General features: G+C 40.9%; 12 protein-coding genes across 30 annotated transcripts; 7 read left to right on the top strand and 5 right to left on the bottom strand.

The window, feature by feature from the left end:
• The first annotated feature begins 37,654 nt into the window (after positions 1-37,654).
• Positions 37,655-242,484, top strand: iqsec1b (IQ motif and Sec7 domain ArfGEF 1b). 14 transcript variants are annotated; one of them, XM_051414933.1, is made up of 17 exons: positions 37,661-38,428; positions 88,002-88,031; positions 107,322-107,429; positions 148,343-148,396; positions 219,507-219,786; positions 223,318-224,579; positions 225,159-225,320; positions 226,828-226,950; positions 229,193-229,359; positions 229,852-229,991; positions 230,707-230,736; positions 230,920-231,045; positions 231,143-231,242; positions 231,747-231,908; positions 232,514-232,690; positions 234,644-234,693; positions 237,657-242,484. In XM_051414933.1, exons 1-17 carry the CDS (start codon positions 38,148-38,150, stop codon positions 238,188-238,190), a joined length of 3,786 nt encoding a protein of 1,261 aa, XP_051270893.1. In that variant the 5' UTR covers positions 37,661-38,147; the 3' UTR covers positions 238,191-242,484. The 14 variants fall into 14 exon arrangements, with proteins under 14 accessions (XP_051270906.1, XP_051270893.1, XP_051270895.1 ...); XM_051414946.1 differs by lacking the exon at positions 234,644-234,693 and having other exon boundaries at positions 37,655-38,428; positions 237,657-237,810; XM_051414935.1 differs by lacking the exon at positions 148,343-148,396.
• A 3,098-nt stretch (positions 242,485-245,582) lies between these two features.
• Positions 245,583-258,444, top strand: acad9 (acyl-CoA dehydrogenase family, member 9). Its single transcript, XM_051415486.1, has 18 exons — positions 245,583-245,858; positions 247,145-247,238; positions 247,350-247,451; positions 248,298-248,404; positions 248,564-248,664; positions 249,298-249,376; positions 249,475-249,646; positions 249,746-249,819; positions 249,905-249,980; positions 250,599-250,669; positions 250,772-250,891; positions 250,980-251,108; positions 251,901-251,980; positions 252,351-252,477; positions 252,568-252,645; positions 254,890-255,018; positions 257,385-257,457; positions 257,761-258,444. Exons 1-18 carry the CDS (start codon positions 245,658-245,660, stop codon positions 257,859-257,861), a joined length of 1,914 nt encoding a protein of 637 aa, XP_051271446.1. The 5' UTR covers positions 245,583-245,657; the 3' UTR covers positions 257,862-258,444.
• cfap92 (cilia and flagella associated protein 92 (putative)) lies at positions 258,244-272,281 on the bottom strand. The gene is made up of 16 exons (XM_051414888.1): positions 272,055-272,281; positions 271,042-271,299; positions 270,675-270,874; positions 270,231-270,450; positions 270,012-270,131; positions 269,506-269,601; positions 268,250-268,434; positions 267,210-268,066; positions 266,888-267,082; positions 265,726-266,002; positions 265,485-265,649; positions 264,446-264,634; positions 264,085-264,235; positions 260,296-260,510; positions 258,446-258,603; positions 258,244-258,343 (listed from the first exon to the last, which is right to left on the bottom strand). The coding sequence occupies exons 2-16, from the start codon at positions 271,259-271,261 to the stop codon at positions 258,244-258,246; spliced, it is 3,348 nt and encodes a 1,115-aa protein (XP_051270848.1). The 5' UTR covers positions 271,262-271,299; positions 272,055-272,281.
• Positions 272,282-273,885: 1,604 nt separating this feature from the next.
• efcc1 (EF-hand and coiled-coil domain containing 1) lies at positions 273,886-294,047 on the top strand. The gene is made up of 8 exons (XM_051415791.1): positions 273,886-275,142; positions 276,568-277,007; positions 287,167-287,315; positions 288,032-288,167; positions 288,314-288,470; positions 291,209-291,367; positions 291,871-291,940; positions 292,106-294,047. The coding sequence occupies exons 1-8, from the start codon at positions 274,480-274,482 to the stop codon at positions 292,237-292,239; spliced, it is 1,908 nt and encodes a 635-aa protein (XP_051271751.1). The 5' UTR covers positions 273,886-274,479; the 3' UTR covers positions 292,240-294,047.
• Positions 294,048-295,322: 1,275 nt separating this feature from the next.
• cfap57 (cilia and flagella associated protein 57) lies at positions 295,323-307,127 on the top strand. The gene is made up of 21 exons (XM_051414421.1): positions 295,323-295,479; positions 295,790-296,103; positions 296,202-296,461; positions 297,287-297,461; positions 297,544-297,696; positions 298,978-299,117; positions 299,522-299,687; positions 299,810-299,923; positions 300,039-300,251; positions 300,517-300,690; positions 300,765-300,926; positions 301,585-301,740; positions 301,839-301,932; positions 302,028-302,218; positions 302,733-302,906; positions 303,003-303,161; positions 303,611-303,754; positions 304,080-304,196; positions 304,850-304,984; positions 305,145-305,288; positions 305,420-307,127. The coding sequence occupies exons 1-21, from the start codon at positions 295,323-295,325 to the stop codon at positions 305,591-305,593; spliced, it is 3,516 nt and encodes a 1,171-aa protein (XP_051270381.1). The 3' UTR covers positions 305,594-307,127.
• A 4-nt stretch (positions 307,128-307,131) lies between these two features.
• On the bottom strand, positions 307,132-312,841 carry nuf2 (UF2 component of NDC80 kinetochore complex). The gene is made up of 13 exons (XM_051414423.1): positions 312,610-312,841; positions 311,097-311,171; positions 310,794-310,870; positions 310,520-310,581; positions 310,308-310,405; positions 310,020-310,093; positions 309,211-309,304; positions 309,070-309,132; positions 308,806-308,943; positions 308,564-308,704; positions 307,660-307,835; positions 307,435-307,570; positions 307,132-307,356 (listed from the first exon to the last, which is right to left on the bottom strand). Exons 1-13 carry the CDS (start codon positions 312,730-312,732, stop codon positions 307,249-307,251), a joined length of 1,365 nt encoding a protein of 454 aa, XP_051270383.1. The 5' UTR covers positions 312,733-312,841; the 3' UTR covers positions 307,132-307,248.
• Positions 312,842-312,946: 105 nt separating this feature from the next.
• On the top strand, positions 312,947-318,383 carry ap5b1 (adaptor related protein complex 5 subunit beta 1). The gene is made up of 3 exons (XM_051414422.1): positions 312,947-313,781; positions 314,665-315,453; positions 316,268-318,383. Exons 1-3 carry the CDS (start codon positions 313,644-313,646, stop codon positions 318,206-318,208), a joined length of 2,868 nt encoding a protein of 955 aa, XP_051270382.1. The 5' UTR covers positions 312,947-313,643; the 3' UTR covers positions 318,209-318,383.
• A 33-nt stretch (positions 318,384-318,416) lies between these two features.
• On the bottom strand, positions 318,417-322,046 carry cunh1orf50 (chromosome unknown C1orf50 homolog). The gene is made up of 5 exons (XM_051414424.1): positions 321,874-322,046; positions 321,324-321,439; positions 321,130-321,216; positions 320,717-320,848; positions 318,417-319,225 (listed from the first exon to the last, which is right to left on the bottom strand). The coding sequence occupies exons 1-5, from the start codon at positions 321,920-321,922 to the stop codon at positions 319,040-319,042; spliced, it is 570 nt and encodes a 189-aa protein (XP_051270384.1). The 5' UTR covers positions 321,923-322,046; the 3' UTR covers positions 318,417-319,039.
• Positions 322,047-325,781: 3,735 nt separating this feature from the next.
• On the top strand, positions 325,782-337,858 carry p3h1 (prolyl 3-hydroxylase 1). Of its 2 annotated transcripts, XM_051415725.1 has the most exons (16): positions 325,782-326,408; positions 328,625-328,777; positions 329,772-329,961; positions 330,055-330,186; positions 331,606-331,745; positions 333,231-333,320; positions 333,411-333,463; positions 333,571-333,698; positions 333,866-333,993; positions 334,388-334,483; positions 335,118-335,268; positions 335,391-335,508; positions 335,627-335,702; positions 335,824-335,964; positions 336,811-337,011; positions 337,060-337,858. In XM_051415725.1, the coding sequence occupies exons 1-16, from the start codon at positions 325,947-325,949 to the stop codon at positions 337,411-337,413; spliced, it is 2,613 nt and encodes an 870-aa protein (XP_051271685.1). In that variant the 5' UTR covers positions 325,782-325,946; the 3' UTR covers positions 337,414-337,858. The 2 variants fall into 2 exon arrangements, with proteins under 2 accessions (XP_051271685.1, XP_051271684.1); XM_051415724.1 differs by having other exon boundaries at positions 325,787-326,408; positions 336,811-337,858.
• A 19,232-nt stretch (positions 337,859-357,090) lies between these two features.
• Positions 357,091-370,567, top strand: cldn19 (claudin 19). 2 transcript variants are annotated; one of them, XM_051415507.1, is made up of 5 exons: positions 357,091-357,870; positions 363,459-363,623; positions 363,952-364,036; positions 365,723-365,869; positions 369,052-370,567. In XM_051415507.1, exons 1-5 carry the CDS (start codon positions 357,648-357,650, stop codon positions 369,086-369,088), a joined length of 657 nt encoding a protein of 218 aa, XP_051271467.1. In that variant the 5' UTR covers positions 357,091-357,647; the 3' UTR covers positions 369,089-370,567. The 2 variants fall into 2 exon arrangements, with proteins under 2 accessions (XP_051271467.1, XP_051271465.1); XM_051415505.1 differs by having other exon boundaries at positions 357,095-357,870; positions 369,592-370,567.
• A 2,015-nt stretch (positions 370,568-372,582) lies between these two features.
• Positions 372,583-377,319, bottom strand: LOC127371804 (claudin-16-like). The gene is made up of 5 exons (XM_051414889.1): positions 377,227-377,319; positions 376,802-376,937; positions 375,612-375,773; positions 375,330-375,394; positions 372,583-374,018 (listed from the first exon to the last, which is right to left on the bottom strand). The coding sequence occupies exons 1-5, from the start codon at positions 377,317-377,319 to the stop codon at positions 373,800-373,802; spliced, it is 675 nt and encodes a 224-aa protein (XP_051270849.1). The 3' UTR covers positions 372,583-373,799.
• Positions 377,320-431,637: 54,318 nt separating this feature from the next.
• epha8 (eph receptor A8) lies at positions 431,638-552,175 on the bottom strand. Of its 4 annotated transcripts, none has more exons than XM_051415504.1 (20): positions 551,631-552,175; positions 522,003-522,067; positions 499,868-499,921; positions 497,324-497,467; positions 495,998-496,147; positions 491,338-491,653; positions 461,146-461,301; positions 460,542-460,961; positions 458,299-458,423; positions 453,611-453,773; positions 451,505-451,601; positions 447,934-448,001; positions 447,507-447,632; positions 446,266-446,451; positions 444,144-444,205; positions 442,269-442,478; positions 437,810-437,959; positions 437,529-437,719; positions 436,474-436,632; positions 431,638-434,750 (listed from the first exon to the last, which is right to left on the bottom strand). In XM_051415504.1, exons 1-20 carry the CDS (start codon positions 551,716-551,718, stop codon positions 434,636-434,638), a joined length of 3,045 nt encoding a protein of 1,014 aa, XP_051271464.1. In that variant the 5' UTR covers positions 551,719-552,175; the 3' UTR covers positions 431,638-434,635. The 4 variants fall into 4 exon arrangements, with proteins under 4 accessions (XP_051271464.1, XP_051271463.1, XP_051271462.1 ...); XM_051415503.1 differs by having other exon boundaries at positions 442,251-442,478; XM_051415502.1 differs by having other exon boundaries at positions 451,469-451,601.
• Between the last annotated feature and the right edge of the window lie 24,541 nt (positions 552,176-576,716).

Consider the following 576,716-nt stretch of genomic DNA (forward strand, 5'->3'; position numbering starts at 1 on the left):
CACACACACACACACACACACACACACACACACACACACACACACACACACACATATTTCAACTGCACACTCTAGACTTATTTATCCTAATCTACAGTACATGGGATTTCAAGTCCTCAGTTCATGACCTTGTAGTTCAGTTCAGAAGTTATGGTAAAACTGATGAGATGAAGCCATTTGTTATTGGGATAAGGCAATATATCTGGCATCATACAGAGGGATAACATAAAGTCTGGGATTGTCACTGGCTTTAATGTTGTAATGATGGGATGATGATGATAGTTTTGACTTTTAACCTCCATATCAGGTTCTGATTTTCCATCTCCAACTATAATGAGATTTGCACTTTATCTTTGTATAAAATAGCACATTGACACTTTGAGTCCAGAAAATTACAACTAATTAAGTGCAAAATTGTAGAATACTTTTTTCCTTGACTTCTTTTGAGCTTACACAAGGATGATGTCTTTTTAAGTGTATCCTGTTGAGCATCCAAAAATCTTGAAATATCAGCTTTGCACTGGAAGGTGACTTTGTCTTGCTGATTGCATATATATATATATATAGCAAAAAAACTGAATTAAGGCAAGCATTAGAAGCAGAAACGTTGGAGGGTTTAAATTCCACTTTGGGTGTTTTAGAAAGCGATTCACGATGGATTGTCCTCTGTACTTACTCTGTACTTAACCGAGCTGCACAGAACACACAGTGCCACAAGTATTACATAACCCGCCATGAAAAATAGTGCAAGGTCTCAGTGAGGTTTGTGGCCTCATAAATGCATGCAAGGTGACAGAGCAGTACAATGGAATACTAATGAGGAGCCAGAAACCAGAGCTTAATTAATTCATTCTGCTCTCTAAGTGAGAATACTGAATGTTTCCCCTCTTCTGCCTGCATTTAATTGCTGCATGTCGAGATACACTAAAGCCTGCCGTGTACATTTAAGACAGTGTTCGAGTGTCCACTCGGTCTCCTTGGAGAAGACCTTAGTATCATTAAGTCGGGAAGTCAGGTAATAGACCTTTTGTGAGGGGTGGACTTTCCACTGGGAATAGAAGAACATGTCCCCACCACTCTGGTAATATAGAACTAAAAGGCAACAATACATCATTTCTACCTTGTTTTGTGAGACTGCCCTAAAATGTTTTTTAAACACTTTCTTTTTAGTGTCTTATAGTGTCTAGCACACACTGTAATGCAGTAAGGTATTTTTAACTCAAAATATTGTTGAAACAGATTATATTGGACATTTTAAGTAACACACACTTGATTAGTGGCTTTTACTAGTACTTTTAAGTGACACCAACTTAGTTGTGCAAGTTACGGAAACCTTTCAGATTAAGTAATTTTTACTAGGTATTTTTTTATACAGTACAAATAAAACTTCTGTGTTATTAAAGCTACTTGATCAAGAATGGGTTTTTTTTACTTATAAAATTAAGTTAATTTTACTTAAAATGTTCAATGGAAGCAGTTTTAACTATTTCTTTTATTTAAATGAACTTGCATGGTTTTACAGTGATAACCCTTTGTATGTGTAAAGGGGTGCAGTAATTCAAACATTAATTCAGTAGTTAAATTCATCTCCCTCCCTCTGAGGAATATCTTAAAATAAGGTTGTTTCCCTCTTCCATTAACCTTCAGTTTGCCTCCACTTTTGACAATTGGACAAACCTCAAAGCTCATATCTTTTTTAGCTCTTCATTTTATGATCGTGTGTGTGTAGATGTGTTGGGTGTAGGTGTGTCGTATTACCATTCTCAAATTATAAGCCTTTCTAGAAAAAAAGTACTGCACTTTAGTCAACATGTTGTGTTTTTCAATGACTTTTACAGGCCTAATATAGTCTTCACTTGCTGCTACCAGCTCCCACAACGATGATGCCTTATCGACCTTTCACACTGTTTAGCATACAAATGCATACAGCATATATTTTTATTGTCTCTTGTCTGATTTGTTTATTTCAAAGCAAATGTTATATCTGGGGCCATTTACTGGGAATGAAAAGCCTCTTGTCCCAGTTTAATGACAACTGAATGACCCTTCTTAATGTCATTAAATGCCGGAGGCGTACAGTGTGACTCACAGTGCTCGCGCATTATCCACAAGAGGCCTCGTCTCTACTGAGTATTCTCACACTCGCTGTATTTACAGAACACTTTGGTGCCAGCCTTTATACCAGAGAGCAATGTGTATGGGTAATAAATCCCTGGGGTGGGTCCTATGGATGTTTATTCATGGTGCATGACAAAAACAAGTGCTGCAGAAGCAGTATGTACCATCATGGGTTAGACTGTGTTGCCTGACACACACTGCAGTTCAGCATTCAGATCTTTGGGTTTGGTGAGTTTGGATGTTATGTTGCCATATTCACTTGATCCTTTTCATGATGTCACCTTGATGGAGGGTTGTTTCTATACTTTAGTGTCACATTATGTTCTGAATAGAGAAGCATTGATCTAAGAGTTTCTGAATTACAAACTCCCCATGAGAAAGACAGAGCTAAATGTGTGGGTTCAACTTCATGGGGAAACTAATTTCCTAGCATACTTTATAAATCTCCATAAGAGTCTGAAATTTCCAAAGCAAGGACAGAATTGAGGTAAGGCAAGTATTTCTTGAATTAAATTTCACAAGGCAATACAAAGCTGCAGGGATGACATATTTCTGCAGGCCAACCTGGAGGTTAGCCTCGCCCTGGTTCCTTTCGACAAAAGCCAATGGGATTTTTCTTCTTCTTTTTAATTATAACAGAAAATAAGCTCTGTGGCGAACAAAAGTTTCTGATACACATTTTGTTCAGCAATTTAACCTTACCAAATGAACTTTTATTTTTGCACCAGAAGTAAAAAAAACTTTAGGCTATAAGCAAACTACACCACAGTCGCATGACTTCAGTGTCACCACCACTAAACTTCCAACTTGTAATTAAATCTACAATTTGTAAAGTTTGACTTAGATTAGTTTGCAAGAGTGTGAGTATGAACACAATGAGGCTGGAAAGTCGGACTAGTGAGTAGATAAGTCGGCGTGCTGATGTTTAATGTCACCAACAACCTCTATAGTGTCATTCAGTGTGTTCTCTGCAGTCAGCTGAGACATGAATTGATACATATCAGTACAACACATATCAGTACAATAGTATTCCCATACATAGCTCATTTTTTTGGACACTATTTATGCTGTAGCGCTCTCTCCGCATCTTGTGCATGTGCAATGAAAATCTTAGTGTCAGAAATAAAATCAAAAGTGTGTATTCTGCCCTACCAAGCAAAACTGCAGTAACTACAATTTTGGTCAAAATTGAGTTATGAACTTGAGTTTTTTAACTTTTATATGTCTGTTTTATCTTGTGACAAATTTTCTAAGTTCAGTCTTGCTCCATCTTAGAGAAAACGTGATGTAAAAATTGTAGTAACTACAAAATCCAACCTAAAACCAAAACTTTACAGCCATTTTTCTCAGTTTCACTGTTAGCGTAGTTACTGCAGTTATGCTTTGTAGGGCAGTATTGTAGACCTAGTTCAGTGATTCAAACACTGATGCGTTGACCCTTCCTGCACTCTAACAAATGATGTGCTGGCTCAACGTAAAAAATTGATGAAACAATTTGCATGGATATTTTTAAGTTATTTCAACTTAGCTAGTATTGAGTAAGTGCCACAAAACTTCTCTGCTTAGGCCAACTCAATTACTAATTCTACTCAGAAATGTCCTTGCAAATTGTTACCTTAATTTGTTTTAGTACAAGAACTTAATTAGAATAAATAAAAAATACATTTCAGTTTTATGATCTAACTGTTTCTTCAAACACCAGTCAGCATGTCACTTACAGTAATAGGACTCAGTGTATATTGACATTTTAATAGTACACAAAAATGTAGCCTTCATAAAATAAATCAGGAAACTTACAACATAAAATAGCCCTGTAAAACTGTCTCAGAAAGATTGAACATTTTTACAGTCATGCTCTTGAGACTGATTTGAGTTATTTTGTATAAAAGTAGTACATTACTTTGAACTAGGTGTAGTTAATAAACTCTCAACAGTACACCTACTATACAGTATGTAAACAACACATTGCAAATAACAGATCAACATTTCCTCTTTAATTTGAGGACAGCTTAAATGTCTCTTTAACTCCTCACATTTTTTTTTTTAGCACAGTAGTTTATTTTTTAGCAACATTACCTTAGGACTTGCTTTCAGATCATCCAACTCGAGGAATATCTTTTGAAACACTTCAAAAGTATTTTTCAGTTCTTTTGGGTAGCTGAGGTTGAGTGTGTATATCAGCCCCATTATCAAGGCACAGGCTCTGGGAATATCCACATCCGTTAGGACCTCTGTTCCCTCCAGGACGATCTTTGCACGGGCTGCAGGTATGCCACATCGTGTTTTGACAATCTTCATCAGTTCGCCCGTAATATCCCCGTCACCATCCTGGTAGGTCAGAATCAATATAAATGTTTTAAAGGTTTGTAGTCAGACAATTCCACATAGACACACAGTTCTTTTATGTAAACACACCCCCGCTATTTTTTGTTTAATTGTAGAACACATTACACAGCACCACAGTTATCTACTTAAAACCTTCACATTTATGTCGTCAGGGTTTTTAGACTGCACTTGCTGCTCCAATGGCTGACTAATAAACTGAATGTGGGCTCAGTCACCTACAACGGCCTAGCCATGAAGCTGTTACTGCTCAAACCTTCAAAACTACTACAAATTTTAAATAAATTTGAAAGAAACAAAGTTAAACTACTGAAAACCAGTGCCAATTAAAACCTGCTACCATTAAACAAAACTTAACACTAATGTCAGACCGAATTATTACCATTACCGCTAGCTTACACATTACCACTGCTGACCGAGAAAAAGCATCTCGTGTTGTGTAAAACGATTTCTCGTACTGTCTGCTGATGCAGGTATTAGCTGTTGTGAATAAAACGAGTCAAAATTGTATTCACCAGGCCGTAAAGTTTGCAAACTGCGTTTCTCCAACTCTGTGCTCTGCTCAGTCGTGTCTTCCAACCTTATGCTTCCAACAGGCATGCCGCATGGTCTGTTCACGCCAAACATGTCCGAGCAGGTCAGCCTTGTACTCAGCTTTTAACAAACATGGACACAGATTTTTAAGTTGTGCTAACTGAATACACCTCTATGTTAAGGCAGAAATATGTGTTGAAAATTCATGTGTTATTCAGTTAAGACTATTTTATTTATTTTCATTTAGACCAACTTATTAAATTAAGTTATAAACTCATTATAATGTATACACATAACAAACTTATTTTTTTATGCAGAAAAAGCTCTTGATTTTGAGCTATACTTACTAACCCCATGAATCATTTCTGAGTGTGGTTTCATTTTCTCTCACACCGTGACTAACCTGTAGTGAGACCCAATAAGGTGTCTGATACATTAAGTTAATTTAATTCACTTCGACAACAGTTTACAATCATTTAATTTACACTTTAAAACCTGGCAACACATCTTAAATAAACAAGTTAACATAAATGAATCCTCAAAGAAATTGGAGTAACTCATTCACATGAATTAAACCCAACTAAATTAAGTATAGTGCTGCAATTTTTCTAAAATTTCAGTTCATTAATCATCATGTGCCCAATTATGCATCCAAATATTCTTAATGATTGCCCAAAGTGTAAAGACTTGATGTTAGTCTCATAAAAAAAAAAATAATAATAATATATACAATAATAAATTGTTTTTATTGTACATCAGCTGTTTTGACAGGTAATTTAGAAATTTGCCTAAATTTAAAACTTCAACTTGTATTACAAACATGAAGTATTAGTTACCTTAACAATAAATACTTGAGTTACTTATACTCAAATCAAATATCTTTAAAGCTTAAATTGTTTGAGTTCATAAGCTTAAACGGTTTAAGGCATCCACTTTCATTGAGTACAGTTTTAGTTGAACTAACTCATCAGATTTTACAGTGTAGTATATTGTATGTGTATTTAATCTATCTTATTGGTTTGTTTTTTACTGCAGTCAGTCATGTATAATCACCTTTGCTCACCCCAGCCACCTCCTCCATCCTGACTGACAGACTGTTAACCTCAGGCTGACTGGCCATCTGGAATAAGGGCCAACAGATAAACAAGAGGGTAAATATGGCAGTGAAAGTCAGGATTTTGTGTCTAGTCACGGTAAGCTAAGATGAAACAAAGCAAGTATACTGACTCTGAACATGCAGCAAGATGCTGACAGTCTCTTGATACAAAGGAAATCTTCTATAAACTTAAAATACTCTATGCTAATGAGATTATGGAGCGACTGATACAGCAATCCCTCTCACCTCCCAGAAACTTGGCAGATTCAAATTATAGAAGCATTATAAATGCAATGTAGGGTTACAATCAGTAATATATGTGGTGCAGGCAGGAGCTCATCGTTCATCGAGCAGAGACTGTGTTGGCAGTGTCCAAAAAAATATATCATTCATAAACTGCTGACGACCAACTTCCCATTGCTCTTAAGGTGGGTGATGGGAGAGCAGAAGTTGTTAGAAGTAGCTGTTTGGCTGCAGAGTGAATGTGGAGGACACTGATCAGGTGCCAGGTGGCAAAGTTGGCAGAGGGGATGATGGTTGGCAGAGAACCAGGACACTGACAAGGCTTTACGCTTGTCTGCTACGAACTGTGGCTCATCATCTACTGCATTTGGACGCCACAGCAGATATTGTCTTGTATAAGAGAAAGGACACAAGGAAATATTAATTTTTTGGCCACTTGGGGGCAGTGGAAACATGTAGTGACACTAGTGCACTGGCATATCATCGACTTGATATGATGGACTGCGAAACTGTTTGCTCATTTACACATCTAGCAGTATTTGGAGTCATGTTTCTGGCCACCTGATGAATATTAGTCCAATAGTCTCCGTCTTTCAGCTGTTTTTAGCCCTCCTGGGGGAAAATATTAATCTCTTTAGCCTCTAAATGCTCTTCCGTTTTCATCAGCCAGTCGCCAACTGCTGTTTGGTTCAGTGGGTTTTTAGAGCTATTATTAGAGCTGATATGCTGCAGCTCCAATATTTATTGGACTGTAATGGTTTATTTTTACATGAGTTGTGTTTTTAAAGACGGAAGTACACCTTTTTGTGATTCCCATGTTAAACTTTATTTACTTGGATAACATTTCCAACTGATATTAAGGTTTTTGTGGTGGCACATGCACTACAGGAACAACATAATTGCTACCCTATACACCTGATCTACACATTTCTTACTCAACATCAGTGGTTTTATGCACATTGGTAAACCTGAAAATTATTCTTAGACCATCATATACTCATGCCTCCTAATAAGCAGGGAAGGAATGTGCTGTGTAAAATCAATAGGCCAGAGAGTGAAATGGGAGCTCAAAGCTGAAACTGTTCAGCCTGCCATGCATCTGAATTCTTAATTGATTATGTTGCTTTGTTTTGCGGTGGCTCACAGCTCATCAGAGGCCTAATGTGCTGTATGTATGTGTGCAGGGAGAGGCAGCCGGCAGGAGGTCAGGCTGGAGTGAGGGGCCGCTGCAGGACAGCAGGTCAGCACGGTACACTGGGCCCACAAGCTGGGAGATGAGTGCATGTTCCCACTGCTCCCCAACTGTCCTGACTGAAGGGGGGGCCTCTGCATGGAGCCAACTGTACCACTAATTAGTGGTTGAGCGACTAGGTGTTTGGTTTAGTGGTCATGTAAAATTCCATAATTCCACACACATTACAATAAAATACACGTTTTAAATTGATTTTTTCAAATTAATTGATGAAATAAGAAAAATAAATTTGGTTAAGCTGCATATGTCAGAATGTGACTTGTATTTAATTTGAGTGGCAGTGGCTGTGGCTCAGAGGGAGAGCAGATTGCACACTTATTGGAAGGTTGTTGGTTTGATCCCTGGCTCCTCCAGCCGCATGTCGAAGTATCCTTGAGCAAGACACAAATTGTGAATGTGAACGAATGAGTAAGTTTCTGTTTGTGCCGTGTGAAAGGGTGAATGTGGTATATAGTGTAAAAGGGCTTTGAGTGTTTGGAAGACCAGAAAGGTGCTGTACAAGTACAGTCTATTTACCATTTCTTTAAGGGGTACAGTATATCTGCCTCAAAATATGACGCTGTAGGACATGTACTTAGGTTATATACCAGGTTGGTATATAACCTAACTTACCAATTTGCCTAAACCTAACCAAGCTGTGACAGTTTAATGTTTTGTTAATTACACAAACTTGCATATTTATTCAAGCTAACTTGAACATGGAGCGCTGCATGTCCAGAAATGATGCTAGAACGATACCTACAGCATCATATCTTGAAGCAGAGGGCCAAAGAACAGGTAGCAGTATTGGATGAGCACTGCCTAGTTTGACAGTTTGATCTGAGTTTGGTGCGTTGAGCTGGACGGACTCACTGAGAATGACCTATCAATCACAAGGTAGCCCCGCCCAAAATCATACCCTTCTTTATGGTCTATTTTACTGTAAATGGGACCATCGTTTACTAAATGAACATCATGCTGTATGGAGGAAGACTCAAACTAGAGATTGAGACCATAAACTCATTAGGCCCATTTCTCTATAAGACTGCACAATATATATATATATATATATGTTTTTTTTTATATTGCAGCCAATGGAGCTCCCCTGCTGGCTATTAGAAATAATGCAGGATTAAGACCCTTTTGTGTTGGCTTCACTTCACAGATCCGGAAGTTCTGTCCATTATATATATAGTCAATGCGCAAGTCACAGTTTATATGCTTTAAAATGCTTTTCTCTTTGGATGAACATAGTTAAGTAAAACAACACCTATTTGTTTGCTCGTATCTGAACAGTATAACAGTGTCTACCACATTGCCAACATAGGTCTGCCAGCAAATGAGCATACTGCAGTGTGAATGCAACAGAGGTAGAAATTCAATCTCTTATGTGATCAAACTTTGGAGGACTACATGCTGCTTTAGCTATTAGCTGTTTGCACATTGTGCCATGGCTCAGTTCAACACCATTAAACAACACCACGCTATTTGCAAATGTAGAGTGAGGCTCTGTTCTATGTTGAGGCTTTATTAATGAATTAAATGAGCCTGTGTGTGCGCTTGTGTGTTTCTATCAGCTGGGGACATAATGGCAAATCAGAACAACTCTCATTTCTGTTCTCCCCTGGAAGCCCACTGTTGACTTGCAACCTTTATTGGATTACACCGACTCTAATAGTGTCCCCTAATGTGTCTCTTTGAATACTAATAGCTCCTCACCAACATATTTTCTTTACACGTTATCTTTGTGGACACCAAGAGTAAAACTGCCTTCCCCTTCTTCAGCAGCCATTATCAAGGCACCATTGGGTGGCATCTCCAGTTGGTCCTAAGAGCTGTTCAGTGGTTTTTGAATATACTGGGCAGCCCACAGGAATGACTGTGTTTAACCGTCTGAGTCACAGTGTGCATGAGTGGGTTAAGCTGTCCCTCCACTGAATAAATAAAAGCAACTGTTATTAGTAGCATCATAGATTTGCATAGAGTCTCTCCCTTCTAAGAGAATCTGATACGTATTTAGATACATGGGCCACGATACAATTCAGGGGCGATGCATTTCAATATGCAACAGTTCGGCACGATACGCAATCGAACACAGTTCTTAACATTTATTTATTGTTGACATTTATTTTCCCTTTTTGATTAAGATAAACCAATTCAATGAGTGACTTTTTTTTTAGTATTTTTTTCTTTATAGGGCAAAAAGATCCAACAGACACAGACAAAAAGACTTTCTGCCTGTCACGTTTGATAATCACTAGAACTACAACTCTCCAAGAAAAGGCTATGGAGCATACTCCCACTGTTGTAGACTGACGATCTAGCTGGAGAACCGGAGTAGATATACCGTTGGGTTGTTGAGTTGATTGAAGTCAGGTGAGGAGCAAAGCTGGAAGCCAGGAAGGAAAACCACATCCACAACACACAGACAGATGCACAGGAGACACAGAAGAGGGGCAAACACAAGAAGACAAGGAATAGGAATGTTCACATAGGCCGCCTGAGCAGCGTGTGGCATCTCCGGTGCTCGTGGTATTCACACAGAGAGCGTGTCAGCTGTGTTGCTGCTGCTGCCAGCCCTGTGTTTGCATTGAGCTTCTGGCTGATGATGAGAGTGGAGACGTTGGCAGCACAGCTTCAGTCAACTGATTCATAACTTTAGGATCAGACCATCGACCAGTTCATGGTGCATTGAAATGGATCCAGGGGCAGCGATGTAACTTCTTTAACTTTAAAATAAATTTCTGACTCGTATTGTATTTTATTTAAATTATTATTATTATTGTTATTAATATTATAAAGGAACCATGAGGTATAAACATGAAGTAATATGGCCTGACCTGTAATGCATTGGATATGGGGAAATCGATCTTGTGCAGTTATGCATCAAAGTTATGCAGCACTTCAGTGAACCTGATGATTTATCTTCTCAGATTGTCACAAAGAAGACAAAACGTATCAGCATTATTAGTCACAACAGCAACTCGCTTTTTGTCAAAGAAACCAAGGGTGGTGGTAACTTCCTACAAAAAGACGTCAACCCTGCAGCACTCTACCTGGGGTGTACAGTAGTGTAGTGTGGGATCCAGTTTGGAACTTGACCTTAACTATGGGACTTAAAAGTCAGAAATCGCAAGTTTTGCTGCTTTAACTTTGATGATTTTTTTTTTTTTAAGGACCAGTGGGATTTAGTGGCATCTAGTGGTGAAGTTGCAAATAACTGAAAACTGCTTGCATCTGTAGGCCTATTTAACAACCTGGGGATGAGAACGGGCTGTGAAGCATGTAGGAGAAACTACAGTGGACACAAAACTCATGAAAAACACTTATGGCCCGATCTAGAGCCAGTGTTTGGTTTGTCCGTTCTGGGCAACTGTAGAAACATGGTGGTACCTATAATCAGGTGATTCTTGAATTTCTCCTTGGTGGGGATCAATAAAGGAACATCTAACCAACAACATCCAAAGTAAGTACTAATGAAAACGTACCTATGAATATTATATTCCATTTCTGCCAATAAACCCTATTAAATGTTACACACTGGACCTTTAACCCGTTGGTCACAAGTCCCCTAACTTTATGGAAGCATTACTGGACTACTACTAAACTTAATTTATTGTATAGCACATATACAGACATCTTAGTATTAAGAATGAAGCAAGTGGTGTCACTATGTGATTTGTCTAATTTTTTTTCCCAACAACAAAACTTTATTGAGATTTATGCTGGGGGATGACAGTCAGTCTTTTTCCATTCACCATTTCCTTTATTGTTCTTGTCATTTCAGAGCTTAACTAAGTTATGGCACAGTCTGTATGAGCACATATATTATATGCAACAAGGAAGCACTTTGTAAGGAAAAGTGATTTGGTTTCCACAGAATGTATTCAACAAGCTGTTCCTGCTGACAGCTCCATATGGTAATGTTTCCATGCTGTTTCTGCCCCGGGGCTGTGATTCCAACATATTAAGGTAGTCTGTTATTTCAGATCACAAATGAGAAGTCTCATGAATATTTTATCACACAGAAGCCTCATAGAATTGGTTGACTTGGGTAAAATGGAACCTTTCAATGAACAAAGCAAGGTTCAGCAGTTTAACTGGCATTCCAAAGAGTTGACAGCAAAAAATGAAGATGCATATAGAAGGCATACCATCTCTATCTGCTCCTCCCTCCTCCAACCTTATTCAACTCTGTTTTATCTCTTTCTTTGGCTGGCTGGCTCACTGTGTGCATCAGTGTCACTCCACACAATATTGTGTGATTTCCTCTTATCAGCTTCTTATCTAATCCTGTGCCCCTCCAGTGTAGCCTGACAGCGTGTTAAAAAATTCTTGACAATGGGATTAATTAGCCATGATTTCAGCGCTTACCGCTTTCTTAGACGGCTTATTAAATAGCACTGTATGAGACTATGCACTTCCTTTTTATTGAATGGGAAGCATTCAGTCTAAATCTGAACTGATATCAGGGACTGCACGCATGCTTCATGGGTCTCTGTAAGGAGTAGCGGAGTGTGAGATTGGCATCACAGTTAATCACCGAAGCATTTTGTTACCAGAAACTACACACTTTAAACATGATTGTCCAAATGTGTTGAGATGATACATTTTTTGATTATATGAATCAAATCTATGATTATCAGTTGCAGAATTAAAGGTTACCCTGTGGTCACTGCTAACTAACCTTTGCGGAGGGGGACAGGGTGTAGACAGCTGATACACATGGAGTCATCAACTGCTGCTTTTCATCCAGCAGCAGGGGCCTTCATCAGTAGGCTGAAACACATGCAAAGGTTCAAACTGTTATGTTCCAACAGCCTGGTGCACAGGAGCTTCATTCAGTGAGAGGGAATCACCAGAGCGCCTAAAAGGACATGATCCCACACTGGCTTCCCATCGACAAACACTGCTAGCTGTATTAAATGGGATGCCAAAGCTGAAGCACCGCTGTTGGGGACTGAACAGGTCTTTGCTGTGTTGGGCGAGTGTTTTTTACCAATGGAGACCACAAGGTACAGCTGTGGTCTGCTCCTGAGTAGAGCGACTGAAACGGCTGTTTCTCTCATCTACTTCAGTGAACTGAGGATTTCATTTCCACCAGAGCAGAGTTGGAACAGTTGAAAGACTAACAAAGATGGTTTCAATCGTTTTATTTTGTTTCTGTCCCATTGTTTTTGTCTCTGGTGCAACATCTAGTGACAAGTGAATTTCATATATCAGCCGTAGCGTGCTTTGTGTTTACTGCTAATTAGCAAGTATTACCATGCTAACATGCTAAACTAAGATGCTAAACATTGTGAACATTATACTTGCTAAACATCAGCATGTTAACATTGTCATTCTGAGCCTGTTAGCATGCTGATGTAAGCATTTAGCTCAAATCACCACTGCTCCTAATTTCAGTCTCAGCATGGCTGCAGTCTCTGTCTCCTCAAAAGAGCACACAGGGCATATTATTAACAAAGCAGATTTAAATGGTGTTGCAAAAAAATATGCATTTTATTGTTGTTTTAATTGGACTTAAAGAAGGGGTATTTTGCATTTAATACCCTCCTTTGGGAGGGATACAGCTGAGCTGAGAATATTATCTGAAAGCTTGTGGTTTTTCACCTTATGGGACACAAAGGAAGACAGAATCATCTCATCTGTTATCATTATTTGTCTTCATAAGTTACTTATAATGTAGTTGGCGGGAGTCGACTGCACTGCAAGTTGAACATTATTCATCTTACTCATCTCTGTTGGATGATTGAGGAGAGTTCTTGAAAACTCACAATAAACATGCATTCAAAGCATCAGGGACTAAAGCCCTGAATGGGCTTTTACTGCTGATGTTTTCCTCTAGCTTAGTTGTTGTTTTTTATTCATGGCGACCTTGTTTTGTATGGCCATTATGATAATAGTAGCTGCTAATGTATCATCACACTAACCTTTCTCTCAGATAAGAGGCTTCCATGGTGCTCTCCCTCATACTCAGCAGCGACCAGTGGGGTCACTGCATCAGCATTTCAGTTGGAGCTCTTCAGCGATGTTTGCTATCACAACCGGTCCAATACACCTATACAGTACAGCAAATGATCATGTAATCTCTCTCTTGACCTCACTGTGGGCTGTTGTGCTGACAGATACTGAGTGAAAAATATGACATTTCAGTTTCCCTCTCCATGTAACATTTCACCATGTGATACGGAAACATTTGTACTGAGAGTAATTTATGGACCAGCTGCATGCTTTGGTTCTCAGGTGATTGCCACACTGAGAAAACCAAACAATATTGTCAATATGTTTGCACGCTTGGAAGGCAAGCAGTGTTCAGTTGGGATTCAGTCTAGATGCCACTTCTTTTTTGTTGTTTTTGTTTTGTTTAGTTACCTTCTGCAGCTTTAAAATATCCTCAAATTAAAGTTGTAGTTTTTGCTGTACTCAACTGGGTGGTTGGTGCTCTCACTCTCAGGTCTATGAACAGAACTAGACATCTCAACTTGACATTATTTAAACCCAAGGGTCAGCATACAATGCAGGAGGATGGGGAAAAGGAATCTGCCAGGATGCCTTGTTTAGCCTGATTTTTCAAGTGTCCCTATAATTGTGGGGTCCTTATGAGTGACGATGGCTCCCAGAAGGCAACATGGGTCAGTTGGGGTCGGAGGATAGAAACCTGCAATTACCATAATAAAAAGGATTGGACAAGAAGATTTTTAGACTAAGCTAGTGATGCCATGCATTTTGGTCACCGGTATGTTCTGCTAAGGCATGTGAAGTACTATATAATTATATATATATATCTAATTTATAACCATTATTCATGTGGCTGGAAACAGTTACGCTCAATCTATAGTCTCTTTCAGGTCAAGCAACCACCTAGATCTAACACAAACCACGCATTAATTATTCTGTAGTGTAGAGTTAATTTAGCTGTAATACAATATAAGAAAATAGTCTCCATTATTCTTTCATTTGATAAACGTGATACTGTATGTGCGATGTGCCTCTGCTGAAACTGCCAAAGGTCAAACTCTGGCGTGACAATGAGGTTGCAGATTCAATGGAATGCCGGGCAGCTTCCTTTCACTAATGAGCGGTCCAATGACTGCGCAAAAAAAGGATTCACAGTCATGTTTTAAATCACAAATATATGTAGATTTTCACTACATGTGTTGTAGTATTTTCATTAAAGGTGTTAATTTCTCTCATTAAATGTTGTATTTATATTTTAAATGACACTGCTGGATGAAATTCAGGCATCAATAGATTATTTATATTCATGAGGCTGCAACTAATGCATCATAATCCTTGTGCAAAATTCCCAACACTTTTTCAATATGCGTTGCTTTCAAAATCAATATATATATATATATATATATATATAAATACAAATATATATTAACATAGCAAAGTTTGCTAATATGACTGTTAAGTAGGAATGGTCCTGGCAAACAGTTAAATAAAACAGAATTCAGTAAAAAAACAATAATTAAAAACTAAAGTAAAAATGAAGCATATGATGAGATATTGAAGGCAGTAGAATAGATTTGTTAGACATACACAGCAAGGAATTAATGAACTAAATGCATGTTTAAAAAGGTATGTGTTTAAAAGATGACAAAGGTGAGGCTTTCCTGCTCTCCTTCGGCAGGTCGTTCGAAATAGCCCTGATAGTGTAGTCACCCCGGTTTTTCATGAATCCCTACAGACGGGACCCACCAGAGGAGCCAGTCATTGATACACTCAGAATATGAATAACTCACAGCTGCCAACCATCTGACTGAAATGTGGTATACCGTTACAGTTTCTGACATTTATTGATCAGCATTAGGAGACTGCCAAAGAGGATTATTCTCACCATTCTCTGTGCAAAAGCATTGTCCGTATTACATACACACATACACATTAAAGTCCAAGGCTTATATTTATTTGGCAGATGACTGAGCAGGAAAACCCGTACTGAGTGGCCAGTATGTAAAAACTCCCTGGAGTTAAATAAGTAGTGTTCAGTAATTTCAGTTATGGTTTACAGATCACCATCCCATGTATTCTGCTTTGGTTTGAGGTCTGTGGGCACCAGTTGGCAAGCTCAACTTCAGAAGAGTTTGAGCAACTGTGTACCAGAATCAGTTCCAAACTCTTTGAAACCTTTAAAGGGGATTCCTTTTCATGGCACCCAAGGCCACCCAAACCCCAATATAACATATGTAAAGAGATGCTTATTATTTTAGAATTAATATATAATCTCAGTATAAAAGTCCAGTTTGTAGGATTTAGTCAAATCTAGCAGTGTAGTTGCAGATCTTCCTCGTTTCACCCTCCGTTTCCTCGAGCGAAGGAGAAGCGTCCATGGTAACGAGATGCAATAAAAACACAAACACTCCTATCTACAGCAAGTGTTTGGTTTGTCCCTACTGGGCTACTGTAGAAACAAGTGGAGGACTGCAGCCTGCGGTGTCTGTACATGCAAAAAGCTTATTCTAAATACAATTCCTATATTCCGGTAATTACACATTTAACATAGTTATGACTATTACATTCCATTTCTAGGTCCACCTAAATGTTACACACTGCACCTTTAAGTTAAATAATATAGGCCTTTTCTCCTCCCCTTATAATTAAAGAAACAGCTGCTCTTCAGATTAACTCCGGTTCAGTCCTGTTAAGGGTTGAGCAGCTCTGGGTGCTGTGTGATATCTTTCCATCGCTGCTCTGACGATCACTATTTTTCTGACTGCTGAGCTCCTGAAAAACTCCCGCCCCGGAGACCCAGTTGTGTTACTATGGCAACCAGCAACCGTGTGTTGCCATGCCATTAACTGTAACATGTTAAGTTTTTTGTATATGATATTCATGACTTTTTCTTCTGTTTTGATCAATTTGAAAATGTAGCATAAAACATGTTAAATGTTGCTGCTTTTTAAAAATGTGGTGAAACCTCTCTGTCCCTCAATAAATGAATAATGATATGATCAATCTTGTAGCACCCTTTGGCCCATCCACTGGGAACCACTGCTCTAGACAACGCGTATAGGACCTTCTTTTCCTCATTTCTATGAATCTTATATATGTTCTGAGAGGGAACTATACAGGCAGAAATGTAAATGTATGTGTTTTACTGGGATTCAGTTCTATCACCATCTAACCTAACAAACTAGGGATCCAGATCGTGGCTGAGATCATCCCAGAGAATGGTAATTGCCTTCCTGAAGCTCCAGCTCTGTCACACACACACACACACACACACACACACACACACACACACACACACACACACACACACACACACACACACACACACACTAACCATGACCACTGTAGCAGCATTCTGTGACACACAAGTTACACTCTGGGCCAGCCTCTGCATGTTTTTGGTTTTCCTGGTGATAATATGACTCTGCATTCAGCTTTTGTTCAGCTGAGCGTGTAACAGAAGCTGGCAGTCCAGCTCTCAGGAAAAGTGTCGCCGTCGCTTCTGGCAGTTCACCTGCTGCTTTAGTACAGGTCTCTGTGTGGGGACTCAATATCACTGACCTCTGCCTTGCTGTCGTTGGAGAAAGCAATGACTACAGTGCCGTTGCATGAGCAGCCATCACTTGTCTTAAGCCAGGGACCAAATTGAAAACGCACCACATTGACCATACAATGGAGGATGCCCCTTTTTCTTCAATCTGCTAATGGTGATAAGGCTCTCTGGACTATTCAGTGATGTCAGGGCCACTGCTCACATAGAGCACACATACAGCTGTAGAGATGCAGTTAGTGTGAGTCAAACATTGGGCCGATAAAGTAGGAGATGTGGAGGCTTTATCGGGGAAAGAAATGCTAATTAGAATTGTAATTTGCATTAATTGTACAGGAAACTTTAATTACATACCACCACCTACAGAGAGGTACACATCATAAAGCAGCTTTTTTTCAGTACACTTCTTGTATGCCTCACCTTATTATAAACTGGATCCTCAGTGTCAGTTATCACTATACTACAGAGGCATACACATGTATTTGATATCTTGCTGTGGGGGTTAAAAGATAATTTGAGTTTATTGCAACTCGGGTCTTTATAGATTCAGCCATCATTCCTCTTTTTAATTAAATTGTACTCACCAAATTATAGCTGCATTAATTGATTGTTCGGGCCACTAACAAGCTGAAATGGACATATTACCTTTGAGGACAATAAATGACAAATAATATTTTGGAACACATTCTCTGCAAGTAGTGGAGGAATTGGAGGGGAAAAAAGACGGAAAAACTAGGTATGAGCAAGTACACCATATTCTGTATAAACCAACTAAATTATCCATATTCGTATCCATACTCTGAATGGGTGGGGCTTAAACCGAATGTGGGTAGGGCTTAAATCAGAAATGGGCAGTACTAACCATAACCTGTTCATTTAAGCCTGAAATTGATATGGGTTGATCAGAAGTTGCTGTATTTATTAGAAAACTATTTACAGAAGAACTTAGGAACAAAGCTTGAGAGCAATGTTTCTGACCACAACAATCATACAACCTATAGTAACAGTCTTTTTCATTTGGAGGTGTGATGTTATAAAGAGCTCGGTCTAGACCTGCTCTATTTGAAAAGTGTCCTGAGATAACTTCTGTTATGAATTGGCGCTATACAAATAAAATTGAATTTAATTAAATTAAATTGGTCACCTGGCAAATGGGAGCTCCTGAGAAAAATATCCGGCTCTTCAACTTCTACGCTGTAAAAAATGTAAGTTGAGAAAATTCAAAATTTCAAGGCAAGTGTCTTCACTAAATGTGTAGCTTAAGTCAAATTAGACCTAAAAAGTTTTGCCAACCAATTATCTTTTGTTGATATAATTTACTTTTCTTCTTTAGAAAACTTAAATCTTCTTTGGAAGTTTTATCTCTCCATAGATTGCACTGTGAACATGACTTTCATTATTTGGGTGCTTGAAAATTAAATAATGCAATTAAAAATATTATAATTTAATATATAGAAATTAGGTTTTTCACTTTAATTTCTGAAATACAGTTTTTTATTCCAAAACATGAATTCAATATTTTCTAAAGAAGAAAACTTCTTTATTATGAATTATTAATAGTTGATTTAAAAACGTAATAGTTTGAGTTCAACTTAAAACTCAAACATTTCATGGAGACAGTTTGTTCTGCTGGAGAAGTAGTGAACAGTATGATCATCATAGCAGTTCACTAAAAATGGCTGCCTTCTGCTGCTGGAACCCAGGTTGATGAGAGCAGAATTTCGAGGCTGTAAAAGCAAAACTAAAAAACTGAGGGGAACTGCAGAGCTGAGTGATAATTCTCTGTGGGTTATGGATACCAACCATGTTAATATATTATATTTAATATATATATTTAGAAATGTTTATCAATCAATCAAATTTCAGCTAGCAGACAGGTTTCTAAGCCTTCAATATGTTGTGTCAACAGAGAAACATCAGGTGATGGTGTGTTGTGATGAAATTACTCCAAAACTATCAAAAATAACACCCACTTGAGTTCTCCTTTAAAGTTGAATTCATATCTCACACTACATACTGTAATCTGTGTCATAACCGTCATTCCTGTCTGACTTTTGTTTGCCTTATCCCCCTGCCTTTTTTTTTTTTTATTGTGGCGGTACTAGGGCACAAGAAGACAGAATATCAGCGACACATGAGTAGAATTTGTTTGGAAGATTACCAGGCGTGTAGTGTGCAGTGAACAACACCGGACATTTTACCTTGATTGCAGTGAATTACAGGCTTCAGTCTATTCACCTGAATGAGTCCCATTACAGAGGAGACATTTATCGAATGATGTTTATTGGGGAGTAAACAAAGCAGAGCATTGTAGAAGAGAAAAAAAATACCATTAGGATCCAAAGAAGTGATTTAGCTGTTTTCCCACTGTTCCCTAAACTGCATTTGAAACTGTTTAATAGGGCAGTTTCTCAGATTAAAACTTAAGTTGGTAATAGAAAATATAGTATATACTATGAACTGTGTGGACACCACATGCTTTACATTAATAAGGAAGTCAATCATTAGTACCACAAACTGTTCTATTCAAGGAGAGGCGCCGGGGACAAAAGCAGGATGGTTGCAACACAGACCTTTTCTCTTCTCTTATGTAAAGTACACACAGTGTACACCCCATCACACATTTAAAGTTATAAATTGACTTAAGAGTGGTCATTTGCTTGGAGGACTAACTGAAGTATACTTCAACCATAACCTTCATCCGTACCTATGTTTCTTTCATCAATGTCCAGGACATTTCCAGGAGTTTTTCTTGACGATAATGGACAGCATGCTTACAAACCATCATATAAGCTGCATTTTCTGGCAAACTGACTACATTAATTTGGCCACAGCCCATCAGTAACAGTTCAAATCAAGTAATCAAGTTATTTTATTTGACATAAAATTCATCTTCTAGAAAGTTAGTGTTCATTGCACGTACAATGAACGTCACTGTGCATGTATTTATCAACCACAACAACAAGAAATATATCATTATTAAGCTGTTTGCATGTAGAACTTTGCTCGCAGCTCTAGAAAAAATAGACTTGATGCCAAAAAGATCACTGCAAGTCAGTTCCACTTTGCTTCTGGTGAACCTGCTTTGATGTGTCATACAGCTCATCCTACCAACAGTTTCAAACTAAATACGCACCCAGGTTTACATATTTCCAGAATATTTGGTCATTTTAATCAATTTCCATGACTGGAAATCAAATGTAAGCAGTGTAGAGTTAATGTTACCTTGGCATCATTGTGTGACGTGGATGAAATGATTCCAGCTCTGAAAAGACACTGGACATTCATGGATTACAAGGACATACTGTATAACACATGTATAATTCACACTGAACCTGGAAAGGATTGATGGCTGTAGCACATTTTTACTGTATCTTTAAATTTACATTTTAAAGCCCCCATTCAGACCACAATATAATATTTAATGCAAAACATTACTGACTAAAGCACATTTATGCAAACTTTCAGTAGATGGAGAAATACATTCATAATTGATGCATTTCATTTTCTTGAAGTAAATACTTTGGTTTTGGTTTGTGGTTTTGCGTCTGTTTTATTAGAAGTTTTATCTGTAGTGCATAAATATAGACTGGAGCTTAATGCTTACATTAAAGACATTTTCAAACCTGTATTTTCAAGTCTGTTCTCCCCCGTGGTCTCAGTCCGGTCAGCGAATTCTGGAGCGGTTTATTTGTGGTGGGAATGTGATCCAACCTCGATCTGACCCAACTACTAAACATATACTACAAGTCTGAGCTATATGGCTCCCATAAGTGGGTACGCTTATTGTGATGCAGATGAGAGAAATCAACAGTTGCTAGGAGCTAACCAGAGAATTAAAGGTCCAGTGTTTAACATTTAGGAGAATCTATCTGGCAGAAATGAAACAGATTTTATAGCTATGTTTTCATTAGTGTATCATTTTCTACAAGTTTCTACAGTAGCCCAGAACCGTCAAACCAAACACTGACTGTTGGGCCTTTCGCATTTTTTGTGAGCTTCATGGCCACTGTTGTTTCTCCTACACACTTAACAGCCCATTCTCATTCCCAGGTTGTAAAATACAGACGTGAGTGGTGTTCAGTTGGTTGCAATCTGACACTTTACTGCTAGATACCACTAAATCCTACACACTGGTCCTTTAATCAAGGTCGGACCTGGACAAGTAGCGATGTATATTACCTTTGTTGCAGAAGCATAAGGTGCCCTTTAGTGTATGTATGAGATGTGGTTAATGTTCGCAGTTTGGTTATGTTTATGGCAATAAAAGTAATTTGTTAGGTTTAGGGAAAGACCACGAGTTTGAGTAAAAAATAAGTATGTTGCCCAGGACCAGAGTAGACAGATACATAGTACATAGTGAAGCATTCAGCAGCTAAATGCAGATATTTCAGTCAAGAGTTGGTAAAATCCAAAATAGAGCTACATGGAGAGTGAATATTAGACTTACTCAAAGGTCCCCTGAAATGCAGTTACAAATAAATGCTCATGTTTCACAGTGTGTAAATGGACTGGATGAGTAAGTGGGAGACTGTACAGTTTGCTAACACATTTTCCAACTTTATAATAGTGATAGTATGACAGTTCAAAAAATTATAGGTAAAAATAGAAAAGAAGATTAGTGTGTTTGCCCCCATTTGTACAACATAAATAACAGTTATGCAGCTGGTGCATTGCTTGGCCAATATTTGAACACATTTGAAATCAAATTTTTAGCTTCTCCATAATTTCAAACCTCTTTCCTTTCAGCGGTGCATCTGAATGTGTACTTAAAGACTGGAAACCACAGAAAAGACTGTGTCTGATATTGGCCGAGAATGTCAGAAACTGAATGACCTTTGGACATTACAACTACAGTATTTTTCTGCTTCTGGTCCTAACAGTAGCCTTTCCTTAACAGTAGACAGTAGCCCAATACAAAACCTGATATAAACCTAAAGCAGTTCACAGGGCTGCAATATGATTGAGGGGGATATTGTCCCCTGGGGCCATCGGAAATGGTCTATGGTGTGATGCGGGGAGTGTTTCCACCCAGGCTTGGTTATTGACTGCAGACTGGGCTCACCCCTGCCCCCCCACACACTTCGAACCGCCACTGTTGGTCTGATCAGTCCTCCGCTGGCTGTCAGCTCAGGGACAGAGCAGATTTATAGCACACATGAGCAGAGTGCACATTTCCTCCACTGTGAGAGATAGCTAACATACCTGTGCTGACAGTAAGGATGGAGCAAGGCAGCAGCAGTTTCAGGAAGGTGGTGCATTATAAAGCTTTTATAGTCCTAATAAGAGAATGCATGGGTGCTGGATGAGCGGTACTCAATCATTGTCTTTGCTTAAGTCAGATACCTGAAGCTCGTGGCTCAGCACCATCACACTATCAATCCCCTCTGAGACTGAAACGACTCAACACCCAGATACTGCTGATGAATCCACTTTCAGCCAACTATCTTCTGCATTATAAGACAGTCGGATGTATCATCCTCATAGTGGTGTTTTTCTCTGGTAATATTTATTTGTTATGATTCAGTATGCAATATGCTGGCATCAACTCTAACCCTCTATCCACAATTTTAGTGTCATTTTTGATGAAAGAGCCACTTGTTTTGATTCATTTTTAATATTCTGCCACAGAGAGATGTTTACAAAACAGCAAATGGCCATTTTGCTGAAATGTGTTTGACTCACTTTTAAGTGTTACATTTATTTCTCCTCTCTTTCATTATTTGGGTCTCAGAATGTGGGTTTTTGAAAGCACCAAAATATAACTTTAACCCTGCTGATTGTGGAGCCTTTTCAAAAACTTGTCAATTTCATCACTGGGCAAAAACATTTCAGCCCAAGTAACATTATCATCTATGTGGTCTGCGTCTTTCTTTCTTTTTTCCTACCTATGTTAATATTATACACAATCATCTCCTTACACAAGATGAAAGAAGCAAGAAAATGAAAATGCACTACCATTAGGCCTAACTGCAGACACCAGAAGAATAGAATATACCAACACATGCACACTGAAGGTCTTTGGCAATCTAATGTATGCTGCTCATCTACAACCCAGTCTCACTCCCACATCCTCAAATACTGCTAGTGGTTAGTGGCCCTCTTCAAAATATGACGCTGTAGGGACCCCTCTAGCATCATTTCTGCAATGTGTCCAGTGTCAAGTAAAGCGTATAGGTTAACTTACATAACATACTTAAGTTAGGTCAGGAAGGTTATATAAATTCCATGTATTCATGTACTTCTGTACTACTCAGGCACACATTTATGATTTCTTCCTAATCCTAACCAAGTACTTTTTGTGCCTAAATCTAACCAAACTGCGACCATTTCACACACAAGCTCTTTTAACTCTTTGTTTCCAGTGCATAAATTCCTCATCAGCCTTGTTTCCCGACAGCAGCAAGCAGCTCGTTCCAGTGAAAAAGCTGTGATAAACCCACTGTACTAGCACCAGCAACAGCAGATAATGACTAGCTGCTGAACATAGTGAGGCGTTTTGCAGCTATGAGACAGGAGTGGAGACTAAAACTGAGCTAAAAGAGGTTGTTAAAAAATAATATGCAGCTTGAACTTTTGTCCATGCGAGCTCACGTCTTATTAGACTTAATTTGTAAGACATGCAGTCAGCAAATACATGAATAAAAGCAACAGATCCTCAGATCAGACAATACATGAATAACAAGGTAAGGAACACTACAGGGAAATTATAACTGGCAGTACAGCATTAATAGTTTTTGATTAACATTCCACTTCACCTAGTGATTTCCATGATTTCTCAGATTGCCTTGTAGTAACCCTAGAGAATGTACTAACTGAGCCTTAATTTGTTTCAGTAGTCCAGGAGCTGTTATTTATACAATGCAAACTCATTCAAAGTTTTCCATTGGATGAAAAGCAAAAACTGATGTCTCAGGGTTGCTGCTTTCAGAAACTATTCATAAAACACGTATCATATCATATACATTCTTATACATTTTGAGCATTTTCACATTTTCACATAGACTAAAATGTGCTTTAAGTTCCATCTGAACACACCTTTAACGTACAGTATGTAGTTTCTGTCTCTCACATAAAAAAAAACAACAAAAGATTAAGTTTGATGATGTGGTAAAGTAGCGTGGGATCAAGGGAGTTGTTGTCTTAACCACCATTTCCGTCATTGCATTCAGCTTCTCCGGGTTAGGATTCCTTCAGTGTTCATGGTTCAGGAGGTTTCTACCAGGAGCCCAATGATCCACAGAGGTCTCCTCCTCTCCAAAACAAACAGACCCGCTGATTAAAACGGCTAAAAACACTGAATAAAGCAGTTCCACCTTAACAATCACTGCTTCTCCCACACTGTTGGACAGACAAAGGACATCCCAGAGGGGCTGCGAGCCGAGCTGCTGCTAACGTTAGCTCAGCTTGTTTCTCTGATAACTTAAGATCCAGACGTCCAATGACTAAAATCCTTCATCCTTCTGGTTCAAATCTAGAGTTAAAAAGCTCCAAGATCTAAACAGTGGATGGTAAAAATGTGGCTTCAGACTGGATCAAAAGTCAATGTATGACAGCTTCTGGCAGACAACCACAACGCTGACGCAGGCACAAAGGGGATATAATGCCATTCACAGGTGACTGGTGAAATGCGGCGTTACCTGAATAAAATGACAAATAAGATACAATAAAACAATCATTTACACCAAATTAAGAAACAATCTAAAACATAAATCAAAACCAAATTTGAAAAACCTTTAATATGGAAATGTTACATTCTAGCATTAAAGATATAGTGTCTGTCCATCTGTTTTAGCATACAGTATTTTACTTTGGAAAATAATGACAATGTGCACTGTTTGTTGCACACAGCAGTGAAAGCAGCTTTGTCCTCTTTGTTTGACTGAGGAACAAAGCGCTCCACAGCACCTGTCTTTATCGTGTTGACAAACCCACCACAGATATCTGATGCTAGCTATCATGTCAGCGTTAACACTGCTGGCTTCAGTGCGCTGCCCATCTATCAGAGGCAGACAATGACGAGCTCTGATATCATACTGGACACAGAAAAATAAAACACACTGTTTGGTGCACACTGATGGATCTCAGTATTGAGCACCCAGGCAGGCTGTCGAAACCCAGTGCATTCGACCGAGGACACAGAGCTTTGTCAGGCAGACAAAGATGCATTTTCAATATTGTATTCTCCAAGCCTCTTATCCATTGTGTATCTAAAGATGGCCAATAGTTATTGAAAAATCAATATTCCAACCTCACATACAGTGCTGTTATGGATTCTTCTTCACAATTACAGCAGTCATATGGCTATATTGCAATGTATGTGTGTTACAAAATCTTAACAATTAAATCCCATTTCCTGCTTTTAAGAAATTGCGTAAATATCACTGAGCACAGAACATGAAAAAAAAAAATCGGATTAAATTCCTCTTTCAGTACAGCTGTTTACAGCTGTGGCAAACAGCTCTTCAACTTCCTGTTCTGAGCTAAAAATAGAACATTTAAATGCCCCGTCTCTCATGTAATCAGAAGAGGAATGTTACCTCTAGAAATTGCCCAAGGACATAAGCTGGGATGCTGCTTGGCCCAATCATTCACAGTAGAACGTATAGCAGTGCTCTACAGTCAGCCACACTCCAGCTTCAATCAATCAAATCTTCAACCTGAGATACTAGACAGAATAACAAAGGGGGTGAGATGGGACAGAGGTGATGGACTGAATGGGCTGTATGTTAACAGCTGTCCTCTATATGTTTCTATACTGGTGAACATCTCCAACAATAGCAGGGATGAGATACTGTAGCTTTTAGCTTTAGGGGGACATAAAGGATAAAGTTGATAGTTATAGTAGGAAATCAGTGTTTCTTGTTCCTACAGTGTGCTGTTTGAAAGCTGTATGTGCAGAGTTTGACTCTAGAAGGATGTTTTTACATTCATCTGTTGAAAGTGGAAAGTTTCTCTGTGTTTTGACATGTAGATATCTCACTGGCCGCTGCTGTTTGCTGCTGCTGTGCATCTCTGTGGTGCAGTGAACAATGCTGAGAGATGCAGCCCTCACTACAAAAACTGTAAGTTACTTAATTCTAATAAAATTCTATCTTTGATTTGTTATAAACTTGAGAAATTGAACCTGATACTTCTTACATGTTGGAAATAATTTACTGAGGATCTAATCAGCTCTTAACCCTCTGCATGGCTACGACTTCCACTAGGACTACTCTGATGAACAGGCAACATCAAGAATAAAAAATGTAAGATAACAAAAAGTTAAAAAATTAAAATACAAGTTACACAGCTTTAATAAAATAAACAGGACTATTTTTTTTACTTCAGTAACGTCATTTTGGTTCACCTGGCCTGTTTGTTGATAAATTATCTAGCACCATTGATGGTACAGTGTTCAAGCATACTTTTAATAAACAGACATATTTATGGAGGAGAGAGAGAGAGGGGATGACACAGACAAGCGTGACTAGTCTTGAATTTCCCTAACTAGGCTAGCTATGGCTTCAAATTAAAAAAAAAGTCTAGAAGGAAAATAGAAAAATTAAATAGTGTGGACACATTTGTTTGCTTTCACCACCAATGGTGCTGACTACTGGTTTTATTAGGTTTATATTAGCATTTTATTTAAGGTTCAAATATGTTTTACAGCTTATGGCAGATTTTCTTTCTTGTTTTCTGGGCAAGATGGCTCTTTTGAAAGTAAAGAATGCTGACCCCTGCTCTAACCTGACTTCTATAAGCCCCTCTCATATTAAAAGACTTGATGTGTAATAGAAGGCTGTTCCACAACATGGCACAGGGGAGAAAAAAAAACAGGAGCTTCTGGCTACATTATTCACTCGAGACATTTTACATAGACTATATACAATATATAGCCTGGATTTGGAATAGTGAAGATGGAGGAGAACTTGGAGCTCCATCAGCTGGTGTCTACTGTTAACTGAGCAGGATCCAGGTCCTTGATTTTCACAGTAAATGCTGTAGTAACTAACAAACAAACATACAAACTTAGAAACAAGTAGCCTGGAGTCATGAGGGTTCTTTAAGATATCAAAGATATCATGCAAATAGAACAAAATTAACATTAAATTCATCCTATTACCAAGCCTTCTCTGAGAGTCTTATACCTCAGTCTCATTGAACTCCATTGTCATCCAAAAACTATTAAAAACACATAAGGGCCCTCTGCATAAAGCTGACATCAAAGAACTGAGCGCTGACAAAGGCCAACTGATCAGACACTTCTGTCCTCTGTTAAAAGTTGCATTTGAAGGCAGCACAAAGAGTACAGCCAACAGCCAGCTGACTGCTGTATGCACGTATGTTCCAGCCAGCATGAGAAGTAACCAGTCTTACTGTGTTTCTACTCCTATCATGGAAATACAAACAAAACAAATTAATCTACAATTTCCATGCCACTGTGAATCTGTTTAAGCGATCTCATTACATGCTTGCAATATATATTGAGAATATGGCTGATCTGAATTTCTTTTTTTAAGGTGACTTTTAGTCATATTTGCTGAAACTTTCACTATATCCTGACAGTAGAACATGAGACAGATAATCTGTGACTAAATCAGGTTCCTCTGGCTCCTCCTAGTGCTCCTAATGGCATTTGCAGGAATCCACCGGGCCTGTACGAAAACAGCCAGTCAGAACTGAGACAGATAGTTGATTGTCTCATTGCCAAGTTGTCAAATACTGACGATTTAGGAGACCTAAAAATCAATCTTTAAAACAAGAACCCAAAGTGTCAGTATTTGTTCAGGCCTGTTGGATTCTAGCAAATACCATTTGGAGCACTAGGAGAACTTGATTTTTTCACGCATTATCTGTCTCATGTACTACTGTCAGGATATAGTGAAAGTTTCACAACAAAAATAACTGCTTGTTACTTCTTTATGTTTAGCTGCATTAGTTATACAAAGTACTTTTACTGAAAAACTATATGTGGTAGGATCCTGCTTTGTGGAACTGTGAAGCAGTGCTCTCCACTGAAGACACATTAAAAACGTCATTATATCCTGTAATAAATATAAGTTTCATCATAATAACACTAATAAATGCAGAACTAACAAGTAACCAGTATCATGTTCAATTTCTCACTTCTGACACAAAGTTTCATTAAAATCTGATCAGAATTAAGCGAGTTACGGTTGATTTTGTAGTGAAGTCTGCCTATCTCGATATGTATTGTCCACTAGCTGATCTTGAACTGTCCAACACAGCGACCACGCAGATGCATACTAGCCACATACAGCAGCGACCAATGAGGTCTCTTTTGGTCTGGCTCCTAGAGTCAAGATGTCAGCGGGATGTATTCATGTCGTATTGTATCTAACTTTATTGGGTCATAATTCATTAGATGTGTAATTAATCCAGTTAATGCTCCAGTTCAAGATGAGACCAAACTCTTTTGTGGATGTCTTTTGAGCCAAATTATGGCAACTTATGCCTGGCGGAGATAAGTACTACCTTATTAGGAAACTAGAACAACAAAGCAGTTCTCTGGGTCCTGAAGTCGACTACAATTGTGTTTGGACAAAGATGGTTTTACCTTGTTACAGTCAACCGTGATGCCGTTGTACTAGTATGAGTGTGTTTTGCTAAGTGTGGAAAGTGATCTAACACAGCTTTGAGCTAATTCAATAATGTTTTAGGGCCATTCCGCCAAATTGGTGCCTTTTCCGTCTCTAGGACATTACATGGATAAATATGCATTATTATTCTATCCGTATAATGCATTATATTATTAAGCAAAGTGTCCTGCACTTTGCTCTAATTGTAATTTGAAAAATTGCTGAACACTGAAGAAATAGGATTTCAGCCTGCTCTCCAATTCTACACTTCACCATGAAATATGATTAGAATCCATTACTGTGTGACTCTTATTTTCAATTTAGACATAATATAATTTTTTTCAGCGAAAATTGTGTGTTACTTAAACTTAAAATTTTAGTTGTGTACCCAGGTTTTCTCTCAGTCCTGTTATCCTGACAAATCCCCTCCCTCTAAAAATCTGGAAACATTTCACAAGTCACATGATCAACAAGGAGTAGCATCTCAATGGGAAGACCAACAGTAACTTCTCTCATTGTATTTCCATTTTCCATATTTTTCATGATATTTGAAGTATAACTAAGGTCAATATCAATGTTTAGACCTGTAACCTAAGTTATTTATTAGTTGATGTTATTACTAGATGTTATATTATTTTTTTTAAAAGCTAGTTTTGGTGAACCACCTGAAGTTGTGTTGCTATAAGCATTGATGCTAAAAACCTGTTACCAAAAATGCTAAATCTTCGACCATTAGACAGTTTGTGTAGTTAAATGTGTGTTATTAGTTACAGTGCTGAAAAGATAAAGAATTAAGTTTACTGACATATAAACCACCTTTAAAACACTGACCAGAGTTTTCAAGGTTAGTAAAACCTTACATCCATGTTTGCATTATTGGAAAACAAAATGCTGCTCTGCACAGGCTCGTCACACTGCAGGATTGAAGCCCTGGGGTCAGATAAGTGCAAACACACATATCTCTGACACTAAATGAATTTTGTGGTTACTTTATTAGAAATGTAAATGAAAAGAAGGCTGAAAAAGAGAACATGATTTTAAAAAGCAAGTATAGTATCATGAAATGGAAATTAAAAATAATTTCCTTTTTTGTTCTCTGAGTGCGCATGATATTTCTTTTGCAGTACAAACACATTAAATAATATGACAATTAAATATATTTTCTAAATGAATTAATTTCTTTTGTGCACTCAATTTATTTTGGTGTTTTCTGTTGTTCCATCATTTACCTTCTCTGTTACTTTTCAATTTCACTTTGTGAACTGTTTATACGTGCATAAACTCAACCATTATTGATGATGATTGAAATATCGCTCTTGATGGTGAATGTTTGATGAATTAATAACACAAAGCTTGCTGTAAATATCCACAGCATGTGAAAGGATGACCGTTGGAGACATTCAGTGAAATTATGCTTCGTCTTTGCTGTTGGTAGCAAGGACTGGTAGCCTTGATCAACTGTCTGAATTCATATTCACACTGTCTGTTTGATTTCTATAATAATGAACCTTTTCCCAGCCTGGGAATTGGGAGAAGTGATTGGATAATAATAGCCAAGTTTTACATATCCTCCTTCATATTCCCTTGCTGCTATATAGTTTATTAGACAGACAGCAACACATTAAAAGTTCAGCTTGAAGAAAGCTTTATCTGAAATGAAACATTTTCTGCCTCCACCAGAATCTTGTTTATGCTGTTGTGTTTTCCAGAGTGACTGGGAGGAAATTGAGAGTGAAGACCTGCTGTTAACTCCATGGTAAGCTATCTGTTATTAGCAGTGTTCTATATCAATGTTTTGATTAAATGTGTTGGTCAGCTGTAAGTAAACTACATGAGTGTAACTACTGTAAAACTTCAATGAATAGCCCAGGCTTTTATTTTCTTCAGTCACTGAACTCAACCTGCCTTTATTTGGAACAGGCCTCTAAAGGTGACAGGCCTTAAATTCCTTTTGCACAAAACTCTAGCTCAGCAAAGATGGGAAATACTATCAGATTGTTTATTTAAACCAATATGATTATAACCTGTATCAAATTTTGTCAAAATTTAGTCAATCAATTAAGAATCACTGATTTGATCATCTGATCCTTTGGTGCTTGTGGTTTCTGAAAAATGAACTGAAGGATTGCATTGTGGAGAATCTAAACGATTTAATGATGTGTACCATGTCCATATTGACAAACGTTTAAACACTTATATTTGTGTAGGTAATCTAAGCAGCTTTAAGAGGTTTTATACATCCATAGAATATCTATTAAATCCAGACCAGGTCTCTAATTGAGACTTGCCTTTATTCGTCAAAATATGCAGCAACACCAGGCTAGTAAAGGAGACCTGCTTCTAATGGGGTCGCTGCTTTTAACTGAAGTTTTACTGTATATGTACATGTACATGAATACATGAGACAGATAATCTGTGAAAAAATTTATTTGGCTCCTCCTAGTGCTCCAAATGGCATTTGCAATAATCTCTTTTAAAAGTTACAGCTTTAACTCTTACTACAGTATAAACATTTTAGTGAGATAAATGTTCTGATGTAATTTTAGCAGTTAATATAGCCTACTTTCTCAAAATGATTACCTAAATATTTATGAATGAGTGCTCGAGCTCTGTGTTTTTCTCATCTCATCTCATCTCATCTTCATCCACTTATCCGGGATCGGGTCGCGGGGGTAGCAAGTCTAGCAGAGGACCCCAAACTTCCCTTTCCCTGGCCACATCAGCCAACTCTGACTGGGGGATCCCGAGGCGTTCCCAGGCCAGTGTGGAGATATAATCTCTCCACCTGGTCCTCGGTCTGCCCCGTGGCCTCCTTCCAGCTGGACGTGCCAGGAACACCTCCCTCGGGAGAAGCATCCTCAACAGATGCCCGAACCACCTCAACTGGCTCCTTTCTATGCAAAGGAGCAGTGGCTCTGCGAGTCCCTCACGGATGACTGAGCTTCTCCCTCTATCCCTAAGAGAGACACAGGCCACCCTCCTGAAGAAACCCATTTCAGCTGCTTGTACCCGCAATCTCGTTCTTTCGGTCATGACCCATCGCTCATGACCATAGGTGAGGGTAGGAACAAAGATAGACCGGTAGATCGAAAGCTTCGCCTTTCGGCTCAACTCTCTTTTTGTGATAACAGTGCGATAAAGAGACTGCAATACCGCCCCTGCTGCCCCGATTCTCTGGCCAATCTCCTGCTCCATTCTACCCTCACCCAAGACCTTAAGACCACAGCTCACAGCCGCAGTTTCAGCAATAGAAACTTTGAACACCAACCACTCTGGTCCGATGTCCCCAGCCTCCACAGGGATGCTGGAAAAGCTCAGCCGGAGGTGGGAGTTGAAGGTCTCTCGGACAGGGGCCTCCTCCAGACGTTCCCAGTTACCCGTACTACACGTTTGGGTTTACCATGTCTGTCCTGTGGCTTCCCCCGCCACCTAACCCAACTCACCACCAGATGGTAAATGGTAAATGGTAAATGGACCTGTACTTGTATAGCGACCCTCTCGTCCACCGGTGTGAACTCCAACGTAGCGGTGCTCATCCGGGGGCTTGTGAGTATCCCCACACCTGCCCTGGCGCCTCACACCTTGAGCAACTCCAGAGAAGAATAAAAAGTCCAACCCCTATCCAGGAGTAAGGATCCAGAGCCTCAACAGTGCGTAGACATAAGCCCCACCAGGTCTAATTGATAGATCTCCCGCACATGTTCCGGCTTCTTACCCCCCAGCGAAGTGACATTCCACATCCCCAAAGCCAGCTTTTGTTGCCCGGGTCTGGTCTCTCGAGGCCCCCTTCTTTCACTGCCACCAATTTGGCATTGCACCCAACCCCAGTGGTTTCTCCTGTGAGTGGGGGCCCACGGGATGAAGATCTTTGTTTTTAAATATTTCAAATTCACTAGTTATTTATCCTCCAATTTATTTGAAGAATTTTATCATTGTGATTGGATTCAATTTGATTGACAGAACAATTTAGTTCATGACTTAAAATGCATCTGCATACAAATTAAAGAGACTGACAGTCACCACACCCGCCGATCCACAGTGTTGGGAGGGTTATATTATAAATGTTATCCGATACAGTTACTAATTACCAATTAAACAATGTAGTCAGTTACCTAATCCAAGTATCAAAGCATTAAAGTTACAGTGCCCAGTTAGCTCAGTTGGTAGAGCTGGCAACCTATGTATGGGGTTGCTGCAGTGGCCCAGGGTTTGAATCTGACCTGCGGCCTTTTGCTAAGTGTCATCCCCCCTCTCTCTGCCCCCTTTCCTGTCTGTCTTCGGCTGTCACTATCTAATAAAGGCCAAAAAAGTAACTTTTTGGCCTCTGCTCTGTTTATTTTAAAGAAAAACTTTCTTTTCATGAAGTAAATTCAGGCAGTAGTTTACAGAGCATTTCACAGCTGAAAGGCAGACCTCGCTGTGTACTGTGATCTTGTTCCTTTTCTGCTTTAAAGACAAAATAATGGTGAGATTTTCGCCCAGTGAAAGCATTTTTTCACCAGAGGCCATGCAAATGAATTAACAGCTGTAAGATTAGCTATGATTTCACTCCAGACCAGAGTGAAGTTTGTCCATGTGCGTAGTATTCTGTTTATAAATGTATGTTAAAATTGTAATCCTGCTAATAATCTAACTGTAATCTAATTATGTCTTATACAATTACAGTTACCTTTTTTGTACACTGATTACGTAACTCCGTTACATGCTATCCGTTACTCCCGCAGGTCTGCCGATCCACTAGAGGATACCGTGTCAGTGTCACATTTAGCTTCACCCAGATGTGAATAGTACACATGTGTATGAAGGTGCAGTATAAAGAGCAACCATGTCCTTATAGGACCGGGGGGATGGATCGGTCAAACAAACACAGGACTGTTTGAATCCTGTGTGAAACCAAACCAAAGTGAAACCAAAGTCAACGTTGACTTTATGTTTCATAACTTGCGTCAGGTGTGTAATCTTAGTTTAAGATCTTTTCTTAAACCTATCCAAACTGTGACCGCAGCAAGCTTTATTTTGAAAGTGTAGCTCGATGTTACATATTTATAATTGCTAACTGTACTCTGTATAACTGTACATTGATGCTAGTTGTGCTTGCACGTGGTATTTTATAACAGTATGGTGCAATATCATGGTATAGTTTGTAGAAAGTCAGCGGCATGGTAAATCATGATGGTACAGTAACATAGTACACAATGGTATTACTATAGAATTGTACTGTCATGGCAGTGACCAAACTATAATTGAGAATTATGTTATGGTTTTATCGTGGTACATTTTGTAGAGGTTTTCACTCAGTACAGCCAGACAAATGGTGGTAATGGTGATAATACTCGCATATAGCACGTTTTTTCCCTTCCCTCCAAGACAAGACTTGACCCAAATCTGTCTGCAGCATCACTGACGAAAATTATAAATAACCTTGAAACCTTCTAAATCCCCCAAATCTTTCGTGAGGAGTTTTAAGGAACAGAGGATAAAACAACAGCTGATGGGGTGGATATTAAATCCTAACTAGCCACTTGAGGTCAAAAAATTAATCTGTGGCCATAAAATTTCAGAACGCTGCAGTTGGGGACATAAAAGAGCCTCCTCTCCGACAGCAACTTTGTTGTTTCGGTGAGAGAAGCAAACGGTCCGCTGGGGTTTTGCAAAAAGGCCATCCCTGCATCTTAAACCATGAAGAAAGATAACATCTCACAGCAGTCAAATTGAATCTCAAGCTGCGAGCTGGCAGGAATAACAGACACTCCCATGCGTGTTTTCCAATTCGCCACTCTGCCCGGGTTTTCGCTTTATCGACGGCCGCAGTAGAGTGTGAGGTTGAGCACCTTGGCCAACTTCAGCCTGTCTTTCTTTCATCTCTGGGGACATATGGGACTTAGCATTACAGCTGCAGCCGCCACTGTTACTGTAGCAACCTTTGATACGCTGGCCTTTTGTGAGATGAAACTCTCACATAAAGCTGAAGTATCAACGTCTAGAAAATACTCGCTAGATCAGAACACTACATGTGCGTTTTGCTTTGCAAGATGAGAAGCTGTAGCATCAAAAGACAAAAAAATACCCTTTGTGTCTAAATATAACTCCTGAAAAAAAGTGGAAAATTTTACCATTTCTACAATTCACTTCTCCTCTGCTCTCTTAGCTGCTTTGAAGATTTCTACAAGCGAAGGATCATAGCATCTTTTCGGTGAATTATGCACATTATCACTCCCTGTTCTCTCATCAGAGATATGGTGCAATGCATCCAAGTGGTTGGCAGCTGATGGCAGTGAGGGTTTAGCCTGCTGTGCTGTGCCTGTCAGTGGACAATGTGAGCGAGCCTCCTCCATCCCTTTAACCTGCATTTACCAGATGGGACTAGATTAACTCTGTGTCTCAATGCACTGCACGTCACCTCCTATCATTGGTTAAAACCCTTTACAGGTCTGGATTTTGAGCTAGAAAATTGATTCAAAGTCAGCATCACTGTTCACTGCATGTCCTGAACACAGCAAACCACTAGAGGGCAATCACTGTGTGAAAGAAGCATCCGGCAGCTACAGCATGTGATCTTGAAGGATAATGACAGGCTTCATTTGTGGTCTGCCTGCGAATACATTCCAGTGTGCAAAAAGAGAGCACACAGACAAGTTTGAAGTCATTAACAGCAAATCAAACACAGGGAAGGGAAGGACAGAATTTCTTTCTCTGCCGTTGGATAAAATGGCAAACTCCTGTATCATCTTAATCACAAGCAAGTTTCTTTATTACACAGCAAATTCAGGTTGAGACAAAACAATCCAATGACTAAATAATGCCCACGGGATGATAGATTGCTGCAGTTGCAGTGGGCCTATCCAATGTGTCCAAGGATTCACAGGTTACTGAATAGATGAATAGTTATCTGAACAGGCTGCGCTGCAGATAACATGTGATGCACTGTGCTGGGAGGTACATTTAATCTAAGAGATATGTAGATCACAGTGTGAGCGGCAGAATAACCCCAGGTCATCAGCACATTGAGAGAGAATCACATTTTCGCTCACAGTACGTAGACAGACAGAGCAGTGTTTCATCTTCCAGGATATCTGATGAAATGAGTTCACATGCTGAGGACAGACGAAGGAGCTGCTACATTACACTCATGATGGGATGTATGCAAGTACAGTAAGAAGGGTTTGGGGCATCCAGTTGATATATGGGGTTTAAAATGCTGACCATGTAGCTCCCAGTATGAGACCAAATGGGGACTTTTGTTGCATGTAATCACACCATCTCCACTCAAAAGCAACTTTAACAGCAGATACAGTTAACACCATGCTGCAGTGATGTAGAAGTGCACTCAGGGTGTGGTCAGTACACTGTGACATCACTAGTGGGCATGGCTTAGTAGAAGAGGACCTGCTCCCTCTGTAGTTAAAAAGGTTCATTCTAAGGTAACGAAAACACGATCATTCTTATATTCAGGTGATTATACAGTAAAGAAAACATACCTATGAATATTATATTCCATTTCTGACAATATATCCTCCCTTTAACACATGCAGGTTTACCACTATATGACCGTTCTTTAATGTTCTTAATCTGTAATTATCTCATGGGGGACGCACTGAGCGGTGCAACAGCATTGAGAGTAGCAGTTTACCAACCAAAGGTCAGGGGTGAAGGGTATTAGTGCAGAGGGACAGTTAAAAAAGACGCTGCTGTGCACACAACCAGCTGTAGGCTGTGGAACCAGTGAGCCTCTGGGCTTCATTTGTAACAAAGGTCATGGCTTTGGTTCTGTGGCACATCAGCTACACCAGTATACAGTAGCTTTTTCAAGAAACTCTCCTTCGAGAATTGAAGGTGGGGATAATGGTTCAGTTATGTAAAAACATCTTAATCATTTTATAAAGTCCAGTTTTCTTCTAATGACTTCCCTCGCTCCAATATCCATACTCCCTCTGGAAGATTTATTTTTAAAAGGCTGATGCCAACTTAATGTGTGAGTTGTAGCCTAACTTTAACAAAGTCTATGCATTAAACAGTGAAATTAGCTATGAAATCAGAAAAAGAACTTACTGGTATGAAGACTCCTGATGGAAACACCTGAAAATTCTCTGGCAATTGTTTCTGGTGATTTCATTAACTGTGGTTTTTGTCTGTAAAATGGGATGATGCTGACATGATAAGGTGGATCCTTGTACAAAAATCTGGTTCCAGCTCTTAACCTTCATTATATCAGCCAGTATTAAAGCTGCACTAATCAATATTTTTATATTAACAATGGGTCGAATGTCTATGTGTAACGTGGATGGGGTCACTCATAGCTCTGAAACTTTCTGCTTTTTGTTTTTGTTTTTATGGCCCGTAAATGTCCTGCTCAGTACCATCAGCAGACAGCTGTACTACTGACAGAATTAGTGACTAGCTGGTGAACAAAGTGGAGCATTTATCAGATAAAGAGCCAGATATTTTTCTCAGGAGTTGGTAGAGACCAAAACAGAGCTAAAAAGAGAGTGAATATTGGATGGATGTGTATATAGGCTACTGTTCTGCTGCCCCCAAGTGGCCTACAAATCCAAGATACTGTGCTGAAATAGTGCATATTCCTACATTAAAGGACCAGAACTGGAAAACGTGAACTGCTACTGCAGAAACATGTTGGTTCAACATGGCGTGTCTGTAGATAAAAACAGTTCATTCTAAGGTAACGAAAACACAACAATTCTTATTTTCAGGTTATTATACACAAATGAAAACATACCTATAAATAGTATATTCCATTTCTGACAATAGATCCTCCTAAGTGTTACACACTGGACCTTTAATCTGTTGAGTTCTTCTGATATTTAAGTTTGAAAAGTGGATTATTTAGAACTCCTTTTTTGCATGATCATTAAAATTATCTTTTTTATCTCCGTAGAACAGGCTTTTTCCAGGCTACCAAGCATATCGACCTGCTGTTGACAGGCTGGTGGAGAGAGGGGAAGTGCCTCTTGCATGAACAAACACAGCTGACACCATGCAAGAATAAGCGCCGGCGTCGAGGTGAGTGCGCACCTGTGATTTGGCGCAACACAAACTCTGCCTACCTGTTGAGCGGACACACACGCATTGAACAAACTCTCATCTTTTTTTTGTCCCCACAACACGTGAGGCGGCGGAGAGCGCGCAGCCGGAGCGCTGAACCTCCAGCCCCGAAAGAGTTAAACGGTTTTCCCATGTACGGAGCGGCTGGCTGGAGGTTAGTTAGGCTGTTGCGGTGCAGAGCTTGTGGACGCGGCGGCGGCGGCGGCGGCGGCGCACAGCAGAGCACCAAACCCGGCCAACTTCACAGTAAAGCTGCCACCACTGCACCTCAAACCAGCCATGTCGGAGCGAAGGAGGAGGATCTGTGGATTTGACAGCGCTCAGTCTTACTACTACTGAGCGTGTGTGTGTGTGTGTGTGTGTGTGTGTGTGTGTGTTTGTGTGTGTGAGGGATAAGGCTGCTTCTCTGGTTGTGTGGATATCGCCTTCATGGACGGGCAACGGGGCTTTTACGAGATGGAGAACCCGACAGAGAACCCCAGCAAGGCGGCGGAGTATCTAAAGGAGCTGAATAAGATCATCGAGACCCAGCAGGGGCTGCTGGAGAAGCAGAGGGTCCGGATTGATGAGCTGGAGCTCCAGGTGACGGATCTTTGCAAGGAAAACGCCTGCCTGAAGGATCAGCACCAGCGGCACCTGGCCACCTGCAGGCTCCAGCAGGGCACCCTCTCCACCCTGGGAGCCATCAAGGAGAATGTCATGCAGGAAAAGTAAGTTCGCTGTTAATGTGTGCCACATGGTTCGGCCGAACAGGGCGCTGTCAAAGTTTCTATCCCCGCTTCTGTGTGTTTGCGGAGGCTGGAGAGAGGGAGTGTGTGATGGGCGGCTGGTGTTTATCCGTGCCATCTCCGTCAGGTGGAACCACGCAGCCAAATCAAACGCACACGTCTATGCCACTTTGTCACGGATCGGCTTTTTAATGACCCGTGTAATTTCGACATTGTCAGGGATTATTCCGGGCTCACACACAGACTACGCACGCTTTACACGCGTATTGCGTAATGTGGATCCCGTTAGGCGCACACTGAGTGTATGCGCACCGTGAATATTTTAGTTCTGAGGAGAGCAAACTGTATCAGCCCGTCGTGGTAAAAGTCCGGATCAGTGGGTGTGACTTTGTTTTTATGATGGCAGGAGAGGAAATCGGCTGTCTGTCAGAAAACAAGTTTTTGCTCCTGCGGGTTGGTTGAAGTCCACCTTGCTTAGACATGATCAGGGCATAATGATGTTAATGTGTACAGCGGCGTTCACTGACTTATTTTCCTCACCACCATAGGAGGCTTTTAATTTGAAGCGACGTAGTTGCTTTGGAGAGCTGCCCGCTGCTACTATCAGGATTGATGTTCCATCAAGGCTGCCAAAACCTTTCAGGTTAATTGTTTAATAAATGGAAGTATCCATGCAGGCTATCCTCATTTTAGCAGGAAAATGCAGCTAATTTCTGACTGCATCTAACAGAAGATGAAATCATGGAGTGTGATATTGTGTAATATTTCATCCACAGGAGCAGGCAGACTGCTTTAAAGCAGCTTTACACGTTCTTAGGTCACCACTGGCCACTGTACATACAGCACACTGCATGTTCTGAGCATTTTCAATTCATGTGTTTTTCTGTTTGTTTAACTTTACAGTAGTATCCAAGGTGGCGATACTTTACATTTATTACATGGATCTTTGACAGATTTTTATGTGACATGATATAATATGACATGACATGATATGATATGATATGATATACAGATCTGGATACATTTTCCTAAACTTGGATACCATTGGATCTTTTTCCGGATGCAGGTGCTTTTTGTCCAGTGTTTGGCCACATCTTTAGTCATCACGCCATGTATGGATGTGTACTAGCAGGAATGTGCCCATATGATAGCTATCAGGATAGAGATGCAACGATTAGTTGATTAGTTAACTATTAAATTTCAGTTCATTAACTGTTTTAAGTCATTTTTAAGAAAAAATTCTCTGATTTCAGTTTCTGTGAATATTTTCTGGTTTCTTCAGTCCTCTGACAGTTAACTGAATATCTTTAGGTTTCTGACATTTTAAGAACCAACAGCTAATCAATTAATCAAAATGATCAAAAGATGAATCAATAATGAAAATATTTGCAGCCCTATATCACAATACACCGGTTAGGATTCAATATATTGCGATACTGTAAGCATGGGGATATACTGTGATTGTTAAAAACACCTTATGTTTAAAATCTGAGTAAAAAAACCTTTTTATGCAATCAGAACAGTGGGATGTGCATTTGTTTTTAATCACTGTCCCTGTAACATCCAACATCATATAGCATTAGTCAGATTGCTGAAAACAGATTACAACATTGCTGTCAGGTTGTCGGGGGTTTAAACACAAAATGAACAGCTGGCATCAATCTTTACATGTAAACTATTAATAAAAAATCCAGTATACAGTATCACAAGTGATAATATTGTGAGAGTCAGCTGTATCGTGGATGCCATGTAGTGCTGGGAAATGTATATAAAATCACATTATGTGTATCATGATATTTACAATTTTCTATCACATTATCAGTTAGCCCTGATCCAGGACCAGCGTTCTCTGGTTCCAGCTTCTTCAATGAGAGGATTTGGTTTGTTTTATGTTTAATGTTGATGTCAATTGAACTTTTGGGGTTTTAGGCTGTTGGTCAGATGACATTAACAACTTCAAGAAGTCGTCCTGGGCTTCAGCATTTTCTGACATTTTGTAGACTTAACACACACAGCCCTAATCCCAGTGAATATCAGCCCTGATCATGGACTGTATTGCTTATCTGCGTCCGCCACGGTTGTCACCCAGAACTCAGACACATTCAGTCACAAATCCACTCAGTAAAATTTGTTACTGGAAGAATGTTGACGAGCTGTGAAAAACCAACGTCAGTCGGCTGCAAAGTAATGCCAGACATGACATATAATGTCAGAAAAGGGTTTTTCATTCAACATTCTCCCCATAACAAATTCTATTAATGGATGTTTGATTGAAATGTCTGAGTTCCAGGAGAAATCCATGCAGAATCAGGATTCGCAGTATGGCCCTGGATTAGGGCTAGAAATTGTTATGTATTGGGATTAGAGATCTTCATTTTTCATTAATCTGTTGTTGTTTGTAAATGTTTTTTCTATAAAATGCCCTTTAAAATGTTCTGATTCTTCAGATTACTTTTTTAACCAACTTTATCCAACTGACACTTTATCTTAATTAATATATTAACAAAATTGTTGGCAGTACATTTTTTGTTAATCAACTGTTACAGCACTGAATTGCATATGGTTGAGGACACAGTTTAAACAGTGGTTTATTATTGCACTTTCACATACTGACAGATTTAAAAAAGAATGGTAAAAACAAAAGCAAGAGATGCAGAGATATCCGGACTTTAATAATCTCTAGAACGGATCAGACTCCAAAATGTTGAATCCTGCATTTCCCATAATGCACTCACATTAGGCATGAGACAGTTACAATATTATCACAAAAATATACGTCATACTTTTAAAATGGCACTGAAACATACTGGAAGCACTTGGAATATTTATTGCATCACAGATAGGAACCTCATCTCGCTGTTCTTTATTTTGGATACGTCTATCTATCCATCTACTATTTCCACACATCTGGTTGAACTTTTTTTGTGGGAATACAATGGGCAGGCTGAGCATTCAGCCATGGTGACAACCTTTAGATTGACTGGAAAGATGTGAGCTTCCCCCTTGTTCCCTTAAGTGAGGAAATAAATATATGACTGTTTGCTGGAGAACTGGACAGCTTTTTCATGTCAAGCCATGTGAGGATATTCACCATTATCACGATTATCACCATGATGTTTTTTAATGTGATAAGCGGTAATATCGTATATTGCCCATCTTGATTAGACCCTCCTGGCTAAACCGGCACCTTCACTCTGATACAGACTTTAAGAAAAAAGTCATAAACCAAAGTCAGGATAAGCCTGATGACACTATGACATCATCGCGGTTATGGTTTTTTGTCAGGCTTTGGAAAACTCCCTCCGGACATTAAACAGCTGTTTTCACGGACTGAGTTAACTGAACCTCATGTGTAAAATCAGTGGAGTGCACCTTTAGGAATGAAAGCACTTTATCACATTGATATAAAAACCCTGTAAATCCACTGTTGCCATAAAACCGCCCTGCCTACTGATTTGCAACTCTGCCTGCAGTGGTCCAACACAACCTGCCATATTAGAGGGAGAAACAGTACGTCAAAATCTCTGACATCTGACAAATTTCTACGGTCTAACTGTACACCAGCTGGTGCCGCGATGGTTCCCTCCGTCCTCCCCCTGCCTCCCTGCCTCTGTGAGTATAAAACGGCAGCAACTCGTAGCTCTACAGTCTAACAGATAGTTTGATGATCCCAGCACAAGTTCAGATGCCGCTGGTTACGCTGCTGCTGAAAATACTGCCTTCACAAAATGTGTTTCTGCTCTGTGCAGCTGCATGTACAGAACAATAACCTGCTTCTGTTTATTTGCCACGAGTGCAATACTGTAAGGCCTTTTTAACCTATGACATCATTATCATATTTGCTCGCTCATCGTTTGCGTGGGCTATAAATAGCTATCAGTGCGGAGGGAGAGGAGGACGGGAGCTGGTCTCTCTGGATTTTCCATCCTGGCGTGGCCTTTTAACACCTGAGTGGCAAAGCACGCAGATTTGTGTTTGAATTCTCCTGACCTGGTTCAAAATCAAGCAAATATTTTTAGTTAAAAGCACTTCCTGTGCACACGCACGCACACACAGCTGAGAGGGAGTCCTGTCCCTTGTGCTCTGTCAACAGTTGGGCCACGTCAGCTGTTCCTTTTGTGTTGACCGCAGTCAGCATACAGTCCTGGCCTTGACTGCAGGGCCGGTGGGGGAGCTCTGTTCCTCCCAGGCCCTCTGACACACACACACACACACACACACACACACACACACACACACACACACACACACACACACACACACAGTATAATGTTAGGGTGACCTGTCTTGCTGCGTGGGGACAGACTGTTACTCCAGGTAATCAGTGAAGTGAGTGAGAGAGATTTAAGCAGATTTCAGGGCAGTTTTGACAGAGTGGGAGCATGTTGTTCCCACCACACTCTGCTTTATGAGCTAATCCACTGTGGTAGGGCTGCTGTTCTATGTTTACTCTGTGCTTTATTTGGCTGTTAAAGTTCACAATTCGCACAAACTCACACAGCTCTTATCAAGGTCAGACTGCGTGTGTGTTGGGAGATATATGGCCTGGAACAGTGGAGGGAAAAAAGGATTCCTTTGGCCGTTTGCTTTGAAAAAACACTTGCGTCATTAGTGTTCAGGATTACTCAGTCGCATGCTGTAGCATATTATTAAGAGGACTCGGGGTCAGTGAAAGTGGAATCTGGCTCGCCTTGGTGCATGGGGCGTGTCAAGACATTTTAGACTAGGGTGGCACAAGTGGGGCGCTGACTTATGCTGGGGTAGCATTAAGTATGTGTCTCAGCTTTCCTGTCATTACCAAATTATGCATTTCCAACACTGTTTATGGACCCCAGTATGCAGGCTTTTGCCCCAAACTGCATGGGATTAGCATAAAGTGGGCATGTCTGCAAAGGGGAGACTTGTAGGTACCCATAGAACCCATTTCCATTTCATTCCAGAGATTTTGAGGTCAGAGGTCAAGGGAACCCTTTGAAAGAGGCTATGCCAGTTTTTCTATTGCCAAAATTGAGCCTAACTTTGGACTGCATTTAGCCCCCTTCTGGGTCTGGGTGTTCCAGCTTTGTATATAGGCAGGAGCCTTGTAGATTGGGAGGAATAGTAGTGACATAAAAGTTGTTGGTTGACGTCCCTTTAGCTGGCAGGCTTTGAAACATTTGACTCAGATGAATGAGACAGACTGTCAGTCATTATTTGCCAGCCAGATGCCTCTGAGCAAAGCACTTAAATATGATATTCTATATTCTTGTTATTGTCAATAAAACAAAACTGACAGCTGATAGCTACTAACAGGCACTGTAGTAGTACTGCCACAGAGCGCCATTGTTGTCCAAAAGCTATTAAAAACACATCAATGGGGCACACTGTTGCACTGGGTGACTGGGTGTTCCTTCATTTTGACTCATTATAACAACAAATGTTGATTAATCCGCAGCAGAAAGTAGTCCCCAACAAATGCCATTTATACCAATACCATTTCCTCCTGTTAAAGTGACATTTGCTAAAACAGTGACAAGCAATTTTATTATTGAGCAGTTTTTGTTAAATTATATTATATGACAAATTTCCCCCGAGGGATCTATAAAGTATTTCTGATTCTGATTCTGTATTGACTGGTTTTGGTTTTGGAAAAATATAGAAAACCACCAGATGTATCCTTTTTAAAGGGTAACTTTTATTCCAATTTATTCAAACTCTGGCAACGTGGCGACAGCAACAAAAACGTTGAGGCCAGAAACACGATCAGTCAAAGTGATTTGGGAAAGTAAACAAAGGCTAATCTTCCGATTATCAACCAAACTGTCTGAGAACATCCATCACAGTTTGCAGACTAACTGCTTCAACTTCGATCCACTGTAACAACTGGCTGTTTATGCATTCCTCAATGAGGGATTATTCCAGACATTTTGGGTGTGTTCACTTTCACTTTACAAATACAGTGGTTTGAGATTAATTTACAACCTGTCTCATCAGTCAATGAATTGATTAGTCCGTCAAAGGAAAAATTATTTAAATAATCAATTAATTGTTTGTGATTTTTCAAGCAAAACCACCAAAAATTCAGGTTCCAGCTTTTCTCTGTTTTAATATTACAAACTGAGTAAGTTTGGCGTTTGCACTGCTGTCTGACAAAACAAGATATCATCTTGGGCTCAGAGAAACTGTGATTAAAATTTTTCAGTACTTTTTCCCATTTTACGAACTCGAAAAAAAGAAATCAGCAGATTAATCAGTAATGAAAATCATTCATTGCAGCTCTTGCCTTTTGCCCCTTCAGAATTGCCCCTTCAGAATGTCGCCATGACCCCACCTTGCTGCTGTTACTTTAGAGAGTTTTATCATTAGTGGCAAAAGCTTACAAATCTGTCCCCTCAGCACCCCTACTTCCACCGCCCATGAGCCTAGCTAGGGAGACTAGTAGCCACCTCTATTGAGCTGCAGCAAAATTTTGAGGAAAAGGCGTCATTGGAGAATGTGAGAATGACTTTAAGTCTACAACAATTAATAATAAATGAAAATATTAAAATATTATTATTTCCATTTCTGTCAAAGCCACATTGAGCCACTTTGGAGGGGCTACTGTGATACCCTACAGATACCCCATAAAATAGCTCTCTCTCTCTCATATACAGTAGCTGTTGCCGAGCATTATAGCCATATTCCTGCTCTCCATCACATTACATTCAATGAACAAACCCTCTCTCATACCAAGAGCTGTTCTTCTGAGAATATTTATTTCAAGGCTTCATCAGTTCAGTGTGTTTACGTTGTGTGTGTGTGTGTGTGTGTGTGTGTGTGTGTGTGTGTGTGTGTGTGTGTGTGTGTGCTCAGTGCTGCGGGAAACAGCCGTTCGCTGGTCAGCAGCACAGAACGCACAGCAAATCAGGAGTCAAGGAAGGGAACACTGCCAGAGGACATATGAAAATTGGTCGGGAATGTAACAAAGTTTTGACTTTATGAGTAAGCACATATGCCACAGTTGCTGTGGGCAAGCTGTGAAATATATACGCTGTTTGTGATGCATTTAAAACCGGAGCAGAAATACATTTCACACAGAGAACAGTGTAGATTCTGGAGCCTGAGGGTGGTCTTGACAGGCTGCATTTGAATGCAGAAGATGAGAAGAATAAATAAACTTTTAAAAGGAGAATACATTTTGGAATGAAATATTCATGAATGGGTGTCAGAGGTAAAAGAGATCTACATTATTATATGAGTCTGTCAATATTTATTCTCAATATGTAACAGCCTGTATGCTGTGTGTGGCTGCTTGTTCCTGTGTTTTAAATATCTTGTGTGGTTAAACTTGCGAGAGAGTTTCTAAAAACTACACATCTGAAGGTGAACAATCTGGTGATTTATCACGCAGGCGTTGGGATGCTGATGCTAATGAGAAAGTGATGTATTGCCAAATGCAAAGTGAAGAAATAAATTCTCATGAGGTGAACACAAACAACAACACAAACTCTGTGGCTGCGTCCAGTGAAAGCTGAATAACCTGTACAGCATCTCCTTCTATTTTATAACAGTTTTTCCCTGAACATAACCTTTCTTGTTAGGATATTGCTTTGAATTTCCCCCCGATGTGAAATCATGATGCGAGTTTGAAAAGTTAATTAATCTCCAAATTAAGAGGAAAGTTTTCCACTCATAATGACTTCACTGTTGCTTTTAATGTCAGTCTGATAGGATTTCCAATTATAAAAGTAATTTCTTCTATAAGCAACTGCTTCATGTCTTGTTTTCTTTGATGGTCTACAGCACAGACCTGATGTTGCACTGCTTATCGTTTGAATACAGTCATATATGTCGTGAGGAAGTCGAATATTTATAGCATGTGGAAACACTGATGTGAAACTGTCCTGTGCAAAATGAATGAAAGTTTATGAACTTTCTCTTGAGAGTAAGAAAAAAGTGTTAATTTCAAATACTTGTATGTATTCCTCTTTTATTAGGGCAGAAACATCGATTAGACAATCACGTTCCACCATTAGGGAGTAAAAAAACAATCAGAAGTGGTAGCGTTATAGTTTGCATTAGGGCTGCAACTAATTGTTATTTTAATTAGCATCGATCACTTTCCTGATTCATTGACTGTTTGGTCCGTAAAATATCAGAAAATGGTGACAAAGGTTGATCATTGTTGCCGAAAGCCCAATGTTATGTTCTCAAATGTCTTGTTTTTACTCCACAACCCGAAGATATTCAGTTTATTGTCGTAGAGGACTAAAGAAAGCAGAACATTTTCACATCTGAGAAACTGAAAAAAAAGACAGTTATAAAAATATTTGGTGGCTAATCTATTAACTGACTAATTGGTGTAGCTCTAGTTTTCATTCGCTGTTGGTTGTCTTCTTTAATGGTGTTTTTCTGCCTTTAGCACCACAAACTGTTACTGTGGACTCCAGGCAGCACATTTCCCACATGGCTGTTATCAAAGATCTGTTAATGTTACAGCATTATTTGAGCAGTTTGACATTCTGCAGCAAAACAGCCATATTGTCCACACCTTCCCAGCCATCTGCAGGCCCACGGCCTTCTTTTTTTCTGGTTAAAGCAGCTACAAGGATTTTTCATTATGTGTTGATTCTGGCGGCCCCTGTGGACGAAACCAGTAGTGTTTCTACAGCCTCATTTCATTGACTTTGAAGGGGAATCTGACCTGGTTAATGACCATTAAGAATAACTATATAGAAAGTCTTCTCGTTGATGGTCATGTTGATCTGCTGGTTTTGTCTTGTTGATCCCACTGTACTTCGCCACAATACCAAACCTCGTCTTTTGTTATTGTTTTGATGTGAGAGACCCGTAGTGTTAAAATTACACATACAATTTTTCAAAAGTGTTAAAAATGCATACATTTTGAATAGATTTCTAACTGAGAAAGTTAAACTCTAGATGAACATCATAAAAATGTTATCTAAATATCTTAGGAGTAGTGGTATATTACAGAAAATGGTCACAATCGAGTCATAATCTACATTCAATGCATGAGGTGACAGGGCTCTCAGACGGTGAGTAAATCCGTGAGTCCGGAAAGTAAAATGTCCAAGCTACCTCCTCTTGGGCGAAGTGACACCTTCTCAATCCCAATATATTCAACAAAATGTATGAACTTTCTCTCTCACATTCTCCCATAGAATAGAATCCATATTAATATTTAAATAAGTTTTGACTTTTTCCTTGAAATATTATATCAGATCCTTCTGAGAGCGGGCCACTGGCTCTGTGCTGAGTCGCGCTTATTGATAATCTTGTGGCAGCGTGGAAGCATGGAACATTGTTTACTGGAGCAGAACAGTACAAATTAGAATTTTTTTCTTTCTTGAACTCTTGCCAATGGTTTGATCTACGAGGCACAAGTTTAAAGGTACCCTGAGTTTTCAGTGTGAACAGACACACTTTTATTTATAGTCAACCTTTGTCACCATCTGTATCTTGTGGACCTTTTTTAGGCCCAACAAACAATGCAATAAAAGCGGTATAGTTTACATTAGGGCTGCAGCTGACAAGTATCTCATTATCAATTATGTTTGTATTAATCATTTTCTCAATTAATCAATTAATTGTTTGATCCAAAAGTGTCGGAAATGTGTAAAAGTGTTGATCAGAGCCCAAGGTGACATCCTCAAATGTCTTCTTTTGTCCACCACCCAAAGATATTCAGTTTACTGTCATAGAGGATTAAAGAAGTGAGAATTAAAAAAAAAGCAGTTCAATCAATCAATTGTTAAAATGTTAATTGTGTGTTGATTCTGCTGGTCTATTTTATTTTTGGATTTTTTATTGATTCTTAAAAACTTTCGGTGGTTAGACGTCCAGTTGCTAGATAGCAGTGCTGTAAATGTAAACTGAGGGCTGTGATGTTGGATGTTACAGCGACTGTAAATACAACTTATATACAGATGCAGATCCCACTGTTCTGGTTGCATAAAAAATCAAACTTTTTTAACATGGTGCACATGGTGGTGTGTTCTTTATACTATAACAGTTTAGTTAGATTTTTAAAAGGTTAATGATGATAATGACTAATGATGATGTGGCAGTGTAGAATTCAGTGTGAGCACCCTTGTTGTGACCAGCCAGTCGAACCGTACAGTATGAGCTTTGGCTGTGCCGAGGGGGGGGGGCATTAACACACAGAGTCTGAGGTAATACAGCATAAATGATTAATAACTTGCACAATTAATAAAACTTGGCTGTTTTCAGTCTGAAGTGCTCCCTGTAGTCAGTGTCTGCACTCTGCCAAAAATTGTTTATAAGGTAACAGAAGCGACACTTCGTTTCACCACTGAACAACCACAAGTAGTTTTAAAGTCCCAACAACTCCAACGGAGTGAAACACCTTCTCTCCAACTGTCACATTCTCCAGTCAAACTTTGATTCACATCAGATCAATAATTTAAGATGATTTTTGAATCACTGATCTTTTGTATTTGGATTAGGTACCTTATGTAAAATAAGGCGTGCCAGACTATGTATGTAGTATTTTAATGTGTCAGATATATATTTGATCAACATTTAGATAGAGTATCGGATTGGACTCAGTGTAGCCGGGTGTAGATCGGGGCCAAAAACGCTTGATCAGGACATCCCTAAAGAGAGGATTAGGATAAGAATACAAAAATGTTCCTGCTTGAGGCACAATGTCTGTAAAAGTCTGTCTGAAAATAAGGCAAGGCTGGGAAATGACTGGAAGTGGGTCATTGTACAGCCAGATCAGTAAATTTAACTCAAAAAGTGATTTTAACTAAAGCTAACTCAGTTTTGTAAGTTAAAACATTCTTGATTGAAGTAGCTTTAGTAATTTGAAGTGTAACTGACTTAATTTTGTAATTTTTCTTTGTACTAAGAAAACAAAATACCTAGTAAAAAGTACTTAATCAGGAATGTTTCTGCAATTTACAAAACTAAATTAGTGTCACTTAAAATTACTAGTAAAAGCTGCCTAATCAAGAATCTTGCTTGTGTTACTTAAAATTTTTGATGTAATCAGTTTCAACAGTTTTTTTTAGTTAAAATAACTTATTGCATTACACTGTACAATGGTTCTCTACAAGATAAATAATCAAAGTAATCATACAAAACACTGGTGAACATAGACACATGAATCTCACTGCCAGCTGCAACCACAGTCTGTGAGCAACACTGTAGTAGTGTCTTTATAGGGAACAAGGCAAGAAAATGTCTGATGTGTGTGTGTATCCCATAACCGTCCAAAAAGCTGCACTTTAAACACTTTTTCAGCCTCTGTAATTAAACACCACTGTTTACTTATTTACTGATTCACTGCTGGCCCTGAGCGCACCCTGTGTAGAACACTATTGGAATTCACCCCGATGGATGACATCAAACTATGCCCCCCCCCCAGGCGCCGTCCATTTGAGTGCATATGATAACATTTTTTTCTAGGATTTTATCAGGTGTGTAAATGGAGGCCATCTATCATTCAGCTGAAGCCATTTCTCTGCCAGCTGCAGGACCTATCCTTTAGTTTGGCCTTAATGCTGCTCATCCATTATATCATAGTGAACCTAAAGGCTCATTGTGGAATGACGTGGATTTGCAATTTCATCCAGCGCCTTGTCAGTTCTCAGGCGTTGGCCAGTGTACATGTGAGTTATGTTCAAGTTTACAGTTATGCCAGTGGGAGAAATGAAAGTTGAACATGCCAGCAGGGATTCACTTTCCTCTGGATCATGCGTTGTCATTAACATGACAGCTGCTACACAGGTTATTTTGCACGTATGGAAGCACAACAAATGTGTCTGTTCTGCAGGGTGATGAATGCATGTTTAGGCTTTAACACGGACATACACGCATACCTTCCTCCCTCTCCTCATTTCTGCTGTGAGAACACTGAGCTCTTTTTTTCCCCAGTGTTTTGAACTTTGACAAAATGCAGTCAGGGCAGCTGTTATCTTTCAACAGCAGCACCTTTTCTTATGAACAAGCTGTTTTATGATCATCACTTGGCACCTTTCTCTCCCGTCTGTTGACTCTCCATTTCACAGCACCGCCACACCTCAGCTGTCACTCTGCCCGAGGCCTGCGGTGTTTGCAGGGTTCAGAGATGAATCGCATTGCGCACAGACTTTAACAACAATTCTGACACTCTTGCATAGGCAGGAGGAGCTGCTGCATCAAATCAAGTGCACCTAAATTCTCCCAAAGTTGCATCAACAAACGACGAGCCCGGATGGTCTGGTTCTGTCTGTGGCACTCAGCCTCATGGCCATCACATTTCCCAATGAAGATGTAAATCTGAAGACAAAACAATGTTAACAGCTCGTCACTTTAGTTGTAAGCAGACATTACTCAAACAGGAGCAAATAGTGCTAGTCATTGATCTGTCTTTAAAGGTCCAGTGTGTATGATTTAGTAGCATCTAGTGATGTAATTGCAGACTGCAGGCCTCGATTTTTTTTGGATTCATTTATAGCTTTCCCCCAATAAATGTGCTGTTACTACCCTCTTCCCGAGGTCCTCTGATATGTATTTTTCTCTCTCTACATGATTGGCCTGAATGGATTTACTTTGGTAAGACAATGCTGATGGATGTTACAGCGACTGTAAATACAACTTATATACAGATGCAGATCCCACTGTTCTGGTTGCATAAAAAATGAAACTTTTTTAACATGGTGCACATGGTGGTGTGTTCTTTATACTATAACAGTTTAGTTAGATTTTTAAAAGGTTAATGATGATAATGACTAATGATGATGTGGCAGTGTAGAATTCAGTGTGAGCACCCTTGTTGTGACCAGCCAGTCGAACCGTACAGTATGAGCTTTGGCTGTGCCGAGGGGGGGGGCATTAACACACAGAGTCTGAGGTAATACAGCATAAATGATTAATAACTTGCACAATTAATAAAACTTGGCTGTTTTCAGTCTGAAGTGCTCCCTGTAGTCAGTGTCTGCACTCTGCCAAAAATTGTTTATAAGGTAACAGAAGTGACACTTCGTTTCACCCATGAACAACCACAAGTAGTTTTAAAGTCCCAACAACTCCAACGTAGTGAAACACCTTCTCTCCAACTGTCACATTCTCCAGTCAAACTTTGATTCACATCAGATCAATAATTTAAGATGATTTTTGAATCACTGATCTTTTGTATTTGGATTAGGTACCTTATGTAAAATAAGGCGTGCCAGACTATGTATGTAGTATTTCAATGTGTCAGATATATATTTGATCAACATTTAGATAGAGTATCGGATTGGACTCAGTGTAGCCGGGTGTAGATCGGGGCCAAAAACGCTTGATCAGGACATCCCTAAAGAGAGGATTAGGATAAGAATACAAAAATGCTCCTGCTTGAGGCACAATGTCTGTAAAAGTCTGTCTGAAAATAAGGCAAGGCTGGGAAATGACTGGAAGTGGGTCATTGTACAGCCAGATCAGTAAATTTAACTCAAAAAGTGATTTTAACTAAAGCTAACTCAGTTTTGTAAGTTAAAACATTCTTGATTGAAGTAGCTTTAGTAATTTGAAGTGTAACTGACTTAATTTTGTAATTTTTCTTTGTACTAAGAAAACAAAATACCTAGTAAAAAGTACTTAATCGGTGTTTGCATGTATTTTTCTCTCTCTACATGATTGGCCTGAATGGATTTACTTTGGTAAGACAATGCTAACCTGGTTTGAGCCATCTGAATTTCATTGGTTAATTTAACCAAACCCTTAACCAAAAAGCAATGCAGCTCAGGGCTCACTGACATTTGCCCCTACAAACATTTATAAGAAATTATTTTTAATTTAGTCTTTTCACTACACAATTGATTTCCTCAAAAAGGTATATGGAATCTATAAACATACACCTGTTATTTCATACAAATACTGGTTCTGATTACATAAAGAAAAAATGATCAAACAACAGAAAATTGTGGAGGAGGTTCACATGCTTTCAAGCAGCACATTAGACATTAATGAATGACTGTTACACACTAGACCTTTAATAAGTTTTGGACAACAATGAAGCTCTATGGCACGGAGGAAGGACATATATCAGGCTTTAGATACACACACAATACTTGATTGTATTGGTATCCATTCACTATTGGTTTAAGTTTCGAGGGTTTTGTTGTAATAAGAAAAATACAGTAAAACCAACTAATAGAGATGTCCCAAACTGCACAGTAGGGTCAGTATCACCTAAAATAACCTTGTTAAAATGCTGATCCTGTCTTCACTGTACTCTGCTGTGTTTTGTCCCCCTCAGCCTGTCAATGTTACAGCGCTGCTCCCCTTCACCACGGCCAGCCGGGGTCTACAGTGCAGCCTTCTGCTGAATATGAAAGTGAAAATTGAGTGTGTGAACGGGAATTTGTGTGCTCCACTGACTCCGAGTTCAACACCCGGACTGCAAAATACATGGATTTCTCATTAGCAAAGAGTAGCAGTGTCCAAACCTCCAGCTAGTAGCTTCCGGCTGCAGCTCAGACCAGCTGTCACTAATTAATGTTCATTCCGTGAGTTACTTGATAACTTTTGTGAGAGAATAAGCTCCACTCTGTAACGCCACTGTACAGTCAGAGTGGACTTTCTGTAGGTCCAATAACACTAAGAGTGAGATGTCTTCTCTCTGACCGATCTCTTCACATCAATTTCAGGAGGCAAATTCTCCAGTTAAATTTTCATTATTCCGATATAAATAATTTAACCATATAAACATTATAATTTTGAACCAGGACCTTCAGTGTTTGGATGAAGTAACAAGTGAAAAATGATTTAGAAAGCTACAGCTGTTATTTCAGTGGGTCAGATACATAGTTAAACAACATTTAGTGTGGCGAAACTCTGGAGGACCATGAAATGCAGTCTTTAATTTAATTTGTGCCATTGATCCATAATCCAAACCATAGTGGAGAAACCTAATCCTCATATAGCTTTCCTCTCCTGTTTTGGAGTTGGTGATCAGATATTTGTTATCCATCCCATAGCTCAGAATATATAAAGGTCAGGTGTGAGTGCAAATGAGCTCTGTGAAGACTGAAGAATACCTGCAGGTGCACTCACAGAGACACTTTAAATTCCCCTCTGAGATGTCACGAGCCTTTCATCTTGACATTTTCAATCAGTGTGGTTTGGTTGTTCGGTCTAATTTCAGTTTGAAAATAATTTGTCTTTTGTCAAATGCTGCTTGAAGAAAGTCACCAAACATCAAGGTCTCTGAATCCTACCAATGGCGTGTCTTTTATTTGATATTAAACATCTGTCTGTGTATGGATATTGGCACAGAAAGGGGTGGCCGTTACTGACATTTGAAATGGTTTTGTTACTCTATCCATTTCAGTTTGTTCTGATTATGACTCATTTGTATCCCAGCCGTACATAGATGGGAGTTTTTTAAGTTTGTTGTTTTGCTGTTGTGATCAAGCATAACTTCAGTAATCTTCATGTAACCCGTCAACCCAGGAGAGCTGTTATCTTGTGAAGCCACATGGTGGGATATAAAGAGGAATGAAACCCCCTCCCCCCCGAATATTCTCATTCCTTTTTCTTTTGAAAGTGAAATTTTGACTCTGTGGCCCCAAAATATATTCGTTTTTAAGTAACCTATTACCTGCTTATGAAAAAGTAAAAGCTCTGCAAATGTTGTTCGTAGCTTGAATGTTTCAAGTATTTATGATATCTACACAGTTTGTGCTTAAGGCCAAAACCATCCCGCAGGCCATGGAGCCAATATGGATGTATTGACGGCACAGAGAGATGAGTTCCATTTCATTTCACATCATCCAGCAGACTGAAAACTAGAGCTGCTCTAGAGGCAAACATTTTCCACTCAGCTTATTGTCGGCTCCCGTGGGTTCTCTCAGGCTCTATTTGGTAAAAGGTGGCTGAAATGACACCGTCTCTGGGTATCACAAATAAAAACGTTTTTAGATATAGGACTGGATATGTATCATCTGTGTACTACCAAACAGTCAATACTTAAAAGTGTAATGCTTGCTCACATTCTCATGGGTTATTTTCACTCAGATGGCTTATTTCAGTCAAAAGTTCACATTTCAGACAGGCCTATGTTTCTGATGTCTCCTGTTTTTTGTGTCTATTTAGTAAGAGGCTCTTGTTTTAATTTGGTGTTGAGGCGGTGAATGCAAACACTTCCTTTATGTTTGCATGTTGGCTGGATACATACAATATTATACTGTTCTCTGTTACTCAATCTCATGCACATTAAAGCTGCAGCAGGTAACTTTTATAAACATCTTTTTTTGTCATATTTGCTTTAACAAAAACAACCAATCAGAGCCAAGAAAGATAGTCGACGGTTGACACCAATGACTTGTGACTTCACTTGGACTTGAGCCTTTTGGCTTGAAAAGACTTGATACCTTCCCCCAAACCCATAGATTAAAATGGTGGTCAGATTATGACTTTTTTAGGACTCGAAACTCAAAGTTTAGGACTTGAGATATGACTTGGGACTTGAGTGCTTTAACATTTGAGACTTACTTGTAACTTGCAATACAATGACTGTGTCCCACCTCTACCAAATAGTGTTTATTGTATGAATTCTCAGAACTAACAAAGTGATCATTGCAAGCATGCACACAACAGCATCAGAACAAAAATGCAGTATTGGTTTTACTGACTTCAGGTTTAAATCAATCTGCCAATCCCTACTATTTCACTATTTAAAATCTTTTTTGTGTTATTGTTCATTCCCACCATACCCCCAGCTATAATTTTAGACTTGGCCATTATTTGGATTCAATCAGCCAACTCAGCCATGGAATTGATTATTATGTGAGTGTTGACTGTGATTTGTTTGTTTTGATTGATATTTGGTGTCCAGGCTCTGAACTTGTCATTCCCCCCAAGAAAGCACCAAACTCAGCACAAAGAAGAGGAAGACAATGTACTTTATTAATGGCCAGTAGGGAAAAAAATGTTTCACTCAGCGTTTACACACACATATAGGCCCGAACTGCAATCATACACACACAGGGCTGACAGACATGCAAATGTGGAGAGATGGCGGAGTGATGGGCTGCCACGTAGCGGCAGTTAGGGGTTAGGTCCCTTGCTCAAGGACACCTCAGCAGTACACAGGAGGTGGAACTGGCACCCCTCCAGCTATCAGTCCACATTCCATATTATTGTCCGTGCTGGACTTGAACTGGTGACCGTCCGGTTTCCCTACAGACTGAGCTACTGCTGCCCCAAGGGGGATGTAGACTTGGAGCCTACAGGTGGATGTAGCAGTAGTGGTAAGTGACAGCATAGCCTTCAGGCTCAGGTGTGGCAGTAGACATGCAGTAAAAGAATGAGCAGACCATTGATTTCAGCGCAATGATGAGAAGGACATGTTGGATATGTGTTTCAGAAAGAGGAGTATGCCATGCAACCGTCACAGCAGAATCAAGTTAAAGTAGCTAGCAGGCTTTGCTTTATTAGTCGCCTTTTATTTGAGAGGTTACGTTTAAGGTATGCTTTTGAATCGTTTAGGACATTAAAGACTGGATTTGGTAGTTTGGCTTATTTTTGTTAAATGAAAAAAGTTTTTGAGTTTTTGTTCAATATCCTGTTAATAGTTAACAAAGTCTGATACTGTAAAAAGGATGGTTTTGGTAATCCCCCACTTTGTTTTAGCGCTGTACTAGCACTGGAGAAAGGTCTGGTTGAACCCATTATCATTCTGGTAATGGGAAATAACATCTATTTTGGGCGGGTCTAAGCCCAGGGCGCAGCGATGGTGCTCTTGCAAAATAGTGTGGGAGGGGAACTTGTTTTGGTGGAACATTTTGCACATGGGGAGGTCAGCCCTATCATTAAAATGGCAAAATCTCGCCAAAGAAAAGTTAAGAGCTGCTAGCTTCTTTATGTTTGGACCATTAGCAATCAGGTTAGGGTAACTACTTCAGTATGTAGTTTAATTGTGGAAGGTAAGGAGAATACTGACTGAAATAGGCAGCCAGTTGTAGTCTTATACCCACAGTCTACTTCCTGTGAGTCAGACTAAATAATTAAGGGCCTATAGCCTGGAGCTGCTCTACTTGGGCAAAGCACCACTTTGAGCTAAATGCTAACATCAGCATGGTAACAGGCTCACAATGATGATTTATGACAGTGCTGGTGTTTAGCAGGGAATGTTTACCATGCTAACATGTTAGCATGCTAACATATGCTTATTGGATACTGATGCTGATATGTTTGGCAGGTCTTTGGTCATAAAGCAAAGTACAACTTAAAAGTTTGTACTGTACAAATTCATGAATGTCTGTACCAATACCAATAAGTGAAAACTTTGATGGTGGACAACATGACTGTACTGACTTTGTAGTCCATTGAATACTTGTTGAGATATTTCACTCTGGCCCAAAGTGGTGGACCAACCAACAGAGTGGCTAAAAACAAGCTGTATTCACTAACATGATCATGATTAACATACTTAGATTCACAAGATCTTCCCCCATCTACCAGTTGAGAAACAGACCCAGGGGAGGTGCCCAGGGGACTCGTTAATATAAAGAAACACCAGCTCAACACTGAGGTCCTCCCAGATTGCTCACCCAGTCACCCAGACCTTCTACCCAGAGTAACCTCTTCTCCACTGCTCGTGTATGATTTTCTTTCTTTCTCTTGATACCTACCCAAAGGTCATGTCCATGGAGCCAAGATTGACTGCTAAATCAAGAGCTCTGTTTGGTGGCTGAGCCCTCTCTTCACAGCCACACTTCAATACTGTGGTTGCATAATTGCATACCAGTGACCTCGGCTGCACTGCTGTTAAGACCTACTTGTGTGGTCATGCACCGTCTGTGTGGTTTTGAAAATGCGAGTGGTGAACAGTCGAGACTTGCATCATATTCCAGTAAATTACGACTTGTCAAATACCAGAATGCAGGAACAAGATGGTTCATTACCTCAAGTTACGTAAAAATGCAGTAGTGTTTTGGATATTCTGTGTGACATGCAAATATGGAGCCTTTTAGCTAGTCAGTGAGTAATTCTGGAAACGCATAATTCCCCAAAGTCTGTTCAAATTCTGATTATTGTGCTGAAACAATAAGTAGTTGTAATCAGTCAGTAGATTGATTTATGACTTATCATTAATGTCATTTGTGGAGCAGAAATGATTTGGACTTTTATCTTCTTTTTTTTAAACTTTGTTTCTACTTTTCACTTTTAATTCTGAATTATGAGGACTTTATGTTGTGTATATGCTAGATCACACCACTGTCACTTTACCTGGTAATTTTTGTCGTTAATTGCTCATGTGTAGTTTCTACTTCTGTTTTTATTTTAGTTTTATATACCTCTTATTTATTTTTTACTTCCTCTATTGTCTGTACATATTTCTCTTTCTGCCACAACAACTAAATGTCTCCTCTGGGGATCAATAAAGGCTTATCTTATCTTGTGTCAAATTTGAGGCTTTGAAAAATTCAAAGACACCCTTTTGTCACTATTTTTTGACGTTTTGTATACCACTGTCAAAACAATAGTCAACAGATTAATCAATAATGGAAGTTAATCCTTAGTTGCAGTTTGAGATTATTGGCATCTGTGTCATTTTTCATCCTTGGAAAGAAAAACAGATAATAAACAATTCACAGCTGAAATACAGAACACGTTTGATGGCTTTACTGTTTGACATCCAAAACTAGTTCCTAAAAAAGCATTTATTACAAAAAAAAAGAGATCAAAATGGAGCGTGGGAACACTGGAGGACATTTTGGGCGTATGTGTTTTTAATGAAATTGATCCAATTGTAATGAGCTTTAGGATAGGTGTTGATGTAGCTTGTAATGCTCTAATAAAAGCAGTACAGTTGCAGTGCGTACCCACAAAAAAATGTCTGATTTGAGGACAGCAATGATGGAGGTTTCAATACAAACCTATTCCTACAAATACCTGCAGTACCTGTAGTGCCACAGTTGTGAAATCTATAGGAAAGTACAAAATATAAAATATTATAAACTGTAGATTTTTGAGCAGTCTAATATGTACCACTAATAAATCCACCTTAATGCCTTGTTGCAGAGTATATGTTTTACCTGTTACACAACGTTTTTGCCAGTTGGGTACCCGACCCAGTGCAGAACTCTGCCTTGTTGTACTGCAGGAAAAAGTTTAGCGTCAGTCATCCGCTTATAAGATCGTTATTGCAATTGTGTTACAGTGAAGAAATGTATACGGCTCACTTTAACTTGCTGTGTGTGTGTGTGTGTGTGTGTGTGTGTGTGTGTGTGTGTGTGTGTGTGTGTGTGTGTGTGTGTGTGTGTGTGTGTGTGTGTGTGTGTGTGCGTGTGTGTGCGTGCGTGCGTGGTGCGTGCGTGGTGCGTGCGTGCGTGTGTGTGCGTGCGTGCGTGCGTGTGTGTGTGTGTGTGCGCACTATTGTTCATAACTTTGCCACAGGGCAGTTTTGATTGTAACCTTGTTGCAAATGTGTCGGAGATGTCCTCGGGTGGAGCTGGTCTCGGCTCTGTGATGCTGCAGAATGTCTCTGCAAGCATCCATCCCCTGCCTGCCAGGCCCTGTAGTGGGTCAGTAAACAAAACCCCTCTGGGTATCTGACTGCTGGTCCGGCAGAAGAGACGCAGACGTATCTGCAGGGCGAAGAGGGCTGAGATCCAAGCTCCACTGCCTTCCACTCTGACAAGCCTCTCAGAGGTGTTTGCATGACCTGCCCTCCTGTCAGTATGTTCCATTTTCTGCTACAAAGACACTGTCTGATGCGACTGAAAGGGTTTTGAGGGGATTTTAAGTAATGTATGACCTTTGAAAGACCATTAGGAATGACAACAAACTTTAAAGGAGCAAATAATACTATCCCATCCAGAACCTTTTTCTTGGTTTGAGAACCAGGCTTTTTAGCTGTGGTAGCTGAAATGAAACCTCTGCTGCCTGACTGTCAGTGACAAGTTAGTGGTGTGTGAGTGGGGGTTGATCGTTGAGTCAGTGGTATTGATCAGCAACCCTATTAGCTCCCCACAGATGTATTATGGTCATTCGGTGCTGCGGTTGCAGCAGAAATTGAGCTTCTTGGTACAGTAGAGCAATAAAATTTTGCTACATGGCCGTGGGTTGGGTTATATGACTTGTGGAATTTGTATTAGATTTTTTCAGCACTTTTCTTGTACACTATATTTCAGAAGTAAAACAAGGCAGTATTCTGGGTTTTCCATTTATATTTATGTGTCCAGTTATCAGATTTGGTGGGGATGAAGGATGCTCAGAGTAAAAAGGCCTCTGTCAATGAAAGAAAGTTTGACTTTACGGGGAGTGGGTGAACGCTGTTTAACTACATCATCATCAAACATTAAAAACATAATTACAGTGAGAACATTTCATCACTCCGAATTAGATTTTTCCACATTATGACACGGTAGTAAATTAGGAAAAAGGCTTTGTGCTTTAATGCCCCACTCATGTTAAATCAGATTGTTAGCAATTGCAGATCACAATAGTGGCTGATATAACGTTTAATTGAAAAATCAAGGTTCACAGGGACTCAAAAACAGTAAGAAATGCATAGATATAATGAAGATATCCTAAAAACTGATTTTAAAGGATAAGTGTGTAGTTTAGTGGCATCTAGCGGTGAAGATGCAGATTGCAACCATTTGAATACAGCCCCTATGTAGAGTTGAATATAACTTGAATTTATGAGCAATAAAACACACAATTGCCCTGTTTAATACAATGAGAGGTTTTGCTACTATGGCCTTACCTGGTCTGATATTACCAGTAGCTTACGGTTGCTAGTGTTAGTAAAGTTTAGATACTGTGTAACTGACTCTGTTTGGTGACTTTATGACTTTTCTCTATTTGTCCTACATTTTACATTGTAACAGATTAACATTGCAATGGCTTTATCATAAAAGTTAACCTAACCCTAACTACCGTATAAGTAAACACATTGTGCCTCACCAGGAGACACTTTTGTTTTTGTTTTTGTGGTCCCATCCACCTGCTTTAAAAGTCACTAACTCACGATGTTCATGGTAAATGAAGAGAAATTGTAATGTACCATCGTTCTGTAATTGCTACTTGTGGCCACCGTTGCCATTGGAAGTTTGAAGTCATTTTCAGTAGCTTATCATAGATTACTTTGGTTAGTAGTGATGTAGTTTGGTAGAAGTATCTATGCTTTTCCCTCCCCTATTTTAACAGCTAATCAGAAATGTAAACTGGTTAGGCAACGATCTGCAGGTGCTTAGGGTGAGCCTCAAACCTCAAACCCACATGGTCAAGGTTAAGTAATGCATTTTCCTGTTTCATTACTGCCTTGCTATTGTCCGAAACCCAATTTACATGTCTTTGTATGACCGTGTATGCCAAATGTGTGTGTATGCATGCATTGTATTTGTCTTCCTGGATGTGTGGTGGCACCACATCCATTATGAGTCATTAGGCCTCAAGATGCAGGATGTGGTAGTTGGGCTAATACGAAAAGCTTCTCTGCAGACTAATTAGGTATAAAACTGACCTGCTCTTGCCCTGCATGAAGGTAATAGCCATCCATACCACTGAAACATGCAGGCAGCCAGCCGACCATTTCAAACACCCTCCGCAAGTCCAAGGACTCTCCTATTGATTAAAGATGCCTGGATTGTCTTTTTCTCTCTCAAGACTGTCCAAGCTGCCTCTTAACGAGTTTCACCTTAGAATTATCTGAAATAGATCAAGCAGTATCTATTTTTTTTTAACAAAGTCGAGCCACGTGGGAAGGCATTTATAGCTCTTTCCAAAAATTCTTCAGTTGAATGCTAAATAGCAACTGTCGGCAGAATGCTTGTTTTCATCCTCTGAAGAGTTATAATCGGCTTCTTTTAAAGCAGTTGGTGACGACTTTATTATAGAAAACATCTGCCATTTAAACTTCACCTATCTGCTTGCTTCCGCCGCCTTCCTCTTTTCCAGCTGCACCCTTACCTCCCCGGGTGTCAAGAGCCCAGATTTCTTTTCCAGCTTCTTTGTAGGTGAAGAGGTCTTGAATGTGTTCTCAGGATAATGAATGCCACGTATTGGCGACAAGCTCCTCGCAGTTTTCTGTGACAGATGAACCCTATTGGTTTTTTCACCGGCTGCCAGGTCGCTGTGACTCATCTCCTCCTTGCTGTTTGGCCACTTTGCTCCCAATTAAATCCCAGTGATGAAAAGCTGTGGTTAATACCTGTACCTATAATGGGTGCACTTTACTTTCTAATGATCCATACTCACATGAAAATTATGTATTTCCCAAGCAGGAGCTTTGCATCCTTTTAGCAAGGGCTTCAACAGCAGGCTGTGTTGTACAGATATAAGGGGATGATACAATAGATTTATTATTTCCATGTCCTTTAACCTATTACCATAGCATAGGAACAGGCTACTGTAGATTCCATTCATCCCATTATTCAAGTCATTTGAAGGCTCTCTCTTGTATTGGATGTGAATATTCTTCACCTGTCTACTAGGCTTAGGTGGTACCTATTTCTTCATACCTTCCTGACATTTTACCAGGGTATATGGTATATGACACTGTAGATTCTTGCTGGAGAACCCGCTGACGCTATCTACATCGCCTTGCAGAGCCAGAGTGTTTCTATTTTGACTGGCACAGCTTTTCTAGCCTTTTTCTGCACTGGTTTAGTGGCCCATAATGCTCACCGACCAGTTGTAGGCGCTGTAGATCCTTTCACGTGATGCTACTCAGCCAGTCCAGTCTGTGCATTCGGATAAGCATTGCAACTCAACTTACCGAGAGAAACGTAGACAGCAAGAAGAGAGCTTTAATCCAGAATGGACAGACTCTTACATGTTAATTTTTTCCGTGGTGATGAGGAGGAGTAACAGTATTGAAAATCATACCTTTGGGAATTTCTAAATACCCAATTTCTAAATACCCACCTATACAGTGATACCTTGGAAAAGCCTAAAGACTGAAGAGAGTGGAGCCTGAGGTAGTCCCTCTGGGAAGGTTTTGGTGGTCTCCATTAAGTTAGCAGTGTCTGTCCTGGTCTTAAGTTGGCGAGAGGTTCTCATTACCCACTGCTTGTAACTGGTAGCCATCAACTCACTCTTGAGATATGAAAGAAGAAAATGCATTTTGAAGTTCTAAAACGCTTGTAAATAGACCTTTTTAGATTAGTTTGTTAGACATACTGTTCCCAAGGTCAAGAAGGATCTTTATTAAGAAGATTGATTATTGTCTGTGATGTGACCAATCCACATTGAACAAATTCTTTGTCAATTTCGCCAAAAAAAATAATTGTTTCTACTATCAGCTACATTAGTTACACAACGTGGTGTGTACCTATCCTTAATTTGGGATTAAGAGAGCGCTGGTATCAGTCTCTGAGTTGAAGTGTCAGTATTGATAGAGAAAAAGTGTGATCAGTGCATCCCTAGGCCATTTGATCTCGACATGATTCCAATTAAAGTTGATATATGATGATACTGAATTATCACCTAGCCCTAAGTGTTTTAAAACATTATAAATCAATAAAGGAGTATTTTCTTCTTTATTTTGTTTTGTCTAACAAAGTAATCACTACGCCATTTCAACTTGGGTGGCACCAAACAGCCACACTAAGACCCAACCTTAATATAATGCAACTACAAAAAAGGACAAAGGGCAAAGAGCTAAGATCCTAATAGCAAACCTCAGTCTGGAATAATAATTCTGTTTATCATTTTTGTGTCTATGTTTTCCAAACTGGTATACATTCCAGGTCATAAACAAAGAGTAAATACTTACCTACAGGTACAAGAATGAATTCCCATTTGTTTCGACTCATCTCAGTTTCCCACCTGAGCTGGTTAATTTCAGCTTGCAGGGATGAGCTGCACCAGTGACAGTCTCTTCAAGCCAAAGGTCAAGGAGCCATGAGATCAAAGCTTGTCCCTGGAGGCTGTCCAACAATGGATCTGAACCCAGGACTAGTGGAAACCAGTTAAAATCTAGCCTACCAACATTTTGGTCATTTCCCTTACTTCTATTTGTGTTATTGTGTAATTAGTCTTTGATTAATTAGTGTAATTTAGATTTAACAAGTCAGACTCATGTAGCTCTCCTTTGGAGTATGTTCACTGGGCTATCATGGGATGGCCTGAGATAGCAGGATTGTTAACCCCATATTGCTCGTTCACTATCCATTTTTGTACACAAAAAAAGTGCACAGACTGTATTGAATCTTGTAGTGATGACATGAAGACCTCAATTCAATTTATTTAATCAATGATTTGAAGGTTAGTCAGGTCAGTTCTGTGCGCATTTGTTAATCAGCTGCCTCCATCTCTTCTGTGGTAATACTTTAACCATATTACACTGATGCACTGATTATATAACAGTATATTTGTTTATAAAATGGCCATTTTGTTAATGCTACACCACACAAAAACAGAAGCAGCTGTGATTTACACTTTCAGATAGTATGACAGTAGTGAAAAGCTCATTTTCAGAAGGTTGGACTGGAAGATGGTTGCAGAAAGTAGGTTCTGATAGTCACACCCACTTTTTGCACCTGAAAAAGCAGAGCTGAGGGGAGCTGCGAAGTCTGGTGACAATTTTCTATGGGTTCATCACTACGATCTAGGTAATGTATTTATCATTATACAACACAAGGTTGTACAATGCACTGAAAGTTTGCAGTTCCTTTATGCTATACACAAAAAGATAATACATATATTAATAATTTATATTACATAAAAAACACATACAATAAAGCTGCTCCAGCTGATCTGAACAACCCCTTTTACATAGCATTTGGCCCATTGTAAGTATTTAACTTACCAAGATATGTACCTACATTTGTGCGTCATGTCATCCGTCATTAATTCTGTCATCTGGTCAAATTTATAATCCCTGCAGTTTTTAGAATGGTAAATGACCTTGTAAAACCTGTGGCAGGGAGGTTTATGTAAGAAAATAAATGAAACTGTGAAGACATCAGTATTTACATTTATTTCATAACCGCTAAATCACTGCTATTATGTCACTTTGCAGAGCCTGCATATCTTTTATATTACAGCCCAACCAGACTGCGGAAGGATATCCATGTGCCTGACACTGCAGAGGAAATGAAAGAACACTAAGGCACTTCCTATGATCTCTTGTTATGTGTTGACGTCAGGATGGAGAGGCTTATTATTCAATCCCTGGCCTTTCTGTTGACATTTGGTCACAGATGTGCAGCCCATGCAGCCATTGTGGCTAGTGTGATCTCTGTGGTTTTAATCCCACAGGTTCCCACGCCACATAACAGACGGGCTGCTTTGGCCAGTCTGAACTGCAATGAACTTATAAGTCCAGGCCGCTGCTCTAGATTTAGGCACTTGCTGTCAGAGGGAAGGGATTATGGCAGCACCTACGGCTACAGTTACATAATACTGTATCGTTGTTGTTATAATGCAAAGAGCAGCTCAGAAATGACAGTTTGCTTTCTGTTACTCTTACAGTTTAATACTTACAGTACGCCTTTTCTTTGAACTGATTGGACATTGCTTTTTCAAACCGCTCCCCAGTATTTATTCAGGTCCATTCCAGCACTGAGGCAAAACAAAGACCTACAGTCAGATGATGTAAGTCAGCATGACAGTTCTCTGGCATTCTGGCTATGATTGATGGGCGTGTGGCAGGAAAATATAGATAACTGATGAAGAAAAACTTCAGCCAGCTGTTCAAATATTGAAACAATATGGAGTCAGCCTGTCTTTTGTAGGCAGAAAAATAAGAGCAAGACCATGACTTCTGTCTTGAGGCTGGTTTGGACCTGTATACGCTATATCGAAGCTGCTGTATAGAGGAAGGAGATCAAATCTTTAAAAATTCAGTCCATCACACAGAACAACCCCTGCTCCACCTATGTCTGCTCCAATCTCACTAACTGGCTAGGACAGACATCTCAGAGTCTGTGGTCTGTTGGATTTGACACATTATCCTGCTCTTCTTTGGCTATGGGAATTAACTTCTACATCACTTTTTGTTAACCTCATTACACTTTGTCCCTGCTTTGTTTCTAAATTGTGATGGTGGGACTGCTGTATTTCTTCCTGTGACATTTTCCTACTTTTATCTAATCCTGACTGAACACAGTATGGTTGCAATACTTCAATCTGCCAGGGTAGCCATGAGCTGAATAAAAGTACTGCTTGGGTAATGATCTCTGGGCTCCGCTCTGAGGCTACTGTGCCTTTCCTCTGCTCCACTCTCTTCCCCGCAGGCTCTGTGTGTGTGCGTGTGTAGGTGTGCGGGTGTAGGTGTGTGTGTGTGTGTGTTTGTGTGTGTGTGTGTGTGTGTGTCAGAGATAGAAAGGGAGAGAGTGTGTGTAGCACATATACTCTGAACCAGCTGCCCCCTGCCTGTGATTGATAATGTGCCTCATTATTTGTGCCATTTCATCTGTGGCTTCCAGGGAAAGCTTCAAGCTGGGACTGTCTGTCTGCTTGGAATACCTGCTAATGACGGTGCACCCCCACCCCACCAACGCTGGCCAGCCACAGAGCAGCCAACCTTGGCATGGGAGGCGGCACATAAACGCACACGTGTCACTCCTAACATAAAAGCAAGCACATTGACTGGGGTCCCATCACAAGCACTGCAATTATTCCAATCGGAGAAATGTAAGCATTAATATTTTCATTAGAAGTTTCACTTCTGCTGCTACTGTGCAGTAACAATTTAAATATCAATGTTTTGTATTGCTCAAATGACTGCAGCAGTGTCTGGAATCACAGTAAAACAACTGTAAAACCCTAAATAGGTTAAGTTTCTGTGAAAGTGAAACACATCCCATGGCAAAACTTTTATTTATACAGTATTTTAAAGGAATTTATCTGGAAGTAGTTTTTCTTATATTACAGACTGTAAATTGCACAGAAAACCACTGTCATATGTCATGGCAAAACCTTTTTTCATGCAGCATTCATATGGTATTTTCATGTGGCAAAAACGTTTCTCTTCATGGTAGAAACTTGTATTTATACAGTCAAATATGGAATGATACAGAATCAACAGTACTAATATCAGTTTACCGTAGTAGTAACATTTACGTTTCATACCATGAAAATAACATGCTCCATTACACTGTCAATGACTTACACTGACTTTCAGCAGTGTAAGCCACCAACATCTATTCAAAATGCTGGCTTATTCCCACATAATGTGTAAAGTTATAGTTTTCCGTTGCCATTCACCAGCAGAAGTCCTCCCACACAAAACACACTGAGACAAAATCCTATTAAATGGAGGTCTCTGACCCTTTTTCGTGTCTGTCTGCAAGTCTGTGACACAAAAGCATTTGAGAACCTCAATATAACATCAAGCTCATAAGATGTTACACAGATAGACACAGCCAGTGAACATATTTGTCTCAGGCTAAAAGAAGACCAATTGTCATTATCTCTGGGGCGTTCTGGTCTTGCTGACATTTTAACTCGGCCACACACGGACACGACTTCAAAAAAGAAATAAGAATTATTGACCGAGTGGAGTTTTTGCACAATGATGCAGGACGAGTGCATCACCTGTGCCGGTGCAGAGTCAGCAGGGTTCAAGGAGAAGGCAGGAAATGGCTGAGGAAGTGAGGTCAGAGCTGCGGCGCTGCTCTGGAAGGGGGTCTGAATGACAGGAAAAGAGAGGAGATGGAGATAAGGCAACAGGAAGAGACTGCTTTGAAAATCTCGCCTCAATTTGACTCGTATCGTCTGCAAGGGGAGGCAGCAGGGGTGGAGGGAGAGGGACGAGGGTCTCTGAATGACATTCTCCAAAGGAATCAGACCCTTCATACATTATTAAAGAGACCTCTGGTTTCTAATAACAAGACTATATTTACTGGAGTTCTCTCGCAGCGCCAGGCTGGAGGACACATAACCAAACACACTCCCAGTATACTGAGGAGATGTAGCTGCAAAATACAAATCTGGTTTGGAGAAAGTGAGTCTACTTGTTATGCAATTTTCTGTCATACTGTCAAAATTGACTTTATTCAGTTTTAAGCCCCTTTTTTACAATACGCTTTTTAGATATCGGTGGTTTTTAACTAGATATTTTGGAATCTATACTATTTACTCACATCCTGTTTAATTTTTTTTGTGGGGGATACAACGGATGATCCGAGCCTTCAGCCATGGTGACAGGTTTAGGATTTTGGAATGACTGGAAGGATGCAGGCTCCCCCTCGTCCTCTTGTTCAAAGTAAATCAGGAAATCATTAAAGGACTGTGCGTCAGCAAACTAGACAACTCTTTCAAAACAAGTCGTGAGGATATACACAGTTATCCTGATTCCCGACTATCACAATAATGGATTGGTGTTCTTTATCGCGATACTCAATAATATCGTATATTGTCCCATCCCTAGTTGGAGAAACAGTGATTTTTAAGGTGGAACTGCTTTATTCAGTATTTTAAACACTTTTATTCAGCGGGTCAGTTTGTTTTGGAGAGGAGGAGACCTCTGTGGATAATTGGGCTCCTCAGTGATGAACATTGAAGGAATGCTAATAGGGAGAAATTGACTGCAATGATGGCAACAGTGGTGGAGACAACAACTCCCATGATTTCCCACTACTTTGCGACGTCATCATACTTAGTCTTTAGTTATTGTTTTGTTGGGAGAGACCCCCTAGTGGCAGAAAATACATATTGTACATTTAAATTGTCTACTCTTCTGTTTCAGTGGTTATTATAGTTAAGAAACAGAAAATGTATCACAAGCTCCCTCAGGTTCATGTGTTACATGGCTCAGCTAGAAATCATAACTTCCTAAGTATAGGATAAATACCAAAGCTCTCTTCTTCATAAGTTATTACATTTCTGGAATCTAATTCAGTACATCAATCCTCTGATTCAATAAATAGTTTTATTTGGACTATAACTACAGAGCTGGATTGAGATAGCAATAAAGACAGATCTGACAAGTGAACTTGAAGGGTTGGAGGCATCACTTCTCTTTGGATTAGTTATGGTTTACTTTCCCCATCCCTCGTGCCCACAATTACATCCCTCTGAACACCAATAAACAGGACACTGCTGATCACTTCTGTTTCATCCATTGCTGTCGGATATCAAAGTTTCTGTGTTTTTATATTAACTCCCAAATGCCCAAGGAAACAAGCTCAGAGCCCTGGATCAGTTGAGCACTGCGTTTGATGGCCAGTGGCAAAGGAAATGGAAGTGAGACCTCCATGATGGCGGTGACTGCCAAAAACATCTCACGGGGGTTTTCAGTGCACTGTTATTGCCAAGTTTCTGTGTTTGTAGGCCAGTGATTGACAATGAAAGTAATCAAGAAGTGTTAACTTTACACACACTCGTTTTTTTTAATGAAAGGTCAGCAGCTATAAAATGACTTACAATGATCAGATAAAACATTAGTTCCAACAATATTTAATATGTTGTAGTTCTGTCAGCACAAATATAGAATTACTGTAAGACATGTTTGAGTTTCAACATTTTTAATTAAGACTCTCTTGTCTGTGCCTTTTTGAAGGTCCAGTGTGTAACACACGATGATATATTAGCAGAAATGGAATATGATATTCCTAGGTATGTTTTCATCACTTACCTGAATGTAAGAATCTTGTTTTGTTACCTTACAATGAGCCTTTATATCTATAGACACCGCGGGTCGGCTTCCATGGAGTCCGCCATGTTTCTACAGTAGCACAGAAGGGATAAACCAAACACTGGCTCTAGAGAGGGTGTTTTACGTGTGTTTCGCAGCCATCATAGTTTCTCCTTCGCACTTGGAATGGGAGGATGACGTGAGCGAGTCGCAAAATCTGCAACACTGGATGCCACTAAATCCTACACACTGGTCCTTTAAATAGTGAGGATATAATAGTACCTGACTTTCATTCTGTATGTTAGGTGCCACTTCAGTTTGCGTCACAATTTCTTCTTGTGTTTTACTTCCATGGTTTCACCTTAAGTAAGAATCTGCTCTCTGTACTGATGGAGGCCCTGCTACAGGTCAAGTTGTGAGGAAAGGTCTTCACTCCAAGTAGCTTTCATCCCTGCCATTTTACAGGGCATCAGCAGGGCACCATGGAGCTTATCTGGTTGAGCCTGCGTTCCATGTACTAAGTCTGAGTCCTTAGCACAGCGGCCCTTGTTTGATTCCAACCTGCAACTCTTTGCCGCATGTCATCCCCCCTCTATCTACCCATCCCAAGTAAATTCTCAGTACATTTTAGAGATACTTTAAAGAGAAACAAAACAGATAATAGGCTACATTGTTCTTCATGCAAAATGTTAAAGCCAAAGTGATTCAGTAAAGTTGGGATCGTTTGTTGCTACAGTCTCATCTCAAGTGTGAGACGACCATTAGCTTTCAGTGGCTAACATTAGCAACTTTCCAACTGTGTCACTAATGAATGACTTTACTAACTTTTCTATAATTGCTCGACTGTTGTGCTAATGTTGATCTAATGTACACCTGGGGTGTCAAGGGTTTTTGTTTACGCTGTACTTTTTTGTTAACTATGTTGTTAACTTAACTGAGTCAGTTAGCTAATGTTAGACTCTTATATCCCAACATTCATTCATTCACAATAAAACAAACAACAAATTCAAACCCAGTACACTGTGAACTTTATTTTGCCTATTAGTGTAGATTGGGAATATTAGTATATTGTCTTTGTCTCAAACATGTGGACTAGTTTCACTGAGGTCAGAAGTGAATGTAACACCAAGACAGGGCCCTTTATGCCTTATTTGACGCCTTTTGTTTGTCAGACCACACAATTGCCATGAACTTGGTTTTGCTCTCATTTACAACCATTATATTACAAACGTTTTTCAGGGTTTTTTTTCTTTTGATGTTGCCAGAATGAATGTCATGGCATCCATCCATTCATTAACATTCAAATATGAATAAAGTACTGCAGCACATGTGTTTTAAAATTTAAAATCTTTTTCCTCTTGGTACACTATCATGTTTAAGAAAGTCCAAGTATACAAAACACAGTTTAATTTTCTTTCTCACATAATAATCTATAAGCAGCCCACATTAGCTACTGCACGTAGCAATTTAACTTGACAGGAACTTCTATCACCCTAGATGTCTCGTTAGCATGTCTCTGAACAAAAACCCTGTTGCTCTCAGTCTCACATGGGATGTCACCTCTTCAAGTCAAAGGTTTTTCTCTCTGGCTCCACTGAAGAGGATAAACATGTTGGAAGTCATTTTTTCATTTGCCTCTCACTCCTTCCGCCATCTGCCACTGGCAGAAACTCTGACAGCTTTAGCTCCATCTGCACTGGCACAACAGCAGACCCTTGTCCTGCTTTTGTGCTGTAAAGCAATCCAACAGATTTCTAGCCAAATTTGACGTGGTGGAGCACAAAAGTAAAAACGCAGAGTACGGCTGAGAGTCTGCCAGGCCCTCGCTCAGTGGTGGTCTCATTTGTCTCTGCTAATCACACTAATTTCTCCAAATGATTTATTGATGTGAAAATGATCCACATATCCCCCTTTAAATAGTTTGTCTGGACTATTGTTCGTTTTAGAAAGATTGAATTGATTGCCCGCTGTCATTGAACATTTCACTGATGTATTGAAGTGGATTTTACGTATGCAATATTCAGGCATTAGGCAAATGTGATATCCCACTATTGGGTAGTCCAATTAGTTAATGGAATATTCCCAGATGTATTGGAATTGTGTATTGATTTCATATTCTATTTCTGCTGGAAAGAATGCACAAATATAAGAAACTCATCTGATTTGAAGTACCTAGACTGGTGTGTTGGGGCTGTCTTCAGTGAAGTGATCCAGGAATGTAGTCTGGCTAGTGTATAATGGCCACTAAGTATTCTCTCAGATGCATCTCCTTTCAGATGAACATTTCTGTTGTGAATAATTGCTGCTGACATATGCAGTGGGAGAGCGAGAGAGAGGAAACATGCACAATGTGACGCACGGCAAAAAAATGTCAACAACAAAATCCAGTGGGTGCAAACATCACTGCTCTCTGGCAACGTCACCGGTCTCTTTGTACGAAACGCCTTAAAATAGACCCAGAAGATAATTGATGTCTCGTGTGCATTCCTCTCTGTGAAGCTGCTGCCATTACACGGGCAGACTGATGTTGATATGTTTGATGCTGTCATCTGTGGGCTACAGCGATGATAGATTTAGATCAGCCGTCCTCTTTTCTAATCCGTGTTCTTTAATGTAGCAGCCGTTAGCGCCGCACAGCTTTTTTTTTTCTTTCATGTGGTTATGACTTCCCCATGGTCACAGATGTAATGAGGAATAATATCTGTGCAGTATGCTGGCACATATTAAATACTCTCCTAAGGGCTTGAAGGCATTAGTGTTCACACCTCAAATCATGGTCACAATATGCTGTAGAAATTCTGCCACAGGCTTTTATTGTACCACAGAAAATTAAAATGCTATTGCCATTTATATCAAGCTATTAAATTACTTATCATCTGTCATTGTGCTCACGGTACAATATTATAGCTTGTCCTTGACATGACTGAAACGTGGCAGTGCACCTACAGTATATTCAGGATATATAGTCATGTGACTCACCTGGACATTCAAGAATATTTCATCATATATTTCGTCATTAAAAAATTCTCTGATGTCCTTTTACTGTATGTTTACAATTATTGCATTGCCCTGTTGCACTGTAAAAATAGCGGTTAACAAGTCCTGTTGAGCTGTTATAAATGCAAAAACCATTAAAGGAGTACGCCACCATTGCCCTCCTATAACACTCTCAAATTCATGGACAGTTAATCGATGCAAAGGAATCAGAGATATCGTCTTTTTAATTTCACAAATTCTTCTTCCCTGTCAAAACCTGGGGCATTACCCACAATGTAACTGGACCGTCGGCAGTTCAGTCAGAGATTCAAGTGTATTATGCTAGAAGTAGTTTATAGCTTCAAGCAGATGAGGAGTGTGTTACAGAGCTCTCAAAACTCCAGATTTTTGTCATTTTCAAACTTGTAGTCTTCTGCTCCAAACGACGCTGACTCAAGTGACATCACTTGAGGACATTTTTCAAACTTCACGTACCACCCTCTCTGGCCACAAAAGGTGTTATACAACTATATAAAACCTGTGAACAGATTTCATGTGTGAAATTGGTGGAACTCCCCTGTAACACTGAAAGCCAAACAACTTGAGATGTAGCCAATGTGCTCTTCTGCTAGTAGCTGTAGTGCCAAAACACAAAACGTATAAATGCTTTTTAATATTTAAAAAGTCAAAGTGCTACCTTACCTATTCAGTTAAAGGTGCATTAATGTGAATTATTTCTGTATGTATTTGGCCACCAGGGGCAGCAGAACAAGTTGAAAACACACCGTCCAGTATTCTTTCTCTGTTTAGCTCTGTTTTGGTCAGTTTGAGTTTGATGCTCAGCATGTAGCATGGTTTCTTTACTGAGTCTGGGATAGTTGCAGCTTATCTGAGATTTTGTTGAAAACAACTGTCTGGTACTACTTGCAGGCCATAAAACTGAAACAACAAGCTAAACAATAAGTTAGCCATTATGTATTCTACTCCTAAGTGTAAGGAAATAAGTATTCTATATTTCTAATAAAAAAAATATAAACTGTACAAAATAAAGTATCCAGTTGCAGCACTGTAAAGTCTTTGTCAGCATGCTGTCTTTTGATCATGAAGAAGATAAGAAAATATGGAGGTGAATATAGAAAAACTCCAGAAAGAGGTTGAGGCTCTGATTAGGCATGGTGAGCAGTCGGACAGCTCTGTCTCACAGACTGCTGAATTGGTTGAAGGACTGCTGATAAGAGTCGGCTGCCACAAAAGTCACAATCACAGTTAGACCCCCGAAGCTATCCTAACAGTGGCCAACAGTCGGCTTGGTTTGGGACACAAGATTACTAATATTACCAAGTCTGACATTACAAGGCTTTCTTTCAGGTTGTCAGTGGTAAACAATGAGGGCAAAAGAGAACCCACATATTAATGCCTATAAAGTATAAAACCAAAGTGATTTTTTTAACTCCTAACAGCTTTTTAATTGATAAGATACCTAGCAGACAATGCTTTCATCCCCACACATAAAGTGTCCAGATCTGTGAAAGTAAAGGAGTAATGGCAGGTTTAATTTGATCTACCTCAATAAACAAACCAATTGAGTGCTCATTCACTTCTGCTCTACTATTAACATGAATGAATGTTGACAATTTAATGATTGTGCCATTTATTTCAAGAAGCTGACTGGCAGTGTGTGACATTTTCTCTTTGTTACATTGTTTCTCTTTCTCTTGAAGTCGGTGGGTGCTGCAGGCACTTGTATTGTGACTACATGTTTTGCATGTTATTTTTCCTGACACACCTGCTCTGTTTCTGAACATAGTCATATTAGTTTTGCAGCATTAAGATCTCATCACACTAGAAAGTGGCATATTGAAATTAGTCGGCTGTCTTTGTGAAATATTTAGTTCCTGAAGCTTGGTTACTTTAGACACAGGGCTTGTTGGTGAACTGCTATTGCTTTCGAGTTAACCAGTAACTTTCTAGCCGACTGGGCTAGCACTACTCATTCACAATGAATGAGTTCATTTTCTTCTTATTGTTCTCTATAGTCCCGCCTGTCAATTTGTTCACAATGGTACACCTTTTCGTTTTAAAGTTATTATAGAGGGAAAATTAAGCAAGCTAACAGGTCAGGTAGAAAACTTTTTCACCTATCTTGGCACTGAGCTTGGTCACTAAATGGACTAAGTTCACACAGTTTATTAAAAATACTTATTTGTACCATGCACTCCTGTACTATAACCGTCTACAAACCATTTTTGGAACATAGTTAGAACAGTTTATACTCCAATAAAATGCTCAGTAAGACTGGTTGGTGCAACACAGCAAATAAGCTACAACAGCTTTCTCATTTTGCACTCTCTGGCTTCCCGTCCCCTTAAACTGTCAAAATGCCTTGCTGCTGGTACACAGCACGAATTCAGGCAAAATATTTCTGCAGCTTTACTTCGCCTCTGCAACAAAATTCACAAATGGCGATGATTAAATTGAAATTACTTGAATGTGATATGAAATTTAATTAAAATGTCTAGGCCTTTAAAGGTCCAGTGTGTTACATTAAGGGGATCTATTGCCAGAAATCAAATATAATATTCATAGGTATGTTTTCATTAATGTTTAATTACCTCATTATAGGAATTGTTGTGTTTTCCTTACCTTAGAATGAGCCTTTTAGATCTACAAATGCCGCAGGTTGCCTTCAATGGACTCTGCCATGTTGGCCATGTAGCCCAGAAAGGACAAACCAAACACTGGCTGTACACAGCGCCTTTCGTGTTTTTCACAAGTTCCACGGCCACCGTATTCTCTCCTACACACTTCACAGCTCTTTTTATTCCCAAGTTGTCAAATACTGTTGCAGGCAGTTTTCAGTTAGTTGCAATCTGTAATGCTAGGTGCAGAGCTGCCAACTCTCACGCTTTCGCCGTGTTTCCCCTGCAGTTTTTACTGTCCAAAAACAATGTGACGCTATAGTAAACAGAGACTTGTCAAGCACTAGGACCAAGAGGAAAACGGCCGCTCAAGCTGAAGCCTGTTACCAGAGCCCGTCTACGGAGAGCCTGGCCACTCTCTATTAAGTCCCATTGTACCGAATTTTGGTTGCAGTTCCACCGGAGTTCCACTGGGGGCAATCGCCCATGAGTGCAAAATGAATGGGAGTCTATTGAGCTAGACGGCTAAATTTGTCTCTTTCACCTGATTGTCGTTGAGAAATCTCAGATTTGATTGTAGTTTTTGCAAGTTCAACATGGGTTATGGGTCGAAAGTTGAATGAACGAGTACTTATGTCCTTTCGATTTCTTACAGGTTGAGTTGTTGTTGCCCATAACACGCTAGCATTCTGCTAATGAACGCTGATTGGTCAGTGAAGGACTGATTACCACCAGAGATCCCGCTTGATGGCATCGTGGCATCCGAAGCGGGAATATGAATATTTGGTGTTTAAAACAGTAAAACAAAAACTCTTTCTAGCACGTGTATTGACAGGGAGAGCCTAACCTGTGTCAGCTGTGTTGTCGATGCCTCAAGAGAAAAGGAAGTGCATAGCGCGGAAGCACAAAGTGACTCAAGGCTTGCCGTCAAGCAGTATCTCTGGCTATAAGATGTGTATGACGTCATTGACATTTTAAAAGAAAAGAAAAAAAGCAAATAAGTGACTCTAAAAAATCTAAAACCCGGCAATGTTTAATGTCTTTGCATCCCCTTTCGAATGCAACATTCAAATTACTAGACAAAAAATGATATCCTGAGAAAAGTGGATTTTGAGGGTATAGCTCCATAGACCGCCATTCATTCTGCACTCATCCTGTGAGCACCCTTATATGGAACCAGAGTGGAACTGCAACAGTTCAGAAGCCGGAAGTGTACCGAGAGTGGAACTTCTCCCCTTATTAGACATTCTCTGCTGTTACCCTTAGTTTAGACCGCCCACAAGCTCCTCGATTGGCTCTGCCGTTTCTTGTGTGATTGGCCGTCCCCGCTGTCACTCCATCTTGCTTGCACACCGGTCTGCTGGAGTGGCCCAGGTAATATCAGAGGTTTCATTTACATTCACATTTTAATCGGTGTCCATGTGCGTATGTGCGTGCGTGCGTGTCCAGAATGTTTTTTCTATATTTACATTTACATGCTTTACAACCAGTCAAACCAAAAAAAGGAACAGTAAACGTAAAAGTAACAATAGAAAACTAGAAGAACTACTATTGTGAATTGGGGGCGCCTGCCGGTTAGCTCAGTTGGTAGAGCTGGCGACCCACATACAGAGCTGCTGCAGTGGTGTGGGTTCAAATCCGACCTGCTGCCCTTTGCTGCGTGTCATCCCCTCTCTCTCCACCCACCATCACTGTCTCCCTACAGCTGTCTCGATAAATAAAGCCATCAAAAGGCCAAAAAATAACTTAAAAAGAAAAGAATGCTTGTGTCCCCCCCATCTCTGAAATCAAAATGTTGTCCTTGATCTGAGCTGAGACTAGGTATGTAACAATGAAATGTCATCCAATTGAGTACTCACTCTCTTAAACTTTAAATCTTGAAATAAAGTATTTGTTTGTGCGTGTGAACATGATTTAGTGTGGTGAAAGCTGTCATAACAAGCAGCAAGAGAGCACCTTGTTAACCTTGTGGTATACTGCATGCTCAAAATATCAGCTCATTGCATTGTTTATTTACTCACAGTTTAATACCATTCTAATCAAAATATCAATCAACCTACAGGTACCTAGGTCCAATCTTAAACACTGGTCTATGAATAAGGTTTTATTGTGATACAGGCAGTCATTTAGGCACAACAACAGTTTTTCTGAGCCCTACGAGTCATGATGCCGAACATGAATCAGAATAAGTTCAGGTATTGCACATCTTTAGCAGACCACCCAAAAATCCACTAGAATGCAGGACATCACATCTACTTAATCCAAAATTTCCTGGGGGTGGACCTTCAGCTATGTCTGCCTCTCAGAATGTCACCAATATTGTCCATCTCCAGTAGGCTGCCCCTTTCAGCGGCTTTGGGCCTCCCCACAAACCACCAGAATGCAGGGTACAACATGGTACAACATCAAATGAATTCCAATTCTCTGATATCTGAGCCACCAACTTGTGCATGCGCGGCACAATTTTGGTCACCCCCGACAAAATCTCACTCCATGGTTTTTTGAAAAGTTGGCAGGTATGTAGGTGCCACTAAATTCTGAACACTTTTCCCACAACAGCATGATCCTGCACTTTAAATATACAAATACATAACTGGCTGTGTTAGTGTATGGCTCTTGTCATGCAGTGGCCTCTCCTAGTAGTCTAGGTCAATACATGCCTGGTCACACACAACCACATTTTTATGATTTCATGCCACAGACAGCTATCTGCCCAGTATTTCACTGTTGGGTTGAAGAAGCATCTTAAGCACCAGGGAGAGCAGTTATCCTCCCAGCACTTAGCCACGAGGGAGAATAACTGATGACAGCCACTGTATTGTTTTATCCCAATGAACTGCTGTGCAGCTGGGGACTGCTGCTAGTCCAGGCGTCCCACAATGCAAAGCTTAGATGATAAACTAATAGCCCTCCAGAGAAAACAGTACTCACAGTGTGTAGCGATAATGCAGTTATTATCCAAATATTAGCATGACTGTGAGGACAATACATTTGCCATTGGACTACAGACTAGATCGGGCTCCTTACATTCACTGTAACTAATTCTTACTGAGTGTTCAAAAACAATAAGAGAATGCAAGAAAAGCTTAAAGGGCTCCTGGCAAAACCATTTCAAATAGGAATGTCCTATATCTTGATCATTATGTAAAGGCTGAGGAAGAGTTTTAATATGGCAACATACTGGCTCAATGGCTATGGCTGTCACCTCACAGCAAGGTGTTGTTTCTCACAGACTTTCTCACTGTGTTATGCAGATATGTAAGTATTGAATATGAGAATTTATATTTGACCTTGGAAATGGTAATTTGACAAAAAACAAAACTAAAGATCTACTTGCTTGCTTTTTTTAAGCTTTCATTCTCACTTCACAGTCCTTCCTCAGTGAATTGAGTTCACTCAAGCAAGTTATGAGAAGTGGTTGAAAGCTCTGGGCCAAAAAATACGTTTTCTGTGTGGTTAGCACTGTCTGCCCCACAGCAAGAAAGTTCTAGGTTTGAACCTGCCAGCTGGGTGGGATCTTTCTTTGTGTTTTCCACCAAACTAGCTGTGGTTCTTGAAACAGTTATGTTCAAGATTCTTGGAACCGTGTTGCTATCTAGCGATCCTGCCCACGTTTCCACCAAAACAAGCTGTAGAATATGACCCGCCTACTTTGGTTCCCAAGGAAAACCTGCCTTTTTTTTGGTTCCAGCCTGGAACCCATTTTGCGGGTTCTGAACCAATATAGTTTCGAAATGCTCAGAATGGTTCAAAACTAGTTGCTTGAACAACAACGGAGCCAGTTCCATGTTGGTAAAAAAAAAGGCTTGTCTGTGGCTGGGGTCTTCCTGTGTGGAGTTTGCATTGTTTTCCTCCAGGAGTCCCGGCTTCCTCCCACAGTCCTAAGACATGCAGGTTAATTATTGACTAAACTGCCTGTACGTGTTAATGTGAGCGTGAATGGTTGCTTGTCTCTAAGTATGTGTCAGCCCTGTAATGAACTGGCGATCTGTCTGTGGCTCGCCCAATATCAGCTGGGATCAGCTCCAGCCCCCCCGCAACCCTGAGAGGATAAGCGATTATAGATGATGGATGAGTGTGGTCAAAGCTTTACAGATGGTATATTTGGTTTCATTAAGTCTCCTTTGTATTTGTATGGTGATAGAAATGTATACAGTATCTCAAAACCTGAACAAGTTTAACAAAAACCTTCTGTATGTATAGATACTTCTAGGTAAGACAGAATAAATATTTTGTAAATGTGAACGGTAAATGCAAAACCAAGGAAAAGAAAAATAGGAAACACTACAAAAAGTATGCAAAAATAATTAAAATGATTTGCAGAAATGAAACCTTTGTGACTTTAACTGTGTGCAGCATTTAATTGCAGATTGAATTTCCTCTCTCAGCTGTTTGTCACATGCTAAGGTCATATGCCAGGGAATCAATAGAAATCCACTTGACATTAGATGAAGGCTGCTGTGTGCCGGTGTCTCCCTTTGTGGCAGCTTTCATCAAATCATGAACACACTGAGGTAGGGATCCATTATTGCACTCATTGTCTCATTGGATTTCAACCACGCCAGAATGGAATAATGCCATTCTGCTAATTTGATGCTAATATTTCCTGATTGGTCTTTAAACACTGCTAGTCTGCCTCTGCCTGCACTTTCGTTAGCAACTTAGTTACTCTCAGAAGCATTTACGTTCCAACCATACATTCAGAGAGAGATAGGCCTAAGAGTGCCAATCAGGCACGTAGGAGTGCACCTGAAGTGGTCTCTACCAGAGTGCATAAGTCATGCACTCTGTGAACATATTTGTCTGGCCCAGGCCTACAGAGTTCAGCTTGAGTGCAACCTCTACACAAAACTTCCTCCACATCTCTGGCTTGCACTACCCCTCCTCCTCTCACGTTGAACACACATACACACACCTACACTACCTGCTGGCAGACTGCCCATATTGCTGTTTGGTACTCTAGTCACAGGGGAAATGATAGTATCTTCCAATAAGACTGAGGGTTCATTTTTATTCCATCATGCAGATAGCAAATTGAGGCCGGTGTGGGGCTAATATTGTACATTACCTGCCATCAAATGCGTTATTTACTTCTGCTCTGTATCAATCTTCCTCCACCAGCAGCCATTGTCTTTCACAAGTAATTTAATTTTAGGTTAATTTCATGAGTCATTTTGGAAATACACAAAAGAACTAATCAGTTTTTTGTGGTTAAGAATCTGGCGTGTCTTCTCTCTCTAGAATAGATATTGCTGAATGTTAGACAGTGAAGGATTCAAATTATTGTTTATAGAAGGCCTGTGGTTTGTATTTATAACATCTGAAAGAAAAAGCACTGAAATTCAATTATGTTGCCTGTAGTGAGGCTGTGTCTATATGTATCCAGGGTATTTTCCTGTTTGTGTATGTACAGTACTGTATGTGTAATCATCATTTGAGATCTTCTCTGTGCAGTTTTTATTGCTGAAAAATAGAAAGAACAGATGTTAATTGTTTTGCTTTTTATTCACACAATACACACAACACACAACAAACAATACACATTGCCTGAATCTTACATTAATGAACCATAAAAATGACATGTTATGTTTGAGGACAAGTGTGAGCTTTGTATGAGCATGCACTCAAAAATCTTTCAAGACAGTTATTCAGCGAAAGCTCTCGTGGTGCATTTAGATAGTTAGACATATATTCTAAAGTATCATACAGAGAATGTAAGTAGTATAAAGTAGTACTATAAATTCCCTATAGTGTATGGGCACATTGTCGGTACTGATGGCACCACTTAAACCGTATTTGCAGGCTTCTCCAAGTGTCATCAAGAACAATTAGCATTAACTTGTGTCACCTAACCGTTGATTGTAAGGTGGTACAACAATCTACTTTTCCCCTTACTTGAGTTGAAAAGCAGTGACTTGGGAAAATTACGGTGGCCAAGATGTGTCATAGGCACTGCAAAAGCTGCAACATGAATGCAAAGGCATCAAAGTGGTAATGTGATTCTTAACATTTTTTGGGCCAGTGCCCACCTTTCTGTCATCAAGGCTCCTTACTTTTTTAGAGCAGCCATTCTGACATGAAATAGAAAGGTAAACACACAGGATCCGTCATTTCCATACTTTCCATTCATTGTCTATGTGATTATCGTCACGACAATGTATAGACTATGTGATAATGGTCATTTGCATGAAGTAGAGATCCAGGCTACTTATATGCCAATAAGGGGCGTCCGACACTGTGTGTCTGTTGTCGATATGAACTGAAGACAGATTCAGCAACTATATATTTCTCACTTAAAATGTTTTCACATTTTGGTGAACTATTTTCATAATATGAGAGAAACTTTATAAATGAGTCTCCATGTTGGTCCATTTTAAAATCCCAGAGTGGCAAGCGTTTGTCCAACCAGGTGCAGCCAAAAGTGTTTGTGCGGTTGTAGAAGGGTGTAACCTTTTGTGGCTACAAATGTCCAATGCTGGAAAGTGCTTCCAAAACTGCTGTTGCGGACACATAACATTACTGATGATACTAATTAATAAGCTAATTAGGTTCTGTTCCATTTAGTGTAGCAGAGCTTTTCCGTTGAGCCAACATGCACAATAGCAGCACCCTGACTCTGTTTCATTAATATCAATGGTAACACCTGTGTTTACCCTACTATTTCATGTCAAAATGGCTGCTGTGAATAAGGTTTATAGAAACAAGGATTGTGAGGAAATAACAAGCTCTTCCTCCACATTAATGGGATAATAACCTGCTTTATCATCACCGCGTTTGGCCTCAGAACAAGAATTCTCAGTCTCGGTAGCCAAAACATCTTGTAAAGCTGTCTGTGGTTGGCACCCTTAGTGACTTAGTTTTAAAACTCCAACAGGAAGGAAGGGTTTGTTCCAAAACAGAGTACACGTTGGAAAGTTTAAAATGTTAAAACTCCCAGTACCCTTCCAAGTCATTGAATATTTGGCATTGACCAGCAGTCCTTTCAACTCCAACAGCAGGTGTTATTGTCATTTTGTTAAACCTTAATCGATGGATGGATGGATGGATGGATGGATGGATGGATGGATGAATGGACACACATTATGATCTGTTGATGTGTTGACTGTATCCCTGAATTGTCTGCCTTTGTTGCATTTATGTGTTTGTGCTGCAGAGTACTGCATACTGTACTGAAAACAGATTCCAACAGATTGATTTGATTGACAGTATTTATTTATAGAGAACATGGGATTCCATATTCAAAGACATAGATTATTTCATAGTTGTAGAGAAGCAGCCTGTGTTTGTAGCTTCAGTGTTGTCCTCATACCCACCCCTACTACCCTCCCAATAGTGCTTGTCTTGTTTGGATGTGATGTATTGCGCAGTGTGTGAAAAGGTTAATTTCATTACCCCGTTTGGTTAAACAACTACAGATATAATTGACAGAGGAACAGTGAAGAAAATAAAAACTCAAGACACGGCCAGTGGAAGCTTATTCTCTTTACCCAAAGGGGACTTACACAGAAGAGAGCAACAGCACTTTAAGAGAAATGAAATATGAGAGAAATCGCATTTATTGGCTTTTCACACTTCTTGAAGCTCAACTACATTTTCCTAGGCCCAGCTTTAAGCACACAAGAAACTAAGATGGCTATTGAAACTTAGAAAGGCACTTTAGCTATTGCACCTGAGCCCTTATAAAAATCTTTGAAATTGCAAGTTGAGACTTGTAATGGGAATTGTAATCTGTTTTTAAAAAGTATCAAGGCATGAAGGTTTCTTACAACCAGTGTGTTGTGAGATGATTAAATTTGGTTGCAGTGGGTTTCTTGAGGTCATGTAATGAAAACCACTTATTGTCAGGCTCATATCATTTAATTGGCTTGGCTGCAGCCCCCTGCCAGTTCATTACAGCATTCCTGGATTGCGTTTTGCCCGCATTGCCATCCAAGATTCCTGCCATTCTCTGTGCAGCTACTGGGAATTCTCCACATTTGCTCTGAGTGTGACTCTGCCTGCTTGGCCCACAATCAAGTCAAGGCAATACTGAATTTTGTTTTTTGGTATGAGCTCTGTTTTATTGTAGCCTGAAATTGACAGAAAATAGACTGTAGGTAATTTCCACCCAGATGAAGTGTGTTTCCAGATGGAAGGTTAAGGCGCTCCGTGGAGAAGTGCTTGAACAAGTGCGACGCATAATTCCCTGCGGCCCCATTCATCTGTGATTATTAAAACTTTATACTTGATTGAAAAACTCTGCGGGTCTAGAAAATGTTAATTATACTAATCCTTGCTATGATTGGACTGACAGCTGCTGGAGCCCAGTTGATTGTCAGTGAGGCACATTTGCCATAAGATACTGGTACTGCAGCTTTTCTACAAGCAGACATTTCATTCCTCATCAGGTTTTTTTTTTTGGTTCATTAGGACCCAATGTATTGATTTGTTAGTTGAAATAGAAGGTGGAAATGAATCCAAGAAAGAGCAGAGTGATATTTCACTATGATCTATTTCTTTAAGCAATTGGTAACTTGTTAACTTAACTTATTACTTGTAGTAGTCACAATATTTCAGCCTTGTGTTTATAGCTACTGCCACAGGACACAAGTGGCCATAAAAGAAATCAGCTAATGTATATTTAAGGGTTATATATATACAACACTTGCCACTGGATGTTTCACTACAGCACCAGCATCTCAGACGAAAACAATGGGATAGTGACAGAAAAAGTCACCAAAACTGCCTTCGTTCGTCTTTCCAGTACGTGTCTGAGATTATGGAAAGGATCCCTACAGCGACAGACTTTTTGTTTAACCAGAAACAGCCATAATATCACTATAGTTATTGTTCACAACCAAATATTTATATATAGTATATATAATTTCCCCTTGCATATCATTGTACTCACCAAACCATAACAAACATCTTTGTTAGTCTTTCTACTGTTCCAAAAACCACCAACTCTGGTTTGAAATCTTCAATGCACCAACATAGATGACGCTTTACTCAACTGCACACGCAGCAGACCGGTTATGTAAACAACCCACAGAGTGGCTGCGATAGCAACACAGGCAGAGGGAGTGGGACTTCATTCTCAATCAGGACACCATGACTCTACTGTATCTTTTCATAACAGATAGATGTGTGCTGCTATATTCATGTTTAAAATCTTATATATATATATGTGTGTGTGTATTTAAAGTCTTATATCTGTGTTGAACTGTACCTTGTATGCTAATCTCTAGCATTAGTATTCTGTTGCTGTTCAGCCACATAATATAATTAAAAACACCCAGACCCAAATTGACATCTTGTTTATTAGCACATAACATATACTCCCTTTGTTAATATATCAAACAACTCTGCAACTCTGTTTAATTTGCTCCCATTAAAAAGCGTCTGCTCTGGCAACATGGCTTGATCCCTCATTTTCCCTTCAATTAGTCAGGCGTTGTGGGCGTTGTCTGTCACATCCTGTGCTTTCATGCTCTCTTACAGTTGCCCTTTTTCATGCTCCCTCTCTCAGCGTGAACAAAAAGGGTCACGCGATGAGGATCCATCCATTAGGAAGGAGGATACAGCAGGAATGTTCCACTTGGTGACACAGTGTTTTTGCTCAGGAGAAGTGGGCTCACTGTGTGTGTTTCCTGTTTAGTCACATAACCTGAAGAGCAGTTATGGTCCGTGGAGGTTTGGGGAAGACTATTGTCTCAGGAATAATTTTCTCTGAGGCCGTTAACCTTTGCAGTTTAAAGGGTTGGTTCACCCAAATAATAACACATTTACTTACTCACTTTTAGTATCAGCGCTAGTTTGTGTTTTGTTCTCTACGTTTTAAGATACTTGTCTCTGATATTGTTGCCTACACTTTATTACAGTGGAGATTTCATTGGATTTCTGTTGATTAAAACATTGAAAAAGTACATAAAAATTAAAACAACATCCCCAGTCTCTAGACAATATTCCGACCATGTTACTCTGAATAATCCACAGACTGTCAAAAGTTTACTGTGGTTCTACTTTCTATCAAACAAATAGTGAAAGCTGATCATACAGTTTTCAATCCTCCTCTTTTTGGTGCATTTTCAATTAGTTGAAATGGCGGAGTGCAGTATAAACAGACTTGTGACTCAAGCTTCTACTCCACAAAATGGACGAAAAAGAGCAGATGAAAACAGACGTGTGGAGTGATAAAGAGACCATCATGTTCCACAAATGAAAACAAACAATATATTTCCATCACATATTCATTTTGTTACCCGCTCTCCCTCTGCAATGGTTGACTGGAGAAATCATCTGTTTATCTTGATGAGTCCAACTTCTTACATTCACATAATAGTAGTGGATGTAAAAGCGCATGAATTCACTTTTTCTCTTGCAAAGTAACTGGAAATTCTATCAAATTATGCCCTCCATTTGGATGGAAACGTACATTTTCAGAGCAAAACGAGTTGTACGTTCACTTTTATGTAACCATCCTCTGGCTAAGGTATAACCTGCTTAACAAAAGAGGCTTGGTCCAGAGCCTGTTGTGGGACAACTGTTGAAGGCACTGATACAGCTCTTGAATAAACTGTGTTAACTCTTTGTCCGGTTAGCTAATGAGCTAGCTCTTTCTTAGTGAGCTATCACCTTTGGTTACCCTCCACTAACTTTAATGGAGATAAAATTATTTAATAGTGCTGCAATTCTATATTTTACATTTTCTAAGTAAAAAGAATAATTTCTCGGTGGTTGTGAATCTCACAAAAATGTATCCACCATTTTACAATAGCTTCTTTTACAGTGTAAGCTTATAGGAAACAGTGGGCCAGTGTGCATCCTGTTGTAATTACAAGGTTTGACCACTATGTCAAATTGGCTCTCAAGCACGGTGCTCTTTGTGGGAGCTTGGTAAGTCCTAGCTGGCCCCAATTTGCTATCATGTTCCAGGCTAGTAAGCAAACTGTTGATACGGGTTAGCTCACTACCTCCAGTTGTGCGTCAATCATTCCTTTGAGCAGACACTATGTTAATAAGCTTCCATTGCCAACTTTTACACTAAATATATAATAATAAATAAAATGGCTAGGCTATAAGTGGTACTCTTTGTGGAAAGATACATTGCTGTATCAAACCAAATCTGTATGATTGGATATCTCCAGGGGTAGGTGTGTTTTTATCATTTAAGTGATTAAACCCTTAAATATTTTATTTGCAGGCTTTGAAAATGTCAATAAGTTCTAACAAGTAAACGCGGTCCCCTTTTGCAGGATGCATAATCCCTTCAGGTCACAATGTGCCCACTATTAAAAATGTAAAAATTGGTCTTATATATTATTATTATTATTTTTATCATTATTATTATTGTTATTATTATAGCAGGACATTGTAATAGTACCCCAAACACAGCCACCACTGCAGAGGGAAATGGGAGACAGTCCTGGCTTATATGGATAAATTAATAATTATACAGCAACCCACTAGAGACGACGGCATTCAGTATGTACAGTAACTAAGTTACTGTGGTCTCCGCCCACTCACAGCATAATGCATCTGCTATCATTACCCAGCATTGATAACCTTGGCTCAGCACTTCATCAACATGTGGCCTGTTGGGTAACTGGAGGCAAATTCTGGGGAAAGCTCGGCTATCTCACATTCCTCAGATGATATCATTAACTGTTTTATCTGGCCAGTGATCTTAATCATTGCAACTGCGTCTGTGATTATCTCATCTTTGCCAGTTGTCAGTTAGTTTAAAGGGGAGTCTCATGTTCCTCTTCCCTCTCGTTGCTGGTGACTGGGGCCAAAGACTTCCCGTCAGAGCTCCTCCAGCTGCATTCTTGTTGTTTATGGTCTGCCATTGATTTTGTTTTTGACAAAGGACAGGTTAATCTTTTTGTTGGTCTCACACTGACAGCTTATGATTTCCTTTGGGCATGCCGTCTTGTTTTCAATCAGTTCTTGCTTACCTTGCTCCTCCCCCCAGCCCCCCTTCCTCATTGCCCCCCGAGCAATTCCCTCGCCGTGCCTGCTCTGTGTGTCATCTTAAAACAGTAGTGACCAAATAGAACATCTGAAGTTCAGAAGTGTTTCATCAAAGCAGCTTTGTACAAGCGGGGAACCATCACGCCATTAGTAAAGGATTTGTTCCACTTCGGTAGCTTTGTCTGGAAAAACACCGCATGGATGAAGGTGTCAACGCGCTACCACTGCCAGCGTTTGTTTCACCCACCCCTGTGTAGCGGAATTCAATACAGCTGATAGATCACTCTCATTAGTTGAGTATTGAGTACCGGGAGCCAAAAAGCTGACACTTTTCCGCTGAAGAGAGAGTGAGGAAATACAAGAGCCCTATTAGCTGGATGTGGTGGGTTATGAAAGACAACCACAGGCTTAATGAAGGAGTCTGTCAAATCTATTAAGGCTGGCTGGTTCCACTCTCTCAGCTGGTCCAACACCAGCTAATTTGAAGAGAGTCCCTTTCGTTTGCTTGAGTGAAGTTGACAGACGTCACAGACAGTTTGCCCTCCATCCGTTTCAGCGCTACACTTTCATGAGTGGACTTTTTCACCTCCCTATTTCCAGCGAATTAAAGGGATCTGTCCGGTTATGTGACCGCTTGGCTCTGACGTGACATTCTTCAGAAACTGCGGTGACCCACAGTCATGCTGGCATCTGTCATTACAGACACGCCTGGCCGCACATCTGCCCAAGGTTAAAGAACCAAATAGGTCATTTTGCTTGGCTCAGCTTGTAATTTCCTGTGTTTTAAAGCAGAGGTTTATGCGCCAGTTCCCCCACAAAATCAGCTGCACTGAGACAAAAATGCAGAAAAAGGCATCTGCCAACTCTTTTTGAGTTTCATATCAATCCTCTCGGCTAGATAAGAGGAAATGTGGAGCTGAGGGAAACGGGTTTGATGTAGGTTAAAACTGCTCTAAGGTATCACAAGCTTATTTTGACAGTGCCAAGGAACATATAAAGTAAAGCTTGTGCATAATGTAGACTGCTTGTAAATGGGCGTTAGGCGAAGTTATGAAATAAGTGTGTTTGTAGGAACTTGTGTGTGTGAATTTCTGATGGTCTGCCCCTGATGGTCGGCTTTTCGGTCTGCCGACCGCCGGGATTTGACTGTCCTAGACCTACTGGTCTGGAAAAGCAAAGAAGGCAGTTTCACTAGTATAATTGGCAGCTTAGCTTTGCACTGAACTGCCTCCAGTTATGTATGAGACAGTTATTTTGCCAAATGTAATTTCGTGCAGTCGATGCAGTTTCATGTCTCATTATGACCTGCTCGGAAGTGCAGCATCATGATTTTCACTCTCCGATGTAACTGGACTTAGGCTCCTATCACCAGACCAAATATGCATGGTACAAAACAGATGCCAAACCTATTTTTTAAGTAGGTCAGTGTTCCATTTTTAGTTCCCTACCTCTCCTGATTGATGGTCTTTGTCATTTACAGATCTGAAAGCGAAAGTTCGAGAGGTGTCAGGTATGTACCGCCCAAATTTCTCCGCATACATTATCATTATTCTACCTCTAAACATAATGTAGACTTGTTTTCCACGCTACTCTGTCACATGCCATCTGACAAAAGCTCATTGGCTTTCTCTGAACCCTCCTGGACTTTCGCTACGTCGCAGCCTCACCTGTCAGTTCCACCCTATCCAGATAAGATTGTTCTTTCAGGAAGCGACGAGATCTTAGCGTACTTCCTGCGGTGTCTCCTCTCTGATTCTTATCTTTGCTTGATACATTTTACTACCAGGGCTGTCAACTGGGGGCCGGGTCTTGTCTGTAGTCACACTACTCTGACTTTGCACAGTCAGGGTTACTTACCTCCTCTTCTTACACTATATGACTTAAAAAATAAGAGGCAGTAATTAAAGCTAAAAAATGTCTGTTTCACACCATTTTCTGCATTTTATTATTTTTTAAGTTCTTGTCTTGAAATTATTTGAGATCATTTCAAGATAAGAGCAGCTGATTTGGGTATGAATACATGGATGGTTAGACTGTATAATTAAAAATGTATGTAGTCTTTGTGATGTCTGTGTCATGGTCCGGTCCGACCGTCGCCATCTTGCCAATCCTGCCTCCGCCGGCTCTCAGCTGACCTAAAAAGACGAGATAAAGAGGTGGAGTGTGGGTGGAGCTGAGGCGTGCCTGTGACCGGCTTAATCCTGCATAACTTTAAGCCTTAATATAATTTAAACGGGTGCTGTACATACAGTGGTCATGAATGGGGACATTAGCTTTAGAGACCAAAAGCCTTTGTACAAGGCTTTTACAACACATGTTTATTTCTACTGTTATTGACATTATTATACAGGGGCTTATGGAGATTGACTACTTTTTCAGCCAGTCTGCAGTTCTTGTTACTTCCGTGTAGTGCAGCAGAGCCTTTCCAGTGAGCCAACATGCACAATAGCAGCACCCTGACTGAACGGAACGTAACCTTAATTAGTATCATTCGTAACACATGTGTTTAGCCTACTCTTTCATGTGAAAATGGCTGCTGTGAAAAAGGCCTATTCAGATTAAGAATCAGGGTTTTTGCCAAGTAGGTTTTCACATATAAGGACTTTGCTGTGGTATTTTGGTGAATAACAAGACACATAGTATGAGAAAAATATTACAGAAGATGAAAGCAAGTACTGCAAGTCAAGAAGCATGAATTGACAATAAAAAAATATATTAAAAAACAATATGTACAGTAAGACCGTCATTTTAAATGGAAGCTGTACGGTACACTGTGTGGGAATGTTCAAAACAGTGTCCAGGAAATTACATACATCTGTAGTAAATGCTAAGAATTTCTGCTTGGCTTTAGCTTGCTAAAGTGCAGATTGTATAGCAGTAACTTACCAGTCAGTTATAGAATAATGTTTTTGTCAGGCTACAGGTGAATTTATGGTGCCTTATGGTTAGATTTGCAAGCAGAGTTATATTTCAGGTTATTTAGCTTTCATATCTAGATGAAAAATGTACTGCATTAGACTGTGTTGTGAATGAAGGTAACTGCTTCTATGACCATTTCCGGAGGTAGTTTGCATAATCGACTCCTTAATGCATCTTGGATACATTTTACACTTGAAATTGATGTGTTTTAGCTTTGTATGACAAGCCTCCAGGTGTTAATGCCAGGTGGGAAGGAAGTCCTCACAATGTATATGAACACAGGGATCTGTATTTCAGTCTCTCCATTATTAGGGGTGTCGGACAAACCCTGAAATCTTGAGTGCTTCTGACCACCTCATGTTGCAGGAACACTGCATGGTGCCCTGGGACAAAGTGAGATGTTAGAGAAGCGATGAATTGAAGGTTCGTCCCTAGGAGACATTGGAGTTAGACACTGTGAACATCTTGTTCTTTAAAAGTCAATCACCGGGTCAGCACAACACTTTTATCACTGTGATAGATGCTTCAGCTGGACAGGGCCGTGGCAGTGTGTGGCTGCAGGTCTGACAGCAGATAGAAGTGGACTTTGTGTGATAAATGAAAAGCTGGGGATACACCACTTTGCTAACATATATGCCATATAGTAGTGTACTACAATACCACTAATATGACTGCGTTTGATTGCATACTGTAGTATTGTTTTGTATTTTTATCCTGGGCTCAGTGTGATTTTATTTATTTTTGGGGCTATAATTGTCCTCATTATTGATTAAACTGTCGATTATTAAATTATTAAGTAAAACATCAGGAAACAGTGAAAAATGCTAATCACAAGTTCCGAGTCGATCCCTGTCTTTGAATAGCTTCTTTTTTCTGACCGAAGGTCCAAAACCCAAAACACCTTCAACTTCTAAAAAAAATTAGTCTTGGCCTTAAAAAGAATGTCCATATTAAATATTTATGTACATGTGCTGTATATATACTTATGAAGTGCTGAGGCTCAGTACCTTCAACTTTGCAAGTGGTTTACAAACTTGATAGCTTGATGGTTCCTCCGAAGCATTTTAAATCGTAAATGATACATAACTAACACTGTGGACTTTTTTACTAAGGTAAAAAAAAACGCCCAAAGAACCCTTATATCAACGATCATACACTATGACATGCTCCACTTAGCTGCACACCTCAGAAGATGACAGCACGTCTCCTAGCAACACCACTCCTCATATGTCAGTCAGCTGCCGCCATGGGAAACGCCCACCCAGATGCCTGAAGCTTAGACACTGTTTTCACAAAAACAATAAAAAAAAGTTTTATCCTCTTTTGAAAAATGTATTTATGCAAAACTGATCTATAGGACTGTGCACAGCGATGACAGCGACGGTCACAACGTGGCGCATCATCACAGTGCAGTCACTGACACAGCACTGTCTGCAGAGCATTTAGGAATCTACTACAGCATGGAAGCAACCTCTAGAGATTACATAATGCTAAAAATAGTACTCCCCATTGATGCATACAGTAGGAATATGTATGGACACATGTAAAACAACTGTAAATAGAATAGAAAGATTTCATGGAATACAATAAACATCTGTAATAGAAGGAGAATGAAGTATTGAAAAATAATATTTTTAATTCAATAATTTATTTTTATTTTATATATTTGGTCTGATATAATTGATATTTCTACAGACATGTGTCCTCACTGCAGCATACATACATATTCAAATAGTAAATATAAATAATATTTATAATATATTTAGTAATGTCATCTTGGGAACTAATTCTTTTGCCCCCAAGGGATTTTTCAAGGACCATATTGATCGATATATGATATTGGCTTTTTGAGGAATATTTGTGATATTACACCAACCCAGAAGAAACTTAAGGCCTTGTGCAGAGAAGATAATTCAGTGAAGATGCAGGCACTGTGAAACCCCAGTGAAAGAAGATTTAATCAGCCTATGAAATGGGAAAGAATTACAGGATTGAATTGTTGACAGAGTAAAGCCTCTCCCCCTTTATCGGGTCAAGGATAAACTCTCATGAGCTTATACTTTGGAAGGATATTGAAGCTGTGTAACAGCATTCAGTGCAATAACAGACAGATCTTCATAGTGCTGAAGAAATGGAATTACCTCAGCTCTAAACAGTAGCCCCACTTTAGCAGCGGACTATTGAGGAGGGTGGGGGCATGGTGAGTAGTAGCTTATGGTAATAAAACCCCCCAGCTCCACAGAGATGACTGTAGCTGCACTGTTCCACTTCATGTCTCCACTTCTGACCCCTGTGTGAGCCACCCAGACTCAATTGTGTCAGCATTGTCTTATTGGAGCTCCTGGATAAGAGCATTTTTATTGTAGTGATGTTTTGATGAAAGTGTAGGACAGCATACTGATAACTCCAGAGCGGAGGTTCCAACTCACCCTGCTGACAGAAAAATGACTTCTTTCTCCATTAGCAGCAAATTACAAAATGTACCTGCCACTCTGACAGTTTTACTAGCTAACAAGGTTTTTCATATGCAGTAAACTTACACTGAATGGTGGCACGGCAGGTGTCGTGCCAAGGGGTGTACAAATACAAGCTGCATTCAAATATTTACCAGCAGGTAGGTGGTGGTCATTTTCCACCACACAATGTCCACACTAGATATTTGTGTTTGCAAATTAGCTGTACAGTGAAAAGCAATAAATATACACCATGAAATTTTTTTTTCTGATCTAGCAGCTGGGAAGTTGACATTTTAGTCAGAGTGCTTCACATCCAGGAATGGATGGATTTAAGGCAAATATGTATACAGCTAGAACTGACAGAAAAGGCTCTGATCTTTAATGGATAATCTCAGTAGCAACAAGGCTTCTGCTTGAATTAATAATAACCCTTTATAAAATTTCATCCATCTTGTATATGTCAATGCTTTAACCTGACTCAATTTTTAATTAGTTAATTGTTGAATAGTAGCAGAAGAGTTTTTTTAAAGGTCGGCCTTCAGGCAAGGTTCTGCATTTACCAATCAAATATGAGCAGGAAACAGTGATCACTAATCCCCCTTAGATTATTGTGTGTAATGAATGGAACAATTCCGCAATTTACTTAGAAATTGTCAAGTTAGAGCATCAGATGATCGTCACTGTGGTTTTCATAGGATTATAAGCCACTATGCAGTGCTTTAACATCTGTTCAGACCCAAAATGATGCCTAATCTGAGACATAATCTATGGGAGACAAAAAAGTAACCTTGACCTGGTAAACTAATAATTTCTCAAGCTGGAATTCCTGGAATATTGGATGTTGGTACCTGTAGCAGTAGGACTTCACCAACAGAGCCCCTTAAATGCTTTGCTTTTTGGTTTAATGAACTACACTACCTGTGTTTCAGTTCTCTTTCCAACACAGTATTTTCACTATACTGCTAATGTAATGTCCCTTTCTCTGCAAAGTCTCTGGTCTGTATAGCAGTTTTTTTTTTGTTGTGACATTACTCAACAAGACAAATAGTTTTACATCATTTCTGTAATGCACTGTATGGAAATGAGGCTGGGCCTTATTCATTTTGCTCTTGACATTTTGCTGTTGCTCTCTTTTTCATTGCTGCCACGTAAGGCTCTCCAAAACTCCTGCTGCCTTTTCATGGCAATTTAATGAGAGCCCCAAGTAACAAACTCTAATTTTGTTTGTTGCCTTTGTTGGGAAGGTAAAATGGCAACGCTCACTAATAATGCATGTGAATATGGCCTGCAGTCAAATGGTTTAGTATTTTAAAGCCTTCAATGTTTTTACATGCTGAGGTTTGGGAATGGATTTTGAGTTATCTTGGAGTTTTTTGAAACAACAATAATATTCTGTACAGCAGCGTTTTAGCCCCAACTTGCTGCTCTTTAATTGTTTTACCACACTGTCATTTTTGTCTTTTATTTGCGACATCCATGAAACGAAAGCTACCCAGATAATGTAATGGAGCTAATTTTTTGCTGTTGTGCCTCTTAGTCCTACAGAGCCTCACAGCCTGTTTTAGTTCATTGTTTTGGTTTACAGTCCACAAATTCTGCTGCTCTTCTGTTTTTTGCTATAGCAAGGGCAGAGGTATGAAGTACAAATACTTAATTGTAGTCTTTTCATGTATCTGTACTTGAGTATTTATTTTTCTGACAACCCTTTCCCTTTAACCCCTACATTTTGCCACAAATATCTGTACTTTCTTCTCCTACATATCCAAAACAAGCTTATTACTTTAGTTTTAATGCGTTTGAGGGGAATGAGTGAAGTATTATTAATTTTTGCATCATTGCACGTCTTCCCAGCATCAAGAGTCTAAAGTGCCAAATTATTCCCTTGGGAGAGGGTGACCAAAACAGAGCTAAAACGAGAGTGAATGTTGGACTTGAATTCATCGGTTCTCCATAAGCACAACTCTTAATATATGCTAATGTTGCTCTGTGTCTGCTGAATGGGAGCATTGGCAATTATTTGCTATAAGTAAGCAACTTGTGATAGTATGTCAGATGCTGTGTTGTAAGCTTGGTGGGATGCCAAAAATTTTAAAGCTAGCACAGCATATTTTAAAGGTCTTTAGAGGCTGATATTTTGTGCCATCTGTCAATATAATCAATAGTGGGTGTGAGTGTAGGAGTTTGAGTAGTGATTAGGTTGACCCAAATTAGGAGCAGTTGTCCCAAATCCAGTCCAGTCCTGTTTGTCCTGAAAATGAAGGTTAGATAATAGATAGATAATATGAACATGCTGAAGTGATTAAAACAACAAAAATCCTAAGAAGATTTAACATAGTGATAAAGTTATATTGAAAAATGCTGCATTTAATGTATTATGTGCTTTGGAGTGCTGTCACATGCTCCTTCAGTTTAATGACAGTCTTAGCAGCTAGATGTTTAACATGACGGTAACATAACTATCACCTGTGCGTAATGGTCAATGCATAAACATTGTGCTTAATATCGTCCTCACTCAGAAAATGTGGCCACATGACCACAACCACCCCAGACTCCCCTGTCCTGAATTTCAACCATTCTTATCCTCACACTAGAAGTGATAAGTAATAATAATATGTACTATAGAAATAATAAAATGTCAGTATACAAATTGAATCAACATGATAGCTATGTTAAGGCAATCCATTTTTAAGAGTTTAACAGATTTTACATAAGAGAACACTGATTGGCCAATATATCTGATGAATTATTGAAACCAATGTTGGCCTAACATACCAGCAAGCCAGTATATTGGTTTAACCTTAGACAAGGGCACACATCCTGTGTGTGTGTGTGTGTGTGTGTGTGTGTGTGTGTGTGTGTGTGTGTGTGTGTGTGTGTGTGTGTGTGTGTGTGTGTGTGTGTGTGTGTGTGTGTGTGTGTGTGTGGAAGTTGTGTATACATAGGCCTGCAATACAGTATCAGTGGTGTACGTCAGTGTCTCCACCCTTGGCTCCAGTGTTGTGTTCTGCAGTCCCACAGGACCCTCTGGTGTTCCAGGTGTGTCATTTAGCAGGTGAGCAGGGCTGTCAACCGCTTTACCCTTAACCTCCCCTTCCTCTTCTGGCCTCCTGCTGTCTCCATCGTCCCATGGGTGAGAGCTGAACCAGGCATGTTGGCTGCTTTAACACCACACTGGGTTGATGTGTCAAAGCAGCCAACATCCAGTTTTAAACCATGCCAGCTGTAATGTTGCACCGCTGGGAGAAATGCAGTGTTTTGTATGCTGACATGGCATTCTGTGAGAGGAGCATGCCAAGGTTAACTGGGCCGTAGCGGCCAGTGGCTATGTGCCTTCACATGGTATGCACCAACACACCAGTGTAAAAAAAACAAAAACATCCTGGGGCTAAGAGAGAATAAGGTGCATTTAACTCTGCTCTGTTTCCGTACTAATCATGGTGATATTGTCAAGAACAATAAATGATTGAAACTTCTTCCTTCTGTACCAAAAGTTCTCACTATAAAGGCAGAGACCTTATTAGAATCCTGAGCTGAATACATTTGCATAGAAATAAGGAGAAATATATTTTTGTGAAGCGATACGATAACTCCTCAAATCTTTAAGATAGGGTACATTTTAACATTCATGTCATGTGTGAAGACAAATACAGAATGTAAACTGAAATGATGAAGCCGTCTGTACTGATGCCGTCAGTGTTGCTGTCTATGTGGATGATGGTAATTATGGAAGAATGTTTGGTAGCGTTATTTAACCCAGTTTCATCAAAATTAACATTAAAGGATATAAATTAATTCACTGCTACATCCGACCAAAACAAATGGACCAGTCATTTTACCTCACAGATAGAGAGAACACACTTCAAACTGGACAGAAACAAACAAAATCTTGCCAAAACTGTCTTTGTTGTCTTTCTACCAAATTATTTCCAACAATCACCAACGCTGGTGAAATAAACCCTTGATCCACAGAGTTAGATGGGAAATGGCCGCAGCATAAGTTAATATTAATCCTTGCAGACAAATACGTTGGTCAAAGTACATTCACTAAAAGTGCTTGTTTCTATGTCTGACAGTATTATGGAAACGATCTCTATACAGATAGACCTTTTGTTAGAGTAAGATCCTTTTGTTTAACCAGAAACAGCCGTTATATCGGTATTGCCCATCACCACACTTAACTGACAAAAACTGCTTACCTCGCAGATCATTGTAATGTCATTAGGGTTTAACATAACTGCAGACTGTTTACTGCCAGTGCAAAATATTCATACTGAACATACTGCAGCAAAATATTCACTGACAACGCATTACATAACATGTCCTGCATTGTCCACTCCTGGCATGATTAACAATTTTATGTTCATGTTATGTTGTGATTATGTAGGCAGGGGAAATGATGTTCGGGAGATTGTGTCCTTGATTAGTTACTGAAACAGGACATGTTGACTTTTCCAGTATGTGATTAAAGCCACAATCTTTCCCTAACCTTAATCAAGTGTTTTAGTAGCCTAAACCTGACACCACATGGGACACAAGCCCAGTGTTTGTACACACACTCATCCACTACCCTCCTCTGTACCTTCACACCAGAAACTGACACAGCACAATTCATTTGTGACCTGAATGTGCACAGTACTTTCAACTGCAAGTTAAAGTTGCCCTGTGGAGTTTTCTTGTAAACAGTTATATTATATATATTTACATTCAGTGTATCTTTGAGGTCATGTTGAAGGCATTTCCTTCCAAATATTTGCAGCATATGATTTTAATCATTTTAAATTGTTCATTGTTTACATCCTTGAATGTCTTCTTCCCTGCCTTTGTTAACACATTGTTAGATTTGTTTGTTTATTGCCATCACACTGTAAAAACTGATGAGTTAGTTGAACTCAAACTGTTTGAGGAAACCGATTGCTTTAAACCATTTAAGTTTATAAACTCCAACAATTTAAACATGAAGAAAATATTTTATTTCAGTACAAATAACTCATTTATTGTTAAGGTAAAGTAAATTAAGGTAATTGTATTTAAAAGTAGTAAGTATATTACACTCATATGCAGCATTTCTCCAAACATATTTAAAATACGTTAACAGAATTATTCTGAATAAAGTAAGAGTAACTTAATCTTCTTTATACAATGTTACCACTTAAATGGAATTTACTCAGTTTTCTTCCACTAAAGCAAATTATTATATTACCTGTCAAAACAGCGGATGTATGATAAATAAATGCAATTAATCAATTATCAAAATGGTAGCCAATTAATTATTTACTATATATGTATAAAGAAAACAAACAAACTAAGTTATCCCAATTCAAATACTGCACAAATATAAGTGAACTAAAAACAACTGAGGTATTACCAGATGTTTTTAGTTCATTTAAATTTGTAATTTGTAATAACTGATTAATTGTACATTGTCTTTATCATAGGTCAGCTATTTTGACAGGTAATATAATAAGCAATTCATTTTTTAATTGGGTTTAATTCATACGAATGACGTTTGGTCTAGTTATGTTAACTTCCTTTTTTTATTAAGATGCTGTTAGGATTTACAGTGCACAGACTTGATCAGTGAAATAGACACCGGCATCAGGATTGTGTATTATGTCAACCATGTCCTTGTGCATGTTTATAATACAAACCAAATGGGGAGTGACTCATTGCTCTATAACACATGTTTGGTTTTTGGGTCTCTTCCAACCCTTTCAATAATTTTTAATTGGTCAGCCACACAAAGTTCGCCAAAATGCATGGCTCTAGTTTAACTTATCCACCACTGTCCCAAACTACAATTTAAACCGTCTCAAAGTAAATGTTGGCCCAGTTATAAAAATGTTTTCTGCATTGAAATTATTTTTCTGATTAAAAGTGATGCGTGGCATAAATAAAATACCATGGAGATGATGATTTATTAAAACGTTTCTTACATAATGCATATTCATTTCTTTATTTATTATTATCTACTTATCATTTATTCAGTTCCCAAACAGTTTTTTTTTTTCCTTTGGTAACATCTCTAAACTTTGTGTTAACATTTCTTTTACATGTCTAAACAGTGTGTGGGTGTGTGCGGCACACATGCGTGAAAAGGCCGCCAGTCTGGCGTGTTCCAATGTGAGGAGGTTACCTATCCATTAAACTAACTCACACTTTTGGAGCGCCCGGATAGCTCATTGGTAGAGCTGGTAACCCATGTACCAAGGCTGAGTCCTTGCTGCAGCGGCTCAGGGTATGACTCTGACCTGTGGCCTATTGTTGTGTTGCTGTTGCATCCCTTCTCTCTTGGGCACACTTCAGCTGTCACTATCGATTAAAGGCAATAAAAGCCCCACATAAGAAAGAAGAAAAACCAAAAACAAATTGACACTTTCAATTCCCTCACTACAGGGGAGACTAGAGGCTACCGTATGTTCTTTGGTACATTACATTGATGACACCAGAAAGCACAAAATCCCACCACCGCTTCGGGGTAGCATTGTAACAGATTTCCCAATCACGGTCTGTTCCCTCGCGTTATTGTGTGTGTGTGTGACAACACTGTATTTTTTTATTCCCAGGTGGTCTATCTTCCATTCCACAACTGTCCCAGAATTTGTTTTTTAATGTCCCTGGTCTTTTTTTCCCCAATCGCCCTCGATTTTATTGATTTTGACCATCACAATTACTTTGGAAAAAAAAAACGGATTTTGGTTGGAAATTTCACTGTTATGAATAATATAAAACTTCCTAGATTGTAAAAAACCCTGTATATGTAATCCATGAGAGAATGACTTCACATGGAACCTTGTAGGTCTTCATTTGTTACGTTAGAGAGCGTATTGCGTGCACTTGCAACAGGCCATGAAACAAAAAGGTGCAGCTCTGTAAAAACAAAGAAGAATGAGCGTTTGAGGCTTTGCCACGTACTGTTTTGTTCAGCGTTCCCCTCCAGTATGTTAGCCTATCCTTCAGGAATTGTAGAGCCAGACGGGCCCACGTTCTTGATTATGCTTATGTGTTACAAGGCCTGTTTGTTTTTCCATTCCTTGATCTGCTCCTGGGGGATAAGGAGATATAGGCCATGAACGCGCTGTGAAGTGGTTGGTTCAGCCTATCAGCACAAAGCTTGCGGTGGTGGTGGTGGTGGCGATGCGCAGCAAAGTGGCCCAGTTGAACACAAAGCCTTCCCTGTAATGCAGATCCCAGCAATCGGCACTCAAAGGCACGATAAACTACAATAATTAATCGTGAGGTTGCCTCTTTTTTATAAGGCAGGCCTCATAACATGGTATGAGCTGGGCAGTGGGCACCATCAGTAATTAAATCTTTCTATTTACTACAGAGCCTCATAAATATCTCACTCTCTAGGCTTCATTGATGTGATGCTGATGAGAGAAATGAGATGGAGAAGATGATAAAGGGAGGGGCGCCACAGCAAAGCTGATTTCCAAAGGCCTCACACTGAAGCAGCAAAGGTTAATTGGATTCTGTCAACATGATATTGTCGGGCGATGTTTAATTCTCTCAGATCTCCTCTTGTGCACCATTGCTTAATTTTCTTCTTCAGAGAAAATAATGGTTTGATCTTGTCATAATCAGTGCACGACAACTTTATGAACCTATCAGGACTTGACAGTGCTCTCTGAGAGCGCAGGAGCAGGGGCTTGTTGTTCCTTCAGATTTCCAGGAATAGTAGAATAAAATAAATTCATACACTCATGCGGAAAAAACAGCTTAGGAATTCAAACATTAGACAATCATGTCCCTCTCTTTGTTGACTAATACCATGAGCAAGTATGCTTACAGAGTTGGGGACACGACGCAGCCTATCTGGCAAAAAGAGAAAGATTTGGATTTCCACATTATATAAAGCAAAACCGCTTAAACCTGCTTTTGGAGAAGCACAGTGCACGGCCGACTGTGTTACATAACTGACGGAAGTACACACTACTCATCCATCAGGGGGAAGTAAAGAGGGGGGTTTGTCCCTGGGATTTGTGTCAACAGAAAAAAGTTTGCACTCTCAGTAGCTTCGTGCTGTGTGTTATAGCGAGGCTCAGACCCTCCCCGTGTTTGTGTTTATCTCTTCCTCGTATGGAGGCTGCTCCTGCTTTGCGCTGACTGATGGATGGTACTGGAGCGGCCGCGGTGGAGCAGCGCAGGCAGGACTGTGTTTCCGGATGAAATGACCTTGGTGTACTGTGCTGATTAAGAGAGGCAGCGTAGGGTATTGACTCCTCACCAACACCATCACCCCTGAAACCTGACCCCCCTCCCTCAGGAAACCAAATGCAGATGATTGTTTTTTGTGCGCAGTCAGTGTGGCTGCACTGACACATGACCCTGAAAAGGAATAACTCACTGACACAACCTGTGCTCACCACTCCTGAGCCTGCACTGTGAGACAGGGCATGTCCTTTTCAACATGTGTCTACTGTAGCTGCAAGGTACAGATGGGTGACAGTTTAAAGGAAAAAAACAACACAAACCTCCCCGTCTCTGGAACCTTCCCCATTCTCCCATTGGTGTTTAATTCAATTCACATCATTTTCATTCTCATCAAACCATTCAATGACCCCCTTATGTCCTATATGAAAGCATCTGTTTTGGTAATGTTTTACTTTGTATAAGGCTAAGCATGTATAGACACAGCACCATTGTTCACAGAGGCATCACGTTGTATTGTAATGCAAAGTATTGATCTGTGACATTTAAGTAAATGTCCATTGTGCTATTCCATGCCGATAACTGATGTGAGAAAACAGCAACTCAGCAGCCACAAAGAAAAGCAAATGATTTATACACACTTAAACTGACAGAAAATCCAAAGATGTCACTGTCTGATTGATGGGTGGGCTCTGGGAAAAGCAGCACAGGGCAATGTGTGCTAAGCACAGAATGCCTGAAAAAGCTGTTTAATGTTTCAGAAAATAAAGCAAAATGAAGCTTGCTGAGGTTGCAGTTTGGTTAGGTTTAGGAAACAGAACTCCAGTTAGTTTATGCAGTTTTCAATAAGTTCTAGTTGAATACTTTTGAAGTACTTGTAACAGTACTTCTGCTTTACTTAACACTAAATGTAAGCTCATTGTTATTTTGAGAACATGTATTAACTGAAGCAGTTGGCATTTCCTAAAACCACAGCAGACACAGTTTGTCCTTCTCTGTGTGTGTTTTCCAGCATAAGCACCCATTATTAAGCTCAATTAGTCCTTGAAACCACTTTTCCAGCCCTCTGACGATTTCAAAGTTTTGGGAGCCAGAGTGTTTAGAGATTGGCATTATGTAAGCAGAGAACCTGCACTCCAGTGATAACAGGAAGCTTATATGGCAGGCAGTGGGAAATCTCCATCCAGCACTTAACCTCCATGGATGAGAGATTATTACTGGCAGCTCTGGGTCGCAAAGGCGCACAACCCATTTGTCCTTGGGGCACGTTTATCCATATGGCACGCTCCTGTTAGATTACATTTTACACAGGGTATTCCCATCACAAGCTGCATCAAAATGCAGTGAGTTCAAGGGTTTACTATTTACGTTTTAGAGGGCAGCCATTTGTTAGAAGTATCTGTCGAGATGATATACAAACATACTGATTATTCACTAGCATAAACTTTGATGTTGAACACTGCTTAGTTTGAATATTGACACCATGATGCTACAATAAAATATAACATATTAATGATTAAATGTGAAGACTTCTCATTGCTCACTGTTAAAAATGATGATGCCAAAAGCACATGCAGTGTGCTCTTTCTGTCTTGGTGTGTTCCAGCGTCTGTCACTTAGTGTGTCTCTTGATGGCCCCTGATTACTGCACTGATGTAAAAGTGGCTGTAATTTGAATGTGCTGCAATTTGGATGAGCAGTTAATTAAAGTTTAGCTGTTATGGTTAACACCACCGCAAGTTCATTTCAGCAGATTCATGATGTTTCATTTCATGCCACTCTGAAACCGCCAAAAAACTATACACATGAATGATTGTCAAAAGGAAAACTCAAGAAATGAATTCATGTCTATCTCATTCTTAGAATCCATAATAAACCGGAATGCAGGAAGGAAATGCTGTTAGTTTTATTTGGTGGAAAACAGCTTTTTCCCGGCTATAACCCACAGACATGTAAGAAGGCTAAACACAAGTTTATCTGTCAAATGTATTGTTCCTGGAAGCGCCATGCCTCTTATCATTTACCTAAACACACAGCAGCAACAGCCCTATTCATGGCCCTCGCAGTCTATGTGAGTTGGGGCGTGCTGCATATTATGCGTAGATCTGAAAATTTCCCGTAAATCAGATGCTGATTGCCATACAAGGCTTACTTCCTCTTTCCACTAGGTGGTAATATGACTAGTAATATAGGCATGTGTATGTATTCAGGGCAGGAGTCTTATCAGACATGGAGTTTGGTGGAGATTGGACAATGTACACTGAAGTTATGACAACTTCCTGTTTAATGGAGAAAATCCGAAACGTGACGCCAAGCCACAGTTCGACGAACAGTCCCAAAGAGGACACATTCTAATGGTGATGGTCTTTAAATTGGCACATATAGAATAGAATTTTTATATTATCAATAATAATAACCCAAGCAGGTTCAATGTAATGTGATAATAATAAGGTAAAGGTAATTCTGATAAAAAGGATAAGTCTGGTGATCCTCAATATTTTTACTAAAGTCAGCAATCCAATGCTAAGACCTAAACCAACAGTGACAGTATCTCCTAACAAGTATTGAGTATGTATCAAAGTCTGACATATCTTCCTCTGTGCCAAAAACTATTAAAAACACATCAATAGGGCACCCGGTTAGCTCAGTCGGTAGAGCTGGCGACCCATATACTGCAGCGGCCCTGGTTCAAGTCCGACCTGCGGCCCTTTGCTGCGTGTCATCCCCTCTCTCTCTACCCACCTTTCCTGTCTGTCTTCAGCTGTCTCTATCAAAAATAAAGGCATAAAGGCCAAAAAAATAATAACTTTAAAAAAAACACATCAATAAGCCACACTGTTGCACTGGGTGACATGTTCCTTCATTACCATGACGAACACACACACTATAGTTTATATACACACAACCTCACACACACCGTCCTGCTGCCCCGAATACTCACTAGAGCACCAAATGAATATTGATCCATGTCAGAAATTAGTCTCCAACAAATGCACTATTTCCTTCTGTTTGAGTAACGTTTGCTAAAAATTACAGTGCACAGGTATTTTAGGAAACTGCTGAGCCTTTTCAATTAAACTATTTGTCAGGTATTTACTGTATATCTTTATGAGGAATGGACTTGAATAACCCAGACACAGTAGGAAAGTCAGAAAATACTGAGAGACAGACTGACAAATTGTTAGTTTTGGTCTTTTCATGGGATTTGTTGATAATAAGAAAAAAAAGATAGAATTATGTCTTATCCTTTTAATATCTGAACGTACAGGTGATGTCAGTTAATGTACAAGAAAGTTGCTATTGACCATTTTACATAATATATATTTCCAAAAATAAAAGTCTCAGTCATCAAGAGGCAGGCTGAATGAAGCCTGGTTACTAAAAACACCCAACTGTCACTCAAAGTGGGAACGCCCTAAATTATGAATAACTAAGAGCAATAACTTTAAGCCTTAATTATTTAAACGGGTGAGTTATATAAATACCCCGTACAGTTGTCATAAACAGGGAAATTAGCTATAGAAACCAAAACCGTTTTTTCTACCAGGCTTAAACATGTTTATTTCTGCTGTAAAGTTGGGCATTTTAATATGGGGCCTCAAGGAGACTGACTCACTTCTGGAGCCAGACTCTAGTGGCCATTTGAGGAACTGCAGTTGTTGTTACTTGCGCGTTGGCTTCATTTTCCACCTACAGAGGTTGCCCCTTGATTAATCTACAAGAGCTACATTTTCTTGATATTTTGGCTACATTCACATTGCAGTTAAATATAGGTGTAAGCACTTCTTACAGTGTGATTGATTATGAAAAAGTGTGACAACGACATTTGAAAACCAGACATTATTAAAACCAGGCAGTCTAATCAGCAATGTATACTCCAACCATCCAACCATCCGATCGCTCATCAGTGGAAAGTAGTCAAAAAATAAAATGTAATGGTCATTTAAAAATGGTGCAGATAATTACTTTAAGTTAGAACACTAGGCAGAAGTTCTTTAATGGAAGAAAATTTCCACAATATATTCTGTTTTTAATCCAAAAAATATGGTGTGGTAGTCAAAAAAAACATCATCCTGCTTCTGGGCTGTACTGTCCTCATAAATCAAAAAAAGTTAAAATAGCTGGAGCCTCTTGTAGGGGTTGGCCGAAATGCCAGTGCTTGTTGGAAAGAGTGTCTGATCACACTAAACCCACAGTGTTCCTCTCCAAAGTCATCATCCCTTCTAGGCTGAACCATCGTTGTTATTCCCCCCGTCTTGTTCTTTTCTCAGGCTAATCACAGTGATCTCTTTAGTGCTCATTTTTATATCAGCCTTAACCAACTCTCTTGAAGTTAATGCTTCCCCGACTGTCCACCTTGAAGGTTTATGAGTTCATCAAGACCGACTTAAATGCTCCTTAATTCCCAGCGCCAAGCAGTAAAGTGCCAAACAGTTGGGAGCATCTGGGTTTCAGTTTTGCATTATAGCGCTGCCACTTGCAAAGCTCTTTAGAGCAGAAAATGTTTGGTTTCCCTCTGTGATTGTTTTGATGCTTGTGTGTCTTTGAGACACAGGCGCTGTTGTCGCTGCTATTAGAAAAGAACACGTTTGGGAAAAAAAAAAAAAATCTATTTGAGCAGAATGACTTTGCAAGAACTTACTTTTTCCCAGGAAAGAACACAGAACATTTCACCGTGAAAACACCAGGCAAGGTAACTCTCCCTGGCAGTGTTTGCTGTGATGTGTTGTGAAGGTACAGTAGGACTGGCCTGCAGCAAAGAGCAGGCTAAAGTCGTCCAGAGGCAAAAGTCTGCATCAGTCCTCCCTGGGGGATGCTTCAATGACAAGTGGCTGCTTCTTCCATTACTCAGCCAGCCACAGCAATTAAACAGCAAGAGATGTATAGGTGTTCTCCCTCCCTTGTGCTTTATTTGTCCAGTAAAGGTTTACCTGGACTCTGCTCCCTGCATCTGTCCCAAACAAAATTGACAGAAAGTTGACTCTCCTCGCCGGAAAATGGCAGCAGGTGCATTTTGGGTGCATTTTCTTCTTTCTTGTACACTTGCAGTCTTGCAAGTAGTGACTGTATATTCTTAGAAGCAAAGTAGTGTAAAGTTTTTATATCGCCACAAAGCTCTTAGGGAGGAGGCTGGGGTGGATGGCTGGATGTTCAAAGTGCCTGACTGGAAGACAGCACAGACCGCAGTTCATGACCTGTCTGGCACCGACGATAAATGTTTGTTTCCTTTAACCATTACCACAGTCTTTCTCTAAACTTACCAAGTAATTTTAGTTGACTAAACTTAAGAAAACCTTAAGCATAGATGTGGCAAGTCAGAAAACCCTAATATAAACCAGTACTGACAAACATTGCCGTCCTGCAAAAGATGCCAGATCGTTGAGAATTAAAACTTGAAAAATCTTTACATCACTTGTACAATTACAAAGTCTTCTCTGTCATAGACATTTTTTTTTGTGGAGATGACCCAGTTTTACTCCGACGTCGTCAAATATTCCCACCGGGTCAGTGGCCCTGTAGGTATCCTTCTCGAGCCCTTTTTGGTTGTGCCAACAAAGTCTGGTGACGTAGTATTAAGAGTGAGAAAGTCTGCTTATGGAGGTGGTGGGGTGAATGGATGGCTCAAATACAGGACTTTAACCCACGAGACTGCTGTTGGTGTCACGAGTGAAAACCAAATGCAAAGAATTTCTTTTAGGTTACATAATGTACGTAACATAACTGACGATCTTTTCCTTAACCTACCAATAGTTTTTGTGCCTAAACCTAACCGAACTGCAACTCTGCCACAACGTTAATCGTGCTAGCTTTATTTTAAAAGTCTAACTGGATAATTATTGTTAACTTGACTAATGTTTGCATACATCGAATATTTTTTCTTGCTAATTTGACCAGTGGATGTCCTGAATGTCCAGAAATGATGCTTAAAGCAAACCTACAACGTCCGATTTGGAAGCCACTGACCAATTTGGCAGTATTTGAGGAGTTGGGAGTGAGAATGTGTTGGCTGAGAGGATTCTCAGTGGTCAGAGGCAGCATGAATTACAGCTTGTCAAAAGACATTAAAAAATCAGTAAACATTTTATATTAAACATTAAAACCATCAGAAATTACAGTCAGAATTTGTGGTATTGGGAAGTTGGCATGCTAGCTGGCTAGTTTGACCCTCTGGAGTGTGCGGTCATGTTTTTGACATTTTGGAACATCTGTTTTTACATTGGCCTTTGCTTACTGCACCTGGCTGTTTTATTGATTTAACACATTTCTCTTTGTATATTAGTGTAAATATTATTAGGTATTTCATTACCTTTGGCATGGCAGGCTAGCTGCTTCCCCCTGCTTCCAGGTTTTATGCTAAGCTAGGCTAACCATGTCCTGATTCCAGCTCTGTACTTGTCACAGAAATGAAATGATCAATCTCCTCATCTCACTAATGGAGAGAACACATGCATATAAAAAAAAAATGATTCACAATGAACCGGTCATTGTGTGACAGGTGTGTAGAGTAAAGCAAAATTAGATCGTCACTTTTTTTCCACTTTACAGACCTCAATGATACTTTGATTAAAATGTCCACTGAAATATATATATACTTTAGACAGCTTTTATCTGTTTGTGTGTGTGTTATTTGCCATACTGTAATTTATCTGCTAAAATATGACAACATGTATTGTTGGCAGTTCCTGTACTGGCACTTCAGAGATTATAACGTGGAAGGTCATTATGCTAACAAGCTAGATAACAAAGTAATTTTAATCTGCTTCCTCCTGTCTCGTGCTTTCTTCCTGTTCATATCTGTTCTCCACAGCCTCTGTTGTCGTCTCACATTACACTCAGCCTGGTACATTCTGATCATGTCTAATCTCCTGCCCCTCTCTCTCCTCCTCCTCCTCCTCCTCTTCCTCGCCGTCCTCCTCCTCCTCCTCTCTGCTCCCTACCTGGCACTGAGCTCTGTGTGCTGATTTAGCCCGTTGTGATAATGCATATATGAGAGTTCCCGGCCCTGATTTGAAGGCATTAAAATGCTGCGGGCAGTGGACAGAAGTAATCTCTCTCTTTCTGCCAAATGCAACCTTCAGCGAGGTGGGAGTTAGCATGCATACGGACCCCCTCTCTGGCATACAGTGCGCCACCATTCATGCCGAAACAGAAACTTTATCCATGCATCACCTGCTGTCTGATTTTGAATGAAAATATGCTACTTTATTTTCTTGAACTTCATGAAATGTGCATTATGAACCGCCTCAATGTGCCTCTCTCTTTTTATGTTTCAGGCGACACGCCTCATTTCCCGTAGAAGTCTCAGAGATCCCTCTAAAGCTTATTGCCCCTCCATGTAGAAGAAGTTACCCCTGTCGCAAATGGAAGTCTGCATCTTTTGGGTAAATTGAAGGGTTTTTATTGAAGTCACCTTTTCTTCATCAGACCACAACTCTCTAAGCCCATTTCCTGACAGTCTATCTCATTACAACAGCCTCTGTCCTGGTGCCAGTTTACAGTATCACTCTGTTTATCAGCCTGATAAAACATCTAATTTCTGACCTTGCCATTCCCCATGCTGCTGTTGAGTGTTTTCTTTGTCTGTCAGTCTTTTCCTTTTCCTTGTGAGGACTTCCACCACCCACTGTGCACAAGCTGGTGGGTGGCCTCCTCAGCCTCCAAATCCACTCAGATAGAAAATGAACAACACCCACCGCAACCACAGATGTGAAGTAGAAGCGCAGTAGGGGAACGGACTACTTTCTGGGATAGAGCTGGCGGAACACACCCCTGTGATGTGCATCTCTTCCCTCTATCTTTCAGGATTACAAGTAGTGAAAGAGTTGATATCTTAGAAAATGAGTGACATGCCTTGCTGCACTTTATAAATACTCCCCCATGCTGCTACAACTTTTTAGATTACTGCGAGCAGCGCGTTGGCATAAAGCATCTTGCGGCACATACAGTACAGCAGAGCCCTGCCCAGCTGTCCATGCAGTCCTCCTCTCTGTGGATGCTTTTTCCTTGGCGTTCATAACAGCTGCTCAGCGAGGCCCTGAGAGCTCCTCAGCAAATGAGGAGAGATAGGGAGAGATGAAAACCCTGAGAGCATTGAGCAGTGGGACATAGGCTTCAAAAGCTTCATGGCAATTTCAAAGGGTTTTTATTCTTGACGCCACGCTCGCTATATATATGGAGTATCCAGCACTGAGCTTGAGAGCAATTCTTAAACGCAGGTTTGGGGGTTGGAAAAGACATACAAAAATGTCACCCTATAGGCTTTTGCCTGGGGAGGAAGGAGATAGTGGAAGCCCTAATGAGTCTTGTTTGTTCACCATGTTTATTGATTCTAATTAGCTGTGGAGATGAAGAGAGTACGAAGAATGAGTGCTAAACACTTGTGATTACATTGAGGTCTTGAGCTGTCCCACTCTATTAAGAAGTATTTACCTAAGAACATAAAGAACAAGTGCACATCAATTACAGTTGCCCAGGGAGTTGTGTTCCGAATGACGTCCGGGTCAAGCTGGAACTTACAATAGGAGGTAGGTGTGTAGTTTGGATAACGAATGCAATTATGTTAAACCCCTGAGAGGCACGGAGGAAGTGACACATTGCTTCAGGTAAAATCACACTGCGAAGCAATATGCGGCTGTACAGTGAAGCAGCTTTAGAGACAGATCATTGGGCTTTTATATTTGGCAGATACAAGATTAAAGGTGTCAGCAGCAGGAAAAGGTAACAGCGAGAGATAAGAATACTCTTCTTTTGGATTTTTGTGCTCATATACGTGCAGATCCATGGTGATGGTGCTCTTTCCTCAACATTATTACATTGCTTCCATTTTGATGATTGAAACTAGGAGATCAAGCAGAGAATTTATTTTTTTTCTCAGCACTTGAGTAGAAAGTACAAAATTAACATTAAAGCTGCATTAATTGATCTCGATAGCCTTTGGCCAGTCCGAAAAGCCGTAAACTCAACATTAACATATTATCTCACAAACTAGCTAGTTACATTAGCTTTCATTTAGAGCTGGTGTTTCTGGCTACCTACAGTAATTAACCCTTTTTGCTTAGTTTTGGTCTTTAACCTCTCGCTTCTAGCTCCACCAGCTAGATGCTAACTTTATCTGTCTGCTTGACAGTTGCCGTACTGTGGGGATTTTACCCTGAAAACTGCAGCTAGAAACAAAGTTGATAAGAGTTGTAATACTAAACCAAAACAGTAAAGCTGTGGGGCCGTAAAACCAAAACAATAAGCTAAAAGACACCAATATGCTTCATAGAACACAAGGGAACTGCAGAGTTTGGTTATACAGTATTCTCATCTTTCACATCACAGCTAGTCATTATTTCAGTTGGTAATATAAAAATATTCATTTGTGTGGCTTTTAAAAAGGCTAGCTTGTGCATTTATGTATTTATGCATGCCTTATAAGGCAAGAAGTTGAACAAACATTTTAGAAACTTGCCAAGCTTTTTCTTTTTTAGGCAAGTTAACAAGTTCTCCAAATGACATACTAAGTCATCCAAATTGGTTTGCAAGTGAAAAGTTGGAGATAAATGTAAAACATGAGAGCACTATTTACTTACATTGCCTGTCAAAGCTCCTGCCTGTAAGCAATTACAATGATGTAGCTTTATTTGAGCAGTGTCTTCCATTTACCCTGTAAGATGTGCACAAAACAGGACAAATTAGTTTCGTACACTGAGGGAAACTTAATTCTGTGGAGAATCGTTCCAGCTTCTATCCAGTCATTGGACATCCATAAAATCTGTCCAACCAAGTGTAAAACAATTTACTGGACTGAAACTGAACTGAAGTCTGCCTTTCCTGACTGAGCAGGGCCAATAGCAGAGTTGATCACTACTAGAACTGCTCAGATACGTTGCAAGAAACAAAACGGTTAAGTCAATGATGAAAAGGAAAAAAATAACCTAGAAAGGTCCTATGAATCTAATATGATATGATACACCAACACCAATCAGCCATAACATTGTGAGCACTGACAGGTGAAGTGAATAACACTGATTATCTGGTTATCGTAGCACCTGTCAATGGATGGAATATATTAGGCAGCTAGTGAACATTTTGTCTTCAAAGTTGATGTAGGAAAAATTGTGATGGTTAGACGACTGGGTCAGAGCATCTCCAAAACTGCAGCTCTTGTGAGGTGTTCCTGGTCTGCAGTGGTCAAAGTGGTCCAAGGAAGGAAAAGCGGTGAACCGGGGACAGGGTCATAGTCGGCCAAGGCTCACTGATGCACGTGGGGAGTGAAGGCTGCCCCGTGTGACCAACAGATGAGCTACTGTAGCTCAAACTGCTGAAACAGTTAATACTGGTTCTGATAGAAAGGGGTCAGAACACACAGTACATCACAGTTTGTTGGTATGGAGCTGCATAACATTAGATAGTCAAGCACTAACTTTAAACCTCAGCTTTTAAGAAAAATTTAAACATCTGTAATTATATGTCAAGCGGCTCTACACTAGTTTAACTCCCAATAGTGGCTGTGTAGCTTAGCTATTTTCAAAATTAAAACTTCTTCTGATTCAAGAAATAATTAAGCCGTGGGCTGGTTTGACAGCACGGAGCAGAGAAAAGGATGTGACAGCAGCCAACCTGTACCGTAAGAGGCCAGCAGCACTGGAGAGCTGCTCAGTCGGCCAGAAGCTGGTCTGGTGCCGGTCCCGTTCACATCCTGCTCCATTTTGTTAATCCCTTACTGCATGAGGGGCAGTTAAACAGAGCCAGAAAACAACCTTCCACATCACTGGTAATATGTTTCCAAGCTTCTGAACAGCTACCTGGTGTGGTGTTGTCAGTTGTTTCCAAGGTCAACAATGAACAGCTATATATATAGTTTGGTCATATTGCTGTAGTTTACAATAACTTTGTCTGAGCATCCATCTTTATAGGAAATATATTTATTCATCTCTGAAGTTGTACAAGCTCTATTTTCTGTAAGCGAGTGTAAAGCATTGGAACCATTATATTCTGCATGGGTATGTTAACGTGCTGTTTCGACTCAGGTGTGCAGTAATGTTTGCCAACGCAGCCCCTCAGAGAAACCATCTTCTGTCTCAGCATATTGCCAGGCTTAAAAAAGTCATTTTGAGTTTGGAAAAAACCCTTGGAGCTCCACAGAATTTCCAGCCACATATGGGAAGACAATATGTTCATTTTTCATTGTGGTCTGCTTTTTCCTTTGATCTGGTGTTCTTTTTGCTTTTTTAATGAAAGCTCAGCGAGGGTAACTGCAGGCTTTCAAAGCCTTCCAATGTCTGATGTTAGTGTGTTGTATTTGTTGATATGGTCTCTGCCCAGTGGTGTCCAGATTATACTTCCAGTTTGCATGGTGTGGATGGTGTGAAGAAGAATGCTGCTAGTGATCTGTGTAAATGGCTTTTCTGTAAACCCTGTCTCCACAGTCCAGAAAAGACAGTTTGTTGTTGAAACTGATGTAACTCCCTCTCTAGGGTTTCATCCATGTGCACCTTGTCTACAATGGTGGACACCAGTGAACCTGTGGTGCTGTCATGTTTCTCTTTTTACTTGAAATATCTTGGCTTCAAGCACAGATTCAACAAAGAGCACACCTGGTCTGGGTTAAATTTCAGTCTGTTCTTTCCTGATGAGCTCTCTTACTGTCTGCACTGCTGATGTCTCTGCCAAATATTCTGTCATCAGCTTCCATTTATTTTTTTTAAACTTGCAGACACAGTCCCCAAACCTTTGTATTTGATGTATAGTGTTACTACACATAGTTAGGGTAGTGGGGTGAGCTGCGATGAATGGCACAAACAAGGATAACGACACACCCTTTTAGACAGTCTCTCCATGAATGCATTTGTGGGCTTCCACTGGTTCTGAAGACAAAAAGAAAGCGTAAGAGACACCTGGCCAATCAACGCCTTAAGTGAAGGTGTTTGTTGGATTGTTGCTTTCGGAAAAGTACAAATAATATTGGATGCACACAATTCTAATGTCGGATAGGGATGGTAGAGGTTGCACACACTGTTTGACGATCAGACAAGCACTCTGAAGCTAAGATCGTGTGGATAAAGTGATGGTCCTTGATAATCGTCATCCATCTTTTCCTGTGGTTTACAAAGGTTATGGTGTTGGACAGAGCTTCCTCAGATGATATTGCTCTGCTGGATGACTAATTATGTGGCAGCTGATTAACTAGGTCTTCACTGGTCCAAAACGTTGAATCAGACATGCATTCATTAAATTAAAAAAGGGTATCCAAGTACAGTCAGACCAGATCCAAATAAACCTGAGGATAATTAGATCCAATCTAAAATGTAGTCGACCTGAACATACCCTAAATAGAGAGCGAATCCGGTCTGATTCAGATCCTGGGACCGTTCTTGGTTCCCGAGAACTGTTTGGCGCTGTGAAGCCTCAAATACACTTGAATAGTAAAGCTGAATCCCTAAGCTTAAACTCTCTTCCTCAGCTTGCAAAGGTATTTGTCTGACAAGTTCTTTAACCATGTGTTCTTGTCAACCTCTTGTATCCGACTGTGCCCCTCCCACCAACATCTGTGTCTCTGGGTCTCAGTGTTGTTGGCTCAGGAAAGAAAGCAAAGATGCAAATGTGTTCCTTTGTCCCTCTTTGCTGACTTGTGGAGTAAGCTGTGCATGTTTAATGAAGTCTGACCAGCACTGTGGTGTTGCCCCAGGTAGTCTCAATACAACACCAACCTCTAATGCAGTTGTCGGTCTTTTACAATTAGGACCTTGGTGGTGAAAGTAAATGGTCTCATCTGTTCATTCTGCTGTTGTTCTGCAGCTCTTTACAAAATGTTTTGAGAAGTGAAGGAGTGTAGAAAGGGGGATTAGCTTCTTATTGTTTTCCCCATGGTTATTGAAGCCATAGTGCATATTGACAGTGCATATTGCTATGCTTCCATTATATCTGCATTTGGACCAAGGTCTTATTCATCTTTTTATAAGACTGTAAAATATGCACAGTGACGTACGAGGGACACTTGATTATAATTCAATATATTTAGCTTTTTGGCTCTTTTTGCATCTGTTTCAGGATATGTTCAATAGGGAGTAAGTCATTCAAATTACTTATGAGCTGAACTCTTAATAGTCAAGGTGAAGAAAAAACACGTGCGCTGTCAGTTTCTGACTTTATCAGGATCAACTAAGAAATAATCAGCAGTTTTTCATCTCCCTTTCAGGGCTTTTCTATATGTCTATTTCAAAACAAAAAATCGTCCTGTCAGTCCAAAGTTGCTTAATTCAGTCCACGGACTGCCTGATGCAACAAAATATTAATTTGCCCCTGGCTTACGTTGGTATTATTTTGTGCTGAGATGCATAGTGAGTTGCTAGTTTACTGAACCCACGATACCCTTGACAAATGGCTGCGCTGCTTTGCCTCTGAAGTGGGATGGGAGTGGCTGTGTGTGCGTGTGTGTGATCAGCATGCAGGCTGTGTAGGGGGAAAGTTAGCCTCACACCACTCAGTCGACTGTGCCTTCATTTCATCTAGGCACGCTTTGATGTCGACTGGCTCACTGATGTATCCGTCCCCTCCCAAATCATCGCCCTACATCATTATACTTGTCAGTGGCTTATGTTTCCATTCTGTACATTCTCTATCTCTGCTGCACCAACTGTTGTCATCCTTGCATTTAAAAAAATTGTCATTACCGGCCTGCTCTCAGATTGCATGGAAGCCATTCAGAATAATAGAGTGTTACTTGGGTTTTAGTTGTCTCTGCACCCACAGCTCCTGATTATGAAGCCACTGTCTGCTCTCCATCCTGGAAGCAGCTATTGTTTTGTTTGTAATTAAAATCATGTCCAATTTTCTACGTGGCGCCGGGGCTTGGGAAAAGTTGCGGGTTGCTCCTTGCATCTGTGCGATTGTTTGGGATTGTGACGCAGCATTCGGCACATTCAGCTGGATGGTATTTATAAATAACCACAATGTCTGTCATTGGAGCTGGGGGAGTATTTATAGATTTCTGTGAATACTCTGCCCCAGTTGCATTCATTTGAACACAAGCAGGCGTCGGCAGGAATACATCCTCCCTCACCTGAGTGGGTGGCCTTTACTGAACACATCTTTAACACTGTTAAATTACATTACGTGTGCTTTGTTTCCCATTGTCACTTTATGCCTTCTAATAGGAAAGTGACAACTTTAGAGAGGCAGTCCAGATATTTTACCCATAAATGTCAGTTTACTCAACCCCACAGATTTGTAATGTTTTACATTACACTGTGATGCCTTCAGCTCTATTCAGTTAAAAGGCGTATTGGGCGAAGGTAAATTCTAACGTTGTCAAATTTAACGTTATAAATGTCGTTTTTGGCAAGACACTTAAAAACATGCGTTTGAAAGAGAAATGTGTTTCACATTAACAACTAAATACATATTAGAGAGGGAATTATGACCTTTTTAACTTTCTAACACTAGTTCTAAACAGCTTACAATAATACTTAAAACTACCAATGGCAAGTGGATTTTTAATAAAGACAGTGACAAGACCAAAAAGTTTAGTGAGTGAGTTTGTTGTTACTTTGTTATTTAGTAAAGTATACAAAAACAATAAGGAACAGCTTGAATGCAGCTGATTTTTTTTTTCTTAATGCATTGCAGAGCTATTCATCTGCGTTATCCAGGAAAATGCAAGCATTGGATCGATAATAAATGGGGATCTGGTCAGGACCTTATTATATATTATATTATTATATACGAATAGGGGATCCAGAATCATGGAATTTCTCTGGTATTGGTCGACTACTACATTTTTGGTATCATGACATTCCTAAAGGCAAGTATTACAATAAAGACGACAATAAAGAAAAAGGATAACATTTAGATGGTTTACACTGACTTTGGGACGTTCAAAATAATTTTTCAGGACGCTGGTGAGAAAGCCATATTCAATAAAGTCTGACCAGCACTGTGGTGTTGCCTCAGGTAGTCTCAATACTACACCAACCTCTAATGCAGTTGTCTTTTACAATTAGGACCTTGGTGGTAAAATTAAATTGTCTGGGGCTCTTTACAAAATGTTTTGAGAAGTGAAGGAGTGTAGAAAGGGGGATTAGCTGCTTATTTTTCTCCACAGTTATTGAAGCCTTTGTGGATATTCCTCTGCTTCCATTATATCTGTATTTGTACCCAGGTCTCAGATATCTTTTATAAGATTGTAAAATATGCACAGTGATGCACGAGGGACACACTTGATTATTAATCCATGATTCTCAATATCCTATCTGGTATCATGGTCATAATGTCCCTGATTTAGGGACGTTCAAAATGATTTTTCAGAACGGTGGTGAAAAAGTCTTCTTCAGCATACAGAGGATGTGACGCATTGGTGTGGACGATTTTGTCAGAGCTGGTCTGAGTGAGTAATGTGAGTAATTAATTAGCTTGTGCTTGCATCATCCAGGTTTTCTAAGCTTGAGCTATTTCAGGGACTCAAAGGCAGGATATTTTGACATCTTGCAGTGCACTAGAATGCCGCGTTGTTTGGATAGTTGTGTACCACATGGTCAGTCTCAAATACGGCAGAAGGAACACCTCATTCTCTCTACTTCTTCCACATGTGTGGAAATACGATTTTGTGTGGCCACAAGCAAGTTTCATGTTTTTCAATTTAAATGATTTTTCCCACTAATGAAAGGATTCTTCCATCCCAGCCAATGGAGATAAGGATTGTGTGATGGATCCCAGCATTCAGGTCTGTTCCTGCCAAAGACACTACAGTGAGGCGAGCTAGCTGTCAAGGCCTTGCTGCACGCTCAGCTGAGTCCTGATCAAGACCACCCACTGGACTGAAGCACTCTCTTACTGTAGGTTTCACATCAGGGAGGGTGACTGCACAAACACAACCAAAGCCTCCTCTGCTTATATTGCCCTGCATTTATCTGATTGCATTTAACTTTTTTTAAAGTTGTTTCATCAGAATATAACACAAAGGATGTATGTGGGTGATACATAATTACTATGTTGCAGCTACATCAGCATAATCTCCCATCATCCTCACTAGAATAGAATAGAAAAGGCTGCTTTGTTTGTGCTTTTAAAGTAAGAAAAACTAATGAGCATCTTTGATTTACACTAATGGGTTTGTTTGTATTATCTCAATTATTGTCTCGTGTTAATTTCCTCTCAGACTCCCACAACTGTAGTCTCCTGCCTGTATAGGAGCTAGCTGATGCCCAACGTACAGGGACCAAGCAGACTAGCAGTGCTCCTTCCCCTAGGCTAAAGCTGCCAATGATGGAAGGCAGGCAGCGGGAAAGGAGCGCTAATTCATCACTGTTAAAGGCTGGGTAATAGGTCCGCACCAGTGGCTGGGCTATCACAGGCCTGACGCCTCCAAAAGGCAGTTAATTAACTTTCCATCGGCTGTGAGAGGACACATGAGTATGTGCGAGCTCGGCCGACAGCCCCATGATGCAGCCCGTGGAGCGACGATGTGTGAGGTCCAAACCACAGCCCAGCCGGGAGGCTGAGCTCACCAGCAGGAACCACACCGGGAGTTTCTGGAGGACATATTGCCGCTCTGTCAGTTTCGAGCCGGATCCACACAGATAAATGCCCAGATTATTTACATAATGGTTCCTTCAGCTTCCCCCTGTGCCTACTTTTGGGGCTCTAAAATATTTAGTTTAGCAGAGAATGAAAGAGATGGGTTTTTCTTTTGTTTTACATCCAAACTCCACAGGAATTTGCACTCAAAACCAGGCTGTTTTTTCTAAAGCATTTCAGTATATTCAGAGATGAATACCAACAGGTGGGCTTTGTAGTGTTTTTCCTTCCTAAAATGTGAAGCTTGAGGCCATGTGACCATCATTGTCCATAGCTGATTATTTAGTTAAGTTAGTGTTCTAGTCTTGTGGGGGGTTTTTTATACATAAATTCTCGGCCAGGGCACTTTATATTTGCTCAACTGGAGAGAGAACTGGGCCTTTTTTCAAACAAGCCTACATTATAAAGAGTAGGCTTGTTTTTTTCCTGTTTTAGCTTAGATTCTCGTTTTTCCTGATCTGTGCTTGTTTGAATTTGCTGTTGATGCTGTGGGCTGTAAACCCAGCCTCAACACCAGCTGTCTTATAAATCCAGCATAATGTACAGTACATTTGCACAACACAGATTCTATCACCACCACTCTACTGGTCTGGGCTCTGAGCTGCTCTTTAACCAGAAATACTGTTTTTCACTTAATAATTCATTCCAGTCTGAACTACTTTTCTGTTACTATCATAGAAAAATTTCCTTCAACATTGTTTCACATTGCAAGACCAAAGGGCATAATCTCTATTTTTCCTGGTAGCCTTTTATTGTGAAACATCCGCAGAAATGGGACAATAAGATCTGAATCTGAAATGCAGAGTTTAATCGAAGGTAGCTTAACACAGACTGACAAAGTAGGAACGATTCAAATTTTTAAAAAACGGAATCTGCTGTTGTCCTGATGGAATTAGTGCTTTGGAAATGTACATTTTGCTGAATTTGCAACTTGAATCTGTATACTACAAATCATTTTACCCTGACAATGGCCTTTATTAGCAACAAGTCTTTATTTGTTTGTGCTGGATAATATTTATTATAATAATTAATTAATTAATATAATTACTTGAATATAACAATAATAATAAGATGATAAAGAAGAAGAATGTATTTATTGAGCACTTTTCAAGTAACACTGTGCTTTCCAAAGTTAGGAAATGTACAGGACATAAGCAGATTTCTGGAGCAAACAATAATTATTTTCTAACATATAAAAAATCTCAAATAAATATATAAATTATTTTCTTACAGAAAAAACACATGAATTTCCCATATTTCACATGTTTTTTCTGTAAGGGTTGTATTTTACAATAATTAACTGCTCCAAAAGTGTCCATGAGTAACACTCTTGGACGTTTCTATGATAATAGAGAGCTGAAGGGAAATTGGAACTTCCAACGAAAAGAAACTTTGGAACACGGCAGAAAACAAAAAATACAGTCTTAGAACTTGGCCTTACTCAACATGTAATGTGTGTCGTGTAGTTCACTTGATTTATATACGGTGTGTACATATATATATATATATGTGTGTGTATGTATTTTATATCAGCTGCCTTTAAAAAACATAATTTTCCCAAGCCCTAACCTTTAGGGGTTAAACATCACGGCTCTACAAGGCCAGATGAGGGGTCGTGGCTAGCTCAGATAATGCTAGCAGCAGAGATTACTACTAAAAATTGTATGCTCACTCAGTAACTGTTATATAACTTTATTTAAATCACACACTATTTCTTCAGAAAGAGTTTCAGAAAATAGCAGAACAGACCCTAACCTGAACATGATATTATGAATTCGACTCTCTCTAAACATATATGTAATGCTGAAGTAATTTTCAAAAATCCTTGGTAGCCATGGTTACCAGGTGGCCAATCAGTGGCACTTGCAATAATATGCCTGGCTGCCAAAACTCATCTCACTGGTAAAAAGCATTCTTTATTTTTTTCCTTTGGTCTCTTTCATTTTGACTCAGACTTGGCTCAGTCTCAACTACTTCTGGTCTTGGACTTGTCATGGACACGACAAAGGTGGTCTTGACTACAGCACTGCTTTATTGTCCCCTTGAAGAAGCTGTTCTTTGGTTGATCATTGCACTACAGATCTTTTATCTCTAAAAAACATTGAAATCCATTTACAAAGGAGTGTGCATTCACATAGATAGTAAGTTGTGGTTACTATAGGGTGGACACAGATTTGTGGACCAATGGACTGTCTTTCTACAAAGTTTAGTCATGTTGTGTGTCTTCCTATGCGTCTTTTTGTCATAGGCCGCTCCCACTGACAGACCCACCTTTTACCATTAGCATGAACACAAACACATCCCTTCACACACTTTAACTTCCATACCAAATTTCAGCCTGCAGGGCAAAAACTGTGGCTGCCAGTGGGTGGGGAGATGCTTGTCATCCAACTGACCCATAAAACCAATCTAATGGATACAAGTGATAAAACCAGTAAAACCAGAAATGCACATGCCATTGTAGACCTTGCTGCAAACTTCTCTGTGATCATGTTAAATGCCACCACTAAAGCATGGTGGATCTGCCACTATTTAAAGTCTTTAAACATCCGCAGCTCAGCTTTAAGTGGCATTTACATGGGACATCTGTTACCTATCGGTTTGGCGTACGAGGTTGAGTCGTAACCATTCGTAATGCATTGTTGTGGGTTGGTCTTGCAACCTTTTTAAAGCACAGTCTGGACTAAAAACAGAGCTGCAAGGCCAGTTGAGTCCTCATTGCTTGCTGTGCAGATGCTGTTGTAATAACCTTTCCTGCATTTCTTTCCCTCCCAGCAGAATTGTGAACAGAGGCTGTGTACGCCTCATTGGTGGATGAAGTTTGTGAAGTCAGTCACCTTGTTTGAACCTTTATGTCCGACTCAGCTGCAGTATTTTCATGCTGGCTCAACATATTGTCTGTTTAATGAATGCTCCTCTGGACACCACCTGTTCTTTAGTCATTTTTTACATTATTCCCAGCAGAGTCCAGTGTCCTGTACAGTATAGTATCACTACAAAACTCAACTGATCTTCCACAGTTCAAAGACTTACGCTTTAATGAAACAGCTCATTTGTTGATAGCCATTGCTTTAACTTCACAAGCACACTCACAGGAGATGGAAGTGAGTGGAGAAATTAGGGTTGAGTGTGTGTTTTTTCCTCAGAAAAGTCCCTCCTGTCTGTACAGATATGTGTTGTGTGGAATCAGTGTTTTCCACTTCATAATTGTGATCATATTTTTTTTAGTTAGGCCCACCAAGCAGCTCCCTGCTCTGGCCACCTTCTCCCCCAACCCCTCCCTCCCTCTGTCTTTGTGATGTGCAGAAGCCAATCGATTGTGAATTTGGCTCTGCCGGATAGTTTTTCTGCACTCCTCTTGGGAGTTCTCTGCATTGAGATAGACTCTTTGGGGCTGGGGCTTGGCAGTGCTGAGAAATGTGAGGGTGTTTGCGGAGAGAGGCTGGCCAGCAACGGCAGAACCGACATTGATCCCCCTGCTTTCTCTTCATTAGCTCCAAACAGATGACATAGAAACGGCTCCACATCAAAAGAGCACTATGAAATCAAACACTGCAATGTGTTACTTACCAGACTTTAACAAATGCCCAGCTGGTGTCACTGACACAATATGTTCACCACCCACGTTGAATTAGTTGCTGCTCACAAAAGTCACTTTTGATCATGATTGAAATGAGAAAACCACTAAAGAATGGTTAGTTTTTCCTTTTCAATACTGCAGTTTGCACAACTTTGGAAAGTAATGACCTCCAAAGCTGACAATGACAGCAATAACTAACTGAAGAGGTTATCTGAAGGAGTACTTTTTTGTGAACTTTTGTTCTGTTTTCTGCTTTCTGTTTTTACATGGGTCCAATAGAAAAAGCAATTTTCTCTCTTTGCTATCTGAAACATCCTTTCATTCTTACTCCATTTTTGTAACTCTTTCACCACTGTTATGAGTGCAGTCTTTGAACACTCACTCTGATAGGGTCTATTTAACAAGCCTACCTGGACTCATAGTCTAATACCTGTAAAAGAAAGTTTTTACAATTCTATTTTGTTCCCCATCCAAATTGGCTTGCATCGTGTTGTAATTGATCCCATTTTATTTTCTGCCTTAATGAGTTTTTTCTTGGCAATGGTTATTCTTAAAGTTGTGTACAGAGAACTACCCCCATTACTCCACAGTCCGGGACTTTTCATTTCTCGGCTGTCTGGAAAGTAGTTTGTAATTTGAGATTAGGGGCCATCTGGGAGGGTAGAGGGTGAAATGTAATCCCAGAGTATTCACTTACTCAGTTTCAGCACAGCTTTTGGAACACTGCAACATATTGGATTTTTCTGCAGGCATGGTGTGTTATTTTCTTTGATGCTGGGGGAGGGCCAAAGATTGTCAAAATGCATGGTGGCATTTGCTGTTGTTGATGTGGTTAGCAGCAACAACAGAGCCCCTGTGCTTCTCTAAACGTATTGCGTATAACTTACAGCATCCAAACAGCAGTCAATGAGCCGATGGTCAGCAAGATATACAGAGGCAAGCCTCCTCTAATGTCTTCTTCCCTCACTACCTAGATTGAACCTCAGAGCAATATTGTTGCACTGATTAGAAGCTTTGTTTTCCTTTATACCGGTCATTAGCTACATCCCTGCCAGCTCTTCCCATGAGAGGTGTCGGCTGGAGAGAAAGCGATCCTAAACTCTGTAAGGCAGCAAGTTTTGAAATTATTGAATGTGAATGAGAGTGAGTGATACAGCCAGTTGCTTTTTTTTAAAGAAAAAAAACATGCCATGTGCAAAACTATATCTTAAAACACAATAAACTAAGGAAGTCATTAACTTCAACTGTGGCACCTGCCTGTAACAGACAACATCAGCTGCGGCTGCTTCAATTGGAAACATTCATTAAGGTACGACATGTCGCATTTCAGCATCAACAAATCATTACCATGTTAATTTGTACTCATTAGCTTAATTATTGTAAACAAACAAGACTATTGCCAAGAAAACAGCTTTTGTGCCACTGAGGTTGACTTCTGTTTGCTGGATTGCTTTTTTTTTTTACTTTGCAGGCAATCAACAACTTGTTAAACTATCTTTTTTTCTAACGCCATCGTTTCAGCTTCATATTACTTAATCTGATCAAGCTGTGATTAGATTAGATTAAATTAATTTTATTAATGGCCAGAGGGGAAACTAATATGGTCGCAGTGGCAAATGACAAGATCACAGCAGACAACAAAGATATACAGCAACAACAGTAGTAACACTGAAACAAAAATAAACAAATGCTCCTACATCAGTGTAGCTCAGGAACCCATCCAGCCACTAAATCAAAAAGCTATGTTTAGATGAATTAATAAAATAAAAATGATGATCAGGATTCATCATCTGGGACCATGAATGTCTGCACAAAATGTCGTAGCAATCCATATAACAGTTGTAGAGATATTTTCAGTCCAGCGACCGGTTGACCAACCTAGCGCTACAATGGCTATTAATAGAAAACAAGCAAGTATTGTTCATTTTAGCATCCATAACCAGTCACTCAACACTTTTTAGACAAAAATTATCATTTTAAGCTTTTTACATTTTAAATCTTTGTACTGTCCTTGAAGGACTTCCAGAGGATAGACAACCGGGATTTTGCCCAAAGTACAATACTTTCCTGATCAGTTAGAGTTTTTATGCAAATTGGTGAGGTCACCTCTTTCCTCTTTGAAGGTCAATTACTAGCTTCTTTGTCTGACTATAATATATTATGGTTCAGGTAAATAACAATGCACCAGCTTACAAATATTATTATTTTATGAAAAATAATATGATGCCTGGTTATGCCTACAATTAGTTGCATAAAGTGGGAATAAAAGGGTGTAAAAACCATTGCCTGGGGAGCTCCTGTTTTAGAGAAATGGCTGTCCATTATCCAAGCAATTGTGGAGCTGTGAAGGTTAAAATGCATCACCAGAAAGTGGGCCTGTCGTGTTTTATTTGCACCTGAAAAATCAAAAAACATGATGATAGAACCTGAGCATGCTCAGTGGAAAGGTCATGGCCATTGAAACTGGCAAAAAAATAGTTATCCTTATCTAGGAGTGTAATTTCTCTTATTATTCTTTGTGACGGGAACCATCAGGATGGTTAAGAGATGTGCTTTTAATCTGAAGAAACATAGAGTTCTACCCTTTTAGTAGATGAAATTGTTGCCTGATTAAGGTTGTTTGTGTGATTCTCAGTAATGAATACAGGATGGGATCTGATATTTAATGGTATCTGAAAGTATCAGATAGTGCTCCTTGGAAAAATATACTCTTCCACTTGTTCTTTGCTAGGCTTTGAGGACTCAGCTGTTTGTCACAGAAGATAGCCCAAAAGCACAGCAACTAGCTATTGATTGCCCTTAATGGTGTTTTCAAGTGATTTCTGAGTGTGTGTGTGTGTGTGTGTGTGTGTGTGTGTGTGTGTGTGGCTCCGGACAAGACAATAATATTTGTTTCAAGGTTCTCAATCTGATCACAAGGACCACAGAGCATTTCAGTCTGTACCAAGCATACACATTATTTGATTGAGAAAGTTGCAGAGCATTTGTGTTCTGTGTAATCATGGGCCCAGGCATCATAAAAACACTGAGCTGTGAAGGAACTACAGCTCGCCCTTATGGCTTTCTATTTTCACTTGATTCTCGCAGGAGAAAGCACTCATTATTATATTTAGCCAATAAATTCCTTTATGTTGGCATTAACATGTCCTTTACTTTGTCATTAAGATAGCTACAATATCATTTGGAAATGCTTCAGGACATTGTTAAATATGTGTAAATTGGCTTTTCCAGGTTTGAAATAGGCTACTGTCTGAGTAAGAGATTGAGATTTCCCCAAACATTAATCCTTGCTTTCAGCCCGAGGCAGAGTAGAGCTGTGTTTATTAGACACTGTACTGTAAGTTAAACTGCAGTATTTCTCCTCAGCAGCAGTGGGTATCTATGTCATATGTAAAGTAATTTAGTATTGTTTAAGACAAAAATGTTGTGGCCAAAAGACAAACTAGACCCTAAAGATGCTGACCTCTACAACCAACTCGGCCGCACAAATTGTCAAATACTGCTACTTGGTCAGGTATCCCTCCATTGGAGTCAGGTGAAGAGCAGAAAGTCTGCATATGCAGATGGTGGGGTGGATGGATGGCTCAAACAAACACAGGACTTTAACCCTAGAGGCCGCTGTTTGTGTCCTCTGTGAAACCAAAATTCAAAACTTTCTTTTAGGTATTGTATGGCAGTTACAAGATAGGGTGAGTCATTCTGGATAAAGATAGTTAATTGTTGAGTCTCATTCCTAGGTCATCAAAGACCGAAGCTTTGAGTTTTGGTAAATGGGAAATAAAGTGGCTCAGAGCGAGCCACCAACACAACAGGTGGCGTTCGATCTCCCAGTGAGGCTCCCTTGAATAAATTACTGACTCCACCTTTAACTTGCATAACATAGCATAGTGAAGTTATGTCATGTACTGTATGTTACGTAAGTTATGTTTTATTTGTGTATTTTATTTATGTCAGACTGGTACGTAACTTAACTTATACTCACAGTTTTGGTGCCTAATCCAAAAAAAACTGTGAAACTGTTTTGAAAGTCTATCTGGATGTTGAATTTATTCTTGCTAACTTTGCGTCCAGAAAACACAACAGGGATACAGTTTCATATTATTAAGCAGAGGACCACTGACCAAGCGGCAGTCTTTCGGCAGTCAGACAAGTTGGGAGTGAGAGAGTGTTGCCACAGTCCATACACAATGGGATTCTGGCTTTAGTTATGACAACGACATTTTTTACTGCAAAAAAGAATGGAGAAAAAGTTTATTTCTGCATCTTTTCACTCGCAGGGTTATGTAACTCTATTTGCGAATCCCTCCAGGACTTGAGTGAAATATCTCAAACATGGCAGAAAATATCAGAAAGGATGGGCATACCAAGTTTGTTTGAGTGCAAACTGTTATTTACATTCTGATGTAGTCTATAGCATCCTATTGAGGTGCTCTGTACAATCATGTGCTACGCTTCATTCCATACAGACTAACACCTCGAGCAAAGTGCACTTCTTACATGTCTGAAACTTGGGTTAAAGCATGTGTTGAAGATCATCACTCAGACCAGATCCTTCAATGTCCATAACTATAGTCAATATTCAATTTACGAAAATATAAAACAGATAAAAGCAGCAAATCATCACATGTGAAGAGCAGAAACTGGAAAATGTTGAGATTTTCTCCTTGATTTCCTCCGTTGATCGACTATTAAAAATGTTTGCAACCGATTAATTGACTAAGTGTTTCAGCAGCAATAATTTTAAATGATAACCAGACCTTTTAGGTCTTTTAATATCATTGTTGTTCAAAAACTGTGTTAAATATAGTTACGATGGTTATCAGCTCAGTGGTAACCATCGTTACAAAAAAAGTGTGATGACCCTCTGAGCAGGCCTCTCCCTCCAGGAGCGGGAGGGGAGTCGGGTCATCAGGGAGATTCAGCTCACCTGGTCTGGTGGCAAGATCATATAAGCTGGAGGCAATCAGCCAGTCTTTCTCTCTCCCCTGGCTCCCACCCTGTTTGGTTTTGTTGTATTTAGCTTCTTTTCTCTTTTAGTTATGTAAAATAAAGCTGGCTCAAGTCCCCTTGAGCCAGGTTGTGACTAATTAGGGGCTTGTCCAGGATAAAATGAAGTCTTTTTGGTAATTTGGAGTTAAGATTTAGATTCCTTTAATTTATTTAAATTCTTCAAATTATGTAAAAACTGTTTTATACTATATTTCTAAAGTTACATAATAATATGACTATGGTGGATGAAATACATTCTACTGGAAATGTTTGATGCTGGCAAAGAAAAAACAGAACATTCTGCTTCATTCTTACAGTCCAGACTGTCTGCTCCTCTGATAGATGCCTGAGGTGGCAGCAGCTGTTGTGCAGGACCAGTATTATGTGCAAATAAAAGCTTGATTGGTGCCCTTAGAGCAGCCAAAGGAAACAGCGGGCATGAAGGTAAATCAATGTGGATAAGTTCATCAGTTAATCCAGGGTTAATGGTATTACTGATGCTGTTCTGCTGTCTGCCCTTTGTGACAAAAGGTCAGCTTCCACCTATTAAAACACTTACAGGTAATGCTTGGCTGGCTGCAGCAGCGTGCAGGCGCTCTACTGAAGCCACATGAACAGAAACCTCCCCCTGCTACAGTTGTATTTTGCCGTCATACAGCTTGATCATATCCGTGTTGTTGCTACTGTCGTCTGCTTTGTGTCGAAAGTAATTAGTGATGGATTGTTTATCAGGGGGAGGGAAGGGTGCGATAGCCCCTTAAAGAGCTTGACTCCCAGCCCCACCCCCTCACACACTCACACACATGTCCCTCCTGCTGATGGAAAGCGCCTGGGTTCAGCACGAGCCTCCCCTAATGACAAGGGTGTGTGTTGCAGTGTGAAGGGCTGTTATTTTCTGACATGGGAGCAATTTAACACATCGCGGCACACTGTGAATTAAAGTAAAGCAACCAATTCTTTTTCTACCTCCAAGAACGAGATTCTGAATATGAAATCTGACACTAGACCCAACCGCTGGCAGAATGACCTTTTCAACAAGGCCGAGCGACTTTATCCACCTCTGTCTTTGGGCATAATTTTTGTCTTCTGGATGTTAGAACAGTTAGATTTTTTTTACAATGCCTCAGACCTTCTGTACTCTGTCCTTTTTACCCGTCTTTGGGGCTGTCACTGATGTAAGGCCATTTCTGTTTTCAGTCTCCTGAATCCTATACAGTCCCTCATGTTAAACCATGCATTTGGAAATATTTGGCATTTGCTCAGCAGTTCTAATTACCGCTTTATGGCAACCTTTGTGGCTCTCTTGTACGAGGTACAGCCTCCAGATGATGAAATAAATAATTTCCTTTGCAAATATAAACCCTGAGTCCTTTCAGCTTCATTAAAATGAAAGCGATTACCATGAGCGGGGATTTACCCTGATGTTGTACAATAGCAAATCTATTTCTCTGCTTGTTACGTAACTTTCTGGACCTGGAAGAATGCCACTCGTCCTCTCTCTCTTTGCTTACTCACCGTGTGCGCTTGCAGCCACTCAGCTCGACGGCTGGATTTTACCCACACTCCCTCACAAGGGCAAGACTCCTAAAGAGGACAGTACTCTGCCATTTTACCCTCAAGAGAGCCAGCGGCTGAAGGGACAGTGTGTCTTCCTTTAGCCATGTGTGTTAGTTGATGAGGGGGGATGAGGGACAGCTGGCGAGTGACTGGGACACAGCCAACGCATCCCTCAGTATCAGTCACATGGAGCCCCATGCATTACTGGCCCTGAGGAGAAAGGATGCCACCGTCTGGCACCCAGGAGTAATGTTCTTACAACCTCAAAAAACATGAGAACCATAAGCTAAGAATTACCATTCATATGCTTGCTTACGATGGCTTCCACACTGTTTTGGGTTTTGGTGAGGCTCTATATGAATTCTTTATGGAGCCACTGAACCCTGAATTAAACAGCCTATTAAAACAACACCCCAACAAAAGACATGTGGGTATTTTAGAGGGAGGAGAGAATGAACAAGTGTGCTTTATGTTTTGGCTACAGGGCTAATATTTTTGTAATTGGTGTTAAGCAGCTGCTTGGGCTTTACATATTGATGTGCTGTAGCTGCAGCATTAGGCGCTCCACTCGCCTCTCCTCACAGGCGTTTTAAGGCAGCAGCCCTGCGTGGCGTCTTCGCCTCAGATCTATGGGAGAGGGGTGTTGATCTCACTAAAGTGTGCCTCGCTGTGCCCTCGGGGAGGAGAGAAGGGGATGCGCCAAGCTGTAATTGATAGATTGATGGCTCACCCCTCTGGTGCCTAAGGGAACAACACACACTCCTCCTACACACACAGTAAGCATACACAGCCATGTACACAAACATAGCTGAGGTGCTGAAACTGGATTGACTCCAGTTATGTGTCTTGAAACAGATTCACAGTGTTGCACTCTACATCTTTTTTTTGTGTTTCCTTGTAATCAGTGTGATTGTATGTACGAGAGATATTGATCCATGCCTCTGCCACCACTCTGGAGGTTAGTTCCTGCCAAAGGGGGTAGTGGCCTAGCATGGCATCAGTCACATTATCTGGTGCAGTTGTAATCAGCTAATCACTGACCGCCACCGTGCAGCATCACATGTTTGCTGCACTCACTGTCCAGAGGCCTCTTGCTAGTCGTGCTTTCCTTCCAGAAATGTGTATGTCATTGTTCATGCCGCGGTCTTACAGTTGGTTTGACGGATTCTTAAATAAATTAGCAAAATATTCAACAATCTGCTGGGAAAAAATACAGACACAAAACTGTGCAATATTTTATAAATGACTTTCTCATAGATATTAGTACTATGTAGACCTGATTATTTAACCCTACCAATAAAAAAATTGACGCCGTTAAAATGGGTTTGCGTTAACGCCGTTAATAACACGTTTAACTGACAGCACTAATCAATAGTCCTGTTCATCAAGAAAAATACGTTAAAGGACGAGTGTCGGATTCTGTGACATCTAGTGGTGAAGTTGCAGATTGTGACCAACTGAATACTGCTCACCTTCCTAATGTGTGGGAGAAACAGTGGCCACAACACTCACAAAAAACATGAAAAGCCAAATCTAGAGTCAATTTTTTGTTTGTCCATTCTGGGCTACTGTAGAAACATGGCTGTTCAACATGGCGGACTCTGTGGGAACTACTTTAGCTGGCAAGCTAATCGCTAACACTAGCCAGCTGTGAACATGCTAGGACAGGTCAATCACAATAGCTCCCCGAGCGAGCTTGCTAACTGTTAGCAAGCTAGCCAGCTCATTTGCTAACTGGACAATGAGTTTATTCAATAGACATATTTATACCTACTGTCTCATAACTGTGTCCAAACTATATTCCTCTTTTGTGAAGCAGTTCATACTCCAGCAGAGGATGCTTTAAAAAAAGAAGTGATTATTGCAACACAGCTAATAAGTTAGGTAGATTCTTCCCTCTTGGAAGCTCCAGCTCTCTGTTCCTCCAGATGTCCGCACTGTAAAGCCTTACTTTACCTTGTTTGCATTTGGTCATGGCTCATAAATTTGTGTCACGGGTGCCCGGTTAGCTCAGTGGGTAGAGCTGGCGTCCCATGTCCCCGAGGCTGAGTCCTTGCTGCAGCGGCCCAGGGAATCCGACCTGCGGCCCTTTGCTGCGCGTCATCCCCTCTCTCTCTGCCCCCCTTTCCTGTCTGTCTTCAGCTAGCACTATCATAAAGGCAATAAAAAGCCCCCCCCCAAAAAAAAAAAAACCTCACTAATGTTGAACTAAGCATGAAAGATTGACGTAAATTTTCAACATTTTAAACTTATGGCGTGACCGGGCCTTTAAAAAGGCTAGTTGAAACCCTTTTTAAAATAAGAAATAACTCATTAAAACCATCACAAACTTGTCCATCTTCATATACAACATATTGTTCTGTGCAACAAAATGCGTCAGTTAGGGTTATAAAGAATTGGCACGAAAATTAGTGTTGTTGTAAATAATGATATTCAACGTGTTGACCCTTGACCCCTTTGAAGTTAAATAGGTTAGTGAGAGGCTTTAAAAAAAAAAGTAAAAGCTGAGTAGAAGTTAACCTGAGTAAAGCTTTGTAGTTGCTCTGTTATATAAAGCCCATATTTGCTGTTAGTTCTCAGACAGTTGGAGGTCTGTGAATATATTTGGAATCTGTTGGATTTGAAGTCCATTTTGTAGCTGGATTCTTGCATTCACTTTATTTTAAAATGTACTGTAACGCATCAAGATTCTTGCCTGTAATTCACATCAAATCAAATGTTTCTGTATATTCAAATGGCCCTGGTAATCTCAAAAAGAAAAAAGGTGCAATAAATCAATATTTGAAGTGCCTACCTGATGTTCAGAGGCAGATAAATGAAGGTAGTGAGCAGTGAAGCAGTGAACTGAAAGGGGTAAAAACTTGGTTTAACATTCTCACCTTCTCCTGCATTTTATCTAATTGGAGGGTGCACACCGCCATCTAGCAAGCTCCATAATTGTAGGCACCAAGCAGCCCCTGCAAACTGCGATAACTTTTAAAAATGCATGTGCATCAGTGGGGAAAATTTGGCAATTTTTCTGTGTTTGCCATAAGCACATAATTTGAAGATCTGGGGCATCAGATAGTAGTAATACTCATCCATCCTGTGAACATGCTGCTGAACAGCCAGGTCTAGGGTCAAGATAATATATTCTCCCTAATCAAACTCTCTCTCTCTCTGGAAGTTGGCTTATAAACATTTTCTCTTTCCTTCCAGCCAGAGGCAGACTTTGGCAATTGTTCTGCTGGAGCAGGACAAATATAACAGCTGTATACAATATGCAATAGAAAGCTCTTATTCTCCTCTTTGTCAATACATTGGGTTTGCTTATTTGAGAAGGCCAGCATGGTAATGAGGCTGCGGGCCATAACAAGGCCACAGTGAATAGTGTTGGTAATGGATGTTTCTTGTGCTTTCTGGCCTCCAGTGGTTTGCATTCTGTCTCTCAAACTTTTCACCCTTTTCCTCTGCTTGTCTAAGCATATTCGTTTATCTCCAGCCTCTATTTAACTGATATTCTTTCTGTTTGCTGATATAAAAAATGTGTCCTTTTGATTCAAATGAAAAATTGTGCCAATTCATATCTAACCGATATGGCCCAGCAAAGCACAGAATTAGATTTTGAAGATGCATGGTTTTAAAATTAGTGTTATTATTTGAGAATTGCCTCCATTTAGGGATGACCCAAAACTCTAAGTATTTTTGCATAAGCTGGTATAAGGCCGACTCTATCCACAGAAGCCTGACTTCAGTTTATTCTGAGTATAAGCTCATCTCCTCTTATCACTCCTCCTCAACTGGGATATTACATGTTCTATGACAGCTAACTGGAAAAATACATTGTTCCTCACGGCGAGTCTTTATATGTTCTTTCAAATAAGTTTTGAGACTACAATTGCTGTACCGATTTTATACTTCAAAGTCTGTTTACACGTCTTGGAGAGTTGTATGAAGGCTTTTGCGTCTCCAGATGGAGCTACGAAATATCAATTATATTTCCTCAAGTGATGTCACTTGAGTCAGAATTGTTTGAGGCTAAAGACTGCAAGTTTAAAAAAGGAAACCTACCTGGCAGTGTTGAAAAATTAGCTTACCTGACCTCTGGAGCCTGCTCTTCCAGGGGCTACATTAGCTGCTACTAGCCTAACACACCTGCATCCATGGATGTATTAAGGGAGAACTTAGGCAGAGCTGCTTTCTTTCTTATGGAAGCAGCTCAGTGGCACATGAAGCCAAAAAAAACTATGATTTTTAGGTATAAAATTTCATGGATTCTTCGCACATGCTTCTTCTTTGTGGGGCCCATAGAGCAAGCGCACTAGAGAGTTCTGTGGGCCACGAGCGACGCTACCGATTTAGCCCTCCACTGATTTGAATAGGAATAACATGCTTCAATCGTCCGGCTCTTCTACACTTTGCAAATGTTAGCAGACCGAGTGAATGAAATTCTGATAGTTAAATGTGTAATTTCATGGGGGTTGTGATGCTCAAATGTACCCACCATTTTACAAGTGCTTCTTTCACAATATAAGCTTATTTGGAAAAGTCTTTTTGGGTCAGTGTGAATCACGTGACAGATGCCATTGCTGTCTTTAAACGGGTTGGCTGCTGTGACAAATTGGCTTCAAAGCCTGGCGCGCTTCCTGGAGGGCTTGCCTGAATCTATGACTCGATGTTGTTGAGATGCATTGTGGGTAATAGACACAAGGTTCTGCTGCATCGATTTGAATACTTTTTGACCCTGTCCATCATAATATCCTAGGAATGCTAAATCGGTGTAGTACTCTTTCAAGAGCTGTACAATACTATAACAATGTCACCCTGTCCATGTTTGTTTTATGAGAGATAAAAGCCCTAATTTACACAGTAGCTACAGATCCTTGTAGAGGTCACTTTCAGTAGTTAAAGAAACAGCTGTTGTTGTTCTGATGAGGACCATCTTGTAGTGAAGTGACTTTTGCACACTCTTGCCCTGGTTGCCAGTGTGAGAAAGCCTTGCCTCCATCCTCTTCATCCTGATGGTGTGTCTGTATTTTTCTGAATAGTTCCTATACTGTTGTGTTCTTATATTCATCTGTGTTTAAATCATTAATGTATTGACCCTATGGGCTCTGTTGACTGATCTCCACATTGAACTGCAATGTAGGCTATAAGCTGAAAAAGAACAATGCCACCTTTTCTCGTTTATACTTTTTTGCTGTGAACATACTGTTTGTTTCATTGGTGTGAAAATAAACCACACTGGTCTGACTGTGAACAACTGTCATTCAAGTCAAGATTCAAGTCCCACCTTTGCAAAACAGGATATTTAACGCCATTAACATTCTTTGACTGGGCTTTATGTTGGCGTGTGTGTTGTAATGTCATCCTTTGTTACTCTGTGGGCAGTAGCTATATGTGCGTCACATAATCTGCATGGGTGTGTAAACACACACCACATCCAAGCTGCGTAATGCAAACACAACCTGATCTGACTTTTGCAAAAGAGAAAATCTGTTTAAAAAAAATTTAATGTAAAGAGTTTGGGCTTTAACATGAAATGGGAACATCTTCTGTGTCTTCCAAATTCATTCAGACTGCATGAACGCTTCAAGCACTAGTGCTGAGGGTGATTTAAAACCCCCATCACTGCCCTTTTGGGATATTTGATCAGTTGTAGCCATGGTTACAGAAGAGAAGTGTTTAAGGCAGTTAGAGAGCTCAAGGATGGAGACGGAAAATAAAGTGGAGTAAGAATAGTGAGATAATGATGAAAGTCCTTCAATAAGGCAACAGATAATGAAAAGAAAAAAGCTATATGCTTGAGTGAAAATGAAAAGTATGAGTGAGACTGTACTTTTCAAGTAAATTAGTTATTTAAATAGTAAAGAATATAGTTGTATTGCTGTGGATCGTTCACGCCTTCAGCCAGAGGTCAGCTCAGACAAGGCAGGCTGGCAGAGCCCGAGGAGCTCTTTAATTCTCTGTCTGCCATCCACACTGAAGAAACCGAAGAATGTTCTTCTCTATTTCACATTTTTCTCTAGACCCAGTTAATTGTCACATTAAGTCTTGTGTCACGCCTGCAGCTGTAATTCTTCCTGGCTTGTTCCTCTTTCTATACACATATGTTCTTTCCCTTTTGCTTTGATCTTTGCTATCATCCAGTAAAATAAATGTTCCCTTATTTATGAAACCCCATTATAGGTGTAGATGTAGGTACGTATGGTAAGGTCATGTCACTACCGTTGGGTGCTTATATTTTTAACAATCATAATAATAATTTAAATTACACAAAAGGTTAACCAGTAATGTCTATGCAGAGTTTCCAGCTTTGTTTCTCCTGTGAAGTGTGCTATTTTAATGGAAAATTAATTATCAGGAATAACTAAGGCAGTGATGTCTGTTAGATGAAGGAATGGAATTAAGTTGGATTTATCGTGTAACCAGTTAAACATCACTGAATCAAACCTACCTTTACAATGAAGCTGGGTGCATCTCATACAGACACTAAAAGGGTGGTGGTTTGACTACCTGGGATGACAGATGCTTATTTACGCATCCATAAGTTACAGAGCCACTTTATTATTTAGTTGTGTTTGCGGACAACTGAAGAATGCAAGTCCAAGATTCATTTTAGCTCTGTTTTTGGTCTCTACCAACTCCTGAGGGAAATATCTGTGTGTTTAGCCGCTAAATGCTCCACTGTGTTCACTAGCTAGTCTCCAACTCTGCTAAAAACTGGCACTACGAGAGCAGTGAGAGTGAACCAAACAGTCAGGAACAACTGAACAATGAGCTAATTTAAAAAAAAATTAAAAGTGAGGGGAAAAAAAGTCAAAAAAAAATTGAATAAAAAAAAAAAAAAAAAAAAAATTAAAAAAAAAAAATAATATTATTAAAAAAAAAAAAAATTTTAAAAAAAAAAAAAAAAAAAAAAAAAAAAAATTTTTTTTATAAAAAAAAAAAAAAAAAAAAAAAAAAAAAAACAACTGCTCATATTAAAAATGAAATCCTCACTGGGCGCCCGGATAGCTCAGTGGGTAGAGCTGGTGACCCATGTACCGAGGCTGAGTCCTTGCTGCAGCAGCCCAGGGTTCGAATCCGACCTGCAGCCCTTTGCTGCGTGTCATCCCCTCTCTCTGACCCCCTTTCCTGTCTGTCTTCAGCCGTCACTATAATAAAGGCAAGAAAAAGCCCCCAAAAAATGACATCCACACTGTAAAACTTGAGTTGAGTTAGTTAAACTCAAACTGTTTGAGGAAACCAAGCCTTAAACTGCTTAAGTTTATTTTATTTAAGCTTGAAAAAAATCCAAGTCCAAGTAACTCAAATTTTTTATAAGTAAATTAAATGAAGTATATTACATTCATATGCAGCATTTCTCCAAATGTTTTTAAAATATGTGCACATTTTTTATCTTAAATCCATCTTCTTTATACAATTGTACAATACAATTACTTACTTTCAATTTACAACACTTTCTTCCACTAAAGCAAATTATTATATTACCTGTCAAAATAACTGATATATGCTAAAAACTACTTAACCATTAATGTATTATTCAAATTATTCAAAGAATGTAAACAGTGTTACAGCACTGCGGGGCTTATATTTTTGTAATGATATAAAGTCAACTGAAAGAAAATGAGTCAGTGCAACCAACTAGGGTTATATGACCAATATTTGAAATAATAAGTAACTATTAAGTTATTTTACAATTCATTTTTGAGTTGTGTTTAAGTTACGGAATGAGTGACTCAAAAATTGTATTATGTTATATATATATATATTATATATATTATGTTATTTATGTTAACTTACTTTAAGATATGCTGTTTTACAGTGCATCCCACACTCCACTTCTATTGTTTAACTATCTCTTTGGTAAATAAGATGTTCTATTCAAGGATTCAAGGATATTTTATTGTCATTCACAACAAGGTTGTAGAATAAAATTTAAATATAGTTTCCTTTATTCTACCTCCAAAAAAAAACCCAAATCAAAACATAATAAAAATGGATCATTGAGTCATAAAAAAATAAAATAAAAATAAAACGTATCATTAATTTGAATAATAAATTGTTCTGGAAGAATTCAACAACCTCATTGCCAGAGGGAAGAAGCTGCTCTATAGTACCTCTTCCCAGAGTGCAGCAGGGGGAACAGGCTGGGTTGAGCAGTAGGTTGTTTTCTGTGCACCACTCTGCAAGTTGATTTCCTCCCTATATTAAGTCTCATCATTGTTTGAAATCCGGCTGATGATGGTGGTGTCATCTGCAAATTTCACAACAGAGTTGTCTCCATGTCGGAGGATTCAGTCATGGGTGTACAGTGTGAACAGGAGGGGGCTGAGCACACAACCCTGAGGGGCTCTGGTGTTGAACACTACAGTGGAGTTGGTGTGGCCACCAATCTGAACTCAGGCCCAGAGTGTGTAGCAGTCACAGTGGGGATTGTGTTGAAATGAACAAACAGCATTCTATTGTATATCATTATCTTTTAAGTACACAGTATATATATTTGTCTTGAACAGGTTACGTGCTAAACTCTCATACGACCTGAGGTGTAAAGTAGAGGTGTCACTGCTTAGTGTCGAGTTCAGACATAAAAGTCTTGCTGGCAGTTTGACAGCTGGTTCCCATGTTCACCACAAATTAAAACTGAGGAGGAAAGCGATCAGTTCTGCTCCGCTGCTGCACTGCTGCTGCCGCATGCTCTCTTTATCTGCCGTCTTCTCTTCCCAACACAAGAGCTTTCATTTGCTCCACTTTTGCGTACTGAAAGCAGGGGATGTAGTGATAGATTTCTATAGTGCACTGAGTCATTTGCACAGCAAGGGCATGAAGCAGATCCATTCATCGCTCCAACCAAAAATTGGATTTCCATGTCACTCTAATTCTATAACAACATGTGTAATCCTGTCTTGGATTTCCAAATGAAAGAGGGAAAAATGTCAGCATTAAGATGTTGTCAGGCACCGCAACAGTAAATAGAAAGGCAGGCTTTAAACACGCTAGGCTCGGATCATGTTCTTCTTAAAAAGGAAAAATGCACTTTTAAGTTCATTTAACCGTCTACTGACAAGGCTGTGAGCTTATAAGTGCAGCAGACTCAGTTCAGCAGCATTAAGTGTGAAGCGTCAAGCAGGCGATGAGGCTCAGGAGGTGTGTGTGTGTGTGTGTGTGTGTGTGTGTGTGTGTGTATATATATATATATATATATATATATATGTGTGTGTGTGTGTGTGTGTGTGTGTGTGTGTGTGTGGGCAATATTAACATCATATTAGCACCCTGTCAGATGAGGGTTGTACATCTCTGGCTTCTGGTAACCACACACAGTCAGCAGGCCTCTCGGACACAAGCTGCTCTTGAGTGTTCCAAGTGTGAGCGTGTTCTAGTACAATAGCCAAACAGAAAGGAAAATGTTCAGAATCCATTGTCATTAGTCAGATCATCTCTTTGTCAGTATTGAAGAGACTGGTTTCCAGGATTCTGACTCACTGCACGCCTCTGATTTTTTCAGTGATGTGGGAGAAAAAATCGGAACTTTTAAAGCTGAATTAAAAAAGTACTCCATCAGTTTAATATTGTCAGATTCATTATGGAAAGTTTAAAACAAAAATTATCAAAATTGATGCAGCAGAATCAAAGATATCATCTTTTTTATTCTACACATTATTCTTCTTTGTCAAAACCCGGCGCCTGCATTACCCACAGTGCAACTTGCCCATCAACAGTTCGGTTGGAGATTATGCTTGTAGCGGCTAATGTAGCCTTGAGCCGCTAGCCTCAAGCAGAGATGAGGAGCGGGCTACAGAGGTCAGGTGAGATCACTTCTTTTTAACTTCATGCCCCAAGATTTTTTTTTTCATTTTACACTGTAAAACCAAATAAGTTAAAAAAACATTCTTCATCAAGTACCTTTAATCATTTTAAGTAACACTGACTTAATTTTATAATTTTTATTTGTACTGTGAAAACAAAATATCTAGTAAAAAATACCTAATCAAGAATGTTTTTAACTTACAAAATTGAGTTTGTATTACTTAAAGTTTTTTATGTAATCCGTTTTAACAATTTTTGGAGTTAAGATAACTTATCACATTACAGTGTAAAACTTGTAGTCTTCAGCCCCAACCAATGCTGACTCATGTGACATCACAGGAGGCAATTCATTACACATAAAAAACGAACGACGCAATGAACGCGATTTTTTAACATTTCGATGATCGGGATCTGCTTGCTGTTACTGGTTAGTCAGACTAGAGAAGGCACCTGGTTTTGTTTTATTTGCAAAGCTTTTCATTAAAATGTTATAGTTAGAAGGCTGTCTTCTGCAGTCATTTATGATTGCATTATCTGTTCACCATGAGGTTTACAGGAGCTACTTTGCATGATTACTTAGAGCTGCGGACGTGTTCAGGAAAAGAATGCAGAAGTTAGTTAAGATTTATAACGCTGTTTATTGTCTTGTTTAGCAGTGCATAAAATTAATAATGACTCAGAGCAGATAAATCAATGGGTGTGTTTCTGTTTGAGCAGAGAGGAAGAAACCAAAATGATTTTGTATTTGGTTCACTCCGAACAGTTCTGACATCTATAGTAATGCTCTGAGAGTAAAGTTTCTAATGTTCTGCATTCATTAGCCTACTTCTAAATCACTTGTTTTGATCCACAGCAGCTGAAATGTTATGCATAGTGTGACCTCTTTTTGTTTGAGTAAAGATTCAGCCCACGTGGAAGGAAGCTCACGTTGTCTATAGAATCTCCTATTTTTACTCTTACTTTATTTATTTCTATATTAGATGATGGTTCCAAAGACACAGAAATGCTGTGTGTGTGTGTGTGTGTGTGTGTGTGTGTGTGTGTGTGTGTGTGTGTGTGTGTGTGTGTGTGTGTGTGTGTGTGTGTGTGTGTGTGTGTGTGTGTGTGTGTGCATGCATATCACGTGCATGAGAATGACTGTCTTGCAGCTGGAGCGGATCACAAATGACCATTTTCTGGGCCTGCCTCTCCTTAGTTACTGTTGCTACGCCTGTAAAGCTTTTCATTACAGCACAGGACTACGCAGGTCACAGCGATAACGGTGGCAGATTTACCTTTAAAAGTCACTGGAATCTTCAAAACAATGAATCCCTAATTCTACATAGACGTTAACGAAAGTAGGCTTCTCATTTCTAGCACTCATGAATATGAATATAGTCAGTGTGGTAAATGATTAAATGATGCTGGTGACGGTTATTACTGATGGATAGCTAGCTTGAGCGCTCAGGCAAGGTAGCAAAATAATTATTATATATATTAAATAATAACATATTTGACAATAATTACATCTAAAACAAGGTATCTTCTATAAAAGCTTGTTGAAACTCCACCAAACTTTCGGAAATTCGGAACCAAACATTTGCGATTTTGCGTTTGTTCTGGTCTGGTCTGTCATAGAATGGCTGTGCCAATCCATAACAGGCATTTCACTGTACTACCGGTATCTAACTTAGCTTGTAAACTCACATAATTATGGAGTTGGCTGATGCCCCTTGCCTTTGGAAGTAATGTTAGGTCACTACTGTATGTAGTATGGAAGTTAGCCAGGCATGCTAGCATTTGCAGCTTACGTAGAGAACACAGTTCATTCCATTCCAGTCCATTCCTTAGTCCTCACAATTTTGCCCTTGTGTTTTGGTTTTAAAAGAATAAAAAAACCTTCCAAACTATTTGTACAGTATGTATTGTTCTTACTATATCCCCATGCACACCACCTCAGTATTTGGAGAGTAGTGTCTCATCTTGTTTACCCACATCAGGGTTGGCTGTAGAGGGCTGAAGTCAGATTCATCAGTGGTTGGCAGCAATGAAGGAAAAGACCACTCTTTGTTCTCCGAGCTCCACCCTCAGCCATTAACAGAAGCACATGAAGGGGCAGGAGGCTGTCCCAGATCCAAGGCCAGATTGACAGTTTGACTTGGTTATCGGCCGAGCAACGATGCTTCCCATCTCTCACCAGGCACCGTGACTGCCAGAGGGCGGGAGTCAAGGCCAAATTGGATTAGATCCTCTCAAGATGAAGTTGTTCTTGTGGATGACCTTGGGAATTGTTCAATTGTGATTCAATTTGAAGCCCATACAATCTGTTGACTGATCACCGTAAACATGGCTACAAACACATTCCTTGTCTTCTCTTGTCACATCAGTATCTCTTCCCTGCAACACCGGCTTCCATTGTAAACATTACCTCCCTCATCAAGTCTGATAAAGTTGCTTTTATATTGCTAAATCTTAAATAACAAATCTCATTTGGGCAATAAGCATCTCCGCTTCAACATTCCAAAACACAGAAGGAACACTGAGCTGATAATGCTGCCACTGAGTCAGATCAATGGTGTATCACTGTACAACCCCTGCTGTGAGAATCAGAAGGAAATATTCAGACATGCCTCCTGCAGAGTCCCAGCCTCCATTCTTTTGACCCAGGTTATTGCTCTGCTCTTTTGTTCACTTGGCAGCGACAGCTCCCTGTCACACTTCTCGTGCAGGGGAATGGGAGATAATTAACTGTAATGATAATGGCCGCCATTTGGTATTTCCATTAGTATCATTTTAATCATCATTACATTGTTGTCTGGCTGTGACATGACATTAATAGGATGTGGTGATAGTGTGTACATAGTGAGGGCGATGGCAGTGCTCGACGGGGCAGAGAGGAGCTGCTTCCTGCTCTGCCTGCTGGAGATGGGGAGAGGGATGTTGGAGAACATCGACAGAGCTACTCATTACTATCAAAGATCATTTTCTGATCAAAATTAACTGAAGAGACCTTCTACTTTTCTAGAAGAGCAGGACCTTCAGTACAAAATCATTCCATCACAAAACAGAGCAGAGTCAAGCACATGCCACTAAGCTGATGTATTCAGCGAATTAAGGATCACTTTGAAAACAGGCTCCTTCCAGTATTCATTTTTCATTACAAAAAGAAAGTGTATTTTCTGGCTGTATAAATGTGTATCCCTTTGGATTTAGTAATCTCATGTTCAAATATTTAGAGATTATATTTAGATAAATTGGATCCAGCAGAGAGAATAATGTATAAACTACATGATGACCTACTGTACATACAGTGCCTGTAATGAGGAATGTCAATCCAGTTGTGACTTCATTTGATATATTGGTCTCTCAGTCAGTGAATGCGACTCATTCTCCCCCCTACTGGAAAAACTCTGCATCCTCTGTTTGTGAGGGCCAAATACATCTGTTTGGTAGGGCTTGTGCTTCTGTGCATTCCATTTGTTATGTGCCAAACAAACCATAATTCATTCATGTCATACTCTCTTTACTCTCTCACTTATATATATTTTATTCTCACGTTTAAACATATACTGCACACAATAGGAGTGAAATTGTACATGTGTTCATTTTGAACCTCAAGTTTACATGACTTTCTTTGGTTAGGTATGCCTTGTAAATCAAATAATTACTGTAATAATGATGAGCATTTTACCTTGTTCAGTGTGTGTGAAATTATTTTTACGTAGTGTACACACACACACACACACACACACACACACACACACACACACACACAAATTCTCCTCACTTCCTCACATGGTTCTAAATTGTGTAGTGCTGTGGACACAAAACACGTGCTAGTGCTTCATTATGTTTTACAGATGATACTGACATGTTAGTCCTGTGGGTTTTGATTTCAGGTATCCTAGTTTTTGTTTTTTTTTTTTTGATGTTATTGGCAAGTGCACGCTTTGTGCTGCCTTACCCTGGCATACATTACTGTTCATCTTCATTTGATCTTTTCACGCATCACTGAAGGTTTACGTCTTTACTGGCAGTGATAATTTAATAAACTGAGGCGTTTCTCACCACAGATTTTAAAGTGCATCTGAAGCAGTAATTTACGTTAAGGCATGTAATTAGCAGCCTGGTAATTAACAACCCAACAATTTTGACTTCAAAATCTTTATGTGACGAGCCAAACACAACACCTTTTCAAACAGAAACTCATTTTATGTGGAAACAAGCTACTTCCCTGCTGTTTTGTTCCTCAATTAAAATGTTAAACCACTTTTCCCAGACTGACTCATCTCACTCAGATACGATGTTGTATTATATAATTGTAAAATATAGCATACATGCTGTTATTTGCCAGTTAAAACAAATAAGATTGCACCTTAACTTAACAGTGGCCCGTAAATTAAATTGCATATATATCACAGCCTGTCAATCAAGCTGCCTCTGAATGGGGTGATGAGGTATTTCTGAGCTTGAGAATGGTCTTGCTGTTGACCAAAAACACCAGTCCAACGCTCAGTCTCACACCTCACGCACAGTCAGTGGCTTCCAATCAAACAACTGGTCTGTAGGTCAGGCAGTAGTCTGTGAGAACACAAGCTGTGGATGAAACACAGAAATTCAATAAAATATCAACCAATTTTTGGATCTGTAGGGTGTGATTTGGAGGCGAGTTCAGCAGTTTGGTCTCACTGTACTGTAGACAGGGCCGTCTCCATGCACAGAGACTGAAAATGAATAATTCAGGTGTGCCTTTGGCCTAATGTGCTCCATGATGAAAGTAGATTTTAGATTAACAATGTGTCGACACTGTCCTTTTGCTCTGAGGCAGAGGTCCAGGGGGACATGTGGGACAGGCCTCACTGGGTGAAAACACACTGCCCTCTGTTGGTCCAAAAACATTTATTGGCTCCAAAATATGACCACACACCCCAGGACACACAAGTCTTACAATCTAGTCATGCCATTATTAAAATCATGTAGCCATTCACTCAAATGATACCCGTGACAACACAGGGTCACCCTGGTGAAATTAATCATCTTAAAGCCAGAAGAAAGACATTTTCATGCCCTGTCACTTGTTTTTGTGGACAGCACGCACACTGGACTGATGTCTTGAAATCTTGTTCTTTCTGGTGAAGTTAATGAAACGTGCAACTGTGCGATCTTGCACATCCCAAAATGGCAGCAAGAGGAAACAGTAAATACATTTTGGAGACTTCATTAGCCAGAAGTCCTGCAGGTTGAAGACGGGACTAAATGTCTATTGGCTGAACTTTTAATGACAAACAGCAGCATGGAAGTAAAGGTTTCCAGGAAGTTCAATTGCCTATTTAATGGGAACAACAAAAATAGATTTTTAGGCAACTCAGGGACACAGACAACATGTTATAAACACAAAATTGACATATTTTCACCTTTTTTTATTAAACTGCCTATTCACACATAAAGCAGACACTAAGCAGCTTTGTCTGTCTGCTGTTTGGTACTGGTCAGGGAGTGTATAGTGAGTTTATTCAAGCTTTAAGCTAAAAACAGCTGCCTACTGCTGATGGAGATCAATGAATGTGGTGAGACTGAATCAAAACAAGCTAAACGATGCTAAAATGTACCATTGAGATCAGGGCATTTGAAGAGTTAGGTGATCATTGTGATCAAGATTCATTTTTTTTTTACCTTTAGAATGAGCCGGGTTTATCTACAGAGGGAGCGGGTCCTCTTATATGGATTCCACAGCGTTGAATCATGCATGACTATGTTTTCATTTATGTATGAAAATAAGAAAGTAAGAATAATTATGTTTTTGTTACCTTAGAATGAGCTTTTTCTATCAACATACACATATACCATAGAGGCCGCCATGTTGAACCACCATGTTTCTACAGTAGCCCAGAACCAACAAACTCCAGACAGGCTCCAGATAGGGCCTTTTGGGGGTTTTCATTAGTTTTACTGCAATCGTAGTTTTTCCTATATGCTTGGACGGGAGCGTGAGGTGAGTTGGCCGCAATCACCAACTACACCACTAGATGCTGCTAAATCATACACAGTGTTTCAGTCATTCTTGAGTTCAGCTTTCTTTGCACAAAGTTGCTGTTATTCACGGAAGGCGGATGAAATGAACCTGTTCTGTCCCATTCCTGACTCTTTCGGACACAATCTAGCTTGCTGGAATGCTACTGCCACATTCCAGGCCTGACCCCATTCCCAAAAAAGACCTGGGGCTATATTTTTGCTATATTATTGACAATTAGCTTTCAGGCTAGTGAAAAACATTTGCTTTGTGTTGTCTTTCCCTCTACTCATTGGGTGTTCTGCAACACATGACACACTGGATTGGTGAGAGTAAGTGAGCTCCCACAAGAAACTTTCATTTTGTTGTTGATTGTGGCAGCCCCTGTGGTTGAAAGCAGTAGTGTTTAGTAATGGTAGCAGTGATTTTAAGAGGAATTCAACCCAGTGGCGGGCATTATGAATAACTATGTAGAAATAGGCAATTGTCTCACTGATGGTTTGTGTGCTTATATAGTTCAAATAGATGCATCAGTATTATACTATATATAGACTGTTTCATAACCAGTTAAAATCTCCTTGTAGTACGTTTAATATTCATAAATTAATTACAATTGTTGATTAAATTACATGTGAAATCAAATCCCAAACCAAACCCTATCCTTGCATTGTGTTTGGGGATGGTAGCAGAACTCCAATGAGGTGGACTTATCACAAAGGTGTCAGTTGAACCTGGCTAGAGGAGTTTTGTTGAGGCTCTGTTGCAGATGTGAGGCAGGACAGCCGGAGGAGGGAGACAGTGACCACAGAGATGGGAGTGGCTCTTAAACAACTTTCCTTCCAATCACTCACACAAGCACTCACACACAGTCCATTACAGCTGCTCACTCACTCCTGTCCTTACTGCTGCTGCTGCATAGAAGTGATTAGCAAACCAGTGAGACAATCTGCAAAATGACTTTCGTCACACAGAACCCACGCTCAATAAGCTGCCATATCATGTACAATCTTGTGATTGAATTGCCACTTCATAGCCTCTTTCCCATCCTGCTTCTCGTGTTTTTCCAACTGCAAGCAGGGGAGTGCAGTTACCGGAGTGATGTGTTTGTGTGTTGTTGTTGTTGTGAGCCCTGGGCTCTTTTCTCTGATCGGGAAGAGCCTCCACTTCTGGGCCCTAATGCCTGCCTTTCAGTTGATGCAGCAGCAATTTGACTCCACAGAACCTCCAGCTATACACCTCCTTCCTCCCTGCACCCATCGACAGCTTCTTCTCTGAGTGGAAGATTGAAGACATTGAAGAAGCGCTGTATGCTGTGAGGGAAACTCGGTCTAAAGTTCCTTCTGCAAAGAAAAGTGCAGGAAAATAAGATATCATACACTTATTTCAGATGTTTCTGTGCAGTTCTATTTTATCGTAGATAATCGGGAATTGACAGCACATCGTTCTGTTGCATACAATAAATGTATCCATTGTTGTTTACTCTACCAAGTGACCGGAAGCGGACCTGATTGACATTATCCCAGTACTCATCGTAAACTCATCTCCTCCCTATAAGCCTGTTACATAATGGACCATTAGGCTCACTCTGCCCAAAGGATTAGAGGCAGTGAGGAAATTGCTCAGCAGTAGACAGAGGGGCAGAGACATCTCTCGCCTCCAGATGTGCGCTCTGATGATTTAGTTTTTCCTTTGAATCAAAGTTCGGGATCTTCACAGCCAAAATATTTGCTCAAGACCATAGCAGTATCCATGGGTTTGCTGGAGCAAGCTTGTTTAGAACATTTCTTCCTGTCCGATCTTTGTCGCTGAAGTCTTGTCTTTAATTTAAGCTTGCAAGGCTGCTGGATTCGCAAGATCATGTGAAAATCCACTTTGCCAAGCTTCAATTTATGAGTTTGTGGCCAAACTACAGTGGCACTGGACCAATCAGGGTCCTTTGAGTAAGTACTAGCAGCTGCAGGGGTCGGCGCTTGGTGTGACGCAACGAAAAGACACTAGCAGTGGTGGCTTCCATAGATGTTAGCATAGATGCTGCTAGCATCAGTTATATCAGAACTAGAGAGTATTTATTCAATTAAAGAGTTTTCGCTCTTCTCCCGACTGGATTCGGTAAGAGTTTGACTACGTTATATGGTTTGTTGATGTGATTAGTTGAAGTTTGCGGACGATAAGCGATGATAGACAGATGGTTTATGTCCTGTTTTTCAAAAGTGTCTGCCCTTTTCCAACAGTTTCCAAGGACGACATCACAGATGGGTCTGTGTAACAAATGATCTGGTGCAGACGACTGGTAGGTTGTCATTTGTCCAGACCAGGCCAAACTGATGATGTCATCCACAGCACTGTGGTCCAAGTCTCCTCTCTGACAGTGGCAGACAACCATAGACCCTTAATGCACACATCAGGACAAAGTCGCTAAATCTAGTACAATTCACCAGAGACCAACTCTTAATGATCAATCAGACCAAAGATACAGCAATCAGTGTCGCTCCGGTCTGAATGTCTCTAAAGATGCATGGTGTAGAAGCAAGACGATTGCCCCTGGGGGTTTTATACATCCCCTGCTGTCAAGGGAGGGGTTCGGCAAATTAGATGTACGTCGTGCAGTGACTACATGCAGCCACCGATCCAGCACTATTCATCAAACTGACAACTCACCCCCTGTATTCTCCATGGCTGTGAGCAGACTGGAAACCTCTCCCGTCAGGATAAGCATTCACTAAGACCAGACAGGGCACCAAGAGGGAGGGACTCGTGGACCTGCAGCCATGACGGTGATCTCTCCGGTTTGTGTCTAAGTAGAGTGGGACTGAATGTCACTAAGTCTCCGGAGAGGGGAAGAAGAGGATCTTTCACCCGTCACTATTGTCATGACAACTGCTATAAAGGCCTCGCCTGTGATTGATGTTTCAGCGCTTCCTGCCGCCTCGCTTCTTGTCATCTCAAAGAGGTTCAGCCATTTCTTCACAATGTGTATTCCTGTGAGGAATGTGTGATACATGCAGAGTATGTGTTTGTGTTTCAGGCAGTCATGTTATCTGCTGAGTGATGGTGCAGCTTTTTATTTTGTTGTTAAGCAATTTGCCCGCCCCCTGCCTATTCCCAGTCTTCTTTTGTATCACACAATAGCATGATTGGCTCTACCCTCCTTTCCCTTTCCTTGATTAGGGCATACATCTTCCAGGCGACAAAACTTCCCTCTTTTGCTGCAGTTAGATAGAAGATGTGGCTGAAATGCTATCATCAATGCACCCTTGCTAAAACCAGCATTTGCTCATCTGCTGGCTGGACACGTTTTAACTTAAGACAGAAAAGGTCACTCTTACTGCCAACTAAGAAAATGCTAGACCCTCTTTTCCTGACATGTTCTGTACTGTCATTCAGTTAAATTACTGCTCCCTGATAGTCGTTTTTCACAGTTTTTTTTTTTTTTTGGGGGGGGGTCCTTATCCGAATCAAGGGTCTATGGACAGAGGGTCTTGAATGTTGTCCAGATTGTCCTGAGGGAGTGATTTTGGGCAATATAGATAAAATTTGACTTGACTTAACTTGACAGGTGACAATGTGCCACCAGTTTTTTTTCTCCTCAGACAGGTCCATTAAGGCACTTTCACTACTTAATATGGGGCTGTTGTTGAGTTGCTGTTTAAGCTGACTTTACCATACCTTACAGGCAGCTGATTGACTTTTGTACTACAACTCTTGTTAAATAAAACGTATCTGTCACTGAAGAGCTACTGAGCTGAATCTCTGCAGAAAAACATCCATGTAATTGTACATTTCATTCAGTGGCTTTTTCCCTAAATATTTTTCTTGTGTGTAACTGCACTGTTTTACTACAGGACATTGTGCTCAGCTCAAAAGCATTGCGCTCAAAGTTTAAATTATTGCCACTCTGTTGCCGCTGACCTTTAAAAGCACAACCAGTGAGATAACAGCTGTATTTGACAGAGCTAGAAGCAACAGATGCAAGCATGGGAGAGTAAATAAATGCAAAAATGTCATCTTGCACAAAACGGTCTGTGACTGCAGCTGTTGTTGTTGCTCAAAAATATGGTGAATAGCTCCTTTATGACGTATATCTATGATGCGCTTTGCCTATGCATATCTCTGCACTATGCAAGCAAATTTCTTATCATATGCAGGCGCTTTATGGTTGGCTGGGGCACCTGCAAGCAGTAAACTACCTACATCAGTGGTTCCCACCCTGAGGTTCACAGCCACCAAAGGGGCCCCAGGACAGTAAAGGACTGAGGAAGAAACCAGACTAAGAGTCTGCAGCCATAATAGCAGCTCTGTGAGGCTGTACATAGGCACAGTGGATCTAATGGCTGCTAATGTTAGTATGCTAATGTCTATCGTTTACACCATCTTAGCTTAGCATATTAGCATTAGCACTAAACGCAAAATACAGTTGAGGCCGATGGGAGGTTTTGCAGGTGTTTGGTCATAAACAAAGGTATTGGACAAACTGAAATTTTCACCTGAAAAGGGGAATATGTCCATGCCAACTTTCCTGGTAACCCCTCCACTTGTTAAGACATTTCACTACAAGCCAAAAATGGTCACCCCAGGGTGGGCGCTACAGGAAAAGTCAGGGGATCGGTGAAGTCAGCAGGACGCGTCCATGAATGACCGTACAAATGTCACAGCAATCCATCAAATAGTTGTTCAGATACTTCAGTCCGGACCAAAGTGGTGGTTGACTGATTGATCGACATTGCCACCCATAGAGCCACGCTACTAGCACAACTAAAAATATTTCTGTTACACATTTTAAGGGCTCACAGGCCAAAAAGGTTGGAAACGTGTCCTACGTGTTATGCCATTCTGATGAAGCTTTATGGCTGTCACCCTCTCCAGGCCAACAGTGGAGTTAGCAGTCTCCACACCCTAGCAGCTTTTGCAGCCTTTGGTTAATGGTCACTGAAACTCTATTACTGTGTTTGCCAGAATGGCTCATATGCAGCAGTATTAAATGTGATTAAGGCCTGTACCTGCCCAGTCATTTGTACAGTGGTCCATTAGCTGCAGAGGACTCATCAGCTCTGGATGAGAAGCGCAGAAAGGATTTGATTCCCTCGTGCCTTTCCCTCTGTGGACCTGCCCTCAACGCAGCCAGTGGTTTCCATAGAGACCATCGGACCAATCCCCTCTCCCCTTCTCAGTACAGTAGTACAGTGAGCTATTGCATAGTGTGTTACATAGGTTCCTTTACAGCGAGATAATCCCTGCTTGGTCAACACCCTCGCTGTGACATTCAGTTGATGGTGCAGGCGTGATGCACATAAGACACATTAGAGATTCTTTTTAAAATTGTTTTGTATAGTTGCGGTTATAGAGTATAATTTAAAAAGTACTTACTGTGTTATATAACCAGAGCCAACACATGTTAAAGCTCCACATAGCCATTTTACATTATATTCACATTTGTATTCAGATCACCTCATATTCGCCAAGCAATCCTTTCATTCTCTCTCATTGTGCCACTCAGTCGTGACTCCAAACACTAATACATATTGACAATATAGATAGGATTAAGTAGCCTTAATGGATAAACAGTACTTCTCTATGTGCATAGATTAAGTAGGTTAAATGCAGGAGAGGGTGTGCGCCTTGGCTGCTGCTAATGAGATGTGTGTTACATCATGAGACTACTGTACGTGAGCCTTCATCCCCATTGTGACCAAGCTTGAATGAGCAGCAAGCCAAGTCGGTGTGTGTGAGTGAGAGAGTGTGTGTGAGTGTGGGTAGGTGGGTGACCAAGGGAGCTTTAACTGCATGCTAGTCAGTGTGTGCCTCTGCTTTCTGCTCTCCTGCTCCCCTAGACCAGACACAGAGGTTCGCGGCTCTGCCATGACTCACAGACGCCACCATCACTTGTGAGTACAACTATAAATGTTGCATGCTGGGAGATTTTGAGGGACGAGGTGGTAGTCGAGGAAATCTGAGAGTAAGCATTTGCCAGCAAAAACTTAATGTCAGAGTGGGAAATGCTCACTTGATATAGGAGGAGCCTAATATTTATTTATTTAAGTTTTATTTCGTTTTTCGTGTCTATTTGTGGAGTGAAGTGATTTTAAAAACAAGTGCAAAATGTGAAGTTCTTTCGTGTGTGCTGCTCTGTGCATGTGCATGTATTTTTGTGTGTGTGTGTGTGCATGCTGTTGGCCCAAACAACCAGAGATGCTCCCGTAGGCTAAAACACAATCTACCTAGATTTTTCTGCTGCACCGACAGAAGTAAAGGTGGACTGGTATTTGCGTAGCACTGATGATGTCACACCAGTGGAGCTATTTTTAGAAAGGGGTCTGAAGAAGGCAGGCTTTTTGTTAATGTTATTATTATTCAAAGCCTTTCACCAGTACGTCCTCTTCTCTCAGCCTGTTTAATCTCACTGTTCTGGTCAATTTGGAGCCTCCGATTGTAGTCTCTAATGATAGTAGTTAGTATTTTATGGCTTTTTTCTGCTAAACGCACACAAACACAATACAATTTTTGAAAGCTATGAGTACAGCGTCCAGAGAGAAAGTACAAAGAGACAATGAAATAAGCCAAATGTGCATTTATAGAATATTTCCAGTCTGTTTAACACAAAACATACACAATTTCCGGCAGTATAACAACTCATAAACATTTTGCTGAAACAGACATAAGAGATTAATGACTACTGCTTCACAAGGTATGCTAATATTTATGAAGGTGATCAATATTAATGACAAATCTGCGAGCAACCCGGAATTATTCATGCATTCAAGACAGACTCTTACTATACTAGAGAATGCTTAATGTGGTTTCATGCATCAGGCTCATGTGATACATGTTGCACATCTTCTCAAATGAAATGTTGAGAAGCTGACTGCAGTGTGCCGTATCAGTCTCGGCACTACCAGGCAGCAGGCTTTTTGGGGGGGCCCATGTTGACCTCTTGCTTAATCCGCTGTCCGTCTGTCTAGAAAACTCATCCATTAGTCCCAGGACGTTCATTAGGCTCTTTATTTTATCTGACGTCCATGGAGTCACATAAAAGTCATATTTTCTGCTTCACTAGAGCTGCATTGCATAAGAAAGAAGGATCCTCCATCTGTTCTACCCAAGGCTTGCCTGCGCTAAGCAGGGTTTTCATCATATTACCAAGTGGCCCCACCCCTCGCCGGGTCAGGGTACAGGCGCAAAGCTAGAGCTTTTTCAAAGCTGGGGGATCGACTGCAAAGGCTGATCATGTGATCCACCCAAGGTCGCTGGTGGGTCTGTTTCGCAGTGCGGAGTTTCCCTAAAGTGCCCTGACTAATCACATGTTCAGCCAAGAAACACAGACAGCATAAAAGCGTGCACTAATAAGTGCTGCTTTGACTTATTTACTTTTGTTTCCTTATTTTTCTGTCTGGTTTGAAGCGGTCTTGGAGCATATGGAGGGCCTTGATGACCTTTCATTCACTCAGCGGTTGCAGGTCCTACAAAGCTAATGGCTCTTTCCTAACTAATGGTGGGCAGGGCCAAGTGCATCTGTGTAATATGCTGCTGCTCCAAATTAGCTCCAAGGTAGATCATGACCTGTATCTCTCACGAAGACACATGATATATGTTGTTCCAAAGAACACAAGCAGCTAGCAACTGCTGATAAGATCCTATTGACTGCAACAGTTCCAGCCTTGTTATTGAGACATCTTCCCCCGGTCCTTCAAATAAAATAAGTTTTTTGGAGAATTAGGGAAGCTTTGAATGGCTGTAATCAGCTTCTCATCCATTTTACACTTGCTGGGCTGAGCAATCTAGAACTAATCCAATCTGTAGTGACACAAGGAAGTGTGGAAATCAGATTGGGGGATTCTCTTCTCTCCATACACTGGCTGAGTTCCTGTGGTTGTCCACTTCTGTAGCAAATAATTGGACCTGAAATAACTTGATGTGTTTGAGATGCTTCATAGAAGTACCACAGTGTTATTTTCAATTACAGATCTAAGTCTTGTGCTTACATTTATCATTTAAAGTCACCATGAGTTGAATATTTGTGATTAAAGGACCAGTATGTAGGATTTAGTGGCATTTAGTGTTGAAGTTGCAGATTACAACTAACTGAATACAGCTCATAGATAGAACTCACCTTTGCTCACACTCTCAGGGGCTTTGTTGCTATAAGCCTTACTTAGTCTGGTATTTACAGTTGCTAATATTAGCAAATGTTAGCAAACTATAAATAGATATTGCTGTGTTTCTGGCCACCAAATAAATCCAAGTCCAATATTCACTCTGCTTTTGGCTCCGTTTCAGCCTCCACCAACTCCTGGGAGAAATACCTGATTCGTTAACATCTAGATTTCGTTTTCCTCAACTAGTTGCTAACTTCTGTCTGGTTGTCTGGTGCTGGGCAGGTAGTGTACAGGAGGTTTATTTTTGCCATAAAACCAGCTGCGTGCTATAGTGGGCAAAAAGGCTGTACAGAGGAAGTGGGTCTTCTACAGAGTCCGCCATTTTCAACCGCCTTGTTTCTACAGTAACCTTGCTGTTTTGCGGCCACTGTAGTTCCTTTCTGCTTGGTACATAAGGGTAAGGCAAGGGCGTTGTAATCTGCAACTACAATGCTATTTGCTTCTATATCCTACACACCTATCCTTTAATTTTGTGTTAAAAAAGTATCTACTGGGTATATTATTGTGCAGTCACAGGTTTTTTTCAGTCCACATTTATCTTTGGACGCCATCAGAGCCAAGCAGTATTAATATGGCAACACGTTTCCAAACAAAGTGATGAAGTAATTAATGCGTAAGGACTCTTTGGAGAAGTGCTTAACAATTAGATTCAAATGGCTGTTAATTATTGAGAAACTATGCTGTCAGACAGTGAATGGTGGGGATGTGGCTGATATAGGCCCGTTCATCTATCTTACTGTCTGTCTTAACTGTGTGTGTATACACAGTTGCTTAATAAGGCCACATATATCACTCTTCATGACAGCCATATCAAATAAAGCAGCTAGAGCTGCGCCGCTATGTTCTAGATTGATTGATTTGACTTTATTGGAAAATTCTTTGTCAGCATGTTTCCACAGAGCACATTACAGGACCTTTAGATATCAACACTGTTCCCAATCTACTGTTATCACAAAGGTAAATCTACCCAGAGAGTCTGCCCACTTGTCTATAATAAATGGGCCGATGAAATATTTAGGGAGCCCTCCTGGTTAAAGTTTAATGCCTTACTCGCTGTGCACCTTTACATCTTAAAAGATGACTGTGGCAGTGTCAAACAGCCTTTGTGCATTGCTTTAAACTGTCGAGGAAAATGACTAAATCATGAACTAAGTGTAATTTTAAATGCTGTTGTTCTCCAGGTCCCATCCTCACTGTTGTTTTAATGCTGCATAAACAAAAGCAAAGAGCCTACAACCAGCTCAAATTACCCCTGGTGTTTTCAGCCTCAGTGTGTTGTAGAGGGAGATCTGTGTGTATTCAGCATGCAGCAGCGTTGCTGTTGTTGTCCACAGTGATATAAGAGCTCTGCAGCACATGGGGGCACGGCTGTTTTTAGTAGGCAGTAGTAATTACAGCTGGAAATTGTCAGATGGTACATAAAAGTAGAGACATTCCAGCTAATTAAGAGTAACCTCATATAAGCGTTGTCATTGGCTGTGAAGAAACCATAAATAGATCAGGCTTTTTATTCACTCTCCTGCCACCGCTGTTTGTGTTGAATTGATCTAATTGTAAAGTCTCTTTCATGGCAGCGCTGCAGAGCGCAGCTGAGAGTATCAGAGATCAAAGTGGTCTCGCTTTCCCATAAATCTGCATGGAGGCAAATTTAGGCAGCTGGCAGTGCTGCGCTAAACACACTAGCCGTACCTGTACAGCACACACCTCCCGATTAGAGCGAACCAGTCTCTGCCGGATCTGCGGTCAGGCTGGAGCTGTCGTTTATTGGCTGTACTCGCATGCAGGGGATAATGTGATGGGCTTTGCTGTTTGTTTCAGTTCACTGTCACAGAGCAGGATGTCAAATGAGGTATCATCACTCTTTGATAGAAAAAACATAGATCCCTAATTGCTTTACCCCGTGCTTATTTATAGTAGCACTGAAACAAGAAGTTCATTAATCAGCTAGTCTATCAACAGAAATGTAATCAACAACAATTCTAGTGATCGATTAATGTTAATTAAGATCCCCTGCAGACATTAAGACATATATAGGCTAGGATCACACTGCAGGAACAAGTGATCCAAACCTGATTTCTTTGCTCATATGTGACAGATCTGTTGTGTGTTTGTTTGTTTTTTCATGACAGCGAGAACAGCTCAAATCACTTGGAATCTTTTCAATTCTGATTTGGGCCACTTGCAATGCAACCTCAGTGTGAACAGTCATATCAGAATTGACTTGATGACTTTTACGTCAATGTAGATCAGGTCACGTCAGGACTTGTTCACACTGGAATCTGATATGGGCCACATTCAGACATAATGTGAATAGATCTGAGCAATAAATCATAATTGAACATTAAGACTTGCAGTGTGGACATGTCTCCTCCTTCACTGTAAAGTCCATTCTCAGTGGATGTGCACTGGTGGCTTCAAGTTTCTACATCACACTGTACAAGTTACATACTGATGTCACAAATAATTCTTGTAGGCTATTAAAATCAGATGTTCAATGAGCTCAGAGAAACTTTCCACTTTCAGCAGATGAATGTGAAAACATCCTTCTAGACTCAAACTCTGCACAGACAGCATTCAAACAGCACACTGTAGGGACAAGGAGAGAATTAGTTTTTCAAACAGAAATTCCAAACTTTCACCAGTTCCTGTTTTTCACATTTGAAATTGTCTGTTTTTTATCATTGTATATTGAATTGTTCATTGTTGGTCTGGCAGAACAAGCACTCTGAAGACATCACTTCAGCAGCAGTGATGGCACATATAACTGTGGCTATGTGAAGTTTAATCAGCATATATCAGGCACTAAAACAAAACCTAACGCTTAAATGGGCATGGACTTATAAATATTTTTGAAAAATGCATGAATTGCTATTTTCTAATATATCTAGGCTGACATACACAATTTCATGATTTCTTTTTTTTTTTAAATTGACCTTTATCTCCACTCTGTATCACTGCAGATACTTGCCCATTCCCTCCTTTTGTAATATGTCATGTGTCACATTTTTATAAACAATGAATTAGTTCATTTATTTAATGCTTTGCACAGTTTAGAAAAGTAAAAAAACAAACAAACTGAACAATAGTTATTGTTGCAGCTTGCTGTAGCAGTAGACTGGTGCTTTTTCTCCAAATATTGACAAGGAACATATACTGTACACCCCCTGCCCCCAAGTCCCAATACAAACTACCTAACTTTATGGGCAACTAATCATTTAGGATACAGACATTTAACGGCTGATTATCAAAGTTGTGAGAATATAATACAATATTTTTCAAAAAGAACATATAAAATCATCCTTAAAAAACAATATTTTCTTAAACAAAGTCTATCCAAACTATAATAAACATGAATAAATAAGAACTCTTACCTTATGGCCAGCGTCTTTGTCCATGTACGCTACCATTTTTGGATTTTGACACAAATGATGAGTATGTATCTGAACATTGGCATGAAGTCATATGACCCATTCAGTGTTTTTCATGATATAAAGTGCACCCACTTAATGCCCCACAGCCTGTCAAATGACTGTATCCCCCAGGATACAGAAACCTGTTAAGGGTATGGTATCCTAATGATAGGTGCATTTAGTCTACAGTGCATACTGCCATAAAGGGAGGATCAAATCCTCAAAGCACCGTTATACTTCAGTGAGCTGAAGTCTGACTGTGTGTTTGTACTGTTCATAAAGCCGTACAGCACTGAGTGCAGTTACACACAATGCAGCCATGCACAGATACAGATGGAAATCCACTCATTTATGCTGTACAGGAAGAAGCTTCACAGATCGACATTTTGAATGCATTATAAACATGCAGTACATGGTGCTAGCGCCACACAAATATACATGACATGGACAGCGAGATGGAACACATAAACAATGACACAATATCACATTCGGACCAAACAATAACTGTGTTCACTCCTTCAGTTCTCCACCTCACTCTTTAATAGAACAAAAAATTCATATAATGTAACTACACACTACCTCATGTATCTGCATCTATCACAATCGCAAGCCTTTGAATAAAACAGATGAACATGTCTGGTGGTGTCCAGGGGTGGACATCAGTTGTATTTAGATTTTCCACTATTTTCTGACATTTTACAGACTAAATTATCAAATCTGTAATGAAAATACCTCAGTTGCAGATATGTGTATAACTTTGTGGCCATAGCTCCAAGTTTCCATATCTTTGTTGTGGTTGTTGGAAAGAGTTCTCAGTGCCGCTTGAGTGTTTTTCTTTTATCTCCATCAGATTTGGGTGAAATCTGGCAGTAAGACGGACCTCTGCTTGAGTAGATTTTTTGAAGCTAATCTAGATGTGGGTTTTCTCCTATTCGATGATTCTCACTGGCCGCTCTCAGGTGCTGGTTGGGAAAGCCTGACATTTGGGACTTCCAAGTTGGCTGCTCACTGAGGCTTTGCAAGTCTGCAATCTCCAAAAGGCCAAATTTGAAAAAGGTTGCCATCTGCATTTTGCTTTGCATTGTCGTCCGACACCACTGTAATCCCAAACTTGGGGAATATTAACTGTACCGTATCTCCTTCTTCCCTCACGAGTGATATAGGAGATGGGTGTAAACAAGATTGTGACTTCTAAATTAGTGCATGCATCGGGGAATGGCAGGAATAACGAGAAAGACATGTGATGAGTGTTTACAGCGCATGATATATGGCTATGCCCGCCGAGCAACCAGGACGTCTTGAAGATTAAAACTGATTCAACTCCTTATCACACTCGGAAATCGTGCAGAAATAAATTGATTTTGTCAGCATAAAATCACTTGTGTACTCACATATTTTGGCACAGGAACTTAACTTGGGTCCTATCAAATCCCAGCGTGTGGAGGAATCTAGAAAAGTGCTGCTGAGTAGCTGCAGGGCAGTTTTCTGTGGGCCTCATCCAAACTTGTTCTCTGCATATAAAACTCAATGTACATAAAAGAAATACCAGCAATTTGTGTGGAGAGTGGGAGCTTGGGTAGTTGACCTGCCCACACTGATACAAGCTGTTTCTCCTGAAGAACAGCAGCCTTACAGGGACAGCTAACCCCAAAAAACAGGCTACACTGAGAAAACACAATGAAGTGAGAAAACAAAAGGAACTGTCAGTGCTGTTTGCTACATTTTTAAGGCAAATAACACATTGTGGTTCAAGTGGTTTTCATGTTTTCCACAATAATGGTAGTCCAACGAAAACACCCTTAGATAAAATAAAAAAATTTTGCACTGGTAGAAAATGTTGTACTTTAACCTTTTTATTAGTTGCCTTCGGTTAGATTGATGTTCACCTTTGGAGAATATTGACTCCACCTCAAAATCGATTGAGGTGAAGAAAGCAGTAATCTTTTCATAGCTGCAGCCAAAAAAAAAAAAAGATAACCAGAAAAAAGGTCGCTCAAAGCTCAGTTTATAGTTTCGGCATCTGCATGTGCGTGACATAAATCCATATACACCAACAGACGTGTGTACATGTCCATCTGGGTTGGATACACAATGAGCATAAACACACTTTTGTTTTTGTATCTGTGCCTTAAGGCTACTTAAGGCAACCTAGATGAGAGAAAGTGGAAAGGGACAAAAATAGGATTTTGACTCCAGTGGAAATGAACGCGCTCAGCTATGGGAATGTTGAATGAAACTTCAGAATATGAAATGAAAATCATATTCACTCCTATCATGTTGATATATCTGGACTAAGGTTAGCCTTTACTTTATTGATTGACAGTAAATACAGGGTGTTGTTATCCAGTTTGAAAGCAAATATAATGACCGGACTCCATTAACTTAAAGAGGAATTTCACTGCTCCTGGAAATATGTTCTTTTCATAAAACTGGGCTGTCTATGCAAATAGTTTTGAAATAGACCAGAGAAAAAGCTATAAATCCTACAACAACCAGAATGACTTACTGCGAGACTTACTGCGAGTTGATACGAGTTGTATCATGTTTGATCAGCACTGCCTATTTTGACAGTCTGATCTGAGTTTTGTGAGCCTGAAATCGTCAAATATGTCATCATTGGACTGTTTTTTTATCGACTCACTAATTTTAAATACTTTTGAGCAGAGATAAACCGAAACTGATGCTAGTATTGGGTCTAATGCTATGCTCATGTATCCTACTTGTAATTGTAATCAGAAAACTACTCCAATACCAAACCCGATACCAATTTACAGCAACGTGACATTGCGTAACTTCACGTTGGTTGAGCAGGTAGGCCGAGGAGAAGCAATGTCAGCAGTTTGCAAGCAACTTTTGCAACCACATTATCTTCATCTGATCAATGCATCTTCAAATCCCACTGAGAGCATTTCAGAAGCAAAGCTATTCAGAGCAAACACTGTTTACTTGTCTATTTCGTCCTTAAAAAGAATACTGTGTCTTTCTGTGCTTAAGATTTCCTCTAACCTGTCTCTGACTGATTGACTTCTCGTTTTGATACAGAGTCCACACATGGCATTTATTTTGAAAATTGATTGGATTCTCTTTGCCGTTTCTGTGTCTGACTTCCTGCCAGTGTGATCTGCTCTGTGATGACTGACACGAGTGGGTCGTGGCTCCCGTAAAAAATAGGCCTGCGGTGCTACTGGTTGCAGCCATGCCTATTCAAATTTGGGGGTTACAGTCAGAACATGAGGAACAGCTCATAAAAATAAAAAATGTTTTTTTTGTCATTGTTAGAACTGTTCTCATATCGCACCGGTGCATCACTACTATACCTCTGACCTGACGGGTTGTTTTTGTGTGTGTTTATTCTGAAATGGGATTAGTGTGAGTCGTCTTTGTATTCACTGTGATTTTGTCTGTTCTGTATGGTCTGAAAGGGAGTGCTGTTGCAGAGCATTTTGTGGCTGCAAAGAGAAGGCTGGGCTGAGTCAGGGCACAGGACACAACCTTGCAGCTCTGCAGGTTTCTCTGGCCTCAGCTGCGCTCTGAGACATGGTTGATGAAACAGCAGTGTAGGTAAACTGTAAAACCTGATGAGTTAGTTTAACTCAAACTGAGGAAACCAATTTTTTAAATGTATTAACTCAAGTTAATTATACTTAAAACTAGTAAGTATATTACACTCATATGCAGCATTTCTCCAAACTTATTTAAAATATGTTAACAGAAAATATCTGAGTTCAGTTATCATGTGAATGTGACTTATTTTATTAAGATGTCCTGTTTATAGTGTAGATAGATAACACCCTCGCTGCCCTTTGTGTCGTCTGAATTACACAATTTCAAAGGAATGCAAAAATGCCGGTACTCCCCTTTTCAGCAACCAGGCCTAATTACAGTTCATCTTCATTTCTACATCCTCAGCCACAATATGATATTCTCTATTTGTTCTGAAACACACTCTTGATACACAGTACAAGGCAGTAGTGGGTACAGTACGACAGTCAACAGATGAGAGGAACAGTGTGGCTCCACTGACATTTTGCTTCACCTTTCATCTTGTTTGTGGCGTCGCCTAACACTCGCTTGCCACTCAAAAGTACTTCAAAGGTCGGATCACACTGGTGAGGCTTCTGTACTGCCTACCAGAGGCAATGAAACAGCTAAAGGCTACTGTATCTCTGCTAAAGACAAACCTTTGTGCTTTTCATACCATTTTCAGCCACTTGTCATTCTGAAAATGACACTTACGCCTACAGTAACTTGCACTGTGATAGGCTGGTGTGCAGCCTGTATTCTGTATATCTAGTGTACAGTGGTGGAAAGCAACAAAGTACATTTAATGCCATATACTGTACTTTTTACTGATATATGTCACTGATAATACTTTTGTAGCTTAACAAAAGTAAATGATCTGAGCACAGGCTAAAGTTCAATGAAAAAAATATGTATTTTGAAAAATGTCTGAAGATTTGAAAATAAAACTTGATTTCTAATGCCATCTTTAGATATTTATATTACGTTCTTATTTGCCACAATAATGTTTTTAAGTATATGTTAATATCTTCATTTGGGTTTTTTCCAAGCAAATACTGATTGTTAAAGCAGCATATAATTCTGCCACCCCTTAAAGTCTCCTTCTTGCCACCTCATGAGTATTTCTCTAGATCCACCCCTGGTTGCGGTTTTGTGTTACTCCATGTTGTTCTAAAAAGCCAAAGGACAAGACAGACAAAGGAGCACTACCCAAAGTCGACCCTAACCTGTCCAGTTCGGGCAGAGAATCAAAGCTCTAATACGGCTCCAATCTAAGATGACTATGCACTTTAGCGCCCCTCTACTGTGATCACTCAGGAAAGTGCCTCTGATTATTATATTCTTTAACAGCTGCAATTATATTATATAATAATATTATATGAAATAAACAAGTACTCACCAGTCAGGCAGGCAGGCAGGCAGGCAGGATTAAACTGATGGTTTTCAATGTCAATTTCAGGATTGACAGCCATATTTTCAATAGAGCACTTCCCTACTTGTGACTGTCAATAGTCGGAGATTTTTAGAAGCCAATAAGCTGAAATCATATGAGAAAGCATTGAATTGTGAAAGATATGATTGTCGGTGTGTCGCTGTGTCTGTAAACATCCTGCCCGATGGGTACTGTGCTTCTGCAGCACTCAACAGAGATGAGAAGGAAGGGAGATGGCTCTCACGTTAGCCACTTCTATACGCTATTTATGTAGTTTACATATTTTATCAAATTTATGTATGCCGGGCCACTCAGGTTGATTCCAAGCCATATGTGGCCCGCGAACCACCAATTATGTAGCCCAGCTGCACTCTATAGGTGATAAAAATATATTGCAATTATCCTTGAGTAACTGTCATGGGGGTTAGAGTAAAATTTATCTTCTATTTCTTAAGGGTATTTATGTTGTTATATTGTTTTTTAGTTCCTGGGCCATGTGGGAAACCTATCCATTCATCCATTTTAAACAACATAACAACAGTCCCAACCTATTATTATTATTATTATCATCCCTCTCCCTTTACTGACTTTACATCTGCTATGGTTTTAAAAAACACATCCTTGTCATCATTCTGCACAGAATGGTATCCCCTATAGTGCCAGCTATCATAACATACCTTCCTTCCTGCACTGAACTATGGCTGATATTGTAAAAACATCATATTGCGATTATTGTCAGATATACTGCGATTGCAATATGATTATGGATTATTGTGTGAATTGCCCTAACCCATAACCAAACGAACACTCGAGATTTGTAGGCCAGGGCATCTCTGCAGAATTACAGTACTTCACTTGATTTTGATAATATTTTGATTGATTGTGCAGTCAGACTTGAAACAAATGTCAAAAACGTATGTAAATACAAAAAGATGTAGCTAATAAAACTGCTGCATTGTGTAGTGTTCACTGCACTGCAACTTTTTGAATATCTGCCTCAATCTATTTTTATGTTTTAACAGACAGACAATATCCAGGTTTGAATATCTGCCAAAATCTTACAGTATATCTGTTATAGCACTCAATTACAGTATTAATGACAAGTGTGACCGCACCTCTGCTCAAGTCTCAAGGCTTCCTCAGCTGAGTTTAGTCTTTGGGGCAGGAGTCCACTAGAGGGAGCACAGCTGTAAGGCTTCAGTAATGTGTTCCTCAGAGCAGATTAATGCTCAACCCAGATGACTGGGAGGCTGCAGTGGTTGATGGAGATAAGCAGCGTCTGGGAGAGAGCTGCTCTCCCCCCCTAACACTGACTGAACCCCGTTGCAGACATTAGCAGTGTTATCGTGGTTCCAAAATAATCTGTTGACTCTGGTCCAGTCGCTGATTAAAACAGTCTCAGTCTCTTTCCATCATAACAAAAGAATCATCATACCCATAGTTAATGGCAAAAACTGACACAAAGACAAGTTAGAAGTTGAAGATTGCAAACATAGGGGCAGTATCATCTCATCAGTACATTATTTGAGCAATCCAAACTGTAGTTATCAACTATTTTGATAACTGATGGATCGTTTAAGGAAAATGGCAAACAATTTTTGGTTCTGGCTTCTCAACTCAGATTATTTGCTGCCTTTATCTGTTTTATATCTTTGTAAACTGAATTCCTTTGGGGTTTTGGAGTGTTGGTTGGATAAAATTGTCGATGGTACTTTGGACTCTGGGTAGTTGTGATGCTAATGTGTGAAATTTTCACTACTTTGTGCCATCTGATAGACTAAATGGTTGATTAACTATAAAGGAACCTACAAGTTAATTGATCATGAAAATAATTGATAGTTTCAGCCCTTGTAGACAAACCCCATCATTGAAATATTTCACTTGATGAAGATCTGATTAGCACTGGAGCTGAAACGACTACTCAGTTAATTGGTTCAACAGACAATTAATCTGCAACTGTTTTGGTAATTATTTCATGTTTTTAAAGGATTTTCTAAGCAAAAATTCACTGGTTCCAGCTTCTGAAATGGGAATATTTTCTGGTTTAATTAGTCTTCTATGACTGAATATCTTGTTTTTTGGACTGTTTGTCAGACAAAGACATTTTAAATCCTACAATTGATCTATTAATTAAGAAAATAATAGTAATGAAAATAATCATTGGTTGTAGCCCAAATTATGTATGAAAAGTTGTCATTGCAGGGTGCTGATGCTAAATTTTGCCTTTTAAACTACATGAAATGTGTGATTGATACTCCTGTGTGACTGTTTGCTACCTTGACTGAGAGTGTCAAGACAGGCTAAAAAGAGATTTTGGAGTATCACCTAACGCTTTGTAGTAAGCTTTAGTCTTTAGTCAGAGGTCTTCAGGAAAAGATCAATCCTCTGCATGGGCAGAGATGGAGCCGGGGGCCAATGCCGAGGCCGAGGGAGATATCCATCAATCAGTGTCTAATGTGAGCCCTGTGAGGACGTGATATACAGGACCTCCTCCTCTTCCCACTCATCACCCCCGCTCTGGCCTCAGCTGGCTCCTCGGGGCCTCACAATAGCTCCAATTACACGGGCTGCGGTCTCCGGGGTGGCAACGGGCTCGTGGGGGCTGTTAGGGCTGAGCAGGGATGCCGTGGGCCATCTTTATTGCTTTCCTGAGCTCGAAGTGTAGAGGTGATGATAAGAGCGGGGCTGGCCGTTTATCACTCGCTGCCATCTCTGCAGGGAGAGGGTCTTATTCTTAGTGGGGAATTAACACAGCATCCAGGCGCAGCAGGTGAGGAGGGAACACACCCCGGTATCTGACAGGAAACACTATATGATGCAGGAGAGCAAGGCCTTTAATGAACTCTGAGGAGAGCAGGTCAGGGTGAGGTGCCGCCCTCACATAATGGCACCAATGCGTCTCCTGCTCTCGTACTGTCTCGTCATGCCTGTAAAGCTTTGCCTCTGATCCACGGGAACCATGGCATCAAACTCTTATCTTGATGGTGTCATGCAAATTCTCTCAACTCACCAGCAAGCTGTTTCCTCAGCGCCCGCCTAAGACCTGGATCTGTTGAGAAAATGTAGGTCACATGGTAAACTGCTAAATTTCCATGAGGATAAACAAGATAATGGGATCTGTTCTGCCGACTGAATCAGCAGAACAGTGTGGCTGCTGGCGGAGGTTTGTTGCCTCAGCTGGTTTTCTCGAGGAAATACAAACCACTGTATTTTTCCAATAATCACTTCCCGCTGGAGTGGAAAGGAAACATGTTCCACAAACGGGACTAGCATGTATGGGAAGAATAATATCATGTGTTACATTAATAATGTGCCATAGTCTTCTGATGAGAATGATCAAAGTAAATGTAAGAAATAATTCCAACTTTCAGACTCTTTCTTGGACACTCACATCTCTTCAATGAACTTTCTGGATCTCTCTCAAACTGCTCATCAGCAACATCCTAACCACCATTTTACTGGCCCGGCAGGGGTTTGAAAATGCTAGTCTCTGGGCCTCATGCGGTTGTGTGTGGCTTTCAGTTACATCTAATGCTGGATATTTTCTCCGTGCATACAGCATACAGTACATACAGCAGGAGCTTTGTCTCAAGTGTGCAGCTGGTATTAAAATCCTACAGCTCAGGCTAAATCACCAACTAAATCACCAACTAAATCACCAACTAAATCACCAACTAAACGCTGCAAACATCAGTGATTTGATGCAAAATAGCCTCTCAAACCTTGCATTGCCTACATTTGTTGAAAGATGGCAGTTATTGTCTTGGCAGCGCTGACATTGCAGTGTTTGTCAGACTGTTATTGGTCATGATAAAATTCAACCCTTTGTAAAGATCTACGGTATGCAGACTCCAGCAAGACGGACGCCGATTGGGTCAAGGAGCATTCCCAAAAACCTTTTTTTAACTACTTCATCCTCTCTTAGCATCACTTCCCCGCTGTGTGAATGGTATCCTTGAGTTTTGCCTCTTCTTTGAGCATGAAGTCTGTCCTCTTTCCATCTGTCCATGCTACAGAAGGTTTAAGGGAAGAAGCCGGTCTGGTGCCAGTCAGGCCGTGACAATATAACCTGCTCGGTACCGTAGAGACCTGGAAAGAGGACAGACTACACATACAGCTTTCCAAAAACCTTGACTTTAACAGTATTCTTGGACTCCAAATGACATAGTTCTTCTATAGTCTGTAATTTCTAAATGTTTACAACAGTGTCGGTGAGTAAGATGTTATCATAAGCAATAGTCATAATAAGTACATTTTGAGAACAAGACTCAAGACAAGGTTGACAAATACAGGAATTTCCCTTCAGCTAAACAGAGATTTGACACACTGCACTACCTGCTGAACTTCACATTAACTCTGTGTGGTTTCCCTTAATTTATAGCGTATCTTTGGAGTCTTTATCTCTATTGCAAAATGAATAGTACAGTCATAGTGCTAGTTGTTAGTTTGTTACAAGTTGTACCGTAGGGTGTGTTGATTCCCAGACCTAAGCCAGTTAAAGCTTGTGAATTGAAGCAAAGCTCAGCTGGAGTGGAGGGTTTGTCCCTCCCGCAGGTTCCAAATGGATTCTGCATTTATTACCATAACGCTCATCCAGCTCCAGCCCACAGCTGGGTACAGGAAGACCTGCACCTGGTACAGCCAACACAACAGCTCCTACTCTGAATCCTTGACTACTGTAGATTAATATGAGATGTTGTTAGAAGACGTGAGGTAAAAAAAAAAAATCAGGGATCATCTCTTTTAATGGGAGTTCCAATAATGGGGCTCTAACGATAGGATTGAAGCATTAGTAATTAATGATCATTACTGACACAGGATTTTCTTTGTCTACCCTGGGTAAAGAGGTGATCAGGCATGGACAACGTCTCACTCTGGCTGCGTGCGGGCCTTCGGGCTCTAGAGAACCACATGATAGATGGTCTACCATTTGGCTCCACCGTCTGCTCAATAATGTGCTGCCAGCCCCCCTGAGTACGACAAGACAAAGGAAAGTGTTTGCACTGGTCCTTAATAAGGCGAGAGGAACATGTGTGGCCCAGTCCATAACCGTCCTCTTGAGACACTAAATTACTAAAAAGGAAATGACTTTTATTGCACTGTCCTTAACTGCTGCGTAAATTCAAACAATACATTTGCAACATTGCATTACAGCAATCTGTGCTGAGAACATTTTTAAAGATATACTTATTTTACTCTTAGAGTTTAGTCGTCAATTCAGCCTGTAAAAGATGTGGCTCTAGATTCACTTTTCAGTTTTACAAAAAAAAAAAAAACCCTGATGATGTCATCTGAGTTATTTTGCCTTGGGCTGGCAGACTATACGTTTTTATCAGAAAGCCTGTTACAAAATTGGGGGCATGACGTTTGAAAGACCTAGGTATTTTCCAGGCAGAATGGCTCTAACGAAAGGCACATCAAACCAGAAAATACTTCACACCCCCTGGAAAAGATTCAATACATGTAAAAACTATTTGACGTGACAAGTTACTATACATTCCTTTCATATCAAACAAGTTTTATAGACACATGACGTCTAATAATAACCAAGGCAAGACCTTGCCTAAACCTGAGCATTCGCGATACCTTAATAAATAAAGTTGATCAGGTCCTCCAGTCTTCCCCTTGTCCAACCAGACCAAACACAGTGGCCAGATATTGCTTATCCAGACATCTGTACATATTTAAATCACCAGGGTAGTGTCAGGCTAAGTGTGGTCTGTAAATGATCTGGGGTCTGTAAATGATCTGGGGTCTGTAAATGATCTGGGCTGAGGTTTAGTAGGAGAAGGCAGTCATGTTTAGCTAACTGCTGCGGCTATGTTACTGTTAGCTGTTAGCAACTGTCATGCTAGCTTTAGCTATCCAAGGGAGTGCGGCCTTGGTGCTAGGGGCATGGTGTCGTGTTGCCGTCTGATGTATGCTATAGAGTTGCAATTGGGAAATGTAGGACTCCGTGTTTTTGGGGCTTGGCCTATAGACAAAACCGGGGCTGATTTATGTGTGGCACTATTAAGCGCCACCGCCATCACTACAGACTGAATACAAAGATGTTTAAGTTAATCAGAGTTGGCAGTTGCCCCCTCCGACAGATGAAGGTGGTCTGTGTGAATGTGGAAGTCTCAAACCAGTCGTCTGAAATCAGTTATGACACAGGCTTTGGGAAAATAATAGCTCCACAGTCTGCATGTGGAAGTGCAGTGAGGAGTAGCACATTAAACTCAACAGGAATCCTCAGACTCTGTGATTTCTGTCATTCAGTCAGAAGAAATGCAGCATTTACTAAAAAACAAACAGTGCCGTAAAAGTACAATTTTAGCCAGGAAACAGTACCAAGCTCACAAGAGATATGTGTTGTGGTGGTTTACCGCCTGCCCAGTACAGATGCCCAGTGGAGGTTGCCCAGTCCAGGGGCGTAAATATAGAAAGTGATGTAGAAAGTGTAGGTAGTGTGGTTGCACTGGGGCCCGTCGGATGGCTGGGGGCCCATAGAGAGAGCAAACACTATATGTGGCTTTTGAAAAGGTATACCCACCTTTGTTATGGTAGCAATCTATAACATAAATGTATGTTTATTCTACATTACAAATAAATAAACTATAGAAAGCTAAAATTAAATGAATCATTTCTTCTTTCCTTTGCTATTTTTGTCAAAATATTGTATTGTATTGTCTATTTTGATGTTACTGTTTGATCATGTGCTAAGATAGAAGAAGAGGATATATGATGTACCGTAGCTAGTTTATGTGCAAAAATTGTCAAGACCGCTGTAGCTACCTTACACCATTGGCCCGGGCCTTTGCAGTCCCTGGTTGGTCTTTCATTGGCATGCCGCTCAGAATGAGATCGAAACATGAGAATTTAATGGAGATTCATAAAACTAAAATTGATTCCATGGGGCAGAGGCTTGTGGCTTTTACTTTCTGTTTAATTTATTAATTGTAGGAGCAGCCGATAACAGCACAGAAATATGTCTGAACCAGACTACATTTTGTAGATTAAAATCTTTCTTTAATTGCATTCGATGACAATATTTTTAACATTTTAACATATAACAGGGACTCTTTGACAGATTTCTTGGCAGAAGTGCTTAAAAAGGAAAATCCTTTACATATATTACAGTGTTATATGCAGGTTTACAGGTGGGACGCCACTGCAGTAATAAGGGTAGTTTGTCTTCCGCTTTCCTGGTTTTGTACTTGGACTCAAAGTCAGGGTATCTCTGCCTCTGCTGCTGAGTTTCATGGTTCTTTTTTAATCTATCTCTTGTAAATTCCTCAACTTTATGGAAGTGAAGTACTAAATCGCTGGAGAGCCCCTTTAACGTTCCCATCCAGCTATGGAGTCCGTAATCATTAATTGAAGAATCCCATTCTAATGTTCTGTTGACTTTTAATTACTGGAGCACGATATTGCTTTAGACTCATTAGTCTAAGCCTTCAATCAACTGGTCCAGCCATATAATAAATAGAATAAGATAGGATTTTCTGTGTGTTGGTCTGCAGCATCACTGCACAGTGTTCTGTTCAATACTGTAAACTTTCCTCTGCTGTTTTCATGACTCACAGCCTTTTACAAAATGCTGTCTGTTCTCACTTCAAAGCTGCGTGCCAGGCTGAATAATTGCCATATCGCTTCACACAGCTCCCCACCCGTGAGCTGACGGACCCAGAGCTGAAAGCTGTAGCAGCGCTTGTATCGCAGTCCAGCCTCTGTTTCAGCATCTCTGCCAGGATGCTACCGACAGCTGAATCATCGTGGCAGAGAGCAATGACACCCATCCGATTTCAACAGAGAGTGACCATGGCACTCCCGTTGTGGTGGGGTTTGTTTAGCACTGTGGCATTGGTAAAGTTAAAACTGATTCACATGTTTCAGCTGAATTTACTTTTTTCTTTGGTGCTACTCACTTTCCATATTCTTAGCATTCTCTCCTTTTGCTGTACGATCTGGCCCTGAAGTACAGTTTCTTTTCTGCTTTTCATGTAAAACCTGCAAAAGCTGCATGATATTTGTAAACTATGATTTGTTGCACTGATTTGTACGTTAGGGAACATATGTAGTCATAAAATATTGATGACCTGTGTTTCTATATTCATCATTAATTCATTCATGGATCTGTACTCGTCTGCTCCACTTAATGCAGGATTATTTTGTACCATGAGTTTCTGTTGATGTTTTTTTTCACTGAACCCAGGCACCTATAACTAAATTGTGCATTTATTAAATGGCATAAATATAAAGAGGACTTCTGAACTGACATTTTTTTTAAGTGATTGCTCTGCAGCGACATTAAGATCACAGTGCTGGTTGGTTCTCCTCACCCTGACCCTGAGCTCTCTCCTTCAGCCAATCAGCAAGAGTCACATCAAGGGTCCATCAGTGTCTTTTATTGCTGTGTTTAAGGTTTCCCTGGCAACTAGCCCAGGCTTTATGTGCACATGTTTGTGTGTGTGTGTGTGTGTGTGTGTGTGTGTGTGTGTGTGTGTGTGTGTGTGTGTGTGTGTGTGTGTGTGTGTGTGTGTGTGTGTGTGTGTGTGTGTGTGTGTGTGAGAGAGGCTGGCCTTCATGGGTGCAGGCTTTGCCCCTCTGTGCACCATGTGCTGCTGCTGATTAGCTCGTCTCTGAGCAGCCCGGGCTGGCAGGGGCTGTGCAGCATCTGATAAAGCCTAATTGATACGGCCACCGAGGGAGGCCTTTGTGTGCTTTGTTGGCCCAGCGAGGCGCAGCAGAGTCAGACCTTGTCAGTGTGGCTGCTTAGACAATAGGAGCAGCTGTAACTCAACTCTGAGGAGCAGCGATGATGGAGACAGGAACCTCCTCTGCTATTGACTGACCGGGGAAGAGTGAGCGTGGAGAGAAGGAGTAGGACAAGGAGGAGGTTTTGTGCCAGGGTTGTGTTGGGACAAAGCTTTTGCCTACCAAGTCCAGGAGAAACCACAGTATCCAGTGGCTGACATCTCTATCAAGGAGCTGATACCTTGGCTTACAGGATAGGAGTACAGGACAGGACAGGACTGCTCAGCACTAACAAAGGGGAGCAGAGGGATGCAGGTTCATCCCCCTCCATGTGGCCCAGATACACACAGAGATGCTGAGATGGGACTGTAGCATGTGGGGTGTCAGTGTTGTCACAGCCTAAACTGTGCAGGATGTGCTTTGTTCTTTTGAATGTTAGCCATTCTTTTTAAACAAGATTTTTTCCTATGGACCCCGCGCACAGTAACAGTTTTTATCTAAGCCTTTTTAACTGGCTGATGAAATGTTGAAGTTCAAGGCTTTCTGTTTGGATTACTGGCAGTTCCTCTGTCTGCAGCCTCTGCATGGTTTTTATAAAAGGTAAGGTGCTATATATATATATATATATATATATATATATATATACAAACACAGTATATATACATATATATATATATATATATATATATATATATATATATATATATATAATGTCTGTTGATTCTAAAGCTTAACATTTTTTTATATTTCCAAGCCTAGATAAAAGACACATAGCCTTGTTAAAATTCATGCCTTACTAACATGTCAGCGTTTTGTGACGGCTATCAGCCCCAGCTTTGGGTCCTCAGTGTGAACAGACTTGTTTTGCTCTCTAGTGTTGTAAAGTGTCATGTTTGTATCAGATGTGAATGATAGACAGTCGCCACGTTCCAGCCCCTGTACTTTTTATACTCCTACGCTGAAAGGGGTGGAAATGAGGCATGAGGCCCACATGTCAGCGGGGTCAACTGGTCTGAATGGAAGCGCTATTGTTGTGGTTCGTCCCCTGACAAGCTCCAGCGCAGCATTCAGTCTATTGTGTGTGTGGTCCCACTCATAGTTATTGGCTGTGCGGTGTGAGGCGACACATGCTCTGTAGTCCACTCTCCCTGTTGTTCTGTCCAGCGATGGATATCTAATCATGTGACACGTTTACATGTGTATGTTCATGTGCTAGCAAATGTGAAAAGTGATGTGTTTGTGACAGTACAATAACTACAGATTAAAGTGGCACTGCACAGATTTTACACATCATGGTCAGTTCAGTCAGTGTGGGAGTACCACTCAGCCTGTACAGACAGCTGCATAATGTTCGACAAATCTTGACAAATTCTTAACATAAAGCCGGGGGGTTAGGGTTAGGGTTAGGGTTAGGGTTAGGGCATTCCTGTTTTCCAGGCATGGTCAAACAAAAGATGCAATTTAGTTGGATAAGGAGCAGAGTAGGATTCAGCATTTTTGGATCTTGACCCCTCAAGGAATATCACAGTCTCTGCAGCTCTAATTTCAACCATTGTTTTTTTTTTACTGTCCCATGAGTCCTGGAACTTTATGGAACTGCCATTCTATATTAATGGAGGACCTTTAAGCCTGGGCTGACACATCAAATGAATTCTCTGTGTTTGCACAATGTGTAAAATGTGTCCACATTAGCCGCCTTGAACACTCTTTAAACTGTGATGTGCACAGTAACATTCTAAGGGCTGCAGTTAATGACTGTTGACTCCAGGTAGCTAGCTAGATATCTTGTTATTAACCCTACTGACAAACTGCAGTGGAGAGAAAAGTGGGCTGATTTTTCTTTGTTGTGTTAGCCAACGCTGAAGCCAGCTCGTTAGCTGCCTGGATCATGAGGCAGAAGGATGAGGGAGAAACAAATAAATTAGCAAAGCCCATTCTTTCACCATTTTTTTATACATATAAACATATCACAAGAGATAATGGGCCATATGACTAAAACGTGAAAATTATTTTTTTCATTTCACTGTATCTTTAAGCTAACAAAATACAAAACTAGGTTATTAGTTGGGATATCATACATTTCCTAGAAACACAAGTTCAGTGTGTAACATTTAGGAGGATCTATTTGCAGAAATAGAAGATTATATTTATAGGTATGTTTTCATTAGCATAAAATCACTTGAATATAAATATCATTGTGTTTTTGTTACCTTAGAATGAACCATTTTTACTTCTACAGACGCCACGGTTGCCTTCCATGAAGTGCCATATTTCTACAGCAGCCCAGAACAACAAACTAAATAATGGCTGTAGATAGGGCCGTGCAAGTTTCGCAGCCAACACAGTTTCTCACTTCACAGCCCATTCTCATTCCCAGGTCATCAAATACAGGTGCCAAGGATGTACAGTTAGTTGTGATCTGAAATTGTGAGCTGAAGCTTAAGACGTTGCTGCTCAAGAGATGTGAACCTTCAATACAGCTGCAAAATGGTCCATTACGTCAACTTAAAGCCATTTATTCAGGCTATAACAGTTTTCTAAAAAAAAAAAAAAAAAATTCAAATGAGTTTTGCAGTGTAGGACTATACAGCCAAAATAAGTGACACACTCAGCTTGAGAGCTAATTTCAGAAGGTTTTCCTGGCCTTTGTTTTGTCTCGTTTTCTGTGTGTAATGAGAAAGACACCCGTGGGGTCAGTTGAAGTGAGCAAACTCTTGCTCTGCTTCAGAGAATGGTAATCAAAATGTGATGTGGAGAGGAGCATGTCTGAGCGTAAATTGTCACACACACACCTCCAGGCCATATTTATTCATGAGTCCAACCATCCCCCCACCCTCTCTTCCATGCAGCCATGTCTCTGGGGGGTGAAAACAAAAAAAAAGCCCCCCCATGACACGGCTTAATGCTCGTGTGTTTTTCCATTTAAATACCAGTCAGTGATTGGATGGTGGAGACCCATTTCATTAGGCTTGAGGATGAGCCAAACTCTTGTGTTGTTTTGGACTGTGGAGGAACTGGAAAGTGTACATTTGCTGTGGGGCTCTGAGTTGTTTTGGGAGCCAGATGGTAATCAGCTTCAGTTCTGTGCCTGGGTCAGTATGAGGTTGTACACAAACGACAGACTTGCTCATAACAGTGTTTGGTCTCTTCAACTGGAAAATCAGCAGCAGTCCACATGCTGTATCTTGGACTTTTTTATACTTGTTTAAAGGGTACAGCTCCCTTTCCTATGTTGCTATCTGGGGATATACATGGATATGAGTATTACTCAAATATAAAGAGATAATGTAACATGACTGCACCAGATGGTTTGTTACACAGAACCATCTGGAAGGTGGAACAGGGCAGGCAGGTGATTGCGTGAACCAGCTGTCTATTAGCATATTTAACAAGCAAACTTCAACCAGTCAGATCAACGAACCATGTAACAGTCAAACTCTTCCTGAAGCCAGTCGGGAGAAGAGCCAAATCATCTTTTCCATGGAGAAAAGCCTTGAGTGCCGTTCTTTGCTCTTCTACTAGTTCTGATATAACTGATGTTAGCAGCATCTACGCTAACCTTTTTAGCAGCCGGCATTGTTGTTGTCTCACACACATTGTCACACACATACCTAGGTTTAAACCACGCCTGTAGCTCATGCTGTAGTGGCCAGTAGATTCTCATAGGACGCTGATTAGTCTAAACCGCTATGGTTGGACACAAGCGTATAGCTTGAGGCCTGGCAAGATGGATTCTTGCATAATCTTGTGATTTTGTGATCTTAGCAGTCCAGCTGTTTACCTCTGCACTGAACAGCATCCAATTTTTATGAAAGTGAAAGACACGAACTGCACTGCTGCTCTTATCTGATACACAACCTCCTTTATTTTGTTTTGATTATGTAATTCGACATAATGAGCTATTTTGGTCTGTTTTTCTTTCTAATTTTTGCTAGCCATGCTACTGTAGTGACATGTCTCGGGAGATGGTATCGACATGCACTCCAACATCTGATATATTTCCATAGTATGTAGCCATGCAGCTACTTTTGTTCATTGGAACTGCTTTCTACTAAAAAAAGAGTTCCTATGAAAATTGTGGACAGTGAGGTCTGTGTGGAGCATCCACAGTAATGAGGACTCAGTTTATGGGCAAAGATGCTGTTGAGTCGTTCAATGCAATGATATCACCACAAACAACATTGTATTGGAGACTTACTTATACTGATACCTCCAAATTCAAGCAAATGAAGCCAAATCTACAGTATCTTAATGGCTAGACACCATGCTTTGTGGGTTTTTGTAGTAACACATCTCTGTTTTCCTCTTGACTCTAGCAGATCAATGACCCCATTGGTAATTTGTCAACCCCTACCATTTGTCTGCTAATGGATTTACCTGTGTGTTCATAGCTCGGGTTGACAATAGTGGCTATTGTGTTGACGAGGCGTGAGGAGAACCCGTGATTGTGCCGTTCGCGAAGCTTGAGATGAGGCAGCCAGGTGAAAAACTCTTCGATAGAGCTCTACCCTCGCTGCTGTTGTGGGTCACTGGCCCACATCAAACTGTCCAAACACGGTAGTTCATCAGTGTTGAACACACACACCCACAAGTCCACCTCCTCAACCCTTCATCATTCACACCCACTGACTCCATTCTGCCTCACATTTCCTCCTCAGCCACTTTTCCCTAGGCAGACGCGACCTGAGCCCCTCCGTGTGTACCGCCACTAACTCTTGACAGAATAATTGCACATAAAAGTGGTTCCTTTATGCATTTCAATTCTCCCGGACAAAGATCGGGGCTTTGCCCTTTTTCCTCAAGGATTCATCTGATTATAGTGTTTTTATCTGAAGTTAACAGACTAGAGCCGTGGCCTTTTAATATTCCACACTCATTGTGGACTGGAGGGAGCTGTCTCCGCTGAGGACCAAATTCAGGACATCAAAGGATTTTCTAAAGGCATGAAGCAGGTCCCTGGTCTTTCTCAGGCTGATCCCAGTGGTTTTTACAAATGCAGATGAATATCGGATAAATCTCCAGAGGCTTTCGGGTTTCACACCAGTTTGCCCAAATAATGAGAACAACCTCATTTTGGTTTTTCATGCTCTGAGAGGGCCACTGTAGAACACATCGGATGATAAGGTCCAGTAGCAGCTTGGTGTAGTGAATTGTTCAGTGTGAAATGTTGTGTTCAAAAGACTGCAACGCCTTTAATGGAGCGCTAATTGCATTCATTTGCGGGGCAGAACGAGCGCAGGCCTGTGAATGTGTTGGCCGAGCTCTGTCATATAGTGCCAGCAGCTCGTTCACACTGAATGCTGCTGCAGGATGCTCAGCCTGCCAGCCTAGTCTGCACTACCCCAGTGGCAGATATGGTCAGTTTGATATCAGCCACTCTCTCTGTGATTTTTCTTCATGCCGTGAAATGGAAACATCAAAGTCTGAAGCCCCCTGTCAAATCGATCTGCTGTGTGAATGTGTACAAGAGTGGCGGTGCAACTCAGAGCTTGTGTCAGTCCAGAGTGATACTGACGCTCCCTTGCTGATTACTTCCTGTTAAGCATTAATTAAACCTGCCGTGTTTTATCTGCCTTCCTTACTGTATTTGGGATGTTCAGAGAAGGGACAAACTTAAGGCAAAGGAGAATTCAGTTTACCTGATTTTTCACCACATTACTGACTGCAGTCTTCCTTACTGCTAATAGCTGACCCTGCCGTGAGAGTGGGGGTCAAAGAGAGACAGACAGGCAGACGAATAGAGACTGACAGAGAGAGAAATGTTTAGCAGCTGCTCAGAGGAAGGCCACGGAGGCCGACAGGGAGTGAAAATATTTGGCTATTCTTAAACGTCTAAAATAACAAAGGCAGACTTCTCACATGGTCACCGTTGGGATTTGCGTTACTATGTGTCAGCATATCCTTTACGTGCAGCTGAAGTTTGTTTGGAACATTTGCTATGGTCCAATATTACCAATTACTTAGGACTGATTAACTGAAGCACAGTTCATGCTGGAGGCAACAGGGACATGCACACTGACCACAAAGCCAAATGCAAATATATTTCAGACATTACGTGGTAAACTAAACTAATTAACTCACTAATGAGAACCAATTGAGAACAATTGTGCACAATAACCTTAGTTTGTCCCGGGTTGAAACACTGTAAAACCTGATGAATTAGTTTAACAAAACTGAATGTAGGACTGCCTTAAACAGTTTAAATTTCTCAATGCCAACAATTATTAAATTGACAATTAAAGCATGAAAAAACATTTGATTTGGGTTCAAGTAACTAATTGATTGTTTTTTGTACTTAAAACTAGTATTTATATTACAGATTATATTACAGTATGTGAACAGAATTTATCTGAATAAAGTAACTTAAAAGCATCTTCTTTATACAAATCATCACAAAGTTGAATTTAAGTTATTACATTACCTGTCAAAACAGGTGACGTCTAATAAAAACAATTTATAATTAACTGATTATCAAAATGGTAGCCAATACATCTGGGTTTTCTCTCTAACATCAAATCTTAACACTTTGGGAGATCATTAAGAATTATTTGGATGCATTAATGATAAATAAACTGATATAAAAATTTGAAAAGTTTGAAGTTATACAGCATTATAATGCTTACACTGTCATAATGACATAAAGCCAACTTCACTGCTATGTTAACTTCTTTTATTAAGATCTGTCATAATGATTTGATTCAACACAATGCGATTCAACGCGCTTCAAAATGGTACAGATAACATTTCTCAGGCAGAGGGCGTATTTATATGTAAATAAAAGAGATTTTACTAATGCAAAGACAATGCATCCCAAGTTCATCCTGTTTAACTGTATCCCATGCAATTGCATCTTGATCTTTTATGCTAGTGCACCGATGCAAATTGGTGAGTCTAACCATCCCTAATGAAGACTACTCTACAGAATCTCACATTGACCGTCCACATCATCAAACCCTCTTTGCTTCATCACTACGCTCCTCTGCTCCTTTCACTTAGCTTGTAGCAGAGGATCCACTGCACAGCTGTAACTCTTACCCCCGCCTGTTTCACTCGCCTTTCTTTTTCCAGACACATCACATATTTCACGTCTCCCGAGTCAACTGAACTTTTACTTTGCATTCCGCTCTGCTGACTCAGTGAAATGACTTGAATCCTCTGCCTGTGATGTTTTATTCTCCTCCACTCTGTTTTGAAATGGTTGATAAGTGACGCATCAAAGACAGTCTAGTGTATCCAAAAACCTACTGTGCCCATACAGCGGCAGTGTGTTTCACACCCCCTTGGTCAGATTACCATGTATTGAAAGTTTGCGGAAAACAAAAAGACCGGAGACCTGACACTACAAAGGAGTGGTACAATGAGAACAAACAATAGTAAATCTCCTGTACACAGCCACAGACATGATTTAGGGGGCATTGCCTGGCAGCAGTGATAGGCTTCTGAGGAAGGGGCAGCAGCCGGCTGGTGGAATGCGAACATGCGCTGGCGTTACACACTGAAGCAAGGAGGGATTTTACTCCCTGTCTGGTCCACTTAGCAGCTGGCCTTACTTGGTAATGCTGGATAAGTCTCAGCTCCGCTCTCCTCAGTCAACAGCAGCTTGCTGTGTCTACGTTTACAAAGGCTGGTTAAAAGAAAGCAAAAAGGGGAAGAGAAAAGGAGCAGTGACAGAAGTAACTCAACCTCCAGGAGGGAGTGTTACTCATCTTTCCCTGGGAGCAAGAAAAGACTAGCACATGAGTTGTGGTCAAGTGAAGAGAGAGGGAAGGAGTGGCATGGGTGGATGCTGGTAGGAGGCTCCTTCTCATGCAGACAGTTTCTCGTGCACCCAGAGTGCTAGCTTTAAAACATTTGGGTCTTTTTAACCTCACTGCCTTTCTTCAGAGAACATAACCAATCCAAATTTCAAGTTCTCAGCCTGACGATGTCAGGGACATGTGGAATCTAATGTGGAAATACTGCATTTCAGTGCGGACGATAAGGTAGGGGGATCCTGTTACAGAGCTCCAAAGCATGATGGTGAACTGCTGGGAAAGCCATCAGACTTACGCTGCTCCGTGCGCTGAGGGAATACTCGCTCTGTTTTTAATATATTTGGACACCTGTACTAGATCTGGGGCTGGAACGCAGCATTACTTACATGAAGGGTTTGTGGTTTGCTGTCTGGGGTTTCTTTTAACTGACTGTTAAAAAACGTTGACTTTATAAAAGTTGTGAAAAGTTTTTGCTTGACTTTGACTTTAATGCAGATCATCATATCATGGGTCAAGATCCAACCTGGTTTCAGTCCGTTCTGATTGCAGCTGCCACTTCTGCCAATTATTTTTTGATTATTCGTTTAGTCTACAGAATGTCAGAGAATGTGAAACTTGTCAGAGCCCAAGTTGATGTCTTCAGACTGCTTTTGTTGCTTTTGTCCAACTAGCTCTTCAAAAGCCCAAATGTGTACAGTAATGTAAAATAAAAAAAGTTTCACATCATCACATTTTGGAAGCTGTATGTATGAAGCAAAGATTTGGCATTGTTGCTTGATAAACAACTTAAATGAGGGGTTTCCAATCATTAAAGACTCATTGTAATCAGTTGCATGTGTCTACTAGTTATGACCAGATTTTTCTCTTGTTTTGTTAGAATAAGTCTTAGTGTCCCGAAGAAGTAGAATAATTCCGTAATTTTAAAGAAAAAAAGCAAAGATTAGAGGGGAGTCTTAAAAAAATAGGCATAACTTTGTGAAGTATTCATACGTTTTTATCTTCTGTTAATCATCTTGCAAATTCTGAATTAAACGGTTGATTATTAAAATACTTCTATATTCCAATTCATTTTCTGCTGACCAACTATTATTAATGGACTGATTATTTAAGCAACGATTTAGATGAAAAGGTGGATTACATGGATAACCATGTAGGGAATTCTTGCAATTGTAAATGACAGGAAGATGATTTATTGTATGTTACTCACAACACTTCTCGTTTCCATGTGGTGTTCAATAACAAACTGTTCTGTGCTACAGGCCATGAGAGATGCTGTAGGGGATGGGTTAAAGCATTAATGGTTCCACACAGTGATTTCACCACAGCAAAGGCTAAAATTAGTGGCCATTGTGGCGAGAGCAGCCTGAGTCAGCAGTAGCCAATCACCATTCATAAACTCCTCTGGTCTGTAATTCCAGTCTCCGCGGGTCGGCCCGCCACAGCTCGGAGTCCATGCTTTAATACAGAAATGTTCCTCCCTCTCAGAGAGGCCCGTCATTTTATTGAATTACTGATCCCCGTCTGGTACAGTGCACACGCACTGTCTTGTGTAACTTGGCCATCAGACTTTTTCCGTCTCTGCTGATTTCTCATGAATGCCACAGTTACATGGTTTTTCCTCTTGGCTTAGGGTCCCTACTGTCTGCTCTGCTAAAAATTACCACACAGTCACTCACACATGTACACTGTACAGAGAGGGCTGAAGTTTAATGTGTGGTATTTTTTAAATAGCTAGCTTAAATTATCCATGTCCTTATTTACAGTTCATTTTCGTGTCACGATAAGCTAAAAGAGGCTAAAACGCTTCCCTGAGCTGAGGGGAACTGCAGAGTCGGCTGATAATTCTCTGTGGCCTCGTCATACAAGCAAGAGCTTTCATATTACACGCAGTCACTCAATCCACTGTTAATAAAATGATTGATTATTGCAGATGTAAAGTGTACTTTCTCATTTTAAGTCCCTAAAAACATGGCACCAATCACACTGAATTTATTTTACATTCAACCTGACATGTTAGTTGATTTCTGTTTGGGAGCAGGTATTACATTTTAAAATTCATTTATTTTGCTCTAACTTATCAGAAGTGAGTGATGTATTTGTCCCACCTGTGTAGTTTTTAGTTGACACAGTAGTTGTTCATGCGACTGAACAACTTACAACAATCTGTAAGCTACGTTGATCTTATCCACGCTTGTCGCAGTTTCTCTGTGGCTTTTTCATGGATGAAGCTCAGCAGCCAGCTAGCTATGTAGGAAGATAACATACTCATCCCTCATCCCATATACAGAGCTCTGATTGGTCAACTTTCTCCAGCAATGGGCATAATTGCAGATCTATCTGAATAGCTGAGCAGATTTGAGATGTGGGCAGTGGCTCAGAGGTCTGTGTGGGTGTGGTTTGATCAGATGTCACGTACGGTGGCGTCTCTCTGGCAACATAAGCAAACAGTCCTGCCACCAGATTCAGGTTCCAGTGAGAACAGCCAAAACGCCAATACAGAAATCTCTCAAAACAGTTTGAACTTTGGTTGAGAATGTCTCGCTCTCGTTGGACCCCGTCGCACAGGCAGCGCCAGGAAGCATGGCTACTGTTCTCTGTCTGCTTTACACACCTAAGGCCTTTCGCAGTGTTATTGTTGAGACTGACAGATTGACCCTTTGATAGCACTCCTCTCTGAGCGAGAGGAGGCGGCAGTGTCGTCTTCCTGCAGTACATTCCTGAAGACAGGAGTCATACCTCAATAACTCTGCTCTGCTCACATGCAGGTCTTGCTCTCCTCTGACCCTGCTGCTCTGTTTTTTCTCCCAACTAATGCTTGACTACATACCAATCCCATCTGTGTGTGTGTGAGAGCAGTTTTCCCCCCTGTTTACTATCTGTAGGGAATTTTTCAACCTGCTTTGCTGGAGCTGTTTTGTAATAAATTCTCTTTAAAGAGCCAGGCTTTACAGCAGACGCTGCCCTATTTGAACTGCAGACTGTACTCTTTCAAGGGCTCAGTGCACGCAGGCCCTTTTAAAAAGGTTTGCCAGTGAAACAGTAGAGGCTGGGGGAATCTGATCTGGCTATTTCTCCTCCAAGCCAAAGGAGCACAGGGTATTATTTATTCAAGTTGGGGACTCAGACTGGAGTTGAAGCTGCCAGTTCGAGGTGACCTACGTGACTGTTTGTGTGCATCCTGTCCTCCCGGCCTCCCCGAGGAGAGGAAGGACAGTATCTCTGCTGAACTCGACAACAAATTGTCTGGTGTCTGGACGACTATTCCAGCCGTGCTAGCTTCCCGGCACAAGGGATCAGAGCTGGCGGTTTGTCTGCGCACAGATGAAGCAGGACTGACCTGGCCTTCCAACAAGACTGCACTTTAAAGGTAAAGTCAGATGGGGTGGAATTAGAGGGCCTTGTGTAAACAGAACAGAGCAGTCAGTCAGCTGTTTGGCCGGGCGCTCTCTGACAGCACCTCCCTCTGTACTGTAGCCAGTAAAAAGCGGCAGCAGTCTCTCAGGACGAGCCTCCTGCTCTGCTGTAGGCAGAGAGTTTTTTTTTATAACAGAACGTGGAGGCAAGCAGCACGAGGGGAGAGTTGAAAACATATGGTGAGTGCAGGTCTGATTCTTTAGTAATCAGCTGAGCAAGTTATGCAAGGAAACGACGGATATTATTAGACTTTTACTGGCTCTGAAATCATGTGACTTTTCATACTTGCTGAGAAAACTGCATGCTGTGCTCTCTCATGCTCTCATGTGTTGGGACATCTATCAGTGAGGCTGGCATCTGCATTCAATCGATTACAAGGTCATTTTATTTCAGCTGCCATTCCTTTGCAATTTCACACTTTTAGTCCTCCATATGTAAGGAATTATTTTCATGCTGCTTGTCAGATCTGGTCTGGTTATGTAAAAGCTAATGACTGTGTGTCCCTGCGGTGACGGACACAGCAGGTCAGGCACGGGAAAAGTTCTATCTGCTCGCAAAAATTTAATCTGTGTTTTTTTTTGGAGAGTGTGAACACCAGGAGGGTACCGTAAGCTCTGCAGAAGGTAGTGCTTTCATGTTGCTTGTTGTCTCACTGAGCCAGCATTGTAATTAGCTGTTATAAATATTTCAGCGTTGCAGTGTCTTATTTCCACCTGTAACTCGATTCGAGCTCTCTTTCCCGGACTCCCAGTAGTTTTGTAGTGTGCTTATTTGTCTTTAGTTTGCAGTTTGAGTAAATACGAATCTTTATGAATGAGGAGCTGGAACTTGGAACCTTTTTTTGCACATATATACAGCACTCAACACCAATAAGAAATTTTGACTTTTATTTCTGCAGTATCGGGAGATTAAGCCATAATGTTTCAGTTAGACAGAAATATCATCTCCCTTTATTGCTCTCCATACATGCTTGGATGGAATTTTAATGGATTTAAATTGCCATAACAATGAATAAATGTCACCGTAATAACTTAGATGTCATCGTAGCTCTGGCAACTGCTGCACTCTGAGTCCTTTTTAATCACTGTCAGGTCCTATAATTGGCCCAGTCCTAGCATCAGTGGTGACCCGTGGCTCGGTCAATAATGACCGGACAGTGGCCGGGGAGGTCAGGGACGCATTTGCCACCTGGGGTCCTCCGGCATCTTTTATGCATTTCTGAGAGGCTGAGCTCATCCAACATTAATGGCCACAGCGGCCCTCACCGCGGATCACTCCATCTCAGCCAGCTAGGCTCTGACTCTGGGCTGTCAGTGGTCCAGGGGGGCACCTTCGGCCCGGCCCTGGCTGCTGTGTGTGGCACACTGAAGCCTAACTTCACCCTGACTTCACCCTGACTTCACCCTGACTTCACCCTGACTTCTCCCTGACTCCGATAACAGCAATGTGCCACCTGCTAATGGCACTCTGACGGATTAGAGACACAGCAGTGCTCTCGCAGGATCCTGCAACCACTTAAAATCTAAGCTATTGGCCATATTCACCATGACCTTTCTCCTCCAAAGTGCTTCTCCCAGTATGGCATCTGAAAGTCCATTATTTTCTCCTCAGGAAGAGTTCCGCCTCCACCTTTGTAAATTCAGAAAGGATTGCTAAATTCCACCTAACAGCTGGAAGCAGCACTCGCCAGATTGTGGCCGTGTGTGTGCATAACTAATCCCAAACACAACATGTGTCGATATTTCACCCAAATGCGGTGTGAATGAGGGTTTCATCATTATGTCAGCACAGAACAGAGCGTTCACCGCTGCCAACATCTGGCCGGTCAGATGTGTAATTCCTAAAAACATCACTGTTTCACTCATTAAGCCACAAACTTCAAGTGGATTGTTTGGGGAACGAAACACAAGATGGTCTTTTTCTCATTTAAAATGATTTAGAAGGGCTCTGCCTTTGATTTATAATCAAAACAGTGTAAATGTTATTTCTCTGTATGGCATTTTATACCAGTCTTAGAAAGTGCTGCTGTGCACACTGCAGCTTTTGGCAATCTGAGCCCAAGAAAACACATAAAGGTCATTAAAAGTTTACTAAACACAACTAAATCAAATCAACTTTGAGGAAATATTGTTTTTCATTATTGTAATTTTGTTCACATAATGAAAATACAATGAGATTGCTTTAAAAATGACAAACAGAAGGAAGGTTTGTTACTCCAAGACCAGCCCACACACTATGTTGTTAATAATGTGCAGCCCCATAGCTAATCAATGGGGGGCTAATGGCTCCTGGAACACCTCCTGCTACTCACCCACGCCCTTTGGCCAAGCACTGTGGGGAAAATATCCATCATTGGTAGTATTTACTCCGGGGTTTTGTTTTTGCCCTTTAATTGTATCAGCCAGGAGCTGCACTTTATAGCCAGGAGATGAAGATTGCTGTTGAGGAAAGGTATGTTGTTGGCGGTGATTTGGATTTTAAACAAACGGTGAGGAGGCTGCTGGGATGGGAAGTCATTATGCCTCTGGACCCGTCACCAAGATAAACACCTGTATGTTTAGAGTTCTAACAGCTTCCAGTTTCACCTAGCCAATTAATCCAAATTATTATTTGTGCAAAAAGCACTTTAATAAGTAATTATCGCTCTTTATTTGCCAACAAGTTATTACCCCCTTTGACCTCTTATTATCCTGTTCTCCACCTTCCTCAGACAGACCAGCCTTTAACCCCTCTCCCCAATTCTCTTCCTCTCTCCCTTGCCTCCTCCTCTTCCTCCTCCTTTATTATTCGTTGCTGAAGTCTGCAATCAATTAGTATGAGAGAAGGCCCAATCAATTCCTGCTCATTTGCAATTCCTCCCCGTTAAACACTTTCCTTTATTACCAATGTCATAATTAATGCAGAGGAGATTGAGAAGGTGGGAGGGAGGAGGGAGAGGACTCAGTAGAAGGAGGTTGGAGTTGGCAGGGGAGGCATTTCTGTGTGTGTGTGTGTGTGTGTGTGTGTGTGTGTGTGTGTGTGTGTGTGTGTGTGTGTGTGTGTGTGTGTGTGTGTGTGTGTGTGTGTGTGTGTGTGTGTGTGTGTGTGTTTGCTCCCTGCCTTTATCATCTTCTGCTGATCCAGACTGCAGTCATCCACAACAACAGCACCACTAATTGTATATTTGGTGGGCCATGCTCACACATGCACTGTACATTAACCTCTGCGGTGAATAAATGGTCATAGAGGCTTTGCAGCCATGTCAAAATTTAGCAGTCACCATGTCCATACATGTTTGCTAGTTAGTAGATTGTTGTTAGAGGACAACGTACACTATTCTGCATAATAATAGCTGTCCTGTGTTCCTCACATTTTGTGTCCACTAATCAGAAGGTTGGGGGTTCGATCCCCGGCTCCTCCCACTGCATGTCGAAGTGTCCTTGAGCAAGATACTGAACCCCAAATTGCTACTGATGCTGTATGTAGGTGTAGGAATTAGTTTCTGTTTGTGATGCCTTTGCCATCACTGTGTGAATGTGAGTGAATGGGTTAATGTGGCATGTAGTGTAAAGAGTTTTGAGTGGTTGGAAGACTAGAATGTTGCTATGTAAGCACAGTCCATTCACCATTTGGAGTAAGGGACAATAAGCAAGAAGCAAAAATTGGCTGGGCTAAAAGCAATATCAGCATGTTAGTTAGAATATTTCTATATAAAACAATTTTAAACGAATGAAATTGATGTTCAAAGCAGTGAACCGTGTTCTGCTGTATGACATCAGACAAAAAAACTTCAACGTCATTTCATATTGTCATATATATCATATATATTTATATATGACTTTTCTTGACAAAGTGCTTTACAAAAGAAAACTAAAACCGAACAAGGCAGAATGTGATGCCTGCAAACTGGCTGATGAGAGCCTTGAGACTGAACCACGACAGTAAGTTGCAGGCAGTAAAACCAAAACATTGAACTGAAAGATGTTTAGCTCTCGAGGCTCAGGGGATAATTCCCTGGGGGTAATCAGTATGAGCAACTCCATTCACTACTGTTACTTTGTATCCCATCTATTTTAGCACACTGTCGACCTAAAACAGGGGTTAACAGGAGATTGCCCCACCCCAAAAGACTTCCATTCCTCTTAAAAGGATTCAAATAACGGCTGTATAGATAGTGGGAAAGAAGGGTTCATGACAGTGAATGGAGCCTGTAGATGTGAGTGCACAGCTGCGTGGAAGCACATTTTATGAGCAGTAGGATGAGATGGCAGTGTGATTGGGGGGCAGCTGGTAGACCACTGGTAATTACTGGGCAGCGCTGCTGCACAGTCAGTGGTCCCCACACACCAATCTGTCTTCTTCTGGCCCTAATGAAAAGCCTTTTAACATCTGATTAGCTTTTAATGTCACTCTGTGGGCGTGGGTGTGGTTTGGATAACAGAGACTGGGAGAGTCTGTATGCAGCTATACGTTTGTGTTTGATTGAAGAGCAGTGTGATCCAGGTGGGTAATCGCACTGGAGGTCTGTAATGTTTTCGTAAGTGTGTGTTTGCATGTTTATAAAGGCCATTTTGTGGGCGGTCTCCTCTTCACCCCACAGAGGTGTCTGTCTGATGGATCGCGCAGATAAAGTGTTTGATGACACAGGAGAGACGAGGCCTATTAGAAATTCATAGCAGATTACCCTCTAAACTGGAATGATAATGGACATCAGGGACATAATGGCTGTCACTGGCCTTTTCCAGCAGTTACTGCAATATCTTTGTCTCAACCAGACTTTACCCTCACTCATTCTCTCGTTCTCTTCTGGCTCAGAACAACAATTCCTCAAAGAGCTGCTAACAATCTTTGCTGTGTTTCTCTTTCATGCCAGCAGCTTTCATCTGATCCCCTCCATCAAGTCACTGCAACAGGAATTGCTCGCTAGAAATGAGTTCTCATACCGTATCAATATGAGTTCCCTTTGAAGAAATACTTTCTCCATCAAAACAATTCTTTGCCTTTTTTCAAGTGATTTCATAGCTTTGCAGCGTCTCACAGCTTTTTCACTGTTTGACAAGAAAGTTATCATAAATGTCAGTGAGCCTTTCATGGTATTTTTCACCCAAGACAGCACGTTTGAAGGATGTTTTGCAATGACTAATGCCTTGAAAGTCTAGAAATACTCTTGGGGAAGTGGTCGAAAGCTATCATGTATTGTATTGTGTGGCATGGCGTGCCGTAAGATTGTCTAATATCTGACTGTGAGCTTATAATTTTGTCAAGGTCTAAAGGAAGCCATGTTGAATGTTTTCTGGCAAACTGTTCAGTGATGCTCAGCTTTATCTGTGCTCAAGTCTGACATGTGAAATGTGTTGTAAATAAACACCAGCTGTTACCGTTGGTTCTGTATGTTTGTTAAGCGGAAGCGGCAGCCATTTCAGACAGGGCGGATAGGATGAATAGAAAACTTTTATTTTTTGCAACTTGAGTCTTGTTATTATAGTTTGGTTGAAATGCAGTTTTGGCTAAAACTGAACTGAACTAGTAGGGTAAACAGAGGTGTTAATTAAAGGTCCAGTGTGGATCATTTGGGCTGATCTATTGACAGAAATTTAATATAATAATCATAGGTATGTTTTCATTAGTATATAATTACCTGACAATACGAATCGTGTTTTCGTTACCTCAGAATGAGCTGTTTGAGGTTTGAGGAATGAGGTCCTCTTCTATGGAGTCCGCTATGTTGAATCGCCATGTTTCTAAAGAAGCCCAGAATGGACAAACCAAACACTGGCTGTAGATAGGGCGTTTCTTGTTTTCATGGTTTTCAAGTTTCATGGCCACCACAGTTTCTTACACAGCGAGCAGTATTCACTTCGTTGCAATCTGCAACTTCACTAGATGCCACTGAATCCTACACAGTTTACACTAAAGGGAACATAACCTTTATTAGTGTCATTTGTACCTGTGTTTACCCTACTATGTCAAAATGGCTGCTGTGAAAAAGGTATTTTTCTGAAATCTGGAAGCCCCAGTTTTGTGCTTCTTATGTGTTACCATTAGATACCAGCAACAGAGATAAGCATCAGGAAAAAAATTACTCAACAAACTTTCAAAAGGCCAAAAAGTATTTTTCTATTCTGAAAATGTTTCTTGAATCCTCAAACATTCTGCTATATGTCTAACTGTATAGGAAATAGTCACAACTTGTGAAATGAAGATTATTTTCCAGCTTGGAGACTGGATATTTTTGCCACCAGAGGAGGTTCTTTGAAGATTCTGGAAATACCTGCAGATCTGCAGATTAGTTTCCCAAATCCCCAAGGTGACATCTTCAAATTTTCACAGATATTCACCAAGAAAACCAACAAATCCTCACGTATCATGCTGAAACTAGGTCATGTTTGGTCATTTGGCTTGAAAAATGACTAAAAGGTCCAGTGTGTAACATTTAGGAGGGTCTACTGGCAGAAATGGAATATAATATTCATAGGTATATTTCACCTGAATATAGAAATCATTGTGTTTTTGTTACCTTAGAATGAGCTTTATCTACAGAGGGAGCGGGTCCATTGACTTGAGCCGCCATCTTTCTACAGTAGCCCAGAACAGACAAACCAAACACTACGTAGGGCCTTCTGTGTTTGTTGCAAGTTTCATGGCCACCGTAGTTTCTCCTACATACTTCACAGCTTGTTCTTATTACCAACTTGACCACTAGACACCACTAAATCCTACACGCCAGCCCTTTAAGCTGTTGACTTGATGTCTGTCGATTCACTAATCAATTAAAGGACTGTTGGTTGCAGCCCTTGCTTAACTGCACTAACTGAAGCTAGAAACACTGCAACATCACTAGCATAAAGTCAGATGTGGTGAAAAATATAAGCAGGGTTAGGGTTAGGATCAGACATGTTTTCAACAAAGCAACACTGTAGCCATATTATTAAACCGTTTTATTTGGAACAGAAAGTGAGCACAGTGGAAATATTGGTAAGACTCCTACTTTGCACAGCAGTTAATATTCACAACCGACAGATACCATTTTACCATATTCCTTTGCTTTCTCCACCAGGTACCATCAGTTAACTTAGACCTTTGTTTGAAAGAGTCAGACAGTCTCCATCTGACTTCTTTTTAACATTGCTGCCGTGCTGCCAGATCTCATCATTTAACACGCACAGAGTTATTACTAATAGAAAAGATGGTAGAACCCTGCAAGACCCAGGTTGTAATAAAGCTGATTTATCCTTCAAGTCAGGCTTCATGTCTGGCCCATGAGGTGGCACTCAGCAGCCCGACAGCAGGACGTGGCCAACATCTCTCCGCATCAAGACAGTAAACACTCATTAAATCCAGCTCTGCCTGTGCACACAAACATCTGCCGTCTGTTGCCTCGGTGAGTCAGTGGACCCTATCCAGCACCTACTGTAGTCATCCACCGCTGCATCTCGCAAAGTAGGCACCGTGGCACGCCAGCTCTTTGTACACCATGCTTCAATGCTCGCCATGTGAGCTGTCCCTGGCGCAAACCTCTTCCTGAAGTGAAAGAGGGGCTGCCATGTGATGAGGGGCTGAGCTCTGGATCCAGCAGCACAGAGCCTGCTGTTAGGACACATATGAGAGAGCATATGCCTAAATGTTTTGACAAAAGCCCTGGCGTAGCAGAGACTACGTCTTCTCCCGGCGGAGGCTGACATCACAGGCGTCAGGAAGGCAGGATTTCACTGTCAAGGATCGGCCTCAGATTCGGGCTGCTGTAGAGCGGCTGTTTGAATCTGTACAGGGTGCGCAGGGGTGTTCTTCTGAGGAGGCAACATTTTATTTCTGTCGGTGCCAGAGTGATTACATCAACCTGCTGCGTGTGAAGCATCTATGAGATTTAGGTAGCCACTATCAGCCTGAGCCGCTTTATTCTCTGAAACAAAAAACCTTGATTCAATTAGAGGATCCAGGAAGGCTCGCATCAACATTGCTTTTAGACCAGTAGTTACACATTACATCTGGACACATCAGTGTTGTGACAGGCTGTCAGGAGACGCAGTTGAAAGCTGCTCTCGCTCTCCCGCTCGGGCCCTTTCTCGTAGTGGCGTTGAAGGCGATGGTACTGACGCGGTGTCAGAAGTAGTGCCAACACAACACCGAGCCTCTGGGCTGCGGGCTGCTCTAATGAGCTCCCCTGAGTGGTTAGCAGGCTGATGGAGATGGCCCGTCCTCTCTCCTCCCCCTCACTCAGTGTGCCCGGCTATAATTGGTGGGAGAAGAAAGAGAAACTTCAGAATTACGGGAGACAATGCTTTGGTCAAAAGAGAGAAAAAAAAAATCTATCTATTCCGCCTCATCTGAATGCAAGCCTCTTCACCCCAATTATAATTTCTAGCACAGGCCTGAGGATTACATCAGCCAATATGTCCTAAGCCTGAGGAGAAGGACATGTGTGAAGTGAGAGGTGTCAGGTGTTCTTTCTGGAAGATGTGAGAGTCAGATGTGCCAGATATCCGCTGGTTTTTCACCTAATTTTGATCATATTGTTGGCTCTGATTATCAGAGTGCTCTTCATGCGCCTGAGCTTCAAAGCCTGAAGACTGGAATAATGCTGCCCTCTACTGGCCAGATATCGTCACAGCCAGAAAAATACACTGAAAACTGAACAACCACAGAGAGAGGACAGAGTATCTCATGACTGGTCCTTCGCTGCTTATTAGATTTTTTACATTTTTATATACTTTATATACTCCTTCAATATTATCACTATATACTGTATATATTGCATTAGAAGAAAAGAAAGCGTGAATATTAAGGAAAAAATGATTACATCACTCAGCAAAGTTCTAAACAAACTACTAAGTACATAAGACTGAAATGACGTAAAGGAATACTTGAATTAACAAAAAGACCAATCTGCCAGTTCTATTTATTATCTGTTAGTCATTTAGTCCAACAGTTACACAGCCAATTAAATCACTTGGGGGCAGGAATGAGCTGCTGGTGCCCTGTCCTCCCACTCTGTGGATTGTATTCTTATACAAATGGTTTTTTTGAAACATAGATGACACACGGATGACTGAGTTGGCTATTCACATAGAAAACATTTGACAGACATGTGAAAATACTCAAAATAATATGAATGACAATTTGTGTCCAATATCGTTAGATAGAAAGTTAGTTGTTTCCTTTGTTCTGGAAAACCTATATGGATATGCACATGTTTTCAAAAGAAAGAAAATGTCTCCTCCATTCTCAGTGTATGTGACTTGGAGATTCACACTACAAGCTGTTTGTCATGTTAAGTTAGCTGTATAAAGTTGTAGAGAGATTAGGATGGAAGTCCTCCTCTATCTGGATAAAGTTTAGCTTAGCAGGACTCTCTCTTATTTGTTGCACATCCTGTGCAAAGTTATATTTATTGGAAAGTACACCGAAGCACATAAATTGTTCCAACAGATTTTCCTCGTGCAGTGACTGACGGTAAAAAGCCGCTGCCTCCTGTGCGTAACACTTCCAAGTGCTCCGAGCTCCCAGTCCTGGCAGAGTCTGCTAGCTAATACGGCCGCTAGCTGTGTGGCTAACTGTGGCAAGCAGCTGACGGCGGCTACAGTTAGCAGCAATCAATAAAATCACCACAAACTAAATACCAGACTGTTAACCTGGGGCTTCTGGAGCCCCGTGGGAGTTGCCCACTTTGTCTGGTTGTTAATCCGGCATTGATCAGTTCAAACATTCAGTCTATTACATCTACTGCTTCTCAAGGGCCGAGGCTGTCCCTCTGTTATGTAATATGTCTAACAAGTCTCATTGTAAATCCTTCTGTTCCTTGTACTTATGCACCTCACATGCAAACCGATTGTTATACCATCCCTTTTTAAGATTCTGTATTGTTATTTTCTCCATTTCTTCTCATGTTGTCCATGTCAGTCTTGCACTCAGGGGTGTAGGTCTCTTCAGCCAGACGAAAAACTATAAAACTATGTGACTTATTATCATATCATATTTCAGGAACTATAAGAGCTCAGTCAAAAGTCCCTGGCCGAAACAAGATTCCAACATGAAGCAGTTGTTGATCACTCGCGCCCCCTACCTGTGAGGAGTCAGCAGTCAATGGCGGTATAAAACAGAGCAGTCAATAAAATAGTTTTTTTCAAAAATTGTCAATCACGCAACCACAAGAGGTCCTTAAGCATACAGTCATAAATGTGCACAAGAAATGTTAGGCTGATGTATCCAGTAGTGTGTGAGATTAGCAGCTATAAACACAGACACACACACACGCGACCAAATGCATTATGAGGCCAAAATCAATGATATCCATTAAATAACAACAACATGCAGATGGACAGCCTGAAAAAACACAAATCAAAGTGGAACTCTGAGTGAGGTGGACATACGGCCCACATCCCCAGTGGAAATGATTGCCTTGCAGTAACAGTAGTAGTAGTTTTGACACACTGAGCTTTATTAAATTCCTTCTTTACTCTTTTGAATTGTCACTGTCTTTCTCTACGTCTCACTCTTTAAGCTCCAGCATTCATTCGCTCACTATTTCTCTCAGACCAACACCAATAAGCACTGAAAGCAGAATCTTTCCTCGGCCGAGCAGCTCTAATCTCTTTCCCTCTAAAATCAAAGTCGCTTTACAACTTTTACAACACAAAAGAAGGTGACCGGGAGCTTCTTCTTTTCACACAGTGACTCATTAACCGCAGTCTGATATATTGATTTAGATGTTGTGAAGTGTCATGGGAGTGTGTAGTTTATCTGAGGCTGACATGAATCCACTCCGGGCAGGAATTTTCAGCTGTAATGGGGTGCCAAACTCTAGTGATATTGATGACCATTCAAGGAGGAATGCAGAATCTCAGAAAATACCCTTTAATGAGCATGTTCAGCGTTCACTGAAAGAATTTTTTTGTGCAAATATTTTGGAAATGCCTCTCTGGTGTAAAGCATACACCACCACCTTAAAACCAGAAGGAACTTTCTTCATTTCTGTTCTTATTCCTTTCTGCCCTTTTAAAGGTTTCATTCCTTTTATTATTTTTCATTTAATGGCCAAAAGTTTCCCATAACTGTAACATCCTCACAAACTGCCTCATGTTGCAGTGTGTGAACCAGTGCTGCTGATCCCTGTCATGTCACAGGCTGTCCTGCTTTCAGAGGCTTATGGAGAAAAGGTAACAAGCTGCTTTATCCTCATTAGCATCATTACATTATGACGCGCCTCCAGCTATTGTTGTCTTTCTGTTTCACGCCTTGCCTCCCTCACTCTCCCTTGTATTCCTGCCCTTCCTGGCTCTGACTTACCAGTGGAAGCATACACAGTGTGTATTTTATTGAATTTGCACGAGAGAGGTGCAGGTGAGGAGAGACGAGGCGATGCAGAAATGTCAGAGCCACTCTTGAGGGGTTTCCCCCATGGCATCCGTGTCCTGCTGGAAGTGGTGCGACCACAGAAACCACTGTTCAGATGCTCTCGAGCGAGGTGCTTTAACCCCAGATCAATCCAGTGAGGCCAGCAGTGGCTGCAGGGTTCAAACCCACTGTTGCTGGATGCTCATAATTAGTGTCTAGAACAGATAGCGACGAGCTGTTATCATCATCGGGCAGCTGTTCTGCTCAGTCACACTGTCCTGTTTTTTTAAAGGTTTTTTTTTTTTTTGGCCTTTTATTGCCTTTATTTGATAGGACAGCTGAAGATAGACAGGAAAGGGGGGCAGAGAGAGGGGATGACACGCAGCAAAGGGCCGCAGGTCGGATCCGAACCCTGGGCCGCTGCAGCCTCGGTACATGGGTCACCAGCTCTACCGACTGAGCTAACCGGGCACCCACACTGTCCTGTTTTTGAAAGGTGCGGCCATTATATCAGTTAACATCAGAGAATTGTCAATTTGCATCTGTATGTTAGTAAGTGACTAGTTATTAAAACATAGGCAGTTGTTTTAGATAGTGAACTAAGATTATCATTTTTAGGAAGGTTACAGCACTCTGTTTACTGCAATCAATAATTCTTGTTTAGTGTCAGAAGCACAGTTATGATCAAATGCAGACAAAATTTAAAGGCACAGTCCACTGATTTTACTGTGGGTTCACTCGCAGGATTATTTGCATTTACGTACGTCAGTAACGCGGGTACAGCTGTGATTTAATTGCAATAAACAGATCAAAATGATGCAGAAATAAGTACATCACAATACCAATTTATAAAAAGTCTCAATTCATACTTTGTCCACAAGATGACAAGCATACAACTTTTAAAATGCTTTCTTTATTGAGTCTGGAAAGGTCAGGGCTATATGCTCATTTGGTTCATAGTGAAGTAAAACTGATAACAGACACATATTCTCAGCACTTCGCAGGCAGTCCAACTTGCTGGCTTACACTTGTCCAAGTAATGTCCTTTTTGCCCGGTCTCTGTATGAATATGGAGCAGAAGCACAGAGCTCTGGGTGCACACAGATGGCGAATAAAAGTCAATTTTTGTCTGTTCGTGTCTTTGCATTGACTTTGTTTGTGATCTCATCACACAAAAAATTTGCTTTACTTTCTATGGGAATCATCACATGTCAAAGTCAAATTAATTATAATGAATTAGTAAATTAATTACTCACGGGAAGCCCTTCTACTACTACTTCATTATACAATTATATAATGCCTCGTGTTTGACTGATGACTTTGAGTCTTGGTCTAATTTGTCTCTTGCAAGTGCCCCCAAATAGTTGGAAGAGCAGCATTAAACAACTGAAACAACCCTTTAAAACACAATATTGGAAGCTTTCACCACTATCAAATTGATTGACAGGTCTTTCAAGACAGGGACTAACACCAGAAAACAAGTAAACTTAACCTTTTTATGTTAATGCTGGTAAAATTTGTTTGCTCAGAGCACATGTCATTCACTGATGAAGGCCATGCGATGTGCCTGAAAGCTCTGCAGAATTGTTCAGAAAGTGGACCTCTCCAATCAACAATGAATGTTTTAGCTCAGGCCACTGATTGGGTCTTTTAGAGTCTAACTTTTTTTTTTTTTAAACAAGCCTTTTGTCTAGAATGTGTTTTTAACAGCTCATTTTATCTTCACACAATTTTACTTGTTTACAACAATGCTACTGGATACAGTAATCTTGAGAAGACTTAATTAATCTGCCTTACTTTAAGGTTTTATCACATTTGCAAAAAGTGAAAGCACCTGAAGCTTCTGGGGCTATTTTTGTGCTCCTTGTTGAGAAAAAGACTTTCAACACTGATATGAACAGCTTGCTAAGATGGGTATTATTCACAGCACTGAGACCAGTTAGGAAAGTTTTAAACCTCAGCAATGTTTTTATAGCCAAAGCTGAACTTGAGCTAAACGGGGACGCCACCTGTCAGAAGCAGCCATTAGTGGGAAATCCCATTACCAGTAATCCTATAGGCCCAGCGGTAAGAGCACAGCAACTAGTCTCCACTCTCTCCCTCTGTCTCTGTTTGTTCCTCCTGGCACCGCCGACCATCGTGCTACCACATCAGTCACCGTGGCGACAGGCCTGTGAGTGCCAGGGTTAGAAAGTGGCACGACCCCTGGCAAACTTCCTCCCAGGTGGATAGAGAGGCTCGCTCAGGATATTAATGCCGCTCCATGCCAGCTGCAGGTTACAGGCGCAACAGTAAGTCTTATCCTCTGAGACAAAGAATGCTATTCTCTGTGTGCTCGGTTCAGCTTCCCTCCATTGTCAGATTCAGGTCTGTGTGCTTGATCGTCGGCTTGTTTTTCAGCCCGGTTTGACAGTTTCAACAATGTGTAAGATCACGACATGACAATTTTTAGCAAAGAAGAATTCCTTGGACCTTCATATCAATGCTGTGCTGCTGTGTTGTTGTAGCAGTGTCTCTCAGTCGGCTATAGGAGCCACATAGACCTCAATATCAGTATAACCTTAGTACTTGTTTGGTGCCGACCAATGTGGGCCTCCCCGAGTACCAAAGCTGTCAAAAGTTGTCGTTGAATGTCTGGATTTGTAATCTTATTTACTTGTACCTTTATAAGTTCTTGATTGGCTGCTTCAGTATAGATAACCTTTAATATTTGTAAACTTTAGCTTTAGCATGTTAATGGAAACATGAATAAGAGATAAAAGGCATGCTAGAAGCTGTGTGGCTGTACTTAGGCACAGCTGTGAGCTTTAAGCTAAATAAAACATCAGCATACCAACAGCGATAAGTGGCAATGCTAATTCAATTCAGTTCAATTCAGTTCAATTTTATTTGTATAGCGCCAATTCATAACAGAAGTTATCTCAGGACACTTTTCAAATAGAGCAGGTCTAGACCGAACTCTTTATAACATTAATTACAGAGACCCAACAGTACCACCATGAGCAAGCACTAGGCGACAAGGGCAAGGAAAAACTGTCTGTTAAAAGGCAGAAACCTAGGACAGATCCTTCGTCTGTCTCGACCAGTTGGGGTGAGAGAGAGAGAGAGAGACAGACAGACAGACAGACAGACAGACAGACAGACAGGTGCACAGCAACAACAGTATTGGCAATGGCAGTCAAGCAGGACCATGGCAGGAGGCTCCACCAGGATCCATGAGAACCTGCGAGACGAGAAAGCACAAGAACTCCGGGGAAGAAGTGAAGTTAGTAACATGCATTAATGGGACATGAATGAGTGCAGAAAGAGAGAGGAAGAGAGGAGCTCAGTGCACCATGGGAAATCCCCCGATAGTCTAGGCCTATAGCAGCATAACTAAGGGATGGTTCAGGACTCACCTGATCCAGCCCTAACTATAAGCTTTATCAAAGAGGAATGTCTTAAGCCTACTCTTGAATGTGGAGAGGGTGTCTGCCTCCCGAACCAGAAACTGGAATAATATGCTCATGTTTAGCAGGTACAGTATTATGTTTACCAGTTGAGTCTGTTAGCATGCTAACATTTGCATATTACAGCTGAGGCTGATGGGAATTTAGTTTTTCATGTTTTTGCTAAAAAAAATGAAAGAATAATACAAACTAAAATGATTCTAAATGATTCTTCTATAAATTTTATATCTCGATGAAGGGGCTTTGGAGTAAAGAAAAGCAGAAAAAATCTTTTAACAAAAACACAATTATTGTTTAGCCCCACAGCTACAATATCTTCCTCCATCATGGACTGTCTTTGGTCAGTACTTTCACAGTGGTTTGCAGTCCAACAGCACAGAGGTCGGAATTTACTACATTTAAACAAATCTACTGATAAAAGAAATTCAGTTGAATTAGTTGGTGCAGAATTTCCCAATGTGCTTGTGTGACTGAGCTCTCCACAGAAGGTCTCATTGGGGCTGAGGTCAAGGCGGATGGTTGGGCCTACAAACAATCTGACTTCAACAATGGAGGCTGCAGTTCTTGTCCCTCTTAACAGTCAACATCTTTGAAACCATGATGGTGGTATTTCCCTAACCTTGTCCCAAAGAGTTTTAACACATCAGAAAACGCTCATCATAGCAGGTCATTTTGGGTGAAACAACAGAACACATATTTAGTGTTTTTTATGGAGGAGAACAAACTGCAGTTGTCCGACAAGAGGCCTCCTGGTTTGAATCAGAGCAGTATTTCATTTAGACAAAGTTAGACAGTATACTATACAGTATACTACTGCCTGTATTTAGAAGACATTTAACTTTTTATTTTGGCAATCATATCAAAAACTTACAATCACCACCGTTTGCGCTTAAATCCTTAATCCCTGAACCAAGGTAGAATCAATCTCCTGTTATCTGAAGGGCCTTTTAATGAAGAACCAAAGCAGAAAGTGAACCTTTTCTCAGAAAGCCTGATTGATTTTAGTGCGTGCTGGTGCTTGTTTGTCACAGTCATAATTCACCCTCTTTTTTTTAATTTTCCACTTTACTGCCAAATAAGTCATTTTCCCTGCAATCAAACTCAAAGCAGCCCATCTCATTATTTACCACACCTTCACCCAAATGACCGAGTCGGAAACCAGCACACTCTCAGGGTTTCAGTGACTGCAGAGGACTCGGCACAGAAACAAAACCTTGACCTTGCAGCACTGCCGGTGGAGGGAAGGACTCGCCGGGGCTGCATCAGGCTGGACACTCAGCTCCACCGAGAGGGGGGGGAGGTGGAGAGAGAGAGAGAAAGCGAGAGAGAGAGTGAGTGAAGAGGGGAGGGGCTGAGAGTCGTGTGGAGAGAGTGACAGAGGGTGGGGTGGGGGTAATGAGAGAGAGACTCAGAGCATAGGAGGCAGACGGGAGAGGGGTGGAGAGGGCCCGAGCCATCTCTCTCTCTCTCTGAAGCTGGAGGTGAATGTGTAAGGATGGTCCCTCGCTTTCATCCCACCACTGTCGACCGAGTCCCGGGCTGCTCGCTGTCTCTGTCTGCCGGTAGGGCTGCTTCTCCAACTTCTCATGCTTCTGCTCTTTTATGTTTATTTTTCTAATGTCATCTGCCTGCATTACACTGCTTTTGGCGTGTGTGTGTGTGTGTGTGTGTGTGTGTGTGTGTGTGTGTGTGTGTGTGTGTGCGTGTGCGTGTGCGTGTGTGCGTGCATGCTTGTGTGCGTGTGTTTGTGTGTGTGTGAGGTGAGAATAGGAGAGGAGAGAGAGGGCTGTGGGCTGCTCTGTTTACACCCGCCGCCCAGGCAGGTGTCTGGCAGAGATGACTGCAGCAGCTGCACTGGCATGTCTCCCCCCTCCACCCACCACCCACCCATCCCCTCTTCCCATCTCTCTCCTGTAGTCTGATGTCATGGCAGCTGATGTTTGTGCTGGAGGACACCCACAGCTCGCTGCAAACTAGGGCTGAAGGGACATATCAACTTCTCAGACAGTGCCCGGACTGTTGTTGTTGTCCTTTCTGTCTCTCCCTTCCCATCCCTCCTTCCCTCCCTCCCTCCCTCTCTCTCTGTGTCCTCCAAGCTTTGCAGACTGCGAGCGGGAGGCATTGATTGTGGTTTGTTAGTTGTCTTTTTTTGCTGCATCCCTGGTTCTTTGTGCTCTTTTGCTGAGCACAGGACGGGCCATGTGATGAATCTGTATTGATCCTTTAAAACAGAACCAGGAATAGTTCATTACATCAGGCCACTCTCTGCTGACCTAGACAACACTCCACTTACAAAGTGGATGGGCCATCCTGTGCCATACTCCCCATTACTGCAAATGAGATGGAGGGTCACCAGCAGTCGGTCCCCCGCCTTACAACATTTCTCTTCATCGTGCATATCTTAATACAGTTTAATCGGTTTTTAGCAAAGCACACATTAATTCATCAATAATGAGTTTGGGGCTCTGGCCCGCAGTGCAGGATTATGTGTGACTTGTGTGATCTTGGTGGATATAATTCCACCTCTGAGGGCAGATCTGTTTTTTTTTTTTCAGTTCTTGGTTTGTGTCCTCAGGGGCAGGATTTTCAGGTTGGGTAGATTATGCAGCATTAAGCTGCTTGGTATCAGATAATTCTACAATGATGAAATCCTCTGTGGTTATGAATTAAAATGGGCTCTGCTGTTGTTGTTTGACGCTCATGAGAATTCTCGTGTTGTCTCCTGAGTGTACCTTTTTAATGATTTCAGACTCCGTATATCACAGCTGTCAGGAAAGGGGAAATTTGTTTTCTTGTCCAACACTTACTAAAAACGCTTCCTGCCCACTTTGAATCCACAATCCCACCGTCCTCAGCGAAACAAAACTGATGATGCAAAAAGAGAATAACACATCCAAATCTCTGCTGCAGGAGCTTTTTCCCACCAGTGAAGTGCATTGAAGCATTTAGGCTGTTTTAATGCAAAATACATCAGCATGTGTTAAATAAATCATGGGCCCATGAGAGGAGTTTTCAGGAGCAGCATTCAGAGCGGGCGAGAGGGAGCCGGGAAGCTGTGACAAGCGTCTGATGAGTCATCTCAGCGTTCCGTTTCAAAGGCGTTATGAAGGTATAAAGCCCAGCCTGGCGGGACAGAGGCTCATTCTGCCGGCCCGTCATTCATTATCTCACCGAAGAGACTCCACTGCAGGATCGTGGTTCTGATTGGAGTTTGCAGAGGTTGAACGCAATCCAAGTCTAAGACTGACTCATCGATGCTAGCGCGTGACATTTTCTATTCATCTTTGAATGTGACTCGTCGTCATTGTGTTTGGAGAAGTGACTTTTATGTGACTCAGTCAATCAGGCTGCGAGAATGGTGTCTTATTTCACATACTGTATGCTCAGCGTAGGCGGATAATCCAGCCCTCAGATTTGTCTGAATAACATCGGTACAGGCTTCATTTTTTCATGCTAAACTTTGTAAGCATGAGGAATGGCTGCTGTCTACAGATAAGGCCTGGCATTTTGTGTTTGTTTTCTCTTCCTAGACTCATTCCTGACAATGTGACACAGTCCTCACCTAAAAAGCTTTGTAAGTTGAAATGCTTAAAGCAGCCTAAATTTCCCAGTAACCTTGTGTGGCTGTGTGAATAATGCCTGCTTAATAATAAAGTAACATGAGGTTTGCCACACCAAACAGACATCCTCGGTAACGTAGCATTTTTTGCATCTGACCAAAGAAACCACACTAAACAATAAAAAAATACAGCTGCAATGATTAGTCGGTTAAGGGAGTAGTTGTCAACTATTCATTTAAATGCTAACTATTTTGATAATCAGTTAATCATTTTTAAGTCATGAAGGCATTTTTCGAGAAAAAATTTCCAAATTCTCAGATTTTAGCTTCTTCAGTCCTCTATGACAGTAAACTGAATATCTTTGGGTTGTGGACAAAACAAGACATTTGAGGACATCACGTTGGGCTTTGGGAAACACTGATAATTTTTTTTTACTATTTTCTGACATTTTATGGAGCAAACAACGAATGGAATGGAAAATGCTCGACCCCTGCCCTGGATGTGAACGTGATTATCTAGCCCGTATAGGACCACCCTCTGCCTCTCCCTGCCCAGTGACATGATGCGTGGTTCAGCCAGTGTGCGAGGCGGATTACAGGCTGTTTATGCGTGCCCAGCACTGGCCCACTGGGTCTCTGGGATTGGTGTCAACAGGTTGCCATAAGGCCCGGTAACATGTGGCAGGGAAAAGCTGTGGGGGATTATTCTGCTGGTGCTCGCTCTGTCTCTTTCGATTATTACCACAATTACTGTCAGCAGACATAACAGGCGTTCCGGAGACGCTGTACATTGTGAACGTCGGTGTGTCATATTTGGTTAGTTTCACTGTTACAACAAGGCTGCAGAACTGTAGCTCCTACAAGTCTGCAACAAGAGAATATCCCACAATTACAACAAGCTCCGGCTGTAGTGAACATTAGGCTAGAAGATTGAGTTTCCCTTGGGATGGAATCAGGCTTATGCTGTAATTGTGGGCCAGCTTAACAGAGAAATCATTTGAAACTCACCTATTACAAGTTACACAATGTGTAATTTGGGTCTGTAGAGACTGACAGACATATTTCCTTGTGAAGAAGATTATTTTAACCTCGGATTGAAGCGACTCTCAGGGCTCATAGCTCCTGCTCTTAGCTAATAGCACTGTGGCATGACCAATTGAGACTAATTTGTTCTGGCGGAGAGCTGAATGATAGGTCTTTACTTGATTTACGCATGCGGATGTGTGTTTCATATCAAACACAGTGCATAGAAACATACATTAACCCTAACCCCCAAATCCTATCCCTAACTTTAACCCTAACCCCAGCTTTGCAGGGGGTCGGGTTCAGTTCCCCTATCCTAACCCTAACCCTAACTGTAAATGGCTTCAGAGAGATTGCATTTAATTAAAAGCACAGTTTGCCTAACCTCATTGCTTTACCCCGGTTCATTTGTGCACATAAATTACAAGAACAAGTGTTATACAATAAAAGCGACCAGTCGATAAACAGGTACTTGAGTTGCAGTGGCCTAGGGGATTAAGTCACTAACTGAATTGCCTTTGTTGCATATCACTCCCCGTTTCACTCCTCTCCTTTGCTGTCATCTCTCCACCGTTGACCAAGGAAAAGCAATCAATAGTTGCCTGAGTTGGGTTATGTTTTCTCACAGTGAAATATCACCTGTGCTTTCAAAGGGCTCTAACAGCACAGCCTAAAGTATGTAGCAAATCAGAGCGCACAGTCTTAGAAACAAGTGGGAGATGTGTGCTTTTCCAGTCGTGGTAAAGGCCTGCGTTTATAGCCAGATTGCCCACAGCGATTGTGGCTTGGCTGCTGGCTTTTCCATGTGTTCCCACTGAAGGAAAACACTTCCAGTGGATGTTGAGATGATCAGTTTCCAAGCTATGGAATGTGAAGAAAGGGGATGCACCGCATGATATACCTCTGGATACCAGAGTGGCTGGTTGAAGCTGTTTGGGTTTTATGATAAGCAAAGAACTGATTCTTTCTGGACTCATTCCTGTCATTTCTCAAACGGATGAGAGTTTGATTTGACTCCTGCAGCAGACTGGGGTCAGATTGGCAAATAATTCCTGGAGTATGTTTTATATTACGCTCCAGATTGGTGGGTTTACTACAGTGGGCCGGACCAGGTTGGTACAGAAGAACACAAAATAAGCTTGAAATGAGAAATATTTTTACTGTGTAATCTCCACCCAGCTGGCACCTATGCCACTTGAACAACAATATCTGCAAAAACAGAGGTCTTATTTAAATGGATTTTTGGAAAATAACTGAAGTTACAACAAATTGCAGGTTAAAATTGAAATGTTTAAAAGTAATTTACTGTACTGACAGCAGCAGACCACAGAAATGCAAAGGTTTTCAAACTGTGAGGTGAAAGGTAGAGGTGGATGCCAGTGTGTTCTAAAAGGAAGTTTGTGTTGTAGTTAGCCCTGGGGCTGCACAATTAATTGAAATCACAATATGGTGTAATATCCAAATCAAGCTGCAATTGTTTGATAAAGGTAATATGTGTGAGAAAAAAGCATTATAATGCAGTACTGTAGTGCTACAAATCTTGTTCTACAGATGTAAGAAAACATGTTGACCCCAGAAAATGAAAATTGCAATGAAAAAATGATCATTCCCACTAATCATGAATCATATCGTAATATCTTTCAAAATAAGCACCATATTTTTTTTCCCCCCCACCATATTGTGAAGCCCTACTCTGGCCCTTTGAGTTGTCCTGCTAACGAATGTGGTCAGCCATTGGAGCTGCGACACTCACAGAGGCAGTTAAGGTACTTTAGAACCCTTAACGCCTGATTGCTGCAATTTTCATCAACAATTGCACTCCTTCTTGAAGTCATGACAAATTTGTCTGGATTTTGTCTGAGAGAGCCCCACAGTCAGACTATCAACACCAAAGCTTGTCACAACCAGGACGTGCCCCAGGATGAACACCAACATTGACTTCAATTTGAAATTTTGCTACAATTTAAAATAATACTTTTTTGAATTCCACTAAAGTGTGCATGACAAATTTAAAGGCGAGTTCAGTTTCAGCACTGTGGTGTTCTCAGGTGTAACCTCAGGGAAGGGAGGAGTGGCCCTACCTGGCAATTACGTGAACACAGCATGCCCGGTCAAGCTGCTGGGTTCGCATGTATTCAGAGATCACATTCACAATTATCCCCTCAGGACATAGAAACTCCTGTAACTCTTCTGAAGGAAAACATTATTGACTTGGGAGAATTCCTGCTGCTGGAGTCTGGCTGAGAAACCAACTGGCTTCTTGGAAAAAAACAGCCAGAGGGACGGTAGTCACCAGTGCTTTCCAGTCCACTGTTTCCACCTCAAACTGCCGAAATCAGGTTGACAGATAGTTGTTGGGGATATAGGGGGCTCACCTCGCTAAAAAACTCTTGACAAATGCTTAAAATGGAAGTCGTTCCTTGAAAATAATGACTGGGATGGAGCACAGTAATGTCCTTCCTGTTCTTTTTGATATATTGTACTGTTCATGTTCTAAACCTTAAAAACAATTACCAGCCTCGAATTTTTTAGCCAGGGGGAATAACTTCTGCTGAGTGTCCAAATCATAGTTCACTGGAATGGAGAGATGCTGAGATTTTAGTCTTATTTTTTAAATGAAACTGATCCACCCAACTGTGCTGTAGAGGTCCTTCTGGGTTACTTACCACTGACACACGGATGAACCAGGTTAACACCTGAATTTAAAGATGAGGCACATACTGTGCATACTCTGTCATCCATTTAATAAAATTAAGCAGAAGTATTTAGTTTCCATTTACTGGAAAAGCAGCAAGCACACCTTCCACATCCTGTGACATGAGAACATTTTCTATTCTGCCATGGTAACGTTTAGTTTGTTTTACACCAGTGTGACTTGCATGTTTGAACACCACCCCGCTTGGTATGATTTGTCATGTTTTGGAGGTTTAACGGAGGCATCTCTATACACAGCGAGAAAATCCATTGACAGGAGTGCAACAAGCTGACTCAAGTTGTCTACACAGAGTGGACTGTGGAGCAGGAAGGCTCCTATGTCTGGAGTTATACGGGAAGTACTGGTTCAAAGGGTTAGCAGAGGTCACATCTGAAGAGGAAGTGTTTAAGGGGAAGCAAATGGATCTCTAGGGGCAGGAAGAGTCAACTAGAGGTCTCTTCATCACAAAACCCAAGTGCTAAGGATATATTAAGACAAAGTAAGCATTTTTAGTGGCCTCTGTTTGGCCCCCGTTTGGCCCCTGCTTGGCAAAGCCTAGATTCCTCTTAAATCTTCCTATTCAGCATGTGCTGCCTTGAATGTCTTTAGAAGAACTAAGGCTGCATCTGTCTCAGTTACCCTAGCTGGCAGTGTAAGTTGGTATGCAGGAGGTATACTTTTGACCTGGTTGTGTTGCTCATAAAGACAAATATCGACAGCTCTGCCAGATGGGACTCACAATTAGTCTAATTACAAATGCTGCATGGACCTACAAGACAGAATACGTTTGACAACATGGATTGGAAATGCAAATGCGGCGTTTGCTGGCTTAGCAACTATTTGATGTCAACAAGCACAATTAATGGCTACCATTTCTGAGCCTGCATCAGCAAATTTAAGTGAAATAAATTATGCAGATTGACTTTAACATATGGTATAGAACTCTTTTCAAAGCATTAGGGATTATACTCAATAGAGGGAGTCATATGATCAGGCTACAGCATTAGTTTTGTCTGTAGGCTGTGTAATGGCTTCTAAACTGTTTGCTGATAATCCCTCAGGGCAGAAGGTGGAAAGATGCTGTACAGTCCGAGTGAGGGTTTTTCCTCTCCAAGGTTCATTCTTGACCACTTGGAGGGCAGGTGAACGAGCCACATTTGAAATACAGATACCTTACAACATTCCTATGGCTATCGTGTTAGCAAACATTTGCCTATTTACATTTGCTCTTTAGCTGCTAGACGTGCAACTTTCTCGCTTTCTTTCTAGCTAGCTGATGTGGGACCAAGTTCCAAGGCCTAAACTTTGAGTCGAAACTCAAAAGAAACTATATTTAGTGTCATTTTTTTAAATTAGTTTTTTACATTTAACCTTTGGGTCGGGGGAAGGTATGAAGTATTTTCACGTCAAAAGGCTCAAGTACAAGTGAAGTCACGAGTGACTGGTCCAAGTGCAAGTTGAGTTGCAAGTCTTTTGTAATTTTGTCAAGTTGAGTCTAAAGTCATCAAATTTGGTCATTGATTAGATAATATGAAAACATGTAAATAATAGAAAAAAGAATCAAAATATTTTGATGAGATTTGAGGGATGTAAGCAATCATGCTAGTACAGCAGAGTTAAAACGTGTTGTCTTTCTTGGCCTCAGTACTTTTAGGGCATTCAAGATGGAAGAACCATGAAGTACTTTTGTGGCTCACTCTAATGGTTATAGATGCTTTAAAGTATTTGTAATTAGATTTAAAAATGGAAAATCCCATTCAGCCTCTCAGACAGTTTATGTCTCTCATTTGCCCATTGCTCATTGTCTCATGAACACAGCTATATTTACTCCTTCACTATTTAACTACAACTCAGTGGGAGTGTCCCATACTGAACTACTTCCCTATTTCTCTAAGCTCACCCATAGGGTGTCCGTTGACAGGAAGAAAAGGGAACTCTCTACGTGTTTTGTGTTTTGTTTTTAGACTGGTTATTTGATAGCATTTTCTGAGGAAATAGATAGTATATGTGTCAGATGAATGACAGTCAAACTGACTGGAAGAGATAATTACAGCAGAAAACACAGCAGAGAGTTTCAGTTTTAGGAGGGTGCTATTGGAAGCCAAAAATAATCCCCAATCAGCCAGTGTAATCAAGTGTGTCACACCAGGCTGCCACTCCCTTCCCCTGACAGGCAGGCACACACAGCCGGCACAACGCCGTCACACAACCTTTCTTCCATTCCAGCCTCACAGCTCTCCTTGGCAGAGGTGAAAACTCCAGCAGGAGGGCAGGGGACATGCAGGAAAGAGAAAGGCAGCCTTTATTGCAGATGCCAACATCAACAGCACCCAGAGCCAGCAAGTAGACAGAGGTGCTGCCTGTCCTTCAATAGCCTCAGTGTGTTTTCTGCACCACAGAAAAAGGGACTGGGGGCAGGAGCTGGCAGAGGAGAGCCAGGCAGGGTGGTGCCTATACTAGCCACACTAACCAGAACTAGATACGTGTTCCTCTGGAAGTCCATCAGTGTGAAGGAGCGGAGTACTGCTGTCACGTCTTTTCTGGAATTAAAACTTTACAGCTGCAGTCAGGTTGTGCTAGGTTGAGACAGGCCTGGAGTCAGCTGTACAATGAAGGTACGTTCATGTCTGTCATCTTCGCTCTAGGTTGATTTGTTTTTTAAACCTCCAGCATCTCTGGTGTCCTTCATTTCAGTGACTTACTGCCACTGTGCTCCATAGAAAAACTGTTTTCTTTAAGTTCTAACACAGAATGACATTTAATTTTCTTTTGGTCTTATTTCCATTTCTTTTCTTACCCTATCCCTGACATTTCGGGGACTATATCCTGTTAGGCCTGAGCCAGATGGGTTCGACTCTTCCCCTTGTGGTAGATAATAGATGACCACCCCCCCACCGCCTTTAGTTTTTAGTCCTGTGCCTCGCAGCAGATGATGTACAGCTGCTCCTCCTGAGCTCCCCATTCCTTTCCCTCGCTTGGATAAAATGCCCTTGAAAGCAGCAGGGGCAGCAGGCGGATCCATAGCCTGTCATGACCACTCAGCTAGGATCTCAGACTGCATAATTTTGCCCTGATGGTCCCGCTCAGAGACAGGACAGTGGAGGGTACTGCCCATCAGTCACTTTGGCAGCAGCACTGCCCACTTGGTGCCAGTGATGAGCAATGGATGGCAGGGAAGGGATGTAAAGGGGAGAGGGAGGAAGAAAGAGAAGGTAGGGAGGGCTTGCAGGGTTACGCAGCAAATTTAGTCTTTCTTCATTTTGTCCCTTTGTTCCCTGGTCAGTCCATCATACACTTAAGTTGTTTGTGTAGGCATTTTGTCGTCATAAAAAGTGGAGTACCTTTGTGAAATGTTTAATTCAATACCGACTTGTATGAAGATTCCATGGTTTCACTAAATGAGTTTTGCAAACTGAAATCTAATTTCCCCTCTAGAGGGTGTGAATGTGCAGACGGTAACAGCTACAAGTAGAAGAAAAAAGTTGGAACAGAGGGACACAGTTTCTGCAGAAGTGTGTGGAATATTAAGGGGAATGAAAACTTGGCAGCATGAAAAGTTCTCCACCCCACCTGGAATTAAATCCCATTTCGCCCAAATAGTTAGACGCACCTGGTGCCAGGAAACAAACAATTTCACAAAAGACAGACACTCAACCAATGTACTGAGTCAGGTCGGGGAATTTGTGTAGCTGTCAACCACTGCTTCAGACGCCACCCAACCTTGGACCCATTAATAAGAAACAAAATACCACAAAAAACTAAAACATTTATAAACTTGTAAGCTGAAAATTTGGTTTGTGTTACTCAGACTTAAACTGGAAAAAAACTTGAATTTGAGCTTGACAGTTAATTCTTGACCTTGGAGTTGATAAAACAACCTCAACTCAAGGTCCACTGACTTTGTTCTGGACCTTTCAACTGTATAACACGTCTTCAGTAGCAGGTTGAATTTGGTCTTTTTGCAAATGGTAATGCTCAACCTTCCATAATTCTCAGCATTAACATCCACGTTGGCTTAAAAGTTGAGCTAGAAGTGATGCATTATATCATATAAATGTAGTGCAATTAAAAAGTACAATATACCTCTGAAATGTAGTGGAGTGGGAGTATAACGTAACATAAGATGGAAATACTTGAGTAAAGAACAAGTATGTCACAACTGGACTTAAACACAGTACTGTACTGAAATTTGACATGCAGTACAGCAGCTTCTTATGCTTGGAAAGTTCAGTGCAGTTAAAGGACAGGAAAGGACTAAGAGTGTGGCCTCTATACAGTTTGCTATTTCCTCATTTTCTCAATAGCTAGGTTTAACACATGACATTACATTTGACTGATGTACAAAACAAGGCAAATAATGATGATAAGCACACAGTGGATTGTGTTAAGCTAAAGATGCAGGGCCTAGAATCGATAGGTTTGTTTTAGACTGGCCAATGCACCCAAACTCTGTAACCTGTTGAGATGACAGTAAACTCTGTACGTAAATGAGCTCAATTTGTCCACTTTGGTTTCCTTCAAAGATAAATAATAAGTGTGATTGCATCTTTAGTGTTAATAAAATCCTGACTTTGTTAAAAAGCAAGCTTCATGCATGAGTGAACTGTGCAAAGAACCAGAGAGGAAGCCAAAATTCTACCACAGTGATGATGAAGTGGTATTTTTAGTCTTCATGTCATGAACTGTGTTCCGCACCAGTGCAGAAACCTGTCCTCTAAATTTAACTTGCCTAATCTTTTCCATCCTCCTCTGTGTTTTTGTGTTTTGTCTTCTCCTTCACACATAGCCGGTGTCCAGCCATTCTCAGACACAGTCTGAGCACGCTCAGACGGGCTGCTCTTCCCGGAATAGCAAAATGTTTATGAATACTAATGAAGCAGCAGCTCGTACACCAGCGCCTCAGGTCTACGTCACTGCGAGGCTCTCATCTGTTTTCAGTGTAAACTGAACATGTCAGGATCTGTTGTGTGTCCTTTGTGAGCCAAAGGCACGTCTCCACTGCACATGATGGGTTTGTGAATATTAGCGTCACTGAATGTGGTAGGCGAAAATCTTATCATTAGGGAGTATTTTATGGACAAAATCTCTGCTAGTTGGACTTCCTGAGCTGGCCGATGATGCAGTGTCACGCACTGTATCTATGGAGGACATCTGAAAAATGCTTCCTGTCTTGAATCATCAGATAGCATCAGGGCAGCTGTGCAGCGTTCAGACCTGACAATAACAAACACTGAAGATAGGAACTGATGATAAAAGCTCAGCCCTGGCTGCCGTTTGGCACAAAAAGAGAAAGTTAAACCAAGCACCATTTAAGGATTTATGCCTGGGGATGACATTGATTGATTTCTGAGTCAGAGGCAGAGCTATACCTTATTTTCTTTAGCTGAGATTAAATCTGACTGGATTACTTAAAGGATAAATCTGGTTTATTTATTACAGTTTAGGCCTTTTTTTAAAGTGGTTTTGGCCCCCATTCATATCTGTAATAATAACATTGTACACACGAAGTTAATTGCTAAGACCATTAAAAACAGATGGGTTAAGTGGCTTTTGCTTTGTTACTTTGCCAGAACCGCTACTGTGAATCTTGGTTGGAGACCTCTGTTTGTAAGATAATTTAGCCTGGCTAGCTAACGTAGCTTTCACAGATGTGGCAGAGTTGATTTCTCTTGTATGGCAGCAAACACAGCCCATGCTATAAACAGTACAGCTTCACTTAATATTCAGGGCTAACAAAGAGGAATATTAATCACTGTAACAGAACTTTGACAGCAGAGGGCCATGAATGTGCTTCTAGTGACTATCAAAGCTCCAGCAGAGAAATAGAGAGTCTGACAGTAGCTTCTCAATGCTGGTTACCTCTGACTACCAGCACTGCAAACACATGTGTCATTGTCCATGCTACACTGTCCCTCACGTCCCGCCTGGCCACACAGTACGTAGCCACAAGGCCACATCTCACACAGATGTATACCCCACACATCTCTCTTCTCTGAATTTGAATTTGTTGAAAAGGTCTTAAAAGTCTTAAATGTAACTGTGATGAACTCTTCAGAAACCCTTTATCCAAGGGTGATCACTGTTGTTTACACCCCAACTTCTGGTTGAACTTTGACTGACTGTACTTACCATAATTGTGAGCACAGTTTTCCTGTTAAAAGGGATTAGTGCTGACAGCACAGGTGTGCTCACTTTCAGTTTTGCCTTGTGATTCAGATAATCTGGCTAAGCTGCTGCGTGTTTACTGTCTGGTCCTCTGACTGCTTGTGTTTCTTGCCCCGCCAGACTTTGTTGTAGTGCAGTCACCAAGTCTCACAGAGTTCGGCTCTTGCTTGTAAGTGACTACGATGGTGTCACACTTGATAGAAATGATGGACAAAACTTTGAAAATAAAGACCTAAGAGTGTAATAACTATCCTTTAAACCCACCTCAGCCTCTACTTGAGGTTGCTCAGTATTTAGGTCTCACTACAAGGCTGTGGCTTAATGGTGTTGGTTTGGCACTAGAGCCTATAGGCAGCTCAGGAACAGGATGGAGGAAGAGTTACAGCAGGAGGATTAACAGAGATAAGTGGAATAACTGCACTCTGGTCAGAGGGGCTACCACAGCAGTGCACTGAACAGATTCAATGCCATATGGCCATCAACATAACATCAACAGTGTTTTTGTGTGCCAGCTCCTGACTCTGCAGCTTGCTGGCTTCATATTTTTGTGTGTGTGTGTGTGTGTGTGTGTGTGTGTGTGTGTGTGTGTGTGTGTGTGTGTGTATGATTTGCACTTAATGGGTGCACAAATCTATAGAAGCTTGCATGCGGGTGAATTTATTTGTGTCATCTATATATTCTACACTGGCCAGGAGCAACATGCATGTGCATGATGGGAGCCAGTGGTGAGTTAATCCTCCCCCCCCCCCCTCTCTCTGGTGGAGAAGCTTGAGGCTGAGAGGGCAGGGCCACCACTTCCCTCTGAAGGCCACACGTGGGTGGGTTCTGAGCTCAGGGATTACAGGGCTGAAGTGGAGCCAAACAGCTTTACAACGGACAGCCTGCTGGGCCGGGCCTGGGCCAGTTTGGGGTGTGGGTGATGCAGCTGGAGGCCGGCCAGAGTGTTAGGGCAGTCGCTGCATAGATCTTTGTTTTCATGTCAAAATGAACTTGTTCCCCAGTGTCTGTAAACAGGACATGATGCTTACCCAGTAGATAATTATAAATGTGCTGACATGTTGTTGGTATTCCCTACACGCACTTGTGAAAACATGCGACAGTCTTTGCTCCAAGTTGATGTAGGGTAATGGAAAACAGCAGTTATGACTGCTGTTGTTGTTTAAATAGCGTGCCTGTTTGTGTACAGTTAGTTCTAGCTCATAATTAAGGTGAAGTGGATTGTAAAAAGAATCAGGTCAAATATAATCTCATTTTTCAAGCTACAACAAACACTCACAAACCAACCCTGGAAACCTAATTGCTGCCTGAATCATGTTCTCTGACAATGTTTTTTTTTCCAGTCCAGGAGGGGTTTGCATCCTGCATCCCATGTATGGTTAGAATCTGGCTACTAAAACACAGAGAGGGGGGTTCACATGTAGCAAAGGGCCACAGGTCGGATTCGAACTCATGGCCACTGCAACAAAGGTTTTTTGCAAAGGTTTAATGAGGGATGAAGGCATGTATCATGTTTGTTAGACCTCAAGGATGCACACAATGAGTTTTGGTGAGTTACAGAATTTTCGTTTGTTTACAGGACATGTATGTACCCACACTTTGTCAAAATGTGACAGAAGAAAGGTAACCGGTGTGTGGCGCAGCACTGTAGCTGTTCAAAACTGCCCCCAGTGGTCGTTACACCTGTCATTTTGTACGGAACTCAATAGTCAGTCAACCAGGATCTCTTTCAGTCAGCTGGCTCAGGTGGAATAGATCATTATGTGGATGTAGAATATGTGGGGTATATGATGTTTGGCGTCAAGGCTCTGACTCTCCACAGCAAAGCACAAAGCTCAGCACAGCAGGGAGTGGGGAGTGATGATACTAACCTTCCTCCTATAGGGGGACATAGACTGACAGCCTGCAGGTGGTTGTGTGGCTTTTGAAATGCTGTTTGAATAGCAGCAGCAGGCTTAGCTTCATAAATAGTCACAAAACAGGGAAAAGAAGTACGACCAGCAGTCTTAAACCCAGTCACAGTTATATAAAACAGAGAAAAGCAGCAGGTCATCATTTGTGAAGTTAAACCTGGTGGATGTTTTGCATTTTTGCTCGATGAATGACACTTTCAGCACTGCAGCGCAGCTGTGTGATTTGGTGACATGTAACCATTATATATATTTGTCAGAGCTCCCTGTGTGGTGACTCTCAGTGAGCTCCTCGTGTTTCTAATCAGCGCTGCTGTTGTTTTCAGCTCCAGCCGCAGCATCTGGTGGAGGTGGACGTGCAGACACATTTGTCTCCAGCTCACACAGACTGGTCAATTTACTTACCAAGCGGAGCAGAAAATGCAGTGTCTGTCAGTGAGTCTATTTTCGTCCCTGCGAGATGAGAACCAGTCTCATGCAGTATGTGAAATGTATCACCGCTGTGGGAGTGGCAGGTTGTCGCCCCAAATGTAAGAGGAGGTGGAGAGATTTGGACATCGTAGAGGGAGGGGGAGAGGTGGTGTCTTGGCTGGTTATAGTTGGACCGGAGCTGTGACACCAGTTCAGTCCGGCCTGCCGAGGAGCTGCAACTGATGTAGGGATTAATACAAGAGCGACAGTTCCTGCTGTTTCCACTTTGGAGTCTAGACAGAGTGTGACAGGTGTGTCTGTAACACAAGCCCTTAAAAGAGCCGTCCGGTGTGGAGTTGTCTCTCTGCAAACTCACTCGGTCAGAATTATTCATACTTTAGAAGGACCAGCTGTTTTATGAATTCCTCAGTGGCTTTTTAAGTGCATAGAGAGATAATAAACACAGAAGGACTCACATAACAATCAGTGCAGTGACATGGACACAAGCACTCTGACTGTAATAAAATAAATGTAATATTTAGAAAAAATTGTCAGGTCAGCATCTTAATTTCACTTGAATTGAGGTTGTATTGAGAGTATACATATTCAAGTTATATTTTTAGTTATTCTCATCATGTTCAGCTCAGTCTGGTTTCTTCGGGTGTTATCATTCCACACACGCACCTCAAAGGTCATGTTGGGAACCTGATGCAAAGTGCAATGTTTGAAAACCAAACTTACTTTACCTTACCTTACCTTACCTTACCAAACAAAGACCCCCATTTTCTTAAAATAATCTACACTAGTGATTCCCAACCAGGGGGTACCTGTACCCAGGATTCACTTGCAGTTGCTTGAGGGGAACATGGAAAGATTGAGTTTACTTTAGTTTAGTTGGGTTCATTAGGATCCCCATTAGATACAGCATTGCAGCAGCTATTCTTGTAATAGTTCAACAGATTTAGACATTTAGATTTCATCCCATGTTGAGAGTGAGCGATATCTGGTTAGCAAGCAAGAAGAGAAGTTCAAACAGTTTGCTAACAGAGACGGATAAACACAAATAGTTGAAGGATCAGTGTGTAGGATTTAGTGGCATATCAGATTGCAACTAACTGAACACCTTTTCTGTATTTGATGACCTGGGAATGAGAACAGGCTTTGAAGTGTGTAGGAGAAACTCATGTGGCTACAAAACTCACGAAAAAAGCTAAAGTCTCTATCTAGAGCCAGTGTTTAGTTTGTCCATTCTGGGCTACTGTAGAAACATGGAGGGTCAACATGGTGGACTCCATGGAAGGGAACAGATAAAAATTACTCATTCTACGGTAAGGAAAAAACAACGATTCTTATATTCAGCTGAATATACACTGATGAAAACATACCAATAAATATAATATTCCATTTCTAACAATAGATCCTCACAGTCACACACTGAGCCTTTATGTGTATAATGGATAAATGGTTAAATTAAATGCTGGTGTCAGTGACGGGACTTGAGTTGTCTGACAGGGCTTGGGGGTACCCTGTCGTAAAGGTTGGAAACTGCTGCTCTCTCTAAGGTTGACATCTTTATCTCTTGGAGAACAACCAGCCATGCACAGAGTGACTTCCTGGAGCCATGTTGTCACCGTTGGTGGCAGGCAACCAGCAGAGACCACTGCTCAGAAGACCTGGGCGGATGAATAAACTGTTGCTTGTCAAGAAATAGCATAGAATTCCCCCTAAAAGCACATTTTTACATTTCTATTCATGTGCAGATTAAACTATGTAAAATGTGTGAATTAGTGAGCTTCAGAGGTGTTGGTAGTAGGTTTATTTTTAGACATTTAACTAGCTGTTCCAGGCTCCAGCTCCGTACTTTATGCACAGCCATAAGTGTGCTGTCAGTTTACTCGCCTGACTGTGCCAGCAAGCAGATATTTTCAATTTAAATTTTTTTTATTTTTTCAGTGTAAAGTGACAACACAGAGTCCATGAATCATTTCAAATGTGTCACACAGCCGCTGTACGTTGATGAGTGCCTCCCCTTTAGCATATGGCACAGAATCCGACTCACATGTGAGGTAAAAATACACCATCTTCTCTCCTCACTACTGTACAGTCTGGATGCTCACTGTCAAGATAGAGATGAGAGGGACAAAAATAACCCAAGGTCTGATCAAAAGCAGCTGTCTGAAACTCTCCCTGTCTGTATTCAAACAGATGTAGTGGGTGTTAACTGGTGCAGCTTTACCATAAGCTTGATTAATGCTAAAGGGAACCAACTGGCTTAGATAGTGCTGGGCTAGGCTCAATGTTTAAATTAGTGTCTACTTTAGCCTGAATTTACATTTGATTGGGCAATTTCAGGTTTGGGCATCCCTCAGGGCTCAGTTCAGGCTTTTTACTTAATTTTTTTCATCTTTGGGCCGCACAGAAATCAGTTATTTTTGGCGCTTTAGTGGAGATCTCCCTGAGCTCCATGGGTAGCATTGTCCAGAGTTGCACTTCCGAAAAGGAGGGTCAGGGAGTTTTTGTCCACATTTGTCCTCTGAGAGATCATCTTAACTCCCTTTATAATTAGCTATAAAGAACTCTACATTTTCAGTGTGTCTCTTTGCTGCACTTTACATGAACCTTCACCATATGGGAAACATTTTGCTCCTTTTTATGAAGTTCTATAATGGCCCATAAGAGAGGAATACCGCACCAACTCCCTCTTCACTCTTACTTATTATAGACTGTAATCAGGATTATTTTCCACATTATATACAGCCATTAAGAATTTGTTTTCTTGAGGCATGTAAGCTGTATACGCTTCTCTGTTGGTTACAATGCAGAATCACAAGACATTTTGAAGGGCTTCCAGTCATGGCGGTTCTCAAACCAAAGCTATTAGCTGTGTTATCTCAGCGCTTTACACTGCATGGTTGCCTTGCTTCGATAACATCTTTGGTCCCCTCGATACACGCCCGTTGTTTGGGTAATGATGTCATTATACAGAAATGGAGAGGTCCCGCACTGCTCACTTGTTGGGCCTGGGCAGGGGAATAGGAGTGGGGGAAATCACCCTAAACATCAGCACAGAGATGGGAGGGGCTGTGAGTCAAACATTCCCTATTAACTGGGCTGTTTGTTTAGAGGATAGCCGAGCAGCTGTTACTTGTTTGGCGTTGTCTCTTAGAAGACTGTGATAGTATCATTTTAAGCAATCTTTTTAGGCCTTTGATCAGCAGTTGTAAAGTAGACACTGTATATGTCTTCCATATGAGGCTGAAGGTTGATGTCTGGGGGACAGACCACATTAATGCAGCCGTACCTCCACAATCACAGCAGATAAAATGGCACATCCAGGGGTTTCCCCAGGCTTCATCCTTGCCACCCAGATTCTCTTGCTATTGGCTCTCACCACTAGAGCTTGGTCAGTCGCTCTTCCATTTTTACTTCTTACTCGTTGCCCCTTCCTGTTTTTAAGACCCTCCTCATCTGCAGGGGACCAGTTCTCCCACTGCCACACGACCCAGTTTCCTATGGAGGAATTCCCTCCCTCTTCCTGCGAAATGCCCCTCCTCGTAAGGCTCTGAAGGAAGGCCAGAGCTGTCTGAGAGTGAAGCTGTGAGCTACATTTAGCCCAGGGATGGAGTAAGAGAGAGCAGGGTGGTGATGGGTCTGGTGTAGGGATTCAGGAAGCAACATGTGGTGTCTGCAGTGTGCCTCTGACAGGACTCAGTCCTTACTGGAGCTGGAATCAGACAGCTGGTAAGCCTAACGTTGAGCATGTGCGTGCTGGTGCAGTGTGTAGATACTTTTAATAGTTGCTTGACATGTACTTACTCTCTGATTTGGCTCAGAAATTGTCTCGTGATGCAAGTTGTACATTTCCCTAATGGTTGCTCCATTGTTCCTGGACTGCTGCCAGACTCAACTGAGATCAATTGAGAAAGCATTTATTAAAGTCCAACAAAATTGCTGCTACTCTTTATTGGATGAATTGCCTTTAATGCGGTGGGTTTTGTGCCAGAGTCAAGCTGCTGATGCCATTCACTTTGTGTAAATAAGGTTGATTTGTGATGCTGGAAAGGTTTGTGCTTTATTGATGAGCCAGTTGTTGATTTTCCTGCCTCGTGCCAAGCAAGCGAACGCAGCCGAGTCCTATTTTACTCTTCTTCACCCAGTGCCCCTCTAACTCAGATTTAATGGACTTAAACTAATTCTGATAGTTGCTCGCTTGTGATAAACAGTCAGTGTGAATACACGGCAAAACAAAGAGAAGCAGAACAGGCAGGTTGTGTGTGTGTGTGTGTGTGTGTGTGTGTGTGTGTGTGTGTGTGTGTGTGTGTGTGTGTGTGTGTGTGTGTGTGTGTGTGTGTGTGTGTGTGTGTGTGTGTGTGTGTGTGTGTGTGTGTGTGTGTGTGAGAGAGTGGCAGGTCGCAGTAATTAATTCATCACCGCAAAGTGACACAGTGAGAAGAGGCTCCACTTGAAGAAGCCACGCGGCGGCACACTGAGGGTGTCTCCAGGGGGGGTGTTGACACTAGAGCTGTCCTCACATCACCTGGCCCCTCGGCTGGAACCATCACCTTCCAGTACAAACTCTGTCACCCAGCAGTTTCTGCACCGTCGTGGGGTGCTGCTGTACTTTGTGGGTTTTATAACTTAATACTGTAATTTACCTCAAGAGGGAAGGCGAGGTGCGCACCGTTTTATGTGGCTGTAATCCATATCAAAATTTGATGATACCAGGATAAGACCTTTATAAACCACATGTGGCACCTTAGTCTGATGGCAGCCTCAAGGAGAGGTGACTGAAATTTAAAGGGGCACTCAACCAATTTTACTTGTCGAAGATAATTTACCTGTCACAGCGACAACTCTGCAGCTTCTCAAGTAATCCCGGCTTGGGCTGGGAGACTGCAGTTGTTACAGCAAAAGTAGAAGTATTAGATATATGAGTATAAAGTGTATAAAATATTCAGTTTTTTTGAGTTTTAAAAAGCCTTTCAGATGACGACAAAAGATCCCATCCCGGATGATACTGGCACAAGATTGTTTTGTAGGGCTGGCTGGCTGCTGTTATACAGTTTGAATTTTGCTTATTGATGTGGATTTGTCACTTTCCTTTGGAGGGTTCATTCCAGTGACTGTAACCGTAATTCATAAGAACAGACTCGCTGTACAAGACCTTAAAGATGCTATAAGTAAAATCTGTATTTTGGCTAACTTCCTGTCTGTTCTCGCAGTTAGCAGTCCCTTCCCTCCTCCCCAACGTCACCACACTGCAACATTGCCCTTGAGGACCACCTCTTTGTGGAGTTCTCTCTTCTGAGTAGATAAAGTGTGAACAGGATACCACGGAATGTTTTCTCTGTTAACCGCAGAAACAACCGACTGGGAGAGCATGTTATTAACGGAACACTCTATATCAGTGATGGCTGACACAATGTAGAGCTAATTAACACTTATTCTACAAAAAATATCACTCACAGCGACTTTAATTAACAGTGATGGGATGTACTTCACCACTGGCCAATTGGAATTGATAAAATGATAGTTTATACATAAACATCTTGCCCTAATGGTAGTCCTTTTTCAGTGACTAGGAAATTGGTTATTGACATTTTTTTTGTAAATCACATATTATTGTAATTATATGTTATTACAAGTGAAGTTGCATGGGAAACAAGTGGAAGAGGTTTCAAGGATTTTGAGATATTGTGGGGGGTTTTTTTTTGCCTTTTTTTTTATTGATAGTGACAGCTGAAGATAGACAGGAAAGGGGGGCAGAGAGAGGGGATGACACGCAGCAAAGGGCCGCAGGTCGGATTCGAACCCTGGGCCACTGCAGCAAGGACTCATGGTCGCCAGCTCTACCCACTGAGCTGGGTGCCCCGGATTTTGAGATATTGAACTTGGATGTGTAACTGAGATTAAAGGATGGGCATTAATGGAAGATAGATCCAAACAGCTGATTTTAATCTTGTTTGATAGAGGTCAGATCACGTAGTATACAGTATGAGAGCAGTCTGTGTCCGCTCATAGGAAGCTTCAGTGGAAGCCTTTGCAGTATACTGTTGTACTACTGTGACAAGCCAAGATAAAACAGAAACCCATTTTCTTCTGATACTATGACATTTCATTTTGTTAAAAGAGGGCAAACGATTTTTTATCCGTGTGAAGGTGACTCCCAGTTTGTTCAGAAGGAGGTTCGTTCCGTCTTGACGTAGTCTGAGAACTTTGGCCTCTCATTCTTCCTCCTCTGCCCTTTTTATCCAGTGTGTCTGCTTCAAAATGGGACTTTTTTGGGGGGAAGGATATTAATTTTAATGAGGCTGGATGAATGCTTGGCACAGACTGTGGAAGTCTCTCAGTTAGTGGACTGGTCTGACTAAAGTCATCCCTCTCTCTCTTGCCCCCCACTCTAAGGGAATTGGATCAGTAACACTTTGACTGCTGGGTTGACTAAAACTCTGTGTCTTCATACACTCACTAAGACATTAAAGTGTCTTTTACATTTCACAAGGAATGCTTGTTCAACCTTCCCTGTTTTGGTGAAGCTGTGTCTTTGTTGTTTGCGTTAAACACATTACAGAGTTCTTTACTGTTTCACTAAGAGAAGAACATCTTGTTCAGTAACTCTAATGCAACAAAACCAGCTAACCGGAGACATAAACATGCCTCGAGTGCTATCATGCTTTCAGTCTGAGTTCCTAGAGGCGTCTGTCTACTCTTGCTCTGAGCTGAGTGCCACATTTCAATCGTGCTAAGCCTCTCCTCCATCTAAACAAATGGATATTTGCAATTAGACATCCTCTGCTGGAGCAGACATATTACAGCCCACCCTTCAGTCTAATTAAAGGGCTTTCTCTGTCTGATTAGATTTGTTCCTTTTAGAATTAAAAATGCGTTGAGGATGCATGGGGAGGAGAATGAAGATGCAGGGAGGGTTTTTATAATGAGCATCGAGTGTCCAGCTCGGAGAGAGAAGACATTTTCTCTAATGAGAGATGTTATCCCATGACAGAGGACCCTCAGCCTACCTATTCCTCCAGAATAAATGACAAAATGGGTTCTCATGGTCTTGCAAAATAACTCATGTGGCTGTATAGTTTCATAGTTTCAGTGCCAGTGAACTGACTGTTTATTTGACCATTTTATGATCTGCCTTGGCTATTTTTACATAGTTATTCTTAATGACTGCCACCATGTCGGATTCGGTTAGATTCCCCTTGAAATCAATGAAACGGGGTGATTAAAATGAATCTTCCTTTATTTCCTGTTCCCTTGGAGTATACTGTTCCCCAGGTTAGCCACCACCAGCAATGTCATCTTCATTCACCAAAAACGTAATATGTGGCGTCTTTATTTTCTATTGTTCACTAAAAATCAACTGCACATGATTGAATACAAGCATGTTTAAAATGGTCTGATATTTGCACAGGCTATGTAGGCATGTACTACATATTTACCTGTCTGAGCCCCGTCTGGACATCCAATCTTATATTGTTATTCTGGTCTTTATTATCTAACCTTGACACATTCTCCCACAGAGATCGACCTATTTGACAAGGTTACGCAGTGATAGATGCCTCTAGATGGGCGTCCTTGGTCCGAGACTTTCCGCTTCATCCATCACCTGATGGCAAACAAAATGAAATTATATTGATCGTATTGATTGCTTTAAGGTAGAAAAACTCATATTTCCACCATAGATTATAACCGGCAGGGTGAATTTCAGGAAATGAGCCATTGTCTTTAAAGTCCGGGCCCATAACTGCATAATAGTGTCACCTCTCTCCTGGCTTGTTTGATGAATTGGAGGCATTTTTGATTGACTCTGCTGTTGATACAAGGTCAGTTGGTGCACAGGCAATAGGCTTGTGTCCTGTAACAGGAATTTATTACTATTTTCTGAATGTGTGGTAAGCTAAGGCTGTGTGAAACAAATCAATGAAGAAAGTACAGCCTGCTTTATTCACACTCACTAAACAAACAGCCTGCCAGTTTGGTTTCCTGCTCCAGGTAAAGGTTGATTAAAAAAAGCAGTTATTTCCTCATGCTAGAAGACTCTACCGGGTTGGTCTGCTAGCATGACTGCAGTGGTTCTGCAATAATCTCTTGTCTCATCTGCGGAGTTGCATCCCATAGGCAGTGTTGGGAAGCTTTCTTTTGAAATGTAATAGTGCTGCTTTACCATAAGATGAAGTTCATGTATTGTGTCCAACCACAGAGAAAGCAAAAAATTAAAAGACACATATTACTATTTACACTGTTCAATTTTTTTTACCAAAAGAGTAATTTAACTATTTTAATTACATCATCAAGCATGTTTCCTGCCTGATGTTTCTGACTTAAGTATTTTTTCCTTAAAAAGGATACAAACAGTGTTTCTCCGCTTCCAAGTTGAACTTTTCGTTGTCCGTGGTGTAAGATCTCTTCTGACCTGGTGCCACATTGTTGATGTAGCGTGAAATTCAATCCAGAGTATTTTATTTTGAAAATTTAGATTCTGTATGCCGTTTCTGTGCCTGACTGCCTGCCAATGCGATATGCTCTGTGCTGCTTAACCTGGTCGGGTTGTGCCTTCTATCAAAAATAGACCAGCAGAGCAGAGACACTTCTGGGACGCTTCCAGGTCAAAGCCGGAACGCATCACAGCTGTGCCCAGTTGAATTTGGGGCTAAACTGTCGCAACAGTACTCAACAGTGACTGACTGGAGCAATGTGCATTGATTTGATCACTACAATTTGAGCGCATACTGGCCAATGAATGGAGCCTGTCTAGCTGACCTTACCCTTGGTGGCCCATGTTGTTTGGGAAATTGCCAGAAGGAGGCATTCCTGCAAGGCAAAGAGATGCAAAGCAACAAAATGGACGATATATTGTACACAGCTTTTTAATAGATTTGGATGTAAGCCCTTTGTAATCACCAACATTTTCATTTGTAACTGTAATTTAATTACATATTTTTCTCAGAGACTATCAGATTATAATTACATTTAACTTGTAATTTATTTATGTAAGGCTGTTACATGTTACTAGTTACTCCCTACCACTGCCCTCAGATCTTTTGGGTGTGACGTGTTATTGGTAGAAGTAATCTGAGCAGTTTATTATATGATTCACAGCAATCACTACATTGTTATCGCTGTGGCTGTGTGCTCAAAATGTGCGTCTTGAGTGGACATGGTGTGTGAGTGGGTATGTATTCCCTTTGGTTTAGGACTTATTTAGATGCCTTCCTTGTTCTCGCATCAGCAGTCCCTGTTTGCTGAGCTGGCTCTTAAGGCATTGAATTGAAATGTATAAAATGCATTATAGTTTTCATATATGGGCCTCTGTACAAAGAAAAGGGCTTATTCAGAATCAAGGTTTTTTGTTCATAAAGCACTCAGATTAGCTTGCTGTTTTGGTCTCCCAGTAAAAACAGCTTTGATCCATTTGAAGGTAGTAGTCATTGAGTTGTGTCCATGCTCCACAGCGCAGTGCATTTAGTCCTCTCAGGTAATCGCAACAGTGTAAGAGGTGTGGAGGAAGTGAACAGATCTGCAGTTGACATTTAGTGGCCGTTGCTCAGCACCGCTGGGGTTTATCCAATCAGCTGTCCAGGTTGGTGCTGCTGTGAGCAGACAAAGATCCCTATTGATCTTAATAATAAAGGCGCCAATTCACACGCTTTAATCACTCTTGACATTGTGTCACTCTGTTTTCACTCAAAGACTGAGCTGCTGATAATGTCGTAAGGACATAAGTGTTTGTGCTTCATGTTGGTGCTTTGGTGTTTATAATGTATTTATAGGTATTTTATTTCCTCTAATAAAGGTATTGTGGTGCAGTGTTTAGTTGCTTTGGCTGACTTGAGGTATTTTCTGCATTGTGAATGGAATGAGTAAAGAGAAGGAAGCACTCAGACTGCTGCTATAAATTCTCTCACTCGTATTTATACCCTGCCAGCAGTATCAAAGTTCACTTTTCCCAACTGTCACGTGCTTCTTACTGAAACACAAAGCAGTGCATGCCTTCAGGAATATGACTCAGCAGACTAACCCAGTGTGCTCTGTGTGTGTTGCAGTGTGGAAGGTGATGCTCCAGGCAGCGAGGTGGGCGCCTCTGTGGACCCCAGCAGCGGCTACGGTTGCATCCCAGTGACCCGCAGTGGTGGGCTAGGGCCCGACCACTTGGACAGCCAGCTATACGGACACATCTTCCTGCCTGGCCACCCGCGACCCCGCCGACCCAAGCTCCAGCACTCCCAGTCTATCCTCCGCAAGCAGGCAGAGGAGGAGGCCATCAAGCGCTCCCGTTCGCTGTCAGAGAGCTATGAGCTCTCATCAGACCTACAGGACAAGCAGGTGAGGGGGGGCACACAAAGATTGGGACACTTCCATCTGTAGGGAATACGGCTGGGTGATAAAAACAATATTAATAAAAACAATAGATACTGTATATATCATGATATAGAAAGTGTATGCAAAATAATATGAATGGCCCTATGCATTATATCAGACAGAATGCAAAAACTATACATTTATATAGTTATATATTTTTAGTTTGGAATTCATTTTTATTTGCTTCAAATTATTAAAGCTGCACTAATCAATATTTTCATATTAACAATGGGACAGATATTTCTGTGTACAACGTGAAATGTGTGGCTTTTAGTGACAAACCCTCGGAGAATGATCACCCAACTCTGCCGTTACTCTCAACATTACAGAGCATTTTAGTATATTTTAGCTTACTGTTTTCCAGCCTTTACTGTTTTGGTTCAGTCTCAGCACTCTCAACAACCTCCAGCAGCTGCTTTTTATTTGTTACTATGGTTTCTTAACTAGTTCTGTCCAGTGACATGTTCAAAACAGCACACAATGAATGAAATTAATTTGTTCCTACTATAATAATTGATCTGCATAGACCGATCCAGTCAGTCCATTGTTATATAAATTCAAGAGGAGCTACCCACACCAAGATATCACAGTACAAATAGACGATGTTTGATCTACATCTTACCAACAGTGCTCCTGTGAAATGGTGCAAAACATCTATTTCACTGCTGTAAATCCACTCAAGAGATTTAAACTTAATGTAAAGAACAAACACATCATGAGTAGCAGCGGATAGAAAGTAGGAACCACAGTCAGTAAGCAAGTGCTAACAAGCAGGGTTAGGGTTAGGGTGCTTTAGTGTTTTGATGTCTTGGTTTGAGGATTTTTTTCTCACAGCCCTCTTTGAATGTAGTGGATAAATAAATGTTGTTATGATTAAATTAGGTGCTTTGTTAAATTTGTCTGCAGAAAAGAAAAATATTTTGCAAGGTTAACTGAACTCAAACAAATTTCCAGTTAAGTTTCGTCAGTGTTATGGTGTTATTGGTGTTATTATAGTTTTGAATTTTACATCAGTTTTTATTTATATATTTTTTTTAATTCAGGTTAGTTTCAGTTAGTTTCCAGACTGGTGTGGCTGGTTTCACTTTAGTTTTCATTGTTTCAAATAGTTTTAGTTTAACTTTGACTAGTTTCAGTATGAGTTTTAATTTTTGTATTACAATAAGGGGAATATTTAATATAATATTTATTGTTCAGGTAGGTATTACAACACAAACACACTCACAGTCATGTCACAGTCATGCTGATATCCCTGTCTCAATAATTATATACACCAATGCTTGTTGTGATGACAATTTGACAAAAATGGCAAAGACATTTCCTTTATATTTATATATATATATATATATATATATATATATATATATATATATATATATATATATATATATAAATATATATATATATAATTTATTTTTCTAGTTATGCAAGTACATAATATTGTTTCAATTAGTTTTCTAGTAAGTCTAGTTTTTATTTTTATTTCAGTAAACTACAACTGTGTTTTTTCACACCCAGTTTTAGTTTTTAGATTTGTTTTTAGTTTACTATAATACGTTTGCTGACGTACAGTTAGACCACAACAACCTTTTCTTTGAACATATCTTGCTTTTTCATGCCCAGTTGTACATTTGATAGGAGCTGCAAAGTAGAGGTCCTCACAGGTCCAATATGTAGGACCGGATCCAAAAAGGACCCATGGACATTTGGACTGGATCCAAATAGACCTGGGGATAATGAACTCGATCCAAAACTCAAACAGACCCAAATAATTAGAGATGCTCCACCAATTAATGAGAGGCTGATTGTGAGTGTGGTATTACACATACTGACACACAGACCCGCACGATAAAAATTGGGGTGTGTAAGAAAATATGGAAAAATATTGTATAGTGATATTTTGTTTTGTGATATTGTATCCATTCTCAAGAAAGTTATTATATTACCTGTTGCTATTGTTTTTTCATGCAGGTCAAATAAAAGTCATATAATAGTAGCCTGGTTTGGCTTTGTGGCCATATCAGCTGTGTCTGTGTGGGAAAGACACTGGACCTGTTGTTAAGCAGAGAAGGCTGTAGCCCCAGAGTGAGACTCACTGTCATGGTCTATGTTCCTTGTGGCAAGTCGTCTGGGCTCCATGGCCCTGACGTGGTTCAGGGAAACATGATTAGTGTCATTCAGTAGCAGGAAACTGTGTCAGTGTGTAAAAGGCACAGGGCAGAGAGTGGGAGGTAATATAAAACAGCCCTGGACACCATCCTAATTATAGGTATATCACCTTAGTGTAATGATCTATTCTCACTCATTTAACTTTAGTGTACACTATGAAATATACACCTGACTGATTCCTTTTAACGTATAGTACTGTCCATCTCTCTTTTAATAAAAAATAATTAAATATTGCAGCACCCAGTTTTATCAATTTATATGTATTTATTTTATAGTAATTCTTTACTACATCTTAATTTGTGGTTTCTTTATGGTCATTTTTAAGCTATCCAGTAGCACTGCAGTCCCCAAACATAATCATATTTTCTCTCTAAATCTTGTTTGTGGTAGCTCTTCCAACAGCAATTCCTCATCATTATTTGGGTCATTACCATTTATCGGTCAAACAGGGTTTCCATCATTATTCAACATTATCCATCTTCCCTGGGGGTCTATTTGAGTCTAATAAACCCCCAATTCCAGTCATTTTTAAATGTCACTACCACTCGTCTTTTTTTTCCATTGCAAAAGCAGATAAGAAAGCAGCATCATTCTTCATTCTGTCTAATCCATGTATCCAAGGTAATAGTCTTACTTTTGTAGCCAGATGAAAACAGTGTTTGTCCACAGTAATTTTCTAGAGAGATATATTAAGTGATACACCAAACAAAATATATCAACTATGATTTCTTGGAATAGAATGAGAATACCGTTGAGAAGACTTTCTGCCATTAAAAACCTGTTGCCTTTTGAATCCATTGTAACAGACATAAAACTATCCACAGCTGCTTTGGAAGTAAACTATAAACAGTCAGTTTGACAAAATAATCTTAAACCAACATCAATTAACTCGCTTTTTTTTCCCTTTATTTGGAAACTAACTGAGCCATCTCTGTGACAACTTAACAAACTCCATTTGCTGATGAGGACTGTGAGATGTGGTTGAAAAATTTGTTGAAAATCTAGTAAGTGGACCTTACCTAAGTTTTGAAACTATTTCCGAGGTTTCCGGAAGTTTCTCACTCAAATATTTTGTGTGTGTGTGTGAGCGTTTGATACAAAAATATTCTTCTCCTGGGTGAAGTATCACTTTTGCCCTATAATCCAAAGTACAGAATACTGTATGCATTCATTATCCCTTTTTTCACCTAGGATCACTATCACCCGTTGCCCCATTACAGAGCACATTTCCATTGCCAGAAGACCGCAGCTAAGGGACTATTTAGACAGTTCCTAGTTGTTTCTCAGATCCATTTATGACACCAACTTTCTTTCTCTTCCTTGCAGGTGGAGATGCTAGAGCGTAAATATGGTGGGCGTTTCATAACCCGGCATGCAGCCCGCACCATCCAGACAGCCTTCCGCCAGTACCAGATGAACAAGAACTTTGAGCGTCTTAGAAGTTCTATGTCTGAGAACCGTATGTCCAGACGGATCGTCCTATCCAATATGAGAATGCAGTTTTCCTTCGAAGGACCTGAAAAAGTCCACAGCTCCTACTTCGAGGGAAAGCAGGTCTCTCTAACAGATGACGGCACCAAAATCGGAGCACTGGTGCAGTCAGAGCATGGTGGGGAAATGGGCATGCAGGCCAAGACCCCCACTACACAGAGCGATTTCACAGACGCTATCACAGAACTAGAAGATGCTTTCTCTAGGCAGGTCAAATCTCTAGCTGAGTCCATAGATGATGCTCTAAACTGTCGTAGTCTGCATGGTGACGAAAACCAGTCGGAGCCAGGGAGAGGCCACCAGGATATGGACAGGGAAGTCAGTTGCCAGGTGAAACCCTCCCATGGTCCTTCAGAACACCGCAAACTGGACGAGATGACAGCGTCTTACAGCGATGTAACCCTTTACATCGACGAAGAAGAACTGTCACCACCACTGCCCTTGTCTCAATCTGTAGACCGGCCCTCCAGCACGGAATCAGACCTGCGTCAGCGTTCCCTCAACTCTTCCCAGGACTACTGGTCACTGGCTCATAAGGATGAGAAAGGGGACACAGACACCAGCTGCCGCAGTACACCATCTCTGGAGTGCCAAGAGCAGCGCTTGCGGGTAGACCACCTACCCTTACTGACCATTGAGCCTCCGAGCGACAGCTCGGTGGAGCTGAGTGATCGTTCTGACCGCAGCTCTTTGAAGAGACAGAACGCCTACGATCGGAGCCTCAGCAACCAGCAGAGTAGCCCCAAACACATCAGCCACAGCCTGCCACCCCGAGGGCCTTCTAGAGAGGAGGATGCCACCCGCCATCGGCCACGACAACTGGAGGCCCATCTGGCCATCAACGGCACTGCAAACCGGCAGAGCAAGTCGGAGTCTGATTTCTCTGACGGCGACAATGACAGCATCAACAGCACATCCAACTCCAATGACACCATCAACTGCAGCTCAGAATCCTCGTCCAGGGACAGCCTGAGGGAGCAAACGCTCAGCAAGCAGACGTACCACAAAGAGACTCGCAACAGCTGGGACTCACCTGCATTCAGCAATGACATAATCCGCAAGAGGCACTACCGCATTGGCCTAAACCTCTTTAACAAGTATGTACACTCCACTACATGAGATCCACACAGAACCAGACACAATCTGATACAAATTGCATGCCCAATGAGGGACAGAAGAGGTCATGTCAATTATATCAATTATTTATGATGTAGAGAATGTTTTTGTTGAAGAACCCATCATGAAACTCCTGATAAATATGCAGTGATGTTGCTTGAAACAAGAATATCTGTTCTACTTAAGGTGCAAACGAGTACAGGACGCATTCTGCTCCACTTCAGGCAGAGCAAGTCATCTGAGTCTGTGTGATTCCATTTAATCATAGATGATTGTGGATTTGGTTTCTTTCAGACCCGGCCATTAAGTTCCTTTTAATCATTTCATTTGATCAACACCGCAGAGAAACATAGCTCCCTCCTCCCCACTCTCGGGCCCTCATCCCATTCCACCACCTCCCTCCCTGCCACCCTAAATCCTGTCCCTCATCTGACACACATTTGGCCAGGGGCAGAAGTGCAGTGGGATAATCGCAGATTTGGACTGCGTCCTTACTCCTTCCCTTTTTGTCTCTCTCTCTCTCTCTCTCTCTCTCTCTCTACCCTCTCCTGTGTCTCCAGGAAACCAGAAAAAGGCATCCAGTATCTGATAGAGCGAAACTTTGTTCCAGACACTCCAGTGGGTGTGGCTCACTTCCTGCTCCAGAGGAAAGGCTTGAGTAGGCAGATGATTGGCGAGTTCCTGGGTAACAGACAGAAACAGTTCAACCGAGATGTCCTCGAGTGAGTTTGCAGCAAGTAATGTCTGTGTAATCTCTGTCACATTTGTATGAGCACATGGATCATCTTACCTCAACCCTGAAAGGAGGATTCTCTAAAACAGGTTTTTTATTTGACTTCCCAGCTATGCCAGTGCACAGAATTTTATTTTATCTGCTTTCCAGGAACATAAATCATCATTTAGTTGCAAATAAGGTTGCCAGTTTGCAATCTACACTCATTAAATAGTCTTTGGAGTTACTGAGTACTACATAATGACTCAAGTTACATCCAGGAAATAAACAGAAATAGAATCCACTCAGGAAATTGCTGTGATGCTCAGATAAACATAAGGACCCCATTTATATTCTTCAGTCCTTTTAATAGGGAAGAAAGTCGTAAGGGTCTTGATTTTTTCAGTAGTGATTCTTTGCATCATTCAAATAGCGCCTCTACTTTATGCTTTAGACAGGACAGACTTATCTGAAACACATTCGAAGCACATCAGCTCTAGCAGAGCCCATTGAGATTCAGTGGAGGATAAGGCCAGGAAAGGTCCGTCAGTGTCAGTTTGACAGGCATATCTAAAGGGCTCCTTGAGAAAACGTCTATAAATCCTGACATGTAAGGTAGCACGGTATCAGGGCTAGTCACAATCCTCTCTTCAGCCGAGAAAAAAGTTTTATTTAAGTAGAAGTGTCAATTTCACAGTGGAAAAATACTCTCATTATACGTAAAAGTCCTGCTTTAAATCTGCACTAATCAATACTTTTAAATGAACAGCAGGCAAATGTAGCACCCGACTCTGAAGTTCCCTTCATCTCTACAGAGCTTTTTAGTGTCTTTCAGAACATTGTCTTTGGTTTTACAGCCCGCAACTGTTGCTGTTTTGGTTCATTCTCACCGCTCTAACCCTCGGTTCACACTGCCTACCTGCTGTGTGGCTACTGCTGCCAGCCCTATCTGTCTATACTGAGTTTGCATTTGATAAATACCATACAATAAAAGCCTTGTTAAGATATGAATGGATTCTGTCCACAGAAAAGCCTGAGAGATTTTAATCTGAGACAGATACAGGAGTATGTATATTTTTTCTATTTTCTGTGACATATTCAGAGCAAAAAAAAAAAAGAGTAAAAGCATGTGTTAGCACTAAATTGTTGGTTTCTCAAGTATCAAGTAGGCTACTGATAGTCACTGGCTGGGGTGAAAAACTATTTTTTAATTTTTTTAAAGAAGGAAGTTTTTAAAGAAAGAGCCTAGTACAGATTTGGAAATTTTACTGAAATTCTTTAGATAACGTCTAAAAGGAATTGTCTCATCAAGCTAAAAAAAAGGCTGTATTCCAGAAAATTAGCAAGTAACTGTAGCTGTAGCTGATGAATGTACCACACATTACACTGAATCCCATGCACCTTTCTTGAACCCTCAAGTAATTCCTGTTTGAAAGGATTATGTGTATTTTCCTATCTGATATTGTATTGTAGTGTATTTCCCAACTTAACACTGCTAATTGTGTGTTTTTCACCAGCTGTGTGGTGGATGAAATGGACTTCTCAAGTATGGAGCTGGATGAAGCACTCAGGAAATTCCAGGCACACATCAGAGTGCAGGGAGAAGCTCAGAAGGTTGAGCGGCTGATAGAGGCCTACAGGTAAGAAACTCTAAAAGCTGTGGCCACAACACACAACAGGGTTTCATCTCCCACAACCAGCTTGGGCTCAATGATGGCTGGAACATGAAAATGATCACCTCAAGTCATGTAGTTTCTCCACAGCTGGAAGGAATAAAGTGATGATTTTGCAAGCAGGGTGTTACATTAACTTAGACCAACTGAGGATTATGTGACAGGATGATCATTACTGGGTTCATTGCCATGTCTAGCATTTACCACCAACACAGCATGTATGAATAATGGATAGCACAGGCTAGCTTTGCACCATTTCAAAAACACCATTACCCTCTGAAACAGAAGTGACACCAAAAAGTCACTGTCTTCCTTTAACACTCACAGTGCAGCTGTACAAAGCCATTTTAAACACAGACTCACAGACACACAGACACTCAGATATAATTTGGAGAGAATTAGTTAAAAACATTGAGAAAAACCTCCTGCAGGGCTACTGATGGATGTTGTTTGTCTCTCATTTATTTACTCCATACCTCATGTAGAAAGGTGCTCCCATACCCACAGAGAATTGGCTTCCATCAGCACTGAGCAAGGACATTTCGGCCTCAGTAAACACTGCGGTCGCTGTTACATTGGGGAGATGACGGTAACTGATCATCTGGCACACGCCTGCAGCCCAGTCCAGATATGATCATGAACTCACCTTATGGTGACTCAGAAAGCTGTTAAACGGCCCGTCTGATGGCTGCAGGCTGTATCTACAGTCTTCACCGGTACTGGCTCATTGTGCTTTTGACTTGGGGCTATGAAGTATTATTTAACTTTATATGACCACGGCTCAGATAGTGGAGAGCTCAATATTAATATCAATATTGATATTGCCCATAAATGGAGGTTACAGGGAACATTAACAGGGCAGATTAATGACTTATTGTGCCTGGAAAGAAAATGTCTTTGTACAGGTACTTTGTCCGTGATGTCCTTAATAACTTTCTGTCTCTCATGTTCAGTCGGATCTAATGTAACATATTTTTGCAAACAGCATCTAAGCATTGAACCTCTTGGTGGTGGTTTTCACAGTCATGGTGTGCTACTGACTGAAAGAAAACTCAACAAGCCATTTGAGATGAGCCTACAACATTCAGGAAGACCCATGTTTGTTTTCCATGAAGCTAGTCAGCCTAGCTTGATACCCTTAGCACTGACTTCCAATGGGTGTTTTTTTTTGGGGGGGGGGGTTGTTAAAGGTCCAGTGTGTAACATTGAGGAGGATCTATTGTCAGAAATGGAATATAATATTCATAGGTATGTTTTCATTAGTGTATAATCACCTGAATATGAGAATCGTGTTTACTTTACTTTATAATTAGGTGTTTTTACACTAGCTCTAGATAGGGCCTTTCTTTTTTCTTTTTTGCAAGAAAATCTTACCTATTTTAGTGGAAATTTATGACCACATGGTCCAAACTCACAGCCACTGGTTGTCCTGTGACCTCAGCAATCTGTATATCTGTGCCGCAAATTATGACAGAGTATAATGAGTAAGGCATAAAGTAGGGAGTGCTGAAATCACAGACTACAGGCTAAGTAACATACAAGACTGGCCCTCTAGCTGGTTAACTGTGTGTTTGTTTGATGTGGAGTATATTCATGAATAGATTTCACCAGTCAAATAATAGTACCAACATTGTTGGCAGAAAAATACATGAAATTTCTTCTTTTTGGTAGTTACAATTTTGTAACTTTAAACAGATATCTGCATATAATATCTGCATTCTGGTTTCCATTTGTAGTCTCAGTAGTATTGACCAATCATGTTTGAGAGAACAGTCTGTGGGGAGAGCAAAAGAGGGGAACACATTGGCCAAAATGCTATCTCAGAGACCTCCGACTATTGGCCGACAATTTAGCTTTATATTAGCTTTTTTAAATTAAATTAATTAAATTCATATACAGATATGGGTTTATAGAGATTATCAAGAATGTATCTTTATCTTTATTCTAATATCAAGTTGCCAATTGGACTGCAGAGGAAGTCTTGACCCAGATATCCATTATACATTTTCTGGATATCTGCTTGCTACACCAGAAGCACCAAAAAACACCTTTCCCCCAAATGCAAAATTGCTGTCAGACAATAGCCGATGGGTCCTGAGATTGAGTCAAAATAAACACAAAGGAAATACAGTATATATTGATTTCTCAACAAACATAAGTTCAGTTCAGTTTGACTTTAAAGTTTCTACGTTCAATCTCCTTCCTGCAGCCAACGCTACTGCATCTGCAACCCTGGTGTGGTGCGACAGTTCAGGAACCCTGACACCATCTTCATCCTGGCCTTTGCCATCATCCTCCTCAACACGGACATGTACAGCCCTAACGTCAAGCCTGAGAGGAAGATGAAGCTGGAGGACTTTGTTAAGAACCTCCGAGGTACTTTGTTCCCCCTTCCTGCACTAGGTCGAGCTTACTGTCACAAAACCATTATTATATTCATACACTACTGTACAGCTCTAAGGATAAATATTCAGCTCAAATTGAGTTTTGTGCATGCATTTTGCCTCGATTAATGACTGTGTCAATAAGGTTTTTTTTTGTAAGTCATGGCCAAGAAAGCTCTGCTATTGAGGCAAAGCACTTTTTAGTTGCCCTCAACAGATTTTGAGGGTATTAGCAGGGGCTTTGTGGCATGGCTAACTCATTTCTCTGCCTATTGGAGTGTCAGTAATTAAAGTACAGTATTGAGTGGAGGAGAAATACTTGTCCTCGGAGAGTTCTGAAGGACGTTTCTGTCTGTACTGTGAGAAATATGTGCAGTGCAGCAGTATGTAAGTAAATTCAGGGGTTCATCAGCTCTCGTAAATCTGTGAATTAAACATTAATCCTTCTCTTCTTTCTCTCTTTTTTTCTCTCATCCTCTGGCAGGAGTGGATGATGGGGAGGACATCCCCCGAGAGATGCTGGTAGGGATATATGAGCGGATTCGCAAGCGAGAGCTCAAGACTAATGAAGACCATGTGTCCCAGGTTCAGAAAGTGGAAAAACTCATTGTTGGAAAAAAGCCGGTATGTCTGAGTTTGCCCTTGGGCTGCTGCACGTAGAGTGTGACCACTTTTATCTTTCCCCTCTATTCAATAGCTGAATCTAGCAGGAGCATGCAGAACCAAATTAGGCAATGTACTTCTAAGCTGTCGCAGAGAGCACCAGCTTATTAATGGCCTACGTCCTCTAAAAATTTACAGAAATGAAAGCGCATTCTTTACTTGAACCTACTTTCTTCGCTGTGTGACACAGACACATCAATTCTTCAGGGCTGGAGACCTTAATGCTGAATGGCTGTAATATGTCTTTTGCCCAAAGTGCTGGCCAAGAAAAGTGCCGTCTGGCAAGCTCTGTAATAATAAATGAGATAAATAGCCTCAAACCCAATGATCTTGAAGGTGTTTACTTGAAACCCAACCCATCCCTCCGATCCATTGATGCCCTTTTCGTCAAACTAACTCCACTTTAGTGACACAAATCAGCAGAAGTTCAAGGGACCTGACAATGTCATGATCATAAAGATTGACACACACTGGTAACACAATATATTAACAGAAGGATAGTGAGGGACACATAGATGTTTGTTCTGTGATGCATAAAACTACTTTCCCTGATTTAAAATTTGGCCTGTATTTCTTTTTGAATGCTGTATAGAATGTCTTAACTTTGATGTATTGTGAATTTAAAAGTTCACTGATCCCTGTAAAATAACCCTTGTATGTATCTCTCACTTCATAGATTGGCTCATTACACCACGGTCTGGGCTGTGTAAGTATTACTCTTTCTGTCATCTACATCTTAAGTTTGAATGGAAATATTTGTAAAATCCCAATGGCTTCATGCAACAGATTTTGACAGACATTATGGAATGTATAAACGTATATATTTGCTTGTCAACCTCGAAAGCCTCCTGTGAGGCATCTCAGAAATGATGCTGTATTGTGTGCACAGGTGCTATCCCTACCCCACAGGAGATTGGTCTGTTACTGCAGACTTTTTGAAGTGCCCGACCCCAACAAACCACAAAAGTTGGGCCTGCACCAAAGGGAGATCTTCCTTTTTAATGACCTGCTTGTGGTACGGCAGACATTATTCTTCCAGCACATTGAGAACACACATTGGGCATTCCCTCATAAGAGTCTAAACCACAGTGTATGCTCTGTTTTTTTCATAGGTTACAAAGATTTTCCAAAAGAAGAAGAATTCTGTGACGTACAGCTTTCGGCAGTCCTTTTCACTTTATGGCATGCAAGTGCTGCTATTTGAGAATCAGTGTAAGGGCCACAGATACTTTTGTGTACGCTCTTTCTAGAGGTGTCAGTATGCTTCAAACAAACTAGTTTGTACGACAACACGTCTAAAGTCAAAGGTGTTTAATGCTGTTCAGAATGCCCACACTCCAAGGTCACTGGATTGCTTTAAGACAGTCTTTCTATCAAGGTTTTTCTATCAATCGTACAAACAAAAAGTGTCTAAAGCAGCTGTGTGAGGAATGGCAAAATAGTTTGAGAGAGTAGTCAAAACCCTGCCTTGGTTAACAACTCCGAACACCTGGCCAGCCCATGCATGAAGTGGGCATGGTTGTCGCATTATTGTTTCCACTGTTTGCAATTCTGATGTAGAAAAGGTATGGAGGGAAGGGATTTCCGACAGTGTTCGACAATCCAACAAGCATTTAGTTTGAAGCACACTGGCACCTTAATGGTAGCAGTGTTGTCTGTTATTGAAGCAACCCTAATTTCTGTGGAAGCAGGTTAAAGTGTTGATATCGCCTTTAGATTATCCCAATGGAGTACGTCTGACCTCTGCCATTCCTGGAGCCGACATCAAAGTCCTCATCAACTTCAATGCACCCAATCCTCAGGACCGCAAAAAGTTTACCGACGATTTGCGAGAATCTATTGCTGAAGTCCAAGAGATGGAGAAGTACCGGATAGAATGTGAGTAAATGTTTTTTTTAAGTGTGGACTGGAGTTGACAGAATCAGAAAATACTTACAACTCGACTTGGATTTTAACATCAATGAGTCGTGACTTCACTTGGACTTGAGCCTTTCGAATGGAAAATACTTGATACCTTCCCCCAAGACCAAAGATTTAGAAATATGTTATTTAAAGTATGCCACAAATCGATTCATTTCCTGAATCAACTGACGTTAACGCCATTCATTCCCAGCAGGTTGTCTGACTTAATTTCCCAGATCCACTTTCTTTGAACCAATCTGACAGCATCCAATCAAGTTGTAGAGAACTAAAGTTACGTTACTGAGTGGCAGTTAAATTATACCAAAATAATTAATTTTTTTTTCATTCTGTTGTTAAATTACTTGTTTAGGACTCGGAACTCCAGGTTTAGGACTTGAGACTTGTCAGTCTTGACTTGGGAAGTGCAAGACTTGAGATTTACTTGCAAAACAATGACATGACCCACCTCTGTGTTTTCCTCTAGATATCTGTGCTCAACAAATATCCATCCTCAGTCAGTTCAAATAAACAAATTACAAGAGAGAATTACTGTTAACATTGCATATGTGTCTCCTGCACAGCTGAGCTAGAAAAACAGAAGGGGGTGGTGAGGCCCAGCATGTCCCAGAGTTCAGGGTTAAAGAAGGAGACTGGCAACGGCAACCTGAGCCGAGCAAGCCTTGACGACAGCTACGCCATTGGTGAAGGTTTGAAGAGGAGCGCCCTCAGCAGCTCCCTACGTGACCTCTCAGATGCAGGTAATATCAGGGGTTGCCATGGTAACTTGCTTTCTCATGTCCTATCCCTCTGCTAGACAAAGTAGAGTATATACCCGAGCTGGATGCTGGCATGATACAATTCTCTCCTTTTGGGTGTTAATTGATTTGGAAACTTGGAAGAAGCTGAGTTCCTGCTCCTGTACAGTTTTGATTTGGCTGGTAGCTACAACTGACCTGCCAATGCAGAGTCTCTCGGTGAACACACACCCCCGTCCCTGAGCCATGGAGCCAAGGAAGCAAGGAGATGGTGATGGAGATGGGTGTGTTTGCTAATGGGCCCAGGTGTAATTTACTAGAGGCTATCAACTAGTAATCCTGCGTCACCGGCGGGGGAGGAGGCAGCGCTATGTAGGTCACTCTGATCAATTTGAGCGTCTTAGTGGTAAGAGGAATTAATGTTGTGCGGTTGATTCAGGCAGGGTGTAGAGAGTCGCCTTCACGCTACAGAGCTGCTCTGCAAAAGCACACTCAATGACCTCAGCACAGGGTTCAGACTAGGGAAGCAACATCAAAGAGTGGATGCAGCTGTTTGTTTTCACTGATCACATTTTACTGGCAGTCCTTATAAAGCGCAGCCAACACTGGATTTTGGAGGCTTGTATTTCTTTTAGGAACTGTTAAGTTAAGATCCCCTCCAGACATGCTTTACAGCATTAATATAGTGTTCTTAAAACAATAATGTATTTTCCACAAAAAAATATATTTTACACATTCAAATCCTTAAAAATAAATCTACCTCTTCTACCTCATAAAAAATTCCAGAATCTATGAATATGCAAATTTTGCTAATCTCTAAAGTTTACATACAAGATGTCTCCTACTTCACTGTAAAGTCCATTCTCATTGTATGTGCACTGGTGGCTTAAGGTTTCTACATTACACTGTACAAATTGCACCAGGTTTGATTGCTAACTATTTGTGATGTCACAAATCATGCTCATAAGCCCTGCCCCTTAAAATCCGATTTTCAGTGAGTAGAGATACATTTTCTACTTTTAGCAGATGAATGTGAAAACATCCTTCTAGTGTCAAACTCTGCATGGACAGCATTCTGCACAGTGAAGCAAAAACATTCAACTGTAAGAACAAGAAGAAAAGCTGATTTTTGACCAAAGGGGAACTTTAAATTTACAAAAGGTTAAATACAGCTTCCTCTATCCTTAATTGGAACTCTATACCAATTTTATTGATAGGTTTACACAAGGTCAGTTAACCACTCATGGGGAGTACTACTCAGCCTGTGAAAACAGTTGTACAGTGTCTTCTGTGGCTCTGAGATTACCCTGATGATGTCAGGGTAATCTCACTTTTGACTTGGAGACTACAAAATGTTACAAAGACAGTATCCGTTAGAAACTGGAGGCGTGGAGTTTGAAAGATGTGGACATTTACCAAACAGTGAAGGGCTAATAAAAAATAAATATAAAAAAATATATTATTTTTTGCATTATGGGAAATGTAGGCTCCAGTGCCTTTGGATCGTGGCTCATACTCTGGACTCAGGATAGCCTCTGCTGCTTCGATTTCAACCACTCTGTTTTTAATCCGTCTCTTGTGAGTCTTGCAACTAAATGGATGTGAAATGCTAAATTGCTGGAGTAACCCTTTAATGAAACCAGATTGCAAGTTACTGAGGGGAAGGTCTCCTGCCAGCTGGGCCTCAAGTTGCTGCGTAGAAAAGTTACCCCAGAGGATATAACCTTGTTGTGGAGTCGTAGCACTGATTTGCTTCTTCCCTCTCCTTTAAGTCCTTATTCACCTCCCTCTGCCGTACTGACAGTCTGCTGCTAGCTAGCCATACACCATCTTTGTCACCTAAGGGTGCTAGCGCCCCCCAACCCCGCCGCCCCACCGCACTAGACAGAAGGAATATGTGCACCTTCACGTGTTTACCAGGCGTGTCTAATCTGTCATGTTACATGTTCTGGGCAGGCAAGCGTGGGAGGCGCAGCAGTGCAGGATCACTAGACAGCAATATGGAAGTAAGTAGGAAGCAACTGATGCTGAGCTGTCCTCTGACTTTCTGTTGTTCACTCTGAGCACACAAGTCTCTGTTTTTTTGTTTCTTTGTAGTTTGAGTTGTTTTTGTTCTGTTTTGGTGGTGTTTTTGTTGTGAGCACCTTGGTCACTGTGCATGCATTGGGCTGAACGGGAATGACCCGCCATGGCTGACACATGTTAACCCTCGATGTACACAGCATGACACGACTAATAATACCCCTGACTCACATTAGGGCTGCTAGTCTCTCACCTTTGAGTCATCCTCTCTTGTGTAGCGGGTTAGACTTTTAGCCATCTCCTGAATGTTGTCCTGTTTTTGTTGACTCGACGAGAACCTGGCTGTGCTTCGTCAGTTCCAGCTCCTGCATGTTCACACAGTTTGAAGCGACTGACCCGCACTGATTCCTTTCACCGACCCCTGCCCTTGATAAAAAAGTTCCTCCCCTTTTCCTCTGTTATTGTCGCACAGCCAGCAGTGTACTGCGGTGAAAGAATCCATGGAGGCACAGAACTGTTCATATACTCTCTCAAGCCGGACAGTGCGTGTGACCCGAGCCATTTGTATGTGGCTAGCTGAGTTAGCTTGATTTAATTGTTGATGATTTGATACATGCCTAAATTTGGAAAGGCTGTCATTATTCTATATTTTTTACAGTCAACAAATCCCATAAAAGACAGTGGAGCTCGGCCCGAAGCCCATTAGTTAAACGAACCACCATTGACTTCGAGGAGCGGGCACCGGAAGTATAAATACAAACTCATTTCTGGGTTTTAGGCCTCATTCCTGCAGCACTTAAGTTTGCTTTTAGCTGGCTAACATGTTAGCATGGATTAGTTTAGCCACTTATGAAGAATGGGGCACAGGTTTCTGTGTCCTCTGGCTTTTGAGAGAGCTTTGTTTGTCAGTATTCAATATGTAAAGTTAGACAAAATGTTTCTGTCAACAGCACCCACGCAGAGTGCAAAGATGAATAACCCGCACTCCATGTTGACTCATTTAACCTTTTAGCACCCACTCTTCCACCCCTGAGATGCTAGCACTACTAAAACTGCAGATGCTATGAAAACTTACATGAATTTGAAAATGTAATATAAAGTATGTCTCAATAGATTTACTCTCATCTTTTCAGTTATTGTGGTGAGCCTCATAAAAATACTGCAGGTACAATGTACAGCAGAGAATATAATTAAACAATAATAAACAATTGAATGTGGTGTCTCCTTATTGTCAAAGCAGTCTGATAGTCCAACAACATGTCCATGAACAAATAATTGCAAGGATCAGGCTGCTCTGAGCAGTGTAGCCAACCAATGAAAGGTTATATACCAAATTCACTGCTACTAGATGTCGCACAAGAGCTCCGGAATCTCAGTAAAATGGGAGTTACAGCCAACCAGACTCCATTGATAAAACTAGTCATTTCATCTCACAGATAACAACACTTCAAACTGGCAAGAAAAGAAACAGAAAGCAAATAAAACTCACCAAAAACGTCTTTGTTAGTCTCTCCACAGTCTTTCCAACAATCACCAACACTGGTTTCGCTGAAAGAAACTCTTAATTCACCCAGTTTGATGGGAAAATATTTGCAAAATGGGCTGTAATGGCAGCAATGTTGCCCCTCAAAGTACATCTTGTTTTTGCTTGTTTTTCCATGGACATGCTCCAAATGTTATTCTCTGTGTCTCTAATTAAGGAGAGGCTTTACAGAGATAGTTTAACCAGAAACAGCTGTTCGCCACCAGAATCCTTAAACAAAAGCTGTCATTTTACCTCGCATATCATCGTAAAATAAAACTCACCATTAGTCTTTCCGCTGTTCCATACAGTCACCACCTCTGGTTTGGTCGAAATAAATCCTTAATTCACAGACTTAGATGAACACACAGCCAGACCGGAGAAGTAAGCAAAGCACAGAGAGGCTGAGATAACAACACAGGCAAAGGGATCAATCATTCTCTGCACAGGACACCGTGACTCTGTTTGCTGCTCTCGTATTGTTTTAAATCTTGTATATATAACCATGTAGTAACAATTTATGAAAACACATGTGTACATCATACTGGATCTACTAAGTCATTGCTGATTAGTTTAGTTTGCATGTTATGCATGGCTCTGAAAGATCTGCTTCATTTCTTTAATGTAAACCTTTGTTTTGACTGCTCTGTATTCATCTTGTTATTATGTTACTGTGGGCCCTTTATGAAAGAAATCCTATAATTCATACGAATTTTTCTTTTGTTTGTTAGTCCTGCTGAGTGGGAATTTAGAAACATCAAAAAACATCAGTTAACTCAGTAGTGCACTTACAGTGAACCTGAACTTGACAGTTGAAAGCGATACTGCATTCTAATGTGTGTACTGTATACAGGCTGCGGCTTCAGATTACTCTAGAAAGGCTCTGAAATGGGGGGGGCACATGAAAATTAGAGAGGGTATTAAAGAGGGTACTGTAACCTTGGAAACCAGATATAATAGTGACAGGAGCTCTGAACAGCATCAGCAGTCAGAGAGAGAGAGTCTGAAGACTTAGAAGTTTGTCTGCTCATGACAGCGCAGATACCACCGGCTCTGACACGCTCAGCAAACTGAGCCTCCGAACCATTTAGAGAGAGTTGACCGTAAGATGCTAGCATGGGTAAACAAACAAAAAGCAGTGAACCGAAAAAGGAAATGGTGTAGCTTTTCCACAAGGCAACACAGGCAATCATGTGAGATTTGAGATCAGCTGTAGCTGCTCATGCAGTCGCTGCTGCCAAAGAATTCCACCAGCCTGTGCACCTTGCACAAGCCCAGTTTGTCTTTCCACAAAGAAGTGTTTTCAACCTTAAAAAATGAAGATGAAATTTGAATCCGCAGCAAGTATACCTTCACTTTTTCGCCGTTTCCCACAAGGGACGTTCTGCTGTGTGTGCTGTGATCTGACCGTCCTCTCTCTTGCAGGGGTCCATCATTAGCAGTCCTCACATGCGGCGGAGAACCCCCCCCAGCCGAGACTGCCCATCCCGCCATAGCGGCCAGTCCCTGCCCAACTCCTCTTCACTGCTCGGATCTTTGTTTGGCACCAGGCGGGTGAAGTCCCCCAGCCCCACCCCGCAGGCCCTGCACCCCACCCTCATCTCCCACACCCCTCACCCGGCCAACCTGCACCACACGGCCCGGGTGGAGACAGACACGCCAGGCTCCATGCACCACGCCCAGTTCTGCCACGTGACCCAGAACCCCCCGCCTTACCACCACCACCACCACTACCACCCACCAGCCCACCTGCAGCACCCTCCGCACCAGTACCACCCGCCCCCTTCTCACGGCCAGCAGCCGCCCTACCCGCCTCACGCACAGCACGGCCACGGAGGCCACCCGCCTCACTCATCCCACCCAGCTCACGGCTCCCACCACCACGGCCCGCCTCCGGCGCCCTCCCAGGCGGCCAGCAGCACCAAGCCCAAGCACAGCGGCATCAGTACGGTGGTCTGAGGCACACAGGGGCTCCCCGGGCTCTCTGACTGAACTTTGATTTCACTCCGAGGCTCTTGGCTGACGAGGCGGTCGCACTGTGCATCGGTGGTCTGGGGATTTGAAGCCAGACGAGATCCTGTGCCTCCTTCAGCATTTTTTGTTACGCTTGTTGCTGGGCCAGTTTATTCAACATAAACACATTTCTTTTCCTGGTTGCTCCTTTCGTTTCTTTTCAGGTCATAAGTCTGCCTGCCTCAAGAGCAACAGTCAACAACACAAGAGCATGCACAAAGACCACCACTACTGTTTCTCCTTAGTCAATTAAAGGAACATGATCAAATACCTTGCTTACTAGTATTTTACAGACAAAATAAATAGTAATCTTGACTTTAATGTCTACAAAGTGATTTTATCTAGTTTGAGGTGGTTTGACGGACAGACAGACAGCCAGTCATCCTCAACAGTAGCTGTACGAGTATTTAATGTAGCGGTAGCTCACAGTGCACTGTGATATCTCTGTTAGCAGTGATAAATGTGCCAATTATTGAAGCATTTACCAATTTAGTCACAACAAATGCTTTATGTATATTGTGCATAGTGTTTTGTAAAATAACAATATCAACTGTTATTATTATAATTATTACAGAACAAATGGCATCAATTAAAACTCTCAGTATTATACTCGCACATAGGTGGCGTTGTTTCACTGTTAAGAACACAATCAAAGCTTAATAGTTAATAGGCAGTTCAGTAAGCTGGAACACTACTGTGTGTGGTTGCCTTTGAGTTAGGACTGTGTGAGGATTGTCGAGGGTCGGCGTGGACTTGCACACCGGCCTGTGTACGGTCTCATCCTCTGCACTTGTGTTTGGTTTCGGAGTTGTTGCTCCCGCTCTGGAAAAAGCCACAGCGAGCTGCTGAGCAAACAGATTCATCTGAATGTCCGCCCTTCAGTACTGGCTGCTTGTCCGCCATCATTTTATTTTTTTAACTATTTTTTTAGAGTCCAATAAACAATATATAACGCTCTGTGTTGCAACCTGGTAGTCCACTCTGCAGGAGGGAGCAGGAGGAGGAGGAGGAGGAGGTGTTTTTTCATGGAAACTGAAGGAGTCTGTGCAAAACTGTGTAGCAGGGAAAACAGCAACGTGACTGTTTTAAGTGTCTCTCCTGACGTGGAAGCTCTCAGCTGGCTGAGTGTGCCCTGTCCCTCTTTTGGTTTGTGTGTCGTTCGGCGCCGTGCACTCCCTCCGTCGGACCTTTCCTCGGAGCCACACGGACGCCACAGTGCAAAAATCAATAATTATCATTCTGTGATGGTGGCAGCACTCTTGTGCTCAGCTCACCACAAATGGCAGTTTTTATATCAATCATCTTTCTGACATATTATGGGATGGCTGGTTGTACCTGCCAGCCATCCTGTGCACAGTATCTGCAGTGTGTGCAGAGCAGAGGCAGGGGTCTGGTGTGCTGGAGCATATTTTCTGTTGGAAGTGATAGACACTGCACTTGTTCTACTTAGTTAATATCAATGGCAGAGGTTAGTCTGTATCTGCTTCAAGACTATGAGATGGATTTTCTTTTTTACTTGTATGTGCAATATGTATTCACTTTTTTTTGTCTAAGAGCAATTGCAATCTGGTGGTTGTTACATTTTCTTAGTTCTGTTAGTTTTGCCCCCCAACGCCCTTCGTCATTTTTTCCTCAATGTCTCAGTGAAGTGCAAGTATCCACATGGATTTGGAGGGACTGGACCTTCCACACTGATAAAGAATGTCAAAGAAAATAATTGCATGTAACAATGTATTTCGAGACTATATTTTCTAACTATTGTGTATTCCCAAACTATATCAGTGTTACAGTCGACAGTTGTTAGAAATGAATGGTAGAATAGTTGTGACTTCTTCAATTACAACTAACTGAAGTCAACTATGTGTTTATGTCACTCCAGAGGAAATCTGTATCTTTTCCTGATCCACATACAGTAGTCTCCTGGATCTTTAGTGTATACAGCAGTAGTTAAAGCTGGGTGTTATCGCAGCTGTGAGAGGAAAGGTAGAATGACACTGGACAGACAGCTATGAGTGGATCTCCTTTATCTTCATATTTATCATCTGTCTCTGTCAATGGCTCACACCTTACTGTTGTCAAGTTATGTCCAGTAGATTGGTATTCTTAAATACTTCTTTCCTCAAGGTTCAAGTTTTCAAGGCAGCACTTTCTACTACAGTACCCTTTATAAAGGCTTTATACTGTATGTTGTCACTAATGTAATTGATTAATAATGTTATTTAACTTTATTAACGGTTAATAATAGGGGTGTAATCTGGCCAAAAAATAATATCACATTCTATCTTCTGAATTTTGAAACTCCCTGTAGACTACAGCAAGACTTGATATATAGCCGGTCAATTTCTCTGTTTGCACCATTAAAACACAATACTGGATTAAAGATACTACACTGGTTTCAAAATGGTGATTAAAACCTGAGTTTAATTTGAAGTTGTAAACAGAAGCCAAAAGAGAAAATAACACATTTCAAGCACTAACAACTCAATTGCATTGATTACAAATTGTCACGCAAGGAAGGGCCACGTGAAGTTATTCGTCCAATCAGCATAGCCATCTAGTTGGCTACATCACTCTATTGGTTAGCGCGGATCCGCTAGGCAATGAGGTTTTTTTAAGTTTGGAAACAGAAGTAATAGAGAAAACTAAATACAGCGATCTCAAGGATTTACCTGAAACTGATCACAATCTAAAATCCTCTGATTACCCACCCCTAGTTAATAAGTAATTTACTAATGCTTTATACACCAGTAATAAGCCATTAATAGAAACCGCGTTTGGATTGCCACGTTTGGAAAAAATCCCCTTGGCTGGTGTTTATCCCCAGGAAAGATTAGTAAGTATTTGCTGTCGATCAACACACCAGCTGATTGGAGGCCGTAACGGCCAAAGAAGTATATCAATGGACTGACAAAGGCAGTGAAGAAGACTGTGAACTGGCAAGCATAGATGTAAACTGGCAACCCAAATGTCCTTATCAATAGCATATCACTGATTTATAAAGTATTAGTAAAGTAGCCTATTTATTAACCATTAATGAAGTCATTAGGTACAACTTATAAACCCTGTATAAAAGCTGCCATATTAGACAATGGTTCAAACTATCACTCAGTGTATTTTGCAGGCTTTATGTACTGTAGGCTACTCTCAAATCTGTCAGATATAACATAACATTGACAGCATTTAATCCAGTGTAGTTCAGCTTCTACGGAGTCCGAAAGGTGCCAATAATTCATGGTCTTTGCATTTTCAATCGGTTTTATACCAAATAAATTGGGAACCAAATTTAGTCGACCGATCGCTTCCCCAAAGTTGACCAATCACAAGGTCTGATAGCTAACTATGGTGCGGACACCAGCCAAGAAGAAACCTAGCTTTATTAAATGTCGATGGTTCTCCAAATTGTGTTGAATCAGAGTGTTTTTTGGTCACAGCCCTCCAGTTCCTTCAGACGTCTGATCTATTGTAAAAACCTGTCCAGATTCCGTGTGAGGTGCTTTGTTGCATGCCATTGATGCCTACCGTTTCTTTTTCTCGTCTTTTCTTTGTTTTGTTTTTTTAAGTGTTGCTCCATTGAGTGGCAGGCTTGAGTAGACCCTAAACTTTCAACGTAGCTTTGATTTGTCTGACTGATGCTTGTTTACATTTAGATGATTTCTGGCCTACTAGTGCGTCTTTTAATTTTGAAGTTGTGTCATTCTCCTCCGGCATGCATTTCACCTCTATTTCCACTGTACAGTATAAAGACGTGTGTAAATAGCAAATCCATCGGGGGAAATCTAATGTAACTTGATGACGAGGGCTTAAAAGCTAGGAAACATTTTAATTGTTGGTAGTAAGGACAGAGAACACATCTGTAAATAGTCTGTAAATTGTTATTATTATTATTATTACTACTACTACAACTCAATGTCTGCAGTTACATTGATGCTGCATTCCTGCTCCCCTCTGATATTTACATAATCATCAGCTGCTTCTCTCTGCCTCCGACAGGACTGAATTATCATAGGATCTAGAGATGAACAGCCAACTGTTACACAGTTAACACCGCTTTTGACTTATTTCCTCCGACGCTCCTGTTCTCTCACACTCACAGCCCACTTTTGAAGTCGAAGAGAAGGGAGGAGTGCTCTTATTTTATTATGCATTCTGTTTCTAAGTAGATGAAAACCCCTGTTGATGTAAATCTAGTACTGTGACGATGTTGAGAACGCAAAATAAAGCGATATACTGTAAAACCCGAGCTGCTTCTGAGTGTCTGTACTTTGTCAGAGAATGGATTTTCTTGGGTCTCAGCTGGATGACTGGATGGGTCTAGGAAGCCCACTTTCTATAGGCTTTTCTACCTAAACTGGGACCATACACATTGAGGGTTTAAATCTGAAAAGGGTCCTAGAATCCAGACTCCACTTATGGTGCTTTCCATTTACCTGGGAAGTCTGAAGTGGAAGCTGGGAATGACATCACACCTGAGTTAACTGTTTATCAGTACAACAAGTTGGAAAACCAGGCTCTTGCCCGGTTAGCCATTAGCTATTGTTAGCGATAGCAGCTGATAATAACACATTATGCTATATTTTGCTCATACAAACATTGTCCACAGACAGAAGTTGGACAGTACTCTGATGAGACACAAACGACAGAAGTATTAATAAACATATTACCACAACTTTGGGGTTGGTGAGATTCTTCCATCTTTCCTAGTTGGAAATCCGACATGGGGTCGTTCCAGTTTAAATTTCTTACTGGGAACCCTGAAATTCCAACTTCCCACTTCAAATGAAATGCACCATTATTTCTAAACTGTAATTGTATTCAGCACAATCTAAAGTAGTTTCTGTCTTCCTATTGGTTATCTTTAGGGTTCCAGTATACGCCTATGGCAGGGGTTTTCAAAGTCTGACACTGTGGGTCCCCCCTTTAGACCCCCCTTGCTTAGTTTCGCTCAATTCCTGGATACCTATAGGATCATGATGGTGTTATCTGATCCCATAAACACTCAACAATTACCTTTATAATGTATCAACAAGTACATAAAAGATATGTCCGAAGGAATTTAAAAGTTTCTGACTCAAAAAACAACAACAAACAGTTAAATTCCCCAGAACAACTGTATCTCTAAACTATCTCTTTAACAAATCATACACATTTAGGTAATTCTATGTGATCTCCTTTTAATAACTAATGTGATATTTTTCACCTCCCATGAAACTGTTGAAAACCTCTGGCCTATGGTATTTAGGATAATCATCCAATGAATCAATGTAAGTCCACAAAAGCAAGACATTGGCCAGACCTTTATAAAGGTCATACAAAGGTCCCTATAGCAGTTCTATTTCCTGTACATTTTAACTCCCAACATGGTGGTCAAAGTGCTGTTTCAAAGCATTTACCACAGTGCCAGCAATAATTCTGGTGGATAAACACAGAATGAATGTATTTATGTATTTCTTAATGAATTAATTTATTGCCTAAATAGTCCAAGTAAAATATATTGTGGCCCTCAAAACGTATTATGTGTAGAATGGAAACTCCCCCTTGGGTCAAGTTCCCATAATAGAATAGAATAGATCTTTATTGTCATTGTCACAGGTACAACAAAATTTAAAGTGCTCTCCGATCAGTGCTTAATTTAGCATAAATTTGAAAAATAATAAATAATCATTTAAAGTGCTAAATAATTTAAGTGCCAGTGTTAATAAAATAAAAACATATAACATAATTAGCAGCATACATAGACACACAGTCCTACACACCCAGTCATTGAATATTGCATAATGCAATCAGTAAGATCTTTTGTTAGACCCTCCCTGCTTGATAAATTCAAATGTAATCATAACTCCACTCCCACAGTTTGTAACAGACTTTGTGTGTATTCTCTGGCTCAAGCTGAGGTAACCTTTTTCTCAGACTTGACAGAGCTCCCTCCAGAGCCATAAAAGCGTCTATTTTATGGCCATGACGAGTAAATTGACCTTTATGTGTATAATTGGTGGAGTTCGCCTTTAAAATCCCACATTCCCAGAAACAATCCTGCATACATGACATCTGTGTTCTTAGTTTTATGGCCATACCCAAAAGTGATAGGAATTTGTTTGCGTTCTACAGAGGCCTTCGTCAGGGGCAGCGGGGTATCTGTGTAAACCTAAACAAGGTTCTCTGAAAGTCGTCACTGCTGACGAGTTAAAACAGCTACACTGATTCTTTCCTCAGTCTTGCACAGCCACCGTGCCTGGCTGGCTGCCTGACTGTGGCAGGTGGTCTGAGTGACAGTTTGCCCTGTTTGTCTGTCCGGCCCTTGAGGTTGGAGCTAAAAATAGATCCCAGCTTTGAGGGCCACATCCTCAGTGTCAGCAGGACGACGTCATCGTGCTGCCGGGAGGGGCTGAGCTCAGGGCTTCATTTCCTCTGCCAGCAGAGAATGGTTTGTATTATAGACCTGTACATTCACTGATACTTACAGACCAGCTGTTTGTATTTTGATCTTATTTCTGTTTGTAGACAGCCTGATATTTCGTATTCTTCCAGCTTGTTGATTTTATGGTGGATAAATTAGTCCACATTTATCAATAAATTAGTTTATTAAAAAACAAGTTCTCCCTCATTTTGACAGGGTACAGTTTTATTTATTTTGCCTCCACTGCTTAGTTTCTTTGTACATTGCGCCACCAAGTGGTCTTCTCGCATCACTAATATGCTGTTGTGCTATATTCAGGTGCTGTCGGAAATATCACAATATCATCCACTACTGAGAAAACTGTCCACTTCTGTGGAGTTTACATTGTACAATTAAAAGCTAAAACTTAGTGGAGTAGTGAACATTTTTTATCTATTTAAATTTGAGAACTTATTTCCCCATTAGAATATTTTTTCAGTTTACTCTAAACCCTTTAAAAAATAAATAATTTGCAGACAATATAATAATTTGACCAGATTATTATTTTGTAAACAAAATACGAACTATTCAAAAACGTTATTCAATGTTTTGTGAAGGATTTAGACCTACGGCCACAATCTGAAGGTAGAAGATGGACAATCTTTTTAAAAAGTGATTATTGATATTTCCCGGAAATATTCTCAAAATAAATGTATTTTAAAAATACATTTGCAAGGAAAATACCTTCCAAACCTTACATTCATAAGACAATAAACTGACGTATGTAGGTTCAGATAATGAATCATTCACAAACGTTTCCTTCGTTTTTCTGCTTTTTCAAATACATTTGGTTCCAAAGTAATATGCTCTAAAAAGTTAAATGCGCCTTTTCAAACGTGTTACTGTGAAGTTTGCCGTTTACGAGGGTCAGTGAAGGTGTTATCTAACTAACTGCGTACGTCATCAGCGTGCGACAGAAACGGGTGAAAGGTCTCCTGCCTGAGGTTGTACATCCTTCCTGAAGCAGAAGAAGAAGGAGGATGATGATGATGATGATGATGATGAATGGAAACAGACTGCTCGTCTTCAATAAATCTGTTCAAATAGGAAAGCGGCTGCTCGTCTGGAACGCGAGGCATGCCGGGAGAGAAGTGCTCCGTGCTCAGCAGCGGAGGACCGTTAGGACTCACTCCAGAAACTTCGCGTACGCCAAAGATCTGTTCCTGGGTCAGGTCAACAAGGTACTGAGGGGAGACGATGAGTGTGTGTGTGTGTGTGTGTGTGTGTGTGTGTGTGTGTGTGTGTGTGTGTGTGTGTGTGTGTGTGTGTGTGTGTGTAATCTCATTTGGAAATGTGTAAAATTATCTGTAAATATATGTGTGTGTGTGTGTGAGGGGCAGAGATTTGTGTGTGTGTGTGTGTGTGTGTGTACAACAGTAGCCACACCCACTTCTGTCTGACGAAAGCCCCTGAGGTCATAGTCATAGTTTGGGAAATGAACGTGTACCGGGGGTGAGGTGAGGGGTCGGCGCCCACCTCCGAAGGCCTGAGTGGGGCTTACGGTGGGGTCAGCGCCGGGGGGTCAGCGCCGGGGCGTCAGGAGCCAAACCCCGCAAGGAAACCAGTAAAACCGCCTCCCTGTCGTCAGACTGGGTCGGCTGCTTTTACACTGAGCTCAGCTCCTGTTAACTAACTATCTGCACAGTTTCATAATGTGACAGAGAGCAGCCAGAGGACAACAGAGGGGAAACCAGACAGTAGTTCCTCCATGATAATACCATCCACACATCCACCAAATCAGTGAATAAAGTTTACAGTTGTGTGTTTGTACCACTGACAGTAACTTATATATATTATATATAAGGTTGGTACAGTAATCAGTGTGTTTGTACCACTGACAGTAACTTATATATATTATATATAAGGTTGGTACAGTAATCAGTGTGTTTGTACCACTGACAGTAACTTATATATATTATATATAAGGTTGGTACAGTAATCAGTGTGTTTGTACCACTGACAGTAACTTATATATATTATATATAAGGTTGGTACAGTAATCAGTGTGTTTGTACCACTGACAGTAACTTATATATATTATATATAAGGTTGGTACAGTAATCAGTGTGTTTTCATCCAGCAGGTTCCAACCTAACTCTTGTCTGTTTGTGGTTTGATAAACTTTAAGTCACTTAAATGTCCCATATCGCTCTTCTCCTGGTTTCCTCTAAAAGTAGGTTAAACATCGAAGACAGCGCAGCAGCGTCTCTCTGCAGACTGCTGATCTGTAGTCTGTACAGCTGCTGATGCACACACACACACACACACAGATTGAGATACAGTTACACAACTCTCCACACACATTGGTGAATAGCTCCATAAGCAGCACCCTGAACCTCCATCAGTGTCGGTGCTAACTCCTACGTTTACCCTGCTGTCTCCTGTCTATGCTTACCATCTGAACTCTCTTTGGCTGTAAAGAGCGGGGTTATTCATTTTCTGAAACACTTCGATGTTTCTCGTCCAGGCGGAGGTCTTCCCTTACCCAGAAATTGAAAGTGAAGAAGTGGAGGAGCTCAACCAGCTGGTTGCACCGGTGGAACGATTCTTCAGTGAACAAGGTGCTATCAGCAAGCTACAGCTTACATACTGTAACTCTGCTTGAATTAAGTAAAGAATTCGGTGAACTGACACTGAAAGACTTTGGTTTTGCCTTTGGTTTGTGATTTCAGTTGACTCAGCAAAGATTGACAGAGAAGCTAAAATCCCTCCAGAGACTTTGAATGGGTTGAAGGAGCTCGGGCTGTTTGGCGTCATGATTCCTGAGGAGTACGGTAAGAAGACAGCGGCTGCTGGAGCGAGCCGCTTGTAGGTTCTGTGTTAGTCTAATGACAGTGTTCACTAAGTGGACATTTACACAGCACCGCGTTAAAGCAGGTTGAACCCATATACTGTCAATGGTTGAACCACACAGTAACTGTCAGCTGTAGTTGACCCTTCTTAAGTCCCGCCCCTTTTTGGTCTGAGCTCTTAACAGTGGGGCTAGCCTCGGTCAATATAACAAATAAATAGACACACATTTAGGTAGCTAATGTAAGCAAAACACGGGCTAACTAACAATTGATGTAAATTAGCCAGCTAGTTAGTAAACGTTTTGCTAACATTAGCTAGATAGCAGAGGGCAAAAAGGGGCGGGGCTTAGGAAGGGTCAACTGACAGAGCTAAGGTTAGCTCGTTATGACCCACGTTTAGACTGAAGAGTAAATAAATGAGGTAACATAAAATACGGTTCTTGATCAAAATGCTAACAATGTAAAACTGGGAAGATTTAAATCCATTTCACAAAAGATACAATGTGTCAAACAGTGAGCTGAATGAGAGAATACTGCGTTGACTATTTCAGCCCTATTCAGTAAATAACTTTAGTTGATAGAGTAGCCTATAGCTTAAACTCTGCCCTGTGTTTGAAAGTGACTCTGAACTCCTTGATGGTCGGCTGTTAGTGGTGTCTGCTGATGATCTGCAGGATTCCTACACATCAGTCTATACACAACCCTGACTTTAAAATGCCACCACAACTGTTTCTCTCACACGCCCCTGCAAGTCAGAAATACAGTAACAGTCCTATCATGTCTTACTAGCACACGTTGAAGGCAGTGTCTTTTTTTTTTGTCTACCAGGGGGTCTTGGATTGTCCAACACCATGTATGCACGACTGGCAGAGATCACCTCATTAGATGGCTCTATTGCTGTAACACTGGCTGCACATCAAGCCATTGGACTCAAGGTAAAAGATAAAATAGTGTAACAAAGTTGAGCACGAAACTTGCTGTTCTGGTAGAAAGGCCTTGTCTCGTCATCTGCATGTCTGCTATATGGAGGAACTGGAGGGAAAGTGCTAGTCTATGATAACAGGTGATATGCTAACAGCTGCTTGGTGTTTCAGGGGATTCTGATAGCAGGAAATGAAGCCCAGAAGCAGAAATATCTGCCCAAACTGGCCTCAGGAGAACACATCGCAGCTTTCTGTCTCACAGAGCCTGGAAGGTAAAGGCAACCTTATTTACATCTTGTTTACAGTGTCCCTCTGCAGCTGCAGCTATGTTCTTCCATGAGTAATTTGGACAGTCCTGTATGCTTTGTATAACACAACGAGGTGCTCTGATATACAGAAATAACAGAGGACGTAGAGGTGAGGTAAAAAAGGCGACATATCCCCAGTTTACTGATGTTAAACCTGGAGCACGGTGATTTAGAGCAGCGGTTAAAGCTGCAGTAGGTAATTTTAATAAAAAAAATGTTTTGTCATATTTGCTGAAACTTTCACTTTATCCTGACAGTAGAACACGAGACAGATAATCTGTGATAAAATCTGGTTCTTCTGGCTCCTCGTAGAGCTCCTAATGGCATTTGCAAGAATGCACCGGTCCTGAGTGAAAACGACCAATCAGAGCCAAGAAAGATAGGCTCATTCCCAGAGCGACAGACGCTTTGGGACCCCGGGAATGAGACTCAACAATCAACTATCTTCAAGCCCCCAACCCAGAGCGTCTTTATATCTTTCTCGGCTCTGATTGGTTGTTTTAATTCAGTGTATTGATATGAAATGATATCACCTGTACTTTGTGTCTCCGTTTATGGTTGGATTGGTTTCACTTACACTCCATTTGATGATTTCAGTGGAAGTGATGCAGCCTCCATTCAGACCCGCGCAACCCTGTCAGAAGATGGAAAACATTACCTGATCAACGGCTCCAAGGTGAGCGGAATCATTTTCAAATGTACATCGTAAAATCCTCTCGCAGTCTTCGTTTTGCCTTTAACTCTAAAGACTCGTCTTCCTATTTGTGTTATCAGATCTGGATTTCAAACGGAGACATGGCGGATATTATGACAGTGTTTGCCAGGACCGAGGTGGTTGTAGATGGCGTGAAGAAAGATAAGATTTCTGCGTTTATCGTGGAGAGGGCTTTTGGGGGCATTACCAGCGGCAAGCCTGAGGACAAACTGGGCATTCGTGGCTCCAACAGTAAGCCCCCCCATGAGTTTGGATAAAATGAACAATGTGCCTCAGTGGTCTCTGTAAAGTTTGAACCTTTTCACGTCATTTGTAATTCAACTTTTTCAGCTTGTGAAGTTTCCTTTGACAACGTCCCGGTGCCAGTGGAGAATGTAATTGGAGAAGTAGGTGGTGGATTCAAGGTAAGCTTTATCCTGTGGTACAGATGAGTGTCTGTAATGTTATGTTGATTTGTACACCAAACTTTCTTTGCTTTGTATTGTACAGGTTGCCATGAACATCCTGAACTCAGGGAGGTTCAGTATGGGCAGTTCCTCAGCTGGAATGATTAAGAAGCTGATCGGTAAAAACCCTAACTGATTAAATGATAATCCTGGTATTTGTAAACCTGCGCCTTATTTCTCCATATGTTTGGATCTGAATGACTGACAGTATTATGGAAAGTACCCCTACAGAGGTAGACCTTTTATATTACATTTTTGGGCTGTGTGTCCCATTCTTGTGAACACGATATCTTAGGAACATTTGAGGGAATTTCTCCAAATTTTGCACCAACGTCCACTTGCACTGGATGAACTGATTACAATTTGGTGGTCAGTGGCGCCCAGATGACTCAACTGGTAGAGCTGGCCCCCCATGTGCTGGCGCTGAGTCCTTGCTGTGTCGACCCAGGGTTTGAGTCTGGTCTGTGGCCCTTAGTCATCCCCTCTCCCTCCCCCCTTCCCTGTTTCTCTTCAGCTGTCCCTGTCGATTGAGGGCAATAAAAGCCCCCAAAAATATGAAAGAATTTGGTGGTCAAAGGTCAGTGTCACTGTGACCTCACAAGTGATTTAGACCCCAAAATATGTAAAAACAAAATAAGGCCCAGGTTTAAAAATACTGGCATTGCCCTTGAAGAGCTAACGTGTGGGTTTTGTAAAATATCTTCAGTTTGACTTTGTCTCTCTCTGGCTTTCTGTAGAATTGACCTCTGAATACGCTGCAAGCAGAAAGCAGTTTAACAAAAGCCTTGCTGAATTCGGTATGATTCAGGTACGGTCGACCGTTCCGTCGCTGGAGTCTTGTGAATAATCACGCCTTCTCAGTCTCAGTCTGGCCAGAGGTGAATAAGGTGTGTTTTCCTTGTTACTGTAGGAGAAGTTTGCTTTGATGGCTATTAATGCCTTTGTGATGGAGAGCATGGCGTACCTGACAGCAGGGATGATGGACAGACCGGGTCTTCCAGACTGTTCTCTAGAGGCCGCCATGGTCAAGGTTAGAAAGCTTTGTCATTTAAACTGTTCATGCAAAATCAGAGTAAAACAAAATGTCTCATAATGTGTAATCTATGTCTTGTGTTCAGGTGTTCAGCTCAGAGGGGGGCTGGATTTGTGTCAGTGAAGCTCTTCAGGTCCTCGGGGGTCTGGGTTATACGAAGAACTACCCCTACGAGCGCTACGTCAGGGACTGTCGGATCCTGCCTATCTTCGAGGTACTCTAATAATCGCTGTACTTAACACTGAAGTCACCAAAGGTCATGTCCCTCCATTCTGTGATTACACTCATTCTGATACTTTTAGACTAAATGTCTTAAAAGTAGGTAAAAAAAAAATAATTATTCTAAAAAAAAGGGGTTTACAGAATGCTCTGAATGAACATTTAGGCCATCACTTTGGAACAGACAAATAAATAAATAACCAATAGAAAATAGTTTCTAGTATTCAGAAATGTTTACAGTTTGTTTGGTAGCAAGTCGAACGTTTTTGGAAGAACTTGGACTCCTTGGTTAAAACATATTGAACAGTATTTGGTCTGTGCTGAGGCTCTACTCTGTAAGTGGCCACCAGGTGGCGCACTTTACTTTGGGATCATTTGAGGATTAAGGATTCTTTCTGGAGTGGGATGAACGGGGACTGAGCTGACTTTATCAGCCATTTTCAGGTGATCCCTACCTTGTGTTTGTGTCACAGGGATCAATCATAATGAATCAAAATCATGTTTTTTTTTTTATAATTTAGATTTCACATTTTTTTAAATATGATTTTCCATCTTTTAAGACCCTTTTATGCTTTTATCTATAATACAATTTGGAACTTGCAAATATCAGAAAGCAGTGTGCTTCCTTGTCCCACAGTCACACACACACACACACACACACACACACACACACACACACACCACCTTTTACGTTGTGCTCTTCATTGGCTGAATCGCCACTTACATACAGTATAATCAATGTGAAATTGATAGCGAGCTATGTTTAGGTACTGTTGTCTGTTTTCAGGGGACCAATGAAATCCTGAGGATGTACATCGCTCTCACTGGAATGCAGTATGCTGGCAAAGTCCTCACAGGGAAAGTAAAGTAAGAATATGAAGCACACATGAAGCTGGGAAATGATAACTGCATACTGTTGTTTTGTTTTGTTTTGGCCTCTTTGGACTTCCAAAACAACCTGATTATCATATACAGGTTCGACATGTTATCATTGTATAAAGTTGTTAATGCTAACACGATAGCAGAGAGTTGCCTGTTTCTCATAGAAAAACATTAGCATTTAACTGGAGTTTGTAGCCACGTGATGAAAGTCCTTCTAAATGCTCCGCTATGTTCACCAGCTAGGGTTGGTATTTTCCCTAAAGTACCATCACAAGGTTGTGTAATTCATCAAAACTTCCAGAAGGGCCTTTAGCCAGTCCTTAGTCGCTCAGTCTTTCCTCTGCGCGGCCTACAGGGAGATGAAGAGAGGAAATATAGGCCTGGCTTTGAGCATGGTCGGCAAGAACCTGAGGAATTCATTGGGAGGTTCTGTGGACCTCGGCCTGACGGGACCAGATGGAGTGGTGCATCCCAGCTTGGCAGTAAGAATGAATTTAACAATAAGTTTTCTGCGAGCCTTAGGTGTACGGTATTTGTTGTTTTCTAGAGGCTCAGTACTTTTCTGTTTACAGGAAAGTGCAAAGAAGATGGAACAGAATGTCAGCCTTTTCGGGTCGACTGTGCAGAGCCTGCTGTACAGATATGGAAAGGTAACATTGAAAAAAACTGCTGTGGAATTTTCCTGTTCAAATATTTCCTTTGAACAACATTCTAATTTTGGCTGTTTCTTAATGACCGCAGAGATCTCTTTGTGTGTTCCGATCAGTGTTTGTCCATTAGACAGCTGCTCCAAAGCATTCTATTTTTCTTCTGTGACTGTGCTTTTGTAATCACAGCTTCCCCAAAGAAGCTATAAACCTCTTGGAAACGGCTCAGCTTTCCAAATCCCCACTTCCTGTATATTTGCCTTCGTTCTGATCCACTTTATGAGAAGTGTCCTAAGAGGGTATTCATCACACTATCTTCCGCTGCTGAAGAACAAGACCTTGAACACTGCAGTGCTTAAATCAAAGTAAATACACCCTTTAAGTTTAATGGTCAAAAACGCATGTACGTTTTTTTTTTCTAGACCATTAAAGATCAGACCCGGGACACTGAGAGATTTTGAGGAAATTGGGACACAAGTATGGGCTGGTGGTTCCCAGATACTCCTGTCCTCATGTTGAAGTGTCTTTGAGCTCTGAATACAATGAGACCCAAATTTCAGTATTTAAAAAGGTCCGCGTCTGTGTTCACATGATGGTTTTGTGCATTGGAGAGGAAGAATAAAATGACAGTAAACGTGTGACAGTCGGTCACTGTGGGGCTCATTACCGGTTGATCACAGCAGTGCCTATATGTCCCTATGATGGCATTTTAAACTTGGTTAAAAGAAAACCCTTTGGTTTTTCCTTTTTATTTGATAGTTTGGCACTGATGACACAGACAGAGAACATACGAGGGGGGGGGGTGTATCCATTGTATGGTACACACACTAACCACTGTGCCAACAGTGTGCCAACAGGGCAGCACAAAGGGAACTGAAATTACAGATTTCATCACGTTATTGATTGACTGAACTAACCAATTTCAACCAATTATGTCATGACATTTACCCGTCAATCAATCTTCAACTTTTAGCGATACAAAGCTAATTCATTAGCAAGCTAGCAACAGCATGGCTAGGGGGGCCGGGTCTCACTGATTACTGTACAAAAACCCAACTCAATCAGTGGTTTGGGTGAAAACCGATCATATTTTATGAAGGAAATCATTTTCTGGTTTTCCCTCTGACGTCCTCCGGCTGCTCCACGTCAACGCCGCTGACTGCCCCCGGTAGCGTGCAATCGAACGGGGCTCAGCTTCCACGCCATTGGCTAACGCAACAAGCCCCTCCCCAGCTGCCTGTTTTTACAGGAAATACGTCAGTATGCGGAAGCAAACAGCACTCTGATTTTCCTTTCATGCGGGCTTTAAAGGATAATTCTGGTACCGTTACTATTTTATTTTCGTACTCTCGGCCATCATCTCAACTGGTTTTGATAGATTGTACTCACCAAAATGACTGCTGAGATCTGACAGCACAGCAGGGGCAACACACATGACAGTAAGCACAGTGGGTCAACATTCAACAGAGAAGCCAGACTGAACTGTGATGGATAATTACAATTGACAGTTTGAACGGAGAGTTTGTGTTCTGATCACAGCATTGAACTTGATACAGTATTATTACTGATTGGAATGAAGACTGAAACTATGAAAAGAAGACCCACATTATAATAATCTGTAATTACTACTAATTAGTAGCTTGAAGTGGTTAGAGAAGGCTTGACTGTGTGCTGTAATAACTGTGGGTTGTGCTCTGTGTGAGTTATGGGATTCAGGCCCACTCTACTTCACAGTTGTGTATTTTGACACAAACTCCAAAACCCCTCCCACTGAGAGCTCAGTTTTCCTCTTAAGCCTCAGAAAGATTTAAACCTGCCGAGAGAAAAACCATCCAGTTCCCACTAAGTTCAGACACCACAGGTATCGCATATTAACCCAGAGGTATCTGTATGGTCTCTGTCAGGAAATCTCCAAACACAGGAAGTAATTAATCACAATTTAAGAGCAAAATCCTGTTTCCTAAGCAGCAGTCAGTGAGTGAGTGTTCCATCCAGGAAAAAGCTGGACTCTTGCAGTCTTTTTGGTACCAACCACCAAGAACAGATTTTACTCGTACTTGCCTGCCAAAAATCTTCCTTGATGGGAAAATGATTTGATTACCTGATAAATTACAAAATGATACACAATTAGCTTTTCCCCCACTGCATTACAGAGACGCACGTAAGTAAAAGCAACTTGAATCATGTCTGAGGTTGGAAATGGTCGATGATTGAAGTGTCCTTGTTTTTATCCATTGATGTTGTCAGACCATCGTGGATGAACAGCTCGTGCTGAAGAGAGTAGCAGATGTGCTGATCAACGTCTACGCCATGACAGCTGTCCTGTCCAGAGCCAGCCGCTCCATCTGCATCGGCCTCAGGAATCACGACCACGAGGTGAGAAGAGAGCACAATCTGCCTGGAAGCTTTACCATTATAGGCCCGGCTACAAGACAGCATGTCGGGTTAACATTGCTGCAAAGAGTAGAGGCACTGCGTCCATGGTTACACCGACAAAGGCTGTAGGTCTCCCTCCTATTACACCTGGAATTAATGTTCATCTTGAATCCATTTCTCTAGTTTTCATAGTGAGAGCAGTTTCCCATTGTCCTCACCAGATTGGTACTCACATTAGTTCCTCCACATCCACGCCATGTCAAACTGACCCTTACTCATCCCTCACGAAATGTTATTTGAATTGACCCTTCCTATGTCCCGCCCCTTTTTACTCTGTGCTCCAATAATAGCTGAGCAAGCCTCGGTGGGAACCTCAGTCAGCTTTCTGTTTTCCTGTACTGAGATATGCTCTGTGCTGGACTCGTCCATGTTGGAAAGACAACCACATGTTGAAGATGGTTAAAAGATAAACGCCACATATGTATAGTCACGTCTTAAAGGCCCTACAAGGATTTTTAATTTGTGTTCATTCTGGTGGCCCCTGTGGACAAGCTGTTTTGTTTCCACCTAGTTTAACTGATTTTAGGGGAATCCAACTGAATCCGACTGAATCCGACCATCCTATGGCAGGCAGTAATAACAAGCACATATAAATAGACAGTCTTCTCAGTCTGGTCTCTATTAAACTGATTGCTATATAAGCAGTTCAAAACTCCTTGTCGTAGGTAGCCAATGTTAGCGAAACACCAGCTAACTAACGATTTATGTAAATTAGCTAGCTAGCTTGCTAGCATTTTGCTAACATTAGCTATCAGATGTAACTAGCTGGCTAATCTACGTCAATCAGTGTGCTAGCTAGTTACATCTGATAGCTAATGTTAGCAAAATGCTAGCTAGGTAGCTACCTGGTGTTTTGCTAACTTTAGGTGTGTGTGTGTCACTTTGATCTTTTAACCATCTTCAAAATATGGTGCTTGTCCTGTTTCCTGGTTGGGTTGTTGACATTTTCGTTAAAGAAGCACATACTCTAAATGTAGTTTGAACATGCATTGTAGTCATTCTTTGCTGTGGCAACACATAACTTGTTTTATTTTATTAAGCTGTAATTATCCAGAAAGCAGGTCACGTCTAAATTAAGATCAGTAAATGTATCAAGCCTAATAAAAGACACATTGTTATTTAATTAGAAGAGACTGTTTTCACTTACTGCAGCAAGTTGTAGTCTACTGAAAGCAATTAAAGCAACAGCATGTCACAACATATTGTCACCCTAATTTTGTATGCCTTTTTTTCCCCTTGCAAACATGTTATCTGCATGTGCTCTGACTTATTGTTAACTCAGATCAGTGGTTACTGAGATGTAGTATGGATATTATTTTCACTTCAGTATGTTGGAGGTGTAGAGGCTGCTCCAGCTTGATGGGGCAAACCTGAAGAGCGCAGCTTAAGGTGGAGGACACAGGATGGCAGAGAGTAAACACTGACTGTAGGACGGTCCTGTGTGTAATCAGACACAGTGATGTAGAGCAACAAATCGTCAACAGAGAGACATTAAAGAAGGCAGGGAATGCTTTGTATTATCCGGTTTCGCAACACTCTTCTGTGTTACAGATGGGCGGCTCTGAGCTCCTCCCACACTGTTCCTCTCTGTAGCTACAGGCAGAAATGTTTGTTTTATATAAAACAAACAGACTGTACAGATCAGGGCCTACCAGCAGGATTCAACTATGTCAAATGTAGGGAGGAGGAGTCCTGGTCCAGTATGCAACTTGTACAGTGTGATGCAGAAACTTGAAGCCACCAGTGCACATCCACTGAGAATGGACTTTACAGTGAAGGAGGAGACATCTTGTGTCCAACAGGGAAACTTTAGAAAAGAACAACATTTGCATATTCAGAGATTCTGGAATTTTAATGAGGTAGAAGGAGGAGATTGATTTTTAAGGATTCAAAATGATACTTTTTAACATATCAGACTAACATTGTTCCAGGCAGACTATTTGTATGTGTGTCTTAACACATGTCTGGAGGCGATCTTTAAGCTTTCATTCAGCTTGGTTCCATTATGGTTGTAAAGGTCTGTTTGTGTTCATGCTTGGTTCCTTACCTGTTCATTTTTACTTATATTTTACATAAATATGTCAGATTAGAACTTTTTACACATCACGTAAATAGCATGGGCATGTGTTTCCACAAGAAGATGAAAATTGGACCAACAAATGTTTGCAATTACCTCCCTTCACATCTGATTACATTCTGACATGTTGTGCGTTTAACCGCCTCCTCAGTCACATCTAGTTTTTATTTTTGTGTTGTCCAGTTGGATTCACATTTGCAGGTTTTGATGAATGTGTGTTGTTTTGTAGGTGCTGCTCGCTAACACATTCTGCAGCGAAGCCTTCTTCAAGAACAACTACTTGATGACTCAGTTGCAAAAACGTAAGTACAACACAAAAACGGTAATTGAGAACAGCCCCTTGCCTTTTTTTTTTTTTTTTCCTCACCGCATCTCAAGTACAAAAGACTTGCATGTGTTGCGGAATTTCCCCACCAAACCCCACATACCAACACTCAAACCCCCCCCTGCTGTTTTTCATTTTCACACTGTGCGCGTTTTTTTAATGGCCTGTATGTAATCCGGAGTTATCCAGTGACATGATCCAGACAGACGAGAATGTTGTGTTTTGTGTTTTAACGAATGAAAGCGGCTTGTTTTGTGATTCCCATCTCAATCCGTTCCAGACTCTCCTGAGAACAACGATGCCAACATCAAGAAGATCGCCCAGGCGGTCCTGGAGAACAGAGCCTACGTCTGCTCACACCCTCTTGAAAGAACATTCTGACCTCTCCCATAATACTGTCTACAGTATTCTGATTGGACAATACGGACAACTCTGTCTCAATGATTTGTTCTTACTCTTTCGTTGGTACTTACATTGCTTGACATTATTTGTACACTTGATCAATAAATTAAGAGATTTATGATTTTAGCTACTGTATTTTATTAACCATGGCTTTAAAGATAACGCCTGAGATCTTTGGATAATGATCGCTCTCCTATTATGACGATATGAAGTTATATTTAGTGCTATAATTAATTATTGCCCAAGATACATCCTTTAATGCTCATGAGCTTGTTTGGTATATAAGGACAGGTTTGTGTGGGTTCTGGCCTATTAATATTAATAATATTCCTGAAAGGCTGGACAGCTGAGGTATGTGCCTTCATGTCTTGTACTTCTGAAAGGTGAAGATACTCCTCTCCTCGTCCGTCAGAGGCAGGGCAGTCCGCTTGTACAGGAATGAATGCTGCTTACTGAATCCCCTGTAAGGAGCAGCAGAACAGAACCCATGAACACAAAAACCTTTTCTCTAGTATCTGTGGAGTTTTTCTTGTTTGTAAATAAAATTTGGAACTTCTACTGACATGTAGTGGTACTTGTTGTACAGCGAGATGTGTCTGGCGATGGCGTTGTTTTTGCTGCTGAGGCTGCAGTCCATACAGGGACCTGGAGCCAGAGCCACACTCTTCTTTTCCCCTGCTTTGTCATCACCCGAGTTCAACACAGACAGTTTAGGCAAAGGCTGCGACACAAAAATACAGCTGTTAGCTCACAAACTGAAGTTTATTACAGTCAACTGCAACCAGGACCCAGACAAACTGAAAAAAAGACTGTTAAACTGTGAACTGAAGCAAGCATTGTGAAAAACAGACATTAAAAAGGACCAGAGGGATTGTGGCATCTAGTGTAATTGCAGATCACAGCTGCCTCCCTTCCCTTCCGAGCATGGTGGAGAAACTACGGGGGCCACGAAACAGGCAAAAATGCAAACTCCCCTATCTATAGTCAGTGTTTGTCTGTTCTGGGCTACTGTAGAAACATGGTGGACCCCAAGGAAGGCCACTGAAGATAAAAACGTTTTTTAAAAATAGGTAAAGAAAACAACTATTCTTATTTTCAGGTAGTTACACACTTATAAAAACATACTTATATTATTCTATGCCATTTCTGACAATAGATCTTCCTATACGTTACACACCGGACCTTTAAAGCACCTATAATTGATAGTTTTATAACACCAATGTATCAAATGGCAATGTGAAAGGGGGCGCCTGTAGTGATGAAGCTCCATAATGCATTTCAGCTCATTGTTTAGCTGTCTGGCCACAACTTAAATGTTTTGTTTCACCCTCACCACACTTGTGTCTTTTTAGGCTGCAGCAGGCAGCTGTTTTCAGGGAGTAACAAACCCCACTGTACTCTACCTGCTCAGCACCAACAGTACAGACACAGCAGGAGACTCACTGGTGAACACTGTAGCATTTAAAAACAGCTAAAAGAGACTCAAAATGAACGTGTAAATAAACAGTTGTTGCAATATCACTAGTTTCCCCTGCCTCCAAGTGGCCAAAAAACAGATTTCCTGATTTAAGAACTCTTTGAAATAGTTTTTTAAACAAATCAACATTTTTATAAATGGATTAGCCTGCTAGGGGCAAGTGTTTGCTGCTTTGGGCGCCTATCAAACCCTACCTTACACATACTGTGCAATGTCTTTTTTTTTTTTTTTTTTTTAACACCAGAATATAACTAGACCCCACATTTATGGTGTGTGAAAAATAAAACATTTAAGGTCTTAAGACTGGATTTTGGACCTTCTTCAAGATATCTCATGATTAAAGTTTGAATGTATATTTGCTTTTTATCCTAAACCTTTTTTTTTTCTTTTGAGGCAGAGCACCTATCTGAAATTCCCTGCAAGAGTGACGCCTTTGTTTCCTCTCATGGACTCATTAGCTCCTTCCAGGTTGCAGCTCCTCAAACTGCAGCGGGTTTTGAGAAAATATAAATTTGTGAAAATGTCTGCAATCCCTCTACAAACAAATTGAATAGAAGCAGGAAGCAAGAAACAGAGTTATGAGGTATGCCATAAAACTATCAAAAAACTGAATTCCACATGGCCACAAAGTGTATTACATTGGCTTTGAATTCATGAAAAAGACTGCAATGTGACAGCAGTGTAATGAGCCCACTGCTTTTGTATATGCTTCACACCAACGTTTCACTGAAATCGTGTTTTTTACTTTTGGAGTCCAACCAATTCCTGAATATGTCTTTGACGATGTTGGATAACCCACTGATTTCTAGATCAAGAGCATTTCAAAATAATCGTCACAGCATCACAAAGTGTGCAGCTGTCCAAATACTCCCGGACTTAGAGTTTGTGTGTTCATTATGTCATCCGCTCTGTCCAAAGCCGAGTCAAACGACGTACCTTCAGCATCATTCCCGGTTTCCTCAGTGAAAACTTCCTAGGTTTGTCTTTCAGTATATCCTCAATTATCTGTGAGTTTCCTCCCATGTGACACTTGAACTCTGGGAAGGGGCCGTTGACCGGTGGGTCGGCGCTGTCGCCAGGGAGCAGCTTCTTCAGCCAGCGACTGTACTGATCTCTGGCTGCCTCGAGCTGCTCCTGCTGCAGAAGGTCTCCTGAGGATCAACAGCACACTCAGTGGTTAGAAACTCAGTAGACTTGATGCTTTAGTGTTCTTATAACTGATCAACTAAACAGGCGAGAAGTTGTTACTGAACTGGATGGTTGGACAAACAACAGGACAGACATAAACGGATCATCTTTGCTCACTGCTGATTTAATTGAGGTTCCTCCCTGGCCAAATCTATTCTCCAGTGTGGCGTGGGAGCGTGTGTTACTCAGCAGCAAAAACTGATACTGGCTCAAATATCCGCCATCTGGAGCTTCAATCAAAACATATCAATATTGGCCTACACTACTGAGAAAAAGCGTACAGCCCAGACAGACAAAGACAACAATTTTGGATGCTCCTAGGCTTGTTAAATTTAGTGCATTGTTCAGTGTTAGTTACAGTTATCACACAGTCTTTCTTCCCACGATGAGTAGTGTTTTATCATTAGACAAAGCAAAATTGTAACAAGGTGCCATTGAAGCCCAACCAGTAGGATGAACAGTGCCAGTTTGTGCCAGATGGTCTTACTCACTACAGCATCTACATACTGAAAATGAACATGCACAGCTTGTACCGCGTGTTCCAACAGCATCAAAAGAATGGAGATTGCCAAATGCCTAACATGGCTTCGAGTGGCTAAATCCAAACTGTTGCATGCTGTTCATAGACAAATTTAAAGTTAAATGCTAATACTTAGCCTAGAAGACGGTGGTTTAATGCATTGCCTTTTTTACTTCAGTCAGTCAGCTAACTGGAAACAGATTATTATGGTAATGCAGAATATGTGCAGAGTTGATATTAGTCCTCAAATCCCTGTTACTCCCAATAAGGATAGCAGTACAGATTGAGGAGTGGCTAGGGATGCACTGATTGGGAAATTCTGGGCCAATACCAATGATTAAATTAACAATTTGGCCAATAGCTGATACAGATATTTTTGTTGTTGTTGTTTGTTGTTGTTTATTCGCTCTTTTGTGCCAGGGACACAAAGAAATCTACCAAGATAAGCACCCCTGCCTTGTTACAGCTCAGTCTATTTCTCTGGTGATTATTTCTCCGATATTCGGGTTGGAAATAACCAACACTAGAACAGCCTATTTCATTAGTGGCCTCCATCGCGTCACTTTTCCCTTCTAACAGCTAAAGAGAAACTACGGTGGCTGCGAAATGTGTGAAAAATGCAAACTCCCCTATCTAAAGCCACTGTTTGGTTTGTTCATCCTGGGCTACTGTAGACACATGGCAGCTCAACATGGCATCCGTCGATGTAAATGGCTCATTCCAAGGTAATGAACACAACAATTCCTATATTCAGGTGATTATACACTTGTGAAAACATACCTATGAATATTATATTCCATTTCTGACAATAGATCCTCATACAATGTAACAAGTTACATGTAACCAGATATACTTAAAACAACAAGGAACTTTCATTTTGTGTTGATTCTGGCGGCCTCTGTGTTCAAAAGCAGCAGTGTTTCTACCGGCTCGTTTCGTCTGATTTAGAGGGGAGTCTAACCAAACCCGACCTGGTGGCATACATCAGAATGACTATATAGAAATAGCCAATAGTTTGTTTATGTAGCTCATATACAGGCTGTCATGGGGATGCCCCGTGACCTGTTACTTAAATGAGACAATATGCTTGTCCACCACAGCCACTTATGTACCATCTAGCCAGCAGGTGTCTGGGGTTTGGTAATTAGTACAGATGTTGGGTTGAAACATGGTGATGGAAATTGTATTATGTTTGAGTTACATTAGATCTGGAAGGAAGCCTAAGGAAATATTTGGGTTTTAACTTCGTCCATTTGATTAATTTATGTTTCTCACCTCTCCTCTAGATTGCACTTGGCCATCTTCTGATTTGGACCCAGGAACTGGCAAACCAGTCCCTGCCCAGGTGGACTCCTTTTATGGTCAGGTTCCTGGGGGAATGTGCCAAGTGTAGTATAGATGAGGGGGAGATTTAGGAGGCGTTTGGGAGATTTGTTATTTTGAACAGTTGGGATCTATTTTACTCTTCTGATATGTGTAGTGAGTTCTTTCTACTGTTGACCTATAAAACTTAACTATTGGGTATTAGACAAATGAATGCTAAAGGTTAATTGTTTTTTATTAATTGTTGCTTCCTGTGGTAGGAGGAGCTACCGCACATATAAGCAGGAGTTGAGGGTTCTCCAGGGGAGACTACTTTTGAGGATGTTGGTGAGCAGGCCACACGGTTTGTTAGCTGCCAGGGGCCCAAGCTTAAAAGGTATATAGCCCTGAGCAGAGTTGAGGTTTTCTTTTTTGGCTTTATTAGATAGTGACAGCGAAGGTGGGTAGAGAAGGGGGATGGCACGCAGCAAAGGGCTGCAGGTCGGACTCAAACCCGGGCCGCTGCTGTAACTCTTTACATGGGTCGCCAGCTCTACCGACTGAGCTCACCGGGCACCTGAAGTTTTCTTTTTGATACCTCTAGTTACCTTTGTCCTAAATTGTTTTCATTTTTATTTAGTTTGTTGTTTTCTTCGGTTTGGGCCAAGCTGATCCTCACTGTAAATAAGCGGCACTGATCCACTGCTTGGAAAAAAGGGAAATAAAGAAATTTGGACTGACTGAACAGTTTCAAAGTAAATTAAATTGTAAACTGGTAAATTGTTTCGTAACCAGGTAAAAACTCTTGTATTACATTTAAAGCTCTAGTCAAAGCCATGGCTCACTTCCCACTCCATCCCCCCCATCACCTGCATCAGCTCCCCTGTTTCAAACACGTACTAATTCATCAATTTACTTTTGTACTCTGTACAAGCTCCCATACTGTTTATCAATACTTTGCTGATTTAAAGAAATTCACTGAATTAGGATTTTGTTAGCTGGAAGGATTACAGAACTCTTTTTACAATAGAAAAATAGTTCCATGACACAGTGACGTCTGAAAGGAAAATCAAGTACTGAAAATACATTAAAGATGTTGCGCTCTGTTGTGAATGTTTAAAACCATTTTGTGAGTGCTGTGTTGTGGGTTTTGTTAACTGGCTCCATTTGTTGCTGTTTAGTTCTTTCTGACAACCTGCTGGCTTGCTGGGATACATCATCCACTTGATGGTTAAGTATCTCAAGATTAAGACTTGAGCATAAAAAAGAATGTGAGTGAATGGGTCACTCACCTCTTCAGATTCTGTAATGTAATAACTTTATTTAAGTGTAATACTTTTGACTTTTCAGCAATGTTGGGTGCAGTGATGGAAAAAACAACACCCTGTGGCTATATGACATTATGGTGCATTAAGGCAGATGTTGGTGGACACATTTCTATCTGCCCTATGATGAATTTCTCCTGAACTTCAGTATAAAATGGTGAGTCTACAAAGAACCCCTCTCTTTGATTCTGACACCGAATGCTGACATTTACAGCTAGTGTCTTAGATGGCTACGAGGAAAATATCTCAGCCTGACACCTGGTTGTTAACATTTGGCTCGCTACTCACAGGAAAAGAGAAACACACCATCATACAACGAAATGGGACTGTATGAAAGGTGTTTTTAGCAGTTAAAAGTGTTTTATGGTACATTGATGGAGCACAGCCTACCAGCCAGGTGAATGGTGACAGTAGGTGGGCTGAAGAAAGGCCGAGGCTTGTTATAGAGCTGAAAGTCCTCCTGGCACTGGCTCGAGGCCCATATGTCCCGTGAAAGTGTGGGCTTCAATATGTTGGCATGTAGGATGTTCTCTCTCCATGGCTGGAAGCACAGTGAACAGTATCAACTAGCTAGCTTGGAAGCAGGCAGCAAGGTTAATATTATTAGTCATACTCTATTGGGTCATAGAGAGAAAGGAAAACGTAAGCAAACAGCCATAAAAAAAGATATCCCTGTGCTGAGATTCATGGGAATGCCAATAAACTGAGCGTTCTGAGTGAACTGTGAAACCCCACACTGCTGGAAGATCACCTTCCTCAGCTCCTCCACCCGAGCCTCATCTGGGTGTTTGGGGTGCACTTTGGGCTTGTCACCGCTCATGCTTGTGAACCAAGCGGTAGAGGCAGCAGCGGAGCGGGGGTCATTTTTAGGAGTCACGTCCCCTGGCTCCACTGTAGCACTGTGATACTGCTGACTGTAGGTGAACCTCCGGCCCCGCACCTGAAGTTATTACCAGAGAAAGCGAAATACATTTAAGTTCATCTGCACACTTCAAAAAATGCCACATAACTTATTAATCAGGGAAGTAGCCATGGATAAACCCGTCGTTTGGTCTTGGTTCAGCCTTCTTTTTGGAGCTGACATAAATTGTGATACATATAAATATATACCTCAAATTCATAGTTGGTCTTAAAGGTCCAGTGTGTAACATTTAGGAGGATCTATTGTCAGAAATGGAATATAATATTCATAGGTATGTTTTTATTAGTGTATAATCCTGAAAAAAATCACCTGCATAACGAAAGGACTACTACATCCACTAATCAACACCTGTGTTCAAAAACTGACAGAAAATGTAAAGTCAAAATAATGAAGTGATTGTCTACTTAAAGGACCAGAGTGTAAGATTTAATGGCATCTAGCAGTGAGATTGCATATTGCAACTAGCTCACCTGAACCCTCCCCTTTAAGTGAGTAGCAGAAGCTACACAGGCTGAGAAATTCACAAACACAAAAGGCCCTATTTACAGCAGTGGAAAACAACAATGCCCCTATCTAGAGTCAGTGTTAGGTTTGTCCCTGGGCTACTGTAGAAACATGGTGGTTGAACATGGTGGACTCTGTGGAAGGTGACCCCCGACATCTGTAGATAAAAACAGTTCATTCTAAGGTAACAAAAACGCAACGATTCTTATATTCAGGTGATTATACACTAATGAAGACATACCTATGAATGTTATATTCCATTTCTGCCAATAGATCCTCCTCAATGTTACACATTAAGGTGACAGTGCTGTTCTCCGAGCCAACAAGCTATACTGATATATTATTTTCTATAAATTCATCAAACCTGGGCCATCTTTTTGCGGAGCAGCTCCTTGGCTTGCTCATTTGAGTTGAAGGTCTGGATGCTGTAGTTGTGTGCTGGCCTGGTTGTAGACTGTTCCACCCTTAACACAGCAGCCTCTGGCTTCTGTAACCGCTCACTTTCCTCTTGCACCTTTTTGATATTATCCTGGAAAATATTCCTAACATATGAGTGGCTCCGTGTATTAGTCAGATTCTACTCAGAACAATTTAAGCCGACTGACCTGAATGTAGTCCTTGCACTGTCTGAGCGCCAGCTGCTGGCTGCTGCCTTTCCATTTTGTGTACTCTCTGTTGAGTGTGTTGAGTGCTTCGTGTCTTTTCATCCGGACGGGCAGAGTGGGCATCATGTGCACCTGAGTGTCTGCACTGGCTTTTTGCTCCCACTGCTCAGCATATGTGCCATATTCCTTGCTCATGCTGAGGATCATGTCAGCTGAGGGGAAGAGGTTGTACTGCACCGCATCTTTGAGTTGCCTTACTTGACAAAGCTGGCTTAACCTAGGCAAAACACAAGTACTTTCCATTTATTACACATTTAATCCAAAAATATACGTTCTTCAGTCAACTACCAGTAGATTCATGCAAGAGCTTAAAGGATCATACCAGTGTTTTTAAAGTTTTAGCTGCTCCACTACAAATCATGCAAACTGTAGATACATGATCTGTACTTAAGTTTGGTTTATTTTACACTAAATAATCTTGATCCAAGTTGTACTGACTGGCTGCATTATAATAACTGAGAAAAACGAAGAACATTAGTTGCCGTTCAAAGCTCTGGCAAGAAAACTAGTAAGTAGACCTTGAATCAATAGTTTGCAAAACTATTATTGCCAAGGTCAGGAGTAAAGAGGGTATACTTCTGTGTATGTTTAACATTCATGTCGACCATTTGGCATTGACATTCATTCTTGCATTGGGCACAGTATGTGTGACTGAATAATCTCACCTAAAAGGTTTGACCTGAGATGATTCGGTTGCGCGCCTCCAAATAGGAGAGTAAATATTGCACTTAACTTCCTCGTCTAATGTCGCTCTCTCTCTTTTGTGTAAAGAGCTAATGCTTTGCTAACACATGTAACAATTTCTACAGGGATAATATTTACAGCTTGTTCCACTTCCCCCTAGTGGCCAAACACTATCAATAAATGCTTCTAAACATTACAGCATGGTTTGCTGTGATGTAACAGTGGTTCCCAACCTTTTTCCTGAAGGGACCCCTTTTCTATCACTGAGTAAACGGACTAAATGTTGTACAGAACAACTAATAAACTGTACAATGGAACCACTGGTGTAAAGCATGTGGGGTTTGTTGTAAATTGAGTCAAATCACAGGTATGGTCCTTGACATTGTATATGGCCACTGTAATCTCACTATTTGGGTACCTTGACAAAGCCTGAAAGCAGGGTTGGGGGACCATGCCTCTAATGTAGACCAGAGGCTGTCTCATGATGGTCTCTAGTGACTCATATATACGGATAGGAGTCAGGCCCACATCTAATGAGTCATAGATGCGCTTGAAGAAACCCAGGTTTGAGTTGTAGAGGACTATCACCTGCTCCTCCTCACTCCCACTTAGCCTGCAAGACATCACACAGACTGCAGGATTCTCACTGGAATTTAAACACTCTTTATCCAAGTGGACAGCACAGCTGAAAACTGTTAGCATCATGGGCTGTTAGGGCAAGATAGTGTTTGTGGGCTTACTTCATAGGAACAGCCTCCCAAAGCCTCCTCACTGCTTTATGTTTCAGCCCTTCAAGAACAAAGATGTGCATCCTCTTATCTAGCACGTGGAATCCCGTAACAAAATCCAGATCCTCGCTCTCGTCGTGCTTGAAATTCATTATGTAATTTGATAGGGCTTTCTCTACATTTTCCAGGGAACGTGACCCCAGATGGAAAGCGGATGCATTTATTCTGAGGATCTCTGACCTCAGCTCAGTCATCGCAGAGAAGTTGTTGTAATCAAAGAGGTAGACGATACGCCCAAATGGACCATCACAGGACTCACTGCTGCCGTTCTTAACGCTGAGTGGACAAGCTATCTCAACCTTGACTTTGAGTTGAGAATTGGCGTCAAAATAATGACCTTGTGGCATGGGCTCTCTGCTAGCTGCTGTGTCTGTCATCCTGTTGCCCCTTGCACTTCGCTCCCTGTCCAGCAGCGGAGGTAGAGGGCAGCATCTGATTGGTAAGTGCACCTTTAGGTTTTTCTTCCCAAGTAGCAGCTCAGATAGGTTCAGGCTTGCAATACCGTAGGAGTTAATGATTGCTGTCTTCTGTTTTAATAGTACTGCACCACACAGAATGTCATCATCTGAGTTTGTGCAAGACACTGCTGGAGTTTTTGGCGTTTCTTCCAACTTTCTGTCACGATCATGCACCTCTATCTCCAGAGGAGGGCCGGAGAAGAACTCTCTGAGCTCTTCAGGACTCATAAGGCCAGTCAGGATCACATTCACATCTCGGAAGTAGATGTTGGTGCCATGCTTGTGATAGTTTGTTCTGTGCATGCTCAAGTTGTGGAACTTGTACTGGCAATAGACGGGCGCACATTTGTCCTGGGAAAACAAAAAATTTAAACTATGTCACATCATAGCTCACTGCTAAATGTCAATGCTTGCAAACGGAATTTTTCATACTCATAAAACCTAAATAGTGAATGAGGAGGGAGTGTATTCAACACATGTACAGCACAAGCCATATCTTAATTATGACATTGTTAATGAACATGTAAGTCATACCTGCAGGATGATGAAAGGGACCGGGGATGAAGGCATTGAGGTGGCTGACAAGATTGTGATGACCATTGGATTGAGTTCGGCCCTAAGTTGTTCAGATATTAGTGGTCTGTCTAGAGAGATGTTGCATATGACCTCAAATACACCAGATGAACAGACTGGGAAACGTTCAGTCAATGAGGTCTCACCTGGCAGTCAGAAAATAACAGACTTGAAAATGTTCAATCTTTAATGATTAACATTACATTTTAAATCTTTTTATCCTTGCTATGAGGGTCTAGGGCTGGCAGTATGGCCCCTTTGGTCCAGAAAACTGGCTAGAATTTGGCAGAGATATTCAAAGCCCCCTAAATTTCCTCTAATGCCATTTACATTGGGATTATTATAAAATTTAGCACAATCATTTTCCTCACAGTATGAATTGTAATAACTTTGGGTATCCTCTGACTTTTCATCTAGCACCATCATCAGGTCAAATTTTCAGTTTGTCCAATACTTTGTTTCAGGACCCAATACCAGCAAAACTAATGACATTCCCATCGGTCTCTGCTGCATCTCTAAACTAAGATGATGAACATGAACATTTAGTGCAAAGAACCACTGTGTCTAAATACAGCCTAACTGTAGACTCTTTGTCTTGTTCCCATATACAGTGGTTCCCAACCTTTTTCCTTAAGGGACAATCATTTAGTAAACTGAATAAGTGACATATTTTATGCATATTTCATATTATATTCAAAACTCCACAATGAGCCCAAACAGTGAACTAAGTAACGGCAAGAAGTTTGTGTGAAAAGAGTGATTTGAAAGACTTTTCAGCAGATTATTTCCTGTTTAGGGAACTTTTTATCCAATTCTATGTCTGTAACATGTATTTTTATAATCTTTAGCAATCATACAGATCTTTTTAGACAAATTCAGTGTGTTCTTGTCCCTGGTGCTTGTCCATTAGACAATTCACATTACGTTTACTTTTCTTTACATAACTGAACCAAATACTGAGATATAGACCTACTGTGTATATTTTATCTGTGACCCCCAACGTAGCTTTTGCAACCCCTAATGTGGGTCCTGACCCCCAGTAATGCCTAAAAAAAAGTTTGTGTAATTTTGTGTGTACAGTAATTGGTTCACATTTATATATTTTTTATAAATAATTCCATTACATTTTCTAGTGTATTGCTTTAAAGGGTGCCAAGCCAAAGAGGTTGGGAAACACTGTCTTAGAGGCTATTTGTGTGAATTAAAGGTTGACTCACCTGCTAACAAATAAATGGGACTGATTTCAGCTGAGGCAGTGCCATTCTTTTTGATCTCTTCAAGTTCGAAAGCATCGATTGTGGGTTTTTGAAATCCTGTTTTGATGAGAGGCAAGTTATTGTCCATTAAAAGTGTTATGAAAATATGTATCTATCAGAGGTATATTCACATGGGCAAAGATATGGAGAAAGATAGAAAGAAGCTTTGGGTTGGAAGCTTGAAGGTAGTTGATTGTTGAGTCTCATTCCCAGAGGTCCCAGAGCGTCTATATTTGACGCCCTGGGAATGAGCCTCAACAATCAGCTATCTTTCTCAGCTCTGATTGGTTGTTTTCGTCCAGGCCCGGTGGATGGAGCACTAGGAGGAGCCAGAGGAGCCTGATTATCTGTCTCATGTACTACTGTCAGGATATAGTGAAAGTTTCAGCAAATATGACAAAAAAAAAATAAATAATTATAAACATTATCTACTGCAGCTTAGTGTAAGGCAAAACATTTTGATTTACCTGTTTTGGGGTGCACCTCTGAGTTAGAATCAAACAAGATATCACTTTTGTGCTTTTTGGATGTGTTTGACTTCCTCTCACACAAGGTTCTCAGTTTGTTTACCATAGTCTTGATGCCACCTTAGAGTGAAGATTTGTATTAAATAATTTTAAATAAAAACACAGCATACAATAATACAATACAATAAGTATAATGTTTGGACATTTTGTGATGCTCACCACACATGTGGGTTGCATCTTCAAGCTCAGCCTGAGGCAGTCTTAAGGCTTTCAGTCTTTCGTAGCGGGCCTGGCTGGACAGTTTCTCCTTACTGTTCCATATCTGGAGCTTGATCTTATGAGGGAGTAGACCGATCAACATGTCCCTGTTGACTCTGACGTTGAAATCCTGGGTCCAACCAACCCATGTCTGATCTCCTTCATGCCATGTTCTTAGAATCTGTCATAAAATTCACATTTTACTTAACAGAAGGAAGTGTTTGTTAGCAGAAATCATCATTCCTATCAGGACAATAACAACCCCCATGTGCAGTGATGGGTCATTTACTGTAACTGGAGACAATGTAGCTGCTTTATTGTTGTTCATTCAGGATGTTCATGAATTGTTCATTAAGGGGACACACACACATAGACATGCACACACATGCACCAGGTCATGGTTACCTTGAACTCATCTTCTTTGTACATTTTTGCTACTGGCCCAAACACTACTAGGTCCAATTTGACTGTCTCTGTATCACCTGGCAACTTGTATTCAATATGATAGCTGCTCTGAGCTTTATGGGCTTTCACCAAAACAGTAGATGAATCCTTATTTGTGTTCTTAGCCTTTCCAGGAGCTTCAGGGACATCAATTTCTTCTCCTAAAAACGAACAAATGTTTATGAATGACATCAAGGATGAAATGAACCTGTATTTGTATTTGTAGTACATTTCAGTACACTAATATTCCCTCACTTACTCATCCTCCTGACTGTCAGTTTGAGTGCTTTTCAGTGTCCCTGTGGATCTCACTGTATGACAAACTTACCTCCTGGGACAGCTAGAGCAATGTAAACTGTCCATGTGACGTAATAGGAGCTGTCATCTGTGTGTGTAACATCCTCGCTTGAACCTGACCTATTTTCCACACCAAGCTCCAAGGACGACAAATGGGTCTCATGGACATCTTCCTGTCTTTTGTCTGCAACTTCCACATCAACGTCTGACTGCTGCAAATTGCAAAGACCCGTCTCAGACATTTTCTCCATGGGGTCTGAGTCCACTGGATTATTTTCACTGAAGAACACTGTAGGAAAAGGGTAAATGAAAAAGACAGCAGGGGGATATATGTGCTAACATTTCATATGTAGTCGGTAAAAGTAAGAGCTAATAGTCAGGAGATAGTTGATCACAATTCTCACTTTCCGGAAATCCGATCATTTATCTCACTTTGAGACATGTGACAATGATCTTATATTATCCTTATGAGGTGTTATTAATGTTGGGTTTGGTCTACAGTGGGTGGGCTGGAATATTTTCTGACATTTCAAGAGATTCTTATTTAGCACTGAGGCAGGAATGCGTTTACCCTACAATGCGGTAAATTAACTAATAAATTAAAAGATTATACAGTATATTAAATGGTTTTAAAAGCGGGGCTAAAAAACTTACATTTTACAAATAAAACACCTGAATTGTACCCCAGTATATTAATATTGCATGAATTTATTCATTAATTAGTCACCAAAATAAATCTATTAAAATACCCTCATTACACCACACATAATCAATAAGTTAAATAAGTTAATAATAAATAAGTTTAAAAGAGTTCAAAATTATACTTTGACAGCAGTTTTTATATTATATAAATACAACATAATTTAATAACGTTATATAATTTATATCTGGCTAGCTCTGACGTTAGCTTTGTGGTGTTTTCCATCAACAAAATAAGTTAGCTCATTCTGGTAATGTAACGTTAGTAAAAACAAAAAAGAGAAAACGGTACAATATCTCTGACAACTTTGTGATTTAGTATTAATATTAATAGTTTTTTCTCACCTCAGCTCCTGTTGTTCGGGATGTGAAGAGTCTGAAGTGTCCCGTTTAAGATAACAGTGTTTAAAGTCCTCTTTTAAGAGTGCAGCATATAGCGTTATAGTGTCAGTCTACAGTTTATTAACACTTTACCTGGACTACAAGTTCCAAAGCTGCCAACTCATTTAACTTAGTAAAATAATGTCTTGTGCCGTAGTAAAGTGCTGAGGCGGGTCCGGCTGTCACACAAACTTCAACCTGGCTCTATGATTTCTATGAGTGCAACGCGTCGCCATGACAACCGCTGTAGTCAAGGAAGTGAAGCGCAGCTGCCCTCACGTGCGGTTGGGACTATCGGAATTCATATCAAGAAAATGATTTGTTTTATTTTTGTTCAATTCAAGAAGATTTATTTGCCCGAACAAATACATGTATGGACTGAAAAGGGTATATTTTTATTTCTTAACTTGCAGTACAGTACTTTAATCTATATTTACATTTTATGACTGTTTTATGAGTGCACCAAGGCAAATTCCTTGTAGGCTATGTGATAACCTGGCAACAGTGTTGGACAGTAGCCTAACTCATTACTTTTAATAGTACTGCAGTAATAATATTGCTTTCCTCAGTAACTAGTAGTGTCATTACTTTTATCCAACAATCCAATCACATCCTTGGATTTATTTTTGTAATCGTGGAAGAAACTAGTTTGGAAGATGGAAACATTCAGCAGCTGGAAATATTCCATTACTTTGACTTTAACAAGCAACACAGGATTTTATTCTACATAAATCTGAATTTTGGGAGAGAGGACACAATTTACAATTGTGCGGGGAGTAGCAGACAAGTAGCTAATATAACTAATTAGGCTACTGTAGGCAAAAAGTAAAGTAATAATATTACTTTTAAAAACATATGTGTGTAATGAGTAATCAATTAAATGTTTTGAGTAACTAGCCCAACACTTCTTGGCAATAATCAGGTTTATTCATTCTAAAAGCAGACACACCTAGTTAGTAACAAAATGTTATAAGGAGTTCAGTCTAGACCTGCTCTATTTGAAAAGTGTCCTGAGATAACTTTTGTTATGAATTGGCACTATACAAATAAAACTGAATTGAAAAATTGAATTAAAGGTATTAAGCCTTGACAAGAAAGCACACGTTTACACAATTTGCAGTTAAGGTATAGACTACTCTAAAATAATAGAAGCTTTGAATTTAATTTATTTAGATATATAGGCATAGGCAATGTAATGAGGAGGAAACCCAGCATTTGGGATATATTCATGGATGGATCTAGGGGTGGCTTGCCAGTGGCCACCCCAGTTGGCTGTCACATTTAACACATTCATTTAGATTAATTAAAACAACTGTTTAAAAATAGAATTTAATGATCTTTTATGGCCACATTTTAGACTTAGTGATTCACTCAGTCATTTAAAAAAAGGGCATGTATTTGGAAAAATGTCTGAAGATTTGGAAATAAAACAATGGATTACTAATGCCACCTTTAGATATTTCTCCTTTTTTTTTACTAACGTGCAGCTGCACTCTAAAAAAGTAATTCAGTGGACCAATTGTCACCGCTTAAAAAAAATGATGGTTGCAAAATAAAAAGTCTAATTAATTGATTGAAATAAACCTTTGAAGTTACAAGCATTGTTTTAATAAGTTGCAATGACATAAACAATGTGGAAAGACTATTTTTTTTTTTTTTTCATTTTGTAGCTTGATCAACTTAAAAACTTGTGTTTATGCTACCAGTTATTAAGTAAGTAGTAATTATATAGGCTATACCTTTGATTGTGGAGGAAAAGTTCTTTCCCCTAACTCAACTTTGTTCAAGATAATTTCATTACAAGTTGTCATAACTCAATATTAATGCAAACTGTTGTGTTAATTGTTTTTGTTGAGCTAAAACGTTTGTTTTTAGAGTGTACAGATGAGAAACCCTTGATGGCATACAAACCAGCTCCTGCAGGCTACATCAGGGGCAAAGCAAGGTGCAAATTGTGCAAAACGCATTAATATATAAGCTTGTGTTTTACCCCTGCATAAAAAAAAACCTGCAGTAAAAATTCTTCTGTTGAAAAAAGACAGTATACCTCTGCTCCACAGCTTATGAGTCCCTTGGGCATCTTACATCTTAACAAGGTCTTACCCAAGTGAATGACAAAAGTTTACACACCTGGTGGCAATTATAGTCAGGCAGTGAGACCGTTACAGTGTGTGTATGTTACTGACTCCACTGCTGGTTGGGACCCCTGCTTTTGGATTTGGGGGGCAGTGCTAAAATTCAAATCTGTCTTTAACACACGCCTCGTTTCAGCTCCTCCAGTGTGCTCTGCTGAGAGGATGAACACGAACACACACACACAGGGCGATGTTAGAGGAGTTATTGTAAAGGATCTGCTCAGTGTGAGGGAATATGATGTTGCTGAGTACAAATGATGGATGATCCATACAGCCGACCAGCGCGCAGGACGCAATGGATAGTCAGCACTCTGGCTTACCATTACGGACTGGACCGGGGGGTGGAAAACGAAATTATAGTTTTGGCAACCGGGTTGGATCAATACCTACAGGAGATTTTCCATCATATGGACTATCAAGGCGGAGGCAAAATCCCCGTGGAGGACTTTAACATCTTGTGTGAAGTTTTGGGACTGAACAAAGACTCGGAGGACGCAGAATGCGCCGGCGTTTTAGACCATTTACCCAGCGAGCTCACTTTCAGGCACTTCCACGCCAAACTGTGCGGGTACTTCAGCACCAAGGCGGGGTGTCAGTACGAGAACGGCCGGCTGCTGGTCGGGAAGGACAGCGAGCACATAGAGACTCAGATCCGCCTGAGGAGCCCTCTGAGGCGGCGAGAGAAGCTGCTGTCTGTGGGTGGGAGCAACGGCTCCTGTGCCTCCTCGGAGGGGCGACACGCCTCCGGCTGCAGGCTCGGGTCCTGCACCAAGGAGTGCTACGAGGAGATAGTGGCGCTGGAGGAAGCCGAGGACCGAATATCAAAACTGGAGGACGAGAATGCAAGTTTGAGGGAGCTGATCGAGGACATGCGAGCCGCTCTGCAGAGCAGTGATGCCCGCTGCCTGGCTCTGCAGGTGAGAGCGCCTGCAATGCTGGTGTCGCATACGAGTACTATATTCTGATAGAAGAGGGCTAAATATGATGCTTAGTATAGAATGTTATAGTAATATCTGTCAGTCGGCCAACAATAGGCGCAAACAGCCCGGCTCATAACCCCCCCCCTTCTCATCAGCCTTGTCTGAAGGGACTCCTCTTGCAAATGGACCCCAAGACAACTTCTGCACTCACAAGTTAACAATGGTTTATAACTGATCTATAAAGCACAGTGAATCATTTATTACCATTAATAAAGCCATTGGTTAGTACAATAAACTCTATACTCTCTCTCAATAAAGTCTTCTGCAATCCTGAATGTTCATGAATCATTAATAAAAGGTTCTTATGATAGTCCAGCAAGTCTGCTGTTGTAAATAAGTTGTTACTACATGTATTTAGGACTGCACGATTTGGGAAAAACATCATATTGCATCATATAGTTTTTTGGGGTGCCAAACAAACATGTTTTTTTAAATCTTGAGAACAAGATTTGTAGACCAGGGCATCTCTGCAGCACTACAGTATTTCATTATAATGCTGTTCGGTCACATCTTCTGTGATTTGCATATTGCACTTGGCCGTATTGCAGTTTGGATAATATTTTGATTAACTGTGCAGCCCTACATGTATTTCGGTTCCCTGTCCCCCTTTAAAGAAGGCAAGTGGTCAAACAGTGCACTGGATGGGTGTTGAACTAAAGAGCTGAGTGAAAAGATAAAGCTGCTGTCATCCTAGAGGAAGGGAAACACCAGCTGCAGGGGTTTTCCACAACCTGGCAACCAATGTCTTATAACTGTTCTATTCAGCATAGGTAAATTAATTACTAATCATTAATACAAGCATCAGACAATGTGTAAACCCTTTATGAAAGGTAATATATTTTGATGGTTTGTTAGCCACTGAAAAACTCATTATCCTTTATTAATGTCTAGCTAACATTCATAATCGCAGACTCCATGGTTTATTAAAAAGTGAGACGCTACATTTTTTTCATTAAATTATTTTGTTAATGACTCTATTATTAATGACTAACAAGGAAGAGAGATTTTCCACAACCCAAATGTAATTCTTATTAATGGCTTATAACTGATCAGTAATGCATCAATTAATGATTTATAAAGGCCTAGTAAAGCATGCCTTATCAGAAAGTGGTACAGAAACCTTTATTGATGATTGATGAACTGCAGTAATAAAGGTATTAAAAAATGAGAAACCCAATCCTTGAATAATGACACTGACTTGATAGCTAATTAAAAGACTATAAGCCATAAGATACAGCTTAGATACCAGAATTGTCCCTGCTTAGTCACATTTACTAGAATGTGACTAAGCAGGGAGCAATACTGGTTTTAATGAATATCTTGATCTGGTCCCCTCCATTCACCCGTTGTACTTCTGTTCAGGTAGGACTATGGAAAAGCCACTCCAAACATAAACCAGAGGAAGGCTGCTTTGTTGCTCACCAGAAACGGGCTGCCCAGAAAAGTACGAGCAACACCAACCTGAAAAGCAGCACCTACAGCAGCCTGAAGAGCCTGCAGAACATCATGCATGAGATAGAGCTGCTGCGGAGCTCCAGCGACCGCCAGGTAGAGGAGGCCATGCTGTGTAATCAGAGACTGGAGCAGGAACTGTGGAGCTCTAAAGAGACAGTGGCCGCTCTGGAGGACTGCAACCAAGCCCTGAAGAGGGAGCAGGTGGGCATGAGGAGGAAGGTGGAGGAGGCGAGGCAGGCGCTGCTCAGCGGCCTGGGTAAGGTGAAGGAACTGGAAGCCAAGGCCAGTCATGTGCCGGCGCTGCAGAGACACATCCTCCAGCTGGAGTCAGAACTCCTCTACTACAGGTAAAAACATTTGGAACACTGGGTCTCATGTAGCATTTTAGCATCAACTTAACATTACTTTGTGTTATAGTCATAGGAACTTTTCCTAGGGACTAGGAACCTTTGGGGGAACTCATTGTATTTCATTATTTTACCACCTAAAATGGGGTCTGGGACTTGCAGCACTGAATGTTTCTGATTGGTCAAGTACTTGCAGCATTTTATTTCAGCCACCATCTTTAAAAATCTGCAGCTGCAAACAAGTTTAGTTTTTGTTCATTGTGCTGCGACACTTCAACACAGAGTTCAGAAGAAAGCACACAACAGATGGACCGACGACAAAGTCCAGGCTTTACTGAGCATTTATTGCACACAAACAAAGTTTTTCATACGCCAGCAGACTAATTTGCCTAATGTTTGTGAGTCTTGTGACAGCGGTGGAAACAGACAACAACAGGCTGAAGGAACTTTTTAATTCCTTTAAAGGTTGTTCTGGGTGCTTTTATGGAAACCAGCATTTGTTATTGTCTAAGCAGTAGTATAACAAGACACACTGTCACAGCTTAGGATTTAGCCACCAAGTGCCTCTGGGTAAGAGCACATCCTCAACAAACACTGGACTATCTTGACACAACAGCCATCATATTGTTGCTAGTTTTATGCTTTACTATCCGATAATTCAAGGGGGGGGCCTTTTTTCATTTTGTTTTTTTTTGGCGGTTTTTTTTTGGGGGGGGAAAGGGGGGGGGGGGGGGTTTTTGGGGGGATTAAATATAAAGGCCCTTTTGTTTTTTTTTTAAAAAAAAAAAAATTTTTCAGTGTCTTCACCACTTAATTTAAACTTTTTTTAAAATGCGTTTGTTGACACATTGCTGTATTTCTTGGTGTGTTATCGCCACCAGTTGTTGATCAAAAGAATAGCGTGAAACCAGAAGCAGTAAATGTGTATCCTGTTTGCCTGCACATTAATGCCTGATACAAAAAAACAGGGACCCACTCATAAAAATGTTGCTCCATCGTGCTGCAAGTGGTCAAAAACTCTGCTGGGTGCCTTTAATGTATTTACACTGATTAAAGAAGTATGTCATTTTAGGAGATCTTATTCCTGAATGGAGACTTACAACATCGTGTATGTCTAAGTCAATCTCATCCATGCCCCTTCTATCCCCTTTATAATGCTGAACTGAAAGCTGATTGACACTGTCAGGCGGCGAATTGGTTAAATTGATAGTTAACACTCCCATTTAAAATAGTTTTCCCGCCCTCTCAAAGTGTCCGGTCTGCAGAGACACACACTTCATGTGTCATGGGAACTTAAAGAGGCATGGGATATGTGATTAGCTAAGAGGTGAGCAGAGACAACATTACAATAAAAAGTGACATTGTGCAATACGAAAGTGGCAGGAAATACAGGAAGAAATGCCATTATGAAATAAAAGCAGACTTTTAAAAAAGGGCATTTTGACATAAAAATGTCTATTATGAAATTTTAATTATAACAGCGGCACATTGATGTATCAAAATAAATGCTGCCCCAAGGTCACAGAGCGAGTGCATAGGCTAGACAAAGACCTTTTTACCTCTTCATTAGGTCCAATCAGCTGTCAGACCCTGAGCAAAACAAGTGTCTGGCTGTTCATCATGTCATGAGGAAGAAGGGCTTTTTTTTGGCACGGTTGTGCATTAAGGAGGCTTTTGTGGCCAGAATGAACCATAAGGAATTATAATTCCTCCTAGACTAAAATGACTTTGTTTACCTCTGGCTTAATGCCTGGAAAACTCTGCCATGCTACTTATGGAGGCTTGATGTGGTTTACTATTCCAATTTTCAGCCTTGTTGTGTCTTAGTTTATTTAACAGGCATCGTGTGTGGCAGGTTGGTCTTGCCTGAGCTCCGCTACTGTTGGGAACTATTCATTTTGCTGGAAGTAAGGGTGTAATTGGAGTTTTAAAGTACAAAGCTATTGGTTTAATGTTTATCTCTGTGTCTGTTGTCTCTGCTCCAGCCATATAATCAGTGTCTGCAGGTCTGGCTTTCTTGCGTAACAGATATCTCTAAATGGTTGTAACATCTACCTAATGTTGTTATTATAAACTCTAAGACACAATCACACACCATCAGACCGATAGGATGGAAGTCCTCACTATTACCTGCCTTTAGGTGATTCTAAATAACAAATTTCACAACCACAATACCCTTCCTTTAACCCTAAACTCCACTAATCTATGCAGACTGCGTTCCAAAGTCTTTTCAGTGCCCTTCCATTGATACCCTAATGGCAAATAATTCAACACCACAAAGGCTCTGACTTGTCAAGAGAAAGCTCCATTGAGTTAGAACCTCAACAGACTGACGGTTCTCATCAATCTCTGCTCACAACTGAACAATACCACACAGGCAACCCCGTCCTATGGATCTTAGCAACCAAGCTCCATGAATATTCCCACTGAACGCCTCAGTGCTAGCTCAGTCACGTCTCATCCGAGGACATGGGTTAGAGAGAAAGGTGCCCAGTTGAGGTGTTGTGTTTTCAGCTTTAAGTGAGATGCAGTGCTTTTTTCGTCCTCCTTTACAACTTGCTTGTAAACTGTGGGACTCTGAGTCACTTCCAAATTAAGTCATTACTCTTTCAACACACCATCTCATTGTCAGATGTCTGGGATCATATGTGGTGGGTTTAGAGAGGCAGAAGTCCGTCAAAGGGTTCTGCTGAAATGATCGACCGTAACTTTATCCCTGCGGCTTATTTCTAAACTGCTGTGACAAGTAATGAGATTAACTTGATGCTGCTGGATCCCAGAGATACAGAGTTACAGGGCTGGGGGTGGGGTGGGGTGGGGTGGGGAGGTGGGTAAGAGCTGGCACTGCCCCAGTGGTGGGATTCAACTTACAATAAGGATGGATATAGACAATATAGTGATTACACCAGATGGTTTGTTACACATGACCATATGGAAAGTCATTGTACAAAACTGCTTGAAAAAGGGCACCATCACCGTCTTTCACAAGCAAACTTCAACCATTCTTACTGAAGCCAGTCAGGACAAGAACCAAAACATATTTTCTGTGGAGAAAAGCCTTCAGGGTCGTTCTTTGCTCTTCTTTCAATGAAGAAATACTCTAGTTCTGATTTAACTGATGCTAGCAGCAGGACCCGAACCCATGACCACTGCAGCAAGAACCCAGCCCCTGGTACATGGGGCACCAGCTCCACCAGGTGAGCCATAGGGCGCACTGCCGGCATTGTTGTTTAACGAGCGCCCACCCCCGTAGTTGCCAGTACTTCCACAAAACGCTGACTGCTTCGGTTCCACTGTACTGGCCACAAATGCATATATTGTGACACCATGTGAATATTTTTGCATCTGTAACGTTTGAAGGAATAGCTGCGGCCTAGTTGGAACATAGATAAGATGATTAATACCACTCTAATAGCTAGAGATTTTCTGATACCAATACGATTCTGATGCCTGAGTACCGATCCGATACATGTAAGTTAAAAAATAGATTATATATAATAATATTGTGTATACTACAGGTGGTGCATTACATTTGCACTGAGAAGTCTTCAACTGGCATGCCCCCTGAAGTTGGATTTTCAACTGGGAAAGTTGGAACAACCCCACCAACCCTGACCTAAAAATCCAAGATGGCTGCTTTGCACATCAACTAAGTGAAAACTCTAGTACTATACTGTTTATAAGCACTTCTGTCTTTTGTGTCTCATTAAATCAGTTGTGCGCACAGTACTGTCCAACCTCTGTCTGTCGACATGTCCGTATGAGAAAAATACAGTTTAATGTGTTGTTATCAACTGGTAATGCTAAAAGTGGCTAATGGCTAACCTGCCTAGAGCTTGGTTTTCCAACTTGTTGTAGTGGAACGTAGTGAACTCGGGTGCGAAGTCATTCCCAGCTCCGACTTCGGACTTCCGAGGTAAATGGAACGCACCATAAGCCTGTATACTTTCTGCCATTGTTGTATGGCCTAGGTCAGGTTAAACCCTTTGTCAGAGTCAGAGTATGGTGGCTCATGACTTTGCTATATTCGGGGGAAAATGGCAGTTTGGAATAAATTATGTGGTACAGGATCGGTGCATAGACACGTGTTCTTGGACAGTATCGAAGGAATTTCCGATACTACAGACTGCAAACAGATGGAAGGAACTAGCCAGACAAACTCTGTCTACCAGTATCTCTAAAACTCACAGAATAGCAGTTCATATCTTGTCTGTTTATCAATGCAAAAAACTATATACGTATTAAAACAATAAGTTGTGGTTGTATGTGTTAATTTGATTTACTGTTTTTCGCATCTGCTGATGTACAATATCATCATCTTGAAAATCCTCTTTCAACTTTCCATCAACATCCCAGCAGAGCTCATTGTAAAAAATGCAGTCATCTGTATGAAACCTAAGATGTGTGGGTGTTGTTGCATAACATGTCTGTGATTTCTTTGGATCGTATGCTACAGAACGGAGCCGAGGCTGAGACTCAGATGGGAACCGCGCCTTCAGCAGGAGTTGATTAGCACAGGAAAGTCTTTGTATAATGGGGTTGTCTAAAAGTGTCACTTTTAGTTCTGTTTTTTTTACTCTCTAGAAGGTAAAGAGAGTCTAAATCAGTCACTGTAGCCTATAGAGCCCTGTGGGCCAGAGGGGTTAGACAATAGGAAGCACCGTGAGAGAAACAAAAAGAAATGAGGGGGAGGAAAGTCTACCATCTGGAGGAAGAAGCAAACACTTGACTGTTTGTTCATGAAATGACAGACATGTTTTGCAAGGCACGCAAAAGAGGAATGGCTTCATTCAGCTTTCCATCTTCTTTTTGTTCTCCAAAGAAAAGACGTAGAGTGGAGATACAAAATCACTCATTAAAATGAACTGTGGTCGTCTTTCAACCAGAGCTTCTTTGGTTTTACTGTCCTCTTGACTCCAGGTGTCTCTGTTTACACAGTCCAGGGATTTCTAGAGAGCACACCAAAGTGCATGTGTCCTAAGTGTGCAAGTTTAAAACTCACTTTTCATTTTATCGACACGCCTGCAGACATCTTCTCTGTTATGCCTCTAACCCCCGGCCCTCTGAAGGCAGGCCCCAGGGGAGGCATAATCTCCCAGCCTTTTCATGCTCTCTGCGTGGCGCCTGAGAGCGGAGGGGAGAGGAGGGTCTAGCAGACCATTTATCTGCCTCCGTGCAAGAGCTGCAGCATTGTGCGGAGCAGGTGCTGCCGCGGCATTCCTACCCTTTAAATAATGTGGAAAGGACACACTCGAGGGATGTGTGGGACCCGTGGCACTCTGCTGCTGCTGCCTCGCTGTTGTTCTTGAATAGCCTTCAAAAACTCACACTGCCAAGTGGGCTCGTTTTCACATTGAACCGCTGCCCCACTCTCCCTCTCTCTGGTTTAGAGGTATGCTGACATCAGCAGGAATACAACACGCACAAAATATCTTATAAACTTATACCACCCACCCTTGTTGGACTTCTCTCCTTGTATATTTCCCTCTACTTTTAATACCCTCGTTTGTTTGACTTTGGGGGTTTCTTTGCACTGTGCTTGCTAAGGAAAGCTCCTCTGTAAATGTTACAGCCATTGGTTTCTGGATTAAGTCCTCAGCTAGTGTTAAACAATAATCACATCTCCGAAGCTGCTTTATTTGTATCCCAGAAACCACCTTATTGTGCGGGTGTGACCCAAGAGGACTTGATTAATAACCCTCAGCTATGTAAACATGACCTCTGACCCGTCCCCGTCATGCTGCAGGGCACCGACAAGCGCTGAACTTCAAGTTCAAGCTCAGGTTTACAGGGTGCCCCTCATTTTTAACCTCTGCAGAGAAAGGAGACTGTCGTTGACCGATGACACCTGAAAGAGGAAACTGCTCTTCTGGGAGTGGGGGGGGGGTTTGTTGATGGAAAGTTCACTTCAGCGTCGCACTGTGATAAACACAGGGAAGACTCTGGGTGTCCAGGCTCTAACAACAAACAGCTGGACTACCCCCCACAGGCCAGAAGAACGGCTTTAGACTTCTGCTAATAGGGCAGAATACAGGATCCTATTAATTAGAAATGCCCTGACATAGCACAATAGAGCTCTTCATGTATAATTTTACTCCTGTGTGTGTGTGTGTGTGTGTGTGTGTGTGTGCTTTGAGGAATGTAGTAATAATTAGGCGTACATAGGCTACAAAATGCTTCCACATACATTTAACTACACCACTAGTGCATTCTCTCTGCTTAGGAGCATAGATGTCAAGCCAATGATAGACTAATCTGAAATTATAAGGTAGCTCTTGAATTTGTTGCGAAGAACACTGTAACATACGTTGTTGAAGTTCAGAGTTTTGTGTTATTCTGAGAGTCTAAGATCATTCCAAGTCTCAATTTAATTTTGGTTACAGACAAGCCAAGAGGTGCATTTGATACAGGAACCTGATAAAAGTGAGGGAGAGACCATACAGACAGTCCAGGAAATGTTAAAATGATTATCTGCTCCACTTGCAGAGTACTTCCTCCAAAACTATGAGCTATATGCTGGTAATTTCTGCCTTGATTCTCCAGCTGATTTGTGACCATGGAACATTTAGTTTAGTTTTTTTCCGTGCTCTTTTAAATGGGACAAAAGGCAAGCAGCAAAAAATGCTAAATGTTCTTAAAGACACACTATGCAAGATTTTTACCTTAATATAACGGCTTCGAAGTCATTTCGATGGTAAACGAACTCGTAGTACAGTGAATCATCCCGATAGCAAAGCAGGAGAGGGACGCCGTTGGCAGAACCAGCAATGCAAGTCTGAAAGGTGGCGGCCCGCCAAATCTTGCGAGAATCACAAATTGCTTTACAGCGCGACGTCACATACATCAGCGTCATAAGAAGCAGCCTCAATGGAAGACACTAGCAGGCATTCACTCAGACGTTACCTGGTCAGTAGACATCTTCGGAGTCTATCTTTGCCTGTTCGAAGTCCGACGCGTACCGGTATACAGGGGGGAGGGGATCAGGCTGTGAGTGCAGAGACGCAGAACCTTATATAGAGACGGTTCTGGTGAGTGGTATTTACGACAGTTAACGTTAAGTACAAGTACTCCGCAGCGACTCTAGGGGTAGCTGTTTGACAAAACCGGAAAACTGCATAGTATGCCTTTAAAGTTCTCACATATATATATATATCAGCACTAATTGCACATTTTTTTTGCTGCTTGAGGATAGAGGAACTCCAAAATAAGTTCACTGAGACACAGCCATGATATATTCACCTTTATGGCCGTAAATCTTCCTGTGGGTGCACAGTACTATAGGACAAGCCTACTACTTACATGATCTAGCTTCGAAATGTCTCAGTTTGGTTAGGTTTAGGCACAAAACCTACTTTGTTATATTTAGGGGGAAAAAATCATGGTTTAAGTTCAAATAAGTACATTAATCCAGGAGGTTATCGCAGGCAGTGTGTCATGTTGGCCAGACTGCAGACAGACCCAGTCCTGCAGACATGAAGCAACATTAACATTCATTTAAATTGTGTATCTTTCCATCTTTTGCACATGTAAATGCAGTATTCTTTGTCCCTTGGCTTTGTATTTGGTCTCCACCAACTACTTAACATTCGACTGTCTTTATGTGCTAGTCACTAACTTTATTGTGTGGTGCCGAGCAGGTGGCATACAGTTGGTTTATCATGGCTTCTTTGCAGAAAACAACTGCTGCTGGAAACAGGGTTCATGAGAGTGCTTTAAAGGTGCTAAAAAAACAAGCATTCAACATTTGAAATTGTGTTTCTGTCCACCTGGTGAATACAAGTGCAGCATTCACTCTCCTTTTGTCTTTATTTAGAGCTTATTTTAAACTCTTTAGGGCAGGGGCCTCAAACTGCAGGCCATTTCCGGCCCTCCACCCCCCTACATCCAGCCCGCAACATATAATAATATAATAATATATATATAATATAATCCTGAATAATGGAAATATTTTCAGAATATTGTGCTTTCTTGTAGTACTTAAAGGTTGAAGTGGTCCGATGAGATAACAATACCAACAGTTCCCCTGAGTCAATTTGAGTTTGAGACGCCTGCCTTAGGGGAAATATCTTGCAGCTAAATGCTACACTGGCTAGTGACTAACTGTCATTTGTTACACGGCAGGTAGTGAGAATAAGATGGTTAATGAAAACACTGAGGCTGAACCAAGCAATTAAGTTGGATGCCAAAAATAATTAGCTGAAAGATGCTGGAGTCGAACTGCATGAGCTATGAGCGACTCCTATCACATCATATTGGGGATTATATCACCAATATAACTGTTGATTAGTGCAGCTTTAAGTTGTTTTTGTGAACGTGTGAGAAACTTCTTCACTAGTTTTAAAACTCTTAAACTTTTAATTAGTGTTTATTAGGAACATTTCCCATAAAAATATATTCATTTAGGATATCTGACAAGTTAAATTTTAGTAAGTAATTTATATCATCACTCATTCATATGTCAGACATGTACACTCGTATTAGAGTCTGCAGTGTCTTTACTCGCTCTCTCAGCAAAATAAGTATTTGAATAGATATTTTCATTTTGGCAGGTCAAACCCACCCATGCTGCTTTTGCATTTGGTCCATTGGCGAGAGCGGTGATGCCTGTCTAGTGAACCACTGATCGAATTTTAAAAATGTCTGCTGCATCCCACAGTCTGACCGCTATCCAGGATGTCTGTCTGGACTACTTTCAGGTGTCTGTACTCATCCAGTTGGAATTCCCATGCTCAGCACCATCACCAACACCACAGGGTACCTCGTCACTATAAAACCATGTGATGGGAAAGTCTCCTTAAACACTATAAATCTCAAAACAGTCAAAAACAAATGTGACTTGGGAGGTTCTTTTTTACCAGCCTCAAAAGTGAGAGTGTTTGTTGGAGTCCCTTTTTTGTCCCCCAAGACACAAAGCCATTTTTGAACCTCTATGCATGTCAAAGGCCCTTGCTACAGTATTCACTGGACACAGGCTGCGGCCTTCCGCCAACCACTGTCAATTAAAGTGCAATTAGTCACACCAAAGCCTGCGTTTGAAAAAGCCCTCCACCAGTTCATTCCAGAGTCGCAGTGTCTCCACAGCAACCGGCAAAGTTTTGTGTGTGCTCACGTCCGCGCACCAATCCCATGTTGGTCGGACTGCAGCTGCTGGCCCCCGTGAACCAGCTCCTTCTTTCCTCCGCCGTGGCCCCCGCTAACTTAAACACAACTCTCTGATTGATTGCCTGAAATCATGCTGCAATTATTGACCTTCAGTGAAGTCAGTCGTTTCTGCACAAAAAAACCTAAAGTAGTACACAGATGCAGAGTATAATGTTGTCTTACGGCATAGTCCGCCTCGTGCCAACAGGATATAAGCTTGAGTGCTCTGTTTTTCTTTTTGTCAGAGAGTCAGGCTGCTGAAAACCTTTTTCGAGATTTTCTCGTTTTTTTTTTTTTTTTTCAGCAAGGCATCATCATCTGGAAACACTTATTCTGTGATTTACGAAGGCCCCCTATCGGATTTCCCCCAACACAAAAGAGCAGACAGCAGGAGAAACCTAGAAAATTCAAACCATTACAGGACGATTGATCCGTGCAAACTGCAGTCTTCTTTTCAGGAACAAATGTTTGAGTGTGTCTTTGACGTGAGGGAAAAGGCAGCATATAGATTAAAAGTGTTACATATATGTTTCCCATGCAGATGGAAAGATATGTAATGGAGCTTAGAAAACTGTTCATGTGCTTAAACATTTCTGTGCTCCGATTTCGTCCATCCAGTGTCAGCCAGTGCGCTTTTACCTCACATCTTGCGAGCTAACTCCTGCACAGTAACAGTGCCATCCCACCACTGACCCACTTTACTGTAAAAATGCCTTTAAGATACAATGTCTGGCTTCAATTACCCCACCCAGATTTGGCATACAACATCACAGGCCTCTATAAAATTATCATGGCGGTTGTAGATGTGGCTTAATACACGCTGCCTTGTGTTACTTGATATGTTCTCTTTGATGTTGGCAATTGGTTTGGACTGAACTTTTCTCATCTGTGCAAATTCGAAGAGCAGTTTTTTTGGCCCGCTGGTCAGTGTCGGTTAATGTGCGGAGACATTCACGGCAGTGAAGATGGCTCAGAGAACATGCAGTCAAACAGTTGAACTCACAGTGCTCTCTTTTAGGTCGGAGGTGTCGAAACTACAACTCCCGAGCAGCACCAGGGCAGAGCAGCAGCTGAGTGTCACCAGCAGGCCAGCCCAGAGATGTTGCTCAGACTCCCAACATGACCGCTGTTCTCCGACAGGGCGTGCTGTGACCACCCCAGATAAGAGTAAGACATGAAAGTTCAGAATGCTGTGCTGACACCTCTGTACTGCACGATGAGACGAATTAGTAGATAATGAATGATTTTTACTTCAATTTATGTGACGAAATTCAAAAGAGCACTTGCATCTTTCTAGCAAAACCCAGTACACTTAGTATCTGCTTAATACAGCCATTATAAAGTGGGCTAATGAGAGTAAATGTACTGTTATAGATGGGGATTCAATAGACCACCTCTGCAGTGACTGTTGATTAAGGACCGTTTTATAGAATCTTCCTAACTTGCAGATCCTATCTTAACCGTTTGGTAATTAGTTAGGACCTAATTTAGGAAAAAAGCCATTACAGATTAGGCACGGATGATTTTCATATGGATTTATTTTCAGCTGATACGATAATGGATAATTACCTGCTTCTCATGGCTGATACCGATAAGATAACAGATAGTTTAAAGTTAATTCTGGTAAAGTTCATTTCTACATTACATTCACTACAATTATATTTCTAGTAAATAATTTCCCATTATTGACCAATAATTTATCTGCCCTGATAATTGCATTCCTAAAATTGTCAAGATTATCTAGGCCAAAATAATCTCAATTCACGATATTATCACAATAATCATTAAAAACACACTAGATCACACAAGCGTCCTAACTTTGTGTGTTTTTTGCCTGAAAAATCTAATGACTGTTAATGATGATGGTGTGTTGTGGCGTCTAGTGGAGGAGCAGCTGTTTCGTTCGGTAGAGGGTCAGGCAGCCTCCGACGAGGAGGAGGACAAGTGGACAGGAGACCAACAGAGGCAGGTGGACGAGGTGAAGAGGATTCTGACCAGGCTGTCCTGCTGTGGGGAAAGGTACTGCGTCCCTCATATCATGCTAAAATACATCGTAAACAGCTGTATTGTTCAGACGTGACTTGCCCCCCAAAAATTCTGAGCCTATTCAACAGCTATCGTAGATATGACCCACACAGACTCTCTTTCCTCCTGTTGCTGATCAGATGCGACGACAAGGCATTCAAGAAGCTGATGTCTAATTTCGGGAGCTCGAGGAGCGAGGAGAGCTGCAGCGCTGTGGTGGAGCTCCTGGAGAGGGTGACCAGGTTGCATAAGCAGCTGGAGCTGAAGGAGAGCAAGGCGGAGATAGACATGGACCAGGTACAAACCACCACTGACCTCCATCACACCAGGGTGGGCTCGTACAGTTTCCTCTGTCCCGGTCCTGGATCCATTTATACGAAACCATTCTCTCTGGACAATGTTCTGCCTCGATTTACATCATAAGTCATTTTGTGGCTGTGCGTATGGTGTTAAACTAGATTAGAGAGGACTGGTGAAGGTTGTTATGAAAGTGGAGGGCTTCAAAGGCAAAACCGCAGCTAGAGGCCTGATCCTGCAGCTTCCACCTAACCAAACCACCAGCAGAGGCACCAGAGCCTCCCTCTGCATGTGCGTGGGTGTGTTTGCAGCTGTTTCTCACTGGGGCCGACCACAGAAACACTCCCCCCTTGTCCCGCGTGACACTCAGGAATATCATAAATTAAAGCTCTCTTGTTACAGTCGAGTAGTATTTTCACAACACAGGAAGACAGGCAGAGCGGGAACCTTGACGTAATGTGTTCCCAGAACGTCTCAGCACTCAGAGAGGAAAAGTTAAAACCAAACAAAGTCCTGACTGTGAGGCTTTGTTTATGTGCAGGATGTGTGGGGTGAGACCTTTGTCCTTCAATGTGCTATGACGTAAAGGTACACTGCAGGGATTTCCAACATTTTTGGCAGGGAAACATAAGAGACTTGGGCTGAAAACTCACTCTAACCTCAACATTTGACATACATTTACATTGGGGATATTTATATTGTAGAAAGATGTTCAACAGGCCTACCAAGTAAAAATGGGACATTTCAAAGAGTGACATATCCAGCTTCTCTGGTAATAACAAGTTGTTTAATCTGTGTTTGGTCTTCAAGGATAAGGTTGGCAGTATTCTACATTTTTCTTATTTTCAACAAATCCCATAAAAATACCAAAACCCAACAATGAATGTATCTACTAACAAGTATTGTGTGTATCAAAGACTCTTCTGATATGTCCCTTAATTCAATCCCACATACACCCTTCTGCTACCCTAGATACTCACCAGAGCACCAAATGTGGATTAATCTGCTGCTGAAAATAATAAAATTATCTACTGTTAGGGTAACTTTGATTTACTACAGTGCTCAGCTGTTGCAGGAAATTATATTTTAGTCCATACTATATGTTTGAGACCCCTTTTTAAAGATATACATCTTCTTTAACACCAAAGATGTGTAGGGATATCAGGGATTATTGAGAGACTGACTAACACGTTGTCGGTTTTGGTCTTTTCATGAATTTTGTTGAATTTTAATACAATGATATTTAATTGTTTCCTTATATTTTTGCAATGCAGGGTTGCATGGGTCAGGTTGTAGTTCCCTCTATGCTATTCATAAAACAAAAACTATATTTTTAGTTATTAGTAAGAGTGCTGAGCATGTAGTGTGTTCACACTGGAAAAGTGCTGTAATTATAGTATACTCAAAGATGTACATATGCATATTTATATGAATGTGCATACATACAGTGTATAGTATACATATAGTGACGGACAGTGTTCAGGATTATTTGGTTTTCTCTTCAAGCCAAGAGTTTTTGATCCTACACACCTGTCTTTAGACTTAAATTACGACTGTGCTGTTGAACTATTGTCCTACAATGCAATGCTCAAAGGAAATGGAGGAGCTGCCCACAGTTGGAAAAGCTTTTAACAATGCTGAGACAGTTCCAGGAAGAAAAACAAAAACATATAAAAAGAAAAAAAACTATAAAATAATTGAAAACATTTGTCTTCTTTTTGTGAAGCACATTTTAGATTATTTCCTGTTGGCCAAAAACAGTAATGTACATAGATTTAATATATACTAGGTCCAAAAACAGCAAGCTGCTATGAAAATGAGTGTCTAGTACACTGTGAGTAGTATGTAGTTGGGACACAGATGTATTAAGTTAGCATTAGCAGCTGCAGCCAACATGGCTTACACAGAAGTAAATAGTGCAAAAAACGTCATGAACAAAAATCAAACAAGCAAAATGTAAGTGAAAAAACTATCCGCTGTAGAGTTAAAGAGTATCACCATCCTGGACTGCCTCATCAGTTCCAGTGGCTAATGGGTATTCCCAGGCCATTTCCAGCCGTTGTTCTTTAATCAGATTGACTTGAAATCGGGTCAGATAAATCAGGAAGCTTTTGAGTTATCGTTGAACTGTGTTGCGATGGCCAACGTTGTAACTCGAAGGTACATTGTCCAATCTGCCCCAATATTCTCATGCTTGATAAGAGACCTGTTGTGAACATATCTAAATGTCAAAATTCAGTGACTGTCATAGCACCACCTGCTGGCAAAAGGACATAACATGTTTTATACTTTGATGTGCTCCTCCTAGCAGCTTGACCAAATGCATCTCAAATCAGGTCAGAAAAGCCTCAACACATTGATGATGCTATATCTTGAAGCCAGTGAGTTTTCGTTGAACAGCGTGCTTGTTGCGTGGCGTCATGAAACAGGAAGGTGCTGTAACTTGAGTGTACATGATCAAATCTTCCCCAAACTTCACTTGTTTGATAAGAGTCCCAGCCTGAACACGTGTATATGCCAATATTCAGTCAAGCTCTCTGGGTTGTTCACACCATGATGTCATATGAGTTATTTAAAGGGAGGACTTTTCTCGGCCCATGGCATTCCACATAATCTAATTGAAAACGGGTGTTTGATACAGGAGGAAATGTTGTACAGTAAATTAAATTAATTTAAAAGAAGATAGTAGTGTTCTTTGTGTATATTGTGATTGTACGGGTTTGTGTTGTGTCTTCCAGATGAAGGACTCGCTGGTGCAGGAGCTGCAGCAGAAGGCAGAGGAGACAGAGCTGCTTCAGATGGAGCTGCAGATGCTGGAGACGGAGAGGGTGCGCCTGTCGCTGGTGGAGGAGAAACTCGTGGACATCCTGCAGCTCCTGCAGCAGCTCCGAGACCTGGTTAGTCACAGTTACAGTAGCCTGAAGAGGTCACGGCTGCTAATAACCGCTGCTTTGTGCTAACATTCAACATGCTTTTATAATGTCAAGGCCCAAACATGTTGTTTTGATTTTTAGCACAGAGAAGAAATCTTGTAAACAGCAGTCAGACAAAAACTCTTTACTGAAAAAAATCATTTTTGCTGTGTTGGCAGTTGAGAGGGATCCACCCACACTGCACTGGAATGATTTTCAGACATCAGAGAGAAAACTGAAAGTATTCACTAGCATTGTTCAAGGACAAACCTCCATATGGACATTCACTCACTGACACTTTGACCTGTTGAAACAGCAAACAGATGTCTTACCTGTCCACTCTTTTAACTAATTATAGATCTGAGAGCAAATTAATTTCACTGGTTGAACACGTGTGAGAGCCTCTGTGGCTACAAGACTCAGATTGCCCATTAAAGCTCCCGTTAATTGCCCGATAGCTATCTGAGAATCACTCTCTCTTGTTTCAGAATGTCTCGCGGAGGTCTCTGGGGAAAATCCTGCTCAGCACTTTGGAGTCCTGCAGCGACCCACAACACGGTTAGTGGGGCTCACACGCCCAATAAAGTCAGTACAGGTCCTGTGAAATGTGATAATGAAAATTCACAACCACTCAGGGCGGGGAATTGAATTAAACTCTCGCCGGGTCGTCCGTAACACAATTCCCCTCAGCGGTCACATCTGTTCTGGGTTTTTTTTGCACAGGGAAAGCCCACATTCTGGAGGTGCTCAACGCTCTCTACCATGAACTGGCTGCCTGTGAGATTCTGTCAACTGGTGGACCCCTGGAGCGAACGCAGAGTCAGCAGTCCCTCAACGCCCTCATCATCTCCTGCTAATCAGGACTGCCTCCTGCTGGGCCACAGATGCTCCAACAGCCTTTCTAGAGGAAAGCTTAAAAGAACAAGCTGATTTATGTGTATAGTGTATTATATTGTAGCTTATATACTCCTCAGACCCTGTTATATAAAGGGATATTAGTCTGGAATGCTAATTAGTGTAGCAAAGGGCTTTATTAGGTATAAAGGATGTTTGTGTTTATACATGTTTTTTCCAGATCTTTTATTGCACATTACTCTTTCATCATCCTATATGGATTTTATTTTTCCACAACAGAGTTCTGAATGTGAAAATGTTGAAATAAGCTAAACCTTAAAGGGGCATAAAGTAGTCCGTGAAATGTATCGACCTCCAGTGGTCAACAGGTCAAAAACTTCCCCGATAGAATTGATTGACTTTAAAGGAATCTGCTTCATCTAAGTTTGCATTTCAAGATCAGATGTATCATACACAGACAAGTCCAGCCTACGAGAACAGACAGTCGGTGTGTATTGTGGGACTCTCGGGATGCCCCAGCGTTGTTTAAAGGAACAGTGTGAAGATTTTACTGACATCTAGTGGTGTACATTGCAATGCCATCGCCTCCACCCTCCCCTTCCAAGATTATTGGAGAAACCGTGGTAGCCGTGAAATGCACGAAAGGGCCTGTCTAGAGCCAGTGTTTGGTTTGTCCCTACTGTAGAAACATGACGGTTCAACATGGCAGCTTCAGTAGAAGAGGACCCGCTCCCTCTGTAGATAAAAACAGCTAATTTTAAGGTAACGCAAACACGATTCTTAAATGAGGTGATTATACACTAATGATAACATACCTATGAATATTATATTACAATTCTGACAATTGATCCTCCTAAATGTTACACACTGGACCTTTAACGGTGCATTCAGGTGTCATTAACATCAATACTGTTGGTAATATTTGCATTCAGGTACTCATGTGCATCATTATGTACTGGACCAGGAAAAAGCCCTGCAAAATGTCTGACAAAACAATCTCAACTAAAGGTCCACAAATTCACTTATTCCAAAGTTTTTGACCCTATTGCACAGTCTTCAGCAAACATAAGGAGTTTTTTGTAGATGTTCAACCTTCCCCTTTATACTGTTATATGCATTTAAAGGTCCAGTGTGTAACATTTAGGATGATATATTGTCAGAAACAGAATGTAATATTCATAGCTATGTTTTCATTAGTGTATAATCAGCTGAACAAAGGAATTGTTGTGTTTTTTGTGTTACCTAGAATGAGCCTTTTTGGTCTACAGAGGGAGGAAGAATAAAACAATGTAGCTCTTGTTGGCAACCTGAACTTGTTGTTAACAGGTTGTTGATAAATGCCTGTTCCATAGATACAGTGTATTTACCATTAACCTGCTACACTCATTGTCCAGGGACTTGTCTCAGGTTACCGCTGTCATTCACTAGTGAACTTCGTTGTTGGAATACTGTATTAGTTTGGGTCTCTGTAAGCCTCAACCATGCAGGCTCAGCCAAGTATTCAGAACCTCTAAATGGGCTGTATTCATTTGTTAAAATGGGTCAAATAATATGTCATTTTGTCTGTCCCAAGAGGGAGGCACACATTGACTTTGGCTGATCACAGAACAAATGTACAAGTTAGCCTCCTCATGCTTGTTTCTCAATACAATACAACAGATTTACTTTCAATGAAATGCGCATTCTGAAACACACAACATGCTCTTATCAGCTGGTTGTCTTGTCATTACTGTCTTGAAATAAGGGTCTTGGATGCAAAGCCACTCACTGGTGTTGTTGAATCATTTCATTAAAGCCTTTGACATACGCAGTCTGGATCGCTGTGATTTATTCATTTATGTTTGTGAAAAAGTAAATGTCAAACTACCACTGCTGCCAGCTCAATCAGCCTGACCCACATCCATTTGGCAGGCATCAGAAAACAACTCAGCACTGAAATCCTCAGACAGCAAGATGACACTTAAATGTTGAATCACTCTCCTAGAAGTTATTTAAAACTATAATATTTTAACCCACAACCTGAACTATAATTTCTCTAACAAATATATTTATTTTATCCTCCATATTATAATATTTTATTCCTTAAGGTCATACATTCACATTTCTCCACCTTTGATCTTGTAGTATTACCTGTTTATCCTTTTCTGACCACAAGAGGGATGTAAGTTCCTATGTGCTATCCTATCACTCCTCCCACTGGCCTAAACACAGAGCAGCTGGTTCTAGGCTATAAGTACTGCATTCAAAATCCTTCTTAAGGAAAAAACATGATAAGAAAAACGTACTTAATATCAATCAAAAGTTCAAAAGTTTAAGTAGCCAATTTATTATGCAGCAGAATGGCCCTAGTAGTTACATTATTATTATTATTATTATTATTATTATTATTATTATTATTATTATTAGTAGTAGTAGTAGTAGTAGTAGTAGAAGTAGTAGCCTAGTAGTAGTATTACTGAGGCTACTAACTATTTATCTATACCAATAGCCTACATCTATTTTAGTATATGATTTTATATGTAAAATCTTAATATGCAAAGTAACTAGTAGGCTTAACTGTCAAATAAATAGTGAAAAAAGCGAAAATCCTATTTAATAATACTGAATTGAAGTTAGTAACTCAAAACTGTAATTGAGCAGACTACAATGCAGAAGTTTAAGTGTTGTTTTTACTTAGTGATTAGGAGTTGCGTCGCTAGGCAACCACCGAAATCCCGCGAGATGACGCGTTTCATTGAAAAAGAAATGGACATCAGCAGTAAATTTGTCATTTATGCTACAACATGAAAATATAAAAAGACGGAAAGGGAAATGCAAAGTCTGGATGATATGGTGGTGGTTGGAGAAACCACAACGCCAGTGGAGAGGGAACTTTAATCGCTCTCAGGTTCTCGCGGGATTTCCTAGGTTGCCTAGCGACGGGACTCTACTACCATAGCTACCTGTCCCAGTGTGTTTTACTCAGTCGCGTGTGCTCTTTCTAGGCTTTAAACGCTGAATTAATGGTTGTTGTTGGAAGTAGTCTTTATGTGTGGACCATTCAACCATTTTAATAGCTACTGAAAAACGATAAGTTCCACTGAAAATGGCTACCGTCGTCGCACAGTCCCATTTCATCTTCGGTCTGCGGACAGGTGTGAGTAACAATTTGTGTTTCTTCGACGAGCAAACTGTCGTCTTCCCCTCCGGAAACAACTGTGTGTGCTACAACAGCCTCCAAAGATGTCAGAGGTTCATTCCAGGTAGGCTGAGTGACAGACATCTCCTCTTAAACTGTCAAAGTCATTTCTTTTAAGGAGTAAAAGTAACATACCTTGCTAATATTGTTTCCAACAGTGAGTTCTAGGGACATTATATTAATGATTGACTAATCTGCAGATTAAAGCTGCATTAGGCAACTTTATAAAACTTTCACTAGATCCTGACAGTAGTACCTGAGACAGATAATCTGTGAATAAATCCAGCTCCTCTGGCTCCTCTTAGTGCTCCTAATGGTATTTGCAAGAATTCCTTTTATGTTTCTCATGTCAGTTGTTTCCATTGTCTCTACAGGCTCAGAGAAAAGCCAGGGCATGCGTGCTCTGGCCATCAGTGCCAACCGGCGTTACCTGGCGGTGTCTGAGTGTGGTGAGAAGGCCACCATCACAGTGTTCGACCTGCAGCATGAGCAGGGCAGAAAGAGAAAGGTTCTGACTGCAGGAGACATGCTCGTTCAAGAGTTTGTATGCATGGCTTTCTCCCCTGATTCCAAGTACCTAATAGGCCAAACTGGTGGTCCAGAGTGGACGCTCATCTTCTGGCTTTGGGAAAAACAGAAAGTCCTGGCAACAGTGAAGACCAGTAACTCAAATAATCCTGTTGCCCAGGTGAGTCATCCATGCTGTATCACTGCAACCACAGCGCTTGTACTCGCAAGCGTAGCCGGCTCTGAGCATGTTATTCTCTTTTATTGACATCCCATCAGGTCAGCTTCAACCCTTACAACAACATGCAGCTCTGTGTGAGTGGAACTGGTGTGTTCAAGCTCTTCCGCTACTCAGAGGGAGCTCTGAAACAGTGCAGCTTCCCAAAGGTGGAGTCCATCAACTTCCTGTGTCATACCTGGATGACGGCGGAGCGTGTGATCGCTGGGACAGACACGGGCAGGCTGCTGGTGTTTGAGTCTGGAGACCTGCGAAGAGAGATTAACATGGCTTCCAAGGCTGGGCAGGAGCAGTCTGACAGGTCAGAAGTTGGACCACAATACTGTGTCAACCAAGGACATACACAAGGTTGCCTGAGCAACTGTTTGTTGCTGTTGTGGCTGCATAAATATAAGTAGCCTATATTGCTAAAGTTAGAGCAAATCAAATAGCCATACTATCCATACTTTTAGCATTTTCTTACATGTTTGCATCACGTTGTGCAGTATTACATGAACCAATTTTAGGTTAGGTTAGCTATGGTGACATAAGTCCAGAACTGTCATGGGAATAATAACTTAAGGAACACCTGATGACTTTACTTGATACAAAAGTAATAAATACAGATTTACATTATATTTTAGAAAGTATACATCATTTGTGTAAATTTACTCTGTTAAAAAATTCCAGGGCATTTGGTAAAGGGTGCATAATTACTTGTTTAGACCATCAACATATATAAAGATGGATGCCACTTTTCCATTTTCTGTCAGTGTACAAAACTCAATCTAAAATATCTTGGATATGGCCGTTACCATCTAGCCCGGCCGGCCGACACAAGCAGAGATCAGCTCTCAATCAGGACATGAAACCCAGTTTTTAAAGCATCAGATAGCTAATTAAAACCAAGCTTGAACATACATCCATCTTCTAATATGAGCTATATGACCTGTACTGCAGTCAGCCACCAGAGGGCGATCAGGGTGTTTTGACTTCACTTTTGGGGAGCTGTCATGTTGCCCATCTTTTATATGTCGATGGTTTAGACTTCAAAACTAAAGGTTTAGGACGTAGACTTGACTTGAGACTTCATAGCCAAGAGATGTTTTTGCTGAATCTCCATGAATTTCATTCATTTACTTCACAGACAAGTGGAGATGATGAAGATCAGAGACGCTGACATGAATGAAGGTCCCAATGCGCCCCGCATCACAGCCATTCTGTCCTACTCCAAGGGCTTTGCATGCTCTTTAGGGTCTGGCACGGTCTGTCTTTTTGAGAAGAACGAGGAGGACAGTTACAGAAGAGGCAGGGAGATACGGGTAAATGTTAATGCATGTAACAGTGCATACTGCTCTCTGTGTATGTTTTCAAAGTGATCATATGTTTATTCTGTTCTGTCAGATCCCTCCAGACCCATACAGCACTGACCCGACCCCGGCTGAGTGTCAGGAGATTGACACCATGTGCATCAGTCCAGCCGAGGAGACTCTGGCCATCAGCACAGACAGAGGGCAGCTGTACAGCCTCAGCCTGTCGTCTGTGGAGATGAACAAGGTACAAAGTCACCTCTACCAGCACCACCACTGACAGTGTTTAAATATGTTAATGCTAGGATAGGTAACGGTGGAGAAACTAGCAAGAGACAGCTAGATTTTGAAAGCATCCACTGAAAAAATCCCACCCCCTCCCTCCAGGACTCCCTCCAAAGCCACTCCCCCAAAACACAAAGATTCATTTTAAAACACATTTTCAAAGCATTCCATTTATTGATTGTTGTTGGCATGTAAGGAGAATTTCAACAAATATAATGAAAAGTGCTTCTGAAATACAGCACCTACACTGGTGACACAGCCTGCTCATTCATTTCAATGAGACCTACAGCAGAGTGCCTCCCTTTCCCATCAACATTAGGCCTTTCTACAGAGGAGAGAGGAGTCGAGGGAACAGGCATTATTTTATTTATTTTTTTTTAACTCAATCGTCAACGTGGCATAATGTGGCAAGAATGTAGTCTAAGATTTTATTTTAATCATGACCAATGTGCTGCTCTTTCACTATTGTATGTATTGTATTTTCATTGTATTTTATACTTTAAGTGAATATATTGCGCCAAACTCCCTTTAAGAAATATGACATTTTAACAATGCCTTAACATGCCGTGACACATAACTCTAGAAGCACAAGATAAAGTGTGTCATACGTCCACCGTCTGACTGTAATATAATATAATCCATAAAGATAAACCTTTGGATGATTTTGTCGCCTCAACTCAAGACGACAGTGAGAATGGAAGGCGGACCATTTTAATGTGTGTGTTTTGTTGAGTGACGGAGGAGAGAGGCACAAATTAGAGAAGTGATCAAGGCGGTTTTAGTCTTTCCACACATTTTCTTTTTGTTTGACTTTTTACCACTTTCTCTACTGTTTCTTTTTGTAATTACTGTATTGCTTATTCTCTCTTTGCTTCCTCCCTTCATTAATTTCTCTCTTTCTTTTTAACCATGCTAGCCATATGGCTCTGTGGATGGCAATGTCGGGCAGTCGGTCGGTAGGTCGAGCCTGAGTATTGGATGGGATTCCATAAACACTAAACATTGTACCTTGTTAGCATTGTCATGGCATGTACATTGTAGAGGTTAGCATTTAGTTGAAGTGCAGCCTCATAGAACCAGTACTGTGGCTTTGTTTGTCCCTTCTCCTTCCATTGCTTCTTTGGCCCATTCTTTGTCTTCCTCCACTCTCCTCCCTTCTTTCATGTTTTAGACATCAGAGCAACTTACCCTTCAGATTCTCATGTTGACCCTGAGATTTACAGTTTGTGACTCTATCCATCAGGAGGAACACGGACATTTTGAGTTCCTGTCACAGTCCTTCCACTCCAAGTCCATCACTGGTTTGTCTGTCTGCATTCGAAAGCCCCTCGTGGCCACCAGCTCTCTGGACCACTCTGTCCGCATCTGGAACTACGAAACAAAGTAAGAGACAAAATCATACCTGAGCTTTTCGCTGTTTTATATATGTTGAGTGATGCTATTACTATATTTCTCCATGCAGTCTTAAGCATCGCTTTTTGAGTCATATAAATAAAGAAGGCTACTGTATTTTATACTGCATGTTGAAGTTTGGTGAGACATAGTCTTCCCTGAGGGAGGAAAGGAAGGCATGATATTACAGTCCTGACCTGGAATCAGTTAGAGGTTCTGCTTTAAGCGGTGCCCATCAAACACTGCTGCTATTAAAACATGATTTAGGAAAGTGACTTAATGTTCAGTGTTATTTGTGAAAAGAACCCAAATAGCATTAAATCATTAAATGCAGAGTATGGCATGCTAAGGACTACAGTATCTCTTCATTACCTCTTGCTGTGAATTGTTGCCAGAGTGTTGGAGCTGTACAAGGAGTTCCAGGAGGAGGCGTACAGCGTGGCTCTGCACCCCACTGGCCTCTTCATCCTGGTGGGCTTCTCAGACAAACTCAGGCTGATGAACCTGCTTATCGATGATATCCGCACCTTCAAGGAGTTCACTGTGCGTGGCTGCAGAGAGGTGGGTCATATGTGTTGATTGTGTGTTCCCTCAGTGCGTCTCAAGTGCTGATATCACAGCAGCATGATGCACCTCAGCTCTTTTCTAACCATTTTCTCCCCCGTTCTGACTCCACACCTTAGTGTGCCTTTAGCCACGGTGGCCACATGTTTGCAGCTGTCAATGGAAACGTCATCCACATCTACTCCATCACCTCTTTTGAGAACATTCTCAATCTAAAGGGTCATAATGGAAAGGTAAGTCAGACAGGAGAGTGTATCATACTGCATGTATCCCTTTGGTTGGGCAGTGAACAACTGCACAGTGGGAACCAACCAAAAAGCTATAGTACAGTACAAACTTTTTTTGCAGGTGCGCGGCATTGAATGGAGCCTGGATGACAGCCGCTTGGTATCGTGTGGGATGGACGGTGCGGTGTATGAGTGGAACACACAGACCGGAAAGCGGGAATCTGAGAGTGTCCTCAAGTCCTGCAGCTACACAGGTGTCGCTTTCTCTTCAGACTGCAAGACCATCCTGGCTGTGGGAACAGACCTCACTCTGAAGGAGATCCAAGATTGTCAGGTCGGTGACAACACACTACTGTATTGCTTATGAGTTTCTCTTCTGAGTATCTAGAAATTATAATGAGTGGAAGTGCTATTGTTCATGTAGGAGGGGAGCATTTTTCTTCCTCATTATATATAAATTATGTATTCTACGTGTCACTCACTTTGTCACTGAAACATTTTAACAAGTGAATTCATCATTGTTGTCCCAGTGAAGTATTGTGATCATGAATGTGAAGGATTATATTCTTTCCTGGATATCTTGGTCATTGGTTCCTCAGGTCCTGAAGGAAGTTCCTGCTGATGAGGTAGCTCACGTCGCTGTGGCAGTGTCTCACTCTGGTAGGGTTGTCTTCACCGGGACTTCCAGCGGAACCATCCGAGCCATTAAATACCCGTTACCCATGCAGAAGGAATGGATCATGTACCAGGCTCACTGTGGCCCCATCACCAAGGTTGGTCTAAATGTTGATGCACGCACTAAACTGACTATCAGAAATCGTCATGTCTAACTTTCTGTCGTCTTCAGATGGTGGTCACGTTTGACGATCAGTTCCTGCTGACAGTGTCTGAAGACGGCTGCCTTTTGATGTGGAAGATCATCGATAAGGAGGGCCGAGGACTGAAGAGCAACAGGCAGATCATCCACACTGAAGAGATCCTTGTCACCAAGTCAGACCTGGAAGAGAAGGTCTGTCTGTGTGTGTGTGTGTGTGTGTGTGTGTGTGTGTGTGTGTGTGTGTGTCTGCATGTCTGCATAAGGTCTTTTTACTTGCATATGTGTCAACATTCTCCCCAATGTGTCCAAAATATGGACTACACAATCTCCTTTTTCTTTGTATGCAGTTTTTTTTGTCCTCCACTTTGACCCAATCCACCTTCTTTTCTACATATAGACAGACAACCATTGTAGAGGCACTTTGGAGCCACTGGATTAATGTTCAGCTGTTAAGCACAGGGTAGATCTATCATGCTTTGAGGTTGTGTTGCAGCCAGTGGCACAGGAAACATTGCACGGGTAGGGGGAAGAATGGATTCCACTAAATACCAGCAAATTCTGGCAGCAAATGTCTCAGCATCTGTAAAAAAAAATCTGAAAAGAGGATGGCCTCTACAACAGGATAATTATCCTAATCGTACCTCGAAATCCACCACAGACTACCTCAAGAGACGCAAGCTGAAGGCTTTGGAATGGCCCCCACAGTCCCCTGAGTTAAACATCATTGAAAATCTGAAAAATATTGTGTTTCATCTTCCATATCCTTGACATGCTGTGTTTACGTCTTTTCAATAAAAAAAAAACCCAAAATATGTTATCCAACCTGTGAACCTGTCTGTCTGTGTTGCAGAACCAGAACATGCTGGAGCTGAAGATGCGTCTGGAGGAGCTGCAGATGGAGAACGAGTACCAGCTCCGCCTGAAGGACATGAACTACAACGAGAAGATGAAGGACCTTTCTTACAAGTTTACCCAGCAAATAGAATCTCTGACTACAATGCAACAGGTCTGCTGGTTACCTCACAGACTCCAAATATACTCTGTGCCTTTCGAATAGATTGTATTATTATTATTTTCTATTTATAGTATGTACTGTTCCTATAGACCATGAAGACAGAGATGGAAAAGCAGGAACGTGAGCACCAGGAGAGTTTTGCAGAGGTCGCTGCCAAACACGCAAAAGAACTGAAGGATTTAGGTAAGAAGAGGACAGGATCAGTGTCAGCACAATCCGGGGACAGCATATCTTTGTTTCTACAAGGATCAATCAGTCTGTCTATCAATCATACACAGAGTTGTCCTACAGCCAGAAACTGATTGTGGAGCATGAGAGGTACCAGGACCTTCAGCATAAACATCAGAAAATGCAGGAGGACTATGAGAAACAGCTTGAGGCAGCAGAGGAGAGCAGAACCCAGGCCCTGGAGGAGCAGACGCAGCTCTACGAGGCCAAGCTGCAGGAGAAAACTCAACTCCTGGCTCAGGTCAGTCCAGAGGAGCAGATAGTGGAGTGTGAACAGAGTTTCCACGGGGTCTTAAAAAGTCTTAAATCCAATAATCAGAATTTTAGTCCTTTAAATGTCTTAAAGCTGCAGTAGGTAACTTTTATAAAAAATAACTTTTTTTCTGAAACTTTCACTACATCCTGACAGCAGTACACGAGACAGATAATCTGTGAAACAATCAGGTTCCTCTGGCTCCTCTTAGTGCTCCTAATGGCATTTACAAGAATCCACCGGGGCTGGATGAAAACAACCAATCAGAGCAGAGAAATATAGAAAAATGCTTTGGGTTGGAAGCTTGAAGATAGTTGATTCTTGAGTCTCATTCTCCAGGTCCATAAGCGTCTGTATTTGACAACCTGGAAATGAGATTAGCCTTAAATTGCATTCATAGTGGTCTTAAAAAGCCTTAAAAATCCTGCAGAAACCCTGGTTAAGGAGAAGGGACAGCACATGAAACCAGTGAAGTTCTTTTGTCCACTTTGATTTTGTCCAGTGTCAGGAGGACACACAGCAGCAGATAGTGGAGTTTAAAGAGATCATAAAGCAAGTAGAGGAAGATGAGGAGAGGAAGATGCATGACCTCCAAATCAAGTACGAGAAGAAACTGCACACTGAGAAAGAGACCAACACCAATCTGAAAGGAGAAACTGGTATCATGACACAAAAGGTGAGCCTCCTCTTCTGATTGCATTTGTTGAATTTTTCCCTGTCTGCTTCTCACACGTCTCTTCTTCCTCTCTGGTGGCTGACTGTGTGGTCACAGTTCTACAGTCTGCAGAGACAGATCGACGAGAGGTGTGTGGAAATAAACAAGCTGAAGCAGGAGCGGCAGAGGCTGCTGGGGTTGGTCCGCTCCCTGGAGAGCGACATCGAGGACCTGAAGAGGCAGATCTCCGGACACGAAAAGACCAACCAGGACAAGGTGGCTGAGATTCACATTTATCCAATATCTTCTGCTCTAAAAAAGCTTTTGTAAAGTCATGATTTATCGTGAAGCTGGTAAGTTTGAAACATGAGGGATATTTACTTTTTTAACCTCTATATTAATTTAAGTTTGAGAACATGTTTAATAAAAATACATGAATGTACAAATCAGTGTACTGTATATACGGCAAGAAATGATAGATATATGCATTATTGAAGACATGAAAATATGATCATAAGATCCCGATGGTGGGTTGTGGTCCTGGAGATGCTCTCCGAAACAGATATTAAATGATTTCATTTACTTACATGACTGCTGTTGGTTCATTGTGAGAAATATTAGGTCTTCCTTAACCACTTTGAAGAGTGACTAGTTCTCAGTGTGGATATTATGACAATATTAGTCAACTAAAAAAATAATTCTGTTCTTCTACTTCACAAACACAGGATAAGACCATCTCCAGCTTGAAGAAGAAGAACCAGGAACTGGAGAAGTTGAAGTTTGTTCTGGATTTCCAGTTGAACGAGTTGAAGAAACAGACTGAGCCTCAACAAGATGACATCAATGAGAAGAAGGAGCGCATCCATCAGGTCTGTGTGTGTGTGTGTGTGTGTGTGTGTGTGTTTGTGATGATATACTCCATATTCCATTTCAAGAAGTTGTTTTTATCTTGTTTTATGAAGTCAAGTTAAAGATACTGATGTGAAGATGCTGTTTTAAAATGCAGTTCATTCTGTTTTGATCATTTCACTGAAACATGATGAAACATGGTGAAATAGTGAAAGTCCAGTGGTATAAACATGTAAAACCTGCATTAGCAGATTTTGGAGTCATTTTAAGAAAAGTCAGTATGCTGAGATGACAGTTGACTTGTGAAGATAAACAGGGATGTTGACAGCTGTGTCTGTTTGGCAGCTGCAGGAAGAGCTGGTGCAGATTGACAAGAGCAACACTCAGCTGAAGTTCACCGTCTCTGACCTGAGGCTCAAACTGAGGACCAGAGATAAGGAGATGCACAAGGAGATGCAGAAAGTGAGCACACACCTAACACTTGCTCTCCATACTGCAGCTCCATCTTATTATTACAGTACACGTGCTGCACATTCGGCTTTTACAGCTTTAATAACTAAACTCTGTTAGTTAGGTGTTGTAATTTATATGTTTACACTATCACAGGTAAAATAAGTGTTTGCAATTCTTTTACATCACATCTATTATACAAACAACCCATGGTGTTTGAAGGATGGGACATTTTGACACGTCAAAGCAGGAGAAGCACGGGTATAAGTAAGAAGTGTGGGTCTGCACAATAGCCCCCATTTTTGGAGGATAGCGTATGTAGCTACTACTGACTTTCTATGATAGTTACAGTTACTCCAGCTGTCATTATCTGTCAGTCATCAGTCATTTGTTATCTGCCAATTGTTCTTAATCAGAAATGTATGAAGTACACGCAAAATACATATTCTACCAGCATTTTGTGCCCTGACTGTCAGTAAGGATGTTCAGTATAACAACACGGGATCTGATGATTAATGTACATTCACAGAGAGAGCAGAGGGTCAGTATACTTTGCAGCCAACAGATTTTCATTTTGAAATGAGAAAACCAAAATCAGGAAACCACTGCCATTTATAAACGTTGGGAACAAAACACATCATCGTTTCGATCTTTCGTGTGGCCAGGTGAAAGATTTGGAGACGCATCTTCAACGCCTCAAGTCAGACCTCCATAACTGCGTGGGCCTCATCCAGGAGCCAAGGAGACTGAAGGACGCTGTGCAGATGATCTACACACGCTATGTAGCACAATCTGATGGGGTGAGTGGTTTATGTAATGTAGCAGACGCTGAGAGTTCATGGCAGCAACAGTTGAAGACTCATTCTTACTGCCACACCACTCACAAACATACACACTTATTGAGGGTTAGGATTTACATCCACTGTAAAAAATGTAAACCGTGTGTGTGCTGTTCCCAAGGTGGAGAAAAACAGCGTGGACGAAGATATTCAGAGGGCGTTCTGTCACCAGCGTGATCACCTGGAGAAGACGGTTAATAGTCTGAAGACGAGGCTGGCCAAATCTGCTGAGGAGCATGACAAAGTCTACGTCAAGATCATGAAGGTAAGCGCTGCATGCACTGTTCCTCTGAGCGGTCATTAGGGATTCAAGTCGTATATTTCTAAACATTAACTGAAGTAATGCTCATAGCGTTCAGTATTTCCTTTTCCTGATGATATTCGTCTGCTCTGCAGGAGAACGTGACTCTGATTGCTGAAATCAACGATCTGCGGAAGGAGCTGCGCTCAGTGAGGACTCAGGTCAAAGAGTACAAAGGTCAGCTGGCCACACTCAAGAAGTCCAACAAATCACGTCCTAACTCTGAGGAAGGACCCAAAAAGGAGCCCAAACATGAAGACGTCCATTAAGAATTAAAAAAAACAAAACCAAATCAGAGAGCAAATCCACCCCCTGGACCAGGAGCACCGTAGACCAGCAGCGACACATGCCGAGGATCTCTTGCTGTAAGCCACCAACACCAGTTTCCAGAACTGATAGTACAAATAGTTTGTCTTAACACAATTAAAACTCCTTATTTTACCACATAATTACAATGAAGACATTATGGTAGTATATGAAATAGATTTGTAATGCCATCGTTCTTGTCCTTGGACCAATTATTGATTCACCATGAACACCTAATGTGACCTCCACCAGCAGCTTTAAGGACTGAATCCTTTGGAGTCGTATCACTGGACTGACAAATACCTCAAAAACATCAGACTGTACATTGTAACTGCTTCCTCTAGGGGAACTTAATCACATCATTCAATTATAATGACAACATGAAGATTTAAAACTATTACTTATGAATGTACATTGAGTACACTGGAAAGCATGTGTGAGTATTATCACCATTTTGGGATCCATTTAAATGATGCATATCTATTATTTCTGAAATTTTTTTTAATGCATGCTATAGAGCTTTAGATATTTTTCTTAGTATTCTAGGCAACCATTAATTTATGTATAGCATAAAAATATATAGGGATTAGCCGGTAAACCATGATCTGATCAACCAACATTATCTGTACCCAAAGTGGGAGGGGCTTAAACCAGAAGTTGGTGGGACTAACCAGAAGTTGTTCATTTACATTTGGAAATGATATTGGTTGATCAGAACTTGCTATATTTATTAGAAAACTATTTACAGAACAAGGTTTTTTTTATTTGCTATATTTACAAGCACAGAAATGAACACATTTGACTCTGATGGTACTACTCGCTCAACCCTAAACAACTGAAACCTGCTGCATAATCCATGACAGCATATTTCTAATCTATACTAATGTTTATAGACTGCATGTTACATTGTGTGACTACTGCAGTTTAAATTCAGACTGAAGAAGAGCCTAAAATGCATTCACCTTCAAACAATTATGGAAATTAACACAGACCATCATAGTGTTGGATTATAAAACTACAAAATAAGAGTAGTGGACCAATGCATTTATAAAACACTGAACCATGGTTAGTAAAATGGGCTGCTGTGATGGAAAGTTAAACATGCAAAGCCACTGCTATGGGCCTTTACATATATTTTAATTTGGGGATGTAGAAGGAAAAGGAGTAAGAAAAAAAATCTCTTGCAAACACAGCTAGAAACCAACCCTCTTTCTTCCTCAGCTGTTTGAAGAAATTACATTACAGAGCCTTTAAAAAAAAAAAATAAAAGCATTTCTGGTACATTTTACAGATTTGTCTTCAGTAGGAACCAGAGAGAGTGGAGCAGTGAGGCTATGGAGGTTTGTGGAAGTGGGTTCAGTCAAGGCTGATCATAGAACAAATGTGTGATCTCTGGGCCACACTAGTGCAACAATGTGAACATATAGCTACTGAACAGCAGATGTGCTCATTCTGAAAGCAGAGCTACACAATGAGATTAAACAAAAATGGCGACAAGTGATTCAATTTGTTAATATGCAGCTTTTAAATAGTAAAGGTGAAAAAGGCAACACAGTACAACAGTAAAAACACAGAACAGAAGTAACACCACACAGTAATAGAATGTAAAATGACGTGTTTAAAAGTTTGCAGACATCTTGGTGACATCACGTTTCAGGTCCACGACGTGCATCTCGATTCTCGTGTGCAGCTTGTCCATTGAAGTCAACAGGGTGTCGTACAGAGCCTGCACACAGTGACGCGTGTTAGTCTCACACCGTGAATCAAACAGTAACACAGGCGAGCAGCGAGAAGGCGGCCGTACCTGAGCTTTCTCCGTCTCCTTACTGCAGACGTCTCTCAGGCTCTGGATCTCGGCCTTCAGCTGCTGCGTCTCTCTGGAGATCTCTTGGATTTTGTCGGCCATCTCCTCGCGCTTGTGCTGGATTTGGTTACACTGCCTGCAAACCAGTTTTGTTTTTAACCTTTATCAGATTTAGAACTATGTAAATAGTACAGTATATACAAAATATATTATGGCATTAAATACCCCAACACTTCTTGAACGTGCTGCTCCTTCATCTCTCTCTTCTTCTGCCGGCGGATGTTCTGTTTGGACTCTTTGTCCAGCTTCATGCCCAGAGCTCGCTTCATGTGGCCTTCCTCGATGCACAGGTTCTTCAGTTCCTTCTGCTTCTTCTCATACTGCGCCATCAGCTCCTGGTGCTACACACACACACACACAACACACAACACAACGGATTACTTTTAAATGAGATGAAAGTTGTAGTTCCCTTTACCCCCCTCAAAAAAAAAAAAAAAAAAATATTTAAAAAAAAAAAAAAAAAAAAAAAAAAAAAAAAAAAAAAAAAAAAATAAAAAAAAAAAAAAAAAAAAAAAAAAAAACCAAAAAAAAAAATTTAAAAAAAATTTAGGATGAGACTGTTTCACTTGTTAACATTCAGTAGCTTTAAAGGTTCAATAAAGTTTAAACTTGTTAACAGTGACAGTAGCTGTTCAGTGAACTACTGTCAGTGTCCTGTTGCTCACACTCTGTAGGCGTGAGCCAGCATCATATTTAGAATAACGTTACCATCTGCAATGTAATGTTAGCCTATCCACTCTGATATTTGGCTAGCAATAACATTAACGAACAAGCTAATGTTAGCCAGTCAGCAGAATAATGTTTGCTATGTCATTGTCAGGTATTTTGTGTTAAACATAATTCTTATTTGACCTCTCATTATGAACTAAAATTGTTTTTGATTTAAGAGCTCCAACTTTATTGATCCTCAGGGGGAGAACAACAGGAATAAACTACTAATGTTAAAGAGGGTTAATATAGGAAGTCGTTTTTTAGTACCACAAAATGACCACAGTGTATCTGCTAGGGTTGATGGGGGTGCTTATCGTGAGACGGCTCTGGATCCAGAGCAGCTGGGCCCTGTTCATACCTCCTCCTGCCGCTGCTTGGTGGTGTTCATGCTGCTCTCCAGGTCCTGCAGCAGGTTGTAGATCTGCTGCATCTCAGTCTGGTTGTGAGTCACACCCTGCACCATGTTCTGCAGCTCCACCACGCGCTCATCTGTTTCTGCCTGGAATCAGAGCCATCAAAAACCCATCGCACAGCTCAATGACCACAACGCTGACCTCATTTCCTGCTTTCAGAGACGACCCTGTTTGCTTTTCTACTCACGATGGACAGCTTGATGTTCTTCAGGTTCTCCCTCATCTTCTCCATCTGGCTCTTCAGCTCCTCTGGGGACTCCACAATCTGAGATTTGAGTTTGCCAATTTCTTCCTTCACGTTGCTGAAGGACACCTTCACCTGGGCCTGACACACACATCCAAACAGCACACACGTCTGATCAATGAAAGGCCTCCACTCCTTCTGTCTCTTCGATTGATCTTTCTGAGGACGTTTGGGACGACCACACAGACGTACACCAAAGTCACATACCAGTTTCTGAGTCTTCTCTGCAATGGTGGTTTTCCACTCTGCGATGTTGTCATTTCTAGCATTCTGAAAGGAGATGTATGTATTTCACTTCAGAGCACACACACAAAAGCAGGTTGTGATTATTGTGACCGTTCCACCTACCACTTCCTGGTATTCGTGCATGGTAGTGGCCTGCAGCTCAGAGAGAGCAGCCGCCAGCTCGTCGGCCTCCGCCTGCTGCTCTGGTGGGATGGTCCTGAACGACAACAAGAGATATCAATGCGTTAGTAGGTTATTAGGGTAAAGTGCAGCCATCATATGTCATTATGTCATTCAAAACGCACTGTATCAGCTAAAGAGGATTTTGAGTATTAATAAAAGAATTGGTTTGTGATCAGAAGAAAGATCATCACTGAATTATTTTACATTTAGGGCTGCAACTAAAAATGTTTTATCATTATCAATTAGTCTGTCTATTATGTATTCAATTAAGCAGTCAATTGTTTAGTCTATAAACATTGGTGGTTGAAAAAAGGTCCATTAATGTTCCAAGGGCCTGCTTCAAAACACAGAAATATTCTATTTAAAATCCTATAAAACAGCAAAATAGCAGCTTAACCTTAGCTGCATCGAAATCGCAATATGCAAATCATAGAAACAGCATTATAATGAAGTACTGTAGCTCTGGAGAGAAGCCCTGGCTTCCAAATCCTGTTCTCCAAATTTAAGAGAACGTGTGTTTGGTACAGACCCCCAGGTGAAAATAAATATAGTGACGCAAAAATGATCATTCCCACACTAATCATGAATTCAATTGCAACCTAACCATCAGAAATAATCGCAATATGATTTTATTTTTACTATATCGTGCAGCCCTACTAAACATCACATTAAAAGAAGCTGGAAGCAGCAATATACCAAACAACAACAACAAAAATGCACATATTTTACATATTTAATCTGAGACTCACGTCAGGATCTCAATCTTCTTCTCTGCCTCTGAGTTGCCTTTGGTGTAAGCCTGCAGCCGGTCCATGTCTGCCCTCTGACAACACACAGAGCAACTGTTACCTCACTCAAACTTGCAGCCAACAGCGGAGGGTTATAAAAGGCATGTCAAGTTTCAGAAAGATGTTGAGTGCTGTAATGAGAGCCAATAGCATCTCGTTTGCATGGCGGTTATAAAACAATATGTATAGGGGCAAGAAATATTTACTTCAGGCCAATGAAATAAAACATTAACCCTGAATATAACATACAAATTTGGCCTGCTTCTCCAAGATCACGTCCATCCTCTGCTTCCTGAAGTGAAGAAAGTTCATGATGGCACTTAGAATAGTCAGAGTCTTCTGTTTTTCTGGAAAGGAAGAACAACACCAGTGTCCGGGGTGATTGGACATCTACACCATCAGATATGCAAATATGTGATATAGATTTTAAAACATTTAACAGATAAAAAACGTATTCTTACTTGGAGCTAAAAGGTCGTTCAGTGAAAAATCATACACGAAGCACATAGGCAGAAACTGCCGCCTGAGGAAGATCACACACACTGTTCAAAATACAAGCACTGTGGATGGACTGAGTCCCAATTCCACAGCTGTAGCCTACGTAGCCCTGCAGACTATGTACATATGTCTATACAGATATATCCATGAACTTGTTAGCAGCGATCATCATATGTTTCATTCTGTGCAGATTGTACGTACTGTGTTACATCCGGGAGAGAAAGCAAGAAAACTCACAGGCGCATGTAGACGCTAATGATAGCAGTAGCTCCCTCATGATACACTGGATACTGAATGTTCTCCAAAAGTGGAAGCTGTGGGGAAACAAAAAGGAAAATCAAGTGACTTAAATCGAAGAAGGATACAAATAGCTGTATGCTAATGACTAACAATACCATCACATCATTCCCTACATGAACATTAGGTGGTGAAAGTGCACTATGAGGCCAAACAAAAAGGAATTAACAAATGAAAAGTTCCCTCATGAATGCAGGCTTGGATGCAGACGGGTTAATGTTACCTGTTAAACACAGTACTCACCATGGAGTGACACTCGGGTCTGAAACGATACAGGAGATGCAACACTCTCATGTATAACGTCTGAACTGTCTCTGGCTGTAAGAGAGAAGAATTGAGTGCTACGTTACAGATTATATGAGCTTTAGAACATTAATATATGTAAAGTGGAGTCCTAAGCAGAGAATGCCGTCCCACGCTGTGTTGCTATCACAGCCTCTCTGTGGTTTGTTTACATAGCCGGTCTGGCCGTGTGCAGCTGTGGAGCGAAACAGCTGTTTTTATCATCTACATCTGGAAGTTTATTTCTAACTCTGATGATGGTTGGAAAGACTTAGAAAGACGTTCTTGTGTCAGTGCAGTTTGAAGTGTCTTTTTACGATTATCTGCTAGTGCTAGCTAAAATCACTGGTTTTATCTCTGGAGTCCGGTTGGTCAAAGGGCCCATTGTTTTGGTCTGAGATGCTGGAGCTCTAGTTTCGACACCTAGTGGCACGTGAATTTCCTGACTGACCGCAGGGGACTGATGGCTGATGCAGGCCTTTGTCTCGTCTGGTCCAGTTTTGCCTCATTCAAGTCTACTGGACTGAAGGTTCCCACACAAATGCCAAGGTGTGTTTAGTTGATACTCATTTAAAGGATATTAAGTTCAGATTTGTCCTTATATGTGCAGGTACACTCAAAGAGTTTGGTTGTAACCATTCTCCTGTTTGTTCTGCAGCAGTCTGAGTTTAGGACTGCAGCTAACAACTACTTTCATTATTGATTCATCTGGTGATTGCTTTCTTGTTTACTTGTTTTAGTCATTTTTTAAGCAAAAATACTAAACAGCTGGTTAAAGTGTCTCATAAGTGAGGGTTTGCTGCTTTTCTTTGACACGACTGATTTAACACTATTATCAGCATTCTGGTGTTTTGGACTGTTGGTTAAATAAAACAAGCAACTTCAACACTTCATCTTGGGCTTTGGGAAATGATAGCTTTCAATATTTCCTGACATTTAACAGACAGAACTATAAAAAAAAAAAGAAAATAATCAGCAGATGATTTGATAATAAACATATTTTAGTCACTTCATATATGACAAGAAGAGCAGTAAACCCTTACAGGGTGGGAACGTATGGCTGCAATGTCGTGACGCTCTGACTGATTTTATTTATTTTGAATCCAAAGTGAGATTTTGAACCCTAAATCCTTTCGTGTTAATGATTTAGTATCTGAAACGGTTGTCAAAACTGAGCCAAAGTATTGGTACAAACAATGTAACGGCTATTGGCTGGTAAAAGGGGTCTTCCAGCGTTAAGAGTAAAGGTAAACGCAGTTAGAGTGGACTGGCTCCGCCGTCGTCTCCCCACATCGTAATGTATCATAATGAAACAACTGCTCCTCACTTCCGTCTGCATTAACATTAGTTAGAATTTAGCTAACAAGTCTACTGTGTACGTTTGCTACTTCCAGACGCTGAAACGCCCTCACTGTGTGGTTCCCGTCAGACACCGGGGCCGCTGGAGCCGCTGGAGCCGCCGGACGGTCGTTACCTTGGGAGCAGGAGTCAGGTCGCTCTTGGTGAAGTGTTTCGCCTCTTGCCCGGTGAGAACTTCTGTTCGGTAAAAGTTCACTATTGCGTCCGCAGTGTACACAGGGAAGGTGTTTTCAGACATTTTAGAGCCGATTAAAAACGGGCAAAACACAGAGAACCGTTTTCAGCCTCAACCATGGGTGTACACACCAACGACCACACAAAATTGGCGCCTTAAAACGACTTCCTTGTTGATTTTCTAAACGGCGCATGTGATTGGTCAGTGTATCCTTCTTCTGTGGTTCAGAGAGATGATACATTACTCAGCCGCGCCCTCTGCCGCAGTAACTGTGTAAAGGCCATGGCTCTGGGTTGATATAAAACACAATGTCTGGATACACAACGACTACAACAGCGTGAACAACAAACAACACACAGTTCAGAACATTAAACAGCAGCTATTTTACAAGAGAGACACAATCTTTGAGATCATTTATTCTGTCTTCATTTAGTAAATATCTCATATATGACATAACCATACCGTTCTCCAGTCAATATTGGAAGACAAAAAAACAACGCGTGCGCAGATTGCTCTGTTGTTCTTTCTGTGGACTGTAGAGAAACATGTTTTACCTGTCTGTGAAACTATTTGTTCCAGTAAGGGAGATTGTGTTAAATGAACCATAACTAAATTCCCACAATATTATGAATGTATTTGCAATGTTTTAGTTGCTCTTCCAGTTATATGTAATACCTGCTGGGGTTGGGTCCTCTTACGGGTCATAAGGTCCAGAGTCCAGCTGAGTCAAATTTGGAAGTAAAGTTTAATAAAGGAATGAGTTATTGGATAAAAGCGATATCCCAGCTCCACACTCCGAAGCAGCAGGGGGCGCTGACGCGACACTGCCACGATCACATGTGCACGTGACAAAACACGGACGTCAGTAGCGTGGCCCTGGGTGGTGACTGTGTGGTGACTGTCTGCGAGGAGAAAGTGTTGTGCACTAAAGGTTTACTGTGTGGAATGACTGTGGGCTGAGTTACTGGGAGGTAATGGCGGTGAACTGGGCCGACAGGGTCTCTGCTTTCTCCCGCAGTCCGTCTCGCTTCCTCTCCGGGACCACCGCTGAGGCTTTCCTCGCAGAGCTGCTCCGTGAGCTCCGAGATGACAGAGCCAGCTACAGCGTCAAGGTAGAACACAACAACAACAACAACAACAACAAAACATAGTAACATGTACAGTCACTGAATCTCCAGCCCTCACTACCGTGCTCTGTAGATCTGCTGCACTGCTCGCCGACCTATAAATACACATCCGGGTCCTGATACTGTGTAAATTATTGGTTGTTCAAATATCTTTAAAGTTCTATTTAGTCTAAACGGTGAAGGTTTTATTTCTTGGAGATCGAGAAGTATAGTAAGGATTGTTAAAAGCCTTGTTTACCTTACATGTCCCATTCACTGAATGGCTTCACTAACGTACAGCTGCCAGCACTAAATTGCCATATTTTTAAATGGAGTCTGGTATATTGCACTCTCAGCACAATCACCAACAAACTACTGGGCTTAAATCTAACATATGGTCAAAAAGCCAGGAAGGTCTGCTAATAGCAGCTGACACGATCCATTCATTACTCAGTAGACATTTAGCAGAAATGTCCAAAGTATAAATATTAGATGGGTTTTATAAGTTGTTTAAGCTCTATGTGTGGTTGGAAGACTAGAAAGGCTATATAAGTGCAAGACAGTTTATTTATTATATATATATATATATACACATATATATGTTCGTAAACTGAAACTGACAGCAATGTAGCCCCATTTTCAAAAATAATAATCATAAATTGAGTAATTGATTGTAGTAACACACATTATAATAATTCAACAAAGAGACAGTATTTATTACTATTTTATTTGTATTTGTGTGTGTGTGTGTGTGTGTGTGTGTGTGTGTGTGTAATTACCTATCCTTGGAGTTTTCCATTTCCAGTTGTGTTCATTGTAACTAGTGTTTGTGGTCTGTAGCGTTGTGAACACCGATTGGTCCTTATTGTTTACATTTCGCCCGCCTCAGGTCCTCCTGCTGTCCCCGCTATGTGAGCACCCTACTGTGCTGTGTCCCTCCCGCTCTGTGGGTGAGGAGACAGCCCTGGAGCTCATGTCGGTGTTCGCCCAGTGTCCTCCCAAGTCCGCACAGTTCCGCTGTCACATCCTCCTGGCCCTCACCTCTGTGCTCGTCTGCACTTCCTGCGTGAGCGGACGTTCCCGTGCATCTCAAGACTTCCTGGACCTACTCCTTCAGATAGCCCAGGACAACAGTGACCTCCATGGCGATGGTGCTCTTCGCTCTGTACGGGCCACGGCTTGCGACTGCCTGCGGGAGCTCGAGGCCTGCTCTCCGGGCCTTCTCTCCCAGCGCCTGGAGCTCTTAAGTGGGCTCCGGCAGCGAGAAGCTTCCCGGCTCCACCAGGCCTACGCAGGACTCCACTCCCTGGTGTTAAGAAACGCTGTGTATCAGCTCACCCAGGAAACTGGAGCGGGCGCCGAGCATCTGAAGGCTCTTCTGGGAGGAAATACATCAGTTTCATGGGAAGCAGACTCCGGCCAGACGAATAACAAAGACTCAGCCATACTGTCCTCTCTCATCCTGGGGCCCATGGGTACAGTGCCGACCCTGCAGACGGGGCCTGACTGTAAGGAGTTGCGTACAGTCCTGTCCTCCCTCCTGGAGGAGTCCTACCTGCTCACTCCTCTGTGTCAGGCTGCACTGCTACATAGACTGACAGAGGTGGTTGCCATGGTGCCCGGCGTCCCTCCGGCCGTATTCCGAGCTCAGCTGCTGCGACTGCTGGGCACGAGCGAGGTTTGTGTCGGATCAACAAAGTGAAAAGAGCGTCCCCGGTTTCTTTAACGTGTTTTAGAACAGTTAGTGAATTAAACAAACAAAGTTTTCCAACTTTTCTATTGTAGTACTTTGAACCTCAACTCTCTTTTACTGTACCTACATGTGCTACGTCTGTGTTTGCTGTAAAGACGCAACACTTCTATATTATAGCTGTAGTCACATCTCAAGTTAATGTTAATGTTAGCAAAAAGCTAGCTAATTGGCTAATCTACATCAATCTTTGGCTAGTTAATTAGCTTGTGTTTTGCTAACATTCGCTGTCAGATATAACTAGCTAGCTAAAGATTAATGTAGATTAGCTAGCTAGTTAGTTGGTGTTTTGCTAACATTAGCTACCCTGAAGGTGCAGTGTGTGACATTGAGGAGGATCTGTTGTCAGAAATGGAATATAATATCTATAGGTGTGTTTTAAGTACACAATGGTTGTGTTATCGTTAGCTTAGAATCAGCCATTTTGAACGCCATGTTTCTACAGTAGCCCAGAACAGACATTAAACAGTATGTCCCCGGTGGTTGCAGTGGGGAGGGTGAAACGTGTGACAAAAAGCAAAATGAGGCGGGACTCAGGAAGGGTCGATTCCTAACTTGGTTGCCCCTAACTTTTAATTTTGTGTTTACAAACTGTGACAGACAAACCCTCCTCATTCTGCCAATAACACATTTTTAATAATCCAATAGAAAGTGTTCCCACAGCCGCTGTAAGTCAACCTCTGCAGTGTGGAGATGTTGAGGATTCGTGACTCACGGTAAATCTTTGTCCACCTCCCTCCAGGTCTGCCTCCTTCACGCCACTCTGCTGATGAAGTGTGCGTTCACAGACAGCCTGTTTAGCGTGGAAGACGAAGCCTTTATTCTGAAGCGGCTGGTCGTGCTCTCCCAGCACCCGCTGCTGACTACACCGGAGAAGCTTTTCTACATGGACTGCATCCTGCACTTTCCTGAGAACCGGCCGATCAGCTGCGGCGACGGCGACGAGACGCTCCCCGTGCTGCTGACCGCGCGGCTAGCCTCGGCCCTGGTGCCCACTGTGTTCAACGACAGCGCCACCATGCTGGCCCGCCTCAACCTTCTCTCTCTGGTCTACCTGGAGGAGGGAGAGGAAGGGGAGGAGGGCAGGGGGCTGGCGTACCTCTACGAACACCTCACCTCGCTGCTCCACATTGTGGAAAACGGAGGCAGCAGGGAGATTGTCGTTACCTTCTTCAGAGCCGCCTTCCTCTTCCTCCTGTACTTCTGCCACGTGGAGCGCTTCTCTAACAACCTGACGGAGAAGCTGTGTAAGCTCTACCTCCGCCACACCTACCTGGCCCCGCACCTCATCAACCTGGCCGACCAGACCCAGGACAAGCTCACCGAGTCCAACTGGGCCGTGGGGCTCCTGAAGGCCCTTCAAGGGGTCATCACAGAGGCCCCACTCGCCCAGCTCACCTTACAAGACCTCAGCTGGCACCTAAAGATGCTGGCTCGAGTGGCGGAGGAAGGAGACATCCCGCAGCGCAGCACCCTCAGCTTCCTGTCCAGCGTCATCACCCCGTCGTCCTCCTCTCTGTGCGTGAGCGGCAACTGGCGTCTGGGCAACAGCCTGCTGGGGGTTTGCCGCCGCCTCCTCGTCCACCCCAGCCTTGACTCGCTACTCATCCCTCTGGCTGACGTCCTGCAGCATCTCACCTGCCGCTACGGAGACACGGACATCCAGGACCATGCCAGACTCTACTACACCCTTCTGACCACGCTGTCCCGGGAGAAGCTGGCCGGAGTGTTGGCGCAGGGTTTGACTGAGGGAGGGCGGCAGGTCAAGAAGCGAACGCTGTCGTGCATCATGGCTGAGGGAGAGGGGCTCACGAGCTTGTTAACCATTCAGCAAACAGAGAAAGCGATATTCAGGCTGACCGAGGCCCATCCTGAGCCACGAGAAGAAACACAGTCTGATAAACAAAGAGACCTGAACCAGACCGAGACGGAGAGCGGCCCAGGAGAGGCGAAGGCGGCACTGGAAGCCTACAGAGCTCAGTTCGACGACCCTAGCTTTGCCTCAGAAATCACCTTAAACTACCAGCTGGCTCACATTGAACCCGTCAACCCCCACTTCGATCAGCTCTTCAGCATCCGCCTCCACTTCAACCTCACAGACGACCACTACGAAGAACTAAGCGACATCAGCGTCCCGTGTCTGTTCAGAGAGAGGTCACCGCCCAAAGTGAGGCTGAGACTGAAGCCCAGGCGGCCCTACCCCACCACCCTCCACGCCAGCGCCATCTTCACCACCCAGGACGGGCTCTCCTGGCTCACCGTCCTGCCGGACATCCATGTGGCTTTCCAGCAGGCCTTCATGTCCCCGCCTGCTCCCCCGGCCTGGGGACGAGGCGGCAGACTGAGCTTGTTCGAGGGTTTGTGGGATGAAATCAGCTCTGAGGGCGGAGAGACAGACCCGGCAGACAGTGCCACCAGCCTGTTCTGCTGCCAGCTGAAAGAGGCGGCTCTGATCGCCTTGATGGAGAAACACTTCCTCCCTTACCTTATATCAGATTTGTCTGATGAAGAGGAGTTCAAAGTGCTGTTCTTCCTCCCGCCGCAGTCTCACGTGCTGCTGAAGATCAGGTCAGAGGAGGACGCCGTGCACTTCAACATCGCCACAGATAACTGGCAGCTTCTGCCCCACATCAGTTCTTATCTACTGACAATCACGTCCTCACAGGAAGACACTCACAGCTGACTGTGATGCAACTTATCGCCTTGTTTTTAATTTGAAAGAAATTTTTAACAAAATTACTGAATTATGAACACTTTAATAACTCTAATTGTACTTAAAATGATTTGCTTCATTTAAAATAAAGATATTGCACTTTAATTTTTCTTCATCTGAAATTAAACAAATGTGTAAAATTAAATATTCTGTCATTTATTTAAGAAAATACAGTGGACAATGGACATCAAATTTATTGGTTACAGTCAATAAATGGAAGACAAAACACATTTACTTGATCCACTGATAGATGGCTCAACATGGTTCAAATATATTTTTGAAAGCACTGTAGAAAATGCTTTTATCATGTTTGTTGAGCCTCTAAGATACACACAATGCCTTTGGTGAGAAACACTGAATAAAAACAGAACCTTTGTTTGTTTACAAGAAAACGGGCAACAAGGCAGCTTTAAAATCCATGATGAATGTTGATAATATTTAACCCAATGTAGCTAAGAGGTTTGATAAAGGCTAATAAGCAGACAAACTTTATTTAGTAAAAGTGTCCATGCACAGGCCCTCCAGAGTAGCCCGATATGATTCAGTCTTAGAGAAGCATCCCTACGGTTAAGACATACAGTAACAGCAACTGATGTGTATACAAACAAAAACGTATTGTTGACACCAACTTAATGCAGTAATGCAACCGTGTATGAGTGTCATCAAGACACTGTGTGGCGGATACTTTTATATCAGCAACCCCAATCCACGTATAGAGTTTTCCCAATTAAGACCATAGTTTAACCTCCACCGGGTGTCCTTAAGTTCCAGTCCTTTAATCCAGTCCAGTTCAGCAGTCCTCTAATCAGAGAGGCCCTTAAAGTTGGGTCCTGTGTAAGATGGTAAGGCAGTCTGTTGGCAGAGCAGTTTGTCCATGATGGCGAACTCTGAGTCTTTCTTCTCCACCTCATCTATGGGGGTCCAGGACATGTCATGTTGAAGTTTGAATGCACCAACAAACGAGTGAGGGCAACTTGGACCCCATTCCTTCAGAGAGGACAGAGTAGGTTAGATCTCAGAGTCAAGAGACAGAACGTTTTTCATTCTATAAATCAGCTTAATATCAGTTTACAATTCAACTACTCCCTTCTTACATTTATAATTAAAGGGTTTTATTCAAGAGCTGAAATGATTTGTTGATTATTAGTTTTGTCTGGAAAATTCATCGTTTAAAGGACCAGTGTGTAGGATTTAGTGGCGTAGTTGCAGTTCGATTCTTCCTCCCCAACTACGAAGAAGAGACTACGCTGGCCATGAAATGCACAACACATACGCCCCTATCTAGAGCCAGTGTTTGTTTGTCCCTTCTGGGCTACTGTACAAACATGATAGACTCCATGGCGACCTGTGGCGTCTGTAGATAAAAACAGCTCATTGTAAGGTAACGAAAACACAACAAGTCTTCCATTCAGATGATTAGACACGAATGAAAACATACTTATAAATATTATATTCCATTTCTGACAATAGATTATCCTAAATGTTACACACTGGACCTTTAAGAAATGAATTATATTTGTAGCAAAAATGCCAGAAAGTAACTGATTTAAGGATTTTCATTCTCTTGCAGTAAAATGAAAAACAGTTTGTTCAAAGAAAATAGCCAATTTGATGATTTCACCTTGGCCTTTAAGAAATTGTGATAGTCAATCATTTTCAGGACTAACCAAGAACATAATTAGCAGAATGATCTATGACAACGATGATGAAATTATGTTTTTTTTAATTTTTGTATTAATAGTGATGAAAATAATCAGTAGTTGCAGCCATATGTTTCTCTATGTTTCCAGCTTATAAAGGGTTAAACAGAGTCAGCCTATTGGGTTTAGCTCTGGAGAAACACCTCTAAGAGCCCCCTTACAGCAGGAAATCCCTGAAACTACTCTCTGATACATTACAGTATGACAAATGCATTCCCTAACAATCTTTCCCTGTCTTGATTACACACAACTGTCAAATATTTCATGACCACTACAAATCTTGTCTGAACCTGCGAAACACTCGTACGTCGCCACAACAGCAACCAGTCTAATCCAACCCGAACTGCCTGTGCGCTCACTATCAGCTCCCTCCTGGGTTACGTGAACTTTGAACACCCAACACCTTCTGCTCAGCCTTACACACAAATAGCTGCAGGTGGTCGGTTAGGCATTCACGTGTTAGCATCTCTGTGGGACTGCTGGCATTTTGTAACACTGTGTGTCCACACAGGGGGACATTAAAGGGATAGTTTGGGTGTTTTTGAAGTTGGGTTATATAAAAAGGTACTGAGGAAAATTAACGGGCATTGACCATCTATACACTGACTACAGGAATGTACCTGGCTGCTATGACGACCCATTTTCCCTTCAGGGATTAATAGTCTGTTATCTATCTATCTATCTATCTATCTGTATACCTAACACAACCCCACCTCAAAAAACCAAAGTACCCTTTTAGAGGCAGCTGAACAATCTGTATCTATCATATAATACCAACCTTAGGTGAGATGATGGAGAAGTATTTTTGCCCAGATTGCCTCTGGTAGAGGTAATACATGTTTCCTGGTTTCTTCACAATGTTACAGGCGGCATGGTGGAGGTCAGCATCTCTTTTAGCCTCTTCTAAAACCTACACAGGGAGAAGAACACATACAGTATGTGTACTGGACTATTTTACATACTCAGATATTACCATGATTTCTTTCTTGTTGCTACTGTCCCATTTTCAAATGTGCTGTTATATAGCAATGTCAGGATGCCAAAACTAGTCCAATCTGATTTAAACGTGTACAGTGTATGCATCCTGGCAGCATCAGCTAAAAAGTAGCTGCAGTAGTATTCTGAAGACAAGAGTAAGCGCAGCGTTAATGTTGGGGTCCCTTCCACTTCTAGAACGACTGATGCTCTTACCTTTCTTGCCTGTTCCTGTAGGTATCTGATCTGGTCAGCAATGACAGTCAGTTTGTTGCAAGCGTTGGCCTTAATGAAGTCATCTCCCTAAAATAAAGTAAAAACCTGTTATATGTATATATAATAGTTATATCCGCCCACATCAAGAGGTGTTGCTGTGTAGAACTTTATTCTTTCTCAGTCAAAGTCCACACCTTCTGTACTTGTCCTGCCAGCGCCACCAGGTCCATGGGGTCTCCCACTCTGGTGGTCTGGTAGGAACTGACCAGTTCCAGCCCGCTGGGGGCGCTGCTGCTCTCAACCAGAGTCACTGAAGGCACACACACACACACACACACACACACACACACACACACACACACACAGTTACATCATAATTATATCAGGTATGTAACTGAACATGCTGCTGCTAATGCTAATGCTAACACAGCCACTGTCACTCTCTATGAACACATAACGACTCAGACAGTAATAATACACTTATTAACTCCAAACTCTCCACACACTGAACACTACGCTTTACAGTCCTCCAGCAGCTATGTGGAACACGACACAATCATTCATTCAATCCACATACAGTGAAGCATTAGTCGGGTAAATGTGGTTTAATCACAGCAGCTGGAACAGAAGTTGTCACTGTGCTAACAGTTAGCTAACACACATCCATGATAACACTCACAGGCTGCTTTGGAAGTTCAACAGCGAGAGTGCTGAGGATTGTGGGAGGTTTCAGGTGTCTGTTACCTGTGGTTCTTTTGTCGGGCTGGTTGGGAAGGCTGACCGTCCTGTCCATGTTGTCTTCTGGCTTTCTTTTCTCTACAGACCCCTCTCTCCACTGACTTTCTCCAGGGTAGTCTCTCTCCGGCGGCCGCTTTTGTAACCAGGGCTGCGTTTCATTACTGACGTTAGTCCACTTCCCCTCAGCCCTGGGTCTGACGTAACAGCATCCGTCGCACGGAGGCCACTTGGAGCGCGGAGGGAAAGTGGGCGGGGCGGGGGAGGAGGGCGCGTTGAACGTAATGAAACGCAGCCCAGATCATATTTGACCAATAACTACCGGAGGCTTCACGAGGTCCTACATCTCCGCCCCATTTTGCCAACGTGGCTGTCCTAATATGTGCCTGTATAAAATACTTCCAAATTTAAAAAAATGCTTTCATGGAGCGTAGGTATTATTCCATATTTGTATTTTAAACGTGCAACTTGCATCCCCATCGATATTAACACTTACGTTGCATATTTTGTATTTTATTGTGAATTCTTTTTTTCCAGGCAGTTCAGAAGGACCCAGAGCATTTAAACAAGAGGAGATGTGCCACTGTTGAGAAACCAAAGAGTCAGAAGTCGGGATATCACCGCGTAAAGCAGCCGCTGTGCTTTGCTTTCCACATAGACCGCTTCACACCCTGCACAAAACCCACCGCGCATATACGAGACCGAAGAACTACATTTACAGTAGTCCTGCTCTTGGCTTATGTGCCATTTCCGCACATGATTTCCCCCATGATCCATTGCGTGCGCACTTACACAAGTTTGGTTTCTGACACACGTGTAGAGGTTTTTCTGTATATTCTATATATAGTGCATGGTCTCATTTGTGGTTGACAAAAGTGAGGGTGTTCAGTATAGTCCTGTGTTCTTTGTAGAAATCGCTACCTCATGAGAAAACAGCCTACATCCACTGGCAGTATCAACATCTGCTCTTTCCCCTGTTATGTGATCATGATCTGTTATAAATAAAATAAAAATTCTCAAAAAGATACTTCCATTTTTCGAAAAACTTCTATTTATTACAATGTATACCATGAAAACAAACTTCACTTGTAAGATAAATGCTTTGTCATTATGACAATATGTTTTCATGCTGTTTTAAATGAGAGAAAGATCCAGTCAGTCTCAGGCAAAGGCAGATCAATATTTCCTATGTGATCTAGTGAAGTGTGCTTGATATAAAGCAGTGAAATTCTGTGGTGTGAAAATCATTTGACTTTGTTTTTAATTTGTGCGTGAGAAATATGACAGTAACAGATAGTTTATATGCACCATTATATGTGTTCATTTCCATTTTTACCTCATTATTTTTTTTATTAATCTAAATGAATGTGTTAAATTTGACAGCATCAAAATCAAGCTGGGGTGGCCAGGCATTTTTCAGGAGGGGCAGCTGCCACCCCATGTCAGCCATCTAGGTCCGCCCCTTGAACATCATAACATAGTACATAGGAGGAACAAGCCCCTGCCCTCTCCTGTCAGCATCGGTGGGACCAATGTGGATATGGTGTCGGCGTATAAGTACCTGGGTGTCACACTGGACAACAAACTGGACTGGTCCACAAACTCAGAGGCCATCTACAAGAAGGGCCTGAGCCAGCTTTACTTCCTGAGGAGGCTCAGGTCATTCAATGTTCTATCAGTCTGTTGTGGCGAGCGCCATCTTCTTTGCTGCGGTGTCCTGGGTATCAAGGCAAAGGACGCCAACAGACTGAACAAACTCATTAAAAAGGCCGAGTCTGTTGTTGGCTCTAAGCTTGTCACCCTGGGGGAGGTGGTGGAGGAGAGGATGCTGGGAAAACTGCTGGCAATCATGGACAATCCCTCCCACCCCCTCCACACAACACTGGACAAGCTAAAGAGCAGCTTCAGCAACAGACTCATTCAACTCCGCTGCTCTAAGGAACGATACAGAAAATCATTCCTCCCCTCTGTTATAAGACTTTATAACTCATCTGCCTCTGTCAGAGCCACAATTACAGAACTGGACTAAATCTACCTGTGGAACATATACTTCATATACTATCATATGTGATATGTGTTATTGTTATTATTGTGTGATATTAACCATGTTGATATTATATATCATATTTATAAAATATATTATGATTATATTAATAATATTATATTATATTACTATTATTATTATTATTATTATTATTATTATTATAATATATCATGTATTACATTATTATTATTATTATTATTATTATTCTATAACAATATATAGGATATTATCTATTGTATGTATATCTTCTTGTATAGTCAAGTATCTATTATACATATATAGATATATACACAAGATATGATATGATATAAAGCATGTGTGTACATATTATATATATTGTGTATATATATTACAGTATGTATGTATGCACACCTTGCACAGGCTGAATATATGACACATGTTTACATCATATCAATATCAATGTATAATATCTATGTGTATACATATATATCTGTTCAGTCATCATATTATATAAACATATTATTATAAATATTTGTAATATTATCATTATATACTGTTATTATTATATACTGTTATTAACAATAACACTACCATCATGTCATCAGTACTATTACCACCATCTTGCAACTACAACTCTTTGCACCTTACCTTTTTTTATCTTTTCTATCTAAGTATTTTATTCTAAGTATTTTATTGTATTTTAATGTACCTGCTATGACGACCCAATTTCCCTCTGGGGATTAATAAAGTCTATCTATCTATCTATCTATCTATCTATCTATCTATCTATCTATCTATCTATCTATCTATCTATCTAACATGGGAAGATCTAGTCTGAAATGGGCTCTGACATTTTCTCTGGCTGTTTTGCAGATTCTGCACTTCTGAGCACAAGACGTAAGACAACTCTTCATTTCCAGGTGAAATCCAACGTTTGTTTGTTTGTTCTGCTCTCATTTTGAATATAATCTCCAGTGTGAGGATAATAAACATCTACATGTGAAAGCACGTCACAAAACAATGAAGAAGCCCCACATGTTGCTCAAAAGCTGTAACACAGTTTCTTTTATGTTTTAAAGTGGTTCAATCAAGGGGGCAGACCGCTGCACCCACAGTGCAAAAGGAACACTGCCACAGGTCCTTCATTCCAACAGCTGTCAGACTCTTCAACACAGCAGTGACATAACGTAGCACTGTTCTGTTTCACTGTAACATCAACTAAAAACTCACATCACATCATCTTCACATACTTACCTCAGGTTTTTATATCCTACTTACTCATATATATTGAATATGCACATTTTATTCTATACATAGTCCTTATATAAGCTCTTTATATAGGCTATATATGTGTATATATATATATATATATATATATATATATATATATATAGTTTACTACATTGTACCATAACCTCCTGCTGTGACCTGTGCAATGTTCCATCAATTCCATCTGTATATAAAAGCTGTAGATATAGTGGACATATAACTCTTATTCTTATTTTTCTATTCTATTTTTATTTATTGTCTATTTTGTTATGAATGTTGTTGTTTTGTATAAGGAGCTGCTGTAACAAGCGAATTTCCCCAGTATGGGACAGATAAAGTCCATTATCTTATCTTATCAATCAGATGTGGGGTTTTTTGCGTTTTAATTTGTTTAATGCATTTTCTGTAAGTTGTGTCACCAATGAGCTTCCATACACTTGGAACTAACTTTCTCTTACTGGGGAATCCAGTTGTAAGTCAGCAACACAAACATCTTGGTCTCAGAGGAAGTGATGACACTGATTGGGCCTTTAGTTAGGGGGACTTTATGGGATTCAGACCTCCAGCAGTATTACACACTGAGGTCCATCCTAACTTCCACTGCACGTTGTCCTCCGCACATTGTTACAATGACATAATGACATCTTCATGTGTAGGCTGGGGATGAGGGGGGTGTAGCCGGGGGCTCAACTGTTCTAACCCCACCTCCAGAGGAGTGAGTGTGGGAGCAGAAGTTCCTCTCTCTACCGGCTCCTGCAGTCTCCGGCTGAGCCTCCGTCCCGCTGCAGAGCCCGGACATTTTAGCATCATGGAGCTCCGTTATGCGCTCCTACTGTCCTGCCTGGTTGTCCCACTGTGCGCTGCGGACACTAATCTGAGCAGTCACTTTGTTTTGGAGCCCTATGACTTCCTCTTCGATACGGCGGTGGAAGCCTACTACAAGGGGGACTGGTTGACGGTGATCCTGAACATGGAGAAGGCGCTCAGGAACAAAGCTACGGTCCGCAGCGTGAAGGCTCAGTGCCGGATGAGCTGCGCCAACCGGACCTCTTTCGGCGACCGGCTGGCCGGCTTGGGAGTTCCCATACCGGGATCCGGATCTGTGGAGGATCTGGGATTCTTCCAGAAAATCCTGAAACGGGCGGACTGCGTTAACTCCTGCGAAACTGAGAAACTCGGTTCACCAACTATGCACCAAGTCACCGGAGAAGTGCAGCTGGAGTTCAGCAAGAGGACCCCGTACAATTACTTACAAGTGGCTTATTTTAAGGTATAAAGCGACAGGAGGCTACAAGCTATGAGCTGCATTCAGGGCTGTCCCTCTCTAAACTAACGCATCACAACTCTGTTCATATTCAGAGTTAACATGCAGGCCCAGAGGGAGGGAGAACTTCAAACACATTGTAGTTTTAGTCTCATTCAAGCTCTGAGTTGGTGTGGAGTTGGAGTTGGATACTGTAAATGCCCCAACCCCCCCAAAAAACCAGGGCGACCATGCCACGTCTTAAGGTGGAGTCAGCTTCTGTGGTCTGACGTTAGGACGTCGGTTTCTGGGATCCAGCGGTTTAAAGTGCTGCTTTCAAGCTTTGCTGGCACACTGGAGTACTTTTACCTGTAATAGAGGACAGGACAAGACAGTTATATGATTTGTAATTTTATTATCTTTCTTTAAACATTATTTAAGTCCATTTGTTATGTGTGTGTATTCAGAAATACTACTCTCAGGCCGAACCTGAAAGCAGCAACATCAGGAAACTGCTGGAGAATGGCACTAAAATCTGTGGAAGAAATGATCTGAAATACAGACAGTGCTGGGCTAGTTACTCAGAAACTGTATACTCCCTGCCAACAGTAATCAGTTACACTACTAGTTACATTACTTTTCTGCAACTGCCTACAAAATAGTAATGTTACAATGCAAAAATGAGTCAGAGGATGTGATTGAATTGTTGGATTTCAAATCAGTAGGGTGTCCCAACCAAAGTAATATTGGAAGTCATTGTTTTTTTGAGGAGTAACTGTAATGTTATTGCTGAAATGTATTAGTAATTACTTACACTACTAGTTACTGGGGAAAGTAAATTACTGTCATATTATTACTAGTTAATACGTTAATTAAGAGTGTATTTTAATATAATTCCTTGTTTAAAACATACTCCATGTAATGCAACCCCATAAATTGACCCAACATCATATTACATCATACAAAATTCCTGCTGATCACTTCCCCTGGATCACAGTGTACATATACAACATACTGAACACCGACCTGATGTGTTTGCTTTGATTACAGGCCACTGACGTTAGAGACACAGGTGAGGGTTACGGGGATTGTGTAGGTGTGTCATATGTGGAAGTCAGTGTAACCTACAAATGACTTCCTGCCTCTTTAACATTAGCTCTTCCAAAAGTAAGGTACTGGTTCGCTAAACTTACAGTCAAATATATATTTCACACCTGATTGATGAGGTTTGGTGAGCTTAGTCAAGTACTGAGAAAAAAATCAAAAGCAAAAATATAGCCAGGACTGCAGCTAACAATTATTGTTATTGTCAGTTAATCAATTGATCATTTTCTCGATTCATTGATCAGTTGTTTGGTCCATAAAATGTCAGAAAACCAGTGTTTCCCAGAAGGCCATGGTAATGTCCTCGAATGAATGAATTAATGCATACATGTTATAGTAAACAACTAATCCATTAATTGACTAATCGTTGCAGCTCTGCTCGTATTGTGTTTCCAGCATTAACAAGTAGCTGTTTTCAGCATAAAGCTCTAATGGTACGTTCCATATAGTCCAAAGCTGAGCGCTTACTGTGTGAATGACTGATTTAATGAGAAACAAAACACAGTGGTGCCAATAAACAGAATATTACTGCAACTTTCACTTAGTTGACACACGGAGCAGCCATCTTGGATTTTGAGGTGGTTGTTGAGGTTCCTCCGATTTTCCTAGTTAGAAATACGACTTCAGGGTGCATTCCAGTTAAACTTTGGATTTCAAATGGAATGCACCGTAATACAATCCCCTGCATGCTAGCTGCTTAGCACCAAACTGCTATAGCAATAAAGTAAGTGACAAGCTTAGCAGGTGAACACAGTGGAGCATTTAGCAGCTACAGTGCAAGGTATTTCCCTCAGGAGAGAGAGAGAGAGAGAGAGAGAGAGTATTGGACTTACACACTCCAGGTGGACAGAAACGCGACTCGAAAATCGAATGCTGATGTTGCTCTGTAACTGTTGGATGTGTAAATAAGAAACCTTTCGCAAACAGTCATAACAACTTTATAAAAAGTTCTATCAGTCTGCTGCTCTCAAGGGGGAAAGGGTATCTGTTTCCATTTTAATATAGATAGAGGTTGGATAGACCGAGCCTTGTTTGGGAGACAGCAGTGAATGCTGCTGATTAGGGTGTGTGGGAGGTGATTCATTGATTAATATGCCTCCAGTCAGAGAGGATGAGATGAACCCCTGTGTGTTTTTCAGATCAATAAGCTGGACAAGGCGGTGGCAGCTGCCCACACGTTCTACCAGGCCAACCCGGATCACATGGAGATGAGACAGAACCTGGAGTACTACAGGATGATGGCGGGAGTAAAGGAAGAGGACTTCAAAGATTTGGAGGCCAGGACACATATGGTGAGAGCAACCTCCCTCTCTAATGAGTCTCATGGCCAGTCTTTAGAGGGGGGCTGGTGGTCGATAATGTTTCTTTGCTTTGTTAACATATCAGTAATTGTTTTTGGTTCAGTTTATTTCAGAAACACTTTGTTACATGATCCATTCTCTACAGTAACATTTTCAGATACTTACTATGGTAGGTGCACCTAGCCAACTTAAAGTTTTAAAATAGCTTTTGTAAACCCAGACAAGTTGTTTCAAGACCTTTATGTGCACTTTGTTATTACTGCTGTTAAAATAGAGGGTTTGAACTCTAACATGTTTAAAGTATGTGCGTTGGCCTGTTTTACAGACTTGATTTAATGAAAGATGATGACTGTTGTCTAGAACAGTGATCCCCAACCCAGGGCTATGTGGAGAGATTGTTGATTTGCTTAACTAAAAGTTTAATTAATGATTTGATAAAAAAATACATCCATATTTTTAGTCAGTTGTAACAATTAATTTAGGTGTTTTTGCAGTCAAGAAAATCAGAAGCCTGTCACCATGGCTGAAGGCTCGGCTTGCCCCTTGAATCCCCATAAAAAAAGTTAAACCAGATGTGTGGAAATAGTATAGATTCCAAATAAAGAACAGGGAGATGAGGTGTTTCTATGTGTTTCTTAACTAAATGTAAGGTAAAGTGGTTCCACTATGTTTTAGTGCCATTTTAACAGTATGAAGTATATTTTTATGATTATGGTGATAATAAAGTATATCGTAATTATTATGAAATTTTCATATCGTCCCATGCTAATTAAAAGTTAAATAACATCCAGCTTGAAATGCACCCAAATGAACACATTTGGAACATGAATGGCGGTGTTGATGAAGGGACACCACAAAAAAGGTTGGGAACCACTGATCTAGAGATGGACGCTTTTATATGTGAAACTAGTAATATTACACAACATCCCCTCTGCAATGGTGACTGTAAGCCACCTCACTGGATGCCCGCTCGCTCTCTCCTCAGGCCGAGTTCCTGCTGGGGAAGAGTTACTACAGCGACGACTCTTTCGGCCTGGCGGCTAAACACTTCGAGGTGGCCGTAGACGAGTACTTCACCGCCGATAAGGAGTGCAGAGCGCTGTGCGAGGGGGCCTACAACTACGACGGATACAACTACATGGAGTACAGTGCCGACCTGTTCCAGGCCATGACGGGTGAGACAGGACATCCTTGGGGTTTCTGTGCAGAACAGATTCACATTTTTGAGAATATGCTGAAGTTTGTGTAAACGTATCTGTGTGTTTCAGACCACTACCTGCAGATACTGAACTGTAAGCAGCACTGCGTGGTAGAGCTGGCCTCCACTGCAGGCAGAGACAAGCCCTTTGAGGACTTCCTCCCCTCACACTTCAACTACCTGCAGTTCTCCTACTACAACAGTGAGTCTCACAGCCCTGTCTTTTTCAGCCTGTACTGAGGATCATACATGCCTCAATCTAATGGAATTATACCCTAAATGTACATAGATTTACAGCACCATTGATATTGCAGATAGCAGATATATAAGTTGAATTGGCCTTTTATAAAAAAAACAAGATGTAGAGTTTCCACAGTGTTTTATTGACTAATAATGACAGAGGAGGGTCACGCTCGATGACAAGAAGTCACTTTATTTACAGAGGACAAGAAGACAAATGGCCGTCCAGCCTTCACAGTGTCACAAGTATACAGTCCCTCGTAAATAGCAAACACACACAGGTGATACCCTTAAAGTAACTGGCATTACACGTAGGGAGACAATTACATTACAACTAATCAGCATCCAGCATTGGTACAAGGTAGAAGGTGGAGTCTAGCACCATCAACCAGACTTACTAAACCATGAAATCTCTTAGCTCTTATGATATGTTAATACGCATTTAAATAAATCAACACTCTGACCACAGTTGCAATGCACAATGCCTGCAGTAATATTTGATTAGCCATTAACCAGTTAAAATAATTGAAAATGTCTTTGGTGGTGGTTTATGTGAAAATCATCTCCTGCATTATAAGATGTATTAAATTATTATATATAAAAGCAAATCAAGCCGTTTCTCCCTGAAGAGGGGAGATACTGTCCCCTTAGAGCTCATTTACAGCCAAAGGTTTCATTTTAGCCATGATGGTATTAATGTTAATTCAGTACAGCTCATCTAATCTGTCACTATGTTGTCATTTAAACTGGTGAGACTAACTGGTAGCACCAGCTACAGGTGAGAAGCAGCTACCATTGCTCTGCTAATAATTAGGAACACGGAGGGATGAAAGGATCAAAACACCTTTTTCACAGCAGGCCTTTTGACATGAAATAGTAGGGTAAACACAGGTTATACCAATTAAGGTTCTGTTCCATTTAGTGTATTCCATTGAGCCAACATGCACAATAGCATCACCCTGACTCTATTTGCCCGGAATAGAACGGAGCCCTAATTAGTATCATTGGTAATGCCTGTGTTTAGCCTGCTATTTCATGTCAAAATGGCTGCTGTGAAAAAGGTCTATTAGGGATTTGTTAGTACTACTTAGAATAGTCTCCAAAAACACTTACTCGGCTAACCTTCCCACAATGCAGCTCTACCATATCTCTTATCGCGCCCAGAAGAGGCAATCTTGGCCTGTCCGCTGGCTACACTGTAAGCCCAGAAACATAAAGATATATGGTGTTCCCCGTAAACTGCACCTCCAGTGTATGAATCTTCATGATGACCTGCTGTCCTTTTTTTTTTCCTGCAGTGAGAACACTGTATTACTTTAGAACAGCTGTTGGAGACCTCATACCAGCTGTTCACCCTCCTGCTTCTGTTCCCTCTCTCCAGGTGAGAAATATGAGCAGGCCATAGAGTGTGCTAGGACCTTCCTGTTGTTCCACCCTGACGACGAGGTGATGAACCAGAACCTGGCCTATTATTCTGCCGTGCTGGGTGAAGACAAGGCAAAGACCATATCAGCCAGACAGGTACAGTCGGGCTAACTCGCACGATGCTTGGCTTTTGTTCAAAGCACTTTGTGAGTGCAGTTATTTTTAACTGTGTGTTATCTTATTCCATAACTATCAGCAATAAATCAGTTGTGAGAGAAAAATGGCCTCGAGTAGCACTTAAATGTACTCAAGGGCACAAAAGAGACATTAAAAAAGCACTGATGGTAATCTAAAGCAGAAAAACATTTGCTGCTTAAGCTATAAGTAAGATTTTTACTGCCACTGGCTCTAAATGTCCATATTATACAGTATTTATAGTGGGTTAATAGGGCTGCTGATCAATACTAATGACTAAGTGATTATTTCTCTGGCTGCTGAGATCTCTGGCTTTCACAACTAAACTCACTTTCCAGCCTGCGCTCAGTTTTGGAATAAAAACACTCCTATGGGTGAAGGTGTGGGTGGTAAAAAGCCTAAAACCAGTGCCTGAAATGGGCCAATACTCACCAGTACTGAGTAAACTACTGCATAACTGTGTCTCTGTGTAAACAAGTAGCTACCTTAATGCTAAGCAAACACACTAAAAATATCCTTTTTAATGAGGGTATAAAAACAGCAAAAAAATCTGGGCTAGGGGTATGTTTTGTTTAGGTGCATTTCAGGCACTGCCTAAAACTGTGAATGCAGTTTGCTGCATTTATATGGAAATGCAAAATTATTATTCATTCACCAAAACGCATTTTATTTATTTCATAATTTCATTTGTAGAGACCTAAAGTTATAATATCAAACCTCAAGTTTTTATATGTAATTCCCTCTCTAATAGTAGTTTAAACATTTATGACAGATGAAATTGTTGCACTAGGAAAAGCACAGGTTTGAATATTAAAACTAATGATGGCTGTATTCCATTTAGCTCACACTGGTACATTGGAACATCAGTTCATTGTTAATGTTATTAGTAACAGTTAGTAGTGTTTGTACTACTATGACAAGTCAAAATGTCTGCTGTTTAAAACTGCTAATGCTGGGCATCCTGTTTAGTGGTCCCAGACCACAAACTGTATCGTCCCCGGTTTGGTACCTTTGTTGCCTGTCATCACCCATTTTCTCTCTCTCTCTCTCTCTCTCTCTCTCTCTCTCTCTCTCTCTCCTTGTTTTCTGTCATCTCTGCACTGTTAGCTATCAAATAAAGCCATGACATTACCCCAAAACAATATTTAAAAAAAAAAAACAAAAAAGGTTGCTAGTGGCGGAGTCCGCCTTTCCCACATTGGAATGAAATTATGTACATGTGCAGAAGGTAATGATGCTGGCATGTACTAAAACTTACTGTCCCTCAGACAGGATACGGCACAAAAAATGACTAAGTGTAGGGCAGTCTGTGTTGAGCTTGAGAGGCAAAGGCTGGGGCAAAAATGCCCATATTGGTTACTTAATGCCCCCCTTGATGTAGCTGTTTTCTGCACATTTAATTGAACACCAATGTATCTCATCATTCAACTGATGTCTGGCCTCCAGGTGGTGAAACTGTACATGCAGCAGTCCATACTGGAAAAAGAGCTGCTCTACTTTGGATATGAAGCCTTCGGAGTCACCTTTGTAGATCCAGTGAGTGAATAAATAATTTGTTATCCGTCACATAGTTAACTCATGCTTGGCGGTATCTTACTTGTGCCTTTACAACCATTTTGAATTCAGGACACATGGACTCCTGAAGATGTCATGCCCAAGAAACTGAGAGACAAGCAGAAGTAAGATTGCAGACACCGCCTCACACACATTGGTGCAGGGCATGAATAAATGTTTGTTGACGTCATGTTAAAGCCTCTGTCATTCTACCTGTGTGTGTGTGTCTCAGAGCCGACAGAGAGACTGCAGCGAGGATCACAGAGGAAATAGGAAACCTAATGAAGGAGATTGAGACTCTGGTTGAGGAGAAGAAGAAGGATTCTTCAGATATTGCCATGATTATATCGCCACAGGAAGGTAAAAGTTCCAGCCAGTTAGTGAGATGTTCATGATTTAATCTTTAATATTTCATATGTAAACAAAACTACAATAAATACCAAATTTAACTATAGTACTTACCTGAGAAGGTTTAAGCCTGACAGTCTGACTTTTACTCCCTTGACCCTGTAACCTTTCTCCCCTAGGTGTCAGTGTGTTGCATGATAACATCAAGGTGACCATGACGCCCCAGCAGCTGAACGGCTCTCAGCGGGTGCTGCTGGATGGTGTGATCAGTGATGACGAGTGCAGGGAGCTGCAGCGCCTCTCCAATGTGAGCTATCTAAAGAATGAAATCACTTACAGCTTATTGATTTAACTGTACTGCCACAGAAACAAAAGTTGTTAGTTTTAACAGGATAGAACAGAAAATAAACCACATTACTACTAAAAACAAATGGCAACCATAGACTGTATAAAATATGGAAGTTGTCTCCGTGACATCAACTATAGGTTTCTGAAAATGGACAAATGCATGGAGCGTTGAGAGTTGAGGAGGCCTTAATAAAGCCAGGTTACCTGTGATGACACCCATCTATGTCACTCAAAGTGACCATTCCCTTAATTATGCATAACTTGAAGCTTGAATAGAATTTATATAGGGGAGTAATATAAACGTGTGTGTCAGCCCGTCATGTCAGACAGTTGATGTTGTGCATATTTCCCAGGCAGCAGCTCTGAAAGGTGATGGCTACAGGGGGCGCCCTTCCCCCCATTCCCCCAGTGAGATGTTCCAGGGAGTCACTGTCCTGAAGGCTGTGAAGGTCTGTAGTCCTACTCCCATAAGTGTTAAGCCAAGTGTTCTCATTAGAAAACAGCCACGCAGACACAGTTTCAACGTACCAACATTAATTAAATAGAACGTTTATTTAAAGATGTTGACCTACATTGGTTTCATCCATGTGGCTGCTGTTAAAGCTGCAGTAGCAAGTTTTTATAAAGATATTTTTTGTTATATTTGCTGAAACTTTCCCCATATCCCGACAGTAGTACATGACACAGATAATCTGTGAATAATTCAGGTTCCTCTGGCTCCCCCTAGTTGCATCTGAAAGAATCCACCGGGCTAAAAGAAAACATCCAATCAGAGTCAAGAAAGATTGCTGATTGTTGACTTTCATTCCCAGGGCGTCAAATACAGATGCTTTGGGACCCTGGAAATGAGACTCAACAATCAACTGTCTCCAAGCCTCCAACCCAAAACGTCTTTGTACCTGTATATGTTTTTGTTCAGGCCCAGTGGATTCTTGCAAATGCAACTAGGAGGGAGCCAGAGGAATCAGATTTTTTCCACATGTACTACTGTCAGGATACTGTAAACATTTCTGTAAATATGACAAACGTTATTTTATTTACGTTAGCTACCGCAGCATAAAATGGTGTTTCCCCATTCTGCAGCTCGGACAGGAGGGGAAGGTTCCACTGAAGAGCACTCGTCTGTTCTTCGACCTTAGTGAGAAGGTGAGGAAGGTGGTGGAGTCGTACTTCCACCTGGAAACTCCGCTCTACTTCTCTTACTCCCACCTGGTCTGCCGCTCCGCCATCGATGGTAAGTCAGAAACTAATCCACTGCATTCAAAGTTCAGTATTACTGGTTTGTAATCAGTACTGGTTTTACTGATTTGTGTGATCACGGCTAAAAGTTTTTTCTTTGCACTGTTGTTTATTCAGAGAAGCAGGAGGAACGCAAAGACCTGAGTCATCCTGTTCATGTTGACAACTGTCTGCTGGTCTCTGAGATTAACGAGTGTATAAAGGAACCTCCTGCGTACACACACAGAGACTACAGGTGAACACACACACACACACACACACACACACACACACACAAGTACACTACAGGGTCTATCATTCAGCCAGACAACTCTGATGACGAGCATCCACATCCTATTGTCTCTCCCCTGCAGTGCCATCCTCTATCTGAATGATGACTTTGAAGGAGGAGATTTCATCTTCACTGAGCTGGATGCTAAAACAGTCACGGTAAACTTTCGGCTTTTCTTTCCACAATCTTTTTTGACACGTCTGGTACATATAAACAAAAACCATAACGAGCTTCACTGTTATTAAATGTTGCACGTTCTATATTTTCATGCTCCTCCAGGCCGAGGTGCGTCCACAGTGCGGCCGTGTGGTCGGGTTCGGAGCGGGGAAGGAGAACCCCCACGGCGTCAGAGCCGTCACTAAGGGTCAGAGGTGCGCTGTGGCACTGTGGTTCACCCTGGATCCTACTCACGAGGAAAAGGTACGGACGATCTCTGTAGACTAAAATTAGTATGACAAAAATCGCTTGGCTCTGATTGGTTGTTTTTATTCAGGCCCGGTAGATTCTTGCAAATACCATTAGCAGCACTAGGAGGAGCCAGAGGAACCTGATTGTTTCACGGATTATCTGTCTCATGTTCTACTGTCAGGATATATTTAAAATGTCAGAAATTAACAAGAATAATAGTTACTTTTCATAAAAGTTACCTACTGCAGCTTTGAGAAAAGTTTATTATAAAATTGGGCATTTGCCATCTGCAAAGACAGATAATGGCCGGTAAATGCAAAATAATTGCAAGTGTAGATAATGGTGTTTCACTTTTTGATAACAGCGATTGTTCTGCATGTATACTTGTCTGGAAAATATCTAATCCAGTTATGAATGGTAGGCATGAGCGAGTACAGTATTATCTGTATCTATTCAACCAAGTAAAGTATCTGTAGCTGTAGACCTGGAATATGCGGAGCTTTAACCAGACGTGGGTGGTGCTCAAACCAGAGGCGAACATAACCTTATTATTTAAGCCTGATCACTGTTGATCAGAAGTTGAATAATTTATTAGAAAAGTCTTTACAGAACAGCCTCAGAATTGAGCTTCAGAGCACTGTTTTTGATCAGAAGAAGAAAAGAAAACTATTTTCTTACTATTTACTTTTCACTTTATTTATTTACTTATTTACAGTACATTATCTGTACTGAATACTCGTTTCAGCCGGGTTCTTGCTCAACTATATTGAACAGAGTTTTTATCTGCCTCATTTTTATTCTTAATTATTGCATCTGGCATTCTGTTGTCCCTCAAATGTTTATTTTTCTGTCCTGTAGGAGAGAATCCAGGCTCAGGATATCCTGCATATGTTTTCTACCCCTGTAAATGAAGAGTTCATCAAAAGGGAGGTGACTGACACCTCCAAGCCCCAGCCGACAACCGCAGAGCCTCCTGTGCAGACTGAACAGGAAAAAGCGGACGACAAACAAGAAGATAAACCAGCAGAGCAGAAGCTGGACGCACCAGCAGACGTGCAGGCCGATAAACCAGCAGAGCAGAAGCTGGACGCACCAGCAGACGTGCAGGCCGATAAACCAGCAGAGCAGAAGCTGGACGCACCAGCAGACGTGCAGGCTGATAAACAAGCCGACTCACCGAAGGACAGAACGGAGGCCAAACCGGTCTCTAAAGCCAAAGCTGCTCCTAAAGCAACGACCAAAGCTGGAGCGCAAGTGAAGACCAAGACGGCAGACAAAGCCAAACCTGCTGCTAAAAAAGATGGAAAACAGACGGTTAAAACACAAGCCAAGCAGGTAAAGGACGGCAAAAAAACGGCTGCAAAAAAGACGGTAAAAGTTGCAGCCAACAAGGACCCCAAGAAAGCTAAAGCCGATGCCACGTCGGCCTCAGACTCTGAGAGCGACAGGGACGAGCTGTGATCCAGCAGCAGCTGGAACTGTGTCTGTGTGGTGTCTATTTTTCTACTATTTTCTACAAGGTCTCCTCTGTGGGTGGTTGAATGGAAAAGGAGTGAAAGGTTGATTTCGTGAAAGGTTATTTGTCTTTTAATTAATTGGTTATTGTGGAGGATGGAATTGTGTTTAACAAAGTCAGCCATAACTTAAAAATACCAAGGGACTGCTGTTTCACTGCAGACATACTGACAATCTGCCAGAGTGCCTTCATCACTGTGACCATCTTTGTTTGGCATCCAAAGCTTTGTGTAGCTGCTACATTTGTTCATCTCAGTTTCTAACCTGAATTTTCTGTAGCTGTTGTTGGAACCAAGCACGGGTGGGTTAAAGAGGGAGGGGGAGGGTTAATATGTGAAGAAAAACTTAAATCAGCTGTGTGAATCAATGAAATAAAAGTGATGTTTCTAAACTGTGCTGAATTTTCATTAAAAAAAAAAAAAAAAAGCAATACTCCGAGCTGGCACTAGGTGTCAGGATGGCAGCACTGTTCAGTTCACACTCTCTCCCTGCTGGTGTAACAGACCATAACAAATTCACTTTTGAGAGAAATCCTCAGGTAGTGAACTTCAAGGTTCTGTGGAATCCTTCTGCTCTCCTGCTGCGATTTGATTTCAACCTGAATAATTCAAAGCCCAAGCGCTCATTGTTCTTCATCTTCCTTGAAGCTCAGCACATTTCAACGCTGTCACATTATAAACCTCTGCTTGGGAAAACTAACATGTCTAACTCATACTGTCAGTGGTCTTAAGTCTGTGTGTGTAGGATTTCTCGCTTCACAAAGGATATATTACCAGTTCTCTCCAGCTTTCCCCACAGAGTCACATGTGATAGAAACGCTATTAATGATTCATTTCCAGTGGAGGAGAGTAACATTTTTTAGGTACATGTTACTTTCCTTGAGTATTTCATTTTATGCCACTTCATACTTAAATTTCAGAGGGAAATATCTCACTCACTACATTTATTAAACACCTAGTTAAAATATAAAATATGATGCATTATTTAAATGAAATCATCCAATATGTATTCATATAAAGTTGTTAAAATGAGGTCCTTCTTGACCAGCTACGTTCAATTCAATTCAATTCAATTCAATTTTATTTGTATAGCGCCAATTCATAACAAGTTATCTCAGGACACTGTTCAAATAGAGCAGGTCTAGACTGAACTCTTTATAACATTATTTACAGAGACCCAACAGTACCACCATGAGCAAGCACTTGGCGACAGGGGCAAGGAAAAACGTCCTTTTAAGAGGCAGAAACCTAGGACAGATCCTTCGGCTCTAGGTGGGTGTTCATCTGTCTCGACCAGTTGGGGTGAGAGAGAGAGAGAGAGACAGAGACAGACAGACAGACAGACAGTTGCACAGCAACAACAGTAGCAACGACTACACTTATAGTAGTAACTTCAAATTCTACTTACATTTTCATATGTCAATAATAATGATGAAGCAATATGATCTGTAAAATATTATCACTCTAAAAGAAGCCATTTGGCATAATTCATACGTACATTTTGCTGATAATAATTGCTGTTAGTTTGATAAATGTCTTAATAATATGTGTATTGACTACTGACTGGCTGATGAGATTATTATCAGCTTATTTTACTATGCTGTAAATGGTTGCCGTGTGTGTGTTTCATGATGTGCTTGTTATTGAAGGTGGTATTAATGACACAGTTTTGAGGCCAGGTTGTGAAAGATCTTGTGGTGTGTGACCCTTTTAATGATCAGTCTCAAATGACTTTATTTTGTTTACTGTAAAATCAAAGTAGTGTAGTGTGAACTACAAAGAGTCTTGTACAGTGACCGAGAGTTAAGGCAGGGGTCTCAAACTCAAATTGGCTTGGGGCCACTTTTGGTTTTGTCATCTCATAGGAGGGCCACTTCAAAATACGTTCTTTCAAAGTACTGCTAGAGCAATATTCTGAAAGTATTTCCTCTACGAACATCATACTTAACTTAATTTTTAAATCAACATTTTATATCATCTGTTCTCTTTTTGTCGACTCTTTGCACACATCTGCAGGCACCTTACATTTTTAAAATAGATAGATTTTTATTTTAATTGTACATGAAGGGGTAGTTTAAATTGACATGAAACAACTAAAAAACAAAATCTTGCCAGCCAGATTATATTATATTTTTGACATCATGTTGTGGGCTACAGGGGGATGAAGGTCTGGAAATGGATCCCGGGCCAGCAGTATGTGGTCCCTGTGTTAAGGTTTCTTTCTACCAAACTCAGTGGGGCACCAACTAACGCTACAACTCATCTGAGGAGGACGCCCTTTTTGTTTGCATGTTTGGTCCATGAGTAAATGCGCACTTCCTTCTGCGCAGTGATACGTAGTTCCTATTCCTGTCGTTCCTCCACGAAACTGTTCACAACATGGTCTGTGGATTATCTTGAGGTAACCAGCTCATGATTTCCAGAAAGAGACATTGCTGTTGAGTTTTTCAAATGTATTTTTTTGGCGCTTTGAGCACCACAAGCTGAGTGCCTTCTGGTTCCATTATACAGGAGAGATAGCAAACATTCCTCCAAAACTCTGGAACTCACACCAAAACAATCTAGATGGATACATAGCACTAGAGGTAAGAGGGAAATATGTCTGATTTTGGGGTGAACTGTCCCTTTAAAGTTAAAAACTGCTGCTGAAAGACTGCAAGCTTGTAGGTTTCCCAGTACAGCTAGTACACAAAGGACATCACATAAAAAGACACAAGCAGGAGGCAATAATATAAGACACAGTATAAACTAAATACAACTAAACAAAGCATGCCTCAGCAGATATAGGCTCACAGCTGCTTTTTAAAGGTGTCCAAAATGTCTCCAGATCTCCAGTCTAAAGGGAGTGACGGAGTGACTCTCCTTTTATAATAATAATAACGGATTACTGCTGTCAGCACTTGATACCTTGATATCTTGAAACCCAAAGGGCTTCACAGCTGGGGGGGAAACCGACCTCAACCACGACCAATGTGGGCAGCCATCATGTGCCAGAACGCTCTCCACACATCAGCCTGAGGTGGAGAGGGAGGGAAACGTAAAGCCCTTTACACAGGGGGGTGATTAGGTGGCCAGATGGACAGAGCCGGGTTGGGAAGTTTGACAGGACACCGGGACTTGCCATGGGATCTTTAATGACCACAGTGAGTCAGGACCTTCTAGACCACTTTAAGGATCAACATTTTTGGAAACGTTTTTCTGCTTTCTTGCTGAGACATAAGAGGATTGATACCACTCTCATGCATGTGTGCATTAAATGTGAAGCTACAGCCAGCAGCCCATTAGCTTAGCTTAGCTCTGTCCAAAGGTAATAGAAATCCTCCTGGAGTCTCCAGTGGGTGCCAGAAATAGCCTCCTGGTAAAACCACAACGTGTCGTTTTTACACTTTGTATTTTGTACTGAGTGAACAAAGAACACAGAGCCAAGCTAGCTGTTTCCCTGCTTTCAGTCTTTATGCTAAGCTAAGCTAACTGGTGACTGTAGCTTTAACATACAGACATAAAAGAGTTCAATCTTCATATCTGACTTTAGGCAAGAAAAGCAAATGAGCATATTTCCCAAAATGTCAAACTATGTCTTCCTATCTATTTGTGACTCCTCGTATGCTATGGTCTTATTGAGGACCTGAAATCTGAGCAGTTAAAAAAAAGTGATTGTTCCTGTTGAGGGCCTGAAATAACGGATATTTGTGTTGGCCACCTGGGGGCAGTGGGGACATGCTGTGAGCCCAACATTGACATGTTATCACATTTCTAAGGTGAAAACAGTCAGCAAACAGCTCCTTATTTACTCATCCAGCTGTTAGAAGTCATACATTCACTCTCTTTTAGCTGTTTTTAGACTCTACCTGAGGGAAATATCTGGTTCTTTAGCTGCTAAATGCTCCATTATGGTCACCAACTAGTCTCTAACTGTGTCTGTCTGCTGTGTGGTGCTGAGCAGGCAGTGTACACTGACGCTATGAAAGCAGTGAGAGTGTACTGACACTGAAGTTATTTGATTGAAATATTTAGCCAGCAATTCCAGCCATGAGCAAGTCCTTGGCGACAGTGGCAGTATCCAGTATTTGGGAACCACAGATATAGATGGAAGGAAATTAAAGCATTGAATGAACATCTCCATCTCAGCTTGATAACAGAATTACAATTCCATGTAGGCATTAACATTAGCATATGTGGTCTTATTATAAATGTCTGTTCTATCTATTGTACTGTTGCTTCTGGAGTGTGTGCGTGGGCAGCTATGACTCTGGGAGATGTGATGTGATGTCTGTGTAGGTTTAGCATGTGGATGAAGTCATGCCCTCACAGAGAGGCCATCTGGACACACACGGGGTGCAAAATATGGCAGTCCAAATAATAAGCACAAAACAGTAATAGCAGCGTCACTCACAGAGAATATCGAGGAGGCGTTTGACAGTCCCACTGCTGCCCTATATATGAAGCCCATGTACAGACTGTGTCAGTGTGAGTCAAATATTTAGTGAAAAATTCCTTCAACTCTGTTTAAACAGTGCAGTCAGTGCTGACGCAGGACTCTGAAACACATGCATGCAGTGCATATCTACACACCCACCCATCCACCAACACAAACCCCAACAGACATACACTGTCCACGGAAATACACAAATCAACACGGACACTGTGAAAGACTTAGCAGGAAGTCCCATGTTTATTTACATTCAGAAAATGCCTAATTTTAGTTTGATTGAGCCCGTAGTGTGATTAATGTGAAGGGTAGATGGACTGCCAGGCATAAACCAACTCCCAACCTCCTACAGCATGGAACACATGAACAGGACCCCTCTGCTCTGCTGGTTGTGTGTGTGTGTGTGTGTGTGTGTGTGTGTGTGTGTGTTATACTGTCAGAGCTTTCTTTGTATCTTCTTACTCTTGTTTGATTAAAAGAGGGAGAGACACACACAGGCCACTTTGTTTTTCTCTTATTTGTGGCCTTAGGATTTGACCATTGTTTCTCCGAAAGAGAGTGGGAGAGAGAAGGGGGGGGTGCAGTGTTTGAGAGTACAGTAGACAACGGAGGTCTAGCCCGTGATTGGTACAGCCGTCTCTGACTGTTCTGCCTACAGCCGCTCAGCATTTCAATACATTTTCATGTATCAAAAGTTCTTTTTTATTATTCCACTTTAAAACACCACAAACTGAGCTAGTGCATTGCTATAGGCCTGTGCCACATGGTTGGTCCTTGTTGCCATGGCAACGTGGCGGGCATGGAGACGGAGGTGGCAGGTTGGGGTCAGGCACAGTGGGGCGCGGAGCTGAGATTAACTGTGACTGTGACTCTGGAGAGAGGAGAATAAAACAGCAGGCTATCAAGGACTGACATGACCTCCGTCTCTCCGCTCCTCCGGCTACCGGCGGCACATCCAAAGGAAACTTTTCATTGTCCAACGCTTTGGCTGCAACTTTCAAGATCAGCCTTTTACTTATCTCTGTAAACCCTTGCTCAGCGCTCTGGGAGATGTGTGTGTGAGGCATTGTTCCGTTACTGAGAGGTCAGACACAGCACAATCCTGAGGGTTTATTTTGCAGAAATGGTGTGTTTTAGGCACGGAGTAACACACTTTCAGTGGGAATATTTAACTGACTGACTTGAGGGGATGCCACAATATTCGTCAAACAGGCTCCCTCTCACTGTGGAGGACTGTGAGGTGTTACAGTACAAGACAAGGTCAAACTGTAGCTGTCAGTTCCATTGCTGTTGCTGGTCCATCTCAGCGCTGTCCGGCCTCTTGTCTAAAACCAACCTTGTGTTAGCGCGACAGAGGGGTCCATTGTTTTAGTGGCTGTTCTGATGGATGCCTGGCCGATGACTTCAGCTCCGCCATGAACTGTCTCCTTATTCTCCTATAGGACTGGGATCACAGCGGTGCCGGTCTGGGCATGGGACCACAGCTGAGAGGGAAGCAGAGGTCCACCGAGATGCTGGGCATGTATAGCTGTACAGGAAGACATATCTATAGATAGGGCCTCACAGGAGCAAATAATACTTTTTCAGACTGTCAGTTACAAATGATATCATAGGTTGTTAGGTTGATTCCGCTTGCCAGGCAGGTACTAGTTTACATATTTTAATACACTTTTTTCACAGCAGCCATTTTGACCTGAAATAGTAGTTACCCTACTATTTCATACACATGTGTCATCAATGATATGTGTGCGTTATCATACAGGTAATTTTGTGTTGTCACCCTTCAACCATAAATTGCTCATACTTTACATTACAATGTCTAAGGATAGAGAGTGTACAGATGTAAGAATACTGTACTGAAAAGCCCTGAGGTAAATGTCGGACTGTCGCTGTCGAGCCTAAACCTTGTTACTTTTCAGGATATGAAAAAACAACTGTTTTTAAAATAATTGAACGCTGCATTAAGTTGGTATAGTTGGTTTTGAAGCATTAGTGTGTATGATTCAGTGGCATCTAGTGGTAAAGTCGCAGATTTCAACCATTTGAATACGGCTCAGCCTTCCAAGCGCTTAGCAGAAACTATGGTGGTAGCCAAACTCGCAAAAAAGGTGAAAAGCCAGTGTTTGGTTTGTCCATTCTGAGCTACTGTGGAAACTTGGAGGTTCGACCCCTATGGTGGACTCCGTAGAGAGGGAGTAACTTCCTCTGTAGATAAAAAACGCCTCATTCTAAGGTAACAAAAACACTGCAATTTCTTATTTCCAAAACCCCCAGATAGACGGTGACCAACAGCACTGATTTATGAAAAACAACCTATAGAGATACAAGGTTTCTGTCCGACAGCTGGTATAGATTTAGTTGAAGAGTTATTCAAAGGCCTCTTATAAACGTGGTAATGATAGCATGTTCCAGTCCGGTGTTGTGATGATGGGGTTGTATAGTTTGAGAGCGAGCTGCTCAGAGCCGTGTATGTGAGGACCTGGTTAAAGTTATGTTTCTGACAAGGAATTAGCCAGAATGTTTAGCGCTGTGTGGAGGAGCTAATGGGCCTGAATAAACTACAGCGCTAACGGCTGAATGGCATTTTTATTGGGTCTCATAAAACAGGATGTAGAAATAAGGATTCTGTATGAATTTCATGCACTCCACATTATGACACAAACCACTGTGAGTGAAAGCAGAGGTCCAGTAGTCAGAGTGAGCGGAGGGTTCATAAGCTCTGCGATGGAAGAAATGTTAACCCATGAGAAGGCTCTTTAGGGAACAGGTCCACAGTGCTAGGGGGTGTTTCAGGGAGCTTAAACTCCATGTGTGATATATAGTGCTACTCCTTCCCTCGTACCTCCGACCCCCGTTCCTTCCTATACCTTCCTCTCCAAATCTCCGGCTCTCAGCCCGTAGGCAGCTGGCTAGCACCCATAAGCCCCTAGGGGAACAGCAGTGATTCTTGGAGGGCCTTTTGTCCCATCAAATGAAGACGCCTCGGCCGGTTGTTACAGCGAAGGCAGACCGGGTGATGCTTGGCCCACTGCCACCCACTTACAGAGAGACAGATGGGAGAATAAAGGTGGCGGGAGGGAGAGGAAAAGAGAGGATTTGGAGAGATGAAAGTCAGGTAGGGAAAGATGTTAGCACAACGACACAGAAGGGAAAGTAGCACACAAGAGGTAAAAGTAGCTTTATATGTGACAAAAGGTGCACAAGTCGGTGGGAAGACAGCAAAAAGGGGAAGTGAACGAGACAGAGAGGGAGGGAGGGAGGTTCTCCTTCACGAGACAGCAGGTACGTGGCAAATTTTTGGAATAGCGGCAAATAAAAAGGTGGCAAAGAGTATGAGAAAGGTTTTGTAGACACTAGTATCTAAACAGTGGGCTAAATGATTCCAGCCAGTGTTAACACCTTGTCACATTGATCCACAAGTTTGCTTTCAAGTGAGCTATTGGCCTGTAAGTGTATATGGTGCTCTACAATGGTACCAAGTTTATCTTTGGGTATTTGGACCAAGCTTTGTTGAAATTCGCTGGTCAAGATGACATAAAACCCATCAAATTTCATGAATTGACTAATTTTTATACCCCACAGCACTCCCAATCCCCATTCAACAATCAACTTAGTTCTCATGGTTTCTTTCAAAGGTATCCTCAAACTATCTAACAAACTAGATTTTATTTTTATCCATTCAAGATTCTTTGATCTTTGGAAGTTACACTTTCCTACTACCCAATATTTGTGTTGGACCCAGGCCACGGCCATCCCATTGGAGTGTTAACCCTTGAGTGTGTACATCCAGCACATTACACAGAGGCCCTGACCAACGATTGGTGAATGTGGGAAAACGTGCTGTTTTCAGGCAGGTGGCACATATTTGAATGTGAGCAGTGAGGAGTGAAACCCACTTCTCTCCTGTAATGTGAAGATAAGGAAAGCAGAGATCAAAAGAGAGAGGGCCATTTAAAGTTACTTGTAATTAACTTGAACACTTACATTATATGCTACTTTACACTTAATTACATTTCAAAAGGTAATATTGTGCTTTTTACTCCAGTACATGTATCTGCCAGCCAGTGGTTAGTTACTAGATTAAGATTGTACATACAAATGCCGTTATAAACATATATAACATAACATAGCATTACATATATATATATATACACTTTTCTATGTGAAATATTAATTTGTGTATACATTTAAATGTGTGTGCTTAATTTCATTAAACAATTTATTTACTATTTTATTATACAACTAGTTTGGTATTATCTTGCTGTATAGATAGTTTAATATTATTTTGTGTAGGGAGTACAGTGGTGGGAGAAGAAAAAGGAAAATGTTGTCAAATGTTTACTCTTTTCTTAAAGTCCATTTTTGTTACAGTCCGTCAGTCACTTTCATCTGTTTTACTGTGAAGTCATCATTTTGTGTTTCCTGTTTTATTTTGTACTTACCTCTCCCTTCATTTCTTGCCCATGTGGTTTACCGCCCTAATCACCTGCACCTGTGTCTGATTACCCACTCACCTGTTGAGTATATAGTCACTGTGTTTCCTCCCTTCTGTGCCCGTTCGTCTTCGAGCGGTCCAGCCTTCCAAGTGTCTTGGTTTTTTGGATTTCAGCCTGCCCTTTGCCCATTTGGACTCATTTGCTTGATCATTGGATTATTTGTGTATTGAACTGTTTATTAAGTTGAACCCTTGTGTCTTGAGTCCTGCATTTAAGTCCTGTTTTTTGCTAGAATCGAATGGCAACTGTTGTGACTGTATGGCATGCGCTGCAACCGTTGGCACCAAGGCTCTCCAGTTCAACCATTTTCAACCTTTCCCACACCCTGCTGCAGATTTATGCACTGTCACACCTGGCAGCTGCCAAGCACTCCGGTAATCTTTTACGCTTGGCTACTAAACGCACATCAGAAGCAGTCTGGACTTCAGAATCGTGCTCAGGGCGATCTTGGTGAGTGTTTGCTAATGGAGGGGAGAGTTACTTATTCACTTTCTAGACACAAATCTTCTGTCCAGATTTGGACAGGCTGTAGGTACAGATCCCTGGCCTGGAAACAGGCACGCTATGGCAGGAGTTTTGTCATACCATCTATTTATCTATCTGTGGAGTGGGAGCTGAGGTGAAAGGAAGCAGAGGGTCGAGGGTGAAGATGGAGAGTGTGTGAAGGTGGAGGTTTGAGGGGCAGAGGGCCCGGAGCGGATCAGGGTAAAGGGGCTGTTCAGTGTTTGGTTAAGGCCAGATGGCAGGAGAATGGCGTCTGTAGCCCCTCGTCTGTGTGCTGTGTAGCGAGGGCTGGGAGGAATGCTTGTCTTTTCTTTGCTTGCTCTCAGTGAGTGGAGACTCAGAGGACTGCTGTATAACAGTGGATTAAGTCCCACATTCCCTTTTTAATCTCTCTATAGTCACCCTCAGCTGTTCACCCTCAGGCCTCTGCTCCTCTACCTCCCTCTGCCTGTCTGTTGATGTTGGGCTCGCATACAGTATCACACACACACACACACACACACACACACACACACACACACACACACACACACTATGACCATAGACACGTACCAAAACCCCATCACTCAAGTGAATTTCTCACAGATAGTGACTGAAGGTCATCTCAACTAGACATTTCTTGCATCCTCACTGTGTTGATAGTGTATTCTAGGACGTATGACACACACGGGCATCAACGTGAGATAATGCGGTTTTTGACCATTGGCTCTTTGAGGGAGCTCTCAGAGAATCTGAGCAGCAACAAAGATTCTTCTTGGAGACCCAATCCATCTTAACAGATATACATGAATGTTAACTCTTCATTAAAGAAACAGAATATAGCACATAAGTAGAGGGTTGGGGTGGTGGGGGGAGTTGCACAGTCTTGCTGTACATCTGCATAAATGTGATTGCACCTTACTTGTCAGCTCATAGCCAAACAGCGGAATGAGCCAGTGATTTAAGTTAATAAACACCTGTTGCCAAGCAGACTACCCATTTCTTCCAATGGCCCGTCATTTCAAAAATGTCCCATATGTCACACAGCCCGTTATCCCGAAAACAAAAGCCCATTGTTCAGAAGGCCTGTTTTTCCATGGTAACAATAGTCAGGTTAGCTTCATTGACATAGTCAGGTGACCTTTGTTGTCATTGTAACAATAATAAACATGTGGTTAACATTGTGAAATGGTCAGTTTGGTTCGGTTTAGGCATCAAAATCTGTTGGTTAGGTTAGTAAACGTGTGTAAGTTGGTGATTCCAAAGTGTGTAATTGTGAAATAATGGGCCTTTAGAGCAATGGCCATTTGTTTCTCGGAACGGGCTCTTGGACAACTGAGCTTTCAGTCCAGTGGAACAATTTTTGGCTATTGGGGTTTTTGGAATAATTTGCTGTCGGAACGATGGAACTAATGCTATGTTAGACCTTTTCAGCTGTTCTGTATGAGGGATTTATTGCAACATTTCAGGGTTGTTTGTGTATCTTTTCTTCAAAAGAAATAAGAATAAATCTAATAGTTTTCCATTTCCCTAGTTTGATGTAATTGGCATTTAACCTTGGATTGAGACCCAGCATTCGCTACCAAATTCATCAAACTTTATATCCCCAGGTGGGCCTACTCCAGAGTGAGAGGAAGCTGTACTGCTACAGAGGAACACAGAGGCCCCACTCCAGACCAGAAAGGCTTTTTTCTGGGGACCCTGTTGAAAGCAGTCATTTTCCAGAGCCCTGGGTTAACCTTGGGCTACAATGAAGCTCTTTCCGGCTCCAGATAAATGCACACCCATAAGAGGAGCCCTCCCACCATTAAACGGGTTCCTGCTCTCTTCTCTGTCCCCCCTCTTTTTTCCTCCTCCTCACTCCTTCACGTCCCTGTTTTTCCTCGAGGGTCAGATCAGCACAGTGCTTTCAGGAATTCAAGGAACCGGATAGAGCCTGGACATGCAGGTGCAAGAGCTTTGGTTCCAGCAACTGTATGGTACAAGAGGAGGTGGGTAATAAGGTGCCAAGAGGCGGAATGCAGGAAGGGAATGACGGAAGAAGACAAAGACAAAGCATAGGCCAGATCGTGTATGTTTGGGAGTCAGTAACCCTAACTTTGTTACATCATGGGATAATATAATTTGCTAAAAACCATGTCTGTTTTTTAATCGAGTGCTTTACACACCAATCTTGCATCTCACCCAATCTTCCTGACAGTTTTGTCCCAAATTAAGAGATAAGACGCCACACAGCTAATCTACATAATGCAATCAAATCTCAACTCAAAGTCCACTTACTGACTTTTTCTGGAGCTTTTATCAATATGTCACAGCCTTCCTCGGTGGATAGAAGTCATCATTATCTACTATAAAGCTCTGTATTTTATTTTTTATTTTGACTTAACTATATAGTCTATCAAACATATAGTATTGGTAGACAAAATGTGAAAAAAAGGAAATAATAACAACAATAATACATGTATCCTAATTTTAAATCACATCGTAGAACTTCTGTTCGTTCCCTGTGCCTTCATGCTAACATGACGCGTTGGATTTGTAGTCAATCTTATGTTACTGTAAGACAGTTGTGTTTTACAAAGTTGGCAGGGAGCTTTACTTTAATACATGAGTTAACTTGAATTTCCCTCGGGATAAATAAAGTATCTATCCATCTAACTATTTGGTACACATTTCAAAATGATTCCTCGCATTACTTCTAAGATGAATTAGTGTAAGCATTATTTGTAAGCACAGCTCGTTATAAAGTTTACTCAAGTTTTGCGTTATGAAAGAGGACAAAAGTAGCAGAGTTTACAACAGGCATGCAACAGGTCAGACTAACTGAATTTTAAGAATGCCTGCTGACACTGTAATTGTTTTTAATTAAGGCAAATCTTTAAAGATCAGATATTACATTTTTTCCTGCTTTTGAATAACAGTGTGAATATCTATCACAAAGTCCAATATGTACAAGCATGTACAAAAAGACATCATTGCAGAGGATTGTGGTTTCATAGTCTGAGGCAACCAGCAGCCTACAGCAAGGCTACAGTCTACACTGTAAAAGCAGTATGGTGGAAAATAGAGGAAAAAGGTCATGAAGGACAAAAGAAGAATAGGGGGACAAAGGGAGGAGGAAGAGGAGGGAAAGCCTGCTAGGGCTAATTAGAGCGATAATAGGGGGCCAAAGCACGCAGAGGCAACTGGAAGGGGTCGACGTGATGAGGAGAGTGGTAGATGGAGAAGAAGGAGGGGATGGTGGGGTGAGAGAGAGGGGAGTGGTGGGAACAACACCTAGGCCGTCTCCATGCATAGAGGGATGCTGGGTAATGGAGGGTGGCTCTCTCTGCAGACTCAAAATCACTAGAGCAAGCCAGCAAAATGTCCCATGGACCTGAGATCAGCCTCCGCAAGAATAAATATATTTTAGCAGGAAAACAGGCAGCTGTACATCTACCACACGGCTACTCATGCAGTCACACAAGCAGAGTGAATAATCAGCTCTGGTCCCTCCATGTCGATTCTAGTTACAGTAGGTCTATGGTGGTGGAAACCCCTGGGAGGTCCTGTGTCGTTGGGAACTCTCGCCTCTTGTTAGCCACTACATGGCTACGGTCTTTGATCAGCTCAGCTGACTCTTAAGCTCAGCTTAGTGCGGCAGGGGTCTGGAAAATCTGGGGAGAGGGAGAGAGGTAAGAGGTGGGGAGAGACGATGGAGAGAGGGAGTAACTGATGGCACCCACTGAACCATGTATCCTCCGGTGAGGAGTTGGAAGGAAGGAAGGAGGAGGAGGAAGAACAGACGCAAAGGCAGGAAGGTGATGGGGGATAAGTAGGTTGGAGGATAAATGGGTGCAGAGGTTGGAAAGGAAGGGTCCCCTTCCATTCCTCACCACGCAGTAACACGCTTCCTGACTACCATCCCCAGAAGGCGCTGACCCTACAACTGAACTGAAGCCAGGCATGAACGCTCACCATAGTGAGTTTAGGAAACAGTGGGCTGAAAAGAATTCATAGTACGCCATTAGATGTACCACGAACAACGTAGTATGTCATTAGACTGGAACATTCAGGGAAAGTGGCCCAATCAACCTCTCACAGTAGTTTTAAGATTCAAAATCACATAATCAAAGCAATTAGGACATCAGTCAACAACAATAACCTCGCCAAACGTTCAACTCTCAAACTGTTTTTCTTATCCACATTCTCAATGCTGTTTTCTTGTGTCACAGCACTTGATGCTTCTGTCTGCTTTGGGGAAAAGACGCCCTGTTCAACTTCATAATGAGCAGAGCCAACAGTCTCTTCAGGGGCACTTGAGCCAGAGCAGAGGAGCTCTCCTCGGGGACACAGACATACATTATTCATTTCTGTGCTGAGTTAGCATTCATTCAGACGCCACCTTCTCATGTGGGCTCCCTGGGTGAAAAGCATTAACAGGAAAGGCTTGACGTGCGGTAATTATAGTTTATTGGTGAGCACTACAAGGTCTTTGGGAATACTGCTAACTCATGTATTAGTGATATCAATCATATAGTATCTTCCAGATGTATGACAGCATACAAATTTCCTTCATGTGACATCAAAGTGAAGCTGCTTTACTGAATGTTTTTCTTCAGATAGACTAATCCACAACCTGCCTGATGTGTTACATAATTCTCCCCCAATACTGTTTACATGTCCACATGTGTCTCACAGTAACCTTGACAACACTGGCTAATCTGATAGGCCCCTGATGTCTTAATTGTGTGCATGGGTATGAGACTGTGCTAACCACATTTGCTGGTTTCCTGTTTGGGAAGAGTCATATCAAAGAGATAAGAGGAGAGAAGATTAGGGGTGTATCCACATTGGTAACGATCGTGGAGTCGAGACTGACAGCACAAGGATCTTGGGGTGAAGTCAGATGAAGTGAGCAGGAAGTCTTCCTGTAAGCTTTATTTGTGTTCACCTTCCTTTAGCAAACTGAATTACAGCTGTTTTTGAACCAGTGAAGTGAAAGTGAAAGATGCATGACATTTAAGTTGTTTAAAGCGGTTCACCCAGATTACAAAAAGAAACCAAAAACAAAGTAGTACAAAGCCATGCCAATTCTACCAAAGAAATAGTGGCGATGAAAACTAATTATAGACTAATTTAGACGTCAAAAGACGTCCCAGAGGGACGTCTGATGACTAAAATCCTTCATCCTATCAAAATATATAGTTAAAAACCACCAAGATCTAATTAGTGTATTGTAAAAATGTGGCTTCAAACTGGATAAAAAGTGACCACAACACAAGCCACTGACAGGTGACCGTTGTAATGCACTGTTACCTGAATAAAATTACACTGGATTTGAACATTGTTGAAAATGTTTGGGATAACAACAGAATATATAACATAGGTCTAGTGTCAAAAATCTTACATATACAGTATATATACACAAAACCTATCCATAAAGGTGGCAGATCAGAAAACATGATTCATTTTTCAAATGGTAAATCATTATGCTGACAATAGTGTGCCAGATCAAGAACTCTTCTATGGGTCATTTTGGAAGACAATGATAGACAACCAATTCTGTCATTTATGTGTGAGGATTCTACACTCTAAAAACTAAAACATTGGGTCAACAAAAAAAAAATATGTCAATGTTTTCCACTAGAATTTTTAAGTTAAGCCAGTTACATTAATTACATTAATTCAAAGCAATGTTTTGAGTATGGTGAATTACCTTTTAGGCCACAATAAAACGCATTTCTAAGTAACATGAACTTAATAATTGTCAACATGAATGGAGGTATTTAAGTTGATCCAACATAATGTTTTAAGTAAGGTGAAGAAGCTTTTTGGCCACAATAAAACACATTTCTAAGTAACATGAACTTAATTATTAAGTTGATCTCTGCAAGAGTTAAGTTGAGCCCTGTCCTATAATAAGGGCATTTTCCTGTGTTTCCCAGGAGGCTAAGTTGCTCAAAACTCCAACTTTGGTTGTTTTGTGGGCACACACTAATTTCAACATCAAATGAGCAAAGCTTCTTTCAATCAACTTTGGCAGTACTCACATCATCATCTCTTCTCTCATCAATCATTTTAGTGCAAACAAAAGAATTATTCATCATGAATTCACAATCTTTATTTTAAATAACACAAATGAAATTACTGACTTTTGCAAGGAATTATATAATATATATAATATTATAATGTATATTTTTAAACAGCTTTCCAATTAGTATTTCTCTTTTAAACATACATGTAACATTCATCTTTTAATATATTTCCCTTTCAAAACATTTAAATGAACTGTATTACCATTACTGTCCTTTCTAATACAACGTAAAGCGTCATTTTTCTTAGAAATTAACCTGTGTACTTATCACTTCAAATCAAACATTCAAATGAAATGTACAGTCTTCTTTTTACATGGATTAAAGCAAAAAAAAATCTTTTGATTGAAATGTTTTTTCGAGCTGCAGCCAAGTCATATTCCCAATTTGTAATTTGTGAAACATTTTACAGGGCACATTACTTGACACGTGCTAAAAAACTAAGATAAGATTTATAGCCTCACCCCACACAATGTTCTCTAATGCAGACATCAAGTTTAAATATTTGACCAACAGTGTTTTACAGGAGGATGATCTGAACAGCTGTTCTATTCACACTTATAATGTTTTTTGTCTTTTCAATGTAATTTTCAATCTATTAAATCAAACTGTGCCTTTTTTTTGCCAAGCTTCTCTCAAGTTTTACTTTTTCAAATAATAAACCGTCTAACGTTAGAACTTTTCAGTACGCTATTTTTCTACTTCTTCTTCTCATCATCATCATTAATTATTATTATTATTATTATTATTATTATTAATAATATTGTTTAAAGTGAGCCTCTTATCGTTTAACAGGAAAATACATCATACAAACTAACTTTTGCAGCCTTGTCAGTCTGATGGCGAGTTATCACCTTTCTGTCATCACTAACATACTGTTAATAATCAAAGAAGCTCTGAGGCTTTACATTTGTTCTATATGTTAGAATACAAGATTTCAGCATTGAGCTACAATCAGGCTACATTCATGATTTATACAGTCAAACTAACCAAAAACTTCTTATTGATTATCATTATAAAGCTTCAGGGCGTTCCTGTAACCATGGTAACTCACGGTGCCAGAGGGGAGGGAGAGACGCTGAATGAAGCCGTTTACACAGACACACTCCAGACAAAGTCCAGACTATAGTTGTTATTTCACACATGTAGCACACAACAGGAGACTCTCCGTGTCAGACGAGTTCTCACGTGTTGACTAAACTCAAAAGCTAATTGATAACGTAGCAGCGCGACGAGTCCATGCTAGCTAAGCAGCTAAATTTTAGCGCCGCTCCGTGTTTAGATCCGCCCTGTGTGGGTCACTACACTGTCATTGGTCAGGTGCTCACACGCTGTTAACGATACCATTGGCTGTAGAGTGTGACAATCCGTCAATAAAAAACACTTTTTTGTTCTCCTCCGATCTGCATTGATCTCATAAGTCGCCTCTGTGAACTCTGAATGACGGAAATCCGTCGTAGCGACGGAGAACTTTAATCCATGTTTTTAACTAAATATTTATCACATTAACTGTCTTAACATTAATATTAACTTATTAACCCTTACAAATGAAATATAGTTCTTCAAAATAGATCCTCAACAGACAATGAGAGCAGGCTGTCAGAGTGTTTCTGTTGAAAACAAGCACTGAGACCCGGGGAGAGAGCAACTGCTCGCCAACAGCAGAGAACACGAGACAGACGCTGGTCATTTGTATTTAATTTGTGTAAAGTTTCATTTCATTCATAAACATTAAAAACACACTATTTTGTGGTAAAATACGAGTAAAAGGTAAAAAATGGAATTCCCAAAAATTAAAACGGAAAAAACGGAATTTGGAAAAAAAATAAAACAAAATTTAGGAAAAAATAAACGGAATTCATAGGGCCCTACATAACTCCGACTGGTTTTGAGCAAAGTGTACAAATAGTGTAGTCAGCAACAGGCCACATCAAAAAGCCAAAATGGAGGCCTAGCCTCTTAGCAAGCAGTGGCTATTACGGGCTAACGTTAGCGAGACATGAATAGACTATGATTCAGATGAGACGAAATACTAAAGATAACTTGCTAACACACAACCTATTTGTGCGCTAGTTTGTAAGTCAGCTAGCGAAAGTAAATGAGGTAGCTACTTGTAGTTTATAAACGTAGCTAGCCTACATGCTAACCAGAGCGGTGGCTAATGGGTAATCCCATATTAAGTTAGCTTGCCAAGACGTTTGGGCTGTTTACACGTCATCAAATTGTATTTTACATTAACAGAACTTAAAATTAAATTATTTTTTGATTAACTGGAAATTTTTAACTCTGACAAGTCATGATAGTATATTGAATCAATAGGCATAATTTGTGTGTCATCCAAGCTCAATAAAATAACAATTACAAGTAAAAAGTCTAACGGTATCTCAGAACTTGATTTTTTATTTCACAACAAAATATATATTTAAGTAAAGACTAAAGGTCCCCTGAATTAGTTGTTAGAGTGATATGCTTTTAGCCTGCAGGCAGTTAGTGACACTCGTTTTTCACTTGAACTTGTGCCGACACCAACGGCGGTGTGTTGTTATGATTCAAAATCAGAATGACCTCCAAAGCCTTGTAGAAGCCCCCACCCTTTCACTCCCACTGGACCTGAGCACTTGTTTTGCCTCTCTTTCATCTCTTCTCGCCTCTCGGGCTCAGCTGACCCCTGTGCTCTGACCACAACTTATCCTTATATGTCAGGCCCCTCATTAGACACCGCGAACCTGAACACACAACCGGTACGGTCACACATACATACACCCTGAATATGCAAACCTACGAGAACAGTGCAGATGAGAAAGGCTTGGAGGAGAATGGTTGGTTCAAACTATGGGTAGACCTCCATGTATGGCTCTTTCTAGCCATATATGTGTCCCAGTTTGAGTGTGTATGTGTGTGTGTGTGGTGAAGGGTTTTCAAAGACATGCCGGATAAGTGAGGTCACATGCATCTTCACATGTTCTGGTGTTTTTTTTTTTATGTTGAAGTTCAAAGTTGAATTGGTAAGAGAGATGAGAAAAGGAACAAAAGGGCAAATAGAGAATACAAGAACACAAATGAGAAAAACCAGAAGTGGAGAGAAATGGACGCTCATTAACACAGAACAATTAGACCACCAACAACATCCTGCTTTTCCATATGTCTTTCTTTACATTGCTACTATTTATTCTCAGGTGAGTAATATTTTTTACATCCAAAGTCTGCTGAAAACAACCTTGAGTGTGTAGGCAAGAACATGGTTGTTGAGCAGACAGACTGTGTGTGTGTGTGTGTGTGTGTGTGTGTGTGTGTGTGTGTGTGCAGGGTGTGGGTGAGACATGTCTCTTACAGATGTGAGAAAACGGCCATGTCTCTGAGACTGAGTGTGTGGACAGTCTAATTGGCAGAATGGAATTATTGAGTTAGTTAGTTAGTTAGTTAGTTAGCTGGTGAATTGAAGGTAATTTAATGAGATGAGCTGAAGCGGAGCTGATAGGCCGCGCAACTGTGGGAAAACAGGTTTCTGCACTCTCCACACACACAAAAGGCTGGAGTGTGTCTGCGTTTACAGCTCGCAAGGATGTACAGTCGGGTGAACTCTCGCTCGGCCGCTCTCTTTCTCTCTCTTCATTTGTCGCGGTTGCCATGGTGATGGGGGAGGCTTGCCTCGGCGGCCCATAATTTTCCAGAGAGCCTGTCTGGATGTGACACGTCCTTTTCAGCCGGGCATTGTTTAGATGCTGATTTACGTGTGTTTGTTGCACTTTACCACCACCTCCTCCACACCTCCAGCGGGGGAGCGGCAAACTTTTCAAGGATCAATGCATCCGACACCTGGTAAAACAGCAGGCTGAAATTCTGTTGAAGGGTTCGACTGAATGGTTTGGATACAGATTCAAAGTCCTCAGTTGGATTGGAAGGATTTTGCGATCAATCCTTGGCTATTTTTCATTAATGAACTTGTCATTATGCCTGTTTTCACTCCTGAGCTACATCTTTTTCTTTTTCTTTCCATCTCTGTTTGAAACAGTGATTATTTTCCCAACCAGCCCATCTCTCTTCCCTCCCAGTAGGCGTTCCTACAACACAGAGGAGTCCAATCAGAGGCCAGCCCTTTACCCCATCCCTCTGCGGTCAGCCTGTTAAGGACTTTTTGTGTTCAGGTTTTTTTTCCTTTTTACTTTTTTTTCCTGCTACCCCTCATTGAGCCACTTGAGCGTGGAGCAGATGGAAAGATTGTAGTGGGGGGAAAGTAAGCAAGCAGCAGAGAGAGAGTGAGTATTGGAAGAAGCCATGCAGAGAGTGAGGCAGCCCAGAGACGATGCTTGATGAGCTGACCAGAAAGTCTTTCTTCCACTTTGCCTCAGAGAGACCAAGGAATCAGACAGGACAGCCCTGAGGGGAGACATCATCTCATCGTCCCAGCTGACGGGCAAAACCCAGCCCAGGACGTGTAGAGCACAGGAAAGAAAGAAAGAGTTAGAGACGAGGAGAGGAGTTCTGCAGATGAGAGTTAAAGCAGGGAGGCAGAGGGAGATGCTCAGAGGGACCAGATAGTGAGTGACCAAAGTGAAACAAGTAACAGGATTGCTGAAGGTGTGTCCACAAAGACTGCTCAAAGAAAGGGCGACACACCAGAGTCACCCGAACAAAGGCAAGTGAAGCAGAGAGTGAAAGAGTGAGAGCAGGCAGAATCAGAGGAACGAGCTAGATAAGGATGGCCAACTCAGGTCTCCAGTTGTTGGGCTACTTTCTAGCATTAGGCGGATGGATCGGCATCATCTCCACCACCGCTTTGCCCCAGTGGAAGCAGTCGTCGTACGCCGGCGATGCCATCATCACGGCCGTGGGTCTGTACGAAGGGCTGTGGATGAGCTGTGCCTCGCAGAGTACAGGACAGGTGCAGTGCAAGATCTTCGACTCCATGCTCTCGCTGGACAGTGAGTACGATGTTTGAATTTGGTTCGACCAAACCTGACTGACTGACTTGTAGAGGCTTTCTCTGGCTGTCTCCCTGTGACTGGGAGCTAATCAAATCCACTCTTCAACTATTTGGTAAAACTTACTGAAGGAGTATATGCTCCTATAATTAACAAAATATGCAAAAATCTTTGTTTTTGTAAATGCCATGGGGCACTGTGTAGCTGATTAAATGATTTTCTGTGGATAATTTATCAGATGATAGAAAAGCACATTTAAAATTCAAGTAAGGCACCAATAAAGGTTTTTCTAATTCTTTAAATCCCACTCCATACTTCACACTGTACTTATTTTCTGTAATTTCTTTCTTTCTTGGTCGCTCTCATTTAATTTTCTTTAATAACCGTGTTTTGGGCAGTTCTTTGTCATCAGTCACGGTGATAAAAGAAGGATCCAGTGAAACCCTTTGCCTTCTATAGTTCCTCTGAGAAACATCTATGGTGTTGTATTACAAATCACAACAATTATTGTCAGCAGAAAACAGAAGGAAAACAAGTCCCCAAGCCCTCGCTATCTGGGACGCATTAAATTCCAAAGCTGTAAATCTTAAAATGCTGCCGTTCAAACCTTTTAATGGACTTCAATTAAATACTCTGAGACATCATGAAACGTAATATGTGAGGGGTGGGAGGGGGTCAGGAATGTGGGGTTCAGACATAAATTAGCTCAGAATATGAGCCTCCTGTCATCTCCGATCTGTAAGTGGGAACTAGTGACTCATAATTAATGACACGCAGATTATAGGAGTCCATCCATCCACAGTGCTGTATGCTTAAATCACTCTATTAGAGAGTCTAATGAAAGGCTACAGGGGGTGGGCTCGGGCAGAAGTAATTTCAACAAAACAACTGAACACTTTGAGTTTGTTTTTCTCGGCGGTTTGAGTCCTACTGTGGCACACTCGCCTTGAAGCAACAAATGAGGAGCTTTGCAAACATTTTGGTGTCCTGGTGAGTCATTATATCAAGACGCTTTCTGTGGCGTTATGTGTGACGGGAGCTGATCTCCTATCTCCTTTAGTTCATTGCAGCAACAAGAACAGCGTATTGTCCTTGCGGATGAATAGGGGCTGTTAGGAGAAGAAAAGGCCAGTGTTGAGCCAAACACCAGAGATATTCCCAGAATGCGCTCTGTCTTCCCCACACGCGCACATTGTTCCATTAACACACCCAGTGAGTATAGATTCAGACTGAAGACAAACGCCGGAGAAAAGCCTTCTGATCACACACCAAGTGTTTTGATCAATTGCAGGTTTATTCTGGTGTTTCCCCAGACAGATTATGAAATGGAGCAGATCAGCATCCAATCATGTGTCCGGGGTCAGCCATGTCTGAATCTTGATTAAACAGCCCTCTGGCGTTGGTTTGATCCAATTCATAACACCGATTTGAGTTCTGAAGTAACTCCCTGGCTACATTCGCAGCAGGAGCAGCATGTGATGGAGGGTATAATTGTTCACCAGACTGTGCTGTGCTCTGCTGATGCAGCCAAGCAACCGTAGTGGAAAGTGTTGGATCTGTGGCAGGTTGACTGAGTTTTTTCACTCAAAAAGGAGATGATGATGATAATAATGATCAGGATAATACAGGGTTGAGAAGGTTGGTTGGTATTGTCAGAAGAGTGTGGATGGTGGTGCTGAAAGGACAGCTCTTTGGAACAGAAATATCTGAGCATGATATTAGAGACACTGCCTCTGTCACACTGTATCATTATCTTAAATTCACTTTAATGTTAAAGTCAAAATGTAGACAACTTTGCATCCGGTTCTGTAACTTACATTCATGTAAAAGTGTAGTTCTGCTGGCTGAGTGCAGCTTGAGATTCAGTAGATGCACTTGGTAAGACTACAGTAGTGTTTCTCTCAGTTTATCCACTTTAGATATTTTGGATCTGCTAAGAGCCAGATCTGCTCAATCAGTGGTCAAGCAACTGTCCAACACACGTCAACTGCTATTATTTGTCACTTCAGGGATAAAGCTGGTGTTATATATGTTTCGTATGGTTGACAAATCCCATGAAAAGACAAAAACCAAGTCTTCCTTGTAATACTTTCTGACTTCCCTACCCATCTGGGGCACTTTCTTACTCTTACTGAAAATATTAATCACAAATATGTTACAAGTAAATATTACATTTGTTTGGGACTATTTTCAGCTGTGGCATAATACACATTTGGTGCGTAAGTGAGTATAATACAAACAACACAGTGAGTGGTCATGGTAATGGAGGAACCGTGTAACTGTGTGGCTCATTGATGTGTTTTTAATAGTCTTTGGACAACAATGGAGCTATATGGCGCAGAGGAAGAAGATACATACACATTACTTGTTAGTGGTGGTTTTGGTCTTTTCATGGGATTTGTTTGTCCTGTCCGTAATGGGTTGGTGCTCAGGTTCAGTCATGACTATGAATGAAAGTTATACAATTTCCATTCAAAAGAGTGAATAAAGTGGTGTGATGTGTGCATGCCCACAGTGAGCTATAACAGCATTTATTCCAGTCTGCCTATTTGTTAGCTTTAAGAGTTTAGCCTTGATCAGTAAGGATAACTGGGACACCACCCTGTTTACTTAAATGTGAACCAAGGAATAACCGGTTTAGGAAAATTCAATTTTTGCCAAATAAAGTGTAGTAATACATTTAATAACATTATATTAATGAGTTTGTGCTTTGAGTTGGAGGTGAAAGTGGACTGCAGTTGTCAAATATGAGTTAAGTTTTATAGTTGGGTAGTGAGTGGGCAAACAGATATTACGTACGACAGAGTCACAAGTGACCTCACAATGGGACCTTACAGCGCCTACACACACCAGCGAGCACACACACTCATTGAAAGCTTGTGGCTGGCACTGCCAACCTTGGCACTGGAAAGAGAGGGCCTGGTGGGTGAGCAAGCCTATACCGCCACCCTCCCTCCCTCCCTCCTTTTAGCCTCTCCTTCACCCCAAAGGCCCCCGAAAGCCCTTCTGGTTTGTCACCAACTGAAACTAGTCAGAGCGGTGTCATTTAGCACCGGCCTGAACCCCCGCACGCCCTCAGAAGAGAAGAGGAATGCCCTGAGTGGATGAAAGAAAAGAAAATCAAACCTCTCTCTGTTGAAGACTATTCAGATACCCCATCAAAAGAAGCTCTGGAGCCATAAATCAGACTTCAAAGATTGTTCCATCCTCTTCCCCCCATCATAAGTCCCTTCAGATCAGCTTTTGAAATGCTACTTTACTGCTGCACCATGAATGATGGTGTCTGTATTTCTGTCACAATGACAAATGATGACTTTAGGTTCCTGCTCGGGCTGTTGCTCAACAGCTTTTTCTAAAGTGATTTTATAACACATATGGTCACACTCTATTATAGTTTAATGTGAAATTTTATTCTTCACATTGGAAAACAAATCTTAACTCAAGGTCCAATTACTAGATTTGAAGACCATGCCATGTGAGTGAGAGTTCTGGCAAACGCTAATCTCTTGCCAGGCTAGTAAAATCTATTTTGTTCTACTCTACTCTGTTAAAACTGTATTGTTGGTATTGGAAACAGCAGTTTGAAGAAGAAAATCTCAACTCAAGGTCCACTTACTAGGTTTTTGTTTTTGTTTTGAAGCTAGTGAGATGCAGTTGAAAACTTAGTAAAGAAGCTAAACTATTGTCGAACTCTACTCTTCTATGTTCTAATTGAGCAGTAGAATACATTTTTGAACATGGAAACAGCCGTTTGAGCAAAAAACATTTTAACTCCTGGTCCACTTACAAGCTTTAAAGACCATAATGTGTGACTCAAAGCTCTGGGAAAAAGCTTATCTCTTGTCAGGCTAGTTAATTTTATTCTATTCTAGTTTTATTGTTGATATTGGAAACAGGAGTATGACAAAAATAACTTAAAAGTAGAAGTAGACATTGGAAACAGTTTAGGGGGGAAAAGTTAACTTCTTTTTTCTTTGAAGATAGTGAATAGTCCATTTGTGACCCCCCAAAAATCCTAACTCATGGTCCACTTACAGGCATTAAAAACCATGAGGTGCAATTGAAAGCTGCATTGAAAATGGTTCACTAACTATTGTTTTCTATTCTAGTTGAGCAGTAAAGTTCAGGAGTAGTTTGATAAATAAATTAACTCAAGGTCCACCAACTTTTACTCCCAAAGCTTTGAAGTCCATGATGTGTGACTGAAAGCTCTGGAAAAAGCTAATCTCTTGTCAGACTAGTCAATTGTATTTTATCCTACCTATCCTATCCTATTTGATCTTTTTGAACATGGAAACGGTCATTTGACCAAAAACATTTTAACATTTACAGGCTTTGAAGACCATAAGCTGCAATTGAAAGCTCCAGAAAAATAACTAGATAGTGGACCTTGAGCTAACTATTGTTTTCTATGCCAGATGAGTGAGAAAGCCTTTCTTGATCTTGGAGATAGTAGGTTTAGGGGTTGACCCACATATTTGCTCCAAAGTCATGAATTGCTGTTGAAAGCTCTGGAAAAAAAACTCTTTTGATTTTTTTGTCAAACTATTCTATTCTGGGTTTTTTTTCTATTCAAGTCTATTCAGTGATGTTGTGTTTGTGGCTTTGATGTAATTTGATGAATAAACACCGGCTTACAATTGAAGTCATTGTGATTTGAGGCTACTGCCTGTGACCTTGGCTGTTAAACCTGTATGAAAGGCTCTGTTCTGTTTACGTTAATTACCATATTTGTCAGCTTTGTCAGATATCAGAATCAGGGTATCAGACTTTGCATGTTGTCTACTGCTGCTGGGATTTCAACGATCCCCTAGCATGCTGTAAAACAGACACTCTCCATCACTATTTTGACAGTATCATTAGGCGCTTTGAGCATTGCTTTTGCGTTAACGCGTTCGTGAGCGGCTCTGTTTGAGGCGGTAACGTCTGATCGCTGTGGCGACGGCCCCGTGAAAACAATCTTGCTTTGTGACAAAGCCACACTAATCCCACTGTGTGAAACATGTAAAGCAGGCCCTCCTACAGCCCCTCTGTGTGAGAGGGAGAGTTGTGTGTTTCATCTGTGTGTATTCCACCTACAGTAATTGTGTGTGCAGATATTGTGAATTGTACATATGTGTGAGTGTAAATATGTGTAAATATGTTCCTCCCACTAAGTTATGTGTGTGCTGAGGCCCGTGTGGGCAGACATTTAGATTTTTGAGAAGGCAAAACCACAGTGGAATGATCTTGAGAAGATTTGGAGGATCTTTTAAGGTCCCAGAGCCAAGAAAGTCACCTCTGGAAAATAAAGCTGGAATTACCCTGCTGTAAAATAGGACAGTGGTGGACTCTCCCTTATGAGCTTTCTGTCGTAAATGCATGTGGTCTCCCATCAATCCTGCATAGCGTGTATAGCTTCATTCCCTTATAATTATCACTTTAAAGTCCAGAAATGTTTGTTTTATTCCAAGTGATGGACTAAAAGACTATTTGTTTTCCAATCTCTTCTTTCCTCCCTCCCTTTCCTTCATATCTTCTATTGTATCACTACCATTCTGTGCTCCCCTCTGCGATCTCTGCCTCCTCCTTTCTTTGTCTTTATCTAGTTCACATCCAGACATGTCGGGCCCTCATGGTAGTGTCGGTACTGCTGGGCTTTATCGGCATCATCGTCAGTGTGGTGGGCATGAAGTGCACGAAGGTAGGAGATAACAACCCAGCCACCAAAACCCGCATCGCAGTGACTGGAGGAGCACTCTTCCTGCTCGCAGGTGTGATTTTTCACTAATGTTTTGTTTACTTTGCAACCAAAAGTATGTACTGCAGTATCTCCCACAGTAACCAGTGCTTTTAGCAAGAGTGGTCTGGCATTCTTCTAGCCTGAATGTCTCACCGGGGGTCTTTTGGGTAATTAGAGTCTCCCCGCTGTAAACAGGAAGTGGTCATTTTAGAGGCATTAGCCGCTGACCTCAGGCATAAACCACAAGCCCAAGGGAGGAAATGAACTAAATGAGGATTCCCCAATTCATTTGTGTGTTGTTTTAGCTTCAGTGATACAGGGAACTGCTACACTCTTGTTAATCTCTTCTCCCTCCACAGGTCTATGTACACTGGTGTCTGTGTCCTGGTATGCCACTCAGGTGTCCTATCAGTTCTTCAACCCAAATACACCGCCCAATGCTAGGTATGTGGAAGAACTGCCTGCTGAACATCTGTACCCTTTAATCATTTAATTGGATCTAACCCTAACTCAGACTGTTGTGGTTATCAAGCACGGGAGCCTTGTTAATGATAAATGTGACATCTCATTCAGCACGTGTGTATGTGCCATTTAAATTCATTACTCTTTATATCGGCTGAGAAAAGGGCATTTTTCTGCAGACAGTGTACTGTGTATGTGACTGTTTTGAGGCAATATGGGCAAATATTGACCATCCATCAAAACATCATTTGGAGATAGGAAAGTAAACAAAAAGTTGCAATTCCTGTTTAAGCCTTATGACAAAATAATACCTGATGATTTAGCCCAGGAACAAAACTCCCTTTATGAAAGATGTAAATAACCAAAAATAGGCAGATTAGAAAGATCTGCTTCATATGAGTCATTTTGCATGTAAGGAAACAAGTGTTGTGCAGCAGTGTGGTGTTGAGAGAGGATTTGCGGAGGTAGAGAAGGAACTGGCAGAAAGGGAAGGCGTCTGTCTCTAAAGTAACGCTGATCAGTTGAGTGTTGACAGCGCTGAAATAATTCCAAAGTTTGCTGTTTCCTTTCGCTTTCTCTCTCTCTTGCTTGCTCTCTCACTCTCTTTTTATCTTATCGACATATTTGACGATCTCATATTTTTAGACCAGTCTGAAACTGGAGATGTAACAGCTGTTTTACATTAAAAGAAATTGCCATCCCTTGTTCTAATATTGACACAAGTGACAAACTGTAATTGCCTCCAGTCTAAATCAATGCTATACACGAGTAACAGCGTTTGTAAGGCTTGGTTGAACAGGTATCGATGTTCAATGCTGCAGAATTCATTAAGAGAGTTACAGGGCCACTGAAAAGTAGCCTATTGCATGAGGACCGGGGGCTTTTAGGGGCAGGAGCTACAGCCTAACAACCAAAACTGTGACAAGGTTCCTGTAGTCGAAAGTTTAGCTAGCTTTAACTGCTAAAACCTTCCAATTGTGACTAATAAAGATAGCTAGCATCACCTGCTAACAGTTGACAATTATGCCTGATAAACATGGCTTTCTTGAGCAAATGGTTTCTTAATTGTGGATAATGAAAATGTAGTTTTAACATTAGTTGTCAACCATTTGTAATTATGGCTAGCCAATGCTAGCTTCAGCTGCTAACATTTCCTAATAATAAGTTATGAACATGGCTAGCTTTAGCTCCAGATAGTTCCAGTTATAGCTGATAGAGATGGCTCGCTCTGTATCAGAGCTAATATTATAGTTTTAGTGGAACTTAAAACAGCAGCAAATAGCAAAATAACTGCAAAACATATCAATTTCATATCGAGCAGTCCTGAATACTTCTCTCTAACTGATAAATAAAGTGTTTCATCCATCCCAGTGTTAGCTACTTTGTGTTTTAGCATACAGAAAGATTCAGGGATGAAAGGGTTATCTGATTTTGGGGATGCCTTTGCTCTGAAGTGGCTTTCAGGTAAAAATGTATGATCCTCCATTTCTTACACTGTCTTTGATAATCTTGGATATGTCTTCGGTAAAGGTCAAGCAAAGTGTTGTTTTTGCCTTCTAGCGAGTTCAGGCTAATCATAATAACCTCGAAGGTAGTGAAAACAGTAAAACCTCAGACACTGACAGCCATCGCATACCTCTGACCTTTTCCTTTCTCTTTCCTGTCCAGGTATGAGTTTGGCTCGGCCCTGTTTGTGGGCTGGGCGGCGGCCAGTCTGACGGTCCTGGGCGGCTCCTTGCTGTGCTGCTCCTGCTCTAAAGACGACATGCGAGGGCAGCAATATTACCGCCAATCACAGCCTTCCACAGCCAGGGAGTACGTGTAAAACCCACCCCCCTTCCTGCAGCCACCCAAACAGAGAGCATCGGACACGCTTGGCACCACCAACCCTTTTTCTCTCAAACTATACCTGCTAAAACAAAAAGAAAAAGACTATAAAGTGTACACACATGCAATCATGTAGTACTCACACACTGCCATACATGTGCAGACACAGGTACTCATACAGTATTACACACAAACACATTACCCACCAGTAGGATGTATTTTTGTGGCTAAAAAAGCTACACACTTTAAATAATTACTTATGAGCAGACAACCTACATATTACATGTCAATCATTCAGCCAACATATATAATGATGAGCTTGTTTTGTAAACTTGTGCCTTAATGTCATCATTTAATCTACTTGAAATTAGTGCAGCTGCTTAAATCTGACCTCACCAATCACAGATACTCACACAGTCATCAATTGTCTGAGAGATAAAAAGGAAACAAATCCCAACATTTGTTTCTTGGTACAGCAAAAATACATTTAAAGTGAATCCAAAGGTTAAATATAAGAGGATGGACACGGAGGTAGAAATACAGATACTGCAACACCTGCTGAACTTATATTAGCATGTCCTATGCTGCCTGGTTGGCCTGGTTTGCCTCCGTATTGCTCTGTGTATTCACAACTCCACTTGTGCAGTTATGTTGTGTAAAGGGAGAGCCCCTAACCACTGTCCAAAAACTTGGAAAAGTTACTGAGCGGCTCCTCTGCTGTTGTGGGAGAAAACAGAGGTTGGCTTTTACAGTCTCTCCCAGGAACACAGGTCAGTTTGGCCGTGATCACAGAGGACACTGAACTCTTCTGCTCAGACTCCGAGCACAGTTGCAAGTCAACAAAGAACGAGGGAGGCACAAGGCATAGGAGCTCTTCAAGTTAGTTTTAAAAGAGAGGTAAAGTTTAGTAGGTAAAAGAGACAAAGTCGGTTTTTCGAACTATAAATTAGATAAAGAAAGATAAAATGAACACAAATGATCACACTTAGATGCGTTGCTACAAACAATGGCCTGGCACACGCTCATCTCTTGTGCTGCACATTTTATTATGATTCAAATTCACTCTACCACTTCCTTCCTGTTTTGATGCCAGTAGACGTGAGAGGTATGGAGTAGTGAGAGAGGAAAGGGTAATTCATTACCTCATTACTTATAGCAATGGCAAGAGCTCGATGTCAGCTTGAATCCATTTTGTTCCTGTTAATCAAACCAGCTGTTTTGCATAAGTTTTTGAAGCGGCTGCGCCTGTAGCAATGTGTTACTGTCTGATCGGCCTCTAATTGTGCTTGATTAAAAGGGTCAGAAGCCCATTTAAAAAAAAGAATAAAAGAATGTAGATAAACTTCAGATAAACTTTACTCACATGAAGTAGCCAGAGGTTTAGAATACGATTCTGGCAGGAAACTGCTACACTCTTAATTTATTTATTTTTGTTGGTTTAAAAGTAGTCATCTTAAAGTATAACAAGTCTAAAACACACTAGAATCAGCCTATAAAAGATCCACTAGGTGGTAGTTTTTAATTGCCCGAGGTGGCTCAACCCCCACCCCAAAATTCCAGAACAACATACAGGATGTGACACGATCTCAGTATATAGCTACGGCCATGAAGACAGCTTACGTGTGGTTCAAGAAACCAAAATGACTGACAGTGAAGGAGCAGGTGTGTTCAGTGTCCTGTGTAATTAAGGCCTCAGGCAGCCATTTTGTAACAGCACTTTGAAAGAAGCTAGTTCTTATAACATGGTCCCGTTTTACACCACAATCACTTGATGAGAGCTGCACATAAAGTGGAGGTGAATTGTTGGTAAAAGGTGTCTGCTTTAGTTTATACGCAGTATGAATGTTGTTAATGATCATTTCACCATTTAACTCCACACTAAGAGGAAACTGGACAGTCTATCAACGCATATCACCATTTACTAACACACTCCTTCATCTCATCTCTTATATAACCAAACCAATGTCTAAGATCTAAGCTATTTCATATACTTCTCACACAAGTATAATCCTAAGCTACAAGACAATAGTGCAGTATTGACATTTCTTCACAATGGACCATAAACTAGCATTATGCTTAAAACAGACTTATAATATAATATCATATCATATTTCACTTTGCTGCAGTAGACTACAGGTGTTTTGCAAACCACTGACTACTCCATGAGGATGAAGTTCCCCGCCCCCACATCACTTTGCCTTCATTTGTGTTCCTAAAAGAGCTGGTCCATCACTGTTCCAGATAATAAAGCCATTAACTTTTCTTAGAATTGCTCCCAGTCCCCCCGTTTCCCGGGCCCCCAGCCTCCCTTCTTGGTAGAGACTTGTTTGTGGAGTACTCTGTTATTTTTAAACTGGGGGGTCGTGGATCTGCAGGAAATTCCTTGTGCCCTTTAAATAAAGGAGGATGTCAGTCGTCACTGGTCTGTCAGTAGCAGCTGTGCTTTGGATAAGGATTGCACAACAACACGTCTGATGTAACCACCTACGCTGTGTCCAAAGACAAGAAGACACACATTTAAAATAATAATTTGACATTTTGAGAAAAAACTATTTGCTTTCTTGCTGGGAGTTAGACGAGAAGATCCATGCCACTGTCATATCTGTCCGTTAAATATTAAGCTAGCAAGGATGGTTAGCTCAGCGTAGCATACAAATTTGGGGAAACAGCTACCTGGCTCAGTCTTAAGGTACAAGAAAGACATAACGTCTTAATTATTGAACTGTAGAGTTCCTGGCAGGTTCATGCTTGTTACTTTTGGCTATAGCTTCATATTTAGCATACAAACATGAAAGTGCTATCTGTCAAGAGAGCAAATAAACTGGTTTCCCAAAATGTCAAACTATCCCTTAAAAAACAGCTGATGAAGTTCAGCCAGACAAATCTGACTTCATGTCATGTGTTTCACTTTTATCAATCAGTCCATTATTACTAATATTTATTTAAAACATGTAATCTCTTTGAAGATTACTGGCTAGCTGACATGTAGCATCACCATTGACTTTCTACCCTTTTAAGCTAATGTCTTTATAACCATCAAGCGCCCTGTTTTCTTTCTAACACTTCGCAGCCTTTGAGAGAATCTGAGAGGTCTTGATGTGTCTCTTATTTCCCCTCCTGTCCTCTAATCCTGTTCTTCTCCGACTGTCTTCTTGTCTCCTCTAATTCAGGGCAGAGTTGTTGAGTGAAACTAGTTTCCCTGACTGATCAGCCCCTGCCTTTTTATCGAGGACTGTCCGACTGTCCAACCGTTGTCTTCCCCCCTTTCTTTCCTGTTACCTCTTAGACCCTCAATTTGGACCTCTTGTAGTAGAACATTCCCCTTTCCTCAATACAACATCGGCACCTTATCAGTTTTAATGGGAACCAAGATGCATTGTCTTCTCCCATTGTTTCCCTACCTTCTGAGCCTTTTCTGTAAATATGGACTCTTAAAGGATTTGTGATCAGATCTTCTATTTAAGAAATGAGGTGGTCTCCTCCATTTCAGCCTTTCCACTCTTTACTACACCTCCCACAACCCCCTCTGTCCCATTATTGGACAAAAGTTAACAATGAGATGAAACCCTTTGTGATTTTTGTTGCGCTGATTTATGATTTATATCCTATGACCTCTGGGTTTTTTTTGTAAATGTGTCTTTTGGGTTTATTTTGTTCGCTGTGACTGTATTTTGACTGAAACGTGTCTTTTTTTCCCTTTTGAATTGCAGACCAAATGTTAAAAGTACCCCACCAGAGAAAAGGGAGCAGTACTTGTAGTTTGGGAGAGTCTTCTGGCCTTACCATGGTTTAGATTCTGTCAACATGACAAAACCCTCTCACTGAGGAATCCAAAACAGACAGACAGCATTAAAGAAAGAATTTATGAACAGCAACCTTTCAAGCATACTGAAGCAACATAAATTAGAGTCTTTGTTGGAGTAAAAGAAATTGTTTGTGGAGGTTTTATGAAATTGATAAAGATGATATCCTTGTCTTGTCTGTTTTGTTGACTTTGGGAGAGACAGTCATTCAGGGTATGTTTTCTATAACATGTTAAAATGCCCGGGTGTATATACCACCTATTCTATTCTTTTTTTTTTTTTTTTTTGTTTTCTTTACTACATATATAATGTTTTACTACAGTGCCTTATAACACATGTTTGTGCACATGTATGTTTTTGACTTTGTGGATTCTTTAGAGTATCCCGTCCCGTCTGAGGGATGTGTGTCCATAGCTCCTCTGCCAGCAGTTCTGTACGCCTTTATTTTTTATTATTGTTGGATTTCTGAAAATGAATGTGAAGCGACTCTGCAGTACCACTTACGGAACAACAAAGACACACGTACGATAGATCTTCAGCATAGTGCCTTATGCCACTGTTTGTAAGAAGCTGTGTGCCTGTTTCCAAGTAGCCTGGATTGAGGATATACCCAGTACATTTATTTTGTTTGGTTAAATGCCAAAATGATTTTGTGTGAATGACAGAGTCGTTGTATTATTGACTCTAAAGGATGTACTGTACCGTGTGCTGTCTCCTGTACTAAGGAACGCCAGTTTGCTGAGCGTTCAAATGCCCCTCTGATGCCTGCATTTATTTACCATGCCATTCCTTTCTCTAATATTTACCTCCTCGATGTTGTGTATCATCTCATTTAGCCCTGTCTGTTTCTTTTAGAATAAAGTAAACAGAGACATAAAAATGGTTTTGCTATGAGTCAGTGCTTTATTAGTTGTTTCCTAACTCTTCACCCTCGCCTGACTTTTCGCCCACTCGCCCCCCTCCCCGCTCGTTCCTCCTCTCCAGCTCAAATACTTCTTTTGCACCCTGTTGTTCAATAATTGCAGACGTGGAATTCCACTTCTGCTCCACTGGACTGTGGCACATTCTTAAAGGTGGAAAAAGTGAACTTGCTCGCCACTGCTATAGCTGACAACAAGGCTTTCATTTCCTTCTTCTGTTGAGTTTCAACTACAAAACATTTGTTAAATTATGACCTTGGAATTAAGTTTCTGTCTCATATCGATTTTATATCCCAGCTGGTGAAACTAATACAATAGCTATTTTTATGTTGAATCCCCAAAAAGTTCTTAGATTTACTTTATTTAAAAAAATATTTTTTAATACAATATCCACACACCCATACGTACATTGAAAGAGTGTGTATTCATACTTGTTGTGCTTACTGACCATGAAGTGATCCCTTCTTTAAATGATTTAAATGTTACAATGATTACAAAGATGGGGGGCAAAATGTTCCCTGTGTATGCATTCTTAGATTTAACATTGTCAGATTCAATATTGACAGTTTCAAAAACATGATCAAGGTCTTTTTTTATTCCATTTGTCTTCCTTGTCAAAATCTGGTGCCCACATTACCCACAATTCAGCTTAATCACCTTAACACGGTTCTGTCGAAAAGGTGCATTGCTAATAGCAGCTAGTGTAGCCTTGAGCTGCTAGCCTCAAACAGAGATGAGGAGAGGTCTCCACACCCCAAGATTTATTTTTATTTTTAAATGTAGTCAAGTTCAGCCCCAACTGGTGCAGCCTCAAGTGACATCACCTAAGGCAACATTGGTTAGGGTTGATAACTATCAGATTTTGGACAGCTCCCTCTGGAGCCACAAAAGACTTTCTGTTGCCCAACTCTTTTCACAAATGCAGTATTACTGACCAACACCTGTGTAAGGGCGCCATGCCATTGTTCCAACGGCCCATTATTCCGAAACCCCAATGGTCCAAAAAATGTGCTATTGCTGAAAACACCAACCTGGTATAACTTACATAACATATTTAACTTAAGTCACATACATAACTTACGTACATAATTTAAGTGACGTACTGGAGCAGTGGGCTTGTGTTTTTGAGATCACTTTAGTCTCATTGGAACAATATTCCCTTCCTGTGTTTCCTTGCTGAGCTGTGGTGGAGGGACATTAAAACAAAGAGGGAATTTCTTACGAAATAATCAAACCAAATCTTACCCACCAGAAAAAAACCTTCTTGACCCATCTAATTCAGACTCAGAATACTAAAGCCTTGTATTGGCTCCGGCTGAAGTTTACAATGCATTTTGCAACAAGGACTGTGGCCTTTGACCCTCTTGCCTACCCCCCTGTTCAAAGACTGACACTGTATGAGGCATGACAGAATGCCATTCACTGTGAAATGAACCTCAAAATAACATCCTGGCTCAAGAATCAAAACTTGCCAAACAGTGCAACGTGGGGAAGCTGAGAAAGGTACAGCTTCATCAAAATGTATTCTCTTTATGTAAATGTGCTGGATGTGGTTCCTTTTGAACGCCCCACTACAATAATAACTTTATCGACATGCCAGGACTTCAACAAGAAAAACAACAGGAACAGAAAATAACTGCCTAATTAGAGCGGACTATATACATTTGGCACCAACACTGACCACACCTGCAAGTTTCAGGCTTGTGAGAAACAGGAGTCTGCGAGTTTGAGTCAGTATGTGTGAACAGGTGTTTACATTGGCGTCACGGTAGGAAGGGATCTCTTCATGGCCAGTGTGGAGAGCAGGATGAAATGACTTTCAATGTACATGTGGTCGTGTGCGTATTAAAACAGAGTTGAAGAAAAAATGTGAGCTTTCTCTTTAATCAGAAGCATAAAATAACATTTAAAGATCTTGAATATGTGGATGATTTGAATGAGCTGCTTTTCATGCTGAGTTCACAAGACCTCTTTGATGAAACAGTACAAATATACGGTCTACGAGACAGCTTGTCTATGAGATCGTATACAGAGTTAAAATAAGACAGTTTGAGAAAAAGTGCACAGTGAGGACACCAGTGATGGGAACAGAGCATGGACGTGAAATCTCACATACACCTGACATGTACGGATGCACCTACACTACCGATGACTATACGGTCTGTTCCACAATACAGATGTGCACCATTCACACTATTTAAGAGTATCATGCAAAAAAAAACATGTTTCCACAGGGACATTTGCTCCAAATGTATGTCCATTATACAGAAGCATTTAACAACAACTGTGATTCATAGCACATGCTTAATTATCCAAATTAAACATATACATCAGCATCTGTTTTATATAGCATATAGCATTTTCCTGCTCAAGCTATGTGAAAGATATTTTCTGTTTATCAGAGATAAATCTTTACTGATATGGGATATTTGGCACTGCACATATTTATAAATGAACTTTTACAGTAAGTGATGCACAAAGCAGAGGTTACTTATGTAATGAACCCTATGAACCAAAGCTCGCAGCAGAAACCAAATCATTATAGTGAACACAGGAATGTGTTTTCCCACTTTTAGCACTTCGAATGATGGATGATGTCTTGCACATGCGTTTGATTCATCGTGGTAATTTAGGAATGTGAGACTGGAAAATGTCTCCTTTATTGCGAGACTGTAAACATCATTACAACAATGTAACATGTTTTCATAGGGAAACTCGTCATTCATACTGAGAAGTAAAATGAGGGCAGACATGAGCTCTGTACTGAACAGTAGCACAGACGCGAACACCAATTCTGGTGATTGTTAATACAGAAAAGCATAGATGATCTAATATTGGGATGTGGATATAATGCTAATGGTACATATTTTGTTGATGAAAGCTTTAAAGATCCCATATTTTACACTTTTACTGTCTTTATTTAAAGTTTTGGTATCCATAAGAAGGTATATTTGTGGTTTTCTGACGCACAGCCAGGCCAACCACAGCAGTAAGCTTTTGTAGCCTACACAGACAGTGGGTCCGGGTACACCATGCTGGAGGGCAGTGACGCCATGACATCATGTCGTTGTGGCTTGTTTAAAGGCACACTTGCGGAATACTGTATTGGTATTTTCACAGTATTTACATTGCACCTAGACCTGCCTTATAACCAAAAAAGACATGAAAATCTCCCTTTCTACAATATGGGACCTTTTAAATGTAAGTCTTGTCATTTGAAGTAGACTGTGGTAACATGTCTGTTTGGGCCGGCTGACTGTGAGCTGACTTCGGTTGCATCCTGATGGCATCACTGATACGAGACACACTGCTGACTGCCAGTACAGCTGAGGTGAGAGAACAGAGCACACTTCCCAGCATCAACCAGTAGGAGAGCCCGAACTCAAACGTTATTCCTGGCATCCCCAGAGTCGCCTGTTAGAGAGAAAGATGCAGAAATAGTGAAGTAAGCACATTATTTCTTACTTTGAATATGCCTTAAAGGCATGAAAACTCTCTAGCTGTGATTGTTCCCCCTCCCTTCTCTGATGGTATTATTAGAAATTCAGTAACCGCAAAGAAAAAATGGATACTGCAGTTTCAAAAGAGCATCTGCCTTGATTTCTGGGTTTTTAAAAAAATTCTTTGTGAACACCATTAAACCTGTGCCACAGGCTTCTCTCCTCTCCCTCTCTGACACCTTTTCTGTGAATTCCACTGGCTGCAACATTAGTTAGCTGATTGTCTAACTGGACTGCATTTCTTTCAGTGTATTTTAAGTTGACATGGCAGGTTTGGCATCAAGCTAGAGTGTCTGCCTGCCAACAAAACACACTGCGACTGACACACAGCAGATTCCAGAGCAGAGGACTGATGAACACTCATAATGCTTTTATCATTATCTCAATGAAAAGAACAGCCTTCGTCAGTTTGCAATTAAGTCAATTTAACTTTACAGTTACTTTCACAAGCAGAACTTGTTATTGTTTAATATTGTAATAAACATTATTTAAACATACATCACTTCATTTTTGTCCACTTAAAGCTGCAGTATGTACATTTTATAAAAATATTTTTGTCACATTTATAATATCCTGACAGTAGAACATGAGACAGATAATGTGTAAAACAATCAGGTTCCTCTGGCTCCTCCTAGTGCTCATAATTGTATGTGTAAGGATCCACCGGGCCTGAGCGAAAACAACCAATCAGAGCCAAGGAAGATTGTTGCGTCTCATTCCCAGGGCATCAAATACAGACACTTTTGGGTGCATCTGACTCAGCAGTCGACTCTCTTCAAGCCACCAACCCAAAGCGTCTTTCTATCCTTTTCAGCTTTGATTGATTGCTTTTGTTCAGGCCCAGTGGATTTTTGTTAATACCATTAAGAGCACTCGGAGGAGCCAGAGGAACCTGATTTTTTCACGGATTATCTGTCAAAAATTTCAGCAAAGTTTTTTAAAATAAAGGGGGGAGTTTATTGATATAAGAGATGGGATTTAGTAATTCAAGATCCTTATCAAAACAATGTAATAAATGACTACAGAAAGGTGTTTTTGGTAAAGCAGTATAAAACAAATGTGGCAGCCAGACAGGGAATTAAGTTTCTGTTTACACAACATTAGTAGAAAAATTCTGAATGGGAGATTTAGATTAATTAGTTTGGCATTGGCTTCAGGTTTTTAAGGGATTCAGAAAACTCTATATAAATAATATAAAATGTTTGTGTTGTGTGTTGATACCTACTTCCAGTCTGTATGTGGTGTAAGTGTCCACTCCATACCACAGCAGGCCAGCTGCACCACACACTCCTGAGAGACACACTCACATTTTAAACCAATACACAGATATGAGTCAGACGTTAAAACCGCTAACAGCAAAGTAAATTGTGTGGAAATGTGTATGAACCAGAGAATGATATGAATCTGAAGTAGTGACCTACTGTGCTGAGACCACAAACCAAACAAACTGCTTCTGGCTGGATTTGATTAAAGCATGTTTTTGAGAGTGAGGAGCTGCAGTACAGACCTCCACACAGACAGAGGGCGCCAGAGACCTGCAGCAGCCTGCCCTGAGCCAGTCCACTGGGGATCAGTGTAGTGCACCTCAGGCCAGGTATCATGATCAGGATGGAGAGCACAGACAGAACACACATCCCCACCAAGGCTACTCGCATAGCCAACAAATCAGCTGTAGGGAGCAGAAAAACACACCAGACTGAAAGTTTGGCCTCCGGTGGCGAGTGAGTACATTACAGTACATTCTCTGCTTGGGATGATCAATATACAGAACCCACAGATCATGACATTTCAAAATACAGTCCAAACAGTTAAGGGATCACTCAGTATTTCATTATGTTTTTATGGTACTTTAATTATGAAGTATTTTCTTTCATTTGTACAAGTACCTTTACTTTGATTAACATTCAAATAGAAAAAGTATATCTGAACACTAGGCTTTAAAATGGCAGGTTGCATTCATTCATTTTTCTGAAATATTTGACAAAAGCTTTTAAAGATAAACAGAACACAGTACACTCATTCAGTTCTTTTACTCTTTTAGGTTTTTGGGAAAATAATTAACAGGCTGAAAACATTTAGAAGAAATGAACACCCATTTGATCATTGTCCCTTAGATCTTTTACAGTACAGATATGTCATAGAATAAAACCATTTCATTTTGGGGGGAAAATTATTTTTTTAAATAAAAGTTGCTATATTTACAAGTATGAATAGGCTACATTTATGATACTTGTAAAAAGAACATTAGCTGTACCGGAAAGTTGTTTGTTTCAGTTGAGTACTCGCTCAACCCTAATTACAAGTTACCTTACGGATAAAGATTGTATATAGATTGAATGTGCTTAATTTGTTATACTGTAAACTAACTTGCAGAATAAGAAGTAGCTAAAATGTAGAGTAGCTCCACCTGAACCACCTCCAACATTAAAATGCTGCTTACACATGCATCAGCAATAAACCCAAACATTAATAATATTGCAATACTGGCAGGGGCCATTGTGCATAATGAGTATTATTCTTCTGAGCATTAGACGGGAGTAGGTTCCAGTCCTGTATTTTGAACTCTGCTGGGGCTGTACTTTGAATCACAGATTATACCTTTGAATAAAGTGTCAGGGGCACCCATTATTAGACACCTCTGCTGTTCTATTAGCAGGAGGGGAAGATAACATTGTTGCAGTGGATGTGCTGTTGTACCTGGCAGATTCTCCATGTAGGACACTGACACGTCACATGTCCTCAGACCCACCAGGCTGTCATGAACACACTCTCCCCACAGGCCTCGACAACGGAAACTCAGACCTACTGAGGTCAGCTGATCTTTAGCTCCTTGCTGGACCAGGAGACACATTCAAACGTGTGAAAGGCCTGATTGCTAACATGGGAATTATGATTCAAGTCAAATTGTTAGTTGTAAGATTTAAATAATATTGAATACACACTTTATGACTGGTGGTCTGCCCTGTGGTAACCACACGCTAAAGCACAGAGTTTACCCACCAGTGTATCACTCCAGTCACATAGACTACACAGTAGTGCAGCCTAGTGGCTACTCTACACTCTGTCTACATACAGGGATTAGCAGTGATTACAGATGAGAGGTAGAGTGTGAGTGTTCCTACCCTCCAACAGTCCTTTCCAGCAGCAGCGATTAGCAGCAGCAGGCTTGTCAGTGCTATCAGCAGCCCCAGGACCTCAGTCTGTCCTCTGCTCATCCTGTCCTCTATAGTCAGTTGGTGGAAAAATGAACAACTTCAAGCATAAAAAAAACATCAGGAGTGACTTTGTAAATGCTGAACAAGTGCAGCTGATTTCCAGAAAGGACTGTGTTTCAGTGATGAAGAGAAGCAGCCGTATTCTCAGATGGACTTGCAAAGCATTTCTGCAATAATGAGTTTTATATGGAGTTAATGAACCGTACACTCATGACATACAGTCAGCACAACTGGTGGAAAAAGTACTCAGATCCTTTGTTGTAGCTGGTCGGGTCGAAGCTAGTTTGAAATCGTAGTTTAACATGGAGAGTTAGACGAGAAGATTGATTCCATTGTCCTATCTGTCCATTAAAATATAAGATCCAGCCAGTTACCTCAATTAACTTACAGACTGAGGGCTGTGTCCAAAGGTTACAAAGAGAACCTATTAACTCCTCTAAGGTGTCACTTTTTACTAGTGATATGTTAAATTTTGTTTGTTTCATCCATACAAGAACTGAAGTGTAAAAGTGACAATCAAACCAGCAGGGTTCTTCAGTGTTAATGAGAGGTGCTGGTAGGTGGATTTTACTATAGACAGAGTAAGGGTTGCTGTTTCCCCCTGCTTCCAGTCTTTGTGCTAAGCTAAGCTAACCCACTGTTAGCGGTAAGGTTAGAGTAAGGGTTAGGTTTACTGCTTTAGGGTTAGCTCCCAAAATGGATCGATAGAACTTCAATTACTTTATGCACTGTTACATCATTAGGTCTACAATGCATTCTATTTTATAAGCTTATAGGCTTGTGTTTTTGAATGTAACATTTTATTATAAATGTCACTAACTGCAGCTGTCAGATACATTTAGAGCAATAACTGTACAATGTAAGAAGTTTAAAGTAGCATAAAATGGAAATAATCAAGTACAAGTACCTTAAGTAGTTAAGCACAGTTGCTTCAAAAATCAACTAAATGAATATGCTCGGGCTCTTTACACTAGAAATGTCATTATGATTATGACAGTTTCAGAATCAGTTTTTATAAATGCTCATTTTATCACAGTATAACCTGCCTCGATGAGGATGGATACAGATTTGTGGACAAAAGAAGAAACAGAAGCAAAAGAGGAATTTACAGCTCAAGAGATATTATACAACTTAAATTTAGTGTGTAAAAACAGACTTCCATATAACTTTAAGATGAACTGTACTTCTAAAAAAAACTGCTTCAAACATTTTAGGCCAATGTTTTCAAAGAAGTTACATTATCTTTTAATGAGCACAATTTCTCCAACTGTTAAAATTATCTCCCTGTGTGGTGAAACAGCCTTTCTTTATATTTTTTTTTTTTTTTTTTTTAAATCATGGTAGTAATCTTGCAGCTGTCACAAGGGTAATGAACAGCGCTGTGGAACTATGGGAAAAAAAACACTTACCTCTTAGAAAATGTTTTATTTCAGGACTGGCACAAAGTGGCTCTGCTCACTTTCCAAAAAAGAGGAACATGGGAGAAATTTGGTGCCAGCATCGGAGTGTGCACACGAGTGTGTCTCTTTGCCCTTGCTCATTCCCAAATGAAGTGGTGTAGGCCTATGTTAGCGGGGTCTGGTGAAGGGCTGAAATTAAGAGTCTAAACACATTAACCACGCATGACCTTCATAACTGCACTATGGCTTTCCATTTTGCTCTCCTCTCTGTTTGTCCTATGAGAACATTCAACCTCTGTCTCAACTTTGACTTAAAAGAAAATCTTCCTCAAACAGAAGAAAATCTGCCTCATTTCAAGACATTTTCTGCCATTTAAGGCTGCTCAGATGTGTCGAGGAGATATTTGTGATGAGATGACAAGATAAAAAGGAAAGCATTTCAATGCATCGCAGAGGAAGGGGGCAGCGTGAGAGACAGACGGAGGGACAGACACATGGAGAGAGCCGAGCCATATTGAGACGTTCAGATGGATTATTGTGGAATGAAAATGCCAGCGGGCTCAGAGCCAGATGCCTGCGAGCTGCTGCTGATAGGCTGAAGAGGGCAGTGTTTGTCTTCCTACTGCACCACACCTCACTGGGAAGGTTTGACTTGTTAAGCAAAAGAACAAAAAAAAGCTCTTATCCATAATTACTTTCAGTGATGTATACTGAATCCAGAAAGCTCTCTGCATATTAATATGGAGCATTAATAGGTTTCACAATAATTAAAAGTGAAAAAAAAATCATTTAGAATTTACAAAGATTAGTTCAGGTCTTATAAATAAATGTGCTTTAATAAAAATAGAGGGATTTGGTTGCAAGTGTCTCTGTCGGGCCAGTCATTAGTAATGGAGTTGAACATGGAGAGTCACAGTGACGAGTCATCTGTGGGTCTGACTTAGCCTACTTTCGGTGCCGCATTTAAGTTTAAGGACAGGTAATTGGGGACGCACTTGGCAAAAGAAAAGTCCCCAATTAGGAAGAAGCTTATTTTTGGGTCAGAGGTTAGGGTTAGGCAAGTAGTGGCTGGGATAGGTTTAGGTAAAGGTTAGAGTTAGGGTAGCCTCCAGGAAATTAATGTAAGTCTATAATGTCCCAAAAAGTGACATAAGTAAACGTGTGTGTGAGATCAAACGTATGTGTGTGCATGTGTTATATTGTGTCTTTCTGTGAATATTAGCAGGCTTTTTCATGGTATTGTGTGTCTGTGTGTGTGAATGGGTACATTGGTGGGCTCGGGGCGATCGCCCCACCTGGTGCCCCAATGTTAAAAAAAATGGCGCAGAAGTGCCGTCTTGGATCCCCCTATGGTAGATAAAACACAATAAAGTGCCCTCTAGGTTGCTAACCCTAACCATGACTAAGCTGTTTCACCATAAATGCATCACGACTTTCTGGTCCGCCACTGATTGGGTACATGTCCCTGCTTGCGTGCATGATTTGGTGTTAGCTGTTTCTATTCTGTTTCTGTGTGTGTCCTGCCCTTTATTTCCAGGTCTCGCTCCATCCCAATTTTCTCTCTGCATCACTCCACTCCATCTCCTAACAATATGGCTTAAAGCCTCATAATCACCTATTGATTACTCATCATCATTACCACCAGTTAGGGTTGGATATGGAGCCTCATCTGGATGGGAGGCTGAGGTAGAGCTGCACGGGACCACCGCACTCTGCCTTTGATTCGAACAAGGTCAGAGGAATCGATCCCCTTTGATCGGAGACTTGCTAAGAGAAACAACAATTTCCACAGGCGCAGTCAGCAGAGCGCACGGTCTGGAGCCTCTGCTCAGTCCACATGTGTGTACACAGTGAGAGTCTGCTGGTTAAAGACCACACATATTCATATTTCTCTTCATGAAGCCTTCTGCTTTTATTGTAATTTTTTGCATTTCAGAGTGCAGTTTGTCTTACCTGTGGCCACCTGCTGAGTATTTTCTACTTCAAATTCCCATGAATCCTTTCCCTGTCACTTTCAAACTGGACTATGTAGCTTTTTTTATACATATTTTTTGGGGGGGGCTTTTTGCCTTTATTGGATAGTGACAGCTGAAGATTGACAGAGAAGGATTCTCTCTTACTCTTTCCTTCTCTTACACACGATTCTTACGAATCAAAATGTAACAATAAAACACACTCTTGCTCATTTCAGTACAGGGGTTATTCTGCTACAGCCTTTCTTGTTCTGCTCATAGTAAATGGTGGCTAATGTTAAGATATAGCTGTGTAACTGACATTACAGCTTTATGACTCTTCCCTGTTTGCTACTGCTACACTAGGTTTATTTACCATTATACTGTCACTGCTACCACTCTACCACTCTACCACTGCCCCCTGAGAGCCTGGCCCTGCATGCTGGACTTGAGGGTAATTCCCTTGCCAGTCTTTTTCCATAGGTTTGACTCAACAGGACAAGAATCTGTATCAGCTATGTGCCACAACATCATCCTGTGAAGCCGGTGGTGATGGTAGCTGTCTGGCAGGTCAGCCCGCTCTTCTCTTAAAGTAGACAGTTCTGATTTTATTTTGTGGGTAAAAAGTTTTTTGGTTAATTGTTACACATACAATAAAAATGTCACAGGGTGTGAGTGTGTGTGCTGGTATCCTCCCTCCTTGTGTGAGTGTGCAGGTAGATTGATTATTAGACTATTCAACTTCAGTCGACTGGCTTGCTGATTGACAGAGTGCTCCTCATGTAGAATGTTCTCTTTTGTTTGAGTTTCTTGAGTTTGGTTTGGATTATAAGCGTGGGTTTATTTCTTTTTTTTTTGCATGCCAACGTTTGGTTTTGGTTTCACTTTGGGTTTGTGGGACATAATACAGGCTGTGCCGGGGACTGAGAGGGGCCAAACAATCCGTCGGCCACCCTGTTGCCCAACCGGCCACTGCGCCAGTTTTATTTTTTTAAATTAATAAATTTCTTATCTGGTTCTTGAGAGTGCTCCTCAATAAAACTCGGGTTTTAAATCGGGCCTTCCCCCACAAAAAAAAAAAAAAAAAAAAATAACCCTTCTTTTTGTTGCTCTTGGCACAGCTCAACGTCTGCTGCTCTCCTGACATCCTCAGGTGTGTTGCATCAGTGGCTAGAATCGAGTCAGTACTGACCCTATAATCTCTTCCTCCATGAACATCTCCACCTTGCAAGGACATCACACACTGACGACATGTGACGCGCATCGAAACAGCCACGCCCACTGTTTCTATGTACTAGTAGTGTCTTGATGTGCGACTGATGTGTCAAGTCAAATTTAGCCCTGTAAACACAATTGAGGACACGCACTAGATGTTGCATATTCAGAACAAACTCACAAAAATGTGATTATAAAGATTGTGAAAAATGTAGGAGGACAAAGAGCAACTATAGGTGTCAAGTGGGATCTGAGCCACACAACCTTCTGTGTGGATTTTCAAAATGTCAGGGTACGCCACTGTCACATTTGCCAGCATTGACGTGTGTCATCTCTCCAGAAGTGCAGCAATTTCACTCCCCAGATCCCCTCAGCTACTGTACCTGGACTACTTCTGTCTGTAGTACATCCAGTGTGTGTCAGAGGATGCAGTGCCCCATGATGTGATCAGTGTGTCTTCATTATAACAACATGTGTAATTGCCACTCATGGCTTGCTTTAAAGGTCCTAATGGGACTTCTTATAGGACTGTAGCATCACTCACATTCTTATTCTGATGGCATAGGATTTGATTTGTAGAAACATGAAACAATCCCAGGGAAAATTGGTAGTCTAATGTATATGTTGCACTGTAATTCTCACTGTCTCTGCCGTGTCTTTACCACTTTGCATCACCACAGGCAGAAAGGGACTTGATGATGTCTACAGACAATACTACAGAAACTGAAATCCATCTGACAAAGCTACAGCCAAAAACCCTGTACAAATAATCATTCCTATGTCAACTTTTTTCCTAACCATTAGATTTATGATACAGAGATACACAATACAATTTATTAAATGAGACTGTTTGCTCTAAATAATAATAATAATAATATCCATAATAATGTAATACCACTTGTTGGCTTTTTCTGGAGCTGTCAACCACAGAAATGAAGGCTGTAAAATCAGTGTAAACAGGATTACACAATCAGATTACAACAATAAGTAACTATAATCAACCCAGATTACATTAAAAAAGTGTAATTAGATTATATTTACATTGTTAAGGATTACTTGACTTAATTACATTTATGATGTCTTTAAAGTAAATATCTTCAAAAAAGGGCAATTTTAAGATTATGAAACATTTTTTCCATGATAACCAATGCTCTGTTAACACTGCGTCTGGTCTGACATGGGAAAAATGACTGCCGTGAGTCAAGATGGAAGGTTCAAGCAGTGGCAGGCCCCCAAAACAGCCTCCCATTCCTGGAAATATCACCATCGTTTCCACTTCTAAACACAAGGTTTTGTGGCTGCATCGATTTTTATTAATTTTTTCAATATTTGATTTCATTTTAATTATGTTACTAATAATTGCATGTAATTTGGATTCAGCTACTGACTAAATTATTTAGGTGATCTCACCCAATGCTACATAAGATTCAGTTGAAAGCTCCAGAAAAAGCTATTAAATGGACCTTCAATTCATTTTGTTTTAACAATAAACCGACATTTCCCTCCACCTTGGTGGTGGAAAATCTTTGAGAGGCATATGAAAGCCAGCAGCTTCATCCAAACGGCAGAGGAACTTGGACTCCAACACTTATGGTAAAACCTAATGGCAAAAATCACTCTCTCACATCTCCGCTCCCATCAGCCACTGAGTAACAAACAATTAGAGGATTCAGAAGGGTATAAAGTAATGAAGTCCTTCAAACTTTTCTCAATTCAAACAGTGATGCGTGTCTGCTGCTGCTGCTTGTGGCTGCGTTGCCTTGGGCAGCATCACAAATGAAGCCATCTCTGCATCTGTTCTGTTGTCTTGCTGATCTTTGAAGTCTTTCCATTGAGGGACGACAGCAGTGAAAATTCCTGCTTGTTTTTTTCTTATCATGCTCCCGTGTTTGCTTTGAGATCTTATTCTTGTGGGGTTTTTTTTCGAGATGGCTGAAAGCAGAGCTGTGCTGTGCTTCACTGCACCTATACAATCCAAAACAGCCGGAGGATCTGGGAATAATTGCCTAAATTTGCCTCCACTTGTCATGCTGGACCACAGACAATAGGCCTCTCTCTACTCCTCCTAAAACACAGATAACAATAAATAAAGTGACGATTTCTTTACCTGCTGCCAAACTGAAGTGATACTTCCACCGTGAAGAATTTGGCTGAACTCAGGACTGCTTTTCATTTCCTCCTTCAGGTCTGTTGTAGCACTGACTCGGAGGACTCCATCATTATATTAACTGCACACAAGTGATTACTTCCAGCCGCAATCACCAGAATCAACGTTGGCACGCATTCATGCACAGATGCACGCACACACACACACACACACACACACACACACACACACACACACACACAAACAAATACACACAGAAATACAAACGCAGTTGAACCCGCGGTAAGTTCCAGTAAAAAGTGTGTTCGGGAGATCTCCACAGCTGCACGCCCAGCAGCTGACAGCTGGAGCGTTTGTCAGTGTGTGTGTGTGTGTGATGTGTGTGCATGATAAGCTGTGAGTGATTATCATTGTTGTTGTATCACAGTTTATCACACCGCAGGAGAACAGTTACACTCACCTGGCCATGTTTTCCCTGGAAGCATCATCATTCTGACATGCACGCACACATGCGCGCACGCGGGTGCAAACCTTAATCTAATCTGTGTGTTTTCTCTCTGCTGCAATAATACAGCCGCCTAATTGGCTCTGACAACTTGGCCAACTCAATTCCAGCCAGTCTCGTCCAGAATTCCTCTCTATGTCTCTAATTAGGTCCAATCAGCCGGAGTGATATTTATCGATTCACCTCATCCCTCTTTCTCTCTCCTTCACACCGGCCTCCCTTCAGTCTTCCTCCTCTGAAGGAGACCGTGTTCCTCCTCTCTCTTTGGCTAATTTTAGTATGAGTAAAATAATTATGATTGATGCAGGTGCCTTTCTCTTCCTTCAAAGCTTTTTAAATAGATAAACCCCCTCCCACACACACACACACACACACGCGCACAAGCAAAAAAAGAAGCGAGAAGCTAATTAGCGCGCGAGGATGAGCGAGGAGAGAGGCCTTATCGAGCCGTTATCAGTTCGCCTGCCCCACAGCTTTAAACATCATATTAGATATCTTAATCGTTCATTCTGACAGGGGCGTCAGGGACAAACTTTCTCATTTTCCCGGCCAATTGATGTGCTCCATTTTCCCCCCCTCTGGTTCCTAACTTATTTTTTTCCCTTTCTTTCTCCTTTTCTTTTTTTCTCCCAGAGACACACAGCCGTCAGCTACGTGTCGGGAATGCTCGATGCTTTAATTCATCTAAACAACCTTTTAGCCTCACTCCGAATTTAAGCTACGTTTGAGAGTCTGAGCAAAGTCGCCGAGCGTGTCATTTTGTGAGTATCGACGCAGCAGCCCTCGCTGCTGAGGATGGGCTGCAATGACATTGGAGCTGATGGTTGTTTCTCTAAGTCTGTGATGGGATAGGGGCCAGACACAGACAAAAGGAAAAGGGCAGGAGAGAGACTCACTGCACATACAGTGTGTCAGCATGCAGCAGGGTTTGATTAAGGTAAAACCTTTTTTTTTTTTTATTTGAAGGTCCTTTACTTGTATCACACAGCATATCACAGTCCTGGACACCCTGGTTGGTCCGCTGTGACCAGTAGATCATGGTGGCTAGAGGCAACCCAAACATTTTAGTTACTCAAGCATATATTAATATTGATTATGGGAGGAATGTTGAAAATATGAACTCACCAGATGTGAGGAAATCATTTTAGGAGATGTCAGGCAGGTGTAAACTAACGCAAAGCATACAGTAAGTGCTTCTGTTTTAATATATATTTTGTGTCTGCATTAGGAATAACCCCTGGAGATGTACATTCTCGTTTTCAAGAGCAACGACAAAAATACTATATACACAATTACACTAAAACAAAAATAAAAATAACAGCAAGATAATGTGACGAAAAACAAACAAAAGTAGGAAAAAAACCCCAAAAATATCCAGACTGAATCAGAAGATCATACTCTAAGCAGAGCAGAAAAAATATATCATTCATTAGGAGTGGTATTGATGTCAATGAAAGCATTAAGTCATAAGAGTTACAGAACATGACTATAGAATGAATGTAAAATAAAAGATTGTTGTGTTGTGTTTTAGCCAAAATATTGTATTTCACTTATTAGATTTTTCAGGTTTTTTTTCAAATGTTAAAGGAATTGTTGCTCTGTAAATATTATATGAGAGCACAGTTTTTTTGTAGGAATGCTGAATTATTTTCCTTAAATACATTAAACAATACATTAGAAATACAAAGACATTTCAGTGATAAAAAATCTTGTTCCTTTAGGCTCGTTCTAGCACTCCTAATGGTATTTGCAAGAATCCACCGGGCCTGAATGAAAACAACCAAAAATACCTACTGCTGCTTTAATAAACCTAAAATTATGAATACATTATTTATTTATCATTATTTTATTATTTACTATTATTTTTATTTCATTTTACTTCATAAATGTATCTCTATTCTTATTGGAACAGACCTCTGATATTATATTGTAATGAATTTATATAATGTTCTGGCCAGAAACAATGAAACAACTGTTTAAAGCTGCACCAATCAGTATTTTTTACATATATAAATAATAAATGAATCAAATGTGTATGTGGAATGTGAAGAGGTTTGTTAGTAGTGACGAACAAACCCGACTCTGCAGTTCCACTCAGCTTTACAGAGCATTTTAGCATCTTTCAGCTCATTGTTTTGGTTTTACAGCACCTCAACTTTACTGTTTTGGTTCATTCTCACAGCTCTCATCAATGTAACTTTCATCTCCAGCAGGCAGTGTTTTCCCACTGTACACTACCTGCACCACCAAACAGCAGACAAAGTTAGCTTTTTGCTAGGTAGCACTGGGGGACACAATATTTATTTTCTCTGCCTCTGACTGGCTTACCCTGGTATTCTTACCCTAAACCTACCCAGTCTCACTCCTCATGCCTAAACCTAACCAACCGAACCAATGAAGGCAATAAATAATAGCCAGTCAGAGGGAGAGTGGGGTGGCTCATGATTTCGCTGAACCCTGGGAAAGAAAATTGGCACTGGGAGACTTGGATTTGTCAGGTGACCACCTTTCTGTTTTAAAGCTAGGGTCCTATATTAGTGTTATATAAAATGCTCCTCAATCAGACTGATTGTACCTGCATCAGAATTTAAATTCATCCTTCAAATCCAAAACATCAGTAGAAAACCCTGGCAGGCTGCACATATCACCTGTAAACCTCAGTCTAATTTTGAAGGCCAATACAACTAGGTGTTGCAGTCTTTTTAATAAAGCAGCAGGTTGCCATCATCACTGTCTCCCTGTTGGAAGAGTCCAACCTTTAACTCAGTCTGCTTTCCCTCTAACTTGCTCTTTTATACTGAGGTGAGTGAGAAGCAGTGCTCACCGAGGCTTTCTGACCTCCACATAACCCTGATTTAAGACAGAATGATGCTGTCTGATCTCTGCAGCTCTCCCCAAAACCTCCTTCTACCTCTCTGCGTCGGTGTCTCTCTCCCCCTCTCTCCCTCTCTGTTCTGTGCAGTGTGTGTACAGGCTCGCTGTTTGTGTACCTGCAATCTGACAGACTCCACTTTGATCAGGTCCGAGCCCCGGGGGCAACACACCGCTGGCCCTCCTCTCTAGTTGTCTGCACGCACACACACACACACACGCTCAACATTCACAGACACTCATTCATGTGCACATCACAGACAGCAGAGTGAGTTGATGTGAGATAGATAGGGAGAGAAAGAGGGAGAGAGCGAAGTCTTTGATGTGCTCAACATTTTCTGTGTTCGTGTTTCAAACGGCAGCCATCATAACGCACCAGAATGTAAGAGGAGAGGCTCAGAGAAGATTGGATGACGGCTGATTGACCCTTCAAACCCGGCCAATCTTAACGGTGGCTGATGGGGAAGTAACACAGGGGCGGGCTCGTTGTCTCATTTCCTCTCGACTCCACGAGACCCGGCCCCTGCTTGCCCCACCGATTGACAGACATCCTCTGCCTGGCTCTTAAAGTGAGCACCCTGCCATGGTGATTAGCAGTTTTCAGTTACCCCGCCAGCGTGTGTGTGTGTGTGATGTGACCGAGAAGGGCGCTGGTACTTGGAGAGATTTTAAAGTGCCGAAATTGGCTGCTCAGATGCCCCGGCTTTGACCCCTCTCCAGCGAGCCAACAAGCAGATGGCATTCAAGTAGTTAGACTGCGGGTGGATGGAGCGGAGGTTGAAGGCGTGGTCGGTACAATGAAGTGGTGGGTTACCTCACTTCTCCTTTCCAATCCTTTTAGGACAGGCGTGGAGGGCCGCGTTAAGTGATTTTTATTTGGGCGATTAAACTGTCTATTCAGTGAGCCAGCTGAATTCCGCCCCCCGCTGCGCCACAGACACGATTATGGAGGTTACGGATGTCACTTTTCTCTCTGCAGATCACCTCCCACCATCATCTTGAATATCCGCTCATCATCCCTTCATCACACTCTATCCGTTGCATCAGCCCGAGTTGTAGATGTGTCATTTATTCCCCCATCCCGACACCTCACTGATATAAAAATGATTTTGCGTCCAGGTGAACGTTTCATGTTTGCGACACAGCTCTCGTCGGGGAAATTAAGTCTCCCCGGACATTTTTTCCTGGCTGGTGAAACACTTGAAAGGTCCCAATCAGAAATAATGATCCCCAGTGCCGTATTGAGCAAACATGACGGTGATTTGGTGCTATCTATCTGCCGCGGGGCAATGCCTCCTCCCAGGTTGCAGGTTATTAACTGACAACACAGGGTGATGAGAAATGAAATATAGCCGTAGCTTCCACACCGGATCTAGGTCAGGCTAGATCTAGACAAGGTAGAACGTTCTGGTGCGAGATGGGCTGCTGTGCTGGAGGGGAGGGGGTGCGAGGCCCAGAGAAACCTGGGATTTTATTTCTTTAAATTTTTCTTGCTCAGAAAACCACTCGCAGCCCGAAGCCAGATGGGCCAGAGCCAGTGTATTCTGCAGAGAAAAAGCAGGTGTCTACTGTATTACTCTGTGCTGAAATAACACACTACCCCCCTCGCTCACTATTACACCCTATTTTGGTGAGCTGCTGACAATTAGAAATAAAGGGAGGAGGGGCTGTATTGAAACAGCCAAGCTTTTCCAGATGCAATACAACAGCATGATAGCATGACATTGTCTCTGCTGACCTTCTGGACAATGGTCAAATCCGCTATTGTTCCATTGAGGGCCGTGTTCAGTCCCCAGTGTCAGGCAGTTAAAAACAGCTCTGCATGTTTCAAATCTCCCCAGAGAGTAGACACACACAACATGTGTATCTATACTACATGAACCGTATGTTGCTTTATTCTTAGAGTAAAGTAAAGCTAGAGTGAAGATGGTGTCATGTGAAACTAGATGACCTAACGCATCCATTGGTACCAATCATGTCATGCTAACATGTCGGCAAGGCAGCTAAATGACGCCCCAAAGCTAAATGTTATAAAAATGTTATAATGGATAGCCATTTTCAAAGGGATCCCTTGACCTTTGTCCTAAAGATCTCTGAATGAAAATGGGTTATATGGGTACCCACAAGTCTCTGCTAATCCCATGTAGTTTGGGGCTAAAACCATGCAGTTTTTGCACGTGGTGTAAAAGTGTTATTTTCGCCTAGTGAATTTGAATATTTCTGTATAGTGGGGTCCATAAACAGTATTAGATTTGCAGAAATTGGGAATGACTGGAAAGATGAGAAACATACTTGATGCCACTCCTGCTTAAGTCAGTGCCTCACTTGTGCCCCCCCGGTCAGAAAAGCCTGGCGTTGCATGACGGCAAAAGTGATCAGTGAAATTTCTTCTTCATCTTCGAGGTATTCATCCGCACAAACATCTCTCATTGGATGTCTCCTGGTCTGCAAAGGCTCATGTCTAAAAAACATAACTTGTGGAAGTGTAGATCAACAATTAATGACCAACAATCGTTTCATATGTGCTGACAGTGTTTTTCATGTTATATAGATGCAGTTTATGCATGTACATATATATTTTTTTAGGTCACTTATTTGGTCTTCATGTATGAGGACAGACAGCAGAGAGGCAGCCTTGTTACAGTTGGTTGGTATGATACCTGGGTTGCATCCATCTGCCACATTCAGGCACGGTTCATCACATGGGTAAAGAGAGGAAGAAAGAAAAAAATAGACACTCGTGATACTCATAATAATGTCATCATAAAGTGAAACATCACGTAAAGTATAAAGTCTCTCTGGTTAAAGATAAAAATCATTTCTGGAACATCGACACAATGTATTCAAATGCATGTATTCTGAATTTTATTTATTTTGTTATACACACACATTTGCACATCAATTGCTTTCTTTCTCTGTGGATCAGGTCAGAGTGTGTTTTCCTGCTTTGACTGAATGCATAAACAAACGGTTTGTGATTTGCAAAATACAGAATTTGATAAAACAAATACATATATGTTATATGTTTAAATGTTGCCTTTATTGCATAAGAAGCAGTGAAAACAACAGGACATGTGGAGAGATCATCATACATCCTTCATATATCACAAAATAGAAAAACAAACTATGACCAAATAAACAGTGTAAGCTTCTCGTTTCACTTCATCTTGTCTATTATATTTTGTGTTTACAAAATGAAATACTTCCAAAGTTTGTGTTAGAAATCGGTGTTGGGGATGAGTGAATTACATATAATTAAATGAATAGTTTAAATATATTTATAGATTGGGGATCATGGTTGCGCCTGCCGTGGTCCAGCTGGATGACCACTGCTAAAATTATAATCGTTATTATAGCTGTTATCATCCCTGTCATCATTATTATTAGTCATTGTAGTTGCCATTGTTACTATTATTGTTATTATTGCATCTCTGTCTCTCTCCCTTTCTAGTAGGAGTGCTCGAAGTTTCTGTCTTTTAAGAGGACGTTTTTCCTTGCCACTGCCACCAAGTGCTTGCTTGTGGTGGGAAGTGTTGTGTCTCTGTACATAACTCATGGAATACGGTCAAAATCTGCACTATTTGAAAAGTGTCCTGTTATGATTTGGCACTCTATAAGTACAACTGAATTGAATTGAATATTTTATAGTAGTATTTAATAAGTATTGAAGTAGTTAAATTAAATTAAATCAATAAAGGTTTTGTGTAGTTAAACATACTACAAGTGTTTAACTGGTTTTGATTCAGTCTTAATTTAATACCGATGCCTCTGTATGACCTACATAAACAAACAAGACCATCAGAGAGAATATTGGCTGTTTCTATATTGTTATTCTTAAAGCTTCTACTGGGATGAATTTGGGGAAATCAATAAAACAAGGCAGTACAAACATTACTGCTTTTGTTCACAGGGGCCGCCAGAATCAACACAAAATAAAAGTTCCTTGTAGGGGCTTTAACTACTGAAACTGCTAACAATTTTAGGTCACAAAACTCTCTGCTGTGATTTAACCCCCTTTGACCAGTCCCATAGCCTTTTCTCTTTCATTTTGACCACTGTGAGCATGCCCAGGCAATGCAATCATCAGGCAGCCAACACCACACTTGACCTTTGTGTAGTGGATGTGCAAAAGGGTGGGCATTGCTCAGTGCCCACACAGTGACAGCATCATCATGGATAAACTCAGCCTGAGGAAGAGTCACCATACTTACTGATGGTGCAATGGCTCTTAGTCTTTTATGAGTAACACCTCCATGATTCCTGTCGTTTTTCCCATCATTTTTGTTGATTTTCCTCTAAATCACTTTGAAACAATTGATCATGATGATTATGTTTATGATTATTATTATTATTGTCACATGCACAGTGTCAATTTGATCTCCCCTAAGTGAACTACTTTTTCTAAGTAGCTTTAGTTAATCAAACTAGATTAATCTCTACCTCCATAGGGTAGCTTTACTGTAGTTCAACTCCAGTATTAACTGGTAGCTTGGTAAACTATACTTACCCAAGTTCGGGTTCCTCTCAATCCCACACTGCAACTGTTTATCTTAAGTCTTTTCTTGTTCTTGACTCTGTGGCACTTTGGGAACTTTTTGTTATATTAAACAAATAAAGTCATCACTGTGTTATTATTCAAATCTACTGTCACAGTTCCCCAAAGATAACAAAATAACGTGCAAATTGATGTACTTGGTTCAGTGTATGATCCCATGGCAGCAGAGATGCAGCTTTCCTGCATAATTAGGACAATATTGATTGATGCGCTATGCCGCTCAATCTCTGTAATCTGCTGTGATCTTGAGTTGCATATGCTCCATCACAGTTTTCGACGATTGCAGAGCTGGGTGAATCCTGTGGCTGACTCTGCGTTGGTTGACAGCATCCCTTCAGGTGGTCCGGACTTCATTACAGACTGGGAGTCCATCTGCAAACAGCCAAAGTCCCCTCATATTGCACGCACACATGGCGTGTGTATAGGCCAAAATGAGACTGGAGACTGAAACAGACATGTTAGAAAAGATATTGGGCTGCTCAAAGATTATCTCTGTCTACAAGATGCATGTAAATGTTCCAATTTTCTCTCTCTGTGATTCAGGGTTCACAGCTGAAATGGAGGCTGCTGGCCTTTTGAGCTTTTGGAAAAATATGAAACAGTTGCGAGTCTGCGAGTGCCCGTTGCTCTCTTGTTGTGGACCCAAATAGAGACTGCAATTAACCTAAGTGAAAAAAAAAACCTCTTTACTTTAAATCATGTAAATGAGTGAGACCATGAAAAAGAAGCTTGGAGATTTCCCTCACCACATCTGGCTTCTAGTAGCTAGCCCAGGGACGTCACGTCCCTTTCGGGGGTCAGAGGTCAAGTTATTGAAGTGGAAATCAATGGCAGATTCCCAGGTGGCCTTAAGAGGACTAGAAAGGAAAGGTACATTTCAAACAAATAAATAGTAGCGTTTTCAAGGTGCCCTCGCTACTTCACAGCTGTGGATTGATCTCACCGGTTTAACCCAGAGGAGGCGGCAGAGAATGGGAGAAGCAAGGAGAGCCTCGCTCTGGCTTGCTCTCTTTTATGTAATTGCTACTTTTTCACCTTGCGGCTGACATGTGTTGGTGCCAGCGAGGCTGGGACTGGGACTCTGTCCAGGCTTACAGGCAGCTATAGTCAAGGATAATCTACTTCACACAGTTTAGGCTAGTGTACACTTTCATACAGTCTTTGAACATTTATTTTTTAAGTTCAATTAGTGGGGACAACTTTCTGATGAAATCTGAAAGGCAGCTGGGGCTTAAATTGTATCCACACAGGAGGCCTCAGAGGAAATATATTTCACAGTCTTGACTGTGAAACAATGAAAAAAAAGCTATTGTAATGAGTTTGTGTATTTAATTGCATTAAGAGCATGATGTAGGTGGATAAACTATGAACATGAGGTAATAAATATCGTGATGTAAAATTCAACAGTGTACAAACTCACTGACACTTTTTTTCTCCTTTAAATGCTCTTATGTGATCTCACTTTTTACATTTTCATAATGCAGATTTATGTCAGCCCAAAAAGAAGGCTAAACCCAGACCAAACTGAATTTAGATGGGTTTATCTTTGCCTACATCCCTGATTAAGAAGTGATGTGTTTGGCAGTGATCCCACCCAACAGCCCTTCCACCCCTTCCATATGCATCTGGGTGCCACTTTCCCTCAGATTGTTCCTGTGAGCCGATCTGTGATGTGTGCTGTTATCTCCCTGGGATACATGCATAGATCAGTTTAATACCAGGCCGCTGACCTGGGAGACCTCTTTCCGGAGCGACATCTCCTCTCCTGCTCGGCCTTGGACAGATAAATATCAGTGAGAACAAAGAAGCTGCCTCTCATATCCGCTCTGACTCCAATGGACGCCGCACGCTCCGGTCCCTCCAAATTGGTTTTTTGTAGTAATCCATGCCCTTGGGTGCAGCGAGCCCAGGCAGAGGAGGGTTTTGTGTGGATTGGTATGATTATGGCTATCGGTAGCCCTAAACACTGGCTCCAGCCAAGGTGAATGACAAACCCTCTGCTCGTCCCCTATTCGCATGAATGACAACCCTCCCCCCCTTCAGTACCAACCATATCGCCACAGCCATAGCATTAAGGTGAGACAGCTATTTGTTTGGTTGAGGAAAGGTACTGTTTTATTGTTAACAGATTTATTCTGTGGACTGCTGTTACCTTACATTTTACTTTTACTGGTGGACTACATATTCAACTTTAGCAAGTAACTATGTCGTTATTGGAAGCCACATCAAATTCCCAATGATATCATCGGGTAGTGATGTCCTGGAAAGAAGGAAAATAAGTATATTCCCAACATATTGAGCTATCAACAGAAATGGAATATAATACACTCTAAAACCAGGAGCTTTAATTCATCCCAAAAAATGTTGGCATTGAAAATTTTAAGTAAAACTAAGTTCATTTTGTAAGTTAAAAAAACATTCTTGATCAAGTAGCTTTAGTAAATTTAAATGACACTGACTTAATTTTGTAATTTTTATGTGTACAGTGAAAACAAAATACCAAGTAAAATGTATTTAATAAAAAAGGAATGTTTAATTTATAATCTAAATGGCTAGTATAAGCTGTTAAATCAAGAATCTTTTTTAAAGTTTGTGTTACTTAAAATGTCTGATTGAATCTATTTCAACAATTTGAGTAACTCATATTACAGTGTATTCATATGTTTTCATTAGTGTATTATCACCTGAAAATAAGAATCGTTGTGTTTTGTTACTTTAGAATGAGCTGTTTTTATCTACAGAGAGCCCCTCCTATACGGAGTCCGTCATGTTGAACCACCGTATTCCTACAGTAGCCTTCAACGGACAAACCAAATACTGGATCTAGACACTGCCTTTAGCATTTTTTGCAAGTTTTGCAGCTCCCATAAATACACAGTATGATACCCACAGCACTTGTTTTCCTGCTTTAATGACCCTTGACCTTCATTTATTGTAGCTTAGGTCTTCTTTAGTCAGTAGTGGGTTACAGGTGAAATTCACAACTTTTATTGGATTTGATTCCCTGAATTTGTTTGATCCTGAAGCTTATCCTGTCACTGGTCCATGTTTCATTACAGCAAAGACGGCAGGTTCAGGCCAACATATTGGAACAATATCGGACTGTTATTGAAACTTGGACATCATCCAGTCCAATCACAGGTGTCATCTGATGTCATCTGATGGAGGTCCCTCCCTAACCACAGCTGGTCACAACCTTTTTCAGTTTTTGTAATTATGTTTCTGGCAGGCGTCTGACTGGAGAAATTAATCCAGTGTGTCAAGATTAAGATTTTTTTTTCTCCTGTAAAACCTCAAACCTATCTCATCACCTTGTCAGGTGTCCAAGGCCCAAAATTAGATTTTTAGCATGGCATGTTTTTTAATTCATCAGCATGCCAATACATTAAACATTTAGTTAAACTTGTACAAGTAAAGGTTTATGGTGTGTCTGAATTTTCCAAAACAAAGCTAACAGAGTAAGAGGTGTAGCAGGAGAAGTGTTGATTAAAAGAGTGCTGAATGTCGGAAACAGCCTTCAAAAACAGTATAAGAAAAGATCAGCCTTTATCAATGGAAGCCCGTTGTCTCAAGAGGTTAGAAATTCAAAAAAATGCAAGAAGATGAAGATGAATGTTAAGCAGCCTTCCAGAGGTTGAAAAAGTAAATTAAATTTGACACTTTGAATTAAATGAGCTCTGAACCTCGATGCAACAACAGCACTACTGCAGCAGACTAGGCGTGTGACAGACATGCACAGTATGGGTTATGAGTCTCTGTAGGGCTGTTTAGACAAGTGTAATGTCCCATTACGAGAGGCTTCAGTTACATTATGCTCCAACAGATGAAGCAACTACACACCTCAAGCCATATTTACTGTATGTTAGTGTTGTCTTTGAACAAACATTGAGATGCTCGTAGACACACAACGTGGAGCTTTACATAGACCGTCTCTTGCATCAAAGCAGTTACATGAATTTGAAAAGGATTCTCTCTACCTGTCAATCTATGCACAGTGCAAATATTTCTGCATAAACATGGGGATGTAGGTTGAGCTGTCGAACACTTAGTCAAGAGTAAACTACCTCAACAACTACGAATAATTTGTCATGAGATTTGCTTCCCAGCAGATGTTATTAATTTTCCAGTAATAGGACACTATGACCTTTCCTCTACAGGGCCACACAATACATATTAGACTCTAATGGAAAAGATTGCCCATGACATTTATTCAGGTCATTTATGCTCTCCCAGTGGATAAACCTTTTATATTTTGGAAACACTGTTTCCCTTCAGCCTAACATTACCATATACAGCCTTATGTGGCAGCCTAACTTTTGCATACACACATGCAGATGTGGCAAGTTCTCTCTTGTCTCTTCTGGGCCTGAAACTTCTGGGCATGTTTGCACTGAGCACCTAAATTACTGACTCAGCAGACAACCCTATTTTCAGGTAAGAATGTTGAAATTGGACGATTTTGTCAGAACCCCACATTATGTTTAATAAGTCTTTTCACCATTCTACCAGTGCCAATGATTAAACTTCTCACCTTCCGCAGGGTTGTGCAGAGGGGCTTTATTTCTCTGATTCACTGCTTTGCTCTCGGTAACAGCGTTCCCTCACTCCCATTCACTGTCTACCTCAGTTGAGCTGGGGAGGAGGGGCCAACTTTGAATGGTGTGTTTACGAAAAAAGATGGTTATGATTAAAGTCAGGCATCTAAAACACTTGTTTTAGTTTCCCTAACTTTTTGCCTAAAAATTGTGGTCGGTGACAGGGAGCAACTCCTGTTAAATCACAGGTCTCTTCCCCACCTTCATCAATGCCACTCCTCACTAAACCACTCCCCCAAGATTATATCTCTCCACCCCTCAGATCAGATTTCCCATTTTTCCATCCAAACCATCCCAAGAAGAACAAAGAGAACCTACTGTGAGTTTAAAATGGACTTTTCCACCTTTATAATATTATCGGGTTAATATGGTATCTATTGTACATACTCTTGTATAATAGGTGGTGGTATGCACCGAAAAGTTGTTTGCGATCCACCATTAAAGTCGAAGAAGAAGAATTAGTGGAATGAAGAAGTTATAATGCTAGATTCTAGAAGTTATTACTGTGTTAAGAAGAAATGATAAAAATGCCAGATTGTGGATGCATTAATAATGTAAGTTATTAGTAGTATTGTTTGTTTGTTTGACATTACTTAGATTTGTAACATTTTATTTTATTATTCCCTTTGTATAGAAAAAACACCAGTTTGAACCATCCTGGTTCTGCTAGTGGTAAGGTTATGTAATGTTCAATGAACATGTGCTTTTTAAAGGCATACTTTAACAATAAAATATACAGAATTAGTTTTGTTTCCTGTACTGATCGAAAATAATCTACACTCAACCTGTATGATCAGAAGTAGAGCAGCACTTCTGAGTTTAAGAAACTAACACTAGAGTTCAGTGAGACTGAGCTGCAGCAGAGGTCAGTCGTACATTTTCTCACCCTCCAGCCTTTTCCTGTGGTCACGCTTCAGAAGCCCCCTGCAGTCTCAACCCAGTCCCAATTCAGCCCCTGGTTACTCCTCGTCCTGCATGCATTAAGGTATGGATCTCCTGATGCAGTAATGTTATGCTACAATATGGCAGTTAGCTGAACTCCCCATCAACCCTGTGTGTGTGTGTGTGTGTGTGTGTGTGTGTGTGTGTGCCTACCTTGCTGCTGCGCTTTCAGGGGTGTCTGCCTGCCTTTGCCTCATCTCCGTCCCTCGCTCTGAGGAGACTTTGAATTAGTCTAATTATCATCGCCTGTGTCACGGAAACATGAGGAGGAAGGTGTTGTCCCCAGGAGGCCTTCTTAGATTTAACACTGTATGTGTGTGCGTGCATGTTTATGATAATGTGTGTGCGCGGGAGTATCTTTTATGAATTGCCACAGCTGTGTTAGACAGCTGCTTGAGGGGCTGCATTCAGCGAGGGCGCCTCCCCCTTCGTTGCTGCTGAAAACATGCCCCCTCTTCGCATACACAAACAATTATGGGCACAGTCTATCGCACACACTCAGGGCTTCACATAATTACAGAGTTCAGCGCTTACATTTAAGAATATATGCAAATTCATTCTGATCACCCTCGAGAACAGTTTGAGAGGATGATGGCAAGCGGCGTTCCAGCACATTCAAGTTTATGTGTGTGTGTTTTTCTTGTTGATGCTGGCTGACGTTATGAAGACCATTTCATCTTTAGCCCTGGGACATAGTTCTGACAGAAACCGGAGAGAGCAGTGGTGAAAAATCCTCCTTTCCTTGTAGCAGTTGTGTGACATTAGCTGTGGGCAACGGTGGCCGCTGCGTGTCAACACCAAAGGAGTTTTTCTCCCCCCCCCCACTGTGATTTGTGTGCTGCAGACTCAGCAGATTGCTCTGTCATCTCGTGGCCCCGTGAAAAGTTCATAATGTTCGGTGCCACAATACCCCGGCTGCTCACACTGGACACCATATGAAGGATAGAAGAGATAAATTCTCTCCCCGTGGTGGAGTTTTGGAGCGCTCTCAGGCTATGTGTTGGAGTTGGAGTGGGTCGGCTGGCAGCTACATTAAAGCTCCATTTGTAGGCCGGGGGTTGAGGAGATAGCACGGTGGGTAAGGGGCCGATGAAAAGGGTTTTTCATGCTTATGTGTGATTCAGCACTTTTAAACCAAGAAAGATTTAAGTATTTTCTGAAATGCAGCATCTTATTGTCTATTTTAAAGGTCCAGTGTGTAACATTTAGGAGGATCTATTGGCAGAAATGGGTCGGCCACAAAGGTTAGACTGAAGTTGAATCTAGGGCTGTACCCGACTCGAATCGGATTTGGCTGTTTTTATGCCATTTTAATGCCTTCTTTGTAATCAGTGATATGAAAACATCAGATTTCCACACAGAAAGTAAAAGTATGCGTCCTGCTCATAGTTCAGCAATGAAATCCCAACTCACCATGGAGCCTCTCTCCAGGCTGCTGTCAGCGCTGTCAGCCAAAGAGTCAATCACAGTGGACAGCAGCAGAGGAGGTTCTACCACCGTCTGGTTCAAAAGTGGTTTAGCCGATTTTACTGACAGTCATCACCAGAGCAGAGAGTGTCAGAGCAGCCAGCACACTGGAGTCGCTCTGCTCTCACGCTGTCTGGCGCCACGCTGCGCTCTGTTTCTATCACCCCTCTATGCTTCCATCACAGTTAGTTTTAGTTTGTGGTCATTTTGAGGCTTGGTTTGTAAAGTTTACAGCCTGCCATTTTGTTGGTCCTGCATTACTGTGTACTGTGTACAGTGAGCTAGGGTCTCGATTAACTTTTAGGCTGCAGCCCTACCTGAACTGCATTCCTAAATGAAAATTACTTTAACGATGATATGATTTAACACATTAATATAGCAGCAAACAACTATTTGCTGTGTAAAATGGAGTCATGGTGTCCTGAGCAGAGAATGACATCACACTCTCTCTGTCTGTGTTGCTATCAGCCTCTCTGTGGTTTGTTTTCATAGCCGGTCTGGCCGTGTGCAACTGAGTAGAGCCACTGAAACTGCCTTTTTTATCATCTGAATCAGTGAATTAAGGATTTATTTCATCCAAAGCATGGTTGGTAAATGTTGGAACAGTAGAAAGACTAACTGAATGAATTGAAGAGGATTTTGGCTGTTTCTGTAGAGCACAACAAGCACTTTCAGTGTATGTAATGTTACTCTGACACATTTGTCCCCAAGGATAAACGTTAGCTGCCACTGCAACCTATTTCATGAATATGTTGGCACTAACTCGATAAATGAATGGTTTATATTGACCAAACCAGTGTTGGAAAGACTAACAAAGAGACTTTTGGTGGGTTTTTGTTTATTTCTGTCCCATTAGTTTGGTCTGAGATGCTGGTGCTCTATAGTGTGCTTCCAGTAGTGTAGTAGTGCTAGTGTATTTCATATATAACCTCTGAAGCAGCACTGTTAATTTAATGTACGGTATTGTGATATCAACAATTGTTGTGTTTAGCCTGTGATCACCTACTGTCTTAGTCTGCTCTTTTTCGCACATGATCTCTATTTTACTAGGCTTTTGGCAGGATTCTTCAACATTGTTTGAATTGTCTTGTCTACTGTGTAGAATCATTTAACTTATTTTGATGGTTTCCTCTGTGTTCTGGATTTTTATGGCTTCAGTTCAACCCCATTTTAAGTTCTGCTTAAAGCTTGGCAAGAGGCTTCTCTTTTATAGCAGGCTGCCATTGTAGTGATGGTTGTCACGTTATTTAAACATGCCCTGATGGGTGGGAGGTGAATTCCTACCTGCTGCCTTTCTCCACCCACAACCCATTTTGATGCCCTAATGATTTCCTCCATTGCAATAGTGAATGCTAGAGGGGAGATGTGCACCCTGCCATGATACCAATTTCCAGGTGCTGCCATGCTGTGGTGAATTACATAGCTGTGAAGCAAATCTGTATGTTTTGGAAATAGACTTTAACTAGATTTTTACTCTAAGGAAATCGATTGCGGGCCACTGAATCGTGTGAACCAAATGTGCTTTCCAGGTCCAGATATTAAATTTCAGTCCCTCCTCTGTTTCTTCTGTTGGAATTTGAATTTCATGTCAGTCTGTTTTAAGCACAAAGTAGAGACTTTTTGATTTTTCAGTGTTCTGTCAATTAGTTAAGTACTTTACAATTGATCTGTCATCACGTACACCTTCCTCAGTTTTGTAGGAGCTATTATTCTGCATGCTGCCTGCATTAAAGTGTCGGGTTGTTATGCTTCTTTCATGAGCTCCCATAAAGTCTCAAACATCTGGTGTATTTGTGTACCTGAGAGAGGCTTCCACTGTGCCCCGAGGCTGAAGATGCTCTTGCACAGTTTCAGTTTTTGCTTCGGTTCTCTCCGCACGTCTTGCAGAAGTCATATGTCTCTGTACCTTTCACTGTCTGTGTATCTTTTCTTGGTGATTTTCTGCTTTGTTGCTCACAAAGTAGCACTTGTCCTTGGTGAAGAGTAATTTGACAAACGTAAAGGGATGCTTGCAAAAATCCTTGCGTAGGCTATCATTTTTCTTTTCTACCTGAGGTTTTTTGTCCTCGCAGGACAAATAATTCTGAAGTTTAACTTTGACAACCTCTTCTCACCTTCTGTTACCTTCGTCCCCCGTCTTTTTTTAGCTGCCTTGATTACTGTAACCTTAAAAGTGTTAAAGGTGGGGTCAGACATTCTGGAGAAAGATAGTTGATTGCTGAGTCTCAGTTCCAGGTTGTCAAATGTAGTTGAGTTAAGTTGAATTATGCAAGTGCATTGAAAAAAACTCCCCATGTCAAGAGAAGACTTACCAACCACTAACCTCATGTCCATCATTCGCTAAAGACCAGCCCTCATTCATCAACTAATAACACACCGATCACTTCAACATGAGGTCCGTAATTATCAATTCCACATCTGTGGTATAGTGGTCAGAACATTCATCTATTTACATTTTGCTTAAAAATCCTGTAATAATACGATTTCACAAATATTTTGTATAAAAGACAAAACAGCAGATGTTATTGCTGCAGGAAAGTCTCAAAAGGAAGTCCATCCATCCATCCATTCACTATCCATAACCGCTTATCCTTTGCAGGGACATGGGGGGCTGGAGCCAATCCCAGCTGATATTGGGCAGAGGCGGGGTACTATCTCGACAGGTTTCCAGTTCATCACAGGGCTGACACATAGAGGTAAACAGCCATTCACACTCAGTCACACCCACCAACCTGCATGTCTTTGGACTGTGAGAGTAGGCTGGAACCTCAAAAGAAAGTGAAAGAAAGGTTTTATCATTTTCTTTGAATGACAGCTGAAAATCAAGTTTTACTCACAATAGAATATATTTATTTTGAATGGAACTTGACTACCAGAGGTCAGCTCAGTTTGGGAAAGGAACTTGGGTAGTCAGAGTTGAAAGAAGTGGAAAGATTTGTTTTACATAGACACTATCTCAAATGCTCATTTGGACAGCAGTAGGATTTTACCAGCTCAGAGCATTATTAGAAGCTTAGTTTCAAGCTTCCTCAGCCGGGACTCAGATAAGCTCCCAGTCATGGAGTATGATTCAGTAAGAAACAACAAGCCGGCTGGCACAGAGCAGCTGCAGCACCGTCTTAGTCTCCGTTCTCTAATAGAAATGCTGATCAATAAACAGTGTTTGCTGATCGGTTATCACCTGAGCAAACTTTGACAAATGACACAAAGGAATACAAGGTAATTTACATTTATTGTACTGTAACAGTAGAATAATCTCATCCATAATTCTACAATATATTTGTATATCAGTGTAGTTAAGTACTGTATCTAATATGTATGCTTATTCAAAGGCATGGGTCCAAAATCAAACTGCAGAAGACATCCTCTTTAGCAGATTTAGCAAGTCATTTTCATCAGGAGTTATTTTTCTTCACACAAGATAAAAATCCAGCCAGTGGGATAATTAGATAATTCTCATGCCTGCTTCATGTAAAGCTTTCACAGTGGGAAAATTGATTTTTGTGCAAAGAGCTCCTATTTGCATTTACAGACACCTTGCTAATTTCACAATATTTCAGGGCACCAGGCTTAATGATGGTAATTTGGAATATTTCAGTCCCAAGTTTTATGCATGCAACATATGGCAAGCCTTATACACCTGACGTGCCTATATGACGTTTTTGTGTTCCATCACGCTGTCTCTGCTGGTGAAAGGTGGGAGGGGAATTGGGAAAACTCAGACAGGAGGTGAGATGAGATCTTGAAGCTGCATGTCCACATTGACTGTGTGCTTTTTCCTCTCTGGTCTCACACTGTCTATTGTTTGAGTGGCAATATACTCAATTTGGTCCACTTTACTTATGTTTCACACAGACATACACACAGACGCCACTCCCACCCACGCGCCGACGCTGGTACACGCACATACAGATGAGGCCGAGACTCCTTTCCCTGCCTGCTCTCAAAGCCCTTGGCGCTGCTTGTTTACCCTTCACTGTGACAGCTGTGTGTGTGTGTGTTTGTGTGTGTGTGTGTGTCGATCTGAGGAAGGAGATATTGCGTGTCAAGTGCTCTCCAGGGCTAAACTATCATTTCTGAGTGTTATCACACCATCCTACTTCCCAGGGGCTGGCTGTCTTTCTCTCTGTCTCTCTCTCTATAATACACACACACACACACACACACACACACACACACTCACACTCACAGGAGGAGCTCCAGACAGTGTTAGCCCAGTGAGGCGTGCAGTCAGAGAAGAGACTGGAGTAACTTGACCAGTTGGTAAGCGCACACACAGACACACACAGACACACACACACACACACACACACACACACACACACACACAGTCACACACTTTTATAGACTGGAAAATCAGTCATGCAATGGTCCCACTTAGACACACACAGCTCTGCAAGACCTTTCTGACCTGCAACTACTACACAGAGTACAAGTTCAACCACTGAAGACTTTGCACCACTAATGTATAGTATTCACTGCATTTTCATATAAACAGGATGAAGTAGAGTTCCAGAACAGTTCATACTCAAGTGAATTTCGGAGGAGTCTGCCAAAGTTCAGCTCAAGTTTTGAAAGCAGATACTAATTCTGTTATTTAATGGTTGCCACCTTGCTATGATTTTTATTTTTTTTTAAATATTGTTACCCATTTTTTCTCCCATATTACACTTACCAGTTCCCTGTACTATAGTCCTTTTCATTGCTAAAGTCCTTTGTTGACATGCTGAAGGACAATGCACGTCAGTGCTCTTCTGGATCAGTTGTTTCAGCAAATGCCTCCAATCAGCATATTTTTTTATGTTCAAGTGATCATCAGGAGTAAAGGAGGAAGTAATACAATGTCATTTTAAAGCCACAAAGTCGCTTAGGGTGGAGTTTGGACAAAAAAAGACCAGATTCAGGGGTATACAAGTTTATGGATCTGTATCCAGATCTGTATCGTATAGTAGCGTATCATATGTCAAATGAAAACAAAATCTGATCCAGTGAAAGATAAAGTCTGTAATCTTCTGCAAACTGTCTATATCTGTCCGTACACAAATGTATCACTGCCTTTGATAGTGACATATTTTTGTGCATTTATTCCATGGCGTACATGGATGGATCAAGAAAATATCGACAGTCAACACTGGTTTATTTTTTGTGGGCTTTATAGGAAGGGTCCAATCATGACACTGAAGGTCCCCTAACAAAGGTAATTTTAACCTGAACCATGATCTTTCCCTAAACCTTAACTGCACTGGAGAAATGCTCTATTTTTGAAATGCACAGACAAATGATGTTGTCTTGTCTATTGTGGTCGTCAGATCAGAAAACTCTTATAAATGTCTGCAATGGCCAAGCAACATATATTTTGTTTTTAATTTGGAGGGCATGCACTATTTTGAAATGTCATCATGAGTTGAGATGGGTCATATCATCAGGATACACCACTGTCTTATTTCCCAGCATTAATGTCCGTCCACTCTTCAGAACAGCAGCAATTTAATCAAACTCTCTTCCTCTCTCGGCACATTCCAGTTACTGTTCCCTAAAAGCTGCTCACACCCATTTTCCATTTTCCACCCAATGATTGATTTCACTTATTTTTGCTGATTAGACCTCTTTGTGAGCGTATCTAGACTGGGGTTGATTGATTGATATTTTCCTCACTCCCCTGTTAGCTTTGTTGTAACTGCTAGGATGGGACAAATTACACTTTTATCATTTTTATTGGTGCATGGAGTCATCTGAGCAGAGGCCTAACCAACCAGAATAACTGTCCTGTCTATTTCGAATTTAGTGTGCCATCTGATGCGTGCCAAATGACTCTATGCTGTGTGATGGCCCCTGTTGTGTATTGCTCATAAGGGTGTAGACAGATTCCTCCCCCATGGAGTTGCCAGCTGCTTCTTTTTCACCTGTAAGGAGTTTCACAAGTCAAGACCTTAGGCCACCGTGATCCCTCACCAGCTTCCCACCAGCAAATCAGTTGTCTTTAATAGAGTGCTAAATTGGCAATCAAACCCAACTTCTTTGCTCTTTTGTGAGTGGTTCTGGTATACGCCGACAAAATGTGCCATGCTTCATGCAAAAAAATGTGTTTTCCATCAGGATTGCAACAGGTGTGGTCTTCAGCAAGATCTTTAGTTTGGGCTTCTTGTATTTTTCGGATACTGGTGAAAAGAGAGATAACAGAAAGCAAGTTGAAGATCTGTAGGGGCATCTTACTCCCATACTCATTGCTCGATCATGGTCAAGGTCATCAAGGTTGATAAGAGAATGTTAACACGATTACTTTTATGATTACTTTTGTTTTCAGATGGTAGCTATACAGGGCAAATTTTTCTGCCGTCGCTCTATATTTCAAAGTAAATAAAAAAACTGAAACTCAGTTACCTATGCAATTAAAACTCCTTTGGCCTGAAACACATCTGTCTAGTGAGATGGTTCTACTTATGAGTGACATTCTGATACTGAACTATAGATGAGTTCTGACACAGCAGGACCACCATGACGCATAAGTATAGATATTGTTATATTCGTGGCTCAGTTGAGAAGCCTCTTTAACTGCATTTAGACCAAAAGATTCAAAACTCTCGTCTGAGCTCAAGAGATAATAAAGATTAAAAACTGCATCATACCCATTGAGGCCAACACAAACCCAGTTCAGCCCTTCAATGTGCTTTTCAATGAGGAAATAAAGGAGTTGATGGCCCTATGGAGCCTCCTGGTCCTACCATCTGTTAGTATAGCACATCATGGGATGATGGCAGGGACATTGCTTGTGTTTCTCAAACAGTTAACAGCAAGCATGAAGCCCATGCCAGCAGACGAAGAGAAGAAAAAGCATTACTGATTAACATTACGTTATCAGCACAACAGTCCACCCATTGTTCTGTGGTAAGAAGGCCTAATCCTGCTCTTAGCAGTCTGGAGGAGAGATGGAGGCTTTTGTGTTTTTCTATCCTGCCGGGTTTCTGGGCTTGATGAGTTTGCCCTTCCCATGTCTGCAACTTTCCCTTTTGCTGACAGTGACTCATCTGTGGCATGCAGGAGTGGAGTGATGCAAATACACGCGTAGATCCAGACACCCATATGAAGTCACCGTCTCAACAGATAAAGTCATGGCGAATGTGGAATGCCTTCAGAAAGATAGTGTAGCACGTTGCAGAAAACAACCAGGCATTCTGCTCAGCCTCGGACTGCCGCTGAGAAGCACAGATGCCACTGTTTGTCCAAGGGTTGTGCATGTGCGTGTGTGTTTGTTTGCAATTGCTCACGAGTGCAGCAGATGCCTCTGTTTGAGATGTCCTTGAAATGTGTCCCTGACCACCAATTAGCACTGCCTTATTTGCCCACTGCAATGCCGCCCCAATTAGCATCAAACCAATACCTGTTACAACCTGCAATGAACCGCTATGAGCCGCCGCCACACCTCTGCTCCGCCACTTAAAGCATCAAGACCCCCGGTCATCGCTGTTAAATGGCTGTCACCAGGCATTTAATTATATCGCTGCTACAGATAATGGAAAGGCTGCTACTCTTATTTGTAGAAAATAACGTGGTGTGGTTTAATTTTTTTGTTTACTCCACCACAGTAGTTGGCAGGACTATATGTCAGTCTCCTTCCATTCATTTGTTAGTTTATCCCACCACCCTACAGTGATCAGATTGTGAGGAAACTTGGAGAAATTATGCATCTCAGATTGGAAAAGTGACACTGATTGCCCAAAGGGGTGAAGGTCAGGCTGGGATTGCTGAAGTAGCAAGTGGAAACTTTTCATTGTATTCACATACTCATTACTGGGCAGAACCACAGCAATCTCTTTTTGACATGTAAACAAAGCTATGAGGTTAGTCAATCAACATCAGGAAATCTATACAACGCAACTTTGGCTACAACTGATACACAACACAGACCAACCCAAAACCAAATGTGTGTAAAATTTGTCAAAAACTAATGATTCTCTCTCTTGCTGTGCTCCTGTTAGTATCAGTACCATGTCCATGTGTGTAACCCTCCCCTCTCCTGCTAGGTATTGCATTTTGCCATTACTTCCAGGAAAATCCCATAATGAAAGAAATGGTGGCACAACAAACCTTGCTACATAAAAAAGGTAAACAGTACGTGCCAGTGGTGAAGCATGTAGTAGATGCACGTTAGCATATCAGCTAATGCTACCTCTGGTACACTGGCCCTGAAATCTTCCCGGCTGAAAGCAGTCACTGAAGACAGTGTTGGGACTAGAACAAATATCCAAAGGGGGCACAAGGCTTATAGCAGATAGGTATCAAATTATTGGCATGGTAATGTTGTAGTGTTTAATTCCAAAGTTAAGTAAAAAAAAAAAATTGTTCTTGATCAAGTAGCTGTAATAATTTTAAGTGACACTGACTTCATTTTGTAATTTTTATTTGTACTGTGAAAACAAAATACAGAGGTACTTTTACTTCAGGAATGTTTCTGTAACTTACATATCTAAGTTAGTGACTAAGTCTTAAAATGACTAGTAAAAGCTATTTAATTTAGGATTTTTAAAATAGCCTACACCCAATAACAGTTTTCAAAACTTGAATTCCTGCTCATCTTGTAATGTTATGCAACAGCTTCACAATGGATTTTAACTGACAGTCATGAGAAACATTGACATGCATTATAAAAAAAAAAAAAAAAAAAAAAATCATGCTTCGTCTTGTGGAGTTGACCCTGAATGAAGGGGAGTTTATTTACAAGATCATGAGCCCATACTGTAGTTTTGTAGAAGACAATTTTACTGTAGATGCTAAGAAATACCCAGTCAGTAGCATTTCAATGAAAAAATGCCTTTGTTAAGGACTGACCAAAAATGTAGCCAGTTACTTAAAAGTAATACACTTCCATTCACAAATGAATCCCATTGTATCAGATTTCATCCAATACACAATGGAAGCTAAATAGAATCATATCAAATGGACTTTAAATGGCACTGTAGTGTATCCACATCCCTACTTGTTAGTCCTGACATGAAAGTATTACTTTAATACAAGACCGATAGAGTATGATTAATATGATGCAACTACTTTTGTCTTGTCATGCTGCCTTTTTGGACCAACTTGGGTTGATGTAGCACCATAATATTGACATAATGTTGCTCTGTAACTGATGAATGTGTAAATAAACTCACCATTTCAACCTAAAAGGTGTCTCAGTTTTGTGTTCATAGCTTGTTTCCACTGCCCAGTGGCCAACAAAACTCAGTTATTGCAGGTTTAATGGAAAGTTATGCATTTTTACCCCCTGGGTCTTACTTGAATAATTTTGGCTGACATTTACTTTACTCATCAAGTTGCTGAGAGGTACATGGTTTATATATATATATATATATAAAAATTATATAACAGTAAAAGCCTTTACCACCCACTCAATTTCTATTAGCGAATCCAACCCTGCACATGAATTGGCCTTGTGGAGTCGGATTTAGTGGGGTCCCATCAGGTCTATATATCAACATATGTAATACCCAAATGGATCAGAGTATACCTGTAATGGGTGTGAGGTTGGACCCAAGAACAGCACAGACTGAGACCAGCGTTGGAAAAGTTGAACAGTTTATTGACCAAACAGGGTCGTAAAATCTACAGCAGGTACACAGGAACAGTCCACAACCTGAGCTAGCTAAAACAGTCTCACTTTCTAGCAGAGACATCCAGGGAGGGAATCCAAGCAAACTGGAGACAGACAAGGGGCGAGCAGGCAGAGGGGTCAGGGACAGAAGGCTGTTCAGGTTACCTGGGCAAGGACGACGAGGACGGGTCAGGGACAAGCAAGGTCGAAACCAAGGTCGAAACCAAGGAAGCAATCCGGAAAATAACACAAGAGTGCTTTGCATGCTGCTAAAGACAATCTGAGTGGAAAGAGTGGGTTTAAACCAGGTGAGGGAACACAGGTGAAGGTGGTTGCACTGATGAGGTGAGAGTGGCAGGCAGGTGATCAGGAAAAGTACCGGCAGAACTGGCAGTAGGATGGAAAGTCAGGAGTGGATCATGACAATACCTGCTATCAGCTCTGATCACATGGAGCGTTATAAAACTCCCATTAGAAAAATATTTGTTAATGTATTAGTTTTCGTAATCTTCCTGTAACAGTTCATAAACCATCATCAGATTTTTATATTATTTATTATCTCAAAAGCTCCCAACTGTTTTTTTCTTCTGTTCTTCATCTGTTTTTGTTTTAAGCAGTGAGGTCATATTAGCTACTCTTCAATCAATCGGTTGGTCGATGGTGAAAAAAAACTAATTTTTAGGTTACATAAATCAACCGCAGGGGACTGAGTGCACTAAACCTGCTAGCGGCTGGGTGCTAATCAAAGTTACACATGTTCAGGATGTGAATAATTCATGTAGACATTTAAATATAATATTAAAAAAAGATTCATTTCATTCATTCATGGATATAAATATGCTTAAAATGTAAATTAAATGGAAAATGTGTCTCTCTCTCTATATATAAGAAACATAATCTTTACAGTTCAGAGGTCAAAGGATGAAGTTCATGCAAATAAGCATAATTAGTTTGATACATACCTGAGTTAGTGAGCAGCCTAACTGGTTCACAGGCCAGTATGTCAATCTTTCTTTGGTTTAGTGTTTGCAGTTTTGGTTTATGGTGCAAAGTGAGAGTGTGTGAGAGTTTGGGCCCACAGGACATTGCTGATGTTAAAGATGCTATGCACTGATGATATTAGAGCCTAATTAAAGATAATAGATACAAATCTAAAAGAGACTTGAAGGTATTAAGAGAAACTAATACTTCAGGGTTTGACATTAAAAAGGTACTCCATCCTAAAAGGTGTTTTTTGAACTGTAAACTGACTTACAGGACTATACTGTGAGGAAACACGTGTTGAAATTCTTGCCAAAGTTCTAGGCATTTTGTGGGTTGAAAATGGCTCAACACGCTCTCTGTTGTTTTAAATCACCCTGAGCCTTGTCCAAGTCCAATGCTGAGATAAAGTTGAAGGTTTTTATTCACAGGAGTTTGTGCTAGTTCTTGCTTACTCTCTTCTTTGTATTTTTCTATTCTGGTGCAGTGGTTCGGACTTTAGACGACTGTAGAAACACCACCGGACTGCAATGTTCCTTGAACCCATGCACTGACCGTCCCCCCCCCCACACACACATACTGGAGAGTTAGCCTCTCTGAGCCGCTAGCTCAGCTACAACACAGGAAGCACACAGAAACTGACAGCAGCTGCTAATGGCTGGTTAGCTCAGACTGCTCGCTGTTTCTGCTGCAAAGCTGAGGTCAACACTGGTTGGCGTCGAGGCCACGCCCCCTAAAGTCACTGTCCTTTGCAGGTCTCTGATGCACTGAACTGAAGGGTGTAGTTACCCTTTAACCATGGCCCGAGGTCCAGAAAACAGTTACTATATGACCACCAAATATTCCATGTAGGTGGCCACCAAGTTTGATCCCCAACAGCGAGCTGAGGTTGCAGTGTATTAATTACTGAAATGCTGTGTGTTGTGTTTGTATGTTACTATGGCTTCTCCTCTTCAAAGCTGAGTTGGACCCGACTGTTAACAGCTGGCTAGCTATCGACTAACGTCACTGTGATTTTCTTTCCTACAATACTCTGACTATATAGCCACATGGGAGGGGTGCTACATACAGAATCGCCAAGAAAATGAATTCCCTCTAATTCTTCTTCTTCTTCTTCTTCTTCTTCGGACTAAACATATTGCTGCCGTACTGTACTGTTGTTGTTAATGTTCCACTGACAATTATTTATAGTTTTTATGTAGTCCAATACTGTGGAGATATTCTGTTTTATTTAGTCCAGTTATCCAGGTTGAGTGAAGTGAGCAGAGTAAAAACTGTTTCTCCGGCTGCTCCCAGGTCTTTGAACAGCTTCCTCATTTAAGGTGAGTAATTGTACCATAATGTATAATGTAAAGTGTTAAAATGAATTTTATAAAATAATATAGTCTTCTCATCTTTCATATTGCTCTGCTTGTGACTATTTAGAAGTCATGTGAGTATGTCACTGTCTGACTCCATTCACCCCCCTCCGTACAGGGGAATATATTTCATTCATGAACATTCCCGTCCTTTCTCTGCTGGTCAAAAGCATGCCTCAGTCACGGAATGAGTCATGCACGCACACACACACACACACACACACACACACACACACACACACACACACACACACACACACTCACTCACATTAGCATTTGAATGCATTCATTTTTAATTGATGAATAGATGAAAGGCGTAGGAAAGCGGCGGAGAAAGTTGTAGTAGAGGAAGAGGTGTGTAGCAAAACGTGATCATCTATGTGTCGAGACAGTCCTGTGTGTGTTTGTGTGAGTGCTCAAATCGTTTGTTAACCCTACGTCACCCCTGAGGCAGGCTTCCATGTCCCGATGTCGTGTTTTAGGAGCACACACACAAACACACACAGCAGAGACACACATCTGGGCTTGTGCTTGCGTGCAGCACTCTTTAACCCAGCATCAACCCAGATTAGACTTCCATGTCGTGTCTGACGGTTGAATTTCCACGCACACACATACACACAGTCTCTCACACACAATCACAAAGTCCAAAATATTGATGCATAAATGACTTTTAAGCTGAAATTCTGAACAGACATGAATGATTTTGTGTCTGTGGACCTCAGAGTCTCCAGACCTCAACCCAGCTGAAGACCTATGGGGGATTTTGGAGCAACGTGTTAAACAGCACTCTCCATCACCATCACTAAAACATAGTGGACCCACACCTTCCTAACACACCACCTTCCATTGCCACATGCACATTTAAAGAGGTTAAACTCTTGCCCAAACAAAAGAATATCAGCCTGTGTTGAGTCCGCAGGGATAACATTAAACAAGAGAAGTTGATCACAGGAGAATAAACAAAATTTGAAAGAAATACAGAATGCCTGAGAGCACAAATTGGTGATTAAAATTCACCTGATTGCAGGAAAAGTGTTTGACGCTCAAAATACACTCGAAACTTCCTGGGCGAATGTGTCCATGTGGTATATTGAACTTACATTTACTTTTCTTAATTGAACTTATTATAGTATAATTATTTTAGGAATAATGCATGATTGATATTTTTTAAATGAACAAAAAAAGAATCTCACATACCCCCTGCAGTACTCCGCAGCACTCCTAGGGGTACTTGTTGAGTTTGAGTTTGGTGCGGTGAGCTGGAAAGACTCACTGAGAATGACCTGTCAATCACAAGGTAGCCACATACCCTGCTTTATTGTCTATTTTACTCTAAATGGGACCATCATTTACTAAATGAACATCATGCTCATGAAGAAGACTGAAACTAGAGATTGAGACCATTAACTCATTAGGAAACCGTTTACTGAGCTCATAAATCAAGTCAGAAGTTATGTCATTGCAGAACTGATCGGTGTATATACTGTCAATGGGTTTTCTAAAAAGCAGAGCAGATGTTGAAGTCATAGAATACAGACACAAGCCACGGGCAATCAGCAGTTTCATTGCTAAATAACCGGTATCGGCCTTCATGTTGGTTGAACTCTAGTGTTCAGCTGTGTTGTTCGAGGAAGGCAGGAATCCTGCTGATGTCGGTCATTTTTATTTTGGGAGCGATTAGTCTCCCCATTTGCATATTGGTAGCGCCTGATCTCCCTGGCACTCGTTCATTCATCCATATGCAATACATCTGGAGAGGAATAATTTTACTTCTCTAGCTTCAGGCTGTTGGAAAAAAAACACAACACCTCAAGAATGGTGTGGTGCTTGTGTTTAATGTATGAATTATATGCATGAAGCCCTTTTCTTTTCTTTTTTTTCTTTTACAGTTAATTTGAATTCCAAATTAACTCGAGGATATGAAAGGGATGGGTCAACAAGGTCTGTGCTTTAAAAAAAGAAAGGCTTTAATGTGTTTCTTATTGATCTCCTGGGGTTCAGTGGGGAAGAGAAGGTTAAAAAACACACATGATCAAACAGATCATGTGATCAACAAATGACTGAGTTACAGTTCACTACCTGATACAGGAGACAAAGTTTAGAAAAGTGTAAGAACTATGGGTTCCTCATGCTGACTATCAAAATACCTTTACTTTGTATGGCAACTTTTTCTGTCCTTTTGATTTTTTCCTCTTCTAACATTGACAATAATCCAACTTTTATGGAAGTCTACCATTGATCTAGTGTCTGTTTGACTGCAGCCTAGTCATTTTCCATATTGTAATACAGCAGAGCTGAATATGCACAGCAGAACACAGAACTGTTTTCTCATAGATGACTGGTGAATGTGATTTGGAGTTTTAAACAGGCGTACTAACACAGCAATACTGTGTGAAGCAAACTTGCAGAAAGACATTGGATCTTCAATGGGCATCATGCAACGGGCGAAGCATGATTCAAATCAAATATTGAGGTAAATGTAATGAAAGGGTTAGAGCTGAGGGCTTCCTTAAAGGTGCATTCGGTAATATCTTAGTGGCAGCGCCACAGCCAGTGTTGTTCACACAGATTCAAATGAACAGTTCACGTTCATTTCTTCCATTTTTAAAAATGAGCTTCCTTACCAATTGCTGTGAGTTTGATTTGGGTGGAGGGACTTTGCAGCCAATGGCTTGTGGTCTTACCCTTTGTTAATGATTTCTTGTGATCTTCGTTCACTTGATGAGCTGCCGGCTTTCCACAGTTTAGGTTCCCTCTCTGTTCCGTGGTGCACAAGTGTAATGACTCCACCAGAAAAATGAAAGTGAATCTCAGGTTATGCCTGGCATCTTTTCCTTCTGCACTCCTTTTTTCAGTTCTTTCTGAGTAATGGTGGATTAGTGTAGTTATCTCTCGCGGGAGTTTACAACGTTCACATCCTCGTTCATTAGTTGCAAATGTTCACCGATCAACAGAAACATGAGCATGTTTAATGAGTTCATGCACAACACTGCCACAGCCACCCTGATGCAATCGCTCCCCCCTCGCAAGTTGCATATGCATAATATGCCTCTGAGTAATGAATACTCTATGCATAATATACTTTTATCTGATGTCTTACATTAGGGGCTATGAATTTTACTCCATAATGTTATTTTTTTTCTTAATAGGTAATGTGAAAGAAAGTAAAAAATACATAGCTGGCCAGTCACACTCCAACCTCTACCCTGGCTTTTGTTGTGGTATGCCACCCTAAGATTTTCAGTGGCCCGATCTGGCAACCTCTAAGAAACCAGTCAGCCGATCAGTGTCATTCTCTGTTTGGCTGCTGTGATTTGAAGCTTGAAGATAGAACAGGCAGAGCGGGGCTGTTTTGGATTTTATTGGGAATACTGGGAATACTCTCAGGTCCCCTGAACCTACTGATTGTAGGCTTTGTACTTGAGTTAGTTTGTCGAAAACCAGAGAGAACAGCAGTGCAGCATTTGAAAGGCAGATGGAGCTTCAGACTCATTACTCAGTACTGATGTGGAGGACGTGAACGACTTGTGATCTAGTTAATGTTAGCCACAGAAGCTAATACTTTGTTGTTGTTGCGTCAAACATTAGTTCCCCACCACGTCACATTGGACAACATCAAAGCCACCAGTAGGACACCTTCTGTCGCCTTGTTTTTTATTTCAATGTTCATTACTGTGTAAATAGGTGAAATACATATGAATCTGTGCTAACTTTAGCTTTACTGCTAGGTCAAAGGGTGGCATTGTGGCTCATTGGTTAGTGCCATCACATCACAGCAGGAAGACTCTGGCTCTGAATCTGGCAGAGGCCTTGTGGGTTTTGCAGTTCTCTCTGTTTCTCCAGAGTCACTTTATAGTCAGCACAGGTGGAAATACTTTCCAGAGTGGAAGTGGATGTAGCAGCAGGCTCTGGTCTTAACTCTGAAGGGCTGTATCACTTAGGGAAGCCCATTCATTGCAGGAACATTTAAAAAAAGAAGGAAAAAATAGAAATGTCAGAAACAAATTGCATTACAAATTACAAAACAAATTCATTTACTACTAAAAGTCAGAATCTTGACAGCTAATATCAAAATTCAGACTTAGTATGGCTTATCTTATTTTGATTTATAAATCTGAAATCTTGACTTGTTATCTCACAGTTTGGGTTTAGTATCCCATAGTTAATGAATTGCAATTAAAACATTTGATTTCAAATCTTGGTTGGTTTCTTTTCAAATACATTTATGTATGTTATATATTTTAATTTTTTATATTATTTTTTCCTATAAACACTTGCAAAGACAGCTGAAAACAACTCACTGAAATTTGAAACAAGGCATATTTGAGTTCCTCCCTTATGATAATGATTAACTTGTTTGGATTTTTTCTTTATACTCAGAATGAAGATCTCAAAATCTGTCAGTTTAAAGGATCTTTAATAATGTAAACCTAACTTGAAGGGGGATGAAAACACACAGAACAGCCCTTGTTTGAAAATGTGAGTCAATCAATGTGACTGTGCAAGAAAATGCCTTCAATCTAACAGATCAAAAACCCAGCAAAGCCACTGCAGGATAACAGTGTTTGAGCACGCTCTAATACTGCAGTTCACCCTATAATAATAACTGTTTACACAGAGGAGGCCATTTTCTGCTATTCCCTTTAAATCACCCAACAACTTTATTGATGTACTGTATCTTCTCCATGCCTGTGCTCTGTGTCTGGGATACACTGCTCCACTTGGCGTGCCCCCTCTCCCGACTGTCTTCTCAGATAGCAGCAGGGGTGCAGTCACACGCTGCGAACACAAACCATTGGCGAGATCTCTGGTTAAACTGGGACATTACTGCCACGCTATACAACACACTAAACATTCACACACAGACATACACATGATGCAGAGGCATGCACATTCAAACATTCATACACCTGCACACTGGCATGCAAGCTTGCATACATGACACGTTAAACGCTGACACAGGCACACTCCTTCACTCTGCACCAAGTCTTCTTCGTCTGCGGGTGTTTTACTGTCTGCAACAAAGTATATGAAACACAGTTATTCCTTTCTTTCCTTCTGTGTGTGTGTGTGTGTGTGTGTGTGTGTGTGTGTGTGTGTGTGTGTGCATACTGCTTTGTGTTTTCTGGTTTTAGTGCTCACCTACTTGAAAAACATTTTATCCTTAGTGGCAACACGTCCTGCTTTTATTTAAGGCTTTTATTGGATTCCAGCCTCCTGTCTGTATTCAGTCAAACTTCTGCTTCTGTTGCAGAGACTTCACATTAACCACTATGATTATTCATTCCCTATGTAATCTCACACCTTTTAAATATGTCGGTTGGATTAAAATGTGTATGAAAGTCACATACATTTTTTGATCCAGAAATGATCAGTTGAGTTTGAGCAACTTCAATATATTGGACACTTGAGTTTGTGAAGCCTAAAAACAACAACAAACAAAAAAATACTAAGTTCTGCTTTCTGAAAATGAAACTTAAAGTGATCTGGACATGTCAAAAAATTCAGACAGATATTTTAAAAATAGAATATATCAATGATATAAATTTTGTGATACACAAAAAACCCCCCCAACAAAATGAAGTATTCAGTAGTCATTAAACATCCGCATTGGGTCCAAAATGAGTTTGATCCAGACAGACCCAAAAAGACAGAGAGCACCAACCCTGGCAGCAGCATGATGCTCCAGCTGTTAACCAGCAGACGGGCTGTAGAAGAGCAGCGGTACATGTTATTTCCTCTGCTCAGCACATTCTCTCTGTCTGCTCAAAAACACATTTTCTCATGTGGTGATTATGATGCACCATGTGAGCTGAAAGAGAGTGCGTTCGGATCCACTCAGGTATTAGACCTATTGACATAAGGAGCTATACAACGGGGTCCAACTGAGTCCTGATTCATGTCTTAGTTTTTAGAAATCATGTGGACCTGTGAAGCCCACAAGGCTAGTGTAAAGACAGACAAACAAAATTCTAAAGCACCATTAATAATGGCCTCACAGCCGAGGACGCTCAGACAGCACTTCAGTGGGACCGAAGCCACTTTCCAACTGTCGTGCAGTGAGCTAGAAGCAGTTGTCGTAACCTACGTTACTTTATTTAACAGAACAATTCATATGATCTAATTTTGGATAAGAACAATATCTCCTTTGAGTGAGCGTTAAAGCTTTTGTGATATTGTGGAAATCAAATTCCCAGCTTTTGTCAGTTTTGACACACGAGCCTTGAGCAAAAAGAGCAGGAACCCAGTCACTGAAGTCCCTGCAACTCCTCTACACTCCATTACAAATCAGCTTGTTTGTGCTAAATATGCAACATGCCATTCATTTCAATTGTGACCTAGAAATCCTCATAAGCTCATCTTCGTATTCATTAGCCTCGCGCATTCTCGCAGAGATCTTGTACTTTACATTTGCATTCATTTCTCCTTCTCTGAACTCTCCCTCTATCCTCTCCTCACCCTTCCTGTTTTTCCCCCACTGGAAAGAGTTAGTTTAGTCAGAGCGACATGCCTTTGGCACTGCTTGAAAATCAGGTTTCCCATTAAGCCTTGGAAAGTTGAATCTGGGGGCAGGATGTGTGTGTGTGTGTGTGTGTGTGTAGTGGTGGACTTTGTATTTTGGATGGTCTTTGGTAGAGAGAACCAGTTTAATGGCAGTTGCCTTTGAGCTGCTGTTTAACATATTGCTCCCAGCCAAACATGAAGTAATCTTGTATGGTAGAAATAAATGTACACAATAACAGAACAAACATGTTTGCTGTGTTTAGTGTGTTTGTTACGTTGTGTAACAAAAGCGTCGTAACAAAGTGGAAAAGTGTGCCATCAGGAACATAAAACAGATCCCTTGAATAGGACAATGTTCCCTCTACATGTATCACATTAATCATGCTTAATCTTTAGCTTTAATAATGCTGAATCAACATCATTTAAAAGGTAAATTCAGGCAAAGTAGCTCTTTATCTTCACACAGAAGGTTCGGGTATTCAGATTTAACATTTCACCCTCTAGCAGTTCCAACCGATAAATGCTGTTATCAGTTCCTCCACGTCCAGCCTTTTAAATCTCTGCTGAGTTAAAATGACTGCGAGCGTTGGCAGCCGTAGATGACACATTGTGAAATGACAGACAAGAGCAAGCCGTCTTCTCAGCTTTTCATTGCAATATTACGTCCCAGTTTATTGCATCGATTTTTGTTACAGCTTAATCTTTCTGCTGGGTTGTGGCAACTTCTCACGTTTTTGAAGGTGTTTGCCGCTCCTTGTGTGCTTTCTGCAATCCCCAAAGCAATCCCCTGTAACCTTTCCCCAAAAATGCAAAAGAAAGGTCACATCGGTGCAGCTCTCTGGACAGTAATATACTTCCCATCTCACTTCAGTGCCAGCGTTTGTTGGACATTTTATCCGTTCATTTAGCAAAACAACTTTGAAAGTCACCTCTTGTCTTTTTTATTTTCCTCTTATTTTCCTCCCGTTGGCTTTGGGCATCTGAACTTCTCATCACACTAAGAGTGCTGTCAAGTTGGATTAGTCCATGAAGTTTAACTTGTGGGTATTTTTTATTACAGGAAAGGCACTCTAGGCTTACGTCTGACAAATAAACCTTGCTGAGTTGCAAGTTCAAAGTTTATCCATTTATTTTCTGCAGGTCGTTTCGCCCCCCCGATTATTTCTCCTGAGTCCAAAGTTTTCTGCTGCAGCTTAACGATACACGTGTGGCATCATCAATAGCAAGGCAACAGGGAAAGAAGGGCGAGGAGAGAGTGGGGTGACTGGGAGGTCGGCTCCTGCGTCTGCCTTATGGTGGGGGACTCTACTGTGGGGAGGAAAGAGAGAATGAGCAGGAAATGGAAGCGAAAAAACAAGGGACCAGTTGTTTAACAAAATGAAGGAGCTCTTATGAACTCACAGGGCCCAAGGCGCTGATTGAATGAATGCCAGGAAGTTCTGTTATTCTTTGGTACATACCAAGTGTGTACTTCTAAATGTATCAGAATCGTACCTTATCATAAGCTTATCAGGATCTTATGCTGGGCAAATGCTGTGCTCATTCATCTTGTACCTCATGTTGACTCACGTTACAATCACCCATTCTGCAGACAAACATCTGGCTTCTATGCTCGTACTGTTGGACTGACAGGTCTCGACGTGGGTGCTCACATAAACACGACTTTAGCAAAAAGAAACCAGACTAAGAGTCGAAGGCCCTGCTAGCAGCTCTGTGAGGGCTCTGTACTTTGGCACGGCACTGCTTAGAGTCAAATGCTGCTGTCAGCGTGCTAGCATGCTCACGCTGACAGACTGGAGTTTCAATTAGGGATGGATGACAATTATCTGGACAGATGATTATTATGAACTATCAAGATAATTAAATTACAGCCAATCAATTATCGGTCCATAATAATAATAATTTATTTTGAATTGTTATGCCAAACGATTGATAGTCTTTATGTTCTGTGAAAGCCAATGTGTTTGTGAGGTTTTGTATGATGAACTTTTGAACATTTGAAAAGTCAGAACTGTTGTTTGTTGTGTTGTCTTCACTACATCTCAGCCTTTCTCGCCATCAGGTGTGCATGAACTACAGGTTATCAACTTCTTTTTAAAATACAAAAATGTGAAATTATGGCTAATAGTATTAGCCAAGAGAAGCAGATAATTAATAATAAAGGTAATATATGTCATATCACCTGAAAATACCTAAAGTCCTCAAGTCACATAGCCAGCATTGTGAAAATGTTGGTTAGCTTTAGGAAAATATCACGGTTTGGGTTAGAAATAAGAATGCTCAGGTTAGATTAGATTGGAAATGATTCTCAATGAACTTACCTGGTTAAATAAAGGACCTTAACACTTTAAATAAGTAAACACTGACTTTTGGTTTCAAATGGATAACAGACGGGACATGAATCCCGGTCTCTTAGGTGCAGGTTTGTTTGACCCATCCATCCACCCCGACCTCCTCTCTACGTGGACTTTCTCACTCTTTATACTGCTCCCATTATAATTACTACGGCCACTAGAGGTTGCTGCCAAATAAAAAACTTTAATATAAGTCTTAATATCTGATTGCACAATTAATCTATACGGTCAAATATATTTCCCTTAAAGCCACAACAGCTGACCTTATGATGGCACTACATAAAAAGTCAGGAGTCTCAGTGGAGACTTCCGTTACCCCCAATATGTAAATAATGCCAGAAATCTGATTGTCTAACAACCAGAAACAGACAACTTTTCAAATCATCATCACTTCTCATTCATTTAGTCTATATATGTCTCATAAATCGAGTCATAATTTTCCCGGAAAATATCTCCGCGTAGGTGGACAGAACTGCAGAGTTAAAGCGAGGCTTACAGGGAGCCAATCCAGACGTGGATCATTATCATTATCGCTGTCATTATTCTATAGTTGTTACACGGTGCTACCGCCATCAAACTGAGCATCAGTTGACAGCCAGATTGGCCAACTTCAGGTTGTGCTAGTGTTTAGCGGAAGTGAAGATGAGAACTTTTATCAGTGTGACAGTGAACTTATAATAATAATCACAAAACACAGTACAAAGGGTTTAGGTTTTTTTGTTTGTTTTGCCAGCAATAGTTTGAGTCTAACCTGCCTAAACTCCAGCACTGTGTGTATATGTGTGTGTGTCACCACCCGTTCTCCATAACTCCCTCGTTCTCCAGCTCCTGGCTATCAACCCGCCCCTGTACGCAGCTGCATACCCCCTTCGGTTTTCCTTCCACTTCCTGTTATCGCTCTTCAACTTTTCCCATCCTTTCTCTTTCTCTGTGACTCGGCTCCTATCTCCGCACCTCCAACCACATTTGTCCCCCCCCTGATTCAGCACTGCCCCTTTGGCTGTGTCGCAGGAAGACGAGTTTATCATCATCATTATCACCATGTTAATTCCAGAGCCTTATCTTCCTAAATAAAGTGTGTGGTTTTGTCTCTTTGTGCTGACATCCTCAGGCTGCACTTCAATGTAGCTTATTCCTATCTTGCTCCACTTAGCATTGAAATGAACCGTTTTTTGGGGACTAGCACTAGCGTAGCTTGCATCAGCTCCGTGCAAGCTAATAGGGGTATCAGCAGTTGCCTGCATCGGAGAACATCAAAGCGAGCAATTCCCTCTGAACACAGAATCTGAGTGCACACAGCGGGCACGCATGCAAAAAAAACACACACTCAGGCATGCACGTACACACACACTCGGGCTCGTGCACAGACGGGTGCATACAGCGGGCATGAGGGAAGGGGTAGCTTCTTGTTTTCACACAGCATTTCCATATATGTTAATAGCATTCTTGTTATTGTGCAGAAACAGCCGGTGGTGTGATGAAGTGATGAGCTGTCCTGGCTGCAGGGAAGAGGACAGACAGGGTTAGAAAACAGTACTGTCTGTGTTTTTATGTTTCTTTTTCAGGTGTTGATTTTGCTCCAAAAACACACACACACACACTCTCTCTCTCACACACACACACACACACACACACACACACACACACAAACAGAATACACATACACACAATTGATTTCCCGGCATTGTCCGCGTTAGTGCTGATATGAATGATGTGTTTGATGTGGAGCACGTTGAGGCGAATCATTGATGTTTCTGCTAACACCACATGATTACCCTGTGAACGGCTTCATTTGATGGCGCTTCTGAAAAACCTGCATGGGAACTAGGTCATGAAATTTCAGACGCTCAAACAATCATACTCCAAAAGCTAGATGAATGGGGTTTATTTGGAACAAGCACAGCTTTTGACCGACTAACTGATGTACTATCATGTGTGACTGGAGCGATCGCTGCTGCTTTATCTGCACGCCGCCGTGACAAACAAAACACATTAGGGCTATCAAAGTACTGTAATCATGTTTGGTGGAGGAGCTTCTTTTGCCCATTTGTTGTATAATTTGATTTGCTCGGTGAGTGGCCACGGAGTGCTGCTCATTATCATCTGAATAATTCATAATGAATTATGTTTGTAATTTGCTTATCAAATCTCTTTGATGTCTTGAAACCAATGTATTGAACTGATAGAGGTTAATATCTTTTACACGTATATTTTCCTGCTAGTACCCAGTCTCAACATTTAAATCGGGGTCGTCCAAACCTGGCTTTCTCATAATGGGACTCTGGAGGGTTTCACTGAGTGGTACTGTGATACATTTTCTTTCTGCAAATACCTCCTGCACAGAAAGACACAAAAGACATCCATGCTTGTCCAGATACACACAGACAGCAGGGGCAGTGTTTATAGACAGTGTTTGGAGGGTATGCTCCAACAATTGTTGAACCTTGGATTTCAAAAGTGCAACATATGTTTTGTCCTGCTCCAGCAACTCTAGTTCCAGCAACTCTTTTTCGTGGATACCGAAGGGTTAATGGGAGTCTACTTTGTTTTCTGGGGTGACCAACATTCTGGGTACAGTGTCTCAGAACTGTTTGGTCTCTGCAAAACTGGATAGATCAGCGGTTCCCAACCATTTTCCTTAAGGGAACCCTTTTCTATCATTGATTAAACTGACAACCCCTGACTCAGTGACTTGTTTTATAGATATTTCATATTATATTCAATGCATAACAATAACAGTAGAGAACAGCTGATAAACTGTACAATGAACCCAAACCGTGAACACAATAACTGCAGGAAGTTGTGTAAGACAAGCAATTTGGATGAAATTTGAGTATTTCCTGTGAATATTTATATCAGAACTAAATTTACAAATTCCATTGCCTCTTCGGTTATTGGGTTACTGTGAGCTTTTCTAATGGAGAAGGAGGCTGTTCAGCAGACAGTGAAGGCTCTGTGAATAGAGCTCGTGTTCAGGTCTTCACTGTGCCCTTATCCTGCAAGATTTTATTTTAAGTTTATATCTTAAAAATAATCTAAACTTAAAAAATAACAGTTTCATTTAGAAGAAAACGAATGAAATTCAACAGATATGGGATTTTTTTTTAAAAAGGGTTTCTTTCACCACTGAAAATCCAGATGGCTCCTCATAAAGCTTTGGCAACCCCTATGTGGGTCCTGACCCCCATGTTTGGGACGCAGTGGGAGAGAGACCAGTTGCTGCAACCTCTGCACTCCCTAACGGCACGGACAAACATCATGATTGCTGTACCGATTATTTATTTGACTTGACAGCATGATGACTGATTGGACAAAGTTGGACCAAGTTGCTTCCAGTCTGGGTCAGTTGGGGCCAACAGTCGGGATAAATATGGCGTTGAAGGATTCTAATATTTTTTCTTCCGAACCCGCCTCTGCCTGTCCTTCTCACAGGTTTTTAATCATGTTTGATATTTTCAGCTGTAATCAGGACCGCTGGCGTCTGTGAGCGAGCGGAGACACAATGATGAAAAACAAAATTGCAAATTGCAATGCGCTGTTAGTGAGAGAGTAGCTATTATTTTCTTATTTGATCATCAGGTTTTGGGGCACAGCCACAGCTCACCTCAAGTTCGCCTCATTTTGATGAAACTCTTTCTCTGTGCACAGCTTACAGCCTTGTTGCCCCCGTCTCTCCATCCACCCTCTCACCTTCATTTTGCCTTCTCCCTTGTTTTCCTGTATTGCATTATAAATTCTGAAACGTGAGAATTTATGTTCTCACAGGATTTGACGGTTGCCTATCAATACAACTCTAATCATAGTACTACAGTACCTGTTGCTGAGTGTGTTAGTCAGTACGCTGCTTTCTGGCTGACAAGACTAAAATATCTGCGTAAGTTGCTGGAAATTGTCATTGTGTGTGGATGTCAATAATGCTGTTACATTTTTCATCTAAACCTGTAGTGCTGTTTATCCATCTAGATTGTTTTGGAAAAATTGGCCATGGAGATGTCTGCCTTCTCTCCAGTGTAATAAATATAAATAGTATAGTCTAAAAAGCTCAAAGCACCAAAAAAATACAATGCAATGTCTCTTTCCAGAAATCATTACCTTGTCGTGAGCAGTTTCATCTATGAGCTATTTTCTTTCTATGTAAAACCATGCAGAAGCATAGAAGCAAGCATGCATCTACTCATGGATGAGAGGCTTGAGCTTGTGACTGTCCCTTTAAGTGTGTTCCCAGATTAAAGCTTGCTTGGTTGTTGTTGGTTTTAATGGACATAATTCATATTAGAATTTACAGGTCTGAAGTTGGGTTCTCTGCAGCACCTCACTCTAACTTTGGAATCACTTTCTTGCTTCTCCAAGCGAGTGACTCTCTTGTGGTATCGCTCACAAGTGGAAGCACAGGGCTGTGAAGTAGACTGGCGCAGTGACTTCAGTCAGCGGTGTGTTGTAGGTTGTGCTGCTGTTGTAATGAGCTGAATTTGAAGGAAAAGCCAGGTGATCTCGATTGGTTGAAACCCCAACCAATTACTGTGAGGTTATGAGGTTTACAGTATTTTCAGGACTGCTGTAGAACTGCTGCTCAGACTGAGCTAGTTTGGGCATTCGATCAAGATGTCACCCAGCTGTCTCCCTGTGAAGGTATTCCAGGCTGATTGGGAGGAGACCTCCGAACAAGCTGGAGGGATCAGACCGTAAACTACAGCTGACCTGGGAACGCCTCAGGACCCCTCAGGAAGAGCTGGAGGCTGTGACTAGGGAGATGTCTGGACTACACTAATTAGTCTGCTGTCACTGCAACTTGGATAAATGCATGGATGGATGAATGAGTGGGTAGAAGGTGGCTGGATAATGGATAAACAAAGACAAACAAGCTAATATCTCCTTATTACAAGTATGCATAAAATGTTTCATTATATTTTGACCAAACATTACCTTTTTAATATTGTAAATTTACGAGCTACTGGGACACCTATGAAGACAGTTACAATGTGATCCATCATATTTTTTTTTGCTTGGGAGCAGCTGAATAACCTGGAAACACAACATTGATATCATCACCTTATAAAATGAACCCTTCCTGAGTCCCACCCCTTGTTGCTCTGTGCTCCAATAACAGCTGAGAAAGCCTCTTTCAGAGCCTCCGTCCACCTTCTCCTTTCATATGTGACCTCCTGGGCCTGTACATTGATGATAAAATAAGAAATTGGGCTTACTGCTGTACCCAGAAAACACTTTCCGGTGCTCTCTGGCAAAAAGTCCTTAGGAAGTCAGGTAACACTGTATAAGAGTCACTTTTGACAGGGGGATGTGGGGGATGTGGTGGGTTCACTGCAGGACTTTCTTCTAGGAGACTGTGGTTTGATTCCAATGTGAGGCAGGTTATATTCATGCTGGCTTTCAACTGAGAAATTCTGAGGCTCCAAAGTGATGATTTGAGGGTTATTATTTTCACATTGTAAGGATAAAAATATCATCATTGCAAATCCAGGTAAAATGTGTCCTAAATGTGAATGTCTTCAAATAGTCAATAGAACAACGTTTACTTTTGAACCGATTTTGTACGTCTGAGAAACGTTCACTGAGAGTGTACACAGAGCAACATTAGAATTTGTTCATTAAGTTTTGCAGCAATGTTTTATTTTGTGAATATCATAGCACCGAAGCTACCCTTCTCAAGTTCGCTAAAGAGCTTTTGATGAGTGCAGATCTTCACATCTTCTTCTTGTTACTGCTACATGACGTGAGTGCAACCCAAACAACTCAGCAGGCTTCTCTCTTTTTTTTAAACTGATTTAGAAATTGGGCTAGCTTCTCTGGGACTGTCAAGAGTTTATTCTCTGTGTTGGAGATTCTGTTTCTTCTGTTTTATTGATCATCTACATCGACTGGTGTGCATCAGAGCTCAATTTAAGGTTAATATATACTGTTAAAGCGAAGTAAATACTGTATGTAAACCAAGGGACGATAGATGGATGGATGGATGGATTGATTAATTGATTGATGGATAGATGAAAGACAATCTGTAGGATACCTAATGTCATAGGCTGATGATACTGTGCAGACAGGTAATTTCAGAGAAAATTGCTTTAAGTAAAGGCATTTTCCAATCTTAAGTGTTATTTATCCACTTCCGCAACAGGAGTCAAACACATCTGACATGTATGATGACAATCTTGACGTCAGTTTAATGACTTAATGAGTCACTCTTAAGAGGTGCCCGGTAATTGAACTTGTGTTTCAGACCCAAGACTGCCAGACAAACATGTGGTGTTTATTCAGTGAGAGAAAAACTGTCCAGCAGCGGAGTCTGATTAAAATCTTTATGTCAATATAATGACTTAATGCAATTCATTCTGAACAAACACATGAATAATTGGACTCGTGCAGCTTTAAATCTGTTACCATGTGGCAAACATTTACGCAGTGATTACTATTCATTCGTGGGCACACATACGTTATTTGGTAAACACTTATACTGACACTTAGAGCTTTCAGCCGAACACAATGCCACGCAAAGCCGGTGTTTCAGTGCGAGGGAGAACTGCTGTGAACAACAGACTCAACAGATTCTCCTGTCGTCTCTCTTTCTCTGTTGAAATAACACCACGACCTGACCAAATCCATCTCTGTGACACTGTAACACAATCCAAAGGAGTCAGCACTATGTCGGGTCTTAAGTTTATGTATCTTTTGAATTTATATTTTTATATTAATTTTGTCAGTCTGTGTGTACCTCATGAATTATATATGGCCTATTTACAGAGCAACACCATTAAGTCATGAATATATGCATAAAATAGTGTTTGCACAAGATCCTCTATAGAAGAACTTATTGTTAGATTCACTGTGTGCTGTGGCAATTACTGGGAACTTGGCTTCTCCTGTTATTTGTTTGAAGTTAATAAGTAGTAAAGTAAAATTAAAATAACACAAATGAGTACTGACCCCTGATCAGATTCACACTGAACACTGAAGCACCTTTAGAGTACGGTTTATTCATTGCTTATTATATAGAAAATGCTACTCATTATTCATGGGTTCATTTGTACTTTCCAACTCCTTTCATATTCTGTGTCTATACACTTTTTCCATGTTTATTTTATTCTATATTCAAGTATTCTTCTTTCAAATTATTATTTATCATTAATTATTTTTCATTCAAATAAACTGAAGGATTAAAAGCTCTTCTGTGGATTTCTAGAAATTGGCAATAAATATGCATTGAATTATTACTGGAGCTTAAAACAAGGCTGTTTCTTAGATTTCATAAAAAAAGTATGGACAGTAACAATATAACTTTTACTCTGTACAGTATACATTTCCTTTGGGAAGGTCAGTTCAAACTATTGCAATGACTGTACTGCATCTTAATGTGAAGCAGGTCCTTTTATAAAAATAAACAGTTATATAGTATAGTAATTTTATAGTTTTCAACCAGATTTGGCCCTAAACATTAACTGTCCAAAACCATGGTTACTGGTAGTAGTGGCACAGTTAGTTGTAGTAGAAACTGTATAATGAATCAAAGGTCCGTTGTGTGGGATTTAGTGGCATCTAGTGGTGTACTTGCAAGTCCCTCGCTTCACCCTCCCATTCCAAGTGTGTAGGAGAAACTACAGTGGCTGCTAAACATGCAAAAAACGCACAATCCTACCTACAGCCAGGATTTGGTTCATTCTGTGCTACTGTAGAAACATGATGGTTCAACATGATGGTCTTTATAGAAGGCCATCCGCGGCGATTATTATATGCTAATAAAAACATACCTATGAATATTTTATTTCATTTCTGCCAATAGATCCTCCTCAATGTTACACACTGGACCTTTAAATGTCCGCTGTGTCTCGTTTTACTGGGCAGTTCCTGGGTATGAATGTTTTGGATGTTGCTTGGATGGATTATGGTTAGAACAATACCTACCTCATCCAACTTATCAGACTTCAGTGAGTTGTCTACCAGTATGTACGCATGCATTGCAGAAACCAGTGAGAAACACCTGGTTAATGTCAAATCCAGGTGTCTATGGAGCAGCTCAGTATTCACTTCTCCACTTCCTCTGACCTTATTTTGAACAAAGTCCGTATTTTAAGAGCATTTTATTGAAATGTGCTTCCCTTTTTTGTATGTGTACGATTCTTTGTGTATCCGAGTGCCTTGAGAGGACTGGCTCTGTAATGAGAGTACACAGTGTTTCCTTATGTGTCGGAATTTTACAAATATTCTCATGTCTAATGCTGAACTGCAGAGACATATTTAGACTTACAGAGACTGTGGGTGGGGCTTACAGCACTTAACATTTCTGATTGGTGGAGAACTCAGAGCATTTTATTTCAGTGACCATTTCTAAAAGTCTTGAGCCCAAAAACCAGTTTATTTGTTCATTGAGCTTCGACAAATCAAGAGTTACAGAAGAAAGCATACAACAGATGGACTGACAGCGATCATTGTGGACTAATCTGGCTAATCTCCCAGGTGTCTCTGCAGTGGAGACACAGAAATCAACGGCTGAAGGAACCTTTTAGTTCCTTGAAAAGTAGTGGGACTAAAAGTTCTTTGGATGGAAATGCATTTTTAATGAAAAAAGTTTCAAATTTGGTTGGACTTTAAACAACTTTTCGTGGAAAACATGGATGTATGTAATGATCTTTCCTTTCATTCCACCACATTGCTGTCACATACTGTCCCTGTTTGATGTCTTTGTCATGTCCACGCTTACCTGCAAAAACCCAATTAGAAACCCGATTATACATCACATCTGCTTTCTCCTGGAAGGATCTGGCCGAGGAAATCAGGTTCTTCTTATCCCCCTACCTCGATTACTGAAGAAATCTGCAGAAAGCAGACAGTAGCCAAAATGCATGTAAACACACTGACTGGTAATTTGACCCAGGCCGAACCCCTGAGGGGGAAAGCCTCTATCTCTCTGGCACATTTCCAGAAGTTATTTATTTCCTTGAGGAGGATGCACAAAATGCACTGCACAAAATTCAATGCTTCCATGTTATTGCTGTTTTTTATTTTTTTAGAGGCAGGTTGGCCTCACACTGAACTGAGAGCTTTAGGCTTATTCAACAGTTTGCTTTTGAATACAGAGCATTCCCTTCCTCTCATAGCGTATAAATCACATTTTGCTTAGAACAGTGGCAGGTCAATCCAATAAAACCCAGCTGGTGATGAATTTGCACACCTTTTTCCCATTCTGTCACGTAAAGTGTTCTAAAATATTGGAGCTCAAAGATTTTTTGTGTTTTGTTTAGGGAAAAGTCCCCTCACAGCAGTGTAAAAATAATAAAGAGCAAAACTAAAACTACCTATAGCGGCGGGCAGAGTGAACTGACAAGGCAATCCCCAGTGACTGCTTCTTGCTCCGCTCTCACGGATTGTTTACTTGATGAAATATACTGGTGGAATTACAACACTGCGAGCTACACACATGCATTGTTCCAAGGTTGTTCCCAAAGACTTCATTATGACTGTGCAGAGATTTACATAGATTTGAAAGCTGGTTAATGAATTTGTATTGTTGCAATTTTACGATAGAAGCAAACTTGACAATAAAATGCTTGAGCGTTTAAATCCATCTGCATTGTCCGCCGCTCCCTCATGATGTGGACCTGCTGTGAGGCGATAAGAAACGCCAGAACCGCTCTTGTCGTGATCAGCTTTGTCCTCGAGTTCGCAGTCAACCGCAGGGAGATCCGGGGGACACGAGGACATGGACGCAGCTGAGGCTCGGAGGGCGCCTGGGTGTAGATACAACGCGCTATCTCCGCCGCTCTCAGCGAAGTCAATCAGGGGACAGTGTAGATGGTCGTTAGTGATGGGCGGAACTCGCCGTCGTCATGGGGACAGGGCTGCGGCTGATAATTGGGCGTGGGGCTTGGCGGCAACAAAGCAACACGGCCTTAGTAATGAGATTAATGATGTTGTGTTAGGTCTTGTTTCACCAAGGAGAGGATTATCTCCTAACAGCCCTCCTAAGGTGAAGGAAAGGACAATTACTCAGACACAGATTCATCAGGCCCATTCCCTATACAGGCTGAGCTCGAAATGATGTTTCAGAGCTGGGTCAGGGCTCATTCCCACAGAAAAGAAAAAAGCAATTTACTCAAAAACTCTGCAACGAGCATTAAGGAAGTCAAAGTCAATTGTTTTCAACCTGAGTGTTGCAGAGTGAGCGTTATGGTGCTGCAAAGTTCAGATCGGCTCCTGATCAAACACCTCAGGGTGAATATAAATATGCTTCTTGTATGTGACCAACCAGACTGAGTAATGATGGGTTTCTTTGTCAGAGATGAGTCCTCCTAGATGAATTTTCTTGAGCTCTGCCCTCTTTGAACACAGGAAAAAATATTAATTACAAATGATCTCTGGACCATGTGAGGCTATTGCTTAAATGATGCACCGCTCCTCAAGCAAATCTCTCTCTGAGGGCCGTCAGACGCATTCAAAACGATATTCTGATGTTTTTCATGTTTGTCAAGATGGGTCCATGGAAAATCCCATGCAGGGAGGTTGAGTGCATCAGGAGGTGAAGGCAGTTTATTTAAGGCAATCGACTGTTTTTTTTTTTTTTGGTCAACGAACATTATTTATTCACAGCTGACTTCTGGGAATAGTTGCAGTCTCATCTCTGAACATATCGAGCTTTAAAGCCATTTACTGGTTTAAAGCTGGAGAGCGGTACACTCTTTACATAGAGATGAATGTCCGTTACATTCAAGCCCTTGCCCTAATGACTTCACACGATGCCAGGTAGCTCTCTGTATTTTGCAGTACACAGATTTTTTTGTTTGTGGTGACTTTCCCCTGCTGGAGCACCTGTATTGCTGCCAGTATTTTAAACCAAAAAGGGTGCATTTACTCACTGGAAGAGGCCCAGTCTGTCCTGAGAGTGACAGGGAGTCAAAAAGTATGTATTTCATACTTCACTTGCTCTACAGTATCAGATTACTCTCTAACTCTGTCCTCTAATTACTTCTCAGACTGCCCGGCTCCCTGGCTGACCCACAGTAGCAGTTGTTGGGGAATCACTGCTTGTCTAATAAATGGAAGAGGCCTCACTTGGACTGATATATTTTGGCTACTGGAATTCATTTGGAGTCATGTTTCTATTCACCTTACAAATGTAAATTTAATATTTGCTCTTTTAAAACAAATGAAGCTTGTTTGCTGCTATTTCTTGACTTTCCGTACCAGCTAGTTGCTAACTGCTATTTTCTCCTGAAATCAGCTGCCTGCTGTTTCTAGAAACAATGATAATTAGAACGGATCTTCCAGAACCTGATAACAAAACGCTAGCTATGTTTCCGTCCTGTATCGCAAATTTCAACCGAATTTCAAATAAATCAGCAAAAGAAAAATTTGAATGAATGCTTGTTTTCATCAACTTCCATTTAGGAGTTGGTTCATCAAGTTAAGCAGTAGGTGGTGCCAATTTTCCAGGTGGAAAACCAGAAGAAGAGGGAGCAACAAGATGACTTAATTAAAGAGCGCCAGTGGAAGCTCAGACTGTGACAAATAATGTTTGTTTCATGTATTAACCTGAGGAGCTGAGTTGTCATGAGTTAAATGTTTTCTACATCAGAACTTATTTGAAAAAAGTGTTTCCATCTCCCATTAAGCGCATCAAGGCAAAAACCACCGACTTTAAAATGCGTGTAAAAATATGATGATGGATATACAGCTAATAAGATCAAGGAAACCTCAAATGGCTCTGTTCCATAATTCTCTATAGTCATTTAATTTAAATTTGAATTTGTGCAGCTTTAAACATAGCATAAAACAATGAATTATTTAGTTTGCCTTAAACAACTACAGCTCCCATGAGCTTCAGAGCGGGCATACATGAAGAACGTAAAGCCAGTAGAACTGAAGTGCGGTGGAACATCGACTCCCTGTTGTATTAGAAATAGTCTGAAAATCACAGTTGCAGTCACACACAGACAAACGTTCCTTTATTGTGTATTTATGGACAGTTTGCACATTTATCATTAGCAACAAGGATGATTCATCAACTGTAATAAAACCTCTCAGAGTTGTATTATTTGGAAAACAAATGAGTATGAATAAATAATGAAATGTGAATAATCTGTTGTTTTTTTTCTTCCTTTCAGTGACTGAACTTGCTGTATACATTATAAATCAATTCATCTAGCAAAAACATATCCTAACTTTATAAAATATGGGTTTTCAGTTCAAGTCCAGTGTCTTCAAAAGCGTCCTAAAGAAAAAAAGAAATCTTTTGAAACCAGTAGTGAAATGCCACTATGATACATATTCAAGAAATATCATGAGGTTCTTCTCTAATAAAAACTGACATCAATCATCTAGAGGAAAAACCTACCGAGGTGCACAAGAAAAAGACATTCTCTTGATGGCACGGAGGGGGGGGGAGGGGTATAAATTGGGGCTGATTATGTATTTTTGAGAGCGTTTAGATATAAACATTCTACTTACATGTTCTTCTTCACCTTTTCATCAACACTGAGGCAAACAGTGTAATCACATTAAATCAGAAGTAACACTTTATTTTACAGTCTGCGTAGCTAATGTGTACTTTATTCCCAGCATTCACACAAAAGACGTGTTCCGATATGTACTCTGGGGTACAGAATTAATGCACTGAAATAGTATTAGTGCTGACGTTGATCCCAAAACATCCACTGAATTAAACAGGCTTCTGTACCATTTTGTTCATAAATGCCAAGAGGATAAGAGGGCTTTCAGGTGTAACACACCCTCCCAGCAAAATATTACTCAGATGTTGTAACGACAATTTGGGTATATATGTCTAATTTTGGTTGAAAGCTAAAAAGACTATATTTATATTGGGTTAATTATTGGGTTAATTAAGGATTAATATTTAAGGGGAAATTTAAGGTAATATAAAAATGTACAATATTTTGTGGGTTTGGCAGTTATGGGCTGCTTTAGAATTCATTGACCATTATTATATTAAGCCAACACCTTGTGCAGCCATGTCGTCGGCCTTGGACAATCATTGTAAAGACATTTGTCTGATTTTTTTTTTTTTTTTCACAAACACATCTGTTTCAAATCAAAACAATTGAGATATTTCAGCAGCAGTTAGCTAACACATCAATATCTACTTGGCTAATTAGCAATCTGCTGTTGTACAGCTAGCTTACATACTAACTCATTTAGTAGAAGCTAGAGTTAGCACCTAGTTGTCAGTTAACATTAATACCAGCTGTTTTGCTTAATAGGAGCTTGCTGCCAGCTACTGATGCTACTGCAAAATGTTAACCGATGTTCATTTTGGCCACCATACTTTTCAAACACATTTTTGACACACAGGATCTTCCATATATGTGTCAAAAATGCCTTTCAGCTACATGAAAATGTATTTCTGTGTCTGAAAGTAATAAAGGAAAAGTGTGTATCCTGTCATGCCTTGAGAAGTATTGATTGTAATATATTAAATAATATATTTGAAATAGATTATTTTTAAATATATTTGAACTAGAGAAACAGAAGAACTAAAAGAGTTTGACAAAATAATCTTAACTCAGGGTCAACTTACTAGCTTGTTCTGTTCTCAACCACATCTCACATTCTTCACCAGCTCAGTTAGCTCAGTTGCCATACACTGAGTAGTCAAACATAGGCCTACTGTGGGAGTAAGTGAACCTTTAGTAAAGATTAATTTAACTACAATTGCAAAGATCAAAATAAACTTTACCAGGAAAAACTGAAATAGATCTACAATACTTGAAGTGAATTTAAAATATATTTGCTATACATTTAAACCTGCATTTGAAATACCAGTGCATTAGGAATAAGAGGTATAACAACAAATCCCCAAATATACTGAAAATGCATCAGATGTAATATTTTTCACAGTATTTGAAATGGCCAAAATAGTTGTGTATACATATTTAAACACATACTTTATGTAATTTACATATAGTTTCTTCTCAGTTTACTTAAATTTGGAGAAAGAAATGTAATGAGGGAGCTACTTAAAACCCTAATGAATGTGAGATATCTCTTTTTCTCCTTGGGTTTTATAGTTAGTCATTATTTATCATATCATATTTTCAAACAGCTAATTCTTTACGAGACCAACCCTGTGGCTCCGGCTGTGGCTGAGAGGAGATTTGTGACACGACTGCAAAGCCTCTCCAAACACAGAGAGATTGTAGAATAAAGTGCACTGTAACTGAATCACACACTTCTTCCAAGTACAGTAGTTGTGCGCTGCGCAGATTCAAAACTGGGCAGAGGGCTCCAGGGCTCTCCTGGGGTCATTCATCAAGGTTGGACGGCGGAGAAATGTGCCTGTTGTTGGTATTAATAGCCTGGGGTGAAATAGGTCTTCTCCGCTGCGGAGACGATCTGGCAACTCGGGTGAGCCCTATCTCACTTTTCTCCACTTTTTCTGTGACGCGAGCCTCATTCTGGGCCTCGTTCTCCTCAAGCTGGTACTGCAGGAGAGGCAGCGAGTGTCATCAGAATATTTGAAAACACCCCCCCATCCCCACCCCCCACCCTCTACATCACTCCATGTACTCTTGCTATTGCCCGGTTCAGTAAATCATATCTCTCTGATAAATTCATGATTGATAAATTATCTTCTCTTTGTAGACAATAAAATTAAAATAATTTGTGGTAATTAAGGCAGTCTTTCCATTTATAAACAAGACGTTTAAACTCAGAAAATGCAATCAGATAGGAAAAAAAATGAAAGGTCAGACTTGTCCTGTAGAAGTCATGTTAACTTGCTCCACAGTTAAAACCTTTCACGTTTTGTTCTTCAATTTCTTGAGGAAAAAGTCTTGTAAAGTTCCCACATATTTTCTTCTCCTGTTTCTCAGACCATCTTAAATTCCACGGAGTCCCTTTTAGACCTTGTAGAAGCCTGGGTTTCTAGATTTCAGCATACAGAAACCTCTGCGTTGGAGTTATACGTGCACAGACGGCACACTCTTGTTGAGGACCTGCGCCCTCATCAGCTGGACGCTAGTCATGATCTTCTTCTGGTGGCCCATCAGCGTCACCCCGAGCCTCTGGATGTCCCTGCATGATACACACAGAAAGTAGAAATTTAGTGATCTATGATGGCCTTAATGCTGTTTTAGTCTCAAATTTGAGAGAAGCATACTGTAAACTGTCAGATAATGGCCTTTATTCACAACAGGCTTCTATTAATGAGAGGCCTGTATTACCCACATTTTTAAGAATATTTCCCAATAGTTACTAGGAATGCAGAATAATTATTAGGGGCAATCAATTACTGACAGATGAATAATAATAATAATAATAATTAATAATAATAATAATAATATAAGGAAGAAGAAGAAGAAGAAGAAGAAGAAGAAGAAGAAGAAATGTATACTATTATGAATTATTCCAATAATTAAATTACATCATTTATTTTGAATTCTTATGCAAAATGTCTGATTGACTTCATGTTCTTTGTATATTTCTGAAGTTTTTTGATGAAACATTTAAAGAGTCAAAACTGTTGTTTGTTTTTGTTGTGTTATCAGCAGTGATGTCACTTAGATTTGGTTTGATCAGAGCTATGGAATAAAACATAATCCATCTTTATAGCCTTTCAAGTTTATGAAAAGCAGGTACTTATTGGTTATCGTATCATCTGAAAAAATTCCATATCATGCATCCTTAATAATTACTTTCTTTTCTGATCACATTCAGGATAATGTACATTTCCACAGCATCAGTATAATACATAACACTATCTACTTTTTGCCTACTACTAGCCATATCAACTTAAAAGGTGATGACAGGTCAGGTTTTTTCTACTGCACCCCACATGGCCAAAAAAAAATCTGTTATTGCAGCTTCAAACAGCTTACAGTGTAAATATGGACAGGAAATGATGAGAGAGAGAAAGGGGAATGTGCAACATAAGGCCCCAGCTAAAACTGAAAGGCACATTGCAATCACATGGTTTGCATTCTAGCCACCAGACTACTGGTTCTCAACCTCTCTGCTGTCAAGGACCTCCAGATTGATGCATATCAGGCAGCAGATCTGTATTTGATAAGATGTAGTCTCAGAGCCGCCTGTCTGATGAGATTTAGTAATTCCATAACTGTCTGTACTGGGACTCAAAGGACATAACCCTTCTCTGACAGGCCTTTTGATGTGAAATACATAGCTGCAGGAACTGTTGCTCTTCACTGACAGTAGCTTGACACCAATCAAAATATCAGCAAAGTAAAAGCAGTTAGTTAGAGTAACAGATTGGTGAGTAATCCCAACCCTCACACCCCATTTCTTCTTTTTACCCAAGTACAAGGTAGTGTCCAGCACTAATGAATATTTTCTTAATATATTAATTATTTGAGACTCTGCCTGTATTTGGATACCAGATTTTATTTGAGGCACAACTCACAATTTTCTGCAAGAGGATCAAAGTCATTTACTTTCACATTATGGGGGAGCTGTGGTCATGTTGTGTGCGATGATAGCTGTGACGGACGGACTTGAAGGCAGATTGGAATGACCCCTGGCTCAGATATAAAGGTATGTAGGAGGGTTTATTGTGTTTGTGACTGAGCTCAATGGAAGAAGCTCATTCGATGGAGACAGGAGGGGGTGAATAAGGAAGAAAATGAGCGGTGCAAAACTGATTTTATCTATTTTTCTGAGATTTACTTGGAGCAGTTTGATAATGATCCAAGCGTGCAGACAACTCCTCACCCTTCTTCTATTCCTTAAGCTGGCAAAGCCCTACCAGCAGTTATCACTCTCCATTATGGTCAGTACTTACCCTTGGTTCATGCCTATGACGTGTCCCAGAGTGTGGTACCCCCCTGCTGCAAAGTGGTCCTTGTAGCGGCTCATCTTTATGGTGTCCAGCCACTCGTTCACTGAGTTACAGCTACTGAAGTCTGGGATGGCTCTGTCCATCAGTGGAGGACTGTTTAAACTGCGGCCGAGAGAGAGATAGATGGCAACAGATAGGCAGAGATAGAGAGAGGAAGATGAATGGGAAGACGAAAAGATTAGTTGGAGGGAGCCCGAAAACCAGAAAAGAGTCAAAAAGTGAGCAAGAGGCAGTGCCACTGGGGGGAAAAGGCGGGGGGGTGGGCTTTGAAATGCGCTAGTAGCTGAGGCAGAAAATCAATAGCAGTTAAAATGATAGAGAAGAGGTGACTGCTGTGGTTGCAGGATGGCTGCTTTGGGTAGATTAATACAGGGAGAAATCCCTAACACTCCTCCTCCTCTTCTCCCTCTTCCTCTACCTACTACTCCTCTCACCTCACGCACACAGCGCCATGCACCACCGACTCCACAGGACTCTGGGATCTGAACAGAGCAATTTACACGGGTCCAGCTTCAGCCCGGGTGTCCTCTCAAACTGCTCCCAGATCCACCGCGGATCAATGTCAATATCACAGCTAGGCTTTTACTTAACACACAACGCGTCCATCAGAGATGAGCTTATCGGAAAACGAACACGACCGCTCGCTTCATCTGCCAGAGAACTTTGAGGGAAACTTTAGGCTGCAACTTTATCCCACTGTGCTCATGTTTGATAGCAGCTGGATGAGATTGGATTTACTCTGCCTCCCACACCAGGACAGTTACTTAGTAGCCTAACAGTCTGTCACCATATATTGTCCAGGAGATCATCTTCTCAGCCCCTCGCAGACAGTGCCTTGCTTTGATTTGCAGCTTAATCCGCTAATCACATGAACCGATATTTGATTAAATGTTGGCGAACTGTCACGCCAAATTAAATCAAAAAGAGTCCTCGGCATGTGACACAACGCACCCCTGCCGCGTCGCTGTAAATGTGGATGCATTCAGCGGCCCACCCACCTGCAGAGTGTGTCCATGGACTTCAGGTTCTCCGGGTTGCGGATTAGCTTGTCAAGAACGGTGACTATCTGGCAAAAGCGCGGCCTCTCGCTGCGATCCTTCTGCCAGCAGTCCAGCATGAGAGTGTGTAGAGCAGCAGGGCAGCCCATAGGAGCAGGCAGCCTGTAGCCCTCTTCCACAGATTTGATCACCTGCACATGTACAGCAAAATATAGATGAGACTACAGCGTCTGCTATGAAATTACACTGAAGGTCAATTATGGTTAACAAATAGTGCTCACATCTCTGTTGGTGAGGTTCCAGTATGGTCGCTCTCCGTAGGACATCACCTCCCACATGACCACTCCGTAGCTCCACACGTCACTGGAGGAGGAGAACTTCCTGTAGGCGATGGCCTCCGGGGCGGTCCAGCGGATTGGAATTTTCCCGCCCTGGTAGGAACATAAAGACGTTTGACCGGGTTGTGTCAGACTTTCTGAGACAGATTTAGAAGACAGAGATCAATCATGGTCACAGTCTCACTATATTCTCAACAAATCCCATGAAATGACCAAAACCAAGTATTATGTGTGTATTAAAGTCTGATATATCTTCTTCCTCTGTACCCTGTCGCACTGGGTGACATGTTCCTTCATTACCATAAACACAGACACTGGAGTTTATTTTGACTCAATCCAATACACACTGTCCTGCTGCCCCCAAATACTCACTAGAGCACCAATTGTGGATTTATCCACAGCAGAAAATAGTCCCCAACAAATGCACTATTTCTTCCTGTTTGACTGTCACTGACAATAAGTTGCGTTGGTGTTTTTTGTCTTTTCCTGGGATTTGTTAACAATAAGAACGATGTAGAATAATTCTGGCCTTATCCTTTAAATCAAGGTGGGGAACTCCGCAGCCTCAACATTTACTGTACCTGAGAGTTAGACTTGAGAAAGGCAGGGCTCGCTCGTAGTGAGGAACTCACGGAAAATCACATGACTTCAAAGTTAATGTCAGGTGGAGCATTTTTATATCTTTTAGCTCACTATTTTGGTTTCATGGCCTGGTGATACCCCAATCTAAAAATACCCCAGTACAAGTACAGAAGTATTATCAGCAAAATGCTGTTACAATAACAAAAGCAAAAGTACTGCAGTAAGGCTCCAATAATACTGTTATCATGTACATACAGTATGTATTGTGTTAACATAACTGATATCTGACATCACAATAACAAAACAAGTAGATTGAGGACATTGTGAAGTATCATGGGATCATGGGAGTTGTTGTCAACCACAGTTGCTGATGAAAATCTATCTCACATGACACAATTTGTTCATTGGCCACACGTTCGCTGACTTCCTTCCTCACTCTGACGTATCCTGTATTTACCTGGAAATTATAGCAGCTAGAGGGGGTAAAGGGGACACGACGCCACTGGCAGGCACCCAAATAAAACGCACTGTTCCCACTCTTGGAAACATTTGGGATAATGCAAAATTAAGTAACACAAACACAATTTTGTAATTTAATAAAAGATTCTTGATTAAGTAGCTTTTACTAGTGATTTAAGTATAAATTAAACTCCTGATTAAGTACTTTTTAATAGGTATTTTGTTTTCACAGTGCAAATAAAAATGACCAAATTAAGTCAATGTCACTTAAATTTACTAAAGCTACTTCATTTTTTTAAACTTACAAAATCAAGTTGGTTTTACTTTTTCGATGTCATCAATTTCAAGTTAATACATTTTTGAGTTGAATGAACTTATCTGGTTTTACAGTGATATATTTAATGTGTACAGCATTTAAATGTTACAGCTAGTGAAAGTAGCTAATTAGAACTTTATACATCTACTATATAGTACTATCTAAAGTTGGTACAACGTACAGTACTTACCACCACTGAGTAAACGTACATGAAAGCATAAAGCTAAATGACACACTGTGGTTAAATGACTGCACAGAGGCAGTGTGAGCATGTGTTGCAGGCCGAGACGAGAATAGACTTGCAAATGTTAGCAAGTATGTGAACTACTTACATTATTCTTGATATAAAACTGACACTTTAATTAGGTTGACAAATGGATACATCACTTCTTAAACAAACAAAGCACTCCCTGTGGGTTATTTTAAACATTTGAAGGTTACTCTCAAAAAGTAGCCCATTAGACACCTGATGTCCTGCTAAACATTTAACCCAGTGGAATGATCTAACCTTAACTCATGATCTCAGTACTTTTAGGTTCTTCAAAGTGACTTTTCTGTCAGATCCAGCAGAATAGGCAGCTTTATACACAGATTTCCAGGCAGCGACGTGAACCGTATTAATCCTCAGCCATTATCCGCCATTAATTCAAGATGTGCTGTAATGATGCTATAGTGTCTGTAATATCATCATCTACATCATCTGAGTGATGCTGCAGGTAATCACCTTGCTTTCTGTTATCTGATTGCTGTGCTTTAACAGACTGTAACAGACAGATGTGTCGGATGCTGATCCCCATCTGTGTGCTGTGAGCTGATAGCATCAGACTCTGAGCTGCCTTTTTTTTTTGTTAAGACTTAATACGTTTGTTCCCATCAGGCTGCAGGTTTAATATTGGGCCGCTCTCTACTGGAACACTTACAAAGATGATTTTACTTTGCTCTCGCTTCCATGTGCCTTTGATTGTGTTTGTATTGCTTTTGTGCAGTTGTGTTTGTCTTGTCTTGTCTTGCTACTATCTTGGCAAGATTTCAGAAGAGCTGCCTTCTTCTATAAAGGTTATGTAAGAATAACAACTACATTTTTACTTGTCAGTTAAATTAAAAAAATATGAAGACATGCATTTTCCCAAACGTAATCTGAAGGCTGTAACGTCATTCTGGCCAGAGAGAGCTAAACTTTAACGTTTTTAGATTTTATATTTTGGTCCATTTTGTTATCTTTTGGCATGCACTTAACTCACTTCAATTCAATTTTTTTTACATTGCGCCAAATCATAACAGAAGGAATCTCAGAACACTTCTCATATGGAGTGGGTCTAGACCGTACCTACTAACGTAAAATTTGATTTTATTAAATTTTATTGACGTGATCTTAAATGATTGGTGTGGTCTGAGGTTCAAAATATGAAACACTTACTGTTAAAGATGGAACTCTGGTAATTTTATATATATAGTTTACTCATCTTAAGGAGCACTACTCAGTTACATCACGTCTTCAGTGGCCCTGGAGGAGCTTTCTAAAGTCTGAGTAAATGACACTGATGATATCATAATGACCCCACCAGGGTCATCTCGGCCTGAGCTTGAGGAACAGAAAGCCAGGGTTACAAACTTGGGGTGTGGAGTTTGACTGGGATGCACCAGTCAGGTCTATTGGATCAGTATTGGCTCAGATACTGACTCACCGATCGATCACTGATCCACATTAAAACCACTGATGTTACTCCTCAATAAATGCATGTTAATGTGCAGGTCGGTGGTAGGGCTTCAGTGTTAAACCAGAAGTGTAATTTGTGGTGAACACAGTTGACATACTTCTTGTCAGCAGGGCATATTGAATCATAACATCGATAAAGTTAGATTTTACTACAGGTTTAACACAGCTTGATTGAGGAGAGTAGCTAATAAAACAAGGACCAATATTATATATTCATAATGGCAAAATTCTAGTTACAGGAGTACAAAAGCCCACCCTGGATAAGCTCTTTAATGGCAGTTTAGTACAATGGTTCTCAAACTGTGATGTGGGTCCCTGAACTAAAGCTGAATGAATGTGATTTATGTAGGGAAAGTTCCCTGGTTGTCTGTCTATATAAGCAGCTTGTGGTGGGAAAAAAAGAACAAAAAAAGCAAGCCCATCTCTGCCCTTCTGTTATTTTGTTTGCTGTACTGGTGGTATTATGGGAAATGTTGCATCCAGTGTTTTGGAGCTTTCACCCAAACTAGAATCTAAAAGTCAGTATATCTTTTGCTGCTTCAGTTTTTACTACTTTTACCCTCTTTTGCGAGTCTCACATTTTTATAGAAGTGCATTAATAAATCGCTGGAGTGCCCTTTAAAAGTCTGCATACGGCTTCCTCGCTTTATGAAACACGTGATCGTCCTTCTCAAAGTAAACGTGACGCTACAGCTGCAACTTTGACATATGATGTTTTTACTATAAGTGGAGACGTTCATTCACCATCATTCTCTGTGTTAGTGAACATTTTAAATTGTAGTTCAGTCAGACAACTCACGTTTGAAATGTTTATTACAGCAGTATAGCATATTTAGATTTTGGCGTCTAGGCTCTGACCTCATCACTCCCCGCAGATATGTTTATATAGAAATATTGGGGAGTGATGCACAAATACCTCAACCCCTAGTCGGAGCCTACAGGTGGATGCTGGGGTGGTGGTGGGGCTTACAGCGCAGCAGGTAGCAATAGCTTACAGCGATGTGATGCAAGGCAACAGCGGCATTGACAGAGCAGAGGGAGAGCTGGGAAATTGTGCAGTTTAAATAGACTGCCAGATTGGAAGGGTACATTTGGTTAGTGATTATGGAATAAGCGCAGCTCGAGTTGACTGGCTAGCTCGCAGGCTTCTCTCCATTTGTTTTTCTTAGTCCATTAACACTTGATTGCTGCTCCCTGACACTGACCATTTCTTTTAACAAATTACATGCGTGTGTCTGAATGTGTGTGTGTGTGTGTGTGTGTGTGTGTGTGTGTGTGTGTGTGTGTGTGTTTACTGCATTAATGCTTGCCTCAATGTGAAAACTCACACTGGTGGTGTATGCAGCGTCGGGGTCATCCTCCAGTACTCGGGACAGGCCGAAGTCAGACACCTTACACACCAGGTTGCTGTTGACCAGGATGTTGCGGGCAGCCAGGTCTCTGTGGATGTAGCCCAGGTCAGACAGGTAGGTCATGCCAGCCGCGATGCCGCGCAGCAAGCCGACCAGCTGGATGATGGTGAACTGGCCATCGTGTCTCTATGGGAAGAGCAGAAAAGAAAAGGGAAAAGAAAGATCAGGAAGGAGGAGGCGGAGAGAGAGAGTTTTAAGGGCAGATCGAAAAACGTGATGGTATAGCAGCAGAAAAGATGAGGAGAGTGATAAAACATGAGATTTTAATCAAGATAGAGAAGAGAGTAAAGATAAGAGAATAAAACATGACAGGGATTTGCTTTTAAGTAATAATCTGCAGTATTTTCATATAAGCAAATACTGGAGCTGTTTGACATTGTCGATGTAATACGATGTTAAATCAACTTATATCTTGTTAAAGAAAACTTTCAGATTTGCTGCTCTGAACCACTGCTGCCTTTCTCCCGGCAACAATACTCTGACACACAGCAAGTGATGTCGCTCTACTGTGGAAACCACGCAAGTTACATTTCATACATTTTCACGAGAGAATTCCGTCCTTTTTGGTGTATCAAGAAAAAACGAACCCAAAACCTTTTGTACATTTTTGGCAGTTGTAGCTTAACAGAGGAGGAAAAGATTACCACTTACTCATTGACAAACTCAAAAAGCACTTCAGCTTATACATAGGATATTTAAAACCCTGATATAGGAACAAAGAACTATTTGCTATGTAAAGTGGGCGGCTGTGGCTCAGAGGCAGAGCGGGTCGTTCCTTAGTTGGAAGGTTGTTGGTTCGATCCCCGGCTCCTGGTGCCACATGTCGAAGTATCCTTGAGCAAGATACTGAACCCTGAGTTGCTGTGAATGTGTATGAATGCATTAGTTTCTGTTTGATGGACTTTGCTGTGTGTGTGAAAGGGTGAATGTGGCACGTAGTGTAAAAGGGCTTTGAGTGGTCGGAAGACTAGAAAGGTGCTATACAAGAACAGGTCCATTTACCATTTAAAGATAAAATGGAGTTATTGTGTCTTGAGGAGAGAATGATGTCACACTCCCTCTGCCTGTGTTGCTATCGCATTCTCTCTGTGGGTTGTTAACATAGCCAGTCTGGCCGTGGGTGCATGTTAGTGCTGAGTCACTCCATTTCTGACTATGCAGAGCAACTGAAACTGCTGTTTTTCTCATCTTTGTTTGTGAATTAAGGATTTATTTTAACCAAACCAGAGTCGGTGATTGTTTGTAGACAGTAGAAAGACTAACAAAGTTTTGTTTCTGTCCACTTTGAATGATGTTATGATATGTGAGGTAAAATGATTGTTTTTGTCTATGGAGTGTTGTGGCAAACAAATGCAATATTACAGCTGTTTGTTTTTAAACAAAAGGTCACTCTGCAGGGATCCTTTCCATAATGTTGTCAGACACTTAGAATAACAATCTGAGCCTGTCAGTGGCAACAACACGCACTTTTAGTGGACATTCTTTGACCGGTGCATTAGCTAACATTATTTGGCAGCCAGAGCAGCCCATTTCACAGCTATTTTCTCATCTAACTCAGAATTGAGGGTTTATTTTGACCAAACCAATGTTGGTAAATGTTGGAAAGACTAACAAAGGTCGGTCGAAGTGCCCATTGTTGGTCTGAGATGCTGGAGCACTAGTGCAACACCTAGTGGCAAGTGAATTTCATTTATACAACCATTAACACTACAGAAACAATTAAACAAAATGAAAAGCAAACAGGGACCTTTACTGCTTAAATTCCCTTCCAGCAAAAGCTTTGATACTGACCCTGAGGAAGGAGTCCAGAGAGCCGTTCTCCATGTACTCCGTAATGATCATCACTGGTTTGCCTGAGGAAACAAACAGGAACCTTCAGAAGTCTTTCCATGCTGAAGTGCATATCTACAGGATGTACACGATGTGTACTCATGTACACGCATGTTCAACACTGGTTAAGTGCCTTGATTGGACTGTTTTAGCAGATTTTTCCCTTGACTTAAAGGGCTAGTTCACCCAAACCACAAAAACATACAATATTTTTTTAACAGTACAGAAGAACTGATAAACTGTACAATGAACACAATAGTGTTATAGTTCTAGGAGATTATTTCCTGTGAATATTACAGAGATGAGCTTTCCAGATATTTTTAGGATCTTTTATAAGAGTTCTGTCTTTTTTTTAACAATCATACAATAGGCTTCTTTTTTTGACAAATGCAGTGTATTCTTCTCCCTGACACTTTGCCATTGTTCTTTTAGCTCTAATGCTTTTCTAATGCAGGACGAGGCTGTTTATCAGAGTGAAGGCTCTGTGAATATAGCTTGTGTTCAGGTCTTCAAAGTTTAGATCTTAAATAATAATATCAACTTTAAAAATGTTTGTTTTCTTCACAGAAATGAATGTAATGCTGAGATATAGGCCTACTACTGTGTATATAGTTTTGTTTTCTTACACCCCTTAAAACTATAGTAGGAAGTTATTATGAAAATAACTTTTTGTCATATTTGCTGAAACTTTCACTACATCCTGACAGTAGAACATCAGACAGATAACCTGTGAAAAAATGGCAACAATATACCTGGCCTGAACAAAAACAACCAATCAGAGCTGAGAAAGATAGAAAGACACTTTGGGCTGGTGGCTTCAAGAGAGGTGATTGTTGAGTCTCATTCCAAGCATCAATATTAGACAACCTGGAAATGTGACACTTTCTTGGCTCTGATTGGTTGTCAGGTCATAGTGCAAGTCAGGATATAGTGAAAGTTTCAGCAAATATGACAAAAAGGGTTAGGGTTTAAAAATAACCCACTGCAGCTTTAAAATCAAGAAGGGCTTGTGACCCTTCATTAAGCTTTTGGGGGTCCCGACCCCTAGGTTGGGAGCCACTGATTCATACTACATGCTAAATAATAAAGCAGGGTCTGAGTATGTAGTGTGTGCACTAGAAAAGTGACAAAATTGGATATACTCAAAATGTCAGTAGAAGGTCATACTAAAAAACACTTTTTAATTTTTTAATGTGCTGTTGGTGTAGACTATTGTCCCACAATGCAATGCACAACAGATTAAAAACAAAACAAAAAACAAACATCTTCAGAAAGTCTGTTTTCTATCTCTTTGTTTAACGGACGGTGGCATTCTATGTTTACACATATAATTTCTTCTTAGGATCAAACAGTGAATATGTTGATATTTTGTATAAAACTCTGTCAGTAGAATAAAACCACTGTAGTAGAAAAATTATTACATAATTATGGAAATGGGACACAGCATGAGACAATGCAATTCGAGGTACTTCCATTAAGCAATGGCAGTAGTACTGTGGTATAAAATCATTCTCAATGCCCCACAAAAAGATGCTCGGAGTAAGTTATCTAAATGATAAATGATGATGATAAATTGTGCCAACTGACTCTTTAAAGTGTTCTGGAAACAATCTTTAATGGTTAGGAGGTGGTGTAATGTAATTGTTACCAGTATTACCACCCTAGTACAGACTCTTTTACACTCCCAGTAAAAAAGTCCAATGTGATTTGAGTTACCCCAGAAATGTTATGCCATTTTCATAATCTTATCCTGTCTCCTCATGAGCTTAGAGGTACTTGAGTCCACCTCAGAATAATTATGGGCTCACTTCAGCTAAAAACTGACTGAATATCCTAAATTATAAGTCAAAAGAAGTACCCTCAAGTTTTAAAATTTGTGACACCTTTACACACATCTATAGCCTATGTGGCATTACACATTCAGTAGATGAGGCTTTATACATGTATGTAGCCTAAAAACATTTTTACTGTAAATTATGCACATGCTCATTAACATTCCAGATTTTCAGTTATAACTGTTATTTTGTGGTCAATAATCCTGAAAACGGCTTTACAGTAATATATAGCTTTAGCGGTAGCGTACTCTGGGTTACCACTCCCTCCAGGCGGATGACGTTCGGGTGGTCGAATTGGGCCATGATGGACGCCTCGGCCAGGAAGTCCCTCTTCTGCTTCTCTGTGTATCCTGCCTTCAGCGTCTTAAGGGCCACTGGGATGTCTCTCTTCCCTGGGAGTCTCATACGTCCATAACACACCTCCCCAAACTCCCCTAAACACAGACACGAAAAGTGATTCAGCACGGAATACATTTAACCATCAGTTTTATTCCACCATATTCAACATTACTGTGCTCAGCTGCACCCTCCACCCCTCTTAAGCCATGGTTATAAATAAAAACTACAGCTGAATAGGGTAGACATTTTAACTAACAGATACCTCCATGAAACGTATTAGTTTTCTGAAATTTTTTACCATGTTTTTAGGAAACAAAATGTAATATAAATCAGGTTTTAAATGATATATGAATAAACTAGGAATAAAAATATAAGCTTTGAAGTAGTGTGTATTGTAAAATTCCATATATTTTGCAAGACACTACAGGTGTTTAGGGTAAAAGTTAAAACATTTTATATTTAAATATGCAAGTGAGGCATTATCTGATGATAACTTGTGGTGAATTTAGGAGGAAAATATACGTACGTAAAGAGACAAAGTGAAGTAAACACTTAAATGTGTATTTTGGGCGTTTTCTTTCCACTAGTCTGAAAGACGAGATGTTATGGAAGCAAAAAAAGCCCCAAATCTCAAAATTGACCAGTGCCTGAGAAAACATGATTTTGCCTGTAGTGTCTGGCCTTAATTTGCGAGGTTAGATAAGAGAAACGAATCCACTTACAGGCTGTCTGTCTATGTATATGTGTGCAGCACTGGAAGTAAGCTCCATTAGCCTCTTTCTCATTACCTCTTATCATGTGTGATTGCTGTTATTTGTCTTCCTCACCTTTATACTTCATATTTCTCTGTATGTGTGTGGGAGTCATATCTAGCACGGCGTATTGTAGAGCTGACACAGTGTTAGTATTCCCGGCCTGTCTGAGGAGCTTTGATTGACAGTCCCACGCAACGCTCTGATTCCGCTCTGCCATCCTCCTCTCTGCTGCACACCACAGCCTTTACACTGGCCAATGATTTTAAGTTAGCTCAGCCAATGATTTTCACTCTGTGTGTGTATGCGTGTGTGTGTGTGTGTGTGTGTGTGTGTGTGTGTGTGTGTGTGTGTGTGTGTGTGTGAGAGAGAGTCGGCACACAGGTTCATGGTTTTACCTGAACCAATGATTTTCTCTATTTTGATCCTGGAAGCTTCAATTTCTCGGGCAAACTCGTGGACCGCCTGGCAGGGGTCCTCGTATGTGTGTGGGTCGATATAGAACCTCGCGTCGGGGAATGACACTAAGATAAACAACATTAGCATTTGGTCACATATCGGGAGAATGAGAGCAACATCACATCTGAGCCCCTGTCACCGGTGTGTACAGGGAGGAACTTGATGAAAGGGAAGAAATGATGCAGACAGAGAGAGGGAGAGAATAAACAGCATGCAGGGAAGGAGGCCTGCGTGCTCCTGTAATCACTCGGAGCGAGATGAAAATGTTTCGCTCTAAGGATGAACTTTATCACGGAGGGATGAAAATACGACCTCTTCTCCATCTAATCTATTATTGGCAATAATTAAGGAATGGACCAAACGTACCGTGGCCGTTCTGGTAATGCATCTTCTCCTCATCAGAGTCCTGGAAGGCTTTGCTGTAGCCACAGTGTCTATACAAACCCACACACACACACACACACACACACACACACACAAAGGACAAAACACACACACACACACACACACACACACACACACACACACCAAACACACACACAGGCGCACACATAAACATACGGCGGGATGAATACAGGACAATAGTGACAGCAACATTTGCACTATCAAACTCTAACCACAGTTTATAATTGATAAATCAATAATTGTTCATTATGAATTATTGACTTCAGCAGAGCTATTCATCATTTAGTTATTTACCAGGAACAACCATTAAACCTGTTCACCCTGTTAATTAGGTTTTCTACAGGAAACAAGGTAGAGGGGGTCAGTTCAACCACGTCACAAAAAATTACATTTGTATTTGTTTGTTTGTTTGATTTGGGAGGGTAATTTGGATGAACCAACTCTTTAAATTATTTTGATCATGAGGTTCCCTTTATAATAATAATAATAATAATAATAATAATAATGTTGTCAAGTTTTGTTAAAATGATTAACATCAGTATTCATGTTAAGGGGGCACAATAAACACATCTCAGGAGGGCATTTAGGAGAATCGGGGCAAAGGGATTTAACGCCTCGTTCACACATGCAGATTAAAAAAAAAAAAGAATGTTATGTCTCTTTTCCCTAATGAGCCTGTAGCTTTCAGGCGTCTTTAGCACTGGGCAGGCGATACACATAATAAGCTCCAATTGGGCAGTTTCTTCCTGAGGTAGTTCATTTGTTGTTGTGTTTAACTTGCTTCCAGAAAAGCTTTTACAGTATGTTGAAAATGTATGAACAGTGCCAGACGAGCTACCATGAGTGATCTGCACTGTCATCCTGCAAACGTTCCCTGTACTAGCTTTGTTTGGTATCAGCAGTGTTGGGGAAACTGTAGCTAGTGAAGCTAAGCTACACTTCAGGGGAAGTATTATACAAACAGCTTTATGTTGAAAGTTCCAAGCTACACTACAAGCTGCTATAAATTTAGCTTAACACACTGAAGCTGAAGAGAAATGTAGCAAACGTAGCTACAGTAATGTGCCAAAAGTAACTTTAAAGGTGCTGTAGGTAAGCTATTTATATTTTCCTGAAAACAGGCCTGAACAAAAACAACCAATCAGATTCAAGATAGAGATAATTAATTGTTAAGTCTCATTCCCATGGTGTCAAATACACAACAGTGGCCTATCCCCACGCCTCGGAAATCCAAAGCGTCTTTCTATCTTTCTTGGCTCTGATTGGTTGTTTTTGTCCAGGCCCGGTGGATTCTTGCAAATGCCAATAAAACAGTAGAAGAAGCCACAGGAACCAGATTTTTTTTTCGTAGATTATCTGTCTGTGTACTACTGTCAGGATATAGTGAAAGTTTCAGCAAATATGACTAAACGTTATGTTTATAAAAGTTACCTACTGCAGCTTTAACTACATCAAAGCTGATTCTTTTTATTACAACCAACTTCATTCCAAGCCAATGCTATCTTGGTGATAAAAAAAATTCAAACAGACAATGAACCTTAATATCCTCCACCTGACTTGCAACAGTGTATGGTGTTCTACACTGTAGCATAATTAACAGAATACTCAGCAAGTAGTAGTAGTTATGGTTATAGTCCTCTAACTTTTTTTTGTTGTTTTAGCAATTCTTTTTAATCTCATTTAGTCTTTTCAGTTATTGTAAGCTATATAATTCAGCCATTAATCTATCTGTCTCTATGTCTATATATCTATATGTCCTTCTAATTTTGACTATATTTTGGTGACGCTACCACCACGCTAGTGAGAAATCTAATTAAATTGTTATTGTCATACTATACTTGTAGTGCTGCTACTGCCTAACACAATATATATTTTTGTTTTTCTTAAAACATTAAGTTTAAAGTTCCTTTATATTGGGAAGCAGCTCTGTGTTTGAGTTTCCTGTTGAAATCAGAACAAGTGCTATTGGCTGCAGATTTGACCCAAATTTGGGGTCGGCGACAGCACACACATTGAGGTTCAGTTCACATTGTGTGCATCCTGTCACACTCCGGTGTTTGAGTCTGTATGTGTGAACACTGGGTTAGGTTTATTTAGACTCTCTGGGTGTCACACTGTGTGACCAGTGCTATTGCCTTTCATCTCCTTACAAATATTTAAATCATTAAATGTCAATTTCAGCCTCATGTTAAAAAGGCACATTTTCTTCCTGTCTGTATAGTTACTTTAAAACCTGGCAAGGCTGGTGAGACCGTCCTTATGAACACTGTCCTTTCTACTTCATTTATCAGCTCATTCCAGCTAGCAGAGATTAAAGTGCACGCTATCAACAAAGTAAGACCAAGTGCTGCAGGTGACAGGAGTGTTGCTAAACACAAATTTACCAAGTTTTGGCAAATAGTCTCATAAAGTCATGAGATATAAAGACATACATACGTCTCCATGTTAGCTAGCCACAACTGTATCTTACCCAGAAAGATTAAAATATCATTTAGTCAGCATAGCAGAATCATTTAAAGTGATCAAGCATGAATTCATCTGCAGTGCTGTAAGGTGCTTTTTCATTATGATTCAGGGTTTCTTCCTGAGTAAACAGTAAAGCTGCCCCTGGTGGTTTCTGTCATCAGGAGTTGTTGACATTTCCTCATCAGTTTAATAGTGAGTTGGCCAGTGGCCCATCTCCCTCATTGTTAGTGTATTCCTTAGCATTTTAAGTAAATTAAGTAATTTCCCCACAGGGATTATTAAAGTGTTTCTGATTCTGATTTTAAATACTAAACTCTGCCATCAGAGAAGACTTTCTGTGTTGAACCTCCATCTTAGTAACATTGAGTAAACTGGACTTTGCAGTCATGACAACATGATTTTGCCTGGATAACATCTTTAAATCCTCCATTGATTTTTTTTAAATCCTCAAACAGAATGGAAATGGAAAACTTAATATGCATTGAAGTATGAATTAATTAAGTGCAATGAAATTAATTATTCGTGCACTACTACAGAAATGTAAGTTGAAGACATCAAAGAGAGGCACGGGGGCTGATGGGATAAGTGGGAACATTTGGCTTGCAAGCTACTGGACATGAATCAACATAATTAAATGCACTATGAGGTTGAAATTACGCGTTAGGATATTAGCTAAATAAGACAGTGAGGAGACAGGGAGGGTTGAGGAGATCAGAGAAGCTAAAGCATTAGCTTTCAAAACTCTACTCATCGTCCTTATTACAGATAGAAAAGCATGCAGATTATTTGTGCGCTCCGACATTTTGAACATTTCAACATGACAAGGTGGACTAAAGGTATTTTAGCTTCTCAAACACAGGCTTGAATGAGATCCCTTCAGGGGAGCTTCACTCAGATTTCAACCTTACTTGCAGCCAGTACATGTGGGGAAAAAGCAGGGAGAAATACAGTGCACACTGGGTTTTGATCACAAGCAACATTACACAAAGAGAGGCACGGTTAGAGTAGTGTAAGAAAGTGTTCCACACACAGCAGCGATGGGTAGTGTGGTAAAGTGTAGCCTTGCCGTTTCCTGCAGATGATGATGGCCAGGAAGGTGACCAAGCCAGACACCAGGGCCATGCAGATCCAAATGATGGTCATGGTGTTGTAGCGCAGAGGAGCTGAAAACACACAGAAGCAACGTGTTAGCTGAGGAAAAGGTGGCACCAACGGTCGGGAGTTTGCAGCTCACACTAACACACACACAAGCAAACACAGAAGGCAGGTATAGTGTTCTTGGCCAAACAAGATAAACAAGAATTTGGAGCTTCATTAAAGAGCTCAGCGTTTTCTAATTAGCTCCTGTTTGCATTCTGAGAGTTTATTCATGGCTTTATGGGTAGGAAATATTCAGCTAATGTTGTCAGCTATTTTGAAAGACTGAATTTTGTCCCAGACTTATAAGTGGTTAAGCCTCTACCGATAAGTATACTATTATGAAAAACCTACATGGACGTGAGAGATATACTGCATGACAAAAACATTACCATGCTTTTGCTATCAAGCTGCAAAAAGTTAGTCTGTTTTAGGCTCAATGTTATACACACATCAAAACTGCTAATACAGTAACTGCACATAACAAAGGAACTATGGATAATGTAATTGTAAAATGACATAAAAACTGAGTATGTAATAACCTGCCTCTAATTCAATAAGACTGTTTAGCTTGATTGTTAGTGTATTATACCTGTGGCAGTTTATTTAAATGAAAAATGCAGTAACTTAACATACATTATAATAAGTGTGTCATGGATAAATTTAAGCATTCCAACCAGCTCTGCAGACACCTGGGTTCAGTTCCTAGAAGTAGGACATCCAGCTTGGCTAGGCATTGTAAGCAACACAACTGGCACCACTGGTGAGTGGGAAGCCAGTGGGGGATGATTCACTTACTACATGCAAAATTGCTCGCTTCACTTTCCCCTTCCAATGGCGAAGGAGAAACTACGGTGGTTTCGACAACTGTGTTGGAATGACAGCTTTGTATTTTCCCACTGAATACACTGTAAAGACCTAAAAGCCACTGAAAGTAGCCTGATTCCAGACCTGTGACTTGTCACACACATCTGCTTTTAGTGATTTATATACTTTAGGTTTGTGTTGTAGCCAGATAAATATCTGACCTAATCAGAGGTTTGTACCTAGTAGAATTAAAGCTTTAAGCTTTAAGAATGAGGTAATTTTTCTGTGGTTAGGTTAGAATCCATTACAAAAAATGTGCCAAATTTCAGGGGAATTCATTTTAAGGTTGTTGAGATATTTCTAGACCAAAGTTTCTGAGACTGCCATCCTTGAGCCCCACTGCTAGTATTGCTAACAAAAACTATTTTCATGATTTGATTATCAGGGTACACAAATGCTGAGAAATGACCTTAATGTTTGTAGTTGGGAAACGGACATGACAAAAAAAGGCTCCTCAGCCTGTTTTTCATAAAGTTTAGGACGTATTGATTACTCAGCATGTAGGCTAGTGGGATGTGTACAGCCCTCTTGTTTTCAGAGTCTGGAAATGAATCAGTATCAAGAGGAGGAGAGTCGGGGTCCAGTGAGCAGCAGAATGAAGGGAGACTATTAGTCAATGAAACAGCACTGGGACTCCAACCAGGCGGGAGGCTTGGCTTTGCAGACCTAGAGTCTGCTCTGCACGTTATCTGCCCAAACGCCTATTAGGAAAGAAAAATGTTCTAATAAAAGGTTGTTTTTTTTGTGATTCCTAACTTTTAGAGTTGTACTTGTCTCAGGTGGACAGACTCATGAAGACTTGTACCCCACCCAGTGCTGTGTACAGCTGTTTGAAGCCGGGATAGGCTGCAGTTTTGCTGACAGGGGTGACCCTCTAACAAAGCGCAGATCAATGGAACAGAGGGATGGACTGAGGCGGTTATCGGCCTCACTGACACCAAAGCCTCTTTAGCTCTGGACCATGCAGTCTGGCCTGTCTTTGAGAAGCTTTCTCTGCCAAATCTTTTTACACAACAAACTGTTTTATTTACTGGACTTTTTCCACTGTGTTAAACAACATACAACTAGCTAAGGGTTTCCTGTGGCTCAGGGCAGACAGGAGGTTTTAAGCAGCAATTCAGTGATACAGCATGCCCTCTTTCTGTTTCTTAGACCCTCACACACACACCTGCTTTCCCAGTCTGGATTTCCACGTTCTGGCTGAAGCGTCCGCAGCCTGCTGACGTTCTGGCTCGGACCTGAAAGATGTACTTGGTGCCCGGCTTTAGCCCTGACACTCGGGCACTGGTATTTTTAGACTTCAGAGTGGAGTAACTGTGCTCTTCATTGTCCTGCAAGAGAAAAGGCCATGTTTAAAGATTAGATCTGAGAAAATTGCCATGCTGGTGAGCTTATGCACTCTGTATGAAAACAGAAGCTCTGCTGCTCCATATGAACACGTTATAGTAGATGATTTACAATAAATTGCTCGACTTATAGAGTTAACACCTCAAAATATTAACTCAATACATCAGATACAGCCAGGTTTATTGTTGGTTACACTTGGCCACTTGGAGGCAGCGGGAATTTGTGAATACAACGTTGTCATGGCAGCTGCCCATTGTTTCGAAACCCCAATAGTCCAAAAAAAATGTCCCATTGGACCCAACAAAACCTTTTCCCAAAATACACATTCTCCCTGGAGTTTTGGATGTGTAGGAAAGGACGAAGTCAGGTGACCTTCATCATCATGGTAGCAATAATAGACACATGGTTAACATTGTGGAACGGTCATAGTTTGGTTAGGTTTAGGCACCAAAACTACTTAAGGAAATGATCATGGTTTAGGTAAAATAAGTAACGTTAAATTGTGTACGTAAGTTGGTGATACCGGAGTGTGCATTTATGGCTGCTGGACAAATGGGCTTTCAGTCCGTTGGGACATTTGTTGTTCTATGAGGTTTCAGAAAAATGGGCCGTTGGAGCAATGGCATAGCACCGTTGACATGTCATCACCTTTTGGAGAAAGTGTTAGCAAACAGACAAATTTACCTACACACCTAGGATTAGCATTAGCATTCATTTGGAGTTGTGTTTCTGAAGTCCAATATTCATTCTAGTTTTGCTATTTTTAGACTCTACTGGAGGGAAATAGCTGCTAAATGCCCCACTATGTTCATCGCTGTCTGTCTGCTGTTGGGTGCTGAGCAGGCAGTGTACAGTGGGTTTTTAGAGGTTTTTCATTGAACACGACGTTACGAGAGCAGTGAGAGTGAACCAGAACAGTAAAGTTGTGGCTGGACAGTTAAACAATGAGCTCAAACGCACTATAAGGCTCTTTAAAGTGAAGGGGGGCTGCAGATTCAGCTGATAATTCTCTGCATTCATCACTGCCAGTGAACCCATTCACATTGTCACATTGTTTTGTTATTTGATACACTGTCATTTTAGAATTATAGCTGCTTTAATGTGAGAAACCATGTGTGAATGCACCGTCGTGTTTAGTGTTGGATAGGAAGATTTGATTTGAAATTTGTCAACTGTGTGAGATTTTGTTGTTAATACCTCTGGCTGTATTACCATAGAACATTGTGGGTAATGCTGCAGACCAATGAGCAGGACTGCATTATGTCAGTATTGGATTTTTATGTGATTATTACATCATGAGATGAAGGAACTTGATCCATCAGCAGGGGTTAAATAGGGCCAGAGCCTGCCGGAGCTGAGCCCTTGCTCCTCAGTAATATCCAGGGCTGCCAACTCTGACACTCTTGGCACCCGCTTTCAGGCTTTGTCTCACACTCTTACGCCACCCAAATAAATGTCACGCCAAATAAGAGCAAGCCACTACTTGATACAAAAATATAGTTTTAATGTGATTAAAGCAGATTTTAACTTCGATCAATAGTCTTACCACCACCATCGTTCACATAACCGAATGTGATCTGGAGTTTTGCAGGAACATTAATACTGATGTTGTGTTTGGTGGGGCACTTGCCCACAATTAATTATCGAACTTAGGCTCTTTTCCTTTCAGTGCAGTCATCACACAGCAGCAAGATTGATACGTGCGCCTCCAAATTAAGAGGGGTGCTGTGCACATTTTACACAAGTGGCACAGCTTTGTTAAATGTATTATTTATTTAAATCTCCTGATACAGCGTCAGGATCAGGAGCTGTTACACACAGATGTTTAATAGTGAAATTGTGGAGAATAAAGCAGCAGTTCTCTGGATGAGTCCATTATGTTTACAGTCCTTTACTAAATTCATGGCAAACCAATATTTTGTCATCATGCAATAACAAGAGGTGCGCTGCACTTTTGTGCATTTGTTGCAGAATTTAATGAGAAACTTGGTCAGGATCTTAGTTGCTCATTGTCTGTGGCAGGGAGGCAACTACAGTGATCAAACCTCTTTCCAGAGGTTTTAGTTCACATTTACGGCAGTTAACGATTACATAAAAAATTGACATTTTTAATATAAAATGTGTAAAGAAATAGATAAAACATAAATATAAATATAAAACTTACATTTACGTTTAAATTTTTTATTGAATGTATTATAGTATAATTGTTTTAGGAATTATTCATGACTAATATTTATAAAAAGGAACATTAAAAAAAGTTCCCCAAAGTATGCCTACAGGTAGGCTACATGTACCCCCATTTGAGAAACACCAGTCTGGAGAATCTATGTTTTTTTTTTTTTTGTCATGTAAGCATGTGAATACAGTGAGTTGTCTTTTATTACTTGTCAATATTATGCAATACTACTGCAGTAGTAGCATTGCTTCGCACATGAAGATTTACATAAACTAAACAACCTGATTGTTCAAATAAATAACAACAAAGACAAAACAATCCCATTTTATCGTATACTGTAAATGAGATGTTTTTGGTTAGTTGTACACAGACACATCTATTTTATGCATGGACGGGAGTTTCATTGTTTATTAATAATTAATGAATTAAAAAAAATATGTAATATTGAATACACAGTGTGTTCAATAATACATCAGTTAATATTTGCGCTTTGTCAGGTTTAAATAATAATTTAAAGTTATTTTATTATAAACTATTTCTCACCACAGTTTATAGTCCACTTCGAGTCATTTAATGTGCTATGGCCCATTAGCTCAATACAAAGCAAATATGGACAGTATGTCTTTAAAATGGTATTCCATGTTTGTATTTTGGTTTAAATAAACCGCAGCATTTGGCTACAATGTGATTAAGACAATCTAACATTTAGCTTTAGAGCAGCTGCAAATGATCAACTGGGGAAACATTCATACTTCGCTGTCACATTTGACCAAAATTTAAAATGTCGGTGTTCCAACAGCAACAGAGAGTATTTTCAACGTGCTTGTACTCTTTAAGTGCATGAATAGTCCAAATTCACTGCCACTAACAACAGTGCTATCAGTTGAATGCTTATGGTGCAACGACCATTTTTAACACCCACAATGCAGCGCCATTGTTTTAGGAGATTTTTTGAAATTATATCAGCATCTTGAAACACAGAGAGAAAGGGCATATCAAGGCAGATCTTAAAATTATCATAAATGAATACAACCTTGTCTGCCAGTCAAATGTAATTGGCGGATAATTAGCTCAGACATCTTTTGATCTGCTTCTATCAACCAGAATAATGAGAGGTACTTTGACGAGTGTTTGTCTTATTTTTATGTTTCCTTTCAGATAATAGCTTCATTCATGATGCATCATTTGTTCAGATGTAAATTACGGCTGTCTGCCATGCAAAGTTTTTTCTTTTTATGTACACAGTCATCAGAAAGGGGATGCTTTTCTTGTTTTGAAGAAACGTGTTCTTTTTTTTGGAAGTCTGGATTAACGATAAAGTTCATCGTTATCATCATCATCACCTTGTTTCCATCTGCCTGCCGCAGCATCTTTGCAAGCTGAATTCAGAGATACTTTATAAGTACGGAGGTAAAATAAGTTCAACCATAATAAGAGGTGCGAGGTGCATACAAACAGCAGAATAAGTGAATCATTCATGTGTCCTTAGAAAGGATAAGAGCCTAATTATGAAGAAGTGCTAGGTGCAGAAATAAGAGCCTTTTTTTGTCTTCATTATCATCCTCAGCTAGTGTGCTGCTGCAGCGGCCGCCACCCTCGCTGTGACTCATTGTTGTTTAGTACAGTAGTATAGAAACCTTGAGAAAGCACATTGCTGACTTGTCCACTTGAAATCCCCCACAGGCGTCTCGCCCCCCTGAGCGAGGCCAGATTAAGACACCAGCGCAAGAGACGAGCTAATCCTTCAGCACTCCCCACACCATCCTGCTTGTTTGGCTATGAGACTGTCTGTTCCCAGGCTGCTCCCTCTGCAATTAGCTGATTTCTATCATCTCACACACACACACACACACACACACACACACACATCTACTCACCCAAACACACACAGACGTGCACATTCACGCACTCGCAGCAATTAGCTCGTCGTGAGGCTTATGCGCCTGCCAGCCGCTTGCTGTCACTGTCACTTTTGCAAAGTTGGAATCCACACCGTCTCATCCTCCTTCTTGCTCTCCCTCTCTCGACCCCCATTTCCTTTCAATTAGCTGAGCTGCCAGCAGGATCTTTTTCTTGGATTAAGTTATCCAGAGTCTATCCAGCCGCCACTCCTCCGAATTCGCAATATCTTGGCTCAGCTTAGTTGCAGCCCTTTGAAGACAATGAGCTTATGTTCTCCAGGTAGAGCGGAGACTTTTCTTCCTCTCGTAAGTGCCTCAATAGTTTCATGTTAGATGTTTTTTGGAAAATAAACAGAATATGTTGACACAACCCTAAAACAAACTGCAGTGTTTGTATTTGTTTGCTTTTTAAGTGGGCAGTTAGTTGAGTACCTTCTCATAGTATTTGATGTCATACTCCAGGATTACTCCGTTGGGCTGGTTGGGTTCATGCCACAGCAGAGTCACGCTGTTCTGGCTGGTGTTCTCCTGGCGGATCGCTAACACTTCAGAGGGGGCTGCACAAGAAACGGGAGAGATTACTGCTTTGTCAGTTCAAGATTTGGTTCTTCAATGACTACAAAATAAGGTCACAAGATTACCCTGCAGTAAACTCCTGTTTGACTCCTGCATTTACTGAAGCTCTCACAGCGAGAATGATGAAATGATTTATTGTATACAAATTCGTCAAAACTAAATGACTACTCATGCAGTTTTTCTGATCTCAAGCCTCAATTGGCAGCACAACATTGTTTGTCAGTGCCTTCCAAAACTGTTAACGCATGATCGGCCTCCACTGTGGTTGATATTTGGTTAAGGTGAGGCATGAAAACCTGGTTAAGGTAAGGGAAAGGTTGTGGTTATGGTCAAAACCAACCAGTGTTGAGAGAGAAAACAGTCATCATTTACTGGGCCACAAGAGGTCCTTGTCAGGTAAACATTTGATGGATTTGAACAAATGGTCAAAATATCATTTTTCTTAGGAGAGTCTCTTCAGTGCCGGATGCAGACGGTGGAACACTGTGGAGCGGTCTTAACATAAATTAGACTGCAGCAGTGTGAAAATACAGTGAGATCACAAATGAAAAGAGGAATTAATTGGTACAAAAGTCTGGCAAAGTCAGTAACCCCATTTTTGAGTACAGCACTTCGTACATTACGGTCACAGAGAGTTCCCCACGGAAAACTCAGGGGAACTCTTTAACATCAAAGGTACTTTTATGATCCCACAAATGTCCAGAAAGATAAACTGTTGCCTGAGGCAAAACCAACATTTCAATCCAATATTTCCAGAGACTGCGCCAGTCACTGATAGTAAAAGGTATGATATAATCTTTGTGCTATTTACTATTACTATTTGCTATTTTGACTATTTTATTTACTGGTGTCAATGAACTCCCGCCCTTTTCTATTCTACTCTAAGGTCTATTGCAAACGTCATACCACCAAGTCAATTACCATGGGTGGTACTACCTTTGATGGCAGGCCATATTGGGAGTCTTTGACCAAAAATTAACCCAAATTTGCAAATCCAAAACTCCCTAATCCAACTGTCTATCAATCTTCTGATTTATTGGTTGTTTTTATTATATCAGCGTATTCAAACTTTTGGGAACTTTTCTACATCAAGGTAGCAGGAGGGACAGAAATAAGCTGTTCTAGAAAAATACTTTTAAAAGTTAGAAATTGTGCAGGTGAGACTTAATGAGTGTCAACAAATCAATGGCAGGGTTATTACAACCGATTACTGCAACACTAATCAGAATGCAGATAAAGTCGGTATTATTTGTTCTGTTTATGTAGCACAGAAGCGTCAGAGTTGGACATAAGTACTGTTTGCTGACAGACTCCAACAAGTCCTTCGTGCGTGAGCCATAACCTGCTTTTCATTATCAGCACAAAATGTTGTTGAGACAGCACATTTCTTTCAAAGATTGTTATTTTGGCACTTTTGCTCAATTTGACAGTAAGAGTGAGACAGCAAAAGGTGAATGAGAAAGATGTGTGATGAAGGGCCAAGGCTGGATTCAAACCTAAAATGATTTGGCTGCCACCAACATGCCCAAGGGCAAAGTTTTATTTTTCAAAGATTATTTTTGTGGCTTTTGTCTTCTTATGGATGGTTTACAGTGAATGATTTGAACCCAGGACATCACAGTTACATGGTATGCACATCAGAGTGACCACATCCTTTATTATTCAGCCTTTGTCCTGTCTAAAGTCTTTAGGCATTTTTCCATTACAGGAACCAATGACCCATAACCTGAACCTCTAAAAACCTGGCTTCGGTGCTACGGTGCTAGGTTCTGCCTTGCATTTCTGTGTTTTGCAAACTGGAACTTTTCCAATACAAGTTGTGTTTAGTTTTGCCGAATGCAGTTGTGGGACAGACAGGAATGGAAAAAGTGGCTCTGATAATGACTTTCTTTCAGGTTTACAAGTAATGACTTTTGAACGTCAGCATCATTAAATTAATGGAAGGGCCCCAAGTGCAGTAGGAGGTCGACAGAAAAAGAACCGAGGACAGTGGATACACATTAAGTTACGGGTTGTTAAGTTCTATAGTGGAAAAAGGCCTGTGCCATGAACCAAAGCCTTCGTAATGAGAAACTGTATGTCATTGTGCCGAACCCTACCTGCCTGGTTCGTTGTGATGTTGACCAAGGCGTAAGGTGACGGCTCGTTGCTCAGGTGTGTTACTGCGTTCATAGCCAGGATGCGGAAGGAGTAGTTGGTGTGAGCCACCAGGTTGAGCACCGTCACCCAGGGCTCTGTCAACCCGGTCTGGCGGGGAACAAATCGAACAGCTGCATTGCCCGAGCGCTCCACCATCCCTCCTCCCATGGACCCGATACTCGCCCCTGCCTTTCCTCCACCAGCACCTCCTGGGTAGGATGCGCAGTTCTCGCAGGGCCTTCCTTCCCCTGAGCATTTCAGACACAACACGCTGTACTGCAGGTCGCTGCGACCTCCAGTATCCAGAGGGCGATCCCACTCTAAATTCACAGACGTCCCATTGACCGAGGAGATGACGCTTACTGGAGCAGATGGAGGGCCTGGAGAAAAGAAAGACGTAGGTTTGAGTTCATTCACAGGTTTGATCGCTGTCTAAAAAAGAAAATTGGATTTTTGAGGCATAGATAAATCCGGCACATCATTCCGTAGTTGTTGTGTGTTGTTGGGGTGTGCGTTCTCGCCCATGGGCTTAGGTGATCTTGTGTACCGCATGTTTGTGCTTACGGGAGCATGGAGCCGCTGGTGGGTCATCTGCCGCCCGATAGTAGTTGGAATCGCAGGGGCAGGAGAGGGCAGCTCTGGTCTCTGAGTGGCTGTGCTGAGGACATTTACCACACAGGCCATCGCCCGCCACTGGCTTATAGAAACCCACCTCACAGGCTGCGAGAGAGAGAGAGAGAGAGAGAGAGAGAGAGAGAGAGAGAGAGAGAGAGAATAAATAGAGTAAATAGAGAGCTTGCAGGGAAGGGCTCTGCACTCCCATAATCACTCAGACCATGATAAAATTGAGAGAGAGTGCAGCTAGAGAGGCATGAATCGCACTCCTATAGCGAGCTGTGCATATCAACGCAGCTTCAACTTTTTCAAAACTGTGTCATCTCCTCCAAAGCATTCATTTTAGGACATATCCCCTCCACTCCTCGCCCCCCTCCTCCAAATCTATGTATAATTACAGGCCTTGTAACCGTAGAGACCGCAGAGCAGGGGAGATGAAAGTCATACTTCTTTCTGCTCAGATTTGGGCTGAAAAGGCTCTGCACTGTTGATACTCCCAGTGAGACCCTCAGAATCCAGACCGTGTTTCAACCTTATTCAGCTCCTCTGATACATATTCACTTTTAACTCTGCACTGATTAATAATGGAGGGGGCTCTGATAAATATATTCTCTTTCCGAGCGGTTAATAGGCTTCTGCTATGGTAAATGGGGCAGGGGTAAATCTCGCACACGCTCAGAAAGCAGCAGTCGACAACGGCGCGCTCGTGTTTGCTCCTCCTCACAGGGTAATTTATGCTTCGCCAGAATGCTGAGTGTTAGTTTACAGATGCAGTGTTTTTCTAACCTTTCCTTGTTAAGTTTATAGAGGACCATTTTAGGTGCTTAAACTTCAAAGGTGCTGAAAGAAGAATGAAATTGGATAACCAACATGAGTGAAATTATAACAAAGTGAATAGTTAGAATGTATTCTGGATTACTGGCTGAGACATTTGTAGATGCAATCGAAAAAGAATAAAAACCTTCCTGTGCTCGTACCTGAAAAGTACACATGCAAATATTCACCATGGAGGTGCGGAAACACACACAAACACACACACACACACACACACACACACACACACACACACACACACACACACCCTGGATGTGCAATTCAACCATGTGATTAGATTTTATGATATCCTGCATAATGGTGTTTAATTTGTTAGGCTGAATTCTTCACAGCCATTTTATTTTCAGCTAATTGTTCATTTGAACACGCTGCAGTTATTTCCCTCATGAAGCATTTTTTTAAATGAAAAATGTGACTATTTAAACCATAAAGTGTGTGAAGCTTCACTTTATCCTTGAAAGGTCTGCCTCCACTGAGCGGAAAAGTCGCTACTTTATAATCCTGTACGTGCTCCCTCACAGGCTTCCCACCCACAAACACAAGCAGCTGTATTTATTGGAGTGTCCAGCCTGAGTAGCACTGCCAGCAGTCAGACCCTGGTGTCTGTGGCAGTGGGAAGTCATCCCACATTATGCATAAGATCTGACAGGCACATACAGTTGAAATAGAAAATGAAAAAGGAAGAAAAACAACGTGGGTGATAAAAACGCTGCATCGGTTGCCTCCAAAATGAAAATAAAGAAAGCAAACATGAATTTCTTTCCAGGTTTCAGTTGGCCTGTTTTTATTAGACGCTGTGGGGAAAAAATAAAACAAGTGAACTATCTCCTCATCTGTGCAAACTGAAACAAACTAAATTCAGAATAGAAAACGTTTTAAATGGATTACTTAGAAAATACAAAGGTGCTTGGTCTTTAATATTTATTTTTCTTTTGCATAAAGACAAGCAAACATGGACAGAGCCAGTAGAGACAAACTGTCTGGGCCTCCTGAATATCTCTGAGCATGATCTTTAAATATTTCATACTTTCCAAAGCTTTTGGCACCTTTTTGTGTTACACCCTCCTTCCACACTTCCTGTGGTCAAACATCCCTGTCACAGCTTTTCTTTGGGATGTGACACAACTGGAAGCCACCACAAGCTGACAGATATAAGTCACACCAACAGGCTGAGATAGGCCATGATGCCATCAGTTTTCATCTGGAAGGCAAATTCTGTTTCATATTTTATCAGCTACAGTGTTCAACTGCTCTGCAAACCTCGTTGTATACATAAAACTATTCAATTTACAGTGTATTTACACAACCCTTTACATTTGACTTAAAAATAATTACTCAGTACTTCACTGGCAGTTTTTTGGGATTGTTGCAGCGGAGAATTTCTGATTTCACAGCAACTTTTCTAAAAAGTTCCATACCATGTTGTTATGTTTTCAGCCTTTTTTTTTTGCTAAATAAATTTTAAAAATCGTTGCGAATATTATCTTTTTCAAGGAATCAATCAATCAAGAAAATGTATTAATCATAATATAACACAAGGTTGTATAAGTTCATTCATGTTACTCATAAAAAAGATAAATTCATAGAATAACATAGAAGATAGATAAAGTAGAACAGAAATAAAAGAAGTCAATATATACAGTTATTTATATACATATATACATTTATACCCAGGAAATAATTCTGCCTGCAGTGCATCTTTTAAATTTGCATCTGAGGGGATGTAAACAGCAGCAACAAGATAGTGATTGTATAAATTCATATATAAATACATTATATAAGTTCATTAACAATTAATTTAAAATCAAATGCTACTTGTTCCAGTGAGAATAAAATCACACTCTTTGGAGGGGAAATGCGAGACCTTTGCGTTGCACATGTTTGTATCGTCACAACTAAAAACAAGGAAGTGAGTTTGGTGACACATGGCTCAATGTTTGCGCAGGAAGTACAATGATTGATCGTATTTGCAGAAAAGTTGGGGTGACTGGACAAAATTGAGGGACTGTAACCAACTGGTCGAGACAGACGACCACCCACCCAGAGCCGAAGGGTCTGTCCTAGGTTTCTGCCTTTTAACAGGCAGTTTTTCCTTGCCCTTGTCTCCAAGTGCTTGCTCATGGTGGTACTGTTGGGTCTCTGTAAATAATGTTATAAAGAGTTTGGTCTAGACCTGCTCTATTTGAAAAGTGTCCTGAGATAACTTCTGTTATGAATTGGTGCTATACAAATAAAATTGAGCTAAATTGAATTGAATTGAATTAACCCCCTCTCAATGTATAAATGTGTTTTTATTATGGAAACTCTAGAAAACTGACTACCAGTTGTTTTAAATGGAGAGTTTGGTATATTATTATTATTCTATTAATTATGTGAAAAAGAGTGGGTGAGCACAATATTTTACATTACAAAGAGCTGAAGCCCCAGTTCCAATGACAAATAAATGCAATACAAGAATATAAAATAGAACAAAGTCTTACTTTTCATCTGCAGTAAATAAGATGAGTAAGGCTTTAATGCAACAGTGCATGCACAACAGGGCCTCCCCTCATTAGCTAGGTTTCATAATTCAAACTCCATCACTAATGATTCATCATTTAATGTGCCATGACTTCTTAGGGTAGTCAGTGCTACTTCTGGAAATGTTTCTCTCTGCCTGTCCTTCCTGCTGACGACACATGCTGTCATTAAGAGCCACAGAGGAACATGCAGATGTGGAAGAAGAAAGGAGAGACCGAGAGAGATGCTCTGCTCTTTGTTGTGTGTTTGTCATATGAATGCTGTCGCTCCTCATGCAAGCTATCAGCTAGTGGGAATACATCATCAATGTTACAAAAGACTACCTAAGAAACCAAGGGCACACTTTTTATGGTGATTACAGGCATGTGACTAATTTATTAGTATTTTCGATTGACATTGTGGATTTGCAGTTTGAGGACACAAACCAGAGCTGAGAACACTGAGCTCGAGCAGGGCGAACCAGTAGGTATAAGGTGAGGAAGAGCTGGGAGTAGCTTGCAGAAAATAAATTACCAGCACAGCTTCCTTCAACTGTTTATCCCGCGTTGAGCCAAAACTGTCAGACATCAGGTGGATTTGACTACAAATCTAAAGGGACCAGCAGTGTTTGTAGTGCACGTTACAGCTACTACAGTTTCTTCAGGAGGGCCACCCAGTTAAATCTTTGCTAAAGTGCTGGAAAAATAGATAGATCTCAGTGTGCGTTTCCATGTCCATGGTATCTGAGAAAAAGTTGATTCTGAAGCATGAAGCAAACATGGATCACGACTGTACTGTATATAAATAACCGATGTCTTAAAAGAAACCTTCCTCCATGCAATACACTTCCTAAATGACTGTTAGCATTAGCACTGGCGTCAACAGAACATACAGAAACAAGCAAACAATTTTTTCTGACTTAGCTGTGTTCATACATTTATCTACTTCTGTACAAGGATTCTTTTTAACATGCAGGCATGAGACACACTGTGTTTGTTTGACCTCTACTTTTAAATGTTACATTGTTTGTACAGATTGAACAGTGTTTTTTCCCTCTGAGCTGTGGTAACTGATTAGAACTGAGTGTAACTAAAACTTAGCTGGTGGATGGTGGGGAGGCCTGAGTTATCTCCGTATTTTTTAGACAAAGGATTTCACACTGGTTCATTGAACATTTTTGATTAAAAACCCACTCTGGAAAACCGTTGTATTCAATGCAAATCGTTCTTACATGTGTTAAAATGCGTCTGGCAGGCGCTTGAAATGGCCCCTGCGATAATGCAAAATTCTATACAGCATTTAATTTCACTATCTACATCACCACATGCTAAAGCTGAAAGTAGTGTCAAACTGGTGTAAATGCTGTAATCTTTAAGCAACATTATGTACATTATGTACTAATTGATTTGCATTACATTTCCAAGGGTTGAAGCTGTAGCATTTAAAGCTGTTCAAATTATAACTTTACCTCAAAATGTGCAACATATTACATAAACACACCCACACATGCACCTGCGTAAGTGCTGATAATGTAAAACACAGAGCAGATGCTCAGATATGTAACACACACACACACACACACACACACACACACACACACACACACACAGTACATACAGTATGTGTAGCACTATAGATAAACAGACTAGGGGCGATAGTGCTCTTTTCTTTCACTGTCAGGGCCCCCACAGGCGCCAGAAACTATTTCTATTTGAGATATTTATCCCAGACTGTTTTCTCTTCTTACTTTTTTTCATCCCGTTAATCCCTCCATCCCTTGATGTTTTTTGTGAAGCCCCTGAGTTGAAAAGCAGGTCACGATAAACATCGGAACAGCTCGTTCATCAAGGAGGGAGGCGGCGAGCGCTTTGAAGTCTCTGACAGATTCACCAGGAGCTCTACACACACTCACTCAAACACACACACACATGCAAAGGTTATGATAATGCAAAACACACGCAAACATACACACAGGTTGTCTGATGCAGTCACAGCAACAACATGCAACATGAATTTATCAACACACAGGTGAATATGCAAAGGCAGGGGAAGGCAGTCTGTGTCAGGACCGGCAGTGATAACCTTTCACTTCAGTTCTGATGTGCTGTTCATTTGGTGCTCTAGATAGAGAGACAATTAAGATATACGTAAGTGGAAATAATACAAATATCATAAAATGAGTCAAAAGAAAAAGCGATCAGTGGATTCTGGGCCGTTGCCAAAGCTTTAAAGCCAAGCTTTAAGGTCATTTTTTCCCCTGATATTCCCATTATCCTATTAAATCACGTTCATCATCGTTTGGGACTTCAGTAAAATTATGCTTTATTCACTCCCACCTACGGCACTGTAACATACTCTGAATGCACAATGTTGAGTCATGTTGCTGCACGAGCATGTCAAATGCAACCGGTAGATTTAATTCATGCTATCCACACTGATTTTGCCTGGAAGAGCTGCTGCTACGTTAGAACTTCACTACGCCTTCACTGTTGTTCACTGTGGATGTGCAACACATCAACACTGACACTCCTCTCTCCACAAATATTAAACTAAATACAACAGTACACGCTATAAAATATTACACTAGAGGAACATGTTAAAGGGGCACTCTGGTTTTTCTTATTAAGATCAGTAGACTCATTATGGACCGTAATACTGTGAAAACAGTTGTAAATGTCTGCAGCCTCTGTGGATAAAATAAAGGATGACAACACTGCACAGATCCAATACCATGTCAGATACCATGATATGGTGCAAACAGCCACACAGCAAGTAATCAAACTAACACTGGCTATGTTTAAGGTTAGCAGACTTTCGCTAAAGTTGCTGCTGCAGAGCTAACGTGCTGAGAGGATGAGACAGTTTCCCAGAGCCAGCACAAGCGCTCCAGACATACTTACAACACTCCTGAAACAGATACAGGTGTTTAGTTAAAGAGAAATATTTCTATTCTTTTCATGTCTGTGACATATTACAGGTACAGACATGTAGTGAAAGGTGCATATGTTGCTGCTATGTCGATATGACTCTGAACAGATTATTTTCACTGTCTCTTTTTGCTGGATTGCAGAAAAAATGGGCGAGACCTCGACTCTCTGAGGAAGCGTTGCTGCAGCTGAGAAGCACGGCTCATGCGGGCAGTGTGGCTGCTCTAAGCCGTTAACAAAGCGACACGTTCCGTGACACACGGGCACTGTTCACGCATGCTGTATGGGCTTTACAGAGTACAAACATCGATTTGTTTCAGTGCATATGCAGAGTTGAAAGCTAGCCAACCGTGAGGATATTTTCACTGGATATGACAAAAGGTATTGGATTAGAATTGCATTGCCTAGAATCATTTGCCCTACCTTTAATGCAGAAATATTCAGCTGTTAAACAATTTCTTTACTAGTTTGTGTAGTAAGCAGTATATAGGGAATAAATGCAATTTATAGAAATAAATGTTGGATAGAACTTATCATCAGCAGATATTTTAATGTTAAAATACTTGGTTTGGACAAAGCTGAATTACTGTGACAGGGGATAGTGAAAGTTGGACTCAATAAGCTGTACATAATTTAATTAATTGCAGTTTTTTTAAAAGGACTGTATCAATTAAAGCAGGTCCTGCATTATCGCCCAATCATTTTGGCCCTGTCTTAGAGACCCTGTGTTAGTTGTGTTTTTCTAACACTTAGTTTAGGAAGCTGCACCATGAGTACAATAAAGACTAGAAGTTGTGTTTAATTAAAATCCCCTCAAACTAACTGACACACAGTAAACCTGGTGTGAGGCAGTGTTACAGCACAGGGACTATTGGTTCATTTCTTGTTTCTTGGGCACATAATGAAGCAGTGGATAGGGGCCCAACAGCACATTTTTGCCTTAGGGGCCCTATTGGGAGACATCTCTAGTTACAGGACTGTGGAAAAAGTCTTATAGAAAAATAACTTTCAGCATGTTAAATGAAACAAAACACTCCTTCTTTGCAGCAGAGTTTATGGTAAATGTTGATTTTGAACAGCCGAGGTAATACCTCTAGATTGAGATAGTGGCCAATCTTCTGCACTGTGGTCTCATTTATTTACAATAATTACACCAACATATGACATTTGACAATGGCTACAGGTGTTTAATAACACATCCTGATGGTTAAGACACATTCCATTTCATTCGACCCTCTGTTGCAGGTGTTATTCTTATAGTACACAAGCTTTTAAAGTTAAGTGTCATGACAGCTGTCCATGGTGCTGATTCTGGAGCTGTCCTAGGTGTCTTAGAGATGCCAAGACCAAGCCAACTTAGTCTTCCTAATTTAATAGAGTTCCTTCATTGGTTTAGTTGCTTAACCACTTCTTTGGTGTGTGATTTTAAAGCACTTATTTGAGAACTTGTTTGTTTTGCAGTGTCAAGCAGAATCTCTGCAGCTCTGTGTCGCTTACTTGAAGATAGTTCTTAGACAGTTGGGGAGGTCTTAAGAAGTAAGTTCCATGCTTTAACAAAGGTTTACATTTTCTCGAACAGCATTCAACAGATCAACACAGTAAATAATTCACAATTTAAAAAACTGTCTAAGCATCTGTAGTGAAAACTATTTTTCAGCAGTTTTCCTCAAACTGATTTTTTTAAATTATTATTATTTTACAGGGTAGACATTTAATTTGACTGTATATCAGTAATAATGTTAAAGCTGCAGTAGGTAACTTTTATAAAAACAACTTTTCGTTGTATTTGCTAAAACCTTTCACTATACCCGGACAGTAGTACATGAGATGTGAAAGTTTCAGCAAATGTGACAAAAAGTTATTATTATTATTATTATTATTTAAAACGTACCTACTGCAGCTTTAACACATGACTAACTACTATATTTATGTTATGTATGTATGTATATGTATTTTAAGGAAAAGCCCCACAGATTTTAGTTAGAAGTGGAAACAAAATCTGCTGTGGAAACTGTCAGGACATCACACAATCAAAATGTTGTTCTGAATCCATTGGAACAAAGCATTTGACATAACTCATTTTGAGATGCAGCCATTTGTGTATCATACTATATTTAGCAGTTAACCACTAAAGGTTACTTGTTTTATTCCATAGGAATACATTATAAAAAGGTGTCTACTGTCTGCACAATGGAAATACTGGACCAAGAAGAATACTTTTTCTTGTTGAATCTATATTGTAACAGTTCAGAATATATGTGTATCAAAAATCATGAAGATCTGAAATTCCTAACCTATTGTTTTAGAGGTGTTTTTATGGAAAAAAAAGAAGCTACCCCTAGTGACTGAGGACTAAATAAAGGTTGTGCTGTAGCCTTATTCTTTTACCGATTTGAAACATTTCAGTGGATTTGTGCTCTGCTAATACTTTAAGTGCTGTAAAGAAAATTATACAATTCCACTGTGGACATTAATGGATAAGCAGAGAACTTTTCAGGGGTCAGGGTATGATATGGCTGAAAATGGACTATGAGAGAGAACGTGATGGAAATAGAAGGAGAAGGGAGTCTCACTGTGAAGAGACACGTACTTCTCTGTTCAGTCCCTCCTTTAGGTAAACTGTTTAGAGAATCTGTAAGTTGGTAAATGTGTGTGTCTTTGCGTGTGTGTGTTCATGTGTGGCTGTTGCCCGGCGTGTCAGTACCTGTCAATGTAGTGCACTCGCTACAGGAGAATTTGCATTACAATGAATCTTAATAGCCGTGTGTGGCATTGTGTGCTGACCTTGATTTATTCCCTGTATAAGTGGGTAAATAAATACATTGGAATAAAGGGGGAGCCGGAGAAAGCACATCATCGTCCCACACGTGAGGAGACTGAGGGAGGAGCGGGGAGCGGCAGAGGGGGTCTTAAGTGCAGCCGGGGTTGGCTGGTGAAAGCTCACATTCAGTGCTGGCTCTGAGCCCGCTCTGCTTCAAGGATACATTTTAGTCTACAAACAAATGAAAACAACAAAAGCATTTCTTCATTAAAAACAAAAATAAGGACTGAAAAAACGAATCTGCTTGTCTTCTGTTGAGACAGTTAAAATGTATAAAGTAACATGTGGACATAGTGGTTGTTAAAAGTCCCCTAAAATGGAAAAAAGACAGTACAAGAGTCAAAGTAGTGGATGAATTATATTAAAGATGCATCACCATATCTAGTGCCAGAATGAAGACTTACTGAAATGCATTAACATCTTTTGATGGTCATGTGCCCATCACTTAACTGTACTCCCTTAACTGACCCCATTTGTTATTAATGGCTCTCCAGTGGAGCTTGAGCTTTCCTGGTCCATTTTCTTAAGGCTGACTTGTAAAAACAGAATCTCAACAAGTCAGTTTTGACTTGTTTTAATGCTCTTGAATTGGGAAAAGGTGCTAATCAGAAAGTGTCTTGTATTTCTTTTGTCCCTATCTTTAGAATAGTTTTTGAGGTATTTAGGCAATGCTAATAGCAGAAGTCACTAACAGAGAGTCAGAGTTGTAGAGAAGACCACTGAAGCAAGTCCAAAAAGTTTTGAGATCAAGTCAAGACCAAGTCTAAAATGAAATAAAAGTCCAAAAGAGTCCTGGCAAAAAACAAACAACAGGACATAGCAACAAAAAACAATGTTTTTGTGTCAGTGTCATTTTGCCTACATGTTGTATTAAATGCTAAAAGATAGCAAATAAACTACAGTTAAATTATGATTAGGGCTAAGCAGCCAAAATATGGGGGATTTAAAATGCCAAAATAAAAGCAAATCTAACAGAGGAGGTGAAATACAATACACATTGTTATATGTAAAATTCCTTTTTATGTATGCATTTACTGTCACAGTGACAGTTGACAGTTAATTTCGACATTGACAACGCTGCTCCATCTTAAAAAAAAGGAAAAAAACTTTGCGTTGCGTTTGTATTTAGTAGTGGCAGGTCTAGGCAACATGCTGGACTGTGATTTGATTTTAATGTGGCATGGAAAGTTAACAACGAACAATTCATTCATTCATAAAAAGTAAATGTGTTCCACTTTATTTATTTGTTTGATTTTTTTTATTCAGACATTGTAAATCTTCCATACTAAAACACTAGTTAAGGTTACTGAAAGATTGTGGTTAGACCAGAATACAGTTTTTTATCTTTATCAGTTTATGGTGCAGCTTATGGTGTTTAACCAGTTCACTTCAAGAGTCTTTTTTTTTTTTTCATGGAGTAACCTACTAAACAGTTTGTTTCAGAAGCAAATATAGAATCTAGACACACGTTAGTCTGCTATTGTGCTGCATCAATCAATAACAGTGAGTAGAAATTCAGACATTTACTGTTAAGAGCGGATCTAAAAGTTCTACCTGCGCTTCAAGAACATATCCAGTCTTGATGTCCTAGACCTCAGCATCGACCTTGTAAGGCGCACTCCGAAATCCAGTGACAAAGTTAGCCAAAGGCTCCTCAGCCGGTTCCCTGGGGAACGCATGAAGCCACTAACGAGCCGCTGAAGCTGTCTGAGTGATGGATGAACGTGTCTGTGAGATCAGCTGTGGAAATGGGACACTCACCATCCACATTGTGCCTCCTCTTACATCGCTAGTCCAGACACTAACAGCTGGATTGTTGCTGGGCCACAACCCACTGTACGCTTTAAATGAAGGTGTCCCCTTCCAATTTCAGGTAAGCCTGATTTACTCAGCGTTATATCCGGGTGCACAGAGAAAGATGACCTTGGGGGTAGAGTGGATGTGGATAGATGGGTTCAGCGTGTTTGTGCTGTGGGTCAGAGTGCAACGCAGGATGTCACTGCACTCATTATTAGGAGAAAAAATAATTTCTTATCTTCTTTTCTTGTGGCATTCTGGGAGAATCCAGACAAGGCCGTAGTCATATTGGTTTTTACATCTCTAACTCTGACTCTGAACTGCATGATCAGTTTTGTGAGAAACAGTTTTTCAGCCTTCTTTACAATTCACTTAAAAAATATTCCTATTCAGTGTCCTGCTATTCAATATCATAATGAATGCAACTAGTTTATAATTACTAGATGTTGTCTGCAGGTTAAAGGTCCAGCATGTGTCTCCTACACACTTGGAAAGGCAGGGTGAGCCGAGGGGATTGTAATCTGCAACTACACTGCTAGAAGCAACTAAATCTTAGACAGTGTGTCCTTTAATATTGTACAGTATAAATCTGATAGAGATGACTAACAGTGGAGGAGGAAATGTGCGATGGTGGCTGAAATAATGAGACGAGATACAAATAGGACTAGAAAATGAATTCAAGATTATAGATATAGATACATGTTTCTTTTTATAATTACAACCTAACAGAAAGATGTCAGCAGAGGAACAACTGGTGTTTATTAGACTAAAGATTAAAGTGGGAACAAGACTAAACTCTGTAATAAAACCTTAAGTTACAGTTGGCCACCTAACACTAAACAGGTCAAAGTGAAAAGGCATTTGTTGAATACCTGAGTTTTCCTGGCAACATTAAAGTCACCTCTATAACATACTCGAATTAGCTGCAATTTGAGAAAATCTGTGAGAAAAAAGAACCATAGTTTGCAGCATTAAAGGTCCAGTGTGTCGGATTTAGTGGCATCTAGTACCCACTCATTTCACCCTCCCTGTCCAACCACAAGGAAGAAAATAGCAGCAGTGGCTGTGAAATACGCAAAAAACGCAAATGACCCTGGTTACAGCCAGTGTTTGGTTTGTCCATTCTGGCCTGCTGTAGAAACATGGCGGTTAAACTAGGCAGGCTCCACAGAAGGCGCCCCATGGCATCTGTAGATAAAAACAACTTATTCTAAGGAAACGAAAACACAACAGTTCTTATTTTTAGATTATTATTCACTAATAAAAAAAAACATATCCATGAATATTATATTTAATTCCCTTATGTTACACAAACGTGTTAGTCAAAATGTAGTTTAGTAGTTTGATTATTAATTAATAGGTGTTTCAATTTTTTAATTATTGGGTTATTAGTGAAAGTAGACAAAATGTAGGTAGTAGTATTGTAGGTGTTTGACAGCTGAGCAGGCACGGTCAACAGTTCAATGTGCTCATGTTACAGCTTACTCACTAATTAGCTAACTAGCCAACAAAATTAGGCAAGTAGGTCACTTTCCCCAGGTGGGTTGCTTATTCAGCAGAAAAGATGCAACATAAGATAATGCGACCAAACTAGAAGACAAAAAAGGATTATTAGCTAGAAAGCTAGTACATTAGTCAATGGTAGCTAATAATAGAATGGTGACACTTACTGGTTAAGGCACTGTTCTGTATTTTTATATTAACAGTAGATACAGTTACTGTGTGCAGCCAACTCTGCAGGTCCTCTCAGCTCTGTGGGCTGTTTTAGCATCTTTTTAGCTAATGCTCATTGATAGATGTTTCCCTTAGGAGTTAACTGAGATTAAAAAGCAACTGAGAGTTAAAGGTCCAGTGTGTAATGTTTAGGAGGATCTATCATCAATCATTACTATGTATTCATTAGTGTATAATTACCTGTAAATAATAATCATTTGAGCCATTTTCATCCACAGACTCTGTGGGTTGGTTTCCATGGAGGCCACTGTGTTGAACCGCCTTGTTTCTACACTAGCCCAGAATAGAACAGATCGGGCCGCACTTTTCGCATGTCTCGGGAGGGTGAAGCAAGTGAGTTGCAATCTGCAATCTGCAAGTGAGTTGCAATCTGCAGCTACACTGGAACTAATCAGGAGGACTGACACACTACTCTGAATGAAAACTAGTTTTGCTCTGTGTCTGCCAGGTGTATAAATGAGTAAGTGGTGGCGAACACGCTATCCATATCTCCTGTTTGCGGTGACAATATGTCAGTGTTGAATTTATGTTTTACATCATTTTATGTTTTAAGTTTAAAATTGATTTGACTGGCTGCTAGTAAGAATGTCTACACAGACAGAGAAACCAGAGGAGAAGCAAAAAATACAAGGTTTAAAGTTCTCCTTTTGGTTATTTATCTAACACAAATACAGAGCACATCTGAATGCTGTAGCAGAAAGAAGATGCAATTTCAGCTGGAATTGAATGATTTGGGAATACTATATACACAGCATATAAAATAGTGAATCTGAATGTTTTTGTTTGCATTTCATAGATAAAGACGTTCATAAGTGTATAGATTTGTTGTATTACATGTTACAGATACTCTAGCTGTCTGCCTGAAGAAGACTGATATGAGAGAAACTAAGATAAATGACAAGTATGGCGTCTATGTCTTCAGCACATATACGTTCCTGCCTCTCCCTGCCTCCCTGTTGGCCTCCCTGCTGGGTTCAAATCAATTCCATCAATGAAGCCATCACAAAGGGAACATTACCGTAGTGTTTTTCCTGTGAAAAAGGCCTGGTAATTACAAATCAAACGAGACAAATACATCCCGGTTAATGAGCGTTAAACGGATGTTAATTATCCGATTGAATGGCTGTCACCATTAAACTGTGTCTGATGGAGGGAGTGGGAGGAGGAGTGGGGGAGCGTGGGGAGAGGGTCGAGGGGAAGGGTAGCTCAAAAAAAAAAAAAAAGACGGGCATTCTGAAAGGCATATTAGCAGCGGATTGAGAAGATCAGACAGTGTGAAGCGTAAGTGTCGGAAAAGGAAGCGAGAGGGGAAAGGCAGCGGGGGAGGGAGGGTGGGAGGGAAGCAAACTTTTCTCCTTTTGCGACATTAGCAATTGCTGCGATGCACCAGAGGGGAAATTAATCAACTGTTTTTGATTATTTATATATTTGAAAAGGACAAAGAGTGTGGGGGGAGAGCTGCACAGAGGCAGGAGTCACACTGTGCTAATATGGTCATAGCCGTACTGCCAGGCAGCTCCAGTCATAACATATCCGTCTCAGAAAGTTCACACACTTAACATTCAAAACAAAGTACAAGTCCTCTCTGATTCATCAAGCAGCTCACATAACGAGGAGGGAGTCTACATTCGGATTAGGAAGAACACGCAGAGCGACTCTGGAACTTGTGTTTCGGGATGAATGTCTGTGTTCGGACCGAAACCTCTGCTCAAACAACAGCTCCTCTCAGGATAAGGATTCCTCTCAGGAATAAAGGATCTGGTTTAGACAAAAACAACGGAAACTGATCAACATCTCATTGAATGCTCTGATTGACCTCTGACACCTGTAACTGTGACCTGTCATTTTGTTAAATTGTGGTTTTTCACTGCTGCAGCTCTTGTTTGTCGAGGTCAAACAGATGGATGGGTTTCAGTTTCTTGCTTTGGCTCCATCACTGTTAGGAAGATCATGTCTCACTACATTGAGTACCTGTTTCTCAAAAAGGGCTCAATCCAGAAGGCTAATCTGCAATCTAATGTTGTGATTTTATTTAATAACGCTGGTAAAAATGTTGCCCTAGCATAATCCTAACATTATTCTTTACTTTTTGGGGGTTGTTCGGACAGGCCTGCCCCCACTGCTAAAAAAAAATCCTAGAGGAAACACTATGTATTATATACTTATTATTATTATTATTATACTATATATAAAGGTCCAGTGTGTAACAATTACGAAGATCTATTGGCAGAAATGGACATTAGAATGAGCTGTTTTTATCTACAGGATGGCTTCCATGGAGTGAACTGCCATGTTTCTACAGTAGCCCAGAAAGGTCAAACCAAACACTGGCTGTAGATAAGGCCGTTCGCATGTTTTTTGCGCATTTCACAGCCACCGCAGTTTCTACTACACGCTCCACAGCCTGTTCTCATTCCCAGGTTGTCAAATACAGTCGTACAATCTGCAGCCTCACTGCTCGATGCCACTGAATCTACACACTGGTCCTTTAAATGAGCATAACAGACAAAAGTGCAGCCTTTCCAAGATAAAGTATTTGATTTGTTAGAGAGCCAATTAATTGTTGGACTGGCATTTTACCAGACTGCATTAGAGCATACTCTGCTTTTCAATAAGACATTACATAGCATAGACTTTCAATACTACAGTCTTTTTTTATCCAAGCAATCAATTGACGTTGATGGAAGAGTGAAATTCACTCTCCCTATCCGCAAACTGGTCCCCCTATTTTAAATGCCAGCATCATCACAATTCATGACACACACACACACACACACACACACACACACACACACACACACACACACACACACACACACACACAGACGCACACATTGGACCATCCACATCCATACAAACTCCCTTCAGTGGAGGCCTGGAAGAAGGAGAAGTAAATGACAGCGCCCTGTGTGCACATCAGTTTAACTCAACAAGAAGTCAGGGCAGAAAATCATTTGAAGAAGTCCCGCAGTCCCTTCAGACGGGGGCTGCCAGCTTCTCAGTGATCTGCTATCATGTTGCCTGTCTCTTTACTGTCAGCACTAATAGCTCTTAGACACTGGACTGGGACATGGGTGGCTACTGCAGGCCAAGGGTGGCACACACTCAATCAATAATTTACCCAGCAGCTCTCGGGCCCTTTTGTGTGTGTTTTCATTCCTGAATTAAGCATTCATATGGGCTGCACATAAGAGGATTTGTTTGTGAGAGTGTGTCTTTGTGTAGCTGCAAACATGCAATCATGAGTGTGTGTGTGTGTGTGTGTGTGTGTGTGTGTGTGTGTGTGTGTGTGTGTGTGTGTGTGTGTGTGTGTGTGTGTGTGTGTGAGAAAAGTTGCTTTGTGTACTGATGTGTGGCCCTTTGCACCTGCTGTGGAGATAGGGCTTCGGCCAATCACAACAAAGATTGGAGGGAAGTTTGAGTGACACAACAGTGCTGTGTCTGGCTGAGATATGATTCATTCTGTTATCTCTCTCTCTCTCTCTCTCTCTCTCTCTCTCTCTCTCTCACACACACACACACACACACACACTCACTCAGTCATGATGGCTTAACAGCATTAAAATGTTTAATAATATCTCTTCCCATCCACTGTTTCTTTTCCTCTCTCCTCTTTCCTTTCCTCCACTCTTCTACCCTCACCCCTTACTTATTCTTTTCCTCCTCTCTTCTCTCCTTTTAATCCTCCTTCTCTTTTACTTTCCTCACTTTCTCCTCTGTTCTTCCTACTGCATTTTTTCCTATCCTATTTTTCTTTCCTCCTCTCTCCTCTGTCCTTCTCTCCTCTCCTCTCTTTTTTATTTCCTCGTGTCTTCTTTCCTTTATTCCTTCCCTCTTTCCTTTTCTTGCTTTCTCCTCTCCTCTTTCCTTTTCTTCTCTCCCCTACCCTTACCAATAACTTTTATTCCTTTCATCATCTCTTCTTTCTGCCTTCTTTCCTCTCACCTTTTTCTTTCCTGCTCCCTCCCCTTTCCTTCTCTCCTCTGCTCTCCTCTCCTGTTTAATTTTCTCCTCTTCTCTTTGCTTTCCTCCTTTCCACCTCATTTCCCCTACTTTCATCCCTTTATTTCTCTCTCCTCTCCTCTCCTCTCCTTCTTCTATCCTCCTCTCCACACTGACCAATCAAAATCCTCGGCCGTCCATCAACGAGGACCAACCAGACACACAAAAAGACTAATTAGTCTTGGCACAGCAACCACGAATCCCTCAGCACTGACGCTCACACACTCTAACAAACAGATGTACCCTGCTCACACGTTTAATGAGACCCACACATTTGGACACACACACATTTGCGCATTAACACGCCCGTTGCCAACGCCTCGTGCTCCCAGTGCACAGCGTGCCACCGCAGCAGCTGTGATAGCTGTTGTTTTGTGCTTTTGTGAAGTTTTTGTTGAGCCACATCAGTATCGCTCTGTGGCACTGACTGCATTATGTGTGTTTGTGAGTGTACGGTGTGAACGTGGTGGGTATTTATCAGCTTGTAAGGAAAGCTTCCAGTGTTATCACGAGGTTGAATGTCCCAATTTAGCTGATTGAGACGTTTCAATTAGCAGCTTGTCGTGCCCCGCCGCTCACTGTGCTGTATTTGTCTGATCATTTCAGTTTATTTTTGTAGCTGCGGCCATCATTTCTATCACTTATGATCACACTGTATTCAGCAAAATAATTGCTGAGATCTGGCAACACGGCAGCATCGCTTCCACAGGGCGAACATCCACTGGCGGAAGGGGGTTGTTTATGATGAAGATGAAGGTAGTTTGGGTGTTGGGACTGGGGATCGGATGATATACAATATTATTATTGTGTATCACGGTAAAAAACACTAAGATACATTTATTGTGGTGAATTTCCATTATTGTGATAATCGTCAATATCCTTACATGGCTTGACTTAAAAAGGCTGTCTATCTCGCCAGCATTCAGTCCTATACTGGTTTCCTGATTTTCTTAGAACAATGTGGAGCCTGCGTCTACCGGTCATTCCCGTATCGTACGCCTGTCACCATGGCTGAAGGATCGGCTTGCCCAATGTATCCCCCAAAAAAGTTAAACTAGATGTGTGGAAATAGTATAGATTCCATAATAAAGAACAGGGGATGAGGTGTCTGTCTGTGATGCAATAAATATATGTGTTTCTTAACAAAATTGATTCAAATAAAAAAGTGATTCCAGTATGTTTTAATGCCATTTTAAAGGAAAATTTCATGATCGTGATAATACCGTATATCTCAAATATTTTGGCCAAAATAATTGTGATATTACATTTTCATATCGTTCCATGCCTAGTTGGGACAGTATAACACACAGGCTTTTTATCTTCTCAACCTCCCAAGAAATCACCAAAACCAAGTGACATTTTTTGTTCTCGACTCATGCTGGGACTCTAGTAAGCCTAATGAACTAAATGATCATTCTTTTCATCTTGTTCCTTCAGCCTGACACCTTGTTCATGGTTACTGATTTGTGTTTGGGAGAGTAGCGAGGGACGTGTTTGTTCTGACTTCATTTTCTGTTCCCACAGAAGCAGCAATATTGATAGCAGAGAGCAGTAAGAGCAGTGATAATCAACTTAATGCCCAGAATGTCTTTGTTTGGTTGTACCAATTAGTAAATGTTAAAAGGCTCTTTGTTGGGAAGTTCCATATTAAGCTCAGTGATGGCAAAGATGAGTGAAGACAGCAAACTTCAAAAGGCTGACAATGACAACGGGCAATTAAAGCTGCAGTGGGGTAAATTTGATAAAAATAACTTTGTGTCATATTTGCTGAAACTTTCACTATATCCTGACAGTAGAACATGAGACAGATAATCTGTGAATAAATCAGGTTCCTCTGGCTCCTCCTAGACAATTTACAGTTTTATTTTAAAGGGAAAAGTCACAAAGTGAAATAGTTCTTTAAGACAAAATAATCATTAAGTTAAATAGTGTTTTTTTAAATAGACAATGCAATTCCATCAGTGCATCTGTCCCTGCATAGTTCATGCTTTGTGCTGTTGTTGTGCTTTAAGAGTGCTTCATGTTTAAAGTATGCAGGTAAGTCAGCAAACCGTCCCTCAAAGGTCGAGAGCAGTAGGCTACATACAATACATTGTGTTTCCTTTCTTTGCAGAGTCTCAGCCATTGTGAGCCGTTCCTGTCAGAAAGAGTAGGTTTGAGCATGTTTCAGCACAAGATCAGCTGCTCATTCCTCGTCTGAATTGTCCTCATCAGAAATTTGGGACTGTAGTGGGACAGGAGAGTCTGAGTGATCTTTTCTTTTGGAAAATGAATCGATAGTTCATTGTCACCAAAGGGCCAAGTGAGAGTACTTACTGACCGGACGCAGGTCCAGTGTGTAACATTTAGGAGGATCTCTTGGCAGAAATGGAATATAATATATATAATATAAAATTCATGTATGTTTTCATTAGTAGATTAGTTAAGTTAGTTTCACACAAAATGTAGACAGGCACACAAACCCACCATTAGAATATAAGAATCATAGTGTTTTTGTTACCTTAGATTGAGCCATTTTTATCTACAGACGCAATGGACTGCATCCCGTGGCGGCCGCCATGTTGAGCCTCCATGTTTCTACGGTAGCCCAGAACGAACAAACCAAACACTGACTCTAGATTTTAGGGCATTTCTCGGCCACAGTAGCTTCTCTTCCTTGCGCTTTGAAGGGAGGGTGAAACGAGTGAGTTGCCATCTGCAACTTCACTGCTACACACCTAAATCCCACACATTGGACTTGACTAGTGTGTAGGATTTAGGCATGTGAAATGGAAGAAAAGAAGAAAAAGGTTACACTCGAGCTACACTTTTTTCTAAAATTAAGCACTTTATTTTAAGATGCACATTTTAAATTTGAATTTATTTGCTCTGTTATGTATTTTATTTTTAAATGAAGCCATTATTTTTCAGGAAAAAACAGAATGAAAACTGACAATAAATATTGTTGAAACATTATTGAATTGTACTTTATTTGATTTGACATTAGTCAGGTTACTATACTTTGATACAACTACTATGCTACTTCAATATATATGGCTCTGAAAGACGTAGACGTTATTATGTTCTGAGCCTTTGCTTGAGGAAATAATCTCTAGCTGGACCTTTTTGAATTTTAATTGAATACCCTTGATCAAAACTAAAGCTTAGAGCGGCTTGCTTAAAAGAACCTTCTCATCAGTAGGGTGCTCCCTTTGGGCCATCCCCTATTGAGTGTAGCAAAAAGTGCCAGTGTTGTACGGTTTGCCTTTGTTTTGTTATGTAAGTTCTGTCTGATCCTTAAAAAAACGTATTTAACATCATGATCAACAGAAATGGTGCAAAAACTACGAAAAGAAGACAACATTTGTGATAAAATATAACTTTCCTTTAAGAGAAAAAAATAATTATCCTCAGAGTTCAAATGACGTTGATGCAAATCTCTGGTGGAATCCTGTTATGTTGTTAATTTGAGCGTATGTGTTGTGTCATGTGTGTGTGTGCTCACGCCAGGCAGCTTTCCCGCCCCGAGGCTATGAGTGTGGGTGTGTTTCTGGGAGCCCCGGTGTCATTTGCCTCCAAAACAGTAACAATGTTGTTGATCAGCGGTTGTTTACAAACCGCCAGGAGGATGGAACTAATTTGATCACTTCGTATTCCCCCGTCTCTCCCTCTCTGGAGACCGTTTCAATTTGAGCTCCTTATACGTCCTCGATAGCGGGCCGCCACAAGTTGATTCTGACAGCAATTATGAATATCGTGTTCCACTCAAGTGGTTGCGAGCCGGGGAATAATGAAGTTCTCACCAAATCATCTGTTCCCCAAATCACTTAACTGCATCTTCATTAGGAACTTTGCAGCCTGGAGGAAATCATAGTGGGACATAGCAGCCCCGCATCGCTCCGTAAATAGCCAAAAAATTGGATTTATGGGCTTATTTTCACCTTAAAGTCCGTAACTGAAATCACATGAATTATAAATACAGCTGTCTGTACAGGGGAGTTCAGTAAAGAAGACCCAAGTTGCATTGTTGAAGCGGATAATTAAAGCTGCAGTAGGTAATGTTTGTAAAAAATAACCTTTTGTCATATTTTCTGAAACGTTAACTATATCCACCGGGCCTGAATGAAAACAACCAATCAGAGCCGAGAAAGACAGTTGATTGTTAAGACTAAACTATCAACTATCTTCAAGCCACCAATCCAACATGCCTTTATATCTTCTTTGGCTCTGATTGGTTGTTTTCGTTCCCAGTGGATTCTTGAAAATACCATTAGGAGCTCTAGGAGGAACCTGATTAATTCACAGATTATCTGTCTCATGTACTGTCAGGATATAGAGAACGTTTCAGCAAATATGACAGTTATATAGTGTTAGATATCTTAATATAATACATAATGTTTTATATTATTATTACTTCTATTCTTTAATGTCCTGCGAGGACCTTGAGCAACTATAACGAACAAATTTCCCCCTCGGGATCAATAAAATATTTCTGATTCTGATTAAGTTCAACTCATCTAATGTTTAATGATTTTCATACCTTCATGGCTTACACTTTGACATTTCAGCTGCTCTCACATTCAACTGTTAGTTTGACATACTTCACATATATTTTATAATCTTCACATATCCAAAATTGTGTCATCAATGTGTATATAATGTGATTCAGCTGCTTTATTCTGTAAACTCAACATCTGTTGCATGTCTGTCGGTCTTGGGAGAAGGATCTTCCTCAGGTTTCTTCCGTTTTTTCCCAGTTAACCCCCTGGGGTTGCTGAACCTGCCTGCGTGGTATTGCAATGTTTCTATTAATATCTCCACGATATTACAGCACAGAAATATGGTTCAGAATGGTTCTGACTCTGTAGAGTCTCAGCTTCCATGTCTATATTCGTTGGTGGTTCACACAACGTGCTCGGAGGAAGACAAGAGAGTGTCGTCTGCCTTTCAGCGTGCCTCATTGGTGGGTTTGTGTGCCTGTCTACATTTTGTGTGAAACTAACTTAAGTAATTTATTATACATTTATATACTGTTTTAGTCATATATTCCACCAATATTGTGAACCTGAGACTTTAATAAACCCATTTCAAGCACCAAAAGCAATTGGCCAACATGAGTAAAGGTTTTCACAAGAGATTTGTAGAGGTCAAATAATCTCAGTGCTTTCTGCACATTTTGATATAAAATATGTGGGTATATTATATTATGTAAGTGCCTTTAAAGGTGAATTTAAGAAGATATGTAAAAATCAAGAAAATTCCATTAGACCCTATAGGGTTAAAAGGGTTTTTCCTTACCCGAATTGAATTACACATTAGAAATCATTACCACATTTCTAGAACATTTGTAGCTGTTCTACATTTTTCCAACATTTAATAGAAATATGAATATTGCTCTGATAGTCATTAATCACACAGTATATAAGGAGGCCATTACAGTGATCTCAGCCCTTTCCCACAGTTGAGTGTCAGCTGTTTTCACCTGTATAGACCTCAGGGACCAAGGGCCAATGAGGGTGCTTCACCCTGTCAGAGACGGCCATGCACAGCTCTGTCTCTGGAGTTTCAATGACCTGTGAGTGTGAGAGAGTGTGTGTGTGTGTGTGTGTGTGTGTGTGTGTGTGTGTGTGTGTGTGTGTGTGTGTCCGTGTCCACCTCTGCATATGTGTGCATCATGTGTTTGAAGTGGAAAATACCAAAAGTGAGGAGGAGTGACAGCGGAGAGGAGGAAGGTGCTGACAGGCTGGAGAAAGGACAAAGCGCTCATCTCCTCTGTGTGTGTGTGTGTGTGTGTGTGTGTGTGTGTGTGTGTGTGTGTGTGTGTGTGTGTGTGTAGGTGTGTGTATGTGTGTGATGAAATAAATATATAATAGAGGAATATTAAATCCTCCTTGTCTCCTGCTGCTGTCTTCCTCTGATATTTCTCTACGGTGCCACGTTGACAGATAACGATCACATTATGTCACACCTTTTCTCTTCTGACGCCTCACCTCTCCCATTTTACTTTCTTTCATAATCTCTCTCTCTGTCTTTGTATTTTTGATTCTTTTATTTCACTTCTTCTTCGTCCTCACCTCTCCATTTATTCATGCTCAACTTACTCTCTCCCACCCCTTTTCCTTCACTCTTTAAGCCTCCCTCCTCCTCCTCCTCCTCCTCCTCCTCCCCCTCCTCCATGCCGTGTGACAGGGAGGAGAGTTTGCTTACAGGAGAGTCAAAGAGGCTCTGAACAATCCCACAATCCCTCAGTGACTGCAGGAGCCAATAATTGTTGTCTGATTAAAAGGAAGAAGTGACAAATTACAACCCTGCACAAACACCCACGCAGTTTGATAACACACATCATTTTAAGGCTAAAACTCAACGTCTTTTATTTTGATCGACACAGTCAGAAATGTTTAAACATTTCAAAATCAATTGTTACAATCTTTGTGTGCCATCATGGTATATATCCATTTGGGAAAATATTAAGTATTGTTATAATTACAGCAACATTACCCAGTCCATACAGAGCAACCGCAAACTACCAGAACCTTATTCTTTATTCTTGGATCCCCATTAGCTGCCACTAAGACGAGCCGATACATATTTAGATAGATGGGCTACAATGTGATTCAGGGACGATGCATTGTAATATGGAACAGTTCAGTACAATGCAATCTGATACAGTTCTTAACATTTATTTAATGTAGACATTTATTTTTCATTCTAAATGAAAAAAAAAGCCAATTCTATGAAAGTGACATTACTTACATTCAAATACATATATTTTATAAAATACCAGGGAATCCCAACTATTTTATTTCTGTGTGGGAAGAAAATGGAAGACAAATGTTTCATTTCAGAATGACCTGTCATTGTATTTATTGCTTTTCCAACAGACACAGACAGAAAGACTTTCTGCTGAGATTACCTTCGACCTCGCAGAGTTGCAGTAAGTTGTGACTAGAAAGTGTTTAATATCCATGTGCTTACTTGTGCTAGCTGTATTAGCATCCACAGACTCCTCATCGCCACAATAGGTGTCACCATGCCGTCTCACCAGGTGAGTGATAAGATTTGTCGTGCTACCGCTGGACTTCATTGCTGTCCAACAGATCTTACAATTGGACTCCAAATCCAAATGTCTTCCAAACTTTAGATTTTAGATGTGATGATGCACTGTGAATCTTGTCTGTGTTATTGGACATGTTTATGTACCGACCTCGCAAACCCTGCTGCGCTAACGTTATTAACGCCGCTCTTGTCACAAGACCTGCATATTGACCTTTTACCTTTGATGAGAGTGGAGACGCTGTTAGCAGCCAAGCTTCAGTCAACAATTCCTAACTTTAGAATTGGACCATTGAGCGGTTCATGGTACATTTAGATCCATCCAGGGGTCTGCGTACTGATGCAGTTGCATCTATAATGTTAAAACTATCTTGTATCAGTAAATCTTTACTCCCTTAGTCCACACACAACAAAACATCCATATAAAACAAGACATATAACACATGTAAAAAGTCTCAATGAGACCATACACAGACTGTGGATACTGAAATACTATGGAGCATAAAATAATCCTTTCAGATTCAAATGTTATCAGACTCTAGAAATAACCTCTCCTCTGTACAGTTGGCTCTGACTGACACAGTAATTTCCTAAATCTCATTATTTGCTCCGGTCATGATTTTATCTTCACAAAGGGATCAAACATATCTGAAGGCCACAATAATTTATGATGATAAACCCATGGAACTGCCAAATAGGCTAGAACAGAGTCTGTACAGTAGGTTGGATAAAAACCTGTTCAGTTAATATCAGCCTTTGTATTCCAAAACAACCCCCAAAGCAGCAATTAGCATTTTAGCTCCATGTTGATCCACATGATCAATAGTTTCATTAGTTTTGCCAGATACATTTTTGGTTTTATAAATACTGTAAAAATGTACGATTTATTAGTCCATATTAGTATGGATATTGATAATGAAAACATTTGTGCTTTATAGTAAATACTGAGACTGCATACAGAGTGATGTGCTAGTTCTTTTTCAATTAGCATTTAATTTAAACTGATGAATACATTTATTAATATATTAACATTTATTAACATTCTAACTAATATAATGTGGTTTCATTTTACATTTAAAAGCAAAGTAACATTTTGCACATCTTGTATTCACGGATACAATTTCTCCACGGCCTGCACAGTTTAACATTCTGGGGTTCTTTTCTTAAATGATTCTGGTTGAAATAAATACGTTCAGCCTCTAAGACCTCACTGAGCTGGAGCCCAGTTCAAAGCTGCGGTAGACAGTTTATTTTTGACTTCTGCACCTCCTCTTGGCTCTGTTCTCAGGCTGGCAACAACACATTATTTAATAACAATAAAAGCATTATGTAATAACAAAGACATTTTGTAATAAATAGCATGAATGCAATATGTAATACATTCATTACATAATATGTAAAATTGTATATAATATATATATATAAAAAAATTATTTTATTTTTAATTCTAGTCTTATGTATGTTTCATGTATGTTTAATGTATGTAATGTATGTTTTTGTATGCTACTGGATACTTGAATTTCCCTCGGGATAAATAAAGTATCTATCTATCTATCTATCTATCTATCTATCTATCTATCTATCTATCTATCTATCTATCTATCTACTTAATGTCAACATAACTTGACTACTTTCTGTTACTTTTGTATTACCTCAACAACTAATATGTGTATAAATAATATGTAAATAAAAACATGAGAAAATAAATATCAGAAGTATTGATTCTAGTGTTTTCTGTAAGACGACAGAACAATGGAATCTTAGAAAAGAAGAAAAAAAAAAAAAAAAAAAAATTAGTCCTTTGTGTGAGTGTATTTTTATTTTTTGTAGGAAAAATGTATGTATTTTAAAATTTTAATGCTGCTAATCCTTTTACTAAATGTAACTAAAATCTGATAACATATTTTTGTCTGTAGCTGTAATGGATTACAGTTACCTTTTTCTGTGTCCTGATGTCGTAGCTCAGTTACATGTAATCCATTACTCTCCAAGCCTGCTCACATGAACACTAAACCTCTCAAAGTTACAAATGTTATTATTTTACAAGAGATTTGAAACCAAGCTCTCAGTGGCTTAAAACTCTGGTAAACATCTGGACTATTTGATTAAATGGTGAGGTATAAGACTCATGCAGTCTTGGGTTTGAATATTTTGAGTGTAAACATCATACAGCTTGAATAAAGAGGCGATACAGGATATATCTATGGTACTGTCAGACCTTAGAGGTCCCACAGGGGGAAATAAAAGGGGGGAACTGCATGTTAGGGGGTTAATGTAGTTGTTTTAGGTGTAATAGTGTGTGAATTGCTGTTCCAGTAGCTGGATTATGTTATTTCCTACAAACTCAACCATAAATCATGAAAGCATCAGAGGCTCGGTGCAGTTCGCAGAGTAGGAGGACGGCTGTGGTCCATTGACTGAGCAGAGGAGTGAGCTAACCCACATGTGTGAGTACAACCCCTTTCTCCTCTGTGTGTGTGTGTGTGTGTATATGTGCGCGTGTGTCAGGCTTGGATGGGCCTGGTTGAGCTGAGTAGATGTGACCAGCCTAAGTGTGTGTGTCTCATATCAGTGTGTCCTCGATCGCTCTCACTGTATGGGGCACTTTAGCCCATTCTTCACTGGCACCGGGAGGCACGCACACAGACACACACATACAGTACACCTGCACACATGTACACACTGACTCAGTGTTTTGATGTAAACTCAAGTGGACGAGGGGTCCAGTCAGCCACTCCGCCAGTCTTTCTACCCTCCTCTCTTTTTCCCTTCGTCTTTCTTTGCTCTCCCTCCCCGTGAAACTTTTAACGGCATGTCACGCAACCCTCGCACGCGCACACATACACACACACACACACAGACACACACACACCATGCCGTGCTCTCAGCCAAAGCGCTGCACCTTTGTCAGGGGAGAACCACTTAAGCACGCTCATATACACACACATATTCACGCACATTCATGTCTGATTTCTCTCTCTGCACACATACACACACACACACACAAGCCTTCACCACTTAAGCCGTCTTCCTTTCACCATCTCGTGCCCTCGTCCTCCTCTCTGTGTCTTGTCTGGTCTCGTGTGTGCGTGACTGTGGCTGGCTTTGGCGAGGGTGAATTAGCACAGCGACCCAGTTTGGTGCCAGAAGAGACGAGACGTCAGTAGAGGATATATTGAAGAGCTCCATTTTTTTTATTTACCCCCCCTGCTCCTTCCGCTGCAAATCCACTCTGTGCTCTAGCTGCCGTGATGTAATGGGAGCTAAAGTATGTGGTGAAAACATCACCTCCAGCTGAGGATTATCATAAACAGAATGAACTCTATTTTTGGACACTTTTTCCCCCGCCATTAACAGATCGTATCTCTATAACCTCAGATAACTTACATCAGCGTGTTGCATTCAAATCGGCCTTAAAACTTGGAGAAAATCAGCTCCATAAACAAAAACGTGACTCAAGGTGATTTTTCCTTCCTTTATGGGCTATGCTTTGCATGTCTATGCTGATGCTAATTGCCTGCAACTAATTATAGAAAGTCTGGAAGTGGCCCTCTGAACTGGACCCACACACACACACACACACACACACACATACACACACCACTTCCTACGCTTTTAAACACATTTTGACAAGGAGCTCTCGCTGCGTCGAACCAAGAGGGTGTTCGCCGCCGGCCTCAGATTGGTGAGACACAACAGAGATTTGTGAGTGTGTGTGTGTGTAGGTGTTTGGAGGAGGAAGAGGGGGATGAGGAGGTGGAGGACAGAGGGAGGGGGGTGCGAGCGATCCGGTGTTGCGTGTCTCGTTCGGCTCGTTTAGCTGACAAACTGCTTTTAGCGTTTAATTATCCATCGCTCTGTGATTAATAGGTTTTAATTACTGTAACCCATGGCAACCTGAAATATGCACAGGTCTCCGCACGAGGTCAGCCTCTCAAAACCCCGTGAAAGAATCAAAAAAGACAAAAACAAACAGAATGTGGTTTAAAAAAGGGAAAACAAGAGAGGATCTTTGCATCTCAGACTTGTTATTCATCATCGCTTCAGCTCAGACGCACACGGCTATTTTCTCAGTACTTAACGCACCTACTTGAGAAAAAGTGTTAGACCTCAGAAAAAAGCTTTTGACCAGACCTTGAACTTCTTTGCTTCATTTAGTCTATTTTTTGAAGTGATCTACAGCCGGAGCTTCAAACAGACTTTTTGATTCACTCAAAAGGTTAGAACCTTTCCAAATTCATGTGTTGCTTTGGAGGCTCTTTACATTCTGCTGACGCTCTGAGCTCAGAGGGAAAGTTTCAGATCGTTTCATAAACGGGCAACTCTGATGCTTACATGATTTTTTTGTGAGAAAATAATTTTTCCAAGTAGAAAAGAGGCTGCTGGAGTTGATGGAGCCAAAATAAGCAAAGAAAAGTGTTTTCCAGCCTCCTCAGCGGAACACATTTTCAGATGCATTCGCACCTGTGAATCGTCTGGACCAAAGAATAACTTGATTCAATGCTGCCTTTTACTTCTGGACCGGTAAGTGCTCACACTGGCTTTTTACAGCCAACCCACAGGTGTAAATATGAAGTCATATGGACCAACAGAAGACTCCCTCTGGTCCGTTATGCCTCTCAGGTTCTCATGTTTTTGTGAGTGAATAATGTAAATAAGATTTTTGGAAAATGGCCCAATGCGGACTAACCTCCTGTTCTATTTCCACTTTTAATTTCCATCTGGACCATTAACAGTAATTAACAGTAACACAGCAGACTCACTTAAGACTTTCTCTTTTTTTTGAAGGTAGGGTTATACTGTACCAGAAGCAAAGCGGAAGGGAAAAATGCTCCTTTCCCATTTCTGCTCAATGTCAGTCAGGAGCTGTTCACACCACTTGCAGAAAACTTTTGGCGACAAGTCTATTTTGGAAATGCTGCAGATGGTCACATCTACATATTCTTTTAATAGGCTAATAGATGAGAAGATGAATTTTCTGCAAGCTAAAATAAATTCTACTTGAATTTTTGTATGTATGGCTAAATTAATGTTACAGTTAAAGAACTGTGGTCAATTTGCTGGAGAGTGCAGCTCTGCTCCACTGAGGCCACAGAGCTAACACAGAGTGTCCCATTAATGCTATTAATGCTATTCTAGGCACCTGTCCTGTATTGTCAAGAAAAAATAATTTCTGAGTAGGAACCCTGATAAATCATGCCCACTGATGGTATAATCTGAATACAGACGTTATCCAGGTCTCTCTTGTAAATGAGATTACCTTCAAGATACTTTACAGTGACATAAAATCATCAGCACTGTGTGGACCCATGAGGGAAAATCTCCCTGTTCTTGATGCATTAAAGGAAATGGGAGCATTTCAATAATTTCCGTTATGCTAAATGTCTGGTTAAAGCATTGTCATACCACACAGCTACCAACTGTCGAGTTCAAACTAAACACGCACCTAGGTTTACGTAGACGATCTGAGTGAGGGGCTAAATTATTAATATCATATCAGGGTGACGACTGATCGGACAATGTTGGACAGAGTCTGTTCCAGTCTGGTTTATGCCGACAGCTGGGAGATAAAATCATGGTGTGTGCGTTTTTTTTGTTGTTTTTTTTTGAGTGGTTTGGGGCATCTTATGCCTTTATTTGAGAGTGGACAGTAGAGAGATGACAGAAAATGAGGGGAGAGGGAGACACAAACTGAGGAAGCGGCGATATTGGTGGTTAGATCTTTAAACCCAGAGACAAAAGCCAACGAGATATAAAAACTGCGATGAGCTGAATGAGGCAGTAGCAGGTTTTAGAGCGGAGCCACAGCTCAGCTGAAGTTCGTCTCGCTCTGATTAAGTTCACTAACCTCCTGCTCTCTCTGAAGAGTTTACATTGTGTGTTCCCCTCAGCTCTCCATCCATCTCATACCTCATACTGATTCATGCAGTAGAGATTAGCAGGGCGAGCTCTGTGTAATGAATGTCTGATTTCATTTTGGTACAGGAACACAGCAGGATCCATGCTCAGTTAGGTTTACGCTAGTCTCCAGGTCTGTCCCCAGCTTTGCAAACAGGATGAAAAGGAGGTGTCTCGTACCGTAATATCACAGTGAGGGGAGTGTGGGCTGATACTGTCTGGTCCCTACGTTTCACTTGCTTTTTAATGAAGAACAGCCAAAATACTTCTCCTTTTCACAAATAACAGATCCCCTTACACACCACAAACTGTTACCGAATGATCCTGCCAAATTACGTAGATATTTTGATATACTGTATATATACTGAATCACTTCCTTGACAGCTCCCACAATCAGCACATGGATTTAGTATTTAACTGTAGTTTTTGAATTAAGCTAAAGTCACATGGACTGTTGCACAATCCTGTGATTGGCCTTCTTTGTGTTCCCCCCACAAACAACCCACACCAGAATTGTCTTGTCTCCGACTGGTCCCTTGGTCTGCACCAGTTAGAATCAGTGTTCAAACCAGCCTAAACAAACCAAAGTCAACTTACCCACGCAGGAGTCTCTGTGTTCTTCGAACCCAGCGGAGCACACACACCTCCCGATGGGCACCAGCCACTCCCCCTCAGCGCTGCAGTACATCTTGGGCGTGTCCCTCTCCTCTGCGTGATCCACACACTGACCCCTGACCTCCACCAGCGAGGAGGAATCGGCGCCTGTCACCACATCGGTGAACACCGCCAGGTTACGGCTCACGCCCACGCAGCGTTTGTAGTACACCCGCACAGAGGTGAGGGCGATGCAGGCGCCGATGTCCTGGAAGGCCAGGTAGAACCCTCGTCTGGTCAGGGGGCCCACCCCTCGCACCTGTGAGGAGAGAGGAGGGTTTGACACACTGTTTTTGACAGTGACAACAAATATAAAATAGGCTTTATCACTAATGTGAGTGTGTGCTTGTCTGAGTCTGTTTCCACTTGTTGGGGTGCACTCTCTTTACTGTGGTGGGGCAGCATCAGGTTGGATGTGGCAAAAGGGGGTCAAACAACACAGACGGCACAGATGCGTGCCGGCACAAAGTCAGTAGTTCAAACACAGTCACACTGTAAATTTTCATCAGGTGGTTATCTTTTTACACTGGGTTAGTATATAACAGACTCCATTTGCAATGAAGTGGGTGGTGTGGCTCAGCTGTACCTTTCTTTACGTACTTTGAAACACACATAACATAACACAAAATTTGCCACTAGATGTCGCACAACATTTCAGCCCAAACTAAATAGGCGCTACGACCAACCAGACTTTATTAATAAAACCATTTTTGTTAGTCTCCAATGTCTATCAATCACCAATGCTTGTTTGGTCAAAATAAACCCTTAATTCAGTTAGATGTAAAAATATTTAGGAATAGAGCTGCTATGGTGGCTGCAATGCAGGCTAATCCTTGGGGACAAATATGCCTGTCAATGTACATCCACTAAAACCTTGTTGTTTTGCTGCTGCGATAGCAACACAGGCAAAGGGAGTGTGATGTCATTCTCTGCTCAGGACACCATGACTGCACTATATCTTTACATAACAAACAGTTGTTTGCTGCTATAATAATTACTTAATTCTAATACATATAACATTTAAACACTGCACAGCCATTTTGGTACTTGGAATTGCACTGCTATAAGACTTGCTACAGGCAATTTACTTTTTAGAAGTTTGGAAAGTTCTCTCACTTCTTCATACTAAAAGCTCAAACTGTGGCTGCCACAGTGGTTCCTGAACAAAACAGGTGGAACAGTGTGAACGCAGCCTTAATCTAATCTCTGGACTGGTGTTTGGTGTTGTGCTTTGGCAACAGTCATTAATCAACTGCTCCGCTTCCAACAGCCAAATGGAAACATGGATGTTTTTACATTTTTATATGCTTGTTTTTCATAACATAACAACATCAGCATATCATGACACAGCTGACTACCGGTTAACAGCCAGGAGGTGATTCAAAAGATGATTTAAGAAGTTTTTTATTAACATGTAATATGGTCACAAATGAGTGTATAAGAACCAGTCTAGTTGTTTCTAATTGACTTTTTCTAACAACTACATGTATGTGATAACCATGGTATAAAGGCTGTTTATTGGACTGTATTGTACTCTTTTTCATAATGTGCAATAATATGCAAATTAATTTGTTTTAGACACTCACTGGGCCTGAGGGTTAGGGTTAGATTGCTGTGTGTTGTGTTCACTCTGACATTAAGGTCCGTCCTGTTTTCAGCCCCTTGTACTGACATTCCACAAGAGGCAGAAAGGAAAGAAACAGGCCGATCTTTCGTGAGGATTTGCTTAGAACTAAAATACTGTTTCTCAGACTGCATATGATGGATTTTATCCTGAATGTGAAAGAGAAGATCATGCAGTGTGTTTCCATGCTTTTAAAGGAACAATCTCTACATGCTCAAACAACAATTAGTGCCTTTGTTTACAAACTGATTTGATGGATTGAATAGATTTTTCAGCATGAAACTGACTCAGTTTCCGAATACACCAACAGTGTGTGCTAATTAGACAGCTAATTATGAGTTTTGCTGATCTTTCTGGTGTATGGGGATATTTTTGTTGGGATTAAACATATGTTGTGTAATCACAATCAACAGTTGTCATTTAAGTTGCCTCAGGCGTTTTCTTCCCTACTGCACTGAGTGCTAACATCTGTCAGTTACAGGCACACACTCTTTTGACGCAATGTTTCCTCGGAAATTGTATACATTAGTGTTGGGAGATTGGACGAATATCGGCTGTCGGCAGTCCATCACTGATTGTTTTTTGGGTGATTTTTGTAGTTTTATTTTGCTAATTTAATGGTCTGCGTTGAACGAGTGAGAGGAAAATAGACATAGCTTGGGGCAATTGCAAAAAAAATACTGATTGTTCAACTGACAGAAGCCGGCTGGAAAATTTTAACATATTGCCCACCCTATCATACATATTTGTTAGAATTCATTGTTCTTTAATGACCTGGTGGTGATATTGGTTAAAAAAGTAAAAGAATATTACAGCTGTCAAGTAAAGGTGCGGTACAGGTGAATATCTAATCTGACAGACGCTGAATTAAATGTCCAGATCCTTCTTGCATAGTTTTTTAACTGAGAGGACAATCATCTATTTGCAGGGACCAGAGGAAAAAGATTGAAAAAAATTAGAGAGAGATAATTTGAAATAAAACATATGCAAGGTAAGATAAGGTTAATGTCAGCCTCAAAGATGTATGAATGGATGAATGTAGGTAAACATGCTACAAGTTGATCATTTGAAGTTAAATGAAATACAAAATAACAGTTCAAAAGCAACACCCTCCCACCCTAACATGTAGGTTTCCATTAGAAAAGCAGAACAACCTCAAGACTACTATATAGTGGTCGGGGCATGATTATATGTGTGGACAGCTGCAGCCAAAACCTTGTGTTTGTTTTCAGGCTGGCTGCGATTTTCTGTATTGATTGGGCTCAATGCAATACAGAAAAACGGAAGGCTACAAGTAGCAATGCAACTTAAAGTGTTATTTCTAAAACTCAATTGAAAGTCAGTGACAGCGGATGCTTTAACTTGATTTCGCTTTAACCACAAATGTCTGCACACACCTTCAGCTGTGTGTTTGAGCATGGAACGGAGACTCAGTTAGTATCAGTGGGATCACTTGTGTTTACCCTACTATTTCATGTCAGAATGGCTGCTGTAAAAAAAAAGTTAATTCTTTCCAGGTTTGGCTCAACATCTGCTAGGTTTAAATACGGAAGTGCGGGTGTATATTTTGAATGCTTGAAGAGCTTGACAGCATTTTAGGAATAGGTCCAGCTTTACATTATGTAAACACAACAGTCCATTTCAGATTGGATTACTTGGCAAGTATTTCATGGCGTGTGTGTGTGTGTGGTTGAGCAAGAGAGACCAAAGTATTACTTAAAAAAATTCAGCTTTAAAGAATGAGGTTGGTGATATTCTATATTTCTGTTTACAAATCTCATGAAAAGAACCCAAACCAACACTGATTGTATCTACTAACAAGTATTGTGTGTGTGTGTGAGCTCCATTGTTGTCCAAAAAAATTAAAAACACATCAGTGAGCCACACTGTTGCACTGGGTGACATGTTCCTTCATTGCCATGAACACACAAACTATAGTTTAATTTGACTCAATCCTACATATACCTTAACATTCATCAGCACAACAAATGTGCTATTTCCTCCTGTTTGAGTAATGTTTGCTAAAAACTACACTAAGTAAGGAAATTACCCAGCATTTTTCAAAAATGAACCTTTTTTTTCCAGGTTGTGACAGTAGCAAATAGTATCTCAGCCAAATCACTATTCATTAGGTGAAAGATACTTGTTTTATATTTATTTATTTTTAAAAGATTATTTTGGGGGGCTTTTTGCCTTTATTCAATACAAACTGCTGAAGAGAGGCAGGAGAGAGAGGATGACATGCAGCAAAGGGCCCCACGCTGGAATTGAACCTAAGCCACAGAGGTGAGGAATTGGCCCTAGTGCATGGTACACAGTCTCCACCAGATGAGCTACCAGGGTTCCCCACTTGTTTTATACTTAAATGTTCTATAGTTGAATTAATAAATTAAGCAGTGCAGACAGCAGCCACTGTGAAGCAATATATTTTGTAGCACTGTCAGAATGTTCTCGCGTTGGCACTACTAACGGTAGGAGCAAAAGATTAAGGCAAAGGGTGAATGGAAAAGCCAACAAAACCACAACCTAACTTACATTTTTGTGTTTCCCACAGGTAACTCAGGATTAATGTGTCGCAAATGGAAAGACTGTACAATGAATTATACCGTGTCGTTCATATCTTCATCTTTCTAACAATGTAAGGTATCAATAAAAGAGTAGCTCCACTACCCAGTATCAAATTTGAAGCTGTTATCAATATCAAAGTATTTCCCATGATACTGAACTGAGCCCTGCTGTTTGTTTTCTTTTACAGATCTGCAGAAGCGAGCACAGAACCGCCTGAGAGACGAGACTGGAAGAGGCTCTCGAGGGCCGGGGATGTTTCCAACTCGTCTTGAACTCCTGTGGAGGTGTACGTGCCCAGAATTGGAATAAACTTCCAATCCAAAGTGAGATATTGCTTCAAAGAGCCTGGACTGACATTTAACTGTCATATCAGTCAGTATTTGGGTTGTTGTTTAGTGCTGTTGCTCATACCTCAGTGTTGAGTTTAAGCCTGCGGACCCCCAGGTCCACCCCCGTGAAGCTCTCATCAGCAGCGATGGTGTCAATCTTATTAAACTGGTTCTCCCGTATAGCCGAGCCCACCGCTCTGTCCGACTCGTAGTAGTACAGGTTGAAGGTTTCCTGTAGAACAAACAAGGTAGTGTGAGTGCTGTACGTGAGTACAAAATGAGTAATGCAGTATGACAGTTTACTGTTAGTGTGTGTATACCCAATTTAATAAAGCAGAGGCTTAATGCAGCCTGGAAGCAATACAGATGGTCCTGGGCCGTGAATGTTTTCCAGGGTTCCCACTCTTTTTAGAAATCATTTTGAAGGATCTTTTTATTGACAGAACAGAACAGCAAATGGTCATATCATTTACCAGTAGGCCTAGTATTGACTTCTTTTTTAATGATGCAGGGTTCATGGTGAAGTGTCTCAGGTCTATGTGGGACACTAAGCCCAGAATCATTTAGGCTTTTAAATTAACTTTAAATTTCCCCTCAGAGTCTCTGACTGACCAGCAGATCAATTGAGCAAAACTTATTACTGGGGAATTATCGCTGTCTATCATAGGTCCATCCTAACATTATCGTGGGGGTTGTGTGTGTTGTGATTCATTCGGTCGAGTCAGCGCAGTGAGCAAGCTGGACAGTTAACTATCTTATGGACTGTGGACATAAAGGTGTTCCTGAGGAGTAAATGTTGGCTCTACAGGATGATTGTTTTCCTGGGCAACAATCATGTTTTCCCAAAATGATGTACAGATTTATAGACATTCTATTATCTCAAAAGGCCTGAAAACTAGTGCATAAAGCTGCTGTAAAAGGGCAAAAAATCTCCCAGAACCCCCCATAGGTCTGGGCTAAGCCCCGAATGTTTACAGTGTCTGGCTCCTGTTTGTCAGATGTTGAAAAGGTGTAAATGCATCCGACTCTCCAAGAAGCATATACTGTATGTAATGGTGGAGCTATGTCAATGAGCAACCTGTTGAAGTGGCCACTGAGAAGGTCTTACCCCTGTGATAATGGCAGTTGAAGTTCTACTGAATAAACAAATATCAAATCAAATGTTACAGCATATATTTGATCAGTGCAACCATCAAATGATCTGTATGAGTGAGGAAGTGGCATGAGCCTGTGGGAATGAGCAAAACCTTTGTCTCACTCGTATTCTACCACACCTGTTTGTGTTTTATAGTTTATAATGGCTTAACAACAAAAATGGAACGAGCTGTAGTCTCATTCTCTTACACATTCTCCCGCTGGTTCCCTCCCCCAGCTCCTCCGCCCTCTGCTCTCTGTCTGAGTGTGTTACCTTGCAGGTGCCCAGTACTCCAGGCATGCTGTTGCAGTCTCTCAGGGTGAACTTGACCTCGATGTAGATCCTCCTCGCTCCCTCTCGAGGGATCCAGACCGTCCTCAGCCAGTTGTTCTGGCTGGGGCTCATCACGTTACAGACCTGATTCAGAGTAAGTGTTAGGATCAGCAACTCTAGCAGCAACATGCATCCCCAATGAAAACAAACATTATGCGCTTTAAAGGAACTATGAGTGGTGGATTTTTCCTCATTTCTCCTCCACTTTTGGGTTTTTGGTTTTAAAGATTTCATTTGTCATTTGGAAGGCTGTCTCTGACCACACTGAGGTCAAGTCTTCTGTATGTTTGGGCGGGAATTTGCTGCTTTCTCCTACAGTGAAATACCACCAATTATTGAATACTTTATGGGCTCATTCTAGTTGGAGGTTTTTTGTGTGTCTCAAATCATTTAAATGTAATCACTTTTAAATGAATCCCTAGAGAGTCTTATTGGGGAAAGCTTTGAAGTCACATTAAGATCTAATTATCCACAGTTTGTGTTAAAATAATAATTTAATTATTATTCTTAGTATGAATTGGTAATTAATCGATTGATTAATGGTTTTGTCTAAAAATGTTTGAAAACTGTAAAATGCCCATTACAGTGAAGTCTTCAAATTTCTATAAGATCCCACTGTCAAAGGCACTGAATTGACTACACTCAGAAAAAGGATATATATGAAAATTAGAGAAGGTGAAACCACTGAGTATTCTGCTATTTTTGCTTTAAAATGTCTAAATATATCATCAGAATGGTTGCAGATGTATTTTATGTCTATCGACTAGTCCAGAGGTTTCAAACAGTCTCAGGGGCTCAGTGAATGGAGGTGGAAAAATATTACATTGGTTATCAAAAGGACTGACCTAAAATATGTGTGATTTGATTAGACACAGTTCAGTAGTAGTTTGGGGGGGATTTTACAGTTTTTCCCACTTTCCATTAGTCAGAACCTAATAGGATAGACCGTTTCCATGTATTTGGTGTAATATGAAGTTACCTCAAACAGCAATGATAATAACAACAATAACAATAACAATAACAATAATAATAATAAATCAACTGTAATTATACAGCACTTTTAAAACAAAGTTACAAAGCGCCTTACATGGCTGGAACCAGGATTAAAAACATTCCAGGAGGCAATCAGGAAAAATAAAGTCAGAGAAATAAAATCATATAGAAGTGAGGTAAAATTAAAAGAATAAAATACCCCCATCAGTAAAACTAAGTACCAATAAAGTAAACCAGTAATCACTAAAGCAGATAAAACATATTGTAAAACTATCCGCACTGGGGCTGATTAAAAGATACAAGAGCACAAAATACCTATCGCTAATAAGATAAGAAAAGATAAGATATTCCTTTATTTATTTATTTAATATATGGTAAAAGCAATAATACTTATTTAATAGATAAGACATGATGGGAAATTAAACTAAGATTAAGAAGTGATTTAAAAGATGTCACTGATTCAGCAAGCCTTAGACCCTCGGGCGTTCCAGAGCAGAGGGGCTCTGACTGCGAAAGCAAGGTCGCCTTTGGTCCTGAGCCTGGACTCAGGAACAGCCAGCAGGGTCCTGCTCGAGGATCTGAGGCTGCGGCCCGGCTCATAGCAGTGCAAAAATTCATCAATGTAGCTAGGAGCTAAACTGTGAAGTGCTTTATAGGTGATCAATAAAATCTTAACATCCTCCTAAAACTGACTGGTAACCAGTGAAGAGAGGCTGAAATAGGGCTGATATTGATATCAATATCATATTAGGCTATCTTGGCTTAATTGTTGCGTGCCAATGGGATAAAATAATCACAGCATATAATAAAGCATAATCCCATAGGCATCCAGGAATTGAGCTAAACTAAGCACTAAACTCCAAGACTCTGAAACCCCTGGACTAGTCTATTAATCAACTATATAGACAATATAATATAACAGTAAACAAATAAACAGTTTTCAAAGACTCATTTTTGTGTGTGCTCAAAATTATGTGGTGAGGGGCCTTGGACTCATGCCCTCAGTATTCCCAGCTATTGCCCTTGCTACAGTATGTGATATAATTATACTGGATGGCAAAGAGAGCAGCAAAAATGAGTGAATGAACACCAGCGCTGAATCCCAGGACTTGAGATGGGATTTCTGGTCAAATACACTCCCTGCAACCTGCAGACCACCGTCTCACAGCCCCAACCAACACTGCAAATACTGAAGCATAACATTGAAAAATGACCAAATAAAGTTGTCTCAACTTTTGAGCACTAGCAGGAATTGTTGCATAATCTTTATTTTCATTATTTAATGAAAGCATATAATCTAACAACCATACAGTAATATAAATAACTGGTGATGAATTATCCACAGTTTGTTTTGTAAAATCAAACCCAATTAATGTTTAAAAAAAAAACACAGTTTCCCTGGGATCAAAGTGATATATTCCACTGAAGTTCTTATAATAATTAATTCTAATAAAACACTCCACTCCAGCACACACTGAGAACATTACACACCTGGTACGTGTGGATAGGACTGAAGTACTCGTCCATCTCATTAATGGCGTCCCACTGTGCAGAGAGAGAGAGAGAGAGAGAGAGAGAGAGAGAGAGGGAAACATTGGTGGGTCAGTCACATGTTCACGTTTTTCAGATTCATATGCAGCAAATCATTCGCCTGCTGCCTATATTTCCCACGTGATCGTCCGTGCCTACGTGTCTCCCAAACCACATCGGAGGATTATTAGCTTCGACTTCAAATGAAACATGTGACGACTCCTGTCACACAGGAGGCAGTCATGCCAGCGCGGCAGCTGTATGGTATGCTATATTTGAATCTCTCAGAAGACAAACAGTATGGTTTAAGTTTTAAGATGACTGGTGGCGATTTCAAACCTCATTATCTATATGTCGATATATATATATGACTTGGAGTGATGCACACTATGACAGAGATTGTACAGTTGCATGAGGTTCAGAATTCACATTCACTTTCTCATATTCTGTATCTAAAAGCTTAATTTTAAAAATCTCACTGTTAAACTGGTTTTAAATATGCTGATGTATTCCGCTCCGGCGTTTGGCGAGCGACGTTTAGCGCATGCAATCATGTGTTCTACATTTCAGAATGGAATGCGCTTAATGTAATTCCAACAGGACACATTTCGCTTTAATGAGATGCCTCTCGTGTATGTGATTAGATTTACATTGTTTACTGAATGGCGCCTGCAGCCAATGATAGAATCACAGGGAGGAACAGTGAGTTCAATGTGTTGGTATTTCTAAATGTGTTAATGCGTTAGTGTGTTACACCTCTCTGCACCTTACGACTGTACATCCAGCACCAGGAGGAAACTCAATCACAGGAAGCTGTGTGTATTGTGAGCTGATATAACCCCTACCTATCTGCAGATGGGAGGAGAGAAATGCCAGAAAATGCCCAGATTTCATGCAGTAGGATGCACAGGAAGATTACATTCAAAATCCAGATTTCTTCGAATGCATCAGTGTGTACAGTATGTACACAGACACACCTTTGCAGTGTAGGACAGATCTCAGCACCACTCAACACACCAGTCAGTCAGTGTTCACAAACAGAACGAGTGTAAAGAAGGTATTTACATATGCATATTCATTTTGCAAAGACACACTTGAAACCATATAGTGAGTCACTGTAACTGTCAGGTCCTGGATAAACAGTCAATCTGACTGACTTTAGTGGGGTTTAAGTCAGTCAGGGAGCTAATTGGATATGTCCATGCTACATTTTGTTCTGAACCCTCCTAATGCTCTTTGTTTTTGGGATTGGGTCTGTAAAGGTCAAAGATCAAAGCCTTTTCATAATAACTCTAGCTAAAGGGAGTTCCAACAGATTATTTCTGTGTTTGCTCAAAGACCAGTGTTTGAGATGATTTCTGTCCCAAGGTTTTAGCCGTGCTCTGGGGCTGGCAGTGTCTGTCTGTCTCTTAGTCCACCACTGGTCCAGACTGAAACATTCACAGTCCCGAGAGGATGTATCCTACTGACTTTGATTCTCAAAAACACTGTTTTGAATTTTGTGTTTAAACCCACAACAGCTAGATAGCAAGTACAGATTTCAATGTTCTGGTTGCATGAAGAAAGTGGTATGTTCTTTATATTATGACAGTGTTACTAAAATGTATTTAAAAATCGCAAATTATATCACCTTGCTTACAGTAACACAATATATCGCAATATACTGAATTGTAACCCCTGTAAATATCATATTGGCAGATTCTTACTAATACGCAGCCCTATATGTAACATAATGTAACGTAACATAACATGATGTACTTCTTTTGATCCAAACGTGATATTTTCTTAAACCTAACCAAGTAATTTTGATGCCTAACCTAGTAGGCTATTTTATTATTAACTTAACCAAACTGTGACCATTCCCATTAACCACATGTTTAATGTTACATCACGACTTAGGTAACACACTTAAGGTCTGGTGCACCTAAATAATATGTCATTTAAGGGGTCATTGGTAATCAACCTATTCGGCCATTTATGTACAAGGACGCGTTGGACTTCTCTGTAGCACCATTAGGTTGACATTTCTAGTTTTGAGTAAGAAGTCTCACCAGCTATGGGAAGGATTGCCATAAAATTTGGTTCACGGTCAAATGTAATAAAAAAAATTTAATATTTTTTTTTATCCAGAACCATTATCAGGTCAAAATTGAGCAATTCTTTATGTTTATGTCCAAATACCAGTAAAACTAACAAAGTTCTCATGGCTAATAATGTACAAAAATCTCAGAATAAGAACCAGGTTAAAACAGTGTAATTTCTTTTTAAGCACATGTTAGAATCCAACCTGTCAAAGTTATGCTGCTTCACTCCTCTACAGCTTATTGCCACACATAAACACTTTATATCTTCAACTCATGGGTTTCATTGTCAGAGCAAATCCAGTTGCACAGTTATATGGTGCACCAGAAGTAACCCACCACAGCTCAGTCATAGAGGAAATAAGGATGTTCTGTCAACTGGTTTATTCATGGTAACATGGAGACTCAATCGAAGGGTGTCAAAAGTTCATGCAAACAGCTTAACGCAAACTGCAGGGGCTCGAAGGGATTTTGAGAGCAGCTTTTTTCCTTCTCTGCTCCTGTTGAAACTGAATATTTGCATGTGACATAAAGCAAAGGCCAGTCAGTAATAATAATAATAATAAGCAATAGGATGTCAGTTAACAAAAGAAACAAAGATTTATTTGATACAAGGGAAAGCAGATTGTCACAGTAGTGCTTTCATGGTTGCAACTGTCATCCATCCAGTCCCACTGGTTCATGACATTGAACCCAAAATCTGCTGCACAGTGAGCACTGGGTGAATGTAACTGTGTAAATGGGGCTGACCTTTCCTGGGGGGCCTACCAAACCCCTTATTTTTGCACAACTTATTAGACACTTTGAAACAGGAAATGTTTAAAAACAGACACCGACAGACAGCTAACTTTACAACACAAGTACAGACACTGACACACAGAAACCTTTATAAACAGCCATAAATGTTCTTCTGCCGACTGTAAAAGCACCAACAGACTTTTTGTACTTAGCTGTACTCCTGTTACTGTGAATGGTAGTAAGTTTATCTCTCTGGCAGGTGTTACCTCCCACATCACACACTCCATAGTCACATGGCCACACCCCCTATTTGATTCTCACTACTGCGTTTTTAAAGTTTGGTGGGTGGGAGGGAGGTAGCAGAATTTAGGGGTTTCATAAATCATTGGCCACACCTATGTTTACCCTACTATTTCATGTCAAAACCACTGCTGTGAAAAAGGTCTATTCCACAACCTACAAACTAATCAAGTGATGTACTCAAAGATGAGAGCGAGCAGTTGGTCACTCCAAATTACATTTGATTGGAAAACGTTAAACTCTCCCCAAGGCAGCATTCTACCCAGGGCCCCAAACCCACTGCGACTGGCCCTGTGTGTTAATGTAAACAGGCCAATGCAGGAAGAGAGAATGGTACTCACTGCCCAAATAATAAAGAAACAATAATGAAAGAGAAATATCTCAGTGGACGTAAACAGAAACAGTGGCTCAATGACTTCCTCCTCCTCTTCTCCCAATCTCCCTCCTTCAGATGAGCTGTACTGAGGATTAGATCCAACACTGGTGCTCTTCAATCATGCTCACAACACATTTCAACCTTCAACAATATACTCCATTGATTATGTTGTTGTAAACATCGACAATTTGTATGCAGGTATGAATGAAGATGTGCATGTGTGTTTAACCCCAGCGTTACCCATGATCCTCTTGGGCTGCGAATCCCAGCGCGAGTGGCAGAGTAATTGAAAGGGAAAGTGTCAACCCCGGGAAGCTTTGGGCCGTGCCCAGCTGAACTCGGCCTCGGATGAGACGATGGGGCTTTGCATGGCAGCCCTCCAACTCCTCTCCTCAGCCCCGACTCCCCCTAACCCTCCCCCCTCACGCACGCTCCCCAAGGCGCCACCAGCCAAAAACCACTGGGATAATTAAGATGTAGGAAGTCTCACCCATCTCACCCTTCCCTCCCTTCCTCATCCTCTCATCTTTATCAGCTAAATTGAAACCGTCCTTGAACTTGTGAAGACCTCGGCTAATTAGCGGGGTGTATAACCTCTCTATCTCCCTCATTATTCCCGTCTTGCCATTGCCGCACTCTCAACCTCTCCTGCTCTTTTTCTTTTCCTGGGAAATCTTAGATTTTTTCTCCTCGCATATTCTCCGGGAGTGAAAAATCACAGCCGCTGAAGGCAGATTGTCAGGAGGTTGGGAGCTGTACGGCAAGCAGGGAGGCGACGAGATTGGTTGCTGTTTAGTAAAATAGCAGACAGCCAGGGAGAAGAAGAAGAAGAGTCAGAGAGATTCAGAGGGGCATGTTTATCTTCTGAGAACGCGATAAGAAGAGTTCTGTATCGTGACGACAACAAAAACGCAGTGCTCCACAGAGCGGCCCACTGACAATGCAGTGCGAGCGTGTGTGTATGTCAGACAGAGAGAGAGAGGGGAAACGACAACATAGAGAGCAAGAGTAAGAGAGGGAGAGGGAGAGATTAATTGGCTGTAAATTGCACATCTGTTTCCTGCCTGTCAACTCATCGGATCTCTCATCAGCAGAAATCAAACGTGGCAGACAGAGAGCACACACACATTAACATTGTACACATAATACAAATACACTGCAGGTACACACAAGTGTAGGAAAATAAAATGTCTGTCAACTCTTTTTCATGGCATTCGTCAAACACTGGAGGTTTCAATCAACTCCAACTCCATTCAGACAAAAACTGTGATAAAAAAGCTTGCAAGGAATTGCGAGAGACATATTTAAAGGAAGTTGCACCCTCGCCTTCCAAGCGCAATGGAGAAAAACTAAGGTGGCCACGAAAAACGCAAACGGCCCTACCTAGAGCCAGAGTTGGGTTTGTCCATTCTGGGCTACTGTAGAAAGCTGGTGGTTCAACATGGTGGAACGAATGCGGCCTGTTGTTGCTGTTGGTTGAGGCTGTGACTGTGCCGGTAAAAGTTCACAAAAGCTGAACTCCACGCAAACAAATTTGCGTATGTGTGATATCAGAAATGGGGCAGACGCACAATGTAGTCACGGTTACCTTTTAAATGATCCTGCCGACATAATGCACCCCCGCTGGCTGCCACTCACATTGCAATTTAACAACAAGTAGAACTATTCAGAGGTTATTGGGGCTGTCCAGTTTAACTCCACATACTGTTGTGTTGATGTAGCTCATTGTCAAAACGTTTGCTTTCTTCCAAGTCGACTATTAAACTAACAGCTCCACCAAAAACGTCACCGCGGTGGGTCCGTTTTAATTGGACAACATTCACCTTGTCAGTTCTCAGCTCAACATCCTGATATCAAACATCTGGAAACATTAAAATGGTAAATATATTTGTTTGTGTCGCAGCGAACTGTCACTTCTGTTTCATACGTAAAACGTTTGTAAAACGGGACGGGACGGGGGGTTCGGACAGGCCTGCCACCACTGCTAAAAAAAAATCCTAGAGGAAACACTGCACTGTGTAAAGTGACAGTACAGTAAACAGAGAGAGTGGCGATAAGCTCAGTGTGCTAAATTTCAACCTGTGTTGTTGTTATCCCCCAGAATGCCCCGAGTGAACTGAAATTACACTGATATCATCACTTCATTACAAAAAATACAAACAAAGACAAAAGCTGTAAATCCGGCCTGTTGTTAATTGTGTTTCCTTTTGGGGTCAAGCAGTCAAATGGCTCAGCCTCCTCTGACTCTTTGTGGCAATTAATACGCGTCTGATCCACGTTCCTCGATTTCTCTGATTCTCCACGCTCCCTTTCGCTCTTTAATCTCAAATCTCTTTTGTTTTATTCGGCCCATTTAGCATTTCCACTTAGACAAAGAAGTTGCCATCGGAGTTGCCTGAAGATCAGAGAAGCTGTTGTTAAGCAGAATGAAAGTGTTTTTCTTTTTTTAAATACAGTCGCCTCTAAAGCCAGTGTTGAAATCTCGGGGTCTACAAGACTGAGGCCCTGTAGCATGAAATCAATTTCAGTCTATTCATAACATATGATATGAAAGAGAGTGGATGCCAAAAAAGATGAAAGGGAGAATGAAAGATTGATTAACAAATATATAGAGAACTGGTTGAAAGAGATGATTATGTGCTGCTGGTGTGAGGGACAATAGGAAGGGAGTTGCCTGTTTAAGGCTCGATTCATCATTGTTGTTTCTGAGGAGGCTGAAGGCAGCTGTGGGTATGAACACACAGATTTTTGCAGAGAGTCTGGTGTGTGCTGATGGAGAATAATTCCTGCTCAACTTTCACATCATATACACGTTACACTTTCTCAAGCTCTACCCCGACACTTTCCAAACCACACACACAAACAAACAAACCGCACCAACTTTTTAATAAAAAATGACTTTATCCGCTTGTTATTACACTGTAAAACCTAACAGCGTATCTAAATAAAAGGAGTAAGTTAACATAACTTAATCCTCTATTTTGATAGTAATTGTACATTGTTTTTATTGTTTGTCAGCTGTTTTGACAGGTAATGTCATAGTTTGCTTTAGTGGAAGAGTAAATGCAATTTAAGTGGTAACATTTGTATAAAGCAGATGCATTTAAGTTAGTATTACTTTATTCAGATAAATTATGTTAACATTTTAATGAGTTTAATATATTTAATAGTTGTAGGTTCAATTAACTGAATGGAATTGGTACAATTAACCAAATTAACAAATACTTGTGTTACATTTGCTCAATTTAAATATTTTATACGTTTAAATAGTTTGAGTTAAAGGGGATCTTCGGCAGATTTTTACCCTAGTCTTGATCACTAGAGGTCACAGAGTACTGTCGATAGGAAAAAGAACGACCAGAATTGGTTCTAGCAAACTGGAGATCCTGCAGCCAATGGCCGGAGCTCCCAGTTAGTTATAATACACTTCTTGGGGGCAATTGTGGCAACAGAATGAGAAGGTACAAGTGCCTACACTTTCATCATCTACCTTTCCATGACCATGAGATACTGCAGTTGTGGCTAGTTGTTCTTCAGCTGGATGTGCAAACTCTCATACAAGTACTATGTGAAAATGATCACCGCATTTGCAGTGAACATTTTGAGGAGGATGACTACAGAGACACAACACAGCGGGGCCGGCTGAGGAGAAATGCCATTCCGAGGATGAAGACTGCTGAAACCACTGTGGAGGTAATGTTATATTCATAACTTCATTTAGCTTCGTTTTGGCAGATGCGGCTTGAGAAGGGATATGGGGCAACAAATTTTTGAGGGGAAATAAACTTTTTTCCGTTGTGAAGGCATTATCTCTGTGATCGATTATTCTGGGCTTTCGGTGAAGCGAGCGGTGGAAAAACAGGTAGGCGACAGTACTGTTTTGTACGGTTTCTGCACAACGTATGAGTTGAAAAGGCATGTTGTTGTCACGTAAGGGCCCTGATCATGTTGCACAGACATTTTAATTGCATTTTGTGTCTGTTAAGAGGAGCAAAAGGCACTCTTTAGGATATGCCCTCAAAAAGTGTATTATAACTAACTGGGAGCTCTGGCCATTGGCTGCAGGATCTCCAGTTTGCTAGCACTGGTTTCGGTCGTTCTTTTTCCTATCGACAGTACTCGGGGACCTCTAGTGATCAAGACTAGGGTAAAAATCTGCCGAAGTTCCCCTTTAATAAATGTAAATGGTTTATGGCAATAGATTTTCTCAAACAGTTGGACTAACTCATTGAGTTTAACAGTGCAATGACATTCAGTGTCCTCTATTGGTCTCATCCTACTGTCGCCTCATACTGACATTAATGTCTATTTACAGTAGACACGTCCCAAAACACTGGGATAACAAATGTGACCCATTGCCTCTCAAATTGCCTGTGCATACCTAGACTTCATTTTAATTTTGACTGCATTTGTGAAAATCAAATCCAAATTAAAACAGTAATGTATGATTGACAGGGCCGGGGGGGATATTTTACAATAATGTGGCAGCTGTTGTGAAATTATGTGCAAGAATTTTTTTTTTTAATATGAATGTTTAACATATGAGGGTGGGTGGTGCATGACTATGTGGAACTGGCTAATTGGTTCTTGGCTTATTAAAAAAATACCAATAAATAAAAAAATAAGGGTGTAATATAGTCCCTGATTCAGTATTTTTTTAAATACATTACAAAAATGTGCAACAAGTTAGAATAGTCAGTCTTGTCTCCTAGAAATTGTGGCTTTGGGGCTACTAAATGGTCCTTGAAACCACTTAATGGTTTTTCTGAATACATTTTGGAGGAAACATAATGGCTGCCTGGATTACATTCAGTCCACAGAGTGATGGGTTCAGACAGGAGATTGAGGGTGTTTAATATCAGACACTTTCATCCCACATGTTAGGCTACTAAAGTACTTTGGTTACGGTCAGGGAAATGTGTAAAAGACAAGATGTTCTGCCTGGTGCCACAAGTCACGCAGTTGTTCACACTTTTTTAATATTTAACCAAAAGGACAATATTTCCCTGACCACAAACACACTCTAAAAAGTATACAAATATAACACTGGCTCAACTTAATAATAATAATAATAATAATAATAATAATAATAATAAGCTAATAATTGGCATGCATCTTTTTAAGTAATTCCAGCTCTCCATCATTTAGTAAATCCTTTGAGTCTTTTATATCTTTATCTTTCTTATCTGATGAACCCTAACTCTACTTTATTGCAACATATTATTCACATTGACCTCTAAAAGGTCAAAGGTCCAGTGTGTAACATTTAGGAGGATCTATAGGCAGAAATGGAATATAATATTCATATGTATGTCTTCATAAGTGTATAATCACCTGAAAGTAAGAGTTGTGTTACCTCAGAATGAGCTGTTTTTATTTACAGAGGGAGCAGGTCACCTTCTGTGGAGGCTGCCATGTTGAATTGCCATATTTCTACAAACCAAACACTGCCTGTAGATAGGACCTTTTGCGAGTTTTGCAGCCACCGTAGTTTCTCCTACACACTTCACAGCCCGTTCTCATCAAATACTGACGCTGGTGGTGTTAAGTTTGTTGCAAATGCAATGCTAGAACCCAATAAATAATTAACTTATTTTAAAATGATTTCTATTCATTTATATTAATGGAAGATCAAAATGTGACTTTCTCCTATATATTGCTGTGTAATCCAATGGGTAATCAGTCCCATAAGCAATGTAGCACCTGGCAGACTTTAGCACCTAATGATCTGATTATGGGATAATCCAAATGCTTGCAATCTATTACTACTTCCCATCTCTCAGTCTATCTCCTTTGCATTAAAGCGTGCAGAAGCTGCAGACAACACACGCGTTTTAGGAGGAGAGGCGCCAAAAGGACGACAAGACAAAGCCGAAGACCGGTGTCTTCTTTAAAAGATCTCATTTCAGATTAGTATGTTTGATGGAGGTTTCTTTAGAAGTCATAGACAGAGAGAGAATGACAGAGAGGGAGGGGTAGAAAGAGGATGCTGAAGAAGAGAGAGTCTGCGGGCTATATAACTGTGTGTGTGTGTGTGTGTGTGTGTGTGTGTGTGTGTGTGTGTGTGTGTGTGTGTGTGTGTGTGTGCGTGCTGGTGGCATTTCCAGGCTTAATGCTGGGCTCTATGTGAAGTAACAGGTCTGCATATTAACTCAGTGGAAATATCAGGCTCTGCCCAACACCTTTCTGCCTCTCATACTATCAGCCACACAACCAGAACAGACTTAATAACTTTGCTTCTATGTGTGTGTACGTGTGTGTGTGTGTGTGTGTGTGTGTGTGTGTGTGTGTGTGTGTGTGTGTAGGTGAGTGTGTGTGTGTGTGTGTGTGTGTGTGTGTCTGTGGGCTCTTTGACAGCGATAACCTTTCTGGAATAGGAGTGTTAATTGCACTGGTCTGGGATCAGTGGGGGAGATGGTGTAATTGCTATCTTTTCTGAGATGCAATTTTTTACAGGACACTGTGTGTGTGTGTGTATGTGTGTGTGTGTGTGTGTGTGTGTGTGTGTGTGTGTGTGTGTGTGTGTGTGTGTGTTTGTGCAGTGAAAAAAAGATGAAAACACTCTAGCAAAGAGGAACACAGAGGAATAAAAAGAAAAAAATATTCTGGTATCATCAGGCTTTTTTTTGCTAAATATCCACTGTGGCAGCGTGTACAACAGAGAACGACATCAGTGTGTGTTCATGGCCTCTGTTCACCTCTCCTGGCTTCCAGAATTTGGGGAATGTCCTATTTGATTTTGGCTTCAAAGAATTTCATTTTTTCACATCGTCCACCTGCTTCACCAGAGGATGGTGGCCAAGAGACAGAGGTACATGTATCTAGACCCATTCACTGAACAGTTTTAGCAGCAGTGTTAAGAGTTGGAACCAACCTCTCAACATCAACAGCCTGTTGCACCAGCTGAACATTTGAGCCATTAAACCTCTGATAGGAAGTTGGTGGGGAAAGTCAACAATAGCTGTTACATTGTAACTAGTTCATTTCACACTAAACTTACTTACATTACTTTGTTTGGTTGCACTGGCTACTTACACTCCCATTTAGGATAATGGAATGGAATGAGTCCCAAAACCCTGAAATTAGTTAGCATTTTAGCACTTACCAGTTCCTTCGCTTCAAAGTCAATGGGCTTTCTGAATGGGATTTTGGTTAGATGCCTGAATTAGGTCTGTGGTTAACACAAGCTTAAGAGATTTTCATGTTTTGTTCTACGTGGTAAAATACATCAATAACTTGTGAATTTTTAAGCTTTTACTGTCTTAAAAAGGGGGTTGCTAACAAGTGGCTAAATGAGACACATTAAATGTAAGCGCCTTTAAGGACGCACATCCCTACAATAGCATGCATCCAGCCACCAGAGGAAGGAGCTCTTCCATCCTGACAAGGTTAGTTAGCTGGCTTGTCAACCCCTGGCATTGTCTCAAGAAAAGTCTGTAATTCTTAGTTCACCTGTGCTACGGACGGATTTTTCCTCCACAGTCATCCTCTGTGCTCCGTGGACCCAGCACCAAGCGTCTGGCTTCCAGGCTGATCATTCCCTGAAGAGGTCACCAGCACTGTCCGGGTTAAACGAGCTACCTCCAATGTGTCGGAGAAACACTGCAGATCTTATAGATATAAGAGGCTCACTCTGATTGGTTTTTCGTTGGCCAACTAGTGTTAAAACTCCAACTCAGTATTTTGTGTTTTGGTTGCTTCTGGGTACCTGAAAAGTAGAGTTTCTGTTGAGAAACGTATTTATTACGAAATGACGGGTTTTGTGTTTCGAGAAAGGACTTTTATAAGGGCGTTTGCTGTGTTGTGTGTTTCTTGCCTGCTGTATTTTGTGTGTATTGCTACTAGTGCGAGGGGTTTGGTGGCTGTATCAGGTCTTTGGAGGGTTTTGCTGGTTGTATTATAAATTACTCTGATTGGCTCTGACACTTAGTGGTGGTGACTTTGAAGTCGTGCAACCATAGTGTAGTTTGTTGATAGGCTAAAATAACTTCTGAGATCTCGGGACAACAAAATCACACAAAGCAAGAAATATGAGCAGTTATATGAGAATTATCCTTAGTCAAGTGTAACCAAAACGCTGTGAAAGAATGATGTATTCCACCTGCTTTAGGGCAATAAGGGAAAAAGGCAACTGACACCCATCTGAGAGAAAGAGACTGGAATATATAAAAATTGAGAAGTAATGTATGGTATCATGTATAATGTAGTTAACTAAGTCTCTGAAAACTTTGCATCAAAGAGTCTTCTGCAGTCAGCACCCAGCTAGGAGTTTCTGTTCCAAGCAAATGAGTGGAACTGGCATTACGCTGTCATATCAATATGAATAGGTGACCCTATTTTAAAATACAGCTGCTGTAGTGTACATTAATATTACTTTTAATATAACGGAAATATTGCTTTTTCAGTAGGTTTAAAAGAAGCTCTAGTTTGTTTCAGAGAACAGAAAAGAACTTTCCTCAGGTTCTTTGAACATCACTCTCAACAAGTTCTGACCAAGCGGCAACCTCTGTGCCTGGCAACTGAAGCCTACACAGTGGCAACAAAACTGCAGTTCCTCTAACAGCCTCTTGGGGCTGGCTTGAGAGATCAGTGCTCTCCATAAGGTCTCATATTAAAATTCCCAACTTTACAGCAGAAATAAACATGTTTACAGCCTGGTACAAATAACAGTTGCACTCTCTATGAGCCTGTTCACACCTATTAGAATGAGTCTTGAGTAATCTGATCACAAGTGGACAGTATGGTGTAAACAACTGCCAAGATGCATTGTGATCAGATCACTTAAACCACTTGCGTAAGTGATCTGGGATACTTTTTGTAGTGTAAATGCTAATGCATCCTGGGCCACATAGAAGAATCGCCTACTCAACTGACATCCCGTAACTACACACAAAACACGCTGTTTATTTAGTTCACTGTGATGCAAATGATGTGTTTGGGTTCTGCAAAGATAAGTAGCAGATGTATGTAAACACACACTGTCTGTTTCAATTGATTTGACCACCAAACTAGCAACCAGTCAATATCCTTCAGACTCCCCTGAAAAATCGCACCATTTTGGGAATAAGGAGAAACTTTATAAACTTTTTGTCCCTTCTTGTAAATTCAGGAAATGTTACACATTAAGTTATTTCTTACTTCTGGAGGACACCCACACAAACACGGGGAGAACATGTAAAGAAGGCCCTGGTCAGCTGAGATTTGAGATTGTGCTGTGTTGAAAAAGGAATGCCTTTTGGATGCTGTCTGTGTGGGTTTCCTCAGGTGTTCCGGTTTCCTCCCACAGGCCATTGACATGCATGTCAAGTTCATTGGCGACTTTATCTGTCAGTGTGAGTGTGAATGTCTAAATGTGTTGGCCCTGAGACTAGCGACCAATCCCTGATGTACCCTGGCTCTCACCCATTGTGAGCTGGGACAGGCTCCAGCCCTCCGCAACCCTGCAAAGCACTAGAAAATAGCTGCACTGATGTTGTAACAAACTTCTATGCCGCATATCTTTTTTTCTCCCTACACATACTAACCTACACATACATTGGCAGGTAACAGCCTACAGGACTCTACAAGCTTCCAAGAGGTTACAGTAGAGGGTAGATGACTCCCTCACTTGAAGCCCATTTCAGATCTTTTCATTCCAAACAGATAATCCCTGCTGCGCCTCTTAGAGCCGACAGCAGAATAGAGCTGTCTGTCAAACCCCGTCGAGACCCGATCTCTCTTTCACACATCTGGGCAGTCTCCCCTCTGAGGACTACAGTGCCGATCAGGAAATCCACACCTGGATCATGCTGCTGTCAGCCTCCTCTGGGGAAGCTCTGGCACAAGATCTTTCAAATCAGCCCATCTGCATACTGAGGCTACCATCTACCAACCTGTCCGCATCAGCACACACACACACATACACGCACACACACACACACACCTACACTCCTCGGCTGCTCTTACAGACACCACACCGGGCCCCTCCAGCACCTGCAGCACATCCTTGCCCTCACCTGGCGTGTTTATTAAGTGAGACAGTTCCAAAGAGCAGCTTCAGAGGTGTATTAGCTGCAACATCAGCCGGCGGCAGCTGTGCTGTGTCGGCCATGCCGCCGTCTCGTGGGAGCTTGTACGGCCAATTACACCGCAGCGGACGGTCATTGGGAGGGCAACAGAGGAAGTTGAAGAACTAGCTGAAGGTCTGTTAAGGAAGTGTGTAATCAGAACGGGAGGACGGTGCTGATAGCAGCAGAAAAGAAACCCAGAGAGAAATGTCCCAAAAATGTGTTGGGCTTCTTGTTTTTAAGAACATACCTCAACATGTCATCATCACTGGGGCCAGAAATTAAAAATGGTAAGTGTGAGCTATTTATTCTAGAACTCACAAATTATGACTTAAAAATGTTAAAAAGAAAAAAATAAATAATAAATGAGCTGTAAACAATCATTAAACTTTAAATTTTTTCCCTTTCTGCCTACTGTCTAGCAAAATAAAGTTGAATATAAAGTTAGGTCAAAGACACAGTTCTGTATGTATGGCAGTGCCGCAGTGTTTCATTGTTGTTTCATTGCTTTGTTACCAACTGTTGTATGACTTTTCTCTTTCACCCCAGAACTTTAAATTGCATCCACTCCTCACAAAATCCAAATTAGACAGTTTCTTTTCCTGTGAAATGATAAGAAAAAATAATCAGTGTTGATGTCCAGTGTTCTCTTCAACCTTGCTGGATAAAGTCAAAGTAGAGTGAATCCTCCCACTCAGAGAGAACATCTGGACCAGCTCATTTATCATGTATACTGATAAGACAATCACTGCAATAACTATATACAGCTATACAGCACACTGTGTTTTGGATGATAACAGAAAACAAATAAAGTGTCCAAAGTTTGCGATTATTTCAAGCAGAAACAAATCCAAAACTCTGTAAGTGTGCCTGCTGTAAAACTGAACTAGCCTAGCACAACAGCACAATGACTGACTGTGAAAAGCTAGTTAGCAGCTCCAGAACCTACTTTCCTCCAATTTAATTGTTTAATTGTCTCTCTAATTTGTCCTATCTGCTAGCTGGCTGTCCAGAGTCTGGAGAAGTTAATGTTACTCAATTAATTGATGGAATACTTGATTACTTAATTAATCAATAGCTGAAGCCCTACTTTAAACCTGCAATAACTGATTTTTGGCCTATTGGGGGCAGTGGAAACAACCTGTGAACATCTTGACATATTATGACCTTTTAAGTTGATAAAGTGAACCTTGCAAACAGCAGCCTATTTACACATCCAGCAGTCCAATATTGACTCTCTGAGCTCTGTTTATCTTCATCATTTCCTCAGGGAATATCTGGCTCTTTAGCTGCTAAATGCTCCACTGTGTCTGTCTGCTGTTTGGTGCTGAGCAGGTAGTGCACAGTGGGTGTTTAGAGCTTTTTCTCTGAGCCGTGAACAGTAAATTTGTGGGTCGGACCGCTAAACAATAAGATAAGTCAGGTGATAAAACGGTGGGTTTATCACTACAACTGACACCTTTCACACACAAGCAGTCAAGTAATTAAGTTGTAATTTTCAAATACTGCTTATAGTGGTTTGAAATGGCAAATCCCATAAGCCATACAGATCACCTCCAAGTAGTAGCAGCAAATCTGCAGGTCATAATGAATGACTACTTACTTGGCAATCAATATTTTAAAGGTTACATATATGAGATTTAACAATACTATATCAGCAAACAACTCTTTGCTATGTAAAGATATAATGGAGTCAGAAAATGACATCACACTGCCTCTACCTGTGTTGCTATTGCAGTCTCTCTGTGGTTTGTTTACAATGCCAGTCTGGCTTTCAGCCTCCATTTCCAACTGAGTAGAGCAACTGAACAGTTCGCAAGATCACAAATCACGAGATAACGTGAAAATCCATCTTTCCAAGCTTCAGTACATGCATTTATAGCCGGTACCGGACCAGTCACCCTCCTTTGAGGAAGTTCTTGGTGGGCTCCTTTCTTGCAATGCCGACTGCTAAAGAGGTTAGCGTAGATGCTAGCATCAGTTATATCAGAACTGGAGAGTATTTATTCAGAAGAGCTGAGAACAGCACTGAAGCCTTTTCTTGCTGGAAAAGATGTTTGGCTCATTTCCGGACTGGCTTCAGCAAGAGTTTGATTGCGTTACATGGTTTGTTGATCTGATTGGTTGAAGTTGGCCCATGGTTCATCCAATCACTTGCCAAGTATTTTTTGAAAGTGCCTACCATTTTCCAAACAGCTTCCAATGACTATTTCCCAGATGGTTCTGTGTAGTCAGGTTAAATACTTGGTGGGGAAGCTAAAAATATAACTCTATCGCTATCCAGCTGTTCTGCCCTGCAGCTCACCTGCATGTTGCATGCAGGTCTGAGATTGGCCTGTTCAGCCATCAGATAAAACTCATCTTTAAGAACCAGCAGAGGAAGGAGCTGTCAGATGGTACAGATAGTAATATGCAAAAAAATATGTGTGCCTGTGTGTGTATTTGTGTGTGTGAGAGAGGAAGAGAAAGTCAGAGGGAGTTGGAGAAATAGTTAGTAATGGCAACAGACTGTGGGCTTTTGACACTTCAGCTCATCTCTTGCTCATCCACATCATGGCTTCCACGGCCCACGTTAATCATCACACACGTACACACACACACACACACACACTGTACTGTCAGCTGTATCGATTGTGGGGTGGCCGGTGGATGAACCTGTCATGGCCAACATAGATCGGACTGGAGGATAATGAAGTCTTCCTGCCCTATCTGACAAGCTCCGAGAGAAAGCGAGAGAGAGTGTGTGTGTGTGTGTGTGTGTGTGTGAGAGAGAGTAAAAGAGAAGAGCAGAGAAAGATGCTCCTGGGACAGCCCACAGGCGTCCTAACCACTGCCTGAATAAATTGGATGGAAAGAAGCCCCTTGAGTCGAAGACGTGATCTGTCATGATGTCATCTAAACGAGACTGGCACAGAGGGAGAGGTCAGGGTGCTAATAAAGACCTAACCTACACACACACACACACACACACACACACACACACACACACACACACCATCGATTGAACAGTAAATGCAAGCTGACAATCTTCAGCTATTTTCCTGGAAACATTTTAATCCGGCTGTAACATTGCTAAAAAATTCTACTTCCCTTTTTCTCTCTCTTCTCTCCGTCCTTTTCCTTCCTTTTCTCCATCTTTCTAAGAATACAGGCTCACACCTTGGTGATGTCTCAAATTTTTTTCTCTCATGTAAGTTGCGTGCATGTTGTTCTTCAGTATTTATATTTTATATCTTTTTGTCAACAAATCCCATGAAAAGACTAAAGCCAACACTGCCAGCCTGTTTCTCTACACTTTCTTTCTACTGACACCTCTACCGAGCCTGTGGCCCTCAGGCTCAAGCACACCCCTTAAAAATGGGTCACATGTATAGTAGGCGGGATGAGTACTTTAGTACCTGTTTGGATGTCAGTATTTGTTGAACATATCGAGTCCTTGCATTTAGGTCAGCGCATGCGTAGCTCTGGAAGTATTTTGAAAATGAACGTACGGTGCAAGGTTTGTAAAATTAAACTTGTGTATCATAGAACAACCAGTTAGATGATTAACTATTTCTGGATTATGCAGAAAGTATGTTGAAAAACAGCTGAGGCAGTTAACAGGCAACTTCTCATCCCCTTATTCGCTAACGTTAGCAGTTTTAGGACTGGAGATATGCACATGTTAAACTTTGTTAAGGACAATACTTCTGATTGTTTTTATCTTTTTACGAGCCACTTACTGAAAGTATTGCATCCTAATTTAAGTAATTTCAAGGACTCAAGGTTATTTTATTGAAATTCACCTGTAGTTCCCTTTATTCTACTGATAAAACTAAATAAAAATTGATGAATAAGTGATAAAAATAAGAAAATATGGATATTGGTTTTTTTTATTAAGCATACATGACTCAAACGGGGGGAAACTTCCTTTCTTTAGGACTATTTTCAGCAGAAGAATAATACATATCTATTTCTATTAAGCATTCACAGCAGCCAGACACACACGTTTGACATGAAATGACTCAAAAAGTTATGCTCTGTTTTGGTCCCCATCAACTCCCGAAAACTACATCTGGCTCTTTGGCTGCCAAGTGCTCCACTATGTTCAGCAGCTAGTTGCTAACTTTGTGCGTTTGGTGCTGCAGGTAGTGTACAGTGAGTTTATTAGAACCTTTGCTATGAACAGCTGTTTGGAAATTAAGTTGACCGGAGCACGCTGAAAGATGCTAAAACACTCCATAGTTCTTCAGTCTGATAACTGTATGTGGCTTAATCGCTATGAGCTACCCCTTTCATTTTACATGTAGTCATTTTTATTATCAAAATATTTAAAAGTGCACCTTTAAAGATACTTTACAGTGCACCTACATTCAAAGGGAATTCAAGAAGTACAATAATAAAAAAGAATAATACTAATAGAATAAAAATAAACGGTTGTCTGAGCTGCAGACAGGACATGTCTCTGAACCCTGTCCCTCTGTCCGAAAATGACTTCTCATTCAGGAAACTACACACTGACAATTTTAATCCATCTTCCTCCAGCATGGACTTGACACCTATTCCTCTTGTATTCCATGTGGGCAACCTCTCTATCTATTTCTCCTTCTCCCTCCCTCTCACCTTTGCCTCACTCGCTCGCTCATAGTGACACGTGTGTCCCCTCCTGAACACCATTTCAATGTAAAAATAACATTACTGAACCTGCAGAGCTCAGTTTAATGTATTTGTTATGTAACAGTGCTTTTCACATGATACTGCAGAATCCAAACTTCTCACCCGCTTTGTGGATCAAACCCGGCATGACCGTACATACACAAGTCCCTCTCAGCATAAACGATAGCGGCTTTCTGTGACATAATCGTCAGATATTCTTGCCCTTCCGCTGCGGTTGTATTTTCTCGACCTAAGACCATCAAAGAGCTGCTGCTGCAGCCCGGAGCAGAGGGCAGCTGAAAAACTGATGCTGCTAGCATGGCACATTCATAACACTGTAAACTGTCAGGATGGCAAAAAAAATTGCCCTATATGTGTTCTATATGTGTGAATGTGAGAGTGTGAGAGAGTTAGAAACTGTCAAAACATCCATTTGTCAAAGAGCCCATGAGGTCTCAGCAATGTTTTTCTCTCTCGTTCTCACACACATACACACACAAATGTACTGTCTGAGGCACTGTGCATATCAGTCACATTGTAAATAGTGTATAAGTTAAAGAAAAGCTTCAGATTCTTTCAAGTTTCCAAACTGAATATGCCATATGAATGTTTAAATAGTTATCAGTTAGTTCAGCCAAAGTTAAAGCTGCACTAATCAATATTATTTAATAAGTAATAATCAGTATGTTATATGTAAAGTGTTACAAACCCAAAATGATCACCCCACCCTGCGGTTTCCCTTAGCTCTATGTATGGTTTGTCTTTCAGCGCTTTGTTTTGGTTTTCTGGCCCTCAACTTTACTGTTTTAGTGCCCTCTCTCATAAAACCTTGTTTCCAGCTGTGAGAGACTAGCTGGTGAACATAGTGGAGCATTTAGAAGATAATGAGCAAGACAGTTTTCTCGGAATAAAAACAGAGTTAAAGTGTGTCCAGTGTGTAACATTTAGGAGGATCTATTGGCAGAAATGGAATATAATATTCATAGGTATGATTAATAGGGCTGCAATAACAGTAATCTCTTTCAGTGTAGTGCATGTGAGTACTATATTGAAATACATTTACAAAAATCTATTTCTTAAATGTTTTTGCATTTTCATATGAAAGCTTGATAGTCACTTATTGTAAACAGCGATGCATCAGGTACTCTCAGGCTCTTGATCACTGCTTTAGGTTGAAGAGCACAGTAATATAGCCTTCAGTAAAAGCACTGAAAACGTTGCATTGAGCAGTGCAAACCCTCAGACATTAGTACTTCTGGTTTCCAGTCAGCGTGCATAAAAAAAACTGAAAGCAGAAGCAGGCCCACAGCAATAAAGTGTGGCTGCTGGTCTGATAGCTCTGCTGAAGAATCGTTTTGAATGCATCATTATCAAACTCGAAACATACCCGGTCTACAGTGGCACTTACTGCTCCGAGTGAATCAAACCTCCCACATGGAGGACAGCAGCTCCTTCAGTGTAGCGACTTACAAGCCGAGCTCTTTCTAATGAACACTGTGGACCCAGATAAATGACTGTCAAAACACACGCTATCGCCGTCAGTGGTCACAATGTGAGCAGTCTTAATTTGGTGTATGAGCAGTGATGTATTGTTGAGCGAGGTGCACAGCTATCTGTATACTGACTGTTTGATCTCAACATGGCAGTTGTTCCTAATGCTGGAAATGCTGCTGGTCTCAGGCAGCTTGCAGACACTACAGTATTCAGGGGTATTTGGCCAGTTATTTGCCCGTATTTCACACTATCTTACATGAAAGTGTTTTGTGCTTATGTGCTGATTGGACCACAATATTTACACTGTTTCTCTCACTGTTAAAAAAGTGGAAACAATAACATCAAAACTTGAAAAAACACTTTCACACTTTCAAAGTTATCAAATAAGAATTGGATATGTCTAAACTTAAAGGTCCAGTGTGTAACACTGAGGAGGATCTATTGTCAGAAATGGAATATAATATTCATAGCTATGTTTTCATTAATATATAATCACCTGAACATAAGAATAGTTGTGTTTTCGTTACCTTAGAATGAACTGTTTCTATCTACAGAGGGGGCGGGTCGTCTTCTAAAGAGTCTGCCATGTTTCTACAGGAGCCCAGAATGGACAAACCAAACACTGGCACAAGACAGGGGCATTTGTGTTGTTTGCCACCACTGCTAGGTGCTGCTTAATTTTACACACTGGTCCTTTAACTTAATTCATTTAGAGAAGCAGCAGAGAAGATACAGAGAAGATTTAATCAGCAAGGACTCGTGACGTCACTTGGATTTGGAAATGTTTGATACCTTTCCCCAAGCCCAAAGATTGTAAAGTATGTTATTTAAAGACTGCCATTAATTAATTAAATTCCCTTCAGTTTGAACCAGTCCGACAGCATCCAATCAAGTTGCAGCAGAGAACTATGAAGAACTAACAGAGGGCCAGCTAGACAACATGATACCAAATATCATTTTGATGTTGTTTGTTCTGTTGTTAAAATAGCATTACATTTGGTGAAGAGTGCATTGCGACTTGTTTAGGTCTCAAAGTTTAGGACTTGGGACTTGAATGCAAAGACTTGAGACTTACTTGTGACTTGCAAAACAATGACTTGGTCCCACCTCTGGAGTTAGCCCTATTAGCACCTAGAACAATTACTGTCTCTCTACTGTGATGCCAACTCTTTCACAATGGAGGACTGAACTCTCAAATGACTTGATCTTTGAAGTGTTGATATAACATCAAAGGAGAATTTTACAACGTGGCCTTTCTGTACATCTTTTGGTTTTCAGACTCCACTGTAGACTGTCTGATGAGAACAAAACATCACGCAGCCTGTTTCACCTTCCTCAGATCCTTTCCATTCAGCACAAGATGCATACCTTATGTAACCTGACCATAAAGCCACACAAATCCACTCAGCCAAACATTTCATGTGCAGGCGCTCGGTGTGAGAAATACGTCTCTCATCAAGTTAGGAGAGAATATTTCTGGCATATTGAACCAATTAAATGAAGCACCACGGGCTGAGTTTATGTAATCTAGATGTTATAACAGGAGCCTGTCAGGACGGAGGAGATCCACTTCTCACGCTGATTTTACACAGAAGGAGTCATTTCGCTCAAAACTCTAATCCAATTCTCCAGCTCTTTTCTCAGGACTTGAAAGACAATCCATCTGTTCCTGCTGGCCGACGTTCAATCGCACCGCCTTCTGTTGTGTGGGCCGGAGGTGAGTTAAATGTTTCTACCACTTCACTGACAGCCGGGGGAGTCGGGGACACGGTGGCATCTCGCAGCTATAAAGATCACGGCTGGAGTCCTAATTCATCACCCCAGGCATCATCATGTGGCATTACAATATGCTAATATACCGACGCCGTGCCCTCGCTGTCACCTCGTTCTCTCTCTTTCATCTCTCTCCCTCTTCCCTCCACCTCCCTATCCTCTTCCGTCCCCTTGGGGGCTAGGTCCCCCCCCCCCCTTCTGGGATTTGCACCTTTCTGCCAATATGTGGAGCAGGCTGAAAGCAGTGTCGCAGCTGATGTTGGAATTAGGTGAGCGTTGCATGTAGTTGTCTGGCTGCAACAGACGAACACGTAATTAGCCCGTGGCGTCAGCCTTACAACCGGATCCCATTTAATAAACGCAGGTTCCTCCTCAACTGGAAAATCAGCGCCTCACATGCCTTCAGACGGGGTAAAAATAGGAATACCTTCGCAACAGGTTTCGTTTTGTGGTGGAAATTTGTGTATTTGGGTTTTCATGGAGATACGGTACAGTAATTACCCAGCAAACATGCTGATGCTGACTTAATGTTCGACATCTGTAGTCTTCATCATTTTGGCATCAGGAGCTGTTCAAATGTGTCAAATGTGTATTTGTCCTGTGCTGTCATATGAAATGTTTGATAAATTCCTCAGTGGATATTTCCTTCTTACCCCATGCGACGGATACGTTAGCCAGCCCCAGTCTCCTGTGATCGTCGTCGTGTCCAGCAGATTCACTGCAGAGAAAGAAGAAAACAACAACAGAGCAGGTGAGTTGCAAACTTTAAATGATTGTTTTTCCCATCCATCCTGTCCTTCATCACCATCCTCTGTGTGCACTGGCACCCGACAGAGTCGCACACATACGTGCGTACACCTGTCTGACAGGTGTGACTGATGAGGCGGGACGGTCGTCACGGCAACTCTGAGCCGGGTGTCACAGCGTGTGATGTCACCTTGACCCGGTTCAGCCTCTGAGCTGGGACCTCAGTGGTCCAGACTCAGAATAGAACAGGAAACAGAACGTTTACTGTTGCGCAGCATAAAAATACCGAATGTCAGCGATGACAGGAATACAGTAAAATATCCAATAAACTGCTGATTTAATATGGAGGGTGTCAGTCAAGATTACCTGTCGCCTGTAAAGCTGTTTAAATGTGTCACAAATGTATTTGACTGTGACTCAGCAGTGCTCTGTTAAACTCCTTTTTTTATTCTTTAAAGTTATAACAGCTCAACATATACATGTCAATACATTTAACGTCAGGTAGAAAAGAACATAAAGAACATAACAACAATAGTCAGTGGGTGAAAGCAATACTATCTAGAAATGAATAAACTAGGGATTAAAAAAAGACAAGCATACAGATGGTATAATGAATTAACAAACTATTGCCAACCTGCCAAAAATTCTGAATTGTGTTCATTTACACCATCATGCATAGCCATTTCTTGTAATTGAAAATATTAAAAAGTGAACTTGCTTTAGCAATTTTAGATCTTAGTTTCTTCTTCTTGAGCTACTGTCGGGTGACAGACACATTTAATGAGAATATGTCACTACCACCTACACCTAACGTATTATTTAGTCATTTTTTAATGCTGATATGTTTTCTTAAAAAGTCCAAAATGGCTACCAGTTAGCTTTATAAGCTTAGCCTATTACTAGAGACTGAGCACATTATTGAAACAAAAGTTTTATGGTAAACACAGGCGTGTAGACAAACCACCTGAATTTGACCCCTGGAATGTTTGCGTTATCTGTATTTATTCGTACGGAACAGTCGATGGCGGCACGGACATAGCGGGCTAGCAAAGTACGCGCTGACAAACCTTGCGAGCTAGCTCAGTGTTTGTGTTCAGCTCAGCCTCGGACTGCTCTCAGAACTCACCAGAAACTCTACTTTCTTCCTCTCACTCCTTTTCTTTCATGTTCATGTTGTGGATGTCATAGGCCTACTTGTTCAACTAATGCGCCGCCTAGAGCTAATTAGCATCTGTTTGCGCCCACTCACATCCTTCCATTGACTTTGCATCTAAAATCAACCTGACATTCTGTCTGAAAACACCTTTACATCATGGATGGACAGATGAGAAAAAAGTGGATGAAGAACCTAGTGAAACACTAATTCTACCCACTGGCAGTGTCCATATCTTCCGCTCTAGCAGGTGTGTGTGTGTATGTGTGTGTCTTCCCTTCAACACCTCCAGCTAATATGATCTCTGCCCCAGGGCTGCTTGTCAGGCAGCCAAGTGATGTTCCTCACATTAGAATGAGTTTAACAAAACACTTCACACTTCTTAGCTCTCCATCTCTCATCCTTCATCTTTCTGTCTGACACTTGCTCTCCTCCTGTCTCTCCTGCATGTTAAAGCTACAATATGCAGCACTTTTGCCTTGAAGCAGAAGGTGAACTGCAAGGCCCCCTCCCCCTCAGCTGGCCAAGTTCACATCCGTATACTTTTCACTCATACTGATGTGTTTTCCGATACACACTCGTCACTGTGTGGTCACTAGAAAATGCTGCAAACTGGAAAAATATGTGTATGTTAATGTTTATTAGTCCATTGGCAAATATACCTTTTTTTTGTTTTTCTTAGTTGATGATAGTTGTGTAATAGTTTTTTATATATTTGCCTTTATTGGATGGGACAGCTGAAAATGGACAGGAAATGGGGGATGACATGCAGCAAAGGGGCACAGGTCAGACTTGGACCCACGGCCACTGCAGCAAGGGCTCAACCTCGGTACACCAGCTCTACCAGGTGAGCTATAGGGCACTCCAATAGTTGTGTAATAGTTAATAAACTTATCATGACTGGAAAGAGTGAGAAAACAGCACCACCTACAGAAAAAGCTAACTTCATCAGAACAAGAACCACCCACACAGTTTGATTGACAAGTGGCTTCTGGCATCTGCAGAAAACATCACAGTGATGAGTACTTTAAGCGTCTGCACAGCCGTGGTACACTCAGACAGGTGTTTTCACTTCTGCCTGATTGGACCTCCTCTCCTCATTGTGCCTGACTGACAGCTGACTTTCTGGTCAACTTTTATTGCACCTGTTAGGATGGCACAACAAATATGTGCACGATTCTTTTTAGGCTGCATTAATACATTTCTCCACATGGAAGTAGAAGAACTACTGCCACATTAGTCTCTGTCTTGGATAACGGGCTAACGTTTTAGCGAGCAGTTGCCTATACTTACGCATAGACATGAAGCAACATCATTCCTTCTTATTTTAGCGGTGTCTCCATCAACTCCCAATAATATGCATATCTTTAGTTGCTAAAGTATCAGCAGCTTAAGTTAACTCATTAAAATTGTCTACCTGCTGTTTGGTGCTGATGAGTGTACAGTGGGTTTATGGGAGCTTCTGCACTGAAAGAGCTGCCTGCTGCTGCTGGAAATGATGTTGATGAGAGCTGTGAGACTGAACCATACAGTGAGCATGGCATAAAACCAAAACTATGAAACAAAAAGCTATGAAGACCAGCAGCCTGTTGCACCAGCTATGTTCAAACCTAGCCTATAGTTATTATGTAAATTATTACTAGAATGTGATTTAAGCATTACTAAAATAAGAGGTTGCACCACAGAGATAAGTTACAAAATAATTCTAAGTAACAACTAAATAGTTACCCATTCCCCTAAGGGAGTGTAAATCATAAAATGTCACAGAATTATACTCACTGATGGTAAAACAGCTGTTTTTATGCCAAACCAGCATAATTTTTTTATTAATTGCAGCCATTTTGTGACACAAGTAGAAACCTGATTTATTGATAAAGATACATTTAAAAAAAAAATCTTTATTGATAAAGATATTCCAATTTTGATCGTAGCTTACTACGATGGGCTACAAAACCAAGTGGCTCATGCCAGCCAGAAAGCTTATGTGCATGGTATCCCCAAGAAATCATGGTGCAACCAAGTTTAGTAGCTGATTAAGTTACAAACTAACTAGTAGTTACTTGTTACAAAGGTCTACCACTCCCGTAGCGGCTCTATGGCGCTGTACTTAACAATGCAACCTAACACTTACCATGTTCACCACATTAGCTTAGCATGTTAGCATGCTAATATTTGCTAGTTAACACTAACCACACAGAACAGCGTCCGATGGGAGTCTCACGCCAGAGAATGTCCTTTACTACAAAATCTAATCTGGTGGCTATCCATCCAATTGTTACTTCAACCTGGACCAAAGGTTTGGACTGACCACAGCAGCTGGCTGGGAATTCTATGTTGATTCAATGTTAATGCATTAAATACTAATTAATGGAGCTTTACATAATTAAAGTTTGGTGACTTCACAAACTCCCAGCCTAGCTCTGCCCATCTTCAGCCTGAAGAAAGATTTAATTAGCCAGAATAATTGAAAACACCTGTGTGGGCTGACAGGGCTTTAACACAAATGATGTCCAAAAAAGGAGATGCAGATCACTTTATTAAAACGATACCAGGCAGTCTGGCTCTTTGGTGGCTCCAAATAGCTCCAACAGTCAGCTCTTCTGAAAATAATGAACGTCAACAGCAAGAACTCTTCGTAAACAGTAAACTGCACACAGGATGCTCATTTTCACCGACCTGGACGGGAGCCCACCAAAGAGATGAGAGTCAATCTGGGTTAATCTGGGTTGCTGCTGGTTTGGAAAGAGTTTAGTGTTTTGCTTTGAAGTGTCAATTTGTCACTTCCTGTGGGGTCAAGTGTCTACACCCACAATTCAAAGAGGCAAATAGGATGAGTGTAAAGCATGGTAATGGAGATAGAGTACTCTTGTCATCCGCAGCTCCACTTCATAATTTAGGCTAATAAGACGGGAATATTTTTCCATAAAACTCTTGCCAAGTGGAGCCTCATGATCTTCCAATTTCCGTGCGCAAAGACTGCTGCTTGCCACACACACACACACACACACACACACACACACACACAAACACACTCACGTGTTGCAATTAGCTGGTGTGTCACTCCTCCTAATTTGAGCACTGGGCCGCTGAGGAGGGCAGTGGGTCAGAACACACAGACAGATGGCAGTGCCACCGTCCTCTCATCCTTCCATCCATCCCTCCCCCATCCAACAGCCTTCTCTCCGCCTCTCCCTCCCTCAGGGCGCCGACATCCCGCCGTCTCGTATTGATGATGCGATGGCCCCTCGCACTCTAGCCAAGGTCACAAATGGATGCCGCCAATTACACTCCTCTGAGTGCTCTTCATCGGCCCACCAAAGTGACATAATGAAAGTGGCGTACTGGCGCAAGTGGATTTAATAATTCTTCAACGCACCGGGGGAATTTCCCTCTGCTATACCGTTATTATTAAAGGACGGAGGAGGAAAAAAAAGGACAAATAAATCCCCTCCCCGAATCGGAAAACATGTGAGGCGGTGCGTTATCGCCACAGTGTGAAGATCCACGAGCCGTTCCCAGTGGTATTCATTTAATTTCCACTCAAATGAGAAATCCCTCTGTCTTTGAAGGTGGGGGGAGTCATTTATCTAATATGCTCTAGCTGTCTGAATTATGACTTGTATACAAGAGATAGGGTTTAGTGGCATGTCTGTTGCCTTGCTTTAATGTGACAGGAACAGTGTGAATAAAACAGAGGACAGGCAGTAATTAGCGCTTTGTTCCCCCCCCACCTTGCACTTCTTCTCATCTTACAGGAAAACACAAGTGAAGCCCTCTCTATGTGTCTCTTTGCATTCCACCTCCACCTTCACAGACAGATTTTTGTTTGTGACTTTTTCAACCTAATTTTCACGTTTCGTCCTGACAGAGAACTCTAAAAGCGCCTCTCGAGTGAAGTCACAAGGTTGGATGGATTGGAACGAGCCCTGTTTTTACGAGCTCACTGACTGACCTTCACGACACCTTGACGAGAGCTAGCTCTAAAGCCCTGTAGCTCCAAGAAAAGATTCTACAAAAGTGAAGAGGTTAAAGCCTGCGTCTGGCAGGCGGAGGGACCAAGTGCCTCTCCTCGAGGACTCCGGGCTTGAAATTGAGTTTGTTCCTGTTTCACAGCGTTCCCGTTCATAACAGAAACACAAACCACCAATACCAGCCCCCCACAACACCTCTACCAATTTCTCTCTCGCCCCCTCCACCTTGTACTCCACCACATCTCGGAGAGCGCCAAATGAAAAAGCTGTCCACCGACTTGAGAGCTTGTTTTTGCCCGCTCAGAGACACGCCACATATTTCCCAGGGCGATGGTCAACTTTCCTTCCCCATTACTTTTCCGTCCCCGCGACTCAATCTGGCCAGTAGGTTAGCGAGCACGCAGACGCCTGCGGCCTGGCATTCATGTCGCGGCATGTATCAAATCAGCCAGGCCCGCCAACGCTGTTGAAATGCAGTGACGAGCACACACACACACACACACACACACACACACACACACAGACACACACTCACTCTTCCTGTCCCTATCAGTGGTCATGGCAGGCTGAAAGTGGGAGTCTATGTGTCTGAAGTCAACATGGAAGAATTATGGGCTGTCTTGGAGGAAGTGGAGTTTACCTGCAGCGCCTGCAGTGACTCCATACAGCCGACAACAACAAAACACACATGCGCGTGTGCACACACACACACACACACACACAGACAAGGGAGAACTATAGAAGGAGGAAACGACAGAATAGAGCAGATGCTCAAAACCTCATTTCCACCCCAGAAGACGCGGCCATACATTTCAAAAGAAAAAAGTGCAACCATTATTCTACACCAAGTATCTAAACACACACAATAACACACACACACACACACACACACACACACACACACACAGCATGTATACATACATACACACAGGCAGAAGACAACATGTGACTGCAATCAAAAATGTGCATTGTACTGTTTTTTTGGACAAGAACAATACATTGACAAGACAGCAAATGTACCCCCTGTACAAATACAAACACACCTGACACATATATGTACACACACACACACACACACACACACACACACACACACACAGACACATTGATGGCACAGCTCTTGGACCAGACAGGGACTATGACAGCTGTGTAATTATCTCATCAACACCTCCCTTCTCTAACAAGCTTCTCCTTCTCTTCTCTCTCTTCTCGCCGCCTGTAAAGCTCCTCATGAGCGCCGCGAACAGAGGAGACGATAAAAGCTTCACAGAGATGAGAGAAGCGCCACCAAAACACCAAACCCTCGCTCGCTCTTCTTTTCACACACATATGCTCACGCGCACACACAGACAGCCATCTTCTGTCCTTTCTAGTTTTGTTTTGCATTTGCTCCACGGTCTCAACACCAATTCCCCACTCTCCAATTATGAGAGCAAGTCCACTTAAATTACTACCTCAAAAAAAAAAAAAGAGAGAGAACAAAAAGACACCCTCAGCTTTTGTTCATTCAAGGCAGCAACAAACCAATACAAAATGACTTGAAATAATTGTTTTCATCACCCCCACCCCTCTGCCCTTCCTCCTCCTCCCCCTCGCAGATGCAAGTTTGTTTTTCGCAGTTTTTTCAGCACTAATGCTGATGATGACTGGTGATAGGTTTAGGGAAGTGTGCTGAACTAAATTAGACATGTGAAATGAAAGGTGGAATGGAATTACACTAAGGGTGTTCAATGACTCCTTTGATTCGCAAATTGTTAATTTGGTGCCGTGAGCAAACAGAGGAGAGAGGAGTGCGGAGCCGGTGGATCACGTTATTACCGCCCACAAGGACACTCAAGTACACAAGCATGGCGGGTGCTGAAACAGGTCCCTTCGAGCATTTTCAGATGGAAACCATAAAGAAAGAAAGGCAAGACCACAATCCCTAAAGGCATGACTGTGCTACACCATGAACTGTGAAAAGTGTAATTTTTAGTTTGGATAATAAGGATGTCCTTTACTAGAAGAAAACACATTTATCACGACTTTACAAAGAACATATCCAGAGCTGCTGCCAGGATTTTAGAAATACTGGGGAGTTCAATCTTCCCCTGCAGAACTAATCCAGTCTCACTCCCAAGTCTGGGAGTCGAGAGAATGAGTGAGAAAATGTAATGTATCCGTTGAATGAATAGATTTTTTCTTTGAATACACAGAAAATTAAAAATAGGTAGCTGGTCAAAAATTCCATTCCGTTTGTGTTCTGCTCTCACTCTGCAGCTTGGTCAGTGGCCCCTTAAAATCAAAAAAAAAATCTAACTGGATGATTTTATTTGATTTATTTTACCTTTATTTTACCAGGAATATTCCCATAGAGATTCAGAATCTATTTTACAAGGGAGCCAAGACAACATGAAGTTAAAATAATAAAAGAAAAAACAAAACAAATTCCAATAAACAAAACAAGCAACAGGCTTACGACAAACAGTGAATTACATCAAGTTAGCATTATTCAGTAGCAGGACGTGCATTCCATGGTCAAATATATATTGTAGATTTATTACTGCTAACTAGACCAGGAGTTGTGGGCGTTATATGTTTATTGTTGCTAACTTAGCCACAGAGCCCTGCACATCCGGAAATGACGCAAGAAGAGGCCACCTACAGCGCCATAGTTACAATGTTACTATTTTCAATTTTCTGCCTATTGAAAATTGTATCCCTTTGAAATATGGTCTAAATTCTCTTGTCTTCACTGCCAGGTATGTCATTCAGGGTTTGAATACGGGACTCAGACTTTAGTTTTATTCATTTAGATGTTTTCCCTAACAAGACAAGGATATACATTTATTTTCCATCAGTGATAGCTTAGGCCCTTAAGATTTCACTAGACATATCCAGAATCATACTTTAATAACTTTAAACATACTGAAACTTTCACTATATCCTGATAGTAGTACATGAGATGGATAACCTGTGAAAAAGTCAGGTCCCTCTGGCTCCTCCTAGTGCTCGTAACACTTTGGGTTGGAGGCTTAGAAAGATAGTTGATGAGTCTCGTTCCCAGTGTCCCAAAGTGTTGTATTTGATGTCCTGGGAATTATCTTTCTTGGCTCTGATTGGTTGTTTTCATTCAAACCATTAGGAGCGCTAGGAGGAGCCAGAGGAACATGATTTTGTCACAGATTATCTGTCTCATGTTCTACTGTCAGGATATAGTGAAAGTTTCAGCAAATATGACAAAAACAATATCTTTATAAAAGTTACCTACGGCAGCTTTAATATTGTTATCAATCAATTAGCTCTATTTTATTTCTCTCTTTTTATATGTTAACATAAGGCCACAAAATACTTTTTTTAAACTGCATGCTCTTTCTGTAGCTGTGTAAAGTTATATTTTATCAGAAACCTATCAAACAGATGAGAGATCAGATGGAGCTGTTTACCTACCAGAGGCTGCTTTATGTTTGACAAGATGTACACGGTGCATCAGTGAAAACCGTTTCTAAACCGACTTTTGTAAAGTTTCCTCAGCCAGCGATCCCTTTCATTTTACAGAGTAGAGAACAGAGTAGTGTGGCTCTCTGTGGATGACAAATGAGCTGTAAATAAACCACAGCACACGGGAGCAAAACTCTTAGCTTGGATCACACCCATACCCAATGCTGCTGCAACTGCTTTCTCACAGCCTGACATGTGTCATTATGCTAGTGTTTTTCCCTCCTTTCACCCCATCTTATTTCTGCATTATGCAGTCCCTCCAGGAAGTTGTGATCGCAACAATTAACACAAATTTAAGCAGTCCTGGGGAATTCTGCACGACTTTGCAATTTTGTCCAATCACTGCAACTTTTACACAAATTTGGTCAATCACTTCCAACGTCCTCGTCTTAGTAGTTAAGATGCCGACCATGTACGCAAGCGTTTCACTTTTACCCTCATAATTCTTTTTGGTAAGGTTTCTTTCAACACTCTAAACAATGTGATTTATTCTCAGTTGCTTTCAGTTTTGAATGGATTACACACACACAAAAAAAATATTTTTTTAAAAGCTGCAGTGAAACCAGGTTTTTTAGGCTTAAACAATCACCAAAGCAATCCTGGAGGGACCGATTATGTTGATATATATTTCTTATCCAGTATTTTTTGTTGTCAAACAGATTATTGAATTGATTAACCATATTCTCATTAAGGAGAACTGCTAACAGTATATTTTAAACCTGCTGTTTAGCCTATATTAATGAAAATATAAAGAACTTATTTATTATATTTATATATTTTCATTCATTTATTAATTTAGAAGTACTTTTTCACTCTACATAAAGCCTGAGCTAACTCCATTTGCTGCTGACGGCCACGAGATGCAGCTGAGTGAACACGTTCATAACCCATCTGTAAAAGACAAATACATTAATAAACACTTATAAATGTCCCTCTATGTACATGTTTTTTTGAATAATAGAGTTTTTATATTGCTTTCAAAGGCTAAATAAGGGGAGCTGAAGGAAAGTGGGTCTGGGAAACTTTACAGAGCTACAAGTGGCAGAAATGAAATTAAATCTGACCTCATTACATTTCTATATTTGCTAATCTGAAATCAGAATTAAACCTGTTCGTGCGATCCAATGCACTTGATTGAAACAAACTTCTGTGAAGGAACACAGTCGGTGCATTAAGTGTCGTTAAGTGTAAAGTTAACTTCACTGCTGCTCTCCTCTGTCACAGATCACTACCTTCTCATCAGCGAGGAGCATTCAGAGTCATATACAGTGTCTGTGTGTGTGTGTGTGTGTGAGAGAGAGAGAGAGCTGCCTTGACACATTTACTCACTAGAACCCAGAACCATCTCAGTACATCAAAACGCCAAGTCAACAACAAGTCGAACTTTCTGTATTCTATTGTTTATCTCATGGAAGAGATAGCCTACAGGAGCAGGGACACAGGTTACAGATAAGTAGATTTTCTTCTTGTCTCCTGACAACAGGAAAATGATACAAAGCAAAATGGCTGATCAGCAGCAACATGATCATCATAACAAGACATGGAACCCGTTGTACTAACCGAGTTAAACAAGAAGACAAAGACAGTGAAGTGCCTATATTAAGATCACGTTTGTCAGACATGGTGACAGAGACCTTGCCGTTGTATGCAGGCAGCTCGTTACACTTGGTTGAGAGAGCAGACAGGGAATTAATAGTTTTTGTAGAAAAAAAATGACGTTCCTCCTGCTGTCGTGAATTACAATCACGTTGAACTACTTTTGTTGTTCCTCTCCTCCTCCTCAACCCCAAGTCATTGGTTCTCACTGAAGATGTACATTTTTAACAACAAAAATACGGACTGTCTGTGGTTAAAAAAGGCTCCCAAAACTGCTGGGCAATGTGGTTTTTAGCAAACGTTACTCAAACAGGAGTACATAGTGCACGTATTGGGTACTACTTTCAGCCACGGATTAAACCACATTTGAGTATTTCAGTGGCTGTGTGACTGAGTTAAAATAGACTACAGTGTGTGTGTTCATGGTAATGAAGGAACATGTCACCCAGTGCGACAGTGTGGCTCACTGATGTTATTTAAAGGTTTCTGGCCAATAGTGGAGCTTCTTCACTGGGTGGAAGGGTGGCATGACCAAAGAGTCACTTGAATGGGTGCTGTGGTCTATAAAAGTTTTGGAGCCACTTCTCTATGGCTCAGAGGAATAAGATATATCAGACTTTGGATACACACATAATATTTGTTGGTATGACTTCACTGATCCTACCGACAATATTAAGCACGAGGCATAGGCTAGATGTCAAAGATCCACATTCAGTACAGTTTCTTCGTCAATTATAAAATTAATAATTTCCACCTGACTCATGCAATGGGACATAGCACGCCACAGACTTATTGTGCAGCACTACAGCAATCCCTGACTTTATGTTATCTTACATAAAAACAACCCCAATGAGCCCTACGCAGTGTGGTGAACAGAATTTAAATTTGGAAGGAAAAAAAAAGATACCGCTGGTATTGAATCATTTCTCAATACCTACAAAAACCCTTCGTTAATTCTAGTAATTTCACGTCTTATATCTGTACAAAATACACAGGAGGCACACAAAATAAACTGATTTACACTTAGTCACATATAGGCACCTTTGTTGTCCAGATTACAAATCTGATTGCAGTCAGTCATGGTTTAGTTACAATTAGGAGAAGTAAAGATTGCATATACTTCTTGGAGAGCCTGATGCATTTACATCTTTCACTGAGGTGGTTTGATCAATTGAATTTTAATCTGTCTACAAATATTTGGGTGCATTTAATCCTAGATTTTTGGAGATCAGATAGCTACCTGGCTAACATAAGCTAATAAAATATCTGTTCTGTGGACGGACAACTAAAAAACACAGCTGAAAAACCTCCTGAGTGTAAATGGGATATGAGAGTCTCCAACTCAAATGACTTTCCAGCAGCATTTGAGATTACATAGGAAACCAGAGCACTTGGAGGAAACTCACTCAAAATAGTGAACACTATGGAGAGTTATTATGGAACATGGAAGTCAGTGATGTATCAGGAGCATATGGATGAAAAAAAGATTTGGAATCCCTTTAAAGGTCCATTGTGGAACATTTGAAAGGACTTATTGGCAGGAATGAAATATAATGTTCATAGTTATGTTTTCATTAGTTTATAATCACTTGAATATAGGAATTGTTGTATTTGTGTTACCTTAGAATTAGTTTTTTTTTTTTATCCACAGATGGACCTCTTCTCCGGAGTCTGCCATTTTGTACCCCCATGTTTCTACAGTAGCCCAGAACGGACAAACCAAACACTGCCTCCAGATAGGGGCAGTCACATTTTTCGCAAACACCATAGTTTCTTCTTTGCGCTTGGAAGGCTGACCTGTATTCAAATAGTTGCAATCTGCAACGTCACCACTAGATGCCACTAAATCCTAAACACAGGTCCTTTGAGTAATCATTTTTAAATCTCTCTTCATAATATTTATTATATTTCTACCTTCCTTGTCCTTGGCTTTTCCTAATTTCACATGTATTACAACATATAAGACATGTTGTAGGTTTATTCTCATTTAAACCATAGGCTGAATTTATACCTTTAAACCTGTTACCTTTGTTTCAGTCTATAAAATACTCTTCCTTATTTAAAATGTCAAGCTAAAACTGTGGTTTGGCTGGTTACTGTTGACGCTCTTTCTTTCTTTCTTAAAGTACCATCTTAGTATTTGTTGCAGCAGTGGCCTATTTTCCCCACAGGGATCATTAAAACTTCATCTCGTTACCTCTACACCTACACTAACCTTCATCCCTCCTCCTCCTCCTCATCTCATCTTTCTCCAAACTCTCCCTGAAGTTTTTCTCCCTAGAGGCTCTTCTTTTCTCCCCGCGTCTGTTGTGGTGTAAGCATTTTGTCCTTGGTGCAGAGAAAGCAGTACAGACAGATGGAGGGAGAAGACTGCTGAGAGACTTATTATGACACTCTGATGCAGACGTCCCCCCCAAAAACAACACTTTGTTTTTAACTTTTCATCTTCTCCCTCTGAACTCTCCTCTGTTTGTATTGCGAGTGCAGGGAATGAGATTTTAGAGGTTTAAAATGGTGAAAGCGAGCCAACAACTGCAAACAACGGTAACCAGCAAGAAGCACACACACTCACACACACATACACACGTACATGTTTTAGCTTATCCGGGGGAAAACCATGTATCTCATCTGATTTTTCTGTTTTCATTGAAGTTTCACAGTGATGACAGTCGGATGTGTTTTGTTTTTGTTGTTTTGGCATATTGAAAGTGGTCACCTGGGAACAAGTGCCTGGTTTCATTCCCATTCAACTTTATCAGGTGGTTTAATTTAAAGGACCAGTGTGCAGGATTTACTTAAGTTCAGATCACAACTAACTGAACACCACTCGCATCTGTATTTGACGACCTAGGAATGACAACGGACTCTGAAGGGAGAAACTAGGGTGGTTGCATAAAAATGTGAAAAGCCCTATCTATAGCCAGTGTTTGGTTTGTCTGTTCTGGGCTACTGTAGAAACATGGTGGTTCAACATGGCAGACTCCATGGAAGGCGATCCGCGGTGTCTGTAGATAAAAACGTCTCATTCTAAGGTGATTATACACTAATGAAAACGTACCTATGAATATTATATTCCATTTTGGCCAGTACGGACCAAAAACGCCTTAGTTAGTTAGTTATTAGTTACAGTTACTTATTACTTCTTCCAAAAAGTAGCTAAATTACTTACTCAATTACAAATTATAAAAGTAACTAGTTACTTCAGAAAGTAACTATTGCGTTACTTTCAAGTACATTTTTAAATGCTCAAATGTGACCCCACCTCCACCCCTCTTTAACAGAACTTAAAATACATGTGCATGTTCAGTTATTCATGATAAATCTGAATATTATAATGAAATGGACACTTAATACAATCCATTATTAACAGAAACAATGTACACAAGTCTAAACTATTTTAATGTTGCTGTGGGACAAAGTGAGACTAGCCTCCGATCAAATGCCATGTATGTAGATATTATGTTTATATAGTGGATCGATACAAATAACACAATAGATGTTTTAGAACTATTGATAAAAAAATAAATAACAAATACTTCCATTTAGAGAAGGCTACTTTTGGATTATTTGGGCTCGCCATACCTGTCTCTCGTTGACTGACTCGCTTGTGTTGTTCGTTGTGTGTCTGACTATGCATGCTTTCGAACGCCCGCCCAACTCTACCTCTGATTGGCTTACCATGAAATTTTACTCAACGTCAGCCAATCGTCAGCATTTATGCGCTTGTCTCGTGCACTGCCCACTAACCAAGGAAGAACAGTAAAAACAGTCTTTGTCTCTCGGCTCAGAGATCTACTTGGTCTGATGAAAAGAACAGCTTCAGTTATAGTAATGCGCCACATTTTTTGGCAGTAACGGTAACGGCGTTATTAAAATGGGAAGAGTAATCAATTAGATTACTCCTTACTGAAAAAAGTAACGCCGTTAGTAACGCCGTTATTCCCATCACTAATAATATGTTGTTAAAACTTGCTCCATCTCAACCAACTACCACAGTAAAATTTTATTCATGTATAAATGCTTTATCAGTCTGATAATGTAATAAATGAATACCTATCAGTCACAGAGGACACCCTTCTACAGAAAAAGTACTCAGGTATTTTAAGTATATTTTACACTTCTGTACCTGTAGGAGTTTAACTGCACTGTAATGGAGAATTTTTACATTGCTATATTGGTACTTTTACTTAAAGCAACTACAAGAAACTAGATTTTTTTGTGTTGATTCTGTGGAGAAAAGCCGTAGTGTTTCTACCACCTTGTTTCATTGATTTCAAGGGGAAGCCAACCTGGTGGCAGGCCTTAACCATACACAACTAGATACGTTAATTTAACTAAGAAAATTGTTGAAACTGAAGATTTTGAAATTTTGTAAGTTAAAAAAACTATCTTGATCAAGTAACTTTTGTAATTTTAAGTGACACTGACTTTTTACTAATTTTTATTTGTCCTGTGAAAACAAAATACCTAGTAAAAAGTACCAGAAATGTTTCTGTAACTTAAAAAACTGAGTTTGTGTTACTTAAAATTTAAATGTAATCCATTTCAACAATGTTTTTGAGTTAAAATAACTTACCTCATATATAAATAAAGAATTTTCTTTCTGATGTTTATTTATGTAGGTCATATAGAGTCATCAGTATTAAATTAAGACTGTTTCAAAACCAGTTAAGAGCTCCTTGTAGTATGTTTAAGTAAAGGATCAGAGTACTTCTTCCATCACTGGTTTTATAAGCAGTCTGCACATTGCTGCCATATTGAGGACATGACTGAACACGTTTGAACCAGGGATGTTGATTGTCAGGCAAAGGTGAAAATGTTCTTATACACAAATAGCTATAAAACACATTTAGTAATGAAACACGTCACTGTGACCTGGCAAAGTCTGAAAATAAGCAAATCAGGATTGTATGAGGCACTATTTTGTCAAAAAATGATGCATGGTAATGTTGCTTCAGGAGGGGAAAAAAACTTGCCTTACAAATGTATGCCTAACAAATCAAGTCTTAACGTATGATACATGTGAAAATATAAATATACAGACACCCTCAAGGACTCTGCACTGTCGAACGCAGCAGCGATCCCTCGGGACTCTGGGAACGGGGATTGAAGACTTGATTTGTGAGGTGTACTAAACTGTTTCTAGCATGATCCCAGAGTAATAGGACTCTGTCACATCTTGATACTTTTTGATTAAATCGTTACCTGGCTCATACATTTTTGATTCGTTGATTTTGCCAGATCAATGCTTTAGGAGACAACAAGCATAGCACAGAATTCTAATATGTTAGAGTTTACTGGTATGAGACTAAAACAGGAACAATGTTATTGTCCTTATATACAATTAACAAATGATCTAATTAGAACTTCGGTGTACATGGTTGTTGCACTTGCAAAACATTTGTGGATGTGCCTCTCACTGAAATCTTTTTTCAGTAATAGTAGCAAGGCAAGGGCTTGCACTATTATAGTAAAGCTGTATGGCTGAACAAAATACACAGAAATCAAAAAATGTTTTTATTCCTGTGCAACATGCATACATGGATCTGCAGTTTCTGTAACCTACAAGTATTTTTACACTGGAGACACAACAGCACACATCATCATCACTGCCACGGCATCCAAAATTGTTATGGAAATGAAGCATGGAAGTGTGCACCGCGCAACTTTTTCCATAATATCAGCACAAAATGCACTAGAGACAGCGCTTTTTCTACAAAATAAAAAAAACAAAAACAAAAAAAAAAAACCCAGCAGTAGACTCGCCCCAGTATACCCCTTTACAAAATCACAAGATTAGGTCAGAGTGAGTGGGCAGTGGAGTGTCTGCTCCTCTGCTGGAGTGGTGTCGAAATGATTCAGTTTACTGGCCAGCGCACCCCGGCACAATCCCTCATATCTTATTTTAGCAGGTGCTCCCAGGCTGGAGCATGGGACCCTGCTTTGTATATCCCTGCAAGGCATCGTGTTTGCTGCATGATGGAGGGTGGAGGATGCTCAGGGCCAGTGAGGCTCATCCTTTCCCAGGGGAGAAGAGTGAATAGCAGGCTATACTGCTGCCCAGGCCTGCCTGACTTCCCCAGGGAAAACATCCAGAGAGGTATAGACGTAGTGGAGGAGAGGCACGCAGAGCTATTTATAGAGCAGGTAGAGAGGAGAGGTGAGGAAAGAATGGGGGGGGGGCGAGTTGATAAGGAAGAGGGGAGTTGAAAACAAGAGGAGAAACAGAAGAGTCTAAAAGCAGATGACAGAGTGTGATTTCTGTAGCCGATAGCATCCACAGAGATCTGGGTTGACGTTGTCTGCAACACCTGCTCCCTGACTTTTAGCGTGGCCCGCTGGTGCAGAAGCTAACAAACTATGCCTCAACTTATTGATTTATGGTAGAGAGAGTTCATGCAGAGGTTAGCTGCACTCAACTGAAAGGCAGCAGGATAGAGCAGAGAGAATAGTTGAGTCAAGACGACAGTGATATTTTATCAATACAGACTCGACTTGCAGCCCAGAGTTCTGTGTGATGTTTCTCTACAAACCCAGTTCTGGCTCTGCCTTCCTCTTTAATAAATAAAATTATTTTTTATTTATTTTCCCACTCTCTGTCTGTTCCACCCGCGGGCCCCCGCGCTGTCAGCTCGTTTCAGCCCTTGTGCAGCATGTATGTCTCTATTTCACACTGATGCCCTTTAATCATTTTCATCATTTCAGTGAGCTGACATTCTACATAAAGAGCTCTTATCATCCCGGGCTTACGCTTAATGATGAATGGTGATAATTACTGTCAGTCAGTGCATCTAGTGTGCCATGGTCGCATCACTATTTCTCCTCTGAAGTGTGCATGCTTAAAGAGAGAAGAGTCAATATCCATAGCTAGCTAACTCAATAAAATGGGCCATATATTGTACGTGCATTGATTGCCATGACTCCATTTAATTAAATCTCAAATAACACATGAAATATGAGTGGTACACTTGTTATGTCAGTTAAAGCAGTGGTTCCTAACCTTCAGGGCATGGACCGATCCTTAGGCAGCAAAAAAAACCAAACCTAAATACAATGATATGACTTTACAGAGGCTGTTATAGAGTATTTGTGCAGTATTTACCTTGACTAGGCGCAGTCTTTCTTTCCTGTCAACCTGATACTGATTTGGAACTGCAGTAGGTCTTCCTTATGTGAGGTAATTAGTCCATCATCGTCCATTTAGCCACAGTGTTTCTAATACTGATGCAACTACCTTGCTAACATGAGTAAAAACAAGAACATGGAGAGTTTGAGAGAGCGTTTGAGATTCTTCAGAGAATGCAGGCCTAATGTATGTTACAATATACACACATCTGACCTATTTGAGTTGTTGAGTCTGAGTATAAATACTGACTCGCGTACCAAATATGTATTAATCCTCAGCTGAAAATAGTCCCAAACAAATGGGATATTTCTCCTAATAACGACAGTGCCCAGCTGTTAAAGGAAATGATTTAGCTTAATAAATAGGAAACTGTATTTCAGTAGGGATGAATTGGGTTGTTTCTGAACGCAGACACGGTAGGGAGTTGGAAAATACTGAGATGGCAGATCCAAGAGAGAAAGCTCATTTTTAGCAATACAAGTTTGTTATCAAATGGATTTTGATTTATGCATTGAAAAAAAAAGAAAATATATTTCAAATCATTAAAGCCCCTACAAGAATCTTTCATGTAGGTGCCTGTTGTCCAACGCAGCAGTATTTCTACTCCCTCAACCCTAACCTGGTGATTTAAAACTTCTCACTGATGGTCTTATTTGAGGAAAGAGTCATCAGTGTTAAATTGAGACTGTTTTATAACCAGACATGCAGACATGCATCACCTCTGTTATGTTTTCAAACCCAATTGTGTGATTGTTAGTTAGCAGGATATATCAAAAACCTGCAAAAAGTCATGAAATGGAAACAAAATGCTGTAAAGTCAATACTACAATTGTTTAATTATTTGCAAGATCCTTTTGACTATGTATTTCAGAATTGCTCTGTGTAGTTGTTTGTGAATTCAGAAGCAGATGAACATTTCTGAGCTTAGTTTATATTACTGAAATTACAAATACAGAAGACCATCCACCCTTGATTATGGATGCATGATATGGGTTTTTTCAGCCCATACAATAACCGATAATTACCTGCTCCTCATGGCCGCTACCGATAAGATAACATAATATTTAAAAAATTAGTTTATAACCTGTAGTTTCAACACACCTCAGGCGTACGAAAGGCTGAGATGTAGCGAACAAAGATGTATGATTTAATGTTCTACAACTCTGTTCTAACCAAATCTTCAAATGTTCCTTTTTCCAGTACTATATTAAACAACTTACTTAGAACATAAAGATTCTGACTACCCTTGATGGAGATATCTGTGTGCTTTTTTGTTTTAGAGCTACTACATGTATTCATCCACTGTGGCATGATTTCTAGCAGTGCCCAACCTTCCATCACCCACAAGCTTCACCTGCTATGAACACAAGAAGTCTTCTTTGTGTTATATTTCATATCTTGAACTTTAATTTAGCTAACTCTCCATAAGCTAAAACAAAACACTAGCATGAAACACCAGGCCTGTAATTTTCTGCAGATAATAGTTGATAATAATCAATAGTGATTAATGCTCATTTTCACGTCGATGTGCTCTTTGAAAGTGTTCACATGCATATGTATGCATTTTGTCTTCCATGTTCTCACTTTTTGTGTGTGTATATGTGCGGCCCAGTCACTGTAAAGTCCTGATGCTGTCTGCCTGAATGAGCGCTGTCACACAGCCACCAGCTGTCCATGCAGTGACACTGCAGCACAAGTCACTGACGATCAGTCTTATTAGCAACGACTAAAATAAAGCTGTGAAAACACCTGCAACGAGAGCTGAGGTGACTCAGTATCGAAGCATAAATTCTAACACACGATGTGATGACACGTTGCTGCATTAATGTGTTTGTTTTCCCCACAGAGTGACGTGTCAGAGTGTGGAAAGTTGCAGTGCAGAGCTAACTCGAGCTTTTCCTCCTCTGTCATCACAACCGAGCAAAGTCCCCTCGCAGCCTCACAGGGATACACAAGCTTTGTTGATAATCTAGTTTGTGTGTGAGTAGATAAATGAATTTAGCTTTGTGTGTTATAAAGGGGCCGAGTATGAACAGAAGACCGCAGACAACAGAGAGGAGAATACACAAGTGTTTGGACCCCCTGCTTTGTCTTTGTTTGTGGGTTAGCCACAACTGAATTGTTCCATTAAACATCAGTGGGAGGGTTGTCTGTAAGATCTTCATCTTGTCTGTAAGATTTCAGTCTTCTTCCTCTTTTCCTTTCTACTGCAGTTTGGATGATAATTATTGTAAGTAATTTTCTGGTAGCTTTTCAGAATCAACCGTGATATTCAGGTTTGCCCTCTGTACTTTACTGCAGTAGGAAGGACCCCCACTAGATGTCACCAAAGCTTACTGGGGGGTTGCAAAGCCTTCTTGATTTTAAGGGAAAAACTTACACAGTAAACCTACAGTATATCTGAGAATTTCGTTCATTTCTGTGAAGGAAACTAAATTAAATTATTGTTGCTGAGCGAACCTGAGGAAGCTGCAAGTGAAATGCCTTATTCGCTCTTAAATAAATCACAGTAAAGTCATTTCAGTGTGCGGTGGTTAATTAGGTAGATTTTTTTTTGTTATTTTTCTAGTTTAGATTAGTATTTAAGTTTTTGACATTTAAGACTTAAAGACATGCTACATTTATAGAGCCTTCACTCTGATAAACAGCCTCGTCCTGCATTAGAAAAGTTCAAACAACCAAAGGGATAATAGAACAATGAGAAGAAAACACTGAATCTGTCAGTAAAGAAGCCTATTAAGTATGTATAGTATATGTGTGTGTGACAGATCATCTCTGATTAATATTCCCAGAAAATAATCAACTCAAAATTCATCCAAATTGTCTGTTTTAGATAAATTCATAAAATATGTTAAATGATCAGGGGTCATCAATTTACTCAATGATAGAAAAGTTGTCGCTTAAGGAAAAAGGTTGAGAACCACTGCTTTAGGGACCTCACATATGCACGTGTTATCCATTCACACAGAGAAACAACACAGAGGTAGTGGTGCTAAAAGAGAATAGATAAGGAAAACCCTTTTTTACAAGTAGTAATAGATTAAAAAAAAATACTCGCAGGTGTAACAATGGCTCGGCTGTCTAGGAGATTGTGCTGTAAATGCAAAATTACACTTTCTCTTCAACAGCCAACTTTTTGACTGTAAGACATTATATCACTGAAGGATCTAGAAGTACTCGTCATGTCATGGCCCTGTGCTCTGAATATGTCTGAGGGTGATGATGAATTTGCTGTAAAATGGTGATAGTACACTGTAAAAGTCAGAAGGTCGAGACAGGCAAAGGTTCTCTTTAGGCTTCGTTTACCACACAAACAGTCCTGTCCTCCAAGCAAGGGGAGGGTGTTATTGACTCTAAATGCTGCGGTTACTTCAGCAGGAGGTAACTCACAGGCTAGGCGCTGATGCAAGACATTGAAAGAGACTTTTACAAACCTTTTGCCAAAATACCCGCCATTTGATTTATTCACTTTCCCCTCTTCTCTACCCTTTCTCTTTCTCCCGATCTGTGTGTATAAGTTAGACATTATAAACGCTTCCACTCCCTTTAGACTAATGCTTCACATATACCAGGCATTAATATCATCCCCACAGAGATAACACAGTTAGATGGAGTGTTAGTCTGTGTGTGTGTGTGTGTGTGAGCGAGCACATGAATACATACACTTACACGTGCATGCATCTGTTTGTTTTGTGTGTACATGCACGTCCAGATTTTCATCAGATGAGAAATGAGTTATCTGGCCCACCCCCTCCCTCGCCACATATTAATTACATCAGGCCTGTGATATATGGACAGATTACTGGGTGTAAAACACATTATTTCCTTATGGAAACAGGCCCCAGGAGAGATCCATCAGCCTGCATCACGGTTGGTTTGGGACTCACTACATCATACGTGAGCATCCAGCTTACCTGCCACAGTCAGAGGAGGAATCTATCCTCCTGCGCACCATCTGAATACAAGACTGTCCTCACCAGAGAAATGCACTGCTTTTTCAAATGCCTAAAACTGCGTATTTACCCGACTAGGACCTCTTCTGACTGGTGTCTCAGAGCAGAAGCAGAACCACTTAACCTCATAGTCGATCTCGGAACAACAGCCAATGATTCAGGGCTTCCAGTGTAGCCAGTGGATATCAGGATATCCAGGCCAAGACTTCCTCTGCAGTCCAATTAGCAACTTGATACATGAGAATGACAAGAAAGACCTATTTTGGCTAATCATTATAAACAGATATCTACATTTTGAAAATGATCATTGGGCAACATGGACTGTTCACTTGCATTCAACCAAAGCCCGCTCAACGTGATTGGTCTCTGATTGGTTTCATAGAGGTGGCCAGAAATAATAGTGACAAAGAAAAAGACCTGGATATTTTAACACACTAAAATACACAATGTTGGCACTGCACATGCAAAAAATTTGTGTGTCAGTTCAAATTCAAGTTCAAGAAATGCTTCTATATTAGAAAAGTGACCCAAAAGGTGACACTGGCCAATAAGGTTTCCAAGGATTATTCTATGATGGCCACTGCACGGAGACCAAAAGACGACAGATCCCTTCTTCTTTCAACTGTAGTAAATAATGACCCCTAGTCCCTACTACCTCTGATTGGCTAGTACTGCTGACATTGGTTTGGTTGGTTAGGTTTAGGCCAAGTGTGAATCTATTGTTATGTCATGCATTGGTTTGTGGAGCACCGCTTTGAAACCTCGAATTTGGCCTTATGGTTGTTGCCATGATAGTCTGTTGGAGCCAGCGGAGGTGACGTACTGCGAGTTGAGCTGCTCTCATTGGCTGCACAGTTTCTACTCTTCCGTAGTAGGAAACAATGTCAGCTTGCCTGGTCACACACAATCTTGTATTACAGCTTCAGTACACGGAAATATGTTTCTGAAACAATTTGAGGTGAGAAATTGTCAACACAGTAACAGAATCTGGATCCATATCTGATCAGCACTGCCTGGTTTGACAGACTTTGACAGAATGACCTGTCAATCACAAGGTAGCCACATACCCTGCTTTATTGTCTATTTTACTCTAAATGGGACCATCATTTACTAAATGGACATCATGCTGTATGGAAGAAGTCTGAAACTAGAGATTGAGACCATAAACTCATTAGGAAACTGTTTACTGAGAACTAATGAACTAATAACTAGTAAATCAAGTGAGAAAATCGGGCCGTTTCTCCATAAGACTGCATGGTATCGTTTTTTTATTGCAGCATATGGAGCAACCATATGAATCATTTTGGAGCATTTTGGAAGGAACTTAGAAACAACGCTGTCCTGCAGAAAGGGGGGTCAGATCAGAAAATGAACACTTGCAGAAAGCAATGACAAACAAGCTGTCATTTAGTTTAGAGGACTTGTTGATGAATTCACACTGAGTTCTCAGCTTGTTGCTGTGACTCAGAGGAAACACTCTTCACAAAGTGAGCTAAGCAGAAACTCTTAGTTTGACCTTATTAGTTGGATGGTTCTTTGTTGCCGCAGCTATTGGAACAGGTTGGCAGGTTTGCCAGCGTTTATCAGAGCATATTAGACCTTCGCTGGGCTTCTATTAAACTTAATGAACATTTAAATCCTTTAATGGATTGAAGGGAATTGAGAGCGGCAAATTATCAGCTAGACGCTCTCCGCTGGTGTTGATAAAGACACCCGCCGATGGAAGTTGAAGAGACGCATTTGAGACAGCAGCCTCCCCCTCTTTCCCTCTCCTCATCCTACTTTGTTCTCTCCCCATGACCGTCTCTCCTTCTTTCTCTCCTTCTCCCTCTCTCTGCCCGTCTATCCCTCCATCACACAGCCTCCCTTTTGTTTCTAACACTTGCTGTGTTCCTCTGTCTGTCTGTAACAGAGGAGAGGGGGCTGTTGCTGCAGAGCCAGATCTCCGTCATTCATCAGTCCCCATGAAGGGAACATCATAGAGATCTCTCTCCAGGAGGGATGTGCTAACACAACCACAACACCAGCCCATTACAGAACTGTCAAGCGTTGCCTACAACCTTCTCTCCCTGTGTCTCACTCTTTTGCTTTATCCTCAGCCATCCCAGTGAGGGATCTTCTACCCCACATGCTAGCAGAGCGGAGAAACATAAATTACCCAACGATACTGCTCCAATCACAGAGCGGGCCCAGGGGCTGCTGAACTCTGGCCAACCCAGCATCAGGTCCTGCTAATGGGTGGAAATGGCTCAAGAGAGGCCCCTGCTTTGTGAGGCCTCGCCTGTTTCTGGCCGCAGCTCAGGAGGACTGGCAGACCCAACTGTATTGATCTGGTAGCTCCTATATTCCTGTCGACAGCTGGCTAACAAGGCTGATGTCTCAATAAAGACCTGTGCCTTGGGGAGAAAAAAGGGGGGAGCGGCCGGCCAGCCGACAGCAACCTGTGTTAAGACAAACCAGCAGACAGAGGGAGGGAAAGGTTCACGCCCTCTCTGGTTATTTAATGCGCTCCCACAACGCTGAATATACAGGCTTTCCCCCCATCAGGATGACACTGGAAACTGTTACTACTGAGCCGAACCTGAGAACGGGTCACAGCCGAGGAAAAATACAATTTCAACAATTACTGACATGACTGCAGAGGAGTTATTTGGCTTTTATTGCTTTGATACAAGGAAACAAATTGCAGTCATACGCTGGCAAAGCATAATAAACCCTTTTCCTACCATGTCTCCTAATGCTCTTCTATCAATTATTGACCAGGAATGACAGCTCTAAGTGATTGAGCAAAACAAACAAAAGAAGCCATTTGTGCGTGTGAAAGGAGCGCACTGACAGATGATATTCTTCATGCGTGACACTTTAGGATATAGTTTGGCCGCTCTGTGTGGCGGTGGAAACAAGCAGCTTAGCGTGTCAATAAAAGGCTTTAGGAGCTGAAATATGAGACGCTGTGGAGGAAGACATCTTTCCTTATCAGCGAGTCTGCCGAAGTGTCCTTGAGCAAGACTGTAAGGACTACACGCTTAAGCAAATTCAGCGCTTATTACGATAGCTTAAATGTTATTTTTTCTGTAATCTGTTGCAGAAAGGTCTCTGCACCGGGCGAGTTACTATGAGTTCTAATGCATTCTTCTCTCATGTGATGTTACTAAACGTGCGGCAGGTCTATTGACTGAGGAGAGATCAATACAAACAGCAGCGACTGTAGCAGTGATCAAAATCAAACGCGTCAGTGGCTGCAAAAATGTCTCTTTTGTTGCACAAAGAGAGAAACTGCAGCTCCCAGCAGTCCGGCTCCTTTCAACTTTCCCCTCTTCATTTCTTCAATCCCCATCACACGTTTTAGTTGCTTCTAAATTACATGTTCAAATCTCATAATAATTAAAAAAAAGAGAAGAAAAATCTTTGTTGCTATTCATCGCTCCCTGCCTGTGTGTGTCTCTCCCTGTTGGTCCTCCTGCAGCAGAGGTATGTGGTAATAATCATCCACCTACAGTTTGCTCATTAGCAACGCGTCCTGCTCTCTGCATGGGTCTTTTCATGTTCCTCAGCACTAACAACAACCTGAAGGAACGCTCTCTATCCTCGCTGGGAATGCGACGGTGTGAAGCAGCGTGCAGGAGTTGAATCAGGGACGGTGCCCGCAGACAGGAGGGGCCGCTCAGGGAAACCACCACCTCCATATAGGCAAGTGATTCAGTGCACACAAATACACAACAAATGTGGGAGCCGCTGGATTCAGCTACAGTATGTGTTTGGCCTACAGTACAACAATCTTTCTAAATACTGATAGCAGTATCAGTACCCAGTAACATCATGTGGCCATTTTCGTCCCGCAAAAAAACAGATTCTGTGTTTTCCCTTGAAAACATTGTTCGAAGGACTTTTACTGTGGTGATGTTTGGAGTTTGTAGCGTCTTTAAACTTCACAGGAGTGGGTTCGAGGACGTGTTTGTCATGCTTGCTGAGTCTTTGCTGTCAGCGAGGAACAAAACCTAAAATGTGGGGTTCTCAGTTTTGCTATTCTATTGGAGGAAATGGAGTGCCAAACTGTTAAATAAAGAAGTGACACGTTACGAAATAAACAATCGTGAATAAATATTATTTATGAAAACATTATAATGGTATGTGCATGAATTGTAATTATTGGTAGTATGGAGACCCAGAGGGTTCAAAATTAAATAAATAATTAAGACATGGTGAAACACATTACTATGAAATATATCCCAACATTTATGTGATGGGCTGCTTTGGTCTGCCCTGTTTGATTGTCAGACTCTGTGATGAAAAATAGTTTTATGAAATAAGACGGTCATCTGGAAAAATGGTGTTGGGAAACAGAAAACTTTAAAAGACTTTCAGGAAAAAAGACATTTTGAAATCAAAAGCTGGGATGAAATAAAAATGACCTGAAATAACATTTCATAATGTTTCATCATAAGCCAACAGGAAATTTAAAAATGTATTGGATTATTTCACAATTTCTGGGTCATGTTTTTTATATATTCTCTGTATTGTTTTTTCTTTTTTAAAGTCTTATTTTGATCATTTTGAGCCTCCATACTACTGATGATAACAATAATAAAAATTAATTTACACTTAACTGACTACATAATTCGCATCTTATTACATTAATGCCGATTATCCCAACGTCCCAAAGGCACACAAAAAAATCATAATTATGTAGTTTTTGTAGTTATTTTTCTTTTTTTTATGTTTTCAATTTCAATATTTTATGCTGAGACTGCAGCTTTATAAACAACATTTTAACAAAACTTTCTTGAAAACCATATATTTCCAAATTTGGTTGTATTTTATCTTTAATTTTTAGATAAACTGAAGGATTAAGCATTCCTGCATGGATTGAGGAAATTCTCCTAGCAATAATAAGCCATTTCAAAACCTTTTGGATTATCAAAAAATGCACATATTACAAAAAACAGACCCATTTTTATTAACTCAGAAAATAAAAAAATAAAAAAAAGTTACATAAAGAAAGTAAAGCTTCACATCAGCTTATAAACTCCCTACGAGTGAAATACTGTATGTGGGTAAGCTGAGCTCCACTACATCCCTGCTGGTCTGTTACTGATTCCGGCCCCTTCTCTTTTGTCTGTTTCTGGACAGAAAAATGCAGCAATCTGACTCTATAATAATTACAGCCTCTCTCGAGCGCACAAAGGATTCAGTGCAAGATTCAATATTTCACGAGTTCTATTGAAGAAATACGCAAACCCGTTGCGAGATGTCAAAATATTAAGACTGGCTTTCCCTTTGTCTCATTCCTTCCCCCGTACACACACACACACACACACACACACACACACACACACACACACACACACACAGCATTCCCAACGCAAATAAATAAATGAGAGGGTTTGAAGGACACTTGAGTTATGATGTGGATCAAATAATCACATATAAGAGTAGCACATGTGTATGTATCTACACAAGATGAATATGACTGCAAACATGCCCAATGAACAAAATCAAAATGGCTGGCCCTGGCTCCTGCTCGTACATCAAATATAAGTACAAACTTGTTTTTTGTGAGTGCTCTTGAGTGTTAGTGTGTCTGTAGCAGTGTGTGTGTGTGTGTGTGTGTGTACTGTGTGTGGTTATGTGAGCCGTTACCTGTCCTTCCACCAATTTTATTCCCAGCTCTTCATTCATTCCAAAGGTTATCTCCTCCATGTACATGTAATATTTGTAATTGCCCTCCAGTCGGTCCGCAGCCAAACCAAAGCGAAGGAGAGAAATTAATTTTTTGGCGCTCTCATTTTTTAAAAACGCAATCAGATATAATTTTAGACGTCCACTATTTGCTCGGGCTTAATTACAATTTTGCCCCTAATCACATCCAAAGTAGAGTGAAGGCAGTGGTTACTCTTTTGCAGAATGTTTGAAAAATTGATTTGTTTTTCTTGTGTTTATTTAGATTAATTAGCGCCCGGGATAAGAGCAAAATCTAATTTTGGGGGAACATTATATTCACAACTCTCTGGTGGCTTTTTTTTTCACAGAGTGAGAACGACTTTCTAGCACGAACCGGTGTGAATAGAAATCAGTCGATTGGTTCACATTGATTACAATGTTAAATAACTAAATAGGACCACATTTTTTCTGTGTTTCAAGCTGAACAGTTTTCATCTCATGACAGGAGAAATAAAAGAGTCCTTGGGAGGCGCAGACAACTATTCAAAGCTCACAACTTTCCAACACTTTGTTCAGTCCAATCAGACCATTCACAGGGTTCCACTGAACAGTTTGTGAGTATCTTCTGTTAAATAACTCACTTTTATTAGTAGGATTGTAACATCATTTCCAATGAGGTTCAGTTTTAGTGTCACATAAGAGTTTAATTGCACTTTTAGGGGATTTCCAGCACTACATTCCTCCATTTTAATTTAATCAAAATTACCAAATTTAAAACTGTAAAGGCATCACGGCGCATGACCTATAACCGCAATGTCTCTGGTTTGATTTCAACTTTAAAACGGTAAGTTTGTTGCATCTTATCCCTCTTTCTAACCCCACGTTTCCCGTCTATCTCTATACTGTCAACTATTAATTAACAGTAAAAGGAATAAAATCTAAATATTGGAATGAAATATAACCAGCTCCAATCTGTTTGCATATTACACAATGGATCATTTATGTTAAATGCCTATGTAAGGCATGTGTACATATATGTACACACACACACACACAGACAGGTGACAAATTAAAGGAAAAACCTGAATGAATGACAAATACGCGACACAAGGAGTCACTGAACAGTTTGATGAGAATGAAAATGACCTATGGGAGAATGCAGAGGGTTCTAGAGACTAGGAGATTCCTTTAAATTGTCACCCATCTGTACATATATGGACAAAATCACCATCCATTCATACCAATACGATTACATGATAATTGATTATAAAGACAATATTATATTAAAGTTATTTGTTTTTTTGCGACTGAATGATCGATAAGACGGCAATCCTTCCTTCAGTTTAACTCAGTGGAAACACTCAGATCTGCAGACACATGATGGACAGTAAAACAGACTCATGGAAAATGGATGAATGAAATCTTGTCGTAAGATTTACGTGCACACCTGGATCTGTACCGGCCGTCTGCACGGCGGTCCTCGCTTTCTCCCCTGTCTGACCTGAGGCGCCCCTGCTCTCCCATCCCGACTTTACACAGCTTACTACGGGATAAGTGGCTGCCCTCACCTCTCCACCGCTGAGGGGATCCCACCTGAACCAGAGCTGATCCCCCCCCCCCCACTATCTCTCACACTTCTTATTCTTTTTCTTCTTTTGCTGCCTTTTTTCCCAGCAGTGGTAAGCTGAAATGTTGCCGTCAGGGCGAAGGAGGCCCTAACAGTCGAATCACTGCTGTCACTCAGCCTCCTGAGACCAGACCTATGTCAAGGACCCTGTCACACACACACACACACACACACGCACACACACACATACGCACACACGCACACAGACATAGGCACACACACATACACACAGACACAGACACACATACATAAAGAAAGGCACTGGGGGACTTTGTGGTGTGTGTGTGTGTGCGGCATTAGTTGAACAAGTGACAACAACAGTTTTTCCGTCTCGTGGTAGAAAGATGAAGGACAGGAGGATGGAAGTAAACAAACCCAGGCTGGGCTTAAGGGATCAAAGTGTGTGTGTGTGTGTGTGTGTGTGTGTGTGTGTGTGTGTGTGTGTGTGTGTGTGTGTGTGTGACGAGAACACACACACCCTATTTAAGAAGCTCAGAAGGAAAATACACAAGTGAGATTCATAAAGATGTTCACCTTCGATCACATATAGGATGGAACCGCGGAGACACACACACACACACACACACTCTCACACACACTTTCACGTCACTGCCTAACCCCACAGCACACACATGCGCTGTGACTGCAGCTGACACGCAACCCGGGCAAATATGAGCAATGTCAAGACGAGTTCACACACACACACACACATAGACGTCACCCAGATTTCCCTGAGTTGTTGTGCGGAGCAAACTTTGATGTCATGCCCCGGGTTATGACACACAAACACACCTTCTAAGTGTGTGTATACATTTGTTGGTGTGTGTGTGAGTCATGCGTGGTTCCTTGTGTTTTCCAGGAGCTCCACATGTATGAAGTTAATCCCCGCTGTCAGAGAATATGCATTAACTATTCAAATGGGCACACACACACACACACACACACACACACACACACACACTCTTACCTTCGTTGCTGTTAGTTCCTGCGGTGCCCAGAGCCTGTAGTGATATAGTCCATAGCAGCATCGCAGCCAGCCCCGGATCTGAAGCCATGGTGTTCTCCCTCACACCCCGCCAGTCTCCCTCTGCCTCTCTCTCCCTCTCTCCTCTCTTACTCCCTCGCCCTCACTCTCCCTCTCTGCCACTCGCTTCCTCTCTCTCTCTCTCTCTCTCTCTCTCCCCTCTCCCTTCTTCCTCTTCTGTGTCCCAGGGTTGAAGCAAGAGCGAGAGCCGGCACTGAGGAGAGAGTGAGTGTGTGTGTGTGAAGAGTGTGTGTGAGTGTGAGGGGCTGTGAGCTCATTGGGTTGGAGTTAGAGCCTGCCTCTGTGGCTCGCTTCAGTCTGCCGGCTCCCCCGCGCACACACACACATACATACATACACTTTCGGCAGGCAGCCGGATAGGGGGAGGGACGAGTGCGTCTGTCAAAGTCTCAACAGCCAATTAGAGTGCGGGATCATCCGGCGCTGCACACTAAATGCTCCCTGCGTTGCCACACCCTCCCATCCTACCTGCCTGGCCAACTCTCACTTTCTGTTTATCTCTCTGGGTCATGAGCTGGCACACTGCATCCCTCCCTCCCTCTCTCTCTCTCTCTCTCTCTCTCTCTCTCTCTCTCTCTCTCTCTCTCTCTCTCTCTCTCTCTCTCTCTCTGTTATTTACCCTCATTTGTCATTGGCTCGCTTCTCACACACACACACACACACACACACACACACACACACTCACTCTCACCTACCCAGTGGCAAATATCTGACTGATGGGATGAACTGAAAACAGCAGCATGTCTGCGAGGCTCAAGGACAATGATCGGTTATCGATCTCCTGTATTGTATTCATAAAGCTATTATCTACAGTATGTCCAGGTGGAGCAGTGTGTGTCCTTACATGCTTTGTGTGTGTGTGTGTGTGTGTGTGTGTGTGTGTGTGTGTGTGTTATTCAAGCACTATGATCATGTATTGATTGATGTGACGGTGGGGAACTCTGCAAATGTGCCAGATCACAGCACCTGTTCTGATCAATTGGTTTTTCCACTCTGGTCATACTGCAACACACACACACACACACACACACACACACACATACACACATACACACTGGGATCTGAGCAGTGTTGACATGAAGTCACAAAGCTGATAGGGAAAGATTTTTAGTCAATGATAACCTTCAACTGATGTAAAACTAATACTATTGTAATAATACTGTAATTATACTGTAATAATACTGTAAGGTCCATTTAGCAGCTGCTCTGTTCTCCTGATGAAGATCACGTGATGCAATGGAAAGCTCCACCACAGCTTTTAAATGCACCATGAGGTCAGCTGTTGTTATATACTTGTAATCTTTATTTTGTACTACAACCACTGCTACTACAATTAATACTAACATAAGTCATAATAATATGAATACTATTTATTACAGCATACAGTATATTATTTATGTATTTTTTATACTATTACTAATAATAATATTAAATGATGTGATTTTGCTATTAATGCTAATAATACTACTAATAATGATATTAGTGTTATTTGTATGTAGTTGGCACTACTATAACTTCCACTACCTGCTTAGTGCTACTGCTACAAATAGTATAGTATAATAATAATAATAATAATAATAATAAAACGTGTATTGTGTTATTTGTACTACTACTCCCACAAATACTGTTAATATTACTACTACAATGACAAAAATATTACTGGTACTACTGCTATAATATATAATAATAATGCAATTGTTATTCATGCTAATAATACTTAATGTGCTACTTTGTGCTGTTACAACAACTACTACTACTACTAATAAAAATTGTGTTTTTTAATTCTAATAAGAATACTACTGTTAATAATAGTATTTTGTGTACTTAGTACTTACTGCTGCTACTACTGCTACTGTTTGATTTGATATACCTGGGTTTTAAAATACCATTTACAATTGTTTAGTGTTTGATCATTTGTTTATTCTTTGTGAATAAAAGTTGTCAGGGTTACTGTATGTTCTTTTCCATCTGAGGATTTACAGTTTATTTACCAACACAGCCCTGTGTGCCAGCCGCTCTCTCAGTTTGTAACTGAGGTCTACTCTGTGTGTGTGTGTGTGTGTGTGTGTGTGTGTACAGGGTGAGTGTGTCACGACCCTGCTCAGAGGTCTGCCAGCACTGGTGCCGTGCTGAGTTTCCAAACTGAACTGTACGCCCTGTAAGCCCTGGGACATGGCAGCACAACACTGTCACCGCTCGGCTGCTCCTGCTGAAGCATCGCTGCCGGGACCGCTTCGTCTGCCTCGCACGCACAACACGGCGAGGAGAGAAGGACTTCTACTCGTCCTACAAAATATTTAAGACTGTAAGCGAGGAACGTCCCTGAGTATTGAGCGTGAGCATACATGCAGCTGGCCGGCTAAGTGAAGGAGATGGAGAGTTAGTTGAGATGAGTGTCCAGGCCAAATTGAGGCAGCGCTACGCCTGCCAAACCCCTTCCTCCACCCTCCCCTCAGGCCTGGAGACACAGGGGTTTCTGTGTGAGTTTATAATGCTTCCTCCACAGCATGTATAGGGGAGCCTTGTGCCTACGTGCAATGTCTCGATAAAGCATGGAGCAAAGCAAAACACACACAAAAACACACAAAAGTGAGAGTTGCGCATCATATACGGGCAGACATCCTTATTCTCTGTAGCTGGTTTGTCCCTGATCTGCAGTGTGTGTTCATGTGTGAGGCTCCGTTGCTTTACCACTAGGCTGCACTGTCAGTCTGCCTGTCTAATAGGCTGTGCGCCTGCATGTGAGGACAACAACACTGTCATCTTCACCCTGACGCTCCGATCTTTCAAGTGCAGAGGACAAAACGCTGTCTGAACACTTAAACAGATCACCAAAAAAATCACTGATTTCTGTCAATGTCTCTGATTTAAGCGCATGACCAGAGGAATTTGTAGAAGAAGAGGGTGCTTTGTAAGGAGCAGGCTGACAAAAAGAGTTCAAACACAGAACTTAAACCCATATTCTTCCTGTCAACAGCGTAACATGAGAAACATTTAAAAAAGAAACCAACCATTTATGTAGGAATGACTCCATTAAGATGCCTGGAGCTACTCGCCAAAAAATATAGACAGAAAATATTTGTTCTGTGTTTTTACACCCAAAGATGATCTCTTTTATTGTATCATATTGAAGCAGAAAATAGATCTGTATCCCCAGAAAAATCACACTGGCTGCTGTCTCAGGCACCTTTCGCAGCTCTTGTAATTGATTTTCTATGCGGAGACACATCAGTGTGACATCTCAGTTTAGGCAGCAGGGTAAAGTCTTGTCTCATTTCTGGCTGCAGGAGGCGGCAGAAAATCTCCAAGTTCAAAACAAAACGTCCAGAGAGTGTGTGAATAATGGTACTCCGAGGCACAGGTATTGTAAGAGTAATAATGTCTCAGAGTATGAATGTGAAAATGAATGCGAACACAAAAAAGAGTAATGCTAACACTGTGGGGTCATTTTGTCCTTTTACCATAATTGAAGCAGTGTGAGGGAGAGAAATGTGTGATAGATGTGTTATTATATATGGAGACTGAACCTACACACACACACACACACACACACACACACACACACACACATAGGCAAGCTCATTAAAATGGCTCCCCATAGCTCTCTGCTCTCACAGTGAGTCTTTGGGAAGCCCTGTTGTTGTATACTCATACAGTCTATGCATCCGCCATAATGAGAAAATGTACTCTATGGAAGAGGCAGCAAAGTGGGGAGTCCCCTGCCTGTGTGTGTGTGTTTAAGACCACCTCGTGATGGGAATCTAAATAAGTCCACCTGGGTTTATCTGGGGGGTCTGTGGGCAGCAGTTGGCATTAAAACCTTAAGGTGTGTGGCAGTATATGTGAGAGTGTGTGTGTGTGTGTGTGTGTGTGAGTGAGCAGATGGTGGGGGTCAGTGCGTGCCTACTGTTGTGGGGCTTGTTGGTGTGTGTTGGCTAAATATAGCGCGGTAGTGACAGAGCTGCTCAGAGCACAGTCACTGACTCCATCGCCACTCTCGGCTTTAATTCTTTGATCAGTTCGGCTCCGTTCATTTCACCTCAGCGTATGCAGAGTCACTTCAAAGCAAGTGAATTCATCTCAGGTAAATTCATTACAGCTATAAACTAACTAGCTGCAGAATGACACATGAATATGTCATTTTACCTGACAACTGTTCAACTGTTCAATCTCCAATTAAAATAATAATTGCTTTTTATCAGAAAAGCAAATGTCTTCCTTTGACATTTTTTTTTACTGTTTGATCGTACATGCTCAAGTATATTTACCTCAACTGCAGATGGTTTCATTTGGCTCACATTTTCAATTCATATCTTTTTTTTTTTTTTTTTCATTTAACACATTGTGCATGTGCATATGTAAATGAAAAGGCTGGAGAGTACGAAGAAAAATAACAGTTGAATCATGTAGGGACATACACAAAATAAATACAGATGAATATAGATAGACACAAGATAACGTATGTACAACTTGAATAAATGAGGTAGTGTATTCCAGAGTTATGTAATAGAGGTATTAGTGTTTTAAGTATATTTTAGTAAGCTGTGTGCGCTCCTGTTTGCATTGTTAATGCAACACTTCCTGCCTGTATTCTAAAAGTAATGTTCTTTTCCACAACATTTTTATATAAAACCGTCTTAGTGTTAAGTAAGGCAGTACTAGTAATAATTAAAATAATAACATACTTTCACCAATAATAAGTAGTGTAACTAATTACAAATTCATTTCAGAAAAAATATTTACAACAATACTTCTACTGCCCCCAGCTCTGAAAGCATGTTGTCCTAAAGGGCAATTACACAACAATGTATTTTGTTGTTTAATTTGCAGGACTTGTTGGATGTTTCACATTAAGCGCCCTTTTGCCACTCAAAGGGCATAATCCTTCTCCATCCTGCAGTAGGTACATTTTTATAAAAATAACTTTTAGTCATATTTGCTTAAATGTTCACTGTGTCCTGACAGTAGTACATGAGACGGATAATCTGTGAAACAATCAGTCATTTAATATTGAGTATCTGCCTATACCGAATCCTAATCCGATGCGTAGGGCATACCTCAAATACATTAAAGTTATTAAAATCAATCCAATGCATATGCTTGACATTTAAATAGCTCAGCATTGCATTAAGAAACAAAATGCCTGTGTCAAAGCTGTTCCTTAATGTTTTTTTAGTTTAATTTTTAAACAATAAAATATAAAAAAACAAACCTTTTGTAATCTTTTGGTCTTGTCACTGTTTGGAGGGAGGTTCTCTCTCCAGTGTTTGTTGTGTCAGTGCAGCCTTTACCTTTGTTACCTGAATGAACTGTCTGTATTTTGCTGAGTATTTATTTCCATTGTCTCTACATCTTTTTTGCGGAATACATTAATTAATTACTCTTATTGGCTTTTTGTTTGTAGGACGTTTGTTGCACTCGCAGTGGCTGTGTTGGATATCCACCACACTTAAACTCTGCTGCAGGCATGGCTGCTCCTTGTCACTCACAAACAGAGGACAGTGGAGGAATAGAAACAGTGAGAGAGTTGACAAACAGCTATATGACAGCTGATGAAAAACAAAAGATCGGATTGGATCAATAAAGCTCAACATAGCCGATACCGATCAGTTCAAAAAGGCCTTCGTCGACGGTAATACTGATTGTTGAGATCGGATTGGGACATCCCTAATTCTAACGGATTTACAGCACCTATCTTAGTGTTAAATTATATTGTCAATGCCTTGGACAAGAAGCAACAAGATGCTACATATTTGTTGATCTGTCAAAAGCATTTGATTTTGTTGACCATGATCTTTTGCTAAACAAATTTAGTAATATTTGAATAGGTAACATAACATAACATAACATAGCTATAAATTGGTTCAGAAATTATCTTACACAGCGCACACAATGTGTTTCTACAGATGGTGTTAAATCAGACTTTTTAGAGACTTCCAAGGGTTTCCCCCAAGGTTTTATTTTAGCTCCTATTTTATTTTCTACATTTATTAAAAATATTGGGAAGGATTTGGAAACTGCTAAATTGCACCTCTACGCGGATGACACAGTGGTATACTCAGTTGATACTTCACTGAGCCAAGCTATAAATGAGCTTCAGTTATCCTTTCAACAGCTTTAATGGGCTCAAGTTAGTTCTAAAACTAAAAACCAAATTCATGACATTTTTAAGGGCTCGCTCTGAATCCCCAGGTAACACAATTGTCAACACACTAAATGGGGATTCAATTGAAAAAGTCTCATCATATAAGTATTAAGGTATTTGGTTTGACAACAAGCTTTCCTTCAGTCCACATGGAAAATCTTGTGAAGAAGCTGAAATTTAAGAGATTTTATTTTCTAAATAAGGCTTGTTTTTTTATGTTAGCCAGGAAAAGCTATTGTGTTTTGTGTTTTGGACTGTGGTGATTTTGTCTACATGCATGATGCCTCTAGTACTCTCCACTGTTTAGATTCTTTGTACCACAGTGCTCTACGTTTTATAGCTAACTCTGGTTCCTGTACTCATCATTATACACTTTATGAATTGGTAGACTGGCCGTCATTAAGTCTACATAGACAAATTCATTTGTATATTTTTGTGTACAAGGTCATGCTGGGTAAACTCCCCTCATATTTATGTAATCTTCTTCAGCTTTGTTCCACCATGTTGCGCTCTTAGGGTTTTTACCGAGATGGGGAAAAAAGCTTTCTCTTACTGTGCTCCCTTGACTTCATCAATCATTTGCAAAACATACTGCATCTTAATGATCTAGTCCCATTGGAGGAATTTAAAGCCATATTAAAGCTACATTTAACTGAGAAATGCAACTGCCTTATTTGAGCTGGTTTTAGTCCTTTCCTTGTGTGTGTGAAGTTGTTTTCCCTGTCAACTGTTTTTATTCCTCTTTGAATTGTAACTGTGTTGCAGTCCCCTGGTTAAATAAACATTAAATACACGTTAATTATATAAATAATTGCGAGAATCCTACAGGCCTGAACAAAAACAAGCAATCAAAGCCAAGAAAGATAGTTGATTGTTGAGTTTCATTCCCAGGACATCAAATACAGACACTTTGGGACTCAAGAATTACCTATCTCAAAGCTTCCAACCCAAAGCATCTTTTTATCTGATTGATTGTTTTTGTCCAGGCCCAATGGATTCTTGTAAATGTCATTAGAAGTGCTAGGACGAGCCAGAGGAACCTGATTTTTTCACTGATTATCTCATGTACTACTGTCAGGATATAGTGAATATTTCCACAAATATGACAAAAAGTAATTTTACAAAGTTACCTACTGCAGCTTTAATGTGAATACCATATTTGCAGAATACAGTATACTGTAAGTTACATGTATAGGGAGTATACCCTTTATGTTCCAAATGTTTGGAAACAGAGTTGAGACTGATTCACTTTTTTTCCCCATTTTTTTCAGTATTTATTGCACAGATGCATCACATCAAAAGCCTTCACCCGCCTCAACAGCCATAATCACTCTCTTTTCTGGTAGGCTTTTACTGTGAAATGTTGACAGGAATGGTTGAGCTTCATTGATGTAACTTAACTGTAAGAGTGATCAAAAGAATTGTCAAAGTGATTTTAATTGATTGGTGAGTAAAAACAATATTTTTGTACTCAGAGCATCAGATGAAGTTAGTGCGGTGGAATAGTAAATCATGCATTTACCATGTAAGTCTTTGCACAGGCTATACCCTCACTGCTCTGATACGGTGCTTGTTTTATACAAGGCTAAAGGAGTGTGAGTCTAGTTGAGATGGATTCTCTCTTTCTACTTCATCCCCCCTCGAAGTCTCTTGTTTGCAATCACAAAGTCAGCCAGCTGAAATAGCTAAGACTCTCATCTAATCTTCCTCTCATCTGGATGGCTTGTTTGATCAGACTCAGCACCAGTCAGACTCTACCACCCCACGTCCACTCCAATGTCCTGACACATTCGGCTTCTTTAGGACGGTAATTTTCGACCCCCCTCCTCTCAGCTCTCTGGCTACAGCAACAGACAAACAGAGAGACTCTGAAACTATTTAGGTCTCCTGCAAAGACATTTTTACATCTCCTCATCTGTTTTGCTTGTCATCCACCAATTCTCTCCGACCCCCTCCAACACAGAGGTCAGTGAACTCTTATCAGGGTGCTGCAAGCTTACATAGCTTAGGGTCAGAGGTGCTGCACTTAACAGGTAGCTTCACAGAAACGACCTTTGTGACTAAGCTTGACTCATGACGGGCTGCAAAGAATGAGGGTAAAATATAGAGCAGCTGATAGGACTTCATGATTAAATAGCAGATGGTGGATGATAATAGTTACAGATACAGTTTTTGATGTTGCAGACCAATCCAAAATCCAGGCCAAGCATTCAAAAGCAATGTCAAGGAATGAAGACAAAGTGGTAAAGTAGTTTCCCTTGCAGTGATTTAGGTTGACTCAACAGCACAGTATGCAGTGTTATCACCATTTTTGTTGTTTTTTGCGATTGAATTTGTAAGGGGGGCACAGGACAATGTTTAATCTCAGTACTCCTCCTGTCTCCAGGTCTGTGACCCTGTTAACTGGCAACTTTCTGCCGAATAAAGTCTCCAGTTTGTAACATACACAGCTGAAAGTCTCCAGTTAACAGGGTCACTCCTTACACTGAAACACTGGCGAGCCACGGGACACAAACGTCACAACTGTGGCGAATTGGGATAATTAGCAGACCACTCGGCATTTTGTTTACAGTTGGGAGTTTTTCCAGAGCCAGTGAGGCGGAGGCAATGTGACTTTTTCCTGTGTAGTATTAATCCTGGGTTGTGAACTGGGGGATATTGAGTAGCACTGCATTTCTTTGGCCTCACCTCTCTGGGACACTTTCTCGTCATGAAAAACGAATACTGAACATGACGTTGTAGTATAAAATTGAATGCATGTTATATGTAGTATAAAATTGAATGCATGTTTGCGAATATTAAATGCTGGAAATTATGTTATAAGCACTATGTTTTAATCACACAAAATACAGAAAAATCAAGTAATGAGCACTGTAGTCATTCAACATGGTGGACAACGAAGAGGACCCACTCCCTCTGTGGATAAAATCAGCTCATTCTGAGGTAACGGAAACATGATTCTTACATTTAGGTGATTATACAATGATAACATACCTATGAATATTATATTCAATTTCTGACAATAGATCCTCCTAAATGTTACACCGTGGACCTTTAAAGATCTGAACTGATAACAAAGATTTTAGTTATCAGACTCTGAAACTAATGTCTTCAGTGATTTGTTTGGTTACCATTGTCATAATAATGCCAGTGCAATACAATGTTACAACACAATGTTTCCACAAAAGACCAGAGGACTAAAAATGACCCAAACTGTTCGCCCAACAGACTTTAGAAAACACCATATAGAGATCCTGAGCTGTCTGGTCCAACAAAGTGCCTTTTGTGTCTGTTCCCAAGTCCTTTCACCTGCTTCCAGGAACATTAATGCTAATCATGGTATTCGTTGTGGGACTTAAATAGTCTCTTCAAAGGTGAGCAAATCTTTTTATGGGCCACCACTGAGCATGTAACCCTGCGACACCTCTAACAGCATTAAGGTCCGATAGATTTAATGAGCTTCTGCTAAAACTTTTTGCAGTTTTCTGCTGCTAATCTGTGATGCCTCTTTTGAAACTGCCTGAACAACCAGGACCAAACACAATCCGGCCGTAAGCTGTCAGAACTTTTGTGTAACCAAACCTTGATGTACAGCTAAAATACATTTACACAAGGTGGTGTCTTCTGCGATGAAATCAGTTCTCTCAGACAAGACTACAGACGTCTCACAGCTTGATTAGTATGTTATGCTTTGAGTAATGACTGTTGATTATTCAGTCTAATTTACCTGCATATGTTACTGATTGCTGCTTCGCTGATTTGTTTTCGTCAGTTCTTTCTTGTCTGCAGCTACGCACAAGTCAAGGATTTTGAGTCTATGCTGCTGCTGCCTTCACCAATTTACAGCACCTGCTGTTTAAGTATTTATCCAGTGAACCAATACTTGCAATCTTTAGTCTAAGTAGATAAGAGAATTCACTGCTGTTAACATCAGCAGTATAAATGTTTCAGGATCAAGTGTCTGTGTTGCCGCGTACCTGGTAAATAGTCTAAAAACACTGAGAATAAGGTTGAGAAAAGATCAAGTAACTTCACGAAGTTTAGAAATGAGTGTTAACACCTTGAAACAAGACATATGTCTTTGTAACTTACTAACACTGACTCTGCTTTCAAGAAAATATTTGAGTGTTATCATTCTACGGTAAGGAAAACACAACAATTCTTATTTTCAGGTGATTATACACTAATGAAAACATATAAATATTATATTCTATTTCTTTGAATAGATCCTCCTAAATGTTCCACACTGGACCTTTAACTAGCAAACACAGTGGTGATCCCCCATGAGATAACTGGCATTGCATCAACCGTCTACTTACATAACAACCAATCAGCATCCAAATTTCATTCATCATTAAATCTCTTCACATATCAAATGTTAATACACATTTAAATGATAAATAGACACTATTTAGTCAAACTAACCGCGTCATCCATGAAGCCATTTCTCTTGTAAAACCTTTAAAAACAACAAGCATAAATCTCACCTTTCAGTTTTGAGTTGCGTTTCTTTCTCTTCATTCTGGTGCATCAAGCGGTAATGGGATTATCATCATCCCCTGTGGCTGGAGGGTGGAAAACACCCACTGCAGCTACAGCTGAGAACAGATTTAGTGGGTAAAATAAAGGGCCTGGTTCTTTCTGCAGTCAAAATAAACAATTGCCCTGGCCTCTATTTGATTATTTACAGAATTTCATATTTGAATACCATAACTGACCCAGTATTTCATAGCATCAATACAGCAGTGATTCGTGTGAGCGAAAACCAGCTGAAGATGGTCGCTGATTACTCAAGCCTCAGAAATTTAAAAAGAGCATAATGTGTAGTTTACAGTAAATTGACCAGTCTGTGTTGTTGTTGTTGTTTTTCCCACAGGAGCCAAGAGCAGCGGGGACCGTGAGAGGGTCTTAACCAGGAGCAACATCAATAATGAGGTCACACTTTCTGTATGTGAGTGTGTACATGAGAAACTGTATTTTTACTTGTTTGTGTATGTGTCCTTGAGTGCATCTGGGTACGTCTGAGAAAAAACGAAAGTGTGTGTTTGAGTGAGAGAGAGGGGGGGGGCTCTGAAGGGTCAGTGTTGTTGTTGTGCTAATACAATTTAGTCCTAATTAGCAGACTGCCTCTGAGCCTCAAGTGTCCTCTCACAATGCACACCAATCCTAACAATCAATTTCCATGAAAACAAGAATTAGAAAAGACAACATGACGACCCAAGGCCTTTGTTGTTGTGCTTTTTTGTTGTTGTTGTTGTTTTTACCTGTTTTAATGTTCTTCATGAACACAACATTTCAGCACCGGCTAACATCCCAAAAGACCAACAGCCAAAAGTGATGAGTTGTCTTGTATCTTGTCTCCAAGAAATCTTGTCTTGACTTGTTTGGAAACCCCGAGAGTTGACAGACTGACAGGGACTGCTCCACTGAGACCCTTCCAGACATGTGTGTGTGTGTGTGTGTGTGTGTGTGTGTGTGTGTGTGTGTTCGTGTGTGTGTGTGTGTTCGTGTGTGTGTGTGTCAGTGTGTGTGTGTGTCTCTTTCGGTTCCCCTATATGTGTGCTAGTGAGGGACGCAGAGAGACTGTGTGACACATGGCTTGTTGTGTCTTAAATCAAGGGGAAAAAATGATGGAGACAGAAACAGATTGAAGACAAGTAGGCCAAAAATCTACAATGTTGAAACTGGTCTTGAAATGTATCTTGGTGAAAGGCTAGGGTAGGAATTGTTGTGTTTTTGATACCTTAGAATGAGCTGTTTTTATCTACAGACGCTGTGGTTCACCATCAGTCCACCATGTTGAACCACCATGTTTCTACAGTAGCCCAGAATGGACAAAACAAACACTGGCTCTAGATAGAGCCTTTCTTATTTTTTGTGACCACCGTAGTTTCTCCTACACACTCAGAACCCGTTCTTATTCCCACGTCGTCAAATACAGACGAGAGTGCCGTTCAGTTAGTTGCAATCTGCAACTTCAACACTAGATGATACACTCCTTTAAAAGGAGGGCGTGATGGGTAAAACATGTGAGATCTTTACAATAAGAATCCAAACTGACTAGACACAAAAGCACCTTTTGCATCATGACCTCCAGTCTTTCCTTCATCTAATAAGCTATTTAAGAAATACTTAAAGCTGCACTCAGTAATTCTAATCCAGTACACTTTTATTCCAATTCAGTGAATATGTCCGCACTGGCGTCAAAATCAGGTGTTCGGAGAGCAAATGAGAAAAAAACAAAGTGGCTCGGACCAAGCCACACAGCAATATTCCAGCCAGACCTGGTTCCAGAAAAGACTGACTTAAGGCTTTTGCACACCAAGTTTGTATTTTTCATCTGAAATTGTTGCACGTAAATACCTCACGTTGTGTCAGTCACTTTTACACACTCTAATTACATTTTTTGGAACAGGTTTGATTTTTCATCATTGGTCTATGAATAAATGTGGGTGATTAAGACAGTATCTGCTGTCCACTGCTGCTTCATATTGTATGAAAAACCTTCGGTTCATAAAATCCCTGCAGCCTCTGAAGGTAGCATGACTAGTCGGTTATGAAAAAGCTTATTTACTAGCAGATATATGTATACATAGGCAGAAATGTAAAAATGTTCATGTTAAAAATGAAAAAACTTTCCGGAGTCTGTATTGATCAGAGCCAAGAATCAATCCGATCCACAACCCTCCATAAAATGTCATATTGATGTTTTTGCACTCTTTTTTACAAATTAAAAAATTAGATATGATGTGTTAATTATTGCACTTCAGAGGTTGATTTCCATTGGACAGAGCCAGCTTATTCACTTTCAGTCTTCACGCTAAGTCATGTTAAACGGCTGCTGGCTAGCTTCGTATTCACCATGCAGACATAAGAGTGAGATTAATTTAGCATTTAACTGCCAGTTGTGTTTTGGTAACATTTCACCATATCCTTCTCCCCTTATCTGCCTGTATCCCCATTTCCCTCTGCCCTCTCTATGTGTGTGTGTGTGTGTGTGTGTGTGTGTGTGTGTTGTTTTTTCAGATGCAGTCATGCCTCACCTGTCCAGCAGACGCCCTCAGTGTGTCTTTGCACACCTGTTCTCTCTCACCTCATCAGCCTTGTGACCCGCTGCCTGCCTCCACACCTGCACTGTGTTGGCCAATTAGCCTCCCTGTATGGAGGGGGTGTACATGTGACCACGTCCACTCCCCCGTCAGCACAATACTTGAATCAAGTAAGAAGAGTGATGGCTGGGAAGTTTGTACTTTGTGTAATACCACTGAATGAACTTTCTTTGATGGTGTCTATATTGGGTTTTTCTTCGTAACTGGGAAGATTTCAGATGCTCAGACTCATTAGGGCCCGAGCAATGACCACTGGTGGCCGCAACATGACCAACCAAAACTCAAGAAACGCTGCACAACATTCAGCGGTGGCAAAAATGTACATGTTGTATGGGTCTTGTACGTGGGCTTGGCCAAATAGCTCTATAGCTCCCCCTAAACTGTATCATGTCCAGATGTACAAAATAACCTCTTAGAGCCATACCCCTAACCTAACAGGAAGTCAGACATTTAATGTGCAAGTTCGGCACTGTATTTGCCTTTTCAGTGTATTTTAAGGAACTCTTCCAAGAGAATTGATTGGATTGACTTCAAGTTTTTGTCAAGACACTCTACACATGTTCACAATAAAAAGTTATCAATGTTTTGCCATGAAACAGTAATATTTGTTGTAACTTATTAACATTGTCCAATTTGCCCCAAACTTCACATGTTTGATTCCCAAGAGTCCCATCCTGTTGCCAGATACAGTCAGAGCGGCGCAGAAACTACTGGGAACAGGAAGTAAGCCTTGTTTGGCAATCATCTGATTTACATAAAACTTTTGCTGTGTGGCTTATCACTGCTTGCAGCTTTAATTTTAACTCTTTTATTGGTTGTCTTTAGTCAGGTTTCCAAGCAAATGTAATGCAAATTTTAACTGAAAACAGTTTTAAAACATTTTTTTTGTTTTTCTATCTACTACTCTTGGTACTACTGAGTTGGTTCATCAAAATGTGGCACTAATTCTCCAGTTGGGTGCCATTATACCATTGCGGGGGCAGAGGCTGTAACAAGAAGACATAATTACACTTTACCTTTTCATATACATTATTTATTCACCCACTGTTTCCATTGCATTTTGTAACATTTTGTCAACTTTTCCACTTTAACCAGTGCAAAAACTTTTATTATTTAATTAGGGCCCAAGCAGTAAATTGTATTTTTGGAGGCTGCAACATGCTTGAAAACTCATGAAACGTGGCACAAAAGCTGCTTTCTCAATTCTGCTATTTAATTTGACATGTGACATTGAGATGGAAAGGATTATAACTAATTATTACTTTTACATATCAGTGCCTTTAATTTCTCCTAAAAATCTTCATTGTTAACGCATTGTAGCACTTGCATTGCACTCGTTCTCCGAGGTGCCTGTAAAATACAGATTAAACTGTATCTCCCACAAGCATAACCTTCCATATACACCTAACATTTAGCCTTGAACATAAATTACATTCATTTGCCAGCAATGAAATAACAGTTATGATCTAAATTCTGCGACCTTTTGCAGTCAGACTCAGAGCTTCTTTTCTCTGGCAGACACTCTCTAAATTGCAAGTCTAACTTAACTGCTTCGGTAGTCAGGGATGGACTAGAGGGATTAACATTAACAATAATGTGTTTGTTCCCTGTGTTGGCAGTACAGTTGACTATATAAAACACCTGCTCTACTGTTAAACCAAGCAAATGCTAGCTCTAAATCCGTATTATTTTATATTGAACCACTTCATGAACTATACAGGTGCAGGAAAAAGTCACCACCACCTGTACCACCTGTCTCAAACCCATCTTCACAAACAGACTGATAGCTTAAAATAATGAGTCATAACTCCCATCTGGTAGCGAAAAGCAGGTGTCCTCTGTGTTCTGACACTGACCATAGTCTGTATCATGTTCTTTTTTCGTGTTTACATTAACATTTTATTTGAAATGAAGCATCAATGGAAACTTTATTTTCCACATGGACCTTTAAGACTGTCCAGGGGAAGTCCACTAAAGACTGAGTACTACTGAATATGTAAAAGTTTTTTCAGCCAGGTATGTCTGCAGAGGGAGCTGCATGAAGTCTGATAAATTGCCTCAAGTGACGTCACTTGATAAAGTAAAGAATAGTGACATTTGAAAATGAAAAAAATCTGGGGTGTGGTGTTAGAAAGAAGTGAGCTTCCCATACCTCTGTAGCCCACTGCTCATCTCTGCTCATGGCATTTGCAATAATCAACTGTGCCTGAATGAAACAACCAATCAGAGCCGAGCAAGATGGTTGATTGTTGAATGTCTATCAGTGTTCTTTTGAGTTGGCTTTAATTGCAGTTGTAGAATGCACTTGCTATCACATGATCCCTACGGGCAGAGATTACATTTATTTACTTGTTTTACAACTTGAAAATGAAATAGGTCAGATTTGCCCTGGTTGTTGTCAGGACTGTCTCAGGGAGAGCATCATCAAAAGTAGGATGAATTTTACAGTTTGAATGTGTACAGTTAATTTATGTCTGCATCTGCCAGTGGGCCATCATGATAACGGCAGGCATAATAATATGTAATAATACCAACATAGGGGAGACTTGATGTTCTCTGCAATTAGGCTGAAAAAAATATGAGCATATATCGGCATCAGCAATTGACCATTATGAGCTGGAAAATATCGGCATGTCAGCAAAAATCCAATATCATGCATTCCTATTCAATGTACTGTTGCAGATTGAGTGCTGAATTGAAAAGTAATTTTAACACACTAGTAAGTAGACACATTACAGGAGCCCAGGTAATTAAGGGTGGAAAGCTAATTTTAATGCAAACCTATGTAGCGCTAATATTATACAGAATGGTATCACAACCAGTGGAACTGATGGTCAGAGTTACATATACAGTACACATGATAATATTGTATATAAATAAAGCCCCGTGATAAACAGTTTTACTTTAAAGCTGTATGACAGAGTTAATGACTCCACCCTCCACGCTGCCCCGGGAAAATGTTTTCACCGGTATTGGCTCACCTTAACAAGTGAATGTGACAAGGTGACACAGGACTAACTGAAACACTGATACACAGTCTCTCCCCTGTAATACTTTTGCTTTCTAATGCTTTCTTTATCTCTGTTTCTATCTGTTTTTGTACCCCTGTAAATCACATGGTGGCCAACGTGTTAGACCTCTATAAATAAAATTGACCTACAGAGAGCAAAGATAGGGTCATCTAGTGTGATGAACTGGAGAAGAACTCATTTTGACAGGCGATTATGCTTATAGTGCATGAACACATATTGAACTGAAAATGCATTGAGTAATCCTGACAGCAGTAGGATTGTTGAAAAGAAGCTGGCAACACGGTGTCCTTGTAGTTAGCGAAATAATGAGACCTATATAAAGTATAACACTGCAAAGGTCAGTATGTGACCCCTGGCCTATACTTACTCATTAACTGTGTTAGTGAGGATCAGAGAAACAGTCAGAGGCCTAAAGTGTACATTTATTTTGTTCCACAGCTAGATATTTTTTTCTTCTTTAAAATAACTTCCACTGCACCCGTGGGTACCAGATGGCTCATTACACTTTTATTTTGTCATTTCCATTTATATTTTATTCTATTTTTTTGGGTCTTTTAAAACTTCTTCCTCTGTGGTTTATGTTTAACATTTTTTGCATCACATATTTATTTTATATAGAACTATTTCACATTTTAAAGTAAATTCATATTCCACTGAACTTTAGCACTTTAAAGAACTTCAAGGTACAAGCTTTTTTGTATTGTAAGTCACAAATGCATATTTTACATCCACCATCAAGACACACGTCTCCATTGTAATACATTATGAGGCAATAATGTTAGATTAGCAATACAAGCAAAATCTTTCAGAACTGATGTGTGGAACTTTGAACCTTCACTTGAATTGTTATTGAGCTCTAACAAGCAGTTTTAGCCCTGTTTGCACTGAGATCCTGCAACAGTGCTGTAAAGAATGACCACCATTACACCTCTTTTGCTTTTTTACACTGAACATAACGCTGCCCCAGTGTGTGATGTTAGGTAGCGTGTCGGTGTAGCTATCAGAATCAGATCTGCCTGGGGTCCTGCATTTACAGATGCTGTGACACATTATGTTTGGCTGTATGTTGGAAAGTGTACAAATATTCATACTGGGCATGTGCGACTTTCAGCAGAAATGAGAAGGACACAATAGCTCGCTCTTTAGCTACTTCCATAATCATCTCCAAGAACCAGAGTTACAGTTAGGGGTGTTAAACTTTAATGACACAATCGGAAATTGAATTTTAATTTTATAGATGCGACTACATCAGAGGTAGGAGGAAAGAAGGAAAGTTGGACGAAAGTCTGTCCATTTGTAACATCTGTCGGATGTACAGCAGTAGCACGATAGATCTTAACACTCACCTGGTGAGACGGCACGCTGACACCTATACAGGAGATGAGGAGTCCGTGGATGCTAATGCAGCTAACACATGCAAGAACATGCATACACAGATATTAAACACTCACCAGCTCCAACTACGCAACAACTGGGCGAGGTCTAAGGTAATCACGGCAGTCCGCGTCCGTTGGAAAGACATGTCATTCTGAAATGATACATTTGTTTTTTCCCATGAAGAACAGAAAATCACAGAAACCGAGTCACACTGAACTGTTCCTTATTAACATGCATCTTCCCTGGATGGTATCATTGCAAATGTATCTAGATACGTATGAGACTGTCTTAGAAGGGAGAGATGCACACCCCTAGTTACAATGCGTTATTTTTATTATTTTAAATTTAAAGTATTAGCTTAGGTAGCGCAACTTAACAAAACTTTGGTGGCACTTTTGCTAATGTTAGCATTGGAAAACTGAAAGTTTATATATAAATCATATATATATATATATATATATATCCAGAAGACGATAAAAAATAGTTTAAACAAAGTCTTAATAATATCTCAATTACATATGTGCAATATAACCAGTCATAATGTGTTACTGTGTTAGATCAAATCACCGACTCATTTGTTAAACATGAGCAGATCTGGCAGGCTGAGCACAGCTGGTACATACGCCAGCGAGCAAAAGAGGTGCTTCTGGTACCTCTACTTTAGAACCTGCTCAGTGAGGTCATAGTGACGCTTTTCCAGCAGTTAGGAAACAACACACTTACTTTGGTCTGGAAAAGTTGCGTCTTTTATTCACTGACAAACTGTAACTTTGATTGAACCAGATTGACTTCACTGCTCACCTTTTCCTCTGCTCCGCTCGCATTCACCGTCACTGTCTGCCGCTCTCTCTAGCTCATCCACACACTCACTACACACACACTGTGTCCCGTCCTGCTGCCTCACTCTTTTCTCTTTTTACACACACAGCTATTCGGCTCTGTTACTACCTCCGCTGCTGGCTCAGAGGCGGAACAACAATGACCCCCCATTTTGTCTTCGTACCTTTTATACAAAACGTCGAGGTGGAAAAACTGCACAACATTGCCGCCTTGAACAGGCTGTGTGGAAGGGCTGTTTGTCTCCCTGTGCTGAGGTTTACAGTGACCACCAGTTTTATCAGAGGCTCGAGTCAATCCTGTATCTTTTAATAAACATGTATTTCTAGTAAAAAGCATAAAGAATATTTGTTAAAACTGTACAAGTGTGAGTTGGGGACGGATTTAAAATTCCATGCAATTCTATATTTATGTAAAAGATCCGTTTTATGTATAAATCTGTGACATCCTCTGCAACTGAATAACATGAATACAGTTCAATCTCTTTAACCGAGACCACGGTGGTGGTGGGGGCAACATAAAGGACTGGGTATCGTTCAAAAATGTTTGATAAGTTACCATGACTCCGATACTGCTTCCTGAATGATACTTTTTTCAATAAAAAATATAATTAAAATTTATATTAACAAAACGAAAATACATTATACATTACGGTAAAATTACTCACCTTAAATGAGGAAGCTGTTCAAAGACCTGGGAGCAGCCGGAGAAACAGTTTTTACTCTGCTCACTTCACTCAACCTGGATAACTGGACTAAATAAAACAGAATATCTCCACAGTATTGGACTACATAAAAACTATAAATAATTGTCAGTGGAACATTAATAACAACAGTACAGTACGGCAGCAATATGTTTAGTCCGAAGACGAAGAAGAAGAAGGGAATGGGAGAGTAGCAGAGCCTTTCCACTTTCCAGTTTGACCTCAATGGAACGGAACCTTTAATTTGTATCACCTGTGTTTACCCTACTATTTCATGCTAAAATGGCTGCTGCGAAAAAAGGGGTCTTCTACACTCCTTTTCTCTTAAAGCGTAGTCCTTCTGTTTATCTCTGCCGCTGCCACTGGAGATGTAAAGCACATCACTTCCTGCGTGCCAGCTGACTTTTCCCTGGAAAGATTTGATGTCATCGCAGTCAGCGATAAAGGGGAGCAAAACAAACATGTCTGAAAATATCTCACTATAAATAAAGAGCCTTTTGTTTATTATGTGTAATGTTACTGAGGGAATACTTGTCACTGAGGAGCAACGTAATGGTGAGTGGAGCCTTTTTTACCACGCTGACAGTAAGCCCATCTCATCTGACTGCAGGCACCTCCTCCTGTCACCTCCAAACACATCTCCTCGCTCATTTACACTTCTAAGGAAAGCCTACCTGCCTTCAGGAGGCACTTCTTGTGTGTATAGGTGAGTATAAGCATGCCTATGTGAAGATAATTAGAGGAAGCTATGTCTTCATTTTACAAGCTGGAAACGGTGATGTCAATTCATTTCGCTGAGTTTTATGATTCTCCCAGCACCCATTTTCATTTAAGGCGCAGAATCAATAGGGGACTAATTTTGCCACTGATAAACTGTGATGGCCCCGCTGTGTGTGTGACCTATCAGCACGGAGGCAGCAGGGAAACACACACACACACACACACACACCCATGCTTGAATAAAGGAGGACGGAAATAGATCTTCAGGTACTGTGCAACTCACTGCAGAGACAACAGGGTCGTCCTCTCAATGCTAGTCTGCGTCTGAGGATCTCTTTATCCATGACAGACTCTCTCAGAGGGGTGGTTTATAAAAAATGAGCGAGGAATAGGGGGAGGAAGAGGAGGAGGAGGAGTGAAAGGGAGGTAAACAAGGACTGTCATCAAACAGCTAGAGAACTCTTTGTCACTTTGAGAAAGAGAGCAAACAGCTGCGGCAGGGAGAGGATGGAGGTGTGTGTTTGTGTCAGCATCTCTGCGTTAGGTGTGTGTGTGTGGGTGTATCAGCGAGCCTGAACGTACCTTTGAAAAGGATGGCATGAATTGTGGGAAGCCGTGGGAGGTTACTAGGGACTGTTGCATCATGGGAGGCAGGGTCAAATAGAGTTCAATGTTGAGTGAGTTGACCCAGAAGCATTGTCAGGATAACACACACATGCACCGGATAATGGCTGAGTCCAGAATGTAGCATCTTGGGGGCATAATGCCCGTGGTGCCTTAAAGCACTGTCTAAAACCTTTAAACACACACACACACACACACACACACACACACACACGCACACACACACACAAACAAACAACCACAACACACATACAGTTGATGAGCTTATCTCGTCTGAATGTAGGCTATTGGTTTGTTTGCCAAGAGTGGAGATAAAGCAGAGGGACAAAGAACACCAGACACTGTAAATCCATTTATGTGTGAGAGAAAGTCTCTGCGTGTGTGTGTGTGTGTGTGTGTGTGTGTGTGTGTGTGTGTGCCCAAGCATGTGTGTGTGTCAGTGGCTACTGTCCATCTGCATTGTAAAGTTATAAACTGATTCAGACAGAGCTCCCTCCTGTTCAGTGTCAATCCGTTGGCTAAGTGTCACGTATGAAGCTGGTGTACATTTGCATTCAGTCGTGCTTCTTGCCGTGCTGATTTGGAATCATTTAGCAGCTTCTCTTGATCGGCTCGTTAATGAGGATGTGTGAGGCAAACTGAATGAGGACTCTGGTTCTTGCATGTGTAATAAAAGCAGAGCATGGCTGCTAAAACCTTTCTCATTTTACTGTTTGGGACAGAATGACATTCCCATGTGGGTGGAGTCCTCTAGCTTTCAGCAGACCCTTTTCACAGCAGCCATTTTGTCATGAACTCTGGTACAATACATCAAATGGTAACATTTATGTTTAATATTGTACACGGTCCCTTTAGAAATATAATAAATAAAATAATGCTAAAGAAGGCTAGAAGCCAAGTCTAATAAGCTGAGGTCTGAGATGTCCTAAAATAGCCACTGTACAGGGAATAAAAGCTTTTGATTTAGTGACACCCTCGGGCCAAACTATAATTGTTTTGCCCCACGAGTGGTGACAGTGGAAGAAGTTCTCTCTCCATTTTTCATCCCCCAACATCTGGTATGTGACGAGCGTTACAGTCTTACAGGGCCCCTAATGTGGCTGCATACATTTATTGTTTTTCTACAGGACTTAAATGATTAATAGACCACATGTAAACAGGACAGGTCAGCTTCAGTCAGCCAAATGACCAAACTGGAGGGACTATTAAAGTCTTAGCACCTACATATTTCGAACAGGTCCAGAGTGGCTGGGTAACAGCAGTTTGTTAATGCCAGTCGATTGCTTAGTTGCATCACGTTGCTTTAACTGTTTAGGTCTGTGACATCAGTCTGATGGTTGTAAAATAAATCGAAAAGCTTGAAATTGCAAACCTCTATCTTCTTCTGGAGTAACTCTACTTTTCTGTTCACATCCTGTTTGACTCCAGGTCATGCAGGTTACTCTCAGTTTTCACAGGCTGGATTTCCTGTTCATCAGATGATATAAATTGGAGACAGCCTGGATGTACATGAAATAGGTGTGTTTCCTTTTTTAGTATATGTGATGATGTTCATGTGGTGGTATTGTAGTGAGCCGAACCACTCCTCAGAATCAACACTTTGCAGTTACACCATCTTCAGGTATTACAGATATTACAGAAAACACACATGTAACCTATAGGTAAATACATGGACAGCAAGTAAAACGTACTGGAAAACACAACAGAATCTAAGTATTAGCCCTTTAATATCTCTACATTTTCCATTTCCAAACAATAACCCCCATTAGCTGGTCTTATTAGACACGTCTGCTAGCCTAGCATAGTAATGTGTAATTAAACATCTTTTTTCTCAATATCACTGCCAACTATTGGACACTTAACCTTGTATTATCACCGGGGATTTACAACACATTTCATTCTCACACTGAGGAATGCATCTCATTTGAAGGAATATGAACTCACCGACATATATTTTAGAGCACTGGTTCCCAGGTAATAATTTAAACTTTAGAAATTACAATTTCATTTAGTTTTCTTCACAGAAACACATTTACACCCTTTAAAATCAGGAAGGCCTTGCGACCCCCAGGTTGGGTACCACTGGTTTAAACTTTAGCTTGCGTTCAGCTCGGCTGCAGGATTTGTTCTGTAGTATTTGCCTCTGATGAGCTTTAGGTTCCCCCCAAGTGCCACGCCCCATCTAGTGACCAGTTTGAGTATTGCAATGCCACAGTAACAACTATTGTTGAGCACAGCATAGCAGAGCGTAGAGCACAATGACATTTGCTTTTGCTGAATATGTAAAGACAAAATAAAAAAATAAGCATGTCTGTTATTTAACTTTTTAGCTAATGAACTATACAATGACTTTTGAATCATCCTTTCTGCATGTAAGTCATGTGTATACATTTTCAACCATTTACACTTCCATCTGTCGCTACCTTGAAATGCATCCACTGCATGAAAATACATCAACTTTAGACTGTTTTCCAGCTGCTTGTGGGTTGCAGAGAGTGAAGTTATTTAGCCTCTCGCCTGCCAGTCAGCAGCCATACTTGAATTAAACTTACTGCATGGAGAATTGTCTTGTTAAAATAGGCTTTACTTTCATTAAGCTTTAACAGACAAAGCAACAACAACCACTGGTACAGAGCATGTGGCTGCATCCACAATCACCCCTCAAAGTGTGTGTGGCTTTGGAAGACAGTTTGGCGAATCAGGTGAGAAATTTCAAATTGCATATTGTCTGACACTTCAAAGGTCAAGTTATGCGTAACCATGATAATGCGCACTCATAAGTAATGGCCATGTTACATGGTCATTATCCACAGTTTTCCACCAATTGTTTTGGCGAGAGACTGTCTCAAATGGTAATAAGGCTAGAAACATCCACATGTAATTCAAATTATCGTTACAGACGGCTGTTTACTTCAGAATCTCATACGAAATGTAACACATATCAGATGGAGCAGCATTTTATTCAGAAGGACCAAAAAGAGACACTGTGTAAAAACACAATCATTTTCTAGCAGTTTGTCATCGTTTTTGTCTCAAAATCACAACTTTAGGAGTCACTTAACACTGAATACACTTTGTTTTAGTTAAAGGTCCAGTGTGTAACATTTAGGAGGATCTATTGGAAATGGGTATAATATTCATAGGTATATTTTCATTAGTGTTTAATCACCTGAAAATAAGAATAGTTATGTTTCAGTTAACTTAGAATGAGCCGTTTATATCTACAGATGCAGCGGGTCGGGTTAATTTACAACTCATTACAGAGCTACAAAGTACAACCATAAATCGAACAAACCAGACTAATATGCTGCTAAACATTATTATCGATTGATTATTATTTGATATTAGGCTACATTATAGCAGCCATTTCCAATATCAGTGGGCCTACAAAAACCAAAACTTCTTTGATCAATCAACTGTGAACTGAACCCTCCTTTCTTCTGTCTTTCTCTGCTGAGACGCTGTGTTTCCACTCAGGTGTTCTGACTCATGAGCCAGCTCTGTCCATAGAGCAGTGTGCTGATAACTAACTGGCTTTCTGATGGTTCTATTTTAAAGATATAAATTCCTTTCTTCATAATCTATACTTCTTTTTATTTGAGTAGTTTATATTATCTGATTTTTATTGATGGTGCTCCGATAAGGGTTTTTAAGGCTGATCACGGATCGCTAGAAGCAGTATCAGCCGATACCGATTATCAATCTCTGGGTCTATTTCAGTGAACCCCCTGAACCAATGCATTTGGTTTGTCTGGTTGCATTTCTTTTTATGTTTAGGCCCTTTGTACTGCATGTGACACAACAATCTTTATTCATGCACTCAACACACCCCTGATGATACTTATTTACATTATCTCTGCTTATCTTATATTTTAGTATAATCTCAAAACCCACCCATTTGTTTTCTCCCCAGAGTCGCCTTGATACTCAGTCGCAAGAAACAGCCAGCTAAGCAGACACACAACTATTGCAGCAAGATAACAATTATCTTTGTGGGTTTAATCAAGGCCAACAGTATCTGCTACATGGTCCCAAATGTACATGCTACTGTGGTGTGTGTAGTGTATATATATGTGTGTGTGTGTGTGTGTGTGTGTGTGTAGTCTGGAACAGTAGAGTAATGTTCCCCAGCACACAGCTGCTAAGTGACAACAAAAGGCCTGTCACTGTGATTAATGACGAGGGAAGTGTCCCTGCGTGCTTCCTGTGTGCACTACTGTATAGCAGCAGCTCTGAATGGAGCCGCGCGCACTTGCAGGCAGGCGTGCATGTGCATCTCTGTTGGTCTCTTTCTGTCTCATTCCACAAGTTAATACCTCCACTTATCTCCGACCTTGCACACTCTTACCGGCTTTTCTTCTCCCCTGCAGGGCTTGCCCACCAGGCCTGGTGGTTTTTTGGGCTCATGAGGGGAAAGAAGTGGAGGAGTAAAAAAGGTGGAAGACAAGGTGCCATGACTGG

Source organism: Dicentrarchus labrax, unplaced genomic scaffold (genome assembly GCF_905237075.1).
Source record: "Dicentrarchus labrax unplaced genomic scaffold, dlabrax2021, whole genome shotgun sequence".
NCBI classification, from domain to species: Eukaryota; Metazoa; Chordata; class Actinopteri; family Moronidae; genus Dicentrarchus; species Dicentrarchus labrax.

What these genes read in the sequence shown, in the direction of transcription:
- acad9 (XM_051415486.1), top strand. Translation starts at nt 245,658, where the DNA reads ATGATGATGATGATGATGATGATGAATGGAAACAGACTGCTCGTCTTC. An exon ending in ACGATTCTTCAGTGAACAAG is followed by an intron (nt 247,239 to 247,349) that starts GTGCTATCAGCA and finishes TTGTGATTTCAG; the next exon opens with TTGACTCAGCAAAGATTGAC. An exon ending in TGCTGTACAGATATGGAAAG is followed by an intron (nt 252,646 to 254,889) that starts GTAACATTGAAA and finishes TGATGTTGTCAG; the next exon opens with ACCATCGTGGATGAACAGCT.
- ap5b1 (XM_051414422.1), top strand. Translation starts at nt 313,644, where the DNA reads ATGGCGGTGAACTGGGCCGACAGGGTCTCTGCTTTCTCCCGCAGTCCG. An exon ending in GAGCCAGCTACAGCGTCAAG is followed by an intron (nt 313,782 to 314,664) that starts GTAGAACACAAC and finishes CGCCCGCCTCAG; the next exon opens with GTCCTCCTGCTGTCCCCGCT. An exon ending in GACTGCTGGGCACGAGCGAG is followed by an intron (nt 315,454 to 316,267) that starts GTTTGTGTCGGA and finishes ACCTCCCTCCAG; the next exon opens with GTCTGCCTCCTTCACGCCAC.
- efcc1 (XM_051415791.1), top strand. Translation starts at nt 274,480, where the DNA reads ATGATGGATGATCCATACAGCCGACCAGCGCGCAGGACGCAATGGATA. An exon ending in CTGTCCTGCTGTGGGGAAAG is followed by an intron (nt 288,168 to 288,313) that starts GTACTGCGTCCC and finishes GTTGCTGATCAG; the next exon opens with ATGCGACGACAAGGCATTCA. An exon ending in CTGCAGCGACCCACAACACG is followed by an intron (nt 291,941 to 292,105) that starts GTTAGTGGGGCT and finishes TTTTTTGCACAG; the next exon opens with GGAAAGCCCACATTCTGGAG.
- epha8 (XM_051415501.1), bottom strand. Translation starts at nt 551,718, where the DNA reads ATGGCTTCAGATCCGGGGCTGGCTGCGATGCTGCTATGGACTATATCA. An exon ending in GGCTTAAACTCAACACTGAG is followed by an intron (nt 491,654 to 495,997) that starts GTATGAGCAACA and finishes CTCTCCTCACAG; the next exon opens with GTGCGAGGGGTGGGCCCCCT. An exon ending in ACATCAAATACTATGAGAAG is followed by an intron (nt 453,774 to 458,298) that starts GTACTCAACTAA and finishes TTTCTCTTGCAG; the next exon opens with GACAATGAAGAGCACAGTTA.
- LOC127371804 (XM_051414889.1), bottom strand. Translation starts at nt 377,319, where the DNA reads ATGAGCAGAGGACAGACTGAGGTCCTGGGGCTGCTGATAGCACTGACA. An exon ending in CGCCCTCTGTCTGTGTGGAG is followed by an intron (nt 375,395 to 375,611) that starts GTCTGTACTGCA and finishes TGTGTCTCTCAG; the next exon opens with GAGTGTGTGGTGCAGCTGGC. An exon ending in ACACCACATACAGACTGGAA is followed by an intron (nt 374,019 to 375,329) that starts GTAGGTATCAAC and finishes TCTCTCTAACAG; the next exon opens with GCGACTCTGGGGATGCCAGG.
- cunh1orf50 (XM_051414424.1), bottom strand. Translation starts at nt 321,922, where the DNA reads ATGGACAGGACGGTCAGCCTTCCCAACCAGCCCGACAAAAGAACCACA. An exon ending in GCCCGACAAAAGAACCACAG is followed by an intron (nt 321,440 to 321,873) that starts GTAACAGACACC and finishes GTGTGCCTTCAG; the next exon opens with TGACTCTGGTTGAGAGCAGC. An exon ending in TACAGGAACAGGCAAGAAAG is followed by an intron (nt 320,849 to 321,129) that starts GTAAGAGCATCA and finishes CTCCCTGTGTAG; the next exon opens with GTTTTAGAAGAGGCTAAAAG.
- cldn19 (XM_051415505.1), top strand. Translation starts at nt 357,648, where the DNA reads ATGGCCAACTCAGGTCTCCAGTTGTTGGGCTACTTTCTAGCATTAGGC. An exon ending in CTCCATGCTCTCGCTGGACA is followed by an intron (nt 357,871 to 363,458) that starts GTGAGTACGATG and finishes GTCTTTATCTAG; the next exon opens with TTCACATCCAGACATGTCGG. An exon ending in CAGCCTTCCACAGCCAGGGA is followed by an intron (nt 365,870 to 369,591) that starts GTACGTGTAAAA and finishes TTTGAATTGCAG; the next exon opens with ACCAAATGTTAAAAGTACCC.
- cfap57 (XM_051414421.1), top strand. Translation starts at nt 295,323, where the DNA reads ATGGCTACCGTCGTCGCACAGTCCCATTTCATCTTCGGTCTGCGGACA. An exon ending in AAACTCAACTCCTGGCTCAG is followed by an intron (nt 302,219 to 302,732) that starts GTCAGTCCAGAG and finishes GATTTTGTCCAG; the next exon opens with TGTCAGGAGGACACACAGCA. An exon ending in TGCACAAGGAGATGCAGAAA is followed by an intron (nt 304,197 to 304,849) that starts GTGAGCACACAC and finishes TCGTGTGGCCAG; the next exon opens with GTGAAAGATTTGGAGACGCA.
- nuf2 (XM_051414423.1), bottom strand. Translation starts at nt 312,732, where the DNA reads ATGTCTGAAAACACCTTCCCTGTGTACACTGCGGACGCAATAGTGAAC. An exon ending in ATTAGCGTCTACATGCGCCT is followed by an intron (nt 310,582 to 310,793) that starts GTGAGTTTTCTT and finishes GATCTTCCTCAG; the next exon opens with GCGGCAGTTTCTGCCTATGT. An exon ending in GAACGACCTTTTAGCTCCAA is followed by an intron (nt 310,406 to 310,519) that starts GTAAGAATACGT and finishes CTTCCTTTCCAG; the next exon opens with AAAAACAGAAGACTCTGACT.
- iqsec1b (XM_051414933.1), top strand. Translation starts at nt 38,148, where the DNA reads ATGGACGGGCAACGGGGCTTTTACGAGATGGAGAACCCGACAGAGAAC. An exon ending in GAAAGTTCGAGAGGTGTCAG is followed by an intron (nt 88,032 to 107,321) that starts GTATGTACCGCC and finishes TTTATGTTTCAG; the next exon opens with GCGACACGCCTCATTTCCCG. An exon ending in GGCCTAAACCTCTTTAACAA is followed by an intron (nt 224,580 to 225,158) that starts GTATGTACACTC and finishes CTGTGTCTCCAG; the next exon opens with GAAACCAGAAAAAGGCATCC.
- p3h1 (XM_051415724.1), top strand. Translation starts at nt 325,947, where the DNA reads ATGGAGCTCCGTTATGCGCTCCTACTGTCCTGCCTGGTTGTCCCACTG. An exon ending in GCAGTTCTCCTACTACAACA is followed by an intron (nt 330,187 to 331,605) that starts GTGAGTCTCACA and finishes CCCTCTCTCCAG; the next exon opens with GTGAGAAATATGAGCAGGCC. An exon ending in GAGTCACCTTTGTAGATCCA is followed by an intron (nt 333,321 to 333,410) that starts GTGAGTGAATAA and finishes TTTTGAATTCAG; the next exon opens with GACACATGGACTCCTGAAGA.
- cfap92 (XM_051414888.1), bottom strand. Translation starts at nt 271,261, where the DNA reads ATGGAGAAAATGTCTGAGACGGGTCTTTGCAATTTGCAGCAGTCAGAC. An exon ending in AGAGGTGCACCCCAAAACAG is followed by an intron (nt 269,602 to 270,011) that starts GTAAATCAAAAT and finishes TCATCAAAACAG; the next exon opens with GATTTCAAAAACCCACAATC. An exon ending in TGCTTTCAGGCTTTGTCAAG is followed by an intron (nt 266,003 to 266,887) that starts GTACCCAAATAG and finishes TGTTTTGCCTAG; the next exon opens with GTTAAGCCAGCTTTGTCAAG.